General features: G+C 46.5%; 6 protein-coding genes and 2 long non-coding RNA genes across 13 annotated transcripts; 4 read left to right on the top strand and 4 right to left on the bottom strand.

Moving 5' to 3' along the window:
• Positions 1–65,970: 65,970 nt before the first annotated feature.
• On the bottom strand, positions 65,971–119,010 carry SLC38A6 (solute carrier family 38 member 6; the record flags this gene model as incomplete). 3 transcript variants are annotated; one of them, XM_082218486.1, is made up of 17 exons in its annotated part: positions 65,971–66,866; positions 67,322–67,416; positions 67,516–67,660; positions 69,566–69,690; positions 70,067–70,167; positions 71,842–71,921; positions 72,688–72,741; positions 74,595–74,660; positions 82,469–82,527; positions 83,034–83,116; positions 93,615–93,693; positions 109,085–109,124; positions 109,720–109,772; positions 112,827–112,900; positions 114,759–114,889; positions 115,386–115,402; positions 115,782–115,818. In XM_082218486.1, 17 exons carry the CDS (start codon positions 115,801–115,803, stop codon positions 66,786–66,788), a joined length of 1,305 nt encoding a protein of 434 aa, XP_082074612.1. In that variant the 3' UTR covers positions 65,971–66,785. The 3 variants fall into 3 exon arrangements, with proteins under 3 accessions (XP_082074612.1, XP_082074610.1, XP_082074611.1); XM_082218484.1 differs by lacking the exons at positions 115,386–115,402; positions 115,782–115,818 and adding an exon at positions 118,888–119,010; XM_082218485.1 differs by lacking the exons at positions 115,386–115,402; positions 115,782–115,818 and adding an exon at positions 118,894–119,010.
• A 58-nt stretch (positions 119,011–119,068) lies between these two features.
• Positions 119,069–127,178, top strand: TRMT5 (tRNA methyltransferase 5). 2 transcript variants are annotated; one of them, XM_082218301.1, is made up of 5 exons: positions 119,069–119,207; positions 122,464–123,119; positions 123,546–123,673; positions 124,813–125,458; positions 126,848–127,178. In XM_082218301.1, the coding sequence occupies exons 1-5, from the start codon at positions 119,203–119,205 to the stop codon at positions 126,931–126,933; spliced, it is 1,521 nt and encodes a 506-aa protein (XP_082074427.1). In that variant the 5' UTR covers positions 119,069–119,202; the 3' UTR covers positions 126,934–127,178. The 2 variants fall into 2 exon arrangements, with proteins under 2 accessions (XP_082074427.1, XP_082074428.1); XM_082218302.1 differs by lacking the exon at positions 119,069–119,207 and adding an exon at positions 120,301–120,433.
• A 2,523-nt stretch (positions 127,179–129,701) lies between these two features.
• MNAT1 (MNAT1 component of CDK activating kinase) lies at positions 129,702–280,097 on the bottom strand. The gene is made up of 8 exons (XM_082219427.1): positions 279,899–280,097; positions 238,283–238,435; positions 237,229–237,302; positions 230,949–231,052; positions 229,649–229,789; positions 214,506–214,631; positions 180,512–180,633; positions 129,702–130,169 (listed from the first exon to the last, which is right to left on the bottom strand). The coding sequence occupies exons 1-8, from the start codon at positions 279,985–279,987 to the stop codon at positions 130,049–130,051; spliced, it is 930 nt and encodes a 309-aa protein (XP_082075553.1). The 5' UTR covers positions 279,988–280,097; the 3' UTR covers positions 129,702–130,048.
• On the top strand, positions 185,803–326,360 carry LOC309531217. Its single transcript, XR_014219144.1, has 2 exons — positions 185,803–185,986; positions 322,792–326,360. It is a non-coding gene; the product is annotated as an uncharacterized lncRNA (long non-coding RNA).
• LOC309529333 (homeobox protein SIX4-like) lies at positions 293,151–317,965 on the top strand. The gene is made up of 3 exons (XM_082217274.1): positions 293,151–294,118; positions 310,090–310,790; positions 317,142–317,965. Exons 1-3 carry the CDS (start codon positions 293,226–293,228, stop codon positions 317,927–317,929), a joined length of 2,382 nt encoding a protein of 793 aa, XP_082073400.1. The 5' UTR covers positions 293,151–293,225; the 3' UTR covers positions 317,930–317,965.
• A 32,626-nt stretch (positions 326,361–358,986) lies between the features above and the next one.
• LOC309531145 lies at positions 358,987–362,608 on the bottom strand. Its single transcript, XR_014219107.1, has 3 exons — positions 362,321–362,608; positions 362,026–362,232; positions 358,987–360,672 (listed from the first exon to the last, which is right to left on the bottom strand). It is a non-coding gene; the product is annotated as an uncharacterized lncRNA (long non-coding RNA).
• Positions 362,609–373,000: 10,392 nt separating this feature from the next.
• Positions 373,001–383,527, top strand: SIX1 (SIX homeobox 1). 2 transcript variants are annotated; one of them, XM_082219592.1, is made up of 2 exons: positions 373,001–374,167; positions 381,895–383,527. In XM_082219592.1, the coding sequence occupies exons 1-2, from the start codon at positions 373,667–373,669 to the stop codon at positions 382,249–382,251; spliced, it is 858 nt and encodes a 285-aa protein (XP_082075718.1). In that variant the 5' UTR covers positions 373,001–373,666; the 3' UTR covers positions 382,252–383,527. The 2 variants fall into 2 exon arrangements, with proteins under 2 accessions (XP_082075718.1, XP_082075717.1); XM_082219591.1 differs by having other exon boundaries at positions 373,026–374,226.
• Positions 383,528–436,370: 52,843 nt separating this feature from the next.
• Positions 436,371–451,289, bottom strand: SIX6 (SIX homeobox 6). 2 transcript variants are annotated; one of them, XM_082219774.1, is made up of 2 exons: positions 450,388–451,289; positions 436,371–437,612 (listed from the first exon to the last, which is right to left on the bottom strand). In XM_082219774.1, exons 1-2 carry the CDS (start codon positions 450,957–450,959, stop codon positions 437,435–437,437), a joined length of 750 nt encoding a protein of 249 aa, XP_082075900.1. In that variant the 5' UTR covers positions 450,960–451,289; the 3' UTR covers positions 436,371–437,434. The 2 variants fall into 2 exon arrangements, with proteins under 2 accessions (XP_082075900.1, XP_082075901.1); XM_082219775.1 differs by having other exon boundaries at positions 450,447–451,289.
• Between the last annotated feature and the right edge of the window lie 11,137 nt (positions 451,290–462,426).

Genomic DNA, 462,426 nt, shown 5'->3' with positions numbered 1-462,426 from the left:
GTTCCTAAAAGCTTTGTGTGTGCATGTCTGCATTTGTGGCCGGTTTAGGTTAATGAACTTATCTGGAGTCCGGGGGACGGGGGTGGGGCAGGAGATTGGAGGCGGAGAATGTGCCAGAGATAAATTGCTTTGGGGTAGGAAAACTTCCCTGCCGGAGAGCAAGGCCAGCGATTACTCAGTGATTAAATATGTGGTGACACCATCTTAAAGATAATTAGTTGACAATGAGTTGTGAGTCTGTGAACCCCTTTAACACCTACTGCCTGTTTTACGGGCAGGATGGAAATGTTTTGGGACAGTGCAAAATGGATCTGGATTTCTACTGAGAACATGGGCCTCGAGATAAATAAATAAATAGCTCGGGGTTAGGGAAACCTTAAACCACAGAGCCTAGGACTTGCTGATCAGAAGGTCGGCGGTTCGAATCCCCACGACAGGGTGAGCTCCCATTGCTCGGTCCCTGCTCCTGCCAACCTAGCAGTTCAAAAGCACGTCAAAGTGCAAGTAGATAAATAGGTACCACTCCGGCGGGAAGGTAAACGGTGTTTCCGTGCGCTGCTCTGGTTCGCCAGAAGCGGCTTAGTCATGCTGGCCACATGACCCGGAAGCTGTACGCCGGCTCCCTCAGCCAATAAAGCGAGATGAGCGCCGCAACCCCAGAGTCAGTCATGACTGGACCTAACGGTCAGGGGTCCCTTTACCTTAGGGAAACCTCCCTGGCAGAGAGCGATCACTCAGGAAGTACTCAACCTGATTTCTTTTTTTGATGGAATTACAAACTTGGTGGATCACGGAAATGCTGCGGACAAAGTATATCTTGATTTCAGTAAGGCTTTTGACACGGTCCCCCGTGATATTCTCGCGAGGAAGCTGGTAAAATGTGGGTTGAATGAGATAACTGTTAATGATGGTGCTACCTAAGTTGTTATTTTTATTTCAAACTATACCCATATTAAAAGGTACACGAATCTTTAAAGAATGGCAAAAGGTGATCTCAAGATATGTCTGGGAAGGGAAGAAGCCTAGAATTAAATTTAAGCTATTAGTAGACGCAAAAGAAAGAGGTGGCTTCGCTCTACCAGACATGAGACTGTATTACGAGGCAGCATGTTTGTGCTGGATAAAAGAATGGGTAAAGCTAGAAAATAAGGAATTATTAGATTTGGTAGATTTTGGGTGGCACGCGTACCTATGGTGCGACAAAAAGAGGGTCCACAAAGGATTTGGTAACCACATCTTCAGAGGTTCATTAATAGAGGTCTGGGACAGATATAAAAACATATTGGAACCCAAAGTCCTGCATTGGCTATCCCCGCTAGAGATAATCAGCGTCAAGAAAATTAATATGAGAGGAAAGTGGGGAAAATATGAAGAAATGGTCATCAATGAAGGAGGGAAATGGATATTAAAATCATATGACCAAGTTAAAGAGTATACATACAATTGGCTGCACTATTTTCAGGTAAACGAAATGTTTAAAAGAGAGTTGAAGGAAAGAGGTTATGTGGAAAAAGAATCAAATTTCCAAAAAGACATAATAAATAATGAGTGCAAAAATCTGTCAAAAATGTATAAAATACTGTTGGAGTGGTATACGAAGGATGAGGAAGTGAAATCGATGATGGTACAGTGGGCAAGGGATTTTGGATACAATGTTCAACTTGAGGATTGGGAAAAGTTGTGGAGAGAGAATATAAAATTTATGGCATGTACGCTATTGAAGGAAAATATGATGAAAATGCTCTACAGATGGTACATGACACCTGTAAAATTGGCAAAGATGTACAAGGTTGATAACAAATGCTGGAAATGTAAATATAAAGAAGGGACGTTCTTTCATCAGTGGTGGGAGTGTAAGAAAGTTAAAAGCTTTTGGGAAGAGATTTACAATGAAATGAAAAAGATGTTAAGATATACTTTCGTGAAAAAACCAGAAGCTTTTTTATTAGGTATTGTAGGAAAGGACATTAGAAGAAAGGACGGCAAACTTTTCCAATATGCCGCAATGGCAGCCAGAATCCTGTTGGCTCAGAAGTGGAAGCAGGAGGAAATTCCAACGGTAGAGGAGTGGAGAGCAAAATTGACAGAATATGCAGAATTGGACAAATTAACAGGGAAAATTAGATATACCAAAGATCAAAAGTTTGTTGAGGACTACTGGGGGAAATTTGTGGGTTATCTGGAAAATAACTGTGGTGTAAATACAACGCTATGGGACGCGGGTGGCGCTGTGGGTTAAAGCAGATAAATAGGTACCATAGCAGATAAATTTAAAGTAGATAAATAGGTACCGCTTACCAGCGGGAAGGTAAACGGCGTTCCGTGTGCTGCGCTGGCTCGCCAGATGCAGCTTTGTCACGCTGGCCACGTGACCCGGAAGTGTCTCCGGACAGCGCTGGCCCCCGGCCAATAGATGTGAGATGGGCGCACAAACCCCAGAGTCTGTCAAGACTGGCCCGTTCGGGCAGGGGTACCTTTACCTTTACCTTTAAATACAACGCTAGTGGGGTTTAAAGAGGCACTGTAAAGAATCAATAAGTATTGTTTATTAGAAATAATGAAGGAAGGGAGGAACAAATGGCAATAGGAAAGAAAGAAATGTGTACGAAAGTTCTAACTACGAATGATTGTCAGTGACGTTGAAGGAAGTCTAAAACGGATATGATTTGATGTATTATGGATAAAATGTATAACTAGAAGGAAACTAATAAAAAATTTATATGCTAAAAAAATAAAATGAATGAGATAACTGTTTGGTGGATTTGTAGCTGGTTGACTGACCGAACCCAAAGGGTACTCATTAATGGTTCCTCGTCATCCTGGGGAAAAGTGACAAGTGGGGTGCCACAGGGTTCTGTCCTGGGCCCGTTGTTGTTCAACGTCTTTATAAATGACTTGGATGAAGGAATTTGCTCATCAAATTTGCAGATGACAACAAACTGGGAGGGTTAGCTAATGCCACAGCAGAATCAAAATTCAAAATGACCTTAACAGATTGGAGAGCTGGGCCCAGGCTAACAAAATGCATTTCAACAGGGACAAATGAAAGGTTCTGCACTTAGGCAGGAAGAACCAGGTGCACAAATATAGGATGGGGGGGCACCTGGCTTACTAGCAGTACATGTGCAAAGGATCTAGGGGTCTTGGTGGACCACAAGCTTAACATAAGTCAACCGTGTGATGCAGCAGCAAAAAAGGTAATGCATCAACAGAAGTCTAGTGTCCAGAACAAGGGAAGTACCACTATTCTGCCTTGGTCAGACCACACCTGGAATACTGTGTCCAGTTCTGGGCATCACAATTTAAGAAGGATGTTGACAAGCTGGAAGGTGTGCAGAGGAGGGCGACCAAGATGAGCAGGGGTCTGGAAACCAAGCCTGATGAGGAACCGTTGAAGGAGCTGGGTGTGTTTACCCTGGAGAAGAGGAGACTGAGAGGAGAGATGATAGCCATCTTCAAATATCTCAAGGGCTGTCACATAAAAGATGGAGTATGCTTGTTTTCTCCTGCTCTGGAGGGCAGGGCTGGAACCAATGGCTTCAAGTTGCAAGAAAAAAGATTCCGACTAAACAAACATTCGGAAAAACTTTCTATGAGATTGTGGGAGGGGACAGCCCCACCATTATGTAGGCTTCCCAGCCACCCCAGCTAACATTCTGCTCCCTTTTATTTGCTCCCACCAGAGCAAATAACCACCTTGGGTTACAGATGCTTCAGGTTACGTTTTTTCAGGTTACGGACCCGCCGAAACCCGGAAGTAATGGAATGGGTTACTTCCAGGTTTCGGGGGTCGCGCATGCGCAGAAGCACTAAATCACACTTTATGCATGCGCAGAAGCGCCGAATCGCAACCTGCATGTGCGCAGACGCGCCGCTGCGGGTTGCAAATGTGCATCCCGCATGGATCACGTTCGCAACCCGAGCATCCACTGTAGATGCCACAACAAACATGAAGTTGTAAGGACCTGAGCAGAGCCCCGCAGGATCAGGCCAAAGGCCCGTCTGGACCAGCATCCTGTATTTATCCAACTGTGGATGGGGTCCTACCCCAAAGGCTGCCAGAGAGCATTTTTCTATTTGAAGGGCTGTTTGGTCCAAGCCCCGTTTAATGAAGAAGAACCCTGAGTAGGAAACTGTGCAAGCACACAAGTCAGCTGCTGGCCACAGCTTCCCCGCTATGGCAGAATGTAGGTGGGTTTCTATTTAAATTGCACAGCTATTTTTAAATCTGCATATGCAAATCTTATGCAGAGCAGTGCTTTCTTTTTGCTTTTGCATTTCCCCTATTTTAGCAGTGACTAAACGTCCACCCTTCTGCATACGTATGTATTAAGATAGGAGACGTTGCCCCAAAATGTCGCCATCTTTAGTTATGAATGTCTGGGATTAGCAACAGTCCTTTGCGGAGTTATGAACACCCACCAATATTCTGGATATACGCTGGTGAATATAGACGCATGCCAAAACAGATGTCGTCACTCATTAATGCTGACAATCCTAGAAAAGTGTGTTTCTGAAACAGTTGACGTTTGCCAATGCAAAGCTAAGCAGAGAAAGCTGTGCCTGACATCTACTAGGGTGTCTTGGTACATGTGTGGCAGGGCTTTGCTTGGGCAGGGGTTGTTCCGTTCCCATTTAATGCAAACCAATGAAGTTCACACTTAGGGAACTCATCTATGAACCGAAACACAGCTGTACTCTGAATTTCACACTTCTCCGAATTGTCATCACAGTTCTCCAGCAGAAGAGTGTGTGCAAAAAATGTGTTTATTAGTGAAAACAACATACCGAAATGCATTCATTAAAAAATGTGCATATGCATGTGAAAATGCTGGTGAATTTTCACAAGGACTTCACATTCGTAGTGAAATATGGCAGACTGCATTTCTAAGGTGGTGAGAGAGAGAGAAGCAGAAGAGGGTGAATTGTATCCAGTGCTCACACTGGCGAGGGAAAAGTCAGATCAGCACTTTTAACTGGTGGTTCCCTCCCTGCGAGAAGTGAGGTTACAGGGAATCGGGCAGAGGGCCTTCTCGGTGGTGGCGCCCGCCCTGTGGAACGCCCTCCCGTCAGATGTCAAGGAAATAAACAACTACCTGACTTTTAGAAGACATCTGAAGGCAGCCCTGTTTAGGGAAGTTTTTAATGTTGGATGTTTTATCGCTTTATTATTATTATTATTATTATTCTGTTAGAAGCTGCCCAGAGTGGCTGGGGAAATCCAGGCAGATGGGCAGGGTATTATTATTATTATTATTATTATTATTATTATTATTATTATGCAGTGGTACCTCCAGTTGCGGACGGGATCCAGAGGTTCGGTCAGATCCCGAGGTTTCCGCAACCTGAGGACCACTTCTGCGCATGCACGCGTGGCGGTAGACCACTTCTGTGCATGTGCAGAAGCGACCTACCATTTCTGCTCATGTGTGCGATGCGAAACCTGGTCAAATACTCCCAGGTTTGCCGCTTTTGCATCCTGAAGTTTTCGTAACCACATGGTTACGTAACCGGAGGTACTACTGTATTTGAACCCCGCTACTCTGAGCAGCTTCCATCATATATAAAAACATAATAAAACAGTAAACATTAAAAAAACCTTCCCTATACAGGGCTGCCTTCAGATGTCTTCTAAAGGGTGCATAGTTACTTATCTCCTTGACATTGGATAGGAGGACGTCGCCCAGGGCGGGCGCCACTACCGAGAAGGCCCTCTGCCTGGTTCCCTGTAACCTTACTTCTCGCAGCAAGGGAGCAAATTAAAGAAATACCAGTATGCTTATGATCCTCTATCCTTTCCCATCTCCTTCGCCTGAAAATATGCATTCCATTAGAAATGCACACCCAAGATGCCCCTAGCACACCTAGGATGGATGTAGGAGTTCCTGAGATGGTAGGGCAAGGGCTGCAGAAGTTTCCATGAAGAGAAGGGGGCGTCAGACATCGGATCTCGCCCTCCAAGGAACCACCTCTGACTCTCCACCCTTGGAGATCTCATGCTTCCCAAGCACCGGTGGTGGTGGTGTGTTTGTTGCAGTGTGTGTGTGTGTGTGTGTGTTTCTCTTGTTCCACCACCACACAATAGGACCTTCACAGGAGAAATGGCATTCAGATGTGGGCATCAGCCATTGCTAATCTCCTCATTATAACTGTAACGTATCTGCTGGCCTCTCTGCCCGCCTATAGACACAAGATGATTGATAAGCGAGGGAAGAAGAAAGGGGGGGGGGATGAGAATGCAAGGAACAAGAGGACTTGAAACATAACCCCGCAGTGCAGCAGATATATTTCCAGGATGCTATAACATGATTTACTGCAAATAGTTCCACGGCATTAAAACAACTCTCTTTTTTTTATTATTATTTTCTGTGTGTGCCGCTTCAAAGAGGAACGCTGCGGGCTCATAAAAATGCAAAAGAACAAATAAGGGGCCTCTAAGCCCAATTTATACGCCATGCCCACTGTGCGGTGGGACACATATAATCTGTAAAATGTCAGCTTCAAAGTTCTGCAGAGATTGGTGTTAGCCTCGAACGCTGACCCCGGTGACTCTAGCTAGGCCTGCATGCTCTTTCGCCCAGCTGTTTTAAATAAACGTCCTCCATTTTTTACAGAGATTGTTCTCAAGAGCTCGACACAAATAGCAGTAATAATATTAACTCTCATTGGAGACAGCAGGAGGGGGAGAGAGAGAGAGAGAGATCTCTACCTTTGCGGAGAGTCTTTGCAAAAAAAAATTTTTTTAAAAAGCCAATCAAAGAGTTACCTCATGGAGAGGGTGGTGGGTTAATAAATATGTCATTGTGCTTGAAAATATTTAAACAAGATTGAGGGGGGAAAGAGTAAGATATACAACAAAAGGAAAGCATATTACTGGGGCTTCCTGTCAAAATACACAAGGGAAGTACTTCGCTTTGACCATTTTCCTCATAAAGAGGCACAGTAGGCCAAAACAAACAAAGCGAAGGAATCTGGTTTATTCCACCGCTGGATACTGGAGTCTCTTGACTTCAGCGAAGTCAGGCGAAGAGGCCAAACCCGGTTCTCCATGACAAGAGTTATTCACTGAGGGAGGCCAATATGCTCAGAGTGACCCTGTCTTCCATGGCTCTGTAATGGCTCCTTTGGTTGCCGCCATATTGGATATCGTCCTGTGCATGATGAAGGCTCACGGCCATCAGGAACCCATTCACACCATACAACTAAAGTGCTACCATACTGTTTAAAACAGTCATGGATTCCCCCAAAGAATTATGAGAGCTGTAGTTCCAAGGGCATACCCTCCAAGATTTCTCCGATGAAAATGCCTATGTTCTATTCTTCTATTATTAGTGCACAATCCAAAACAGAAAACCAAGGAACACCCAGGTACAGGGCCTCCAAATTTTCTTTATTAAATCTATATCCCGCCAAATCTCCCCAAAGAACCCAGGGCCAAGGAAGGGATGGTTGATCTGTCAATTAGGGTTTCTTCTTGTGAACATTAGCCAATATTTTGGTGCACATTTTACATGCAATTTTGCCCAACGGATGTAGATTTGCAAGCAGTTTACAACCCTAGAGTACTAGGGTTAGAGTACTAAAAGAGATTAAAAGCCCTTCAACTTTCTAAGCATTTGAGTAAGGTAAAGGTAAAGGTACCCCTGCCCGAACGGGCCAGTCTTGACAGACTCTGGGGTTTGTGCGCCCATCTCACTCAAGAGGCCGGGGGCCAGCGCTGTCCGGAGACACTTCCGGGTCACGTGGCCAGCGTGACAAAGCTGCATCTGGCGAGCCAGCGCAGCACACGGAACGCCGTTTACCTTCCCGCTGGTAAGCGGTCCCTATTTATCTACTTGCATCCGGGGGTGCTTTCGAACTGCTAGGTTGGCAGGCGCTGGGACCGAGCAGCGGGAGCGCACCCCGCCGCGGGGATTCGAACCACCGACCTTTCGATCGGCAAGCCCTAGGCGCTGAGGCTTTTACCCACAGCGCCACCCGCGTCCCCGGTAGGCTCGTCATTTGAGTAGGCTCGTCTTAAAAAAGGATGTTTTCAGCAGGTACAGGAAAGAGTACAACGAAGGCGCCTGCTTGATCGCAATGGGCGGGGAGTTCCAAAGTTCAGACGGTGCTACACTAAACAATTAGGTAAAGGTAAAGGGACCCCTGATCATTAGGTCCAGTCATGGCTAACTCTGGGGTTGCGATGCTCATCTCGCTTTATTGGTTGAGGGAGCCGGCGTACAGCTTCCGGGTCATGTGGCCAGCATGACTAAGCCGCTTCTGGCGAACCAGAGCAGCGCACGGAAATGCCGTTTACCTTCCCGCTGGAGCAGTACCTATTTATCTACTTGCACTTTGACGTGCTTTTGAACTGCTAGATTGGCAGGAGCAGGGACCGAGCAACGGGAGCTCACCCCGTCGCGGGGATTCGAACCACCGACCTTCTGATCGGCAAGTCCTAGGCTCTGTGGTTTAACCCACAGCGCCACCCGCGTCCCATACACTAAACAATTGGGTTCTTACAAATGTGGGGTGGGTATTATGTGGCATCCGTAGTAGTGCCAATTCTGCCAATCAGAGCACACATGGGGTAAGGTTAAGGATGCTGAGGGTTGTTAGGGGACCCCTGTTCCTAGGTTTTCCCAGTAGTGATGGATGGAAGTGAGAGCTGGACCATAAAGAAGGCTGATCGCCGAAGAATTGATGCTTTTGAATTATGGTGCTGGAGGAGACTCTTGAGAGTCCCATGGACTGCAAGAAGATCCAACCTCTCCATTCTGAAGGAAATCAGCCCTGAGAGCTCACTGGAAGGACAGATTCTGAAGCTGAGGCTCCAATACTTTGGCCACCTCATGAGAAGAGAAGACTCCCTGGAAAAAGCCCTGATGTTGGGAAAGATTGAGCGCACAAGAGGAAGGGGACGACAGAGGACGAGATGGTTGGACAGTGTTCTCGAAGCTAGCAGCATGAGTTTGACCAAACTGCGGGAGGCAGTGGAAGACAGGAGTGCCTGGCATGCTCTGGTCCATGGGGTCATGAAGAGTTGGACACGACTAAACGACTAAACAACAATAACATTTCCCCTCACGTTTCTCCAGTGTTTCTAACTTTCCTCTCAGGGAACTCTGGAAAATAGGAGCTCTTTGAGCGGACTAGGGGCCTTCCGACAACTCTCAGCCCCCCTTGGAAACTACAGTTCCCAAGATTCTTTGCAGGGGAGCTGTGACTATTTGTACTTGGGAACTGCCCTGAGTTCTTCAGATGGAGGACAGTATAATCATCATCAACACCTGTTTCAAAGTTGTCACGCAAGATTTATACGATCTGAAGAGAAATCTGCAAAAGCTTTCTGGGAAATGATTTATAATGAGTTGAAAGAAATGGTGAAGATAACTTTTGTGGGGGGGAAACCCAGAAATTTTTCTTTTAGGTATAATTGGTGGAGTAGTACCTAACGAAGAGGGAAAAAAGATGTTTATGTATGCTACTACAGATGCTGGAATAAGTTATGCCCAAAGATGGAAGAAAGAAACAGTTTCCATCAAGGAAGATTGGCAATTAAAATTAATGGAATACGCAGAAATTGAGAAACTCACTGGAAGAATAAGAAATCAAGAAAAGAGATTTTTTAGAAATAGAAGGGGGGAAATTCATTGACTATTTGAAGACATGCTGTAAACAAATAAAAACATTAGCAAAACTGATATAAACGCATGCAGTAAGGGACAATTAAAAGGAAGATAAAGGTAAAAGTGTAAATATATTTGAATTGGATGTTGTTGTTGTTGTTTAGTCGTTTAGTCGTGTCCGACTCTTCGTGACCCCATGGACCAGAGCACGCCAGGCACTTCTGTCCTCCACTGCCTCCCGCAGTTTGATCAAACTCATGCTAGTAGCTTCAAGAACACCATCCAACCATCTCATTCTCTGTCGTCCCCTTCTCCTTGTGCCCTCCATCTTTCCCAACATCAGGGTCTTTTCCAGGGAGTCCTCTCTTCTCATGAGGTGGCCAAAGTATTGGAGCCTCAGCTTCACGATCTGTCCTTCCAGTGAGCACTCAGGGCTGATTTCCTTCAGAATGGAGAGGTTTGATCTTCTTGCAGTCCATGGGACTCTCAAGAGTCTCCTCCAGCACCACAATTCAAAAGCATCAATTCTTCGGCGATCAGCCTTCTTTATGGTCCAGCTCTCACTTCCATACATCACTACTGGGAAAACCATGGCTTTTACTATACGGACCTTTGTTGGCAAGGTGATGTCTCTGCTTTTTAAGATGTTGTCTAGGCTTGCCATCGCCTTTCTCCCAAGGAGCAGGCATCTTTTAATTTCGTGACTGCTGTCACCATCTGCACTGATCATGGAGCCCAAGAAAGTAAAATCTCTCACTGCCTCCATTTCTTCCCCATCTATTTGCCAGGAGGTGATGGGCCCAGTGGCCATGATCTTCGTTTTTTTGATGTTTCTTCGTTTTTTTGATGTTGGATAATAAATAACAAGATTTAAAATAAATAACCACAGAAAGGAGGGAAGAGGAGTTGAGGGGAAGGTAAATTAGATTTTGTAAAGATTCTGGGTTTTGGGGGGGGGTTGTTAAAATATTTGTGAAAGGTGAAAATGGAAAATAAAATTATAAAAAAGCAAAGTTGTCGGGCAGATGGGGCCTGAGATAACCAGGATTCCCCTCATTATCCTGCAGAGGGCAGCATTGCCCTCCAAACTTCGCCAGTTGATTTTCTAGGCTGCAAGGCAAGGAAGTCTTTCCCTGGAACAGAGAAGCTGGTATTTGGACAAAGGGTCAGTCCCTCCCTCAAACATGTGGACATCTAAACTGGGTTATCTATATCCTAACACAGTCTTGCACCCCAGTCCTAAACCATAGGGCATAAAGGTAAAGGGACCCCTGACTGTTAAGTCCAGTCGTGGCTGACTCTGGGGTTGTGGCGCTCATCTCGCTTTATTGGCCGAGGGAGCTGGCGTACAGCTTCCGGGTCATGTGCCGAACATGACTAAGCCGCTTCTGGCGAAACCAGAGCAGCGCATGGAAACACCGTTTACCTTCCCGCTGGAGCGGTACCTATTTATCTACTTGCACTTTGACGTGCTTTCGAACTGCTAGGTTGGCAGGAGCAGGGACCGAGCAACGGGAGCTCACCCCGTCGCAGCGATTCAAACCGCCGACCTTCTGATCAGCAGGTCCTAGGCTCTGTGGTTTAGACCACAGCGCCACCTGCGTCCATAGGGCATACCTGGTACAATTTCTTCCTACTGATCACTTTCGGTTTCCACTCTGATCCCATCTGCTTTCGCTGTTCTTTATTGGTTAATTCTTGCCTTGTTCCTGGTGTTGCTTTGTATCACTGTCATAAAATCCCAATAAAAACATACATATATATATGTATATATATAAAACCTTAGTAGCATGTCCTGTGATGCTTCATTGCTGGTAGCGCACCACCAAATACGAGGATATATATCACCCTCCCCACCCTCCCCCCCCCAAAAAAAGGAGGACAAAAGAAGGCATTTTCCTACATTGCAGGGGTTGGGCTAGATGACCCTCAGGGCCCTCGTATTTATGGGACCGCCTCTCCTGGTCTGCCCCGCAGAGGACCTTAAAGTCCATGAATAATCATAGTTTAGAGGTCCTGGGCCCTAAGGAAGTCAGATTATCCTCCACCGGGGCCAGGGCCTTCTCAGTGATGGCTCCGACCTGGTGGAATGCTCTGTCCCATGAGACCAGGGCCCTGCAGGATTTAACATCCTTCCGTAGGGCCTGTAAGACAGATCTATTCCACCTGGCTTTCAATCTGAACTTAGCCTGATCTTTTATTCCCCTTCCTTCCCTCCCTTGCCCCTTTTTATGAAGATTACCCGTTCTGGGATCCCACAGCTAATTCTCCCCTGGTCTTCTCGCTTGCCCAAATAGGACTAATTTAGCCAGCTAGCCCTGGTGATCATCTAATGTTTATTGGATGGTTTTCCCCCCTAAATTGATTTCTGAATTCTGAATTTATTGTTATTCACGTTTTATACTGTTTTATGCTGTTTTCTGTTGCATCCATTAAGTGTTTTAAATTTGCTGTTAGCCGCCCTGAGCCTGGTTTTCTGAACCGGGAAGGTGGGGTATAAATAAAAAAAATATTATTTATTATTTATTATTCCAACTCTACGATTCTAGGTCTGCGTCTATGAACCTCCATTGGTTGAAGTTGAGCCAGCCACAGCCTCCTAGCCTAACCTACCTCACAGGGAGCTGGAAGAACCTTGAGTTCCTCATAGGAAAGGTGGGATTTAAGTTCAATAACAAGGATAAAACTGAATTGTGATAATGGATCAGAAAGATGCTGTAACACTATAGGCAGTCTCTGACTTCCTGCGTACCATTGATCTGAAAAGTCTTGCTCGTTTTTTGGGGGGTTCTTTTCTTTCTTTTTAAATAGCTGCAATTTCGAAGCACCCTTTCCAAACTTTCTGGAAGTTAAATCCCTTGGATTTTGTGCTGGAATTGTAGATGTCTATCTGGAAGGGGTGGGGGTGGGATTTCTACCCCCCCCAACCCTCCCCCCCCTCGCTCTTGGTGATTATGTCTCATTACCCTTGTCTGGCAAACCCATCGTCTCGCCTTGATTCTTCAACTTTTTCATACAATAACACTTGTAAATGCTCACCGCAAGCTTAAATATTTCTGCAGTGACTAATAAAATCCATAAACCAGATGCAGACACTTGCAATGCGGGATGAATCAATCCGTTGTGTGTGCGAGCGAGGGCAGAGAATATGCTGTGGGCAGCTAAAATACCGGGATGGGGGGCAGAGAGAGAGAGAGAGAGAAGGAGAAGCAACAGCTGATTTTAAATGCCTACATCCTGACTTTCTCCCCAGATACCGAAATGGGCGAGAATGTTTGCGGAATACATATAGAATCCTTGCCAAAACAGAACGCTTTAAATTGAAATTGCCTTGTTTCTTACTTAATGAAACGGGGGGGGGGGGGAAGCATTCCATTGTGAAAATTTTTTTAAATATTTTCAGTAGAAAGATTAGATGTTTTCTTTGGGCAAAAAAATATATCCAACCCCCAACCATTTCTGCTTAAAAACCTCCAAGAAAGGGGAGTCCACCATTTATCTTAGGGGTCCATTCCACCGCTGAGCAGCTCTTACTGCCAGAAATTTCTTCCCAGTGGTGTAGCATGGGGAGAGGCTGGGGGGGGGCTGTGGCCCCCGGCACATTTTTGGGATGGGGCGAGATCAGGCACCCCCATGACAGGCTCCCTCGTTGAAGCCTGGCTCCAGAGCGCAAGGGAGCTGCCATGGAGCAGCTTTCTCGCGCATGACCGCAGCAGCTCTGCATGCCATGGACAGCGAGCGCCCTCTGTGCCCCCCTCATAAGGCTTGGTTTCCAGACCCTTGATCACCTAGCTGAGCATCCTCTCCTCACAGTGTCCAACCAGATTACGTGAGACCAAAGCGTCACCCTCCCCTCTCGTGGTGTCCGGCCACTGGCATTCAAAGGCTGTTGGGGAAATAGCCACCTTGGCAAGTCACCATGGATAATCCTGTCCTCCGTGAATTTGTCTCATACTTTTTTTTAAAGCCATTCACGTTTGTTGGCCACCACTGCCCCTTGTGGCAGTGAGTTCCACAGTTTAACTATGTGCTGTGTGAAGAAGTGTTTTCTTTTGTCCCAAATCTCCCACATTCAGCTTTGTTGCATGCAGTGGCGTAGCTTGGTGGTGGGGGGGACAGGGGTGGTTGCCCCGGGTGCAAAGTTCTTAGGGGCGCTGTCTCAACACCCAGTGCTGTCTCAAAACAGCTGCACGAACCACTGAAAATGGCTTCTCCATGTGAACCAGGCAACGGCTCTTCTTTCCTTATCACTGCAGCTGCGATCTCCTGGGCAGTTGAATGCTCATGCACACTCTGTTGGTTTCCCTCCCTCTTTGCGGCCCTGGGCACTGGCAACCCACGCTATGCCACCGATTGAATGCCCATGGGGAACAGATCATTGGCCATGCTGGATAGAATCACAGAATCATAGAATTGTAGAGTTGGGAGGGACCACGAGGATCATGCAGTCCCAGGGTCAGCAAACTTTTTCAGCAGGGGGCCGGTCCCCTGTCCCTCAGACCTTGTGGGAGGCCGGACTATATTTTTTTTTTTGGGGGGGGATGAACGAATTCCTATGCCCCACAAATAACCCAGAGATGCATTTTAAATAAAAGCACACATTCTACTCATGTAAAAACACGCTGATTCCTGGACCGTCCACGGGCCAGATTTAGAAGGCGATTGGGCCAGATCCGGCCCCCAGGCCTTAGTTTGCCTACCCCTGATCTAGTCCAACTGCCTGCAATGCAGGAATACGCAGCTGTCCATTTCCATTTCCAGCTGCGAAATGTAAATTAAAAGAGGGTGAACTTTTCCACATGTGGTGGACATGCGAAAAAATGGAAAACTTTTGGGATTTGATACATAACGAAATGGAAAAAACTGTTTAAATATACATTCCCAAAGAAACCAGAGGGTTTCTTACTAGGGATAATAGGAGATGAAGTAAGAAAAGAGGATCGTAAGTTATTTATGTATGCTACGACCGCCGCTAGGATTCTCGTGGCCCAGAAATGGAAAACCCAGGAGATCCCTACGTTAATCGAGTGGCAGATGAAAATGTTCAAATATGTTGAGTTGGCGAAAATGACTAATAAGATTAGATACCAAAAAGTAACAAAGTTTGAAAAGGAGTGGAGTAAATTTGTTGTGTATATACGGAATAATTGTAGAAGCTTAAAAACTATAGCAGGGTTAACTTAAATCTTGTGATGTGGGTGGAGTGTAAGTAAGAATCTGTATGAGTGGATGTTAATTTGGGAAAGCCGAAGCAGGGAAGGAAGGAAGTCCGAGCGCTACAAAGCGCAAGGTAAATAAGAAAACATTAAGATGCTGAATGTAAGAGTATTGGGGGGGGGGGAATACGCAGCTGTCCCATACGGGGATCAAACCTGCAACCTTGATCTAAGCAACTGTAGGATGGAGCTGATGTGAGTTGCTGTTCAGCAATATTTGAGGGTCACCAGGTTCCCTCCCCCTCTGTCTTATAGAGTCTCCTCTGAACTCCTCGGAGGAAAGACCGAGCACACAAGCGCATGTGTGCGCATTCAGGGGAGAGGAATAATGCTCTTTCCAAGGGCATCTCCCTGTCCTGCTATCCCCCCCCCCCTTGGGAGCTGTGTGAATTCGTGGCCAGATCAAAACGAAGCCCTTCTGGGTGTGTGGTTTGCATTTTCCCGTATGGCAGATAGCAGGGAGGCCATTAACAGAATTAGCCGCAAGCCGGCTGCCCTGCCAGCACATCAGGTTTACTCGCATTCTTAAGCTTGCGCCTGAATAATAAAGGTAGCCGGTGTGGTCTGCAGCCTCTTAAACATTCCTTGTGTTTTCGTTTTATTAGCATAACCCCTGTTAGCCTGAAAGAAAGAAAAAAGGCACCCCCCAAAGACTTACCAGCAAGTTGCAATGTTCTCTATTTAACACTGAATTGGGCACCGGGGAGTATGAAGGACGTTTTGGCAAGAGGCTAGGGGTTGGGGGTGAGGCTGAAGGAAGGAGCTTTAAAGCATTTTACAAGAGGGGCCTGCTAAACTGCAAAACTACCTGGTATCTAAGCGGCGGGTGAGGCTGCGCCTGTCGCTCTCAGAAAGGGCTCAGGCATACGCTGGTACCCACCGCCGTGAAGTTAGACTTAACCTGCATGAGAAAACCCGAAACTGAGTGCAACTTTCTGTTTCTGATGGTGGGTGGTTTCAGGAAGCCCACAAGCCACCCTCCAAGCGTCCCGATTTTCCTGGGACAGTCCCAGAATTACAAGAGCCATCCCGGCTTCCGATTTGATCCTGCAATGTCCCCGTTTCCCTATTGCCAGTGCTGCTGCCACTAAGCCCAGAGAGGAATATCAGCTGGCGCTTGTCCCGAACAGCAGCGGGGAGGGAACGTCTTCTTGCCTCTCCATGGCTGCTGCTGCCAGCCTCCTTCTCGTGGGCAGCTTGTAGCAGCTCTGGAGAACAGGCGAGGAGGAGGCGAGGTTGCCACGACTGCCAAGGCCCAGCCCTGCATGGTGTGCCAGCTCTGAGGGGCAGGCAGAGAGCAGGGCTGCCCTGGATGGGAAGAAAAGGGGAGCAGAGTGGAGCACAGAAATTATTGGGGGGGAACCACTCTGCGTCCATCTAGTAAAGGTAAAGGGACCCCTGACCATTAGGTCCAGTCATGACCGACTCTGGGATTGCGGCACTCATCTCGCTTTATTGGCCGAGGGAGCCGGTGTACAGCTTCCGGATCATGTGGCCAGCATGACTAAGCCGCTTCTGGCAAACCAGAGCAGCGCACGGAAATTCTGTTTACCTTCCCGCCAGAGCGGTACCTATTTATCTACTTTTACTTTGACATGCTTTCAAACTACTAGGTTGGCAGGAGCAGGGACCGAGCAACGGGAGCTCACCCCGTCGTGGGGATTCGAACTGTCGACCTTCTGATCAGCAAGTCCTAGGCTCTGTGGTTTAACCCACAGTGCCACCCGCATCCCATTTGCAGCCATCTAACCAAGGGCAAAAGGCTCCCTCTCAAAAAAGCTAGCAGGTCAGGGAAGAGAACAACCCTTCTCCCAAGCCTGTGAGATTGTGGGGAGGGTATTTGGTCATACAACCATCCAGTGGTATTGTAGAGTGCAGCCCCTGATGACTATAATCATGGTAAAGGTGAAGAGACCCCTGACCATTAAGTCCAGTCACAGACGACTCTGGGGTTGCGGAGCTCATCTCGCTTTACTGGCCAAGGGAGCCAGCGTTTGTCCACAGACAGCTTCTGGGTCATGTGGCCAGCATGACTAAGCCGCTTCTGGCAAAACCAGAGCAGCGCATGGAAATGCCATTCACCTTCCCTCCAGAGCGGTACCTATTTATCTACTTGCACTTTGACGTGCTTTCGAACTGCTAGGTTGGCAGGAGCAGGGACTGAGCAACAGGAGCTCACCCCGTCGCGGGGATTCGAATCGCCGACCTTCTGATCGGCAAGCCCTAGGCTCTGTGGTTTAGACCACAGCGCCACCCACGTCCCTAGAATCATGGTACCTTTTCTGAATTAAAGCTGGAACAAAGCATTCAGAGATGCAGCGGGCAACCTCCTCGGTGCACGGATATGCTGAGCTCACAAGAGCTTCAGATCATGCAACTCATTCATTCATCCACCTGCTCTGACTTTAATCCTTCTAGTTAGAGAACAACTAGCTCAGGGCCAAACTACACCTGCCGTTAAACACAAAGCTTTTGCATCACATTTTAATGTCGCTTTCATGTTTTTCCTTATCGTTTAATTTATGCATCACTTCCTGTGAAGCACCTTGAGGTGGGAGGCTGCCCTGCTCCGCTCCGCTCCTCTCTCCCAACTAACCTCCATCTCCTGGGCTCACTCTGTAATGTGACGTCATTAGGCCTGGGTCCTGAAACATCAGGGGCTGGAAGTATCTAGGGACAGTCCCGAATTTACAGAAGCCATCCAGGTTTCTGGTTTGATCTCGGAATGTCCTGCTTTTCTTTAGGATGTCCCTATTTTCGGCTGATCGCCGAAGAATTGATGCTTTTGAATTCTGGTCTGGAGGAGACTCTTGAGAGTCCCACGGACTGCAAGAAGAACAAACCTCTCCATTCTGAAGGAAATCAGCCCTGAGTGCTCACTGGAAGGACAGATCCTGAAGCTGAGGCTCCAATACTTTGGCCACCTCATGAGAAGAGAAGACTCCTTGGAAAAGACCCTGATGTTGGGAAAGATGGAGGGCACAAGGAGAAGGGGATGACAGAGGACGAGATGGTTGGACAGTGTTCTCGAAGGTACCAGCATGAGTTTGACCAAACTGCGGGAGGCAGTGGAAGACAGGAGTGCCTGGCGTGCTCTGGTCCAGGGGGTCACGAAGAGTCGGACACGACTAAACGACTAGACAACAACATTTTCATCAGAGGGTATGGAGTTATGCAACCCCTGAGCCAAGGAGAGAAATCACTATACAACCTTTAGCAGAAATCTGAAAGCAGCCCTGCATAGGGAAGTTTTTAAAAATGTTTTAATGTTTTGTCATGTTTTTATATATGTTGGAAGCATCCCAGAGTGGTTGGGGTGATCCAGTCATATGGGTGGGGTATTAACATCAATAATAATAATAATAATAATAATAATAATAATAATAATAATTTAGTATGTGCCTATTTTCATTGGAGAAATGTCGGGTGGTGTGTTCTCCTGATCTGGCAACCCTAATTAGAAGGCTTATTGCAACTTAATTCCATTTTTAAACAGCAAACGCACCAGCTTATGGGGCAAAGGAGTAAAAATAAGAAGATCAGAGCAGGAGAGGGTTATTGAGAGGTGGTAGAACTCAGCATGTGTTGTTTGACTCTTAAACTAATGTAAAAACACGGTGCAGGCAGGTCCTTGGTCCTGACATTACTTTGCTTAAAATTAGACTGATCAATTCCTGCCGCCTGACCTCATGGGCCAAGTGTTTCCGAGTGAATTTACCTGTTGAGGTGCCAGTAACATTAATAGAAGCTGGAGCGAGGAATAACTGGGCACTTCACTTCCCTCATCTCATCACAAACACATCCATCTGGCTCTCAAGCCTCCACAGATTATCTTGCACTCCGAAGGGCTTTGACGTCCCTTGTGCCAAAGGGGGCGGGGAGAATGATGCCAGCTCTGGAGCACATACCCTGGCAAGTAAATTGTTTACCACTTGTGGGTCTCCTTCTGCAGAAGCCTTCCAGAATGGACCCTTTTGCCTCCAGGCCTTCCCCCAATCTTCTGACTCTTCCCTCTTCCACCTGCAGCTTTGAAAACTTTGGCCTTTGTTTCCCAGCGAGTAAGCTTGGCGAGCGGGACGTGGGTGGCACTGTGGGTTAAACCACAGAGCCTAGGACTTGCCGATCAGAAGGTTGGCGGTTAGAATCCCCAGGACGGGGTGAGCTCCCGTTGCTCGGTCCCTACTCCTGCCAACCTAGCAGTTCGAAAGCACGTCAAAGTGCAAGTAGATAAATAGGTACCACTCTGGCAGGAAGGTAAACGGTGTTTCCGTGCGCTGCTCTGGTTCACCAGAAGCGGCTTAGTCATGCTGGCCACATGCTGTACGCTGGCTCCCTCGGTTAATAAAGCAAGATGAGCTCCGCAACCCCAGAGTCGTCTGCAACTGGACCTAATTGTTATGTACTGAAGTTCTCACCCTGGGCCAGCAGGGGGATACTGTAGATAGTTATGCAAATAAGGGATCGAAAGTGACGTTCAGTGATTGGATAGTTTTGGAAAATTGTTACAGTTACGTTGTACTGGAGCTCTATATAAGCAGGCTGACTGAGCCCTTCAGTTCAGTTCTGTCCTAGCCTGTGAATAAACAAGAGCTGTTTGAAGAATCACTGTGTTGTCTGATATGTTCACCCACAACTTAACAGTAATGGTCAGGGGTCCTTTACCTTTACCTTTAAGCTTGGCGAGCACCAGCCTAATGCACTTGAAGTGAATCCCTTTCGAAGCAATCCTCTCTCTGCAAGCCTTGGAGGACCTCAGCGTAAGGAGGCGGCCTTGCTAGACATCAGCTGCTAAATGGCCCCTTATTTAACGGGATTCAAGAGCAACCTCAGCTTCGGCAGGACATAGGAAGGCGGGAAATGGGGTGGGAGAGAAATGAAAAGAACTGTCTGTCTAGTTCTCAAGCTTGATCTGGGAGCTGCAGTTCGTGCAGAATGCTGCAGCACAATTGCTGACGGAAATCTGGAACTCCCTGCCTATTGATATCAGGCAGGCTCCTTCACTCTACTGTTTTCAGTGCCGGCTTAAAACATTTTCATTTCTGCAAGCCTTTCAAGACTAGTAGAACGCTGGCCTGTGTATCAGTCTGCTTTTAGTTTATTGCCGATTTTATCTTCTGAATGTTTTAAAGAATTGCTTTCACTAGTACTTTCATTCTTTTGTTCTCTTTGAAAGCAGCTTTGAGGGTGGCTTTCTTTTTTCCAATCAAGCAGTGTATAAATTTTATGAATCAAGTAATAAAATAAATTACGGCTTCACAGGCCAGATTGCAGACCCTCCAAGCGTTCCTATTTTCCAGGGACGTCCCTGATTTAGAGAAGCCGTCCAGGTTTCTGATTTGATCCCAGAATGTCCCGCTTTTCCTTAGGACGTCCCTATTTTCACTGGAGAAACGTTGGAAGGTATGGAGTTATCTGAATCTCGAGCCCTCCGAATGCAATCCTGTATAGGAAAGGGTTTTTAAAAAAATGTTTAATGTTTTATTATGTTTTTATATACAGTGGTACCTCGGGTTACATACGCTTCAGGTTACATATGCTTCAGGTTACAGACTCCGCTAACCCAAAAATATTACCTCGGGTTAAGAACTTTGCTTCAGGATGAGAACAGAAATTGCGCGGCGGTAGCAGGAGGCCCCATTAGCTAAAGTGGTACCTCAGGTTAAAAACAGTTTCATGTTAAGAACGGACCTCCAGAATGAATTAAGTTCTTAACCCGAGGTACCACTGTATGTTGGAAGCCTCCCAGAATGGCTGGGGCAACCCAGTAAAATGTGTGGGGTATAAATGGGGGGGGGAATTATTATGGAATGGGACGTCCCTATTTTCATTGGAGAAACGTTGGAGGGTATATTGAAGGAGTGTGGAGAGTCTTGGACCTATAGCAGGTGCTGTGACAGGATTGGTCCTCTAAGACCACCTGATTTGGAAGACCAGGAAGATTGTAGTCTTCATTATTTGCACCACAATCTAAGCAGTTTACAGCGATGTCCTCCGGCCACTGGCCTAGCAGAGAAGAGCACCATTTTGGGGGATTTTGGCTGGGGCATGATGCCCAAAGTATTGAGGAGCAAAAGGGAAGGACCCCACATCTTGCCTTACTTGTGCAAACTCGGCTGGCCAAACTCTGAGCTCGGTGGCTGACTCTGCAAAGCAATCCCTAATGTTCTTAAATGCAAATCTGTCCTATATTTTCCCGGGGCGGCTGCTTCTGCCTTGCCTGCCTCGGTTACCTCATTGCCCTGTTTTTAGCTCCTGAAGACTCTGCACTCTGAATGGCCTGGGACGAATTTACGAAGCCCATATCTGTATATGGGATAAACGGTAGTAACTGGTCCAGAATTTCCCCCCTTCCAGCCAGAAGCCGGAGCATAAATCTTTGAAATATGTGTTGAGCCAGCTGCCGCATCATTTAAAAATAGTTAACTTGGTGCCAATAAGACAGATCACTCAACATGGGGGCCGTAAAGAGAAAATCAAAGGCATGTGCTTGTGCCCTGACGGAGGCAGAGCCTTCCAACCCCCCCCAACCCCCCCATTGCAACCAGCCCCCTCCCGCTGAATACTTTACAGTGTTACACATCCCCCACCCCACCCCCCAGGAATTGTCTGCTGTCAAACATTGATTTCTCCCTGCCCAGGAGGGCACAGACAGCTTCATGTTGCACTGAAGTCTGGTGGCATCCGTCCCAATCCCTTTTGTCTGACATTACGCAGAGTCTCCTCTACAGCTTAACAAAGGCAGGAAAGCGGTTTTCTTCTCCCACGTATTAACAAAACATATTATGAAGAATTTTTCTGGCAGTAAGAGCTGTTTGACAGTGGAATGGTCTCCCTTGGGAGGCGGTGGGTTCTCCTTCCATGGAGAGTACTTTTAAGCAGAGGTTGGATGGCCATCTGTCATGGGTGCTTTGGTTGAGATTCCTGCTTTGCAGGGGGTTGGACTAGATGACCACGAGGAGCCCTTCCAGCTCTACAATTCTACAATTCTGTATACTGTAATTTAATAATAATAATAATAATAATAATAATAATAATAATAATAATAATAATTTTATTTATACCCCGCTCTCCCCGGCCAGAGCCGGCTCAGGGCAGCTAAAAACAATAAAATTACAGTAAAAACATAATAGGAAAAAACTAATTTAAAATGCAGGTTAAAATGCAATTTAAAATGCAGCCTCATTTTAAAAGTAGCCCATAGATCAAAACCATAAGGGGAGGGAAACAGAAGGGTCAGACTGAGCCCAAACCAAAGGCCTGGTGGAACAGCTCCGTCTTGCAGGCCCTGCGGAAAGATGTCAAGTCCCACAGGGCCCTAGTCTCTTGTGACAGAGCGTTCCACCACATTGGGGCCAGTACCGAAAAGGCCCTGGCCCTAGTTGAGACCAATCTAACCACCTTGTGACTTGGGACCTCCAAAATGTTGTCATTTGTGGACCTCAAGGTCCTCCATGGGGCAGACCAGGAGAGGCGGTCCCATAGCATACAAAATAATAATAATACTGAGATGGAGGAGGATTAGTAATTATCACATGAACATAAGGTGAGCCTTGCTCCCAGTGGTGAACTTAGAACCCAGCCACTGCAGCTTCCTTAATACATCATACATCAAGCTTCCTTGTGCTTCCTTAATACATCATATTTTTATGTAGCCATATAAACTATTTGCCATAGCGAAAGAGGGGGAAACTCCCACATGATATTCATGCAAACTAAACTGCAATAGTAATTATTCTATCTATTTCCCCAAAGTAATTTGGCTGATTGTGCCTTGCACCTTATTATTCCAATATTTTAGAAATAACGTTTTGACAAATGTGTTCCATCTTCTTGGCATATAAGCTAAATTTCCAAATCCTTAATAAAAAAAAAATTCTATTGTGGCTGCCCCCTGCCCCATCACAATTCCTCATATTTGAGCAGCTGCTAATGAATTAATACTCTTTCCGAGGTCACATTAAAGACAAGGATGTATTAAGGAGGCATTTGGAATGGGGTCCCCCTGCCCCCGACACAGAAAAAGGATTTTGGCAAAAGGAGGGTTCTCCAATTTTTAATGCATAGCTTTCTGGCACTTTCCCAAATTGAGCCACTGGGATGATTTATTAGTCAGCAGCAGAGCCAGCAGGGACACTGTTCATGGCTCAGGGCCACAAAATCTCAAGGACCACCTCTCCATATGAGCCTATCCAAACCCTGAGATCATCCTTTGAGACAATTCTTCATGTGTCTCCTCCACAAGAGATCCAGAGGGTGGCAGCGGGACCTTTTCTGCAGTGGCTCCCCATCTGTGGAAGGCTTTCCCCAGGAAGTCTCACCTGCAGACCCTCCGAGTGTCCCTATTTTCCAGGGATGTCCCTGATTTAGAGAAGCCGTCCCTGTTCCCGATTTGATCCTGGAATGTCCACTTTTCCTTTGTTGTTGTTGTTGTTGTTTGTTGTTTAGTCATTTAGTTGTGTCCAACTCTTCGTGACCCCATGGACCAGAACATGCCAGGCACTCCTGTCTTCCACTGCCTCCCACAGTTTGGTCAAACTCATGTTCGTAGCTTTGAAAACACTGTCCAACCATCTTGTCCTCTGTCGTCCCCTTCTCCTCGTGCCCTCCATCTTTCCCAACATCAGGGTCTTTTACAGGGAGTCTTCGCTTCTCATGAGGTGGCCAAAGTATTGGAGCCTCAGCTTCAGGATCTGTCCTTCCAGTGAGCACTCAGGGCTGATTTCCTTCAGAATGGATAGGTTTGATCTTCTTGCAGTCCATGGGACTCTCAAGAGTCTCCTCCAGCACCAGAATTCAAAAGCATCGATTCTTCGGGGATCTGCCTTCTTTATGGTCCAGCTCTCACTTCCATATATCAGCAGCCACTTTTACTTAGGACGTCCCTATTTTCATCAGATGGGACGCGGCGCGGGTGGCGCTGTGGGTTAAAGCCTCAGCGCCTAGGGCTTGCCGATCGAAAGGTCGGCAGTTCGAATCCCCGCGGCGGGGTGCGCTCCCGTCGTTCGGTCCCAGCGCCTGCCAACCTAGCAGTTCGAAAGCACCCCCGGGTGCAAGTAGATAAATAGGTACCGCTTACCAGCGGGAAGGTAAACGGCGTTCCGTGTGCTGCGCTGGCTCGCCAGATGCAGCTTTGTCATGCTGGCCACGTGACCCGGAAGTGTCTCCGGACAGCGCTGGCCCCCGGCCAATAGATGTGAGATGGGCGCACAAACCCCAGAGTCTGTCAAGACTGGCCCGTTCGGGCAGGGGTACCTTTACCTTTACCTTTATTTTCATCGGAGAAATGTTGGAGGGTATGGAGTTATCCAACCCTCGAGCTGTATGAAGGCAATCCTGTATGGGGATTTTTATTTTTTTTTTAAAAAAATGTTTTATTATGTTTTTATATATGTTGGAAGCTGCCCAGAGTGGCTGGGGCAACCCAGTAAGATGTGTGGGGTATAAATAGTAAAATCATCATTATGAAATGGAACATTCCTATTTCCATCAGACAAATGTTGGAGGGTGTGCTCTCCTGGTGCCATCATTATACACCTTTAGAATCCAGGCAAAAATGTTCCTCTTCAACCAGGTCTTTGGTTGATTGACATCTAAAGCCCTTTTAAATGTGTTGTAGGAGAGGGGATTATTGGTTTGTTGCTGTTGTTGTTGTTTACTATTGTCAGGGAGAGGCTGAAGGGGAGGCGAAGGGGAGACTCCCAGATGATGCTGGCGAAGGACCCAGCAGCAGGGGGAGAAACAGCTCAGTAGAGGGGGAAGCCAATCAGCGCAACACCAGGGATAAAGGGGGGCAGACGGGGGAAGTGGAGAGAGGGCTCCAGGACTCTTCACTGGACATCAGTGAGGAGAGCCCAGGTCCTCCGCTACCCACGCCTTCCCTGCGCAGAAGACTCCCGCGCAGTGAGAGGAGGAGGAGACTGGGTGTCAAACAACTTTTATGTTGGAAGAGGTTCAAGAAACGCCCACTGACGGATCCTGCCAGTGACTGAGGCAGCCACCATGAGAAGGGGCTGTGCAGTCAGAAAGTTTTAACAAGGCAAATTAGCCGAGAAAGGCACCAGTTTACGCACGAGTAACTCATATCCATTACAACTATGTATCTTGTTGTTTCTATATTGTGATTTTATGTTGTAGAGCACCCTGAGATCTCTTTCTTTTAAGGCTATATTCCTTTATTCTCAATTATGATGGAACTCACAGATGGAGAATACTTTCATTTTTATATATATATTTTATTATCTGTGAAGGGAATCTTACTAGGAGCTGATATTTTCATCATTCCCTTTGGAGCTGCGTGGTGTCTTTGCCCTTTTGTCCTTGTGGGCTGCTTATGGTTAACACTTTTTTTATTCTTTGCTTTCTTCCTTTCTGTTATGTTTGCACTTCTTAATTTTTGTTAACAAATCTATAAAATAGCTTTAAAAAACAGCGCCAAAAACGACTTGGTTTTTAAAAGAACGTCTCCAACCCCATCATTCAGCTCAGACACTGAGGTCCTCCTCTGAGGGCCTTCTGGTGGTTCCCTCACTGTGATAAGTGAGGTTACAGGGAACCAGGCAGAGGGCCTTCTCGGTGGTGGCACCCGCCCTGCGGAACACTCTCCCACCAGATGTCAAGGACATAAAAAACCACCTGACTTTTAGAAGATATCTGAAGGCAACCCTGTTTAGGGAAGTTTTTAATGTTTGATGTTTTGTCGTGTTTTTAATACAGTGGTACCTTGGTTTAAGAACAGTCCTGCTTACGAACGATTCGGTTTACAAACTCCACAAAACTGGAAGTAGTGTCCCGGTTTGCGAATTTTACCTCAGTCTACGAACGGAATCTGAACGGTGGAAGGGCACCGGTGGCGGGAGGCCTCATTACGGAAAGCACGCCTCAGTTTAAGAACGGTTTCAGTTTAAGAACGGACTTCTGGAACAGATTAAGTTTGTAAACCGAGGTACCACTGTATTCTGTTGGGAGCCACCCAGAGTGGCTGGGGGAACCCAGCCAGATGGGCAGGGTATAAATAATAAATTATTATTATTATTATTATTATTATTATTATTATTATTATTATTATTATTATTGCAGTAGGATTCCTGCATTTGCAGGGGTTGGACTAGATGACCCCTTGCTTGGGGTACCTTCCAGCTCTGTGATTCTATGATTTGGCGTTGTTATACAGCATTCACTGACAGATAGATCTGAGGTTAGCTCTGATCTCTCCCCTTCCCCCCTTCACCGCAGTATGTGCCATTTGTTTCAGCAGTCCTGATTAAGTCATGAATTTACAAGCAAGCGTTCCATCAAGACTGAATCAAAGCAGATGTTTGGGTTTCCTGCAGTCAAGAAGGCATCAGTCAGAGAGAGCCTTGTACATGTCTGGTTGGGTATAGCTCCCCAGGCCCACCCCACTTTTCACAGCACTTCAGGAGGTGAGTTCACTGCTACAAAGTTTAATTTCAATCAGGCTCCTTAATAATAATAAAAAAATGCATATAGTCTTTGCATTCTGTCACACAGCGTCCAAATTTGGTACCAAACTCTTTTCTACCCTGCAGATGGGGAAAGAAGCAGAGTGGAAAAAGTTTAATAATATTCTGTGGTAGGTTAGGAGACCAACACACACACACACAAAGGAAGGCTGTTGCCAATGCTCTGGCTTTGGGAATTTTCTAACAGCTGCTGCTGCCAAAAACATAGGCAAGGAAACATTTTTTGACGGGAATATTTATGAGGAGAGTAACAGATTTGCGCAATCTTAGGAATAATGGAGTGGGACAGAGGAGAGAAAAGACATATAAAGTCGACTGATACCAAACCATTGGTCCATGTTGTTCCATCCTGCAACTGGCAGAAGATGCCCAAACTCTCAGGCAGAGGGAGAAAGATCGTTCCCAGGCCTCTAAGGTAATAGGAGACACTCCATTCAGTTCACCTGTAAAAGCAAACCTACCAGATTAGCCTAAACTACATACAAACCACAACACAGCCATCTGCCAAAATCTGCAATGCGCAAAGTGGTTCCCCAGCCAAGCAGGTTAAACAGTCCTGGTTTCCCTGAAAGATTCTGGGATCTGTAGTTTGTTAAGGGTGCAAAGGTTGTTAGCACACCCATTGCCCCTCTCTGAGTTGCAATTTCCAAAGCGATTTACATATCCTCCAACATTTTGCCGATAAAAATACGGATGTCCTATTCCATCATCATCATGTTATTATTTATACCCCCACCCATCTAACTGGGTTGCCCCAGCCACTCTGGGAGGGTTCCAACATATATAAAGGTAAAGGGACCCCTGACCATTAGGTCCAGTCGTGACCGACTCTGGGGTTGCACCTCTCATCTCGCTTTGTTGGCCGAGGGAGCCGGGATACAGCTTCCAGGTCATGTGGCCAGCATGACTAAGCCGCTTCTGGTGAACCAGAGCAGCGCACAGAAATGCCATACACCTTCCCGCCAGAGTGGTACCTATTTATCTACTTGCACTTTGACGTGCTTTCGAACTGCTAGGTTGGCAAGAGCAGGGACTGAGCAACAGGAGCTCACCCTGTCATGGGGATTCAAACCGCCGACCTTCTGATCGGCACGTCCTAGGCTCTGTGGTTTAACCCACAGCGCCACCCGCGTCCCTCCAACATCTATAAATACATAATAAAACATCAAACTATTTTTTTTAAAAAATCCCCATACAGGACTGCCTTCAGGTATCTTCTAAAGGTTGTATAGTTACTTATCCCCTTGGCTCGGGGGTCACATAACATTTCTCTGATGGAAATGTACAGTAGTAGTAATAATAATAATAGTTGTTGTTGTTTTATTTATACCCTGCCCGACTGAGTGTGTGGCTCCAGCTACTCTTGGTGACTTCCAACATGTATAAAAATATAATAAAGTTTTAAACTTCCCAGTGCAAGGCTGCCTTCAAGATGTCTTCTGAAGGTTGTATAGTTACTTATCTCCTCAGCTTGGGAGTCACATAACACCATGCCCTCCAATGTTGCTCCGATGAAAATAGGGACATCGTAAGGAAAAGCGGGACATTCTGGGATCACATCAGAAACAGGAATGGCTTCTGTAAATCTGGGACTGTCCCTGGAAAACAGAGACACTTGGAGGGTCTGGGTTTAAGCTTCCCACTTCCCAGGAAACTTTGAGACTCTGCCGAAGCATTTGATTGTCAGCAGCTGGAAACGGCATCCGGACCAGATGGGCTTTACCTTGGTCAGATCCAGCAAAGCATTATCAGGCCAGGAATCTGAACAGCTTTAATTAAATTGCTTTAAGAGCAGACTTAACCCTAAGCAGGCCACGTCTCCCGGCCGAGAAGCATTTTAAGTAGATGTGCTGGCCGTGCCGTCCAAATAAACAGAGCTTCCCCTATGTTCCGAGCGCATAGCCCCAGGGAGTGCGCCAAGCAAGCACGCCCGATGCCGAGATGGCCTCTTGACTCGTAAAAAGGCTAATTGAAGCCACTGCGTGCTGCTGAAGGCCGAGATGGTGGGTTTACATAGGGACCAGGAAGCGGAGAAGTGGGCGGCAGAAGGGGAGGGCAGGGGATCTTCGGGGCAATTTAACAAATGCTGCCTTCCAGGTGGTCCGCAGGCCAGAGGCATGACCCAGGAAAGAGCAATTGGGAGCCGTTCACCTGCAATCAATCGGAGGGGGGCTGAGCTGCCAAGGCTTCTGATGGTGAAGTAATCCAGGTTCCAGTTATTAATTTGGAGCCGGCAATTTAGGACTGTTCCACTAAACGGTTTGGAGAAGGAAGGGGGAGAACAAACAGAGGAAGCAGCCCAGATCCGAGGGGGAAGCCCCGACCTCTCGGCTGCAGCAGCTTATGCGCCGTGGCTTAGAAATAACAGAAAGCCCAAAGCTCCCTCTGACACACCGGCAGCTAAACCAAACAGGCATTAAGGAAATGAAAACATGTGTGTGCCGTGCAGATTCTTAACCCACATTTTGCGCAGATCCATATACCAATGGCTATTTAATTCAGAAAAGGTATCATGATTATAGGGACGTGGGTGGTGCTGTGGTCTAAACCACAGGGCCTAGGGCTTGCTGATCGGAAGGTTGGCGGTTCGAATCCCCGCGACGGGGTGAGCGCCCGTTGCTCAGTCCCTGCTCCTGCCAACCTAGCAGTTCGAAAGCACGTCAAGGTGCAAGTAGATAAATAGGTACCGCTCCAGCGGGAAGGTAAATGGCGTTTCCGTGCGCTGCTCTGGTTCGCCAGAAGCGGCTTAGTCATGCTGGCCGCATGACCCGGAAGCTGTACGCTGGCTCCCTTGGCAAATAAAGCGAGATGAGTGCCGCAACCCCAGAGTCGTCTGCGACTGGACCTAATGGTCGGGGGTCCCTTTACCTATCAACTATTTTATTTATTTGCTGGGTTAAGGACTTGCCCTTTTAGGAGATGTTCTTTCTTTCTTTAACATGTAACTGGCCTTCTGCAAGATTCCATGTGTGAATCATCCAACCATCTAAGGAATTAGTTAAGTGCCACAAACACTGGACAGGGAAAGGCTGGGTGAATCCTCTGTCTCTGTAAGATAGCCTTTCCCAAGCTGGTGCCCTCCAGTGTCAAAGTGTGAGCTGGCAGTAAATCACCCTGTTCCAGTGGCGTAGCGTGGGTTCTCAGCACCCGGGGCAAGGCAAGTAATTTGCGCCCCCTAACCTGTGGATTTTAGCACTCGAGTCTCTTCCGCGCGCCCCCCAGATGTTGCGCCAGGTGCAGCAGGCCCCCCTGCACCCCCCACACTACGCCACTGCTCCCACCACAAGTCTTCAGGACAGCCATCCGAAGGCTGGCGTGGGGAGAAGGTCTCTCCGCCCCACCGCCAGGCTTCGGAGCATCCTTCTGAAGGCTGGCGCGGGGAGAAGGTCTCTCTGCCCCACCGCCAGGCTTCGGAGCATCCTTCCGAAGCCTGGCGGCGGGAGGAGGTCTCTCCGCCCCACCGCCAGCCTTCGGAGGAGGTCCGAGGACAGTGGGGTTCCTGCTTCCTCGAGGATGGCCGGCCAAATGCGCCCCCCAAATGTTGCACCCGGTGCAGCCGGCACCCCTGGCACCCCCCACGCTACGCCACTGCCCTGTTCAAAGTTGGAGTTAACTCTTTATTAGGAAAAGCACGATCTTCACTGATTTTGCTGAGTGTCAGGCCTGATGAGCACAGCAGCTCATCCCCAGTAAGTCTGGTCACATGAATCATAGAATCATAGATTTGGAAGAGACCACAAGGGCCATCGAGTCCAACCCCCTGCCAAGCAGGAAACACCATCAGAGCACTCCTGACATATGGTTGTCAAGCCTCTGCTTAAAGACCTCCAAAGAAGGAGACTCCACCAGTTGCCGACACAAAGCTCCTGTCTCCCTAGGGCCTTTTCCAAGCAATCGGAGACTGCACCTGCATGCAGCCAATCTCTCCGCTGCCCTCTTCATGCCTCTTCTGGTTCTGGGAGAGAAGGAAGAAGGGGACCTTGTAGCAGCAGGAGGGGGAGACAACTGTGACCCTTCCCCAGCCTGACTCATCTCTGCCTCTTGGCCTCCCTCTTCCCCTGCTTCAGCTTCTGCCTCTGATTCTGGACTGCTCTCTTCCACAGGATCTCCCCGCTCACTAAGCCCAGTTAACATGGAGTCAAAATGGATTGAAGGGGAATTCCCCAGCAAATCTAAAATTGGCGTGCTCCTTTGATACATTTCCCCATTGATATATGGATATTTTAAAAGTTTTATAAGGAATTGAATAGTTAGTTAATTTTTTTAAAAAAATTAAAAAGTATTTTGCGGGAACTGAAAGGACTATACAGTCGTACCTTGAAAGTCAAACAGAATCCGTTCCAAAAGTCTGTTTGACTTCCATAACGTTCAGAAACCAAACCTTGGCTTCTGATTGGCTGCAGGAAGCTCCAGCAGCCAATCAGAAGCTGTGGAAGCTCCGTTGAATGTTCGGCTTCCAAAAATAGCTCACAAACCGAAACGGTCACTTTCAGGTTTGAGGCGTTCGGGAGCCAAAACATCCGAGAACTAAGCTGTTCGAAAACCGAGGTATGACTGTACAACTACTGGATGCTAGTCTGAAAAAGAAAAGGATACAGTGCTTTCAGGTATTAAAAATTGCAGTTATTTCAAACTTTTGAGTATTTAGCAGCTAAACAAAAATGAAAATCCTCCCCTCAAAAAATATTGAATTCTAATGCTTATGTTCTGCCAAATGTTTGCAAAATGTTGTCTCCCCTCCACCCTCCATTCCTTTAGTCAACTCTGCGAACATAGCAGAATCGGACAAAAAAGAAAGGAAGCAATCAGAGTTGCTGGCACCTTCATTCTAGGAGCCAATAATAAGGTCAGGGAAGGTGGAGTTCTTAAAAGCCAAAGGGTAAGAAGCCTCTCCTCCCCTCTCTCAAGGACTTTTGTTCTGCTCTTTTGTCTACCAGTCAATTAAAGCCCACTTCAAGGTGACCCGGCCAGGTGTGCTCTCAAAGGGACTTAAAGATCTCTTTTGCTGACTCCTTTTCACTCTAGGCTTCCATTGGTTGGTCTTTTTTTAAAAGAAGAAGTATCAATAAGTCCTTTCATGCCGAAACAAGGACTGGAGAAACGCTCTCCAACGAAAACACTGGTAACTGAGTGCAAAGTTACTGGATATATCAGCAAGGCAATTTTTATGTCAGGAAAAATATATGAAAGCAGGAGTCCTTTAGGCTAACTGAACAATGCAGATGGGAGGAAGGAAGGAAGGAAGGAAGGAAGGAAGGAAGGAAGGAAGGAAGGAAAAGAAAGGAGGAAAAGGAAATGAAAAGTCAAGTACTTGCAATGTTTAAGTGTTATTCCTATGTTGACAATATGGGCACATGCAAAGGCACACATAAGACTGGGGTTTGAGCCCTCCAGATTAGGGTTGCCAGACCTCCAGAAGTGATCTGGTGGCAGACTTCAATTTACAGGTAGTTGAGAGCACCTTAAAAAAAAAATTAGGAAGACTATGCATGCAGTTTTTAAGCTTCTATCCCATCCTCCCATTCTGTCCACAAATCATCCAAATCCATTGATGGCTGTCCTGTTCGAGAGAGAAGCAGCAGCAGCTGCTGCTGCAAGTTTCAACTTTGAAAACAGGAAAAATCACCTGTGCCAGGAGTCCTGCGGTTACTCTGAATTTCCACTCCATCTGCAAACTTGAAAAGCACAGGCTCAGATGCAGAGCAGCCTGCAAGATCAAAGGCCCTATTCATTAAAAAAACAAAAAGCAAAAACAAAATTGCTTGCCAGGGTTTCCCCTTTCCTTAAATCTTCAGGCACGTGAGGCACTAGAAGCAATGCTTTTACACGAAAATGCATTGGATGCACAATATGCTTGGGTACCAGTGTGAAATTTAGGTGCCAGTTTTCCAGTGTGCTCATGGCATTCAGCTGTTGTTGTTGTTTAGTCGTGTCTTCGTGACCCCATGGACCAGAGCACGCCAGGCACGCCTGTCTTCCACTGCCTCCCGCAGTTTGGTCAGACTCATGCTGGTAGCCTCGAGAACACTGTCCAACCATCTCGCCCTCTGTCGTCCCCTTCTCCTTGTGCCCTCCATCTTTCCCAACATCAGGGTCTTTTCCAGGGAGTCTTCTCTTCTCATGTGGTGGCCAAAGTATTGGAGCCTCAGCTTCACGATCTGTCCTTCCAGTGAGAACTCAGGGCTGATTTCTTTAAGAATGGTTAGGGACCTCCAGCTGCCACCGCGCGATTTCTGTTCTCATCCTGAAGCAAAGTTCTTAACCTGTGGTACTATTTCTGGGTTAGCGGAGTCTGTAACCTGAAGCGTCTGTAACCCGAGATACCACTGTATTCCCACCAAACTGAGACCAACGAGGTTACCTTTGATTTTCCTTTCAAAAAACGGGTGTGCCCAGTAAGATTTTCATGGACTGTAATTTTCCATATATTACTCCATCATAATGAGGTGTTAATTTCAGATAATGTTTTCCATCTTTGGGCAGTTGATAGACACCCAGCAATACGAAGGTAATTTTGCGAACTTGCTATTTATTGTGGAATCAGTACTTCCTGTGCATGCCAGTTTCTTGAGCATGCAAGATGATTGCAGCATTGGCATCAAGACACCAGCCAGTATCCTGCCCCCAAATTTAATCTGGATTTCCCCTTTCTCTAGGAAATTTGATTCTTAAAATATTTTTTTATTAAAAAAGAAAAACCTCTATTGCCAATGACCCATTTGCGGTATCCCTGGGACCCATTTGCAAATTAAGCCCCTCCCTGGAAGCACCAGATGATTACAGGTGGGGTGTTCCAGATCCATGGATAACAGCGACCTCTGTAGATGAGGATTTCCTCTTCCCCACTCTGGTCTAATCAGAGCTCCCATCTGCGTTTTCCTTGTCTGCTTTAGGAAGCACATGGCTTAGCCCCGATTGGTCCATACCAGTTGTGTCTGCCATGTGTCATGTCTGGAAACGACTCTGGCAATTCTTCTGCAATGCGTAAAATATTAACCAAAACATAACAAAACAAAACACAGAGGTAATAGATCTGATCTTATCCTTTGCTGATATTATCTTTGGGAAATCCAGGATTTCTGACAGATAGATGGATAGATAGACATATAAATTTTCGCCTTGCCACTTTATAGGCAGAAAATCACTAATTGATTTCACACTCTCCAAAAAGAATGGCTTGCGGCAGCGTTGGCAGTGGGGAAATATTTGTACATATCTTAGGAGTCATTCCCGGCACGAGCAAAATTATGAATAGAAACTGTGTCGAGTTAAGTTTCCTCCTCCGATGCTCATTCCCTGCCCACCTCCAGCAATATATCATCGTAATAATGGAACCAAAAACCTTGGTGTAATGCACTCTGAAGCATGCACTGGAGAAAATGTCGTATTTCCCATTGATTTCCCATTTGATCCATTATCTTTCACACTGGGGCATAAGAAAATGCCAGTCGCCGGAAGTCTCTTCACATCTCTGTTGATCGATGGTCAACCGGCTCCAATCTCTACGATGCCTCACTATCTTGGAGGCCGTTCCAGTTTTGGTAAGAAGCTGCTTTATAACAAGTGAAGTCGTCTACACTGACCGGCAGTGGCTCTCTCTCGCCCCGCCCTAACTGGCGATGTCGGGAACTGAACCTGGGATAGTCTGCATGGAAAGCAGGTGCTTTAACCAATCAGCTATCCCTTCCCCTAGTTAAGGATGGAACAAGACTTGACACTTGACACAGGGATGTCCCTGAAAAGAGGCATCCTTTGTTGCTTTCTCGCCTCCTGTATTATTTAGTTAGATGTACCCATGCTGTTTCCCTACAACTTCCTGAACAGCAAAAGCCAACAACACTGAACGGAGTTGGAGAAACAACACAAAAGCGTTTAGCTAAATGTAACAGGACGGTAGGAAATAATTTGACACAGGGCTACCATTTTTGGTGGCAGACCTGTGTCAAGTCTAGTTCCCCCCCCCCTTAAATTTAGACTGTGTATCTCCATATTTCACTCTTCTCCCATCCCTGACTTTCTCTTTCTTTCTCTCTCTACTTGTCATGGACTGTCTGGATGCTGAGGAGTGGTGGGAGGCCCAGCCAGGGAACATTCAAGAGAACCCACAGGGGGAAGAAGACTCAGAGCCAGGGGAGTGGTGGTGGGACGACAAGGAGCAGTCAGAGGGAGAAGAGGGAGCAGACTGGAAGGAGAAGGTGTCATAAGCTGAAGAGGTAACAGGTCTTAGTGAGCTGGGAGAGTCTGTGGCAGAGAGCAGTCCAGAACTGGGAGGCGGAAGCAGAGGCTGGTGAGGAGTGGGGCCAAGAAGCAGCTGCTGAAGAATCAAGGGAGTCTTCCCCCGCTGCTGCAACCAGCTCCCCTCCCCGCTGGTCTCCCAGAACTCACAGAGAAATGAAAGTGGCAGAGCAGAGGGTGGTTGTGCACAGACGCAGCCTGAGACTGCATGGGAAACACCCTGGAGAGGAGGAGTTCTAGAGGACGCTGGGAAGGCAGTGTCAGGCTTCGGGGAATCTGCTCCCTCCCCCATGGCCATAAATGAACAGATCAAACAAAAGAGAATTCTTACCAGTTAATTTCTTTAATAAAGACAGCGAAGGACAAAAGTAAGCCTCTAACCAGAATGGCGGTGCTCCCAATTAAGGTCACTCACTCCTCCATCCCTATTAATCTACATCACTCCTACGTCTTGTAATCTGAGTTTGTAACCGCTGCGTTTTCTGTTCTGAAACTTTCTGAGCTCTCCGGGACTTTGAGGAAGGGGGTGGAAACTATCCAGAAACTGTGAATTTGTTAACTCTCTTCTAGTGTTTCTTCTGCTAGCTGTTTCCCCTGTCCAGTATTTCCCAGCTTCTGCCTTCTGAACTATGCCCCTCTGCAAACCACTGTTCCAAATCTATGCTGTCCTCCTGCTCCTGGGAAGGTTCAGGATCAGGATCAGGACCAACATTCTTCCTCAGTGCAGCCCTCCTCAGCACGGTCCCTGACATGCGGGGACCTTCAGTCCTTCATTGGGACTACTACATGGACGAGACCTCCTGGAAAGGGTTGCTGAGACCATTAGGCCTGAGCTGTGGTTTGTTTCCTTGAACAAAGCTTTAGCTTCACTGGCCTCGAGTGAGTTATTCTTTTTGCTGCTGACACTAGAGAGACAGTGTGGTGTAGTGGTTAAGAGCGATAGACTCGTAATCTGGGGAACCGGGTTCGCGTCTCCGCTTCTCCACATGCAGCTGCTGGGTGACCTTGGGCCAGTCACGCTTCTCTGAAGTCTCTCAGCCCCACTCACCTCACAGAGTGTTTGTTGTGGGGGAGGAAGGGAAAGGAGAATGTTAGCCGCTTTGGGAGAAGAAGCAATCGAGGAGGACTGGAAAAAATTTAAGGACTATCTGCAAAAATTTTATAAGTTATATGAATCATAAGAATTCGCATGATTTGGAAAGGTTAGCTCCAGCAATGAGAGTGGATGATATATGAAACTAAGTAATATCAATGAAAGGACTAATGTTTAAATGTTTAAGATAACATCATATTTGTTTTTAGAGTAAATTGATAATAAGTAATTTAAACTTAAAATGCAATGATCTGAAAGTATAAAAGAAACGCATGAAACAAGGTTATAATTTGCTGATATTTTTATTGTCAAGAATGCACGGTGAGGCAGATGTGGGGAAGTCCGGTAGAAGACTGAAAAAAGCTTTGAAATGATCCATCTTTCTTTTTTTCTTTTCTTGTTGTTCTTGTTTCTTTGTATATCTGACTGTATATCTCTATCTGGAAAAAATACAATAAAAAATATTATTTAAAAAAGAGAGAATGTTAGCCGCTTTGAGACTCCTTAAAGGGAGTGGAAGGCGGGATATCAAATCCAAACTCTTCTTCTTCTTCCAACCATTACAGCACTTTCTTGTCTTTCTGGTAAGCTGGGGCATCTGGTTGGCCACTGTGAGGACAGGATACTAGGGTAGGTAAGCCCTTGGCCTGATCCAGCAAGACTCTAATGCGCTTACAGGGTTTCAGGAAGGATTTCTGAGCTGATGTCTGCTCCAAACACTCAAAGAGGGCTGTACAAAATGCAGAGTAGACATGTTGCTGAATCTGTGTGCATAAATTCAAGCCTTATGAGGGAGGGTCACGGAGAACTGCAAGGCCGGGTGTAATTTTAACTCTGCTACCAGCCAATGGAGAGCCCTTCTGCGATGCATTATTGCATTCAAGATTCCTCCCTAGGACAGGTGACCTCCTCTTCTTCTTGTGACCTTCAATACTTTTGATAATCTTGCTGACATCTGTGACTAATGGATGATCTATGAATCCAAGCTGTGACCAAGTCAAAAAATTTTCATGAAAAATTCTTCAAGTGCATTAACCTGCCATGCTGACCTGTCGCAGAGGTTTGATGTAATAATAGCCCGGCACACACAGAGAGGCACACAGATCGGTTGCATGTGCCCCTCTTTGTTGTCGTCTGCACATTTAACCATTTACGTGGTGTTGGTGCAAGGGGAAAAAACAGGTATAAATCTAGAAGAAGTCCCTGGATGCAAAGAGCCAGGTCTGGGGCAAGTACTCTTGGGTGAGAGAACTCCGCCAGAGATTTAAAATCACAAAATATGCAGCAAGGTAAAACATAATATAGGTTGTTAAACCTTTAAAATATGCCTTTGTGAATTCCAAAACTTCCCCAGCATTGGAAAAGACCACACGTTTGGTAAGTTAAAATTTGGTTTACTTACAAACTCTTTAAAAGTCAGGTTCATGTGTTTTTCCATATATCATTCAGAATAGGTTGCACAGGCAGTAAAACTTTCCTTAGTTACAGTGGTGAAAGTTCCTAAACCATTGGTATAGGAACTCAAGAGTGACTTGCAACAGCCATGCAATTGAAGCTTGGAGCATCCAGCTCAGACCTGACACATTGAGGTTCTCAGGTAGACTAAGGTGCAACAATAGGCTTGATTACCTTCCTCCCCAAGGTGAGGGGGGATGACCTAGCTAAGCCTGGCAGGACAGCTTACTCTATGGAGTTAACCCCTTCAAGCATTGATTAGACTTAAGCATGTTGGTTACATGAAGCTCAACATGTAAAGCCTGAGGTGGTTGCTGCAAACTCAGACCGCATGGCTCTTACAAGCCACTAAAAGGAACAAACAAGCCAGATCACATACAGCTTCCACAACAGCATTCTGAGAACACATTCCAAACACCTTTCTGAAACTTTCAAAGGGTGTGGCTTATGAGGTAATCCTATGGCACCACTAAACTTCATGCAGGGCTTCCATATCTGCAGGTACCTGCTCCTGTTCACCACTACTCTAATAACTGGGCAGCAGGGATTTGAGAGATCACACGAGTGGTAGGTGAGAAATCCTAGCTCCCTTGTTCTGAGCAGTAAATCAGAATACATTTTACAACTGAGTGGTCTTATTCCTTCACTTTCCTCTCTGTTGCTGTAAATCACCGAACCCTGTAAAAGACAACAGGTGGTGAAACTGAGGTGTTTTCACTTGGTCTTTGAAGGAGAACATTGTCTCTTGTCATCCTGATGGATGGTTTTGGTTTCTAACAGTTAGTAGAAAGAAATGGGGATTGTGTGGCATTATTACATAGATTGCCAATGAGTTGGAGCTACTACAATGTGTTGCAGTGTGGAAGGCTCCTGCTCAGGGTTCCAGATTACTTAGCTTGGTGGTTTTGTTCCCCACAGCTAAGCAGGTGCCTTCAGGAAGCCCACAAGAAAGTCATGTACCCATCTATTAATTTTTCCCCTTTAAGGAAAAGATAAAAGTAAAGGTAAAGGGACCCCTGACCATTAGGTCCAGTCGTGGCCGACTCTGGGGTTGCGGCGCTCATCTCGCTTTACTGGCTGAGGGAGCTGGCGTACAACTTCCGGGTCATGTGGCCAGCATGACTAAGCCACTTCTGGCAAACCAGAGCAGCGCATGGAAATGCCGTTTACCTTCCCGCCAGAGTGGTACCTATTTATCTACTTGCACTTTGACGTGCTTTCAAACAGCTAGGTTGGCAGGAGCTGGGACCAAGCAACCGGAGCTCACCCTGTTGCAGGGATTCGAACTGCCGACCTTCTGATCGGCACGTCCTAGGCTCTGTGGTTTAACCCACAGTGCCACCTGCGTCCCTAAGGAAAAGATACAAGGAGCTATATTCTTTTCCCCAATGAGAAGAGAAGCATCTTGGGGGTGGTTTTGAAAGCGGGGAGGGTTATGCAGCCCTTGACCCTCACCTCCTTGCTTGCAGCTGTTTTGAAAAGAAAAATCTGGGGAAGTTATGCACAACCGTCTGTAGCATGTCATTTTGGCCCCCGGCAGTCTTTCCTCCAACTCCCAGCCAGATCAAAATCTTCTTAGTTGGAGCTTCTCCATACGCCAAGGAGATCTGCGTGTGCACATGTAGATGATACAGAATTTCGCCCTTTTCCTGGGGAACGGCTGGAGAATGGAAAGCCGAAGAGACAGAGCAGCGAGGGGCTCAGTTTACAGCCCGAGGAAGTGCTTTAAAGGAGGGAGTCTTAATAACCAGACGCCACCAGGAAACCGCAATTAATTGGCCCTGCTTTTGCGTTATCTCCACAGATGTGGGGGGAATGGGGAAATAAAAGCAACTCCTGCTGTTGACAACTCTATCTATAGCGTAATCCCCGAGCGAACTCATCCATCACCCTGCTCTCTCCTGTGGCAAAACAGGGCTGTAATCCTGTTTTTCAGCTGTGGAAATCAATCACTGTATTGCAGAAGTGATCATTCGCCATGGGCTGTGTGTGTGTGCATGCGCGTGTGCATAATTTTATTGTGCCAGCAAGCAGAACAACAGATATTTTATATATATATATATATATATATATATATATATATATATATATATATATGAAGCATTTTGCTTTTAGCAAGCAGTGTATTTTCCCACTGGTATGGAAAGGCTTGTCCTCCAACGAAACCAGACTTGATCCTCTGTAACAATAGAAAGGTGTACGCTATGCTTTATGGCACGAGCGGGGAACATTGTTTGGCAGTTAGGGTAAAAACAGGAAGATGGACCAATTGCCTGACTCCGTGTAAGGCATCCTCCCATGGGCTCCTGTGGCTCCTCCAGACGGCATTTGCAGGGGACCATCTTGTTGGCATCCATCTGTCTTGAGAGACAATGTCTAGGGCAGCTGTTTACCAGCTCCATCTGGTACGCAGGCTGAGACCCTACCTGCCCGCAGACTGCCTCGCCAGAGTAGTGCATGCTCTGGTTATCTCCCGCTTGGACAACTGCAATGCGCTCTATGTGGGGCTCCTTTGAAGGTGACCTGGAGAACTAATCCAGAATGTGGCAGCTAGACTGGTCACTGGGAGCGGCCAAGACCATATAACACCAGTCTTGAAAGACCTACACTGGCTCCCAGTACATTTCCGAGCACAATTCAAAGTGTTGGTGCTGACCTTTAAAGCCCTAAACGGCCTCGGTCCAGTATACCTGAAGGAGCGTCTCCACCCCTATCATTCTGCCCGGACACTGAGGTCCAGCACCGAGGGCCTTCTGGCGGTTCCCTCACTGTGAGAAGCCAAGTTACAGGGAACCAGGCAGAGGGCCTTCTCGGTAGTGGCACCCGCCCTCCCACCAGATGTCAAAGAGAAAAACAACTACCAGACTTTTAGAAGACATCTGAAGGCAGCCCTGTTTAGGGAAGCTTTTAATGTTTGATGTATTACGGTATTTTAATATTTTGTTGGAAGCTGCCCAGAGCTTTGTTGGAAGCCACCCCAGATGGGTGGTGTATAAATAATAAATTGTTGTTGTTGTTATTTATTATTATTATTATTATTATTATTATTATTATTATTATTATTAAGTGTGCCTCTGGGGGTGAAGTCAAACCACTGCATTAATCTAAGTGACCTTCCTGGGGTGCAAGCCTGGGCAATGTGTATGGCGGTCCTGAGCTGCCCAGATGACAAGACTCCCCTGTCGGCCTCACTGATGTGGTGCAAAGGAAAGCAGAGCAAGACGTTTAGCGCCAGCTGGGTTGCCAGAAAGAGGTGCACAATGCGCCATCTAACCATCTTACGGACTCTGGATTTCTGTACGGTTTATGCCTTTGCCTTTTCTTCTCCTCCTGAAGATATCTCACAAGGCAGCGGAGATTTAGGATCAGTGAAACAAGAAAAATGCAAAACACAACTGCATGGAAAAGAGGGAATAGAGAAAAGACCGCACTTTCCCAAGGGCAGAGAATTCTGTTTCTGTATCACAGAGCCGCAGTGGTTAGAATGTCAGACCAGGACCTCGGAGACCAGGGTTCAAATCCGCACTCGGTCATGGAGCTCGTTGGGTGACCCTGGGCCTCTCACACCCTCTTTTAGCCTTGCCTACCTCCCAGGGTCATTGTGAGGCTAAAACGGAGACAGACAGATATCAAGACTTCTTCAGTATAATGCTGTTCCTTTCATTTACTGTCACGAGGGTTGTTTTAGTATTTACTTTAATCCCATTGAGTGAAATGGGGCTCACTCCCCAAATAAGGGCCGCAGCACTAGAGCTCTCCCCCCCCCACACACCCCTTGCTCCCCGTTATTGTTTTTTTTACCCAGATTTTCTACCAGCTGCTCACCCATGGATGTGGAAGGCTGCCAGCTGATTGGGCTTGTGAATGTGGTCGCTTGCGGAAGCCTGCCCCAAAAGCTGCCATTGAAGGGGGTTGAAAAGTTGGCAACCTTGTGGTCTCTGGTCATTCACCTTGGCTGTTGCCAAGTAGGCCTTCCAACCCTGTGAGTCCGACCAGTTTCCCCGAATACTTGGCAGCAACTGCAGAAATCAGATCTATGACGTGTCCTAAGGTGAAAGACTTCTGGGAAAAGATTTATAATGAGTTGAAAAAAATGTTGAAAAATACATTTATTAGGAAACCAGAATAAGAAGAATACTAAATAGGAATAATAGGATTGGAATTGCTCAAAAAAGATGTTAGACTGTTTCTGTATGCCGCTACAGCGGCAAGACTTTTATTAGCCAAAAACTGGAACTCGCAAGAGATACCAACAATAGAAGAATGGCAGATGAAGATGTTGGACTTTACGGAGCTGGCTGACCTGATTGGAAGAATCCGCGACCAGAAGGAAGAGGAGACACAAGAGGACTGGAAGAAATTTAAAGAATATCTAGCTAAATATAAGATAAATAGAAAATTCTTGGAAGAAATTAATAGGCTTAGGGGTAGAACAAGAATATGTGCTAGTAAATATTAAGGATTAGAATATTAATAAAGGAGAAGAGGATAGTAAATGAAAGGAGTTAATATTACTAGAAATATGAATTTGGAGAACTGTTAAACAGGTGATAGAATGAAATTCAGTTGGAAGGGATTTGAGGAAGTCAGTTATCAATGTAATGAAATTGGGGATATGAAGTAATAATTATTTTTTGTGTCTTTTTTCTTTGTTTTGTGTTTTGTAATGTTTTTCTTTTTTCTTTGTGATAAACATGAAAATCAATTATAAAAAAAAAAGAAATCAGATCTACGGGTCTCTCCACCCATAGGGCAAGGTGAGCAATTGTCCTGGATCCCACCCATTTAGCGTTAAGCTGCTGGCTTCCTCCTCTACTCCCCACCTTATTCCCCAAGCAACCTCTCTATATTTTGCTACCCAAGCTGCCTCTCTAGGCGATTTTCCCGGCTGGAAGCTTCTCTCTTGCCCTGGTGCTTGGAGAATTCTGGCCATTGCTGCCGGATTCATCTCGGATGAACACCAGATGGCTTTTCAGGGTTCCACAGCTCATGTGCTTCGAGCCCAGCAGCTGTTGGCCGAGAAAGCAGCAGGGCTCGCCATGCCTTCAAAACCAGCCTTCATTCTTCACATGGTGATTAGTGGGTCTCCCTGGCAATCTTGCGTTCCTCGCCAGCTTTGTGTTTCAGCCAACTCTGCCCCAAGCCCCTTGGCAGCCTCTCCACTACCTGTCCGTTAATGGTGTATTGGGGTGTTATCTCGGGAGGAGCAGCCCCCTAGCACACTACAGTCTTTGCCCTGCTGCTATACGCCGCAAGCATAATTGACTTTGCCTCTCCACACTCTGTAAGGGGTGGAATATACTTGCATGTGAGCATCCCACTATATGTCATCCAAACTGAAGGCGTGATGACTGAACAGTGGTTCACTTCAAATCTCCTTCCCCCCCAATGCTCAGGGTCAGTTGTTGTTGTTTAGTCATTAATTGTGTCCGACTCTTCATGACCCCATGGACCAGAGCACGCCAGGCACTCCTGTCTTCCACTGCCTCCCGCAGTTTGGTCAAACTCATGCTGGTAGCTTCCAGAACACTATCCAACCATCTCGTCCTCTGCTGCCCCCCCCTCTCCTTGTGCCCTCCATCTTTCCCAGCATCAGGGTCTTTTCCAGGGAGTCTTCTCTTCTCATGAGGTGGCCAAAGTATTGGAGCCTCAGCTTCACAATCTGTCCTTCCAGTGAGCACTCAGGGCTGATTTCCTTAAGAATGGAGAGGTTTGTTCTTCTTGCAGTCCATGGGACTCTCCAGAGTCTCCTCCAGCACCAGAATTCAAAAGCATCAATTCTTCAGCGATCAGCCTTCCAGGGTCAGTTACGTTGGTTATTTTATCTTTCTTTGTTTCTTCCCCCTTTTTTCTTTGGAGGCCTAAGCTTGGGACCTTTAGTAAGGTACAGAGACTGTATACTCATGGGGGTAGTACAGGGTTGATGGAGAACCCTGGGTGAGAGACTCCCATGGCTGGGAGGAGAAATGGTAGATCTCAGGTGAGAGGCTGGGAGGAGATGCTTAATCTTCTGTGGGTGGTAAGGGCCAAAAACTACTTTTAAGAGAGCACTCCATATCCTATTTATTTTTTTGTAGTTGCTATTTCATTGCATTATGGAAAACTTTAATAAAAATCTTATTGCAAAAACTGACTTTGGCAGGGAGTGGGAATATAAGAGAGAGAGTTTGCATCCTGCTATATCTCTTTCACACTGCAGGCATGACGAATGAACAGTGGTTCCCTTTTCCTCAAGGGTGAGTTTCATTGGTTATTTCCATCAATCCATTCAATTAATTGCTCCCTGAAGTTCTTTCTTCAGTGGGAGAAGTCAACCTTTGACAACCTGGTGGCCTCTGGCTGCTTTAGACTACAACTCCCATCAGCATATCAAGATATCTCTGCAAGAGGAACGTAGCTGCGCAGCTGACCTCTACGCGGGGAATCCGGGCTCAGCAGGTCCTGGGAGGCTCTGCAGAAACAGCCTGCTAATTCTGCAAGAGGAAGGAATGCCTTCTGGAACTCAAAGGCGGACGAGGCCTATTAGGTCATGGTCGGGCCTTCGCCAGAGCCAAGAGCATTCCTTGCATTCTGCTTCCTGTTGATTGTGGACTGAATCCTATGATGGGAATGGGATTGTCTCATTTGCCAAGAGGAGAGACTTCTTGGCTTGCGTGCTGTAGTCATAAAATCCTAGAATTGTGGAGTTGGATGGAACCACGAGGGTCCTCTAGTCCAACCCCCTGCAATGCAGAAATCTTTTTGCCCAACATGGGGCTCAAACACACAACCCTGAGTTTATGAGTCTCATGCTCTACCAACTGTGCTATGGAAGAAGTTGACCATCCAGAACTGCCAAGAATGGCATGAGAGTTATCTCCTCCTTCGCCTTTCTCCTGAAGCTTGGTGGCGGACTCCACCAGTCAGGGGAAGGAATTCAGCTTAGCAAAATGTTTAACGTTATACTGTGCAAGGAGATGTTGTAGCCTCATTCCACATGGTTCTCCCACACTCAGGGTGCTGGGTGGCGACAAAGATTTAAGGTGTTGGCTGCTCATTGATTTACTGTATGTTTGGGGAAGTTGTTGTCTATTTTGCTCTGCGTTTGGACACCACTTAAGTTATCATCACTGCATGCTGCATGATGGTACCTGAGATCAAGGAGAACAGTTACACAAATGCATACATTAGGAGAAAGGATGCATTAAAAATGCATTTATTGCTGAAAATAGCACACAGCGCTTTGTTGTATCAGGGACGATTGCTAGCAAGAAATATCTATATCAGGTTAAATGCACATTACTTGGAATGAACATTCAACACTGATGAATTTACATCCTATGCCCTTTTAAAATGTGTTTTTTGTGGGGGGGCTATTGGGTTTTTGTTTTTATTTTTATTATGTATTTTGTGGTTTTATATCTTGATTTTATTCTGTGAACCGCCCTGAGAACCTTGGGTATTATTCAACAAAGAATAATAATGAATTTTCAAGAGGACTATTTCATTTTAAATTCATTTTTAAAAATTACATCATAAATTGATGCAACAATGCTGCAAAATGAGACAAAAACTGGAAAATCGTGACACTAAGAAATACCCAAATTTACAAATTCACCCTTCTCTCTTTTAAAACATGCATCAAAATGATGTGTCAAATTCCTAAGACTGAAGCTGGCAGGAACACTATTAATTCTCTTACATATAAAGGTAAAGAGACTCCTGACCATTAGGTTCAGATGTGGCCGACTCTGGGGTTGCGGCGCTCATCTCGCTTTATTGGCCAAGGGAGCCGGCGTACAGCTTCCGGGTCATGTGGCCAGCATGACTAAGCCACTTCTGGCGAACCAGAGCAGCGCATGGAAACGCCGTTTACCTTCTCGCCGGAGTGGTACCTATTTATCTACTTGCACTTTGACGTGCTTTCGAACTGCTAGGTTGGCAGGAGCAGGGACCGAACAACAGGAGCTCACCCCGTCGCCCGCCAACCTTCTGATCAGCAAGTCCTAGGCTCTGGGGTTTAACTCACAGCACCACCCGTGTCCCTCCTTCTCTTACATATAGATATAGATTTTAAAAACTGCAAGTGGAAGAAGAGGGGGAAATCAGAATTTGGGGGTTAGGGTGTCCTGAAGTGCCCAGTGCTGGGAGTTTATCCCTATTATTTATTTATTGCATTTTTATCCCACCTTTTTCCTCTAATGAGCTGAGTGTGGCCTGAATCGCTCTCCCCCTCATCATTTGACCCCCACAACAACCCTATAAGGTAGATATTTACTGCCCTCACACAACACATCAAGGATTCAGCTTAACTGTTATTTCCTTTTCAATGAATTGCAACTCATTACCAAACTCAAAACCATGGAGTGACCTGGTCTGAACAAAGACATTGGATTCTTACCTCATTATACATGACTAAGCCATTTTTCACCTTCTCACCCCTTGCCTTTTCCTGTAAGACCTATTGCAGTCGTTAAGAGTCGTCAACAGGCTCATCTCAGCTATCTGCCAATCTCCCATTCCCACCACCCTTCTGAGTAATACCCCTCCCCACCTTCTCACTATATAGAAGGGTCTGGCAACTTCTGTTTCAGTGTATCTGAAGAAGTGTGCATGCACACGAAAGCTCATACCAAGAACTAACTTAGTTGGTCTTTAAGGTGCTACTGGAAGGAATTTTTTTATTTTGCCTGTAAGGTAGGTTAGGGTGAGAGGCAGCGACCGTCCCATGATCACCCTATGAGCTTCATGGCCGAGTGGTGATTTGAACCCCGGTCTCCAAAGTCACAGTCCAACACATTAACCACTGCACCTCCCTGGCTTCCCCAAAACAGCGCTTCGGCATGGATGTCTCGGGGGCTCAACTGCAGCCCCCAGACGATTACGGCAAGAGCCCCACAATGGGCCAGTTGAAGAAAAAAAATCACCTGTCCGGCCTCGAACCATTCCAAGCATGTCAGAGGGGAAATTCAAGACTTCCAGAGCGCCCTGGCTTGTGCAATGCCAGCCCACGGGACAGGAGAGGACATTTTCCATCTTAATCCGAACAGGTGACCGGATTGTGCAAGAGGACCGCTTGCCCTTGCAACCCGATCCGCCCCGTCCCTGACGGCAGATGCTATTCTTACTCACCGCAAGGCCTAAGCCTTTTCAGCACCCCGGGATCTGCCACAATCATAAATCCCCAGCAGTAAATTGCCAAATAATTACTCAGTTTACACTTGCATGTCTTCAAGTGATTGTCAGCAACAGGTTAGCAACTTGGGTGCCCACACGGATTACGCTTGTGGGTGTGGGAGAATCTCTCTCCTCTGGCTACGAAAAAGGCTGGGGATTTTCCATAAAGGCAGCCTTGGGGAGGTCTACATTCTCTCCGCAATGCATCTAAACAGGGCAGAGAGAGGGGAGGAGGACTCCCATAGGGTTCCATGGTCCCTGATTATCCAGGACAGTCTGAACTTTCCCGATAAATCACTCCTGCTATGTTTTCCTTGCAGAGATGCCTCCAAAAACATGAGTTGCTAGAGGCAGAGGAAAAACTTGGTTCGGTTCACATTTAAAAGTGAACAGGCGAAATCTGCACCTTCTGAAACAATACGCAAACCCAAACACAGCCACCCTATGAAATCCACCTTTCTCAGAATTTTGCAATGAAGTTCTCCAGCCAAGCAGTGTGTACAGGAATGCCTATCCTAGGGGAAAGGGTGCATTTAAAAAATGCATCTGTTGGTGAGAAGAATATACAAAAATGCTTTGGGGGGGGAAATGTGTGCCATTAGACAAAAATGCATACAAGGATTATATTGGCTCTGTGATGGTGATGAATTTTCATGAGGTCTTTCAAAAAATTGCAAACTGGGGCGGAGAATTGAATCCAAACTTGGGGGGGGGGGGATAAACTGAAATGGAAAGGTTCTCCCATCCTTGGAGGGGTGCATCTAGGCTCTAACGCCCACATGATGCTGGTACCAACTGCAAGACAGTGGCCAACTAGATGCTGTAATAATAATAATAATAATAATAATAATAATAATAATAATAATAATAATAATAAATTATTTATACCCCGCCCATCTGGCTGGGTTTCCCCAGCCACTCTGGGCAGCTTTCAACAAAACACTAAAATACAATAACCTATTAAAAATTAAAAGCTTCTCTGAACAGGGCTGCCTTCAGATGTCTTCTAAAAGTTTGGTAGTTATTTTTCTCTTTGACATCTGGTGGGAGGGCGTCCCACAGGGCGGGTGCCACTACCGAGAAGGCCCTCTGCCTGGTTCCCTGTAACTTGGCTTCTCGCAGTGAAGGAACCGCCAGAAGGCCCTCGGCACTGGACCTCAGTATCTGGGATGGACGATGGGAGTGGAGACGCTCCTTCAGGTATACTGGACCGAGGCCGTTTAGGGCTTTAAAGGTCAGCACCAACACTTTGAATTGTGCTCAGAAACGTACTGGGAGCCAGTGTAGGTCTTTCAAGACTGGTGTTATATGGTCTCGGCGGCCGCTCCCAGTCACCAGTCTGGCTGCCGCATTCTGGATTTGTCGTAGTTTCCGGGTCACCTTCAAAGGTAGCCCCACATAGAGAGCATTGCAGTAGTCCAATGGGGAAGCCTGAGTCAACAGCACTCTCCTTATTTGCGATTCCCAGCAAGGGCTATTGCTTTAGTCTGAGTGGATACAGCAACCCGGATACAGGGCCAGATTCAAGTAAACCATTCCTGTATCAGAAACCAGCACAATGACTCCCACTAGAAGAACAGGGATTTCCCTCCCCCTCCTGCCCCTGCTGTTTCCCCAAAACCTGCTCTGGAGCTTTCGGGGAACCCCCAGATCAGCATATACAGAGTGGGAGGAGTGAGGAGGTTGTTCCATTGGGCAATCAGAAATGCCTGAATTGACGGAATAACTGAATTTCACCCCTAGTTCTCCAGATCCTTTCTGGATCCTTACGGACATGGGATGTTCTGAAAGGTGCTGTGAAGGGGGAACCACAGAATCTGGGGCTAGGTGTGGAGTATCTTGATAAATGATTATCCATGCAAAAAAAGTGCAAAACTGCTTTAAAGGGGTCCGAAGGTTTGCATGTGTCTGTCTGAACGTTCGTCTGTGACTGAGAGTGTGTTGCCCCCTTTGGCCACAGGATATTGGTTGCTGTTAGGCTCGCTCAGGCAGCAGCTGATCTCCCCTGACTAGGCAAAGCTGGCAGCTGCCAGAGCAAACAACTGAACAACTGCTCTCGAAAGACAACCACAGCTGCGGAGGAAGGTGGGGCAAGTCCTTCTCCTGCCTAAGAATGAGGGACAAGCTGGCAGTAAAAGAAGCCCTTCCTGTCCTGGCCAGCTGCCCCGACTGATGCGGAATTCGCTCCCACAGTGATGGCCACCGACTTGGGTGGCTTTAAAAAGAGGATTAGATAAGGGAACGAAGGGAAAGGCTGTCAGTGGCTGCTACACACAATGGCTGTGCACCATCGCTCCTATCAGAGGCAGCATGCTGGGAATCACCAGTGCAGAGGAGGAGGAGGAGGAGGAGTTTGGCTTTGATATCCTGTTTTATCACTATCCTAAGGAGTCTCAAAGGGACGCAGGTGGTGCTGTGGGTTAAACCATAGAGCCTAGGACTTGCCGATCAGAAGGTCGGCGATTCGAATCCCCACGACGGGGTGAGCTCCCGTTGCTCGGTCCCTACTCCTGCCCACCTAGCAGTTCGAAAGCACGTCAAAGTGCAAGTAGATAAATAGGTACTGCTCTGGCGGGAAGGTAAACAGCGTTTCCGTGCGCTGCTCTGGTTCGCCAGAAGCGGCTTAGTCATGCTGGCCACATGACCCGGAAGCTGTATGCCGGCTCCCTTGGCCAATAAAGTGAGATGAGCGCCGCAACCCCAGAGTCGGCCATGACTGGACCTAATGGTCAGGGGTCCCTTTACCTTTACCTTTAAGGAGTCTCAAAGCGGCTAACAATCTCCTTTCCCTTCCTCCCCCACAACAAACACTCTGTGAGGTGAGTGGGGCTGAGAGACTTCAAAGAAGTGTGACTGGATCACACTTCAAAACGACCTTGACAGATTAGAGAACTGGGCCAAAACAAACAAGATGAATTTTAACAGGGAGAAATGTAAAGTATTGCACTTGGGCAAAAAAAATGAGAGGCACAAATACAAGATGGGTGACACCTGGCTTGAGAGCAGTACATGTGAAAAGGATCTAGGAGTCTTGGTTGACCGCAAACTTGACATGAGCCAACAGTGTGACGCGGCAGCTAAAAAAGCCAATGCAATTCTGGGCTGCATCAATAGGAGTATAGCATCTAGATCAAGGGAAGTAATAGTGTTATGTAGTGTAGTTTCACCCTGGGCCAACAGGGGGATACTGTATATAGTTTTCACTCAGGTCTGTAGATAGTTTTCACTCAGGTCCGCGTCCGTTATTTTAGGCGGGAACTCTGAGCTGTTATGGTTACAATGTTGACAGCCGGCTGACTATAAATACAGGCCGGCTGAGCTGTTCGCTGTCAGTTTATTTCCAGCTTACCAGAATAAAAGAGCTACTTGAAGAAATCGCTGTGCCGGCTGCTATGTCAACCCACAACTTAATACTGGCGACGAGGATGGGATGGATGGACATCAGAGCACAGCCAGATGCGGCCAGCCTCTGAACTGAGCTGAATCACAGAGCGAAATCACTGAGCGAAATCACTGAGCGAAATCACTGGGCAGAACCAATTCAGAGCTGACTGTTCTGGCTGGAGCACTGTGTTCCATCCATCGCCTTCACGCCGGCATCGGGATCATGGCTTCACTTGTGCCTCTACCGCCGTTTGCGCCAGCATCTGAATCATGGGACTCCTACCTCGCTCGGTTCGACCGCTACCTCCAAGCCAACGAGCTGACAGCAGTATCAAAGGATCGGAAGCGGGGCCTATTCCTCAGCCTCTGTGGGCCTGAGGTGTTTGAGACGGCCCGAGCATTGGTTGCGCCTGAAGCAGTCCAGGAAACACCATGGGACACGATCCAAGAGAAGCTCCGCAGCCACTACGCACCAAAGCCGTCCAAGATTGCTGCCCGCCATGCGTTCTACCACCGGAACCAGGCAGAGGGGGAGTCAATCAACAACTACACCACCGCCCTGCGACAGGCTGCAATGCACTGTGAGTTCCGAGACTTAGACGATGGCCTGATGGATCGAATCGTCTGCGGGGTCCGGGACATCCATCTGCAACGGCGTCTCCTAGCCAAGCCAGACCTCACGCTACAGAAAGCCATTGAGGAGGCTGTGGCCTCAGAAGCTGCTGAACGCTCCGCTCAGGAGATCCGCAAGTCCACCACCTGCTGCATTCCCTGGGTGAGGGTAAGGTCTTCGCTAAGCTGGACCTTGCCCAAGCCTATCAACAACTGCCTGTCGATGATGCCACTGCTGAGGCCCAGACGATCGTCACCCACCGGGGGGCATTCCGTTGCCGCCGGTTGCAGTTCGGGGTGAGTGTGGCTCCTGGCATCTTCCAAAGCCTTATGGAGCGTCTCCTGCAAGGGCTTCCGGGCGTGGTACCATATTTTGATGACGTCTTGGTGTCTGCAGACTCACACCAGCAGCTGTTCGAGCGCCTCCGTGCCGTGCTGACCAGGTTCCAGGAGGCCGGGCTCAAGGTGAAGAGGGAGAAGTGCCAGATTGCCGTTTCACAGGTAGAGTTCCTGGGCTATCTTATCGAAGCCTCCGGCCTTCATCCAACCACATCCAAGATCCGCGCTATCCAGCAGGCCCCCACCCCAAAAAACAAAACGGAGTTGCAGGCATTCCTGGGGCTGCTGAACTTTTATAACATGTTCCTGCCCCACAAAGCCACAGTGGCTGAGCCTCTTCACCGACTCCTTAGCACTAAGACGCCTTGGGCCTGGGGTCATCGGGAGACGGCGGCCTTCAACGCGGTCAAGGCTCTCCTTTCTTCAGACAGTGTGCTGGTACAGTACAGTGAATCCAGGCCGCTGGTCCTTGCCTGCGATGCCTCACCTTTTGGCATCGGTGCTGTCCTTAGTCACCATTTTCCAGATGGAAGAGAAGCACCGCTCGCCTACTTTTCCAGGACACTATCTCCGACGGAACGGAATTACAGCCAGCTCGACAAGGAGGCATTGGCACTTGTGGCTGGAGTGAAGAGGTTCCATGAATACCTCTATGGCAGGACTTTTGACCTCATCACTGACCACAAGCCACTCCTGGGCCTCCTCGCCGGTGATCGTCCAACTCCACCGGTCCTCTCACCACGCATGCTGCGATGGACTGTTTTCCTGGCTGCCTACCACTACCGGCTCATCCATCGCCCGGGGAAATCGATGGGCCATGCCGACGCCCTCAGCCGTTGCCCTCTTCCAGCATTTGTGGAAGACCCGGCTCCAGCTTCATCGCTCCTTCTGATTGAGGATCTTCCGACAGCGCCTGTATCGGCTGCCACTGTGGCCTCCGCGTCTGCCCAGGATCGCACCATCAGCCGGGTGCTCAACTGGGTGTGGAGGGGGTGGCCACAAGGGCCTTTTGCATCGGAGTTCCAGCCCTTCGCAACCAGACAACATGAACTCTCAGCTCATCGCGGCTGTCTGCTGTGGGGAGACCGCGTCGTGATTCCCCAGGGACTCCGTCAGCGCGTCCTGGAGGCTCTGCACGTTGGCCACCTGGGAATTGTCAAAATGAAGGCGTTGGCTCGGTGTTACGTCTGGTGGCCTAATATGGACGATGCCATCACTGCCTGGGTGTCCGCCTGCCAAGCGTGCCAAGAGTCGAGGCCTGCACCACCGGCAGCTAAGGGACACACCTGGGAGACGCCAAAGACACTCTGGTCGAGGGTGCACATCGATCTGGCTGGCCCCTTTCACGGCCGGACCTTTATGGTAGTGGTGGACGCCTATTCCAAATGGCTGGAGGTCGCCCTGATGCCCTCCACCACTACCGAGGCTGTCATCCGGGTGCTGCGAGGCCTGTTTGCAACGCATGGGTGTCCTGATGTCCTGGTCTCTGACAACAGACCGCAGTTCACGTCAGGCACGTTTGAGCGGTATCTTTTGGGACTGGGCATCCGCCATGCCCTAACGGCACCTTTTCATCCATCCAGCAACGGGCAAGCAGAAAGAATGGTGCGCTCGACAAAAGAGGCACTGGCGCGCCTGGACCGGGGAGACTGGCATGAGCGGGTCGCCAAATACTTGTTCATGCAACACATCACCCCTCATGCGGCCACAGGGAGGAGCCCTGCTGAACTGCTTATGGGCCGCCGCCTCAGGTCACCGCTCGACCGGCTACACCCAGACTTTGCCGTGGCTGAACCCCCAGGCTGTGCCAATGCACCACGGTCATTTGTCCCAGGAAACCAGGTCTTTGCCCGGAACTATGTGGGGGACATCCCTTGGGTGCCAGCCACAGTAGTGGGAGTCACTGGACCTCGCTCATACCAGGTGGCACTCGAAGACGGACGCTTTGTGGCGACGGCACATAGACCAGCTTAGGCGCAGGGTTGGGGACTTGGACACTACCGAGGTGCCCCCAACTGCGCTTGCGGCTCCGGAAGAGACACGTACAGATGGCGAGGCCCCACCTACACCTCCCTCGCAAACTGCCAGCGTGGAGCCGAACCAAGCCGTTTCAGAACAGACTCAGACCACTCCACTTGCGGAGGCTCCACCCACAGCAGCGGATCCAGGGGAGTTGGTTCCAACGCCACCTAGGGTCGCACCACAGCCTCAGCGAGAACTGTGTGGCCCTCCGGACTTGGCTACCAGTCCCCGGCGGTCTGGCAGAGTTTCCAAGCGCCCAACTTATTTAAAGGACTATGTTGTTGGACAGGTATCACTGTTGGTCTAAGTAGGGGAAATGTAACCGATATGCTTTTGTGCCTAATTGAACCATTACGCGTAGTGCTGTATATAAGGAAACCATTACGATTGTAACTAACGCCTTATCTCGGTGGGGAGGGGTGTTATGTAGTGTAGTTTCACCCTGGGCCAACAGGGGGATACTGTATATAGTTTTCACTCAGGTCTGTAGATAGTTTTCACTCAGGTCCGCGTCCGTTATTTTAGGCGGGAACTCTGAGCTGTTATGGTTACAATGTTGACAGCCGGCTGACTATAAATACAGGCCGGCTGAGCTGTTCGCTGTCAGTTTATTTCCAGCTTACCAGAATAAAAGAGCTACTTGAAGAAATCGCTGTGCCGGCTGCTATGTCAACCCACAACTTAATAAATAGTGCCACTGTATTCTGCTCTGGTCAGACCTCACCTGGAGTACTGTGTCCAGTTCTGGGCACCACAATTCAAGAAGGACACTGACAAACTGGAACGTGTCCAGAGAAGGGCAACCAAAATGGTCAAAGGTCTGGAAACGATGCCTTATGAGGAACGGCTAAGGGAGCTGGGCATGTTTAGCCTGGAGAAGAGGAGGTTAAGGGGTGATATGATAGCCATGTTCAAATATATAAAAGGATGTCACATAGAGGAGGGAGAAAGATTGTTTTCTGCTGCTCCAGAGAAGCGGACACGGAGCAATGGATCCAAACTACAAGAAAGAAGATTCCACCTAAACATTAGGAAGAACTTCCTGACAGTAAGAGCTGTTCGACAGTGGAATTTGCTGCCAAGGAGTGTGGTGGAGTCTCCTACTTTGGAGGTCTTTAAGCAGAGGCTTGACAACCATATGTCAGGAGTGCTCTGATGGTGTTTCCTGCTTGGCAGGGGGTTGGACTCGATGGCCCTTGTGGTCTCTTCCAACTCTATGATTCTATGATTCTATGATTCTACTGGGAAAACCATAGCTTTAACTATACGGACCTTTGTTGGCAAGGTGATGTCTCTGCTTTTTAAGATGCTGATGCAATGGTACTGTATAATAAATCCCCACCAATAATACTGATGGGAGATGAGAACATGCATGCAACAGAAGAAGATGAAGAGTTTGGATTTGATATCCCGCCTTTCACTCCCTTTAAGGAGTCTCAAAGCGGCTAACATTCTCCTTTCCCTTCCTCCCCCACAACAAACACCCTGTGAGGTGAGTGAGGCTGAGAGACTTCAGAGAAGTGTGACTGGCCCAAGGTCACCCAGCAGCTGCATGTGGAGGAGCGGAGACGCAAACCCGTTTCCCCAGATTACGAGACTACCGCTCTTAACCACTACACCACACTGGCTCCCAGCCACGCACATTTTCACGGCACCAGCTGACCGCTCCCCGCACCTCTCCAAAGCCCATCGCCATCTCACGAAGCAACCACCCAGCTTCCCAGCCTTTGCAAACTCTCAGCCATGACTTTGATTTGCTACATGACATTTGCTACAATTTTCCGACCCGTTTTCCAGAAAAGTAGTTCCACGAGACCAGGCTGATTAGCCTCTGGGCAAGTAGCTCCCTGTTCGGTTTATTATAAATCTCGGGCCTCAGATTACATCATGCCCGAAAATTGAAACGCAAGTCAGATGGTTAAGGCATCAGCCGCGGTGGCTCTGTGGAGACTCAACAATGCAAGCCTTCCCCAAATGACCCATCGCAACCTTCCCTGGGCTGATAATAAAAAACAGTGACATCATGTGCAAATGAGTTTTAAATGCAAACCAGGTGCATGGCCCAGGAGTATTATGGGCCACAGAGCAAGCTGACAACAGCCCGGGAGCTGGGCTCAGCGCCTTCAGTATTCAGAAAAGGCTGCCACCAGCCTTGATTTGAAGTCAAGTTCCGGTGGATGCGGTTTCCCCCCTTGAAATCCTATAAATTATGGTCCACCATATGGCCATGCTGCTTGGATGTGAAAAAAGCTCTCTGCATGTAGAAAGCCAGCCTCTCAGGGCAAAAAAAATAAAATGTGGTGGTAAAATTCAGAGACAATAAGAGTGGGCTGTGCAATGTACCACTTCAGGCTGCAGGTGGGGGCTGCCCACATTTTGGGATGTTCCTCCGCGTTGCAAAAACAAAATCCCTGCAAATAAAAAGCTAGTACATTAAGGAGATGTCCCTATGGCAGTTTCATACCTGCAGGGAGGTGTGTTTTGCTTTGGAAGCAGAACCACCGACGAGTTAAAAAGCATGGTTCCTCAACTTGCCACCTGGCATTAAGTAGCCCATTCTGCAGTCTCTGGCACCCCTTTCCCATCTTGGTGGAGATCAACAACAGGTAGGGTTGAAATATTGTCACACCTGGCTGTCAGCTGCATTTGGAAGGGGAGGGACCTTGACTCATTGGAAGACCGCTTGCAAAACTCCCAGGTTTAATCTCGGCTAACATATCCACATAAAAAAATTATTGGGTGGCAAATAATAGAAGCGAACCCGCTTGCTGGACCAAGACAGAGTAGGGAAGGCTGGACTTCATGGACAAAAAGGCAGCTGCCCATATGCCTATGGCAGGTGGAAGATGAATGCACTTAGGCCAGGCCTGGGGAGCCTGTAGCCCTCCAGAATTTGTAGGACTACACCTTCCATCATGCATGGCAATTCTGGCTAGGACTGATGGGTACTGTAGTCTAGCAAATGCCTGGAGCCCCCAGCTACAAAAGCTTGCAATTCACCTGGGAGGTGTGTTGTTGCTTTTTGCACGTTAAGTGTCAAGTCCCACTGTTGCGAGTGGAGCCAATGGGCAGAGGCAGCACAAGCAGAACTTCACTTGCAGTCCTAGGGCTTCTATTTAAAAGTGAGGTGCTGTTATGTACTGAGTTGAATAGGATCCAAAATGCAGCAGTCCGATTGGTCCTAGAACAATAGGATCCAAAATGCAGCAGTCCGATTGGTCCTAGAACAATAGGATTCAGAATGCAGCAGTCTGGTTAGTCCTAGAACAATGCAGCAGTATGATTGGTCCGCAGGAGCCACCCAATCATGCTCCTGGTGGGAGTGAATCCGCAATCTGATTGGCCTACAGGAAAATCCTGGAATTAGCCAATCACGTGCGGCCCATTGTGTAAATAATGTATATAAAGCAGATATTTTGGGAGAACTTTCATTCCTCGCTACTATACCAGTATACCTGAAGGAGCGTCTCCACCCCCATCGTTCTGCCCAGACGCTGAGGCCCAGCGCCGAGGGCCTTCTGGCGGTTCCCTCATTGCGAGAAGCAAAGCTACAGGGAACCAGGCAGAGGGCCTTTTCGGTAGTGGCGCCCGCCCTGTGGAACGCCCTCCCATCGGATGTCAAAGCGATAAACAACTACCTGACATTCAGAAGACATCTTCAGGCAGCCCTGTTCAGAGAAGTTTTTAATGTATGATATTTTTGTGTTTTTTGGTTTCTATGGAAGCCGCCCAGAGTGGCTGGGGAAACCCAGCCAGATGGGCGGGGTACAAATAATAAATTATTATTATTATTATTATTATTATTATTATTATTATGAGCTGAATAAAGAGCATAGAATATATTTCAGGTGCCTTTAATTAATTTATTCTAGAACGGGTCAACTTGGAACCTCATAGCACACCATACTATGCGTGCAGCCTGGGAACTCTCCACATCTGTAGACAATGAAGATAACCTGTAGATCGGAGTGTGTGCGCCCCCCCTCCCCGCCCTGTCTGCGCAGCAGAGAGATGGAGAATATATTGCTCCCATGAAGGTGTGACTTGCCTCCATTCCATTTAACAGAGTGTCAACTTCAAAGGCTGAGCCTAACCATTGAAACCAGCAGTTTCTAAAAAGCTTGTCTCCCAAGATGCTGCCCATGATTGATCTTCGTTTACTGGCAGTGCCTTGAAATGGTGGGCTTCCCTACAGCGCAACACCGAGACTATAAAGGAAGCTTCCCAACACTGTGATTTTGAGCCATTTTTACATCCCTGGGTCTGGACATCTAGTTAAGGCTTCTGGTTATGATTGCCAACCCATTCTCCTCCTTTTCTTGCAGGGCCAGGAAGTGTAGGCTGGCGGTTGAGCTGATACGCCCATTCATGTTTACTCAGAGTTAAGTCCCGATGTATTCAGTGGGGCTTACTTCCAGGTAAGTGTGCATCCGGTTGCAGTCTTAGCAACGGGGCAGGCTTCTTCCTAAGCAGTTGGCTCCTTACCTCTCTCGCCCTGACCTAGCCACAGTGATCCACGCGACGGTCACCTCCAGACTGAATTATTGTAACTCGCTCTACGTGGGGCTGCCCTTGAGGCTGACCCAGAAACTCCAGCGGGTGCAGAATGCCGCGGCGAGACTCCTTATGGGGTCCTCGCTGCGAGATCACATTCACCCGGTGCTCTACCAGCTGCACTGGCTCCCGGTGGAGTACAGGATCAGGTTTAAGGTGCTGGTTTTAACCTTTAAAGCCCTATACGGCCTAGGACCCTCGTATCTAGGGGACCGCCTCTCCTGGTATGTCCCACGGAGGACCTTACAGTCTTCAAACAAAAACATCTTGGAGGTCCCGGGCCACAGAGAGGTTAGGCTGGCCTCAACCAGAGCCAGGGCTTTTTTGGCTGTGGCTCCGATCTGGTGGAACGCTCTGTCACAAGAGACTAGTGCCCTGCGGGACTTGACATCTTTCCGCAGGGCCTGCAAGACAGAGCTGTTCCACCAGGCCTTTGGCCAAGGCACAGCCTGACCCCCTCCTTTGGCAATCTTCATAGAACTCTAGCCCAATGGTTGCCATCAATTTGATTTGAATTAATTTTATAATGAAATGATTTTAGAATGTTGTATTATTTGTTGTTAGCCGCCCTGAGCCCGGCTTTGGCTGGGGAGGGTGGGATATAAATAAAAAAATATTATTATTATTATTATTATTATTATTATTATTATTATTATTATTATTATTATTCCTTCTTTTAAAGGTGCAGGAGCCAGTCCAGGGGAAAATGGGGACCACATACAAATCCTAAATGCAACCAAATTAGTACATTTTATTTCATGTAGTGACAGGAGAGAAATTTGGCTCTGTTTGCGTTTCTAAGCAAACCTAGTTGAACTGAAACACAGCCATCCTTTGAAATTCTCACTTCCCAGAATGTTGAAGCATGGTTCACCAGTCAAGTAATGCGTACAAAGAGCCGTATACTGGGGTGACGTATGCATAAAAATGCATCTATCGGAGGAAATAGCATACAAAAATGTATTCGGCAAGGGAAAATTGCTTTTAGAAAATGTGTATATTGGTGGGAAATGCACATAAAGATGTGTGCTTTAGGATAAATTTGCACCAAAATGCTGCTGGTTTTTCATTAGTATTTGCTTCTTTTAAAAAAAAGGAAACTGGTGTGGGATTGTAAAGAATTGGGTGGGGGGAATGGAAAAATACAGAAACTGAGGGAGCTTTGATAAAGCGCTTATGTAAACCAAGTTCCCCAGTGGTCTCCCATCCAGTCACTGACCAGACCAAGACCTGCTTAGCAGGAATAAGGCTTTGGCATAAAGTGCCTTCAGGCCATAAGAGGTTTGCTTCTTTTCTTCCCTGGCAGGTCTATTTCAATCTTCCAACAGCTGCGTAAGAGGCAGAAAACAGCAGGTTAAGCTTTTTCCCATCGTTGGATCTCTATGCCAGGGAAGCTTCACATCTTCATAGCCGAGAGTTACGCAGCCAACAAAAACAGTGGTGTGGCAGCAGCAAAATTTTGAAGCTCAGCATGTCAGTGCCTCCGAAAAAAAGAGGGTGCATAGCCACATTCCCGAAGGAGAATCGAAAAATGCAGGCAGCTGTGTCTATTTTATATACCCCACAAAGAACAACGGCACGTAGCATAGTACCAGCTGACAGTCATAGAACAGTGAGCTGGTAGAGCACGTTGGAATCTGACCGGCAAGTCTTGGTCCTATTGGGACTGGAAATCTCTATCTCTAGATTTTAGAGATCTATGGTCCTACTGAGACTATAGGGGTGGCATCCAGCTAACACATCCCATCAGCGCAAGGATTTACCCCTGCACAACAGAGCTTTCCATCCCTCTCCTCCGCCCATGCATGTCCCACGCCCTTCCAAAATCTGCTCTAAAGGGTTGGGGAGCCCCGGATCATATTTAGCGGGTGCAGAGAGGAAGGAGAGGTAGGGTGGGTGGGGGAAGTCCCACTGCGCAGGTGTATATCTTTCCTCTGACAGGACACATTTGTTGGATGCCACCCAAGTTCTATAAAATCCATAGCACGGCCAATGGTTGAGCACTGAATCATAGAATCATAGGATTGAAGAGTCGTCTGCTCCAACTTCCCTAAAATGCAGGAAGAGCAATGCAAGTCAATAGGAGTCAGGAGTACATCATCTAAAAAGGTAAAGGGACCCCAGACCATTAGGTCCAGTCGTGGCCGACTCTGGGGTTGCGGCGCTCATCTCGCTTTATTGGCCGAGGGAGTCGGTGTACAGCTTCCAGGTCATGTGGCCAGCATGACTAAGCCGCTTCTGGCGAACCAGAGTAGCACACGGAAACGGCGTTTACCTTCCCGCCGGAGCGGTACCTATTTATCTACTTGCACTTTGATGTGCTTTTGAACTGCTAGGTTGACAGGAGTAGGGACTGAGGAACAGCAGCTCACCCCATCGTGGGGATTTGAACTACCAACCTTCAGATCGGCGAGTCCTAGGCTCTGTGGTTTAACCCACAGCGCCACCCGCGTCCCTCACAACATCATCTAGAGGACCTCAAATTCTTCACCCCTGGAGTAGTGGATTGTGTTCTTCCTCTGCTAGCCAAGAATATTTTGCTAAGCCCTGGCACATCCTACATTGGGTGCAAATGAAGTTAACAAACTGCTTTTTCTCTGGCTTCTGTACAGTGGTACCTCGGGTTACATACGCTTCAGGTTACAGACTCCACTAACCCAGAAATATTACCTCGGGTTAAGAACTTTGCTTCAGGATGAGATCAGAAATTGTGCGGCGGCAGCAGGAGGCCCCATTAGCTAAAGTGGTACCTCCAGAATGAATTAAGTTCTTAACATGAGGTACCACTGTATTAACTTTTAGGGTCTCACGAACTGTCTGATCAATCCTTGAGAGCTCACGCCAGTATCAGAAGGGAACCCTGTTATGTGCTTCTAGCCAAGCTTCATGCACCTGAATTTCAAGACTGTTCTACAGTTCAGCTCCTCTTTCCAAGATGTTATGAACGAACAATGTTGACAGATCTGATCCTTTTTTGGAAAGAGGGGGGAAAAGCACAGAAGGAAAATTTCCAGGGACCTCAGAAAAAAGGGGGATGCCTCAAGAGGCCCTGGGGGATAAGGCAACAAGTAATCATTGATTTACAGCTGTCTTCACTTTTTGCACAAGGTGCTTTTTTGCCATCTGTTATCTATTTAGGAATTTCATCGCACAGACCAAGACAGCTGAGAATAACTGCAGAGCTAAGCCTGTGAATCTGGAGAATTAAGAGATCCTGGGAAAGGAAGGGGTGATGAAGACCACTTGTCAAGGCTACGAAGTGAGCGCTTAAGACTATGTTTTATTCTAGCGCATGTGAGTTGGCTTCCACATCAGTGAAGAATCTTTTTTTATAGGGTGTGTATGCGAGAAAACAGGACGCGGGTGGCGCTGTGGGTTAAACCGCAGAGCCTAGGGCTTGCCTATCAGAAGGTCGGCAGTTCAAATCCCCGCGACGGGATGAGCTCCCGTTGCTCGGTCCCTGCTCCTGCCAACCTAGCAGTTCAAAAGCACGTCAAAGTGCAAGTAGATAAATAGGTACCGCTCCGGGGGGAAGGTAAACGGCGTTTCTATGCACTGCTCTGGTTCTCCAGAAGCGGCTTAGTCATGCTGGCCACATGACCCAGAAGCTGTACGCCGGCTCCCTCGGCCAATAAAGCGAGATGAGCGCCGCAACCCCAGAGTCGGCCACGACTGGACCTAATGGTCGGGGGTCCCTTTACCTTTATGCGAGAAAACAAAGCACATACTGCCTGGTTGCAATGAAACTTTAAATCGGTTTGGAACTTTGGAACTCCTTGCCTAGTGACACCAGCCATTTGCCATCGCATGTACTGTTTCTGACAGCTGCTAAAAATGTTTCTGTTCAGGCCAGCCTTATCCAGACATGTAGGAGTTGACATGTAATTTGAATGTTTTTAGCTCACTGTTGATTTTATAGTTTGGTTTTTAACACCTGTCTTTTATTGACAATGTTAATGTTCGTTTTAACTTTTTTGTGTGAACTGGAGTGGTGGAGGCAAGGGGAGAACGAGAGCCGCTGTGGGTCCGAAGTGCTGGCTTCCATCTAGGCTGCCAAATCCGAGGCAGATCTCCAGGCTATTTTAAAAGTGCTTTTAGCCCATGGCTAGATCTTGCGCATGCCAAGTCCTCAAGGAGAGGCGCACCTATTGACAGACAGTGCAAGTCCTGTAAGGGAAGCGAAAGGTCGTCCAACTTGGAATGGAGAAATCTCACAGCAGACCTTGGGGCATCGAGGGGTTTTTTGTGCTTTTGGCAGGAAGTTCCAGCATGCAGGCAGGAGTGCTCCGGAGGCAGGGATGCTTTTGTAAGCTCTCAGCCAAAATTAAACTCCTTCCATCCATCTGGAAATAATGAGGAACTCCACACTCTGAATTCTTGCCATTCCAGTATAAGGTTTAATGTCATAATTTCATGTTAAGCTCCTATTTTCTGGAGAAACTCGCTTCCTTTGAGCATACGATTTTCAAGAGAGATGAAAGGCTCTCTCGGTTTAAAATACAAACCATCCCTTGGGATGATTTCGGGGGAGAGAGGGGAAAATGTTGTTGTTTCTACTCCATGAATAATATTGGCTTTGCCCAGAAGTGTTCGCAGCATAGCTAATCCGGAGGTTCCCCCCTTGGCATAAACACAATAGAAGTGGTGTTTACAAATCAAGATAGTTTTCCCACGTTTGTGACATTGTTAATTAATGCTTTTCAGAACTCAAAATAAGAGGCAATATTCTCCTGCCCTCTGGAACACTCTTGCACACCATACACACACACACACACACACACACACACACACACACACACAGTGGTACCTCAGGTTACATACGCTTCAGGTTACAGACTCCGCTAACCCAGAAATAGTGCTTCAGGTTAAGAACTTTGCTTCAGGATGAGAACAGAAATCATGCTCTGGCGGCGCAGCAGCAGGATGAGGCCCCATTAACTAAAGTGGTGTTTCAGGTTAAGAACAGTTTCAGGTTAAGAACGGATCTCCGGAACGAATTAAGTACTTAACCCAAGGTACCACTGTATATATATGTGTGTGTGTGTGATTTCCCAATATCATTCCCATAGCAGCCTCATCATAACAATACCAATTTTATCCAATACTGGCCACAATATTTTGGTGCCAACCACATTCATTTCATGCAGGTATGAGAAGGCAGGACAATACTTCTGACCTGCCTTACAGAATTGCTGTAAGGATTACTGAGATAACGTATATGAAAAGCTTTGAGTGCACTCCCCGATTAAATTCCAAGTACAGTGGTGCCTCGCAAGACGAAAAGAATCCGTTCTGTGATTCTCTTCGTCTAGCGGTTTTTTCGTCTTGCGAAGCAAGCCCATTGACGGATTAGCGGATTAGCGCTATTAGCGGCTTATCTGCTGATCGGATCAGCTGATAAGCAACTTAGCGGCTTAGAAAAAGGGGGGGAAAGGGGAAAAAACCAGCAGGAACTCGCAAGACATTGCCGTCTTGCGAAGCAAGCCCATAGGAAATTCGTTTTGCGAAGCACCTCCAAAACGGAAAACTCTTTCGTCTAGCGAGTTTTCCGTCTTGCGAGGCATTCGTCTTGCAGGGCACCACTGTACTGCTTCCACCCTCTGTTCCGGTGCAGCATCTCTTGTGACATTGCCTTTTCTACAGTAGTCCTGAACTCTCTCCCTGGGGAAGTGCAGCCTGCCCTTTCGCTGCTAGCTTTCTAGGAGTGGGGGGCAGGTTGTATATTTTCCCCAAATCTTGTTAAGCCTTCTGACTGTGGAATAGACTTTTTTCCATTTGTCATTAGGCTACCCTTCACCTCCCTCTTGTGATTTTGGCTTTGCTGCTTATTTGATGGTTGCTGCTTAATTTTTTTAAGTTTGCTGTCTTCAATTGCTGCATTTCTTTTTGTCACCCACCATGAAGGCCCTTTGGCACAAAAGGAGGAATATAAATATTTTAATGAATAAAAGTATTAGGAACACTACCGTATTTTTCGCTCTATAGGACGCAATTTTCCCCTCCAAAAATTGGGGGAAAATGTGTGTGCGTCCTATGGAGAGAATGCAGGCTCCTTGGCTTCAGCGATAGCAACGCGAAGCCTCTGAAGCGCAGAGGGAACGCTTTCTCTGTGCTCCGGAGGCTTCGCGTTGCTTTCGCTGAAGCCTGGAGAGCGAGAGGGGTCGGTGCACACCGACCCCTCTTGCTCTCCAGGCTTCAGGGATAGCCACCTGAAGGCTTTCGGAGCGCAGCGCAAGTTCCCGCTGCGTTCTGGAGGCTTCAGGTTCCTTTCGCTGAAGCCAGGAAAGTCTTGCTCTCCCAGCTTCAGCAAAAGGAACCCGAAGCCTGAGGAGCGCAGCCGGAACTTGCGCTGTGCTCGGAAGCCTTCAGGGATAGCCGCGCACAGCCCCTCCGGCAGGGAGAGGCTGCACGTGGCTATGGCTTCTTTAGCCGCATGCAGCCTCTCCCTGCCGGAGGGGTTGCACGCGGCTATGGCACAAGCCAAGGCAGTGAGCGGGATCCTGCTCGCTGTCTTGGCTTGTGCCATAGCTGCGCGCAACCCCTCCGGCAGGGAGAGGTTGCGCGCAGCCTGTACGCTGCTCTTTGGGGCTGGGGGGAAATAAGATATTTTTTTTCTTGATTTCCCCCTCTAAAAACTAGGTGCGACCTATGGTCCGGTGCGCCCTATGGAGCGAAAAATACGGTAATTTTTGGGTGATTCTTTCCCCTTTGTCTTGCTTTGAGGTTCAGGGTGGCTGCTCGGCCTCTATTTTAATAAAATCTTCTCCCAGCCACCACATTATTTTCTCCAATGGCACCCTATTCTCCCTTAACATAGTTCCTTCTGTTCTCTTCTTTAAAACTGACTCAAAATACAGTGGTGCCTCGCAAGACGAAAAGAATCCGTTCTGTGATTCTCTTCGTCTAGCAGTTTTTTTGTCTTGCAAAGCAAGCCCATTGATGGATTAGCGGATTAGCGCTATTAGCGGCTTATCGGATCAGCTGATAAGTGGTTTAGCAGCTTAGAAAAAGGGGGGGAGGAAAAAAACCCCGCAGGAACTCGCAAGACATTTTCGTCTTGCGAAGCAAGCCCATAGGAGATTCGTTTTGCGAAGCACCTCCAAAACGGAAAACTCTTTCGTCTAGCGAATTTTCCGTCTTGCGAGGCATTCGTCTTGCGGGGCACCAATGTACATGTTCCATTTCAGCCATGTAAAGTAGGGGAAGGTCTCAGTGGCAGAGCATCCACTTTGCATGCCGATTCAATCCCTGACATCTCCAGATAGGGCTGTGACAAAACTCCTGTCCCAAAACTCTGGAGAGCTGCGGTCAGTCAGTGTAGACTCTACTGAGCTAGATGATCTGACTCAGCATAAGGCAGCTTTCTATGTTCCTAGTTCCTAGTTTTCTAAACTTCAATGAATGCAATGTTTGGACCAAATCGAACTTGGAAGGTTTTGAAGCGATGCAGTCCTAGTTTTGGAACAGACCAGCCTCCCCGAAACTGGTGTCCTCTAAATGTTTCGGATCGCAGCTCCCAAAAGATCTAGCCTGCACCGATTCAAGCTGGCTGATCTTCTAGATACTGTCTAATTGTCTTGCTTGAAAGTGCTCCCATAAAAAGACACCCCTTCATACAGAATCATACAAGCTGGAAGGGACCCCAGGGGTCATTTAAATGCCCGTTCAACCTCTACTTAAAAATCTCCAAGGAAGGAGAGTCTACAACCTCCCGAGGAAGTCCATTCCACTGACGAACAGCTCTTACTGTCAATAAGTTTTTCCTGGTGTTTAGTGGGAATCTCCTTTCTTGAACTTGAAGCCAACTACCTCCCTCCAGAGCAGGAAAAAACAAGCTTGCTCCATACAGTCCAGTATATCTGAAGGAGTGTCTTCCACCCCCATCATCCAGCCTGGACTAAGGTCCAGGGCCGAGGGCCTTCTGGCGGTTCCCTCACTGCAAGAAGTGAGGTTACAGGGAACCAGGCAGAGGGCCTTCTCAGTAGTGGCGCCTGCCTTGTGGTACGCCCTCCCAGCAGATGTGAAGGCAATAAACAACTACAGTGGTACCTCGGGTTAAGTACTTAATTCGTTCCGGAGGTCCGTTCTTAACCTGAAACTGGTCTTAACCTGAAGCACCACTTTAGCTAATGGGGCCTCCTGCTGCTGCTGTGTCACACCGCTGCACAATTTCTGAAGCAAAGTTCTTAACCCGAGGTAATATTTCTGGGTTAGCAGAGTCTGTAACCTGAAGCATATGTAACCTGAAGCGTATGTAACCTGAGGTACCACTGTATTTTACTTTTAAAAGACAACTGAAGGTGGCCCTGTTTAGGGAAGTTTTTAATGTCTGACACTGTATTGTTTTTAATATTTGGTTGGAAGCCACCCCGAGTGGCTGGGGAAACCCAGTCAGATGGGCAGGGTATAAATAATATTTTATTATTATTATTATTATTATTATTATTATTATTATTATTATTATTATTATCATCATCATCATCATTAATAATAATTCCAGGTGACAGCCCTTCAGATAGTTGAAGATGATTATCCTATCTCATCTCCAACTTCTCTTTTCCAGGCTAAACATACCCAGCTCCTTTGACCATTCCTCATAAGGCTTGGTTTCCAGACCCTTGATCATCTTAGTTGCTCTCCTCTGCTGCAGAAAGCTTCTAATTCTGCTTTCTTCTCCACCACCCCAATCCCCGAACCACCTTCTCCTTGATGTGTAACATTTTCAAAAGCAGGGAAACTAGAGAAACCAGAGGTATTCCCCCCCCCCAAACCTAGTTATATTTGAATTCTGAAGTGTCATAGACGTATGACAGGACTGTACCATGTCAATTTAATACATATGGTTTGAATTAGGTCTGTATTGACATTAAGGATGATTCATAAAATGGGAACTTTATCATTAATTGCACTGAAGTATAAAACGATACATATTTTACAGTTCAGTTATGAAGTCAGGACACGTTGGCAAGGCAGAGTAATTTCACCATCATATTTTACTCCTCTGTTGAACTGTAAATTCTCTCATATGGCAGGCTTTAATCAAACTTAAGACCGGGCCTGGTTTCGATCTGTAAATCTAAGCACTCTGGAAGAAGGCTGCAGAGGGTTTGCAAGCTGTTTCTGTGAAACTGACAGTAACAGGTGTAGAAAGATTTCAGCAATTTTCAACCAACGTTCTGAGAAGACCACCTGTCTTGCTGGATTTTAGCCATAACGATTCCACATTCTGATACGAGACACATGATTATTCACTAATCGGCAAGGAGCAATTCACAAATGATCTTCACACGTTGCAATCTCCACTAGGTCCCATTATGCACCTAAGAGCAGACCTAGGCAATGTTAACACAATGCCATTGGGCTCTGAGTTTCCTCACTTGATTTCATTAGCTACTGCATGCAGGGAAAAAAAGAAATGTGAAAATCCTCCATCTTCTCCAGCTCCAGCATAAGTTTGCAGGATCACAAAGGCTGCTTTGGTGAATGAAGACATAATTGGTTGGGAGTTTGGTTTGTGGTGGTTTTCAAAGCCCCAGACAGTCTCTTTCTGGCATCCAATTGAGTGATTTTGCTTTAGACGTAGCCGGAAATGATCATTTGGGCTGCTGCAAAGGTGGCAGGGATCATTTCACTGATGAATCCAATCATAAATGATCAGTACTAAACTGACAATACCAAACAAGAGTCCGAGAACTAGCAGTGCACATGCCTGTGAAGAAAATCACACAAACGGTTTAATCCTAAACAGGAGAAACCAGCTTACTCTTGTGTTACACATACAGAGTGGTGGACAGAAAATCGTTTTACCTCTTAGGTGATAGAGGCTTTTAAATGGTTTAAATCAAAACAAACAGGATAAAAACCTCTCCTTGGTATGCAGACATCACTGAGAATAAGACATCTATTCACGAAAACTGGGTTAGGAAACAATTACACCAAAGAATTTGCCCTTTCAACTGGGTAAGGCTGCAGTGACCTCCAAGGCAGTAATGGCTAGACATAACTGCATATGATCTGCTATTGGTTGGTGGGGAGAGCCTTCAGCGTTATGGTCCTAAACTCCTTGAAATGGCACAAGTCAGAGAAGGCCATGAGCTTTAGCAACTGCTTTAAGTACCTTCCATATTAGCATTCCAAAACAAAGAACTTAGGTTGGCATCTTACCCCAAGCTTCTGTCTCGATATAAAATCCTCTGTGCTAATCTTCAGATAAAACAGCCCAGGGTACACGAAGAGCAAGCAGGTGGATGTGGTTGAGCCTTTAACAAGATGGGGGGGTGTTATTTAGTCACGGCGAGGCTTGCATGAAGATATTTTTAGAATATAGGATTGGGGAAGATGAAAGCACACAAACTTACCAACCACTCCAAAAAGGTGTCTGATGTCAGGCACATACATGGCAATCAAGAAAACTGTGGCATTGAGTGCCAAAGTGACAAGAATGTGGCAGATCAGGGAGAAAGGAAGATGTGAAAAAAACACCATCATCACAGCCTTCCTCGCCTGCGGAATTCAAAGGAGAAAAATAAAAGCCTATCAGACCAGTAATAAACAAATCTGAAGTTCATTGGGTGGAATTCAACGTAGCGCTAAGAGGGGTATTGCATGCATGGAACAAGGTCCACTTGCACAATGCAACTTCCCTGTGCGCTCCTTAAACCTGTTCTGGGTCTCCCCCACCCCAGAGTACATTTAGGGGAGGCAGGAGGAACAGGGGTCACGGCCTGCCATGCAAGTGGACCTTGTTCCACACTTAACAACTTAATTGAATCCCGTCCATTACTGAATCCCCACAAAACAAAGCAAAACAAAAAATTGTTGTTTCACCAGACTGTCGATTTGCACAAAGGACCAATATCTTAACACATTACACATAAATTGTGTGGAAGCCATGATTAGCTGCAGTTCCCTGTTGGGTATATAAAAAAGGTAAAGGGTCCCCTGACCATTAGGTCCAGTCGTGAACGACTCTGGGGTTGCAGCGCTCATCTCGCTTTATTGGCCGAGGGAGCCGGCGTACAGCTTCCAGGTCGTGTGGCCAGCATGACTCTGGCGAACAAGAGCAGAGCACGGAAACAGCGTTTACCTTCCCGCCAGGGCGGTACCTATTTATCTACCTGCACTTTGACGTGCTTTCGAACTGCTAGGTTGGCAGGAGCAGGGACCGAGCAACGGGGAGCTCACCCCGTCGCGGGGATTCGAACTGCTGACCTTCTGATCGGCAAGTCCTAGGCTCTGTGGTTTAACCCACAGCACCACCTGCGTATAAACTAGGTTGTAAACAGAGGCAAGGGTGATTTGCCAGGGGGCGGGGCTGACATCACATGTGGAACTTCAGGACGTTGGGAGGAGCCGGGGGAGGAGCTGAGCACGGTGGCAGCTTCAATGGCCAGTGGCTCCTCCTTCTGCCGCTGCCACCGGAAATGACCTTCCTTCATCTTTGTGGCAGGAGGAGAGGAAGGAGTCAATCCCTGAAGCCATGCTGTGCTCTGCTCCGCATTCAACATCCTCCACCTGCTGATTTTTTGGGGACACTGGGTGGGGTGGGGCTGGCACCCTCCCAAAATAATTGGGGGGGGGAGGGCACAGCCCCCAGGAGTTGGCATCCCTGGTGGGAATCCTGAACTTGTTACTACATAATGTGTGAACTGGCCATAAGAGCGCTTGCATTCTTCTTGCTCAAGAGTGTTTCCTGATCTGCTTTTCCAAACAAAGGGGGAAAGGTATGCCATGGGGGGTAAAACAGCTTTCAGGAGTCTGAATAAGTAATGAAGCACAGAATTTCTCTCTGCTGATACTCTAATCAAATGTGCAGCCCATAAACACTATTCATTTTTTTAAAGCGGTTTGGAGCCAATGTTATATATGTCTGTGTGACATCTAGTTTGGCCCCAATACAGCGGGGGATTTCAGAAATGGCTGCGGCCAGCAGCAGTTTTGTGGTTTTCTACAATCCCTGTTAAAAACTTAAAGTAAACTCTATGTCAGGAAGATCCGTTTTGAGCTTGCTTGCAGGAAATCATTAGCAAAGGCCACTTCTTGCTGACTCCTATTTACATTAAAATGCACGCTTGCTTGAAAACCAAATATGAAGAAAACAGAAACAAAACAAAACAAAAATCAAACCAAATAAACTTTAGGAACGCCACATTCTGCAAACTGCAAGCAATGCTGTGAGTCAGCTCAGATCTAAAACTCGTTAAAAAAGAAGAAGAAAGAAAGCACAAATTAGCTTAGCGGTTTAGGCCTTGCTCCTTTGCTGCTGTTAACGGAACATACACAAGCGCAGCACTCTGATCCACCGCAAGACAAATGGATGAGACAGCCAAGGCTAGGATGGCGGGGCCTGCAAATAATTAAGGGAGCCACTTTTGCTGGGCCAGCAATCAGGTCTTTTGCAATACTTACAGGGAAGTGGATTAGGGGCACCGTCAGCAGCACCGCAAGGAGGATGCCCAGTTTTACAGTCATGATTACAGTGTCATGGGGCAGGTACGTGCTGTATCCTTGCAGCAATTCTGAGTCCACATGGTCTGAAATTTTGGAGGGGAAAGGTTATTAAAATTGCAAGCCGCCATCTGAATTGGACCCCACCCATACAATAAACAGCAGGCTCGTGCTTTTGCAGGGGTTCTTAAACTGTTCGGAGATTGCTGGCAAGTAAGCAGGGGTTCTTAAGGTGAAGATTAGTCAGAGTATACAAGCTTCCCTGAAAAACTGCCCACCACTGTTTTAAACCTGCAAAGAGCGATTGCAGAAAAGATATTGGCACGTTTTAGAGACTTGTTCAAATGGGATGGTCGCACCAGCCCCACTGTTAAGACAGTGTTAAGCTTAGTGGGTCACACGATTGCACAGGCCTGCGCCATCACTTATGAAGAAACAGGAATTAATACTTTAAAAACATACCATAAAAAGTGAGGTATCCAAATAGCGCTGACACAAAATAAACCAGAAAGCTCAGGCTAATCCCAGTGTTGGCTACTTTCTGCATCCTGCTTTTGGATGGACTACAAACACAGAGAGAAAAATAAGACATTATTTAAGACTTTAGGAGGAGGAGTATGAAAATGCAGGAAAGAAGTTGCTATTGACTGTTTCACATCTTCCCAATGCGCATATGAAACGGGTTTCTGAGCTGGCCTACCACTAAAACCGTGAAGCAATTCTGAATCTTCAGGGGATTGAAAACTGTCGAATCTTAATTAGTCAACTGAATGTTACTTTCAAACGGTCAATCATAATTTCTGAATAACGATTAAAATGTCACAAAGTAACGTGCACACTTTCAAGTTCTCAAGAACTCTTTATCAAGGAAGATGTTATACAAAGCGAGGTGGGGGGGAGTAGAGGAAAGAGAACAAAACAAAAATAACAATAACAAAATTGCCTGCATCCAGACTTAGATTCAAGAGGGAGAGTACAGACAGTCTCTGCTACGTCCTGCAGGTCTCAGGACACACCTAGCTAACAGGTAATTTTTTGAAACATAGGACCGGATGCAGTTAACAAGACCAACCAGCAGAAGCCAATGCAAGTTTTTCCACTAGTGCAATGGGGCTTTTCCCTCTCTTCCCCCCATTGGCCGGGGGGGGGGGGAGATAACCCTCAGAACAGCGGGGTGGGGAGAGAGAGGGAATTGCTCTGTCTGTTAAGCTGAAATGCTTATGCCGAGGGAATGATTGCTATAGTGCTACGTTGAATACCTCCCAGAAAGTCTACCAATTACGCAGATCTGTTTCCAGCCTTACGTGAAATATGTTGGTCCCTTGCTGGGCAAAGAGCAGACGTAAAGAGAAACAAGGCAGGCTTTGTGTTAGCATTGCTAGAGATTAAAGTTAGGTGGTGTTTTATTCAAATAAGGGAACTGTGACCCAAAAGGGATATGTACCTACTGGTGGGAGGGAACGTAAACCTCAAAAAGCGAAGTTCCTGTTCAAAAGCATCTGCCTTGGATATTAACTCATTTTATGTATGTGTTGTTTTATGCTGCGCGCGCGCGCACACACACATGCAATTGCTTTGACAGGTTTTAAATCTGTAACTGCTATAGGTAAATTGCTTCGAGATATCTCATGGGAAGCAATTCATAAATGAAGCACTAAGGTAAAGGTAAAGGGACCCCTGACCATTAGGTCCAGTCGCGGACGACTCTGGGGTTGCGGCGCTCATCTCGCTTTATTGGCCGAGGGAACCGGCGTACAGCTTCCGGGTCATGTGGCCAGCATGACTAAGCCGCTTCTGGCGAAACCAGAGCAGCACACAGAAACGCCGTTTACCTTCCTGCCAGAGCGGTTCCTATTTATCTACTTGCACTTTGACGTGCTTTCGAACTGCTAGGTTGGCAGGAGCAGGGACCAAGCAATGGGAGCTCACCCCGTCGCGGGGATTCGAACCGCCGACCTTCTGATCGGCAAGTCCTAGGCTCTGTGGTTTAACCCACAGCGCCACCTGCGTCCCAAATGAAGCAGTAGCCCAACAATATCTGGTGACTCAAGGTTAGAGAAGGCAGCTTTAGAGGACTGGTCCAGTCTATTGGGAGAATCAGACATATAATAAATTTGGCATTCCTTTTGGACATGAACCCTAAATGAATCAGGAAGCTTATGTTCTGAGAATGGCAGCAGTCACAGCCAACAACAATTTTTTAAAAAAATGATACGCATTTACAAATCACATGTTACCTTTGGAGCTCGCAATAAATTGGCAACACTGATGTATGGCAGAGAAAGGAGAAAGCCATCGTTGGAATGGCATATGCACTCTGCCAAAAAGAAAAAGGAAAATGGAAGAAAAGTCACACAGCTGAAATGCAACCTATAAATATTTGATACTCATTTCTATAACCTTCCTGGGTGGAATCTAGACACATATTAAAAACGTTGTGAAAATCCTTTAAAAAAAAAAAGTTGTGAAAAATATATTGAATTTGCCGTAGCTCACGATCGCCATCTAGTGTCACATTTTTTTATAATGCACTTTACAGCACACTTAAAACATTTTATTTGCAGCTGTCCAAGAGTTATGATGCTTTTAAATTTTTTTACTGTTTTTAATGTCATATTTTGTTGTTACGTACACCCTGGGCATTTTTTATGCCCAGTAAGGTAGGATACAAATGTTTATAATAAAACAAGAGCTGGGTTGAACAGATTCTCAAAGGGCTGCTGAGGAAGGACCACAGCTGAGTGGCAGAGCAATTGCTTTGCATGCAAACAGTTCCAGGTTCACTCCCTGGCACCTCCAGGTAGGCCTGGGAATGTCCCGTCTGAAACTATTCTGCAGAGCCACCGCCCGTCAGGGTAGACAGTGCTAAGCTAGATGGACAATGGCCTCATTCTAAATTAACCCTTTGTTTTAGCCATATGCCAACAGGGCTTTGAACAGTTAAATTACACACTCATATTATTTTTATCACCAGAGCAGGGTGCAACACAACACGCACAAACTGAGAAACCCTGGCTTAGCCCGATGCTTAAATACATTTTTGCAAACTCTTGTGATCTGTTAAGAGGATGATTTAAGATTACCTCTGCGGAAAACTTAAACAGCGCTGCTTTACAATCTTCAGTAGAATTTGAGGCCTGTGTAGGACAGAGAGGCAAAAAATGAGACTCATCGGCTGGCTTCCCACCCCATAATTTTATAACAAATACAGTGGTGCCCCGCAAGACGAATGCCTCGCAAGACGGAAAACTCGCTAGACGAAAGAGTTTTCCGTTTTGGAGGTGCTTCGCAAAACGAATCTGCTATGGGCTTGCTTCAAAGACGACAATGTCTTGTGAGTTCCTGCTGGTTTTTTCCCCTTCCCCCCCTTTTCCTAAGCCGCTAAAAGCAGCTAAAAGCCACTAATAGCGCTAAGCCGCTTATCAGCTGATCCGATCAGCAGATAAGCCCTAATAGAGCTAATAGCGCTAAGCCGCTTATCAGCTGATCGGATCAGTAGATAAGCCTCTAAAAGCCTCTAATAGCGCTAATCCGCTAATCCTTCAATGGGCTTGCTTCATAAGATGAAAAAAACCGCTAGACGAAGAGAATCACAGAACGGATTCTTTTCGTCTTGCGAGGCACCACTGTACTCTGAAATCCATAACTCCAGATCACAGTAACATTGCTTTAACACTCATCCACCACCAGCTGTGCACCTTCACTACACCGCAACCCAAAACACATCAGAAATGGTTGCAAATGTGCGTATGGATGCTTACTTAACCTCCCGCTTATCCCTAGACAAGCTATTATGGAGGAAGTCATCCTTCCATTATAAGAAGCACAACTTTCTTTGCAAATCACTCAGTGCAGGCATGTCAGCATAAGAACATAACAAGAACCCTGCTGGATCAGGCCGGTGAAACACCCCCCCCCCCAGTCTACCATCTTGTTCTCATGGTGGCCAACCCAAAGCCCATGAGATGCCTTCAAGCAGGATCTGAGTGCAACTGCACTCTCCCTTCCTGTGGTTTCCAGCAATTGGTATTCAGAAGCCTTGCTGCCTTTGACAGTGTAGGCAGAACATGGCCATCAGCACCCATGAATTTGTCTAATCCTCTTTTAAAGCCATCCATTCAGGGTTATATAAACTTCTGTATGGACTTCTCATAACAGACGAATGTATGCCTCCTGAACAGCCTGCACCCAGATGTCTGTCATTTACTATTTTCTGACATTTATACCGTGCCGTTCTTCCAACATGGAACTCAAGGTGGTATACAGTGGTTCCTCGCAAGACGAAAAGAATCCATTCTGTGATTCTCTTCGTCTAGCGGTTTTTTCGTCTTGCGAAGCAAGCCCATTGACGGATTAGCGGATTAGCACTATTAGCGGCTTTTAGCAGCTTATCGGATCAGCTGATAAGCGGCTTAGCGGCTTAGAAAAAGGGGGGAAAGGGGGAAAAAACCAGCAGGAACTCGCAAGACATTGTCGTCTTGCGAAACAAGCCCATAGGAAAATCGTTTTGCGAAGCACCTCCAAAACGGAAAACCCTTTCGTCTAGCGGGTTTTCCGTCTTGCGAGGCATTCGTCTTGCGGGGCACCACTGTACATGGTTCCCAGGTAGTTGCCCATCCATACACCAAACCTGCTTAGCTTCAGCAAGGAGCTGACATTATTGGACACATACTATACACTGGGACTTCAAGTCTTTCTGGAACCTGAAGCTGTGCAACGTTCAGGAGTGGAGGGCACAGACATTTCCTACAGTGCCGCTAATATGTTATTTTTCACAAATACGTCACAGTCATAAAATAAGAGCCTTGGATATGACGACTATAACTGCTGTATGGATCCGAAGATCCCACCGCATCAGTGTAAGGCATTTCTGCTGTTTCTGTGCAATTTCAAACAATGAAAAATAATTGACCAACTTATCACTTTACAGTTAAATGCGGTAAGCTCTTTGGCAATCAAATATTACAGGTAAGTCAGGAAAGGTGCATACCTGGGAGAACCCCATAGCGAGTTTTGGTGGCAGAGGGCAAGGAATGGACCACTTTTTAATTATGACCTGCAGAGAAAGAATACAGTTAATACTTTGCAGACAATGGGCAGGATTCAACTAAGTTGCTGCATGCACAGAATAAGGTCCACTCACATGCTCTGGAGCAGGCACCCCCAAACTCAGCCCTCCAGATGTTTTGGGACTACAACTTCCATCACCCCTAGCTAACAGGACCACTGGTCAGGGATGGTGGGAATTGTAGTCCCAAAACATCTGGAGGGTCGAGTTTGGGGGTGCCTGCTCTGGAGGGTTGGGGAGGAATCCAGAACAGGTTTAGGGGGTGCAGGGGGATGGAAGGGTGGCAAAGGTCTTATTGTGCAAGCAGACTTCATTCCCAGTGTGCATATTCTGCTCTGCGCTATGCTGAATTGTATCCTGAGGTAGGCAGAAGTATAGCTAAGTCACACCTTAGCTCTAAAATGTAGCAATAAGCAGTAGAAATAATGACTTGACCAGATAGCAAGATTGGAGATCTAGAACAACGGTGCTCCATTAGGGAACAAAATGTTGGGCTCTCTATGCATTATTATAATATGCTATTGACTCTAGAGCACTTTTGGAGCACAGCTCTGTCATTCTTAGATCATACGTACTCTCAACAACCCTGCAAGGTAGCTTATTGTTATTCCCGTAATAAAGATGGGAAGCAGGCTGCCAAGATCTCCCAGGTGGGATTTCAACCCGCCTGATGGTCTCTCAGGGCTAAGCCCATTTCTGTAGCCAATATTCAGTTTCTCTCTCTCTCTCTCTCTCTCTCTCTCTCTCTCTCTCTCTCTCAGAGGCAATAATCTGAACAGATGGCTCGCCCTAGAAACCAATCACAGAAAATTACAGTAAATGTAAAAGTATTGCTTCCATATGCCTGGTGAAGATTTCCCCTCCGGAACACATTAAAGTGTATCTGCTTGTGACAGCAACAGATGATATGCAAACCGCCGTGTGCATTTCAACACGACATTTTTCCAGCTTCAAAAAGCAAAACAAAAAACACCAACTAGTTTGGAAAACTGAACTGCATTTAATACACCTTCCAGTATTTCAGTGCGGCAAATGGAAATTTTATATAGATGTGGATTTCCAAGCAGCAGCGTAATATATAATGATAAAAAACGTTTATATGATGGGTGGGTGCCCATACTTGGCTCCTGATGTGCCACATCGACACTTTAGGATACACAAAATGGCCCTGACTCACTGGGGCCAGAGATAACTTTCTGCATCCGTTTATGGCTCAATGGAGATGGAGACTGAAGATCACCTTGAAGGACGTATTTTTCTTAAAATCTAAAGCTCCCACCCCACCCCCATTTGTAGGTATGGCCTCACTGGTTTGCACAAAGGAGTGTGAATAAGGAGCACTGGACTAATTTCAGATACTAATAAAAATGCTACATTAAATTCTAAGCAATAAATGCAGGCAGATACAAGATCGAACTTCTTGCAGACGCGTGATTGCTTGAAGAACACATGTGTCTCACTTTACGTTTAAGGTCAGCAACCTTGGGCTCATTCTCTTAGGGGTAAGTTTTCACTGAACTCTGTGGGATTCACTTCCGAGCAATGATTGATAAGGTTGAACTGTATTCAATAGCATTTGTGGTCTTGTTAGTACACTCTGCTCTTTCGTCTCTCGCCCATTCCTTCCTGCAATCTTCATTCTTCATCCTCCATGTTTACTCTTTCCTCTGCCACATGCACACGATCACACCTTTTTAGGCTGCATTAATTCATCATCCTGGAAGAGCTGCCAAATAGGAGTCAACAAATATTGTTGCCAGGCTGCAGGTGGTGAGCTCCTTCCCCCACACCCCCAGTCTAGCAACTGCTTGTCTCACTATGAAATGAGAGATGGATGTTATCTCCGATCTTCTGCTGGGCTTCTGCTTCCCAGTGTCTCTGAAGCTCAGCATATGAAAGATGAGACCCTGCCCCTCTCCTGGGTCCTCTGTGCAGGGGAGTATAGCAGAGGTGATGGCAATCGCAAGTAAGGGCTAGCTGGCAAGGCCAGCCTGTGTGGACCTTCCTCCCCTGTGTCTAATCCAGTTCTATACTGAAGCCAAATGCATTGTATGGCTGCAGTCCTAAACCCACTCAATAGGGAGAAAGCCCTGTTGAGCAAAGTGAAACCTACTTCCAAGCAAATGTGTATACGATGCCTTTGTACCATGCCCAGTCGTGCAAGGAGGGAATCCCTTTTAAGCTTCAAGGAACACAAGGTTCGTAAGGAATGCAAAGGCTAAGGCTGCAGTTCTATGAACTCTTAGAAACATAGAGCTGGAAGGGACCACATGGATCGCATGTCCAACTCCCTAGAGACTGCGATCTACTCCCTCTAAAAAATAACTGGCAGTGATCTACCCATTGGATTGACCAAAGTTGTTGACCTGTTTGGGGGGAGCAGTCCCATGGACTGCAAGAAGATCAAACCTCTCCATTCTTAAGGAAATCAGCCCTAAGTGCTCACTGGAAGGACAGATCATGAAGCTGAGGCTCCAAGACTTTGGCCACCTCATGAGAAGACTCCCTGGAAAAGACCCTGATGTTGGGAAAGATAGAGGGTGCAAGAAGAAGGGGACAACAGAGGATGAGATGGTTGGACAGTGTTCTCAAAGCTACCAACGTGAGTTTGACCAAACTGCGGGAGGCAGTGGAAGACAGAAGTGCCTGGTGTGCTCTGGTCCATGGGGTCAGGAAGAGTCGGACACGACTAAACAACAACAACAATTCATCAAAGTTGTTGAACGATCAACCATGATCAACCAGGGACGCCCCACGATCGACCGGTAGATCACGATTGACCAGTTGGACATGCCTGGTCTAGTCCAACTCCTTGCAATGCAGGAATCTTTTCGGCCAACATGGGGCACGAATCCATGAGCCTGGGATTTCAAGGGTCTCATGCTCCACCACCGACTGAGCTATCCTTCTTAACTGAGAATAAGACCGATAAGAGCACAATGGGACTTTCACAGAAGCATACATGGGATCAATAAAAAAGGAATCTTGGAATGCAAACAGCAAACCTGCCTCCAGTGCCATATATTTAAGTCGCTTTTGAAACAGAGAGGAGTCTGAAAAACAGACTGACATGGGAAAATGGCTTGTTGTTCTAAGTTTAAAAACTCAAAACAAAACGAAAACACAACCCACTGGGAGAGCTCAAGGAGATGAAACATGTTGGGCGTAAGTAGACCAAATTCCATATTACTGAATGGGGATTCAGTTAAGAGGAGGCTGATGCTGAAGATTACCATCTCCTAGACCTCTACAACGTATTTTGGAATTCTTGACAGACACTGCCCTTAGGGAGCTGCTTCAACAGCTTTGAAGTCTGATGTTATCACATGGTTCAGTTCCTTAATGGGTTGGTTGTCTTGCACTCTGGATGGCATTTTTTATTTTTTGCTGGATGCCCTATACATGATTTTTATCTTCTTTAAAAAAAAAACTAAGAAGAAAATTGGTCCATGTTAGCAAAGACCTGCACGCAAGTCAATGCAAGCTAAGGGCATTCCTTATGCTGCTAAAATAACAACACAGAACTCTTAGCACAGAAGGCTTAGGAGCAAGGCAGTTCAGCTCCTATTAAGTGCAGGCATTATTTCATTCATTCATTTACATTCATTTATTCCCCAATCCATCCACAGGGCAGGTAGAGGGCTTTTAAAAGTAAGGGGAGGGGGTAACAGAATAAAGCACCCAATTAAGTAACACACAAACACACATATCAGCCTTTGTTTTAAGTGTAAAAATGCCTTCTGAAATTAAAAAGTATGTTCTCTACAGCGACAGGGCACATGGCACCTCATTACCATGTTGCTCCTTAATTCGAGCCATTAAAAGACAGCCAATCTTCTCCCCTCCCCCAGCAAAAGAAGAAAGAAAACCACAGTAAGTCAAAACAGCAAGTCCAGACCACTCAGCAGGTGGTGATTAATCTCATCCTGGGCCTTAGGCTAGATACCCCAAAGGAAGAGGAGGGGAGAGGCCATTTGTTAGGGGGTTGTTTACTTTTGGAGAGTCCCAAAATAATGGGGGCAAGGCAGCTGACCTTCGCATTCAAGAGCCTGCGCAGCTGCACAGCGACTTGAGAGATGATGCACAGGCAGCCAGTCTTGTACAAAACTTGGTTTAATCACAAGGCTCAAACTTACACAGAGGACAAAGGAGAGGAAGAAAAGTGTGCCACGCACAAAAAGATGTGAGGGGTGAGGAACAAAGCCATCATTTCACAACTGCTGATGGACCCGCTTTCATCCAGACTGCCATGTGAAAATATTCATGTGTTCCGCTCTTATCCAATTCAATTAAACAGAAGCATATTCCTCTGCAGGTAGGGGAATTCCGAGTACAGTGGTGCCCCGCAAGACGAATGCCTCGCAAGACGGAAAACCCGCTAGACGAAAGAGTTTTCCGTTTTGGAGGTGCTTCGCAAAACGAATTTCCTATGGGCTTGCTTCGCAAGACGACAATGTCTTGCGAGTTCCTGCTGGTTTTTTTCCCCTCCCCCCCTTTTTCTAAGCCGCTAAGCCGCTTATCAGCTGATCCGATCAGCAGATAAGCCGCTAAAAGCTGCTAAAAGCCGCTAATAGCGCTAATCCTTCAATGGGCTTGCTTCACAAGACGAAAAAACCGCTAGACGAAGAGAATCACAGAACGGATTCTTTTCGTCTTGCGAGGCACCACTGTACATCAGAACTCCCATGTTTGCAAAAAATGCTGGACGTCTCTGAATTTTTAATATTATTATTATTAATCATATTTGTATCTCACCCTTTCTCCAAGAAGTTCAAAGCAGGAGATTTACCCATTTTTAACACCTTAGGTTAGGATGATAAACAGCGACCAGCCTAGAGATTTGAATCCAAGTCTCCCAGGTCCAAGTTCACTGCTCTTACTACGCCGCACTGCACAATGCCTTACAAGCGTTATTGTGTTTTCCTTTAACACCCTCCTCATTTTCTCTCTTTCTACAGATAAGAAACTGTGCCTGATAAGTGACCAGCTGACGGCCACCATAGTGAATCTATGGCACAGGTGGAACATGAACTGAGTCAGTCTTGGCACTTACCATATGTTCCCTTTGTGGCCTGGGTTGCTGTTTCTGTGTGGCTTCTTCCCACACTGCTTTGACATTAGGGAAACAACCTAGAAATATATGCAACATACCAACTCCACACTCCACTGTTACTCAACCCTGGGAGCTGGTTGCTTTGCAGTGGAAGGAAAAAATGTTATAGGTCACCCCCATGGGTGTAATCCTTGTTGCAAGTCACCAGAACCTGTTCGAAGCAGCCATGCAGAAACTGCAATTATGCCACTAAGGTAGCATATGAAGTGCTATAAATTCTATATTCAGTTCTCCAAAATAATGAGCTTCTAGCATGGGGAAATCTGCTTTGCTCTATCATGCTCCAAGGCCTAGCTCTGTGTTCCCTTTCAGTTGTTTTCCAGCATCAAATCCCTCACCTTTAAAATAAACGCCATCATCTTGCATCTTAAGTTATGTGGGGGTTTGCTTATGCTAAGTTTATGGTAAGCCCTGCCCAGCTCAAAAGGAACAGTGGCCTCGCAGAATTCATTTATTTTAATAGTTTTTGAATATTTAGAATAGTTGCTTTTAAGTGCCTTTATTGATAATCTCATTGCTTTATTCTTTTTGTAAACCGCTTTGACGTTTCTTTGTTTTTACTATCAAGCGGTATATGAATTTGGTGAAATACAATAATAAAAGAAAAGAAAATACTCCATGCCATTTGTGGGCAGTGAAGCTAGGGGAGGGGGAATTTGCCAAATATTAGATAGGGAAGTAAAATTCTCAAAGGTTGTTTTTTTTCCTTCGAAAGGAGTCTTCTGAGAAATTTCAGCTCACTTAATGTTGAACGAAACTCTGTTGCTGGTTCATCTTGGCAGATGAATAAATCAGTGCAATAAGAGAGGACAGGAAGGAGCAAACTAGATCCACAGTTGCACCCAAAATTCACAGATGGCGAAATTCGGGAAACCATTTTGCTGAAATTCTGGGTAGGACTGAAATTCTCCAGGGGAGTCGTAAGTCACAAAAGAAAAATCGCACACCGGTCAGGGAAAAAAAAATCCTGAGAAATTTCTGCTCAGTTGGTAGAGCATGAGGCTCTTAACCAGAGGTCATGGGTTCAAGCCCCACCTAGGGCAAAAAAATTCCTGCATCGCAGGGGGTTGGACTAGATGACCCACGGGGTCCCTTCCAACTTCACGATTATATATGATTACAGCTTCACAAAAGGGAAATCTTGCCTTAGTATGTTATGCTAGGTATTTTACATCAGTTTAGTAATATTTAACATTATATGGTTTTAACATTGCACTGTGATTACTTGGTGTGGTCAATTTTAAACTACTTTCATGGAATCAGAATTGTAGCGATGGAAGGGACTCTAAGGGTCATTTATACAAGCTCCTGCAATGTAGGAATCTCAGCTTTTTAGAGCTTGTGATCAAAAAGGGACTAAAATTGTTTTTTAAAAAAAGTTCTACCTCCACTGTTGGAGGCAGTTATTCCTCTGAATATCAGTTTCTGGGAACCACAGGTGGGGAAAGTGCTTTTGCACTCAGTTCCTGCCTTCAGACTTCCCATGTGAATCTGGTTGGACACTGTGAGAATAGGATATTGGGACTAGATGAGCCTTTGGCCTGATCTAACCGGCTTTTCTCGTGTTTCTAAATAAATATGATCATTTTGGAAATTCTCTAGAAACCATGGGGCAAGGGCTAGTGGACTGCCCATGAAATGTGAGCTGTATAAATTCTCCAGCTCCCTTCTGGAGAGTACCATTACTTACTTACCTATCTCCTTGATGAAATCTGGTGGCAATTTAGACATAATGTACCTCTGGTGTGCAGTGCTGCCACAAAGGCATTAACATGCTCAGGATGTATGGGCCAGGGACCAGCAAGCTAACCTATGCGCTCTGCAGCATGGATTAAGAACTTCTTAAAAACGTTACGGCACCTGCAAGACCCACCACCGCAGATAGCGGTTTTGTGGGCACCATACATGCCGTCTCGGAGATGGAATCATGCCTAAAATGATTGTGCCTGCTAAAAACACTTCCAAATACTCCCTCATTTGCAGAAACCACTAGCAAAACAAATCCAGACCAAATGTGTTCCAGTACTCTGCTTTCCATATATCATATAGGAATCAATGGCTGCAAATATCAGCACTGAAATGCCCTACTTGGCTCACACAGAGATAGAGAGAGAGAGAGAAAGGGAGGGAAAGTATTGCTTTCAGATGGAAAGAATAAGGCTTTTGCTATATTAATATGTACATTAAGTTGCTCAAAAGAGATTTGCTGCGTCTTGTGCTTTTTTACTATTAAACGAACATGTACATTCAATTTTACTTGGAATATATGACATTTTCTTCTGCACGAGTTGCAGTAAATGGTGGTTGGAAGCAAGGACAAAAAATAAAATAAAAATCCATTCCACACGTGGAGAAGGGGAGGGGAAAGTGCTCAGGCCAGTATTTTCATTGCCCTGTCAGCAAAACAAATACACTCCAACTGCATTTTACAGTCCAAACAATTAACGATGGCAAATCTTTTCACATTCGTGACTTTTCAGCCAAACCAACTTACCCCAAAGCAAGAAAATACATACCACCACACTTAAAGGAGAGGAGAAGGAACACTTCGTTTTTAGAGGCAAGCTTTTAAAGCACAGACATCCGTTTCAAAGGAACTCTGAGATCCATCAAAATAATAAGAAAACTTAACATAAGCTGCGATCTGGGTTGGGTTGGGTTTTTGTTTTTTTTTCAGACTTACCACAAGAGCAAAGTACACCATAAAGAAAAATGATAAACTACTTGTGTAGCCAAGAAAGCCTGTAAAATAACAGTAAAAATAAGAGGCAATTTATAAGGAAAGTGATCCTGGTGCAGGGCGAAAGGAGCTTCATGCTCTAGGTATGTTTTGCATTACCGGGCTCGGTATCTGGGGCTTAAGATTCAGAATAACAACATTCCAACTTGCCTGTCACAGATCATTTATGTAGTTTTGTAGGGCAGAATTAGAACTGGCTTACCACTAATGGCATGCTGTAAGTAAATGCAGCTCTTTAATGTTCTGTTGTAAAGGTTTTATTTTAGTAGAGCAGACACAGTACTACTGCAATCTAAGTAATAGGTTAACTAGGCAAAGCTGGAGGACAGACTAGGTTGCAAATAAACCTGCCTCCCCTCCCAATCTTTTCTCGAATCTTTTAAAAAACAAAACACCACCACCCATTAAGGCTTGCTTTTTAAACTCCTCAATTAAATTGCTACTAAAAGAGAACACTACTGCTAATAGTAATTATGGCAGCAATAATACTCCCTTTAAAATTACTTACCAATTTTAGGAAGAAGTGCTAGAGGGAAGACAATGCAAACTGAGGTAAGAAGCAGCAGCAATCTCCCATCAAGATACCAGGAGCTATTGGAAAAGACAGTAGGGTTTCTGTTATTATTCTTATCTCTCTGTCTCCCTGGTTTTCTCTTCATTCTCTTTCTTTCTTATTTGCTATTTTGTTTATTGTATGTTGAAGAGTCTTAATAAAATTAGGTTTTTTAAAGGGAAAAGATAGAGACAAACACTATTTAACTAAACACTTACAAATCATGGATAATTAAGCATCAAAAAACAAGAATCACCTTCTTTCAGTCTCACTAATAACTTCCAAAGAGTGGTCTTTTATTTAAAGGATGCATTTATTTAGAGTTTTTTAAAAAAGGGACCCTACTACTTGCAGACTGTGAACAGGTTAGAAGCGCTGTTACCCTGTTAAATAATTCTTAGCTTGCAACCCTACACACATTTACTTGGAAGTAAATCCCATTGAACTTAACGGGATTTACATCTAAGTAAAAACAAGTAAGTTATTAAAATCTCATGCCTAATTCATCAAGGAAATGTGCTTCATGTAGCAACATATAGTTTCACAGTAATACCTCAGTCTACAAACAGCCCTGTTAATGAACTATTAGGTGTACGAACTCCGCAAAACCGGATTTAGGTGTTCTGGTTAGCGAACTTTACCTCGGAAACCTAACAGAAGCCAAACGGTGGAAGGGCACTGGCAGTGGGAGGCCTCAATAGGGAAAGCATGCCTCGGTTTAAGAGCGGTTTCGGTTTAATAACGGACTTCCGGAACGGATTAAGTTCGTAAACCGATGTACCACTGTACAGTCATACCTCGGGTTAAAGTAGCTTCAGGTTAAGTATTTTCGGGTTGTGCTCCGCGGCAACCCGGAAGTAACAGAGCGTGTTACTTCTGGGTTTCACCGCTCGCGCATGCGCTCAAAATGATGTCACACGCATGCGCGGAAGCGGCAAATCGCAACCCACATGCGCTGCGTTCGCTTCAGGATGCGAACGGGGCTCCAGAACGGATGCCGTTCGCATCCAGAGGTACCACTGTACAGTATACTGCAAGCAGTCGAACCCAGGGCAGATGTGAGAACAATTGCGGCGGCACTTTTAACCGATATAGCTCTCAAGTCAGAGGACCTTGATGACAGGTATGGTCTGCCTTGCCAGGGGGGGGGGATCCCAAAAGGGGCTACTTTGACTGAGAGCTACAGAGCCACCAAGAATGTTCTGAACGCCACATTAAGAGCCCTCTCTGCTTCAAACCCCTAATGCTGATTGATGAGCGTCTTATGCATTATCCCTTATGGTTGTTCCCTATAAACACCTTGGCCTTTGGTCTCTGGTTTTATTTAGCCCAGAACATGGTTAGCACCTCGTAAACAGGAAGGGGCATCATGTTACCATTTTAAGAGTGCCAGTAACACTTATGGGCATGTCTGTACTGGTTGTTGAAATTAGGTGGGCAGTACTGACCAGAGACATATATTTACACACGTCTGACCTGCCTGAGCAAGTAACGTCTTTTACTGTATATACACACAGTTGATATGAAGGGGCGCGGGTGGCACTGTGGGTTAAATCACAGAGCCTAGGACTTGCCGATCAGAAGGTCGGCGGTTTGAATCCCCGCGATGGGGTGAGCTCCCGTTGCTCGGTCCCTGCTCCTGCCAACCTAGCAGTTCAAAAGCACGTCAAAGTGCAAGTAGATAAATAGGTACCGCTCCAGCAGGAAGGTAAACAGCGTTTCCATACGCTGCTCTGGTTCGCCAGAAGTGGCTTAGTCATGCTGGCCACATGACCCGGAAGCTGTACGCCGGCTCCCTCGGCCAATAAAGCGAGATGAGCGCCGCAACCCCAGAGTCGGTCACGACTGGACCTAATGGTCAGGGGTCCCTTTACCTTTACACACAGGGCAATAGGCATCAGTGGCAAATTACAACTTGTGTAGCTGCTTTGGTTGTGGTCGCCCTACTTTCTCAATGACCCCCCCCCCAACATGTGCACCTTGGCAAAGAGCCGATCAACACAACCCCTAAGTCTGTGCAGCTAGCTCCACATTTTTGCACCTCTCAGCCAAGAGGAAACCACTGGTGAAAAGAGGATGGGAGCAGGGGTGCAAATGGACTATTCTCCCATCATCCAGGCCTACTGCCCCACTTGAGTTACACAGCTCCACCATCCCTACTCCCCTACCAGTTCAAGCTGTTCTTGCCTGCTCCTTGCATCCCCTGGGTCTCTTCGTAATGCATAAAAGACTACGCTAAACCAACAGAGTCTGCATTTATTTGATCACACCATCTCCTGATCCTTATGTTCTGTAAACTGCATTCTATGAAGAACAGAGGCATAAAAGGAGGGTGTGAGTATTGCTATAACAGGACCCAATTTCCCCCCAGAATCTTGATAAATGATTTTTCATCTGCTACCCTGAAAACATGCCTACTCTTCCCAACACACTTTTAAGAGCATCCCTAACCAAATTTGCCCTCTCTCATAAAAACTAGAACTTGTGGACATCCAGTGAAGCGGAATTTTGGAAGATCGGGGGCAGATAAAAGGAAGTGCTTCAAGACACAGCGCATAGGTAGCCTATGGAACGTGCGCCTACACAAGTCAGGGATGGCTACCAAGCTGCTATACCTCCATGGTCAGAGGCAGTAATGCTTCTGAATACTAGTTGCTGGAAACCCCTGAGAGAGGGCTCTTGCACTTGGGTCCTGCCTGCAGGTTTCCCACGGGCATCTGGTAGGACCAGAATGCGGCAGCTAGACTGGTGACTGGGAGCGGCCGCCGAGACCACATAACACCGGTCTTGAAAGACCTACACCGGCTCCCAGTACATTTCCGAGCACAATTCAAAGTGTTGGTGCTGACCTTTAAAGCCCTAAACGGCCTCGGTCCAGTATACCTGAAGGAGCGTCTCCACCCCCATCGTTGAGCCTGGACACTGAGGTCCAGCGCCGAGGGCCTTCTGGCGGTTCCCTCACTGCAAGAAGACAAGATACAAGGAACCAGGCAGAGGGCCTTCTCGGTAGTGGCACCCGCCCTGTGGAACGCCCTCCCACCAGATGTCAAAGAGATAAATAATTACCTGACATTCAGAAGACATCTGAAGGCAGCCCTGTTCAGGGAAGTTTTTAATATGTGACATTTTAGTGTATTTTTCATCTTTGTTGGAAGCCGCCCAGAGTGGCTGGGGAAACCCAGCCAGATGGGCGGGGTACAAATAATAAATTATTATTATTATTATTATTATTATTATTATTATTATTATTATTATTATTTGGTAGGCCACTGTGCAAATGGGATCCTGGACTAGGTGGATCATTCGCTTGTGAGATGGGTTAGGCTGGGGAAAAGGCTCTTCTCATGTTCTCGTGAGTTAAGTGTGTTTAGGATTGCAGCCTTAAGAGTGACTGACAAGCCCCACCCTGGAAGAATGGCAGATGAAGGTGACGGACTACATGGAACTGGCGGAAATGACTGGCAGAATCCAAGACCAGGGAGAAGAGTCGGTGGAAGAAGATTGGAAGAAATTTAAAGACTATCTACAGAAATATTGTAAAATTAATGAATGTTAGAATGATGTTGGATAGAAATTAAGGGGTTTTCAGCTGTAATACTATAAAGGAATATGAAAAATGGATTATTAATAGGTAAAAATTTAATGTTACAATAGCTTAAGATTAAAGACTAGGATAAACAAAGAGGGTAAGGATTTGCTGAACCAACAAACTGAACTGGAATACAAAAAAGGGAGGCGTGAGGAGGTCCGGGAAATAAGCTAATGAAAAATAAGTAATGGAAAAAATGAGTTGTTTTTAACTATTTTTATTTTGTATTTTCTTACTTTTTTATTTTTATTTTGTAACACTTTGAAAATCTTAATAAATATCTTATTAAAAAAAAAGAGAGAGTGACTGATGAGCAATCCAGCTGGAGTAAAACCATCATTCTCCCATGGAATCTATGGAACAACAATGGCTTTACGCCAGCTGGATTGCCTGGCACAGATTAACAATGGAATTTTATATTGATCTGGCTCTGTGGCTTCATTTCTTTGGTCTCTGGGCTGAGTATTTTAATTGAATTGTTGTGCTTTTATTTTATTGTGTTTTACTGCGTTTTTCTTGAATTGTTTTTAAAATGCCAATAGAATATAAATAATGCATGCAGTTTCTTTGGCTCTATGTGACACACCCAAGGAAACAAAAAATGAATCCTGTGCGCAAGGCTTACAGTGCCTCTGCACTCACCTGCCTGAAATATATGAAAGATGCACTTTACTGTTTCAAAGTGGACTTTTTCTATTTTAATATTTTTAAAACGTAAAATAGTCATTAGCAGCCAAGCATATTTAAACCCAATTTATATTGATGAACTATAATTAAATATCATAACCTCTTAATATTATGAATCAACCAATCTGTCATCCCATTGTATTACAAAAAAACCCCCAATAACCATTACCCTAATATTGCAATTCCTTGCACATTTTGAAGCCTCTCCTTAGATTCAGCGTTGGGTTGTATATTTTCCATTTCTAAGCATTTCCTCTACTTTAAAAATCCATTGCAAAGAGGTGCACGTGAAAGTTCTACTCCATCATAGATTAACTTAACGAAATTTAAGGCTCCTGGGAACTAGAATATCTTTTTAAAATGTTATTTAGGCAATTGGGAATTCTGCCCTATCAGCACTTAGTCTTTGGCTGATGTTGACAAAAGCAGGAAAGATGCTTCTTGCTTATACAGCAATTTAAAAATATTTGTTATGGAAAGAACAATATTATTGGAGAAGGTAGTAGCTCCAAAGGTTGGGTCTATGTTCTCAAACTCGCTTTCAAAATGGCCATAAATGAAGCAGATTCTCTCTAAAAAGTTCACTATAGGTTCATAATTTGGCTCCTTCAATTTTCAAAGTTGTTTTGGTTTGGCTCTTTTGGTGGGGGGGGGGTAACTATTTTTACAAGGGCTTGAACACTGTTTCTGGCCAAGTGTTTTCCTTGGCAGTTTTGACCATCAGCTGCAGATGACTCCCAAATAAAGAGCTTACTATAGAACTACACAAGCTTTGGCACAGCCAGCTGTCCTCTGCAAATCCGGCACATGCTACAAGAGCCTTGAGATGGGTCAATGTTCATATTTTGGAAACTGTGGCTCTTGTTCCATATAGGTGAAAGCAGCCTGAGCAATGTTATGTGTGGCTCCTGTTTGTAAGTGTAGTACAGTGGTGCCCCGCAAGACGAATGCCTCGCAAGACGGAAAATTCGCTAGACGAAAGAGTTTTCCGTTTTGGAGGTGCTTCGCAAAACGAATCTCCTATGGGCTTGCTTCGCAAGACGACAATGTCTTGCGAGTTCCTGCGGGGTTTTTTCCTCCCCCCCTTTTCTAAGCCGCTAAGCCGCTTATCAGCTGATCCGATAAGCCGCTAAAAGCCGCTAATAGCGCTAATCCTCTAATCCGTCAATGGGCTTGCTTCGCAAGACAAAAAAACCGCTAGACGAAGAGAATCACAGAACGGATTCTTTTCTTCTTGCGAGGCACCACTGTACGACGTTATCCAAAGCATCTTGGTACCCACCTGGCTGGAGTGGGCAGATAACAAAGCAGATGCGGATCTAAGAGGTGCGTGTCTAAGGTCCCGTGAAAAGCAGAGCATAAATTCTCAAACTGTGCGCTGCGAGAAATAGATTCACTCCTGTGAGCTCAAAGCATCATCAACAAAGAAAGCTGCCTGCTGTCTCTCTGATTCTGAAACAGACTACATTAGAAACTATGTCTGGTTTCAATTCAGCCTCCAGTAGAAGATGGATTCTGTCCCGTCTCTGCACTGAATAGATCCAGTCGCTACCAATGCAGGTGAAACAGAATGGCCTGTCCTCAGAACAGGCATGCCCAGAACTGAATGTAATTGGAAGACAAGGAAAGGGCTCCAATGAGGGCAGGCGGTTCTCGCTCTTGCATGCCCTAAAAAAACACAAAGCTTTCCAGCTGTAAGAGCAAACTTTTACTTCTGAAAAAGTGCCGTGTCAAATATCAGGTTTCCTTAGCTTAAAATGTTTTTTTTTTTATCCATCTCTCTACACCCATGTGCAGAAAGATACTTGCAATTTTTAACAAAGCCCCTAAAAACAGCAATGAAAATCATTATCTGTAAAACAAAACAAACGGAATAAAAATGTGAAGTGGGGAAGCCCGATGGGATCATGTCTCACCAGCCCTGAAAGCGCTGCACTGGATTGCCAGTGAGATGGACCCTGATCAGGATGTTAGTACTAGATTGTAAAGCCCTAAATAGCCAGGAACCGATTACCTAAAACAGCACCAGTGCCAACCATCTTGGACCCTGTGATCGGCAGGTGAGGCCTTGTTGGTGCCAGTGCCACGGGGGTGGGGGGGCTGCCTGGTTGGCATGGACCAGCAACAGGGCCTTCTCAGTGATGGTTCCCAGTTTGCAGAATGCCCTCCCTGGCAAGATGTGTCTGTCTCCCTCATTACTGACATTCAGAAGGTTTACCCAGGCATTTGATGGCTGAAATACTGTTCCTAGCGATCCTGAAATCATTGGCTGAGTGTTTAAACTCTCTTTTCCTTCCAGTTACAGCAGCTGCAAAGAAATCTTACAGAGAAGGGTAGTTTGACTTTTTCAGACACAGTGACTTATCTCAAACAGCAGCCTTAACTTGGGACCAAGTTAACTGCACCTTCAGCAGTTGAGAAGAAGAGCTCGTCAGAGAGAGAGATGGAAAAAGGCTAGCTCTGCCAAAACTCTATGCCTGTGTTTCCCAACCTATGGGTCATGACCCAAAAGTGGGTTGCAGGCTTTATATAAGGAAACACGAAATTATTGTTGCTTGGAATCCGCAACTGGTCTATGATGCAACTTTTTGTTTCACTGGCATATTGTAACTCTGTGTATTGACACATGCAATTGAATGCCAGCAAGATTAGAGCCTTACATTTTAACACTCAGGAATTCATGTGACAATTACCGTATTTTTCGCCCTATAGGACGCACCGGCCCATAGGACGCACCTAGTTTTTTGGGGGGGAAATCAAGGGGGGGGGATTATTTCTCCCCCCAGGTTTGCGCAGCCATCCCCAAGCTAGAAGAGGGAGACGGAGCGCTCCGTCTCCCTCTTCTGCCTTCAGGTACAGCCTCTCTAGCCTCCGTGGGGAAGCGGCTTGCCCCGCTGTACCCCAAGCTTATGGGGCTGGCGATGGGGAGAAGCAAGCTTGCTTCTCCCCCCCCCCCCGCCAGCCTCCAGATCAGGTCGGGGAATAGCGGGGTGGCAGCGCTTCGCCTCCCCGCTATCCCCCGAGCTTGTGGGGCTGGCGGGGGGGGGGGAGAGAAGTAAGCTTGCTTCTCTCCCACCCCCTCGCCAGCCTCCAGACCAGGTCAGGGAATAGCAGGGTGGCGGCGCTGCACCTCCCCGCTATCCCCCAAGCTTGAGGGCTGCAGGCTGCTGCCCACAAGCCTTGCGAGCCCGCGGGACCTCCCCCCGGGCTTCTAAGGCTTGCGGATAGCTTCCTGAAGCCTGCAGAGCGAGAGGGGTTGGTGCGCACCAGCCCCTCTCACTCTCCAGGCTTCAGCGAAAGCCTTCATTTTTGGAGGGGGAAAAGTGCGTCCTATAGGGCGAAAAATACGGTAATTTATGGGTCGCCATCCCAAGGTGATTTTGGACTTGTGGGTTACCATACAGACAAGGTTTGGAACTGCTCTTTTACACAACTATTAAATTTCAGGAAGCCTCCCTTCCTCAATACTTGCTTTGTTCGAGAAGTAAACCAAACTATGCTTATGTGCCTGCTGCAACCTACCATAGGTTGGGGCCCACCCCACTTGTGGGTCCCGCCCCACTTGTGGGTCCCAAACAACGAGCTGAAACCCAGTGCTAGCGAAGGTAATCAGGAGGGAAATATCCCAATTGTTTTTACAGCACGGATCACCCAGTGCTAGTGGATTGTGCCCTATTTTATTCCAAACTTGACTAGAAACTAGGGAGAGAGAATAATTAAAATGAAACAAACGCTTAAGATCGAAAAACTGACCCCCTACTGCCTCCACCCATAATCAAAAACACCTTTTGCGCTTTTGAAAAAAAGGTCTACTAAAAATGTTGCGCATTAACCTACAGTTCAAGGAGTACGTTTCGTGCTAAGAGTTCGAATTCATGGAAACCAGGAGATTGAAAAGACAGGCAAAGGACGCCCTGGAGTTATTGTAGGAGCAGGGGCAACTCCAGTCTATTCAAAACAAGAACAAGCTATTCAAATGTTGGAACATTTTTCTCAGCAAGCTGAACCACAATTTTTTTTAAAAAAGAAGTTTTGAGTCAGATCTAAAGATGAAGTGAATGCAGCTGCACAGCCAAATTGGAGGAATTATAAAACAAATATGAAAACTGGCACGTTTCCCAAAGACAAGTCCAATAACTACTCAGCGAAAACAAAAATATTTAAAATTTCACTAACTGCCAGATTTTGCTTTGTGGTTAGAAAAAAATATGTTAACATGGTAACATGACAGCGGCAGTTTAAACGTTTCAGGGCTCAGGCAGAGGCCTGATTCTCATGCTATAAGTTTGGTGCGATTTCTTTGGCACAAAGTGGATTTTACAAGTGACAGAAACCCATAGGAAACTAGCCTGTCTTAGTAAGGTAAAACTGGATCCTACCGTGTAAAAAATATATATTCTCAAGTATTTTCTTGTGCAAAAATTAGGCAGTTAAAGCACCTTGTGAAAACATCACACATGTGAAAGTAAATGGTGATTTGCAACTTGGGAACGACACCACATGACCCAAGGAATCTGTTTGGCTGCTTCTGAGTGGAGTTCGAAAATTCATCTAAAGTGCAACTGATTATAACCACACTCACACCATCCATTTGAAGCACTACTTTAAACATGGCTTCCACTAAAGGAGGCCTCTATTTCCCTCAAAGAGGTACAGTTCCCAGAGTGGTTTAACAATCAATCCCTCTTCACAAGGACCTCTGGGAATTGTAGTTCTGTGAGGGGAAGATGGGCCTCCTAACAACTCTCAGCGCCTTTAACAAACTACAACTCCCAGAATTCTTTGGGGGAAGCCGTGACCGTTTAAAGTCGTAGCATAGTACTTCACATGTGTGGTATTAATGTGGTCTAAGGCAGAGTTAGGGAGGTGGGTGGCGCTGTGCGTTAAACCACAGAGCCTAAGACTTGCCAATCAGAAGGTTGGTGAGTTCCCGTTGCTCAGTTCCTGCTCCTGCCAGCCTAGCAGTTCGAAAGCACGTCAAAGTGCAAGTACAGTGGTGCACCGCAAGACGAATGCCTCGCAAGACGGAAAACTCCCTAGACGAAAGAGTTTTCCGTTTTGGAGGTGCTTCACAAAACGAATTTCCTATGGGCTTGCTTCACAAAACGACAATGTCTTGCGAGTTCCTGCTGGTTTTTTTTCCTCCCCCCCCCTTTTCTAAGCCGCTAAGCCGCTTATCAGCTGATCCGATCAGCAGATAAGCCGCTAAAAGCCGCTAATAGCGCTAATCCGTCAATGGGCTTGCTTCGCAAGACGAAAAAACCGCTAGACGAAGAGAATCACAGAACGGATTCTTTTCGTCTTGCGAGGCACCACTGTAGATAAATAGGTACCGCTCCGGTGGGAAGGTAAATGGCATTTTGGTGCGCTGCTCTGATTCGCCAGAAGCGGCTTAGTCGTGCTGGCCACATGACCCGGAAGCTGTACGCCAGCTCCCTCAGCCAATAAAGCGAGATGAGTGCCACAACCCCAGAGTCGGTCACGACTGGACCTAATGGTCAGGGGTCCCTTTACCTAAGGCAGAGTTGCCTCAGACCTCTTGTTAGAAAACCCAATTTTCCAGAATTGGGGGGGGGGTGTTTGAAAGGGGGAGGTTAAATCAATGGAATACAGTACTGACAATCAAGTAGGCAGGGCAGGGCAGTGGGAGACTTGGCTTCAGTATAGCTGCTGTTAAAACCCAGTTCAGCTGCAATTTATATAACCAGAAGAATCAATTTGCTAAAGCTTTGCATGGAGTACACCACTTCAGAAAAAGCAAGAATATTTGAACGACCCACAATTCAGAAACTTTCTAAACACGGAAAGGTAGCGCTTCAGCATGGCCTTCACCTCTACATTCCAACTTTCTATGTGCAGAGACGTGTGTGTATTTGTGCATTAAAACCTTCTATTTGCAGCCTGAAAATCTACAATCCAAGAAATGTGTTGCCACTTGGTTCTGCTGACTGTGTAAGCTTGTCTGAAGCAGCATTCCGCATTTGGCACAAAGAAGAAACAACTATTTTTGTGTGAGCTGCAGATGTAAATATGCTGACAGCAAGTTATGATTTTCAGGCTCCTATTAATCACGATGGGCGCAATCAGTAATGAATTACACTTTTGAACAGTAGCACACATCTGCATTGCACAGGTGCAGGAATCTGCAAGGTCCCATCTCTCTCTTTCACCTGGAGAACAGTGGGGAGCATAGCCGCCCCTATGTTTGAGAAGAAATGCCTTTGCTTGCCCTCGTAGGATGCTTTTAGGTTTCTCCTTACCTGCTGTGGTCTCCGCTAAGGAATCCTGCAATGGCCCCAGGAAGTTCAGACTTAACAATGAAAAGATAGGTTGACATGGCTGAGAAATAAGAAAACAGGCATTGGTTGAGTTAGAAACTCGACATCTCTAGGCAAAGTGCAATTAGCATTGCTAGTACAAAACAGTTAGGAAACCAAGAGACCGTGTCTCACTAAAGGGCATAGCACATAAAAACTCAATTTGTCCCTTTCTTATATTCTGGTGAAAAACTCATACAAATGTTATTTCATAAGTACTGCAGAGGGTTCATTAGAATTGGGGGGACCTTACACAAAGGAAGGGTGGCGCTGTGGGTTAAACCACAGAGCCTAGGACTTGCCGATCAGAAGGCTGGCAGTTTGAATCCCTGCGACGGGGTGAGCTCCCGTTGCTCGATCCCTGCTCCTGCCAACCTAGCAGTTCGAAAGCACGTCAAAGTGCAAGTAGATAAATAGGTACCGCTCCGGCGGGAAGGTAAACGGTGTTTCCATGTGCTGCTCTGGTTCGCCAGAAGCGGCTTAGTCGTGCTGGCCACATGACCTGGAAGCTGTATGCCGGCTCCCTCGGCCAGTAAAGCGAGATGAGCGCCTCAACCCCAAAGTCGGCCACGACTGGACCTAATGGTCAGGGGTCCCTTTACCTTTACACAAAGGAAAAAAACTGGGGCGATTTCATTCCACGTTATCCCAGTGTACAACTTGGAGAGTCAGGGATACCTGAAAGAGAGAGCAGGCTAACCTCTTCCTTATCTTTCATTACTTTCTCCCATGTAAGTGTCATAGTGCTCTGTACTCTTACGGAAGGGGGTGGGGTGGGAAGTGGCAATGAGACACTGCTGAGGCAGAGGCAAAAGGAGACCCCTGCGTTGGGTGAAGCAGTCTCGACCACTGGGTTCGGTGGGGAGGATGAGGACGCTGCAAAAGAGGTCTTCTCTCTGCCCTACCTGTCCTCATAATAAATTTACTAGTGACCAGATTGCTCACTGGAGCAAGATGGTTTGAGCGTATTGCACCGATCCTGGTCCGACTGGAATGGCTACCAATTAGTTTCATGGCCCAATTCAAAGTGCCAGTCTTGACCTATAAAGCCTTAAACGACTTAGGGCCACAATACCCCAAGGACCGCCTCTTTCCATATGAACCTACCCGGACCCTGAGATCATCTTCTGAGGCCTTCTTTGTGTGCCTCCTCCTCGAGAGGTCCAGAGGGCGGCAACGTGAGAACAGGGCCTTCTCTGCAGTGGCTCCCCATCTGTGGAATGCTCTCCCCAGGGAAGTTCGCCTGGCGCCTTCATTATACACCTTTAGGCCCCAGGCAAAAGCATCCCTTTTTAACCAGGCCTTTAGTTGATCTGATTGAAATCCTATAACCTTTTAAAATGTGGCTTTTGGGGGGGTGTTATTGGGTTGTTTTTATTTTGATTATATATATTGTGATTTTTATGTTGATCTTTTCTGTGAACCGCTCTGAGACCTCCAGGTATAGGGCGATTAACTGCACACATCAAAACGATTTTATTTGTATCCCGCACCATTTATTATTGAATTCTGTTCTGTACCTTGCTCTGGAAAAAAAACCCCCACCTACATTCTTTTAAATAACCAGAAAGGTATTCCCAACTAATTCACTTAAGTGGATTTCCCCCCACAAGAAAACATAAAAATGCAACACATTTCTGTAAGTTTGTTATCCGTATCAATCACAAAAAGGAGGAGAAAGTTAACTGCAGAATGCTGCAGCCCTGAAACAGTTAAAATTACAATTTTTCAAGTGGAGGAATGTGGCCTCCATAAAGAAAAGTGAATTGCATTAATCCAGAGTGGCATGTACCTACAGCAAGGTTAAATTAAAAACAGTTGTGAGGTCACTAAATAAGGAAACATTCACTTCTTTGTATTGAGATACTCAGGTTTTTCCAATCGACGCTGGCCTTCCCTGTTGACTAAGGCATGGGGAGACATTTTATTTGGTGTCTCCAATTTTATTCCTTTTTTAAAAGGAAATTTGATGGAGTGTTATAAGGTCATGTAATTTGAAAACCACCAGCATGACTGCAGGATAGTAATAACGATGCTGTACTTTCTGATGGTAACCAATAGGTGCCAATGAATATAAAGGAGATATTTTTTCCCCTTTTCCTTTTTTTAAAAAAAAAAATCTCTTGCAAAGAAATTCAAACTTCTTCTGTATCGAAACTTAAAATTTCTCTCATGCCCGTTTTGCACATCTGGAATTGAGAGATCAGGCATTTATCTCTTTCACAATTGTTTTTTAAAAGTCACATCGGTTAAATCACAAAAAACCCAACCTTCAACTAATTTCCAGCTCAGATTTCTTGCTAATATACAATGTGTCACTCTTTCTCATGCATTTATTTTAGCCTCTGGCTAACCATTTGATCATTTTTATCCTTTGTTGTTTGATTGACTCTTTTTGTTTCCTAAATGGCAGCACTACTCCTTTGAATACCATGCTCCAGAGAGAGACCCGATCGCCTATGCTACATTCGGGAGCTTTTATACAAAAACTAAAATGAAATGAGCACCCTCTCTTCCCCTTATATGCTGTTCCTTTTCTTCCTCTAGGTCATAAGGAAAATGGACTCGAAGTTCAGTGAATCTATTTCTACCCTGAAGCTTCTGTAAGATCTCTTTTTTGGCAGCTCATGAGAAAACAGTACAATTCAGACGTGTGGTTTATCCTGAGTTTAAAAGGTTAAGCTATGGGGTTGGTCCGTCCCCGTCCCCCCGGCCAAATGCTGAACTCTGAAGAAGGCTTTCACATAAAAGTGACCACCAAATAATAGTAATAGCTGTTGGAAGAATAAAAAAATCAGCCACTGTGCAGCCACTTAAAGCCATGAAGTAAAGAGGAAGCACAAGGTCTGCATGTACTTGAATTGTTTACAGCACGGGTAGGAAAACTAGGGCCCGGGGGCCAGATCAGGCCCAATCGCCTTCTAAATCTGGCCCGTGGACGGTCCAGGAATCAGCGTGTTTTTACATGAGTAGAATGTGTCCTTTTATTTAAAATGCATCTCTGGGTTATTTGTGGGGCATAGGAATTCGTTCAATTCCCCCCAAAAAATATAGTCCAGCCCCCCACAAGGTCCGAGGGACAGTGGACCGCCCCCCTGCTGAAAACGTTTGCTGACCCCTGGTTTACAGGCACAAATTGCGATGCGCACAGTTGCAGAGTTAGCTACAATGGCAGTGCTTAAAAAAGCAGCACATTACATCTATTGTTAGACCTGCATCACTAGTTGTCAGCTGAACTGTGGTCAGAGAACTTCCTTGTATGCCTTTCCACAGCCACATAACTCAATTATCAATGATGGAGTACTAACGGCAGAAATTAGCTCCTGCTTAGAGACGCTTAAAGCTGATTTACAGCCCTTCCTTTCCGCATGGCTCTTAGACAGGAATTTTACACAAAAGATGCCAGCATCTGGGTATTGCTGGGGCATTTGGTTGCTGCTGGAGACAAGAGCACTGGGCAGAGTAGCCTCTTGGTCTGGTCTGCAGTCAGTTCTCGTGTATCAAACTGCCCTGCTCCCTGCAGTTCCCTGACATTTCTTGGTGGATCTGCAAACAAAAAAGTGCCCCATATTTCCCTATCAGATGCCAGACTCACGTGACTACTCTCCCACGTTGCAGGGCTGTTTGGGGAATCAGTTTCTGGTCTGTATCCTTGTGGTGCAAGCTGGGAAAGTGAATTAATGCTTGGGAAATTTTAAGCAGCCTTCACATGCGGCATAAAGGTAAAGGTAAAGGTACCCCTGTCCATTAGGTCCAGTCGTGGCCGACTCTGGGGTTGCGGCGCTCATCTCGCTTTATTGGCCGAGGGAACCGGAGTACAGCTTCCGGGTCATGTGGCCAGCATGACTAAGTCGCTTCTGGTGAACCAGAGCAGCGCACGGAAACCCCATTTACCTTCCCGCTGGAGCGGTACCTATTTATCTACTTGCACTTTGACGTGCTTTCGAACTGTTAGGTTGGCAGGAGAAGGGACCGAGCAATGGGAGCTCACCCTGTTGCGGGGATCCGAACCGCCAACCTTCTGATCGGCAAGCCCTAGGCTCTGTGGTTTAACCCACAGTGCCACATGCGGCATACAAACATCCAACAGCCCAGTCTTGGTGGAAGTAAAGGCCCTAAAGCCACAGAAAGCCCAACACCCTGTTCCTTTCCTCCCTCCCAGAGTCTGCAATTGGTGCATTCAAATGCTAGGCCCGTTGCGCTTCACTCCTAGCAATTTTGAATAAATTCACCATTCCTGAAGTGGGCAGGAGTCAACCAATCACTATGCCCAACATGGTACCCTATAGACTTGTCTAACTTCTTGTTCCCCAATGTGGTTCAAGGCCAGAAGGCCTGCCTTCCCATTTGCTATTTAGAATACTAAATACTAAAACTAAATACCGGAATGTTTGCTGTACATGGGGTTGGGATTCCTGTACAACTCCCATGAAATAACACACATTATCCCAGCGGAGATGCAGACAGTCCTCCGGTGACTCACTCATGTGGTGACCAGCTTATCATAGGCAAATTGTTTTTGCACTTTTGAAATTGGAGACACTTGACCGGAAGACATAGCCACTAAGTGCAACCTTCACCCTCTCCAGTCATTCCAAAGTGTTGCAGTTTTAGACACCTTGTCCAAGTCCCAGAAGCACCGAGGGACTCTTTGGACCCATCAGTGCACTACTGCAACCACCCAGAAAGACTAACAGAGAAAGCTGCGGGTGCCCAATGGTCTCTTTCCACCCCACACTCTGTATTGCAGGTGGCCGGACCCTGCCATGTATGTGGAATCCTAGCTGAGACTGGGAGCAACCTGGAAAAATGATCACATGACATTGGCCAGAAAGGAGGAGGAAAGGTCTGTGAGGTTGTGCTACCGCAATAAGTAACCACACAAATGATATTCATTTGCCGTTACTGGAGAGGCTCTTAGTGGGAGCTAGTTCATGGGTCACATTGTTCAGCCACTGCCAGACTGTGTAGAAAGGCACTAAGCCAGGCATACGCAAACTCGGCCCTCCAGTTGTTTTGGGACTACAACTCCCATCATCCCTAGCTAACAGGACGAGTGGTCAGGGATGATGGGAGTTGTAGTCCCAAAACATCTGGAGAGCCGAGTTTGCCTATGCCTGCATTAAGCTATGGCTGCTTGCTACCTGCCGTAACAATGACAAATTAGAACTGAAATGGAAGAAACGCAACTGGAAATTTAAAAAAACTTTGGGCCGCATCCGCCTAACTCATTTTGTCAGCACAAGGATTCACATTTGCGCAACGGAATCTCCTCCTAATGCACGTACCCTGCACACTCCCCAAATATGCTCTGAAGGTGTGGGGGAAACCCCAGAACAGATTCAGGGTGCACGCAGAGTTCCATTGCACCAGCATGAATCCTTGCACTGACAGAATGAATTACTCTGGATAAAAGCCTGTTTCCTAGAAGGAATGACCACTGGGGGGCGCAGAGAAGAAATCTGCAGCACCACAACCCAACACCTTCATCTGCCCCATCTGCAACAAAACATGTCTCTTCTGTATCGGTCTCTACAGCCACAACAGGCGCTGCAACCTTCCACCCGTTTGACTTCACCCCCAAAGGTGTACTCTTCCATAGTCTCTTCAGACAGAAGATGCCAACAACAACAAATTACCAAAATGAGTGTTAAGGAGACCACGTGGCAGCTTCTTGCTGCTGTTGCTCTGCTAAACTGCAGGACAAATAAAAAGTGAATGAGGTTTTTTGTGTGTTTTTTTAAGTGTGAATGTGAAAAAGCATGTGCATCATAGGGAGTCAGAATTCCCCACAGTTCCCTGTTGAATGTATCCTTAGTCCAGTGACTGGATTGAATTTCAGTCCAAAACATGAATGGAGAAGGCTGCTTTAGTCAGTGTTTGCCCTGAGTAATGTATGAAACAGTCAGGATTTGCCCTGAGAGATATCTGTAACGATTCTAAAGGCATGTATCTGAAGAAGAAACGAAGAGCAGAGAAATTCAACTTGGACATCGCTTCCCAAACAAATCCCCAAATCATTAACAAGGATTTGCAAGAAATAAAGCACTAAAGAAAGATAGAAATATCTCCAAGTATCTCAGAAATCACAGAAAATGTGCCACTCCACACATACAAGGTGGGTTTTGTTTTTAAAGATTTGCAACCAGAGGCTCCAACTTTTCCTAACCACTCCGTCCACAGACAAGAGACCAGAGCCAAACCATTGGGTTGGTGACAAAAGGCGGATGTGTGTTTGTGAGCTTAGGGAGTTGTCAGAGAGTTCATGGGATCAGCCTTCCCTTGCTGAAGGGCTGGCAAGACACCCTTAGAAATATCCGGTGGTTGGAAAGAATGAACCTTATCCCCTCTGGCTAGATGTTCTTACCCAACCAGTTCAGTTCATGACACTGTTATTAAGAAGGACACATGTCTTCCTTATGGGGCTTTATGGAACAGGCTAACAGAGCATTTTATAAAAATGAATATGGGCTGACTTTTGGCGACTTCTGAAATCTATTTTCCCTACTGATCATCACTCACTCAGCATTTTTCATTTTCAAAGTGCCTTGCCCTCACTGCAAGAGCAGTACATGTGAAAAGGATCTAGGAGTCTTGGTTGACCACAAACTTGACATGAGCCAACAGTGTGACGCGGCAGCTAAAAAAGCCAATGCAATTCTGGGCTGCATCAATAGGAGTAGAGCATCTAGATCAAGGGAAGTAATAGTGCCACTGTATTCTGCTCTGGTCAGACCTCACCTGGAGTACTGTGTCCAGTTCTGGGCACCACAGTTCAAGAAGGACACTGACAAACTGGAACGTGTCCAGAGGAGGGCAACCAAAATGGTCAAAGGCCTGGAAATGATGCCTTATGAGGAATGGTTAAGGGAGCTGGGCATGTTTAGCCTGGAGAAGAGGAGGTTAAGGGGTGATATGATAGCCATGTTCAAATATATAAAAGGATGTCACATAGAGGAGGGAGAAAGGTTGTTTTCTGCTGCTCCAGAGAAGCGGACACGGAGCAATGGATCCAAACTACAAGAAAGAAGATTCCACCTAAACATTAGGAAGAACTTCCTGACAGTAAGAGCTGTTTGACAGTGGAATTTGCTGCCAAGGAGTGTGGTGGAGTCTCCTACTTTGGAGGTCTTTAAGCAGAGGCTTGACAACCATATGTCAGGAGTGCTCTGATGGTGTTTCCTGCTTGGCAGGGGGTTGGACTCGATGGCCCTTGTGGTCTCTTCCAACTCTATGATTCTATGATTCTAAGTCTGTTATAACAATTCTTTTTGCAGATGGGGAGGCGAGGCTGATACTTGCTTGTCCTAGTCCACAAATCACACAGGCAGAGGCATCTACCAATCATGTGATCCACTAGCCTGAAGTACAGGACAGACAACTGAGGCTTGCTGGGCTCCTTCAGGAGGAACAGTGGGATATAAATTCAGTTAACAATAACAGCAGCTTTGCAATAATATTGCAACTGGGTGGATCATTTGCAACAGCTCCTGGCCAGGTGCTGTGTTTAACATCCCGTCCCCACCAACCTCACAGGTAGGCCAAGCCTCTCTGGGAACTGTTGCAGATCCTGGGTTTGTTTGAAGTTTACCTGGCCTCAGATTGTGGGACAGGTGGTCACAGGAGCAAAGAAGCATATGTAGAGCTCATTGTGTATCTAGAGCAGGGGTCAGCGAACTTTTTCAGCAGGGGGCCGGTCCACCGCCCCTTAGACCTTGTGGGGGGCCGGACTATATTTTTTTGGGGAAATGAACGAATTCCTATGCCCCACAAATAACCCAGAGATGCATTTTAAATAAAAGGACACATTCTACTCATGTAAAAACACCAGGCAGGCGCCACAAATAACCCAGAGATGCATTTTAAATAAAAGGACACATTCTACTCATGTAAAAACACCAGGCAGGCGCCACAAATAACCCAGAGATGCATTTTAAATAAAAGGACACATTCTACTCATGTAAAAACACGCTGATTCCCGGACCGTCCACAGGCCGGATTTAGAAGGCGATTGGGCCGGATCCGGCCCCCGGGCCTTAGTTTGCCTACCCATGGTCTAGAGCTTTGGAGGCCTTTTGTAAGCCAGCACATTTTTGGGGGGTGGCCCATTCATGCCATCAGCAGGTCAAAATGATTAGGCCACCTAGATGCCTTTTCGCTACCACTTTCATCCTTGGTAACTAATTACTTTAACAATTGCACCAAACAACTTAAAAAGTGGGGGACATACACCTATCTCAAGTGTCAAAAGCCAGGGTAAAAATGTGACTTCAGCATTTGCCCCAAGTTGTAAACTGAAGGTGCCAGGCACACTTCTCCAGGAACAAAGTTCCACATCTTAGCTTTATACAGTGGTACCCTGGTTCTCAAACACCTTGGTACTGAAACAACTTGGAACCCAAACACTGCAAACCCGGAAGTAAGTGTTCCGGTTTGTGAACTTTTTTCCGGAAGCCGAACGTGCTCCGTTTTGAGTGTTACGCATCCGATTTGAGCACCACATTTCCATTTTAAGTGTTAAGTCTGTCTGTTTTTGCTATTTATTTTGCGTTTTTGTTTTTGTAACTGTGTGGAACCCAGTTCAGCTACTGACTGACTGGTTGTGCGACTGCAGCACATTGTTTATTGCTTTCATTTTATGGATCAATGGTCTCGTTGGATAGTAAAATTTATGTTAAATTGCTGTTTTAGGGGTTCTTTTTAAAAGTCTGGAACGGATTAATCCATGTTGCACTAATTTCTATGGGAAAGCGCGCCTTGGTTTTGGAATGCTTTGGTTTCGGAACGGATTAAGTTTGAGAACCAAGGTACCATTGCACCATCTTTACTGATTCATAAGGCGCCATCCTTAACCTGTAGATAAAGTTCTTTCTTAGTTCAGGTTCCATGGCATTTTTGGAAAGTATACTTCTTGCTGTTATTTTTTGCAGCTCCGCAAACACACACTTGTGAAACTGAACTAGTTGGAATTTGCTCAGACAATTTCCAAAAGTGTAGAAAAAAAACCTCATAAAAGTATGGACAGTGCATATGGTTATGGAAAGCTGGAAATCTTACTGGGAACGTTAGGGAAATTAAAGGGAGCCCAATACAAGGATGCAGGTACTCTTGACATGGGCAAAAGAAGAGATGATTTTAACACCACAGGGCACCAATTTGCAGTGGGAAAACACTATGAATTAATTATAAAAGTGGCTGATCCAAGCCCAGTTAGATTACGAGCTCAGAAGTGCTGCTTTTTATTAAGCCCATTCCTTCTCGCATTATTTCCTCTATGCATTCCTGCTAGTCAATATATATGGAGGGAATGACACAACTCGCAGGCACATTCATTGTTTCTCTTTTGGAAAGGCCTTCCTGTCCTTAATTTTTTTCCAAAATAAAAATCCTGGACTATTGCCTTAATTATAAAAATAAAACATAATTGACCTTAATGGGCCTGAATTGTTCAACTAGGACTGGAGATCGCAAGCCTGCCTTTAATTAAAGCGGAGCTGGAAATCGTCAATTTAAAACAATAAGGGTAATTAGCTTTCAGGCCAAACATAAGCTGCTGAAGGGGTGAGCACTCAAATTAGTCCAAATCCCTCTGTAAACAATCTACACTTGCAGCAAATACAGAAGTCACTTAAAAGATTAATATAGGCAGATCTTTACCAAGAAATGGATGCCGCTTGGCAGGAAATTTGCTCCCACTTTAGGTGTCTGCTTATTCCAAACATGTTTGGAAAGTATGTACCGTGGTGAGAGAAGAAGCTATATATTTCTGGCTTCCTTCCCTGTATTTGCCTTTCTAATTCCTTGGATTAGCACTTTTTGAAGCACACTGCGCACACACGAATACAAAAATAAATCTTTTCTCCATGGCATCCAGGAGTCTGTGATTTGTGCAGGGATTGCCCCATGTCATCCTTTGCAGATAATCGAAGTTTATGAAGGTAAAAAAATCTTTTAGGGACACACGACATTTTTTGTGCCGTTCCCCCACTTGATCCTGCAGCAATCTTGCATAAAATTTGCTAATCTACTTGTCCTCAGATGGTAATTTACATTACATTAATGGGAAGGGGACAGGCAGGAAGGAAATGTACCCAATTTACAAAAGCTTCCCTACTTGCCATTATGGCAAATCTCACAACAGGCCACCTGGCAAGTGGATATTCACAAATCTGCCCTACACTCCTTTTTACAAAAGAAAAGGAGGTGAGGGAGTATGCAATAGCACAGCTCCCTGCACACAATCAGAAATCTGACCTGGTTTAGTCAAAGACCTTTAAGGATCTGAGTGAAGGCGTCAAAAGGACTTGGCTTCTGTCCTCTCCATTGCCCTTTCAGGGCCAAATCCGACAGAAGTCCCCTATCTGTAGCAGGGAGGCTCCTTCCTTCCCATGCCACCGATCTGAGACACTTACGCAGGATAAAAGCTTGTTGAGGCAACGTTTACTCTGGAGTCATGTTGCTGCAATATGCCAACTGTTCTACAAATCCTCCACAGCAGACTGACTGCTTCCAAGTCAATGTAACTTGGCCACTTTCCCCGAGACAGACCCATACACTAGGGCAGATGTTTCAGGAGGGGTGGGTAAAAAAAAGTGAAATGGCAGAAATTTTGAACTAGATGCCAGCACAAATTTGCACAAGCTGTCCGGGTCCTTTCTAAACAGCTTTTTAAATACAGTCATACCTCGGGTTACAGCCGCTTCAGGTTGCATTTTTTCGGGTTGCAGACTGCCGAAACCCGGAAGTACCGGAACAGGTTACTTCCGGGTTTCGGCGGTCGCACATGCGCAGAAGCGCTAAATTGCACTTTGTGCATGCGCCGAAGCGCAACCCGTGCGTGCGCAAACGCAGGTTGCGAACGCTGCGGGTTGCAAGTGTGCATGCCGCACGGACATAGTCTCATTGGGGGTTTAGTTTTTGTTTTCATATATGCAAATGCTTTGGCTGTTTTTAGATACGTACCTGCTTTATATATGTTTTTATATCATAAACTGCTTCAGAATGCCCCATTGAAAGGGATTCAGAAGTGAAATAAAATGACTCCCCTTCACCAAACAGCTACGTAAACCCCGGATGCCCAAAGAATTCAGAGTTAAAAGGCTAAAACCATAAAAAGAAAAGGTTCTGCAAAGCAGAAAAGCTGCTCTCTAGATTGCTGCAGAGGAAATACAGATTAGACTAATTACAGACTTGCAAATAAAATTAAGCGTGAACCTAGTACAATAGGTTTTAAGATAATCCCCTCTCCCCCAAGGTCAGGATTCACACTGCTCTCTAATTTTTGCTTGTTTGTTATTTTTTGTTGCCTTCCTCCGAGAGAGAAAATCACAAGAGCTTGGCTCCAGCTCTTTCCTGAGAAATGTTCCAGATGCAGCTCTACTTCAAATGACCACCAGATGGAGTGACAACAGCACCGAGGGAACGAAATGTTCTCAAGTGTACCTGGGACTTTTTCTTATCCTGCTCTCAGAGAAATAAACACATGCAGCTCCTAATCCAAGCCACCTTTGGTTTCTTCCTACGTGGAAGGAATCTTGAAAAGCTGGACGGCAGATCCTTAATCATGTCTAAGGCCTGGAGACCAAAGGTTCTACAGGTAACCTTGCACACTCATGCTTCCTTTTAAACGGCCCGGTAAATATGGAACAATATTAAGTGCTTGTTGTCCTCTGTTGTCTCCTTCTCCTTGTGCCCTCAATCTTTCCCAACATCAGGGTCTTTTCCAGGGAGTCTTCTCTTCTCATGAGGTGGCCAAAGTATTGGAGCCTCAGCTTCAGGATCTGTCCTTCCAGTGAGCACTCAGGGCTGATTTCCTTCAGAATGGATGCGTTTGATTTTCTTGCAGTCCATGGGACTCTCAAGAGTCTCCTCCAGCACCATAATTCAAAAGCAACAATTCTTCGGTGATCAGCCTTCTTTATGGTCCAGCTCTCACTTCCATACATCACTACTGGGAAAACCATAGCTTTAACTATATGGACCTTTGTTGGCAAGGTGATGTCTCTACTTTTTAAGATGCTGTCTAGGTTTGTCATTGCTTTTCTCCCAAGAAGCAGGCGTCTTTTAATTTCGTGACTGCTGTCCCCATCTGCAGTGATCATGGAGCCCAAGAAAGTAAAATCTCTCACTACCTCCACTTCTTCCCCTTCTATTTGCCAGGAGGTGATGGGACAAGTGGCCATGATCTTAGTTTTTTTGATGTTGCGTGCTCTAGTCCATGGGGTCATGAAGAGTCAGACACGACTAAACAACAACAGTGACTCTGCGAAATCCCTTCTGTAGTGACTGCTGCAGTTGCGTCTGAGCAGAAGGTAAACTAGGATCTACTGGAACATCGCTGGGTGGTTTCTGCCTTCCAATTGTTTAACAACAGGAACAACCATTTCTCCACATTAGGATTTCAGAATCCCTGCTCTGTAGTAACTCAAATACAGATTTATATTTGTATATGCCGGACATTGCCGTGTACAGCTCAAGGGCTGCCGCAGGAAAGCAGCTCCCAACTTCTCAGCCCCCATTTTGGTTCTAGCTCTGTTTGCCATCTGCTTAGCTCTTCTCATCGTTCTATCTTTTAACAATCTCCAAACTTTTGACGAGGAAGCGGCATTAAATAACCAGTAAGAGAAAACAAGAGGAAAGTGGGAAGGGACCCAGCACTTCTGCCTGCGGGATTTTTCCTGGCTTTGAAAAGATCGAGAGTGGTCTGGCAAGGGCTCTCGCGCAAGGCATTTCTAGTTTCTAGGGAACATACAGGTTCTCAGAGCCGGCTTCTGAAAGGTTGCCCTCACCAAAAAGGTTCACAGGTGTACCCATTACACTTCCTTCGTGCAAATGTCCAGTAGGAAATTATATCAAATCTGAAATTGCTCTTTTTCCTTCCAGCCTCTTTTTTTTTAAAAAAAAAATTGCAAGTGTTTACAGTCAAAAGTGAAAGAAACATGTAAAACCAAGTTAACTGCTACACAAGACAAAATCTGGTCAGATGTTGCCGTTTCACTTAAGCGACTTCCTTTTCTTCCCCGGACAGCCCCAAACACCCTCAAAATCTGCTTCAGAGGCCTGGGAGACCTCCCAGGGCAGATTTTGGGGGCATGCAGCGGGAGGAAAAGAGGGGGAATATCCCATTCCACAAGTGAAACACCACATGCACAGCTGGATGCAAGTCAGGAAGCTCACCCAATTCAGCATCCTGCTTCTAACAACAGCCAGGCTGATGTCTCTAAGAACTCCCTTAAACCAGCTACAAATGCAGCAACCCTCCCCCATTTTCTGCCCCCAGTATGTTATTAAAAAGCCAATAACCACTGACAGATCGATGTTGTATGTTCTGTTTAATTCAGCCACCTTATCCAGAAGTCATCACCAGCTCTTGCGGCAGTGAGTTCTACAAACTAGTTATGCATCATGTGAAATAGAACTTAATTGTTCTGAACCTGCTGCTGATAAGTGCTTTGGGGGGGGGGTGTTAAAAAATATTAGGTGATGATACTCATATTTTGATATGACTGCCATGGGTACCAGCACAAATGGATGCACAAAAAAAGGTGCCAGTACTCTGTACTAGTGAATACAGTGGTACCTCGGGTTACACAGGCTTCAGGTTACATACGCTTCAGATTACAGACTCCGCTAACCCAGAAATACTACCTGAGGTTAAGAACTTTGCTTCAGGATGAGAACAGAAATCGGGCTCCGGCGGCGCGGTGGCAGCAGGAGGCCCCATTAGCTAAAGTGGTGCTTCAGGTTAAGAATAGTTTCAGGTTAAGAACGGACCTCCAGAACGAATTAAGTACTTAACCCAAGGTACCACTGTACTGACACAAAATAGCCCTGCTTGCCAATCTATTTAATCACAGCATTGACAATTTTAGAAACCTGTAACACCACCACCACTGCTTAGCTCCTTATGCAGAATGATGGTTGACTGGCCCTTTTCATAGTCCATAAGCCACCTCTCCACCTTGCTGTGCAGTGTTCTGATTGGTTGGCCTATTTAGCAAAAATGCAGTTATGTTGTACCTTACTGGCATGTTTGCACTGTCTACATATGTCATTAGCTACGTACAAAGGAAAGCAATACTGTCCATGTAACATGGGAACCGTGCAAATATAGTTGTGTAATCCTTTTGCAGTGACTTTAGAACAGGTTAATTTTGCGGTGGTGGTGGGAGGTGCAATACCTACACTTTGCAAGAGAAATGTGTGTACTCCTATGGAAAGAAAGCGAAACAAAAGCACCGAATGCTGAAGGAACATGGAAATTTCCATCTAGCGGTATTTAAAAGCTTGAAATAATATTTTCCAAGTACAAATGCTGCTTCTTGAATTAATCAGAATTCTTGGCAGATACGTCTTTGCTTTCTGACAGCCAGTGTTATTGTTGAGGACAGAATAAGTAGTTTGATAACACCCAGTGTGCAATAGCTCAGGCCTCTAGGGTTTCTCGGGGGACTTTTATTAAAAGTGACACACATACAAGGTTATGAACTGTTGGAAGGAGAAGAAAATAAGACTCAAATTTCCTTTGACCAGCACACTCTTATAACAGGTCCTGGGTCTGGCAGACCCTTCACTGCTTAGACCCAACTTGTTTAATGACATTTATTTAGAGGTGCAGTCAAATAGGAAAGGAAATTAAAAAATTTGTTTCTCACTACGTAACGTCACCCCAAACCGGTATGAATAAATAATACTCGGTCATTGGGATTAGACTGTTCATACTCCTGCCTGGAGTTAATAGCAAGAGTTTATTACACTTTAAAACATAGCTTGTTCTACAAAGGACACTAAATTGAATTATGAAAGCAAGCGACCTAGTTCTCAAGTATGTTTATAAAAAGAGCAGTCACTGGGCAGCGTGAGTCAAATTTATGCAGTCACAGTATAATTACGCCACTCAGCAACTCTCATATGTGGTGCTTGGTCCCAAAGCTACAGCAGCCTTTCCTAGGCAGGTAAATATATCTATAAATATATCTATGATCTCTAACAGAGGTGTCCACAAATTTAAGGACATAGGAACAATTTCAAGCCCAGTTTTCATATGTAGAATAACTAGACCATGACTGGAAGGATGGGACGATATAAGACATTCAAGGAGACAAAGCAGTTGACCATAACTAGATCAAATTACTATACAGTGGTACCTCAGGTTAAGTACTTAATTAGTTCCGGAGGTCTGTACTTAACCTGAAACTGCTCTTAACCTGAAGCACCACTTTAGCTAATGGGGCCTCCTGCTGCCGCCGCACCGCCAGAGCACAATTTCTGTTTTCAACCTGAAGCAAAGTTCTTAACCTGAAGCGTATGTAACCTGAAGCATATGTAACCCAAGGTACCACTGTATAATTGTTCTCAGGACAGCTCTGAAAGATCCTCAGTGTTAATAATTATTGTAACTTAACATTTCTTACCTCCGACATTCTGTATAACGATTGTGCTGGCCACAAGAACCTACAAAAACAGTAGATGATGTTAGGAAAAGCAGAAATGTAAGAACAATCTCATGTGATTCATGAAATATCATACAACAGTCCCCAAGCGGGTGGCGCTGTGGTCTAAACCACTGAGCCTCTTGGGCTTGCTGATCAGAAGGTCGGCAGTTCAAATCCTGCGACGGGGTGAGCTTCCGTTGCTCTGTCCCAGCTCCTGCCAACCTAGCAGTTCAAAAGCATACCAGTGCAAGTGGATAAATAGGTACCGCTCCATCGGGAAGGTAAACGGTGTTTCCGTGTGTGCTGGTTTCCGTCACAGTGTTCTGTTGTGCCAGAAGCGGCTTAGTCATGCTGGCCACAAGACCCAGAAAGCTGTCTGTGGACAAATGCCAGCTCCCTCGGCCTGAAAGCAAGATGAGCGCAGCACCCCATAGTCGCCTTTGAAAGGACTTAACTGTCCAGGGGTCTTTTACCTTTACCTTTTTACCTAAGCGAGCAACAGCCGTAGCTAGATATCCTACATGCTACATCCCTCCGAGTGATGATGGACTTTTCTCTCTTAAAAATGAGCAATAACAAAACCAAAAGGAGATAAAGGAGAGTTTGGAAACTACCTTTCCAGGTGAGCCAAATGCGAAGAGACCAAGATCTTCATAAGAAGTAACAGCTGTTAGAAGGAAACAAATAATTCCACATTAATATTTACTGGGAAATTATATGCATGTTTTATGCATGCATATCAAGTACAAATCATATGGTTATAAATCTAATATATGTGCTTCTTCCATCAAAAAAGCACAAGAACTTAGAAATGCAGGTGGGAAAAGTTTTGTGGGGTTAATTAAGGTAGTCATGGAGTGTGCCCAAAAATGCTAATTTTGTGGGTGCTGTATTACTGGTGAAATTACAATTAATTGCCAAATATTAAATCTAGCCAAAATTAAGCTATTTTAGGTCTCACTGATTTAACTATGAACATAAAGCACATACCTATCTCTCTTAATGTTGAACTTTGTTGGAATTACTGAATTATGCCCTTTGTGTTTATAAAGAGAAATTAGAATTGCTGAATACAATCAATCAAAATACAGTGGAACCTCGAGTTGCGGATGTAATCCGTGATGGAGGCACGTCCACAACCCACACCGTTCGTAACCCACAGCGCCGTGTCTGCGCATGCACGTGACACGATTTGGCGCTTCTGCGCATGCACAATCGGCGGAACCCAGAAATAACCCTTTCCAGTACTTCCAGGTTTCCCGCGGTCCGCAACCTGAAGCATCTTTAACACGAGTTACCACTGTAACGATATAGGTTTTTATTTCATTATTTTTCTGCATCACAAAAACTAGCATATTACATATTTGGGAGCAGATTAATGGGAAAATGCAGTTGGCATGATACAGAAAATTGCTGCACAATGGAAACAAACATTCTCTTAAACAAGAGGGACATGCACAACCTGTTAGTGCAAAAGTGTGTGAGATTCTGTATTCCGTAAAACTCTTTGGCACAATGAAGACTCCTGCATAGCTCAAAGGTTGGGTACTCCTGTACCAACGGAAGAGACTCAACGAAGCTGCCATCTTATTTTTCATCTCGATACTGCCCCCCCCCCCAAATAATCACAGAGTGTGTAAAAAGGTGGAGATCAACTACTGCTCAATGTCCTAGCTAATCCTTTTTGCCATGAGTTCCTGAAAAGATTTAGGCCCCAAAGAAGCTCACTTTCTGCTCAAGGGTCTTCCGCTACAGTATTCTCTGCTCATTCTGCCAGAATTTAATCAACCATCTTGCATCTTCTCTCTCTTTTTTTGGCCCATCATATTCATTATTTTTTCCAGACAAGTCTGTGCTTGCTGTTCTTGTCATGATTTTAACATTTGCTTATTGCATTGTAACTGTTGACATTAAAAAAAAAGACTTGGCCAGTTTTATGGAATAATAGCCTTAAATAATAACCTTAAAATAATAAAAAAGTAACAATCGGACCCTACCTCTGTCCAACATTTAAGAGTGCAGGCCAAGAGGAAGTGGAAGACTAGGAGCAGCAGCCTCGGAGAAGAAGCAGAGAAGGCCAGAGATTGGCCAGAGACAGCTATGGCGAACAAAAGGAACAAGGAAAGAGAGAAGAAAAGTTTTCTCACAACATGAATCCCCCTCATCAGAAAAAGGCAGAGGGAAGAGTCAGGAAATAAACATGGAAGTGGCGTGACAGAGGAGACGGTGGCCCAAGTATAGAGTGGTACCTTTGTTCTCAAACGCCTTGGAACTCAAGCAACTTGGAACCCAAACGCTACAAGCCCAGAAGTAAGTGTTCCAGTTTGCGAACTTTTTCCAGAAGCCGAATGTGTTCCGTTTTGAGTGTTACACTTTTGATTTGAGTGCCATGCTTCCATTAAGGTAAAGGTACCCCTGCCCGTATGGGCCAGTCATGTCCAACTCTAGGGTTGCGTGCTCATCTCGCTCTAGAGGCCGTGTCGGCGCCGTCCAAATAAACTTCCGGGTCACGTGGCCAGCGTGACGAAGCTGCTCTGGCGAGCCAGCACCAGTGCAGCACACGGAAACGCCGTTTACCTTCCCGCTATAAAGCGGTCCCTATTTATCTACTTGCACTTAAGAGTGCTTTCGGACTGCTAGGTGGGCAGGAGCTGGGACCGAACAACAGGAGCTCACCCCGCAGCGGGGATTTGAACCGCCGACCATACGATCGGCAAGTCCTAGGCACTGAGGTTTTACCCACAGCGCCACCCGCCATGCTTCCATTGCCTCCCGCCAAAAGACAGAAGCTGGTTGATATTCTATGTCTTTTTAAATTTGTTTGTGGGAGAGGAGGTCATGGGTACACCCCCCCTTTCCATTCTTGTTTTTATTATGTATTTTGTATTTTAATGCTGTGAACTGCCCTGAGATCTTTGGGTGCAGGGTGGTTTACAATTTTAATACAAATAAATAAATAAACTTGGGTCCCTAGCTGCTGTTGGACTACAACTCCCATCATCCCTGACCACTGTTCCTGCTAGCTAGGGGGTGATGGGAGTTGTAGTCCAACAACAGCTGGGGACCCAAATTTGAGAAACACTTGTTTTTTTTAAAGAGTACAGCATTACCTTTTAAAGAGAAATTTTCAAACTGGGTTTACAAAGGGGTTTCTAAATCTGACATTTAATAAGGGCAGGCAAGCTTAAAAGCAGCTTGCCCAGCGCTACTGATCTTCCCCTTTCCAGAGCACCCTTATAGTTCATGGGGGGCAGGGGGAGAGCAGCAAAGCAGCCCAACAGACTTGGCTAGCGGTTTGCACAAATGGGCTATACATTTTAAAAAAAAAATCCCCCCAAGCCTTTTGCAACACAATTGTATGATTTCACTATCAGGCAGGACAACGTGGAAAGGGCTCTATGTTGCAATAACAAGATAAATCACTGCAATAACAAGTCACAGGACTTCCCCTGACAAAACCTCGTGCGGTAGGTTAAGCTGAGAGATGGTGACTGATCTAAAAGTCTCCCAGTGAGCTTCATGACTGAGTAGGGATTTGAATCCTGGTTTCCCAAGTTCTAGCCCAACACTTCAACCACCATGAAAACACTGGTTTCTCATACGGCACCAGCCACAGCGATTGTTAGCCCCTGAAATGCACTTCGCAAATTCTGAATGTATTTTTAACTTGTCCATTCTAAAGGCTTTTGTGATTAAATCACTGCGTGCTGCCTTCACTTACCAGTATGAATGCACATAGTAAGCAGGAGAAATACAGAATAAGATGCAAGGATGGCAACAATCAGCAGCAACACACTAGGACAGAAGAAACAAATGATCAAGGCCACACTATATATATTTATTTAATACATTGTGTTTTCCCAGAAACAAGCAGAGGAAATCGTTCTTTCCTCATTTTATGGTTCACATCGGCAGAATCTAATTCACGCCACGGTTGGTTACTCAATATTTTCCATGTTCTGCTTTTCTTTTGAATTTTCTGTGTCATTAAAGTTGGACTTTTTTATATATGGGGGAAAGGCCAATTGTTGAACCATTTCACCATCTCTATGCTTTAGAACGTTCTAAAGAATGTTTCGGGTCACCCATTTAATTTGGTATTTGCCTGTTTGTTCATGGCAAATGACAACAGCACCTCTCCTAAGAGAATACAGCACTCTGGCTGGGTGATCCACCACTATCACAAGACGCAGCTATTTAAACCTGGCACTGGCAATTTCCTGGTTTGCACACAATGCTAAACCACACATTGCTGAAGATGCAACAAATCACAACTTGCCCCGCCAATCTTTGGCTAGTTTTCCAGCTGCCCTTTCCTCATGCCTTTGTAGCTTGGTAAGACATGGGTGGTGCCGTGGGTTAAACCACAGAGCTTAGGACTTGCTGATCAGAAGGTCGGCGGTTCGAATCCCCGCAACGGGGTGAGCTCCCGTTGCTCAGTCCCTCCTCCTGCCAACCTAGCAGGTTGAAAGCACGTCAAAGTGCAAGTAGATAAATAGGTACCACTCTGGCGGGAAGGTAAACGGTGTTTCTGTGCGCTGCTCTGGTTCGCCAGAAGCGGCTTAGTCATGCTGGACGCCGGCTCCCTCGGCCAATAAAGTGAGATGAGCGCCGCAACCCCAGAGTCAGTCACGACTGGACCTAATGGTCAGGGGTCCCTTTACCTTTACCTTTACCTTAAGCACCCGGTGTGGGATGGCCAGCAAGTTTAAGGAAGGGTGCTGGGTTCACACACAATGCTGAGCTATCAACATCAAGCCATGGTTTGTAAGCTAAAAACAAACCATGGGTTCAGGCTGTGGTTTGTTGGCAGCAAGCAAACCATAATGAACTCACTGGGCAGCGTTCACACATGATGCCAAGCTACAGTTTGGTTGCCACGCCATGTTATGTGTGGACCAGTTCAATGTGAAACACCCCAGTTCGGGTTTCCGAGCCAGAAATAGTGAGGTATGGCTTGCAAATTTATTAACACATCACAAAAGATAACTGCACAATTTGTCAAATGGTGGTGGTCTGCTCCTGGTGCCACCCTACCTGAGGCACCCCACCAAGCACTGCTGTCGCCCCAACCTGGCATTTGAAGTGGTACTGTCCAATCTACCACCCCAGGATTCTGCAATTTCATACTGCCGCATGTATAGATCAAGCAGACAAGGGTGGCACACGGAGGAAAGTTGAGATTTTAGCACAATTGCATTCCCCTCCCCCATGTTATATGGTATTTTTGAAGCTTACTTTAACTTTTTTAGTATCACATAGTATATTTCTGACTATAAATATTAAAATACAGCATTGATATTAATTAATCTAGAACTATAAATCTTAATTTATAGCATTACTAACCTCAGTTCCCGAACACCTCAGTTTTGGAACATTTCGGCTCCTGAACGTAGAAAACCCAGAAGTAAATGCTCCGGTTTTCTAACATTTTTTGGAAGCCAAACGTCCAACGCGGCTTCCACTTGACTGCAAGAAGCTCTTGCAGCCAATCGGAAGCCGTGCCTCGGTTGTTGAACATTTCGGAAGCCAAAAGGGCTTTCAGAACGGATTACGGTTGACAACTGAGGTTTAACTATATAAAACTCTTACACACTACTTGAAAATATAGTACAATATAATATAAAATATAATTGACACACACAAAACTTACCTAAATCCAAGGATTCCCGTCTTGGCCATGGCATATGCCAATCCGAGTATCCCACTGCCCATGATAGCATTCATTAAATTAAATACCGAGAAGCCAAAGGAAGCACCAGATGATGTCTGGTTCAAAAATGTCTGTAAATGACAGAACCAGATTGTTAACACTGTGAATTCTTCATCTGGGCAAAAGCAATCACACAAGCCCAAAGGAAATGGGAGTGGAAAAGTAATTTAATTCATAGACAAAGACTCCCGACTACCGCTGACAATCAACTCAGATGTTTTATTACAATCAAGCAGTATATTTATTTATTTTATATTTATTATATTTTTATTTTATAAATTTCATAAAATTTATACACTGCTTGACTGGGGGGGGGACCTTAAAGAAGTTTACAAAAAGGTAAAACAGTAAAATCAAGAAAAAACTGCAACCATGCCTAAAATCATACAAATGTTAAAATACTGTATTAAAGTATCTGAAGAAGTGTGCATGCACACGAAAGCTCATACCAAGAACTAACTTAGTTGGTCTTTAAGGTGCTACTGGAAGGAATTTTTTTATTTTGGCTATGGCAGACCAACACGGCTACCTATCTGTAACTGTATTAAAATAGATTTTAAAAATTACCTCAACTTTTAAAACACCTGGGTAAAGGTAAAGGTAAAGGTACCCCTGCCCGAACGGGCCAGTCTTGACAGACTCTGGGGTTTGTGCGCCCATCTCACATCTATTGGCCGGGGGCCAGCGCTGTCCGCAGACACTTCCGGGTCACGTGGCCAGCGTGACAAAGCTGCTCTGGCGAGCCAGAGCCGCACACGGAACGCCGTTTACCTTCCCGCTGGTAAGCGGTACCTATTTATCTACTTGCACCCGGGGGTGCTTTCGAACTGCTAGGTGGGCAGGCGCTGGGACCGAGCAGCGGGAGCGCACCCCGCCGCGGGGATTCGAACCGCCGACCTTTCGATCGGCAAGCCCTAGGCGCTGAGGCTTTAGCCCGCAGCGCCACCCGCGTCCCTAAAACACCTGGGTAGGCTTGTCTAAACATGAATGTTTTAGCACTCACCGAAGAGAGTATATGCAGTTAGTTAGTTAGTTGGTTAGTTAAAGGTCTGAGTTTGAACATACAAAAAATTATTTAAAACCTAAGTTACTAGAGATGAATCAGGGAAGACCAAATTCTAATAACTGTTCATCCAGCCAGTAAAAAGAAAAATGTCGTAATTTATTTGTTTTTTTAGATTTGACATGGCTATGAGGGTGGAAATCTCAGCCTCATTAGGTTTTCTAACTCAATTTCTTTTTTAACCAAGTACCGGTATTGTAAGTTTAGGGACTTCTTAGAGCCAGAACTTATGAAATACGTAAATGTGAGCTTTCCAACTTTATTTTTTTCCTTGGTCTCAAAAGTGGCAATAAAAACAGAAAACGAAGCCAGGTCATGCCTGCAAAAGACTGTACCAGAGCCAACACTGTTCCATCTACTAAAACTCAAACTTAATAACATTACTGGTAGAGTTAGTGGATCTCTAGTCTAGTTGAATAGACTCCCACAGTCTATGGAGAGAGTCACTGATAGTTTTACAGTAGTGGCTTTTTGAGGAGGAATGCTACGGTGCTTAGAGGATGGCTGTTGTTGCTTTTAGTTCATTTACTACGTTACGATTTTGTCTATTTAAAAGGCATCCAGAACCTGTGAGACATAAGAGGTATACATGATCTTTGGTTTGGGCTGCAATCCTAACCCCACTTACCTGAGAGTAAGCCCCACTGAATTCAATGAGACTTACATTTGAGTAGAAACAGGGAGGGTTGTATTATTCTCTTTCCTCTCCCCAACACCAATGCAAGCATCTTTTCTATCCAACAGGGACCCTGTGGAATTAATACCCAGTCCATAGATTTCTAGGAATGGAAGAACCATCTTTGGTGGGTCCAGATGGATTCCCAGGACCACCACTACAGCTGTAGGAATAATGCTAAATTCTGGAACTATGAGATTGTGAGAAGTGGGATGGAACGAAACAAATGGGCAGAGAAACCTGTTCGACAACGCTTTTAACTAAAGAATGTGCTGGACAATCTCATTTATAAGAGGACTGTGTGCCATGACCTGTATATAATTTGGGGGCGGGGGGCGGGGGGAGAGACATTGTACTATGGGGCCTTCTGGGGACACAGGTGACTTCCAAAGGTTGCAAAAAGCATGCCCTGTGCGATGATGTTGGTGCTGTGAGGCTCTATGGAGGTGCAATTGTGTTACAAATAACACCGGCGGCTTGGAAAAGTACGTGCGTCCATTCTGCAGGACTCTATGGGGCCGAGTCTTCAAACCCACGTGAGGAACTTCTGTGCCACCAAGCTGAATGACAGAGGGGTATGTGTCCATTCTGTGGCTTCTATGGGGTTGTGAAGTTCTATGAGAGGGCCCTATGATGTTTCAGGGGTGGCTGTGTATGCATTCAACAAGTCTTCCTAGGGTTGCAAAGTTCCACGGGTCTGTGCTGTGTGCTTCTACGGCACTAGGAAATGCCACTTTGCCCGTGGGGCTGTGAGCAAGGTGTGCTGGGAAGCTCATGGAGATGTGGAAATGCAACACAGGCCTGGGAGCATCATCGGGGTAAATGATGTAGTCATACCTCGGGTTACAGATGCTTCAGATTCCATGTTTTCGGGTTGCACACCGCGCCAAACCCGGAAGTACCAGAACAGGTTGCTTCCATGTTTCGGTGCTCGCACATGCGCAGAAGCACTAAATAGCACTTTGCACATGTGCAAAAGCGCTGAATCGCAACCCACACGTGCGCAGACGCGGCACTGCGGGTTGCGAACGTGCCTCCCGCATGGATCACGTTCGCAACCCAAGCATCCACTGTAGTCTGTCCGCTTCCTATAGGTTTCAAGAGCAGTCAGGCAACACGGGGAATATCTTTTGAGTACAGGACTAAATATCGTGGAATGAGGAGTACCATGAGTATATGTTATGGTGTTGTGCAAAGCGAGACGTAAAATGCTGAGTTGGGAAAATCTTTGTGCCCAATCTACGTGGCTTTCGATTTCGAAGACACAGGATGGGGTACAGTGGTGCCTCGCAAGGCGAAAAGAATCCGTTCTGTGATTCTCTTTGTCTAGCGGTTTTTTTCGTCTTGCGAAGCAAGCCCATTGACGGATTAGCAGATTAGCGCTAATAGCGGCTTTTAGCGGCTTATCTGCTGATCGGATCAGCTGATAAGCGGCTTAGCGGCTTAGAAAAGGGGGGGGGAACCAGCAGGAACTCGCAAGACATTGTCATCTTGCAAAGCAAGCCCATAGGAAATTTGTTTTGCGAAGCACCTCCAAAACGGAAAACTCTTTCATCTAGCGAGTTTTCCGTCTTGCGAGGCATTCATCTTGCGGGGCACCACTGTATCTTCAAAGAAGAAGTGGTTTCAAATCCTTACTCAGCCATGATGCCCAACTCAGCAATTTGGAGGTCACCCTCCCTCGCTTAGCCTAACATACTTCACAGGGTTGTTACCAGCATGAAGATAAATTCAACAGCGTAAACAAGTTTTCATGGTTCTGATAATGGAATACTCAATGATTTAGTTTATATAAAATATGCAGGGGTTTGCGCTACGCAATATGAACCATGGAAAGAGAAGAAGGGAAGTCACTGATATCTTAAGGTTGTTTAAATGAGTATTCTAAATCGTAAAACAGAAAATTTAATAAAAATTATGGGGGGGGCGGGGGAAACCAATAATACGAATAGCACTGATTTAGAACTGCAAGGACTTGGCAGTCATTAATGATTCCTATGGCAATTTCATACACGTTTTACTTACCAAGCCAAACCAAACTGGGAAACCCAGCCAGATGGGCGGGGTATAAATAAATTATTATTATTATTATTATTATTATTATTATTATTATTATTATTATTATTATTATTATTATTATCGAAATATCTTTTGAATCCCCAAGCCATTTCGTCTTCTTTTTAGCACCCCTCGCTGTGAGGGGATTTGAAAGCGGGAAGCGCCAAGCCGCCCTGCTCTGTGGGGCTGAGCGAGGAGGAGCCGCCCTACAACCCGGGGGAGCCCGGCCCCACCGCCTCCCCTCTCGCCCCCCCCCACCGCCCCAGCCCCACACACACCCTGCCCGAGGGGGGCGGCGGCGGCAGGAGCGGCGCTCCGTCCTCCAGCTCCTGCGCCGACAAGTACCATCCCCGCGGCTCGCAGTTGACGCTGCCGACGAGCCGCGGCTCCTCCATGGCGGCGAAGGGAGCGGAGAAGTCCCAAGAGCGGCGGGAGGCCGAGCGAAGAAGCCCCGTCCTCGGGGCCGGGGAGGAGCCGGCGGGCGCTGAGAGGAAACGGGGCGGGGCGCGCTACTCGAGGGCGGCGCTTGGGCGGGGAGGCTGGGCCTCGGCGAGCTGAGGGGAAATGCGGCGCGGCGAGAGGCCGGCATGAGGTGAGGCGCCCCGTTTTTAAAAAATGAGGGGCTGGGGGGGGCGTGTGGGGAGCCGTTTTGGGCTTGGTTTTAATGCTTGACTTTTTATTGTTTTTATGGAGGCCGCTGCGGAAATCCAGCCCGATGGACCGGGGTGTAAATATTAATTTTATTCCTTCCTTCCCTCGTCTGACTAGGCAAATGCACTCTGCGCGCGCTCAGAGGCACGCGTCCCTGCAGCGCGGAGGAAGAACTTGTAGGCCGACTAGGCCTCGGCCTCAGCTCCGCGCAGAAACCGCAGGGCGTTCTCACCCCTAGCAGGCCTCAATCTCATCGCCTATTGCAGGGTTTCCCCAAACCGGGGTTGTGTTTTTTGTTTGGACTACCATTCCCATCGTCCCTGGCTTACTGGTCCTGCTGGCTAAGGATGATGGGAGTTGTAGTCCAAAAAAACCAACAAGAAGCTGGAGCCTCAAGTTTGGGAAACCCTGATCTGTGGCGTAGTGAAGAGGCGTCGGGATATCTTTTAGAGCACTGGTTATGGTTGCAAAGATATATTAATGACACAAGGAGAGTTGGAAGGGACCCCCAAGGGACATCTAGTCCAACCCCCAGCAATGCAGGAATCTCAAAAAGATTATTTGTGACAGATGCCCCACCTGAGCTCTCCAAGGAAGGAGATTCCCTGAGGGAGCTCTTACCCTCAGAAAGTTCTTCCTGATGTTTAGTCAGAATCTCATTTATTTTAACTTGAAACTGCTGGTTCAGGTCCTAGCCTCCAGAACAGTTGTCACTATTATTATTTATTAAATGTGTTTGTCACTTTATCTTGCCCAAGGCAACCTAAATTGACTTTGGTTGTTATGTTCCCCCATTTAATAGGTCCTTGTTTTGTTTTTCTTTTCTGCTTTTTCCTCTTTTTATTACACACACTTTTTTTGCATGAGAAGCAAATATTTTTTTAAAAAAAATTATTATTATTATTATTATTATTATTATTATTATTACCCCACCCATCTGACTGGATTGCCCATTATATGATGTATAATGGTTTTTGCTACATATTGTCAAAATATGATATTAATACAAAAAAAATTAAACATTGGTTGAAGGTTGAAGATCCCAAGCCAGGGAGAAGCCCAGCGACCTTCTAGGCTGAATTGGCTGCATTGCCATAACTTGCTATTGCTCTCAATGTGTTTCATGTAATGTTCAGGCAAAAAGATATTATCCTTCTGCAACTTAAGGTAAGAAGAAAAGAAGAGCCCTTCTGGATCAGGCCAAAGGCCCATCTAGATCCAGCATCCCTGTTCTAAAAAAAAAAAAAAAAAAGCCAACCAGATGCCTGTGAAAAGCCAGAATGGAGGACCTGAGTTAAACAACACACTCACCACCTGACATTGTCAGCAACTAGTGTTCAGAATCATACTGTCTTCGATCCTGAAGGAAAATTAATATTAATAATAATATATTGCTTATAACCCTATGGGTGGCTTACAACAGAATAAAAATAAACAGAATACAGTGGTACCTTGGTTGTAAAACGGCTTAGTTGTCAAACAAATCGGCTCCTGAACACCGCAAACCCGGAACTAAGTGTTCTGGTTTGTGAATGTTTTTCAGAAGCCGAACGTCCAACACAGTTTCCACTTGAGTGCAGGAAGCTCCTGCAGCCAATCAGAGGTCACGCCTTGGTTTTTGAATGGTTTGGGGAGTTGAACGGACTCCCGGAATGGATTAACTTCTAGAACCAAGGTACCACTGTAGTAATAAAAACAGCGTAACATCAGACATAAAAAGCTTACTGATACAGGGCTGCCTTCAGAATATAGCCATATTGGGAACTGTAGTTTATCCTCTACACCCCCCCCCCCCCCGTTACAATATGCAGCACCCTTAACAAACTATGGCTCCCATAATTCTTTGGGAGGAAGCCGTGATGGTTGAAGTAGTATAAATGTCTTTTTAATCTATGGTGTGCATGTGACGCAAGTTCTTTGCCTTCTCCTATATGGCCAACTTTTGAAGAGTGCTGGCCCATTCTCTCTCAGTCGTCTCATCTCCAGGCTAAACATACCCAATTGTTTCCATTTTTCCTCACATAACTTGTCTTTCTATGCCTGATCTTCTCTTAAGAGTATTTACTTAAAATACCCGTCTACCCCATTTCATTTCCCAAGGAGATATCAGCGACAGAACCATTGTTTGTGGGGGAAAACAATCTCCAAATTAAACCCAAATCACACAATCAAAATATTTCATAGAATTGCAATGCAATGGACGTGCCTCATTTTCAACCACAAATCCATAGACATTCTGTGGGCTACCTGCATGAAGTTCACAAACTAGTTTGAGAACTCTTAAGGGAGGCCTAGTGTAGGAAGTGAATGTATATACACATCTGAATGTTGCAGGATATGGACACAGTAGATAGGGCTTTTGCCTTTCCACCCTATCTATGGGCATCTCAAAAACATCTGGTTGGCCACTGTGTGATAAAGGATGTGTGGTTTTGGACAGATACAGGAGGGCTCTTCTCGTGTTCTTTAAATCAAGTTTTGATTTAAAAAGAAACTCGGTGAAACACAAAGCTATTTGGAAGTTTTATATTCTAACCATCCAGAAAGCCTATTGCCCAAATTAAAGATCCCTGTGTTTGTGACCAGAGGCACCTTCTTACTTTACTTGGTACAAGGATAAGGCTGATGGTTCTTAGGATGTGGTTATTCAGCTGCTGAAGGAAAAATCCTCTGCACATGTTTAGTGAGGCCTTCACCTGTTATGGCATACATTTCAGAGCCAGGGCTGCAGTCCTAACTTCAGTTATTTGGGAGTAACTGATTTCAATAGGGCTTACCTTTGATTAGACAGTTAGGATTGCACTCTGCCATTGACAACAGGGCTAAAATCTCGGGTACCAGATTTGTTCCACTGGGCTGCAGGAACCCCTAGAAGAGTTGTAGGTGGCATATGGGGGGAAACAGGAGGAGATGGGGAGAATATTCTGTTGCACAAGCAGGAATCCTTGTGCTTAGGAAAGTTCACATAGCACTACTTTGGATACAAGCCCAAAACTCCTTCCTCTGCCAAGCTTCTAATTCGTTGCTGCATCAGTGTTATCTTTGGGTTATGTAGGACAGTTTTGAATAATCTCATACAAGTGCAAGTGATTTTATGAGAACTGTACAGACATGTGGATTTGTAGCATTCTCCCCCCTCCCCATTTTTTTATTGAATGCTTACATAATGTCTATAAAGTGAATGATTTCCCTTCTAGGATTTTCAGGCGATTAAACAGCTTGCCTGCTAGCCTCCTGAAAGTGAAATATTTTGGAACAACTGCCTCAAATACATCATTTCCAGCAGTCTGGACGTTTTGCGGTCAGCCTCTTAATCGGCTGCCTGGACATCTTGCAGTAGCTCGTAGAAATAGTTTGTGCACTATGCCGGAGGTACCTGAGCAGAAATTTGACCTTGACCTGCATTCGCCGCATCCCAGGGTCCGTGGAATGACCACCCTTGACAGAGCTGCTTTCAAAAGGAATGTTGTCATCCCAGCTCTGAAAGTTAACAAAGACCTCCTGAGCAAGCTGGAGAAGCCTCTCAAACGAGTGCTGTTGAAGCGCCCAGGTCTCAAAAGAGTTGTTGAAGACCCAGAAGATAAAAGCAGAAAGTTTCTTTTGTTAGATCCTCATGCCATATCCGACAGCTGTTCCCTGGGCGAATCTGAGCAACAGATCCTGAAGAGCTTTAACATTAGCCCTGAGATTGTCAAGTATAACCAGGAACTGACATACGACCATTTCAAGGTGGACGAAATTCTGCAAGCAGTGCTTCCTGAAGGTCAGGAAGTGACCACTGCATTCAGCAGAATTGGCCACATCATTCACTTGAATCTGAGGGACCATCAGCTGCCCTACAAACACATAATTGGTAGGTTAAGACTTACATCAGAGAAGTCTTGTTTGGTTATTTCCTAAGAAATGACTGAGCTGTTTCTTTCTGAAGCAGGGTTAAGTATGTCTGAAGTATGTATTTAAATGTACTTTAAATACATGGTGTGGATATGACTAGATCTAAGCTATAATGTCGCAAAAATTCTGAAGAGACAAAAGTGATCTCTCCCATTCGTAAAGGCCTACTGATAACTCATTAATGGCTAGAGGAGGGCAAGCATTGTGCCACATTCCTTGGCAAGTGCAATCAGCATTTCTTCACTAAAAAATTTAAGCAACAGCCTAATGGAAATGGAGTGGGGTTTATTTTATATGTTCTTTATGAGTCTGTATCATAGACGTTTAAATCACATGCCTGCTGTTTTGAAAAGCAAATTTCACAGCCCGTTTCTCTGCCTTTCAGGTCAAGTTATCCTTGACAAGAATCCAGGAATCACCTGCGCTGTAAATAAAACCAATACCATAGATAATGCTTATCGGAATTTTCAAATGGAGGTATTAGCTGGAGAGGAGGCCAATATGATCACAAAGGTACCAGGAATTTTTAATAATATTTTCTTGCAACAAAAAAAAGGGGGATTAAAAATCTAACATTGAGAAAGCAGACAAAGCAAAGAGCAGACATTGCAGAAAGATACAGTCTGACATATTAATTCTTTATTCCTCTCTGTTCCATAGACTTGGCAGTCTCTGTGTGTTCCCAGATGTCCAAGTCTAGCCTAAATGAAATCACAATTGTTCATAAGACTTTTGTAGGAAGAACGTAGCTTAGTGGTGGTCAAATGTATAGACGTATATTAATTTTTTTAAAACCACATAATCAAAGATGCTAATGAACTCTTGAATTTTAGAACCAGTTCAGAAACCAGGTGCTGATTTTGCTTCTCTGGGAAAACATTGTCTTCCTTGTGCATTAGTTTGAAGAAACTGTGGGTGGCATTCAACTAAATTATTGTCCAATTGCACATCAAGACCGGCTTCCATGCAGTCCCCAAATCTGTTCTAGAGAATTGGGGGGGGGGGGGAAATCCCAGAACAGATTTAGGACTTATGGCATGTCTTCTACTTGGGATCTGATTCCTGATTAGAAAAGGCAAACATACAGCACCATTTCTGAATGGTACCCACATGTATCACAGCTTTCACCCATGGAGTACAGTGGTGCCTCGCAAGACGAAAATAATCCGTTCCGCGAGTCTCTTCGTCTAGCGGTTTTTTCGTCTTGCGAAGCAACCCTATTAGCGCTATTAGTGGTTTAGCGGCTATTAAAGGCTTAGCGGCTAAAAGGCTATTAGCAGCTTAGCAGCTTAGAAAAAGGGGGGGAGCGAAAAAAATCGCAAGACGTTTTCGTCTTGCAAAGCAAGCCCATAGGGAAATTCGTCTTGCGAAGCGCATCGAAAAACGGAAAACCCTTTCGTCTAGCGGGTTACCACTGTACACTTGGCTAGGGGCATGATCATTTCTCAGTCACTGATAGTAGGTTTTGCATATGCAAAAGATATTTGATGGGATAGATCTTGATGTCATTCATAGAAGGTGATGCACATATATGTATTTTATCTTCAAAAGCATCTCATGACTACAAAATAAAATGTGTATTTACTGGGGAATTCTGGACCAGAGAGATTCTAGCCTGCTAGCGATCATGCCAATATTTTGAACTCTTGCAGGTTAAGGAGCACCATATCATGTATGAATTTGATTTCTCCAAAGTCTACTGGAACCCCCGCCTCTGCACAGAACACATGCGCATCGTCGGCCTCCTCAAGCCAGGTGACCTTCTCTTTGATGTCTTCGCCGGGGTGGGGCCTTTTGCGATTCCTGCAGCGAAGAAGGGCTGCATTGTGTTTGCAAACGACCTCAACCCTGACTCGTACAAGTGGCTGCAGCACAACTGTAAGCTAAACAAAGTGGACAGAAAAGTCAAGGTCTTCAACATGGATGGCAGGCAGTTCCTGGAGGAGCCGGTGAAGGAAGAACTGACCAGACAGCTTTCTTTGAAGGAGCGGAACAGCTGCCTGCACATCGTCATGAACTTGCCAGCCATGGCAGTTGAATTCTTGGATGTCTTCAGGCACCTCTTGGATGGAGAGCCGGGCAGCACCAGTCTTCCCATCGTGCACTGCTACTGCTTTTCCAAGCACGACAACCCTGCGCAAGATGTTCAGGAGAGAGTCGAAGCCTGCTTGGGAATCTCCTTAGAGGGCCTTTGCTCTGTGGAGCTGGTGAGGAACGTAGCGCCCAATAAGGACATGATGTGCATCAGCTTCAGCCTCCCATCCAAGGTGTTGTACAAGCCGCTGTCTTCTCTGAAAGGTAATAAGAGTCAAAGAAAGAGGCAGGACTACTGCAAGCTTTTGGGGTCCCCTGTGAATCGTTTGCCTCAGATCGGACATTGAAATGGGGATTAGGGCTGGGCAATACCTGGTTTTCAACATTGTGATATATCACCAGTTAAACACTGTGATATAACAGTATATCACGATGTCTGAAATAAGGATGGAGATATGCAGAAGCATTGGCTGGCTTCACAGTTTTTCCTGCATCGTGGTTTTTGCTGGCGCCGGTGTTTGTGATCGCTGCACCCTGCAGGAGGCAGAGGAGAGCTGAGCAGGCAGAGTTAACAGGGCTGCAGGAATCAAAAACAGCATTGGCTGGCTTCACGACATGGACTTCAAACCGGTTTTTGATGATAAATCGATATATCGCCAGCCCTAATGGTGGCCCTTAATCTGCATAGGAGGACGAGGGGAAATGTATTTCTAGGGAGGAAAAAGCATAAAGGTCACAAATAAATAATGTGTTACAACAGGCGCACATGCAACTGTTTCGTTGCTGTGCATGCATAGGGAAGCTGCAGCCAGTCCTGGTTTCTCAGCGCATGAATACATAGGGAAACAAATGTGTGTGTATGCACGCATGACCTCCTATGTGCAGTTTTCCCTGTGGGAAGTTCACAACCTGTGATGTGGCTGCATGTCTTGGGGCATGTTGCAAGTGTATTGTCAGTGCCTCGGATGCTTAGTAAAATCCTTTTGCTTTGTTCCTGCTCAAGTTTTGTGCTGCAGACGACCCCAAATCCTAAGAGCTTTGCAGGTGTGCATTGAGGTGTCACCGATGGTCGCTTTCCAACTGCAGGCCCTTTGCCTCCCATTGAGTTCTGCTACTGCAAAGGGTTCCTGAGCTTCGGCAGCAGCAAGAAAGGCTGTGGTGGGAATGGAGGCAGAGCTACAATTCTTCTACATCCTGTCCCAGGGTCCCTTTATTGTACCTCACCTACCCCTCCTGTCTCCACAGCCGCTTTACGTGAGACAAGTTTGAAAGTGTGGTTTTAATTTTGCTCCCTGGTTCCTGCTCCCCCCCAGCTTCCTTTTTTAGGACCCTTCCCCACCTCCAGGCAGCCTCTTGACTGTGCTGCCTACATCATCACACAGCCTGCTGTCGCTGTAACATGTGTATCCACTGCCACACACAGAACCAGGCTGCTTTTAATGCCACATCAAACCCACTTTCAGACGTGTTTTGTGATGCCAACAAAACTGCCCAGCCACGGGCAGGCCACTGGCACTTGCATGAAAGTCAGGGGGCTGCTGTGTGGCAGGGGACTGGGAGAAAAACTTAAGGGTCTCCCCCTAAACTGCTAGAAATCCACACATGCCTCCAGATCCATATTGATTCAGATAGTCTGTCATCTTTTACTTGTAGGTGCAGATAATCCCCAGGAACCAGCATCTAAACGCCTGCGTCCAAATGAAGAGCCCCTTGAAGAAAAAAATAACCTGATGGTCTAGGAGACTTCGTGGGTACCATTCCAGAAATGATGTCTATGCAGAACTTTGAACTCCCATCTTTCAAGGGAGGCAAGCAGATTGCATTTGTTCATCAGAACTTGTAAGGACAGCCTCTGAAAAATGGTATTAACAGCTGCTGTGCTGATTATGCCCTGATCATCTTTGCTTCTTTTTAATTCTGTAACAGTTGGATGGGGTACATTTTTTTTAAAAAAAGAAGAATATTAAATGTTTATTTTGCCACACTTGGTAGCATCTTCTGTTTAGGTTGCGTGCAGTCATTCCCCAGCCAATGAGAAACTGAGGTGAGAGGTTAAAGGAACCAGGTGAAACAGTCTGTGTCTTTGGTAGCCTTGAAACAACACCTGTTCCTGCCCCTGGGCTGCTTCGGGAGGAAAGGCAGGGTCTAAATTGAATAAACAGATGGACATGTTTTTAGACTGACCACCTCCTGCGCAGGTTCTCTTATGAGGTGAAACCCAGGCCATCACTGTCTTCATGCTAGATGAGCAGGTGACAAACAGGTGGCGACAGCAGCAGGTCAAGGGAGCATCAGGAATTTGCAGTGGGCTCCCAGCTAGGATAGGGACGCGGGTGGCGCTGTGGGCTAAAGCCTCAGCGCCTAGGGCTTGCCGATCGAAAGGTCGGCGGTTCGAATCCCTGCGGCGGGGTGCGCTCCCGCTGCTCGGTCCCAGCGCCTGCCAACCTAGCAGTTCGAAAGCACCCCCGGATGCAAGTAGATAAATAGGTACCGCTTGCCAGCGGGAAGGTAAACGGCATTTCCGTGTGCTGCGCTGGCTCGCCAGAGCAGCGTTGTCACGCTGGCCACGTGACCCGGAAGTGTCTCCGGACAGCGCTGGCCCCCGGCCTCTAGATGTGAGATGGGCGCACAAACCCCAGAGTCTGTCAAGACTGGCCCGTTTGGGCAGGGGTACCTTTACCTTTACCTTTACCCAGCTAGGATACAGACGACAGAAAGAGTGCAGCTAAAGCCGACTCCGGATTCCAGCCCTGCCCATGTTTGAATCATGACAGAAACACATTCTGGGTCTACTTCTGCAACCCGGACCTACCCAAGCCAACTGGTTCGCAACACACACAGTGTGGAAGTGCTGCTGTAAGCCTTTAAAGCCCTCTAGTGACCCAGAACCAGGTTTTTTAAAGGGCCACCTTGAACTATATGAACCTGCCTGGGTCTTCAGCTTGGCATCAGAGGACCTGCTCTCTAGCCCTTTGTTAGCAGATATTTGATAGCTGGGTACTAGCAACAGAGCCTGGTTGACAGTGGCACTATAACGCTGGAATTTTCTCTGGGAAATTTATCCAAATCTTTCCCTTCCCATCTTTAGATAGATGCTGAAAGTCTCTCTCTCTCTCTCTCTCTCTCTCCCCACCCCTTTTTTATTTTGTTTCAGAGAGCACTGTGAAATTATTATTTTTAAATGTTGATATTAATGCTGCTGTCTTTTATATTTTAAATATAGTTATTTTTATTAGTGAATTTTATTTTTGAGCAAGCCACTTTTGAGGTTTTTGTGGGGAGAAAGCAGGCTGTAAAAGTCATTTAAATAAATAAACAACATCATCCCAAATTAAAATCAGCAGTCATTCTGAACACAGTGCTTATCTACACCAATCTGCTTTGCCTGAGAAATGTCCAGAGGCATATTTAGGTGCTGCCTGCACTGCTGTCCAAAGTAACTCATTGTCATCATTAAATTTATTTATTTATTTCATTTATTTATTTTATATTTTCATCAATTTCAAAGCAATGTACAATATAATAAAACCAACCAAGCAGCTGCTTTGCTGTTTGTGAAGAAGCAAGAACTTTCCAAACAGGCCCTGGAGTGGCTGAGTTGCAATTTATTGTATTCCCTGGGAGAAAAGAACAACTGGTACAATTATGAAGTTATGATGCAAGCTGCAGACTCTGAATAGCTTTTCTGTTCTGTTGGGAGGAAAGGGAGAGAATCTTTTCGATGCTTGACTTTCTGACACTCTGCATCATTCCACTGAATTAAAATTAGCATATTTAGTGGTATAGGGTTGTGGCTAAGAGACTGGGTTGCAAATCCGGAAGTTGCAACCGCCATGAATTCAGGCATTGGGCTTAGATACGAAGCACTTGCAACTCTCCAAAGTACTGTCTAAATCAGTGGTTCTCAAAAGGTGTGGTGCGGCACACTGGTGTGACGGGAGGAAGGCAGGTATGGCAGGAAGATTCAAGGACAAACATTTAAACATTTCAGTGTAGTATAGTATAATACAGTATCAAAAAAAAAAATTATTTGAAGAATATGGATAGATATATTTTCAAAATGAGAGCAAGGGTATCAAGTGATACTGATGACAATCCTAGTTGTGTTTTCCAATGTACTCGTATGCTACTAAGGCCACAACAGTGGCACTGATGTGAGCGTGATGGTGACAAAGGAACTGCCCTGTCCTATCCTGTCTGTTCCTCTGTGGCTTGCCTGCCCCCACTACGGTTCTGCCATCATATAGGCAATATATCATATAGGCAGCCATGCAAACTGCAGCATGATGGCACCCTTGCAATTTTATTCTACAGCAGGAAAGATGAGACGTTCTTAAATCAGTCCCATATCCAGTTCTTGTATCATACTTCAAGGAAGGAAACTCCCATTTGCCAGTTTTATGAGATGAAAGAACTTTGCCCTTACTGCAGAGCTACAATATATAAAAGTAGCATTTCAGTGCTTGTGCAAATAAAACCCTGAAGTGCAGCGGCAGAATCTGCAGAATTTAATCACAACAATCTGACTTTATTTTTAAAATCTTTTACAAGTCTGGTTCTGAAACCTCAAAACATACAAAACAAAATCATTATCTCTTCCAATAGCCTCTAGCTGCAAAGTGACTAGAGCCTTTCCCACCCTTACCCTCACTCCACCAGAGAAGAAGAAACATGACCACCATTTTTAAAAGAAAGTTTCTGTACATCATGTTTTTAATATTTAAGTGCAGCTGGCTTCACACACAAAAAAGGAAGGAAAGACAGGCGGCAGCCTGGCCAGAGTGCAGACGGCAGCAATTTTCACCTGAGGTTTTTTGCTTTGCTCGCTCCGCTCCAGTGTCTGCTACTCCCAACCTAGCCAGGATGCCAAAATAGCCCACTGAAGGCATCTTGAAGGGCTCGATGACAGGCAAGGGAGGAAGTATAGCCACCAGCGAGATCTTGTGGGGAGGTGGCTCGGACGTGGTTTAGATACCTAGAACAAAGAAAGGCATTGTCTGAGCTGAGAAACAAGCATTTCATGCTCCGGGATGGGAATTGAAAGAAAAGCCAATTTCTCTGGTTCCCACCGCTGGATACACTGCCACAGACACTGGACACTTCTCAAAACCTCGGAATCGGAAACAGCAGAGACCAAATCTGATTTAACTCTCCTTCTTGGATTAATCATTCCCATTATTAGAGAGGCTGAACGTATTCGGTGCCTCACCTGGTTCAACCACCTCCTGCCTGGAGTCAGGATGCCCAGTACCCAAAACTTCAACAGATGCCTGCCCTACGTTTTCTCGCATATCCAGGAAAGGAGATGGAAAGTTTAAGCTGCTCCCAAATCGCTCCCATCAGTACAATATTCATATGAATGTGATTGAAACGGTTTCAAAGCTGCTGCGCAGGAAAGAGCCCAACAACATAAAATCTATTCATCTGTTGTGTAGCCCAGCTTTGGGAAGTCTTTAAAGCACTCGTTATGGTTGTAAAGAGGTACTAATGACACACAGAGCTTACAGAATCCTAGATTTGCAGAGTTGGAAAGGCACCTGAGGTTAATCTAATCCACCTACTGGTGAGTAAATGTCAAGAGCTGGACATCCACCCCACTGGGGATCTCACGTCGCCTCTGTCCCAACATTTACAACTGGTGGGTCCAATCTGCTTATTTCTCCTTTATAACCTATAGCATGGCTCTCATATTAACAATGCACAGATACTATTGCTCAGTAACGCTGTCACCCCATAAATACAGCCTGAGCCTTGATGAGCAGCTGGTTTTGTTACTATCTTTTCAAAGGGATGGTGTTTTGAATCGAGCAACACCTGAAGGGTCACCTCTGACTCACTCCCATACCAGCTGAGACAGAGGCAAAGGGATCTTGGCCACCTTCCCGCTCTGCTTTGGCGCAGCAGTGCCCTTACGATGCACCATGGATGCCCGTACCCAAGGGTTCCTCCGTGTGGGAATCAGCAGAGGTGAACCTGGCCAAGGCCTCGGCTGCTGTTTTATGCTAGGAAGGGAATAATTAGAGGAGACCTTTTGGGGTGGGGAGCCTGTAGCCCTTCAGGTGTAGCTGGACTACAACTCCCATCATCCTTGACCACTGGCCACATTGACTGAGGCTGATGGGAGTCAAAGTCCAACCACTTCTAGAGGACCACAATTTAAGGAGGATATTGGTAACTCGGAACAGGTAAAGAAGAAGGCAACCAAGATGATCAAGGGTCTGGAAACCAAGCCCTAGGAGGAAAGTTGAAGAAGATGGGGGTGTTTAATCTGGAAAAGAGGAGACTGAGAGGAGATAGGACAGCCATCTTCAAATATCTTATGGGCTGCCCCATGGAGGATGCAGCAAGCTTGTATTCTCCTGCTCTGGAGGGTAGGACTCGAACCCATGACTTCAATTCACAAGGAAGGAGATTCCAACTAAACATCAGGAAAAACTTTCCAATGGTAAGAGCAGTTCGATGGTGGAAGAGACTTCCTCGGGAGGTGATGGACTCCCCATAATTGGAGGTTTTAAAGGAGAGGTTGGATGGCTACCTGTCAAGGATGTTTTAGTTGAGATTCCTGCCTTGCAGGGGGGTTGGACTAGATAATACTCAGGTCCCCTTCTCAGGTCCCCTTCCAGCTCTATAATTCTGTTTTCACACCCCACCCAATGTCTTGGTTTGGGAGAAGGTGGCTGGAAGTTAATGAACAGAGATGAGGGAGTATATTGGAGGCCAGACGGGAAGCCCATGGAAGACGTGACTCCCTCCCTCTCCCTGCTCCCTGGCTGTCAGTTGCTTATCTCTATCGTAAGGCGTTATCCTGTCATAAGTGGGCAGCTGATTGTCTCAGCCCTTCACAGACACCAGAATCCCAAATGAAAACCAGCTTTCGCAGTTCCACCTCAAACCAGCAAGATTACGACTCGCTGTTTTGGTTTCGCCCCATCTTGGTCCAACTTGCTCCTGGGAAGGTGGAGTCATTCCATCTCTCCACTTGGCAGCTCAAGCGTAAACTTGCAACCCACCCACAGATTCTCTCTTCCCCGAGAAACCTGAAACAGCTGCAGTGCTGGCTGGGGAGAGAACATGGGACCACCAGTAAAACAGGCCAAACAGTTGCATCTTCTAATTTACAGCTAGTTTCCGTGAAGGGTGCCTAAACGAAGCCTGCTTTTACAGGGCAGATGTCATAAGCAGGAAGATCCTGCCAATGTTGTAAAAGCATTAAAGAAAAAAAGGTCTGTCCACTGACTTTAGACATAAGCTTACATACATATTCAATGTTCAAACCTATTATTTAACCTCTCCACTGAGAAAATAACCCGGTCTTGATTTTGTTCGTTTACACAAATGTGCCGCTGGATAAGTGTTTAATGGTTCTTGTATTAGTTTCAAAACCAATAAATTTTTGTTTCTTTGTGTTTTTTTAAGTTGGGGGGGCTTTAAAGGATGAATTGATTAATTACAGTTTTCCAAAAGTCTGTGTCTTGCACCTAATAAACAGAACAGGCAGACGCGAGCACTATTTCTAACCTGGTTATTTTTGTGAAGATGCTACGTAGACAGAACGGGGAGGGCGAATGCCCAAGGTCAGTTCTGCTGCAGTGTCTCGGCGGAAGAGGCTGAAGGGGGTCATGCCCCTACACTTGCCGAGGCACCCAGAGACCTCTGGCCTTCCTTCCAAGGGAAAGGAAACTCGTCACTCCCTTGGAGTACTTAATCTGCCCACAAACAAATGCTAAGGGGATCACAAGGCACAGCTTCCTAATCCCAAATGGAAGAAAGCTACCTGTGATTACTCGCTGGTAGGCATGCCAAGCAATTCCGTCAGAAAGGGAGACTGGAGCGGAAATGGCCACAAAGCACATGTTCATCAGAGATCAGGAACGGAAGTCACACAAGCGAATCCCAGCGGTATCCACTATTGCTTTTTTTAGTCCACAAGTGTCGTGCAAATGATTAAGTTATTTTCTTCAATCATTCCAACAGGATAAAACCTTTCTCGATTTTGCAGGGCCCTCAAAATCCGATCGCCAGCACTGCCTCCAAACACAAAAAGGTGTTGTTTGACAAGCAGCCATCAAGAAACAGATTCTCTGTTAATTTATCAAATCCTTTCCGATAGCCATCTGAGTAAGAGGACAGCCCCGGATCTGGAAGTGGCAAACTCCCCCAGTTACTAACATACGATGAGGGTCAAATGTATGCTGGAAATGTAAGGAAAAAGAAGGCACCTTTTATTGTACGTGGTAAGGTAGTAAAAGAATTTTTGGGAATGATATATAATGAGTTGAAAAAAAAGTTTAAAATAACCTTTTATTTAAAAAACCCGAAGCCGAGCAGAAAAGACTATTTATGTATGCAACCACGGCTGCACGGATGCTATTGGACCAGAGATGGAAAGAAGATAAAGTCCCTACCAGAGAAGAATGGCAGATGAAGTTGATGGATTATGCCGGAATGGCTAAAATGACCGGAAGAATCAGAAATCAGTAAGACCAAAATTTGAATAAGAAATGGGGAAAATGTATAACTTATCTTAAAAATCATTGTAAACAGTTAAAATCGTTAGGAGGATTGGAATAACACTTGTAGTTTAATGGTGATATAATGGAGAGATAAAAGATTTGGAGTATTGCAAAAGATGTAGGAGGAAATGATTAAAATAGGACCCACAAAGGGGAGGAAGGAAGTCCAGGAGATTCTCTGCAATCTTGTTTTTATGTTGTTCATTGGATAAAGTAAAGGTAAAGGGACCCCTGACCATCAGGTCCAGTTGTGACGGACTCTGGGGTTGTGGCGCTCATCTCGCTTTATTGGCCGAGGGAGCCGGCGTTCAGCTTCCGGGTCATGTGGCCAGCATGACTAAGCTGCTACTGGCGAACCAGAGCAGCGCACGGAAACGCCGTTTACCTTCCCGCCGGAGCGGTACCTATTTATCTACTTGCACTTTGACGTGTTTTCGAACTGCTAGGTTGGCAGGAGCAGGGAACGAGCAACGGGAGCTCACCCCACTGCGGGGATTCGAACCGCTGACCTTCTGATCGGCAAGTCCTAGGCTCTGTGGTTTTAACCCACAGCGCCACCCGCGTCCCTGTTCATTGGATATGTGACTGTAAAATTCTAATCTGGAAACCAAATAAATAAATTTATATAAAAATAACAACAAAAGCAGCAATGAAGGGCAGTCAAGCCATTCCTCCACCCAACTGCCATGCCAGCCTTTGGGCATCTCTCAGGGGTGCTTCAAAAATCTGCTTCCTCACATGCAAGACTCTGTACACGGGAGGCAAGAACATATCTCCACCCCTTAAAAATTAAATTTGCTTTCCTGCTAGCCCAGGAAACATTTTATCCTTTCCTTTGGTTTCTCTGGGAAGAAAAAAAAAATCCAAAGGCGCCCGCTTCAAATGGCAAAGAAATTGGTTTTGGCACATTTCTTAAAACACCCCAACAGAAAACCTAGTTTGCTGGCAGGCATCTTGAATTGCTCAAGATGTGCGAATTGTGAATATTTGTTTTGAGCAGCCAAGTAGGAGGTTTAATCCAATATTTATTCGTTGGAATAAGTGAAGTGCTGCCTAGAAACAAATGCCAGCCGTCTGCTGCAAACTGGGGACCAGTCTTGGGGGGGCCTCTTCAGCCATGGTTTTACCAGTCCTGGACTGGTAGGGAAGGCACCCTCAGTCTCAGTGGGTCCCATTCCTCTGTGACTAGGTAGGTGACAGCCGGAAGGACTGGGGAACAGGGCTGGGCAATATGGTTTGAAGTCCATATTGTTATATCGGTTTCATAATTGTTGACCTGGCAATATATCGTAAATCATGATGTGCAAAAATAACAATGGGGGAAACCGTGAAGCCAATGACTCTGCATAGCTCCATCCTTATTTCAGACATCGTGATATATTGGTACAGTGGTGCCTCGCAAGACGAAATTAATCCGTTCCGTGAGTCTCTTCGTCTTGCGGTTTTTTCGTCTTGTGAAGCACGGCTATTAGCGGCTTAGCGGCTATTAACGGCTTAGCAGCTTTAAGAAAAAGGAAACAAACTCACAAGAACTCGCAAGACGTTTCGTCTTGCGAAGCAAGCCCATAGGGAAATTCGTCTTGCGGAACGACTCAAAAAACGGAAAACTCTTTCGTCTAGCGAGTTTTTCGTCTTGCGAGGCATTCGCCTTGCGGGGCACCACTGTATATTGCAATGTTTAGCTGGTGACACTATTAGAATTCCTGCTCCGTGATCGCAGTCATGGGATTTTTGTCTATCACATGACGGTGTATGTTTTGACTCCAGAGTGGGATGTGACGGAGACAGGATGTTTGTGTTACTGTGTTCCGTGAAGTGGGACTATTGTCCTTTGTTTTTTTCTCTTTGCTGTCTGATGCTAGAGAGAGAGGGAGCCATGTTGCAGTGCTCCATGTGTGTTTATATGTAAATAAAGTAGATTAGCCAAAATGCTGAGTTGCTGAGGTGTGTCACGCATGGTGTGCAAACTCTGCAGATCCCTAAGTGTGCCGGTATCGGTTGGCATCGGTTGCTGTGATGTTTGGGCAGAAGAAAGCTTTTGAAGCTCCCGAACAATCAATCAGGAGGGAGGGAACATGCCAGTCAGGTATGTGTCTCTACCAGGGTCCTACTCGAGTGTAGGCTGAACTCCTGACAGACATATTGTGATGTTGAAAACCAGATTATCGCCCAGCCCTAGTGGGGAATAGCTGGTGTTAGTGCAAAATTGACAGAAGGTCTTGAAAGCCTGTGTTCGGGGAAACTGATCAGCAGTGCCACGTGACAGCTTTTTGTCTCTCTCGGAGCAGGGCCCAGACCTAGCTCTGAAAAGGCAAAGCGGTTCTTCCTGGAAACATGGAAGCATCATTTGCCCTATCCTCTCCTTGCTTGGGCAGCCTGAAAGCGTGTGTTACACACAGACTGTCGACAGTGCACCATACATCTGCAAGTATTTGGCATGCAGATGTTTCCCTCCTCAAAATCTGCTGTCCAGATGTCTTAACAGGCGGCATGGGGAAGATAAGATTCATTCATTTGCCGGTTGTTTGACAGGAGGGGAGAAAGTGGCACACCCACTGGAAAACGTTGCTGGCTCCCTGATTTAACCTCAGCATCACAAACTGGGGGGCGGGACAGTACGGCAGCTTTTTAAAGTGGGAGAAAAATGCAGAAATATGTTCTTCCTACCTCTTGCCCTCTCCCTTGGGGTAGACTCATAGAATTGGAAGGGATCCCAAGGGTCATCTAGTCCAACCCCCTGCAATGAAGGAATCTAAACTCAAGCATCCACGGCCAATGGCCATCCAACCTCTGCTGAATGGCCTCCAAGGTAGGAGAGTCCACAACCTTCCACGGTCAAACAGCTCCCACTGTGTTGCAAACAATTATCAGTAAGTACAGCAATGCAATATCAATATAAACTCTTTATATAATCTATACAGAACATTGAACAATATGAAAAACTCTTGATGGATTCTCTTGAAAACAGAACTGGAAGTCTTTGTAGACTATGCAAGTCTCTGAAAGAAGCAAAGGGTCAAAAAACAAGTCGTAAAGCTTTGTTTTATGATGTCCAACGCTGCCGAAGTGGTCCGCAAACAGACGTAGTGAACAGTGATTCTGGATATACCCACTGTTTCGCAGAATTCTTCTTCAGCACAGCAGAAGGATACAGAAATGCTTCATAAACTGCAAATGAATTATTGAAACTTTATGGCTTGTTTTCATCAGATAAGAATCTGACCCTTTGCTTCTTTCAGAGACTTACATAGTCTACAAAGATTTTCAGAGACTTATAAGACTTATGTTTATTTTGTTCTATGTTTTCAAGAGAATCCATCAAGAGTTTTTCATATTGTTCAATGTTCCTTATAGATTATATAAAGAGTTTATATTGATATTGCATTGTTGCACTTGGTCATCGTGTTGCCTTGGATAGTACTGAAACAGCTCCCACTGTCAGAAAGTGCTTATTGGAGTTTAGTCGGAATGTGCTTTCTTGTAGCTTGAAGCCACTGGTTTGAGTCCTACCCTCTAGAGCAGGGGAAAAGAAGCTTGCTATGACGATTGATCCAGACAAAACCTGCCTTGGTCCTTGTCAGGGAACTACCATCGGAGCCAAGAGGGGAGGTAAGGCTCTCCGACGATGCGGGAGAAGGGACCAGCAGAGGGAGAGAAAACACTTCCCTTGGGGAAGGAAATCAGCGTGACACCTGGGAGGAAGGGGAGCAGGGAAGGACTTCGGAGAGAGGGCTCCAGGACTCTTCCACAGAGACCAGCGGGGAGAGTCCAGGACCTCCGCTGGCCACACCCACTCTGCGCAAAAGACTTCTGCGCAGGGAGTCTAGGCGGAGACTTGGTGTCAAGGAGTTTTTATGTTGGAGGAAGTTCAGGAAACGCCCACTGACGGATTCTGCCAGTGACTGACACAGCCACGGAGAAAGGGCTGTCCAGCCAAGGAAAGGTTTAGCCAGGGAACGTTGCCTAGAGCAGTGTTTCCCAACCGGTGTTCCGCGGCACACTAGTGTGCCGCGGAACGTTGCCTTGTGTTCCGTGGGAGGGAGGCGGGCGAGGCGGGCGGCGAGAGGCGGGGCGGCGGCGGCGAGCACACGCGGGGCGGCGAGCGAGCTCCCTCCCACATCCCATCGCCGCTCACTTCGGCCGGCCTACTGGAGGAAGGCGCGAAAACCTCGCGCATGCGCAGGCCTTCCGCCTGCGACAGCCCAGTAGGCCGGCCGAAGCGAGCGGCGATGGGATGTGGGAGGGAGTGAGCTCGCCGCCCCGCGTGTGCTCGCCGCCCGACTCGCCCGCCTCCCTCCCACGGCACACCAGCCTACCTCCGTGGGAGGGAGGCGGGCAAGGCGGGCGGCAAGAGGCGGGGCGGCGGCGGCGAGGAGAGGCCGCCCAGCGCGGGGCTCTCGCCGTCTGCCTGCCTCGCTGCCTGCGAGCTCGGCGGGCAGCGTTTCCGTCCGCAGCGCCCGCCTCGCGGCTCTCATTCCCTGCCCCTGCCAAAGCTCACCCAGCCAAGCCGCGCTCTCCTTCCTGCCTCGCTTTGCTGCCTCCTCCCCCCCCACCCCCAAAGCTTGGAGGTTCCCCGGCAGGAAGGAGGGAACTTAATCCTCTCCAAGGGCTGCGGAAAACAGACATGCAAATGGGGGCTTGCCAGCTCTTCAAGCGCTGCCAGCTTTCTTCGGGAATTACCGCCCGCCGAGCCCGGTAACGCTGACAGGCCGAGCCGCGGGGCTTGGCAGCGCAGCCGGCAGAGTGTGGGAAAGGGCGGCCGCCACGCGCCGGGCAAGGCGAGACTCGACGGGGAGGACACCGGCAGCAGCGCCCCCCCCCCCAGAAACCCGCTCCGGGCAGGTAATTCACAGAGAGTGGACAGAAGGAAGCCTTAAAGGGTTTCAGCCTCCCAGAGTGGCGGGGAATAATAATAATAATAATAATAATAATAATAATAATAATAATAATAAATTGACAGGTGGTGTTTTTCTAGGTGAGGGGGTGGGGACTGTAATAACAAAAAAATCAGCTGTATATCAACCGCTGTTTTGCAATGAGGAATTGCAAATAAGGAAGATCAAAAGGAGAATGTTTTTTTTTGGGGGGACTCTCTTCCTCTTCCTCCTCCTCCTCTCGTTCTTGCTCCTCTTCCTGGCAAAAGGGCTGCTGAGACCCCTTCTCTCTTGGGTGCCGGTGGGTGCTGTGACGTTGACGCTGCTGTGGCAAGTGCCTTTACTTAGCAGAGTGCATTCCCCTTTACACAGGAGGGGAGGGGAAAAAATTGAAACTTACACTTTCGTGCGTCCCTCCCGGCGCGACGCTGCACGCTGACGTCACGGGGCTGTAATGGTGGTGTGCCTCGAGATTTTTTTCATCAAACAAGTGTGCCTTTGCCCAAAAAAGGTTGGGAAACACTGGCCTAGAGCATCCGCACCCTCTACGCACAAGCAACCCCCAATTCCCTTTACAGTCCTGGACATAAACAGCCAACACAAATCAGCAAAAAGCCTTACAAGGCATCCAAGCAATGTTCAGGCCTGCTTCCAAGGGAAGGGCGCACCACAACTATTATTACTGTCATCATTGCCATGATCATTATTTTATAGAGGAGTGTCATCAATATACATCTGCTGATGCCCATTGGGAAAGGTAAGGTGGAAGGCAGGGAGGTCAACACGATTTGGAGCCAGTGCCAGTGAAAAGCAGAGACCTTTAATTCTAGTTTACCTCCCAACCTCTTCCTCCTTCCTGATGAGTTCTACAAGGGGCGACATAGAGACCGAGGAGGCAGAAGGAGACAGGCAGGTTGGCCCCTGCACTCAGGCCTGGCCCAAGACTCTTGTTGGAACAAATGGAACTTTTAGCACAAATATAGGATAAAAAAGAGCCCCATGGTACAAACAATTGCGGAGTTTTTCTACCTTGTCCTCGGCAGATCTCCCACTGTTGATCTCCTGCCCCACGTGCTTCTGCAACCACACATTCTTATTAATGTTTCTATTCTACTTCCAGGGACGTGGGTGGAGCTGTGGTCTAAACCACAGAGCCTAGGGCTTGCCGATCAGAAGGTCGGTGGTTTGAATCCCTGCGACGGTGGGAGGTCCTGTTGCTCGGTCCCTGCTCCTGCCAACCTAGCAGTTCAAAAGCACGTCAAAGTGCAAGAAGATAAATAGGTACTGCTCCAGCGGGAAGGTAAACGGCGTTTCTGTGTGCTGCTCTGGTTTCGCCAGAAGCGGCTTAGTCATGCTGGCTACGTTACCCGGAAAAACTGTCTGAGGATAAACGTCAGCTCCCTTGGCCTGTAAAGCGAGATGAGCACCGCAACCCCAGAGTCATTCACAACTGGACTTAACTGTCAGGGGTCCTTTACCTTTTCTTTTTATTCTACCTCCACAACCTGTCCTGTTGATTGATTGATTGATTGATTTAAATGTAAACCTAAGATCTCAGGGTGGTTTACAAGATAAAAATACAGGCTAGAAACATAAAATAAATAGTTAAAAGAAAAACAAAACAATACCCCCCTCCCCACAAACACATTTAAAAGGCTGTGGAATATTGATCGTCCCAAAAAGAGGAACGTTTTTGTCTGGCGCCTAAGAATATACAGTGGTACCTCGGGTTACATACGCTTCAGGTTACAGACTCTGCTAACCCAGAAATAGTGCTTCAGGGTAAGAACTTTGCTTCAGGATGAGAACAGAAATTGTGCTCCAGCAGCGCGTCAGCAGGAGGAGGCCCCATTAGCTAAAGTGGTGCTTCAGGTTAAGAACAGTTTCAGGTTAAGAACGGACCTCCGGAACGAATTAAGTACTTAACCCGAGGTACCACTGTACGATGAAGGCACCAAACGGACTTCAAGAGGGAGAGCAGTCCGCAAATGGGGAGCAACTGCAGAAAAGGCCCCTTCTTGTGTTGCCACCCTCCAGACCTCTTGTGCAGAGGGGGCACACAAAGATTATCTATCCATCCTAGCCCAGATACTGCAATGATTTCATAAGCGTGTCCAGGCAAAACCAGAGGAGGATTACAGAAACTGCCATTCCCCTCCTAAACACGTTTACTGGGATAAAAGTCGAGAGAGATCAAACGTACCTCCAAGCAACTTGTTCTGGGGGTTGCACCCCAGAGTGATTTGCATAAAACTACTGATTTGCATAATTCAACTTGAAAGCAGCATTTGAGTTTCCTTTAGTTACCGGCTTCCTCACTCCACAATCCCTGTGCTCCTGTTTCGACATGCAGGGAGTGCTAACTTTACATTTCCTTCCATATTTTCTTTTTTTAAAGCGACTGAAGTTTTCAACAGGTGCAAATACACCCTGCTGAGAAAGGCCCATGGGTTATGCTGGGTAACAAATGCCTTTTTAATTTCTTTCTTTCTATATGTGTGTGTGTGTGTGTGTGTGTGTGTGTGTGTGTGTGTTTCGAACAGCCACTGGTGTCTTAGATTACAGCAGTGATCTCATCCCTACAACATTCCACATGCCATCGCTTGGCTGCGCAACAAGGTCGGCTCCAACCAGCTTTTTCAGCACGACAAAGGAAGGCAGAAATGTGCCTCTCCAAATTCACAAGGGAATCTGCGTCCCTGGATGCCGAGCCTCCGAGCACAAGCCCCTGCCTGTTCATCAGACATCGCAAACGGAGCTCGCTGGGGGCCTCCTCTCGGCCTGAGCTCCTTCCGCCCACCCTCCTCCAAGCTGGGGCCTGGCTTAGCTGGAGGCATTCTGTAGCGGACCGAGACACCTGGCCCGGCATTTGTCATTCTCCTGAGGTCATCGGCCAGCTGTCTGTCCTCTCAACACCCGGCTCCGCCAAAACAGCCAGCGCATTTTCTGCTGCACTCGGGTTTCCAGGTCCGAAAGCCTCCAGATAGAGCAAATCAATCATCTCTCCGCAGAAAACAACTGCAAGTAAGCATTTTCACATCCTTGAGCAGCTCGTCTGCCTGGCAAGGACACTGCAGTCGAGTCCCCAGGCCGGAATCCGGCAAACGCGCTCCCGCTGCATGGTGGGGATAGATTGCATGCTCAGGGACCGCAGAGCATTTCGGCCATGGCTAAATCAGGCTTCGCATGCATCTCACTCTGCAGGAAGGGGATGAGAATGCCAGGGAGCGTGAGGGACACTTCTTCATTCCCATTGGCTCTCCCTTGGCTTTCAGCTCCCTCTCAGCCACGTACACAACTGGGCAGAATCCAAAAGCTTGGGTTTCTCATTAGACCGGTGTTGCCATTCCCTCCGTCTCTGTTGAGTAGGGCACTCAGGAAAGCAGGCGGCCACAGGAGCAGGCCACAAGCCACGCAGCTTTTGACATACTTCTGAAGGAGTCTCAAAGACTTCGGCGGAAATGGAACGGAGAAAAGGAGGTTGCGGGTCATGTTCAGCAAAGCCAACCGTTCGAACGCAGATCCTGCTGTACCGACTGGCTTGATTCCTTTCCTGATGAAAGGCGAAAAGTGCAAATAGGACACCTTTAATTGGCTTTTGCATCCAAAGTTTGTGGCAGATCCACCAAGGTGGTGTTGGACATAGGGCAGAAAAAACCCTGCTCAAGTCTCCCTTGGCCCAATCACCGCCTTTCAGCCTAACTTAGGTCCGGGGGGGCGGGGGGAACTATCCTATTTGATCCTCACACGTCAACCTGAGTTCCATGGACAGGCGCCACAATACAGTACAGATAAGCAGACAGGATGATCTGAGATATGGTCTGGGACTGGGAGAACTGGCAACTGCAATCCACAGTGCAACGCGGTTGTTTCCCCACATGCCACAATGCAAGAATTTTAGCACAAATTCCCTTTAGATCTATAGATCACCCTTGCTGAAATTAAGTTCCTGCCAATTCCCCCAACCTCTTAAAGTGTTTTATAAATTCCCCTGCTGTGCAGCACAGACTCCACCTTGCATGACTCTGGTCGTAATCACTCACGAACTCACCATGTATTGAATGGGCACCAATGTAAATTTGCTCCCCCCCCCAATTATTATTTTTTAGAAAAGGTTAACAACAACCCGTGTAGGTTGGTGCTGCCAGCATGACAAAGTGCCGTTTTGCTTCAGCTGCTGCGAGAGGGCAGCCAAGGATAGGTAGCCTGAGCTCAGAACCCCAGGCAAACTCACCTAGGTCACTTGCCCCATCAGGCTGGATAGCTCAGTTGGTTAGAGCTGGTGCTGAGAACGCCAAGGCTGCAGGTTCGATCCCTGAATGGGGAAAGCTGCATATTCCTGCCTTGCAAGGGGTTGGACTAGATCAGGGGTCTGCAACCTTTAAGACAAAAAGAGCCACTTGGACCCGTTTTCGAAGGAAAAAAAAAAGGGAGCCGCAAAACCATTGCGACATTTAAAACAAATATATCTCCGGAGCCGCGATCTGACAGTGGGCGGGAAGGTGACGTCAGGACGGTGTGTGACTAACGCACGCACCGCCCCCATGCGACGTCACAGCCAGTATAGCGCCCGCCACAGTGGGGAGTGTCAGGGCGCACAATGCGCCTCCTCCCCTCGTTAGTATCCGCCCCGGAGCCGCGGCAATGGTGTAAAAGAGCCACATGCGGCTCCGGAGCCGCGGGCTGCAGACCGCTGGACTAGATGATCCTCAGCGTCCCTTCCAACCCGACAATTCTATTCTTCTATTAGACAGCCCTGATTCCAAGCGCCGCATGCTTAGAGCCAGTGAGCAGAAAACAGTCCAGGCGAACTCACTGCCCCCCTTTTGGTCAATGTATTATGAGCGCCATTATTCTTTGGCTTCTGTTGCGCCAAACACTGCGCCTGTTTTTCCTATTTGTTACAAAGTCTGTACATAACTCACTGTGTTTTATTGTCCCGCTCCATCTCGCCATGATAGACTTTCCAGAGAAACGCAGTTAAAAACACAAATAAGTAAAGGGGGGGGGGGGGAGGAAAGCAGACAGACAGAGAAGTTCAGCTTCCTTTTAGAGTGAAGACAACAATGAATGAGGATGCTAGAGAAAGGAGGGCTTAAAAAACAACACAGAATCCAAATCCATGTTTGTAGGTGATACGGTTCTGTGGGGCTAATACGATTTCCTGAAGCCGCAGGAGCCAAGCCATCAGGACCCAAGTGTGCAGATCTCTATTTGTGACTTTGCACCTGGGAAAGGAAAAGAGCTAAGAAACATGGTGTGCAGAGACAGCGTTTCTCATCCGCTGGAATTCTTCACGGTTGCAGGAGGAAACCGTGAGACGCCCATTACGAATTGCAGCCTCAACAACAAAGCCGTATTAGGGTAAAATCAACAAGAAGTTATAGATATAAAAACTAAACAGTTGTTTTTTTTTTTAAGGACAACATCTTCTTCTGAGAAAAGGGCTGCATTTTCCAGCTGGTGCAAAGGGTACTGTTGGGACAGAGCCAGCACATTCAGTGACCAAATGGAACATTTGTCCCTGGAATCAGGTCCTAGAGAGGGACTCAGCCAATTGCTTCAGGGCCCCTCATGGCTGACCTAGTGTTCTTTGCTAAATGGGAAGAATGTACTCAGGGCCAGCCCAAGACATTTTGGCACCTGAGGTGAACCACAATATGGCACCCACCTCCCCGCTACAGAAGGGGTGAGTGAAGCTCAACATCAGGAACAAGGGGGGAATGAAGATCTGCGCTAATAACTGCTGCCCCTGTGGATCCTGCCGCCTGAGGCAGTCACCTTGCCTCATGGGTGAGCCGGCTCTGAATGTACTGAAAGATGGAAGTATCAATTGACATGTCAATGTCATGAAATTTTATTTTGGGGTGGGGGCGTGCTAAGGGAGCTGGGCATGTTTAGCCTGGAGAAGAGGAGGTTAAGGGGTGATATGACAGCCATGTTCAAATATATAAAAGGATGTCACATAGAGGAGGGAGAAAGGTTGTTTTCTGCTGCTCCAGAGAAGCGGACACGGAGCAATGGATCCAAACTACAAGAAAGAAGATTCCACCTAAACATTAGGAAGAACTTCCTGACAGTAAGAGCTGTTCGACAGTGGAATTTGCTGCCAAGGAGTGTGGTGGAGTCTCCTACTTTGGAGGTCTTTAAGCAGAGGCTTGACAACCATATGTCAGGAGTGCTCTGATGGTGTTTCCTGCTTGGCAGGGGGTTGGACTCGATGGCCCTTGTGGTCTCTTCCAACTCTATGATTCTATGATTCTATGACCTGTGCTAGTCCCCCAATCTGCCATCCGGACTGGCAGGACTCATCACCAAAATTACATGGAAAGAACCCAGAAAAACGTCCGCCAGGGAACAGGTTTAGGGCAAACATACACAATATGTCTGGACTAAACCACTTCAGCCTGAAGGTGAATGCATCAAGCGCTTAACCTCAAAACGGCTTCTACGTATGAAAGCTCTGAGTTATGTTTATATAGGGAATTTCTGTTTATATGGGGGAATGTCTGAACATTCAATGACCCATCTGCAACTTCAATTGATACTGCCTGGCAACTGATTATCAAGTGAGACTAGTGGTCAAGGGTTCCAGCTCCCAGGCTTGGGGGATTTAGGGAACAAGAAAACTGGTGGCCTGCCCTGAGCTCCAACGAGGCAAGGCAAGAGCTGAGGCTCAATACTAAAGGAGAGCAGAGTTTAAATCAGGGGTCAGCAACCTAAGGCCCGGGGGCCAGATCCGGCCCAATCGCCTTCTAAATCTGGCCTGAGTAGAACGTGTCCTTTTATTTAAAATGCATCTCTGCGTTATTTGTGGGGCCTGCCTGGTGTTTTTACATGAGTAGAATGTGTCCTTTTATTTAAAATGCATCTCTGGGTTATTTGTGGGGCATAGGAATTCGTTCATTTCCCCCTCAAAATACAGTGGTGCCCCGCAAGACGAATGCCTCGCAAGACGGAAAACTCGCTAGACGAAAGAATTTTCCGTTTTGGAGGTGCTTCGCAAAATGAATTTCCTATGGGCTTGCTTCGCAAGACGAAAATGTATTGCGAGTTCCTGCGGGGTTTTTTTCCTCCCCCCCCCTTTTCTAAGCCGCTAAGCCGCTAAGCCGCTTATCAGCTGATCTGATAAGCTGATAAGCCGCTAAAAGCCGCTAATAGCGCTAATAGCGCTAATCCGTCAATGGGCTTGCTTCGCAAGACGAAAAAACCGCTAGACGAAGAGAATAACGGAACGGATTCTTTTCGTCTTGCGAGGCACCACTGTATAGTCCAGCCCCCCACAAGGTCTGAGGGTCAGTGGACAGGCCCCCTGGTGAAAAAGTTTGCTGACCTCTGATAGCAGCCTGCTGCCCGGCGCGCGGAGCACCCTGAAGCAGAGCGCCTCACCGCCGGGCAGATATCCGCAGAGTGGGGAGCCCTGTGGGAGTTCCCGCAGGGCTCCCCAGCTGCGAATAGCAGCCTGCCTCCCGGCGCGCCGACGCCCTGAAGCAGAATGCCCCGCGTGCCGCGCAGACATCGGCCAGCCCCACAAGCTCGGGGAACAGCGGGGAGACGCAGCACCGCCATCCCGCTGTTCCCCGACCTGGTTTTTTTTTGGGGGGGGGATAAAGGAATTTCCCCCCCTTAATTTTCCCCCAAAAAACTAGGTGCGTCCTATGGGGCGGAGCATACTATGGGACGAAAAATATGGTATATTCCTGCTTTGCAGGGGGTCGGACTAGATCATCCTCAGGATCGCTTCAATTTTCCTTATACAGTTGATCACAATTTTCTTAAATAGCCTGTAGTTTTAATTATTGTTCTGCACTGCTTTTAACGGGGGGTTTTGTGTGTGTGTGTGTGTGTGTGTGTGTGTTCTCATAGTGCATCGCCCTGATATTTTGTGAAAAAGCGGTATAGAAATACTTGTGTAAAGAAAGAAAGGTTGGAATCGCTGCATTTTCTTGAGCATGTGAACATCTCAAAGAAAGCATGGATCTCTAAGGAGAAGGGAAGAGCAAGTTTACGGCCATGTAGAGGCTGCCTGAATGCCTGGCACCGAGTGGGAGCCATGAAAACCGCTCGCTGTAAGCTTTCCGAAGGCACAGAAAGTGCCTCATCAAACACTAGGTGGCAGGAGGATCTGCCTCATCGGGGCCACCTGCAAACAGACATGCGCTTGCCGAATAACTTATCCTCGGGCAGATTGTCAATGCATGGGAGGGTTAGGGAGGCAGAGGCCAGTCAGGAAAAGCTATTTTTGTGCTACTGGTTCCTTCTGTCAGCAATGCGGGGTGTGTTTATGTGTGTTGCTATTCGGTGCACAAAGCGCTAGAACTGCCGGGACAAAAAGCAGTATTGCATTCATAACCAGCTTTGCATTTTGAGCCTCACCCTAGGAAAACATGGGTGCACGGCTAAGGATCCACACCTGTCCACACAAGCGCCCTGGAAGACCACCTTTCCCCCGTGAGCTCCATTCAGAATCCCCTGTACAGTGTTGGTTTATAGCACAGCAAGTGCAAGGTTCTTCCTGTAAGAACAAGAGACCTTCTATATTCCCCGGGTTATTATCCCAGCACTCCAACCACAATATAACTTCGCAGGAAAAGTGTGGCTGCTCCCTCCTGCTTTCTATTGTGAATCGCAGTGTGGCTGCAGAAGAAGGTTGTGCAAGTATCACAGGAACATTTGTCCATGCCTGTGTCGGACTGTTGCTCCACCTGGCTCAGGATCCTTGACACCGGCTGGCAGCATCTGTCCAGGATTTCAGGATTTCTTACCCCAACCCTACCTGGAGACACCGCAAATGGAACCTGGACCTCCTGCATGCGGAGTAAACGTTCTACCCCTCAACTACAACCTTTCCCCAAAAGAGCACAGGAAGCTCTGGGTTCTTGACACTGACTGGCAGCTTCTCTCCAGGGTCTCAGGCAGGGGTCTTTCCCAGCCCTGCCTGGAGATGCTGGGGATCAGGGGCAGGCTGATAGGGCAGAAATTAGGGAGACCAACAGCAGGTGGCGCTAGACCCAATGACAGCAGAGCTGGCTGGTTCTGGCTTTGTCCCCATCCTCTCCCTCCCTGCTGAGTTCCACAACAACAACACTGAGGCTGAGGAGGAGGAAGCTGGGAGCCAGAGCCAACGCCTGGACTTACTGGAAGTACAAAGGAAGGTGGGTAAAGGCTGGCTGATGGCAGAATGGGGGTGGTAGTGCAGAGACCCATTCACCCTACTGGAAAAGCCCCCATTGAGGAGGACTGAACCACCAATGCCAGCCAGTATGGGGAATTGACAAGGATGACGGGAGTTGTAGTCCAACAGCATTATAAGCAACTATCCTACTTTTAAACAACATCTGAAGGCAGCCCTTTTAGGGAAGTTTTTGATGTTTAATGCTTTATTGTGTTTTTAATATTTGACTGGGAGCCGCCCAGAGTGGCTGGGGAAACCCAGCCAGATGGGCGGGTTATAAATAATAAATTATTATTATTAATTACCCTTGGGGTCCCTTCCAATTCTATGATTCTATGATCTAGAGAGTGTCCTGAACTATTGTACATTTCCTTCCAGTAGCACCTTAGAGACCAACTAAGTTTGTTATTGGTATGAGCTTTCGTATTTGAAGAATTGTGCATGAACACGAAAGCTCATACCAATAACTAACTTAGTTGGTCTCTAAGGTGCTACTGGAAGGATTTTTTAAAATTTTGTTTCAACTACGGCAGACTAACACCTACCTGTAACAAGTATTGTAAATTTGACTAGGAAGATCCAAACGGGGATGTGGATCAGTAGTGAGCGCCCATCTTCCCAACATACAGCTCGGGCTTCGTTCCAGCTCTTCCACAAACTTGCAGAAGACTTACAGAGAAAGTCCAGTCCCCTTGCTCTGCCATGACTTTATCTGGAGCTTTGCTACTCCTCTGCAGGTATACCGGGAAGACAGTCTAGCGAAAATAAGGGAAAGCCGTAACTTGCTGGTAGAGCTTTCCTCCGGCATCACCAGGCAGGAGACTGGTTTGAAACCCTGGAGACCTGCTTCCAGGCAGTGTGGGCAACACTGAGGTAGATAGATCAATGGTCTGACTCTGAATCAGGCAGTTTCCTCTGTTCCTAAATGCTGTCGTCTTTTGTGTCGCTTAGAATGGGTAAAATGGGTTAGCACCAATTTAAGGTATGTTCTACACTGAAAGAAAATCATAATGAAAATGATGTACTGGTGGTATTTGACTCCAACCAAGTTAGCAAAAATGCTTAAGACAAGTTCAAATATCTGCTGGGAAAGGTAAAGAAAAGGAAGGTACCTTTTATCATATGTGGTGGAACTGTAAGGTAATAAAAGCTTTCTGGCCCAGAGTTGGACAGATGATAAAGTCCCAACCAGAGAAAAATGGCAAGCCAAGTTGATGGACTACGCCGAGATGGTAAAGCTGAGTGGAAAACTCAGAAACCAAGAGGATAAAAACTTTATAAAAGAATGGGAAAAATTATTCAAGAGGCCACTGTAAGGAGATGAAAACAAGAGAAGGATTTTGACACGCTTGTAGTGTAAAAAACATTGTGGATAATATGGTTTGATATAATAACTGGAGTACAAACTAATATGCAGTTGTAGATGTTTTAAAACAAGACTCCATGGATGGGATGTGGGTGAAGACGCGAGATTTGAAGAATCTCCACATATTACACATGTTACTTTATCGATGTGTGTTTATTTGTATTTTTTTATTCGTAAAATTAATTTTTTAAATTTTTTTAAAAAAAGAAACGGGTTAGCCCCTTAAGCAAACAAATCCTGTCTCAAAACAGTATTTTATAGTTTGGTGGAAATCAGGCTTAGGTAATGGTAAAGGAACCCCTGACCATTTGGTCCAGTCGTGACCGACTCTGGGGTTGCGGCGCTCATCTTGCTTTATTGGCCGAGGGAGCCGGCGTACAGCTTCCGGGTCATGTGGCCAGCATGACTAAGCCACTTCTGGCGAACCAGAGCAGCGCACGGAAACGCTGTTTACCTTCCCGCCAGAGTGGTACCTATTTATCTACTTGCACTTTGGCATGCTTTTGAACTGCTAGGTTGGCAGGAGCAGGGACCGAGAAAACGGGAGCTCACCCCGTCACGGGGATTCGAACCACCGACCTTCTGATTGGCAAGTCCTAGGCTCTGTGGTTTAACCCACAGTGCCACCCATGTGTTAAACAGCTTATTTGGTGTTAAAGAGCTGCTACCCAACTGCATCCCTTGGGACAAGGTGCAGTAAAAATCCGAACAGGTGCAGCTCAGTCGCAGAGCACCTGTTTGGCATGCAGAAAGTCCTGTGTCCAATCTCATATAGGGCTGGAGGTGTCCCCTGCCTGAAGCCCCCAGAAAGCTACTGCCAATGTGGGGGAAATAATGGGACCAAGTCTGGCTCGTGATAAGGCAGCTTCCTAAGTTCCTGTTTACAACGGTGCTTCATTCAGAACCATGGGGACTAGACTCTCGCTTTATATGGGGAAGGGCCATATAGCCCAGTGCTTAGAGCATCTGCTCTGCAGTCAGCGGGTCCTGCATTTAATCCCTGTCATCTCCAGGCAAGGATGAAGCCCTGTTGCTAGTCAGCGTAGACCAGGGTTTCCCAAACTTGGCCCTCCAGCTGTTTGGGGACTACAGATCCCATCATCCCTGACCGCCAGTCCTGCTTGCTAGGGATGATGGGAGTTGTAGTCCCAAAACAGCTGGAAACCTTGGTGCAGACAATGCCAGGTGAAGGTGCTTCAATGGTTTGACTTGGTATAAGGCAGCTTCCTATGTTCCGATTTAATAAAAATTCTAATTGTTGCCACGCTTCCCCCCTCCCAACCAAGTGGGGGTCACGGTGGGGGGGGGTTGCTGCTGCTTTGGTCAGACCCCACCCCCCTTTGTTGAACCGCCTCTGTCGCTATAACAAGAAAAGCAAATGATATGCCAGACCTGGGAGGAGAGCCAAGTTCTGATGAAGAACATTGAATATTTACGGCATAATTATATGTTATAACACTGATTGCCAGAAAGGGTAAGGCGGCCGGGGGGGGGGAGAGTATCAACATTTGAGCATCTTGAATAAAACTATGTCCTGCTAAGCTGAAACAGATTTTGAAAACCAAAAACTGGGAGGGGGAGGAGACAAGAAAACAACATGTGATCCTAAGACTTAGGCATGATCTTCAAGGGGCTAAATTTTAATAAGTGCACTTACTGGTGTGTATGTTGTGGTGGCAGTGGGGAACCTCTCAGAAGTTCACCCATAAAAATGAAAAATAATTTGCACCGGCTGCCCAGAAAGCCAGCAATTAACAGCGCAACGAACTGCCCCTGTCATGTTTAAATTACTTTCTGCTTTTCACTCTTCAACGCTAACAAGAATCAATACGCTTCAAATAGGGAGGATTTCATAAAGTTTAAGTATAGAAACGCAAAGGAACTCTATGCTCCTAATATGATTTGGAGGCAGAAGACAGGCTTTTAAAGTACGAAAAGATGGCAACATGGGAAACTTTGCAAGAAGAAAATCAGCCTCATAGTTATGAAAATGGTTCTGTTTCCACAGTTTCGTAAGTGTTTATTTTTACTCCAAGGATAGCATTCAGCATTTTCCCCCAACCGCAAAAACATGTAATCATAACCCCATGTTTTCATATATATTGTATTCTTTTCAAAAGAAAGCTCTTGAAGCAGAATGGGAAAGGAAAGAAAGTTGGATAAAACAACAGAGAAGGATCCAAATAAAAATTAAGATGACCCAAGACAAGAAACCCAACAGTGGCTGAAAGCAAAATGGAGGCCAAAAAAAGAGAGGAGAAGGCAGCAAATGTTTGGAGTTCCCTTTACAGAAAGTAGGGACACGGGTGGCACTGTGAGTTAAAACCACAGAGCCCTAGGACTTGCCGATCAGAAGGTCGGAGGTTCGAATTCCCGCGATGGGGTGAGCTCCCGTTGCTCGGTCCCTGCTCCTGCCCACCTAGCAGTTCGAAAGCACGTCAAAGTGCAAGTAGATAAATAGGTACCATTCTGGCAGGAAGGTAAATGGCATTTCTGTGCGCTGCTCTGGTTCGCTAGAAGCAGCTTGGTTATGCTGGCCACATGACCTGGAAGCTGTACGCCGGCTCCCTCGGCCAATAAAGCGAGATGAGCGCCACAACCCCAGAGTCAGTCACGACTGGACCTAAAGGTCAGGGGTCCCTTTACCTTTACCTTACAGAAAGTAAGGCTATCCAAATGAAATGTCCTTTAAGAGGATGCTAACCCTGGATTTCAGGCGTCCAGTATAAATCGGCAAACAATCGCTGCAAAGCCTATGTTATCTGTTCCGGCTCTGAAAGGGGAAAAGTCTCTTTCTGGAGAAAGGATGCAACTCAGTAGCAGAGTGTGCAAAGGGCTCCAGGAAAGAGGAGCTGCAAGGCAGTTCAGGACAATAAATTAATACTGTAGAACAGAGTCGTCCTGGTCCCGGGGTCAAGTGATCCCAGCTAGGGGGTCCTGTGTCACTCACTGCCTGTTATACATAGTCTGCTGCCTTCCTCAGTCTAGGCAATTCATCACTGAGAGAATGTGCACTTGCTTGGCTGGCTGGATTCAACTCCTACATTGACTTCCTGTTTCCTCCATGCTCTTGAACCCCAGAAACTGAGGTCTCCTTTCTGGGCTATGCTTTCTACCTTGGCTCACCTCGTCTCCTTCCTAATACCAACAAACCCAGCTTTACCAGCATAAGCACCCAAGACCTCCAAATCTCATTTGTACAAAGAAACTCGACTGTTGTCTTCGCAAACCATCTTTGACCAGGATGGTGCCCGTTGCAGTCTAATAATTCTTCTTTCCATTTGGGACCAGCCAGTATTGTGCATTGATGACCTGTGCTATCTTGCTGCCTTTGGATTGTGTGTTATCTACGTCACTTGGCTTTTTTTTGGGGGGGGGAGAAACAACCGAATGTCCGCTCTCATCTCCGTAGGGACGAAAAGTAGAATATAAATAAATGAACAAATGAACAAATAAATAGACACGTGCATTAGTCAAGAATACAATACCGTTCAGTGAGAGGACGTAGAATGCTGTGATATCCTTACTGAGCCAAGTGCCAGATCTGAGCATATTTTATGACAACTATAATTCACGTCCATTGCTTTCCCACCCCCGGCAAAAAAGGGTTTCTGTTCATACCGAATCAATGGGCAACATTCCCAATTAAAGGCAACAGAGAAGGCGAGCAATCGCACACATACTACAGTTTGCAGTGAAAACAAATCAAAACCTAAAAGGAAGATTTTATTAGGAAGAGGTTGATGGAGCCAAGTGACTATGCCATGGACATTTGGGAAAGGCTTCTGGTAAAGGTAAAGGTACCCCTGCCCGAACGGGCCAGTCTTGACAGACTCTGGGGTTTGTGCGCCCATCTCACATCTATAGGCCGGGGGCCAGCGCTGTCCGGAGACACTTCCGGGTCACGTGGCCAGCGTGACAAAGCTGCATCTGGCGAGCCAGCGCAGCACACGGAACGCCGTTTACCTTCCCGCTGGTAAGCGGTACCTATTTATCTACTTGCACCCGGGGGTGCTTTCGAACTGCTAGGTTGGCAGGCGCTGGGACCGAGCAGCGGGAGCACACCCCGCCGCGAGGATTCGAACCGCCGACCTTTCGATCAGCAAGCCCTAGGCGCTGAGGCTTTTACCCACAGCGCCACCAGCGTCCCTTCTGGTAGGATATAGCAAACCGGGCTAATATGGAGCAGAGATAGAATATGTGAGATGAAGGCAGCTTAAAGAACAGTGCATTGCCTGAAGTTGTGTATGATTTATTCCTGTTTTTAAGAACAAAGTCGCTTCTGGGTCTTATGAATCATATAGAATTGTAGAGTTGGAAGGGACCACGAGAGCCATCTCGTCCAACCCCCTGCGATGCAGAAATCTTTTGCCCAACGTGTGGGTCAAACCCACAACCCTGAGATTAAAAACCTTACGCCCTACTGACTAAGCTATCCCATGTCCACATTACGGTACAGAAACGGTATACATAAAACAATAGATAAATGCCCTCCAACTTGGCCCCACAAGTTCTACCGCCATCTGTGATTTAAACAAAACTGGCCCCACAACCATAGGGTCAGGGGGGGGGAGCTATACTTAAAGAGAGAAAGGGATGTGAGGGTTCACAATGCTCCTTTGAAGATGGAAAGGGAAGGGGAGAGAGCTAGCTTGCTAAATTTAAAGGTATGGAAATTTAAATAGATTTAAAGAGTATGTGTGCTGTACAGCCTTCTTTCATTTGTACTTCTTGCCTTAAGATGCTCTTTTTTGCTTTCTTAGGAAAGCTGGCAGCCAGGATCCTGTTCTAAAAACAGGTCGCAAAACATTTCACGGAGATACCATTTCCACCAAGGCTCGGCCAAAATAGTGCGTGGCAGGACTCTGCTGTTTCAGCTGCCGGAGACCTCGGAAAGGGCAAATATATGCTGAATGCAAGCAAAAAGACATGATGATTCTGGCTCTGCAGCCAATTGCTGCCCTCTGGTATCATCAGGAATATAAGGAACCACCTTAGGTAGCCCTTTTGGGCCGAGAACATAGAGTAGCAATGGAATAAATAATAAAAAACTAAGTGGAGGACAGAAATTACTCCGTGCTTGGGATGGGGGGCGGCGCGGTGTCATACGTTAAAGAAGGAAGAGAAAATGCTAGAGGTCGCTTTAAAACCAAGCATATACTAAAACATTCAAACCAAGCCAAACATTGGATCCATTTAATAGTTTTATAGTTCAAATTAATTCTTCTATGCGGCTCAGGCAGAAACAAAAGTATGAGATTTTCCTTTCCATCCAGGCCCCCCTTTGGGTTTTACGGCAAGATTTGAATCTTAAGTACAGAAGCAGACATGCTGTTAAACCAGCTACCAAGTTGTGCATCAGGGTAGCAGACCGAGGGCTCGGCGCGGTTTTGCAACGCTGCTTTCTTGTTGTGAAATACGGGCCCAGTGATGGGGAGAAGCCAGGGCTGTGGGTGGCAAACTGCCAGCCTCCGGCCTGGAACCTTATCTGCTCCTCCACCCAAGACCTCCAGGCTCAGTCACTGGAGCTGGACTCAAAACCTCGAACTGAACTCCTAGCAAGAACTTCAGCTAGAAGCCAGGGCATAAAGTGCCATCTGTACTGCTTGTAGTTAATCGGGCAGAGATACTTTCTCTTTAAATGTTATAACTGTGTGTCATTAAAAGCATAATTGTTGCTTTCAAAAGGAAGATGAAGGTGATTTCTCATGTGCTGTCTCCTGCAATTGTTGCACAGGCTTAAGAAAAGCGGTTTTCTTCAACCCGTTGCCTGACTAATTGGGGGATGCCCTTTTAAGTCAGTCAATCAAAAGGTTTTTAGTCAATTCATCAGACTGATTAATCAGCTATATATTGCAGCCCTAGTTACCTGCCCCTCAAAAACCTTCCTTTAGACTTCATTCAAGAGGGCGCAAACTCAGCATGGGTCAAATAACTATCCCCCGCTTGGCCTACAGAGTCAATCAAGTTCTATTGAACTTCCAAGTAAGAGGAAACTGAGTGAAATTGAGTGTGAATTACCAGCATCATTAAAGTGAACAATAAAACCCTCTGCTGACTTCACTGGAGACAAGATTTTGGCGAGGGGCTAAAAAAATAAACCCAAATGTTACTTAGAAATGGTGCGTAGCGGTTTATTTGGAGGGGAGGCGACTGGGAGGGAGACCCAGGGAAGGGCCTTCAATGGTCCTTTGGCCACGACAGGTACATGATGAAATATGCTTAGTGAAGCCGCACAATGAAGCCGCCGCATTCAAAGCCAGTGGGCCATCTGAAATATCGATGTGGGAGAGCAACAACGGGAGAGGGCTTTTGCAACCACAGTTTTTGTGGGATTCCCAGAAGCATCTAACCAGCCACTAATGGACCGAGGATGCTGGGCTAGATTGGCTAAATTTTACTTGTACAAATCCTACTAAAACAAGAGCAGGAGCTAAGCCAAGAGCTGCCCTTCTCTTTAGCAGGGCTTGTGCAGGAGAATTTCTCCCTCGGTTGTGACTTTAGTATGGGCGCCATTTAGATGGGCCAAGAGGCAGAGAGCGGAGCAAGGTTCATGTTGTTGTTTAGTTGTTTAGTCGTGTCCAACTCTTCGTGACCCCCTGGACCAGAGCACGCCAGGGACTCCTGTCTTCCACTGCCTCCCACAGTTTGGTCAAACTCATGCTGGTAGCTTCGAGAACACTGTCCAACCATCTCGTCCTCTGTCGTCCCTTCTCCTTGTGCCCTCCATCTTTCCCAACATCAGGGTCTTTTCCAGGGAGTCTTCTCTTCTCATGAGGTGGCCAAAGTACTGGAATCTCAGCTTCAGGATCTGTCCTTCCAGTGAGCACTCAGGGCTGATTTCCTTAAGAATGGAGAGGTTTGATCTTCTTGCAGTCCATGGGACTCTCAAGAGTCTCCTCCAGCACCAGAATTCAAAAGCATCAATTCTTCGGCGATCAGCCTTCATGGATCACTGCCTTGCCATGGCGAAGGGGCTTGAATAACTCAGAGAAACTATGAACTATGCTGAGCAGGGTACCCTAGATGGACAGGTCATAGTGGAGAGTTTTGACCAAACGTGATCCACCTGGAGCAGGAACCGGCAAGCCACTCCAGTATCCCTGCCACTCCATGGACAAAGACAACAGGCAAGGTTCATGGGGCAGTTCAAAAGCCTTCCCCTCTCAGGATCTACTGAAGAATGAAACTGCCCCAAAACAATATTCAACGTAGTGCTAAGAAGATCACTCCATCAGTGCAAGCATTCCCCTCTACTCCCGCTGTGCGCTGTTCTGGGGATTCTCCCAACCGACGCCACCCCAAGCCAACTTGGGGGGCATGGGGGCAAAGAAGAGGGGCAAAGGCCCATTGCACTAGCCAAAGTCCTTCCGCTAGCGGGACCCATTAGTTGAATGCAACAAAACTTGTGGTCCCTTCGTTACATAACATTATAACGGGATAGGGAAGCATCCTGAGGAATATGCATGCGTGCTGAACATGCAAACTGAAATATGCTACGTATTTCATATACTGAAATGTATTTCATAAACTGAAAAATGCATATATTTCATATATTGAAACATGAAGAGATTAGATATAAGGAGTGGGCAACACACCTCTCTGCTCCCCCGAACCTGGAATGCCTAATTTCTAAAGGTTTGCAAAATACAACACAGATCAGAGACATTTTGCATTCAACTCAGGAGCTGAACGACAGACTTAGCTTTTCCAAAATGAAGGAGTTCCTGACCCTTACTCTTAACATGGCCCGCAAAGCCATCCGCAGACATTTATACTAGGAGTGATGGATACTGGGGAAAATGTTAACCGAAGAATGAATTAACAGAAACATATTAAAAAATCCAGAAAATACAATTTCTATAATGAAAAGTCAACCAAAGTAAGCAAAGCAAACGCAAACCCAAGAACTAACAATAAATCAGAATCAGCTATTATCATCAACCTAACGCTCGGTTCTCTTTTGAGCTATTTTCAAACAAATCTTTTTACTGTGTGAGGTTTTTTGTTTTGCTTTGTTTTGTTAAATGCAATTACTTTAGGTAGTGGAAAAAGTCTCTGGAAGGTACACATTCATAGACATCAATATTGCTGGGGATTTATTTTTATTTAAGACTAAGAACCCATTTTTTAAAAAGCAAAAACAAATTAAAGCATTCAGCTTTATTTTTTTAGTGGTTTTTTTTTCTTTTTTAAGAAAAAGATTGTGTACACACACCTGCTACAGGTCTATCAATCTAGAGCAGGAAAACATTTCACCTCTGCATCATAAGTAAGAGCAAAAGTGCTTATTAAAACATTAATCACAGTCCATTATATTCTGTCTCTCTGCCAAACGTTTCCCATTACATCACTGAAAAATATCTATTAACTAAAACTTGATTCTGACAAGTTGCAGAAGTATAGAGTTCCTACAGCTCAGTAATGTACAACCCAGGGATTTTTGGGTGGGTGGGTGTGTAAGGTGAAGTGGGGAAAAAGTTACACAATTGATTTTGCAGTGGCATGCAAAAGCATAGGGAAGGGAGCAAGGTAGAAAGGAGGTTGGCGACATTTATGACTGCAAGGGGGGGGGAGCTGATTTAACTTGTGATATTACTGTGAAATAATTCAAAAATTATTTCAGACCTCACCACGCTTTATTAAACACATTCACCGAGATTGTACGTTATACCCAAGGCTGCTGTCAGGGAACTGACATCGGAGGAAAGGGAAGTGGTAGGGCTCCCAGAGACTGGGAGAGAGTCAACAGCTAAAGCAGGGACCAGTAGGGGGAGCGCGGGGTCTCTGGAGGAGGATCTCAGTAATGCTGAGAGAGACGCAGCAGCCCAGGCAGGAAGCAGAAGGGGAGAGAAAGGGGTGAGAGATACTTCGAGCGAAAATAGCGGGGAGGTGTCAGAAGCAACTGCAGGGAGACCTATGCTTCGCCGGAAGCTGTCACGTCGTGAGTCCAGGAGACGCGTTTCCGTTAAGGAACTTCTTTGCTGGAAGCGCTTCCGCAGACAGCCACTGTCGGACTCTACAAGTGACTAGAGCAGACATGTCTGAGGAGCTCTGTCACACACAGAGGTTTGTGGGGTCGCACAAACTCTGAAGGGGCACTATTTTAAGCACAAGCAGCTAATCATCCCCTGACAGCAGTCCGACAGTCTCTGTACGCTGCCTGTGCAGGAGAAGGCATCATGAGCGACCCAGCAGGAGCCGGAGCCGCAGGAGGTGGAGCTGGTCCAAGCTTGGAAGACAGATACCGAGCATTGGAGGTCCAACTTGCGCTGCAGACGGCGAGGCTCGAGGAGAGGAGGGCTCAAGATGCAGACAAGAAGGGGAGAACCACTCAGTTCCCCAGAAAGGTACCAGGATTAGTGCAGAAGTTTGGGGGGGACCCCAAGGATTACCATGCCTTTAGGACTGAAATGCAATATGCCCTGAATGTGCAGTTTGATGAGTTCCCTGATGAGGAATCCCGAGTTGCTTTCGTAATTGGGCATCTTGAGAAGGGGGCGCGGGACTGGGTTCGACCCCTGATGGCAACGCACAACGATATCCTGAAGGACGCTATGAAATTCTTTCGTGCAATGGATATCATGTTCTCCAGCGATATTGAGGAGGGGGGAGTGCGCAGACAGCTAATGGCTTGCAAGCAGGGAAGCAGATCTGTCCGTGAGTACTGGACTGAATTTACCATGCTGATTCACAGATTGGGGTGGGATTTATCGGCAGCACCCATTCAGATGCTATTTGAAGAAGGTCTTTCTTCAGCTGTGAAAGACGAGCTGGCCAGGAGCCCCAGGGCGGTGTCTATGGATCAGCTGACCAAATCTGCGCTGACCATTGGAGCGCGCCAGGAGGCAAGAGCCTTGGAGAGGCGGGAAGGGAGAGGGGAACGTTGGAAGGAGTTACGCATTCCAGACATTCCTGAGCCAGCTTTCCCGCCGGCAGAGCCGATGGAAATCGGAACAGCCCGCGCGCGCGCGCAGTTTCAAAGCCCAGTGAGGGGGCGAAGAAGGAGGGAAAGGGACCCCGGAAATGCTATCTCTGCCAACAGCCAGGCCACTTTGCCAGAGTCTGCCCCCAGAGGAAGGAATGGCAAGGGATGGTGGGAACTGTTGAGGGGGAAGAGCAGGGAGAAACGGAGCAGGTAAAAGCCAACGCCTGGTTGCCAGCAGGGCACTGCAGCCAGGCCAAAGAGCAGTGAAAGTGCCCCTTTCCCAAGTGCCAGTGCCAGAAGCTCCTCGACCTGCTCTAGTGATTGAAGTGTCGCTAGAGTTGCAAAATGGACACCCCCTAAAAATAAAGGCGCTGTTGGACTCAGGCAGCTCCTGCAATTTCATGAGCAAGGAGTTTGCGGCTGAACACCAGATACAGACTATCCCCTTAAGCAACCCCCTGCAGGTGACCACGATCGATGGCAGAGAACTGTTGGGAGGAGGCGTCAGCTTGCAGACCATCCCAATGATAATGAGGGTGGCAAGGCACACAGAACTGATAGCGTTTAATGTGGCCACCTTGGGAGGCGCTCCCATTATTTTGGGAATGAGCTGGCTAGCCCTACATGATCCGCTGGTGGGCTGGCATCAAAGAGTGGTTTCCTTCGGTTCCGCACATTGCTTAGAACACTGCAGGGGGGAAAAGGGGTCAGCAGGGGCCCAAGCCACCCTAGCAGGGACGGAAGTGATGGAGAAGGGGAAGGTGCCATCACAGTATGCTGATCTCAGCGACGTGTTCAGCGAGAAGGAAGCTGACCAACTACCCCCGCATAGGCCCTTTGATTGCCAGATCAATTTACTCCCTGGAGCACAGCTTCCTGTAGGCAGGTTGTATGCCATGTCAGACAGGGAGATGCAGGAGTTGCGAGCGTTCATTGACAAGAACCTGAAGAGAGGCTTCATCAGAGAGTCCAAGGCAGCGGGGGGTAGCCCAGTGTTTTTTGTGGATAAAAAGAACACGGACAAGCCGAGACTGGTATGTGACTTTCGGGCCCTAAATGCAGTGACAGAGCCGGTGGCTTTTCCTATGCCCAGGATTGATGATATTTTGACCAGGGTGCGAAAAGGAAAGATTTTTACAAAGCTGGACCTAAGGGGGGCGTACAACCTGATACGTATAAGGAAAGGGGATGAATGGAAGACCACCATGTTCACCCCTTTGGGGGCATTTGAATATCTCGTTATGCCTTTTGGATTACAAGCAGGCTCCGCGTGTTTTCAAGCCTTTATGAACCACGTACTGGGGCCTTTGCTCTACAAGAATTGCGTGGCCTTCTTAGATGACGTGTTGGTGTATTCGGAGAATGAGGAGCAACATGTGAGAGACGTCAGAGAAGTGTTGAGCAGGCTGCATGCCAACAGACTGTGGGTGAAACTGGAGAAGTGTCAGTTTCATACCAAGGAGGTGGAATTCCTGGGGTACCGCTTGTCAGACAAGGGGTTGGCCATGGACCCCGGCAAGGTTCAAGCGGTGCTGGAATGGAGAACCCCCAAGACTAAGAAGGATGTGCAGAGGTTCCTAGGGTTTGGAAACTTTTATCGTAAGTTCATCCGAAACTTCGCTCACCTGACGGCGCCCATCACGGACTGTCTCAGCAGCAAAAAGAAGTTTGTTTGGACGGGGGAGGCGGAGCGAGCGTTTGAGGAACTGAAAAAGGCCTTCGCCTCTGACGAACAACTTCTACATGTGGATTTACAAAAAAAGCTGAGGGTCGAAACAGACGCTTCGGACAGAGCCATAGGGGCGGTGCTTCTTCTGCAGCCAGGGAAGGAGGGGTCCGAGTGGCGACCGTGTGCCTTCTTTTCGCGAAAGCTGAACAAATCGGAGAGAAACTACACGGTGTATGACCGGGAACTTCTTGCGATTTATGAGGCCTTCCGGAGATGGAGGCACCTACTAATTGGTGCACAACAGAAGGTGCAAGTACGCACGGACCATAAGAATCTAGAGTATTGGAGAACTGCGCGAGTGCTCAACCAACGGCAGTTGAGATGGGCCCAGGAGTTCTCCAAATTTAACTTTGAGATTTGTTACGTACCAGGCCAGGAGAACGTGAGGGCGGACGCTCTATCACGCAAACCTGAATATTTGGAGGGAGAGGGTGCACCCGAAGAGACCCATGTCATTCCCGAGGATCGCTGGGTGTGTGGGGCGGCACTGGTGGGGCAAAGGGAACTGATAGAGGGAACGGTGCAGGATGAATATGCCCAGGACAAACTCAGGGGTCTCAGGAGGGAGGGAGACAAACCCGGGGGTTTTGAGGAGAGAAACGGGGCGTTGTACTACAAGGGAGCGTTATACGTACCAGAAGGAGAATTGAGGGAAAAGGTACTCAAGCAACTGCACGATAGCCCCACAGCAGGGCATTTTGGGCAACACAAAACCATGTGGCTAGTTACCAGGGAATTCTGGTGGCCCAAGGTCAGGGAAGATGTGCGGGAGTATGTGAGAGGGTGTGACCGATGTCAACGAGCCAAGGGGGAGAGGCGGGCACCGGCAGGTTTATTAGAACCACTACCCACGCCGGAAAGACCATGGGAGGCAGTGGCAATAGATTTTATGACTGATCTGCCCAGGTCCAAAGGGAAGACAGCCATTATGGTTGTGGTAGACCTGTTAACCAAGATGGCCCACTTTATAGCCTGCTCACATGCGGTCACAGCAGAAGAAACCGCTAAATTGTTTGTGGAAAATGTGTTTAGATTGCATGGTGCCCCCTTGAGGGTGGTTTCGGACCGAGGGAAACAATTTACTTCCAGGTTCTGGAGGAAGCTCATGAGCTTATTGCATGTAGAGGTGAATTTCTCAACTGCCCGTCATCCAGAAACCAACGGGCAGGCGGAAAGAGCTAATGGTGTCCTCCAGCAATATTTGAGGTGTTATGTGAATGACAGAGAGAATGATTGGGTGGAGAAGCTGGCGTTGGCAGAATTTGCCTATAACAATGCGGAGAATGTGTCCACGGGAATGAGCCCTTTTTTGGCCAATCACGGGTGTCATCCCCGAGCCTTCCCAGGGGGGGAGGGGGAGAACTGGAGCGTTCCAGCCGCAGAACAGTTCGTTGAAGAAATGGAAGCGATCCATCGCCAGCTCCAACTTAATTTAAACAGGGCGAAGGAGGAATATAAGAGGCAGGCAGACAAAACCAGAAGGGAAGGAGAAAGCATTAGGGTGGGGGATCAGGTGTGGTTGTCCACCCAAGGGTTACCATTTAAAGGAGGTTGTAAGAAGTTAAGACCCAAAAGACTGGGCCCATTTGAAGTCACGCAACAGGTCAACCCAGTGGCTTTCAGACTCCGGCTACCTAACCACATGAAGTTGCACCCAGTGTTCCACAGATCATTGCTGTCACCGTATATAGGGGACAGAGAGGGGAGGGTCAATAGGGGACCAGCTATGGAGGAAAAAGAACACAGCTACCATGTAGCGGAGATTCTCGATTCCAGGTGGAGGGGAGAGCAAGTAGAGTATTTGGTAATGTGGGAAGGGGAGCCGGAGTCGGAAAACACCTGGGTCAGGGCAGAGGATGTAGATGACGAGGTTTTGATTGAAACTTTTCATCAGAGATTCCCTCGGAAACCCCAGCCAGTGGCGAGGTTCCGGAGGGAATACTTCGCCGCCACCGACGAAGAAGAAGAGTTGGAGGGGTTCGCTGATTCCGAGGTGGAGGAGGATTCAGCGAGTCGGAACGAAGACCGATGGAGGGAAATGTTCGAGACGTCGGAAGATGAGGAGGATTCTTTTAGGGGTTTCAGCTCTTCACCGCCCAGAGGAGAGAGAAGGGGCGGGGGAGAGGGGGGCCCTGGAGGGGAGGTGGATGTCAGGGAACTGACATCGGAGGAAAGGGAAGTGGTAGGGCTCCCAGAGACTGGGAGAGAGTCAACAGCTAAAGCAGGGACCAGTAGGGGGAGCGCGGGGTCTCTGGAGGAGGATCTCAGTAATGCTGAGAGAGACGCAGCAGCCCAGGCAGGAAGCAGAAGGGGAGAGAAAGGGGTGAGAGATACTTCGAGCGAAAATAGCGGGGAGGTGTCAGAAGCAACTGCAGGGAGACCTATGCTTCGCCGGAAGCTGTCACGTCGTGAGTCCAGGAGACGCGTTTCCGTTAAGGAACTTCTTTGCTGGAAGCGCTTCCGCAGACAGCCACTGTCGGACTCTACAAGTGACTAGAGCAGACATGTCTGAGGAGCTCTGTCACACACAGAGGTTTGTGGGGTCGCACAAACTCTGAAGGGGCACTATTTTAAGCACAAGCAGCTAATCATCCCCTGACAGCTGCCTAAACAAGTTTCAAATATTTCAGATGCATGCTGCTGAACGCAAAACTGCATTGTCTTGCAAAAAGGTAGGCCTTGTTTGGAACAGTGTCTCACAGGAAATTATAGCAAATGAAAACCACACCACCCTGCCGTCTCCTCTCCAACGAGGTAGGATTTATGTTTTTACATTTAAAGCCAGTTGTGCAAAGGAACAAAAATACAGCCGTGTTACCTTCTAGCCTTGACAATGGCTAATCTGTAAATTCTGCATATGTTCAAGTCATTATTTTATTATTAGAAACATTACAAGACTTTGAGACGTTCCGAGTCCAAAACTCAAAAAACACATTTCTTGACATTGCAGGCAAGGCCAGGAAATGTATTTACTTACTAACTGCCTGGAATTTGTTTGAAGGTATTAAAGTCGAATAAAAAAAACCACAAACACAAATACACCTCTGCTTTACCAAGACATAGTGCAGCAACCACTTCAGTTATTAGTAGAGTGAATTTTTCGTTCCTCTCTCATAATGCTAGAAGTTGGAGGCGTCCAATGATGCTCAAATGTTGGAACATTCAAGAGAGACAAGGTTAAAATAGGAAACTCACTCTCATAAGAAACAGTGGTGGCCACCAATTTGTTGTTGTTTAGTCGTTTAGTCGTGTCCAACTCTTTGTGACCCCATGGACCAGAGCACTCCAGGCACTCCTGTCTTCCACTGCCTCCCGCAGTTTGGTCAAACTCATGCTGGTAGCTTCGAGAACACTGTCCAACCATCTCGTCCTCTGTCGTTCCCTTCTCCTTGTGCCCTCCATCTTTCCCAACTTCAAGGTCTTTTCCAGGGAGTCTTCTCTTCTCATGAGGTGGCCAAAGTATTGGAGTCTCAGCTTCACGATCTGTCCTTCCAGTGAGCACTCAGGAATGATTTCCTTAAGAATGGAGAGGTTTGATCTTCTTGCAGTCCATGGGACTCTCAAGAGTCTCCTCCAGCACCATAATTCAAAAGCATCAATTCTTTGGCAATCAGCCTTCTTTATGGTTCAGCTCTCACTTCCATACATCACTACTGGGAAAACCATAGCTTTAACTATACGGACCTTTGTTGGCAAGGTGTTGTCTCTGCTTTTTCTTCCTCTTTTTTTCTTTTTTCTTTTTTTGCTTTAAAAGAGGAATGGGCAAATTCATAGAGGGTAAGGCGATCAATGGCTACTAGCCATTGGCAACTATGTTCTTCATCTGATTGTGACTTGTTGGGATTTAGAAGTGGAGAGATGTTGCAATCAGGTCCTGGTTCAGGACTTCCTACAGATATCTGGCTGGCCAGTGTAAGAACAGGGGGGTGTTGGGACTAGTGTTGGCAAGCACCTAAGGAAACGGGGGCAATTGGCAGGCCCCCAGCTGGCTCCAGCTCACTGGCCGGTGTGCCGGGCGAACTCCGGTCCTTGGTGCAGCATAAATCTGCAGCCCCAGGCTTTAGAAGACTGAGCACGCTATGCAGCAGAGCAAACGCTGCACAAACAGAAGCGGCACGAGAGGCCGTGTGAGCATATTTACAAGCAGGTTTATTCAGCGTAGATCAGGACAAAGGGAGACATGTCTGATCTCCTTCGTATCCAAAGCAAAACAGCATAAGCAAAAGCTATACACAAAACGGAAGTACCCAGCAAGCTGTGCTGAAATGTAAACAGACATGTGACATGCAACAATTCCACATGCCTGTTCCTTAAGGTGGAACAGAATCCTCAACAACTAGATGAGCCATTGAGCTGATCCAGCAGGTTTCTTCTCCTTGATTTTGTATTAAGGAACCAGCTACTTTGCCCTTTGCACAAACACAGTACAATTTAGATCTCCAGGCTTGCGATCGCGCTAAATGAAAGACTGCTTTATGCCTGGTGCCTAAGTGTATCTATTGGTCAACCAGCTCTCCGTGTGGCAGAGCAACAGAGACATCTCTCTCCCCAACATAAAGAACATAACATGCTGCGTTTGTAAGAAAGCTCTTCCCAAAGAGAAAATACTACCTCTGAACATGCCACTAAGGAAGGAAAGCTTACAACAGGGAGGCTACTGTCTGAATGATACGGACACCTGAAACTTTTTGAAGACTGGGAAATTCTTTTATTGCCAAAGGACTCTCAAACTGGGCTTCTCAAAGTGCAGGAGAAGGAAGGTTGCAGGAGGTGGACTAACGTTTTTGCCATCTTAGCGGGGAGTCCAACGGGTGCCCTTGCGCTCACGGAAAAGCTTTTGCTCCCGCCGACACCTTTGTTAATGGAAGAGGAAGGGGTTCACTCTTCCCACTATGCCCCCCCAAACCACCTCTACCCTGTCCCAAAGGGTGGTTTTAAGAGGTGGCGGGAGATGCAGGGAGGAGAGGGAAATTGGCAAAAATCGCCTCCTTTCCCCTCCAGTTAGCAGAGCATCCACTGGGTCAAAAGCTCACCTGTGAATACAAGGGCACATTGACTTGGTTTTCCTGCCCCAATTTAGATGATAATGTTTAGCCCAGTTGCATTGGGGGGCCCTCCTGCTCATTCTGTAGGGGTGGCAGCTGAACTTCTGCCCCAAAGTCCTGCCCTGATAGCACCACCATTCCATGATGATCTTTTCATAAAATTTCGAAGGAGCCATCAAAATGCCTTGGAAGATGCTTTGAAAGCCACTAGCTTTTCAGCGCCATCCTACCCAATGTACCATAAACCCATTCCTGTCTTGCCCTGAATTTCCAACACTTTTGGCCATTGAAAAGTGGCTGTCCGGAACTTCAGCAAAACACTAAGGCCAAGCATTCAGTTGGCCTTGCTACCCTCCTACAACATACACAAAAACCCAGAGACTATTCCAGAATAAAATGGTATAATTACATTTCCTACAGTGACCTTGTAATCTCTGGAGTATTTACTCTAGACTAAACAATCCCCTTCAGCTGCCCTGTGTCTGATTGTCAATGAAAGAAGCTTGTTTGACAACTGCTCAGAGCAGAAACGTTTTTTTCCATGATTGCTTTTTTTTTTAAAAAAAGTGAAGGGTCGGGGAAAGCACATATTACTGGAGAAGCATTCAGAGCACACCGGCTCATGTGAGATCAATGAGTTAATTCTGAAGCCGAACGCCAACAAAAACAATTACTGGGGACATTCTCCTGTCAGGTCCAGGCTTTTGAGGTTAATTTAGTGGTAACATGCGCAGCTGAAGCCAACTTGGAATATAAGTAACTGCACGGTCTGGTGTAGGCTTCCTTCCCCCCCCCCTTCCTTTATACATTTTCCATATTCTTGGGTTTTATCATCCTCCCGGGGCCGTTAACAGCTACAGAACCCACACTAGGCCCACAGGTGGGCGGACAGGAAGGAGAAAAATTCTGTTTCATAAGCAGCCCGCTCCTAACATATTCCGTTAACGACCTTGACAGAAGTGCTCCTTGAAGAGAAAAGGGGAGAAAGCTCCATATACTGCAGGGTGCCATTTGAAAAGCCCAGAAGACCTCTTGCCAGAAACGTCCCAACTTCTCCAAACAGCTCCTGGCTTCCTGCAGGAGGCCACGTTGCTGTCCTTGGTTGCCGTTCAGCTGGCCAAGCCTCCGCTATCTGCTTCCCTCGTTATTTGGAAAGAAAACAGGCTCGCGTTGGTTCCAAGCCACCACCTCACCATCAAAGCGGGGTCACTCCAAACATTCACAAAGGCCAAATAAACCCGTTCCTAGAAAACAGGAGTTGCGATCCAGCTCCTGCCGTGCGGAACTCATCTTTTCGGCAATGCTGGGTGTCCCTGGAGAGGAGTCCACAAACCCATCAGAAGGCCCCTCCAGTCTGTTCAAAGGGGCAAGGGACTGTGAGGTGGTTGCACATCTCCCGCCAGATGTGTATCTGCACCTCGTTCCCAATGTGTGCATTAGCCCAGCTTCTGCGCCTGATTCTCTCTCCATTGCTGGCCTGGGACAATTTCACTGTTATTTGTTGATGCCTATTGAATCATTCCAATGCTTGCTCTTCCATAGCGCTATGCATATGGAAAGTGAATTAAACATATTTTTCACATTCTCTTCCCACGTGCAGTGTAGAGGTAGGACAATGAGGAGAAGGAGGAGGCAGTTTCATTGAGCTGATCTCATGGTGTGAACCATTTGTTCAACCGTGGAGTAGCAAGTCATACTAATTCAGAGAAAGCTCCGGGTCCCAAATTCTGCCTTTTGCACCACTCTCATGATGCCACTGGCTGGAGATCTTGAGGTCCTCCTGATGATCATAGAATGAGAGTCCCATGGACTGCAAGAAGATCAAGCCTATCCATTCTTAAGGAAATCAGCCCTGAGAGCTCACTGGAAGGACAGATCCTGAAGCTGAGGCTCCAAGACTTTGGCCACCTCATGAGAAGAGAAGACTCCCTGGAAAAGACCCTGATGTTGGGAAAGATGGAGGGCACAAGGAGAAGGGGACGACAGAGGACGAGATGGTTGGATAGTGTACTCGAAGCTACCAGCATGAGTTTGACCAAACTGCGGGAGACAGTGGAAGACAGGAGTGCCTGGAGTGATCTGGTCCATGGGGTCATGAAGAGTCGGACACGACTAAACAACAACAACATAGTTGGAAGGGACTCCAAGGGTCATCTAGTCCAATCCGCTGCAACGCAGGAATCTCAGTTAAAGCATCCCTGACAGATGGCCGTCCGACCAAGGAGGTTAAGGGGTAATATGATAGCCATGTTCAAATATATAAAAGGATGTCACATAGAGGAGGGAGAAAGGTTGTTTTCTGCTGCTCCAGAGAAGCAGACACGGAGCAATGGATCCAAACTACAAGAAAGAAGATTCCACCTAAACATTAGGAAGAACTTCCTGACAGTAAGAGCTGTTCGACAGTGGAATTTGCTGCCAAGGAGTGTGGTGGAGTCTCCTTCTTTGGAGGTCTTTAAGCAGAGGCTTGACAACCATATGTCAGGAGTGCTCTGATGGTGTTTCCTGCTTGGCAGGGGGTTGGACTCGATGGCCCTTGTGGTCTCTTCCAACTCTATGATTCTATGATTCTATGACCTCTGCTTCAAAACCTCCAAGGGAGGAGAGTCCACAAACTCCCAAGGGAGACCGTTCCGCTCTCAAACAGCTCTTTCTGCCAGATGTGTTTCCTGGTGTTTACTCAGAATCTCTCTTCTTCCAACTTGAAGCCATAGAATCATAGAATCATAGAATCATAGAATCCTAGAGTTGGAAGAGACCACAAGGGCCATCGAGTCCAACCCCCTGCCAAGCAGGAAACACCATTGGTTGGACTACAACTCCCATAGCCCCAACCAGCATGGGAAATGGTATGGGATGGTGTGAACCATAGTCCAACAGCATCTGTTGGGCCACAGGTCCCCCAGCCTTGCATTTCAGCCTGGAAAGGCTCCTGATTTCCATTTCAGCTCGGATCCTCGGGTAGCAGCTGTGGCTAGGAGTGCTTTTGCTCGGCTTAAGCTAGTACGACAGCTGCAAGGAGAAGACTGATTTGGCCCGTCACTCATGCCTTGCTTGTTTATTTATTGGCCAGTCTTCAATCATGGCTCTCAGCGTTGCTTCCAATAAAACCACAAAAAGTACAATCAAGAAGAAAACCCAACACTGCATATAAATTGCAGCAGGCAGATAAAAGCCAGAAGAACATCACAACAGACACAGTCCTAGCCACATCCAAGCTGAATTCGTGGAGGTTCCTTTGAAAAGGTGGTGCAAAACATGGCAGTAAAGAAGCAGCGCATGCTATGACCTCCACTTTTAAAGGAGTTACATAGGCTTAGAATAGTTTCTGAACCAAAATTCAAATGGTTGATCTACCACACCACCTTCAAAGCCCTAAACCAGCCTTCTCAAACGTGCTATCTTCAAGATACTTTGGGAGTCCCTGGCTGGGGCTGATAGGAATTGTAGTCCAAAACTGGAGGAGAATGAGTCTGGAGAACAGTTTAGGACCTGGATACTTGAAGGACCTTCTCTGAAATGAACCCGCTGATCACCATGTTCTTTGGGTGAGGTCCTGCTCTATGTTTCGCCACTGATGGAAGACTAGCTGGTCTGCAACGGCTGTGTCATTCGAACTCTGGGAGAGTGGCTGTGCCACTCTCTGTTCAGTCCCTCCTTTGATGCTATTTTGATTCAAGATGGAAACAGTATTCTTCCAACCGGCTTTTGACTACTGTAACTAGCTCTACGCGGGGCTGCCCTTGAAACTGTCCCACAAACTCCAGCGGGGGCAGAATGCTGCAGAGAGGCTCCTCACAGGGTCCCTGCCATGGGAGCATATTCACCCAGTGCTATACCGGTTGCACTGGCTCCCAGTGGAGTATAGGGTCAGGTTCAAGGTGCTGGTCTTGACCTTTAAAGCCCATAGCAGCTTAGGGCCCTCGTATTTACGAGACCGCCTCTCCTGGTATGCCCTGCAGAGGACCTTAAGGTCCATGAATAACCATAGTTTAGAGGTCCCAGGCCCTAAGAAAATCAGACTATCCTCTACCAGGGCCAGGGCCTTTTCAGTGATGGCTCCGACCTGCTGGAATGCTCTGTCCCATGAGACTAGGGCCCTGCAGGATTTAACCTCCTTCCGTCGGGCCTGTAAGACAGAGTTATTCCACCTGGCCTTTAATCTGAATTCAGCCTGATCTTTTATTTCCATTCTCTCCCCCCCCCCTTTTATGAAGATCACTCACTCTGAGACCCCACAGCTAAGTCTCCCCTGGCCTCCTCGCTGGCCCAAATAGGACCAATTCAGCCAGCTAGCCCTGGGGATTACCTAATGCTTATTTCCCCTAAATTGATTTCTGAATTTTGAATTTTATTGTTATTCATGTTTTGATATTGTATTTTATTCTGCTTTTACAATTAAGTGTTTTATATTTGTTGTTAGCCGCCCTGAGGCCGGTTTTTGAACCGGGAAGGGCGGGGTATAAATAAAACATTATTTTTTTATTTTTTTATATTTTTATTATTATTACTAATAATAATAATAATAATAATAATTGTTGGCCTAAAGTCACTTCCCATTTGATACTGATGCTTCTCTGCTCAGTTGTTTTTGCTTTATTGCGATTCATTAAGCATGTCAGATGCCTATCACAATAGCTCAGTGATGTAGATAAAATCTGGAGCTCATGAGACAAATTAGGCCCCGCAGGGTCCCCAGTTTGGCCCACAAGGCCATTTCCCCCAAACCACACCCACGTGCCCCACACCTGACATTGTATGAGCTGTCAGGGGTGGGGCAGGTAAAGACACAGCTACAAAGGAACAACTGAGTGCCTTGAAGCATGTTCCTGATTGTTCCTTGTCAGCGCTGATCAGTGCTTACAGCAAGCAGCACAAGGAAATACTTCCTTTAGCTGTGCAACTTGAAATCAACCCGTGTGGGCAAAGGAGCATTTCATATGACGTCACGTGTTTGACAAAGTGGCCTGTGGGCTTGGAGGACACCAGGATCCTATCTGATATCTGGATCCAGTTCTCCATCCCTGCCGTATCCTCTAGGCAGTTTACAATACAGAGGTGCCCCGCAAGACGAATGCCTCGCAAGACGGAAAACTTGCTAGACGAAAGAGTTTTCCGTTTTGGAGGTGCTTCGCAAAACGAATTTCCTATGGGCTTGCTTCGCAAGACGACAATGTCTTGCGAGTTCCTGCTGTTTCCCCCCCCCCTTTTCTAAGCCTCTAAGCCGCTTATCAGCTGATCCGATCAGCAGATAAGCCGCTAAAAGCCGCTAATAGCGCTAATCCGCTAATCCTTCAATGGGCTTGCTTCGCAAGACGAAAAAACCGCTAGACAAAGAGAATCACAGAACGGATTATTTTTGTCTTGCGAGGCACCACTGTAAAATATTAACAGTTTGTTGTTGTTCTATCTCTCCGTTTTTCATTGTTGTTACTGGGCTACAGTAGTCTTAATCTCATTTGGCTAAGAAGGTGCTTCAGAAGGTAAAAAGCAGAGTGTAACTAAATGGCAGAGCAAGGGTGGAAGCCCCAGCATGGCTGAGATCCTACTTTGTAAAATGCTAGGCATATTGATCCACTCTGAGATGGAAGAGTCAACAGAACCACCCAACACAAACTTTGGATTCCAAAAGAGCGCCAGATGGCTACTCAAGAGTGGAGCGGGGAACGGACGGGAATATTTATCTAAATACATAAAAAGGATAAGCTTACGTTAGTAGCATAGGAAAATCTCAGCTGCCAACAGAGCAGTCTTGGGAACCTCATTCAGCACTTAGCACTGGGAAAACTCAGCCCTCATTGGCAAAACATTAACTTGTGTTTCCATCTCGTCTGGAGCAAATTAGTATAATTGGCAGTGCCAGAGAGAGAGAGAGCGGTGCCACTTGGGAGTCGCATGGATCTTGCAATCCTTCTTTTTATCCCACAATAGAAAATATTCTGCTGTATTTCACAAAAAGCATAGGCAACGTGTTGAAATGATTTTGTTCCTCTTTCCAAGTAAGGCACAAACAAGAAAGCAACAGAAGTCTTCCGTCATCAACACCGCTACCCTGTTCATAAAATGTGGTAAGCAAATGTTTTGGCTACACAAATTTATTTGACTAAAAGAAGACTATTCACACACAAGAGGGAGGTTTTCAGAAGAGTGTGTGCATGTGCCTATAAACAATTTTTTGGGGGGTGGGATTAAGAGGGCAAAAAACATTCAATCAGGACTAAGCACACTCAGCGGGCACTAAATGATGGCTGTCAAGGAGGAGGGTGGACGGAACAGGAGGGCAGGAAGTGGAATAGAGTATTCTGGAATAGGGTGTGGTTACCTGCTTGGAACCCTGAACAAGCAATGTTTTATTGGAGGTCTTACTTGTACCCATTTAATACTAAACTTTTCCCTTTCTCGCCTTTGCCCTGCCATCTTTTTATGGACTACTTTTAAAATGAGGCTGCATTTTAAATTGCATTTTAACCTGTATTTTAAATTGGGGTTTTTTCCCCTATTATGTTTTTACTGTAATTTTACTGGTGTTAGCCGCCCTGAGCCCAGCTCTGGCTGGGGAGGGTGGGGTATAAAGAAAATTTTGTATTATTATTATTTATTATTATTATTATTATTATTAGCATCATCATCATCTTGTCCACGCACAAGATCTGCAAGTTTCTACATTCTCTAGCTTCAGGAAATCCCTTCCATAGCAACTATTCTGCCAAGAAACCTGTGCACATCTGGCACAACTGTGCCTCTACACACAGGGAGAGACACACCTGTGTGCATCTGCCACCTGCCCACCCACAGATTCTGGGGCACGTTGAAGGGAACACAAGTGCGCTGGGCCTCATTGTCACCTTGCATGAACCGAGTGAACCCATGGGGTAGTCCCCCATGGCTGTGCAACGCAGGGGTGAACAGCTTGGCTGGGGTAGCAGTCCTGAGCAGCCAGGAAAGTCTGTTCAACGCTACTGACCCTCTCATTGAGGAATCCTTGACACGTCTCCATGGAACCCCAGGATTCCTTTGGAACCTTGGCTTGAAAACCACTGCATTAGAACATCAAGACTGGCGCCATTTCACTTTGATGTTAGTTCTTTCCCCCCTTTTTAAACAAATATCACTGTTAGTCATCGGCTACAGCAAAAACTTCACATTCCTAAAATAATATTGCAACTTGATTACTACAATTTATTGCTTACTAGCCAGTTTCCCAAAGAGATGTGCGGACCTCAGCTTCTTCAAGTCTCAGGAGCAAAGGACTCCCTCCCCCCCACCCTCTGGGTCCCCCCCCTCCCACCCACCCCTTTTTGCTGCCAGTGCAGCGTATTACTTTTGTCCTGTAGCTTTCGGAAAAAAATTACTTCTGGTAGCATTTTCTATTGATTTTTGGAGACATTGTTTATTACTTTCAGGGCATTTCGTGAGATGGGTCTTTCAAAAATATATTTCTGCCTGTCTAATATCCTTTCACAGCGGACTTGCTGCAGCCTTATCAGCAAAATCACTGTACCTTTCACTGAATAGCCAGGTGGGGAGGAACAGAACTCTTAGGGCCTTAGCTACGGGGCCATGGGTGATGGAGCCAGTGTTGTAGTGTAGTGGTTAGAGTCCTGGACTGGGACCTGGGAGACCGGGGTTCAAATCCCAAGTCACCCATTCATTCATTCATTCATTTTCTATGCTGGCCTTCATCTGTAATATCTCAAGACAGTTCGCAACACAAAAATACAGCCATGCCTCATGTTACGTCCACTTCATGTTACGTTCCTTCAGGATACGTCCCGCGGCAACCCGAAAGTACCGGAAAGGGTTACTTCCAGGTTTCGCCCCGCGCGCATGCGCAGAAGCGAAAAATGACATCACGCGCATGCGCATAAGTGGCAAATCGCAACCTGCGGGTTGCGCTCTTTTCATGTTGCAAATGGGCCTCCGGAACGGATCCCGTTCACAATCAGAGGTACCACTGTACAAGATAAAAACTCAAAATGCACAATAAAAACGAGAACAACACACATACACACACACTCAAATCAATAAACCCACCCCCTTGATGACCTTGGGCCAGTCACAGTTTCTCAGCCTGACCTACCTCATAGGGTTGTTTCAAGGATAAAATTGGCAAGCGGGGGTGGGGCAGGGACAAGAGAAGAGAGGACCATGTAGACTCCTTTGAGCTCTTGGGAAAAAGAGCAGGATATAAATAGAATGAACGAAGCTCTGGAGCAAGAACAGCCAATATGACGCTTTCCGAGTGTTCGAAATTAGATGGACACCAGGCACATCTTGCACCTGGCTATCGGCCACTTGCGACCAAGTGCAGGTGCCAGGAGGGCACTTGACATCTCCACCACCTGGAGGTTCATGCTAGGGATCCTTGGATCTTAACTGTTTTCACACACTTCTTGTAGAATTCTGTTTGTTGTATTTTATTTGCACAATCAGAATGAATTTCAGGGACCAAAATGCTTTTTCTGTGCAGCCTGAGCAGGAGCAGTGAACAACATTATAGTGAATTGTTGTTGCTTGTCTTCACTTACCACACCCCACTGCCCTACTCACAATTGTGAAGACTATCCCTACATTATGAATGGTCTGTCACCATTCAGAAAAAGAGGTCAGAATAGGCCAATCAATATATATGGACTGTCCCTGGATCAGGTGACTTTTCTTCTTTAAGTTCTCAAAGCTCTTCACCTTCTTCTCTCCTTTCTTTGGGGATCACTCATAGCTGAGTAAGATTGTCTTCCATGAACAAGGTCTTAACAGTGAGTCCTTAAGTGACTGTGGAGGCCAATTCTGGATCCACACGTCCTTCCACAGTGGGGACATCAGTTTCTGGGCGGGAGTTGATCACGGTGTGGATTCGCCACACCTGTTTTCCTCTTAGCGCATTTCTCCCTTTCGTCCTGAGTTCAAGCATCTTCAAAGCCCATGACACCTTTGGTAAAGGCTGTTCTCCAACTGGAGCACTCACAGGCCAGTGTTTCCCAGTTGTCTGTGTTTACACTACTTTTTTTAGATTTGCCTTGAGAGAGCCTTTAAACCTCTTTTATTGACCACCAGCATTATGTTTTCCATATTTAAGTTCGGAGTAGAGTAGTTGCTTTGGAAGACGATAAAATAGGCATCCGAACAACATGACCAGTCCAACAAAGTTGATGTTGAAGAATCATTGCTTCAACACTGGTGATCTTTGCTTCTTCCAGTACACTAGCATTAGTTCACCTGTCTTCCCAAGTGATGTGTACAAATTTTGGAGACACTGTTGATGGAATCTTTCAAGGAGTTGGAGACGGTGTTTATAAATGGTCCATGTTTCACAAGAGTACAGTAAGGTTGGTAGTACTACAACTTTGTAAACAAGGATTTTGTTTTCCCTGCAAATGTCCTGGTTCTCAAACACCCTGAACTTCAATCGGGAGAAAGCTAGCTCAAGGTCGTCATCTGAACTAGCCAGATGTTTAATGAAAATCAATCACCGACAGTCCATCATATAAAACACAAGACTTCAGAGCTGTCTTGCCCCAAAATGGCAACCAGGCATTCCATTTTGGCGACTGGAACCTTGGATTAAAGAGCCACTTGGCGCCCAGTTTATATAGCTGAGTTTCTAACACTGCGCCTTCCAGGTGGCACTGGATGCCAACTCCAACTAACCCCGCCAACAGGGCAAATCATCAGAAATGATGAGAGCTGCAGTCCAGCGGCATGTGGGGTGTCTCACGATGGCTCCCCGTCTCCTCACCTAGGGTCTTGAGGTCCTGATGCAGATACCCACAACAGCTAGCAAAATCATCAGGGTGTGCCTTTTGGCTCATAGTCTCTTACCCATGTTAGTTACCGTAAGACGCACTCCATAAGACACACTTTTTTTCTCCTATAAAGGGAAATGTGAGTGCGTCTTATGGAGTGAATGGCGCTGTGCAGAGAGGTAGAGCTGCGCGGTGCCCCTTCAGTGACGTGCCTGTCCTGGCTTCTGCCTTAGCCACACGCAGCCTCTTCGGGCAGGGGGAGCCTTCATCCCAGAAGCCAGAACAGCCACACGGTATCCCAGAAGCCAGATCCCTCTTGCTAATCTGGCTTCTGGGATTCCAAATATTTTTTTTCTTGTTTTCCTCCCCCCCCCCCAACTAAGTGCGTCTTATCGTCTGGTGCATCCTATAGAACGGAAAATACGGTATTTGCTACATGTGCCGCTTTTAGGCAAGAGCAAGGACATTTAACAAACAGCGATTGTCACATGATGACTTCAGGCCGTGTGCCAGCAAGCATGACACAGGGAGGCTGTTTCATGTTTGGCTGCTGAAAGCCGGTTCTCAAAACTCTAGTGGAAAACACGAAATGCCAAGAGCTGAGAGATTCCTGATGCAGAATGAGAGGCCCATTCCTTACCACCACACATTGCAACTCGTCATTCGAAATCCCAGGGCTTTGGAGGCCCAAGCAGCTGTTCTGCTAACAGGTGGCGTTTGCAAGATCAGGCTGCGCCAGGGCTGGGAAAGCTAATTAACATTTGCCTCTAATAACCTGATACACCAGATAGTGAGAAGATGTGAAACCCAAAATGTAAAGGGCTCCTCAAATAAAACAGTTGGGGCAGACCCTCAAGAAACCAAAGCAAACCCTACACAATGACATCATAGGTTAATTCCTTCACCAATTTAGTGATTATTTACAATACTTATCTGTTACCTTTATATCCCGCCTTTCCTACCCAAAGAAGCAAAGAGTGAGGAACAGATCTCCTGAACTGCTTTGTTGCATATGAAAGGATCCACATTTAGTCTTAGCTCATCACCTTGAAGGACAAAGGCTACTGGGACCAGAGGATGGATGAGGCCAGGCCCTGGATTAAGGTAAAGGATTGCTATTTTGCCCCCCCCCCCCCAGTTTCTGCTATAAACTGGTCGTGAAACTGTTGTCCACAGACTCTGAAGCCCTTGACGAACAGCACTGTCAATGAGACATCTGCTGGTGTCAGGGCTGGCACTGTTAGGATATTTCCGTTCCACCTTAAAAGGGAGCAGGCTGTGAGTCACAGAGTCTGCGTATTTCCTGTTCACAGGATGTTTATGTTTCTATTGCTTTCGTTTTCTCTCTGTGCTGGAGACACTGACGCAGGCAGTCATGTCTTTCTTTGTTCTGATCAACGCTGAATAAAACTTGTAAATAATGCTCTCCTGCGTGCAACTTCTGCTGTAAATTATCTGCTGATAGAGTGTGCATGAGCTCTAGAATGTGGCAAGCTTGTTTCTAGAAACTCATGTCGCTAATTGCTGATACTGCGTGCCTACGGGAGATCGATGGATCGTCCGGCAGACGGCTTGGGGCCATGATGGACTTTATCTCCCTGGCAGTATCCCAACAGGCACACGTTTGAGAACGGCCTTCTGCCACCTACTCTCCAAGCACCAGGGCCATAAGGAAGCCTGCTCTCCCACCCGCCACAACCAATACTTATAATGTGGGGGCCCAAAAGTATCCTGGGGCAAAATGAGAATGACGGAAAGCAGCATCGCCCTCAATCCACCCAATTTCCTGTAAGGTAATGGCTGTGCATTTTTGAACCTGGTTGCTGAATATGATCAACCACGGATACATTCTGTGTTTAGGATAGCATTTTATTCCCTTGCTAATTATGCTGATTCTATACTTGACCTTCCTTTGCGATGCCTTATTCTGAAATCTTTAGGAGAATCTTTTAGTTTCCTGTTAAAGTCCTCCAAATTGGCAGCCGTCACTTCTCTCTTGCAAGAGCAAGTTGCAAAGTTTTACCTTGCCAAGGGAAGAACCTCCTTTCCTCTGTTCTGAACCTTCCAACATTCAGCGTCATTTATTTGTTTTGTTTTGTTTTTTGAATTTATACACCACCCTATACCCAGAGGTCTCAAGGTGGTTCACAGAAAAGATTACAATATATAAAATCAAAATAAGAACAATGACCCAATAACAACACCCCCCCCAAAAAAAAGAGCCACATTTTAAAAGAGTATAGGATGTGGGATGCCAATCCGGTCAACCAAAGGCCTGATTGTTATTGTTATTATTTTATTATTATTAAAACCCCACCCATCTGGCTAGGTTTTGCCAGCCACTCTGGGCAGCTTCCAACAAAATATTTAAAATACAATAAATCACCAAACATTAAAAACATCCCTTAAAAGGAACGTTTTTGCCTGGCACCTAAAGGTGTATAATGAAGGCGCCAGGCGAACTTCCCTGGGGAGAGTATTCCACAGATGGGGAGCCACAGCAGAGAAGGCCCTGTTCTCATGTTGCCACCCGCTGGACCTCTCAAGGGTGGAGGCACATGAAGGAGGGCCTCAGAAGATGATTTCAGGGTCCAAGCAGGTTCATATGGAAAGAGGAGGTCCTTGAGGTATTGCGGTCCTTTATAGGTCAAAACCAGCACTTGGAATTGGGCCCAGAAACTAATTGGTAGTGCAGTCGGACCAGGATTGGTGTAATATGCTCAAACCTTCTTGCTCCAGTGAGTAACCCATCCGCTGAATTCTGCACCAACTGAAGTTTCCGAACCGTATAACACATTGCAGTAACCTAACCCTGAGGTTAACACAGCACAGACAAGGGGTAGGCCATCCCTGTCCAGATAGGGGCATAGCTGGACCACCAGCCAAAGCTGATGGAAGGAATTCTGGGCCACTGAGGCCACCTGAGCCTCGAGCGACAGCAAAGGATCCAGGCGTGCCTCCAAGCTGCGAGCCTGCCTATAAAAGGATGTCACATAGAGGAGGGAGAAAGGTTGTTTTCTGCTGCTCCAGAGAAGCGGACACGGAGCAATGGATCCAAACTACAAGAAAGAAGATTCCACCTAAACATTAGGAAGAACTTCCTGACAGTAAGAGCTGTTTGACAGTGGAATTTGCTGCCAAGGAGTGTGGTGGAGTCTCCTTCTTTGGAGGTCTTTAAGCAGAGGCTTGACAACCATATGTCAGGAGTGTTCTGATGGTGTTTCCTGCTTGGCAGGGGGTTGGACTCGATGGCCCTTGTGGTCTCTTCCAACTCTATGATTCTATGATTCTATGCCCTTTCAGAGGAAGCATAACCGCATCAAGAACAGGCGATCTCCCACCCATCTGGTCTAGGGAACCACCCACTAACAGTGCCTCAGTCATATCTGGATTGAGCTTCAGTTTGTTGGCTCTCATCCAGTCCATAACTGAGGCAAGACACTAACCTTTGAAGGTGACCTGGAAACTGCAACTAATCCAGAATGCGGCAGCTAGACTGGTGACTGGGGGTGGCTGCCGAGACCACATAACACCGGTCTTGAAAGATCTACATTGGCTCCCAGTATGTTTCCGAGCACAATTTAAAGTGTTGGTGCTGACCTTGAAAGCCCTAAATGGCCTCGGTCCAGTGTACCTGAAGGAGCGTCTCCACCCCCATCGTTCAGCCCAGACACTGAGGTCCAGCGCTGAGGGCCTTCTGGCGGTTCCCTCGCTACGAGAACCCAAGTTACAGGGAACCAGGCAGAGGGCCTTCTCGGTAGTGGCACCCACCAGATGTCAAAGAGAACAACAACTACCAGACTTTTAGAAGACATCTGAAGGCAGCCGTGTTTAGGGAAGCTGTTAATGTTTAACAGACCACTGTGTTTTAATATTTTGTTGGAAGCTGCCCAGAGTGGCTGGGGAAACCCAGCCAGATGGGCGGGGTATAAATAATATTTTTTATATTATTATTATTATTATTATTATTATTATTATTAGTCCAGCACTTCCACTGCCTCACCTGCAGATAAAATAAAAAATTCCTTCCTGTAGCACCTTAAAGACCAACTAAGTTAGTTCTTGGTATAAGCTTTCGTGTGCATGCACACTTCTTCAGATCTTCTTCATATCTGAAGAAGTGTGCATGCACACGAAAGCTTATACCAAGAACTAACTTAGTTGGTCTTTAAGGTGCTACAGGAAGGAATTTTTTATTTTGACTATGGCAGACCAACACGGCTACCTATCTGTAACTCACCTGCAGATGTAAAGGAGAAATAGAGCTGAGTGTGCCCTGGGTGCTGGTATTAGGAGAGGGGGACAAAAAATCTGCAAAAGGGCCTTTCATTTGTGAAGCCATGGGAAAGACCTTTCATGCAGTTGGAACTATCTCACAAATTGCACGGGGAGGCGAGCCAGTACTCCCAATCCAGGCTCAAATGGAGTTTGGACAATGGATGCTCTTCTGATGGATGGAGCACACCACTGAGCTTTGGACCAGAGAGCCAGATCTAACCCCTCTCATGGCAAAGGGCCAGCCCTGTTATTTTTCCTGGCCTCCTACGGCTGGACAAATCAAGGCGCCGCCCCCCCCCCATTTTTGTAGGGGTTTTGCTCTTTAATGCTGTGCAACTGAAAATGAACAGCTACTTCTCCTTAGCTGCCAACGGCAACCTTGAAAACATGAATGCGATCCAGCCGAATTCTCAGCTGATCTATAAAAGACCAGAAAAGCAGAAAGAGAGCAAGAGAGAAACAAAACCAAAAATATATATATATATTCGGCCACCCAAACAAAACATTGATTTGGGCAGGAAGTCTAGTATTTCATTAAGGTCTGTTTTGCTTTCACTCCCCCCCCCACCTCCCTTTATTTGGGGGATAAGGTGACAAGTTTCCTGCCTGAATACCATTTCACTGACAGTGACGTTGGTTAAAATAAATAAATAATGAAAAACTTACCCAAATTTCCCCAACACTTCAATATCTGGAACTGGCGGTCCGTAGGTCTCCACATGCAATGGCTGATATTCATAGAGCACTTCCTCGATCTTTGGAACAGGTCCCAATGAAATATGCTGACCCTGTTGGGAAGTTACACCAGGATGTAGAAGACTGTTACATTTTAGGGCTTTGGTACAACGAAGGTAATGTTGACCCTTAGAACAACGCTGGACTGAAAACATCACATCCAGCACATGCTAGCTATTATATGATCCATTTCCTGCTTCTAACTTGGCATTCTTCCCTAGGATTTCAACAGTATGGGAATAATGGTTTGGTAAGGATAATTCTTCTGGAAGGGGAGGGGCGGAAAATAAGATTTACTAATGTCAGATTTACTGTAACTGAGTGCAGCTGCTTCCCAATGTCAATGGTGAACTAATTAGGTAAAAACTTATCATTAGCAATATCAAGCAAACATCGTGCGGCAAGGCTGTTGCAATTTGTAATCAATTATTTCCTGAGAGCCCTAATTAAGAAGGGGAAGCTACTTTTAATTAATCTCTGCAGGGCTTTTTAAGCTACCATGCATAATGGTTTTCAGGATGGGCTTTTACAATGGAGTAACAATTAATTCGTTCGGCAAATTCCCATTTGTTTCATAACTGAAAAGGAGGAACACAGAGACATAATAGGTTAACTTCAGATGGCACATTTGCAAGCTAACTGCCTTTAAGAAACAATAAGGACTCATTTAAAATTCCCATATCGTCTGTATCATAAACTATGGTTAATCTTAACCATGGTTAGTTGAAACATGCCTGCTTCATAAACTATGGTTTGAAGTTGGTTTGTTTAAACGAACTGTAGTCAGGATTAACCACAGGTTGTCTTGGTTCAAATAACACAGCAAGCTGCAGGAAATTTAGGACACTAGGAATAGCTTCCAATCTTTGCATCACAGCTATGCTAGAACAGGAGGGAGAGGAGAGCATGCAAGCCCAGGATTCACTGCAGCTCATTCCTGAAACGCTAACCTATGTTTTTAGCATCATGTCCAGAGAATTCACACCTCACTTGGCATTTGCCAGCCACCAATCTTGTCCAATATATCACAATGGCTTCTTGTACTGGGTCAGCTTTTAAGATGACCTTTGGTGGTTCCCACATCTCCTTAAGGAGACCAACCTCATACTTTGAGAGGCACTGGATCTGTAACATCAGAGGCTATGGAGTTGACAGGGACCAGAGGAAGGTGAAGGCTGGTGATGGAATGGTACTACTGCATACGAGTTCACTGTCATTTGAATTTCTCGCCACCAGAGGCCAGCTCCTTTGGCAGGAGAGCAGATTATATTGCTCTGATTCCTCCTGCTCACTGAAAGAACTCTAGAATTTACAACAGGGATTGCCCATTCAGACAGCGGCACATGTCCCCTTCGTTAAAGCTGGCTGGCTGGGCAGCAAGGAGAGGGAACCCACCAGTAATCAACAATGCTAAATGCTAGTATACTCTAAGGGGCTCATTGACAGCAGCCACGAAATTAAAAGATGCCTGCTTCTTGGGAGAAAAGCAATGACAAACCTAGACAGCATCTAAAAAAGCAGAGACATCACCTTGCCAACAAAGGTCCGTATAGTTAAAGCTATGGTTTTCCCAGTAGTGATGTATAGAAGTGAGAGCTGGACTATAAAGAAGACTGATCGCCAAAGAACTGATGCTTTTGAATTATGGTGCTGGAGGAGACTCTTGAGAGTCCCATGAACTGCAAGAAGATCAAACCTCTCCATTCTTAAGGAAATCAGCCCTGAGTGCTCACTGGAAGGACAGATCGTGAAGCTGAGATTCCAGTACTTTGGCCACCTCATGAGAAGAGAAGACTCCCTGGAAAAGACCCTGATGTTGGGAAAGATGGAGGGCACAAGGAGAAGGGACGACAGAGGACGAGATGGTTGGATAGTGTTCTCGAAGCTACCAGCATGAGTTTGACCAAACTGCGGGAGGCAGTGGAAGACAGGAGTGCCTGGCGTGCTCTGGTCCATGGGGTCACGAAGAGTCGGACATGACTAAACAACAACAGTATACTCTAAGTATGTTGGCTTTCCCTGAACTTGAAGGTTGGTGGGTCTTCATGAAAGCACAGTTTCAATATTGCATCCCTGACTCTGTGAGTTGACAGGAAGCTAGGACAGAGGCAGGAGAAAGGAGAAATAGGAATAGAGGCAGGAGAAAGGAGAAAGGAGGAATTTAACTTTAGCACGGGCAGGTTTGGCCTGTCCATCAAGACAGCAGGATGTCTCTGCAGGCCTCAAATCTGCCTTTGCTTTGTTTTAGCCTATCAGGCCTAGCATTTGATTCTGTGGTCACAGGTAAGCATTTCTCATTCCCTCTGGATGCTGTAATGTTTGCACACGGGAAACTGACAGACTCCAAATGGTACATGGAAAAAATTCTAAGAACATAGACAACAAGTATAAAGGGTTGTTGTTGGGGATTTGCAGGGGAGTGTTTCATGTCTTATCATGGTCTGCTTCATTTACTGTACACTGTCCATTCTTTGCAACTCTGGGAACTGCGAAACCATCCAAAGGTTTATTACGAGACTGCTTGCATAGGACTTATAGGACTTATATTTTCCACATGGCGTGTAAACGAAGATTCAAACTTAACATGGGAGGATAATGGCAGCAAGGATATGATCTGGCCTGACACTTGGGAGGACGAGGTGTGGAATGGTGGCGCAACTGGTCAGCGCGTCTGGCTGTTAACCAAAGGGTTGGTGGTTCGAGCCCAACCTGAGACGGCTGTGGGAAGGATTCCTGCTTTTCATGGGGTTAGACTACATGACCCTTGGGTATCTTCCAACTCTACAGTTCTATGAATCTTAGATAGCACATGTATACCAGCCCCGAATCAGTTTACCTCCCCCAAACCCCGCATTCTGCTCAGGCTGCTTCCAATAACACCCAGGAAGAGGAGAGTAAAACCGATAGATGAGGAAGACCCCGTTCAGTATTATTTTAACCTCTAACCCTCCCCATCTTCTGCAGCCTGTGAAAACAAACAAGTGTCAAGCTGAAATGTGCAATGCCATCCCTACCCTTTTAATTCCCAGGCAAAGAGGGATTCTGGCCTCGCAGCGTAACTCAGGCTCCTGCCCCTCACAATTCATTCAAGTTTGTTGCTGTTGTTCTGCTTTTTAAGTACAAGCAAGTGCCAGATGGAAAAAGCATTGGCTACTTCACAATTTCACAGATCTGACGCCTGCTGTATTTTTCCTTCCACTGTTACCCTGGCAATGGTAATTACCCACAGACAGACAAACAGACGCACAAACAAACATACACATGGGACCTCTCCAAAACACAAAGACAGCATAAAAATCAGAGGAGAGAAAATAGATGAAACACATTTCCCCCCCAGAAAAGAGTCACAGGAGTTTCATGTATGGAGGGAACCTCAAATCACCAAGCTTCCTGATGCACATTTTATAGTTTGTTTTAATGAAGGTCAGGAGTTGAGGGATTTTGAAATATAAGTTATAGATGAAAACCCTCCTCCCTCCTATCTATCCATCTAGCTAGCTAGCTAGCTAGCTATTTAGTATATTCATCTGAAGATCACAGGGAGGTTCACAGCATAAAAATGCAAAATAAAATACATTTTAAGCTGTATTTTAAGCCGTATTTTAATTGCTTTTTTCTTTTTTTCTTTTTTTCCATTACATTTTATTGTTATTTATATTCGGTGTTAGCCGCCCTGAGCCCGGCCCTGGCTGGGGAGGGTGGGGTATAAATAAAAAAATATTATTATTAATCATAATAATAATAATAGAAACAAGAACAAAACAAATCAACACTGCCCCCACATAACAGATATATACAGCTAAAATACTGCATTCATTTGTCACAAAATAGTTTTAACAGCATCTGCTAATGGACTAGCTGTGAGAGTAGGAACGTAAGAAGCTGTCAGGCCATTGGTTCATCGAACTCAAAGTAGCCTACTCTGACTGGCAGCAGCTGTCCAGGGTTCGAGAAAAGAGACTCACTCAGCCCTCCATGGGAAATGAACTTCTGCAAGCAAGGAAGATGTTCTACCACAGAGCTATGTCCCTTCACCCAAGTGAAATGCAGGGATGCAGAGCAAATGCCGCCCCCTGAGGCCTCTGTATCTGGACCTCAGAATTTCCTGGGGGCTCTGACTCCTCCCCAGGGCACACCCCACAGCAGTCCAGCCCCATGCCCGCTTCAAGTGTTTTTGCGTTGCTGGAATGTGCCCTTTGCACCGTGAGATTGCCCCTTGTTTGCCTGGACAGACAGATGTAGACCTCTGGCACTTCTGTAGCTGGAATGCAGCCTTCTGTCCAAAGGTCAAATTCTCACCCCTTGCCCCACCCACTTTTTGCCTCTGGCCCCACTCACCAGTGGCACATGGGCCCTGCAAGGGCATGCGGATGTCAGGATGGAAAAAAATATCCCCCCACCATTCGGCATTAATATCTAAATCCAAATTCTCTAGGCAGGTGGTTCATCTCCTTTATAGCTGCTAGGCTCACACAATGGGTGTAAAAACCCATTGCATGTAACAGGATGAACAGATGATCTGGAAAACAACTCTGAGCTAGAAATATGGATTGTTGTTGTTGTTTTATTTGTACCCCACCCATCTGCCTGGCTGCCCCAGGTGGCTTCCAATAAAGATACAGTGGTACCTGGGCTGCATCAATAGGAGTATAGCATCTAGATCAAGGGAAGTAATAGTGCCACTGTATTCTGCTCTGGTCAGACCTCACCTGGAGTACTGTGTCCAGTTCTGGGCACCACAGTTCAAGAAGGACACTGACAAACTGGAACGTGTCCAGAGGAGGGCAACCAAAATGGTCAAAGGCCTGGAAACGATGCCTTATGAGGAACAGCTAAGGGAGCTGGGCATGTTTAGCCTGGAGAAGAGGAGGTTAAGGGGTGATATGATAGCCATGTTCAAATATTTAAAAGGATGTCACATAGAGGAGGGAGAAAGGTTGTTTTCTGCTGCTCCAGAGAAGCGGACACGGAACAATGGATCCAAACTACAAGAAAGAAGATTCCACCTAAACATTAGGAAGAACTTCCTGACAGTAAGAGCTGTTCGACAGTGGAATTTGCTGCCAAGGAGTGTGGTGGAGTCTCCTTCTTTGGAAGTCTTTAAGCAGAGGCTTTACAACCATATGTCAGGAGTGCTCTGATGGTGTTTCCTGCTTGGCAGGGGGTTGGACTCGATGGCCCTTGTGGTCTCTTCCAACTCTATGATTCTATGATTCTAAGAACTTAATTCGTTCCGGAGGTCCGTTCTTAACCTGAAACTGTTCTTAACCTGAAGCACCACTTTAGCTAATGGGACCTCCCGCTGCCGCCGCACCATTTCTGTTCTCATCCTGAAGCAAAGTTCTTAACCCGAGGTACTACTTCTGGGTTAGCGGAGTCTGTAACCTGAAGCATCTGTAACCCGAGGTACCACTGTTAAAGCATAATAAAACACCAAACATGAAAAACCTCCCAACACAAGGCTGCATTCAGAGGTCTTCAGAAGGTCGTATAATTGTTTATCTCTTTGACATCTCATGGGAGGGTGTTCCACAGGTTGGGTGCCACTACCGAGAAGGCCCTCTGCCTGCTTCCCTGTAACCTCACTTCTCGCAATGGGGGAAGCGCCAGAAGGCCCTCGGAGCTGGACCTCAGTATCAGGGCTGAACGATGGAGGTGGAGACGCTCCTTCAGGTATACTGAACCGAGGCCATTTAGGGTTTTAAAGGTCAGCACCAACACTTTGAATTGTGCTAAAAATGTACTGGAAGCCAGTTCAGATCCTTTACAACCATTGTCAGTATTTGGAAAGCTATATCCTTCATCTCTACATGGATCAATATTCTTTCTTTCTTAATATTTTTCCACTCACGTGCATGATGCGCTAGAAGGAATGAACTGTCAGGTCCCTGCCCCAAAGAGACTACAGTTAGATGCTGACACAAGGCTGGCATTGTAGGAAGGGGAGGGAAATGGAGACAAGGCTAATCCAGCAAGAATATGCCATTATTTCAGTTGCACGTACTTAGGCTTAGTTACAATAATGTATGTGGTGTTACCAAAGGCTTCGTACTTATTATAAAACTTTATAGATGCCAATTTATGGGGTATCAAATACCATCTGGATAATGTTTTAAAGGTGTCAACGTACTAAATATTGCTAGAAAATATGCAGAGGGTTGGGAATTTTCACAGGAGGTATATCCCAATGTTGGCTGAGAACAGCAGCCCACAGCAAAAACAAAACCAAAAGCGGTGTTGTCAGGGATTGCCAACCCAAAGAGTTAGCAATCGTTCTTCATTCAACAGCAATTAAGTTTCAGGACACTCAGAAACTGAAGATCACGTGCCTCTACACACACACACCCTTAAATCAGTTTGCACGATGGCATTAGAGGAATCCTTCCGATGGATAAATAATAATCTCAGCTAAAGATCACATCTAACCTCAGAAAATTATTCAGCGCTATAGCACTAATTTTTCCTAGTAACCTTTTTAACGTACACTTTTAAAGCAATTTTTCCTTGTATAGTGCATGCTATTTTCACCCATGTATTCGTTCTATGCCAATGTCCCCCAATGTATTCATTTTTGTAAATATCGTTTGGTTGGAGTACCGCATCGTGAAATTTGGATGAGTGGGAATTTCAAAGGGTGCGTGTGTTTTGGTCCTCAATTAGTTTTGTAGCATGCAAATTTGACAGATACATCTTTAAATTGGAATTAAATTTAATGTTTCCCCTGTCTTTACTCAGACTTTGTTGGACTCTGACTCCCATCAGTTGACACGGCCAATGGTAGTGGATGTTAAGGAGATGAGTAATTATATAACATTTAATAAGCATTTGAAGGCATCCCTGTACAGGGAAGCTTTTTAAGATTTAACATTTAATTATATTTTTACATATTCTGGAAGAGTGGCTGGAACAACCCATTCAGATGGGCATAGTACAAATAATAAATTATAATTATAATTAGTCCAACAAAATCAGGAGAGCCACATGTCTCCTAAAGTTTTTGATTTTCTCCCCAGTCTTTCCCCACTTCTTTTGGTTGATTTGGGGATATTTTTTGTTCTTGTTGGTGTGAGGCAGGACGTTACTTTTGAAAAGTAAAAACCGTTCCAAAATTCTCTAAAGAACGAAGAGCTGTGTTGCTGCTGGCTTCCTTTCAAAACGATGCCATTTCTGCAGCGTCTCCGAAGAAAGCAAATGTCTGTTTAATAATATATGGCAATATCCGTCTGCTTGGCTGCGGAGCAAGTTTCGGGATTACACGGCAAGGAGCTATCGAGCATCTTTCAGCCCATTCACATCAATACATCGAAACTTCCTGGACTGCAGTGCCAGATGTGGACAGGGACAGGAGGGGGAAGAGGGAATTTGTGGATGTTTCTTGGAACCAGCCACTCATTTAGCTTTCAGCAAAAATTCCAGAAGGAGTTCCAGAAGGAGCCATTGAATTCTCCTTTGAATCCCATCTGCCAGGCACAAAGGTCTAAGATGAGAGGAAACCACACAATTCCTCCCATTACATATCAGACAAGGGCCGTCGCTATTGTCTCTCGGGCGCCTTGTGAAGCCCTTCCTTTTCCAACAAGGCTTTTAAGTGGAGATTCTTATCCCAGTCTGTCTCTGGTTGGATTTGAAACTGTTTTTGTTATGTGTTTTTCTTATGGGTGTTTTTTATGCCCTATTTACGGTTAAATTGCTTTGGGGTGTTTTGTGGGAAGTAGGGCTGAGCGATATATCGATATATCGTCCAAAACCGGTTTGAAGTTCACATCGTGATAATGGTTTCATAATATCTGAGCTGGAAATGTATCGTGAATCACAATGTGTGTAAGAGCTGGGTGATATCTGGTTTTCAACATTGCAATAACTCGCCAGCTAAACACTGCAATGTTACCAGCAGCTAAACCTCACATTATCACCAATATTGCAATCTACCACAATATCTGAAATACGGATAGAACTATACAGAGGCGAACAGGACAATGTCCTGACAACTGCTACTACTTAGGGGACAGATAAATGACAATATTATCCAATATAAAACAGATAAATGACAATATTATCCATTATCACGCACCCAGTTCCATCAGCAGGCAAGCATGGCAGGCAAGTGACAGGTGATGGCAATAGTGGCATCCTAAGGATTGGTTGAGAGCTGAGTAAATTGGGGCTTCTTCAAAACCTCATCTAAGTTCATAGCTGTTTCCTTAAGCTCTGTGTAATACATTTTTAACCTAATGGGTTTGTTTTTTTAAAACTGTCTGTCATGAGAAAGAAAAGGATGATTAAGAATCAAAATGAAAGGCATTTGCTAGTCAAAAGAGAAGCCATAGAGGGAAGTTCTCTTTTCTTTGACGATGTCCTATGTGGCATTTCCATAAAGGAAAATCTGCACTAAGCTCTTGGCAGTCGATGCAAATGGCCTTGCTGTGTTTCAAGGTACCTCTTCTGAGAAATAAACCCAATAACATCAATCAGTATCCACCTTTCCATCTAAAGAGACGGGGGGGAAACACCCACTTCATAAAATGAAGCCTCTCGCTTTAACAAACCGTATCGTGAATCTGCAGGAAGTTGGTACTGAAGCTTAATTAACTGTGCAAGTTAAACTACAAAACATTCGTTTTTCACCAAAAATCTGAAGCACTCAGATAGATTCTCTGGACCAGTAGCACTCAGCAGGTTTCAAACCTTTAGCATCCTCTTAACCTGGGGCCAAGGACACGGGTGGCGCTGTGGGTTAAACCACAGAGCCCAGGACTTGCCGATCAGAAGGTCGGTGGTTCGAATCCCCGCGACGGGGTGAGCTCCCGTTGTTTGGTCCCAGCTCCTGCCAACCTAGCAGTTCGAAAGAATGTCAAAGTGCAAGTAGATAAATAGGTACCGCTCCGGCGGGAAGGTAAACGGCGTTTTCGTGCGCTGCCCTTGTTTGCCAGAAGCAGCTTAGTCATGCTGGCCACATGACCCGGAAGCTGTATGCCAGCTCCCTCGGCCAATAAAGCGAGATGAGCGCCACAACCCCAGAGTCGGTCACGACTGGACCTAATGGTCGGGGGTCCCTTTACCTTTACCTTAACCTGGGGCCAGAGGGATGACATTCAGGGATTGGGTCAATGTTCCACAATGCACTTCTGGCCACACCATCAAGGAGACCTCTTACAGTGGGTCACAGTGCCCCTTGACTTCTATGGTGACTTCCACATCAGACTGATTCATCTCTGCATCACACTGCTCTGCTTCCACCTTGAGGGGAGCAGCACGTGACGGACATTAAAACCAGCAGAGCCTGGCACTAATTTAGCCAATGTGATTTCTTTTCGTATCCCATTTGTTGTAGACGCATGTGCACGGTATGTATATTTTCTCTGCTGGCCTTGGAAAATTCTGTTTGCGTGGAAATGCAACAGGCAGAGAACACTTATTTGCATTATTAAAAGCCAAGTAATCCTTCATGACATGGCTTGTAAAGCACCTCTGTAAATAAATACTTCATCAATTAACACAATGCAAACTGTCTTTTGCACACTCCTTCTCAGACTACTTCCAAAGGTAATCTCCCTCTAACAGCACCTGGAAAATAAGACTTTGAAGATATAGCACCCTAGGTATAAATTGCTTTCAATCCAAGGGGTTTGTTTGTGTTTGTTTGTTTGTTTGTTTTGCATTTCTGGACCCATTTTTCTTTGACACAGAAATTCACCCATGTATGGTACTTTGAACAAACAAGTCACTGTTGCAAGCAAAACCCCGTTGTGTTGGGGCTGGTTGTACATACATACATCTCTTATCATGTTCCCTCTTTCTTGCCATTTCTGTAAACTAAAGGTAAAGGTAAAGAGACCCCTGACCATTAGGTCCAGTTGTGACCGACTCTGGGGTTGCAGCGCTCGTCTCGCTTTATTGGCCGAGGGAGCCGGCGTACAGCTTCCTGGTCATGTGGCCAGCATGACTAAGCCGCTTCTAGCAAACCAGAGCAGCACACGGAAATGCTGTTTACCTTCCTGCCAGAGTGGTACCTATTTATCTACTTGCACTTTGACGTGCTTTTGAACTGCTAGGTTGGCGGAGCAGGGACCGAGCCACAGGAGCTCACCCCGTTGCGGGGATTCGAACCACTAACCTTCTGATCAGCAAGCCGTAGGCTCTGTGGTTTAACCCACAGCGCCTCCCGTGTCCCACATTTCTCTAAACTAAATAACTGTATAAAAGATAAAGTATCACTACTGGGTTGGAACCAAAACGTAGCCATCTCCAAATGGAGGGGTCCTTCTGTCCACAGAAAGCCGCCCACTGTCAGAGGAAGGGGAAGTGGTTTTCCCCTTTCCAAGTCCCTCCTCTCTCTCTCTCTCTCTCTCTGTGTGTGTGTGTGTGTGTGCGCGCGCACACACACACACACACACACAGTCAGTCCTCCAATTCCGCAGAGCAGATTTTCAGAGGATGCAAGGAGCTATTGGCAAAAGTTGCCTCCCCTCTCTCACCAGCAGAGCCCCCTGAGCAAAACTCCACACTTTAGGTATGCTCCTTCCCCAGGGAGTAAAAAATCCAGATCCAAGCCATGATCAGCTATTACTTAATTTAAGCAAAGTTCAGGGGGGGGGGGGATAAGATCTTCTGAGTTTTACAAGTTGAAGGGTTTTGTGGCTTAATTGGATTATTTTTAACAAAACACACACACAATGCCTCGAAGTGGCTTGCACGCCAATGGCAAGTTATAAATAACATAAATGACTGATCAATCAGTTAGCAAGCAGTTAGGTTACTATCTATGCATGGAATTTCCAAAGGTTTACGAGTAATCTTAAATTTATACAGCACTACGAGCAGTTGCATTAAATCTTCGCAACCACTGGACTTCGCTTCGCAGCAAGTGATTGATAAATCTCTGCGTATGAAATTTTGCAGCTGAAATAGAATCATAGAATCATAGAGTTGGAAGAGACCACAAGGGCCATCGAGTCCAACCCCCTGCCAAGCAGGAAACACCATCAGAGCACTCCTGACATATGGTTGTCAAGCCCCTGCTTAAAGACCTCCAAAGTAGGAGACTCCACCACACTCCTTGGCAGCAAATTCCACTGTCAAACAGCTCTTACTGTCAGGAAGTTCTTCCTAATGTTTAGGTGGAATCTTCTTTCTTGTAGTTTGGATCCATTGCTCCGTGTCCGCTTCTCTGGAGCAGCAGAAAACAACCTTTCTCCCTCCTCTATGTGACATCCTTTTATATATTTGAACATGGCTATCATATCACCCCTTAACCTCCTCTTCTCCAGGCTAAACATGCCCAGCTCCCTTAGCCGTTCCTCATAAGGCATCGTTTCCAGGCCTTTGACCATTTTGGTTGCCCAAATAATAACAGGAGAGTTATTCGTGGACTTCTAAAAGTTTGCTTGGGGTTTGTTGCAAAGGCTGCCTGTCACTGCTCCATGAACGTATTTAGCTCCCATCGATTCTGCCTCAAGAATTAACACATTTTAACTACACTTATAAAAGGGAAGGGCCATAAGCTCAGTGGCACAGCATCTGCTTTGAATGCAAAAGGCACAATTCCTGGTATCTTCAGGAGGGGCTGGGGGAGACTCAGTTTGTAATCCCAGTTTGTAATCCCAGTTTGTAATCCCAGTTTGTAATCCCAGTTTGTAATCCCAGTTAGTATTCCCAGAGAGCTCCTGCCAGCATAGACAATACTGAGCTGGGTGGACCATTGGTATGACTCAGTAAGGTGGCGTCCTATATTCTTAAAATAAATATTAACTCAGCCTCTAGTGGGACTTATTCTTCTTCTGGGGTTGCTGGATGAGCAGTTTGGGAATGTTGTTTTGTACATTGCTTAGATTTCTGGCTTTTCATTCATCTCTTTGCATATTAACAAGATAATATGCAAGATATGTCGCTTTGAGACCTCTTTTTTATAGAAATCAACTTAAGAAAAGATATAATGAATTTAAAATAAAAAATTAAGTGTCTGAAGGAGCAGACTTCAGGAAGCCAAGATGTGGGACAGGGGAGGGAGTGCTTGACAAACCTGACCAAACCCTCCTTTTGGAATACCCAGAAGTTTAGCCAAAGGCTCTGTGGCCATCACATTATCTTTAGAACCAGAGGCACACTGCCCTGGGCCCTTGCACTCACATCCGATGCAGGGAACTGGAGCGGCAGCTTCCACACCCAAAGCCAGCCTGCTTTTTCTCTTCCGCAGCAAATCACAAAATCAGGCTAGGAGCCACCTATTTAAATATTTTCCAAACAGCACATGTAAACATTACTGCTTAGTCTGGCAAAGGGCAACAAAGATAAATCAACACGGAGGTTTACAACTTTTTTTTTTGTAGGATTTTTCAGCCTGCCTTACATCCCAGATCAGGCCCTCGAGGCAGCCAAAACATATATAATAACGAAAACATTGAAGTCCCGTAAAAATAAAGTTATATTTTAAAAAACAGAACAGCAGACGTAAAACAAACAATCTTAAAAGGTGAAGACATACAAACGGTAAAGGGTTTAAAAAGCAATGGGGGGGATCATGCTAAAAGTCCTTCAACGGTGCCGGGTACCCTTTTCTCTGCAGAGGGCAACATTCCCTTGAGCAGGAATCTGCTTGGAGCTGCTCGCTGGCAATGGGAGGAGTCAGAATTAATGACTGGGAGAGCCATGAGACAAAAAACGTTGTGGAAAAATCAGCCCAAATTAAGACCACCCTGCTTCATTTTTCTTCCCAGCTATCCAGATTAGAATTCCCAATCCTAGGCAGCTCTATGCAGAAGTTCACTCCACTGGGTTTGATGGAATTACTCTTAAACAAACAGGTTTTTTCTATTTATACATCCCTGCATTACTATACATTGCTGTGCGCTGCAGTTCTGTGCTGCTGGGCTATTATTCTGATAGTGGCTGTTTTTGTGGTTTTCACTGTATGTTTCTAATTGTACTTTTTTCTTCTTCTGCAACTTGCCCTGGGGCCGTTTGGTGTGGGGCAGGCTATAGAAATACAAGTAAGTTCAGCTACACACTGACAATTTGTTTTCAGGCTGCTTCCCCGCCCTGGGCCATTTGCCATCAGTAAAAATATATATAGAGAGAGAGAATGGGTGGGATTCAACATCACATTGTGATAAATGTTCTGTCTGCACAAGCAACTCAGTTTTGCCAGACAGAACAACCCCCACTTTCCTCCTCCATGTGAAGTTCTGGGGGCTCTTCCAACCCCAACCCCCAAAACCATATCCCTTATTTCCCATCGTTTTGGTTTTAATTGAGATTCTGCACCCCGCAGACATATATTTCAATATGCGTTTGAAGCATAGTGGTGAATAATATAAAATGGCCCTCATCCACCTTCAGCTGCATATATCAACTAGATCAGAGTTTCCCAAACTTGGCCCTCCAGCTGTTTTTGGACTACAACTCCCATCATCTCTAGCAAGCAGGACCAGCGGTCGGGGATGATGGGAATTGCAGTCCTAAAATGGCTGGAGACCAAAGTTTGGGAAACCCTGAACTAGATGCGCACTCCAGGTGGGTATGTATATAAAACAAAATATACAGGAAGTTCAGTGAGTATCCGGATCTCCCTTTGCACCTGTATAATCCACACACACACACACACACACACACTTCTCCCTTGCTGGATTGGGGGCAAGTTCTTCTTTTCCATTAGTGGGTCTTATTTTTATACAGCATGTGGAAGTCCAATTATTTTTTTTAATCTTCTCATCACGCCGAGCTTACTCCGTAAAACTTTAAAAAGAAAGTTCCCTACGCTAACGAACACACTGCTTTGAAGCAATTAGCACAGATCCGCTTGGAAGACTTAACACACCTCTGAAGCCTTAAGCCTTTTTGGAAATAGCCGCCCCGGAAGAAGCACCCTCTTTCCACCAGTTGCCGCCACACATGCTGATGCCACTCAGGAGCATCTGCCGGAGCGCATTCCGGAGTTTGCTAAGTAATCTCCCCACCAAACTCGCCCCGCCGCCCCCCCTTGGCCATGTGCAGTTAGAAGCAATCCCCTCTTCTTTTTAAGGAATAGAAAGCACAGCAGTCCGTGAGGTGGGGGGGAGGGGGGAGCCCGGAGCCCACCTTTTGCTTTCCTTTTTCCATTTCAGAAACGTTGCTGTAATATCAGCCAAAGATAATATATAGTAAACTGCTGAGGAGGGTGGGGGGAGAAATGAATCTCCAGGGTCTATTTTTACAAGAAGATAAGAATCGTGGTGTTGGCCGAGATCGCAGCCCATCTAGCTCAAATTAAGTAATCAAGTCAGCTAAGTGTGAAGAAGTAGTGAACCTATCGCCAAATCAACTTCACTGGGTGACCCTACGCCCTTGTAATATATGGCGAGGGGAGGGACGCACTTTGGAGCGTTCCTAAGGTCGGCAAGGGAAGCCGCTGGACCTTCGGATGATAAGGGAGTCAAAGGTGCGCTAACGGAGGAAAAGGTGACTACAGAGAAGCTGAATGAATTATTTGCATCTGTCTTCACAGAGAGGGACGCGGGTGGCGCTGTGGGTTAAACCACAGAGCCTAGGATTGCCGATCAGAAGGTCGGCGGTTCGACTCCCCGCGACGGGGTGAGCTCCTGTTGCTCGTTCCATGCTCGTGCCAACCTACCAGTTCGAATGCACGTCAAAGTGCATGTAGATAAATAGATACCGCTCCGGCGGGAAGGTAAACGGCGTTTCCATGCGCTGCTCTGGTTCGCCAGAAGCGGCTTAGTCATGTTGGCCACATGACCCGGAAGCTGTACGCCGGTTCCCTCAGCCAATAAAGCGAGATGAGCGCCGCAACCCCAGAGTCAGCCACGACTGGACCTAATGGTCAGGGTCCCTTTACCTTTACCTCACAGGAGAAGATGGAGGGGCAGATCCCTGCACTTGAACTTTTTTTTCCCCAGAAGGGAGTCTAAGGTGATTCTGGAAATTACAGAATGTTTCACCTTAATGTCTCTTCCAGGAACAGTGGTGGGAAAGGATTGTTAAGGAAACCAAGCATATTGAACAGCAAATCTTGCTGAAGCACAACCAGTGCAGCGTCTTTAAGAATGTCAACAAGCAGATATAGATATAGATTAGATGATATAGATATAGATAGATATAGATATAGATATAGATATAGATATAGATATAGATATAGATATAGATATAGATATAGATATATAGACACTGCATATATAGACTTCCAAAAAGTTTTTGATAAGTTTAAAGTGATGCACACTGGGGCAAAAAAAACTAATTTCACATACCGGTATATGCACTAATAGGCTCTGAACTGGCAGGGACTGACCAGGAACAAGACTGCCGGGTCTCAGTGGATAGCTTGATAAAGATGCTGACCCAGTGGCAGCTGTGAGAAAGGCAAATTCCAGGACAGGGAAGACCAGGATAGGGAAGAGTGCTTAGTTCTGGTCATTTCATCTCAAAACAAGGAAAGGGTTGAGAAAGAGTAAGAGGAGGTAAGAGAGAGGTGAGTAAGATTATGCATGGCGTAGAGAAATTGGGTAGATAAAAATTTATTCCCCTCTTTCATCAAACTAGAACTTGAAGTCATTCAATGAAGCTGAACACTGGAAGATTCAGAACAGAGAAAATAAAATACTTCCTCGTGGAGTTAAATTATGGAATCCGCTCCCATAAGATGGCTCGGATAGCTTTAAAAGAAGATGAGACAAGTTCGAGGAAACAAGGTGATCAATGGCTACTAGCCACAATGACTAGGCTCTATGTTTACTGTCCGAGGAAACAGGCACCTGAACACCAGTTAGGAATCACAAATGGAGGGACAGCTCTTGCACTCAGTTCCTGCTAGCAGGCTCCCAAATGATCTGGCTGGCCACTGTGAGAACAAGAAGCTGGTTTAGATTGGCCTTTGGCCTGATCCAACAGGGCTCTTTATGTGTTCCTGTCTTATAATGGCCAGTATCTTTTTAAACTAAAAGCCCCAAATGCTTTAGTAGTCAGTCATTGCTTGTCTCCCAAAAAGACGTCTGCTTCTTGGGAGAAAAGCAATGACAAACCTTGACAGCATCTTAAAAAGCAGAATAAAAAAATTCCTTCCAGTAGCACCTAAAAGACCAACTAAGTTAGTTCTTGGTATGAGCTTTCCTGTGCATGCACACTTCTTCAGATACACACAGAAGGCTGATCGCCGAAGAATTGATGCTTTTGAATTATGGTGCTGGAGGAGACTCTTGAGAGTCCCATGGACTGCAAGAAGAGCAAACCTCTCCATTCTGAAGGAAATCAGCCCTGAGTGCTCACTGGAAGGACAGATCCTGAAGCTGAGGCTCCAATACTTTGGCCACCTCATGAGAAGAGAAGATTCCCTGGAAAAGACCCTGATGTTGGGAAAGATGGAGGGCACAAGGAGAAGGAGATGACAGAGGACGAGATGGTTGGATAGTGTTCTCGAAGCGACCAGCATGAGTTTGACCAAGCTGCGGAAGGCAGTGGAAGACAGGAGTGCCTGGCGTGCTCTGGTCCAGGGGGTCACAAAGAGTCGGACACGACTAAACGACTAAACAACAGCAACAAAATTCCCAAGCCAAGTGTTCCAAAAATTGCATTTATGCTGCAAGAAATTGAGGATGAGGGTAATGAAACCTAAGTACATATCCGCAGAGGAGGCTGCCCACTGCAACTCTGCATGAGCAGAGGGTGGGCATTTTTGCCGCATCTTTGCACCAGGTGTAATTGAATGATCTAATCGCACCCAGGGCAAAGATGCAGAATAATCGCTTGCCGGGAAGGTGCTGCCCACCCCAGTGACTCAGACGAGAACAAAAGAGGTAAGCCGTTTTGCAGGTGAGGTACTTTAAAAACCATGATCTCCGTTTCGGGGAAACTCTGGCTCCGGCCTTTCCTCCCAGCTCCTTGGGCCATTTCAGTTGCCATATATACGTGGTCACGAAACCAGCTTGGGGAATTAAAAAGTGCAGTAGTTGTAAATGGGATCCACTCCATGGATCAGAAGGGAAAAGCAAAACTATGGATAACTTTGCAAAAGCAAAACTATGGATAACTTTTTTTCCCCAACAAGTAAATCTGACCTGCTTCCATCTCCATTTTCACACCAGGTTTTAAACATAACCCCCGCCCCCCCCCCCCGGCTGCCATAAAGCTGCTCTCATTCAGTAACGCAAGCTAGCTCCATGACCTTCCCAACGACCTCTGAAAAAACAGTTGTGCGTACTACTGTGGTGTAAATCCTCGCAGACAAGTCGAACCTGTTCTTTCTGGCATCTTGCCCTTCAGACGAATATTCCCTTAAGATTTATTATGAAAGGGGAACGAAGGGGCGTTATTGTACAACATGCGTCTTCCACGTACGAGTCAAGTTTAACCTTCCTACGCCTTTTTTTTTTTAACCCACTTTTACTTATCTGATGCTGGGGGTCAAAGAGAGCCCAATAAATTCAGATTTTTAAAAATGAGACGTATTTGCTCCAATTAAACATTTTTTTTAAAAAAACCTGTATCAACATGGGTATAAATATCCCCAGGGTAGTGGTTAGGATATGCAATGAGCCCCCTAAGTAATTTCCAGGGGGGTCCCCCAATACTTTTGTTCATCCACTTTTTCAATGGAAAGCTTCCTGGGGGTATGAACAATTCTTTAAAAAGCACCCAATGGTTCACCCCTTATCATCTTAATGGGGGGGGGGGCTTTTCAGCCTGAAGGCCACATCCCAGCAGTGGGCGGGGCTAAAGGCAAAAGTGGGCAGAGCCACAGAGGTGAATTTTACCTTTGTGTGGTGGGCTGCTTTCTACAGAGATTCACACACCCGTGTCCCTAGCCTCCATAAAGGTAAAGGGTAAAGGGACCCCTGACCGTTAGGTCCAGTCGTGGCTGACTCTGGGGTTGCGGCGCTCATCTCACTTTATTGGCCGAGGGAGCTGGCATACAGCTTCCGGGTCATGTGGCCAGCATGACTAAGCCGCTTCTGGTGAACCAGAGCAGCGCACGGAAATGCCGTTTACCTTTCCGCTGCAGTGGTACCTATTTATCTACTTGCACTTTGACGTGCTTTCGAACCGCTAGGTTGGCAGAAGCAGGGACCGAGCAACGGGAGCTCACCCCATTGTAGGGATTTAAACCGCCAACCTTCTGATCAGCAAGTCCTAGGCGCTGTGGTTTAGACCACAGCGCCACCCGCGTCTGCTTTCTACAGAGATTCACACACCCGTGTCCCTAGCCTCCATCCATGCAAGCAAAAGGCATTCGCAGAGTTCAAGGAGACGTTTCAGCCACGCAAGGACATTCATAGAGGGCCCACAATGGGCATGGCCTGCGGAGAGGGGCGTACTGAGTAAGGAGAATCCTGAGGGCCAGATAGAGGCTCCAAGGGGCCACATTTGGCGCCTGGACTGGAGGCTCCCCACTTCTGTCTAGTATTGTGTTTGTTCAATGACAACCTGTGCCACAGTGGAGTCATTTAGATTCTCAACATTTTGTGGATGTGCGCTGTTTTATTTCACTGCTACACCTTTTCAGCGGAACCGTCAAACCATCACAGAGAAGTGAGGTCTGAAGCACTGCAAAACTGACTCTTTTTTTATCAGATGAGACCGTACCAGTTTTGAAGCGGTATAGATGAGAAGAAAGAGTTTTCCATTTTTATTTTATACCTGAGTTAGGACTCCAAAATGCGTACAAACGGTTAATCCCTTTTAGCATTTCCAATGGCTAAATCCACAGGATCTTTGGTGATTTATGAAAGATCTTTTGCTGCTGTGTTTCAAATGCCAGGCTTTAATGTCATTATGGATGCAGAGAGATCACACGAGACGGTGCCTGCAAGTATTGGAAGGGCCTTTTATTAATAAATTAGTATTTCCTGTAACTGGACTCGGGGGATTCAGCAAACCATTCAGCTGTTTATCTGAAGTATATTTCCATGCTCAAACAGCATCAGATTCCCCTAAAACAATGCACTTTAATGTGATTAAACATGAGCGCTCAGGAATCATTAACAGCACGAGCCTAACTAGGTTTACTCAGAAGTAAGCCCTAGCTTAGTAGGGTTCGGACTGCAGCTGTTTTGATGGGAAACGTTCCCCTCCCTGCATCTGACAGCCTTGGGCACTGGAATTTTAAATCTGAAACTCAAGGGGGAACGAGAAAGACGTATTCTGAAGCCTCCCATTATAAATTGCCAGTGACATGAACAGTACTCAAGCGCTAAGCCTTACGGAAACTGCATGTAAAGTAAGTTGAGGACTCACATGCACAGCTGCATGTCTCTTGCCGGTAAAGCAGTAAGGCATACGAAACATATGTTCCTGCAGAGCAACAGCATGACTAAATTATTCTGCCAGCTAAATTAATACATTACAACAAGAGGGTTTCTTTCCCACCATTCGAGGCGATGGCCATGAGCAAGCTACTCAGTTTTCAGGAGGCATCTCCTGTTGCAGGGTATCAACAGCGTCTGACATCCTTGGTTTCAGAATGTAGGGCTTCGCAGAATTCTACGAAACGGAAACTAAATATGCATCGTCTCTCCCCTTGCACTCGAAGTGTCGATCCAGAAATCCCACAGAAGTGGTATGTCGATACTGACATTTGTCCTCCAAGGCCAAAGGTGTCCGTGTGACCACAAGCACCCACAGGACGCTGTTGCCTGAGCTTATCACTAGGGGGACCAGCTTCCTTCGTCAGATCTGCTGTGTGTGCTACTCAGACCTACTGCCAAAAATGGTGCACGAAAACTGGGACTCAAGGCTGGGCAGAGATAAACCCACCAAAAGTTAATGGCCCCAAATCCAGGACCATGCACGTGCCAAGAAAAATATATTTCACCATTCTATCTGAATGTCTTCTTTAAAACAAAAAACTGAAATCAAAAGATAATTGCCGTATTTTTCGCTCTATAAGACGCACCAGACCACAAGACGCACCTAGTTTTTGGAGGAGGAAAACAAGAAAAAAAATATTCTGAATCTCAGAAGCCAGAACAGCAAGAGGGATCGCTGCGCAGTGAAAGCAGCAATCCCTCTTGCTGTTCTGGCTTCTGGGATAGCTGCGCAGCCTGCATTCGCCCCATAAGACACACACACATTTCCCCTTACTTTTTAGGAGGGAAAAAGTGAGTCTTATAGAGCAAAAAGTACGGTAACTTTTTTTTACCATAGGTGATTAACTAACAGTAAGGCATAACTGCATGAGCCAGCAATGTGTGTATGTCAAACCCAGGAGGAGAGGAGATGAAGGAGTTGGGCTGGTGGGGGGCATAGCTCGTGCATGCTAAACTACATCAAACTTAATCACAGAAACATCTACATCCTTTACATTAACTCCAGAGCTCTAAGCGATCAGCCATCAAAACATCTCTTTGTTGAAAAGAGAAGGGAAAGGAAACAGAAAGGAGCTAATGCAACCGGGTTGAGTATTTTCATCTGGGGACTTCAGGTTCAAACTAGCTTATCAGAAAAATCACTCTCCTTTGCCAAAACTGAAATATGTTGATTCAGGTGACATTCCCTTATCTGACCTCTCTCTCCCTCTCTCCCCTTCCAGCCTCAACATTGGCTGTCACAGGCAATTGAAAATTCATGAACGCACCAATAGAACTGAAAAATAAAGAATTGGGACATTCCCAGCTGCAGAGAGAGAGAGAGAGAGAGAGAGAGAGAGAGAGAGAGAGAGGAATCTGGGGGAAATACTTTTCTCCTAGTGCAGGGATAGTGAATTCATGGCCCTCTCGGCAAGGTTGAATTCTAGCTGAAAACTGAAAAATCTCTGCAAATTGGAGCTGGGGCATTTAAAGCACATTTAAAGTACATTACTTCCCCCAAATCCTGGGAACTGCAGCCCTGTATGGGATCAACTACAGTTGCCATGATTATTCAGAGGCCATGGTGTGCTTTAGAAATATAGTGTGTGTGCTGTCCTTGTCTCCAACCCGCCACTTCAAATCCACTTCTATTTATTTTTTGTCGGAACAGAAAGGATCCTGCACTTAGCAGCCACCATCACCCGCACCCAGCATCTAGTTGTTAAATGAAGTCTCAAAATCCACCCCACCCCCTCGCCTCCCATTTTTACGCACTGGTCATCGCTATTCATTAGTAAAACAAAAGCACAAGACAGGAGGTGGCTTTTTCCTTTATTTTTACTCTGCATCTTCCACGTCTAGCCCTTCCTGTGGATCAATCCCTCTAAGCAGCCAATGATGTGAAGCAGGGGCAAGGCAATGGGGGGACACTGGGGTGGCCCCATACTGGAGGGCGGCCATTTTAGAAATTGGCCGATGGTGAAATGGAGAGGAACTCACAGCGAAATGTTCATAGAATCATAGAACTGTTGAGTTGGAAGGGACCACAGGGGTCATCTAGTCCAACCCCCTGCAATGCAGGAAGCTTTTGCCCCCGTGTGGGGATTGAACCTGCAACTCTGGAATTAAGATACTGAGGGGCTCCATACATACATGGAGATTACCTGGTGAACCTTAGCTGACTGTATGAAATACCGCCACCTGAAGTATGTCCGAGCTGAAATAAAACGTATACAGTGGTACCTCGGGTTACATATGCTTCAGGTTACATACACTTCAGCTTACAGACTTCGCTAACCCAGAAATATTACCTCTGGTTAAGAACTTTGCTTCAGGATGAGAACAGAAATCGTGCAGTGGTGGCGCAGTGGCAGCGGAAGACCCCATTAGTTAAAGTGGTGCTTCAGGTTAAGAACAGTTTCAGGTTAAGAATGGACCTCCAGAATGAATTAAGTTCTTAACCCAAGGCTCCACTGTATAATGTGGAAAATAAGCTGTCCATTTATTTACCTGTGAAATTAACAAACACAGGTGCACCTCTTAGCTGGGCTTCATTAGAGTTGAAACACATATTTCTAGCCCTCATCATCATAAACAGAGACAGACAGACTCGCACCTCCTGCAGATTCAAACACACACACACACACACACACACACCCCAATGTGTTACAAACTACAGCAAGTGTTCTCATGTCCCATTAAAATACTAAAAGTTTTATTTACAGGTAAAGGATTTGCAAAGGGTCTGTAATGGTATACTTTGAAATTGGATTAGCTGGGTTAATTATCTGAGAGGAAATAAGAGCTGATACAATAAAACAAAGATAAGCCATTAAACCTTTCAAAGGCTGAATATTCTTATCCCTTTAAACAAACAGGGATGTTTCTTTCAAGAGTAACCATCGGGTGAGTGAATTTGCCTCAGTTTTGTCTTCACGGACCTCCCAAACCTGTCCTGGGTGCAAATCGGGGATGCCAGCGTTTGATGTCGGACAATGGTTGCAGGGAACAATAATCTCTTCTCCGCCCCTGAGCACCTGAGCAAATACCCTTCATGCAAACCATCACTAGGACATCTTCCTCACTTTAGTTCATTGTCTCTTTGATGCAAAAACCCTTTTCACCACAACACATGCAGGCAGGCACTCAACGCTTGTACAGTGGTACCTCTGGTTACGAACAGAATCCCTTCCGAAGGTCCGTGTGTAACCAAAAACCGCTCATAACCTGAGGCACCATTAGTGAAACCGTGCCTCCCGCTGCGCATGCGCTTCCAGCGCACAATTTCCGCTCACATCCCGGGGCAAAGTTCACAACCGGGAGCGGCTACCGGTTACCGGAGCTTGTAACCCGCAGCATATGCAACCAGAGGCAGTGGCAACCAGATGATGATGATGATATATTTATACCCCACCCATGTGGCTGGGCTTCCCAACAAAATATTAAAATACAATAATGCATCAAACATTAAAAGCTTCCCTAAACAGGGCTGCCTTCCAATGTCTTCTAAAAGTCTGGTAGTTGTTCTTCTCTTTGACACCCACCCTCTTTGTGGGAGGGTGTTCCACAGCGCAGGTGCCACTACCGAGAAGGCCCTCTGCCTGGTTCCCTGTAACTTGGCTTATCGGAGTGAGGGAACCACCAGAAGGCCCTTGGCGCTGGACCTAAGTGTCCGGGCAGAACGATGGGGGTGGAGACGCTCCTTCAGGTATACTGAACCGAGGCCAGATATACTGGCCCAGAGGTACCACTGTACTGCACCTGATTAAGGCCAATTCCCAAACATGCAATGGGCACCTAAATAAATTCACTCTTCTTTAGTTCCCCACAGGAGGAAGAGCAGCTCTGGTGGGGGACACACGTCATGCTCCTTCTGGAGTAGCTTGTCCACCTTTGGTCTCCACCCTGCACTCAGCTCTCACCTGTGGCTCCTAGAAGCTGTCAGCAGCCACACCCCGGAAACAACTTCGACTGGGTGGCAAAAGCAGGTGAGGGTAGCCAATGGGTCTCAACCCCTTGGTGTGTTAGGACTTACTCTGCATGCGAAGACAGGCTCTACTGGATTGGACCCAACAGCGGGTCCAAAGGTCAAAACCTCTTATCCCAAACCTCTGCTGCCTTGCTGGATAACTAAGGAGTTAAAGGCTAAGCTATGGTCTTCAAACAAAAACATCTTGGAGGTCCCGGGCAACAGAGAGGTTAGGCTGGCCTCAACCAGAGCCAGGGCTTTTTTGGCTGTGGCCCCGATCTGGTGAAATGCTCTGTCACAAGAGAATAGGGCCCTGTGGGACTTGACATCTTTCCGCAGGGCCTGCAAGACAGAGCTGTTCCACCAGGCCTTCGGCCAGTTACTTTTACTGTTGTTTACTGTTGTTAGCCACTCTGAGCCCAGCTTCAGCTGGGGAGGGCGGGATATAATTAAAAGAAAATTATTATTATTATAAGCAGTAAACCCTACACAGACCAGTCTTGTGGTCTGGGCAGCCCAGGACTTCCATAAACACTGCCCTGGCTTGTGACCCAGGGAGGTCACTTTGATGCTGCTAACGCAGTGGTTAGACTTCACCCCTGGAAGTGTACTCCACTGTCTCTCAGGGCAGATGGATGCCAACGGCTCAGGACCGCAATGCCTCAAGGACTGTCTCTTTCCAAACTATCGTATTTTTCGCTCTATAGGACACACCAGACCATAGGACACACCGGACCATAGGAGGTGGAGAACGGGGGGGGGAATCCTCCCCCTCTCTGCTCAGCGCCCCTTCAGCGAAGCAGCAGGAGAAACGGAGCCCCTTCCATTTCTCCTCCTGCTTCGCTGAAGGGGCACTGCGCAGAGAGGGGGAAATGTGCAGCGCCTCTCCAGCGAAGCGAAGCCTGGAGAGAAAGAGGGATCGGTGTGCACCGACCCCTCTTGCTCTCCAGGCTTCAGGCGGCTATCTGCAAGCCTTCCGAGCGCAGTGGGAACTCCTGCTGCGCTCGGAAGGCTTGTGGATAGCTGCCTGAAGCCCTCGGAGCGCAGCCTTTGAAGCCTCTGCAGAGCAGCGGGGTGAAGGCACCCCGCTGCCCTGCGGAGGCTTTGCGCAGGCATCCCCAAGCTAGAACAGCGAGACGGAGCGCTCCGCAGCACTCCATCTCACTGTTCTGGCTTCGGGGACGGCCTTTATAGCCTCTGCAGGGCAGCGGGATGCCTTCACCCCGCTGCCGTGCAGAGGCTTTGTGCAGCTAACCCCAAGCTAGAACAGTGAGATGGAGCACTGTGCAGCACTCCATCTCCCTGTTCTGGCTTTGGGTTTAGCCGCGCATCCTGCATTCGCTCTATAGGACACACACACATTTCCCCTTAATTTTTGGAGGGGGAAAAGTGTGTCCTATATAGCGAAAAATACGGTATTTTAGAGCATACAGCAGCCACATGCCTGTAAGACCTTGCGACTTACACTTCAAGGGGAACAGAGGAGGCTACAGCCCCTTAGTGCGTCTAACTCAATATTGTTCACCCTGACTGGTAGCGGCCCTCCAGAGTTTCATACCAGGAGCCCTTCCCAGTCCTACCCAAAGGTTCCTGGGGACTGAATCTGCGAGCGCCTACGTTCAAAGCAGCTGCTCCCAATGAAAAGCAGACACTCTACCAAAGAGCTGCAGCCCTTCTCCCAGCTGCATGACTCGTTTTTAAGAAATACAAAAAAACCTGCAACAAATCACACAAAATACTGTTTAAGCTGAGCTGCAAGCAAACGGCGCTCCTTGCCAAAGTTGCCAATGTTCTTACAGGTTGCCCCCTTCCTCACCAGCTGTAGCTATCCTGGAAAATGCCCCTGTGACGGAATGAGGTTTGAAACCAATCGGTTCTATTGAAGTCAATAGCAGGCTGTTTTCAAGACCCGTGGAACTCCTTGCCAGTAGAAGTCCAGAGGGAGACATCCCTGCTTTCTCTCAGGCATCTTTTGAAAACTGCACTGTTCAGGCAGGCCTTCGCAACTAGAATTCTTTTTTTCCAATCGGTTTATTGAAGTCTTCACTGATGCTATTTTTGTAAGGCTATTGTTGTAAGGCTATGGTTTTCTATGGCGAACACTGCCTTGCTACGTTTTCTAGGAAAGCGCCGTTTTTATATATTTAAATAAAGAAATGCTTAAAAGCAGTGGGATCTGATCTCATGGCCACCAACATTTGCCAGCCATTAAAACTTCATCCAAGTTTCTTTTCTCAGCCATTTCACTTTGAATATTAAAAGTTTATTACCAACATTCTAGAGCAGTAAAAGTTACCACTCAAAATGCATCTTTCCATTATATTTATATAGTGCAAGGTTTTATTTCGTTTTTCGGCCCTCCGTGATTTATTCAGCACATGGTCAAAAAAAACACGGTTAACAAAAGAAGGAATGCAATAGACTTCGTCTTTTAAAAAAACAAAAAAAAACCCCAGACAGCAGAAATGAGAAGTTATATTGAGATAATCTATTAAATGTGCTTGCATTGCACGGATGATGTGCTGTTCCGTCAAAAAGCATGTAGGAAGTCAGCATTTATCCAAAGTGTGAAGTACTTCCATGTGCTTAAAACGTGATCTTTCCAAAGCAAACAACAGAGGAAAGAGGAGGGGAAAACAAAGAGCATCTATTCCCCGCCAGCTATTTTTTGGCTAGTTCTATGAGACACCTTCCGTCTTTCAGTACTGGTCGTTCTTGCACAGCTTAGGTGAACAACACAGGAAGAGATAGCAAAAAAATCAGCACTAAAAACCCTGGGAGTCCACTGATGAGTCTTTACTTACTAATGGATATACTGGTGCCCTGTCTTCTGGTTTCTAAAGATATACAAGGTGGTTAACAACATGTTGGAAATATTAGAAAATAATAATAAACAAAAAGAAGACAGGCACAGAGAAATGAAAGCAACAGAAAACTGCAGGGAACAGGGGCACCCTACCAAAGCATCTAAAGCATCTCCAGCATCTAAAGATCAGCAGAGGGTGGACGGAACAAACATCCCCCAGGGAGGATGTTCCACAGCCATGGTGCCACTGTTGATAAGGCCCTGCCCTGATCCTGATGATGATGATTTACATTTGCTTATCTTGCCCAGCAGAATCCATAGCGAATTACAAAAAAAACCAACCTGACAGATAAAAAAACCCCACATTAAAACCAACTGGAAAAAGAAGTACGTTAAAAACATCCCGCCCACTTCTAAAAACCCACAGCTAGTTAAAGACCAATGGCCCGGTGACAGAGGAAAGTTTTTGACTGGCACCTGGGTTGCGATTTTCAGCTGAAACCATTTGAAGCATCCATTGTGTTGAGCTAATTCAATTGCTTTTGTTTGATTTGTTCATTGCAAACAACTGAAAGTCTGTACATTTTGATAACAAGCCTGATTTGCAAGGGGTGTTGGATAATTTCGATTCAGAACCTGGCGAGCATTGAAAGTAGGAGAGCAAAGAGCAGAGGCAAGTTGCCCTAAGCAGCTACGGGAAGGGAAGTGGGGTGAAGATTACTCTGAACAACGCCATTACTCCAAGAGGCTGCCTTTCTAAGCCGCTCTCTGTGAATACTGAATAAAAGACTTTGGTAAGAGCTTTTCTTGTTTATCTGTTCTGGCAGCCTGCTGTGGGGGGGATCGGATTCCCTGACGCCTGACAGTTGTGCAAGTACTTGCATAGCTGTCAACCATCCCATATTTGGCGGGAAACTCCCTTATCCCAGCGCCGTGTCCCGCTGCTGTCCCTTATTGATGATGTCCCTTAAATATCCCAGGTTTCAAAGGAAGCAGCTCCTCTCCCTCCGTCCCTGCCGGCCAGGGAGGAGGGAGGCTCCAACTGTGTTGCTTGGCTGCGTTGCTCACCCAATGAGGAGTCTAAGAACGACTGGGGGGGGGGCTTGCATGCCTTGTGCCAATCAAATCGGCCACATTGCCTGAGGACTCACTTTTGCTCAGCGCTTCCCAGCGGAGAGGTGACGGTGGTTTTCCTTGCTGCATCCCCTTTGCCGGGTTGCTGCGCTGTGGGAACCACCGTTTGAGGCTTCGTTTGGCTGCTGGCTGGGCTTTCTGCCTTTGGCTCGGAGGGGCTCAGAAGCTGAACATACCTGTGCTGGGAAAATCCCTTATTTTGGCTGCTGGTCCCTTATTTTCAAGGCTGCTGGTTCCTTATTTTCAAATCTGTAAGTTGACAGCTATGTATTTGGTGCAACACCAGCACAAACTGGAAGGCTGCAGTGTATTCTGTTGAAGTTCTGCTCACCTTGATGCCCAATGGCAATAGCTGCCCTGCTACTGGACCGTCCACAAACAGTTGTGTTGGGGGACTTCAATATTCACACCAAGTCTCTATGGGAGGCTCTTGAGTTTCCTAGTGAGTTCTGTGTAATGAAATTTCAAGTGCAGGTGGCACAAGAACTGTAGTGACAATCACAGAGTTGTAGAGTTGGCAGAGATCCTGAGGATTATCTAGTCCAAGCACCTCCAATACAGCTCTCCCACATGGGGATTGAACCTGCAACCTCGGCATTATCAGCAGCACATTCTAACCAACTGAGCTATACAGTGAATCCTTGAATCCAGTGGATCAATGAACAAGCACAGGATCATAATTTGCCTACTAGGTAGCAGTGCCAAAGAACGCTTACTTCTCCACCACCATTACATCCCGGGCTTGCTCCCTAGCTGGGCTATTCTGTACAACAAACTACCTGATGAAAACCAGTCCATCATAAGGGGCATCAGAGCCCCTGGAAGCCAGCTGTGCCCAATCTGCAGAGCATCTTGTGGGCTCCACTTTTGGTGGGGTCAACCGGGAGTTTGGAACTTGCTGTCATCAATATGCCAACAACCTTCAGCTCAGTCTCAGGCTACTGCATGCAAATCAGGTGAGGCTGTGTGGACGCTGGGCCTCTGGCTGGAGGCGGAAATGGGCAGGATGATGACCAATAAAATGACTTATTAGTCACTTACGATTAAAAAAAACAACACTAAACTAAAAACTAAATCCAAGCTAATTGAGCTGAATGCTTGAACACTGAAAGATCGGCAATTACATAGTAATCCCCCGGCTAATTAACATATCTTATGCACTAGTTGGCAGGTTAGCACTCATTTAAAAAAAGAAAAACCGATCGAATGACAGGCTGCTTTTCAACACACTCTGTCTGGCTTACACTTCAAATAACAAAAAAAGAAGAGGGAAAAGGAGGAAATAGCCCAAACCTCTCAAATGTATCTAAACATGTTCCTACTTGAACCTTTTCTTCGCTAAGAAAGTTCTAATTTTCTAATGTGGCTGAATGGTCTTTGTTATATCATCATCGTCATCAACAACAACAAGGCTTTGTGTCTGGCCTGAGACATTCCAGTCCACAACAGAAATCTACAAACTCTTTCCAGAAGGGAGGGGAGAGTCCCATTGCCCCAGCTTCTACTAGCTCAACAACTTGGTTGAATCCGGCCCTATATTTTTCAGAAAGTTGTTTGCTCTGCAGTTGGACAGCTCTTAAGATTCCACAACCAAATGTTGCATGGCAGTTCCTGAGATCGAGGAGGAGGTTTTCATCTATATTCAGATACAGTTGGGCACCATTTTGAATCAAGACGGTGGACTGAACCTTTCAAAACTGAACTAATTTGAAAGAGACTGATAATAAGAACGTAAGAAGAGCCCTGCTAGTTCAGATCAAAAGCTCTGTCTGGTCTACCATCCTGCTTCCCACAATGGCCAGTCAAAACCAGAGACCTCATGGAAGCATACATGATGAAGGCATGAACCCCACCTCTACTCTGCAATTGTTTCTCTCCACAGGGACGTTAAGATGTTCTTCTATACCCGATCACCCCAATGGTACGCATAGTTCTGTACTTTCTACAAGGATAGCCAACATGGCGGCCTTCCAGGTGTCGTTGAAACAAACCTCCCTTCATCCCCAACCACCGTGAAGTGTGCAACTGAAGCGTCTTCTTCTACAAGAAGATAGAGCAGCTGAGGGAATTGTGCCAGCACACAGATGCTCCTTGCAAAAGATCCAGAAAGTGCCCGTGCCTTTTTCAGCTGCATGCATGAAATTTTCATGACGCACTTTTAAGATTGAGCATTTGCCTTTTGCACAGTGAGGACAGGTAAAGGGGTCCTGGAAAGCTTTATCCAAATGTTTTGTGGTGGGGACATATGGGGAAAATGGAAGGTGAAAATTAAGTGGAGTTACTAAGAATTAAAAATGCGTGCCTCTGGTTAGTTTTGTGCATTGGCCTGTGAATGTGATTGTTTGTGTGCCTGGCCCTGCAGCCCTTTGCCTAAAAAACATTCCAGAGCATCCCTGCACCCACAGTACTTGTGTCAACAGAGAAAAACAAGGCTGGCCCTAGATTTTGAATTTGCAAATGCTGGGACCATGAGCCTCCCTGAACCAAAAACCACCAGCGACTTGGCGAACAATGCTGCTAAGATGATGCAGTTGGAAGAACTCTGTCCTGTTCCATATCCAACAGATTGCATATTGCAGGGGGTTTGGCAAGCATTTAAGATCCTGAAAGAAAGGCTTTCATGTTCTCTTGCAACAAGCTGCGAGCTCTTCCACTACCACTGCATGCTGCATTTTGCTGAATGGGAAGCTTTCTGAATGTGGCCTCCTCACCCAATCAAACCATGAGCAAATGTACTAGGATAGCCTGTCAATGCCAGGATTATTGAACGGCCATCATCTCCCATATGAACTTCCTTCAGAGGCCTTCTCTGGGGGTCCCCATCTACAGAGGACAGTTGAGAAGTGAATAGGGACAGCGCCATATCAGTCGTGGTGCCCAAAATGTGGAATGCTCTCCCCGACACCTTTCCTTTATTAGCTTTTAGGTGCCAGGTGATGTTTTTGTGGATAATATTTCAGGGCAGCTTTATCATTTCACTGCTGACTTGTTGCTGATGGTTTTATTGCTGGCCTCCTCTCGCTGCTGTTTGAGACATTTTTATTGCCACATTTGTTTTAAATTTAGAGCTTTAATTTCTGTTGTTAGCTGCCTGGAAAGCTGTTTTGCCGAAAGGCAGGGGGAAATTAATATTTTGAAATCAGTAGTTCCATACCTCTCTCCTGGAAACAGCTCGCACGTCAGAGAGAGCTGGAAGATAAGTGGGATAGCTAGGCCCTGTAATATCTTCTGATAGAAAGAAGAGGAAGAGAGAAGAGAGAAGAGAGAAGAGAGAAGAGAGGAGGAGAAGAAGAAGAAGAAGAAGAAGAAGAAGAAGAAGAAGAAGAAGAAGAAGAAGAAGCTGCTGCTCCATAGTTATTGCTATCGGTTTCCCAGCAGATGCCATTTTTTAGATCGACCTTCCAAGGACCACATGACAGTAGAAGGCAGGGCCAGAGGCAAAAGTGGGCCAAGTACTAAATGTAAGTTTATGCTTGAACATAAGTTGAGTTTCTACAAACGCTCACACATCCCTGTGTAGCCTCAACCCAATGTCAGGGCGGGTGCCGAGTGCAGGTCTGCAATAACTCACAAGGTGTCACCGACACTAACTCTTTATTCAAAGAAACAAAACAGCTCAGGGCTAGTGAGCACAGCAACCAATGAGGTCCTCGCCTTCCCACAGCTCCCTAACTCTCCTCCTCCCTGGGTCCTTCCTAAGCAATGTGAGACTCTGATGCCTTGACTGTTTTTGCTCCCCCTTTTTTATACCTCTTCTGGTTCTGGGATGGGAACTGCTCACAGCAGGGTTTTTTTATGTTTGATAAGTTTTGAATGTCTGGTGTTTAGTTGTGTTTTTATACGTGTTCAAAGTCGCCCCAGCCAGATGGGTGGGGTATCAATAATAAAATTATTGTTGCTGTCCCACCGCCAATCCCTTGGCTCCGAGCCTTCCTCCCTTGAGGGTTCCCCAGCTGCTGCCTCCCCCCCTACCCCTCTGCATCCAAACAAGCATTATTAGATTTCAAGGACACTTGCCAGGCAGGCAAACACACTCTGGGTTTGAAGGAGGGCAAGTGAGGGGTGTTGTTGTTACAGTGGTGCCTCGCAAGACGAAAAGAATCCGTTCTGTGATTCTCTTTGTCTAGCGGTTTTTTCGTCTTGCGAAGCAAGCCCATTGACGGATTAGCGGATTAGCGCTATTAGCGGCTTTTAGCGGCTTATCAGCTTATCGGATCAGCTGATAAGCGGCTTAGCGGCTTAGAAAAAGGGGAGGAACCCGCAGGAACTCGCAAGACATTGTCGTCTTGCGAAGCAAGCCCATAGGAAATTCGTTTTGCAAAGCACCTCCAAAACGGAAAACTCTTTCGTCTAGCGAGTTTTCCGTCTTGCGAGGCATTCGTCTTGCGGGGCACCACTGTACTGTTATTATTATTAATACCCAGCACATCCGGCTGGCTTTCCCCATCCACTCTGGGCGGCTTACAGCATATCTAAAAACATGGTTTGGCCTGGGAAGAGTTCCAAGGGCCAGACAGAAAGGCTTTGAGGGCAATATCTGGCCCCCGACCTTGAGTTTTCCTACTCCTGCTGCAGAGAATTCTCTCTATGCCAGATATGTATCTGTAAAGAGTAGTAGGCAAGGGAAGCTAAGTCCATGCAGAATCTAGATCTGCAAGAAAAATCAAGAATCCCGGGTAAGATCCCTCTTGCCAAAATATGGGCTGGACACATGCTGACACAAGACTTTGGAAATATATAGTTATAATAGGTTAAGATAATAAGTAAAGATAAATGATAGTGGGTAAGGATTTGCTGAACTAACTATGTGAACTGGAATACAGAAAAGGAGGGTGTGAGGAGGTCAGGAAATAAGTAAATGAAAGATATGACATGAAAATATTGATTGTTTTTCTCTCTTCTTTTTTTTAACTTTCTTCTTTATTGTCTATGTATTTGGTTTTCGTATTTTTGTATTTTTTCTCTCTTTTTTATTATTGTTATGCTTCTTTTATTTTCCTATCTACAATTTTGTAATTTTTATTGTCTGGAAAAGTTTAATAAATATTATTATTTTTTAAAAAAAGACTTTGGACAGCCTGTCTGTAAGGGTAAAAAAGTTTGCAGCTTGCTTTAGCTGCCAATTATCTGAAGCGTTCTTACAGAAATCACGCTGAACCTCTTCACCGTTTACAAGATTGACGTTCCAGATAAAACTGCTCCAAATGGCATTGGGATATTTGAGGAATTAAGTAATTATCTCCATACAATGCATTTTGCTACAGGGAACCAACAAAAATGTGTTAAAACAAGCAAGGAAAGCTTTGGAGGGCTAACATCGAGGGAGGAAAGAAAAGGAAAAGCATTTCAACCTTGCATGCAATCGGCCCTATTTTTTTATTTTGAATTAAGAGAGCAAGGAGTGTTTAAGCAGCACAGAAGATTAAGTCATTACCCAAACGAAAGCTACTTGTGGCTTTGTTAACTACTGAGCAACTAGAAAGTATGGCAGAGTCGCTTGCGCAATCATGGAGTTCTTGTGTACCTACGGATTGTGCAAACACCACTTAGACTCATTGGGTTTTGTCCAATGAAGTTGTTTGGTTAACACAAGGATATCTGCTTGCACAACGCAACTTCCCGTCCTCTCCCTGCACATCCCTGCATGCCGCCCCTCCAAATCTGCTCCAGAGGGCTGGGTGGAACCCCCAAAACAGTTGAGGGGGCATGGAGAGCACACACTGAGAGGAGAGGGAGGGGAAGCTCAATTCTGCAAGCGGAAGCCCTTATGCGAATTGAACCATTTTGTTGGGTAAAACCCAAAGAATGTTGGAAGGGATTCTAGTCCAACCCCCGCCCCGCCCCCCCCCATCACTCTAAGCAGAGGTCTACCTACTTCCACCATCACAATCCCACTCAGAATAGGCAACACACATTTACAATAACCACGTGGAAATCTGGTTCACACCAGATTGCATGCACCAGTGTAGGACATAATGTATTTGGGGGGGGGTGTTATATTGTAAACCACCCTGTGATCTTCGGATGAAGAGCGGTATAGAAATCTAATATATGTTGGGAATCAAGCCTTTATCAGGAGAAGGTGGCCACTCTCCAGGCACCCGGCTTGATCTCCGGTTGACCTCCCTGTCTGCATTCCCCGGCAGGATACAGGCTAGGTCGCGATCGGCGATCCTCCTCGGCGTGAGAAGAACACACCACTCTTTCCTTCCCCCCCCCCCCGGCAGGGGAAAGAGATAGACAGAAATGTATTTACATGCCTTTATTTCTGTCTTTGCAGCGTTACAGAAAACACGTCTGCTCTCTTCAAACTCCAGCAGCCAAGAGAGAAACTCCTCCTTCTGTACTTCCTGTCCAGCTCATATTACACTCTGAGCTAATTCCGGTGCTTCGCACTGTGAATAGACTGTCCCTCTGTTTCCCACGGAACAGTCCCAACATTCCCATTATGTTTTACTTTCCAGCTAGCTGCAGCTCGCGGCCACATTGCTTCTATATCGTAACAATATATAATAATAATTCCCCCTCCTTTATTTATTTTTTAACCACCGCCTTCAAATTTACGTTATACCCACACTATTTAAGTGCGACCACAAAGTTTGATGCTGGCATGGTGTTAAATGCAAGTCCAATGTAGATCTCAAAGACCAAGACTGAAGCAGCTAAAGACTGCAATGCAGAATGCAGAAAACTCATCCCTCTCCCTCTCCCTCCACACACACACACACAGAGAGAGATGTCTGGCCTTACCATTTTGATGCCAGTCGAAAATGCAACTGGCTTGACTGGTTTGGGAATCTCCAGTTGCATTTCAAGTTGGGTGGACCTGTCTTTGTGCTGGGCCAACAGCAAAGAAGCAGGAAGATGAGAACTTTCCTGTAAATGGAATTAAGGAGAGAGAGAAATAAGACAGAGTAAAATATTTAAAAGGCATAAACAATTCACCATTAGTGCCGTATATTCCTAGAATGACAAATTGCATCTCAAAAGGCTGTTTTCAGGAGAACAGGACACGGCTCGATACTCCTGGTTTACCAGAAAACGATCACTTTCAGTAATAAGAAAAAGCTGCATTAGCCTCATAAATCAGAGGGACTTGCAAACAGCCATTTTTATAGATTCCACATTAAATGACAATATAACAAGCTCCTTATTTCAGAAGGCCAAATGCAGCCATTATGTATTAAAAAATGTTTTTTTAAGTAATCATAATTAGAACTTAATCACAAAAACAAGCAGCACAGAAAGTCATCTAACTTGGATCAGATGTTTATCTAAGACGCATTCTTTCGACCAATGAACTCCATCCAGTTTCAAATTGGTTCTCCATTAGATTTCACCTGAGGCCGTTCGGAGGTGATCCTCACTCCCCCTTTGCACAATGGCGCTATTGTCCACGCAACCAACAGCATATTTATTTTCTCCTTTAGTGACTTCTTTTTAGGGAGGCCAGTCAAAACCTTTCCTATTTTAAAAGAAAATGGGCGTGCTTGCACATACGAAGCAATGAAAGTTGCTCAGAAACAAGTTAAAATTACTTAAATTTTTATGAGCGAGAGAAACAACAGAAGGATTGTTAATGCGGGCAAACACTCTGCATACCAAAGAACAAGAAATCAAATTATTGGCTGAACTGACTCCCAAGCTTTGACGGGAACTAGATGCAATGCCCGCCGTGGGCTTGAGACCAAAAATGGCAGATTCCTCCCCTCCTCCTGATACACAGTTAAGAAAATGAATTATGTAGTATCACAGTGCATGTGATGATATGGCTTGAGGAAAAACTCCTGGAGGATAAGGTTAGGAATTGCTGCTAGTCATGATGGTATAAATAATAAAATTATCATTATTATCCTTATCATCATCATCTTCATTATCAGAGGCAGAGCTAGCGAACACCAGCTGCAGGAAAACACAAATGGGACGTAGGGCTGGGCAATATCTGGTTTTCAACATCGTCATATATCACAAGCGAAACATCGCAATATACCAATATATCACAAAGTCTGAAATAAGAATGGAGGCATTGGCGGGCTTCCCAGTGTTTCCCGCATCGTGATTTTGGCCGACACCTGCTCTTGTGATTCGCTGTCCTGACAGAGTTAACAGGGGCTGCGGGAATCTACAAAGAAAGAAGAAAGAAACTACAAGAAAGAAGATTCCACCTAAACATTAGGAAGAACTTCCTGACAGTAAGAGCTGTTTGACAGTGGAATTTGCTGCCAAGGAGTGTGGTGGAGTCTCCTTCTTTGGAGGTCTTTAAGCAGAGGCTTGACAACCATATGTCAGGAGTGCTCTGATGGTGTTTCCTGCTTGGCAGGGGGTTGGACTCGATGGCCCTTGTGGTCTCTTCCAACTCTATGATTCTATGATTCTATGATTCTATGAATCAAGACAGGCATTGGCTGGCTTCACGTTTTTGATGTATCATAGTATGTTTTTGATGTATCATAGTATTTTAATATTCTTTTGGAAGCCGCCCAGAGTGGCTGGGGAAACCCAGCCAGATGGGCGGGGTATAAATAATAAATTATTATTATTATTATTATTATTATTATTATTATTATTATTATTATTATTCCCTACATTGATCCAGCCACAAAGCTCTTCTTATTTTCCTACTGCTTATACAGAGCAGATTATGCCAGTTTTGGAACAGTAACACTGGAAACTGTGCATTTCTGAGCACAATTCAAAGCGTTGGTTGTACCCTACAAAGCCCTCAATTGCAAGGGGTCAGGGTACAAAATTGTAAAGGGCCACATTCTCCTGGATGAATCTGCCAGACCTCAAATCAGCTCCAGAAGCCCTGCTTTGGGTGCCCATCTGCATCAACAATGAAGCTGGGAATGGGGTGAAAGGAGACAGGGGCTTTTCAGTGGTGGCCCCACATATTGTAGAACTCCATTCTCAGGGAGATTCTCCTGGCAGTGTTTTTATTTTCAGCACCAGGCGAAAATTCAGTTTCCACAGCTCTTCAGTTCTGTCTATATTTTTTGCTGGATATTCTAAACTGCCCGCTCAATTCTCTCTTTGTTTCATTTTAATGTCACTTTGTAAACCCCTCTGAAAGCCACGGCTGAGTAAATATGTTAAAGAAATAAACAGTGCACTGCGTGAAGCAGCAGTCTATTTTTTCCCAGTCCGGAGCTTACCTGCCAATCAAGCCTTGTTCCAAACCTCTCGTTTGACATGTGAGTAAACGTGTATATATAAACACCATCCACTCAAGCTCTCAGCTGCCATCTCCCAATATTATTTCACAGAACAATTGAATCATCAAACTTAAAATGACCCTGGAGATACTTCCGCTTCTGTTCTCTACAGCGTACAGAGGCAGAAATAGCCAGGCAAGGAGGCACGGGAGAGGAGACAGGGCTGGCCATTGGCAAGGCTAGAGTGTCATTAAGCAGGAGTAGAAAGCAGGGCAGGACGCGGGTGACGCTGTGGGTAAAACCTCAGTGCCTAGGGCTTGCCGATCGCATGGTCGGCGGTTCGAATCCCCGCGGCGGGGTGAGCTCCTGTCGTTCGGTCCCAGCTCCTGCCCACCTAGCAGTTCAAAAGCACTCTTAAGTGCAAGTAGATAAATAGGTACCGCTTTATAGCGGGAAGGTAAACGGCGTTTCCGTGTGCTGCGCTGGTATTGGCTCGCCAGAGCAGCTTCGTCACGCTGGCCACGTGACCCGGAAGTGTCTCCAGACAGCGCTGGCCCCCGGCCTCTTAAGTGAGATGGGAGCACAACCCTAGAGTCGGACACGACTGGCCCGTAAGGGCAGGGGTACCTTTACCTTTACCTTACCTAGCAAGGAGAGCACCCTCCAGATGCTGCAAGGCTCCCATCAACCCCCAGCAGTCAACGTTTCCCTTTTTTAAAGAGAAATTCCCTTATTCTGAATAGGATTCCTCGCAAGAAAAGGGAAAGCTATGAGAGCTATGATGGCCATTGGCCGGTGATTATGGGACTGTGGGGGTTATAGTCCAGCAACATCTAGGGGCTGGATTGGCCCAGTTTTGGCACAGAAACTGCTTTGTTTACCCTGTATGATGACCTCTGTCAAGAGAGAGACATGGGAAACATGTCCCTGTTAATTTTTCTCGACCTCTGATCGGCTTTTGATACCATCAACCATGGTACCCTTCTGGAGCGACTGTCCAAACTAGGGGTGGGTGGCGCCGCTTTACGGTGGTTCCAGTCCTACTTGGTCGTTCCTAGAAGGTGTTGCTTGGAAAAGCTTTTCAGCCCGGTGGAACCTTCAATGTGGGGTTCCGCAAGGCTCAATCCTATTTATTTTTTTTATATAAAATATTTATTAAAGTTTCACAAATTATACAGACAAACACAACAATACAAACAAACACAAACAAAAAAATAACAAGTATAATTTCAAACCCTTATTTTCTTATAACTTACTTCTCCGACCTCCTCATACCTCCCCCTTTCTGCATTCCAATTTCAAATTTTAATTCAGCAAATCCTCACCCTTAAATTTATCTAATTTTTAACCTTTCTTTTCTTTTAACTTAATCCTTACAACTGTAATCCACTTAATTTCTAAACCAGCATCATTCTAACATTCATTAATTTTGCAATGTTTCTTAAGATAATTCTTAAATTTCTTCCAATCTTCTTCCGCCGTCTCTTTTCCCTGGTCTCGGATTCTGCCGGTCATTTCTGCCAGTCCCATATAGTCTATCACCTTCATCTGCCATTCTTCCAAGGTGGGTAGATCTTGTGTCTTCCAATACTTTGTGATGAGTATTCTTGCTGCTGTTGTAGCATACATAAAAAATGTTCTGTCTTTCTTTGACACCAATTGGCCGGCCATGCCCAGGAGAAAGGCCTCTGGTTTCTTAAGAAAGGTATATTTAAATACCTTTTTCATTTCATTATATATCATTTCCCAAAAAGCCTTAATCTTTGGGCACGTCCACCAAAGGTGAAAGAAGGTACCTTCAATCTCTTTACATTTCCAACATTTGTTATCAGGCAAGTGGTAGATTTTTGCAAGCTTGACTGGGGTCATGTACCACCTATAAATCATTTTCATAATATTTTCACTTTCTTGACCACAAGAAGGCTCAATCCTATCCCCCATGTTGTTTAACATCTACATGAAACTGCTGGGTGGGGTTATCCAGATGTTTGGAGTACGTTGCCAGCAATATGTCGATGACGCTCAGCTCTATTTCTCCTTTACATCTGCAGGCGAGGCAGCGGAAGTGCTGGACCAGTGTCTTGCCTCGGTAATGGACTGGATGAGAGCCAACAAACCGAGGCTCAATCCAGATAAGATGGAGGCACTGTTGGTGGGTGGTTCCCTAGACCAGATGGGTGGGAGATCACCTGCTCTTGATGGCGTTAGACTTCCTCTGAAGGAGCATGTCCGTAGCTTGGGGTACTCCGGAATCCTGTGCTGTTGCTTGAGGCTCAGGTGGCCTCAGTGGCCCAGAGTGCCTTCCATCAGCTTCAGCTGGTGGTCCAGCTACGCCCCTATCTGGACAGGGATAGCCTAACTACTGTTGTCTATGCTCTGGTAACCTCAGGGTTAGATTACTGCAATGCGTTATATAGGGCTGCCTGTGAAGACGGTTTGGAAACCTCAGCTAGTGCACAATTCAGCAGCCAGGTTGCTCACTGGAGCAAGATGGTTTGAGCATATTACACCGATTCTGGTCCAACTGCACTGGCTACCAATTAGTTTCCGGGCCCAATTCCAAGTGCTGGTTTTGACCTATAAAGCCTTAAACGGTTCAGGACCCCAATACCTCAAGGACCACCTCTTTTCATATGAACCTACTTGGACCCTAAGATCATCTTCTGAGGCCCTCCTTCATGTGCCTCCTCCTCGAGAGGTCCAGAGGGTGGCAACATGAGAACAGGGTCTTCTCTGTGGTGGCTCCCCGGCTGTGGAATGCTCTCCCCAGGGAAGTTCAGCTGGCACCTTCATTATACACCTTGCGCCCGGCCAAGGCGTATATACATTTTGCCCCAGGCAAAAACGTTCATTTTTAACCAGGCCTTTCGTTTCTTTGGTTGACATCCTATGCCCTTTTAAAATGTTGTCTACAGAGTTGTCTACCTCTGCTATGAAAAGGGACCCAATCCCTCTAGGGTGATCCTGGGAATTTAAAAACACAGTTTATGAACTGAAAGGGGAAATTTCCAGATCATACAGTTGCAAAGAGGGAACCCAAAAAGCACGTGGGCAATTTCTGTATAACGAACGGAAGTCATACATAGATGGATGCTAATAATAATCAACAATAACTTTATTATTTATATGCCGCTCATGTAACTGGGTTGCCCCAGCTACTCAGTGCAGCTTCTAGCAAAATACAAAAACACAATAAAACATCAAACATTAAAAACTTCCATAAACAGGGGTGCCTTCAGATGTCTTCTAAAAGGTGTGTAGCTCTTTATCTCCTTGACATCTGATGGGAGGGCGTTCCACAGGGCGGGCGCTACTACCAAGAAGGCCCTCTGCCTGGTTCCCTGTAACTTCACTGCAAGGGTGAACCTCCATGTTCGGGCTGAACTTGGGGGTGGAGACTGTAAGAGGGATGCTATCTGGAATGCAGAGGGCTTGTTTATAGATTCAGAAGCATCCCAGATCTACTTAAGCTCTATCCCATCAGAATGATAGCCTGCACTCCATAAGGCATGAGGTTCTCACCACCAATGCAAACTGAGATTTTTTTTTCTTTTAAAGAAAAAAATTAATTGAGAATTCACAAAGGAGATTGTGAATATTCCCTTTAGGGTGGAAAGAAACACAAACAAGAACCTTCTTTCCCCCCTGCCCTTCGCATTACCTTTCAGTCATTAACAACATATTTAGATATGTTTAGCAGCAATGTGTGCACAAATGTCATTAAGTTACCTATTTTGGTCATGTTATAAAGATTATTTATAACTGCTCTTTTTTTTTTTTTTTTTGCAAGCCATCTGGCAAAATGGATTTCCAGTAAAACCAACTGCTGTGTAAGAAAACAATGTCCGCCCCGTATAAATTAAAAGAGCATTTAAAGCTGAGTTGGAAACACTTTGGTGACTCAGTTTAACCCTCCCTCCCCCTCCCCCCCCCCGCGCGCCACTCCAGCCATTAAAAGAAATAAACTGTTAGTACTGGAGCTGTTATGAACTTCAGACTATGTCTACCTTACAGCTTGCCTCCTCCATGTATTCCTCCCCTGCCACTTGAGATAAAGAGATAGGGCTTTCCGTCGTGTTTCCCCGTGTACCGGGGGAGATGTCTTGCCTACTGACCATGTGTAATGATTAGAGGGTCACACTACAATTGGGGACAACTGAATTCAAATCCCCATTCAGCCATGAAGCTCAGCGGGTGACTTTGGACCAATCGCTGCATCTCAACCTAAACACAGTTCAAGAAGGACACTGACAAACTGGAACGTGTCCAGAGGAGGGCAACCAAAATGATCAAAGGCCTGGAAACGATGCCTTATGAGGAACGGCTAAGGGAGCTGGGCATGTTTAGCCTGGAGAAGAGGAGGTTAAGGGGTGATATGATAGCCATGTTCAAATATATAAAAGGATGTCACATAGAGGAGGGAGAAAGGTTGTTTTCTGCTGCTCCAGAGAAGCGGACACGGAGCAATGGATCCAAACTACAAGAAAGAAGATTCCACCTAAACATTAGGAAGAACTTCCTGACAGTAAGAGCTGTTTGACAGTGGAATTTGCTGCCAAGGAGTGTGGTGGAGTCTCCTTCTTTGGAGGTCTTTAAGCAGAGGCTTGACAACCATATGTCAGGAGTGCTCTGATGGTGTTTCCTGCTTGGCAGGGGGTTGGACTCGATGGCCCTTGTGGTCTCTTCCAACTCTATGATTCTATGATTCTAAATTATGGAACTCCCGACCAAGTAAGGACCATGTGGCCCCCTTGTCTGCAAACCACTGGAATACCAGCAAAGACTGTGGTTGATTAGTTAGTTATTTTAATTTGCATACCACCTCTATCTTCCAGGGATTTCAAGGTGGTGTAAATCAGAGCTTTCAAACTGTGTGTCGCGACACAATCGTGCATTGGCCACAGGTGTGTCATGCCAACGTTCCCCGTGCTTCCCGGGGCTGGAAAGGGGTTAGTTTAACCTCCAGTTTACTAGTAAAACCGATTTACTGTGTCATGAAATGATGCATGTCTAAAAAGTGTGCCAGCGACATGAAGTTTGAGAAGCTCTGGCGTAGGTGGCTCTCCTCCCCCCCCCCCATTTCGTCCTCACAACAACCCTGTGAGATTAGGCTAGGAGAGGGTGACTAGTCCAAGGTCACCCAGTGAACTTCATGGCTGAGTAGGGATTCGAACCCTGCTCTCCCAGGTCCTAGTCCAATGATCTAACCATTACACCACACTGGCTCATTTGGTCTGGATTTTCTCTTCGCTGGGTTTTTGTTTGTCTGTGCTGCTGAATTTTCATCTATTCCTCTTTTCTACATCAGGTAATATTGGTTGTTTACTTTCCATCATGTTGAATTTACTTGGGCTCTCATGTCCAGTCAATTGCAACCAATGATATTGGGGGGGGGGTAGGGGAGGGGAACTGCAGAAACTCCCGAAGCCAGGCTATGGGAAAAATTATCTCAGACATTACAAAAGGAAGGGGAAGTTAGTGAGCAGCGCAGCTGCAGTTTTCTTCAACAGCTGCGGATTTCGGACAGCCCCGGAGTTTGGCTTGATTTTGCTTATTGCCATAACACAGCATTCAAAAGCATTATTTCAGTAGCTTTGTTGTTAGGCTTCGGAATGTCCTGGTCTGCTTTACGTTTTTACCAGAGGCTGCTTTGGAAATATTTTACACACAAGGACGCATCTGTGAAGGTTTCATTGGTGGGGGCGGGGGGGGGGCAGGGAGGAAGTCTGTCCTTCAAGACCCTCTCTTGGGACCTTTAAGCTTTAAAAAAGAAAAAGAACCCCAAAGAAAGAGAGACTAGGCTCAGAGGCAACTTCCCCCTTAGCCCACCCAGATTCTTTTAGCTGCAAAGTGCCTTTCATAGCTTAAAGTGGGGGTGGCCAATGTGATACCATTGAGATGAGGCTGTACTACAACCCCTATCAGCCAGCAAGGTCAATGATGATGGGAGTTGTAGTCCAAAATGTCTGGAGGGCCCCACATTGGCTATTCCTAGCTTAAAGAATGCTATTGCTTGAAATTTGGCTCTCAAAATGTACCGTATTTTTCGCTCCATAAGGCGAACCTGACCATAAGGCGAACCTAGTGTTTTTTTTTTTTTTGGGGGGGGGGGTATTCAAGAAAAAAAATATTATTTAAAGGGAGCGCTGAGCAGAGCCTGTATGCACCCTTTCATGAGCCGCGTGGAGCATGTGTGCGGCGCTTGCAGGCTTTTCCCTGAGGAGGGAGAAGGGCAGCCCATCACTGCCCTTCTCCCTCCTCGGGGAAAAGCCCCCAAGAGCCACACACACACTCCGCGCAGCTCTTTAAAGGGACCGTGGCTCTTGGGGGCTTTTGTGGGAGGTGGGGGAAGTGAGAGAGCCTCGCTCTGTCCCTTCCCCCACCTCCTGCAAGAGCCGCACGCTCTTTAAAGGGAGCGCGGCTATCCCTGTCTTTTGCAGGAGGTGGGGGAAGGGACAGAGCTTGTTGGGGCTGGTGGGGGAAGCCCGGGTTCCCCCCCACCAGCCCCAGGGACCACACATTCGCTCCGTAAGACGCACAGACATTTCCCCTTAGATTTTAAGAGGAAAAAAGTGCGTCTTATGGAGCGACAAATACAGCATGTGATTGCACCATCTGAGTCCAATTCCTTCTACTCTTTTGGGGTGGCTGTAAGGAAGAAAATGTCAGGCCAGGATTCCTAGGCCAAACAACTGTGGGCTTAGGACTTCCAGGCTGCTCTCTGCTGCCAGGGGTACTTAGCACAATGCATATACAGTCTATGAAACCTGCCAGTTTTGAGGAGAGAGAGGTTTGCTTAGACCTCCCCAATACTTCCCTACAAGATGAGCAGAAAATGCAGCAGCTTAGTGGTAAGAGCATCTGCTTTGCACACAGAAGGTCCCAAGTTCTATCCCGGCATCTCCAGGAAGGGCTGGGAATAATATCCCCTGCCCAAAACCCTGTAAAACTGCTGCCAGCCAGTGTTGGCAATGTTGAACTAGATGGACCAGTGGTAAGGCAACTTCCAAAGTCCCTGCCAAGTAAACAGGACCATAGTTCCATAGTAACCTCTGGCATCATCAAGCAGAACTGGGGAAAGACTCCTGCCTCAAAACCTGAAGCTTTCTTACTAGGAATTCTAGGTCCAGAAAAGCCTAAGGATCAGAAGAGACTATTCATGTATGCTACAGCAGCTGCACGGATGCTACTTGCCCAAAGATGGAAGGAGGACAATCAAACTACAAAAGAAGAATGGCAGATAAAGGTGGTGGACTATGCTGAATTGGGCAAAAATGACTGGGAAAACCAGAGATCAATAGGACAAGTTTAACAAAGAATGGGGAAATTTTCTAAGTGACTTGAAGGACAGGATCACACTTCAAAACGACCTTGACAGATTAGAGAACTGGGCAAAAACAAACAAGATGAATTTTAACAGGGAGAAATGTAAAGTATTGCACTTGGGCAAAAAAAAATGAGAGGCACAAATACAAGATGGGTGACACCTGGCTTGAGAGCAGTACATGTGAAAAGGATCTAGGAGTCTTGGTTGACCACAAACTTGACATGAGCCAACAGTGTGACGCGACAGCTAAAAAAGCCAATGCAATTCTGGGCTGCATCAATAGGAGTATAGCATCTAGATCAAGGGAAGTAATAGTGCCACTGTATTCTGCTCTGGTCAGACCTCACCTGGAGTACTGTGTCCAGTTCTGGGCACCACAGTTCAAGAAGGACACTGACAAACTGGAACGTGTCCAGAGGAGGGCAACCAAAATGGTCAAAGGCCTGGAAACGATGCCTTATGAGGAACGACTAAGGGAGCTGGGCATGTTTAGCCTGGAGAAGAGGAGGTTAAGGGGTGATATGATAGCCATGTTCAAATATATAAAAGGATGTCACATAGAGGAGGGACAAAGGTTGTTTTCTGCTGCTCCGGAGAAGCGGACACGGAGCAATGGATCCAAACTACAAGAAAGAAGATTCCACCTAAACATTAGGAAGAACTTCCTGACAGTAAGAGCTGTTCGACAGTGGAATTTGCTGCCCAGGAGTGTGGTGGAGTCTCCTCCTTTGGAGGTCTTTAAGCAGAGGCTTGACAACCATATGTCAGGAGTGCTCTGATGGTGTTTCCTGCTTGGCAGGGGGTTGGACTCGATGGCCCTTGTGGTCTCTTCCAACTCTATGATTCTATGATTCTATGAAACAACTGAAAACATTGGCAGGATTGTGAAAACACTTGCAATGAAGTGAGAACTATGATAAAAACTGAGTTTTAAGAAAATACGGATAATATTATATAATGCAGTTTGAAAAGAGGATCTGGGGAAACCATGGAGGGAAGTTCCAGGATTCTGAGAATTCTTTTTGCAAAATGATCGTGATTTATGTATGGTGATAAATGTTAAAAGTGAAAATGAATTTCAAAAATGTTGGAAAAGAAAACCTGGAGAGCAGCTGCCAGTCAGTGTAGACACAACTAAGCCAAATGGATGGCTGGTCTGGCTCTGCATAAGGCATGTAGTGCGTTCCTGCCTTGCCCTCTAACCCACCTCTTTGGGCTCTAAGTGCATCCATACGCTCAGTGCCCATTTGGATAATACGGGGGAAGTGACAGAGACTATAGACTTAAGAAAAGAAGAAGGGAAGGAGGGAAAGCTACCAGCCCCTGAGCAGGTTGCAAGGTCTTTAAAACATTATACTGTTCTGCTGCCTGCAAGGTCAAAGGCCACACAGGATTTCCTTTTTCTGTCAACATCCAAGAAGGGGAGCATGCTGAAATATCTAGGCCCGTGGCCTAGGAATAATTAAAAAATACAATAACTCCCCTTTAAAAAAGAAAAAAAATCATCCACATGCCCCCTTGCTCCCCAGCGAGGTTCTCCCTGGGTATAGCCGCCCGCTCAATAAAACCACCTCTTAAATCACCTGACACTAAATCTCCTTCTCGTTTCAGTGGCTATCCCTCAGGGTCAGATAAGGAGTTCAGGTGCTCAGCTTTCCCAAAGGAAGAACGGAAGCAGACCAGAAATAAAAACACATCAACAATTGGATAGGACTGTTAAAGCAAAACAATAAAAAGTGTTGTTGGGTTTTTGGGGGGAGGGGGTGCAAGACAGGAAGAAAGTGAAATCCAGCTGGTGGGCTCGTAACAAGAGACCCAGAGGGGAGGAGAAGGGGGAAGTGAACATTATGGGGTGCAATGGAGGAACCATGTGACCAAAATGAAAATTCAGGTTGGGCCATGATGCCAATAGAGTAGCCAAGGTGTGTTTTTTAAGAGATCTGACACAGCCCGATGACCAGTCCTGTACACAACTGACAGACTGAAGGAATATCTCCTCTGGTGGCAGGGGGCGAAAGACAGAAAAAGTGCCAGTCTCCAGAATAAACCAGTCATTCTCCTGCTCCAGCCCACAGAGCCAGTGTGGGATAATTGGTTACCGTATGGGACTTGGACCAGAAAGGATGGGGTTTAAAGCCCCATCAGTGGTGAGACTTGCTGAGCAGCGTCTGTACTCTGTCTAACTTACATTGCAGGATTGCTGTGAGGAATAAAACACAAGGAGACACGCGTCACTCTGAATTCCTTGGGAGGAAGGGTGGGCTACAAAGCGTACGCACCGAGACAAACTGTGTGTACAAACTGACAAAAAGAGCCACTGCCAGATGGGTGGCTCCTAATGCAATCTAATTGCCCCTCTCCCATTGCAATCTGCAAAAGGAATTGCGATCAACTTCCCACAATATCTGGCGTGTTGCAGTTTTGCTGTGTGCACATCCTGCTATGGTCTGTGCAACCCATTCTTCTGGGGAAGAAGGGAAAAAATCAGAGTTGCTGCAGTCTGCGAAAAGGGAGATCCTCAGGGAAAACGCAGAATCATCATCATCGGAGTTTGGTTGTCATGTTTTAACCTTTAAACCCCTATACGGCCTAGGACCCTCGTACCTACGGAACCGCCTCTCCTGGTATGTTCCACGAAGGACCTTACGGTCTTCAAATAAAAACATCTGGGAGGTCCCGGGCCACAGGGAGGTTAGGCTGGCCTCAACCAGAGCCAAGGCTTTTTCGGCTGTGGCCCCGATCTGGTGGAACTCTCTATCACAAGAGACTAGGGCCCTGCGGGACTTGACATCTTTCCGCAGGCCTGCAAGACAGAGCTGTTCCACAAGGCCTTTGGCCAAGGCACAGTGTGACCCCCTCCTTCGATAACCCTCATAGAACTCTAGCCCAATGGTTATAATAATAATAATAATAAATTTTATTTATATCCCGCCCTCCCCAGCCGAAGCCGGGCTCAGGGCGGCTCACAACAATAAAACAGTACAAAAGTACAACATAAACAACATTCTAAAATCATTCATTATAAAAATTAATTAATTCAAGCCACTAGCAACCATTGGGCCAGAGCTCTGCGAAGATTGCCGAGGGAGGGAGTCAGGCTGTGCCCTGGCCAAAGGCCTGGTGGAACAGCTCTGTCTTGCAGGCCCTGCGGAAGGATGTCAAGTCCCGCAGGGCCCTGGTCTCTTGTGACAGAGTGTTCCACCAGATCGGAGCCACAGCCGAAAAAGCCCTGGCTCTAGTTGAGGCCAACCTAACTTCTCTGTGGCCTGGGACCTTCAAGATGTTTTTATTTGAAGACCGTAGGTTTCTCTGTGGGGCATACCAGGAGAGGCGGTCCCGTAGGTACGAGGGTCCTAGGCCATATAGGGCTTTAAAGGTTAAAACCAGCACCTTAAACCTGATCCTGTACTCCACCGGGAGCCAGTGCAGCTGGTATAGCACCGGGTGAATGTGATCTCGCAGCGAAGACCTCGTAAGGAGTCTCGCTGCAGCATTCTGCACCCGCTGGAGTTTCTGGGTCAGTCTCAAGGGCAGCCCCACGTAGAGCGAGTTACAATAATCCAATCTGGAGGTGACCGTCGCGTGGATCACAGTGGCTAGGTCAGGGCGAGAGAGGTAAGGAGCCAACTGCTTAGCTTGGCGGAGATGGAAAAATGCCGCCTTTGTTATAGCTGCAATCTGCGCCTCCATGGAAAGGGAGGTGTCGAAGATTACACCCAAACTCTTAACGGACGGTGCTGGCACTAATTGCGCCCCCGCAAGAGATGGGAGTTGCCCCCCCAATCCCATATCGCCCCGTCCCAGCCACAGGACCTCTGTCTTCGAAGGATTTAACTTCAACCGGCTCCCACGTAACCATCCAGCCACAGCTTCCAAACATCTGGTCAGTGTGTCTGGGGCCGAGTCAGGATGGCCATCCATCAACAGATAGAGTTGGGTGTCATCGGCATACTGATGGCAACCCAGCCCAAAACTCCGGACAAGCTGGGCGAGGGGGCGCATAAAGATGTTGAAAAGCATCGGGGAGAGTATCGCGCCCTGAGGCACTCCACACACCAAGGAGTGGCGCGATGACAATTCCCCCCCAAGCGCCACCCTCTGTCCCCGACCAGAGAGAAACGAGCGCAGCCATTGAAGGACTGTGCCCTGGATCCCCACGTCGGCAAGGCGGCGGTCCAGAAGTTCGTGATCGACCATGTCGAAAGCTGCTGATAGATCTAGAAGAATCAGCAGCCCCGACCCGCCTCGATCCAGCTGTCTACGAAGGTCATCTGTTAGGGCGACCAGAGCCGTCTCGGTCCCATGACCAGCGCAGAAGCCGGACTGGAATGGATCCAGAGCTGATGTTTCATCCAGAAACCCACCAAGCTGTTCAGCAACCGCTCTCTCAATCACCTTACCCAGGAACGGGAGATTCGAAACCGGGCGGTAATTGGATAGATCTAAGGGATCTAATGATGTTTTCTTTAAGAGCGGGCGCACCACCGCCTCCTTCAGTTCCCCTGGGAATGTCCCCGTGCCAAGGGACAAATTGATGATATCCCCCAGGAGGGCCCGCACCTCGTCTGGACATGCTCTAATCAGCCAAGACGGGCACGGGTCGAGAGGACAAGTGGTGGGCTTTCCAGCTCGGAGGAGTCTGTCCACATCGGCTGGGGATATCCGGTCAAAGTGGTCCAATACTGGACCCGAGGACAGTCGAGGGGCCTCCAGTTCCTTTATTGTATCCAAATTGCCATTAATTTGCCATTAATTTGACTCTGAATTGATTTTAGAATGTATTTCAATTAATTGATTGTAATTCTATGTAAACTGTGTTATTTTTACTGTTGTTAGCTGCTCTGAGCCCGGCTTCGGCTGGGGAGGGCAGGATATAAATAAAATTTTTATTATTTATTATTATTTATGTGGGTGTCCCATCAAAAAGTGACAAAACAAAGCATGGCAATAATAATACTACAAGGGTACCTCAGGTTACATACGCTTCAGGTTACATACGCTTCAGGTTACACACTCTGCTAACCCAGAAATAGTGCTTCAAGGTTAAGAACTTTGCTTCAGGATAAGAACAGAAATCATGCTCTGGCGGTGCAGCGGCAGCGGGAGGCCCCATTAGCTAAAGTGGTGCTTCAGGTTAAGAACAGTTTCAGGTTAAGTATGGACCTCCGGAAGGAATTAAGTACTTAACCCAAGGTACCACTGTAATGTAATTATTGATACCACCCATCTATCTGAGTTTCCCCAGCCACTCTAAGTGTGGGAACATCATCTTTCTGGGAGTGGAACCGGGAAAAGGGTCATTTGTCTTTGGTGGCATGATATAGGAATAAGCCAGACAAACAGAGAGAGAGAGAATCTGCCCATTTCCTGTTAAGTTATTGAGATGCCCTTCTGGGTGCTGCATCACCTACCAGCTTATCGAGAAGGTCCTGCTTGTTCTTCCTCTTCAGCATCTGTTGCATTTGCTCCTCCTTTTGTATAAGAAGCCGCCTGATCTCGCTTTCCTGCCGCTCGACCTCCAGAGCCTCTTCCAGCTCCTCTTGCTCTCGAGACTAAGAGAGAGAAAACAGGGAGCCCTTGGGAGGCGAAGCCAAAGAGAAGGGTGTCTCAGCAAGGACCATCACAGCAGAAAAACAACGGGAAGAGAAAACCTTTGACTGAGCCGTGTTTTGGAACATCACAAAGGTTCGTTCCCCAGAGGTGGGGAACTTGCGCCTAGGCTGCACCACTTCAGACCACCCTTGCCGGGCGGGTAACATGACGGAATGCAACTCAACACAAACAAGCAAAAAGGTTTTCCTCCAGATAGAAAGCTAGGATATCCGGGGGGAGAGAATCCAGCCTGAGATGATAGTTTTCTATGTAAAGGGATTTTTAAAATTATTTTTTGAGTAGAATTCGCTGGGTCCCCTCTATCACCCACTTGCAAGCTGAAGTGACAGAGGTCATGTACACACACAAAATACATCAGAACTAAGCTGAGTCTCAAATACTCTAAAGAAGCCAGGGAATTGCTGTCTCCCCTTCCTCAGTATGTTTAGATTGATGTGTGTGGTGTAGTGGCTAAGAGCGGTGGACTCGTAATCTGGTGAACCAGGTTCGCTTCCCTGCTCCTCCACATGCAGCTGCTGGGTGACCTTGGGCTAGTCACACTTCTCTGAAGTCTCTCAGCCCCACTCACCTCACAGAGTGTTTGTTGTGGGGGAGGAAGGGAAAGGAGATTGTTAGCCGCTTTGAGACTCCTTCGGGTAGTGATAAAGAGGGATATCAAATCCAAACTCTAAGCTTCAGACTTGCAAAACAGCAACAGGTACTGAAACACAACTCCCTGGCATGTCTCCCTACTCGTTCTGAATATGGGTGTCAGCACAGCTTTCCTGTGTGTTTGCTCTAATTACAAGACAGACTCAGAATGCTGCATATAAAATTTAAAAAACCCACTGCATATAATTTTTGTTTTTGTTCTCCAGCCCAAAGAACATGCCTTAAATTTGTTCAAACTTAGCTTGCTTTATTTAAGCCACTACTTTACCCATTCAGAAGACTGTCTATAGCGGACCAAGACTTTTTTGCTCTAGCAAGCCTACTATTTTGTATACTGGACAGAACTAGTGTTTTTTTTTAATTTAAAAAATTGCCATTGTTTCTTTTGGCAAATAATCCAAAGAACTGTAAACAAAACAAAACAAAAGCCAACTCTAGGCAACTTACCAGTTTGATCTTATTTTTCTGAATGACTTCCTTGTTTTCCTTCTGATACATCTCCATCTTCTTTCTTGTATTTTCTACATCAATGTTGTTGGTCAGGTTGAACACTAGATCAACGTTTTATAAATTAGCAGTGGGGAAGTGAGGGGTGAAGAAAAGAAGCAAAGCTGCATATTAAACAGCAGTCATAGCAAAGCATTACTTTTACTCAAGGACAATGTTTTCTAAAAATATATTTCCACCTTAAAAATAAGACTCAGTTTCTATCATCAGAAATCTTAATTTCTGCTACTATTCCCCCGCACCCCGAAATTTGAAAAGATTTAAGTAACAACATACCTCATGCATAATTATACATTTTCAGGGGTGCAGGGGTACGCATACCCCTAAACCTTTTGCGAATCTAAGTTTGGCCTCATTGAGGGGCAGAATTTCAATATGAGTAGGAAAATGAGAGTGCCCCTAAGCATGTTTTTTAGAAAAAAAGCACTGATTATACATATAGATGTATTTAATTTTCTAGTTTATCCTGGTTGCGAGACAATTGTTCACAAAAAGGCAATCACAAAAGGATTTGAGCATGCGCGACACAAATTCAAATGCAACGTTTGATATCTGCATTAAGCAGAGCAGCAAACCTTTTGAACTGCACTTATTTTCTTTAGCAAATAGGAAGGCAACGACAAGCTTTCATCTTCAGTTCCTAACTGGCATATTCAGGTTTTTAACAAGCTTGTCCACAGACCATAAGCCAGGTCATCAAACCTCCCACATTGACCCTATGTGTCTCGTGACCTGTGTATTCTTCGCTGCCCTGGCACCGTTGACCTCACTGGCTTAGCTTCTCTGATGTCAAGGAAGGGCTGGGCAGCCAACAGCTCAGCAGCTTACTACTAATGGAGGGGCGAGGGAGGGGGTGCTTGGGATTTTCCTGTTGCATTGTTCACGGGATACCACTGGCTAGCATTCAGAGCCATTGGCTGGAAACGGACAGACAACACTTGCGGTTATGTATGAAATGGGATATAAGACTGCCAGCATTTGTGTATGATTGGTACTTTAAAAAAATTGGGTTCTTCCTATTTCAAATGGGGTTTATGTTTTCTTTTCTAAGCTAGGCGTATCCGTTGTCAGCCTCAGTTTCTACACAGGTTTTTTTGAGGGGGATATAAATCAGGGCCGGGGAACCTCAAGCTCAGAGGCTGAATTCCGCTGGAATGTAGCCTAGTATACAACAGTTAAGTGTCACCATAACCCTAACCCACTGTTAGCATGACACCACCCACCAGACAGCTGCTCAAGAGGGAATGTGGCATTAAAGGTAAAGGTAAAGGGACCCCTGACCGTTAGGGTCCAGTCGTGGCCGACTCTGGGGTTGCGGCGCTCATCTTGCTTTATTGGCCGAGGGAGCTGACATTTGTCCGCAGACAGCTTCCGGGTCATGTGGCCAGCATTACTAAGCCACTTCTGGTGCACCAGAGCAACGCACGTAAACGCCGCTTACCTTCCTGCCGGAGCGGTACCTATTTATCTACTTGCACTGTGACGTGATTTAAAACTGCTAGGTTGGCAGGAGCAGGGACCGAGCAACGGGAGCTCACCCCGTCACGGGGATTCGAACTGCCGACCTTCTGATCGGCAAGTCCTAGGCTCTGTGGTTTAACCCATCAGCACCACCCGCGCCCCCCAATGTGGCATTTGGGCCCCAAAAAAGCATTTTTTAAGAAATAAGTACTAAGCCAAGCCTTGTTATATTGCAGAAAAACTTTGGATACCTGTCGCTGAGGTTCACAAGTGAGATGGGACTGTTGCACACATGTGCAATAAGTGAGATTGGAGTATTGTACCCACGTGCAATATGTAAGTGGGCTTCCCAGAAGAGGCACCCTGTTAGCCATTGTGAGAGAAGGAAGCTGGACTGAATGAGCCTCTCTGGCCTGATCCAACTACAGGGCTGCTCCACTTACGTTCTTATGAGCAGGTGGCTGTTTTGCAGGGATTTTAAAGAAGCCTCTCTTTTGCGTTCAGACAGAAGCATACTGTACGTTTCCAAACAAGAACCTGCCCACAGGGGCTGGGAGAGCAAGAAGGAAAATAGACTAGTGTGCAGCCGCTCTTTATCTCCTGGCCCATCTCTTATTGGCTGGGCTTACACACTGGCCTGCCTTTAGACATCTGTCAAAATATAATACAAAAAGCCCATTGTTAACTGAAGCCCAAAAGGTTTACTGCTCTTTGAATAGCAATCCCACTTCTGAAAAGCCAGACTTTCTTCTGCGGAGAAAGAAAAATGCTCTGAATTGAAAGGAAGAAGCATTTTCCAAGCCACTATCCAAAAAGGAGGGGAGCGGCGTGATGCTAGAACTGCAGGTGAACTACTATGGCGTAGCTCAGGGCCACAAGCTCAGTGGTAGAACATCTGGCTAAAGCTCTGCATCTCCAGGCAGGACTAGGAGAGAACCTCGCCTGAAACTCTAGAGAGTGGCTGCCAGTCAGTGTGGACAATACTAAGCTAGGTTGTCATGGTTATGATTGGATGGATAGAAGATAGGGCGAAGCAGAAGGGGAGAAGCCAGTGGTCTGATTCAGTATAAGGCAACTTCCTACATTACAGTGGTGCCTCGCAAGACGAAATTAATTCGTTCCGCAAGTTTTGCCGTCTAGCAAATTTTTCGTCTTGCGATGCACGGTTTCCCATAGGAAACAAAGTCGCGAAAAGTTTTCGTCTTGCGAAGCAAGCCCATAGGGAAATTCGTCTTGCGAGGCAAATCGAAAACGGAAAAACCTTTCGTCTAGCGAGTTTTTTGTCTTGCGAGGCATTCGTCTTGCGAGGTACCACTGTACTATATTTCTGAGCTGCACTGTTTTTCCACCTGCTACTGCAGCCCAGGCCTCAAATTTAAGACTTGGGCACCCAGTTCCAGACAACCTCACTGTCTGTGTCACCTCGTCGGAAGAAGGAGCCACTGGGCTTCTATCCAAGGCACCTACAGCTTACAGACTCACAAGTTGTCAGGTGACACAAGGGACCAACAGGATTCCACGTGGCCCTAAAAACAGGGACTGGGAACCTGTGGCCCTCTAGACGTTGCTGGACTCCAGCGTCGCTGACCACTGCCCATGCTGGCGGGGGCTGGCAAAAATTGAGAGCCCATCAAGTGGCAGTGAGTCCTACAAAACCTGCCCCCTGTTTTGTCTGGGCCGGGAGGGTAGGATGTGGACTGACTCCAGCTGCAAAGGCGGCTTCTGCTGCCCAAGAAACTTACAGGCCACCGGGGTGAGGCTGTTGCTGGCGTCAAGGTAGTTTTGAAGATGCATTGGCTTTTTGCTATTAACTGGGTTGTATTCCTGTAAATTTTGTTGTTAGACCTTATCACGAGCTCCTCCTCCTCCTCCCTAGACAGAGAGAGGGGAAAGGAAGGAGCTACCCAGCCACGATTCCTGCCTCGAGTAGAGACTCCGCGGTTACAGGGAGGCACTGAGGCTAGGAGAGGGACTGTTCCGCCATCAGAGGGGAAAGGTAGCCAAAAGGGAAAGCAGGCATCCAGCCGCCAGAGGACTCGCAGCTCTATCGCCTCCTGGAGTTTTGATGGCTGTGCTTCACAATACATTGCCAGCTCCATCATTTTGAAATGGTTGAAATGGTGTTGGACGAGGTGTCACGAGCCCTACTTCCAATAATGAGCAATAACTACTCTGGCATAATAATAATAATAATTTATTATTAGTGCTGGCAGCACTAGTATCACTGGAAGGACAGATCCTGAAGCTGAGGCTCCAATACTTTGGTCACCTTATGAGAAGAGAAGACTCCCTGGAAAAGACCCTGATGTTGGGAAAGATGGAGGGCACAAGGAGAAGGGGATGACAGAGGACGAGATGGTTGGATAGTGTTCTCAAAGCTACCAGCATGAGTTTGACCAAACTGCGGGAGGCAGTGGAAGACAGGAGTGCCTGGCATGCTCTGGTCCAGGGGGTCACGAAGAGTCGGACACGACTAAACAACTAAACAACAACAACAACAATGCCCACAGTCACTTGCCCAAGACACCCTGGCCAGTTTAATTATATAGTTTCCTACCACTATTAAGGCTGACACGATTGTACAATATTCTCAGCCACTAGGGAAATTTCCCCTAAATGAAAAGCTGGCTACATCTTCTCCAGGCATATTTTTTATTTTAGAACATTTTTATTCTGAATCTTTCGATTAAAAGCAGAGGAAAACAGCAAAAAAAGTACAATGAACCAATAAATAATAATAAAAAAGCGGGGTGGGGGGGGACACAACCCAGGGTAAGCCAATGAAGCAAACACACAGTTTAATAAAGCTAATCCTTTAATGCTTCTTGGAACAAAAAGGTTTTAACACTCGGTAGAGATGTGGGACAGAAAACTTTCCACTGCTTTATTTTTCCATAGAAAATTTTCCATTTCGTAAGTTCATTAGTAGCAATGAACAGGTGCCAATTATAAATACAGCAAGGGACAAGTTTGGCAGTCCACAAAATACAAGTAGAATCATATAATTGTACAGCTGGAAGGGACCCAAGGGTCATCTAGTCTAACCCCCTTGCAATGGAGGAATCACGCTAAAGAATCCCCAACAGATGGCCCTCCACCTGCTGTTTAGAAACCTCCAGTGAAGGAGTCCAGCACTTTCTGTCTGTTCCACCTTTGAATAGCTCTTAACATTAGAATAAACAAACTAAATAAATTCATTCCCTGGGACATCAGGAAAAAAATTCCAGTGCAATCTGACAATTTTCTGTTGCAAATTACCCTATGCAAATTAGTCTAATCTGCATGGTGGGGAAGCGATTCAACATTTAAAAAAAAAACAACCACACCCAAATCACTGACCTCGGGACAGAAAGCAAAAGTAACACACCAGACACATGGATGGTTCTATATAAATAAATAAATGCATTATAAAGAACACTCCTGTCCTCATTTTCTGTGCAATGGAAATTTCATTTCAAACCCTGGGTGTTTTTGAGTTTGTTGGTTTGTTGGCTTGTTTGTTTGTTTTAAACCCCACATTTCCCCAATGCAGGACACATGTAGGCTCACAACATAAATTAAAAACAGATACATCAAATAAATAAAAAAACCCCAATCAATTACAAAAAATAAAAAGTTACCATACTAAAAGTAGCACTGAATTAAAAAAAAAAAACCTTTAAAGGCACAGCAAAAGGGGAATAAAATATATAACACCCACTATTAAAATACTCTTCCGCAACAGCCAATTAGTGGCCAAAGGCCTGTCGAAACAAAAAAAGTATTTGCCTGCTGATGAAAGGAAAGGGGACATCAGTCAAGCCTCCTTCAGAAGGGAGCTCTACCACCTGGAAGCAGCCACTATTGCCCACTCCTGCATTGTGCAACTATATCCTTGGATAGCTCAGCTGGTAGAGCATGAGACTCTTAATCTCAGGGTTGTTGGTTTGAGTCCCACGTTGGGCAAAAGGTTCCTGCAATGCAGGGGGTTGGAGTATTTGATCCTTGGGGTCCCTTCCAACTCTACCATTCAGATAACCCAACTCTTTCACCTCACTTGCCCACCACCTCCCCAAATAATCTGCCCGGCAACCCTCTGGGGTGGCTGATTTCTCTTCTCTTGCCAACATATTCAACTCATCTGCCACTCTCTTGCCCTACCCAAGAAAAAGTAAGAGCTCCCCACCAAAGCTAGAGAGCCCTCGGGCAATGGCATCTGTAGACCTGAAATCCAAGCAGAGAGAGAGAGAGAGAGAGAGAGAGAGAGAGAGAGAGAGAGAGATCCGGCCCTGCTCTTAAGCTTCCCTCGCTCTACATTAGCACCATAAAAAACCCGTTCCCAAAGTGGTATGCAAGGTCAAATGCTTCAAAGTGCTCCAAGCTACTGTACTTGAAGAAGTGAGAGGATGAAAAAGGGGCCATATGGCTTGTGTCACAGTAAACAAAGCCAATGGAAGCACAGACCCCCCTTTCTTTTTTATTTGATCTCCCCACCCTCTCTGTTTCTTCAGCATCCCTAGCGCCTTGACAAAACGCTTTCTTTGGGTGAATTTGCTCCCTGCATCTCGCACCCACTCCCTGCAACCCTGACAGCTAGGGACAAGACACAAGGCGCTCCAGTTGATGAGTTCCCGATTAAAAAACGTAAGAAGATAGTAATTAGATAACTATTGGGTACCAAGATAGAGACCCGGCGGAAGAGATTCCGCTTTAATATTCTGCAGGGCCTGCGAGAGACGAAAGCACACCATGCATCAAATATGCAAGCATTAGGACTTACCAATTTCTTCAACTTCTTCTAGGAAATCATTATACTCTGTTAGACTGCGGAAGTCATCCTCTCTTTTGTTGTATCTGTGAGAGAAGATGAAATGAAATCAGCATTATGCTTGCATGCAATCGTGCCAAGATGACGACGCCTGATGCTTCACCGTTCTTCCTGAGGGTCCAAGCGCCATGGGCGCATTTGAACTGAGCTCTTGAGCAACTTCAGGATCAGGATCAGGCCAAAGGCCTAGTCGGTCCAGCATCCTGTACTTGCAGTGGCCTGTCACATATGAGACACATGGGAAGCCTGCAAGCAGGACCCAAGTGCGAGAGAACTCTCCCTACCTGTGATTCCCAGTAGCTGGAATTCAGAGATAAAGTGCCACTGACTGTAGAGACAGAACACACGCCAGTTTAGAAGCTAGGGAAAATATTTTTCCTGAAAGACCACAGAGCACAGCAAGGATCGAGATCCGAAGGGCAGTATGGCACCACTAAGACAACTGTGACTTTGAGTGTAAGATAAGCTTAGGGAAGCCTTTGCCAGATGTTCTGGACTGCTGCCAGCTGGTGGGAATTGTAACCTCAAACATCTGGAGGGCCAACCATGCAGTTAGAACTGATGTCTATTATATTTTTAAAAAGCTGTTTCATAAGCACTTGTTAAAACACAAATATCTGTAAATTAATTATTGGCATTAGGGGTTCCTCTAAGTTTGAATGTTAACAATCCAGCTTTTAAATCTTCCAACCTATGGGGTAAAAGTTCTCAGCCCCGTTTAAAGAACTGAGAGGGTCGTTGTATGCAGTCATCAACAACCATAAGTGCAATTTAACTATGTTCTCTAAAACAAGCAGGTGATGAGATCACTGGCAACCATCAAAATGTCCGTTTGGTCTGTCTCCACCGAAAGATGCCTTTCTTATATTCGGTTTGTATCTCTGGAGATCAACTCGGCAAACAGTTTAAACAGAGACCCTTCCACAAGCACAACCAAAGGGAATCTGGCCTTGACCGGCGGGGCAATGGAGGCGGCCTCCCTTATTTGGGGCTTTGTGACACTAACATTTTCAACACCTTCTTCCGGATTTCCACCTCCTTGTCAACAGCTGGGTCCTCAAACAGCTGCACTCTGAAGTTGCTCTTCCGCAAAGGGGTGTCGCACTCCTGGCAGTTCCCAGCCCCTCGGACAAACAGCAGCTCCACGCAGCTTTCACAGCTGAAAGAGAGAAAACAGCTGAATGCAGGAACTGGTGCTCTATTTATTTTTTAAAAAGAAAGAAAGAAAGGGGGGTGGGGAAATGCCACTTCAGCCTCACATAGTTGCTGCTGAGGGTTCTTGCATTTGTTTCCTGCTCTTTAGGGCCCTTCGAAATGGGAGCTTTTTCGTGGGTGCATTCTGAAGATGGCTTGAAAACTTCAGCTAGTGCAGAATTCAGCAGCCAGGTTGCTCACAGGGACAAGATGGTTTGAGCACATTACACTGATCCTAGTCCGACTGCACTGGCTACCAATTCGTTTCCAGGCCCAATTCAAAGTGCTTGTTTTGTCCTATAAAGCTTTAAATGGCTTAGGACCATAATACCTCCATATGAACCCATTTGGACCCTGAGATCATCTTCTGCGGCCCTCCTGCAACACGAGAACGAGTCTTTTCTGCAATGAGTCCCCAGGGAAGTTAGACTGGTGCCTTCGTTAGGCACCAGGCAAAAATGTTCCTCTTTAACCTAGCCTTTGGCTGATGGACATCCAATGCCCTTTTAAAATACAGTGGTGCCTCGCAAGACGAAAAGAATCCGTTCTGTGATTCTCTTCGTCTAGCGGTTTTTCCGTCTTGCGAAGCAAGCCCATTGACTGATTAGCGGATTAGCGCTATTAGCGGCTTTTAGCGGCTTTTAGCGGCTTATCTGCTGATCGGATCAGCTGATAAGCGGCTTAGCGGCTTAGAAAAAGGGGGGAGGGGAAAAAACCCGCAGGAACTCGCAAGACATTTTCGTCTTGCGAAGCAAGCCCATAGGAAATTCGTTTTGCGAAGCACCTCCAAAACGGAAAACTCTTTCGTCTAGCGAGTTTTCCGTCTTGCGAGTTTTCCGTCTTGCAGGGTACCACTGTATGTCATGGAAGGGGGGGTTATTGGGTTGTTTTTGTTTTTATTATGTATTTTCTGGGTTTTTTAATATTGCAATTTTATGTTCGGAACCACCCTGAGATCTACAGGTATAGGGCAGAATACTAATTTAATAAAACAAAACAAATTCTGCAACATGTCATTGGTGATTTAGCATTGTCATGGTGGTAGATTTATACTGGGCTGTCCACACATCATTAAGAACATAAGAGCCTGGTGGATCCAGCCTAGTGGTCCATCTAGTTAGTCCAGCATCCTATTCTCACAGTGGTCAACCAGAGGCTCCATTGGGAAACCAAGAGCAACTCTCCCCTCCTGCAATTTCCAGCAACTGGTGTTCAGAATCATTACTTCCTCCGAACCCTTACCCTTGCCAGCCACCCTGAATGCAACGTGTAGAAAAGTGGGAATTAAATGGAGTTTATATAAATGAATTAATAAATGAAGAGGGAGCATCCCAGGGTGTGCAGTCTAAAGAAACAATCACAGACCACATTGTGATTGACTGTGAGGCTGCGCTGGAGTGATGGCAAGCTCCTCTTCCCTTAGAGGCTGTTATGCGCAATAGATAAGCAGGCAAAGTGGCTGATTTCGCAAAGGCTGACCCAACCATATAACAAAATGCTCCTCACCCCTGATCTACAAGGTTAGGAAATGAACGACAACGACTGGTTTTAAATGAAGGTCAGAACAAGCGAGTTGGACTGGATTTTCAGAAGGAAGCAAAACTTCTTGAAATACGTGAATACGTGTACTCAGGCTATTACAAACGAAGGAAGCAGCAGCAACAACAACAACAGCCGCTTTGGCCTGGGGGTTGAGGGGTGCGATGAGATAACCAACGCGGGGCAGGTCAGAAATCCCTGTTTTACAAAGGAAATCTCCACACAGAGCTTAGGACGAATGCATGGAAACCAAGTGGTTTTGCACAGTTTGCAAATCATTGCCAAACTTCAGATTTATTTATTTTTTTAAGGAAAGGAAAAAAGGTTGGTGGAGGAATGGCGTTTAGGTCTGGGAAAGGCCTACAGAGCCGCTGACAGTCAGTGTAGGCACTACTGGCTTGGTTCACACATCATGGTAAGCCAGAATGGAGTTTACCCACCGGCGGAGAAAGAGGAGTGCAGGGGGAGCGCACCACCCCCGGCAATGCGATCCTGGTGGGGTGCCATCGCAGCAGCCCCTCCTGCCCGCGCTGGGCACCCCACCCCCACAGGCGCCGTGCCACGCCCCCAGGATGGGCACCACGCCCCTGCAGGCAGCGTGCCATGCCCCCGGGACGCACACCAGCTCCGCCCCTGCCTGCTCTACGCCACTGAGTTTACCATGACCACGCATGCAGGTTGGCACGCAAGGAGGAACAGCTTGTACCAACTAGGCTTTCCTCCAGGCTTAATAGGTCAGAGTGGGAGGAGAGCTAAGCCAACACCTAACACAGCAGATCATCTGAATTTACGATCACAGTTAAGGTGTCTGCTCCTTAACCACACCTTCTAAAAATTATTTTTATATTGGACGTTAGCATCCAAAGACGTGCTCTACGGGAAGTTGGTGACAGGTACCAGGCACGTTGGCAGACCAACTCTGCTTCACGAAGATGTATGAAGGCTGGCAACATCAACCCCACCCTGTGGGAATCCCTTGCAGTCGACCGCAGCGCCTGGAGACAGACAGACAGGTTGTGCATCCACAGGAGTGACCAGAGGAGGAATTACTGCTGGAAGGAGCACAGAGAGAAGAAACGCTATGGTGCATCTGCAGCAGCAGCACCGGACGCCCTCAGCTGCAACAGAACATGTCTCTCCCATATCGGACTTTACAGCCACAGCAGGTGCTGCAACCTTCTAACAGTTTTACGTCACCTCCAAAGGCGCAATCCTCCATTGTTTCCAAAGACAGACAGATGCCAACACAGAATTTTTTTAATATATTAAATGCTGTGATATTTTTTTTTATTGCTGATGTTTTTATTGTGAAATTGCTTTGAGATATTTTATGGGTGGCGAGCCATAAATGGAATGAATGAATGAATCAGGGGTGGGCAACCTAAGGCTTCTCAATCTGCCTTCTCAATCCGGCCCACAGACAGTTTGTTTTTACATGAGTAGAATGTGTCCTTTTATTTAAAATGCATCTCTGGGTTATTTGTGGGCACAGGAATTCGTTCATTTTTTTTTCTTCCAAAATCTAGTCCGGCTCCCCACATGGTCTGAGGGACGGTGGACCGGCCCACGGCTGAAAAAAGGTTGCCGACCCCTGGAATGAATGAACAAACAACCATTCAAAGCTACTGCGTTGACCTAAAAATCCTGGGGCAAGGCAATTGCTGTGGGTTAAACCACAGAGCCTAGGACTTGCCGATCAGAAGGTTGGTGGTTCGAATCCCTGTGATGGGGTGAGCTCCCGTTGCTCGGTCACTGCTCCTGCCCACCTAGCAGTTCGAAAGCACACCAGTGCAAGTAGATAAATAGGTACCGCTCGGGCGGGAAGGTAAACGGCATTTCTGTGCACTGCTCTGGTTCGCCAGAAGCAGATTAGTCATGCTGGCCACATGACCCGGAAGCTGTATGCCGGCTCCCTTGGCCAATAAAGCGAGATGAGCGCCGCAACCCCAGAGTCGTCCGCGACTGGACCTAATGGTCAGGGGTCCCTTTACCTTTACCTCGGTAAATGCCAAGACACGGTCTGGCTTCGCGTGTGCTCCAAACACAACTGCAGAGGTAAATGGCCCAATGGCCTCACTTTGCATAAGGAGGCTTCTTCCTAAGCTCCCGTAGAAAGCTGAGGAGGAAAAGGTCACGGAAGAAAAGTGCTGGGAAACGGCAGAAATGACTGGCAGAATTCGTGACCAGGGAGAAGAGTCGGTGGAGGAAGACTGGAAGAAATTTAAAGACTACTTGCAGAAGCACTGTAAAATTAAGGAATGTTAAAATGATGTCTGATTGAAAATAAGTGGTATTGGTAAAAAGATTTTTAAGAAAATGTAAATGGGGATTGATAAAGGATAAATGCTAGAGGGTAAGGATTTGCTGAATTTAATATTTGAACTGGAATACAAAATGGGAGGTGTGAGGAGGTCAAGAAACTAGTGAATGAAGTATAAGATATGAAAACACTAATCTATTTTCTGGTTTGTTTTTTGGTTTTTCTCCCCCCCCCCCTTTTTCCTTCCCTTCTTTTGCTAATTGTTTTTTAATGTGTATTCTTTATCTGTTTTGTTTTTGTATGTTCTCATTTTTGAAGCTTTTCTTATGTTTAAATTTTGAAACTTTTTATTGTTTGTGAAACTTTAATAAACATTTAAAAAAAAAAAAGTGCTGGGAAACAAGGAACGAGAGATCGTGCGGAGAAAGTCCGAGGGAAATACTTGCACCCGACCACCACCTGCCACACTGCAGATACGTGGCTGAAATGTTGTGTCTGTAGGTGTGGGATCCAAGAGAAAGAGAATGAAAGGTTACAGATTCCCCCCCCCCCCCGGTTGTCTAGCAGCAGCAAAGCCCTGTTTGAGCAACACTGCGGTACATTTCGCTCAGGCTGCATGCCAGCGCTAAAGACCAGGACAAATAACTACAAAGACATTGTTGGCTAAACTGTCCCAGCCTGAAAAGGGGAACCGGAGTGTGGGGGGGGGCGAGAGAGAGGGAAATGGTTGGCCACAGCCTGTTCAACCCCAATAACCAAAGCCGGTCTCATCTAGAAGAGGTCTTGGAGGCAGCGGGTTTGTTCCAACATCAATGCACACTTCTCTGCCAGAAATCTTGTTGCAGGAATCATTTTGCAAGCCTGAAATTGAGAGAGGGACAGAGGGGGAGGCAGGCATGCTACAACTGGGTCTTTCTGTGCGTCCCCCCCACACCCTTTCCCCTCTCCAGCACACCAAGGATATAAATAGGCCGTCTTTGGACAATAGGAAGTGACCGCAACAGGTGTAGCCTTGCTTCCTTTGGCAGAGTGACATTTTTCCATAAAGGGCAGAGTTCCTTATGCCTGCAGAGCTCTGAAGTAGGATAACATCTAACAGGTGTGCTTTGCCCCACAGCCAAGTAAGTGGACAGTGATTGGGAATGCTGGGAGGAATGCTTGACAAAACCTCCTTTAATTTTTTTTATTCTTATGCCAGCTTTCAGGCGATAAGGATACTAATCCGCCCAAGGCAGCTCGCAACTAAAATACAATACACCCCAGCAATAAATTCATTAAAAGCCTATAGAAAAAGGCCAATGAACAGCCCACACACCCCAAAAACGCAAAACACAACAAAAATCTGCAGAATACAGCTTTAATAAAAAGTAGTCAGGGGGGAAAGAACAGAGTCTCTGGGGCTTTCCAAACCCTTAGCAGCGATGGGGCTGCCAGAGTGCAGCTGGCAAAAGGTTCCAGAGACCGCTTTTTAAACCAGTGTTTCCCAACCTTTTTTGGGCGAAGGCACACTTGTTTCATGAAAAAAATCTCGCGGCACACCACCATTAGAAAATGTTTAAAAAATTAACTCTTTGCCTATATTGACTATATATAAAGTAACTCTCTTTAATAGGAATCAAATAAACACAAAGAAAGTATTTTATAATTACTTTATTATGAAATAGTAAGTAAACAGAAATATGAAAAATTATAAAATACTTGATTCAGTGCGCAACCTGGGCCTGTTTGGCTGAACACAAAGCTGATATTCTGGCTGGAATCGAAGAAAGACACACACGTAGCTCTTCGTCAACAGCTCTCAGTCTCTCTCTGTATTTAGTTTTTATAGCAATCATGCTTGAAAAGCTCAACTCACAGAGATATGTAGTGGAAAATGGGAGCAATGTCAAAATAGCTTTGTTTGCCAGAAGGGGGAACTCCTTGGCAGTTTCCAACCAAAAACTGTCCAAAGGTAGATCAGCAAATCTTAGCTTGAAACCACGATTTTGTCTCAGTTCAGTTAGTTCCTCCTGCTCCTGTAAAGTCATGTCCTTCCACCAACTGATGCTGAGCTATAAGGGTCCCTAACCCAGTCAAGGCATTCAGTGGAGACTGAAGAGAAATAAAATGACAACTTCCCCTCGAGAGTTTTTAAATGTTTAGCTATTATCTCACACAGTGCAGCAGTGTGAACACCTTGCCATTGCTTGGTGAGTGTGAACATTTCAAGATTGCCACTTTCCACGTGTTGATGCCAGAGTTGCAGCTTTGCACGGAATCCATTTATTTTATCTGTACTTGTAAGCAGGTTTTCATTTCGGCCTTGCATTCGTGTGTTCAGTTCATTCAGATGATGAAATATATCTGCCAGGTATGCCAGCCTTGCACACCACTCATCACTTGCAAGCAGTTTTGCGTAATCTGTCCTCTCATTTGTCAGAAACACTTTAAGTTCCTCCCGCAGCTCATACACACAAACCAAGACCTTGCCACGCGACAACCACCGGACCTCCGTATGAAACAGCAAGGTTTTATGCTTCGCTCCCATCTCCTCACACAAAGCTGCAAATATGCGGCTTTTCACGGGTCGTGACTTTACAAAGTTTACCATGCGCACAACATCATCCAACACATGAACTAGGTCTGCTGGTAAAGTCTTGGCTACGAGGGCCTCACGGTGCAAAAAACAATGCGTTACAATAACATTTGGATTTCTTTCCTTCACTCTGCTTACAAAGCCTTTGGTGTTCCCGACCATGGCTGCAGCTCCATCGGTGCAGACACTTATGCAGTTTTCCCACTTAAGTCCTCCTTGTTCAAGGTATTCTGATGTGACCCGAAAAATTTCTTCTCCTGTTGCTTTTTCTGGCAATGCCTTGCAGAAAAAGAAGTTTTCTCTAATTGCATCACCATCAACAAAACGCACATTGGCCAAGAGTTGAGCATGTCCACTGATATCAGTAGACTCGTCCAGTTGTAATGCAAATTTCTCACTGCTATGGATCTTTTCCAAAACCACACTTTCAATGTCTGCAGACATGTCATCAATACGTCTGGAAATTGTGTTGTTTGAGAGAGGTACTTTGGCTATTTCCTTAGCTGCTTCAGGTCCGAGCATCTCCTCTACAATAGCTTTGCAGGCGGGAAGTATTAATGTCTCTGCCACAGTGTGCGACTTTTTTGTCTTGGCTATAAGTTCAGCAACGTGATAGCTAGCTTTAAGAGCTCTTTCATTTACCTTTGAGGTTTGTCTCATGAAAGTTGCCTGTTTCTCCGTGTTTTCACGCAGGCGAACAAAATAGTCCACATTCTTGTTTTGAAGCGAAGGGTGTTTCGTTTGGAGATGGCGTTTAAGTTTGCTTGGGACCATAGCACTGTTAGCTAGCTTTTCACCACACACCACGCACAGTGGAGTTGGTTGGTTTGCATCTCCGGTGAAAGTAAATCCAAATGAAATATAGCTTTCGCTATATTGCCTTGTGACAGAGAATTTACTTGAGCTAACCATCTTTGCTTTCTTTTCATGCCCACTCGTACTTGGCCTCTCATCTGGCTCCAAATTTTGTTCAGAGTCCGGTTCTTTTCTTTTCAAAAACTTTTCCATCACTGCAGTATTCGGCCTCCCTGCAGTGCCGACTCCTGGTCTCTGTGCTCGGGCGGGAAGGAAGTCGGAAGATGATGTCCTACTGTGATAGGTCCAGGCTGGAGTCCGGACCAATCACAGCCAGGCAAAAACATGCATACTGTGTGAGCTCAATGCAGCGGCTCACTTCTGCAAAGGAAAAAAAAAGGGTTTAGATGGGGGGGGGGAGAGGCGGGGTAGTCGTTATACAGAACAGTTTTTACTGCCTGTGTTACGGGCACGAATTATACATGGGAATGGCGGGAAGAGTGACGGCAGCACACGCAAAAGCGGAAGCCACGAGGTCCCCGAGTGCCTAGGCTGCTGCGGAACAGCGGTTGAAAAACACTGGATTAGAGAGGGCAAGAGCAAGGCAATTTCCATTGAGCTTCATGGCTAAGCAAGGAATTGAACTTCCAACATGGATGTCTTCCCCAGTTTACAGAAAACCTAAAAAGGTTGAAAAACACTAACAGCGGTTGAAAAGGACTGTAATAAGGCCACTGTGCTGTATACGCTGTTAAGTTTGTGAGAAAGTTTTTGCTATCAAGCCTGCTTGGACATACCTAAACCATCTTTCCCAAATAAATTTTATTTATACCCCGCCCTCCCCAGCCAAGACTGGGCTCAGGGCGGCTAACAACAAATTAAAAAACAAGTCGATTGAAATATAGTAAATAATAAAAAATAAGTCGATTGAAATAAAAACAATAATAAAAAACAAGTTGATTGAAATAAAAAAAAACAATAATAAAACAAGTTGATTGAAATATAACTTAAAAACAAGATTAAAATACAACATTTAAACATCAAAATGCGGTTGAGTTGCAGAATTCTGCAAGCAGAATAAATTCCACAGCCCCGATGCATTGGCACCTCGTGCCATTTGAGTTGCAGAATTTATTCAGCACACAGAAAATGGCCTTTTTGGGGGTGAATGTGGATGAAGCAGGAAGAGAACTTTTTAAAAAAAAGGCATGCATGAAATCTAGCCCCAAACACACACACGCACACTTTCCCCAAAGTGGTTGATGACGCAGGATATTTCCACATGCTTCTAAAATGCACATTAAATAAAATGAGAGAGAGGAGTGCACGCACTCACCTGCCAGCCTCGGAGCTGTGGAATGCAGTGCAGTCTGTGTCCTTCCAGGCGCCAACTCAGACCTGCCGTGCTGTTTCGTTCCCCTGGCGTCGCTGCCTTCATCCAGCCGGATGCCTCTCCTGCCCAAGGGACGTGTCAGCAGCCACCCGGCATGGGGTAGAGGCGGGACGGCCCCACTTCCTGCTGCCCACAAGGCTTTGGGGTGAGAAACACGGAGGGGCAGGAGAGTGGAGGTTCCCTTAATTGGAAAAAGCAGGGAGGCAGGCTGCTTGATGCCTGCTGAAGGGAATCCCGAAGGCGCGATCGCGCACGCGCAGGCTGAGCGGCAATGGGAAGTGGTAGCAGCGGCGGCACACGAAGTCCCCCAGGCAGCGGAGCAGCTCGCCCGTCGAAGCCTGCACGATCACCCGCTGCGGGGAGCCGGGGCGGCGGCGCGGTTGCCGGGCAGCGGCGGGGGTGGTGGTGGCGGTGGCTGCTTGCCGCCCTCCTGGGCGGAGGCGGGCACGGTGGGCACCGGCACGGCCAAGGGCCCCTGCTTGGTGCCGTCGAGCATGCGCAGGCCCAGTAGCGAGCGGCGATGGGGCTAGCCGGAGAAGAGAGGGCGAGCCCCCTCCGCTCCGGCCCTAAAAAGGACAAGCCACGCCCCCTCCAGCCAGCCGATTGGCTGGCCAGGAGGCGTGGCCGGATGGGATTCCCCCTGCTCTCGCGGGGGCTGAGATGGCCAGATGGGATTCCCCTGCTCTCGCGGGGGCTGAGATGGGATTCCCCGCTCACGTGGGGGCGGATGGGATTCCCCGCTCACGTGGGGAAGGGCGTGATGCCCGCAACCCCACCTCCTGGGGCAGGCCCAGTAACGAGCGGATGCGCAGGCCAGGTGGCGAGCGGCGATGGGATGTGGGAGCTCGCTCGCTCGCCGCCCCGCGTGTGCTCGCCGCCGCCGCCCCGCCTCTCACCGCCCGACTCGCCCGCCTCCGCGGAACACAAGGCAAAGTTCCACGGCACACTAGTGTGCCGCGGAACAGCGGTTGGGAAACACTGTTTTAAACAGACAGCGGCTCTGCCTTTCTGGGAAGAAGAGAAGGCCAACATTTACACATGCATACAGGATTGCAAGCTTACACAGGCATTACTAGCCGACAAAAATGTTTACTGCCCATTCATTAGTCATTTGTGGCACAGGAAATAATAAATAATAAATAATAATAATAATAATAATAATAATAATAATAATAATAATAATACTACAGTGGTACCTCGGGTTAAGAACTTAATTTGTTCTGCAGGTCTGTTCTTAACCTGAAACTGTTCTTAACCTGAAGCACCACTTTAGCCAATGGGGCCTCCCGCTGCTGCCCAATTTCTGTTCTCATCCTGAAGCAAAGTTCTTAACCCGAGGTAATATTTCTGGGTTAGCGGAGTCTGTAACCTGAAGCGTCTGTAACCTGAAGCGTATGTAACCCGAGGTACCACTGTATACCATGATCAATGGTAGTGAAAGCTGCTGAAAGGTAGGGCTAGGGAAGATTTCCACGCCTGAAGCCCTGGAGAGCTGCTGCCAGTCAGAGCAGACAACAGTGAACTAGGTCAGGGATCAGCAAGCTTTTTCAGCCGTGGGCCGGTCCACCGCCCCTCAGACCATGTGGTAGGCTGGACTATATTTTGAAGAAGAAAAAATGAATTCCTGTGCCCCACAAATACCGTATTTTTCGCTCTATAACACGCACCTGACCATAACACGCACATCGTTTTTAGAGGAGGAAAACAAGGGAAAAAATATTCTGAATGAAACAGTGGACGTATCATTTTTGTGCTTCATGCTGTGGCCACAGACATGTGATCTGATGGTGAATTTGGGGTGACCCAATGCAAAAATCCTGAGAATCCCTGTGGATCCATGCTTTGTAACCACGTTTTTGCACCATTGCAGCCCCAGGCAACAGTGGGTGCGTGATTTTTTTGGGGGGGGGCAGGCTGTAGCCATGGACATGCTATGTGCTCTGATGGTGAATTTTGGCTGACCCAATGCAAAGATCCTGAGGATCCATGTGGACCCATACTTTTTAACCACGTTTTTGCACCATTGCAGCCCCAGGCAACAGTGGGTGCGTGATTTTTTTGGGGGGGACAGGCTGTAGTCATGGACATGCTATGTGCTCTGATGGGGAATTTTGGCTGACCCAATGCAAAGATCCTGAGGATCCATGTGGATCCATGCTTTGTAACCATGTTTTTGCACCATTGCAGCCCCAGGCAACAGTGGGTGCGTGATTTTTTTTGGGGGGGGGACAGGCTGTAGCCATGGACATGCTATGTGCTCTGATGGTGAATTTTGGCTGACCCAATGCAAAGATCCTGAGGATCCATGTGGATCCATGCTTTGTAACCACGTTTTTGCACCATTGCAGCCCCAGGCAACAGTGGGTGCGTGATTTTTTTGGGGGGGCAGGCTGTAGCCATGGACATGCTGTGTGCTCTGATGGTGAATTTGGGGTGACCCAATGCAAAGATCCTGAGGATCCATGTGGATCCATGCTTTGTAACCACATTTTAAGTGGGGAGGGAAGGAAAAACACAGAAGGCTAAGAATGCAGGAGAGGGCTATAACGTGAAGAAAGGAAGGCAAAAGTTTCCCCCCACCCACCCACACAAGCCAGCCAGCGTGTGCTCTCTCTCTCTCTCTCTCCCTCTTTAAATGGAAGAAAGCATATTTGAATGCTGTGTGTCTCCAAAAACAAAAAGCAGGAAGTCAAATCAGAATTTTAAGCCGAACCTGTAATCTCTCTTCCCTTCACAAACATTGTTCCTCCGGAGCAGGGAGAGGATAGAAGGACGGACGCTCTGCTTTCCTCTCTTCTTGCCTGGAGGGGAGGGGCTTCCCCTGCTCTTTGTTCCGTTTGAGCAAACACAGTAACGAAACAGAGAGGGCGGGCAGTAAGACCCTGAGGCAGAATGCAGGAAAGCTGCCACTTCCTCTCTTCAGGCTTCCCTTCTCCCTGAAGCGCGGTTTGATTTTTGCCTCATTTTTCGGCTCCAGGGACCACACATTCGCTGCATAACACGCACAGACATTTCCCCTTCCTTTTTAGGAGAAAAAATCTGCGTGTTATAGAGCGAAAAATACGGTAACCCAGAGATGCATTTTAAATCAAAGCACACATTCTACTCATTGAAAAATACCAGGCAGGCCCCACAAATATCCCAGAGATGCACTTTAAATAAAAGGACACATTCTACTCATGTAAAAACACACTGATTCCCGGACTGTCCACGGGCCAGATTGAGAAGGCAATTGGGCCACATTCGGACCCCAGGCCTTAGGTTGCCAACCCCTGAACTAGGTGAACCAATGGTCTGACTCAGAATAAGGGGGTTTCCTGTGTCCCTATGTCCCTTTCTTAACTGAAAAATGGAGCGACCCCTCACACTGAGGTGGGGGGGAGCCTCTTCTACTCCTCCACTCCCAGCCCAGAAGTGGCAAGGGCTGGTGATTCAGCAAGGAATGTGAATTAAAGGTATGGCTAATGTCTCCTGCACCGGGACTGCAATGACTTTCTCTGCTCAACCTAAATATTTGGATGGCAACTTAACTGTGTTCGAGACACCGCAAATAGGCTTCGGGAAGATTATTTCAAATGTTTGTTCTACCCTCTTGGATAACATTAGAGTGCATGTTAAAGCAATACGGCTTGCTTGAAACTCAGCAGTTGTTCTGGGTCAGCTGCCTATAAAAACAGAAATGATGGCACAGCAACGATAGGACAGGGCCTATTTCTACCAAAAATCAGTATTGGCAAGCTCCTGGGCAAATGAATTAGCCTCTGCACAGCCAGACACCTCCACCTGCCCCAACTGCAACAAAACATGTCTCTCCTGCATCCTTCTCTATACCCACAGTGGCCGCTGCGACCTTCCAACACTATGAGTTTGACTCCATCCCCAAAGGCACACTCCTCCATTGTCTCCTGAGATGGACGGGTGCCAACAACTCATCACAACATGCCTTTCAAGGACAGCTTATAGTTCAGTGTAGAGCACATGCTTTCTGAGTTCAATCCCTGGCATATCATGGTAAAATTGACAGTAAAGCCCTCTGCCTAAAACCCTGGAGAGATGATTGCAGTCAGTGCAGACCAGCCGTTGCCAATGTGGTACTTTCAAGACATTCTGAACTACAACTCCCATCATCCCTGACCACTGACCATACTGGCTGGGGCAGATGGGAGTTGTAGTCCAACCATCTTGACGGTCCCAGGCTGAGGTAGACAATACTGGTCTATATGGAGAAATGGCCTGACCCACTTTACGGAAGTTTGCAATGTTCCCTACAGGCCTGCCATCATCACACCTCAGACCAGAATTGTTCCTATCCAAACAATTTTTATATTCCTGAGCCAGCGAGGTCCAAATACAGGCCATTTGTTTTAAAAAGAGCTAATGCTCTATGAGAAAAGCAAGCACTTGCACAATATGTGCGCACTGCCAGATTAAACACAAAATTTACCCAAGGTGCAAGAAGGACCACTTCAAAATCCATTAGCATGTTGGGCAAACAGATGTACTTAATGCACCCAAGTGGGGTGGGGGGAATGTCCACAATCTTCCAGTATGTCCTCCTGGCATGGGAGTGTTGGCAGCGGAAGGAAGCTTTTAAAAATGAGTAAGGATCGTTGCAAACGTCTTTACCTTGGTCTCCCCCCCCCCCCCGATGCATCACCTCCAGTTCATCCGAGACACAGTTCCTAATACCAGTTGCCTCTGGGCTGTCACAAGCCAAGACAAACAGCTTTGACAAAAGGCAAGTTGGGGGGGGGGGTGGAATAAAGAACGCTGGTTCAAGGAACAGGCCAGTTCATTGCTCAACTTCCTGCACAGTGAGGAACTCACAGCCTACCCTTCAATCTGAGTGTTTTGCTAAGACTCTCAAGGGCCGTACAGCTACCTACTTATTTCACCCACGCTGTATGAGAAAGACACCCCACCCCTGCGCCCAAGGCACTGGTTTTTCTAAAGGAAAGGAAATCCATGCAACTCATGACGATTTTTGAGATTCCGTCATTCAGGGCTTGTCTACAACTAAACACAATGCCAAAGGCGTGTCCATATTTACCTTTCTCATTCTCCCAAACAATTGCATCGGGATCTGCTTCCACACTTCCTTTCTACTCTGCAGCAATCTGGGAAAGAGCTCCGGCTTAGCGGGGGAAAGGTTGCAGTTTAATGGCGGAGCATCTCTTAGCATGCAAAAGGTCCCAGGTTCAATCCTGAACATCTCTTGAGTAGGAATGGGACTACCTGCTGCCTGAAGCCCCAGAGAGCTGCTGCGAGTCAGAGTAGATAATAATGAACTAGATGGACCAATGGTCTGTCTCAATATAAGGCTGTTTCCCCTGATTCTAACTTCTCAAGTGCATCGCTCTCCAATGATACCATTTGTCTTGTGTTGTCTTTTCCTTACGCACTCAACAAAGAAGAACGATGAAGGCTGGTGCTCAGAAGAAGAATATACTGTACTAGAAAAGGAGTTGTAAAAGGGGGTCCAGTCTTTCATGGTGGGATTTGGTGGTCTAGTGAGATCTGAAAAGACTCAATGCTACAACTGCCCGTCAACTTGAAAGCGCTTCTCCAAGGTCAGAGCTGCCCGTCAACATTATATTTCAAAGTTCCCCTAACTTCCCAAGATTTCACAAAAGGCTTTGTTTTCTCTCCAAGCGCAAAAAGGTCAGGAGTCAGGGCTCTAGATCAGACCGTATGGAAAATTTTTACATCCCCATAATGCTTTGCGTTCAAGTTCTTATCTAAAAATCTCGCTCAGAGTCACTTTTGCAAAGTGAGGGCTATTCAGCTTCAACTTCAAGATATACAAGAATGGGGGCGGGAACGACACACACACACATGCTTGCTTTCCTTTGATATTGCACAAAGCACTAAGCCAAGAGGAGCTCTATACCCTGAGTGATGAGGCACTGAAGAAGGAGGGTTCTCCTTCCTTGGAGGTTTCTAAGCAGAGCTTGGATGGCCACCTGTCATGTTTGATGTGGTTGAGATTCCTGCATTGCAGGGGATTGGAAAAGAGTGGCTGGGGAAACGCAGCCAGATAGGTGGGGTGTAAATAAAATTACTACTACTACTACTACTACTACTACTACGACTACGACTACGACTACGACTACGACTACTACTATTAACTCCCAAAAAGGAAAGGGAGAGAACATCTCCAGCAGGGGCTTAACAGAGGACTTATTAATAATTGGTTAACTGGAAAGTTTTGAAAAACCCACCCACCTTACTTGTAGAACAGGCTGCACAACTTGTGACCTCTCAAGCCACAGGTCTTTCCTTCCCCCTCCCCTGCCACGTCCTGGTTTCTGCGGTCCCACACAGGGACCAAACACAAAGGGTGAACTGAACCCACAGAAAGCTGTCAGTGGGCCTTGTTCCACTTCGCAAACCACCAGGGCTGGGCGATATATCAATATATACAGACATACCTTGGTTTTCTAAGAGCTTAGTTCTTGAACGTTTTGGCTCCTGAACACCGCAAACTTGAATGTGGCTATTCCGGTTTGCAAACTATTTTTGGGAGGAGAACATCCGACAGGGCTTCCACGGCTTCCGATTGGCTGCAAGAGCTTCCTGCAGCAAATCAGAATCCACACTTTGCTTTCCGAATGTTTTGGAAGTTGAAAGGACTTCCGGAACGGATTCCGTTCGACTTCCAAGGTACGACTGTACTACAAAGGTGAAAACCAGCTCAGACATTGTGATATATCAGCATATCGTGGCGTTTAGCTGGCGATGCATCACAAAGTTGAACACCAGATATCGCCCAGCCCAACAAGCCACCAGCTGGCTAAGGCCTGCTCTGTAGGAAAGGAAGGTTGGGTACTTCAACCCAGCAGGCCAGACGAGGCTCTCCTCTTTATCTGGCCCTCGGAACTCTCTCTTGGAGACACTCGCAGCCACATTTGCCCGCTGGGGTTTCTTCACACCCTCCTAGAGTGCCTTTTTGCCCACAATGAACTCTGGCAATGCCTCTGGAAGGTGCCTGAGTGTGTGTAGAAATTAGCCTATCATGCAAAAGTAAGGTAAAGGTAAAGGTACCCCTGCCCGAACGGGCCAGTCTTGACAGACTCTGGGGTTTGTGCGCCCATCTCACTCAAGAGGCCGGGGGCCAGCGCTGTCCGGAGACACTTCCGGGTCACGTGGCCAGCGTGACAAGCTGCATCTGGCGAGCCAGCGCAGCACACGGAACGCCGTTTACCTTCCCGCTGGTAAGCGGTACCTATTTATCTACTTGCACCCGGGGATGCTTTCGAACTGCTAGGTTGGCAGGCGCTGGGACCGAGCAGCGGGAGCGCACCCCGCCGCGGGGATTCGAACTGCCGACCTTTCGATCGGCAAGCCCTAGGCGCTGAGGCTTTAACCCACAGCGCCACCCGCGTCCCACTCGCCACCCGCGTCCCACTCATGCAAAAGTAATATCTGCTTAATTGCCCAACCCATCTTTGCCTGCCCAGCTCAGGCGTGTGGCCCTCAGATGATCTCCCAGCAGGGAACAGGAACCCTGGAGCTGAGAAAAGTATCTATCCCCCAGGGTCCAGAACATCCCTCTTGCTAAACAGATGCGGCGGGCGCCTGAGGGCCACATAAAGCACCTTCAGAGGCCCTCCCTCCAGCAACATGCCATATGTCACCCACCCCTGACGTAATTCACTCCATTACTGGCAGCGGCACCCACTCCCCTGCCATATGCCACCCTTGCCTAGAGGGAAACCCTTTGACTCCCGTCAATCATCATTAGCAATCTCAAGCTCTCACATGCCTTCTTTTAAACGTCTGTGATTTCAAAGACTCTTTTCATAAATCTTTCAGATCCCCATTAAGGAAACCCGCTTCCTTAATTTTCTGGCTTTTATCTAGAGCCGAGCTGCTTTCAACCTTTATAAACCACACGCAGCGGAGCGGACAGGGGGTGGGGTGGCGTGGGGTGGGGAGAGAAAGGTGCAAGGATTTACACTGTTACGTCAAGCTTCTAAAATAGGAGAACAGGGCTTGGCGTAAGAATGTGTCTCGATGCCTTCCCCTCATGTTCTTGCAAAAGGGCAGGCAAGACTTGAAAAGAGCACTGGGTGAAGTTACACAGGAATATTTCCGGCTTCTCTATGCTTATTTTCTTTTAGAAGTACTTTGGTTCTACGGAATATGAAAAATAAAAACGGGTACCGGCATATCATACACAGGAGTTCTGAACTCAGAAGTCCAATCGACACCGAGGGAATGATCCAATGTTATTATTTTAAAGAAAGATCTCTGTTTGGCCAATTTGAAATCCACCAAATGTCATTCACAACAAGGGCACCCTATAAATATCTGGGTGCATGGAAACCAAAACTGCAATTACTTCCAGCAGACAGCTCGGAAAAGGCACACAGCCCTTTACGAAACCCATGTCAGTGTTTGCATGTGCAGTTCCAAAAAGGTTTCGAAAAAGGCGGCAGATGAAATCTTTGGCAAGTGCAGCAGAAATGACTGCACCATCCCGGGTGCTTCACTCCTTAGCCCTGAATCAGTTCCTTGCCACCCACAAGTCCCATTTCATCTTTCTTTCTCTCTCAAAAAGTTTCAGAAGTGGAATCCAAAATAACTCTTGGTTCCCTGTAGGTCAGGCAGCCACTTTGTTTTTCTGGTGGGGTGCCAACAATTTTTGTAGCTCAGGAATTTGAAGAAACAAAAGGAAATCAGTGCAGTTTTGAAATCAGTGGTTAAAAATCAATGCAGTTCTTAAAGGTTCAGTCTACTGTCTTGATTCAAAATGGTATCTAAGCAGAAACACCTGCTACTTGATCTTAGGAACAGGATCTTAGGATATATCCAAATTCATAGCAAACAAACAGCTTTCCAAAATATATAGCAGATTTGTATGTATGTAAACTGCCTGGGAGGTCCTTGCCCTGAAAGGTGGCACTGAATTCTTAAAACTACATAGATAACCTCTGTTTTTTATTGCTGGTTTGTTTTTAAGTGCGAGTCTCTCGCATATTTATTTACGTATTTCCTTTCTGTTTATGAATCGTTTCCTATGAAACAACTCAAAGTGATTTAACAATAAAAACATCGGTGTTGAAATACACACAGAGGACTATGTCATATATTTAACTACTGCTCCAAATCCAACACAGATTCAGACTGGGATAAAAAAAAAAATCTCCACTTTAAAGGACTGGTTGAAAAAAGGAAAGTCTCCAACAGGCGCCAAAAGGACAGAAGAAATTGTGGCAACAGGAGAGAGTTCCAGAGGGTACGCGCCACTACACTAAAGTCCTGATTCCAACATCATACAGAACAGACATCCCGGTGTGATGTTATCTCACAGTGGTCGGCTGGGTATATAAGGGGTGAGATGATATTTTAGGTATCCCAGCCCCAACGTAGCAGGACCCAGATTCCTGACCCCCAAAATCCCTGCTCAGCGCAGTGCAGGTGCAGCTGCAGAAGCATCAAATGGACTCTACCGCTGCTTCTGCATCAGGTTCCCCAAGGCATTGCCCTTCTCCCTATTAGTGCCTGGCAGTGCCCTGCGGCATTGGGAAACTAGATCAGTAACACAGCTCTACCAGCGTCATCACACCACCAGCGGCTATATAATAATAATAATAATAATTTATTATTTGAACCCCGCCCATCTGGCTGGGTTTCCCCAGCCACTCTGGGCGGCTTCCACAGAAACCAAAAAACACTAAAATATCATACATTAAAAGCTTCCCTGTATAGGGCCGCCTTAAGATGTCTTCTGAATGTCAGGTAGTTGTCCATCACCTTGACATCCGATGGGAGGGCATTCCACAGGGCAGGCGCCACCACCGAAAAGGCCCTCTGCCTGGTTCCCTGTAGCTTTGCTTCTCGCAATGAGGGAACCGCCAGAAGGCCCTCGGCGCTGGACCTCAGTGTCCGGGCAGAACGATGGGGGCGGAGACGCTCCTTCAGGTATGCTGGCTACTGTGTTTAGGTCTCTTTACCCCATGCTTCAGGCACCAGGCCCATTGGCAGACCAACTCTGCGCTACAAAGATGTCTGCAAACGTGACGTGAAGGCTGACAACATCAACCCCGCCGTGTGGGGAATCCCTTGCAGACGACCGCAGTGCCTGGAGACAGACGGTCAGGTCGTGCATCCACAGCAGTGAGCAGAGGAGGAATGACCACTAGGAGGAGCGCAGAGAGGAGAACTGCCGTGGCGCATCTACAGCGGCACAACTGGACGCCTTCATTTGCCCCAGCTGCAACAAAACATGTCTCTCCTGTATTGGTCTCTATGGCTGCAGCAACCTTCCAACAGTTTGGCTTCACCTCCAAAGCACACTCCTCCATGGCCTCCCATGACAGACTGATGCCAACAACAACACCAGGACTGATACCTTGAAGCGAACTGGACGCCAGCGTTTAACACAGGGGTAAGAAAGCCGGTGGCGCTGTGGGTTAAACCACAGAGCCTAGGACTTGCCGATCAGAAGGTCGGCGGTTTGAATCCCCATGACGGGGTGAGCTCCCGTTGTTCGGTCCCTGCTCCTGCCAACCTAGCAGTTCGAAAGCACGTCAAAGTGCAAGTAGATAAATAGGTACCGCTCCGGCAGGAAGGTAAACGGCATTTCCGTGCGCTGCTCTGGTTCGCCAGAAGCAGCTTAGTCATGCTGGCCACATGACCCGGAAGCTGTACGCTGGCTCCCTCGGCCAATAAAGCGAGATGAGTGCCGCAACCCCAGAGTCAGCCACTACTGGACCTAATGGTCAGGGGTCCCTTTACCTTTACCTTTAAGAAAGCCAGGGTACAAAACTAAAAAAAATTGGCTGTTGAAAAGGTTCCCCCATCCCACCTCACAGACACATGTCGGCTTTCTAGGGATCTTCATGGCATAGCTTCTCTGAGCCACTCTCCCTCAGCTGCTGTCTCTTAGTTCTCCCAGGGGCTCCTTACTTGTCTTTCGAAAGAAATCTACTCTGCAAAAGACATCCGAAAGTTGCTTGGGAAAATATATTGCTTCATATCTCGTTTCTGTAAATTCAGCTACTATAACGTTCTTATTGATTGCCCTTTTTTATTTAGGCCTGATGTACTGGTCTAAGGAGACATTCACATTCAATCAAGTTGGTTATGTACAGTCTCCAAGGGCTTATGCAAGCGCTCATCACCAAAAGCAGGAAGCAAGCGGAGACACGTCAGCGACTCCCGGCGGCCGTTTGAATTAGAGAAGCCCATAGCTCTCAGCTGCCTCAAGCTTCAGATGTTATCCCTCCTTGCAGAGGAAATATATGGGCCTGTACTTTGGATGTTATGCCAGAAGCTGGGAACCGGAAGCACAAGCCCTGTACTCGAGGAAAGCGTCCAATTTGGCCATTTCCCCAGGAAGTGGGAATATTCCTGCAGGTGTCCCTGGACTCTGATAATGCCAGAATGGAGGATAGAGAGATCTGTAAGAGTCTAGCCTACTGTACAAAGGTAATGTTTTCATTTGTTGCTCCACCCACTTCTGCCTCTGGCCCCGCCCATCACAGGCATATGTCCCCCCCACCCCACCGGAATGATGCCCAGGAAAGGATGTGATTCTTAAAGCTGAAAAAGGTTCCACACCCCTTGTACTACAGTAACCATTCCAACGTTTCATTCTGCTCTGGAGCTATAAAAGAAAATGCATTAATCCATCAATTGTTTAGAGCAGTGGTTCCCAATGGTGGTCCACGAACCCCAGGGGGTTTGCATAACCTACCCAGGAGGTCCGTGGCACCATTCACATAACAAAAACTACCATAGGGATATCGGATTTTGCAGACGTTGGGGGTCCATGGCTTGGATTTTGATTTAGAGTACTTGTGCCCCTCAGCCAAAAAGGTTCTCAGAGTGGCTTCTTCTTCTTCTTCTTCTTCTTCTTCTTCTTCTTCTTGTTTAGTCGTTTAGTCATGTCAGACTCTTCGTGACCCCATGGACCAGAGCACGCCAGGCACTTCTGTCTTCCACTGCCTCCCGCAGTTTGGTCAGACTCATGTTTGTAGCTTCAAGAACACTGTCCAACCATCTTATCCTCTGTTGTCCCTTTCTTCTTGTGCCCTCAATCTTTCCCAGCATCAGGGTCTTGTCCAGGGAGTCTTCTCTTCTCATGAGGTGGCCAAAGTATTGGAGCCTCAGCTTCACGATCTGTCCTTCTAGTGAGCACTCAGGGCTGATTTCCTTAAGAATGGAGAGGTATGATCTTCTTGCAGTCCATGGGACTCTCAAGAGTCTCCTCCAGCACCATAATTCAAAAGCATCAATTCTTTGGCGATCAGCCTTCTTTATGGTCCAGCTTTCAATTCCATACATCACTACTGGGAAAATCATAGCTTTAATTATACGCAGTCAAAACAAGAAAGTCCCTACCCGCAGGTGTACAATCTAAAAAGCATGACACACAAGAGGAAAGCGACAGGGAAGAGGAAAATAAAAACTGGGGAACCAGGTTCTGAAGAGTTGTTCCTACAATGATCGGCTGGCCCAGATCAGGGGCAAAAGGTTCCTGACAGAGCTGGCCTCTCCCGCCAGAGCCAAGAGAGTGAACTCTACTTCTTAGCTCTCCCACTGAGGAGGAAATAGAAGCTTACTTCTCCCAGACGGTATGGGGAAATGGTTTATCATGCACTCAGAAAACCCCAGCCCTTCCTCCGCTCTCCACACTCTGGAGTGTTTGCAAACATGACGAATGCCAGGGTGCGTTTCAGCATGCCATCCACATCTCCCCCCCCCCCGAAAAAAAGAAACTGCTAGAGAATCAGCACCTGCCCCCTGGCACAAAAGACTGACTCACCTGCGCAGCATTCATTACCAGGGACACAAAGACACAATGGGCTTCTCAAAGGTGGAACGGCTCTTTCCCCCCACAGCTGCACACACAAAAGTCACTTCCAGGGAAGAGACATTCTCAAAGCATGAAGAAGAGCATCAGATGATAATTTCAGGGTTGAGGTCAGTTCATATGGGGACAGGCGGTCCTGAGCCAATTAAGACTTTATGGGTCAACACCAGCACTTTGAATTGGGCCTGGGAACTAATTGACAGCCAGTGCTGTCAGGCCACAACTGCTGTTATATGCTTAAACCGCCTCGCCCAGGTGAGCAACCTGGCCACTGATTTCTGCACCAGCTGAAGTTTCTGGTGCAGCTTCGGTTGTAGCCCCATGTATAACACGTTGCAGCAATCTAATCTAAATATAAACATCTTTGTATACAATTTTGCTTAACATGTTCATTTTATCTTGTGTTGTTATCTTAGTTATTAAAAATCTTATAACACAAAATATATACATTTTTGCAAAGCGACGTTCCCTAACATAACGCATGCATAGATGCTATTTTCACTAATATATGCATTTGTGTGTGCACATTGCCCTAATATACACATTTTAATATACACATTTTAACACACCACTTGGCTGAAGTGTGACCTTTGAAGGCTGACTGTGTTTTGGGTCACGTATTGTTTCAGAAAGTGTGAATTAGGTAGATTCACCTTTAAATGTGAACTTCATTGAACCCTGCTCCCCTCCAATACCTACATCCATGCCATATATTTAAAGCACACAGCTTCTCCCAAAGAATCCTGGGAACTGTCACTTACCCCGCAACAAGCTGCAATTCCCAGCACCCTTAACAAACTACAGTTCCCAGGATCCTTTGGAAGAGCGATGTGCTTTAAAGGTACAGTGCAGAGGTGACCTTAAGAGGGGTTCCATTATGAGCAGAGCTGCAATTCCATTAACGACAGCGGGCAACTACAGGGGAAGACTGGTAGCAGTGGGCAAGAATGTGCTAGGTTCACACAGGACGATGGCTGATGCCAAAGAGGCATGGGCAGCATTCCACATGACATCATCATCATCATCATCATTATTATTATTATTATTATTATTATTATTATTATTATTATTATTATTATTTTATACCTCGCCCTCCCCAGCCAAGACTGGGCTCAGGGCGGCTAACACCAGGTACAAAAACAATTGATTAAAATACAGTAAGATTAAAATACATTAAAATGCAGCCTCATTTCAGTAGAAACTCAAATCAAAAACTTTTGGGGGATGAAAACGTCAAATCTTCACCAAGGCCAACTATCCAGACTGGTCCTACGTGGGCCAGAAAAAAGCCCCAAATAGGAGTTCCATCTCAGAAGGAGAAAAGAAAAAGGAAAGAGGGGGAGGGGATCAAGTTGATTCCAAGCCAAAGGCCAGGCGGAACAACTCTGTCTTACAGGCCCTGTGGAAAGAAATCAGATCCTGCAGGGCCCTGGTCTCATGAGACAGAGCGTTCCACCAGGCTGGAGCCAGTGTTGAGAAGGCCCTGGCTCTGGTTGAGTGTGCACGACCTAGAACACGCCCCATAATCCCAGACGTTAAAAAGAAGAAGAAGAAGAGTTTGGATTTGATATCCCACCCTTCACTCCCCTTCAGGAGTCTCAAAGCGGCTAACATTCTCCTTTCCCTTCCTCCCCCACAACAAACACTCTGTGAGGTGAGTGGGGCTGAGAGACTTCAGAGAAGTGTGACTAGCCCAGCAGCTGCATGTGGAGGAGCGGAGACACGAACCCGGTTCACCAGATTACGAGTCCACCGCTCTTAACCACTACACCACACTGGCTGGGAGTTGGAGGGGGGGGACATAATACTATGCTAACTGGAGGACACCATGAACGGACTCCCTCAGAAGATGGTGGGCTCTCCTTTCTTGGAAGTTTTTGAGCAGAAGTTGGGTGGCCATCTGTCATGGATGCTATAGCTAAGATTCCTGCACTGCAGGGGGTTGGACTAGATGACCCCCAGGGATACCTTCCTACTCTGCGATTCTATGATAGTTGATCTGTTTCAAATTTGCAACACAGATTGGCCCTAATCTCCAGAGCCCCAGGACCACACTTTGAGATCTGCTGTAGTAGACACACACTTCAATACATCTTTTTACATGCATTTATAATAAAATGTGACTTGCAAGCTTGCATTTCTCCTTAATGCCTCATTCATCTTTTTTTATACTGACACGAAAGAGGGTGGGCTGAATGGGGGGGGGGAGAACTAGGCAAGTAGAAACATATGTATGATTTCTGCTAAGAAAAGAACGAACCTCCCATTTCGAGATTGCACTTGAGATACCAGCACAAGGCTACACTAGCAGAGAATGTGCCTGGTTGTTAAGTTTTATGCTTCTGCATTCAATGACATCGCCTTATATGGGCCTCTCCTTCTTCGAATCCCTCTCCAAAATACAAATCAAACCGTGAATGGATATATGCCAGTTATAATTATGAGAAACCGTAAGGAGGCTATGAACTAAACAATGCAGTCAGTGGAACGAAAAGGGCTGCGTTCTATTTTATTGTTTAGAAAAGCAGGGAGAAACCTAGCCATCGTTAATACTCAAGCATGCATTTGGATACTCTGTTGGTAAATAAAGACAGCTACTGAGCCCCGGAAGCTGTACGCCGGCTCCCTCGGCCACTAAAGCGAGATGAGCACGGCAACCCCAGAGTCGTCCGCGACTGGACCTAACAGTCAGGGGTCCCTTTACCTTTTACTGTAAATATATATGTATATAGGGACACGGGTGGCGCTGTGGGTTAAACCACAGAGCCTAGGACTTGCCAATCGGAAGGTCGGCGGTTTGAATCCCCGCAACGGGGTGAGCTCCCGTTGCTCGGTCCCTGCTCCTGCCCACCTAGCAGTTCGAAAGCACATCAAAGTGCAAGTAGATAAATAGGTACCGCTCTGGCAGGAAGGTAAATGGCGTTTCCATGTGCTGCTCTGGTTCGCCAGAAGCGGCTTAGTCATGCTGGCTACATGACCCAGAAGCTGTATGCCGGCTCCCTTGGCCAATAAAGCGAGATGAGCGCCGCAACCCCAGAGTCGGCCACGACTGGACCTAACAGTCAGGGGTCCCTTTACCTTTACCTACCGTATTTTTTGCACCATAACACTCACTTTTTTCCTCCTAGAAAGTAAGGGGAAATGTCTGTGCGTGTTATGGAGGAAATGCCTACAGGTGGCATGCCTACGGATTTTCCTCCTCTAAAAACTACGTGTGTGTTATGGTCGGGTGCGTGTTATAGAGCAAAAAATATGGTATATACGTATATATAAATAAAATGAAGTATCTAGGTTTCATTTTCAACTGAGAATGAACAGTGCAAGAGCCAAGGTGGCAAGCACCAAAGGGTGGGGCTTTGGCCGGAGAGTTCCAAGTTCAAATCCACCCCCTGCTTAGAACGAAGCTCACCTTTCGAAGGAGAAAGACAGAATCAATAAGCTCCGCAGCAGCCAGCGGACAAACACATTTTGTGCTTGCTGGTAATGTTCTGCAGCATCAACCTCTGTTATGAAAAGCCTGTTCCTGTTGAGGCTTACCCTTAGCCTCTTCAAATGAAACTGCATCACTTGTTCTTAACTAATAATAAAAAAACCAAATATTTATTCCTTAATGTTTATTTGGTTTGTTTTTCATTGTATTGTTTCACTGCTTTGTTGCTCGCCACTCCTGGGCTCCTTAGGGAGGAACAGCCGGGTGGATATTGAATAAATCAAATAAACAACCATCCCCGTCCACTGGCTATGCTGGCTGCGGTAGACTACAACTCCCACCATCCCTCACCACACACACTGCTGCTGTGAACTGTGGTCCAAAACGTCTGGAGAATAGCGATGGCTGTACCTAGTGGCAGAGCAAATTACCACATGCTAAATCAAGCAAAAGGGACGCGGGTGGCGCTGTGGGTAAAACCTCAGTGCCTAGGACTTGCTGATCGAAAGGTCGGTGGTTCGAATCCCCGCGGCGGGGTGAGCTCCCGTCGTTTGGTCCCAGCTCCTGCCCACCTAGCAGTTCGAAAGCACCCCTAAGTTCAAGTAGATAAATAGGGACCGCTTTATAGCGGGAAGGTAAACGGCATTTCCGTGTGCTGCGCTGGTGCTGGCTCGCCAGACACAGCTTCGCCACACTGGCCATGTGACCCGGAAGTGTCTTCGGACAGCGCCGGCTCCTGGCCTCTTGAGCGAGATGAGCACGCAACCCTAGAGTCGGTCACGACTGGCCCGTACGGGCAGGGGTACCTTTACCTTTTTTACCTTTAAATCAAGCAAACACTGCACTGATGAAACACAGCAGGACACACATGGTGCCAGATGAAAGTAGTACAGAATATTGGGGGGGGGAGGACTCCTTGGTGGCCAAATATTATTTGGTGGCCAAATAAGTTGCATGCCTCAAAAGGCAAACCAATTTAATTTAGCCTCTGAATTGCTCTAAGAAATAACGTTGCAGACAATGGGACATGCCTTTCGTAAACACAGTAGCCATGGTCACTGGCAAGTCGCTCCTTTCACCCAAAAGTAGAAATTGCAGGCTCATGAAATATAAATAATTCACTGCAAAACTGCAGAGGCAATGCACCACATCGATAGAAGCATCATTAAATTTTCAGTAATAACTACTTCCGTATTTGGCTTTTTCTTTTCTTTTTTCTTTTCTTTCTTTTCTTAAAGTGAAGTAACGGCATGTTTGGGGTTTATTACATTATTCTTCAAATTCAGCATTTTCTCACTTTCCACGCCTCACTCCACAGAATGTCTTTAAGATAATAATAATAATAATTAACAATTATTAATAATAATAATTATTAGAATCATAGAATCATAGAATCATAGAGTTGGAAGAGACCACAAGGGCCATTGAGTCCAAGCCCCTGCCAAGCAGGAAACACCATCAAAGCACTCCTGACATATGGTTGTCAAGCCTCTGCTTAAAGACCTCCAAAGTAGGAGACTCCACCACACTCCTTGGCAGCAAATTCCACTGTCGAACAGCTCTTACTGTCAGGAAGTTCTTCCTAATGTTTAGGTGGAATCTTCTTTCTTGTAGTTTGGATCCATTGCTCTGTGTCCGCTTCTCTGGAGCAGCAGAAAACAACCTTTCTCCCTCCTCTATGTGACATCCTTTTATATATATAAAAATATAAATATAAATATAAATATAAAAATCAAATAATGTTTTGCACAACGAAAACTGGACCACACTGCTTTGTGGAAGCATGCTTTCATATGGTACGTCAACTATGCTAGAGAGGAGCCCATAACCTCAGTAACGCAAGCACTTTTTCCACCCTCAAAAGACAATAAGAAGAGTCCTGTTGGATCAGGCCAGCGGTCCATCTCGCTGCCCATCCTGTTCTCCCAGTGGCCAGTCAGATACCCTGAGTGGAAGCCCACAAGCTGGATTTGATCTCAAGAGCCCTCTGGCCTCCTATAGTTTACAGCAGCTAACGCTCAGAAGCCTAGCTGCTACCAACTGTGGAGGCAGAGTACAACATCATGGCTAGTAGCCATGGATAGCCTCTCCATGAATCCTCTTTCAAAGCCATCTTTGTTGTGCTACAACAGCAGCAAGAATACTCATCGCAAAGTATTGGAAGACCCAAGATCTACCCACCCTGGAAGAATGGCAGATGAAGGTGACAGAGTACATGGAATTGGCAGAAATGACTGGCAGAATCCGAGACCAGGGAGAAGAGTCGGTGGAAGAAGATTGGAAGAAATTTAAAGACTATCTACAGAAATACTGTAAAATTAATGAATGTTAAAGGGATGTTGGATTGAAAACAAGCGGTGTTGGTAAAAAGATTAATAAGAATATGTAAATATGGATTGATAATGGTGGAAAATATATATTTACTATAGGTTAAGATGCTGAGTAAGGTTAAATGATAGAGGGTAAGGATTTGCTGAACTAAATATCTGAACTGGAATACAAAAAGGGAGGTGTGAGGAGGTCAAGAAACTAGTGAATGAAATATAAGATATGAAAATACTAATCTTTTTTCTGTTTTGCTTATTGGCGTTTTTTATTCTTTTTTCTTCTATTTTGTTAACTGCTTTTTATTGTGTATTTTTTATGTGTTTTGTTTTGTATTTTTTTATTTTTGTAGTTTTTCTTGGCTTTTGTATTCTATGTCTAAATTTTGAAGCCTTTGATTGTTTATGGAACTTCAATAAATATTACTTTTAAAAAAACAAAACAAAAAAGCCATCTTTGTTGGTAGCCACCATTGTCTCCTGTGGGAATGAGTTCCGTAGTTCAGCTTTGCGCTGTGCAAAAGAAGTCCTTGAATCTTCTAACACTCGGCTTCATTGGGTGTCCACGAGTCCTGGTGTTATGAGAGAAAAAACTATCCACTGCCTTGCATAATTTCATAAACTTCTATCACACCAACTCTTACTTGCCTTTTCTCTGTAGCAAATAGTCCCAAACGATGGGAGTCCCTCCAACATCTTGACAGGGGCTTTTCTATGGGGTTGCCTAGAGAGACTGAGCCCCGGGTCATTTGCACAGGTCCCCATATCACCTTCTCATCCCGCACACTCTTTGCTAACATGGCAGGTTGACATGCAGCAAAGCCCAGTGCCAATGATAATAATAATAATAAAATTTTGTTTATATCCCACCCGCCCCAGGCCAACAACAATAAAAGTAACACAGCATTCTAAAATCGATTCATTCTAAAATCAATTTGAATCAAATTAATAGTAACCATTGGGCTAGAGTTCTGTGAGGATTACCAAAGGAGGGGGTCACACTGTGCCCTGGCCAAAGGTCTGGTGGAACAGCTCTGTTTTGCAGGCCCTGCGGAAAGATGTCAAGTCCCGCAGGGCCCTAGTCTCTTGTGACAGAGTGTTCCACCAGATCGGGGCCACAGCCAAGAAGACCTGGCTCCGGTTGAGGCCAGCCTAACTTCCCTGTGGCCCGGGACCTCCAAGATGTTTTTGTTTGAAGACTGTAAGGTCCTCCATAGGACATACCAGGAGAGGCAGTCCCGTAGGTATCAGGGTCCTAGGCCATATAGGGCTTTAAAGGTTAAGACCAGCACCTTGAACCTGATCCTGTACTTCACCGGGAGCCAGTGCATCAATGAGACCCCAAATTCCAGATATCCGGCCAAACATCAGGAAGAACTTTCTGACAGTAAGAGCTGTTCAGCAGTGGAACAGACTCCCATGTGAGATGGTGGACTCTCCTTCCTTGGAGATGTTTAAGCAGAGGTTGGGTGGCCATCGGTCCTGGATGCTTTTGCTGAGATTCCTGTGTTACAGGGGTTTGGACTAGATGACCCCCGGGATCCCTTCCAACTCTAAGATTCTCTGACTATGCTTTCCAGGGAAATGTCCCAGCTTCAATCAGGTTGAGCTGAGGACTATCTGAAACCCTGGAGAGATGCCACCAGCCAGTGACAACAAGATAGAGAGACCAATGGTCTGACTCCCTAGATGACAGCATCTTAGGTTTCCAAGATAAACATTGGCATGAACAGATTTCCAGAGCTTGTTCTTTTACTGTTAAGTTGAAAGACCCAGCATAGATCCAGGAGCCTGAGAAACTTAAGCCTAAAACTCTTTGTGTCATAACTACAGCAAGGAACAGTACTATTTTCATAGCACATAAAACTTACACACACAGGCATACATATATACACAATGTACATAAAAACCCCACACACATATGTACCTCACAGGCGCAAGGAGATTTACAGCTATTTAATAGAAGTCATATTAATCACCATTCCTCCAAGGCACACAGTTTAAGTAATGGGCATGGATGGCTTGAAGAAACAAACGAAGGCAAACGAAGAATAATAAAGCGGCAATTTCTGCTCACTAACACTTTCATGTCCCAACTACATAATAATTCAAGCATGCAATCGAAAAAGTTCAATCCTGCAAACCATTCTTCAGATATTACTCATCTCCCACAATAAAGAACATCAGAGTGATTATATGGCCAGGTAACACCAAAAGAGACCCTCCTGGATGTTTCATTCATTAATCACCTCAATAATAGATGTGTAATAGGCACTGGAGACACTTATAAAGGAGCAAGCGATGTCTGCCCCAAAACAGCGACACCAGCACAACACACACACACACACACACACACATACACACACACAGATGTTCATGAGGCATGAGCACTACTCACAGATCTACCAATGAGAGCAAAGGTTTTTTGGGGGAGGGGGGAATTAAAGGCTTATATTGGAATCTGGATCCCATTTTGGGGTTATTTTGATGACGGTTACTTTAAGCAGTTTTAAGTGATGCCTCCCCTCCGCAATCAAAATAATATTTGTCTGTGTGTGCTTATTATTTTTAAATTTTTTAACGTAAATTTGTTTTTATTCACTTATTTTGAATTTTAAAAGCACTGATAATCGGTTCAAAGCATCTGTAATAAGAACAGGCCTATCTTGCACATCCGTACGTCTATGTGTTTATTTTAAAAGTTTGCCTCTTTGGGGTTGGGAGAGGAAACGGGAGGTCACTGGCAATGATTATGCTGACATTAACCAGTAGGGATGATTATCTTTGAAATGTTTGCTAATGTTCCTTTAAACTTCCAGTGAAATTGTTGTAAGACTAAGAAAGCGTCACCATGACACAATCACAAGGATGGCCCCTTCAGTCCTTCAATACGTCAAAGGTCTCACACAAGGAGATGCGCGCAGGTATAAAATCCTACTGTTTGCAGTATGCCTCTAAATCAGGCTTCCTCAACCTCGGCCCTCCAGATGTTTTGAGACTACAATCCCCATCATCCCTGACCACTGGTCCTGCGAGCTAGGGATCATGGGAGTTGTAGGCCAAAAACATCTGGAGGGCCGAGGGTGAGAAAAACTCTCTAACAACAGCCAAACCACACAGATGCACTGTAAAACAAATAAAGGTAAAGGTAAAAGAGCCCTAGACGGTTAAGTACACTCAAGGGAGACTATGGGCTTGGGGCGCTCATCTTGGTTTTCAGGCCAAGGGAGCCGGTGTTTGTCTGCAGAAAGCGTTCCTGGTCATGTGGCCAGCATGACTAAACAGCTTCTGGTGCAACGGAAACAGCAAGACGGAAGCCAGAGCGCACGGAAACGTCATTTACCTTCCCACCACAGTGGTACCTATTTATCTACTTGCACTGGTATGCTTTCAAACTGCTTGGTTGGCAGAAGCTGGGATAGAGCAACGTGAAACAAATAGGACACAGGCAAGAGAAAAGCAGGCAACACTCCCACTACAAAAACAGGTTACACCCATTTGTCTCAAGAGACAATGGAGTGCACTTCCGCGGGTGAAGTCAAACTGCTGAGGAATCACAGCATCTGCTGTAGCTGCAGAGACCGGAAACTCGTAACCACTGCCTCCCGTGTTGTTTTTGCTGCATTTAGCAGCACTGACATGACTTCTCTGGAGCACAAGCCTGGACAGTGTGTCCAGAGGTCCTGGGCTGCCCAGATGACAAGAAACACCGCCCAGCCTTGCTGAGGTGGTCCATAGGAAAGCAGAACAAGATGTCTGACACCCAGGAGTTCCCAGAAGGAGGCATACAAGGCACCATCCAACCATCTTAGGGACTGTGCTCCGGATCTGTGAAGCCTTATCTTCTTCCAAAAATATCCCACAAGGCAATGGAGGCTTGGGATCAGTGTTTTCCTTCTTCTAGATGGGCTAACTTTCCAGGTTGACGAGCCCCACCTGCCCCTCATTTCCTGCTACAACACGTCCGCTCAATCTGCCAAAGCCTGTCTTCGTGGGTATGCACACACATATATACCCAAATCAACTTAAAGAAACTAGGAGGGGAGCCTTGGCAGGTGCCCAAGAATATAAATATTATGATTCCGGTACGAATGATCAAGAGACATTGACGTATAGTGGTACCTCGGGTTACATACGCTTCAGGTTACACACGCTTCAGGTTACCGACTCCGCTAACCCAGAAATAGTGCTTCAGATTAAGAACTTTGCTTCAGGATGAGAACAGAAATCATGCAGCGGCAGTGCAGCAACAGCAAGAGGCCCCATTAGCTAAAGTGGTGCTTCAGGTTAAGAACAGTTTCAGGTTAAGAACAGACCTCCAGAATGAATTAAATACTTAACCCGAAATACCACTGTATTATGGCCCATGTTTTTGCTTATTAATGGTCAATTCGATACCTCCTAATGAGCTGAGACATCTGAGAACCCAGCATCCCTGCGCTACATTCAAAGAGATGCTTCCCACGTTACAGGAAAGAGAAGTTCCCGTCTGTCTGCCTTATGTCTCTATGCAGTGCATAGAAGAAGAACCAAGTATATCTATATTTGCATCCAAAGATACAATTGGCACATGCTTTCAGCCACAACTCTTTGTCTCAGATATTACAGTGCTCTCTTTTTGGAGAAATGAGTAGGGCAAATGGGAACTTTCATTGTAATGGGTGGTATTTGATGCTAGCCCTACTCAGAGTAGACCCACTGACTGCAATGGACATTGCTAACTTAGAATGTTCTCGAAGCTACCAGCATGAGTTTGACCAAACTGCGGGAGGCAGTGGAAGACAGGAGTGCCTGGCGTGCTCTGGTCCATGGGGTCACAAAGAGTCGGACACGACTAAACTACTAAACAACAACAACAACTTAGAATCATTAGTTTCAGTGGGTCTGGGCTCTGAGTAGGACTTCACTGAATAAAACCCAATGTGACTTTGAACTATATATAACCCATCATTCCACATGCAACAAACAGATTATGATCCATGCATTTATTAATGCATTTATTCTTCTAAGTTTTTTCCAAAACTTAGAAGCCTATCTGAATTCCCTATCATTCTTCTCAAGCCAGGATTTTTTACAGACTGACCTTCCAAGCCGCACTATGTCAGGTAGGGAAATGGTCAACATCTTTTCAGAGCTGTGTTTTCATGTATGCGCCAGGCTGCCTGAAACAGGACTTTTAAAAAATTAAATAAAAAAAACCCTATAACGTACACCAACCTGCTTTAAGTAATCACCATTGTTTATCCAACTCCAACTTTCACAGACAGCATCTCCCAAGAGTGACCACAAAGGATGATTAGGATGTTGCTACTTCTACAGTCATAGAAGTCATTGCTTCATCAAACACACCATGAGGGCTAGAAAATTGCTGCCATGTTTTGAGAGAGAACTCGAATGCAAATACTCTTCACTCCTGCACAAATTGCACAGACCTCAAGAGGAATAATCAAGGGAGTCGAATTAAGCATGCCGCCAAGATTGTTGCCTGAAATTAAAGCTGCAATTTAGACCTCTCAACCTCTAATGGTTTACTATACTGACTACTTTCCTTCAAGTCAACAGGAACGGTGAAATCAGGTCTGGACTAGCTGACAATAAAAAAAGTGTTTCAGATCAAGTAATCGCAAGCAACAGCACTATTGGCTTTGGCCCTTTTCTCAGTGCCAAAGACTTCTGCATTTAAGGTAATCGTTGTAGTTCAAAGTCCCCTTCTTCTTCTTTTGAACTGTAGCCACAGAGAGCCACGGAAGATGTCAAAGCAATCAGATCTTCTATTTTTAAAACTGTACATCTTGGAGATTGCAACTTTCTCTCTCTCTCTCTCTCTCTCTCTGGATCACATTTGCAGCTGATACAGCCTTCCTGAAACAATAGTGCTGCATCTGCTTTTGCTGATGGAGTGTTTGACCTTCAAGGAATATGGTACAGCAGTGCCCCCCCCCCAAAAAAAGCTGATAGCAAAAGCATGCTTTTTCTTCTTCCTCCCGCATTAGAAAAAGCACAGGCCCACTTATTCTCAGAAAGTGTTGCTTTTAAGCATGAAAGAGAAAAGGCTACCAACCTGCCTGGCCCTGTACAGATCACATCTGGGGAAATTCTATTCATGGCAATACACCCTACAAAATACCACAGGGCAGTGATGGCTTTTTTGCAGAATGCCCTTTCATGCTCCATACGCGAAGCAGCAGCCATTAGTCGCTCCAGACTTATCTTTTTGCCCGGGCGTTCCCCAATCCATAAGACTGGATCTTGCTTTATGCCTCTGATTTTTTTGTTTAAATTCACTTTTATATCCTTCACTGTGTTTTCATATTGCTGGTTTTAGGCTGTGTTTTCTTTTTTTATCATCATCAAACCTTTTATTGGCATCACATACAAACATCCCAAACAAATCAATACAGAATTACCACTTCCCCAGTGGCACAAAACATTTGCTAAAAGAAAGGAGGCAGAGCAGTCTATCGTAACAGTTTTTTGTTATGATATATTGTTCTGGTTTTTTTAAGATGGTACACAGCTTAAAAGAATCCTGAAATATTAAGCAATATATAAATGCTTTTAAAGAAAGAAAGAAAAGAACTGGGCTTATAGCAGTGGCAGGAAACCTCAGGCACGAGGGTGAAATGCAGCCCTCCAGCCCTCTCTATACACACCTGTAAGGAATATCAGGGGGTTGTTGTTGTTTAGTCGTTTAGTCATGTCCGACTCTTCGTGACCCCATGGACCAGAGCACGCCAGGCACTTCTGTCTTCATGTCTTTGTCCATGGAGTTTTCTTGGCAGGGATACTGGAGTGGCTTGCCGGTTCCTCCTCCAGGTGGATCACGTTTGGTCAAAATTCTCCACTATGACCTGTTCATCTTGGGTGGCCCTGCACGGCATAGTTCACAGCTTCTCTGAGTTATTCAAGCCCCTTCGCCACAGCAAGGCAGTGAGCCATGAAGGGGGTTACTCGAGAGCAATCAGGCAAATGCCTCCCTGGTCGGCTGTAAAGCCTCGTTATTGGTGCCAAAAACCCTTCACCATGCAGAGCGCCACTATTCCGTGGCTGGCTCATTCACTGGCAGAATCTGTGAGTGGGTGGTCCTTAAACCTTCCCCAGCAGAGTGGTTTCTTGACGCCCAGTCTGCGCTTCCTCTCTCTGCGTGGAAGCCTACTGCACAGGGAGGGCGTGGGTAACGGAGGACCTCTCTCCTCCCCGCTTTGCTCAGGCAAGGTGTCCTGGCACTGCCTCGCCTCCTCCGAGCCCTGAAGCTCCTCTCCACTGGAGGCGTGGCTACTCTCCTCCGCTGAGGAGGTGCTGCTTCCCACGATCTTTGGGGGCTCTCTGTAATCCATCCAGCTTTTCCTCTCTTGCCCCTGAGCCGATGGCAGTTCCCTGACAACAACCTTGTGCATTTTTGCCTTGCTGGCCTTGAACTCAAGCATGCCTGGATGCAGCAAAGCAGGTGTGAGAGTGTGGATAGATCAGACTTTTTGCCCATCTTCAAGCACTGTCTACTCCAGCCTGGTTCTAGACTAAACTCCTATAATCCACAACCCGCATGGCCAATGGTCAAGGATGACTGGGGTTGTAGTCTAAAACACCAAATATGCAGACTGAATTCTCCTCCAGCCCCATAGTAGGGTCTATTTGGTGCACTACGTCTTCTGGAATGGTTAAATACTCTACCGGAAGAGGGCTGACAATAGTGGGAGAGTGCTGCAAGGCTCGGGTAACAGGCTGGTGCGAACTTCAGTTTGGTGTAAAAAGAAAATGTTGAAAGAATGATTTGAGAATGCAGTCTACAGCCTCATCCAATACTATATAGATTAAGAAGCCTTGTATGCTGCTGGAGCATCTTGGAGGAAGGACAAGATAAAAAAGTAATTTTAAAATTATGTAGGTAGTCTTTTTTAAAAAAAAAGGGTTCCACAATTAGGCAAGATCAGATTAATTTGATCTGCAGATTTTATGCAATTAGCAGAGTTCAGCGACTCTTGGATCAGAATTTAGTGTAGGATTTTGATTTTATCATATAAAATAAAGAATTATTCCTGACAAGCTTTACGGATGTGGTGGACTGGCCTTCTTCTTCCTCTTTGATATGGAAGGGGAAAAGGAACAGGTCCAATTTTTAACTGGTTGGTTTTTTAAATATTTCTCTATATATTTTACCCTGTGTAAGAGATCTGGCCCCTGACTTGTAGAGACCATGTGGCACATTTTACAACCAACCATAAACCTCATTTCCACAGTCCTGTTCAACACAACAGTCTTCACATTAATTGGATGTATTTTCCCCCCTTTGTGCAGTATTTCCTTTCCATTTTCTTTCTTTTAAGTGCCTGCAAAACAACTCATAAAGCTAAACTTTCCCAGCTAAGGTTCATTACAAGCAATGAAACTTAAGGAGGAAGTATTAAGAGATAAGCTTGTGGTCTTCCATAAAGCCAGCCTGGCAAGCACACATTCAGATGGGCAACCGGACGTTGTCATGCTCATACACAGTTTTCCCCCTCTTGGTTAAACACAAAGGACAAGAACCAACCAAAGTTTAAGGGCATTCAAGACCTACTGATTTAAACCAGAGAGACTCAAGCAAAAGCTCAGCTCTCCCACTGAGTTTTAATTTCTACTCCATCAGCTTTCCCCAGTCTACTTGCCTTGCAGGCAGCATGGACTACAACTCCCATCAGTCTCAGCAAACACAACACTGGCTGGGGCAGATGGGAGCTGTAGTCCAAAGCATCTGGAGAGCAGCGGGTTGGCAAAGGATGGGCCTGATAAGCTGAGTCCTAAAATTAAAGTGAAAGTGACGTACACAGAAAACTGGACCAAAAAAAGCCAGTAAAAATGTACCATAAACCCGAACACTACCTTAAAATGCATGCTGGAAAAATAAAGTTTATTCATGCACCTGAAGTTCAGCAAAGAAGGTACCTGTCTAGGAGGGCGTTCCACAGGATTGGGCCCACTACAGTGGACGCTCGGGTTGCGAACATGATCCGTGCGGGAGGCATGTTCGCAACCTGCAGCGTTCACAACTCGCAGCGCCGCGTCTGCGCACGCGCAGGTTGCAATTCAGCGCTTCTGCGCATGCGCGAAGCATGATTTAGAACTTCTGCGCATGAGCCAGCGCCGAAACCCAGAAGTAATCCATTCTGGTACTTCCGGGTTCGGCGCGGTGCGCAACCCAAAAATACGCAAACTGAAGCGTCTGTAACCCGAGGTATGACTGTACAATGACTGCATATTCTTGCTGACCTTGTACTGAGCCACAAATAGGTAAACCCTGCCTGAGCTTGAAGCTGGGGAGGAAGGCACAGAAGGCCTATCCCCACAGCTGCACTGGTCCTTGGAAGAGTCCCATGATGTCACAACCAGGACCTCGGCCCTACGCATTGCGCATGTTTTTAATGTGAGGGAGCATCCAGTTATGAAGGTCCCCACGTAGCCCACAAATTTTTAGTTGTGGCCTGGCTTGTGCTCAACACTCCCTGTGCCTCGCTTGTAATGTGTTATTTTTGTAAATTTTCTGTTCTAGGGCCTTCCTTGTCAAGCTCACCAGACGAAAGTTACCGGTACCTGGGTCTTTTCCCCCTTTTTGAAGATGGGGACAACTTTTGCCCATCTCTAGTCTGTTCTCCAAGAATTCTCAAAGATAATAAACAAAGGCAATGAAATTACATCCACAAGTTCCTTTAGCACCCTTGGATGCAGCTCACCAGGCCCTGGAGATTTAAATTCATTTAAAGTGGCTGGGTCCTCCCTTACTACCTCTTTTCCTATCTTCGGTTGCAGCGCCCTCCTTACATCATTAATTTTGTTATCACCAGATATCAAGCACAAAAGTAGTCCTGTTTCTATGAACAAAGATGCTCACATATTACCGGTGCCAAGAGAGAACCATTTATACTGCCAATAGGGTTTAAGCACTGTTCCTACTAGTGTTGAGATATCGTGTATTGCTAGAAGCCCTACTCTATAAAAAGACATAAATTTCCACACAATATTACACTTCAGGGCAATCACTGAAAGCAATCCCGTGCAGTATGCACTGTATTTTCAGACTTTGAAGGCATTCAATAGTAGTCAGGAGATACAAACTGCTTACAAACAAATTGGCTTTTTAAAAAATATAAATGTCTTTGGGAAGGACAATCTGGGCCTAATGAGAGACTTTCAAAACAATTGTGTCTGGTGTTTGTTTGTTTCATTACTAGAATAGGACAATTCCAAAGGACAATGTAAGACAAGTAGCGTTGACTTTGATTTAAAGGTAAAGGTAAAGGTACCCCTGCCCGTACGGGCCAGTCTTGACAGACTCTCGGGTTGTGCGCCCATCTCACTCAAGAGGCCGGGGGCCAGCGCTGTCCGGAGACACTTCCGGGTCACGTGGCCAGCGTGACATCGCTGCTCTGGCGAGCCAGAGCCGCACACGGAAACGCCGTTTACCTTCTTGATTTAACCTGTTATAAATTGCTTTCATTTGATATTTGCTGATTGATTTTAAACCCGATTCAAGTAAAAAGATCAATCACATTAAATTGAAAAAGGGAAAAAAGAGGTCCAAACTGAAAAGAGAGAGCTGGCCACCATTCATCTAAAGACACACCTCATATCTTTATTAGAGTTGGGCAACACATTTAGTCAGGGAATCTCTGGAAGAAAGACCATGAATAATCTGATTTTGCTCATGATAGATGAAGTGCTACTGGCTTGAAACTCATCATCTGAAGAAGTGAGCATGCACACAAAAGCTTATACCCAGAACAAACTTTAGTTGGTCTCTAACGTACTACTGGACAATTTTTTTATTTTTTTATTTATTTCGACTTCTTGATCAAGACAGAATCCCACCTGGAGAATCCAAGTGAGACTCCTTCAGAATATTTTTTATTCAAGGAATTCCCTGGAATACTGTTGCCCAGAATGTTATTACTACAACTGCCATATGGGCTTTCAGTGATGGTGCTGTAATAAATAAGAATTGTTGGAATATCAAGCAACAACTAAATCTTACTTTACTAATACATCGTCTTCTAATCTATCAAGGAGACATTAGCCTGGTTAACACATAATAACTTTAAGCCATTGTTTGTTTAGCCAAACTTTGGTTTGTCTCTATTGTTTCAGGCAGGAACCTTTCCAAGAAGACACCAGGAACTGAACTTGCGACCTTCTGCACATCAGACAAACATACCTCCACATGTGGTGGGAGTGTCCCAAAATCCAACTATTCTGGACAACAGCCATACGAGAAATATGTAAAACAACCAAGCAAGTATTATAAATCACCCCAGAATTGGCCCTACTAAACATCTTCCAAGACAACAATGCCCACTTACACCACAAAGAACTCATGACCCACCTACTCTCAACAGCCAGAAACATCATAACCAGACACTGGAGAGACCTGTCAGGAATAAGCATGGACCAATGGTACCAAATACTATGGGAAACAGCCTGACTAGAAAAATTAACCAATAAACTGAAACTGACATGGGGACAAATAGAAGAAGATGCCTTCATCCCTTTTATCACATACACAGTCCAACAAGACAATGACAAAAATCCACCAACAGCATACAAATCAATATGGCTAACCTGATCCCAAACACCCACCCACCCCACTCACACATGAAAACAAAGACTACCACAGCCAACCACAAATGAACAGCCACACCCTAGGCCAACCCCAACCTCTCTCACCACCAAAGGAACACAAGTGAACAGCAGAGAACCTGCACAAGCAACACTGACAAAAAACCTCACATATATTAAGTAAAATAGAAACATCACCACCCAACCCCACCCATCTGCACCATCCCCCCTCTCTGCACTTCTCTCTGCTATTGCTATTGCTATTGCTATTGCTATTACTATTAGTGGTAGTAATATTTATGAAATTTCTATAACGCCTTCCATCTAGGATCACAGGACAGTTTACAATATAAAAGCACAAAAATGCATAACATAGTAACAAACAAAAACAATAAACCCCCTCACGTAGTTTAAAAGGCCATAGATTGTTTAGTTAGACAAAGGCCTGGGAGAAGAGGATGTTTTTTGCACCTAAAGATATGCAACAAAGGCTCCAGGCAAGCCTCCCTGGGGAAAGCATACCACAAGCAGGGAGCCACCACAGAAAAGGCCCTTTCTCATGTTGCCACCTTCCACAGAGAAGGCACACAAAGGAGAGCCTCCGATAATGACTTCAGGGTCTGGGTCAGTTCAATCCTTGAGGTATTACAGTCCTGAGCCATTTAAGGCTTTATATATCAAAACCAGCACTTTGAATTGGGCCTGGAAACTAACCAGCAGCCAGTGCAATCTGGCCAGGACTGGCATTCTATGCTCGAACCACTTTGCCCGGGGAAGCAACCTCATTGCTGAATTCTGCACCAGCTGAAGTTTCCAAATCCACTTCACATGCAGTCCCACAAGTCACAGAGGTAAATAACTACAGCTTTTAGAAGACAGCTGTTCGACAGTGGAATTTGCTGCCAAGGAGTGTGGTGGAGTCTCCTTCTTTGGAGGTCTTTAAGCAGAGGCTTGACAACCATATGTCAGGAGTGCTCTGATGGTGTTTCCTGCTTGGCAGGGGGTTGGACTCGATGGCCCTTATGGTCTCTTCCAACTCTATGATTCTATGATTCTATGATTCTATGATCTGTCTAGGGAAGTTTCTCATGTCTGACACTTTATTATTATAATAAAAAAATTCCTTCCAGTAGCACTTTAAAGACCAACTAAGTTAGTTCTTGGTATGAGCTTTCGTGTGCATGCACACTTCTTCAGATACACTGGAACAGAAGTTGCCAGATCCTTCTATATAGTGAGAAGGTGGGGAGGGGTATTACTCAGAAGGGTGGTGGGAATGGGAGATTGGCAGATAGCTGAGATGAGCCTGTTGACGACTCTTAATGACTGTAATAGGTCTCACGAAAGCTCATACCAAGAACTAACTTAGTTGGTCTTTAAGGTGCTACTGGAAGGAATTTTTTTATTTTGACTATGGCAGACCAACACGGCTACCTATCTGTAACTTTATTATTATATTCTGTAAGCCACCCAGTGTGGCTGGGGCAACCCAGTCAGGTGGGCAGGGTACAAATAACAAAACTGTTATCATTGTTATACTAATTGTGCTTTTATATTTGCTGGTAGCTGCCCGGAGTGGCTGGGGCAAACCGGTCTGGTGGGCGTGGTACAAATAACAAAATCATTATTATTATTATTCTAATGCTTTGCAGTAGTCTAGTCTACAGGTCTTTACCAGACCAGACGCAGTTATTAATAGTAGCATTTTAGTACCTGAGCCGGAGGAGAGACAACTATTAATTTTAGTACCTGCCTGTTGCGATTGTACGATTCCCCTTGGCTCTTTGCAAGGGGGTTTGGTGAGATGGCCTTTTGCGGTCCCTTCCATTCTATGCCTATGTTAAGAACGGACCTCCGGAATGAATTATGTACTTAATCTGAGGTAAAGGTAAAGGAGACCCCTGACCATTAGGTCCAGTCATGGCCGACTCTGGGGTTGCGGCGCTCATCTCGCTTTATTGGCTGAGGGAGCCGGAGTACAACTTCCGGGTCATGTGGGCAGCATAACAAAAGGTACCACTGTATATATCTATATCTATCTATATCTATATAAAAAACAACACCTGCTTGTTGTGTCTGTACGATTCCCCTTGGCTTTTTGCAAGGGGGTTTGGTGAGATGGCCTTTTGCGGTCCCTTCCATTCTATGCCTATCTATCTATCTATCTATATCAATCTCTCTATATATAAACAACAACACACACACACATATATATATATTATATAATTTATATAAAATGGGATCTCTCTCTGTGTGTATACACACACATACACACACACACATACACACACACACACACATATATATGGTGCCTGTTGCGATTGTACGATTCCCCTTGGCTCTTTGCAAGGGGGTTTGGTGAGATGGCCTTTTGCGGTCCCTTCCAACAGGTGTCTTCCCGTGTAAGAAGACACCAAAACCTGCATTCCTGTAGATTTTCACGGGTACAGGAATGCAGGTTTTGGTGTCTTCTTACACGGGAAGACACCCGAAGACACCAAAACCTGCACATATATATATATATATATATATATATATATATATATTATAGAATTTATATAAAATGGGATCTCTCTCTGTGTGTATACACACACATATACATACACACACACGTACACAGCCCCATTTTATGCAGCAGCTAACAGACGAGGATTCCTGCCGTCCCGAGCAACCCCCCCCCCCGGCCAGGCCAGCAGCACTTACAGCGTGTGGCCGCAGACGTTGACCATGAGCTTGAGGGAGGGGTTCCTGTACTTGGTGGTCTTGCAGCGGGGGCAGCCCTGGTCGTCCATGGCGGCTGGGCCTCCGCTCCCTTCCTCCTCGCCCTCCTGCTGGCGCTGCAGCTACTCCTCGCCGCGGCTCAGCATCGCCTGGCAACTCCGGCCAGCCGCGTCCCTCCGCAAACAACGTCCGGGCGGCTCCGAAGCCTCGAGAACGACAGTTCCGCCTCGCAGAGGGCGAGGAGCGGGGGAAGGAAAGCCGCGCCGCACAGAGAGCCCGACGGCTGACTTCTTTGAATTGTAGGCTGGGAGGTTGTGATGGGCAGTTGTCTTTCCACAAGAGCCCAGGTTGATGCCACAATCCAGCACCGCCTGAGCTGGGCGAGTGCGGCTTTCTCCCGATTGAAGTGCAAAGTGTTTGAGGACTGGGACATTCGCAGGGAAACTAAAATGCTTCTTTACAAAGCTATTCGTCCTACCAACCTTACTGTATGCTTGTGAAATATGGGCAACTTATAAGCGCCATCTCCAGCTCCTTGAAAGATTCCATCAATGGCCATAGCTGTCAACGTTCCCCTTTTTAAGGGAAATTCCCTTATTCCGAATAGGATTCCTCACAAGAAAAGGGGAAAGTTGACAGCTATGTCAATGGCATCTCTGGAAAATTTTGCACATCACTTGGGAAGACGGGCGAACTAATGCCAGTGTACTGGAAGAAGCAAAGATCAGCAGAGTTGAAGCAATGATTCTTCAACATCAGCTTCATTGGACTGGTCGTGTTGTGTGGATGCCTGATGATCGTCTTCCAAAGCAACTACTCTATTTCAAACTTTAAAATTGAAAGCGTAATGCGGGTGGTCAACAAAAGAGGTTTAAAGACTCTCTCAAGGCATTTTTTAAAAAATGTAGTATAAAGGTAAATGTAGTATAAAGGTAAAGGTACCCCTGACCATTAGGTCCAGTCGTGACCAACTGGGGTTGCGGCGCTCATCTCACTTTATTGGCCGAGGGAGCCGGCGTACAGCTTCCGGGTTCTGTAGCCAGCATGACAGCCACTTCTGGCGAAGCAGAGCAGCACACGGAAAAGCCGTTTACCTTCCCGCCAGAGCAGTACCTATTTATCTACTTGCACTTTTGACGTGCTTTCGAAGTGCTAGGTTGGCAGGAGCAGGGACCGAGCAACGGGAGCTCACCCCATCGCGGGGATTCGAACCACCAACCTTCTGATCAGCAAGTCCTAGGCTCTGTGGTTTAACCCACAGCGCCACCCATGTCCCAACATGTAGTATAAACGTCAACAATTGGGAAACACTGGCCTGCGAGCACTCCAGTTGGAGAGCAGCCTTTTCCAATGGTGTCATGGGCTTTGAAGACACTTGAACTCAGGACGAGAGGGAGACACGTGCTAAGAGAAAGATACGCTTGGCAAATCCCACCGTTGGCAAATCCAACCGTGATCAATTCCCCCCGAAAACCTATGTCCCCACTGTGGAAGGACGTGTGGAACCAGAATTGGCCTCCACGGTCACTTACGGATTCATTGTTAAAACCATGTTTATGGAAGACAATATTACTCGGCTACAAGTGATCGCCAAAAAAGAAGAAGAGACTTGGAGGGGGGCAGCCAGAATTTATTGGGGGTGGGGTGAAGGAAGGATACCCACCTGTCATCATGTGCGTAGCCAATGAGGGGCAGCTTCTAAATCCATCAAAATCCATCAAATACATATTTAAGAAATCGAGACAGCAAACTTTTTTTAGAAAGGAATGGGCATGGTTTATTGAGTATTTGCAAAACAAAACAGGAAACAGATTAAGACAGGGTTCTTGTAACAACCTGCAGGTTGATATAGGAGATCTATATTAGAAGAGACGCATAAAAGAATGAATTAAGACAGGAGTAGGCAGGAAAGGGTAAAAATTAATGTAAGGAACCACAGAAAAAGGGGGAAGGGAGTCGAAATGGAAAACAAAAATCCGAAACAAAAATCCTGGCTATGCCCATGCCTGTCATCTTCCTCTGGCTGTGTCAAGCAGATTCAGAATGAAATGTCTCAACAACAGTTGCTTTAAAATTATTTCTCAGAGAAATCTGTTGAAATCTTTCTACAATTTCTACTTTTAGTTAAGTATTTTTTTAATTGGACTTGATTGGGGGGCACGACTACGCCCCACACACCGTTTTAGCTTTCAGGCTGCAGAAGGCCAAGCAGGTCTCTGCCCCGAGGTGCTTCCAATCTGCCTTTGCGTCGGAGAAGACAATGTGGCTCCTGCCAGGGGACCTCAGCCTTACTCAGGTGTAAGCCCTGGCTATTTTAAATAGGGCTTGCTTCCCAGGCTGCAGCATGGTCCTCCTACCTACTGGGAAGCATATCCTGTTTAATTCAAGGAGGCTTGCTCTCAGGGAAGCCAGGGTTGGCATTGCATCTTTAGAGAGCGTAGGGTCCCACTGCCTAATTCAATAGTACTAACTCCCCTTTGTCGTAGCGTTGCATACCCTCCAACATTGCTCGGATGAAAATAGGGACATATAATAAGAATAATAATGAAGTACTGTATATAAATATTTAAAATACTAATGCTTTTAAACGAATAAATATGTGGATGTTTAAAGCTCACATACCTGGGAAGGGGTGTAGCTCTTCAGTGGGCGAGGATCTGCAGAAGATCTCAGGTTCAATCCCATCTTATCTCCAAGCTGATGGTGTCTGTGAGCCACTTTGGAAGACAATCATTCTCCAATGGGAGAAAGTTAGAAGTACAGTACTTGCTTAGTTTTCCCACTAGGATCAAAGGACTGTGCTGACCAGTACTATTTCCTCGCAAGTAAATCCAACTACGTTCAGTGGAGCTTATTCCCCAGTAAGTATATATTGCCAGGGAGATCCTAAGCGTGCTTAGCCAGAAACTAGTCCCACTGAATTCAGATGGTCTTGCAGTACAATAGCATTCCTGTCTACTCAGAGGTAAGCTTCATTATTTTCCACAGGGCTTTCTCACAGGTCAGCATGTACAGTATAGGACTGCAGGCTTATCAGCAACCATCATTGTAATCCCAGGCACATCTACTCAGAATTAAGTGCCATTGTGTTCAATGGGGCTTACTCCCAGGTAAGTGTGTAGTGGACTTTTCAGTCTGCGTGTGCATGGAGCCCTAGGCTTGAAAGGGGGTTATTAAAAACCCCAATGTCCCATCAACATGCCACTTGGATCTGAACCGAATTAACTACTTGGATCTGAACCGAATTAACCCTGCTCTAGTCAAGGGACGATTCACACGGCAGATCTTGTCTAAATGCTCAAGTCGATAACGGTGTCCCAAAGGCATTAAAATCGCAGATAACCAAAATGGGACTGGGTGCTCTGCAATAATGTCACAATCTGACACAGATCCAGGCTTGGTATGCAGTTAGGGGTCATGTCAGTCAAATCCTAACCGTGAATGCGCTGATTTCAGTGGGGACTTGCTCCCGAGTAAATCGGGTCAGGAATGCAGCTTCCCCACACTAGAGGGAAATCGTTTTTCATTCACAGGGTCAAAGTACTTTTTGTCTTCCAAAACAAAGCCTAACCTGTGTTTATTAAGATTTTCTCAAGAACAGAGAATAGGTCTATAGGGCAAGGATTGGGAGCCTGTAGCTTTTCAGCCAGCAGGAGCAGTGGTTAGGGATGATGAGTCCTGCAGTAGCTGGAGGTCCGCATGGCTGCTATATGAGAAGGGTTCATGCTAAATGACTGGCTTGGGACTGGGAGTTCAATTTAGGGCACAGCCTAAGTTCCTTATGGATCGTGTCTGTCTTGTCAGCAATCTACAAGGCGCTTGAGGATCTATTTTATGAGAAAGACGTCTCATAAAATACAGTTGGTGGCTTCTGAGCAGAACAGTCACAGCCGCTTTTATACATGAAAACTGATTTGCAATCTGTACTGCCAATCCAAGTTAATAAATTTGCTAGGATCATACATCTGATGTCCTTTCCCATTCCAAACACCTCCGTGAAATCAGTGTCTGATTTTGATTCACAAAACACGGGAATGTGCCTGTCTCTGCTGCGGTGAGCTGAACCCAGGAGTAACTGTTAAGTTGTGGGTGAACATATCAGACGACACAGCAGTTCTTCAACAGCACTTGTTTATTCACAGGCCAGAACAGATCTGAACTGAAAGGTTCAGCCAGCCTGCTTATATAGAGCTCCAGTACAACGTAACTGTAACAAATTTCTGTAACTATCCAATCACTGAACGTCACTTTCGATCCCTTATTTGCATATGTGGACCTGAACTATCTACAGTATCCCCCTGCTGGCTCAGGGTGAGAACTTCAGTACATAACAGTAACGATCCACTGTGTCCGTGGGTGAAAGGAAATGTTTTAAGAAAATGAATGAACTCTTCCCAGACAGAGAAAGGAACGGCTGATCAATCATACTTTTTTTTTTAAGGAACCTGTTTTGTTCTCACTCCTGTGTGCCATACTCAAGTGCCTCTTGTGCAACGTATAGTATTACGCACTATACATTTCAAACACATTTAAAGCCTTGACACACAGCAATGATCCTGATAACCGTACTTTGTTAATGGTGCTGGAAACTACAGTTTCCATGATTATTTATAGGGAGAGGTGTATTTTCAGTGTAGAGAGTGTACTGTATAGGCAACCTCAGTCCCACTTAACTGAATCGCGTTTACTCGAAAGTAAACATACATAGAGTTGTAGCCTTGCCGTTTACTCCCATATATGCTTCCTTAGAGGACATGGGTGGCGCTGTGGGTTAAACCACAGAGCCTAGGACTTGCCAATCAGTAGGTTGGTGGTTCGAGTCCCCGCAACGGGGTGAGCTCCCGTTGCTCGGTCCCTGCTCCTGCCAACCTAACAGTTCGAAAGCACCTCAAAGTGCAAGTAGATAAATAGGTACTGCTCTGGCGGGAAGGTAAACGGCGTTTCTGTGCGCTGCTCTGGTGTGCCAGAAGCGGCTTAGTCATGCTGGCCACATGACCCGGAAGCTGTACGCCGGCTCCCTCGTCCAGTAAAGCGAGATGAGCACCGCAACCCCAGAGTCGGCCACGACTGGACCTAATGGTCAGGGGTCCCTTTACCTTTATGCTTCCTTAGACTTAAAGCTGCAGTTTTGTGTACCGATATTTGAGAGGACAAAGGCTGCAATCCTATGGTTCAGCTGGGAATAAGTCCCTTTACAGTTAATGAAACTTATTTCTGAGTAGAAATGTGCTGCGTAGAATTGTGCTCCTAAGTCCTACTACAAACTATGAGTTTGGGGAGGCTTACTTGCAAATAAATGTGTTTAGGGTTGCAGCTATGATGGTGTAATCCAGGGGTATTCAAAATAGTACCAGCCAGGTGTTGTTGTTTTGGACTCCAACTCCCATCAATGCAATTCTGGGCTGCATCAATAGGAGTATAGCATCTAGATCAAGGGAAGTAATAGTGCCACTGTATTCTGCTCTGGTCAGACCTCACCTGGAGTACTGTGTCCAGTTCTGCGCACCACAATTCAAGAAGGACACTGACAAACTGGAACGTGTCCAGAGGAGGGCAACCAAAATGGTCAAAGGCCTGGAAACGATGCCTTATGAGGAACGGCTAAGGGAGCTGGGCATGTTTAGCCTGGAGAAGAGGAGGTTAAGGAGTGATATGATAGCCATGTTCAAATATATAAAAGGATGTCACATAGAGGAGGGAGAAAGGTTGTTTTCTGCTGCTCCAGAGAAGCGGACACAGAGCAATGGATCCAAACTACAAGAAAGAAGATTCCACCTAAACATTAGGAAGAACTTCCTGACAGTAAGAGCTGTTTGACAATGGAATTTGCTGCCAAGGAGTGTGGTGGAGTCTCCTACTTTGGAGGTCTTTAAGCAGAGGCTTGACAACCATATGTCAGGAGTGCTCTCATGGTGTTTCCTGCTTGGCAGGGGTTGGACTCGATGGCCCTTGTGGTGTAGTGGTTAAGAGCGGTAGTCTCGTAATCTGGGGAACCAGGTTCGCGTCTCCGCTCCTCCACCTGCAGCTGCTGGGTGACCTTGGGCCAGTCACACTTCTTTGAAGTCTCTCAGCCCCACTCACCTCACAGAGTGTTTGTTGTGGGGGAGGAAGGGAAAGGAGAATGTTAGCCACTTTGAGACTCCTTAAAGGGAGTGAAAGGCGGGATATCAAATCCAAACTCCTCTTCTTCTTCTTCTTCTTCTTCTTCTTCTTCTTCTATGATTCTATGATTCATCAACCACAGCAAGCATGGCCATTGGTCTGGAATGATGGGAGTTGTAGTTTAAAAAAATAGTGGTGGTTAGCACTTGCCTGCAGCTGATAGAATCCATTATGAGAATCTGCACAAGAGAGAGGCGGCGGCAGCCAGGAGTTCAGTGTTATGTACACTGTGACTTGAGGTTCCAAAGATAGCAGCTTTGTATTTAGACACAACACGCTCCCTGTTTACACTGCACTGTTTTAAGCACTGGCTTTCATAAATCCAAAATCAAATAAATAAACGTCATGTCACTACTAGTACAGGAGCATTGCAACAAAAAACGGGAGATTCTTCCAAAGTTAAGTTAAGCACATTTAGACCGCAGTCCTATGCACAATTACCTGGGAGCAACACACACAATGTAACAGGCTGTTTTTGACTATGTAACTTCTATTTCAAACACAATTCAACATATACTATCTCACAAAGTGGGAGAGCATCCCATTGAAAAGCAGGACTTGCTTCTATGTAGAAACACATCAGAATGTGGTTTAAATTTAATTTTAAAGTGCCTAACTTGGCTGGACTGCATCATTCTTTGCCTTCTTGAGCTGCTCTTTATGATGACACTTTGGGTTTTAATCCATTAATGTGCTTTCCAACATTGGTGGTGGGCAGAAAGTAATTTAGGATGGGGGGGCAACTTTGCAATAGATTGACAAGGTTTTTAACAACTTTTTTTCTTTCTCCCTAAATTAGGCATTAGGAGAAAACCAGGAGTGGATTTTTGGTGCGTAAAGATTCTGAACTCAGTTCAGATTCATAGAATCTTAGAGTTGGAAGGATTCTGAAAATGTATTCAAGGTTAAGCAATTTCTCAAATGCTCCTTGTAACTGAACACTGCTGGACACTTGTGTCTTCAGAGAAGGAGGAGAAGGAGAAGGAGAAGGAGAAGGAGAAGGAGAAGGAGAAGAAGAAGAAGAAGAAGAAGAAGAAGAAGAAGAAGAAGAGTAGGAGTTTGGATTTGATATCCCGCTTTATCACTACCCGAAGGAGTCTCAAAGCAGCTAACACTCTCCTTTCCCTTCCTCCCCCACAACAAACACCCTGTGAGGTGAGTGAGGCTGAGAGACTTCAGAGAAGTGTGACTAGCCCAAGGTCACCCAGCAGCTGCATGTGGAGGAGCGGAGACGCGAACCCGGTTCCCCAGATTACGAGACTACCGCTCTTAACCACTACACCACACTGAACAGGGTAGGGACCTTTAGAAGCAGGCAATCTCTTGGGTCCTCCAGTGGGAGACTTGCTTAAGAACCCTTGGAGCTGTTAAAGGAGGAGGAGGAGGAGAATTTATTTATATGCCACCTATCTGGGTTTCCCCAGCCACTCTGGTCATCTTCCAACAAATGAAAACATCAAACACAGGGTTGTTTCAGAAGTCTTCTAAAAGTCAGATAGTTGTTTATGTCCTTGACATCTCACCGAAGGGTGTTCCACAGGGCCGGCGCCACTACCAAGAAGGCCCTCTGTCTGGTTCCCTGTAAGCTCACTTCTCGCAGTGAGGGAACCGCCAGAAGGCCCTCGGAGCTGGACCTCAGTGTCCGGGGAGAACGATGGGGGTGGAGACGCTCCTTCATACAGGGCCACCACACCCTCCAGAATACTGGCACTCGAAGGCTGCATCTACAGACACAGCGTTATCACGCAGCATGTGAGTATGTAGTTTACTTCTAAGTAAGCAATCTCTGAATGAGCAGCTGTATATAAGGAATGCATATAAAGGTATGGTTCTCAAAGAGTGTGGCAAAAGGATGACCGTGGCCGGAAGATTCAAGGACAACTAAAGAAACATTTAAACCTGCAGTATAGTATAGTAACAACAACAAAAATATTTGCAGAAGAGGTTTTGTTGTTTTCTTTTGTTTTGCAGTAAAAGTATGCCACTGGATTATTTTTGGATATACAACCGGAAACAGTATCTGCGCCTCTCTTCAAGAGCATTGGTTAATCTTCTACAGTTCCATACGACCGTATTGCTGTGAACAAGGATTTTCAACTCTGACAAATACAAAAAATCAGAAAAGAGAAAGGCTATTATGTGTTGATGAGGAGATGAGAGTTTATCTGTCTCAGATTAGACCTAATATAAATAAGATTACCCAGCAAAAGCAAACACACCTCTCATTGAGTTTGTATACATACTTAAGATATATATATAACAGGCTCGTTTCTAATTATATTTTGGTAATGATTCATGTTCTGCTGCAGGCCTATGCACATTTAGTGGACTCAGTGTGACGTGTGTCTAGATTGCAGCCTTATCTGAAGTAAGCCCTTTTGAAACTCAGTGGAGTTCCCTGCCAAGAAAATACCTTTGGGGGTTTATTCTAACATGCAGCTAGACACATCTTGTGCAGAGTCACGGAAATTGTGCAGTGTGAAATAAGCTTGTGCTGCAGTTGGGCACCTGGGATTTAATAAGGAGATAGGTAGAGTCTAAGAAGAGGAGAAAATGGTTGAGAAAAGACAAAAAGAAATAGAATATAAATATATATATATATATATATATATATATATATATATATATATATGCAGGTTTTGGTGTCTTCGGGTGTCTTCCCGTGTAAGAGTCAGGGTGTCTGTGCGACGTTTCGACGAGGTCTCACTCGTCATCTTCAGGCTGGTGCTTTCGGCTTCTTGTTACTGGAACAGAGCAGAGTCTGGTGTTTGAGTTCCTATAAATACTGTTGAGGGGTGTGGTGTATAGCCTCCAACGTTCTGGGCAGAGAGGAAGTTCCTAGATTAGTGTGCCTTTTCTTCTTTTGTTCCTTAATTACTTGAGGGATATCTTGGGTGATTTCATGAGTGATATTCTGAATATCACTGGGTGGGTCATTAAGTGTAGATTAGTTGCTAAAGCTTTCGTGTCTTGACCTCTTGGGCTTGTGAAGAGTTTTTCTGAGAAGATGGCTGTGCTGCATTTAGTTGTGCTCTGGCTTGGCTTCGTGTATAGGGGCGAGCTATGGTTTTGTGCCTTGTGCCAGCCAGATCTGTGTAGGGATTGCAGGGGGGTGCAGCATCCGGAGGTGCCACTATAGTTTGGCTACTGGATGGAGTCTGTAATATGTCTGTGGAGAGGGTCTGGGTTTGGGTCTGGTGTGGTTGATTGGTGACGGCGTTCTGTGTGCCTCTGGTTCTGGTGTCGGTTTTTGTGGGGAGGGCTAATTTCCAGATGTCTGGCAGGCGGGACGTGTCGTCACGCTTGTTCATGTTGTGAGGGTGTTTCTCTATCTCGATGGCTTCCATGATTATTCTCTTGTGGTGATGTTCCATGTTAAAGAGCAATTTGGAATCTGCAAAATTAATTTCGTGTCCTGTTTCTTTCATGTGTTGGAAAAGAGAGGAAGTTTTTTCTTCTTTTTTGACGGCATTCTTGTGTTCTGCGATACGTGCATTTATTCGTCTGTTTGTTTGTCCAATGTACGTGGCTGGGCAGACTTTGCAGGGTATTTCATAGACCCCTTGGTTTTCCAGCTGGATTTTGTCTTTTGGGTTTCTGAGGATATTGGCTATTTTTTGGTTGGTGCAGAAGGCTGTTTTGATATTGTGTTTATGGAGGATTTTGCTGATTTTGTCTGTAGTGCCCTTGATATAAGGAAGGAGGGCCATGCCATTGTTTTCTTCTGTGTCTTGGTTTTTGGGGGGTGTTTCTTTTTGGATTAGCTTCGTAACCCTGTTTTTCTGGTATCCATTGGCGATTAACACATTTGAGAGATTCTGTAACTCAGTTGTCAAGTGGTCTTTGTCAGCCAGGCGTTTGGTTCTGGAGATGAGAGTCTTGGCTACGAAACGTCGAAACGTCGCACAGACACCCTGACTCTTACACGGGAAGACACCCGAAGACACCAAAACCTGCATTCCTGTACCCGTGAAAATCTACGAAAGCATATATATATATATATATATATATAGTCTTTGTCCTTGCCAGCAAGGAACTCTTTCCAAAGGCAAAGTGTTGTGGTTTAGTGTTCAGCAGTCTGTGGTCCAAAAACTGTCTCCAGCAGTTACAGTTCTCCACAGGCCTTGAAGGACTTTTCTACTCAGCCTTTCAGTAGAACATAGACCTGGTAGCCCAGTTAGTGATTTCTCCTTCAACAGACAGTTTGGCAAATCGCAGGATAGCGCACACACACACTCCCAGCCAACTATCAACTCAGCTCTTTGCACCCCTTTCCCATCCCTTCTCTGTCTTCACTTCTCAAGTATAACAGCAGCTGCAGCCTGGCAAAGGTCTCTGCTGCGTCTTAGGCCACGTTCTCACCATACCTTATAGCACTATGATACCACTTTAAACAGCCTTGGCTCCCCCCCCAAAGAATTATGGGAGTTGTAGTTGCTTAAGGGTTCTGAGAGTTGCTAGGAAACTAATGTTTCCTGCACAGAACTCCTGGTGAAGATGAATTGATTGTGAAACCACTCTGAGAACTGAAGCTCTGTTGGGGGAATAGGGGTCTCCAAAAAACTCTCAACAGAATCATAGAAATGTAGAGTTGGAAGGGACCCCGAGGGTCATCTAATCCAACCCCCTGCAATGCAGGAATTGCAACTAAAGCATCCATGACAGATAGCCATCCAATCTCCACTTGAAAACCTCTAAGGAAAGAGAGTCCACCACCTTTGGAAGGCCTGTTTCATTGTTGAACTGCTCTTGCTGTCGGAAAGTTGTTTAGTGCCAGAATTTCTTTTCTTGAATCCATTGGTTTGAGTCCTACCCTCTGGGGCAGGAAAAAAACAAGCTTGTTTCCATCCTCCATGTGGCAGTCCTATAGATATTTGAAGATGACATATCTCCTCTCAGTCTCCTCTAGGCTAAACATGCCCAACTCTTTCAACTGTTCCTCATAAGGCTTGGTTTCCAGACCCTTGATCATCATGGTCACCCACTGCGTACCTTCCAGCTTGTCAACTCCTATCCTGGAGAACTAATCCTTGAAGAAGACTTCTCCCAAATGGCAAGGCATGTGGACAGTTCAGAAGATAGCATCACAAGGCTGAGACGATTCCTCCTTTCGTCCGCTAGGCCCAGCAGACTGAACCAGGTAGACCAAGAGGTGCAAGGTCACCAGACAAAAACTGAAGGACAGGCAGACAGATCCACTGATATTAATAAGTTTGTTTTCCGGACCTTATTCCAGACAGTGTTGTAAATAATACATGGGTTAGCAGCAGCAGCAACCCTGCAGCTTTTGAGCAGCCATTTTGCGACGATCCTTCATTAACTCTTAGTATACCTCAGCAGTAAAAGTAAACAGAATCTTCAATGTATTTTACAGGGAGAGTAGTCATTTTGTAACAGACTGCAAATCCTAGTCACAAAAAATAATATTTTGGGTGGGGGCTCAGCTTTAGAGTTCTGTTTTGAGCAGGAAGGGAGTCTTGGTGCCAAACTGCAGGTTAAGAAAGGGAAATAATCTCTTTGCCCAAGAAATTGCGGCAAGGGAATCCTGCATTCTTTTCGATGAAACTTTGCTTTTTCTTGCTCCCTGTCTTTCTCATTTCCCCAAATTTCCAGCCTTTTTCCCTGTGCTGTTTTCTTCTTCTTCCCTGCCTCTTTCTGTGTTAATTCTTGCTTTCTCTTCCCTCTTTCATTTTCTTTCTTTCATTTGGGGCGTTGGCAGTATACTGGCTGCTTGTAAGGTGGGGGGGGGTCAGAGTTTAGAATAAACCCTACTTACACTCCCATATTTTATCCCCCCAATGTCCACATAAGAGTGTAAGAAGATGGTGACTTACAGCGCCACCCTATGCTTGTCTACTCAGAAGCAAGCCCCATTCAGTTCAATGGGACTTCTAGATAAGTTGATACAGGATTTCACAGGATTCAATCCCACAGACGTGCTTACCGGTAATTGGGGTTGAGAAGCTCAATGGGGCTTACTTCTGAGCAATCCTCTACGCACTTTGGAGTAAGAACCGCCGGATTTAATGGCTCAGACTCCTAAATATATATGCATATATATGCATAATTAACCAAGTTATGTGGAGAGGCGGGGTTTGAACTCTCCAACCCCTACACTAGCTGTCCACAGAAAGTTATCTTACACTCTCAACCATTTATTTGGAAACCTGAAAGTTTAACTTAACTGGGACTGACTGAGCTCAATGAGACTTTATTTCTGAGCAACCCTCTGCGCACCACGCAGTAAGCACCACTGACTTTAATGGATCTAACTCCTAAATATACGTGCAAAGTCCTGTATTATAGACCAAGTAATGTGGAGAGGCAGGTTCTGAAGTCTCCCTTAGCTAAGCGCTACAACTCCATTGAAAGATATCCACTCTCTCAACAATTTACGTATCTCGAAACTTGAAAGTTTGGCTTTTAAGGATGCCTAGAAAGAGGGACACCTACGCTTCCCTTTCGGGTTTTTCCCTGCATCTCCCCCATCCCAGCCGCTCCAGGGAAGCATTGCAGGGGAAGAGAGAGGGGGTGGCACAGAGCAGCCGCGCACGCCCCGATCTTCCAGGTAGAGGTGTTTCGCTTTTCGAAAAAGGAGGGAGCAAAGCCTCGCCAAGCGGGCACCGACGGGAGGGGCGGGGCGGGGGAGGGGTTGATTGACGGTTCCCATAGAAACCCCGGGATGCCCCCGCCCCCTCCGCACTGGGCGGCCAATCCGCGCCCGCGCCCGGGTCCAGGAGGCTGCTTGTGCCATTAAAGAATATGTAGGCAGGCGAGAGGCAGAGAAGGCTTTGGAGGAGTCACGTTGTGGTGGTAGTGGAGGGGGGGGGGCTGGGGGAGAGGAAGAAAAGGGAGAGGGGGGGTTGGGGAGGAGGAGGAGGTCGGACGGGGTGGGGGGAAAGGAGCCGCGATCCGCTTACACAAAGTTTTGCTCGAACAAGCTGTCTTAATGGTTCCTGCGCGGCGGCGAGGAAACCTGATCGGCTGAACGCCAGCCGGGTGGCGGGGCAAGGAGGAGGAGCAGGAGCAGGAACGGTGTGTGTGTGTTTGCGTATTGCACTGGGGAGGGGGGGGAGAGAGAGGAAAGGGGGGGAAACCCACAAACCCACACCACCCAACTCCAAAACAAGGGAGGGGGCGGCGGAAAATGTCCTCTGCCTCCCCCACCGCCCCGATCCCCGGCGTGGTGGCGGGGATCAAGCAGGAAAACGTGCTGGCGGACATGCTCTCCGGCGGCGTCGGGGCGCAGGAGAAGGCAGCCCGGGAAGGCTGCGCGCCGCCTTTCGCCAGGAAGCAGGAGGAGGACGAAGACGGGGAGGACGAAGAAGACGACGACGAGGACGAGGAGGCAGCGGCGGAGGCGGCCGACCAGGTCCTGCTCCACGCCGAGCTGCTGGTGCGCAACCAGCCCGTGCGCCACGCTGCCCTCTCCACCGCCGCGCCCGCCTGCTCCTCGCCGTCTCCCGCCTCGCCTTGCTCGCCGCCGGCTCCGCTGGCTTTCTCCCCGGAGCACGTCGCGTGCGTGTGCGAGGCTCTCCAGCAAGGCGGCCACCTGGACCGGCTGGCGCGGTTCCTGTGGTCGCTGCCGCGGAGCGACCTGCTACGTGGCAACGAGAGCCTGCTGAAGGCGCGCGCGCTGGTGGCTTTCCACCAGGGTCTTTACGCGGAGCTGTACGGCATCCTGGAGAGCCACAGCTTCGACGCCGCCAACCACGCGCTGCTGCAGGAGCTGTGGTACAAGGCGCGCTACAGCGAGGCGGAGAGGGCCCGCGGGCGGCCCCTGGGCGCCGTCGACAAGTACCGCCTGCGCAGGAAGTTCCCCTTGCCGCGGACCATCTGGGACGGCGAGGAGACGGTGTACTGCTTCAAGGAGAGGTCGCGCAACGCGCTCAAGGAGCTCTACAAGCAGAACCGCTACCCGTCGCCCGCCGAGAAGCGCAACCTGGCCAAGGTCACCGGGCTCTCGCTCACGCAGGTCAGCAACTGGTTCAAGAACCGACGGCAGAGGGACCGCAACCCCTCCGAGCCGCAGTCCAAGAGGTGAGCGCGCCCGCGGGAAAGGGGAAAAAACTTTCGCAAACTTTTTGGAGAGAGAAAGAGGAGGAGACAGGGAGTGGGGAATCGGCCGGGGACAAAGCAGCTCCAGAATCCGGGAGCTCCTTGAGGCGGGGAGAGAGGGAGAGGCTGGCGAGGGGGACGGAACTCTGCACATGGGCAGGGGGCGCAGGAGTGTGATCTGGCGTAGCAAGTCCCCGCGTTAAGAGACGGCACAGCCTGAGGCTCTTGCTGGACGCGGGGGCTCCGCGCTCTGCTTGATTTCCACTCTGTTTAGACCTTGTTCCCTGCCCTTTATCGCCTGTTGTCTTCCCTTCCCCAAAACTTCCTGCTGCTTTGCTTGATTCCTTGCCACCCCCTCTCTCTCTTCTGCCCTCTGCCTTGTTAGATATGCTAATTTCCCGGCCCCACAAAAGGCCTTTGGTGCCCCCACCCTACCCCAGTGCCCCATCTTGCTTTCTGGTTTAGCATCCATAATTCGCACTCTGAGCCCCTGCCTCATTCCCAGCTTATTTCCCCCCTTTGCATCCCACCCCCATCCTTCTTGCCTGACCCTCTCCTTCCACCTTGTCTTTCTTTGTTTCTCCAACCACCACATGCCATCTCTTTTAACACCTTGCCTGCTCCTTTGCTTTTCCTGTCCTCCCCCCTTTCCCCTCCTGTCTGGCTTGCTCCCTCCCTCCCTTCCCCTGCCCTGTCTGTCCTAGCCTGGCTCTCATTCCTTGACAAACATGGCGTTTACCTTACAGCTTTCTTCTCTCTCTCTCTCTCTTTCTCCCCACCACTGCCCCAAATCTCTCACTTTTAAAAACACACACACACACACACACCCTCTTCTTCCTTGCAGAGTGTAGAGCAAAATAAGTGTCTCTGGTAATCTCCTAAAAGTACTTTCTTCCCACTTCCTTCATCCTGCACTCAAGGCTACATAATTCCCCCACCCACCCACTAAAAAAGAAAGTGCTTATTTTGCTTCCAGATTCCCTGGGTGGAAAATCTCCCCTCCACCATGGCTTGCACCCCATAACCTTCAAGGTATCTCTGCCTGGGAGCACTTTTTGTAGCTTGATTCGTCCTGGGGTGGGGGTACCCCTTTATTCCTCTCCCAGTGAGAAAATATAAAAGTTCCTCTCCCCCCAGTGCTCCCCACTTTATCCACCAGCAAAACAGCTCCCCCCTCCAACAGCAAAACTTCTGTGTGTTCTTTCCAATGCCATAGCCTTTATTTCTCTGTTTACTCCTTTCCTTGCGCACGATTCATGAAATTATGATGTTCTGTATACATTGCCATAAACCGCCAACCTAACATTTAAAATCTGTTGCCGCGGGGTGTGTGTGTGTGTGAAAAAAATGTTTCCAGATCTGCAAACTCCATACTACCATGGGAAGAAGTTTTCTTTCTCCATCTTAACCCTCTGCATAAATAGCAGCAGCCTCCTTTCCTAGGTTCCCTCAACACACCCAACAAACACACAGTCGTCTCTGATCATCTCCTCTTCTTGTTGTCCAAGGAAACTTTCTCTCCCCTCTCCCATTTTTATTTGACAGCGTTAATCATTTGCCCAGGTTTTATGTCACCAAGGGGTGGGAAACAGAGAGAGGGAAACTTGAAGCTCCTTCCGTGGCAGGAGGATTGCTAGTCCCTCTCCCCACCCCCTCCTTGCACACTCACTTGGGTCTCTTGTTGTGAAACTTGATTCTGCCTTTGGTTCAGATCAGTTTTCCTTTCCCCCACAAGACAGGAACCGGGGACTGCCCAGGTCTATAATCCCAAGCAGCCCCTTGCCCTCAAAGGCTCCCAGGACAGAGCACCACCTTTCTGATCTCCCTTTATTCTTTCCCTCGTTCCCACTGAAAATATACTGGTGCGTGACTTATTCCTAAAATACCACAGAGGTTTAAATGTCTGAACCTGCAAAGCCTGCTCTCTCTTTTTCTTCCATTAGATCTGGGCCAATGGTTGGGTCAATTGTCCAGGGCTAGGAGACTTAAAATCGGGGCGGGGGGGGGGCTTTGGCTAGTGAGAGGCCACCCCAGAGGTATTCTGCTGGGCCAGCCAGGTGAGCTGACCTGCTTGCCTGCCCAAGGCACATTCCTCTCCTCCTGTTCCTCCTCTTCACTTTTCTTGCTTTCTTTCAAGAGGGGCTGGTTGACAGAAGGCAGGAAAAGTGGCTGGGTGGTGGTTGTTTTTTTGTGAAAGGAAAAACACCAGCCTCAACGACCCATCTTCAAGCAAGGACACACAGGTTGTGCTGAGGCAGGGAGCTCCTTTCAGTCCTTGGGGGACATAACATCAAAGCTACGAGTGGCAGGCGAGGAAGGAGGGTGTAAAACCAGGAGGACCAGCTGCAACAGTCCGGCCCACGGAAGTTTGACCAGGCTGCAATTCTTGCAAGGCCAGTTGTTCGTTTGTTTGTTTTTTCTGATGGGTGTAAGGGGCAATTTGCTTCATTATTATTATTTTTTGCTGGTAGGTACTCTGAGCAAAGACCCTCCGGCAAGCTTTGCAGGCTGCAGTTGCCCTCTTCCAGTGGTGGTTTAAATCAGTCCTTAAAATCCTGGGCCTTTTTATCCCTTCTTTTTTCTAAGCACCCGGAAGCAAACGTAACCCAGTAGGAGGTGTTTTATACCTCCGTGGGCTATATCACATGTTTTTATGTGGCTTAAGAAACACAGACACACACAAAACACTCCAGAAAATATTTGATTCTTGCAGACATGTGTTTGCTATCAGCAAGTGTTGTAGCAGGAACACGACTGGCTGTGACTTCCTGGAGCCTGTTATCAATGTATTCAGTTTAGGGGTGCGGGGGAGGAATGCTTCACTCCCCAATTTCTCCCAGCCCCTTCCTCCAATCAGATCCCAGTTCTTCAGAAACCTCCATATATCTCCAGTCAGCTCACTGGCTTAGCAGGGCTAACTTGTTATAAGACTGAACTGTTTGTGTTCCGTGTATCTTGAAGGCAAACTGGATCCTAACCACTATCACCCCAGCTGCCCCCCCCTCCAGTCCTGCTTCCCCTCTCCTCTGCATGGATAAACTCCACCACCAAAACTAATTTGAATACTATTTTTTATAGAAAAGGGAGTGTAAAACTTAGAACTAATTTAATCCCTTCTGGGTCAGTGAGGTGCAGGGACGGAGATTACATGTGCACAAACCCACAGGATACGCTTCACCTCATAGCAAATATTTATTCCTGCCCCTACAACTTAAACCCTATGGGGAGAGGAGGCAGGCAGCCGAGTGATAGAATCATAGAGTTGCAAGGGAGCATGTGTGAAATATTCTTGCTTTCTTTGCTGATCTAAAATAAAGTCAAAATAAAAAAATTTCCTTCCAGTAGCACCTTAAAGACCAACTAAGTTAGTTCTTGGTATGAGCTTTCGTGTGCATGCAAAGCTCATACCAAGAACTAACTTAGTTGGTCTTTAAGGTGCTACTGGAAGGAATTTTTTTATTTTGACTATGGCAGACCAACACAGCTACCTATCTGTAACTAAAATAAAGTGTTCATTTGACTTCATGGGATGTGTTTAGGGGCATCTATCTTCCTCAGAAAGCAGATGTGTCAGGTTAGGTCAAAGGCAGAAGTTGTTTTTCCTTTAAGGACTATTTTTTAAGCCTGCGTTAACACTTTTTAATAGTTGCAAGCTCCTGCAAATATTCTTTAATCATTCTGCTTTGTGCAGTTTAATCAGGAGCCTATTCCAGAGCAGGCCCTTCACGCCTCTTCCATCTCATCCCTCCCAAAATCTCTATATTGGGGTTGGCAAGGTTTACCTTGCCTGGGCTGGTTTACTGCTGCAGAGCCTCCTCTGTGGACTGGATTGCGGGTGTGCATGAGCGCGCCATCCCACAATTTCTGGCGTCTGCGTCCGCACAGAAGCGTTGCTGATCGGCAAGTCCCCGCACCACGGTGCGTCGGTATAGCGCAGTGTGCAGGGACTCACCAAGTGGGTGGCTCGGGGGCCGGCAAACCGACCCCCGTGGGCTGCTTGTGGCCCATGGGCCTTAGGTTGCCGACCCCTGCTCTGTATCTTTCAGTTTTTCCCAAGAAGACATGCTTAATTTTGCCCTTCCCCCATTTTTTATCCTCACAACAACCCTTTGAGGAAGGTTAGGCTGAAAGAGAGTGACTAGCCAAGATTTGCCCAGTGAGGGTCACGGCTGAGCAGCGATTTGAACCTGCACGTTCCGGGACAGACACTCTATAAGTGCAACACTACACCTGTGCTCTTGCAGAAATCTGATGTTGTGTCCCTTTGCCTGCGTTAAGACTTGACTGCTTTTCAGCTTTTAGCAATATTGGCTATTGCGATGAATCTGCCTGGAGAGCAATTGTCATCTCTTTCCCTTGCTATTTTCTTTTTTGGCTGCAGAAAGGGGGCCACTAAACATTGCATACAAATTTATTCTCTTGTAGCTGTGTTAATCAGTGCTTGCATTTAATTCTTTTTTTGCCATCACTTGAATCCTTTCCAGTAATGGTTTGCTTTGCAAATGAGTAAGATACATGGGCTGTAACATCCTCTTAGTTTAGACCGCATGAATTGTAGAAATGAGAGTGTTCGAAAAATAAACAACTCGGCTCCTTTGCAGGGATGTGTGATCATCCCACTTCCAAACCCCTCTGAAGCTTCACAGCTGCAATAACCTTGGGGTGCTTACTCCTTTCATTTCCCCAGTGGGCTATTCCTTTCCTCCCATTGGGAAGTGCCAAGGAATTGAGGACATCTGACACATTTTGGCCAAGCTGTCACGGTGGTGATAAATCCATCAGTTCAAAGAGCTTTTAACAGGCTGTTGTGTCTGAGACCAGCCAGTGACATTTTGGGACAACTCTGACATTCTGCATATTGCCTGGTTGGCCATGTCTTGAAGTCCGTCTTCCAGATGTCATATTAAAGACTTCTATACTTTTTGTTTTCCTTACATGGGGAAAATGGCATCGCTTGGTGGTAGAGTACCTAGTTTTCATGCTGAAAGTCCCATGTTCATCCTCCCAGGTAAGGCTGGGAAGGACACTTACCTGAAAGCCCTTCTGTGAGCAGGTACATCATCTTAAAACAAAACCAACTACAGTGGTGCCCCGCAAGACGAATGCCTCGCAAGACAAAAAACTCACTAGACGAAAGGTTTTTTCATTCGCGATTTGCCTCGCAAGACGAATTCCCCTATGCGCTTGCTTCGCAAGACGAAAACGTCTTGCGACTTTGTTAAGCCGTTTAAACCGTGCTTCGCAAGAAGAAAAATTCGTTAGACGGCAAAAATTGCGGAACGAATTAATTTCGTCTTGCGGGGCACCACTGTATGCTTCTTGCTTCAGAATTCTTTCCTCCTGCATAATAGACAGATCAGCTCATGTAATGGATGATTTGGCTAAAATTCCAGTATTTTAGGTTGGACCAGATGAACCACTGTGCCCTTTCCAACTCCACAATTCAGTGATTCTATAACCCACTAAAACAGGCATGATAATTATTTAAGTGAAATATTGTCCATACCTCAGGTTACAGACACTTCAGGTTGCATGTTTTCGGGTTACGGACGCGCCAAAACCTGGAAGTACCGGAACGGGTTACTTCCGGGTTGCGGCACGCGCACATGTGTAGAAGCGCTAAATTGCGCTATGCACAGAAGCGCCGAATCGCAACCCGCGAGTGCGCAGATGCGGCGCTGCAGGTTGCGAACGTGCCTCCTGCACAGATCACGTTCGCAACCCGAGCGTCCACTGTATTTAATTTATTTCATTAACAAGTCTCTTCCTGTGAAACATCTCAAAGCAATTGGCTAGTTAGACACACACACACACACACACACACACACACACAAAACTTCATTGCTTTATTGTCTTTTTTTTAAAAAAATCTTGTACTGCGATACTGTGAAGAGCGGGTTATAAAAGCAGTGTTCTAAATTCATTTTGCACCTGCCTATCGGCCATTAGTGAAGATGCCCGGGTGCCAAGATGACGCCTGACGTTTCCACCACCTGGAGGTACAAGACTTGGGATCCTGATTGTTTTCACACACTAACAACACATCCTGTAGAATTTTATCCATTATCTTTTATCTGCACAATCGGAATGAATTTCAGGAGGCAAAAGGTCGTATTGAAAAATACGACTTTTGAGCCGTCCGGACCCAAAATGGCAGCTAGGCATTCCGTTTTGTCAACTGTAACCCTGGTTTAAGGAGCCATTTGGCTTATATATCTGAGTTTCTAACACTGTCAATAAATAGTTAGCATTTTAGGCCTCAGGCAGACGTGTAGAGAAAGAGAAGATAAATTAGCCACCTAATGTGTGATTCATGTAGTGCATAATTAATTTATAAGATTTGCTGCCGTAAGAATTGAAGGCCACTGTCCTGCTTATTTGAAATATTGATAGGCTGCCTTTCGCATCCTGTCAAGGCAAGATCCAAATGTAATAAGCCATCATAAAACTTAATAAAACACCAGCGAACCAGCCCACTAAGCCCATCATCAGAATGCTAAAATCAAATGCTCATAGTTGAAACGGCACCAATTCAAACAGTTGTGCTATGAAACCCATTATGCAAAAGCAATTTTAAACAGTTGGGTTGTTAAAGCCCACTTTAAAGCCAGCAGTGATGGGAATTGGCAGGCATCACTTTGTAGCAGAGTTTCACAGGCATGGGGCCATAGCTGAAAAGGCCCTTTCCCCATCTCTACCTCCCAGTCTAATTGACCTTGAAGGCAGGCACACTAGCCGGGCCTTGGAAGATGACTTCAAGGTGCAAGTGGGTCGTCTTGGGAATGCTCTCCCCTGTGGAGTTGTGCCTGGACCTCAAGAATCCCCCAGATAATTCCAGAATATTCTGAATGTCATGGCGTGCAGCTCGCGAGGCCATAGCATGTTACAAACCAGGTTACCCAGTGCTGATTTCTGAGCGCTAAGTCTGAACTAGGGCTAGTGGAAGGTTATTAGCCTGTCGGCAGCGCTCTCCAAAGCAGGCTAAAGCTGCATTTATTTATTTTTTGCAAACGTGATGGGATATATGGGCAGTCAGGAGGCATCGACGTCTTCATTTTTAATGGAGTTGCAGGCTTATTCAAAAGTAAGGTGCTGGAAAGTATTCAAGTCTCTGTCTTTCCTTCCTCCATTCTAAGTAGAAAGAAAATGACTAGTGTGTGCTTAAGCCATTTTTTCTTTAAAGGCTTTAAAGCCCTGTATGGCCTAGGACCCTCGTAACTACGGGACCGCCTCTCCTGGTATGCTACATGGAGGACTTTATAGTCTGCAAACAGTAACATCTTGGGCCTCAAGAGAGATTAGGCTGGCCTTGACCAGAGCCAGGGCCTTTTCGGCTTTGGCCCCAGCCTGGTGGAACGCTCTGTCACAAGCGATCAGGGCCCTTGGTCAGGGCTCAGCCTGACTCCCCTCCCCTTTTTGTATAAGAACTAGTTTGAAAGAGGCCTCCCAGCATTCTCACAGGCGCATATAAGATCAGCGTACAAAGTTGAGCATTTACTGTTCCCAACCCAAATCCTGCAGAAAGCCAACTAATTCAGATTTTTTATTTTATCCCGACTTGTTTTTAAGAGGTGATTAAATTATTGCTTGATTTTATATCAATGTTTATATTTGATGTTAGCCGCCCTGAGCCCGGTCTTGGCCAGGGAGGGTGGGATACAAATAAAAGATTGTGGTTGTTGTTGTTGTTACGATTATTATTTCTTATACTTGCTGAGGAAGGGGTAATGACTGAGAAAGTGGTGTGCATGCATGCAAAAGGTCTCAGGTTCAGCCCACAGCATCTCCAGTTGAGAAGGATGTCAGGAAACAGGTGATGTGAAAGATGTCCACTAAGGAGCCACTCTCAGTCAGGGCAGGCAGTTCTAGAATAATGACAGGTGAATTTTTGCTCTGACAAGGCAGCTTACTACGGTCAGTGCTGAGGGCCTTCTGGTGGTTCCCTCCTGCGAGAAGTGAGGTTACAGGGAACCAGGCAGAGGGCCTTCTCAGTGGTGGCACCCGCCCTATGGATTGCCCTCCGGTCTGATGTCAACGAAATAAACAACTATCTGACATTTAGAAGTCATTTGAAGGCAGCCTTGTTTAGGGAAGTTTTTAATGCTTGATTCTATTTTTAATATTCTGTTGGAAGCCACCCAGAGTGGCTAGGGAAACCCAGTCAGATGAGCAGGAAATAAATTATTATTATTATTATTATTATTATTATTATTATTATTATTATTATTATTATTATTATGTACCTTTGGTCTCAACTCAGAGTAGCCCTATGGAAATTAACGGACATGACTAACTTATGGATATGTGGCTGGTGACCTCATTGTATTGTTCGTCATCCTCTGAAAGCTTCTTTATTTTGGCAACCTTACCCAGACACAATCGGTTGTCTATCTTCATCTGCGTTTTAATGATAATTATTTTATGTACACTTGTTCTTACTGATTTCCTGGATTTTACATGTGTTTCGTCTACAGTTTTGTTATATGCAGCCACTTAGCTATCTGATTTCATAAATATTTTGACATTAATGCAAGTGCATTGATTTCAGTGGGTCTACCGTGAGTAGAGCAGAACCCATACTCAGACCCTCCAAATGTCCCTATTTTTCAGGGACAGTCCCAGATTTACAGAAGTCGTCATGGTTTCTGATTTGATCCCAGAATGTCCCACTTTTTCTTAGGATGTTCCTATTTTCATCATAGAAATGTTGGAGGGTATTAAGTTATGTGACCCCTGAGCCAAGGAGATAAGTAACTATTCAGCCTTTAGAAGACATCTGAAGGCAGCCTTGTTTAGGGATGTTTTAAAAAAATGTTTAATGTATTATTATGCTTTTATATATGCTGGTAGCTTCCCCACAGTGGCTGGGGCAACACAGTCAGATGCGCGGGGTATAAATACTAAAATTATTATTATTATTAAAAATAAAAAAATTCCTTCCAGTAGCACCTTAAAGACCAGCTAAGTTAGTTCTTGGTATGAGCTTTCGTGTGCATGCACACTTCTTCAGATACATGCACACGAAAGCTCATACCAAGAACTAACTTAGTTGGTCTTTAAGGTGCTACTGGAAGGAATATTTTTATTTTGACTATGGCAGACCAACACGGTTACCTATCTGTAACTATTATTATTATTATTATTATCATAGAATAGGATGTCCCTATTTCCATCAGAAAAATGTTGGAAGGTGTGGAGTTTATGAATCCTGGAACAGCAGGAGCTCCTCTAACCTCAAATAAAATTACAAAATGTGTTTTTAATAAACCAACCCCTCACCTTCCCAGGCTTCAGAAGTGACATGTGTTGCAGCATGTGTTATTGTGAGAAACCTCAATATGCATGCAGAGCTTTGGATCGTGACCAGCGGTTTTCTTAGGATGGTGCCTTAGCTTGGGAGCTACTTTCTGGTTCAACTGCACTGGCTACCAATTAGTTTCCTGGCCCAGTGCTGGTTTTGACCTATAAAGCTTTAAACGGCTCAGGACCACAATACCTCAAGGACCACCTCTTTCCATATGAACCTACCCAGACCCTGAGATCATCTTCTGAGGCCCTCCTTCGTGTGCCGCCTCCTCGAGAGGTCCAAAGGGTGGCAACGTGAGAACAGGGCCTTCTCTGCAGTGGCTCCCCGTCTGTGGAATTCTCTCCCCAGGGAAGTTCACCTGGTGCCTTCATTATACACCTTTAGGCGCCAGGCAAAAGCGTCACTTTTTCACCTTTGGTTGATCTGATTGACATCCTATGCCCTTTTAAAATGTGGGGTTTGTGTGGAGGGGAGGATATTGGGTTGTTGCTTTGATCTTGACTGTGCATTTTGTGGTTTTACATTTTGATTTTACTCTGTGAACTGCCCTGAGACCTCCGGGTATAGGGCAGTGTATAAATCCAATTAATAAAAATAATAACGATAACGATAACAACTTCAGAACCCAAGGCAAAGCGCAGGAAGCAGGAAGTGCAAGTGTCTCATTCATTCTTATTTTCTTTTATTCCTCTAAATTTTCACAATGTCCAGAATAGATTTTTCACGTCTTACCCCAGTGGGGTGAGGCAGGTCACGAGCCAGCCTTCGTCAGCATGGTGAACTCCAGCTATCTTGGACTACAAATCCCATCATTCCCAGTCAGCACACTGATGGGAGTTGTGGTCCAAAACAGCTGGGGGCTGATGGGAGTTGTAGTGACAGCTGGAGATCACCTGGTTGGTGATGGCTACTTGTGAGTAAACTATGAAGGGGGATCAAAAACGACCTTAAGTCAGTGTGTGCATGTGCGCCTGGACACAGAAAACACTGCTACTTGGGCTGGCGTTCCCAATGCATTTCAATATTTATCAAGGGTAAAATGATACGATCGAAACGTGTTTGGATGATCAATCTTTGCAGCTCTTTTCCTCCCTTCGTGCACACATGCAAGCTGTCCCGGCCTCAGCCTGATGGTTGAAGCTGATTGTAACTGGCTGAATTGTTTTCATAATGCACCTACTAGCCCAAATACTCTGGATGCAAGCCAACCGGGTTTAATCGTTTTCAAGGCCCCATTGATCCCAAAGGAAGAATTAGGCATTGGGCTCACATCTCACCCATTGAAATCAGTGGGGTTTGAAAAGTACTGAAATTGGGCTCGACTGTGCCTTAAATAATTAAAATGCGCACCATAAATAATGCAAGAATTTAAATAGTATAAATGGCATGGGGTTAAGTGAGAACCTTCTTGTATATTTATATGCATGTAGTCGAAAATCAATAACAAATACTAATATAAATTATTATTTAAAAAAAAAAGAAAAGAAAGAAAGAAAGATCATGTGGGACCTGGAAATCACGTGGGACTAGATTGCCATAGCTTTAAAGACATTCTTTGTCCTTGAGAATAAATATATAGCTTCCAATCTTTGCTCAGAAGCTGCTTGCATTTTTCTGCATGGTAGCAAGTTCAGATAGCAGAAAATATTTCATCATTAAAAAAAAAAATCAGCGGTGGGGAAAAAAAAGAAGTTACATAGGTGAGAAGGAATGATAGCCAACTTTGAGAAAGAATTACAGGGGTGTATGTCCATAATTTTATCATTCCAAAAGTTGATGACAAGGCGCATCTTTCTATGAATTTATAATGTTGGTTCTTTGTTGTCCTTTTTGGTAAGTTACCATAAAGCCATTTGTCTTTTCCAAATTAAACTTGGGGAAGGGCTTCAGCCAGGGTTAGAAAGGGAGATATATAAGCTAGGTGCCAAATGGCTCTTTAAACCAAGGTTACAGTCGCCAAAGCATTGCGTCTAGTTGCCATTTTGGGTTGTTGTTGTTGTTGTTTAGTCGTGTCCAACTTTGTGACCCCTGGACCAGAGCACGCCAGGCACTCCTGTCTTCCACTGCCTCCCGCAGTTTGGTCAAACTCATGCTGGTAGCTTCGAGAACACTGTCCAACCATCTCGTCCTCTGTTGTCCCCTTCTCCTTGCGCCCTCCATCTTCCCCAACATCAGGGTCTTTTCCAAGGAGTCTTCTCTTCTCCTGAGGTGGCCAAAGTCTTGGAGCCTCAGCTTCACAATCTGTCCTTCCAGTGAGCACTCAGAGCTGATTTCCTTCAGAATGGATAGGTTTCATCTTCTTGCAGTCCATGGGACTCTCAAGAGTCTCCTCCAGCACCATAATTCAAAAGCATCAATTCTTCAGCGATCAGCCTTCTTTATGGTCCAATTTATGGCCATTTTGGGTTAAGACGGCTCTAAAGTCTTGTTTTTCAAATGATGGACTGGCTGTGGTTGATTATCAGTTAAACACCTGGCTAGTTCAACCTTAGCTAGATTAAGAGATTAAGTCTCTTGATCCAGGGACAGTCCACATATATATTGGCCTGTTCCAACCTCTTTTTCTTAATGGGGAGTGCTCCTGCTCAGGTTGCACAGAAAAAGCATGTTGGTTCCTCAAATTCATTCTGATTGTGCAGATAGAATATAATGGATAGAATTCTACAGGATGGGGTGTTAGTGTGTGAAAACAGGCAAGACCCAAGGATCCCCAAACATGCACCTCCAGATGATGGAGATGTTGGGTCCTGGCATCTTCATTTGGTTGCAAGTGGCCAATAAAGGTAAAGGTACCCCTAACCATTAGGTCCAGTCGTGGCCGACTCTGGGGTTGCAGCGCTCATCTCGCTTTATTGGCTGAGGGAGCCGGTGTACAGCATGTGGCCAGCATGACTAAGCTGCTTCTGGAGAACCAGAGCAGCGCATGGAAATGCCGTTTACCTTCCCGCCGGAGCGGTATCTATTTATCTACTTGTACTTTGACGTGCTTTCAAACCACTAGGTTGGCAGGAGTTATATAGATATAGGGGACCGAGCAACGGGAGCTCACCCCGTTGCGGGGATTCGAACCGCCAACCTTCTGATCAGCAAGTCCTGGGCTCTGTGGTTTAACCCACAGCGCCACTCGCGTCCCAAGTGGCCAATAGCCAGGTGCAAAATGCAGCTTAGTAGCAGAGCCTCTGTGTTGCATTCCAAAGGTCCCAGGTTCAGGGATAGTGGGCACTCTGGAAATGATCTCTTTCAGCTTCTGCCTTCTGGAAGAAGGTACAGGGTTATAAAGGCTGGGACTAGCCACCTGAGAAACAGTTTCTATCCAAATGCAATTCTGGTTTTAAACGCAGTGTAAGGTAGTCTCTATGTGAGTATATTGTATTCAATTATGGGGTATCAGAGTTTTTAGGGGCTAAACAGGCGGGGATAGTTGGAATAGCAGGCTTGTAGGTTTCTGAATGTCTGGTTTAGATTTCTCAATTTCGTGGTTCTGTATGGGACAATGACAATAAAGATTATCGTATCGATTATTGGATTGTATCGTATCGTATCCTAGCATATTCAGGTAGGGCTGGGAGAGAACAGTGCCCGGAATCCTGGAGAACTGCTTTCAGTGGTGTCCAAACTTTTTTCAAAGGATGCCAGGTTTGATGAAGTGAAGGGCCGTGAGGGCCAACCAAAATTGTTGACCTTTTTTTAAGGATTTAAGGATTTTTTAGAATTCTACCCCAGGAAATAAACTGCCACACGGGCCGGATTAAACCTACCGGCATGCTGGATTAACTGGTGGAGGAAGAGGAGTGGGGGGGGGGCGTACCGCCCCCGCCAGCACAATCCCGGTGGAGTGCCAATGTGGCCGGCCCCGCAGGCGGCGCGCCATGCCCCCAGAACGCATGCCACACCTCAGCGGGCGGCACACCACACCCCCGGGATGCGTACCAGCCCCCCCCCAGAGCATGAAGCTCCACCACTGGCTGGATTAGGTCCCCAAAATGGATTTTGAACATGCCTGGTAGATGGACCAGTGGTTTAAACTGTCTATATGCAGCAGCGAATCTAATGCACACCTCAGTTTTCAGAACCTTGAAACCAAAAAAGCATTTGCTGGGGAATGTAAATGTGCATCAAATCTAACACGCACCCTAATTTTTGCGACATTGCATTCGAGTAAATAAAGGTAAAGGGACCCCTGACCATGGCCGACTCTGGGGTTGCGGTGCTCATCTTGCTTTATTGGCCGAGGGAGCCAGCGTACAGCTTCCGGGTCATGTGGCCAGCATGACTAAGCCGCTTCTGGCAAACCAGAGCAGTGCACGGAAACGCTGTTTACCTTCCTGCCGGAGCGGTACCTATTTATCTACTTGCACTTTGACGTGCTTTTGAACTGCTAGGTTGGCAGGAGCAGGGACCGAGCAGCGGGAGCTCACCCTGTCACGGGGATTCGAACCGCTGACCTTCTGATCGGCAAGTCCTAGGCTCTGTGGTTTAACCCACAGCACCACCCGCATCCCTGTAAATACGGTAGTTTTGTATAAATTTTTGCAACTGGGGTTCTAAGGAAAGGTCGAAAAATTAATCCTGATAACATTTAGGCTGGATGTGTGTGCTCCAGAGAGCCAGAGTGGTGTAGTGGTTAAGAGCGATAGACTCGTAATCTGGTGAACCGGGTTCGATTCCCCGCTCCTCCACCTGCAGCTGCTGGGTGACCTTGGGCCAGTCACACTTCTCTGAAGTCTCTCAGCCGCACTCACCTGACAGAGTGTTTGTTGTGGGGGAGGAAGGGAAAGGAGAATGTTAGCCGCTTTGAGACTCCTTCGGATAGTGATAAAGCGGGATATCAAATCCAAACTCTTCTTCTTCTTCTCCTCTGTGTATGGGGTTGCCTAATGCCACACTCGATAGCAGACAAGATGCCAAGAACACATTGTTCCTCCTGGCATTTCTCCAAATGGCTGCAAATAGCTGGGCGTCCCCCACATTTGTGCCTCTCTTGAGGGCACTTTAGCAGGAGGCAGAGAGGCTGGCCTGAGGCTATATCTTTCCTTTTGATTCCTTGGACTGCCCTGGAAATAGGAGCCGGAGAGGACATTTGCCTCTTCTCTGTGCTTGAGGAAATGGAAATACAGTGGTACCTCGGGTTAAGAACTTAATTCGTTCCGGAGGTCTGTTCTTTTAACCTGAAACTGCTCTTAACCTGAAGCACCACTTTAGCTAATGGGGCCTCCTGCTGCCGCTGTGCTACTGCTGCCCAATTTCTGTTCTCATCCTGAAGCAAAGTTTTTAACCCGAGGTAATATTTCCGGGTTAGCGGAGTCTGTAATCTGAAGCGTCTGTAACCCGAGGTACCATTGTATCTGGATTTGAAGTTTTTTAAAAAATTGTTTTATAGAAGATAGAATGGTTGGATGAGTGAATACTCTATTTAGCTGCAGGACAGAGAACCGAAAGTCTTTTTTTTCTTTATCATTTTCTCTTTCCTTTTCTTCTTTCTGCTTCTGTTCTTTTTTAGATTAAGTATCTGTATTATTTCCATGTATTATAGAAAGAGGCTTAGTAATGGGTGTGAATTTTTGTATATGCTTGAATAAATATCAATAATAATTTTGTTGTTGTTGTTATCAGCAACAACAAGATGGGCCATTGGTCTGACCCAGCAGAGTACTTATCCTGGGCTGTATCATTTCAGGTGATAGGAGAGAGAGCTGTGGGTCTGCTCTCGTTTAAACCTCAAGTCAAAAAGCAGTTTTCTCTATATGGAAAATGTGTGTCTTCAGGGAGGATAGCCTCAAAATCTTTCCCATCACGTGCTAGTTTTCTGTGTGCAGGGAGACTCTCCCTGCCCCCAGAACAAGGCTTTGTTCAAATCAAATTGGAGGCCTCGGTCCAGTATACCTGAAGGAGCGTCTCCACCCCCATCATTCTGCCCGGACACTGAGGTCCAGTGCCAAAGGCCTTCTGGCGGTTCCCTCACTGCGAGAAGCCAAGTTACAGGGAACCAGGCAGAGGGCCTTCTCGGTAGTGGCACCCGCCCTGTGGAACGCCCTCCCACCAGATGTCAAAGAGAGAAATAACTACCAAACTTTTAGAAGACATCTAAAGGCAGCCCTGTTTAGGGAAGCTTTTAATGTTTAATAGGTTATTGTATTTTAGTGTTTTGTTGGAAGCCACCCAGAGTGGCTGGGGAATAAATTAATAATAATAATAATAATAATTATCATTATCATTAACATCAACATTATTATTACAGTGGTGCCTTGCAAGACGAAAAGAATCTGTTCTGTGATTCTCTTCGTCTAGCAGTTTTTTCGTCTTGCGAAGCAAGCCCATTGACGGATTAGCGGATTAGCGCTTTTAGCGGCTTTTAGCGGCTTATCTGCTGATCGGATCAGCTGATAAGCGGCTTAGCGGCTTAGAAAAAGGGGGGAGGGGGGAAAACCAGCAGGAACTCGCAAGACGACAAGCCCATAGGAAATTTGTTTTGCGAAGCACCTCCAAAACGGAAAACTCTTTCGTCTAGCGAGTTTTCCGTCTTGCGAGGCATTCGTCTTGCGGGGCACCACTGTATTCATTATCATTAACATTATTATTATTCATTATCATTAACATTAACATTAACATTATTATTATTCACTGCTCTTTCTCTCTTGCCTTGCAGCGAGTCGGATGGCAACCCCAGCACGGAAGATGAGTCCAGCAAGGGGCAAGAGGACTTGTCTCCCCATCCGCTTGCCAGCGCCTCTGACGGAAGTGCCCCCTTGAGCCTTCCTGGCCACATGGAGCCTATCTACATGCAGCAGCTTGGAAACTCCAAAATATCTCTCAGCTCCCCCGGGGTTTTGTTGAACGGGAACTTGGTGCCCGCCAACCCGTCCCCCGTCTTCCTTAACGGCACCTCTTTCATCCAGGGGCCCAATGGGGTCCTCCTCAACGGGCTCAACGTGGGCGCTGCCTCAACCTTGAATCCGCCCAAAACGTCTCCAAGCTCTTTGAGCAACGGCATGCCCTTGGCCGACATGCTGGCCTCTTCGTCGGAAGACGTGAAAGACTTCAAAATCCTCCAGACTTCCATGTCCAACTCGGCGGCCCCGTCGACGACGACGACGACAGCATACAGCCCCAGTTCTGCCTCTTTCTCAGGTCTGATACCAAGCCTTGAGGTGAAGAGGGAAGAAAGCGAAGAAGCCATCGCCTCGCAAGACGGCAGCTCCATTGTTACCTTCACAGGCCCTGTCCAAATAAACCAATATGGCGTCGTCCAGATTCCCAATTCGGCAACAAACGGAGGCCAGCTCCTCAACGGAGGCATCAGTTTTTCACCGGTCCAGCTCCCTCCTGTATCAACAGCAACTTCCCAAGGTAGGTTTTTCTCTTTTGCTTCAGGGTTTGGAAAGCTGAGCCTCTTGCATATTTTCGTAGCCGTGCTTCATACATCAAATTTCACCCACCTGCTCCCCTCCAGGACCACAACTCCCATCAGCCCCTGCCAGCATGGCCATGAAGTCTATGGCTGTGCTTGCTGAGACTGATGGGAGTTGTAGGCCAAAACATCAGGTGGGTGAAAGCTCCTGTATGGAATGCGTAAGGTCATTTGATGAGAAGGTCATTTGAGCGTCTCCACCTCCATCGTTCTGCCTGGACACTGAGGTCCAGTACAGAGGGCCTTCTCAGTAGTGGCCTCCGCCCTGTGGAACGCCCTCCCACCAGATGTCAAAGAGAACAACTACCAAACTTTTAGAAGACATCTAAAGGCAGCCCTGTTTAGGGAAGCTTTTAATGTTTGATGGATAATTGGATTTTAATATTTTGTTGGAAGCTGCCCAGAGTGGCTGGGGAAACCCAGCCAGATGGGCGGGATATAAATTTATTAATAATAATAATAATAATAATAATAATAATAATAATAATAATAATAATTAATAATAATATAAATTGTGGCAGATTTTGACAATCCTCCCTGGGCCACCTCACATGCTGTCCCTGAGGGGTGTTAGTGGTCTCTCTACAGTCTCCTTCCCCAAAAATGGCTCCTGGAAGTTGAGTCTTCTGGAGCAGAATGGCTCCTGGTGGTGAAATGGGAGGCTGAAACAGAGAGGGGGCGTTACCAGAAAATGGAAGAAACCCCCCTCGTCATGTGTGGCTTATTCTCATTGATCTAAGCCTAGGATTGATCTAAGCCTAGATATTGAGGATCCCTCCCCCCACTCAAGTGTCACATGCACCCAATAAATAAATGAGCTGCACACCATCTAAATCAGATCTGAAAATGTCTATAGGGTACCTTTGGTTGAAATTTAAAGCACTTAAACAATGTCGAATCAGGGGGAAGCAACCATTTTCTCCCACAGTTTTCTAACACGCGCATCTCTTCAAATATGTCTCTTGAAATTGCGAAGCAAGCTTAGTTTCGTGTGTGTTTTTATTTTATTTTTTTAAAAGTTATCCTGCTCTGTAAAAGTGGCTAGCATACATGAAAAGGAGTGGAAAGGAAGTTTCTCTGTTGGGGAGCCAGCACTGAGAAGGCCCTCTCACAGATCCCTACCTGCATTGCATCTGAAGGGAGAGGGCACGTGTAGAAGGTTCTCTGGGGAAGAAGAAGAAGAAGAAGAAGAAGAAGAAGAAGAAGAAGAAGAAGAAGAAGAAGAAGAAGAATTTTATTATTTGCACCACACCCATCTGACTCATGGCACATGCAGGGGGAGATGGCCATTAAGATAGCCTGGTCCCAAACCATTTAGGGCAGAGGTGGCTAAGCTGTGATTGTCCAGAAGTTGGACTACAACTCCCATCATCCCTGACCATTAGTCCTGTGGACTGGAACTGATGGAAGTTGTAGTCCAAAGCACCTGGAGGTCCGCAGGTTAGCAACCCTTAATACAGGGCTTTAGAAGTCAAAACCAGCATGTTGAATTTGGCTCAGAAATGGATTGGGAGCCAGCATAGCTGTTTTCAAACTAGTTAGATGTCTCCCTTATTCCCAGGCCCTGTTAGTAACCTAGATTACCATAGTTTCCAAACACTATTTTTTTCCTTTGGTCGTTTTTGCATTTATAAAAGGCAACCAAAGTAAGCAGATCTCAAATGCAATCAGTAAGGTAACCTATGTTGGTCAAGTGAGAGCTCATTTTCTGAACTTGGTATATGATCTCCCCGGACTGAATTTTAATTGCATCCAACAACTTGCTGCAAGGAGCCAAGAGCTTCACATCTCCAGTCTCCGTTTTTCTTCTACCCTGGATGAGATCCTTATAAATAGTTCTCCACTCCACCATCTGGGCTTCTCAAAATACCTCTTTGTTCTTTGCTGAGCTAGAATTTGCATTCCGGTACCTTCTGCAAAAAGACTAATCTGACTGCAGTTAACGTTAAGTTGCTTTGCTTTGCTTTTCGGTACTGATTCTCTCTCTCCCCCCACCCCCAATTTTTTTTTTATTATTCCTTTTATAACACAAATAAACAACACAAACAGGAAAACAAACAATACAAATTCTTGTCTTATCCTTATTTTTTCTAAACATTGTTAGGTGAGCTTCCCCAAGTCCCCCCATCTGATTTTCACTTTACCTCATCTTTAGCAGTTTACATATATCATAATTTTTTAGCATTTTTTTATCACACTTTCTTTTACCATAATAATCTTCACATTTTATCCCTTACAAGTAATACTATTTTAAAATACACTATCTTCTACTTCTAACCCTTCAGCCTATATCTACTTCCAAAGCTATTCTAAGATTTAAATATTAACGTATTTTTTCAAATATTCTTTAAACTTCTCCCAATCTCCCTCCACATCTTAAGAGGAGGATTAAAAGGCCAGGGAACTGACTTCTTCAATTGTGTTAACGTGCGAGTCATTCGTAACTTTTGGACAATGCCGCAGTTGCTGGATAAAACTGCCTGAGAGCCAGTGTGGGGTAGCGGTTAGTGGGTTGGATCAAGGACCCAGGAGATCAGGGTTCAAATCCCCGCTCAACCATGAAGCTCTATGGATGACTTTGTGCCAGTCACAGTCTCTCAGCCTAACCTTCTCACAGGGTTGATGCATAGCTGTCAACTTACAGATTTGAAAATAAGGGACCAGCAGCCTCGAAAATAAGGGATTAGCAGTCAAAATAAGGGATTTTCCGAGCACAGGTATGTTCAACTTCTGAGCCCCTCCAAGCCAAAGGCAGAAAGCCCAGCCAGCGGCCAAACGAAGCCTCAAGCGGTGGTTCCCACAGCGCAGCAACCCGGCAAAGGGGATGCAGCAAGGAAAACCACCGTCACCTCTCCGCAGGGAAGCGCTGAGCAAAGGCGAGTCCCCAGGCAACGCGGCCGGGCACAAGCAACGCAGCCAAGCAACACAGTTGGAGTCTCTGTCCTCCCTGGCCAGCAGGGAGGGAGGGAGGGAGAGGAGCTGCTTCCTTTGAAATCTGGGAAATTTAAGGGACATCATCAATCCGGGACAGCAGTGGGACACGGCACTGGGATAAGGGACTGTCCTGCCAAATAAGGGACGGTTGACAGCTATGGGTTGATGCGAGGATAAAATTGGTGCAGGGGAGGGGGGAGAATCATAGAATTGTGGAGTAGGAAGGTCCAATCCCCTGCAATGCGGGAAACTTTTGCCCCTCATGATCCCACAGTCCTGAGATTAGGAGCCTGATGTTCTACCGACAGAAAAAAAATAATAGTGCCACAGAACCAGAAACTGATTATTCAGCCTGGCTGATCTGAGCTGCAGTCAAAAACATCTTCGATGGCACCAGGTTCGTGAAGGCAGTGGCCATAGAGTGATTAGCAGTGCATCATCATTCTGAAGCTCCTTTTCTCCTAATTCAGATCTTTATAGATCTAATCCAGGTGCCTGGAGCCAAGCGTTCGGATGTGTCATATCCTGGTCTTGGCAAGGCAGCAAGAATAGCACTCAGATGAGCAACTTGCTCTGACAACGCCTGAGAATGAACAGAAGGCTTAAAGTCGGGGTGGCTAACCTGAGGCCCTGCAGATCTTTCTGGACCACAATTCCCACCACCTCTGGCCAGTGGCTGGTGGGAGCTGTACTGCAGCAGCATCTTTTTGGCCATTGATTAGGCATCCTTGGCTTAAAGGGGCAGGCCTTTCTTTGCCTTGGAGCTTAGAGCTCCTCTGTTAAATTCCTCTGTGTGCATTTCCTGCCTTGCTTGAAAGACATACATTGGCTCCCAGTATGTTTCCAAGTACAGTTCAAAGTGTTGGTGTTGACCTTTAAAGCCCTAAACAGCCTTGGCCCAGTATACCTGAAGGAGTGTCTCTACCCCCATCGTTCTGCCCGGACACTGAGGTCCAGCGCCGAGGGCCTTCTGGCAGTTCCCTCATTGCGAGAATTGAGGTTACAGGGAACCAGGCAGAGGGCCTTCTCGGTAGTGGCGCCTTCTCTGTGGAACACCCTCCCACCAGATGTCAAAGAGAACAACAACTACCTGACATTTAGAAGACATCTGGAGGCAGCCCTGTTCAGGGAAGTTTTTTATGTGTGACATTTTAACGTACCATAATTTTGCTCTATAAGACTCACTTTTTCCCTCCTAAAAAGTAAGGGGAAATGTGTGCGAATGCAGGCTGCGCAGCTATCCCAGAAGCCAGAACAGCAAGAGGGATTGCTGCTTTCACTGTGCAGCGATCCCTCTTGCTGTTCTGGCTTCTGGGATTCAGAATATTTTTTTTCTTGTTTTCCTCCTCCAAAAACTAGGTGCGTCTTGTGATCTGGTGCGTCTTATAGAGCGAAAAGTACGGTGTTTTTAATCTTTGTTGGAAGCCGCCCAGAGTGGCTGGCGAGACCCAGCCAGATTGGTGGGGTACAAATAATAAATTATTATTATTATTATTATTATTATTATTATTATTGGGCTGACAAGGAGGGGGCAGGTGGTTACTCAGAGTGGGGGGGAAGATTGTAGGTTGCGGCTTCAGGTGTGGGTTCCGACTGGTTCTTTCCCCCCAAATCCATGCGGGAACTTCAACCTTCTTCATTCCTGCAGCTCTTGGGGTGATGTGCACCTCTGCTCTCAATCTTAGGAGCCAACTCCTAGGGGTCAAGGTCCCTTTGCCCCCCCCCCCAAATAAAATATTTGAGTGGCTAGGCCTCCCCAAAGTTGATGAGTATTGCCATTCGGATGGTGTGCGTGCACCGCATCATGTGATTCATTGTGTGGGGTGCGGCTTACCTCCCCCCCCATATTTTTTTCAAGTTGGCACTCCTGTTCTCTATCCACTCTTTTTTATCTCTCTGACTGAGTTTGGACCTAAGGAAGCCATATTTCCCTGCTATGTGAATGAGTTCAGACCTCAGTGCTCTCTCTTCCTCTTGTGTGGGTTAAGAGAAGGTGCACAGAATGTTAACGACTCTTTACAGTCGTTAAGAGTCGTCAACAGGCTCATCTCAGCTATCTGCCAATCTCCCATTCCCACCACCCTTCTGAGTAATACCCCTCCCCACCTTCTCACTATATAGAAGGATCTGGCAACTTCTGTTTCAGTGTATCTGAAGAAGTGTGCATGCACATGGAAGCTCATACCAAGAACTAACTTAGTTGGTCTTTAAGGTGCTACTGGAAGGAATTTTTTTATTTTGACTATGGCAGACCAACACCTCTACCTATCTGTAACTAGAATCTTCTGCTTTCACTTACAAGCTAATGCAGTTCCCCATGATGGCTGAACTCAAGAAACCATTGTTTACCACAACTATGGTTAGTGGGAACGTGCTGGTATCAAGCTGTAACTCCACGCTGCTTCTGGCTTGTCCTCAGGCTGGTGACGGTGACAAAATCTGTTAAATCTGTTAGAGCATCATACAATATAGGTGTTTGGGAGGGGAAACAGAGATATTTCCACACCCAACTCAGGATTTCATGGTGAAATTTTTTTTCTGCTGCTGAAAAGCTAGACTGTTGTTAAAATGCATCTTTTAGGAAAGCCCAGGAGACACAGAAACACATTATTATTATTATTATTATTATTAACATTTTCATTAACATTATCAAAATTTTGTATAACGCCCTTCATCTGTAAATCTTAGGGCAGTTCACAACATAAAATCACAATATAAAAAACACAAAATACATAATAAAAAGAACAAAAACAAACCAATAATCCCCTCCCGCAACACATTGGCAGTCAATCAGCCTAGGAGAAGAGGAACGTTTTCGCTTGGTGCCTAAAGATATGTAAAAACGGGGAACCCTGCAGAAAAGTCCCCTTTCTCTGTTGCCACCAACTGGACCTCTCGCGGAGGGCCTCAAAGGATGATCTCAGGGTCCAGGTAGATTCGTATGGAGGGAGGTGGTCCTGAAACATTTTATGATGATGATAATGATGATTATTACTATTTAATTACAGTGGTACCTCAGGTTAAGAACTTAATTCGTTCCGGAGGTCCGTTCTTAACCTGAAACTGTTCTTAACCTGAGGTACTACTTTAGCTAATGGAGGCTGCCGCTGCACGATTTCTGTTCTCACCCTGAAGCAAATTTCTTAACCTGAGATACTATTTCTGGGTTAGTGGAGTCTGTAACCTGAAGCATCTGTAACCCGAGGTACTACTGTAATGTGTCTTTTAGGAAAGCCACAGGAGACACAGAAGCACATGGGCTGTGGGGCCTTGACTTTGCAATCTTTATTCTACACTGATGCACAACTTTAAGACTTTTCCTGTTTGTTTGTTTTTCCCTTCCTCTCCCACCGCAGGCAACCTGCCGCTAAATCAAAGCACACCCAGCAGCGGCACGTTTACAAGCGACTCCGCCGCGGCGCAGCAAGGGAAAGTGTTTTTCAGCAACCTTCCTCCCAGCGCGGTGGTGTACACGCTCCCCAACTCCAGCCAGGCAATTGGGCCAGTCAAGCAGGAAGGCTTGGAGGCCAGCCTGGTGTTTTCTCAAGTAATGTCCCTCGGCCAGAACCCGCAACTCCACGCAGCCCTGCCTTCGGACAGCCTCTCCGGCGGGGGGCCTTCCTCGCTCGTCAACGTCACCCTGTCGCATAACTTTTCCCTGGGACCGCCCACTCTGATAAACTCGGAAGAACTCGGCTCGCCCGTGTCCGAGAGCCCGCCCCTGTCGGCCCCCGCCACAAGCGGGGCGACCGTGGTTTCCATCACCAACTCAAACTATGCAACGCTCCAGAACTGCTCCCTCCTCACCGGTCACGACCTGATGTCCATTTCGGCAACGCAGCCGGCGCTGGGGGGGGTCGGCCCGGCCATTGGCGGCCACGTCGGACCCCACCCGTCGACGCAAGTGCACCCCCATTTCGCCCGGGAGCAGCGGCTGGTGCTGCAGCCGGTCACCAGCCTAAAGGAAAACTTCTTGTCCGAGGCAGAGAGCAAGTCCGCTAGTGGCTTGATGATGCTGGATTCGAAAACCAAATACGTAATGAGCAATATGGTTGACGCAATCTGCGAGGAGCTGGAGACAGACAAAAAGCAACTGGCCAAGCTCCAGACAGTGCAAATGGACGAAGATATGCAAGACTTGTAAATTAATAATAATAATAATTAATTTTTTTGGTTCATATTTCCATAGAGAAGTCTCTTCCTCACGAGGCCCTATGACGCACAGAGTGTTGTTGTTTTTCTCACCTAGTCAAGATATGCATACAGAATAACCAAAAAAAGAGAGCACATTTTGAAGGGTCTGCTACAACGAAGTGGAAATCTCCGTTAGAAATATGAGATTGGCCATGCGTTTTTTGCATGAACTTTGACCTTTGTTAAACTTGGTAATGGGGGCGGGCCGGGCGGGGGGGGGGGGAGGTACAACATAGCAGTCAGATACGGGATTGTTTGGCTTACTAATATAATCCAAATAGTTTTATTAGACATGCAACACTTCCATGTATTTTCAGAAAGCATATCCTCCAAATATTAGATAGGAACGAGAATTACCTTTTTGAAAAGTCTGGGTTTGGGAAGCCAGTGTCTCGCATTTTGTTCTGGATATTTCTGGGCATTGACGAAGGTGGTGTTTGTTTTTAAGGAATATTCTAGATGATACCTCATGAGCTGCTGTTACCTCCTTGGCGGAGAAAGCGCAATGGCAAACAACTTTTGTTTTTGTTTGGCGGTTTCTTTTCCTTTCCCTCTTTTCCTTTTTGCAACAGAGTCCTTTTTGCAACCGAAAGTTCTGGGCCCTCAACCTTTGTGGTTCCTGAAATGTTACGTGACTTTTTCTTTTTCTTTCCTTCTCTGTAAGGCCACCGTCTGCACTATATGTGTATTGAAAGCACTCTTACACCACTTTTAAACAGCCATCGCTTCCCCACAAGAATGCTGGATACTATGGGGGTTTATTTTTTAAAAGTTGCTGCATAAAGCTGTGATTCCCAGCATAATCAACCCCTCTCCCTAGGAACTCTGAGCAACTTCAACAAACCGCAGTTCCCAGGTATGCTGCTGCTTTAAATGTATAGAGTGCAGATTGCGCCTGAGGTAGGATTAACCAACATGGTGCCTTCCAAATGTTGCTAAACTACAGCTCCCATCATCCCAGATCATTGGCCGTACTGGGTGGGAATGATGGGAGTTGGAGTCTTAAAACACACACACACACACACACACACACACACACACACCCTAGAGGGGAACCATATTGACAACTCCTGCTCTAAGAGTTTAGAATCAGTGCTGTGGAAGAAAAAGTCCGTTTTGCAACTTGAAATCATGCAACGTAGAATCCTCCACCCCACTATTTATGTAAATATTGTTTTAATTGCTCCAAAAGGGACTTCTCTTTTTATTAGTATGTTGGGTTGTATTTATAGCTGTTGGTGTCCCATTTATCATTTTTAGACATGTTGGAACAGTTTTTACAACTGCTTAATTTATTTTTGATATTTTTGAACAGGATGTAACTTCTGACCATTTTAAAAACCTTCCCCGCCCCCTCTTGCTAGGGCTTGCACCAATTGGTGGTGGTGGTGTTTTAAAGAAATGTTTTTCAGACTGATTTAGACTAAAGGTTAAACTTTATGATGTTGGAATATAAACGAATGCAATTTGGAGAGTCTGGGACATTCCCCCCCCCCCGGCACCGCTTCTGCCCTGTGAATTTGTGTTTTCTGCTTTAAAGTAACATTACAAGGTTCATGTATTTTTCTAAAGAAGAAGAATCCTGCGTGCCTTTTTGCCTAGTGGCCTTACATCTTTGTGACAACAAGCACAGCTAATGTACAAAATGTGAACTCTGTTCTGCAGCAATCTAACCTGATTTATCTTATTTATCTGCGCAGTCCCCTTGAAACCAGTGCCGGTGCTCTGATAAATATGGAAATTGTGATTGGTTACTTGGGGTGAAATTGCCCCCTGGGCGCACAAAGCGAACCGATTAAACCATTTGAAACTGGCAGTGGCGTAGCGTGGGTTGTCAGCACCCGGGGCAAGGCAAGTAATTTGCGCCCCCTAACCTGTGGATTTGCGCCCCCTAACCCTAACCCCCAGATGTAGCGCCCGGGGCGGCAGGCCCCCCCTGCACCTCCCACGCTACGCCACTGGAAACTGGATAACTCTGCCCCAACCACCCCGTACTGCCCTTTCTTCTTACTTTACTTTTTGGAGTTGGAGTGATTTTGGCAAAGGGAGATGTTTGAATATAAACCTTGATGTCTGCTTCACAGTTTTAATTCGGGGGGGGGGGGGAATCCCTAGGTCTGTGAAAGAAGGATTCCACTTGATTGAACTCAGCTAGTAATCTCCTCTTTGGCCCACATTATCCTGGATCAGTCTTTGATCTAGAATAAGCAGCCCCTTAACTCAGAAATAGAATTGCTGTAGTGCCATTTGCAACATATACAGGAGGCTTGGAATCTCAGCCTGGCCAAATATTTGATCCCTTTTGTCACTGGGTTGTATTTTGCCCTTTTTTGTCTGCGTCTTTAATAACTCTGAAGATGACGGCAAAGGATTTGTTTGCACATTTTACTTTTTTGAAACAATAAACTCGAAGGGCATTTCCGCATGCTATGCTTAAACCTTGCTTTAAATTGCTCTCGGCTTCCCCTTCCGCCGTGGTCCCAACCTGCATTAACTGCATCCTTCGCTTGTGACATGAACTGCAAGGGAGATGCTCAGAAGTCCCTTGTAGAGCGAGTCTGTGAGAGTGATAAGGGGAGAAATCTTAACTGCAGTCCTATGGTTCTCATCCCTCCCCTTGTGTTGCAGAGCTAGGCAACGCTAGCAGAGGGGCTCTTTGTTTTTATCTCGCGAGCAGGTCTCCAGAAAACCATTATATGGCCTTTATTTGTAGTAGACAAACAAACTTGACCTAATTGGCCTAGTATCAGCTTGTTTACTGGGCAAATGGTAGTATGAGCAAACAGAACCTGGTCAGGAGAGCTTTTGCAAAACCATAATTGCTATCGGGACGTTGGAGAAAGTGTTTATGGTCCCCCACCATCCTTAGGGCAGCTGGAACTGGTGCAAATTCCCCTCCTTTACCTGTAGACTTCCTGGTGGGATTCCTGGACTTTGTGAATGCGACCAGTGGAAGGCAAGCAGGGCACTAGCCCAGTAAGCCCAGTCTGCCTAATTTGTCCCACTTATAGCCCGTTAGTGTCTAATACAGGGCTTCCCAAACTTGGGTCTCCAGCTGTTATTGGACTACAACTCCCATCATCCCTAGGTAGCAGGACCAGTGGTCAGGGATGATAGGAACTGTAGTCCAAAAATGGCTACTGCATGTGCAGTGGAGGGCAACCAAGGTGATCAAGGGCCTAGAAACCAAGCCTTATGAGGAACGGTCGAAGGAGCTGGGGAAAGAGGCAGCTGAGAGGAGACAGGATAGCCATCTTCAGATATCTTGAGGGTTGCCATGGGAAGGATGGAGCAGGCTTGTTTTCTCCTTCTACGAAGGGTAGGACTCGAATCCAAGGCTTCAATATACAAGAAAGGAGATTCCGACTGAACATCAGGAAGAACTTTCTGATGGTAAGAGCTGTTTGGCAGTGGAACAGACTCCCACAAGAGGTTGTGGACTCTCCTTTCTTGGAGGTTTTTAAGCAGTGGATGGGTGGCCATCTGTCATGGATGCTTTAGTTGAGATTCCTGCCTCTCAGGAAGTACGACGATAACCCTGGGGGTCCCTTCCAACTCTACAGTTCTATGATTCTATGGAATTTGTGCTTTACCAGAATGCTTTTTTAACTTATTTATTTCCGACAGACAGGAGCTTTGAAAATGAATACTTTCCAAAACATACTGTATGGCGAGAACCTTTTCAGCTGTCTATCTAGCCGTTAATTAATGGTGTTGAGTGTGATCTGTTTGATTGCTCGCCACCGCCTTTAGTTTTAAAGAATCCAAAGTTTGTCTTACAGGTTTTAGTGTGTCTGTCTATGGACCCAGTCTGAGCGCATGCTCCAGAGGCTTAAGAATGCCAGAATCCGTGTGCTTCTCTCACTGTGGCTAAACAGAACCTCCTTGACATAGTTTTGATAATTATCTCATTCAGGTTTGTTAATTTTTTTTAAGGGAAATTAAGTATCCTAGGCTACAAAAAGGCAATTTCTGGCTCAGTTTGACCCTGGAGTGGCCCGTTATAGGATTTCATAGAATTGTAGAGTTGAAAGTGTGGCTACGATTTGAAGATGCAGTTGGTGGGCTGGATCTGAAGAGACACAAAATGTAATAAATTGAGCCAGTGGAAGATCTTGCACCATAATGAATTGCATGGGGTTGGACTAGATGACCCCCAGGAGACCCTTCCAACTCTTACTGTGATACGAAACTTGAGATCTTGCGCAAGGTCTCGTGCTAACCGTTGGATTTCGGCTCTCTTTTTCGCACACAAGGATCTTGCACTAAGCCAGAAAACAAAACGAAAAGCCCTTCTCCTCCAGGAAGAGGCCTTCTGTTTGCCAAAGAGCACCTCTGAATCCAGTCTGAGGTTGTCGGGCCTTTGCTCAGTTGAGCCTCTTTGTGAAAAAAATCTGTGGGCAGCAGGTTTATAGAGCAGTGCCCCCTTTTGAAAAGCCCTCCTCAGTTCACTGAGAAGACTCCTTCACACATGTAAACATGTGTCCTCTGCACTTGATTACTTAAAACGTCTGAACTGGCCTTGCTTGAAAAGGACTGGGTTCTGAATTTTGAAGAAAGTTCTGTCGGTGGCATTGAACAGTGGTACCTCGGGTTAAGTACTTAATTCATTCTGGAGGTCCGTTCTTAACCTGAAACTGTTCTTAACCTGAAGCACCACTTTAGCTAATGGGGCCTCCCGCTGCCGCCGCGCCGCCAGACCTTGATTTCTGTTCTCATCCTGAAGCAAAGTTCTTAACCTGAGGTACTTTTTATGGGTTAGCGGAGTCTGTAACCTGTAGCGTCTGTAACCTGAAGCGTATGTAACCCGAGGTACCACTGTATTACTGGCCCATTTACAAATGCAACTAAACACTTGATGTTGCTGTTATCAAGTGTGAACTGGGTCACAATCCTGCACATTGTGGTCTGCCAGTGAATGTCTGTCCCCTTCCCAAATGTTGCATTCCAAGGCACAATCCTTCCATGTCAAGCATCCTTTATTTTTGTGTATCCTCTCTTGGGCAACTCTTGGTTTTTGAGTCCATGTCAGTCATCCTTAGTAGGCCCCCTTGCCCGGGTCTTTTACCTTGCCTCAGTTTTCTTTCACTTACCTTTTGTCGTTGTCGAACCCTTCTGGGGAGTTGTGCAGATCTTCTCTTCAATCAGACAGGATCATGGTTCCAAAACCTATTCCGAGGCCAGTATTTTGTTATGCAAAGGCTTTTTGGGGGGGAAGGAGTAGCGTTGAGCAAATATTCTTTGATGGCGTGCTAAAGAAAATGGTTCTTTTCACGGAAAGGCTTTGTGGTTCTGCCAGCACCTGTTGCCACTAACTCTTGATCTGACTGTTATTTTGAAGTGTTTTACCAAGACTCCTAATTGCAGCTGTGTGCATGCAATCCCATTGTCACAGAAAGCAATGCAGCAAGAACATAAGATATAGGGCGGGGGAGAGATACATGCTTGTACATACATCCTAAAAACACCTGTGCATGCAACAGCTGGTTATATGTACCTGGCACTGCTTTCCACATCAACTGTGAAGTGTGGAGCTGCCCTGCAAATGCGGTGCTGTGTATCAATGCAACATCTCTTCCTATCCCAGAGGACAGGCTCTTTTTACTTTGCAGTGCTCGCTGCTGACAATAGCTCTGAAGTCTTCCAGGAAGCAAATAAGTGTGCGTTGAGCACTGGTGCTTTAAGCCTATGTCCACTTAAGACAGAATAAATATCTCAGGCTGCCTCCACTCTACAGAACTACCAGTTGGTGGTGTTTGCATCTGTTTGGAGACCTCTCAACAAAGGCTTCTGGGGCGCACATTCAGTGCACCTAGAGCCAATCTGCACATGAAGAACTATGTTGTGATTTTTTTTTCACCTGGGCTATAACACTTGATGGTACTGTTTTGGAGAAATTTGGGGTGGATGGGTGAACTAGTTTTCCTGCACTTAGGAAACCTTAGGGAGAAAAGCTATACTGCTAGTTTTGGTGACAGAGAGATTCCACCTATCGCTGGGAGTTTTCAAAACAAAATACACAATCATCATCATCATCATATGCCATGCATGTAGAGTCCCATTTTCCAGGTAGTTTTAAATACGCCCAGACCCGGAAACTCCCAGACACGGTCTGAAAATGGTTCTGCTGGTAACCTATTGTAACGATAACTCCACTGCTAAAAGTCTGTTAGAAAAAATTGCAATGCTATGTGTTTGTTTTTTCAAAAGATATCCCATAAAACTAAGCAGTTCACGAAACATGTGGCCTAAATAATTGTAATCTTGTGGTTTCTGCAAGCAGATAGGATCGAGGCCAAGTCACTGCACCCGTTGGGGGTGGTTTGTTTGGTTTTTAAACTAGTGTATTTCAACTAGGTTTTTCATTCATGTCTCTCTCCAGTAACACAGGCAACTGCTTTTCAATTAGGAAATGTGTATACATGTAATTCAGAAAGGGTGTCATTTTTGTTTCCATGCCCCCAGTACAATTATTTGTTCACAGCTGCCTTAAAACTAGGCCTTTGCTTCTCAGAAATAAATCATAGCCCAGCCTACCAAGGTCTGATTCCCCCATTTTTGTGGTGGGGGATATCACAGAATAGAGGGTGTGATGATTTGTTTTGTGAGCTTTTCATGTGGTGGTTCTCACCAGAGCACTTCACCGTACAAAATGTGAGGTGGAGACTTGCCTTGTGGTGTCAAAAAATAGCCACGTGAAACCCAAATACACCCAGGAGTGACAAGGCCAGCAGTAAAATGGGTTATGATGACTCTTTTGGAACCGGCTATTTTCTTCTGGCGATATTTAGAAACGTGGGATAAATCTCAAACAGAACGGAGGTGTGTGGCAAAGCAGTGTGTGGCGGTTTCACTCTGTTGCCCTCCAGATATTTTGGACTGCAGTTTCCATCAGGCCAAACGAAACATCTGGATGGTACCAGTTTGGCTACTATAGAGCTTGGTTCCAAGCTAAATAACTTCTGCTAAATAACTTCTCACAGGTGTTTTTTAAAAAAATATTTCTATTTGGGTTTGTTCTGCAAATTGGCTTGGAATAAACAACATGTTTCCATGGAGTGTGGGGAGCCTATAATCATTAGATAATATGCTAAGTGGAGCGGTAGGTTATGAGAAATGGGGAGGCGGTGAGAAGAACGACAGGGGGTGTTGTCAAAATTACAATAGTATTTGTACAGAAGTGTTGCCTAACATTTGGAATCACTTTGATACAGTTCAACTTGAAATGAAGTCTGTTTCCTCTTGCAGACAAATAAAATTCTGGCTTTGATCATTAAAACCTCGATTTCCAAATTTGCAAAATGTAATCGAGGAAATCCCAGTGTTTTTCATTTGCAAGTGGGCTTGGGTGTGCTGCCCTAAGTCACACTCAAGCCATGTCCCAATATGTGGGAATTGTCTGCGTAGCACATTCGCCAGCAATTCAGCTGAGTAGGACAGTCCCTGCTCACAGCTCCCCGCATAAGAGAGAGCCACAAAAATACAATCCTTGCATGCCGAAGGGCTGAATGAGAAATTGCTTTACCTAGAGAACACGAAATCAGAAATTCAGAATCTCTTGGAAACGTGAGCAATACTACAAAATCCATGTATGTTGGAATATTTTGATCACACAGCCCCGTTCCTTTTAAGTTTGAAATCTGTGAAACCGAATTCTCCGTTTGCTTAGTTAGATTCGTGGGTGAAGGGTCGTATCTCGCTGAACTCCACAAAAATTTGTTCTTCGCTGTCTTCACAGTGCCTGAATAGGTTGCAGCTGTCGGAAAGTATTACTAGTTTGTTTTTTTTTAAATATACACATCTATATAATATTTATTTTCTGTATATGTTTTGCTTAAATTTAAAAGGAATCCAGAAATAATCTTGGAAAGCTGGCAGCGAGGGCTATTAAAAATGATGTCTGTATGTTATCCTTTGGTCATTTTGTGTATTGGGTACCTCCTTGATAGTTTGTCACCAAATCATGGCTGTTGGTGAACTTAAGTGGAACCAGGCAATCGTATATACAGGGGAATCTTCCTTTGCTGTTGACATGGGGATGCTCGTGTGGACTGGTCCATTGGGGTGGGCCACTGTCTCACCAACCTCAGTTTGCCCTCAAGCAGCTCCCACCTGCCTCCTTCCCTCCTTAAAACCAGTCATTGAGGGTGGGGGGGCTATGCCTGTCTTGGCTCTAGTGCCCCCTACTGATGGCCTCCCTGCTTTCTGACCTACCAGTTCAGTGGGCACCAGCCACCACCGAAGGCAACTGCTACCAGGAGCAAATGCAGCAAAGGTTTTGATATATGCATAAACTCTTGCCGAAACTTTCCTGTATCTCTGCAAGCCGCCATTTCTTGAAGGGTGGTTTTAACATAATGCATTTTGTAAGTTTCTTTTTTTATAATAATAATAATACTGTAGGAAAGCTAATAATACAGGGAACCTTTACATTTCTCAGCTGTAAAAGAAAAGAAAAAGCATGTGGATTTCTTAGTCTTTGGAATTTACGCTTAGGAAGTCTCTTTTCTTTCGTTGCGCACAAACTGTATGCCCAGAACTGTAAATCAATATGGTTTTGATTGTGCCTTATGACAAAGGATGGAATCGTAACACGAAAGGTAGATGTTTAAAGAGGCAGAGGTGTTGTTTGCTGCACTGTCCGGGATGATGCATTGCATGTCACAAGAGAGATTGCCATGCTTTTAACCCCCCAACCAAAGAGATCGAGGGGAAAAAATATGTGTGTATGTATGTTGTACTGTAATAGAAGCTTGTGCCTGGAAAAATTTAAGTGGTTTTTTTGTGTGTTTCGTTTTGTTTGTATTCTGAAATGTGAACTTATTTTTCTAAACACTATATACTGAATAAACTTTATATTTATACATAACTTGTGTAACGTTTGGTGAATTGGCTTTTATACCTGTAAACTGCTAAGAAGCCGCTTTCGGCTTAAAGTGGTATATGCAGAAATGAACATATAGCCCCTTTCCTTCTGTTCAAGTCAAGCGTTCTAGCCCAGGCATACCAATAGCCAGTCACCTGATCACCTAGGGCGAGTAAAATTCACCTGAAGGCTGGTTCTCACACTGGACCACCACCACCCCCAGCGATTGGAATGTAATAATGGGGGGATACAATCTATTTCAGAGAAACAGGCCAGACAAGAAAGGAGGAGGAGTGGCGTTATATGTCAGGGATGTGTATACCTGTGAAGAGATCCAAGATTTAGAACCTCAAAGCCAAAGTGAGAGCATTTGGGTCAAAATTAAGGGAGAGAAGACTAACAGAGACCTCATTGTGGGAGTTTACTATAGATCCCCAAGCCAAACGGAAGACATAGATGATGCCTTCCTGGAACAGATGGCCAAGCATGCAAAAGGAAGGGAGATAGTAGTAATGGGGGACTTCAATTACCCGGATATTTGTTGGATGTCAAACTCAGCCAAGAGCATAAGGTCAAACAGATTCCTCACTGGCCTTGCAGACAACTTCATTGTCCAGAAAGTGGGAGAAGCAACAAGAGGAACAGCCATTTTAGATCTGGTCCTAACCAATGTTGATGACCTGGTTAGTGGGGTAGAAGTGGAAGGATCATTAGGCGTGAGTGATCATGCTCTTCTGAAGTTTACTATACAGCGGAAAGGAGCAGCCAAGCATACTAGGACTCAATTTCTTTACTTTAAGAAAGCCGACTTCATAAAACTTAGGGAAGTGCTAGGTGAGATCCCATGGACAGTAATACTAAAAGGAAAGGGAGTTCATGATGGCTGGGAGTTTGTTAAGAGGGAGATAGTAAAAGGACAATGTCAGGCAATACCAATGAGACGGAAAAAAGGAAGGTGCCTAAAGAAGCCAGGGTGGCTATCTAAAGAACTTTTAAGTGAGTTAAGATTAAAAAAGGATGTGTACAAAAAATGGAAAAGGGGGGAAACCACCAAAGAGGAATTCAAACAAATAGCCAGCACGTGTAGACACAAAGTCAGAAAAGCTAAAGCACAGAATGAACTCAGGCTTGCTAGAGAGGTTAAAAGCAACAAAAAAGGCTTTTATGGGTATGTTCGTAGCAAAAGGAAGAACAAAGAAACAGTGGGGTCACTCAGAGGAGAAGATGGTGAAATGCAAACAGGGGACACAGAAAGGGCTGAACTCCTCAATACCTTCTTTGCCTCAGTCTTCTCCGATAAAGAAAACAATGCCCGACCTGAAGAATTTGGAGCAAATGATTCAGCAAAGGAAACACAGCCCAGAATAACTAAGGAGATAGTACAAGAATACTTGGCTAGTTTAGATGTATTCAAGTCTCCAGGGCCAGATGAACTGCATCCAAGAGTATTAAAAGAACTGGCAGATGTGATCTCAGAACCACTGGCAGTGATCTTTGAGAATTCCTGGAGAACAGGCGAAGTCCCGGCAGACTGGAGGAGGGCAAATGTTGTCCCTATTTTCAAAAAGGGGAAAAGAGAGGACCCAAATAATTACCGCCCAGTCAGTCTGACATCAATAGCAGGGAAGATTCTGGAGCAGATCATTAAGCAAACAGTCTGTGAGCACCTAGAAAGGAATGCTGTGATCACCAATAGTCAGCATGGATTTCTGAAAAACAAGTCATGTCAGACTAACCTGGTCTCGTTTTTTGACAGAATTACAAGCCTGGTAGATGAAGGGAACGCAGTGGATGTAGCCTACCTTGATTTCAGCAAGGCATTTGACAAGGTGCCCCATGATATTCTTGTAAAGAAGCTGGTAAAATGCGGTCTTGACTATGCTACCACTCAGTGGATTTGTAAATGGCTGACTGACCGAACCCAGAGGGTGCTCATCAATGGTTCCTCTTCGTCCTGGAGAAGAGTGACTAGTGGGGTGCCACAGGGTTCTGTCTTGGGCCCGGTCTTATTCAACATCTTTATCAACGACTTGGATGATGGACTCAAGGGCATCCTGATCAAATTTGCAGATGACACCAAACTGGGAGGGGTGGCTAACACCCCAGAGGACAGGATCACACTTCAAAATGACCTTGACAGATTAGAGAACTGGGCCAAAACAAACAAGATGAACTTTAACAGGGAGAAATGTAAAGTATTGCACTTGGGCAAAAAAAAAAGAGAGGCACAAATACAAGATGGGTGACACCTGGCTTGAGAGCAGTACATGTGAAAAGGATCTAGGAGTCTTGGTTGACCACAAACTTGACATGAGCCAACAGTGTGACGCGGCAGCTAAAAAAGTCAATGCAATTCTGGGCTGCATCAATAGGAGTATAGCATCTAGATCAAGGGAAGTAATAGTGCCACTGTATTCTGCTCTGGTCAGACCTCACCTGGAGTACTGTGTCCAGTTCTGGGCACCACAATTCAAGAAGGACACTGACAAACTGGAACGTGTCCAGAGGAGGGCAACCAAAATGGTCAAAGGCCTGGAAACGATGCCTTATGAGGAACGGCTAAGGGAGCTGGGCATGTTTAGCCTGGAGAAGAGGAGGTTAAGGGGTGATATGATAGCCATGTTCATATATATAAAAGGATGTCATATAGAGGAGGGAGAAAGGTTGTTTTCTGCTGCTCCAGAGAAGCGGACATGGAGCAATGGATCCAAACTACAAGAAAGACGATTCCACCTAAACATTAGGAAGAACTTCCTGACAGTAAGAGCTGTTCAACAGTGGAATTTGCTGCCAAGGAGTGTGGTGGAGTCTCCTACTTTGGAGGTCTTTAAGCAGAGGCTTGACAACCATATGTCAGGAGTGCTCTGATGGTGTTTCCTGCTTGGCAGGGGGTTGGACTCAATGGCCCTTGTGGTCTCTTCCAACTCTATGATTCTATGATTCTATGATTCTATTGAAGCACCACAGATATCTCATATAGGTATTTGAGGGCAGATGGGATAGGAACTGGCAGAGATATCCAAGCCTCTATCCTTACATTGACCTGGGATTGGCTGGAAGCGTCCCCCTGCCCAGCTGAGATAGCCACACATTGGTTGTCACCAACCTCCCCTATTAAATATGTAGGTAGGATTCTATTGGCAGGCTGTCTGCTGGTGGTAGCCAATGGAAGACCCTGAAACAGCATTTTGAGAATGGAGAGGTGGTTGAGTCAGGCCTGGTTGGCTCCTCCCTTTTCCAGCCTAGTCGCCATTTCAAGCAGTGTTGTGGATGTAACTGGCAACAGAATACCTGAAGGGGCATCTCCACCCCCAGACACTGAGGTCCAGCTCCGAGGGCCTTCTGGCAGTTCCCTTCCTGCAAGAAGTGCGGTTACAGGGAACCAGGCAGAGGGCCTTCTTGGTGGTGGCACCCGCCCTGTGGAACACCCTCCCATCAGATATCAAGGAAATAAACAACTATCTGACTTTTAGAAGACATCTGAATGCAACCCTGTTTATGGAAGTGTTTAATGTCTGATTCTATTTTTAACATTCTGTTGGGCGCTGCCCAGAGTGGCTGGGGAAACCCAGCTAGATGGACAGGGTAATAATAATAATAATAATAATAATAATAATAATAATAATAATAATTAAATAAAAATATTATTAGGTGAAGTTGGATTGCACCCTTATTTGCAAAGGTGTCTCAGTCTCTCTGCCTCCTTCCCTCCAGCGAACCGGCCACAAACCCGCACTCCCTGCTGTCTTCCGTATATCACGTGCTCTTCTAAACCAAACGCCTCTGAGAAATGAGAAACAACTTCTGATTGAAAGTTCATTGGCTCGGCAGGAAGAATCGAGCAAAACAGTTAATCAATAAAAAGCATTTAAGAGCAACCGCAATGGCAAGGCAGCATTTGTGCCTCTTTTCTTTAGTGACTATAAATAATCCATACTTTCAAAAAGGGAGTAAACTCCATTTAACTGCAGCCTGCAAGAAAATGAAAGCAAGTCACTGGCTCTGTAAGGGCACTTAGCTTAAAGCCAGTGGGCAGGGGGAGGAAATCTATTAGAAGTACCTAAAGTGGATTACAATGGAACGGGTTCTGAACCACAAAGTTTGACCTATATCGAGCTTTCTAAAAGCATTCAAGGCCTTTCTTCAAAAGGGGGGGGGGCGGATACAAAATCAGATCACCACCAGAAATTAAGCATACTCCAGACTTTGTCTAGAAAGACGTCACTCATCTTGGGAAGTTCCAGGAAAAGCAACTCAATGATTATTAATAGTAGCTTGATCCACATTTCTCTTGAGTGCTGGGAAATTCCAGAGTGCCTTTTGAGGGTCGGTTTCTTTTGCAGAAGATGACAATCGATATTTGGGTGTCTTTGTAAATAGCCCAAGAAGGACAGGTAGTAGGGGTGGAAGAAGAAGAAGAAGAAGAAGAAGAAGAAGAAGAAGAAGAAGAAGAAGAAGAAGAAGAAGAGTTTGGATTTGATATCCCGCCTTTCACTCCCCTTCAGGAGTCTCAAAGCAGCTAACATTCTCCTTTCCCTTCCTCCCCCACAGCAAACACTCTGTGAGGTGAGTGGGGCTGAGAGACTTCAGAGAAGTGTGACTGGCCCAAGGTCACCCAGCAGCTGCATGTGGAGGAGCGGGGAAGTGAACCCAGTTTCCCAGATTACGTGACTACCGCTCTTAACCACTACACCACACTGGAGAGAAATCCGATCCACTTTGCACGCTTCCCGAAGCAATGCGCCAATCAAAACCATGCCATCCTTTGAAGTTTGCTTTCCTCCATATTTTGCAGTGGAGTTCTCCAGTTAAGTAATATCCACAAAAGTGCCAGCACTGGGGTAAACAGCGCAGAAATATGCATTATTTGTTGTTGTTGTTGTTGTTTAGTCGTTTAGTCGTGTCCAACTCTTCATGACCCCCTGGACCAGAGCACGCCAGGCACTCCTGTCTTCCACTGCCTCCCACAGCTTGGTCAAACTCATGCTGGTAGCTTCGAGAACACTATCCAACCATCTCGTCCTCTGTCATCCCCTTCTCCTTGTGCCCTCCATCTTTCCCAACATCAGGGTGTTTTCCAGGGAGTCTTCTCTTCTCATGAGGTGGCGAACGTCTTGGAGCCTCAGCTTCAGGATCTGTCCTTCCAGTGAGCACTCAGGGCTGATTTCCTTCAGAATGGATAGGTTTGATCTTCTTGCAGTTCGTGGGACTCTCATGAGTCTCCTCCAGCACCATAATTCAAAAGCCTCAATTCTTCGGCAATCAGCCTTCTTTATGATCCAGCTCTCACTTCCATACATCACTACTGGGAAAACCATAGCTTTAACTATACGGAACTTTGTTGGCAAGGTGATGTCTCTGCTTTTTAAGATGCTGTCTAGGTTTTTTCATTGCTTTTCTCCCAAGAAGCAAGTGTCTTTTAATTTCGTGGCTGCTGTCACCATCTGAAGTGATCATGGAATCCAAGAAAGTAAAATCTCTCACTGCCTCCATTTCCTCCCCTTCTATTTGCCAGGAGGTGATGGGACCAGTGGCCATGATCTTAGTTTTTTTAATGTTGAGCAGTGAGAATAATGTACAGAACTGCTTGGTTATCTCAGGCCCTTCTTCTTTGTGTGCCCTCTCCGCGAGAGGTCTGGTGGTGGCAAGATGAGAACGGGCCTTTTCTGTGGTGGCTCCCTGCTTGTGAAATGCTCTCCCCAGGAAAGCTCGCCTGGCGCCTTCATTGCATATCTTTAGACACCAGGCGAAAACATTCCTCTTCTGGCTAAATCTTATGGCCTTTTAAACTGTATGTGTGTGGGGTTTTTTTGGGGGGAGGGGGTTATTATGGTTTGTTATTGTGGTATATATTTTTGTGATTTTATATTTTATATTGTAAACTGCCCTGTGAGTGGCAGTATAGAAATTTAACATGGCGATAATGGTGATGAACCTCGCGGGCTGTTCTTTTGGTTTTGGTTTTCCAACTTCAGATGTTTCAGATCGAGAATAGTTTCACCTATAGGCAATTGTATTATTTAATTTACCTCTTACAGCATCTGATTGGGTTTGTAAGAAGGGCTGGAATGTTATTTATGAGCAGGTGCCCTTTTTGCGGCTGCGCTCCAGCAGAGGGGAAGAAGGAAAGGTCGAGAGGGATTATATCAAAGAGGACGGATTTGCTGGAGGACCAAACTTGGCAAGATGAGGTCCTGACGGGAAGACCGAGCAAAAATAAAGTCTACCAACATCCAGGAGGCATCGGCTGTTGTGCTGTGAAGAACACACTGCACTGAGAAGTGTTTAAAAAAAGAAATCACAGTCCATGTTTGACAAACAGACAGTCCCAATCACAGAGACAAAACTTCAACAAGATTTCAATTGTGTGGTTGGTGTTGTTTTTTTACCTTTTCCTCTCTGATTTGCTTCAGTTATAAAACCTGACAGTGGGAGCGACCGGCTGCGGTGCAGCAACTTGGTGTCCACTGATATTTCGGACCGCAACTCCTCTCAGCATACTGGCTGAGACTGCTGGGATCTGAAGTCCGAAATATCTGCAGCTGTGAAAAAGGCAGATTCCAGGCTAAGGATCATTAGAAAAGGAGCTGGAAGTAACACTGTCGGCGTCATCACACTGTTACACAAATCTATGGTGTGGCCGCATTTGGAATGTTGCGTACAGTTCTGGTTGCCTCGTCTTGAAAAGGAGATGGAAAAGGTTCAGAAAAGGGCAACCAAGATGAGGAAATGTTGCAGCGTTTGGGATTTTTTTAGATTAGGGAAAAGTTGAGCAAGATGATATAATTTTTTAAAATTATGTATGGCGTGGAGAAAGTAGATAGAGAAAGATTTTTCTCCCTCCTTCATAGCATTCTAACTTGTGGACACCCGGCAAAGCTGAGCGTTGGAAGGTTCAGGACAGATAAAAGGAAGGACTTATTCATGCAGCGCATTGTTAAACTGCGGAACTCCCAGCCACTGGAGGCAGGAACGGCCACCAACTTATATGGCTTTGAAAGAGGATTGGGCAAATTCAAGGAGGACAAGCCCATCAATGGCAGCGATGCTTCTGAATACCTGTTGCTAGAGACTACAGGAGGGGAGAGCGCTGCTCCTGCGCCTGGCTCCTGCTATTTTCTGGTGGGCACCAATTTGGCAACAGCTGGACTACAGCGTTGGAAGGAAAGATGCCGGCCTGACAGGCTCATTTAGGACCTGGAACAGAGGTTCCCCCCACATTGCCCTGGAGCATTGAAGAGTGGAATCGACAAAACATTCTTGCATTGCAGGGGGTTGGACTAGATGACCCTCAGGGTCCCCTCCCAACTCGAAGTTGCTATGATTCTCGGGATTTCCCACCCTTGCAAACAACCCCGAATTAGCAGCCGAAGCAATCTAGGGCATGGGTAGGCAAACTAAGGCCCAGGGGCTGGATCTGGCCCATTCACCTTCTAAATCCGGCCCACGGACGGTCCGGGAATCAGTGTGTTTTTACATGAGTAGAATGTATCCTTTTATTTAAAATGCATCTCTGGGTTATTTGTGGGGCCTGCCTGGAACCAGACAGAGGGCCTTCTCGGTGGTGGCGCCCACCCTGTGGAACACCCTCCCTTCAAATGTGAAGGAAATAAGCAGCTATCTTATTTTTAAAAGACATCTGAAGGCAGCCCTGTTTATGGAAGTTTTTAATATTTAATGCTGTATTGTTTTTAACACTTGATTGGGAGCCACCCAGAGTTGTTTATTATTATTATTATTATTATTATTATTATTATTATTATTATTATTACATGAGTAGAATGCCTGCTTTTATTTAAAATGCATCTCTGGGTTTTTTGTGGGGCATAGGAATTTGTTCATCCCCCCTAAAAAAAAATATAGTCCGGCCCCCCACAAGGTCTGAGCGACAGTGGACCGGCCCCCTGCTGAAAAAGTTTGCTGACCCCTGATCTAGGGTGTCTCTGATCACAGAAAGCGACAAACATTTGCAGCAGTGCCAGAACACGAGGCTCTCCTGCAAAGTCTGAGGCTGCAGGGGTTTTGCTATAGGAAAAACAAATATTGTCCTTTCAAACAAAGGGGGCTGTTTGTTATATAACAGGCTGGGAGGCTGCCGCTGGTGCTGCCTCTCCAGACCATGCTAAGCTCCCTGGAGACAGCCGCCTCCCAACCCGCTGCCTGCAGGGCTGTTTGTCCAGGCTGGAATGGGTCTAGCATGCCAAGCCAGCTCTTTCACTGTTGGCTACGAGATGACAGGGAAGCTATTCTGAACAAGTAGGTTATGAAGTGAATGTCTGCCTGTCCCCATAAATAGCCGCCTTCCTTATCCGGCGGGGATTCAGCACCCCAGCAGAAGTCCCGGTTCTGGGCCTCTTCCAGGGTCGCCCCAGCATATTTTGGGTGCAGGGAGCAGAAAAGCCAAGCGGCGTCCCCTCCGCACACACACACACAAGTACACAATGGATGCATGCTCTTGCCCAGCTTGTGTTAATGTCAATAGCTCAGGTGTGGGACCCTCAGGCCACACTTCTGTATCTGGCCCTCGGGATATTGCCATGCCCACCACTGACTCTTGCCTCCCCCACCCCACAGAGTTTTTGCCCTGCTGGAATGTGTCTTTCTTTCTTTCTCTTCTAATTTATCAATATAAAATTGATTTAATCTCTTGATAGAAACACACACAAAATGCGGTCCAAGTGATAAGTGTAGCTGATACAAATGCATGCGGAAATAGAAAATAGTAAAATAAAACGAAGATGCAATGGGGAGGGAAACTTGAAAACAACTGAGAATGCAATGCTGCAATCAGCTATCACATAATAAAATAGGCGCCCCTATCCTTGGAGAGTGGTATCGACTCGCCCATCATGCATAAACCTCTTCTGTTTAGGCTTCTTGCTGCAGCCAGATTGTCAGTGGCCTCCCATTGGAAGTCCAAATCGACTCCTTCCCGAGAGGAGTGGCTAGCAAAAGTATGGGACGTTGCACCGTCATAAACAGAGAGTCCTCATAATCTGCACTAGCTGTCTGGGCTGAACTTAAGGTGTTGGTCTTAACCTTGAAAGTGCAGAAGGCTGCAGATCTGGGACCTTGGGAGCTGCCTTTTCCTTGACCCTCTGACTGACATCTGAGGCCCGGTTCCAAATCCCTCAGCAGCCAAGGGTGGTGTCAACTATGGGCAGAGCTTTATCTGCTGTAGCTCCTACCCTTTGTTGTTGTCGTTTAGTCATGTCCAACTCTTTGTGACCCCATGGACCAGAGCACGCCAGGCACTCCTGTCTTCCACTGCCTTTGGTCAAACTCATGCTGGTAGCTTTGAGAGCACTGTCCAACCATCTCGTCCTCTGTCGTCCCCTTCTCCTTGTGCCCTCCATCTTTTCCAGCATCAGGGTCTTTTCTCTTCTCATGGGGTCTCCAAAGTATCGGAGCCTCAGCTTCAGGATCTGTCCTTCCAGTGAGCACTCAGGGCTGATTTCCTTCAGAATGGATCGGCTTGATCTTCTTGCAGTCCATGGGACTCTCAAGAGTCTCCTCCAGCACCAGAATTCAAAAGCATCAATTCTTCGGCGATCAGCCTTCTTTATGGTCCAGCTCTCACTTCCGTACATCACTACTGGGAAAACCATAGCTTTAACTATATGGACCTTTGTTGGCAAGGTGATGTCTCTGCTTTTTAAGATGTTGCCTTGCCGTGGCAAAGGGGCTTGAATAACTCAGAGAAGCTATGTGCTATGCCGTGCAGGGCCACCCAAGATGGACAGGTCATAGTGGAGAGTTTTGGCCAAACGTGATCCACCTGGAGCAGGAACCGGCAAGCCACTCCAATATCCCTGCCAAGAAAACTCCATGGACAAAGACAACAGGCTCCCACCCTAAGGAATGCTTTCCCAGGTGAGGTCTGTCAGGCCCCACTGCCATTGAGAAACTTTCAGTTAATTGTGTAATTTTTTCTGGTTCAGTTCAGTGTTATTTTCGTGCTGCTGCAATTTGTTAAACAGGTTGGATAATGTTAACTTAAATAGGAGCCTTGGAGCTGCAATGTGTTGACATCTCAGTGCATATCTTGTCCTCATATTTTTTTCACTCTTGTTTTGGCAAGGAAATTAAAAGGAAGCAATTGCTTTCTTCTGTAAAGCTTCAGATTTCTGTAAATAAATTAAAAGGGAGCAATCGCTATCTTCTGTAAAGCTTCTGATTTTGTTTTAAAACATCTATGTTTTTATTATGTATAATATGATGAGTGAAATAAATAAAATAAAATTAAAGCCTAGGTGGAGCTTAAAAAGAACAACAACAGAAAACAACAACAGAGAGTCCTTAACAGTCTGTTGTTTAGTTATTTTGCATATTTCTTGTATAATTGCTGTCCAGTGTCCCTTTGTTGTTAGAAGGAGGTTTTCGAAGTCACCCCAGAATTGGCCCTACTAAACATCTTCCAAGACAACAATGCCCATTTACACCACAAAGAACTCATAACCCACCTACTTTCAGCAGCCAGAAACATCATAACCAGACACTGGAGAGACCTGTCAGGAATAAGCATGGACCAATGGTACCAAATAGTATGGGAAACAGCCTGACTAGAAAAATTAACCAATAAACTGAAACTGACACAGGGACAAGTGGAAGAATATGCATTCACTCTGGTATGGCTCCCCTTTATCACATACACAGCACAACAAGACAATGACAAAAATCCACCAACAGCATGCAAATCAATCTGGCTAACCTGATACAAAAACACCCACCCACCCCACTCACACATGAAAACCAAGTTCAACACAGCCAGTCACAAACAAACAACCACACCCTAGGCCAACCCCAACCTCTCTCACCACCAAAGGAGTACAAGCGAATAGTAAAGAGAACCTGCACAAGCGACGCTGGCACAACCCTTCACACACACTAAGTAGAATAAGAGAAGCATAAACACCTGACCACTCGCCACTCCCCCTCTCACCCCCTTTTCTTCTTCTTCCTAATTGTTTAAACCAATACATGAACCAATAATTTATAAATTTACCACTAATAATGAAACATATGTTGTAGATACTTTCCCACATTTATTATGCTATTTTTGTGATATACAAATGACATGAGAAAACTTGGTGCAGTGGTACCTTGGGTTACATATGCTTCAGGTGACATACGCTTCAGGTTACAGACTCCGCTAACCCAGAAATAGTACCTCAGGTTAAGAACTTTGCTTCAGGATGAGAACAGAATTCGTGCAGCGGTGGCGCGGCAGCAGCAGGAGGCCCCGTTAGCTAAAGTGGTGCTTCAGGTTAAGAACACTTTCAGGTTAAGAACGGACCTCCGGAACAAATGAAGCACTTAACCTGAGGTACCACTGTACAGTCATACCTCGGGTTACAGACACTTCAGGTTGCGCTTTTTCAGGTTACAGACCGCCAAAATCTGGAAGTACTGGAACGGGTTACTTCTGGGTTTCGGCGGTCACACATGCGCAGAAGAGCTGAATCGCAACCCTCGTGTGCGCAGACTCACCACTGCGGGTTGCGAATGCTGCAGGTTGTGAACGTGCATCCCACACGGATCACGTTCGCAACCCGAGCGTCCACTGTATACTTAGTTGTATAACATTTTCCTGCTCTATAAACACTCACACACACCCCCCAAAAGCCCCAGATCATCTTTATTCAACATGGCGTAAATTTTTCTCCCGTATTAACTCAATCGAACAGCTCACTAAACTCCCTGTTCTACAGAGAAACACGTGGAGAAGCTTTATTGTGTCTTTCAACCGGGGTGGCCTTTCAAATTCAGCGGTGCCTTGGGCGAGGCCAAAATTCAGTGCCTCCCCTCGCCTTCCATTCTGCACGTGCGCTATGGCATAGTTGCGGCACCCTGAGGCACTCTGCTTGCCTTGGCACCCAGTCGCGCTGCCACAAATCCGCCTCTCTCTCAACTCTTCATAATGCTTCTGGCTCACCGGGATGGAGGAGCAAAGTGTTTGCAGGAACGAAGCTACAGTACAAAAGGTAAAATCTGCATTTTGTAACTCCTCCAACTTTTGCCTCTGCCCCCCGCCCATCACCAGCAGGTGGCCCCTGGAAGATCGCCCAGGATGGAACTTGGCCCTCACTTTGAAAAAGTGTTCACTCCACCTATCTCCGAATAAGTCTGTGATCCTAAGTGCCCTTCTCTGGATACGTCCTGCTGAAGCTAATGAGGCTGGCTGGCTTTTGTGCAGTCAACTACCATACTTTTTGCTCTATAAGACTCACTTTTTCCCTCCTAAAAAGTAAGGGGAAATGTGTGTGCGTCTTATGAAGCGAATGCAGGCTGCGCAGCTATCCCAGAAGCCAGAACAGCAAGAGGGATTGCTGCTTTCACTGTGCAGCGATCTCTCTTGCTGTTCTGGCTTCTGAGATTCAGAATATTTTTTTTCTTGTTTTCCTCCTCCAAAAACTAGGTGCGTCTTGTGGTCTGGTGTGTCTTATAGAGCGAAAAATGTGATACATTCCAGTCACACAAAATCCAGAGAATTATACACACATAAACACACACCATACAGACAGGGAACAGCTCGGTCGGCACAGCATGAAACTCTCAATCTCAGGGTTGTGGGTTCGAGGACCACGTTAGGCAACAGATTCCTGCATTGCAGGGGGTTGGACTGAATGACCCTCGTGGTCCCTTCCAATTCCATAATTCTATGATTCCCAGCCCTACCTAGAGATGCTGGGGACCAAACCTGGAATCTTCTGCAAGAAAAACAGGTTCTCTTCTACTGAGCTTTGGCCTTTCCTAGAGCTGTGTCCCTCAAGTTCCCTTGGCAATATCAGGGAGAGTCCTCAAAACGAGCAGCAACAGCACACAAGAGCTTTGTTTTGTTTTGCTGCTGAAAGGCAAAGTCACAGAGAACTGGGGTGTGTCTGATGTACTCTGTCGCAGGGCCAAATTCCACGTCGGAGTGCCACATTGAGCGCTCCTAATGTAATTTTCTTTCGTAAAAGCATCTGTCCACCCCGCTCCCTGTCACAATTTGGATCAGGGCCATGGCACAAGGGAAGGAGGGGTCTACCTTTTCCCTGCCAGACTACAACTGTGCTCCAGATCAGCCCCTCATCCCAGTGGCGTAGCGTGGGTTGTCAGCACCCGGGGCAAGGCAAGTAATTTGCGCCCCTTAACCCATGGATTTGCGCTCCATAACCCGTGGATTTGCGCCCCCTAACCCCCAGATGTTGCGCCCGGTGCGGCCGGCCCCCCCTGCACCCTCCACGCTACGCCACTGCCTCATCCCGAGCTCTTGTGAGTCACAAAAGAAGGGAGAACCAAACAGCCTAAATGTTTAAGCCTGCAACTTTCGTCCTCTATGGCTAATAGCAGTTCGGCGGTTGAGGGAGGTAAAGCTGGATCAGGGCCACAACTCAGGGGGCAAGAATAAGACCCCACACCTGCAACACCACATCACTGAACCTCCCCTGCCCCGCAACCGCTCTTGCAAAAAAGAATGCGGTTTCACTGCAAATTCCACTTGAATGTATGGTTTGGTTCGCCATTCACTGGGGGCAACGACAAGACACATCAGTGAAGGCTGGTCTGTTGTAGGGTTGCCATATGTCTGGTGATTCCCGGACATGTCCTCTTTTGCCCATCTGGGGAGGAATTTTACATTTTAAAGCAAATGTCCTGGATTTGGGGTTAAAAAAGAAATGGCCCACGGTCGGGTATGGCATGGGCGGCCATGTTGAGCCCTAAAAAAGCTCAGCAACTTTTTGTCTCCAGATTTTTACCTCTTGAAATATGGCAACCCTGTTTAGGATGAAGAGGGCAGCCCATCTTGACCTAACCTGCCTTCTTACATGAGCAGACCAGGGGATGGATAAAGAAAACTATGTCTTCTTGCAGCGCATACTTAAACTATGAAACGGCCACCAACCTGGATGGCATTAAAAGAGGATTGGACAGATTATTTAATTGAAATTTATAGACCACCCTTCACCCAAGGATCTCAGGAAGGTTTGGGAGATAAAAACGCAGGATAAACAAGATAAAAATGCAGGATAAATTCATGGATGACAGGGCTATCGGCGGCTACCAGGCATGATGGCTACGTCATACCCTCCAACATTTATCCGATGGAAATAGGGACATCCTATTCCATCATCGGGAAGCGGGTGGCGCTGTGGGTTAAACCACAGAGCCTAGGACTTGCCGATCAGAAGGTTGGGGGTTCAAATCCCCGCAACGAGGTGAGCTCCAGTTGCTCGGTCCCTGCTCCTGCCAACCTAGCAGTTCGAAAGCACGTCAAAGTGCAAGTAGATAAATAGGTACCACTCTGGTGGGGAGGTAAACGGCATTTCCGTGCGCTGCTCTGGTTCGCCAGAAGCGGCTTAGTCATGCTGGCCACATGACCCGGAAGCTGTACGCCGGCTCCCTCGGCCAGTAAAGTGAGATGAGCGCCGCAACCCCAGAGTCAGTCACGACTGGACCTAATGGTCAGGGGCCACTTTACTTTACCTATTCCATCATCAACATCATGATAATTTTATTTTTTATACCCCGCCCGTCTTCTGGGTTGACCCAGCCATTCTGGGTGGCTTCCAACATATATAAAAACATAACGGAACGTTAAAAAACTTCCCCATTCAGGGTTGCCTTCAGATGTTTTCTAAAGGTTGTATAGTCACTTATCTCCTTGGCTCAGGGGTCCAATGACTCCACACCCTCCAACATTTCTCCAGTGAAAATAGGGACGTCCTAAGGAAAAGTGGGGACGTTCCAGGATCAAATCAGAAGCTGGGATGGCTTTGGTAAATGCAGGACTGTCCCTGGAAAATAGGGAGACTTGTTGGAGGCGAACAGTTGGAGGCACCAACTCTTCTGAATGCCAGTTGCTGGAAGCCACAGGAGGGGAGAGTGGCTCTTGTGGAAGAATTCTGCTTGCAGGTTTCCCAGAAGACATTTCTACGGGGCTATACGCTCCTATATACTCCTACTCCTATATACTCCTACAGGGTATTTATCACTCCTTTTATACAAAAATCTCCAAATGGGTCCAAACTTCAATGTCTAAAACTCCTGGTAGAGGACAAGGATCTAGAGATCACGCTAAGGGTGGCCAAATTCTGTGCGACTGCCATAAAACTTAGGGAACAAGCTGTACTACCAAAATGATTAAGGTTTTAAATGATAATTTTAGGTTATATTTTAGTGATCAAGATTATATATATATATATGTATATTAACTGCCACTATATCGGAATTGTCTGTGTTATACCTAATTGCAATTCCCTGTTGTGTTTTATGATTTTCCTGATATTGTAAGTGACCTGGAACTGGTCTGTGACCGTAATAATAAAAAAATTCTATTCTTTCCCAGAAGAGGCATCTGGTTGGCCACCAAGAGAACAGAATGCTGGACTGGATAGGCCCCTGGCCTGATCCAGCCGACTATTCTTATAGTCTTATGCCTGCCAGCTGCCTCCTCCTCCTTAGTCTCACTGTTGCTCTTGTAGAATTCAACACAGAGGAGGAGCAGGGGGACGAAGCCAGAGTAGGACTTGCCGATCAGAAGGTTGGCGGTTCGAATCCCCACGACAGGGTGAGCTCCCGTTGCTCGGTCCCTGCTCCTGCCAACCTAGCAGTTCGAAAGCACGTCAAAGTGCAAGTAGATAAATAGGTACTGCTCTGGCGGGAAGGTAAACGGCGTTTTCGTGTGCTGCTCTGGTTTCGCCAGAAGTGGCTTAGTCATGCTGGCCACATGACCGGGAAGCTGTATGCCGGCTCCCTCGGCCAATAAAGCGAGATGAGCACCGCAACCCCAGAGTCGGCCACAACTGAACCTAATGGTCAGGGTCCCTTTATTACTGGTTCTGCCTGCCACTGGCTCTGGCGCCCCCTACTGTCAGGCTCCATGCCTTCCACCCTATCAATTCCCAATGGGCACCAGCTTCCACTGCTCCACCGTAGGCCTGGCTGACCTTCTGGGTGGGGTGATCAGGCTGCATATCCTACAAAATGCCCCGGACTCTTCTGCAAGACTTAGTAGTTCTGTGGGGTGTGCACACAGGGTTCCCAGAAGACACCAGAGTTTGAAAGCCCGCTATCCTGCAGTTAAAACCAGATGTGAAATATCACAATGCCCCGGAGGGAATGGGGAGGAACGACTCAGAAAAGCCACCTTGCCAAATGCAATACACAGCGGACGAGAAGAACGGCAGAAAATCGTTTGGCTGTCATACAAGCCTAACAGACAGCAGTCCCACTGCCCCACCCAGGGAGCTTTCCAGCTCAGAGGAATGCAGAATAGAAAAGTCTTGTGGATATAAGAGACGGGGAGAGGAGGGACGGACAGAAACTACGCTGGCAGCCAGCCTGCAAAATGAAATTCGTGGAGAACTGCAACGTACTTGGAATCCCAAACTGGGCATTCCTCTTGATGAACATAAATAACTTTCCATGCAACAGGGGGAGCTCTAACACTAGGGTGGCTGAGTTGTGGCATGGAGGCACCAGAACAGATCTGGCCGAGCTCTGGGTCTGGGGTTGTTGTTGTTGCCATCCGTCTTCCCCTGCCTTTTCTCCATTTTCATCAGGACCACATCCATGCTCCCTCCTTTATCCTACAGGAAGGGCCGTAGCTCAGGACGTAACATCTGCCTGGTGTACAGAAGGTCACAGGTTCAATCCCCGGCGTCTGAAAACTTGGAGAGCTGCTACTGGTCAGTGTAGAAGAGTTTGGATTTGATATCCCGTTTTATCACTACCTGAAGGAGTCTCAGAGCGGCTAACGTTCTCCTTTCCCTTCCTCACCCACAACAAACACTCTGTGAGGTGACTGAGGCTGAGAGAATTCAAAGAAGTGTGACTGGCCCAAGGACACCCAGCAGCTGCATGTGGAGGAGTGGGGAAGCGAACCCGGTTCACCAGATCACGAGTCCACCGCTCTTAACCACTACACCACACTGGCTCTCCATACAATACTGAGTGAGATGGACCAATAGCCTGACTCAGAGGGCAGCTTCCTGTGTTCCTATGTGGAGCGGCTGCTTTGCACACAAGTCTCAGGTTCAATTTCCAAGATTTCCAGACAGAGCTGGAAAATATCTCGTGCCAGAAACCCTGGGAATCTGGTGGCAGTCACAGTAGACAAAGGTGAGCTGGATGGACCCAGGATCTGATTCCTATGCTCTTCAGGACTGCCATTAGCACCCATATCCTTAGGCAGGAGATCGCTACCCCTTGCAGACACCTATCCTTCCATTTTGTAAAGGCTCCCCCTGACCTGCCAAAGGGAAGCAAGCAGGGAGCATTCCTGGCCTGGAAGCTTAAGTTGCCAATGTGTCTATTTCAGGCATAGGCAAACTCGGCCTTCCAGATGTTTTGGGACTACAACTCCCATCATCCCTAGCTAACAGGACCAGTGGTCAGGGGTGATGGGAGTTGTAGTCCCAAAACATCTGGAGGGCCGAGTTTGCCTATGCCTGGTCTATTTGTTTATTTTGCTGGAAGTAGTGTGGTACAGTGGTTAGAGCGCTGAGCTAGGGCTTGACTGACTAGGGTTGACTTGGCGCTGCTCATTGTCTCTTAGCCTAAGCTACCTCTCAGGGTTGTTGTGAGGATAAAATGAGTTGGGGAGGGAGGGGAGAAACATGCAGGACACCTTGAGTTCCTTGGATGAAAGGTGCAATATAAATGCAGTGATAAATAAGCAATAATATATATATATATATATTAAAAAACCTGTGACCTATGTAGAAATGAGCCATGGAATAATTGTATGGGTTTGTTCCTGTAGCTTAAAACCTGTATCCTAGGACTTGGCTACAGTAGTAAAAAAAAAATATTTTAAAAACATTATAAATGTGTTATAACAGTGTGACACCAGATGGCGCTGTAGAGCTGAAATCAGAACTCTATGAAATTTTCCATTGTGAGCTTTAAAACGTTCTGTTCTCCCCCCCAGAGCATTTTCAGAGCGTTTTTTTTTTATAGCTGTGTAGATGCAGCTCTAGAGGACAAGCCTTCCTCCCTGTAAAAATAAAACCAAATTAAATTAAAAACCTTACGTCCTTTTGATTAAGCGGGCTGTGGCAAAAGGATGTTTGGGTTCATTTTGATATCAGTTGGGAGCCACCACACAAAACAGACAACTTTGGCTACGAGGCCTCTTTTTCCAGGAAATGTCCTCTTTTTCATGGGCAGAGTCGTCATGGCAATCCATGGTTAAAAGTAGAAGTCGGCAAATGTGTCCTCTTTTTTTACTATGATATGGCAACCCAAGATGCTGCAATAAACATTTCCAGGGGGGTGGGACTAGATGATCCTCAGGGTCCCTTCCAACGCTATGATTCTATGATTTAAAAGGGCCACAAGTCTCTTTGGGGTCCTCCAGGTGTCCAATTTATTCAGCACTCATCCAGATTTGCCTTTGTGAAGCTTAGACGGTCCATGGTCTTTGCTGAGCATTTTGTTCTGATTTGTTTACAGGGTGGGTGCATGACAACTGAGCATTCATCCTGATTTGCCTGAGGAGTACTGTTTGCACTTTTAATCATCTGCGCATCCCACACTTTGCTTTGCTTTTTTTAAAAAAAATGTATTATTATTTTATTAAACGATAAAACAGACAGTACATATGAAAAAAAGGAGGACAGACATTGACAACAACCAAAAAAATAGTATGACTTCAGTACAAGGAGTTTGGGATGATAAAATGAAAAAGCTATTTAAAAAATCAGGAGAAAATGAAGTGAATATAATTATAAAGTTATAAATGAGGTGCGGAAACACAACATTGAACGGAAAAGGGAGGAAAGGGGAACTCACCAGACCTCAGCCCAAGCACCTCTTTTCCTAGAAAAATAGGACTGGTCTTGCCTGTTTACAGATGCCCACAAATAAAACAATATTTCAAAGGGCTCTGCCACCAGTGTGACTGCATTGCCGTAGTTAATAAATAACCTCCAAATATGTAAAACCGGAAATATCAGTATCACCCTTAGCTGCGTGAAGATTACAGGTCAATTTCTTTGAGACAGCAATGAACTTAACTTTCTTGAACCTGTTATAGAGGCATTTTTCCAGCCCTCATCCCACACTTAGCAACGCATTTTCTTGTCACTTTCAAATTGAAAAAAGAAGAAAGAAAATCCGGTCTTTTTCAAAAGCAGACTTGTTGGCGCTAGGTAAACGTAGCGCTTGAGTGCGCCAAACTAACGTTCCCAGGCGCACTGGAATTCCCAGCCCCCTTCACTCCGCAAAGTTATGATACTGACAATCTGGAGGCCTCCTCCTTTGTCGAATTAGTTGCTAATGCGAAAATAAATAAATGTGGGGGTCTGCCGCTGTATACGAACATGCGTGTGGGGAGGAGGAGTGCCAAGCTGGGTCTTTGACCCGGGTGAAATAAAGCCTAGTTTCTTCCCTGCCTGCAGTCAGGAGACCCAAGCAATGTTGGTGGTGACGGCGGCAGATGGGACACCCACCATGTTTGCTCGGAAAGAACTGATAACCTCCCCCTTTCCTCAACGCTCGCTTATTAAAGATGACCTTTCGCCTCTCTAAAATTTCAAAGCTGGCATTCTGAGGGCTGAACAGACTGTGCGCCATATGTAATGTGACCTCGCTCTCTGTTGTGCTGGAGCGTTGATGGCACCACTAATGGGGGGTGAAAGGTCCTCCCCCCCTCTCTCTCTCTGCAACTCTCCCTGACTCACCAAGTCTGAATTAAGGTTATCTCCCTCCCTTTCCCCAACAGGCCAGCTTCATTGAACAAATGGAGGGGCCTGTCTGGAAGCACTTAAAAATATATTTTTTAAAAAGGGGGAAAAAATGTGGCATGCTGGTTTGCTTCTCATCACAGCTCAATGACAAGAGTGCGCAACATGGCCGGGACTGGGGTGGGGTGGGGGTGGGGATATATTTGTTTTCTCGCAGGATGCAAAGAGCGTTAAGTCAACAAGGCCTCAGATGCAAATCTCAAAGAGCATTCAATCAGGCATCCCTGGGAGCGGCTGGCTCTGGAGAGAATGGATTAAACAAATCGCAAGATCCAGGTGTGTCGCTATACCGTTTTTTTGTTTTTTGCTGTTGTTGTTTTGCAGGAGAAAGAAATCTGTGGATGAAAGCAGGCTGACCCACCCTTTCTCGGTTTAAACTCTGAAACTGTTAGCAAAGGAAATTAAGGGAGAGAAAAGAAAAGCATTCATTGCCTTGACCCTTCTTTTAGCCATCCTTTCAGATTTAGGTAACAGTTAAAGGACCCCTGGAAGGGACGCGGGTGGCGCTGTAGCTTAAACCACAGAGCCTAGGACTCGCCGATCAGAAGGTCGGTGGTTCGAATCCCAGCGACAGGGTGAGCTCCCGTTGCTTGGTCCCTACTCCTGCCAACCTAGCAGTTCTAAAGCACATCAAAGTGCAAGTAGATAAATAGGTACCGCTCCAACGGGAAGGTAAACGGCGTTTCCGTGTGCTTCTCTGGTTCGCCAGAAGTGGCTTAATCATGCTGGCCACATGACCCGGAAGCTGTATGCCGGCTCCCTCGGCCAATAAAGCGAGATGAGCTCCGCAACCCCAGAGTCGGTCACGACTGGACCTAATGGTCAGGGGTCCCTTTAACTTTACCTGAAGGACCCCTGGACGGTTAAGTCCAGTCAAAGACGACTATGGGGTTGCGACATTCATCTCACTTTCAGGCCAAGGGAATCGGCATTTGTCCACAGACAGTTTTCCAGGTCATGTGGCCAGCATGACTAAACTGCTACTGGCGCACGGAGGACCATGATGGAAACCAGAGTGCATGGAAACACCGTTTACCTTCCTGCTGCAGTGGTACCTATTTATCTACTCGCACTGGTGTGCTTTCGAACTGCTAGTTTGGCAGGAGCTGGGGCAGAGCAATGGGAGCTCACCCCGTTGTGGGGATTAAAACCGCCGACCTTCCAATCGGCAAGCCCAAGAGGCTCAGGGGCTATGCTCTCAGTATGACTGACACTGGGCAGGTTTGTTGATTTCATTGGGTCTATTTTGAGCATGATTAGCATTTGGCTGTCACCCTAGATCTTGAATGGGATTTCAAGTCCATCTAAGTCAGTCACTGGTTCAGGCTGAAATAAAAGCAACAAGAATAGCATTTATATTGCACATTTCAAGTATTCTGACTATGTTATATTATTATGGTAATGATAATAATTACCATATTGGTAATTATAATTTTGGTAATTATAATATTGGTAATTACCATTATGGTAATGATAATTGCCAACAAAGGTCCGTATAGTTAAAGCTATGGTTTTCCCAGTAGTGATGTATGGACGTGAGAGCTGAACCATAAAGAAGGCTGAATGCCGAAGAATTGATGCTTTTGAATTCTGGTGCTGGAGGAGACTCTTGAGGGTCCCATGGACTGCAAGAAGATCAAACCTATCCATTCTGAAGGAAATCAGCCCTGAGTGCTCACTGGAAGGACAGATCCTGAAGCTGAGGCTCCAAGACTTTGGCCACCTCATGAGAAGAGAAGACTCCCTGGAAAAGACCCTGATGTTGGGAAATATGGAGGGTACAAGGAGAAGGGGACGACAGAGGACGAGATGGTTGGACAGTGTTCTCAAAGCTACCAGCATGAGTCTGACCAAACTGCGGGAGGCAGTGGAAGACAGGAGTGCCTGGCGTGCTCTGGTCCATGGGGTCACGAAGAGTCGGACACGACTAAACGACTAAACAACAACAATAATAATTACTATTAATTAGACCTATTAAGATAAGATGCCTGTTACTTAAAGGTCTCCAAGTGACTTAACAATACATTTAAAAACAGAATTGTAGAGTTGGAAGGGACCCTGAGGGTCATCTACTCCAACCCCTTGCAAGGCAGGAATATGCAGCTGTCCTGGGGATTCGAACCTGCAACCTTGGCATTATCAGCACCACACTATAACCTACTAAGCTATCCAGGTCTAAACATAAATACATCAGAACATTAGCAGAATACAGACAACACACAAACACACAATTTATTTGCACTATTTCTATATGGCTTAATAGGTAAAACAAAACTCTAAGCAGTGCACAGAAAACTAAAGCAACAACAGACCACTTAAACAACAACAAATGTTACAAAAATGAACTTTAATTCTAAGTTACTAATCATTATAAATCAGTAAGCTTCCTGGCTCTCATCCAGCACTCCCCCCATCCAGCCTTGGTCTCTCTCAGGGTCCAGACTCCATCTCAGAGGACCCACAAAAACCTCACAAAGAGGAAGATTCCTGGAACCAGCTGACATCGCCCAGAGCTACAATTCTCAGAGCGGCTTAAGAATCCATCGCTCTTCCCGGGAAAACTCTGGAAAAAGTAGCTCTTCTGTATTTTGAAAAAAACATTTATTCAAAACTTACAATACAATACAGTTACAATACAATACGTTTTCAATCAATATATTCCCTCTACGGACATATCTGTGATGATGGTGGCATTAAAATAGCCTGTTCTTCTTCAATAAAAGAGAAAAAGGGAGACCAGATCATGTCAAAGGCATCTTTTTTGGAGATGCCTTTGGTTAGTTGCCGGTGGTATGTGAGGTGTTCTGATAGAGCAATGCTCCAGATGTTATTAAACCAGGCCTCTACAGTCGTACCTTGGTTCTCGAACTCCTTGCAACTCGAGCGTTCTGGCTCCCAAACGCCGCAAACCCAGAAGTGAGTGTTCCGGTTTGTGAACGTTCGTTGGAACCCGAACGTCCGACGTGGCTTCCGATTGGCTGCAGGAAGCTCCTGCAGCCAATCAGAAGCAATGCCTTGGTTTTCGAATGTTTTTGGAAGTCACACGGACTTCCGGACTGGATTCCATTTGAGAATCAAGGTACGACTGTATTGGTGTTTTAGAAGTTTCCTTCCATTGTTGGGCAAAAACTAGTCTAGCTGCTGTGAACAGGAAGGAAAACATAGCTCTTTCAGGGGAATGGCGGTTTTCCTAACAATGCTCAGCACCCTTAACATGCGACAGCTCCCAGATTTCTTTGGCTCTCTAAAGTGGGATCATAGTGTTTTAACCAGGGGTGTCAACTTGAATGAAATACAGTGGACGCTGGGGTTGCAAATGTGATCCGTGTATATTGCACATTCGCAACCCGCAGCTGCACGTCTGCGCATGCACAGGTTGCGACTCAGCGCTTCTGCGCATGCACAAAGAGCGATTTAGTGCTTCTGCGCATGCTCGACTGCCGAAACCTGGAAGTAACCCATTCCAGTACTTCTGGGTTTTGGCGCTCCGTAACCTGAAAAAACGCAACCTGAAGCATCTGTAACCCGAGGTATGACTGTATTGTAGAGGCCTGGGTAAGCCCCGCCTCACATCATTGATCACATGACACAGTGCACAAACACCATTTGAGTGGCAATGCCCATCGACATTGCAGGGTCCCGGCCCCATCAAATATTTTATTGTGAGAGCTGAAGCCCCCACGGCCCCTAGGAGTTGGGTCCTGTGGTTTTAACTGTGTGGTATGAATGTAGCCCAATGCCAGGGCCGGCCCAAGACATTCGGCCACCTGAGGAGAACCACAAAATGGCGTCCCCACCCACCATCAGGGAAGAAGGGGCAAGTGAAGATGGACATGGGGAACAAGGGTGGGAGAAGACCGTCAGCGCCTCTTATTTGTCGAGAGGCCACTGTAGAGGTGGCATTGAGGGGGCTGCCAAGGTAGGCGGCTGATCTGACCCCCAAGGAGCATATCATAGCCGTTGCTGCCACCAGGAGGCGATAAATTCCTTGGAGGCTAGATCTGCTGTCCCTGTGGATTCTGTAGTCTGAGGCGGTCACCTGACCTTGCCTCATAGATGGGCCGGCCTTGCCGAAAGCCAAAGAAACCCAGCACAGACTATAGACACTCTTATTGTGTCAAGAGCATGTTGCAGAGCACACACACGCCCCCAATAACACAACCGTCTGGAGGACCCTACAGGATAGGTGCTTCTGCAGACCCTCCAGATTTTCCTATTTTTGAGGGACGGCCCTGGATTTACAGAAGCCGTCCCGGTTTTCTGATCTGATCCCGGAATGTCCCGCTTTTCTTTGGAGAAATGTTGGAGGGTATGGAATTGTGCAATCCTGGAGCCAACGAGATGAGTAACTATGCAACCTTTAGAAGACATCTGACGGCAACCCCGTACAGGGAGGTTTAAAGATGTTTAACGTTTTATTATGTTTTTATGTTTGTTGGAAGCCACCCAGAATGGATGGGGCAACCCAGTCAGATGGGCGGGGTATAAATAATAAAATGATGATGATGATGATGATGATGATGATGATGATGATGGAACGGGACATTGCTATTTTCATCGGAGAAATGTTGGAGGGTATGCTTATGTAAGAACTTGCAGGTGATTTAAGAGGACTTTCTCCCATGTGTCTATAGTAGCATTAAGGTACAAATGTTAAGCTCTGGAATTAATGTTTTAACACAGAGGTAGGCAACCCAAGGTCCAATTACCTTCTCAATCCGGCCCATGGATGGTCCGGGAATCAGTGTGTTTTACATGAGTAGAATGTGTGCTTTTATTTAATATGCATCTCTGGGTTATTTGTGGGGCATAGGAATGCGTTCATTTCCCACCCCCCCCAAAAAAAAATATAGTCTGGCCCACCACATGGTCTGAGGGACGGTGGACCGGCCCATGGCTGAAAAAGGTTGCTGACCCCTGATTTACCAGGACCTTCACTTTCCTCTCCTGATGCTGCCTTGCAACGTAAAGGTAAAGGGACCCCTGACCATTAGGTCCAGTCGTGACCAACTCTGGGGTTGCTGCGCTCATCTCGCTTTATTGGCCGAGGGAGCCGGCGTACAGTTTCCGGGTCATGTGGCCAGCATGACTAAGCTCTGTGGTTTAACCCACAGCGCCATCCGCATCCCTTGCAGCATAGATTTATTTCCTGACTGTTCCCTGCCACTTCTATGAGCAGAGCACCATAGATCTATTTCTGTACAGAGATGCACCAAAGCTCAACCCCCACCCACCACCCAACGCAGTTTTCCAAGGCATAAAAACACACCCTCCTCTACCTTCATCCCCCCCACCTCTCTATCACAAACAGGAAAAATGGGGGGGGGGGAGACTGTCTCGCACCGCTTTGGGCAGACAGGAGATCAAAGGCGTCAAGGGGGGCGCAGCAGACAGATCGGTTCCTTTTAGTGCGCAATATTATTAGCAGAGCAATCCTCATTTTCACGGGGCATTTGTTTTTGTTGCTCTCCGGCCGCCTCCCCTCCAATTTCTCAGCATAATGGAATTTGCAGTAACCTGACACACGGATAAGAGAGACTTTCATGAGGGCCTCCCCCCCCCCGCAACCCCCACTTTGCAAAATAAGATAATGCATTTCGAATTAGGTTTTAGCAAAGCCTGTAGACAAATTGGGCCACGAGCGCCTGCTGGATTGATCGCCACTGGATGGGGCTGGGAAAGAGAGCTCTTGGCAATTTGGGGTGCAAACATGCGCAGAGTTTTTCCTTGGAATGGGCCTGAGTTAGGGCCATTGTTGTTGTTTAGTCATTTAGTCGTGTCCGACTCTTTGTGTCCCCATGGACCAGAGCACGCCAGGCACTCCTGTCTTCCACCGCCTTCCACTGCATCCCACACTGTCCAACCATCTCATCCTCTGTCGTCCCCTTCTCCTTGTGCCCTCCTTCTTTCCCAACATCAGGGTCTTTTCCAGGGAGTCTTCTCTTCTCATGAGGTGGTCAAAGTCTTGGAGCCTCAGCTTCAGGATTTGTCCTTCCAGTGAGCACTCAGGGCTGATTTCCTTCAGAATGGATAGGTTTGATCTTCTTGCAGTCCATGGGACTCTCAAGAGTCTCCTCCAGCACCAGAATTCAAAAGCATCAATTCTTCGGCAATCAGCCTTCTTTATGGTCCAGCTCTCACTTCCAGCCTGGTTAGCCCCCTAAAAACTCTGATACCCCATTTTTAAAATACAATAAACTCCCATAGAGACTCCTTACACTGCATTTAAAACCAAAATTGCATTTGGATAGAAAGCATTGTATAATAATAATATAATAATAATTTATTATTTATACCCGACCCATCTGGCTGGGTTTCCCCAGCCACTCTGGGCGGCTTTCAGCAAAACACTAAAATACAATAACTTATTAAACATGAAAAGCTTCCCTAAACAGGGCTGCCTTCAGATGTCTTCTAAAAGTTTGGTAGTTATTTTTCTCTTTGACATCTGGTGGGAGGGCGTTCCACAGGGCGGGCACCACCACCGAGAAGGCCCTCTGCCTGGTTCCCTGTAACTTGGCTTCTCGCAGCGAGGGAACTGCCAGAAGGCCCTCGGTGCTGGACCTCAGTGTCCGGGCAGAACGTAGCTGGGTACTGACTTCACTTAAGAACATACAAACATAAGAAGAGTCTGCTATATCAGGGACCATGCTTTCGATAAATTAGCCCATGAGACTTGCAACAGCAAACAAAAGTCATTTTTCTAAAAAATTAGATTACTTATTGGTTTTATTCTGTGTTTTTATGTTGCAAACAGCCCTGGGATTTTTGGATGAAGGGCAAGTGTGTGAATTTAATACATAAAGCAAAAATGTTAGCTGCTTTGAGACTCCTTTGGGTAGTGATAAAGTGGGATATCAAATCCAAATCCTTGGTTTAGTGTCCTGTTCTTACACCAGCCTAACCAGGTTCCTGTTGTGGAAAACCTCAAACCAGACCTGACTGAGTCCTACCTGCGGTGGAGTTTGGTGCCTCAAATTTCAGAAGCCCCTCAAAGGGGTGGAAGGAAGAAGAAGCCCTAACAATAACGGACTGGCTTAATAAACTACAAGAATTTGCTGAAATGGCGCCATTGACAAATAGCCTGAGAGGCAATTCAAAACAAAATTTTATGTAAAAATGGGATAGATATAAGACATATGTTCAAAAATATAGTAAAGGTTCGATATCTATGCTAGCATTCGATTGACGGAGAGAAAGTGAGCTAAGAAACAAGATTAAGGGTACATATTTATATAGGAATGTATTAGATAAAATGTAAGGAAATATACAATAAGAAGAGTACCTTCGTTTGTAAAAAAAAGAATATGCAACGAGATTGATAGGAAGTCCGTAGTGTTGGTGCAAATATTATTTTGAAATGGCTTTATGTCTCTGTTTTTTCTTTTTTCTTTCTTTAGGTACATAAATTTAGTATATAAACTTTGTATACATGTTGGGAATTATATTATAATATGCCCTGTAATGTAATATGATAATGTATACATATGTGACATAAGAACGTAAATAAAAAAATAAAAAATTTCAAAAGCCCCTGGTGCAATACTAAAATTTGAAGGTGGAGGGGCAGGTCTCTTGTGCTCCATTTGACACCATTGTTGCAGCGCCCCCTGTGGTGCTGGTGCCCAGGGCGGCTGGACGGGTTGTGCTACCCTAAAACTGTCTCTTGGTCCTACAACACTCTGCCTGCCTGAGGCTTCCAGCATTTGGTATTCGGAAGTGTTCCTGCCTCTGACTGTGGAGGCACAGCGCAGCCATCATGGCGAGTAGCTATGGAGAGCCTTCTCCGCCTCCATCATAGCTGTCAACTGTCCCTTATTTGGCGGGAAAGTCCCTTATCCTAGTGCTGTGTCCCGCTGCTGTCCCTTATTGATGATGTCCCTTAAATTTCCTGGGTTTCAAAGGAAGCAGCTCCTCTCCCTCCCTCCCTGCTGGCCAGGGAGGAGGGAGGCTCCAACTGTGTTGCTTGGCTGCGCTGCTCACCCAATAAGTAGTCTAAGAACGACTGGGGGGATGGAGCTTGCCTGCCTTGTGCTGATCAAATCGGCCGCGTTGCCTGGGGACTCGCCTTTGCTCAGTGCTTCCCAGTGGAGAGGTGAGGGTGGTTTCCCTTGCTGCATCCCCTATGCTGTGCTGTGGGAACCACCGCTTGAGGCTTCATTTGGCTGCTGGCTGGGCTTTCTGCAGTTGGCTCAGAGGGGCTCAGAAGTTGAACATACCTGCACTCGGAAAATCCCTTATTTTGGCTGCTGATCCCTTATTTTCGTAGCTGCTGGTCCCTTATATTCAAATCTGTAAGTTGACAGCTATGGCCTCCATATATTTGTCCCATCCACTTCTAAAACCCTCAAGGTAAATGGCCATCCCTGCCTCCTTTACAGAGTGAGTCCCAGGGTTCAGCTATGCTAACCCAACACCATCCCATGATTGTTGGAAGAATAAACTGGGATAATCCTGTGAACATATTGACTAGGTCGGGGGTGGGGGACATGTGCTCCTCCAGATGTTGTTAACTCTCCTTCATCGGAGGTTTTTGAGCAGAGGGTGGATGACCATCTGTCACAAATGCTTTAGCTGAATTTCCTACTTTGCAGGGGGTTGGACTAGATGACCCCGAGGATCCCTTCCAATTCTACAACCGTATTGTTTTTAACACTCGATTGGGAACCGCCCAGAGTGGCTGAGGAAACTCAGACAGATGGGCAGGGTATAAATAATAAATTATTATAATAATATTATTATTATACGATGCTTTCTATCCAAATGCGATTTTGGTTTTAAATGCAGTGTAAGGAGTCTCTATGGGAGCATATTGTATTTTTAAAGTGGGGTATCAGAGTTTTTAGGGGGCTAACCAGGTTGGGTAGTGATGTATGGAAGTGAGAGTTGGACCATAAAGAAGGCTGGTCGCCGAAGAATTGATGCTTTTGAATTCTGGTGCTGGAGGAGACTCTTGAGAGTCCCATGGACTGCAAGAAGATCCAACCTATCCATTCTGAAGGAAATCAGCCCTGAGTGCTCACTGGAAGGACAGATCCTGAAGCTGGGACTCCAATACTTTGGCTACCTCATGAGAAGAGAAGACTCCCTGGAAAAGACCCTGATGTTGGGAAATATTGAGGGCAGAAGGAGAAGGGGACGACAGAGGACGAGATGGTTGGAGAGTGTTCTCGAAGCTACCAGCATGAGTTTGACCAAACTGCGGGAGGCAGTGGAAGACAGGAGTGCCTGGCGTGCTCTGGTCCATGGGGTCATGAAGAGTTGGACACGACTAAATGACTAAACAACAACAACCAGGTTGGGATAGCTGGGATAGCAGGCTTGTTGGTTTTTGAATGTCTTATGTAGATTTTTTCAATTTCGTTGTTCTGTATGGGACAATGACAATAAAGATTACCGTATTGTATCATATCGTATGATTCTATGATTCTAATTCTCAGCATCCCAGACTGTTGGCCAACGACATCTGGAGGGCCCAGGTTTCCCATCCATGGTCTAGAAGCCAGAATGAATTTGAACCCAGACTCCAGTGCATTATGTGCGCTGGGCCAGGACAAATAGGTCCAACCAGGAGAAAAAGATTCTGTGCAATAGCCCTGCCAAATTTCAATCAAGGTGTGACCCTTGTTAGAATATAGAAATTGACCATAATTGCTTTAGCCCACAGGCTTGTGCTCCATGCTGCCTCCTAGTGCCAGAGTCAAGGAATTAAACATTACTTCAAACCATAGGGAGACCTGCTGCCTCTTTTTTATGTTCTTAATTAAATGTGCACGTATTTGTATATACTATACATATATACTATAATACTATATATTTAAATTAGTTAACATTTTGCTAGTAAAGTGGAGCATCAAGTGGGCATAGTCCTCAACAGTGGCCAAGTTGTCTTGGCGTCTGAAACAAAGAAACCTGCAAGCACATGCAACTCTCCCTAGCATAGATTGCATAGAATTGTAGAGTTAGAAGGGACCCCCAAAGGCCATCTAGCTCAACCCCCTTCAATGCAGGAATCTCAGCTAAATAGTCCCTGACAGCTGGTCATCCCACCTCCAATGAGGGAGAGTCCACAACCTCCTGTAGGAATCCGTTCCACTGGTGTACGGCTCTTGCTATCAGAAAGTTCATCCTAATGTTCAGTCAGAATCTCCTTTCTTGTAACTTGACCCCATAGAGTTGGGTCCTACCCTCTGGAGCAGGAGAAAGCAAGCTTGTTCCATCTTCCTGTGGCAGCCCTTGAGATAGTTGAAGATGGCTCTCATATCTCCTCTCAGTCGCCTCTTTTCAATGCTAAACATACCCAGCTACTTCAACCATTCCTCATAAGGCTTGGTTTCCAGATCCCTGAACATCTTGGTCACCCTCCTCTGCATAGCTGTCAAGTGTCCCTTATTTGAAGGGACAGTCCCTTATTCCAGCGCCATGTCCCGCTGCTGTCCCTTATTGATGGAGGTCCCTTAAATGTCCCTTAAATGATGTCCCTTAAATTTCAAAGGAAGCAGCTCCTCTCCTTCTCTCCCTGCCGGCCAGGGAGGAGGGAGGCTCCAACTGTGTTGCTTGGCTGTGTTGCTCATCCAATAAGAAGTCTAAGAACGACTGGGGGGTGGAGCTTGCATGCCTTGTGTGTGGCTAGTTAATGCAAGCTGAGTTGGTTTTTGAATGCTGGACGCCATTTTGTTGCATGTGCTGCTGCAAACTTTGCAGTGCAAAGCCAGGCCGGGGAGCCATCTTAAGTTGAGGCTGCATAGGCCTTGTGGTGCATGTGATTCAGATTCTATTCAGTTGAACCTCTGGTTACAAAGTTGGTTGGACAGTGTTCTCAAAGCTACCCAGCATGAGTTTGACCAGACTGCAGGAGGACAGGAAGACTGGAGTGCCTGGAACAGGTGAGGCTGCAGGTCCCTTATTTTGGCTGCTGGTCCCTTGTTTTCAAATCTGTAAGTTGACAGCTATGCTCCTCTGCACACCTTCCAGTTTATCAACATCCTTCTTAAACTGTGGTGCCCAGAACTGGACACAGTATTCCAGGTGTGGTCTGACCAAGGCAGAATAGAGTGGTACTATGACTTCCCTTGATCTGGACGCTATACTTCTGTTGATGCAGCCTAGAATAGCATTTGCCTTTTTTTGCTGCTGCATCACACTGTGGACTCATGTTAAGCTTGTGGTCGACCAAGACCCCTAGATCCTTTACTTCCTCTTCTTCTTCTTCTTTGTCATCATCATCATCATCATCATCAAAAATTAAATACATTAATACATACTACATTAATACATAATCAAAATTAAAACAAAAACAAACCAAATAACCCCACTGCCCCCCACTAGTAAGCAAGGTGTTCCCCATCTTCTGTTTATGCATCTGGTTCTTCCTGCCTAAGTGCAGAACCTTACAATTGTCCCCACTGAAATTCATTTTGTTACTCTGGGCCCAGTTCTCCAATCAGTTAAGGTCCTCTTAACTCTTGATTCTAACTTCTGCAGTATTACCTGCCTCTCCCAGTCTGGTGTCATTTGATGAGCACCCCCTTTTTGTGCTTCCTACCATGAAAGGGATGCAGGTGGCGCTGTGGGTTAAACCACAGAGCCTAGGACTTGCTGATCAGAAGGTTGGCGGTTCGAATCCCCACGATGGGGTGAGCTCCTGTTGCTCAGTCCCTGCTCCTGCCAACCTAGCACATCAAAAGCACGTCAAAGTGCAAGTAGATAAATAGGTACCACTCCGGCAGGAAGGTAAACGGTGTTTCTGTGTGCTGCTCTGGTTCGCCAGAAGCGGCTTACTCATGCTGGCGACATGACCCGGAAGCTGTACGCCGGCTCCCTCGGCCAGTAAAGCGAGATGAGTGCCGCAACCCGAGTCATCCGTGACTGGACCTAACGGTCAGGGGTCCCTTTACCTTTACCTTTACCTTTACCATGAAAATAATTTGAAGCTGTTGCTAGGGGAAGCTTTTTCTTCAGGGGCTACTCTTTTCACGCCTGCAGGGTTGTTTTTTTTCCCATCAGTGCATCTCTTTATTTAAATCAGTAGACATTGGTTTAGTAGGCATCGGTCCACCCAGCTCAAGACAAGTTACTGCACTGATGGGCATTGGCTTTCCAGAATTTTAGAAAAGGAGTGTTTGCTAGCTGTACCTGAGGATGTTGGGGGTTCAGCCTGGAACCTGAATTCAAAGCGGATGCTGTACCAATTAGCTCTCCCAGACAGGACCTTTTCAGTGTTGGCACCACACTTGCATAATTCCCTCCAGTTGGAAGCCTCTCTCTCCTCCTGCTTTGAAGCTAGCACTGAAACTCTTTTCAGTCCTGTCCGGCATTTTACAATTTGTTGCTTTTTATTGCTCTCTTCTTGCATTCAGTGATACTGCTGTCTGTCTCCCTCTCCTCTGCCCTCTCTAGAGATCAATATTCGATTTGTTTTTGACTCGCTGTTATTCCCCCAAAAAACAAAAACACCCTATTTTTACAAAACCATTTATTTACAATAAGCATAGATTCAAGAAAAAAATAAGGATAAAACAAAAAGAGAAAGGAAACTGGAACAAATGAAGTTCTTCACCACATTTCACATTATTCTCCCTCAATAAACATACTTGCCTCTCTGCCCATATTTGCATTGATAATTAATTATTTTGTAGGTATTATTCTGGCATTCTGCAGAAGTACATGCGAGTATGAAAAAAATATTAATTGATCTGTTTTAATCCATTTCCCCCCATTTCATTATTGTCATGTGTTTATTACTTTTGTTTGCAGGTTTCTTTGGGGAGGGAATGTTTTCTTAAAGTGGGAAGTAAATCATTTTAACAAATAAATGTTTAAATAAGACCAAAGTTAAAGTAAAATAATAGTAACACTAGTACTTAATCCTGAAACTCTGTTGATTTTTATGTATTCATTACTGCCCCTGCATAGGGCTAACTGTGTATGGCACAGTTCCGCATTCTGTGAAACCCCACAGCTACAGAATCTACATCACAATATGTATGATTCCTTGTCATTTCTTTAAAATATCTGACGTGAGTCCCCAATGCATGGTTTTTACAGTGAAAGTGTGGGATATGAACACTCCTTTTTATATATGTAAGAGAACAAAAATAAATAAAAACTTCTGTTGTAACTTGATCCAAGGATGGGGGTGGATATACATCTAACAAATAAATAAGAAATATTAAGAAATCATTGTGACGCTTGGTTTCAGGTGCAGAAACGTCTTGGGCTACTGCTGGCATAGGCACTCTGCACATAAAATACCTTCACCATTTTCTGGGGTCAAATAATGGGATTATTCTATTGCAGATTCTATTCTAAGGTTTGAATGAACTGGTGTGGGTTTTTTAAAAAAAAATTATTTCGCAAACCATTTAGAAGTCTGTTTTGACCTTAAGTGGTTTGTAAATATCATAATCATAATCAGCCTTTGTAGGTTCTGGCTAGAATAAATCCTTAGTCCTTTCCAAGTGATCTGTTTGTTAGTAAACAGAGACAGCAGCCCAGTATTATAAAACTGGAAACTTGGCTCAAGTGGGAGGCGGAATTCCGAATCCCGAACAGATGGAGGGAGCGTTGCAGAAAGAAATAGAAGAAGAGAGAAAAATCTGCTTTGTTCTGTTGATTAAATAAACAGCTTAGACTAACAACAAACAGTTTCTGGCTATCCCAAGACTTTCTCGCTCCCCTCCCCCCCCCCAAGTCCCCACATCTTGAAGCAATCAGCAGCTGAAAAGAGACTCGTCCCCCTGGCATCTCAGGTTAAAGAAGGGGGTCCAGGAAAATGTGGTAGAGCCATTACACGAAACCTGAGATGCGTTCATCGGGGACTCCAATTGCCATCGCATTAGGATTGATTGGAGACCAGCAGTACCGTAATGACCCGGAAAGAGGGGCACCCGGCGATTGTTCTTTCGCGTCTCCCGCTCTCCGCCTCTTAGCTTATTCCTCCTTATTCTTCCTCTTCCTATTCCAATCCGAGAGGTTTATGTTACCGAGAGCGGCTCTCCTCTTTTCTTGCTGTGCAAATTGTGCTTGAGGAAAGTAGAAAAGATCCGTACAATCCACTTATTATGCCAAGGGTTTGGAATTCTTTTCAGAGCCCTGTGGGGAAATTATAGTGGAGAAAATATAAATTAAAGGGGTTGGGGGGTTGGAATGAAGCCTTTTAGGTAGGCTTTTAAAAAAACACAAAGGGGATTGCTATTTTAATTAAGCGTCTGTTGAGATTTCCTACTGGTGCGGTGAGGCTCTGAACTGCCTGGAAACTTAGCCGAGGCGCAGTGCAATCCTATACCTGCCTACTCAGAAGCAAGCCCTGTTGAACTCACTGGGACTTACTTCCAGGCAAGTAAATACAGGATTGCGGTCTCAGGTGACAAGTTCCCGGCTTCTTTCTTGCTGCGAAGTCGGAGAGGGGGCCCCGATTCGGAAACGCACGGACTTGGAGACGAACCCTATTGCTTTCAATGGCGATTTGCTTCCAGGTAAACGAATTTGACATACGGGATGCGAGAGTGAAGTCGCTTTAAATAAAAAAAGAAGACATAGGATACGATCCAGGCAAATTTTAAAATCTCCTTTCAATTTGCAACGCAGTCCCGAGTGTTTCTATTTAGAAATCCCATTGAGTTGAATGGAGCTTTGCCTCCAGGTAAGCGTGGATTGCAGCAGGAAACGCTTGTTTACAACCCCTGCACTCCTTGGCAGGCTTTCCTAAGAAGAACACGCTCCACCAGCTCTTAAAATTGGGTTTACTTTTGAGTAAACACGTATAGGAGATCGGGCTGGGTATCCCTCCAGTTCAAATGAGCTTTTCTCATAAAAACCCACCTTAACTCGATGGGGCTCCTTCTCCCACCACAAGCTAAGTGAGCGCTGAGACCAAGCAACCTGCCCTGTGCGTGTCTACTCGGAAGTAAGCCCCACTTGGTGGGGGGGGGATCACTCCCAGTGGGGGATATCCTTCCAAAGAGACGAGCTTTAGATGCCGCGCGATGGACCAGAGGCGCGATCCACACGCTCTTTGCGACTCGCCGCCTGGAGTAACATCTCCGCTTCTTCCAGGGCAAGTCGGAACGCAAATCGCGGGTTAATTCGGAGCGGAGTTCTTTAAAAAAAAAAAAAAAGCGGAGTCACACAAAATTTGGTGATTTTGTAGATCTACCTATTTGAAACTCTCCATTTATGTTACAAGACGGCCGTTTTAATTCCCCTTCCTCCAATGACCTAATTACGAAAGTTTGAAGGAGGAGGAGAAGTGGTGTGTTTTAGAAGCGGAGCAGGAGGGGGAATCGCTGGCTCCGGAGAGAGAGAGAGAGAGAGAGAGAGAGAGAGAGAGAGAGAGAGAGGCAAGTCTGCTGTGCGCCTTGCGCCAAAACAAACCGGCCCCGCCTGGTCTGGCTTTAACTGCAGCTCACTGGATAATGAACTCCATCTTTCCAAAGCGAACTTAACTGTTTATTTAGTGTCACCCCGCATTAACATCACTGGCACTTTCCTCTGAACAGAAGGAGCTGGAGGCTTTCTCCTCCAAAAAGGAAATTCTTTTTAGCTTAGACAGACTTCAGCATCCAGGATGTACATTAGTGGCGCAGGAGGCGGAGGAGGCGGCGGGAGCGCTGGTGCTGCGCCCTTGGCTGATTTTCACCATGATTGAAACCTCTGAAAGAAAGAGAGGAGGAATAACGTGGGCGGAGGACGGAAATAACGTGGGCGGGGGGGGGGTGGGGAAAGGCACGTGCACTATTACCTGGGCTCCAAGTCTCCGCGTCCCCGTTTTCTGGAGCTCGTCTCCAGTCTCCCTTTGATCCGGACTGGCTCCTGTTTTCGCTCCGGTTCCGGCAAGCAGAGGACGCGCGGATCCAGCCCTGTTTAAGCACATTCCTTGAAACTGGCGGGGGAGGGAGCGCCCAGGCGGCGGCATATTTATTTGGCTGTGAGGAATAACCCCCCCACTGTGTCCAGTGGGGCTGAACTTTTCCCTGGTAAGCGCGACTTCATTTTACAGCCTGGAATGTGCGCGTGTAGACCTCGCCCCCCTGGAAATCAATGAGACTATATTGACATTTTGCAGGGGAAATGAAGGCCCCCTCCCATATGTGTGTAATACACTTCCGAGAGAGAGAGCGGGTTGGATCGTGCCCCAGTTCCTGTGCGCGGAAGTAAAACAAGATTTCAGTGGGAGGCGAGCGATTCCAAAAGGAAACGTTTTTAGGTTTAGGGGTGTAAAAGAGATGGGAGGGAGAATCATATGATCACTTATAACCCATGTGGTGGGGAGACAACACATTTTAGTGGCTATTTAGTGGAGGGGACTTTTGTGCGCAACATGACCTTAATCGTGGGAACCGCTGCTTCTTTGAGAGTTTGTGGGAACTCGCGTCAATGGCAGCCTTGCATGTTTCTCAGGTGTGTGTGTGTGTGTGTGTGTGAGAGAGAGAGAGAGAGAGAGAGAGAGAGCGCTGAATGGTGACACCAAAATTAAGTCCCCCTTTCATCAGGGAAGCTGGTTCATTGCTGTTTTCCGACGGCACAGAATCCCATAGAATCACAGAACTGTAGAGCTGGAAGAGGGAGCAGAGGGTCATCTAGTCTGACCCCTAATCGAACGCGGCTTGCAGCTCCAGATGCCAGACGCCACCATGAGGAGAGATGGGGCCAGTAGGGAGAGAGAGATGTCTACCCCAAGCCGGAGAAGCAAACCCACAGGGCTTCGTATTTCAGGGCATTTAAGCCCCAGCCCCGCCCACCTGGCTGGCTGAGGATTGGTTGGCTCCCTTCCCAAGCCAGCCTGCTTAGGATCGGACTTGGAGTGCAGAAGGTGCCCAGTTCGATCCCCGGCGTCTCCTGCCTGAAACCCGACGAGGCGCTGCCAGTCAGTGTCGATAATACTGGTCAAAGGGGACCAATTGTCTGATGCAGTATATAAGGCAGTTTCCATGGATGCTTCAGTTGAAATTCCTGCGTTGCGGGGTTGGACTAGATGACCCTCGGGTCCCTTCCAACAATTCTACGATGTTCCATACTGACTTTCCAGCCGGGAGACTGGCTGCTTTGTCATCCCGAACCTCATATCCCGTTTAAAAAGGTCGCAGTCCTGAATTCTGGCAAGAGGAAGTCCCCTTGGAACAGGGGTTGGGGTTTTGCTGTAAGGGAGAAAGAACGGGGCCGCTCGTGCTTTATTTTAAAAACCTGAAATGTTCTCTGTTGCCTGGGATTTCTGTGAAAACCCACAGGGGCTTTTCTACCCACTGACTACCGGGGAAAGCACCTCAGTGAAGCGGTGGCGGTAACAGATTTTTTGAAGTCTGTCGACTCGAGTTCAGCTCTCCCCTCTGCCACGAACTCGGGATGCGTCCTGGGGCAAGTTACTAACTTAACCCTCCTTCAGACTTCACAGTTGACCAGCAACATTTTCCCTCCCCTCTAGCTCCTGCATGTAACGTCTGAACGGAGGGAGCCTGCGTGGAATCTGGAATCCTGTACACGCGAGGGCTCCTTTGCCTTCAGACGTTACTGCTGTAGGCGGGGGTAGCTATTCAGCGCTCACCATGTGAGCCAACTGCTAGGGGGCAATAAAATATTTGAGGGGGAGGGTCCCCCCCCCCCAAGTTGATGGGCATTCCCATTCACATGGTGCCCGTGCACCGCGTTGCGTGATTGATTGCGCGGAGCAGGACTTCCTTGCCCCCCGCTGCCCCAATATTTTATTCAAGTTGGCACCCCTAGGCGCTGACATCTGGCTTGTTCTGTCTTACCGGTTAGTACAGGTGGCGACGAGGGAGCCTTCCTTCTGTATCCCAGAGTGCGTGGAAGCCGGTGCTCCTGAAGGCTCCCGCACTTCGTTCAGACGTTCGTTCCTGAACACGCGTCTGAACACGAGGACTGCAACCAGAGCAGCCGCTCATCTCCTGCCCTTGAGCCGCTGAAACACATACGGGGCGCACAACCACCATAGCTGTCAACGTTTCCCTTTTAAAGGGAAATTCCCTTATTCCGAATAGGATTCCTCGCAAGAAAAGGGGAAAGTTGACAGCTATGTCCTCTACTCTCACACACATATATTTCCTAGAATCTTAGAGTTGGGAGGGACCCCAAGGGTCATCTAGTCCAAACCCCTGCAATGCAGGGATTTATTGCATTTATTAATTGCCTTTATAGCCCATCATTTTCTTCCAGGTCCTAGTCCTACTTGCACACGGTCTGGCTTTCTGGAAGAAACCTCTCCTCTCCCATGAGTTGTTTCCTTGTGGTTTGATTGCAAAACGCGACGCGCGGAATGCGTGGGAATGGCGTTACGCGGGGCGTTTTGGGAAGAGCTTGAAAAGGCGCATCTTTCACTACAAGGCCGGGGAGCCTGTGGCCCTTCAGTGTTGTTAGCCTCCGCTTCTCCCTGTCCTCTTTGACCAGCCGGGCCTGATGCGCGTTGCGGTCCACAAACATCTGGAGGAGCGACCGCGGGCTTCCTGGCGACGCTCCCCTTTTTCCTGGGCTCCTCGAGAGCTCGCAGGGTGACACCCGCTTTGTTTTCACAGGTGTTTGGAGGGCAGCGATGGCCAGCCGGTCCCCCGAGCCTCCTTCGGGGTTTTTCTTCCTCTCCCTCCTTTCAGACGCCTTTTTGCACCAAACGCTTTTCAGCGTCGGCGCGGTGGACGCGTCTCCAAAATAGCGCCCCTCTTCTCTTTCAGTGGTTTTGATTTTTCAGGGGAGGAGGAAGCGCAGAGAGGGAGGAAAGCAGGAAAAAAGAGAGCTAAAGGGGTTGTGAGAGAGAGAAGACAAGTCCTTTATTGTTTAGAAATAAGCCAACCCTCCGCACCCCTCCTTTCTTTCTGTCTTTTTCTCTCTCGCTCCCTCCCTGCGTCTCTCTCTCGTTCTCTTTCCTCTGCGCTTAGCAGCTCAGAGAGGGTGAGATCCGGTATCACGTTGCAGATTCCCACTAAAGATAACGAAATGTGATCTATTTTTCAGAGCGGCAAGTGGATGGGAACGAAGCCGTCCACGACAGAAAACTCATTTGCTAATGGGCTCGGTTTTGGGTTTCCTTCGCGTCTCCAGGGTCGGAAATCGCTGGAGTTTTGGGTTACTGGCCGCACTTATAACTGGCCGCATTCTGCAGATCCTTTTTTCTGCTTTAATTAATTAAGGAGCAGCGCCGATCATTCCCCAGAAACCAGTCTGCCCTGGGCTCTTTCCCTCAGGCCGCTCACCAATAAGGTCTTGTTTACCTTTTTGCATTTGGAAGAAACCAGGCCCGAAAGGTGGGCAAATTTCTCGCCAGCCTCTACCACCCCACCCCCACCCCTCCGCCCCAACCACAGATGCGTGCCTTATACCCGTGGACAGTTCAATTTCACGCTGCAAATCGATTTTCGAAGGTAGCAGCCTTCGGATTGTCCACAAAATTCTGCCACTTACGCCCCACGGAGGTTCCTGTTTTGTTTTTTGGGTGTTTTTTTAAAAATAAAAATCTAGCGTCCATTCATAAAGAAATTTACGTCCCATCCCGTGGATGTTTATTTATTCAGCAGAAAACTCCCCTGAATTCAATAGTTTGTCCTCCCTACGTGTGCTTAGTAGGGTCGACGTGTAAAATGTGTGTGTGTGTGTGTGTGTGTGTGTGTTTATATAGAACAGTCCTCTGCCCACAAACTGGGTATACTGGGTTGAAATTGGGTTTGGCATCATCTGGCGAGGAGACTAAGGGTGCAGTCCTGACCTGTACTTACCTGAGTGAAATAAACTCAATGCGACTTCTGAGTAGAAGGGGGTTATTGTGCCACACTTACCTCGGAGTAAATGTCCCAGTTTACACAGTGGATAAGACTGTATAGGATTGAACGGTCAGGCAAAAGCCTTTAAATGGGGGGGTGTCATATCAATATAATTTTTTTGGGCGTGTAAACTGTCTTAATATAGCACAAGTAGAAGCTGTTTTGTGCAATAATTTAAGGTGTTGAACACACAAACAAACAGCTGCTGAGTAGTGTCTGTCGCTTAAAATGTTTATATTTTATATGGGACTTTGTATATTTCATTAGCACTCCAGCCTATTACACCTAAACTAGCTTGTCTGATGTGATCGTAATGACACTTGCATTTCAGGGGGAAATTGCTCACGATATTCGTGGCAGAAAACAATTCCTGCCAGTCGGGTTTACTTCCAAGTAAACATGCTTAGAATCCGAGGCTCTCCTGTATTTTATTTTATTTATCAGACCTTCCCATTAATCATGCACTGTGAGAGGAGCACTGGTCCTGAACTTATGCACAATCACTAGGGAGCAAATCCCATTAAATTCGGCGGGGCTTACTACGTGCAGAGACGTGCCGAGGTGTAGATGGGATCCTGCCTCTGCCTTCTCTTGAGGCGTTTAGACTTACCTTGGAGGAGAACGAGAGAGCAGGGAGCGGGGCCGAGTAGGCTTTCTGTCTGGCACCCGGAGGGAGCCCCCCGCCCGGCGCGCGCGGACTTCCACGCGGAGGCTCGCTCCTTTCAGACGTTGGCGCCGTACACGTGGACCCCAGGGAGATGAGCTAGTCGGCGCGCGCGCGCATTCTCCTTAGCGGCTCATAGAAACGCTGTTTTTGTAAACAGGCTCCGCGGAAAATGCGCCTGCGGAATAATAAAACAGCAGTCGGGTGACCCGATGTTTCAAATGGTTATTTATAGCAAATTCTTTTCTCTGAAAAGGCTCAAGGAAAAACAACAACGCCGCAAAGGTTTTTCTCCAAACCACCCACCGGGAGGGACGTCAGGGCGATGCGCTTCTCCTTTCGGCTAGTTGGTAAATTTGCAACGCGATTCCATATCCGCCTTTTTTGCGATCTGATTTGGAGAAGTGAAAGGGACTGTTTTTTATAAAACATAGCAAGTGATGATGACCGTCCGCAGTTAGCTCTCGGGTGCAGGACTCCCGGCATCAGGTTAGAGACCCCCTTGTGGCGCAGGAAAGCTCTCGGTCTCTACGCTCCCTTGTTTATAAAAGCGAATTATTTAATATCCGCGTTAGGAAGCAAATATCACTTTTTGTGGCTCGTCGGCGATTGCAGCAGAATGATTTGCAACAGAAATGAGACTTAACTGAGCGCAAAACGTGATTGACATGAATTGTTTACTCGCAAGGAACACCGCTCTTGCGTCCTGAACGAGTTAGGCGAAAATCAGCCCGGAAAGAAACCAAAAGCGGACTTTAAACTGCCAAGTATTCTCTGCAGAGCCGGATATAAATGTTTTGGGGATGTGGGTGTAAGTGTTGGAGGGTTATCCACAAACACACAACACACACACACACACAGAGAGAGAGACAGAGAGAGAGAGACAGAGAGAGAGAGAGAGAGAGAGAGAGAGAGAGAGAGAGAGAGAGAGAGAGAGACCCAGAGCGTTGTTCGTAGCCGACTGCTGCTAGATAGCATGTGGGCTCTGCTGATATATTTATAACCGGCCCTTTAAAGAGAATCCTCATCTCGTCCAGCGCGGAGCTACAGAATGATAAATCCCGTGTTTGCTTCTCAGACGTTTGAAAAGGATCCCAGGGGAGGGAAGCGGGTTGAGGGGGTTGGTGGCAGCAGACAAATAGCTGTCAGGCCGGAGAGAGAGTTATCTCCACCAATTTGGTTCAGATCTGTCTTTCGCCTCGCCCTCCAGTGCTGCAGGTATAATCTGTCAGACCTTTGGCCTCTTTTTTTAAAAGAAGACTTAAAAAAAAACCCCTCCTGTCCTTATTTTAAAAGCATTAGCCGCGGTAAACATCCATTTAGCAAACACCTCTTTGAGAGAGGCAGTTTTTTTCCGGGGTGGGAGAAGCTTTCCAACCTCTGCTAATAGGAGGGGAAAAAATATTTTGCGCATCTGTTATAGACTTTGGGGTATGTTGGGGCATATAATTTTGTGTGTGTGTGGAGAGAGAGAGAGAGAGAGAGAGAGAGAGAGAGAGAGAGAGAGAGAGAGAGAGACGCCTTTCTAAAGAGTCGCGTTCCGGTCCCCACGCAGCTGCCTTGTCAATAAGGAGTCCGTTCCAAGTCGAGACATTTTTTGCTGGCAGGACATTCATTGCAGCAGCTTCTCTGAAGGCATCACGAGGACCAAAATAAAGTGGGGAAAAGTACCAGATCGGGTGGGACAATTCGTTGCACCGGCCGAGGGGAGGGGATAGAGATTGTCTCTCCATATGCATATTATATCCACACGCATAAAGTGGTGTAATGGTGCCAACTTGAATAAAAAAATTGGGGGGGGGTCGCTGATCACAAGACACACTCACCATTTGACTGGCAGTGGCCATCAACTTGTAGGGAGCTGGCCCCCTCAAAATATTTTATTGGGGAGCGAAGGGCCATCTGCCCCTAAGTGGTGGCTCCTATGCAGTGGCGCTTTCAGGAAAAGTTGGGGGGGGCAGAAGTCGTCCAGGGCCCGCTTTGCAGACTGTGCAGGAGGGGTCTCACTTCCTAAAGTCGTCGAAATGAGAAAGATCCGCCACAACACTCACCTAATGCCTTTAAGTCCATGTGGTCTTAAATTGCTAAGCTGTGACCACTGTGATGCACAGCCAAGGCGCTTGGGCCTGCCTTTCTCTGGCTTAAGGGCACTTTCTGCAAGATCCAGAAAGATGAGAAGAACCGGATTCAATTTAGCCCCAAACGAACGGGCTCCTCCAGTGTGCAAAAGAAAATCCGGCCCCGTTATCAGACCTGACGGTCAAAAGCCAAGGCACGAAAGTGTCTTTGCCTTGTGGTTTCATAATACCGAGGCAAAGAGCAGACAGACCAAGGCAGAGGGGATGTTTGACGGGCGCGGTCGTTTTCGGGAGCAAAGAGGATCCTATGCATTTACACGTGACAGGGACACGCAGAGAGGCGTGCAAACAGATCGAGGAGCAGTGGGCCTTCTTTCTGCGGACCCGAGTTAGGTCATTTTAAGGCTGTGGAATTAAGGATCTTAAGCACAACCGCTGTCTTTGGTGGCAAATGCGCGTTTCTTCAAAATGTGTCCTGGCCTGGTGTAATTTTAAATCTTCTTCCACTGCAGTGGCGTAGCGTGGGGGGGTGCAGGGGGGGCCGGCCGCACCGGGCGCAACATCTGGGGGTTAGGGTTAGGGGGCGCAAATCCACGGGTTAGGGGGCGCAAATTACTTGCCTTGCCCCGGGTGCTGACAACCCACGCTACGCCACTGTTCCACTGTATTACTTCTTGGTGAGCAGTTGTATACAAACACTGCTGCCTGCATGCTTTCCCTTTTATTCCTGCGAGTAAAAGGCGGAGAGAGAAAACGACGTAAAAGAAAGGAAAAAATGATAGCCAAGCATTCCGGATGCCACCCCCACGAATATCTCTGATCTAGGCAGCCTCTACAGGGGTTTCTGCCCTCCTACTAAGGGAGAGGGACACCCGGGCCTTCCTCAGCCGTCCCCTAATATCTAACTTGCCGGGGTTAGTTATAGTCACCGTCGCCGTGCGTGTGAGCGTGGTCTCGCGTTCCCACTACAAGCGACGTGGGCGAGCAACACAACACGTGTTCAGATTCCAACCTCTACGACCTTCCGATGGAAGGAATATGACCTGGTTGGAAGAGTCAGTTAGGATATATGAACATCAGTCCAACCAAGGACAAAAACCAAATCTCAGGTCTGATTCACAAACCTGCTGAGACGCGGATGAAAACCAGTACAGTGGTGCCTCGGGTTACGAGCTTAATTCGTTCCGGAGGTCCGTTCTTAAACTGAAACCGTTCTTAACCTGAGGTACCACTTTAGCTAATGGGGCCTCCTGCTGCTGCCACGCGATTTCTGTTCTCATCCTGAAGCAAAGTTCTTAACCCGAGGTACTATTTCTGGGTTAGCAGAGCCTGTAACCTGAAGCGTCTGTAACCTGAAGCGTCTGTAACCCGAGGTACCATTGTAGGTGTTTTCTTGAGCGCTAAAGGAAGTGTAATGCTGCGATCCTATACACGCACCGGGGAGATTTAAGTCCCAACCAACATTCATAGGATTGCGTCTGTACGCTGAAGCTGAAACCCCGCGGAAGCAAAAAATAAACAAACCACAAGGGGGGGTGTCAATAGAACAAGGGGGTATGGATGGAGGGGTCGCTGGAACTATGCCCGCGAAACATCCTAAGTAGTAAAAAGCGCGATACAAATGCTAACGCATTATTATTATTCGCAGCTGGGGAAGGGTCGTAGCCCCGTGGCAGAGCATCTGCCTGAGACCCCCTACTCAAGACATTGCGCCGCCGCCGCCAGTCCATGTAGACGACACAGATCTGGACGCAGCAGTCAGTGGTCTGACTCGGCAGGAGACAGCTCCCCACGTTCCGAGTTGGGAATAAATTGGACGGCTGACATCTACCGGACTTTGCTTCTAAATACAAAGATGCGGGATCCAAACAGACGCGCGGTTGGTTTGAGGGGTGTGGGGCGACCACCTGCCATGCTTAAGGACCCTGACTTCGAAGCAAGTCCCCATTCTCCCTACTTTTTGCTGCAGCATCCGACTTAACACCTTTATCCCTCTGAACGTGGGAACGTAGGACGGCCTTATAGTGCGTCATCGGGTTTTGGGGAGTCCTGGAGTCTCTCCCAGCCTTCCTTGGAGCTGCACCCGCATGCAGGGCAGATGTTCTGACATTGCGATGCTCTGACATTACCTTCTCCTAACCCAGCGGTACCCAAAGCGGCGCCCTCCATAAATTGACGGGCTATAACTCCCGTTATCCATGACCACAGGCCAAACTGAGGCAGATGGGAGTTGTAGTTCAACAGCACCTGGGGGGGTGCCCCGTTGACTACCCGGGCCCTCACCGGTCTTCAGTCCCTCTGGTGTTGTTTTTTGGGGACCCCGGGAGTCCTGCCTGACTAGATGCACCTCAAAAAGCGTTCTCTCCTCGTAAGCGCCGCTGTTGGTCACTTATCGCCTCCAAGATAAGTACAGCTCATAAAAGGCTCTTCTTTTCGTCGTTTTCGGCAGCGCTGCTGCTGCTCCGCTTATCTCGCCCCCATTGTCCTTATCTCAAGCCCTGCCCTTGCTACTGACAATGGATTACCTTTGTTTGGAGAGGCTCTAATTGTTTCTCCCTCCCTTCCCCAAATCATCTTCCTCCTCCAGGAGGAACCTCCTAATTGCTTTTTGAACCAAAATGAGGATTAGCAGAATCCAAGGGAGGGCGCGGGCGGCTACGCGCAGTGCAGAAAATACGGTAAGACAATTCTGACACCACCCGCAACCCCGACTAGGCTTGCGCCAGCTCCCCATAACATACTAACTTGGTCGCGAGCCCCATTGGATTCAAGTGACAGCTGTTCCGAGCCACCATCCACAGAATCGGGCAGCATAATTGGCGTTTTTACTGGGAGGGCCAGCTCTCGATGGATGGGGGTCCACGTCCCTGATTAATATGCCGAGGACAGCAGCTTCATTAGGGGGAAAAACAACAACTGCATTTCAGTTTACTCGGAAATAACCTGCGCTCCGTTCAGCGCGCCTGACTTCCAGGACAGGATGCGCAATTACGCGGCGATCAGGTCAGATTGCAAGAGGGCCGGAGACGCTTACTCCAGAGTCATCTTGCTGAGGCCGCGTTGGAAGGAGTGTTTCAGCCGGGTACCGTTCGTTCCAGAGCGGATCGCGGATTTTAAATAGGCCTAACTCCGTCTGCACAGGCGAAATATGTGCTGGTTCGATTCCAGTACCTATTACTTAACGTCCACAGGGTGCCCTTTCTATCACCTTACGTTTGGAGGCTGTATTGACCGCAGGGGCATCGCTTTTCGTGAGGTAATTGGAATACGCGCTCTTGCGCGCTCCCGCGTCCGCTCCTGGCATAATTCGAATTCCCACCAATTTACACGGGGAGAGAGGCCTTCTGCAACACAACTCCTGGTGGCAGCCCAAAGGCATCGCTTTTAAGCTTCACCTCTTTGAATGCAAAAATAAATAAATAGCAATATGTATTTCCGAGGAGGGTGATGATTAATAAATGAATGAATGAAAGAATAAATAACAATAAGATGCCCACCTTGCCTCCCTAGCCTCTTAAGACATAGTTATGGCGCTCCTTTCATTATTTATCGCGCGCCATAAGCTATTCATCAGGGGCATCATTTATTCATTCTCAACATTAAGGTAATTAAATATGAGCTCACCGGGAATGAGCAGGTCTGAAAATAAAGGCGGGGGGGACGAAGGAAGAGGAGGTTTGCTGGCTGGCCGGCTGGCTGGCTGGCTGGCTAGAGGAGAGATGGGCCCGCAGAGGAAGGGGGGGGGAGAGCTGGGTTGGGTATGGGTGGCTGTCTTTTTCTTTTTTCTTCTAAAAAAAAGAGAGTCTGCAATAATTGATTTGCACAGAGTTTAGTTCCCCTTAGGTGACACTTGAGAAGCAGCTCGAATTGCAGGGTCCTGACGTGTCTCCCCTCTGGAGGGAGGAGGAGGAGGAGGAGAGATCGAGAGGCCAAGAGCCGCCCTATCTGTCTCCTTCGCCTTTCTTCGCCACTCAGTCGGCCCCTCGGCTGCAGCCAGAGCCACAGCGAAGCGGACCTTGCCAAGCCCCCGTCGGCAGCGCCCGCTCTCTCGCTCGCGCACCAACCAACCAACCAGGCCGGGCCGCGCCTTCCTTCGGCTGCTTTTTCCTGCTGCGTCCTGGGCGGCGCGCGCTCTCGCTCTCCCTCTCCCGGGCGCAGCTGCTGCTTTGCTGGACGCGCGTTCCTATAGGGCGCTGCAAACATCCAATCCAAGGGAGCCCGGAGGACGACGGGGCGGCTTTCAGCTTGGCTGCCGTCGGAGATCCCGACCCAAAAGTTTCCTGCGCCTGCAGCGACAGCGCCGGAGCATCCAGTTCCTTTGCGCCTCGCTTGCTGGGTTTTGTCGGGGGCGCTTTTGCCTCGCCGCTTGGATTCGCCAAGGGTCTTTTTGGAGTTTGCGCCTGGGGGGTGAGTCTCTGCGCGCCTCCCCTTCTTCTGCCTGTGTGGGGAGGGGGGCGGCGCCCAGCGCTGCTTTTTCCTCTCTCCCCCCCCCCACCGCCCCGCCGGTCCTTCTGCCGGTTCCGGCCAGCTAAGCGAGTGCCGGGTGGCGGGCGCCCCGTCGGCGGCTCGGCGCCCCCGTCGCCATGTCCATGCTGCCGTCTTTCGGCTTCACGCAGGAGCAAGTGGCGTGCGTCTGCGAGGTGCTCCAGCAAGGCGGCAACTTGGAGAGGCTGGGCCGCTTCCTGTGGTCGCTGCCCGCCTGCGACCACTTGCACAAGAACGAGAGCGTCCTGAAAGCCAAGGCGGTGGTGGCTTTCCACCGGGGCAACTTCCGCGAGCTCTACAAGATCCTCGAGAGCCACCAGTTCTCTCCGCACAACCACCCCAAGCTGCAGCAGTTGTGGCTGAAGGCCCACTACGTGGAAGCCGAGAAGCTGCGCGGCCGGCCGCTGGGCGCCGTGGGCAAGTACCGCGTGCGGAGGAAATTCCCCTTGCCCAGGACCATCTGGGACGGCGAGGAGACCAGCTACTGCTTCAAGGAGAAGTCCCGGGGCGTCCTGCGCGAGTGGTACGCCCACAACCCTTACCCCTCGCCCCGGGAGAAGAGGGAGCTGGCCGAAGCCACCGGCCTCACCACCACCCAGGTCAGCAACTGGTTCAAAAACCGCAGGCAGCGCGACCGAGCGGCGGAGGCGAAAGAGAGGTGGGTGCTGCTGTTTTGCAAGTCGGAGGAGCGGAGGGGGCGGCCAAACTTTATCTGGGGTGTGGGGTGTGTGTGGGGGGTGTGAGAGAGACCTCCAGACAGACCGACAGCCGTACAGACAGAGAGCAAGCCCAGCTAAACGCGCTGAGACTTGCATCCGAGTAAGCACGCGTAAGCTCCCGCTATCCGGAATTATCCATAAGATAAGGTAAGGTAGGATTCAGCCACAGGTAGGCACTTTTGCATCGCAGCCTTATACATGTCTATTCAGAGGTTTGGGTTTTGGGGGGAGGGTTGTGGGGCCTTAAACACACACCCCCGCCCGCCCCCCAGGTATGTTGGATATATCGTTGGAGCCTAAATTTATGGCGATTTATATAGGAAATCTTAACTTTGGCTGGATGGTATCCTGTGTTCATTACCAACTATGCCAAATGATCATTCCTAGCGTTTATAATAATAACAGCAATGATTTTATTATTTATACCCCACCCATCTGGCTGGGATTCCCCAGCCACTCTGGGCGGCATACAGTACATATAAAAACATAGCAAAACGTCAAAAACTTGCCGATACAGTTTACCATCCCCATTGATTTTTAGGCTGCAATGATATTACCTGGAATAATAATAATAATAATAATCCTAAAGGACTTGCCTCTCAATAGACATGCCTAGAAGGAGGTTCCTAGTGACACGGTTAAGACAGAAATGTTAAACCTTGCTTTACCTGGGAGTAATCCCATTGAGTTCAGTGGGACTTGCTTCTGAATGGACATGGTTAGGATTGCATCATGCCACCATGACTGTGAAACTCATTGGGCCTTCAGGGCTCAAATGGGCCTGGATCGTGTCCCTAGGGGGCTCTTACTCGCTTCTGAAATCTTCGCACAGCCTACTGTGTCATGTTAAATACCTGTTAGTCAAGAGTACTAGCAGGTTTCCCATAGAAAGGCCGTGTCTTGGTGAAAGAGGGCCTTTTCCAAACCTCCTCATCTCCTTCCCTTGATTGTTGCTTCCAAACTTCTCCTTCCTCCTATTATGTCCTGAGGGAGGAGAATGAAAATAATCACACCCTTTACGGCATTTTCCTGATGTGGAGTTGTTACAGTTTCTGGCGCTCAGCATAAATAAATGTCACTGCAGTCTTGCTTGGCCTAGGGGGGTTATGCAAATATATATGTATATATATATTGAAAGGACAAGGTAACTGGAAGGCCAAGATTTCCAGAGTGGCAACTGCGTCCGTCTCTTGCAGGAAAACAAATCAGAGTCTTTTGTCACCTTAAAAGACGACACATTTGTTAGGGCAGAAACTTCTGTGGACTGAAGCCCACTAACTAGACCAGCACATCCTGCATAAGATCCCATTTGCACCTCTGTTCCCCATTTCCTTTCCTCTCTGGGGGCTAGTCCAGAGTTCCCTCTACTTGATAGAAGCTATCCTGATTCTTTTGGTGCCCAGTAATTCTTCCACTCTCCCCATTAATCCTCTCCCCCCCACCAATTCCAGCAAAAGCCCTCTTCCTATTAGATACATCTCCCAAGCTGCAGCAGGATGAGGCATATGAGCAAAGGAAATAAAAGTGACCAGGAATAACACCCTCTCTTGTTTATGGTTCCGCTGGGTTTATTGTGGGCTCAGAAGTCTCCAGACTGGAGTGTTGTGTCTCAGTTTGGCACTGTTTGAAAACCCAAGCTAGCTCCCTGGTGAGTCTGCGAGCCACCACTTCCCTTTTGGAGTAGGTTTTTTTAAAATAAAAATAAAAATTTAAAGTACTGGAGGTCAAAGAGGTGAGAAGGGTGATAGGGAAGCTGGAAGAGGACTTTTCAGCTTGAGTCTCCTAAGCATGTTTGGGCAAAAGTAGGTCTCAGTGTTCTTGGCTTTGCTTACTCCTGAGTTGGTGTGCGTCAGAGAACAGTGTGCTTGTGATTTTAAAAAAATATATATATAAAATGGCCAGCAATAGGTTAGACAGGAGGTCAACTCAGCAAGCCCACATGCTTTTAGATATGCACACAAAGGCTGCAACCCTCAACACACTTTTATAATAATAATAACCAAGTTGAAAAGATAAATCGTGGAATTAGGATGAATTCTAACCTCAGTTTCCCCCACTGATCAGCCTTAGGGGTTGCAGTCCCTTACCTGGGAGTAAGCCCCATTGAATGCAGTGGGGCTTAACTTCCGAGTATGCACGCATAGGCTTGATGGAGCAGTCTCCAAAGCTCTCTCTCTCTCTCCCCATCCTGTGATGCAGAAGGCTGTGGGCAGACTTCCCCCACTCCTAGCAGACCGCGAGGGGGTTAATCAAAGGAGCTGGATGGGTGAGGTTATAGGGAGTCGTTTATCTTCCTTGCAACCCCAGCCACACCCCGCTTAAATTGACGTACTTGACTTTAGGAAGGTTTACATGTGTTTAGGATTAGGGTGTCAGTCCCATTGATGACTCCCAGATCCTCCCCACACAAAACTCGGCAGTAGGTGCAGAAATGAGCCCCTAGTATCACAATAATTCTTGCATTATCCAAGTCCGGGGGAACTTATTTCCACCCGGTTTTACGCGGCGGAGTGGGATGCTGGCCTCAAAGGCGGTTCTGTTTTATATAGGTTTTTAGCAGCATCAAAATAACGGGGGCGGAAGGGGAAGGAGGGGAAAATAAACGCGTGCCCCAAGAGGTCACAATCTAAATTGCCGAAGGATAACATCCCAGGCTTTCTCCCCACCCCCTACCCCATGCATTCAAAGAATCCCGGGAGCTGTACTTGACCCCCGCAGAGCTACAATTCCCAGCACCCTTAAGCTATAGTTCCCAGGATACTTTTGGCCGGGCGCGCTTGCAATTCAAAGAAAAGGTTGCAGAGCAATGGATCTGCCATCCCGGTGGAGCCGCGGGGCCGAGTGTCCAACTTGGCGGCTCCTCTGTTGTGAAGTTGGGACGAATTGGCGCAGACTCTGGTTTCAGCTGCTGAGGTTGTTGTTTTTTTTAATTATTATTTGTTGCAAACCGGACCCCGGAAGAGGGAGAGAGGGGAGGGAAACCGGAGATCTGTGAGACCCGGTTATCTCCTGTCCCAAGATTGGGCTTAATGTTACTCTGCCGGTAACAAGTTAGTGCCTCGAGAGGGGAGGGAAAGGAAGGGGTCGAGGAGACCCAGCGCCCTTCCTGTCCATCAGATCTTGAATACATGGACGTGACATATACAGTATTAATCCCCACCCCTGCCCCATCTCTCTTGTTAGTTTGCCTTTACTGGCTGGAGGGGGGGTAAATGATGCCTTCACCCCCCCCCCAAAGTAAATGTGCATTGGTTAGAGATGGGTCATTTGGCACAAACAGCGCATCCAGAGAGAGACTCGTTCCTAGCCTGCTGTTGGTTCTGCTTCGCTCTGGAGATGGAACTAGATGATGACGATGATGATGAAATAGCATCATCATCGTCATCATCGTACCCCGCCAGTCTGACTCGGTTGCCCCAGCCACTCTGGGCAGCTTCCAGCGTATATAAAAACATAATAACGTATATAAAAACGTCACTTTCCCCAGATTTTTCTGGACTCGCATTCAATTGAAGAAACAAGCAAGCAAGCAAACAAACTGGTGCCTATAGGAGAAACTCCACCCATTAAGAGTTCAGGATATAATAAATACATATACCGCAAGGAGCCGCGTTGATCTTTATGTGTTCCACTTCATTTTTTTAACGGTTATAGTTTTTTCTGTACCCAGAGAAGAAGCTACGTCCACTTCCTTGCCTACTGGTCAATTGTTGGGACAACTCCCCCCCCCCATTCTGATTAAACTTGGCGTGGATCGGGGCATTTCCCCTCGAGTAAATGTCATCTTAACAGCACAGAAAGGTTTTAAAAGGAATAAAAACCAATCACCTGATCCATGCGCTTAGGAGTTAGCCCGAGGGGACTCCGAGGTTTGGGTAAGCAGAGGGGATCTCCGCAGGCGCGCCCGACCTCTTCTTTTCCGGGGAAGGCGTAACGTGTGAATGTAGGCTAGAAAGCTGGAGGGATACTTTAAAAATAACAATAACAACTCACCCTAGTTTAATAGCTTTCGTTCTAATAAACCAATTAGCCTAAATCTTTCGGTATTTACACTTTGGCAAATACTTTTTTGACACCTGATGTTGCAAAAACCCCGTTGACCTCTTTTGCTCGCTCTGTTTGTGCACGCTTCTGAATATTGTGGGGAGGGAAGAGCAACCATTTTATTTATTTATTTTCAAAAAGCCGAACTGAACCTTGTGGCTCGGTTTAGGTTCCCGGGGAAAGGCCCAAACCGGTTTAACGCGTCGCTTGCGAAACTGCCTTGAAATGTGTTTTTTTCTTTCTTTTCTGCGGCTGTTTCCCCCGCATCCTGAGCATTCCAGAGTTGAAAGCTCCGTTTTCCAAAAGAGCGAAGGTCTTCGGCGGTTATTTATTATTTTTAGCTTCCATCCTAAACATTTAGAGGGTTGTGCTGCTGGAAGCGGCTGTGCAGAGACACAGCTTTTCCAAATGCATTTTATTTTTCGACGCCGCGACGTGGACGCGCCGACTAGACCCGCGTCTCCTTCACCTAAGCTAACACTGACATCACTTCGGCTGAGATGTTCCGGCTGCAGCTGTCTAAATAGGAGGCCAAAAACGTGGCAGCTGCAACGATGAAGCCATTATTAAAATATGAACCACTCTTCAGAGAATTGTAAAACACACACATGCGCGCGCGCGCGCGCACACACACCATTATTTGGGGTTTCTTCCTCCACCTGAGGCCGTGGGCACGATCCACACTAAGAAAACTCTCTGGAAATCCCCTGATTTCTGCGGGAGAGATTCACCCCATACTCACTGCAATCTTCACCCCATTTACTAGGGAGTAAAACCCACTGGATTCAACGGGATTTACTTCTGAGTAGACGTGGTTAGGTCTGAGCTTCTGGCTTGCCTAGCTCTGTGTAGATCTTTCCGTGAGCTCTTGGTCGTGTGAATGCAAGGGGGGTGCGCGCGCCTCCGCCTGCTCACTTAAATTCTAATTTCTCATACCCTTGTTTTTACCCATCCGGTAGGGAAGATTCTCAATACCTTTTCTTGGCTGTAAATACAAACCGTTCATTCCCGATCCACTCCGTTTCTTAATCCGGATTAACTAATGCCCTGAGATTCCACTCTCCTAATAACGGAAATTGATTTGCAATTCTCACTGCAGACATAAACATCGACTGTAAGAGAGGGAACAATTTATAATTCACAGATTGTGTGACTGTGTAATAGCCAAAGGAGTATGAAGTCGGAAACTTAACCCACAGGATGTTAAGAGAACCACTGAGATGTGATTTGCCTTCAAGCAAATGTATTTAGGGGCTCAGCTGTGGGCCCATCAGCCTGAAATCAGTGGGGCTCATTACTCCGATTTTTAAGCACCCTGTTTGAAATTCAGTCCCATGGATTTATTTATTTTTTACAGCGTGTTGCGGATAATCGTGATTTTGTACCCAGTTCCCCAACGCGCACCCTGCGTGGAAGCAGAAACCACCGACTAGCTTCAGTGGCGAGTGACTATCTGGGGTTCAGAAAGGCTGCCTGAGAAATCCCCGCCTCCCCTTGCCAATTTTTGTCTGGCCGTTCTACTCCGCCTGAGACTCGCGTGTTTGACCTAGGTTGTGTGAATGCGCACTTGCCTTAAGGCGCGATCGCTTGTTCCTCGGAGAGAGCGGCAGACTTTCGACTCGAGCGAAAGTCGCTGTTAAGGAGACCCGCGCAGAAAGAAGGGAGGTCGGCTTTTAAGCTGCCCCCGCATCTCAACGGAGCTGCCCGCAGGAGAGAAGTCTCCGTACGCTGTACTCGCCGCGGGTCTGACTTTACTTCCAAGCAAAGCTCCTCCGCTAGATCACCTCTAAGGGGGCAATAGATGCCCCTTTACCAGGAGTGAAACAACAGGTTTTCTGGTGCTTAGACCGGATAGAAATGTGCGCTATATTAAACTGCAGTTATTACCTCCCCTTGTTTGGCAACGAAGCCGCAATTGCTACGGGCGACGGACGCAGCTTTCGCTTCTTCCGTTCCCCCCACCAGAGTGCAAGGAAAAGGTTGCGTGTTTGCATTTATGTATGGGCGACCGTGTTCTGCTGTCTCCATTGCAGACGATCCGGGGATTGCCTGGTTGTCTGTATCAGCCTACCACGCAGGAGGGATTGGTGTTTTTTTCTTTTACATTTCTTTGTATGCAGGGAGGGGTTGGGGAGAGAAACAGTGACTCAATTATATATTTTTATAGGGAAGGGGACAACTTTCACTCTTTCTGGCTAAGTTCCACCAAGTTAAGAAATCCTGATTCTAGCATTCACCCCTTCGAAATAAAATGCTTTTTGCTTCTCGAGGGTGAGTGGGGGAGATTTATTACAGAAAATGTTAGGAGCTCAGGACAGTATTGTCCATCCTCTGAGCTAATGTGAAATATTTGCAGCCTTGATCCTAACTGATGTCTTCTTTTAGGGTTCTATGTGTGGTTTTTAAAAACCCTTTCTTTGAAGTTATTTAGGGCATGAGCCAGCCAACTACTAAAGCAGTTGCTTTTCTCAACTCTTCCTCCACTGATAATCCAGTCTTAATCTCTCGCACTTTGGCTTCAACCTGATCTTGGGCCTATCCTGTCTTTTTTCACATTTGTAAAAAAAAAAAGGTTGCTTTTTATAAAAAAAAGGCCAAGCATACTTCATTTAAAATAGCTTTTAGGCTGCCTTGAAGGGCAAAAACACCGTCAAGGTGACTTGCAAGATAAAAGGAGAATAAATTGTGTGTTTTCCTCAACTGATTTCAAAACACGACAAAACAGAAATTTTTGGAAGTTTCCCTCACCTTTTCTCTGACTTTTGTTCCCACACTGTTATACTCTGAATGTACAACATTCTCCTTTGGAAGCGAGTCCCATTAATCCAAATCTTTTTTAAGATCTAAAAGGGGTTATTTAACCTGATAGAAGGACTGCCTTGATACTCAAGACAAATATCTGACTTTCCCCCAGAAAACAAAAGTCAACGAATTTTCAGTTTTTGCCCTTCAAACCCTGAACATTCATGGAAGTTAGGTCTACTGATTTCAGTGGGACTTCCAAGGCAAAGTGTTCAACAGAGCAGCCTTGAAAAGAAGGGATCTTGTGCATAGTTCCTTAGGCCCCATTGAACACAGCAGGGTGGGCGCTTAATTCTGAATAGATGAGCGGTAGGATCTGGCCATGCACCACGACAAACAGATTCTATTGTACAGTTTCCTTGAAAATAAGCCGAGCAAAATTTCAACGTGATTTATATCTGTTGAGAAACACCATACTGAAATTTGTGCCCCCCCAAACCTCCTTTTGCGGTGTAGAATGGCTGTATAAATGGTGTTTAGCTGCATGCAGAGCTCTCCTCCCCACACACTGTGATTCCACTACGTGGCTTACTTGGGAGTAAGTACCATCAGAGAAGCTTCGTTCCAGCACCGGGACTTTAAAACCGCTGGTGGCTTGAGCGAGTGACAGTGAACTTTCGGTAGAGTTTTCCCCTTGCGTAATTGCATTTCTGCCAATTTAGGCTGATGGGACATTCATTCCCTCCTCTCTTTGGCCCTTGCTTTTGCAACCAGCTTGGTCTATGACCACTTTCTCATTCCTCTGCCTCTCTTTTTCCCAGGGAGAATACGGAGAACAACAACACTTCCACGAACAAACAGAACCAGCTGTCTCCCCTGGACGGGGCGAAGCCGCTCATGTCCAGCTCGGAAGAGGAGTTTTCGCCCCCACAGAGTCCGGATCAGAACTCAATCCTCCTGCTCCAGGGCAGCCTCAGCCATGCCAGAAACTCCACCTATTCCTTGACGGGGCTGTCTGCCTCCCAGGCGACTCACGGCCTCCAAGCCCACCAGCACCAACTGCAGGACTCTCTCCTAGGCCCGCTCACCTCCAGCTTGGTGGACTTGGGTTCATAATCCGGAGAGACAGGGATGGGGGTTTCTCCCACCACCGCCACCACCCAGTGGTTTGTAAATAAGGGGACATTGTCATGAATTATTTTTCCTTCCTGCTCCCATTGCCCAACCCACTCGGTTTTGTTTTGTTTCCCGAGAGCTCACCTGGCGATTCTTAAGGGACTTCTAAAGATCTCTTCCGAAGCTCTTCTCTGACCCCCACAAAGGCCTGTCTCCACATCTCATTTATCCAGCTCTCCTCCCGACATCCTTGTCATTATGTCTTAGCGGAAGCCAAGCAGAGATAGCACACACCCATGGGCATGCTATAAACAAAACAACACCCCCCCTACACACACAACAGGCACACCCCTTTGCCCCCCTCCATTTGTGCCTCATATATATATATATATATATATATATATATATATATATATATATGCTTGTCAGCTAGAATTACAAATGAATTCTTTTATTTAAAACGTTGGTGGGCATCACCCAGCGAAACCAAGCATATAAGTTTTTAAATATGAGTGTTGAGCTTTATATAAAGTGCTTGGTTTTTGGGCTGGATCTTGTCTGTTCCCTTTCCTGTGCACTATAATAGTATATGGGGGGAATATTTTAAGCAGGAACTGGGAAGTGTCTTCGCTGGGAAATGAAGTCCTCCTAAAGTCAGTGGGACTGGCAGAACAATCCTGTGCATATTTACTCAGAAGTCATTTAAATGGGGCTTACCCCACCCCACCAGCCCTAAGCCTGCATAATTCTTCAGCCTTTACTTTCTAGTAAGTGTGTCTTGGGCTGCCTCCATAGGCAGTAGTGAGGTTGTTGTCCTGGCTTTGAATTCTTAGGAAATATGAAAGCGGGGGTTGGGGGGTTTGAAAGAGGAGTAGCGTATCTTAAAACTTTTGTTTTGAAAGTTTGGAGATCTGGCGAGGGCAAATTTAAGTTTACATTTTTCTTCTTGGTCAGATGTAGCGTTCTGAAAAAGATTTTGAAGTAGCTTAAAAACTGAAAAGATGATGCAGTATTAGGTGAAGAATGTAAGTGCCTATGTCTTAACGCAGATCGTGTGAGGCCTTTTTACGTTAGAGTAAATTTTAAGTGTGACGGTACACTCATGTCAGTCATTTTTACGTTTGTGGTGAATTTAGGCAATTAATCCATGTGACTCTTTTTTAAAAAAACACAACACAACAACACAAAACACAGCGACGACAAAAATAGGAACAATTTTACCCAGACATATATCTACCATAACCCACATTCTTTTTATAGGTTTTCTTTCTGTCTGTCTCAACTTTACCTCCTTCCCACCTCACCTCCTAGTTTGGCTTGCAAAAATATACAGGGGGGGGAAATAAAAATCAAAGTGGCAATTTGATTTTTGTTACCAATAGTAGCATGTGCTTTTTCTTTCCAGGTTTCTTGTACCCAAAGAAGTCTAAATTAAATCATGATAAGAAGATTGAAAACATAAAAGTCTAATATTTTTATTTCTTTATAAATAGATTAACAAGTAGCCTATATCTTCGCAAACACACCTCCCTTCCCTGCTAGTCTGTCAAGGCCTGAAGGTTACTTCTGAAGTTGGGGTTTTAAGTCTGTTTACTCCCCCTTAGCCTATCAGTGAAGGCCTTTGGGAGGGAGATAAAAGTTGTTAAAACCCAATTCCAACCCGATTCTTTCTCCGAGGCAAATGGTCCTGTTCACTATGGCTGTTGACTTCCGACTGTCCCCTCTCCCCCTTGCTTTAAAATAATTTATGGGCTCTGTCCTGTGTTTAGAAAGCATTCATCGTTAGAGAGAATAAACATTCGATGGGAAGTGTGTGAAAAATTGAGAAGGCAGTTCAGCTAAGCACTTTCATCACGTCCCCCCTGATCTCAGTGGGAGAGGCTGACCTGTAGACTTGGATGGAACCCATTGAAACCAGTGGATCAATTAGCAGGAATGTAGGCATGTTTATTTCTGGAATAAGGCCTAGTGGGATCTACTCCCTAACAATACCTTTTTGAATTGCAGCCGGTGCTGTTCAAACTTACTCAGAAATAAGGCTGCCCTTCTCTTCACATTTACTCCGGAGAGTGGGAAGAAAGTATTCTGGAATAACTCTACAATTCTTTGTTACAAATATATGATTTTATACCGCAGACCCTCCAAGTGTCCCTATTTTCCAGGGACAGTCCTGCGCTTACAGAAGCCATCCCGGTTTCTGATTTGATTCCGGAATGTCCCGCTTTTCCTTAGGATGCCCCTATTTTCATTGTAGAAATGTTGGAACGTTTGGTAGGATGTCCCTATTTTCAACAGAGAAATGTCAGAGAGTATGGAATCATCCAACTCCTCAAGCCATCTGAAGGCAGCCCTATATAGGGAAGTTTTTGTATATGTTGGAAACTACCCAGAGTGGCTGCGGAAACACATTCAAGAGGGAAGGGGCATAAATAGTATGTATGTATGTATTTATTTATTTATTTAAAGGTAAAGGTAAAGGGACCCCTGACCATTAGGTCCAGTCGTGACCAACTCTGGGGTTGTGGCCCTCATCTCGCTTTATTGGCCGAGGGAGCCGGCGTACAGCTTCCGGGTCGTGTGGCCAGCATAACTAAGCTGCTTCTGGCGAACCAGAGCAGCGCACGGAAACACCGTTTACCTTCCCGCTGGAGAAGTATCTATTTATCTACTTGCACTTTGACGTGCTTTCAAGCTGCTAGTTTGCCAGGAGCTGGGACCGAGCAACGGGAGCTCACCCCGTCGTGGGGATTCGAATCACCGACCTTCTGATCAGCAAGTCCTAGGCTCTGTGGTTTAACCCACAGCACCACCCGCGTCCCTTTATTATTATATTTAGCATCCCTATTTTTATTGGAGAAATGTTGGAGGGTATTATAGTATGGCATGTATGTCTATCTAAGGACACAGTAGAGGAACCTGCAATTCTCACTGGATTTTAGATTTTAATGGAGATTTACTCCCAAGATATTGTGTCTTGGATGGGCTTAATTTTCAGAAGGCAGAAAACTGCCTTGTACTAAATGAAACTATTCGCTTAGCTAGCTCAGCACTGCCCACACTGACTGGGGAAGACTCTTAATGGTTTCAGGCAGGGCTAGTTCCCTCCCTCCCCGGGGATGCCAAAAATTGCAGCTAGGGTTTTAACATGCAAAGCAGATGTTCTACCTCTGAGCCATGGTCCTTCCAGTGGACTCGTAATCTGGTGAACAGGGTTCGATTCCCCGCTCCTCCACATGCAGCTGCTGGGTGACCTTGGGCCAGTCACACTTCTCTGAAGTCTCTCAGCCCCACTCACTGGGGGATGAAGGGAAAAGAGATTGTTAGCCACTTTGAAACTCCTTCAGGTAGTGATAAAGCGGGATATCAAATCCAATCTCTTCTTCTTCTTCTTCTTCCTCATATTTTGCTGGACTCTGTCCATGTGATTTGGCTCAGCTGTGGATGCAACCCCTAAATCTACATTGCCAATGTGCAAGTCCAGTTTGCAATGAATGAGCGAATTGCATAAAGCAATTTCAGTGGTGCACAGCCATGGCGCCAAGCCGTGGATTGTGGCCCAGGGAAGGCCATTTTTTTATACAAACAAACAAAAACAGAAAAGAGGCATAAAAACTGCAATTCTGTCAACATTTATGCCCCACCAAATGCAGAAGAGCATGCTTAAAGAGCATCCTGTCTTTTAAGTGGGGTGGAGTTTCTGACTCAGGGAAATTAGCCTTGTCCTCAAGTTGCTTTCTCAGAGGAGATTGAGCTGCCCTGATATTAATAACTCAATATGTATGTGTTGGCGTTTTGCTTTTTTGTAATGTGGAAGGTCTTTTCGCCTCCACATTGAGCTTTCAAAATGGCACAACCGGCTTTTAAATCACCAATGTGGTGGTTTGCCGGGTGATCCTAATGCTGTTGGATTCAGTGGGACTTGCTTTGAAGCGAGTGAGTTGAAAATTAAACCCCCCAGCCCCATCTTGTTAAGCCCACAAACCCTGAACTCACCAGTATCTATGAATCCTATGACTCCCAACAAGGTTTGTAAGTGGATTCTAGTTTTCACCCAGTATAATCCTGTTGCTGAAGTCTCTTGGGAGTCTTTACTGAACCAAACCACGTATCTGATCAATGCTTTCCATGTGGAAGAGGCAGGGGTTGAGTATATCTGTGTTTGTTTACATTTGCCAGTTTGCAAATTTTACTCCAATGTCCTACTCCACTCAGTGGATCTCATTCCTACATAAGCCTGCAAGGGATTGCATCTGTATTCTTCTATTATTTAAATTCAGGTACTTCACTTTAAAGCTTTCAGAATGAAAGGGGGAAAAGCTTTCAAGACCAGTACAGGGCATTTACTTGGGAGTAAGCTCTATTCCAAGCAGGAAGGTTTTATCCTGAGTAACTTGCTTAGAACAATCTTTTGCCTGATTTCTCAGAAGTAAATCTCGCTCTCCCCCAATGGGACATCTTGCCAAGTAAGTGAGCATAGGGCTGTGGCCATAAACATTTGCTGCGTGTCTGAGTGTCTTTGAGTTTTTAATTTTATTTTTAGTGTTATCTGAAACTTTTCCTCCCGAATACAGGGTTTAATTCCAGTCTCCTGGGGCCAGCTGCCTTATAGCCAGAGAGTTGCAGAAATGCAACTAGGAGCTGATTTTATGGCAGAAGAGAGGGAGGAGAAAAGCGCTTTCTCGCGCCCACCCGTCTCATCTCTCCTTCCCCACCCCAATTTTATTTCCAGTTTCTTCTTGCAGCTAATGACCCTTATCTCCCCTGTTAGCGTTTTGCATCATTAAGTGCATGTTTATCTAAGTCACTGCAATGTTTATACTGCAGGTCTTGGGCTGTGGAAGAATCAACCGCTGCAGGAAGGGAGGTGGGGACGAAAAGGTGGCGAGTTAATCCCACACATTCTTCAGATTTATTTCTCGGGTCCACCGCCCGCCCCCAAATCACCAAAATAAATAGGGCGACCAAATATAGCATCCCTTGACCCACAGCCTGTGGCAGAGAAAGCAGGGTTAAGTCAGGATGAGCAGTGTAGGAGACACAAGTGGAATCTACACACATATAAAAAATGTTCTGAAAATGCTTTTTAAAAATACATTGACTTTTCCATAAGGCTCACCATTGCCATCTAGTGTTGCAATGTATATTGCACTTAAAAACACATTTAAAACGTTGCAGCAGTATAGCCGAGTCCAATACGAAGGGATGCGTCACCTAGGCTAGCGGATCTCCACTTTTTTGGTATGGCGATCCACAAGTGCAAATTTACTTGGCATGGTGACCCATCCATTTATTGACCTACTAATTTTGGATTTTAGGGCTTCTCTGCAGCCAGAGAGCGGTTCTCAAGTGTTAAAATACAAGACACTAATCTTTCTGACATTTTATTACAAGCGTCAACACTGCATTATAACATGCCAGCAAAACAGTATGTTGCAAGAGGCATTCATCATACCAGTTAAAGGATTACAAGCAATAATTCTTGCGAGTTTACCTTATAAAACCCCTCTGGCCACTTACACAAGCTTTGGGATGTAAACATTATTTTTCACTTCCAGGAGAAACTGCAGGCAATTTCTCAACCTCCCCCCCCCACTCCTTGTCTCCACAGGAAAAGGAGTTTGATGTGGGGGCAGTGCAATATTTAGGCCCTAAATTTAGGATGTTGCCACCCAGAATTGGCTCCTGCTCACCCTGTAGGACTGGGTGAAACTTAAGGGTCACGGGCTGCCTTTGCTTGTCATCTATTGTGTGTGTGTGTGTGTGTGTGTGTGTGCGTGTGTGTGTGTGTATCTGCGTATCCTTCCCCCCAAAATATCGTAATGACTGCATGGTGTGCTGTTCTCCTTTCTCAACACAATAGCCGCCTATCAAAGCCCGAAGGAGAATATTTGGCTCTCCCATGGGAAGAAAGAAATGGACCCAGATTGAAAAATAATTACCGAGGACATCTGTCAGCACTCCACTCCCCCCATGTTTACTTGCGGGAACCAACGAACACAATAATAAATAGTCTAATGTCACCAGCGGCGTTATTAATATGTACAATCTGCACACCATTAAGCACTTTTGGCGTCTTGCTGTCTTTTCCACTGATATCAACGGAATTTAAGAACTGCTTGTCTGTGCCTCTGAATGGTGCATCTCTGTAAACGATAAAGAAAAGCAATATCACTATAATGCAGGGGTTGGGCTGGTGGGAGGGAGGCTGTGACCTTGTAGAGCAGCCTTCACCTCCAGCCTGATGCCCTCTATATGCTTTGGACTACAGCAGTGTTGGGACTTATGGGACTTGGGAGTCCAAAACAGGTTGAAGAAGACTTAGAATCCTAGAATTGCAGAGTTGGAAGGGACCCTGAAGTCCTGCGATGCAAGAATATGCAGTTGTCCCAAATGGGGATTAATATCTCACAGTCCTTTCCAACAGTCTGTTTCAAAACAAGACCCCATAAATCTACTCTGGTGGGAAATGGAGGGCGAGATTTTTCCAGTGCCACATCTGAGGACATGCGGAAAAAGCTTAAGGGCGAAATTTGTGTTACTGACTACGTCTTCATCCGGTGATCCGCCACAACTCCAAGGTTTCATTCCTGGTCAGTCACTGCCAGCTCAGGCTCACGACAAGCCTTTGAGGTAGGTGAGGCAGAGAGAGTGTGATTGGCCCAAGTGAGCTTAACTGGACAAGTGGTTCCCCAGTCCCTAGTGTGATACCCTAATCCAGGGGTCAGCAAACTTTTGCAGCAGGGGGCCGGTCCACTGTCCTTCAGACCTTGTGGTGGGACGGACTATATTTTTTGGGAGAAATTGAACGAATTCCTATGCCCCACAAATAACCCAGAGATGCATTTTAAATACAAAGACACATTCTACTCCTGTAAAAACATGCTGATTCCCGGACCGTCTGTGGGCCAGATTTAGAAGGCGATTGGGCCAGATCCGGCCCCCGGGCCTTAGTTTGCCTAGGTAAAGGTAAAGGTAAAGGGACCCCTGACCATTAGGTCCAGTCGTGGCCGCCTCTGGAGTTGCAGCGCTCATCTCACTTTATTGGCCGAGGGAGCCGGCGTACAGCTTCTGAGTCATGTGGCCAGCATGACTAAGCCGCTTCTGGCGAACCAAAGCAGCGCACAGAAACGCCGTTTACCTTCCCGCCGGAGTGGTACCTATTTATCTACTTGCACTTGATGTGCTTTCGAACTGCTAGGTTGACAGGAGCAGGGACCGAGCAACGGGAGCTCACCCCATCGCAGGGATTCGAACTGCCGACCTTCTGATTGGCAAGTCCTAGGCTCTGTGGTTTAACCCACAGCGCCACCTGCGTCCCTTCACTTTGCCTACCCATGCCCTAATCACTACACCACACCAGCTCTCCCGCATTTGCCATTTTACTGACCATTCACCCAATTTGAAAAGCTCCTTGTGGAGTTCCTTGCAAATCCCTCTTCTGTCTTAACCACGCCGAATAATTTGGTGTCATCAGCAAACTTGCCTGCCTTGCTGCTCACCTTGAACCCCTATCCCAATCCTATACGTGCCTGTTCAGAAGTAAGTCCCATTGATTTTGACGGGACTGGCGCTCCGCACAGCTGAGCGTTCTGGGTAGCCATGGCTGGCTCAGCTGTGAGGTTGCAAAGTTGAGTTCCCAGATCAGGCCTTGGGCAAAAGCTCAGCTCCCTCCTTGAAGAATCCTCTTGCCTAGAGAGAGGGAGCTGGGGAGTCTTTGCTGGTTCCGAGTGGAGAACAAGAAGTTCCAGTAGCTGAGGGCAAGTGCGGTTTGGCCAAGCCCTTCATTCTAAGCTACATGCACTCAACATCAGCTTGTGAGAAAGTGCGGAGTTTTTGCTGTGATTATTCTTCCCCCTTTCACTTTCTGTTTCAAAATGCCTCCCCACTCCCACTCCTTTCCTTTCTCGAAGCAAAGGGTTTTGCATTATTACTCCCTAGGTCCATTTATTTCATATAACAACCAACCTCTCTCTGCAAATGAAATCACGTGAGCTGATCAGAACACAGAAAGCACAATGGCAGCAATAGGAGTGCCAGCTTGGCCCTGCGACCGTGGGTTCCCGGGGGCAGCGTGCATGGCCCTGGCACTGAAATTTGTGGGTGCCCGGCACTTTCATGGGCAATTTTGTGGGTTCTCAGGCACCCAGGGCCCCAGGGAGTTGGCACCTATGGGCAGCGATTCTCCCAAAAAAAGCACATTTCCTACATGGCTCCCCCTAGTGGGGGTTGAGGAATGAGCCAAAGCTGTCAAAGAAATTTATTGGCTAGCGGTTTATAGATGGACACGGGTGGCGCTGTGGGTTAAACCACAGAGCCTAGGGCTTGCCGATCAGACGGTCGGCAGTTCGAATCCCCGCGACAGGGTGAGCTCCCGTTGCTCAGTCCCTGCTCCTGCCAACCTAGCAGTTCGAAAGCACATCAAAGTGCAAGTAGATAAATAGGTACCACTCCGGTGGGAAGGTAAACGGCGTTTCTGTGCACTGCTCTGGTTCGCCAGAAGCGGCTTAGTCATGCTGGCCACATGGCCCGGAAGCTGTACGCCAGCTCCCTCGGCTAGTAAAGCGAGATGAGCGCCGCAACCCCAGAGTCGGTCACGACTGGACCTAATGGTCAGGGGTCCCTTTACCCTTTACCTTTTTACTGGATGGATAGATATAGATATAAACATTTATTCACCATGCAACAGGAGCAGTTAAAAGTTAAAAGTTGAAACAACCCTCACATTGAATTCTGCCGGCAGCGATGCTGCGGAGTTGAGATTGCACACCTGCCAATGTGAGTTCGACTTCTGTGCAGGCTTAACTGTAGGCAAATGTCGGCATGGAAGCAAGTCCCATAGAGGTCAATGGGATTTATTCCCAAGTTAAGTGTGACTAGGATGGCAGCTATGGTCCCTTTATATTAAAAAAGTGCCAACCATCGAAGTGTTATATGGCCACCAAAAGGCTAACAAATTACCGTATTTTTTGCACCATAACACTCACTTTTTTCCTCCTAGAAAGTAAGGGGAAATGTCTGTGAGTGTTATGGAGGAAATGCCTATGGGTGGCATGCCTGCGGATTTTCCTCCCCTAAAAACTATGTGCGTGTTATGGTCGGGTGCATGTTATAGAGCGAAAAATACAGTAATTATGGCACAAGGTTTTGCAAAACGTTGCATGAAGCAAATTTTCAGTTGATGGGTATATAACGGAGAACATTGCATGCTGAGAGTTGAATGGCAATGAGATGCAAAAAAAGTACACTGTGATAACTAGAGCATAATATGTGTTAATTAGGTACACCTTTAATATTTTACTGTAGCTAATTGGTGATAATTGTATCAACACCTCTAGAGGGGCAAGGATCAATCAGCAAGAAACTAATAGATAGAAAACAAAGCCTTGGTTGGCTAATTAGCACATGAAATATGATTTTTTTTAATTAAAAAAAATCCTACTGTCTCCATTTAACAGTGACTTGAAAGGGAACACTCTTTAAGTTGCAATTCTATACTTACTTTTCCCAGGAGTAAGTTCCATTGAACTCAATGGGGATTACTTCTGAGCAGACATGTATCCAATTGCATTGTAAAAAATCTACCACTGTAGGCAATAGCACCATTTGTACACTGGATAAAAAAAAAAAAATTTCACCTGATTTCCTATGCACCGCAGCCGTTGCAGATAAGCAACACCACACACCTCAGAAGGGTGCAGAATATTGTGTGCGTCCAAAAGCAGATATTTTTCGAGCAAAGCTGGACCCAGTGCTGCAAGATTCCTGTGACATGTAGCCAGGAGATGGTCCAGGATTGGGTTATAAAATTAAATTATGGGGAAACAGAACACCTGTCTGTTCACAGAGGGGAAAACCTATGGGAAAGAAGCTTAGTATACCTGAAGGAGTGTCTCCCCCCCCATCATTCTGCCCGGATGCTGAGATCCAGCACCGAGGGCCTTCTGGCAGTTCCCTCCCTGCGAGAAGCAAAGCTACGGGGAACCAGGCAGAGGGCCTTTTCGGTAGTGGCACCCGCCCTGTGGAACACCCTCCCATCAGATGTCAAAGAGATAAACAACTACCTGACATTTAGAAGACATCTGAAGGCAGCCCTGTTCAGAGAAGTTTTTAATGTGTGACATGCTAATGTATTTTTAATCTTTGTTGGAAGCCGCCCAGAGTGGCTGGGGAAACCCAGCTAGATGGGCGGGGTACAAATAATAAATTATTATTATTATTATTATTATTATTATTATTATTATTAATTATTTATTATTATTACTACTAGGTGGAAACACACAGGTGGGGCCTGGGGCCCATAAACTGGTTAAACCAGAGAATGTAGAGAATGGAGGAGGTTAGTAATCCATCTTCAAACTCTGAAAGGCCCCATTGATTGCAAAGTAGGATTTACCTCTTTGAAAGCGACGTGGGTGGCACAGTGGTTTCAAGCTCTTGAGCTTGCTGATCATAAGGTCAGCGGTTCGAATCCATACGACAGGGTGAGCTCCCGTTGCTCTGTCCCAGCTTCTGCCAACCTAGCAGTTCGAAAACATACCAGCGTGAGTAGATAAATAGGTACCACTGCATCGGGAAGGTAAATAATAATAACAATAATAATAATAATAATAATAATAATAATAATAATAATAATAATAATAATTTATTATTTATACCCCGTCCATCTGTCTGAGTTTCCCCAGCCACTCTGGGCGGCTCCCAATCGAGTGTTAAAAACAATACAGCATTAAATATTAAAAACTTCCCTAAACAGGGCTGCCTTCAGATGTCTTTTAAAGAGAAGATAGCTGCTTATTTCCTTCACATCTGAAGGGAGGGCGTTCCACAGGGCGGGTGCCACTACCGAGAAGGCCCTCTGTCTGGTTCCCTGTAACCTCACTTCTCGCAATGAGGGAACCACCAGAAGGTCCTCACCGCTGGATCTCAGTGTCTGGGCTGAACGATGCGGGTGGAGACAGTCCTTCAGGTATACAGGCGTTTCCATGCGCTCTGCAACTTGTCACAGTGTTCCGTTGCGCCAGAAGCAGTTTAGTCCTGCTGGCCACATGACCCTGAAAGCTGTCGGCAGACAAACACTAGCTCCCTCAGCCTATAAAGCGAGACAGGAATGGCCTTAAAAGAGGATAAGACAAATTTGTGGCGTGTAAGGCTATCAATAGCTACTATCAATAGCTACAATGGCTGTGTTCAGACTCCAGCATCAGAGATAGTATGCTTGAGAGAGTACCAGTTGGTAAGGAGGTCCTTGCTTGTGGGCATCCTGTAGACATTTGCTGGGCAAGCAATGACAAACCTAGACAGCATCTTACTTAAAAAGCAGAGGCATCACCTTGCCGACAAAGGTCCGTGTAGTTAAAGCTATGGTTTCCCAGTAGTGATGTATGGAAATGAGAGCTGGACCATAAAGAAGGCTGAACGCCGAAGAACTGATGCTTTTGAATTATGGTGCTGGAGGAGACTCTTGAGAGTCCCATGGACTGCAAGAAGATCAAACCTCTCCATTCTGAAGGAAATCAGCCCTGAGTGCTCACTGGAAGGACAGATCCTGAAGCTGAGACTCCAATACTTTGGTCACCTCATGGGAAGAGAAGACTCCCTGGAAAAGACCCTGATGTTGGGAAAGATGGAGGACACAAGGAGAAGGGGACGACAGAGGACGAGATGGTGGGAGAGTGTTCTCGAAGCTACCAGCATGAGTTTGACCAAACTGTGGGAGGCAGTGGAAGACAGAAGTGCCTGGCGTGCTCTGGTCCATGGGGTCATGAAGAGGCGGACACGACTAAACAACTAAACAACAACAAATACAGTGCTATATGGGCTTAGTTCTGATCCTGCCATGGGGTTCATCTTATGTCAACTCAAAACCTCCAGCTTTAGTGGGTTTAAGATCGCAAGCGTTCTATTTACTGATCTGGCGAGGAGGAGCCTTGAGGACTAGTAACTTGGTCAGCTCAACTGGACTTGTCCGGATCAAGTGTCTTGAGGCTCACAGCCACAGGGGAAGCGCAGGGCTCTCTGGCAGCAGGAGATGCCTGCATTGCTGTTTTCCTTTTGCATCATGATTTTTTAAAAAACCAGGGCCTGATTTATAACGTCACCCCTGGGGTTGCACCTCTGCTCCCACAGCTGGGCCGGACAAATCAGTGAGGGGTGGGATGGCTGTCCCTCTGGCTGTTTGGAAAGTAAACACACCGCTGCCAGTTTGATGTAGAAAACAAAGGGATTGTCTTGCCTCCTGCATCTGTCTTCCTCTGCCGCCGCCGCTGCTGCTCCCAATTTCTGTCCTCCAGGCAAAAAGGGTTCAGTGGCCTCCTTCCACACCCCCAAATCTAGACCTTCTCTGGTTGAATAACAATCGCAAAATCCTTTTCAGCTAAAGCCTGCCCAGAGTCTGGAAGATCTCATCTCCTTCGGCCTGATAACATTTGTTGTTGTAGTTGTTAAAGGCGGTCCAGTGAATTTATGATTCCCAAATACTTGCCCAAAAGCCTCTAACAGAATCAGGCAGGTGGTGTGGGCCCTGGGGAATATTATTCAGCTGGAGGGACGCATTCTGTGCTGGGCAATTTCTGAAGGGCCACATGACAGTGGTGTGCAGGGCCAGAGGTAAAAGTGAGAGGAGGAAGAAATGCGAATTTTACTATAAGGTAGTTTCTGCACACACACACACACAGTAAAAATCCATCACTAGAGTGCCATATTTCAAAAGGCGAAAATCCAGACACAAAAGTTGTTGAGCATTTTTGGGCAAAGTTGTTGTGCTTTTCCAACATGGGCTGCCATACGTCTGTATTTTCCTGGGCATTCCAGTGATTTCCACCCAAATACTGCTTCTGACTGCCGTGTTCCAGCGATGTCCAGGAAATTCCAGACAAATGGCAACCTTATTCACCAGAGGTGCACTTTTAATGAGTCAATGATATGTTGCAAAACACAGGCACACACACACGTCTGAAGGGGCCTTTAGTCTGTCGGGGCAAAAATGATGACGAATATCCTGGCACCTTAAATGACGAATGAATTAATATGGCAAAAACCTTTTGTGGACTTCTGTGCGAAAGATAAAATTTAATATCTGGATTTGAAATTTGAAAAAAATATATACTGGTTTATAGAAGATAGAGTGGTTGGACTTTAAGAAATGAATATCCTATGTAGCTGCAGGACAGAGAGCCAGAAGTCCTTTTATTTTATTTTTCTTTATCCTTCTTTAGTTTTTTCTTTCTTTTCATTTCTTTCTCATTCTTCAGGTTTCTCCTTTCCTTTCCTTTTGACTTTGTTCTCTTTAAGTAGCTTTTTTATCTCAGTATATTATGAAAAATAGACTTTGTAATGGGCATGTATTTTTGTATTTCTTTATCTATCTATATCTATATACTGTATACAAAAGCAAAAGCATTTTGTGAGCTGTAGTCCACTTCTCAACAGATGCATGCATGAAGTGTAACTCTAAATCGGTAGGCAGATGGTGGGAGCAGGGAATGGAGAGGCATGGAACCAGAGGGAAGCAAAATACAATACAAAACAAAAGTAACCTAACCATCATTGCCTGTGCCATATGCATAACCATGGATGTGTGTGTGTGTGTGTGTGTGTGTGTGTGTGTGTAGATAGATAGATAGATGATAGATAGATAGATAGATGATAGATAGATAGATAGATAGATAGATAGATGAAGCCCAGTGAGGCTTTTTAGAGTTGACCTGTATGGATTGTACTGCCTGGTGCTCAAGGGGCAAGTCAGGAGAGTCCAGTTAGGGGTCAAGAAGGCAGAGGTGGGATGCTCTGAGTAGTGGAGGCTGGTGCCCTTTGGGATTGGTAGGCTGGAAGGAAAGGAGGCTGCCTGTAGGTGGCGCCAGACTCAACGGCAGGCAAAGTCAGTAAACGGTAGACTTCCGGGGTTGGCGCGATCTGAAAATGGCGGATTCCCTCCGAGCTCCGGAGGGAATCGGCTCAGCGGAGGATGCGTCTTTGCCGTGCCGGCGACACGGGGACCCTTAAAAACCGCAGGTGCGGAAGCCTGCGGACTGAAGACTCGGTGGGCGCCTAAAGCGCCCCCCCTGATTCACGAAGAGCCTTTTTAAAGGCTACGGAGAGGATACGGGGGGCGGCGTGGCGCTGAGAGTCGATCGCTACCTCCGCTGAGTGAAGCCGCGAGCCATGACTGGAGAGCGCTGACTTCCTTCCTTGAAATTCGGACTGAAAAGAATAACCCGTGAGTAAACTGGAATTGGACTTTAAGAATTTTTCCTTTTGAATTTGAGACGATCGGGGGGTGTGCTAAAAGGAAGTCCGCCCCCCCCCCCTTTGCAGACGATCTAGAGCAACGATATAAGAACTAAGCTGGAGAGCCTACCCTGTAAAGGGTGAGTTTAAAAAGACAGTAACTTCCAAGATTTGGAAAAGTAATTTTGAGCAGGAGAGTGGAGTTTCGGAAGTTTCCTCTTTTGCTGTAAACAACCCTCCCTCCCGGGCCCGGGAGCGTCCTGTTTTGGAGCTTGTGTAAGAGGTGCAGAGTTTGACAGCTGTCAAAGCTGTCAAACAGACAGTTTATAGTGGAAAAATTGCTACTTAAGATTCCTCTGGATTAAAAGGAGTTACAATTGAACTAAAATTGTTGGAAACAAAGTAACAACAATAAGATAGAGGATTGTTGGAGAAAAGAACACTAAGTAACCAGATTCCCTCTAGGGGGAATTCTGTGGAATTACAATGGCTGTGGATGGAAAGATACTGGTGGAAATCGAAAGGATGTTTTATTTGGTGGGAATCTTACAAGAGCAGACTTCGGCTATGAGCAAACAATTGATGACCTTGACTCCTGAAATAAGTAGTTCTGCTGAATGTAATGAGGACCTGAATGAGAAAGAATCCACAGCTGAACCCGAAATGATAACTAAAGAAGAGGAAGAGACAAAACAAGAAAGAGAAAAAGTAAAGCTGGAAAACACTAACCAGAAGCTGACACCTGCGGAATATAAGCAAGGAGACTATTGGATTAAATCTACTACAAATCTACGAAAGATGCAGAAGACGAAAGTGGAGGCCCTGGGAGTTTATGGAATCCAGGAATTTAAAACAAAGAAATATAATTGGGGCCTCCACATAGACTCTGACTCTGACTATGATTTTCAAGATTCATGCCTTGTGGAAATTCTTCAGCAGCTGTCTTCAAATATGGGAAGAGACTATGGATTGATTGTGATAGAATTCTTTCGAGATTCGATGACCGACATAAAGGACTACCAACAAGACCGGCGGAGAGGGACTGAGAGAGACTTGAGAGCCTTGGACGTGAGGAACCCAGGCTAAGACTTGACATTTTGGACATGTATTGGGAAGGGACGCAAATCGGGGATGGGAGGGAGGGAAGGATGTAATTTTAACAACACTCAAGACCTTGGGGTTTAGTTAATAAGATTTTTATTTAAAACAAAATGGGAAATCGATGGAAGGGAACTGGGGTCCAACTTAGAAAAAAATTATTTTTGCTTTTCTCTATAAAAGGACTAATATTTAGATGGATAAGAGGAGAAATGCCAATTTGCTGACATAATTTTGGGAATAGGGATGCAAGGGAGGGGGTGGGGGGAAGTCAGGGACTAGGGTTAGGAAAATAAGATTTTCTGAAATTATACATGTTTGTTGTGTTTTTTTTGTTTTGTTTTTGTGTTTGTTTTCTGTCTATATAAAATGTGAAAACCCAATAAAAATTATTTTAAAAAAAAACAAAGTCAGTAACCGGTGAAGCCATCTAATTCTGGTTCCGCACACCAGCCCGCCCTGCTGGAATCCTACTGGAGACTTCACCCGGGGCAAAAGCCCCCCACCAATCTGGCAACGCCACGCCCCCCCAGTAGGACTACCCCTTGCAAGTAAGAAGGCAGGCAGGGGTTGGTTGGATGAAGGCAGACTGAGGGTTGGTGGTGGGACAATGCCCCACTTGCCCAAATGGACCAGCCCCCATGGATGATGCATATACCCAGGGTCAGGTGTGGACGGGGTGTGTGTGCACATCTGGGTTTCAAACACACACACACACCCCGCGAATAAGCTGCTTAAATGTAAAGGGACCCCTGATGGTTAGATCCAGTCATGGCCGACTCTGGGGTTGTGGCGCTCATCTCACTTTACTGGCCGAGGGAGCCGGCGTACAGCTTCCGGGTCATGTGGCCAGCATGACTAAGCCGCTTCTGGCGAACCAGAGCAGTGCACGGAAACGCCGGAGCGGTGCCTATTTATCTACTTGCACTTTGAGGTGCTTTTGAACTGCTAGGTTGGCAGGAGCAGGGACTGAGCAACAGGAGCTCACCCTGTTGCGGGGATTCGAACCGCTGACCTTCTGATCGGCAAGTCCTAGGCTCTGGGGTTTAACCCACAGCGCCACCCGCATCCCTTGAATAAGCTGCTTACACCTTGCAATTTCCACCTCACCTCTCCCCATCATTGGAGACCTCACCTGGAGGATGCAGGTAAGATTCCTTTCCCGGATAACTTAAAAGCCACCTGTGAGCTTTCCTTTCCCCACTTTGCTCCCCTCCTTCCTGCTGATTGGTGAGCGGAGAGAGAAGAAGGGGGGTGAGTGCATGAATTTCTCCCCCCTCTCCTTTTTTTCACCCACCCCAATTTGCCTTCCTCTCCCTGACAGATTTCACACTGTGTTGCGCAGCCAGCAGAAGAAAGAGCCCAGGGAGGAAGCGGAGAACAGCCGGGTGATTAATTCTACCTGCCTCCCCTCCCCCTCCCCCAGGAGCATTCACCTGCTTAAGGGGGTCACTGGAGAGCAGGTAGTTCTCTCCATCTCCATCTCTGAGTGCCTCATTTGTTTGGTGACAGCTGAGTGACAGGGCTTGAAACCAGAGCTGCCCGGCTAAGCCTGATGTGTGGATAAAAACCCTGGATGTGTGTGTCCCCCCCACTCCCCCCAAACATTTCAGGAAATGAAAGTTGTAACACAATCTCTCTCCCCCCCCCCAGGCCCCACATCCACTGGCTCACCCACCTCTCCCCACTGCAGGCACACACAGAAAGCTCAAAGGGGCCTCCTTGCATTCAGCTCAGGCCAGAGATGAAGGAAGCGGGAAAGGGGAGGGGGCCGCAAAACCTGGGACTGGAGGGTTCCTCCCTGCTTTTCTCTCCTGTCCAGGTTTATTAGAAATGCCTGTCTGAGCAAGGATTCCTGGGGAAGGTCACCCAACTGCTGCGGTTTGAGCATGAATGAGAACCAGGTAAGGTGTGTGTGTGTTAGAACAAGAGTTCTATATTGTGGAATCATGGACATTCAGGAAAGCTGAGCGAGCGCTGGAAGATTCGGGAAACACACGCACAAAAGAAAGTCCTTCTTCATGCAGTGCATAGCTGCGAACCGTCCCGGGATCTTCTGATGGAAGGAGGTGTACAAATTTAATAAATAAATACGAATAGATAAAAGCTAAGCAGAGACATCACCTTGCCAACAAAGGTCCGTATAGTTAAAGCCATGGTTTTCCCAGAAGAGATGTATGGTAGTGAGAGCTGGACCATAAAGAAGGCTGATCGCCGAAGAACTGATGCTTTTGAATTCTGGTGCTGGAGGAGACTCTGGAGAGTCCCATGGACTGCAAGAAGATCAAACCTCTCCATTCTGAAGGAAATCAGCCCTGAGTGCTCACTGGAAGGACAGATCCTGAAGCTGAGGCTCCAATACTTTGGCCACCTCATGAGAAGAGAAGACTCCCTGGAAAAGACCCTGATGCTGGGAAAGATGGAGGGCACAAGGAGAAGGTGACGACAGAGGACGAGATGGTTGGAGAGTGTTCTCGAAGCTACCAGCATGAGTTTGACCAAACTGCGGGAGGCAGTGGAAGACAGGAGTGCCTGGTGTGCTCTGGCCCATGGGGTCACGAAGAGTCAGACACGACTAAATGACTAAACAACAAAAGCTGCGGCGCTCACTCCTACGGGTAGCAGTGATAGCACCAACTTAGTTGGCTGTAAAAGAGGATTAGAAGAATTCATCAAGGACAAAGCTACTAGCGGCTACTAGCCACAATTGTTAAGTATAGTAATTTAAGTCACTGAAATTTCACAAACACACTTTTTTTTTAAAAAAAGGCCCAGTTTCTATGAAAGATGCAGTTTCCCACATGAAAGAAATTTGCTTTTCACACGGGCAACCTGACTCCCCAAGTCCGCTGTTGAAGCTGCTTTGTGGTTTTGATTTCCTGGTGAGAACAATCGAATATTAATCTTCCTTGTAAGGTGTTGCAAAGGCCCAGGTTACCTGAAATCTTGTTTGTGGGATTTCCTTCCGCTTGCATGCTCGCCCCAATTGGGGAAAAACCAACATCAGTTGTGTGGGAACGCACTCGGCACAACAGCCAGTTTGTGATAAGGGTTGGAATGTTGGCACTGCCTACGCGGAGTTAACATGCTTATTTTCTGGGGATGAAAAATCCTTAGTGCAACACCAGGATTATTATTTACCTACTATTACCGCTATTATTATTGTTATTACCACTATTATTCCATGGGATTTATATCCTCAAGTTCCCAAAGAAGCCCAAGGGGTGGCTTGTGGTAACGTCAGACTATTCCTCATCCTGCAAGGCCTTTCTTTGTGACCCTCTTCTGTGAGAGGTCCGGAGGGTGGCAACACAAGAACGGGCCTTTTCTGTGGTGGCCCCCCAGTATACCTCGGTCCAGTATACCTGAAGGAGTGTCTCCACCCCCATCGTTCTGCCCGGACACTGAGGTCCAGCTCCAAGGGCCTTCTGGCGGTTCCCTCACTGCGAGAAGCCAAGTTACAGGGAACCAGGCAGAGGGCCTTCTTGGTAGTGGCACCCGCCCCTTGGTAGTGGCACCCGCCCTCACACCAGATGTCAAAGAGAAAAACAACTACCAGACTTTTAGAAGACATCTGAAGGCAGCCCTGTTTAGGGAAGCTTTTAATGCTTAATAGATTATTGTATTTTAATATTCTGTTGGAAGCTGCCCAGAGTGGCTAGGGAAACCCAGCCAGATGGGCGGGGTATAAATAATCTATTATTATTATTATTATTATTATTATTATTATTATTATTATTATTGAATGCTCTTCCCAGGGAGGCTTGCCTGGTGCCATTGCTCATCTCTTTAGGTGCCAGGCAGAAATATTCCTCTTCCCTCAGGGGGTGGTGGACACTCCTTCCTTGGAAGTTTTTAAACAGAGGTTGGGTGGCCATCTGTCATGGATGCTTCAGTTGAGATTCCTGCATTGCAGGGGGTTGGACTAGATGACCCTCAGGGTCCCTGCCAACTTACAGTTATATGGTTTTAGGATTCTAGGATTCTCCCAGCCTTTAACTAGTTATCTGCGTCCTTTTAAACTGTGTGTATTTGTGGTGGGGTTATTGTTTTTGTTACCATGGTATGTATTGTTGTGTTTTTATATTGGAAACCACCCTCGGACGAAGGGCGTTATAGAAATTTAATAGATAATAAATAATAATGATAATAATTCACCGAGCAATGTCAAAGCAAATTTTAAATGTGATTAATAAACACATTGTGCACATAGTAGTTCGCCCAGTTGCAAACGGGGGAGACATTTCTTAGCTCATTAACCCACTGACATTTGCTGTAACTTGAATAATTTGAGCTTGCTTTTCCCTCATCCTTCCCGCTCCTTTTTCCTCTTATGCTGTGTCCTTTCAGAAGGTGAATCTGAGAACGGGACCATCTTAGAACCGGGTTTTATGTCAGCTGCTTTGAGAACCTCTTCAGCTCAGGCGGAAGGGAGGTGTATAGATGGTGCAAATAAATAATAATAAATAATCCGTTCTGTGTTGCGTTTCTTAAGAATAAAAAAAACAAAGATTCCCACCTCCTTTTCATGGCTTCAGATATGCCAGCAATTTTTAAATAGCCACAAAGTTCTCCTTGGCATGCCCCATAAAGCTTGCTGAAAGTTCAGGAAGCGGGACGCTTTGCAAGGCAGTGCTGGGCTTCTGCTGCTGTTTCAGCTCATTGAAGAAAGAAAATTCAGGACGGCACTCCAGGGCCCAATGAAACACAGTCCTTTACTTCTGTCCTGTTAATGGATGGTGAAAAGCGCGAAGGCAGAAACAGGTGATTCGGCTGCAGTTCAAGTCCAGGGAAACAGCTGCACCACCACCAAGGCTGGCTGTATGTTGTGTTCCGACAAATGTACCAATGTGCACACATGGGGAAAAGCTGTTGTTGTTGTTTAGTCGTTCAGTCGTGTCCGACTCTTCGTGACCCCATGGACCAGAGCACGCCAGGCCCTCCTGTCTTCCACTGCCTCCCGCAGTTTGGTCAAACTCATGCTGGTAGCTTCGAGAACACTGTCCAACCATCTCGTCCTCTGTCGTCCCCTTCTCCTTGTGCCCTCCATCTTTCCCAACACCAGGGTCTTTTCCAGGGAGTCTTCTCTTCTCATGAGGTGGCCAAAGTCTTGGAGCCTCAGCTTCAGGATCTGTCCTTCCAGTGAGCCCTCAGGGCTGATTTCCTTCAGAATGGAGAGGTTTGATCTTCTTGCAGTCCATGGGACTCCTCCAGCACGTCTTGCAGTCCATGAGTCTCCTCCAGCACCAGAATTCAAAAGCATCAATTCTTCGGTGATCAGCCTTCTTGATGGTCCAGCTCTCATTTCCATACATCACTACTGGGAAAACCATAGCTTTAACTATACGGACCTTTGTTGGCAAGGTGATGTCTCTGCTTTTTAGGATGCTGTCTAGGTTTGTCATTGCTTGGGGGAAAGCTACACATGTGCAAACTCACCCGTAATTTGCATTTGTTTGTTGCATTTATGTACCACCTGAGGACCGCAAGGAGGTTCTCTCCCTCCTCTCCATTTTATACTCGAAACAACCCTGTGAGGTAAGTTAGGCTGAGAGACAGTGATTTGGCATAAGGTCACCCAGTGATTCAAACCCTGGTCTCCCATGTCCACGTCCAACACTCTAATCCATGGGTAGGCAAACTAAGGCCCGGGGGCCGGATCTGGCCCAATCATCTTCTCAATCCGGCCCGTGGATCGTCCGGGAATCAGCGTGATTTTCCATGAGTAGAATGTGTCCTTTTATTTAAAATGCATCTCTGAGTTATTTGTGGGGCATAGGAATTCATTCAATTTTTTTCTTTCCAAAATATAGTCCTGCCCCCCCCCACAAGGTCTGAGGGACAGTGGGCTGGCCCCCTGCTGAAAAGGTTTGCTGACCCCTGCTAATCGCTGCACCACACTGGCTCTTTCACACTCGGGTTTGTAGAACAAGAAGGAGGCAGATACGTTGACGCCTCTCTTCCTCTCTCTTTCGGTTCCGCACAATTTCTCCAGAGTGTCCCCAAGTGCAAGGCTGCTTATAGAAGCATAAGACTTGTTCACACACAGCACTAAGCCAGTACTTAGTGTGAACCATGGTTAGCATGAACCATGGTTAAGCAACCATGGTTAGAGCTGAAGCACCTGGCAAGCGATCACATGAACCTTGGTTCCAACAATTACGTGTTGTTTCCAGCCCTTGAGCACAGCAGGAGCTTGCCAGGTCCCAGATCCTCTTCACAGAATCTTTGCTACAACCTCCAATGTACTATATTATTTATATATTTATATCTATATGTATAGATGATAGATAGATGATAGATAGATAGATGATAGATGATAGATAGATGATAGATAGATAGATTAGATAGATATAGATAGATAGATAGATAGATAGATAGATAGATGATAGAGATAGATAGATAGATAGATAGATAGATAGATAGATAGATAGATAGATAGATAGATATAGATAGATAGATAGATAGATAGATAGATAGATAGATGATAGATAGATAGATAGATGATAGATGATAGATAGATAGATAGATGATAGATAGATAGATGATAGATAGATGATAGATGATAGATGATAGATGATAGATGATGATAGATAGATAGATAGATAGATAGATAGATAGATAGATGATAGATAGATAGATAGATAGATAGATAGATAGATAGATAGATAGATATAGATAGAGATAGAATGCAAACATGAAGTGCAAGGAAATGGGCTCCTAGCACTTCAGAGACCCTCTTGATGCTGCTACGAATGTACAATACTTCAGTAGTCTCTGATTTCTAACAGGGACCCTCTTTTGAATGTAGGCAAACGACTAAATGGCTCTCCCACTGACGCCATCTTGAGCATAGGCTCAAAAACAGAGTGTCAGGGTGCTCCTTTCAACCCCTTCTGCTCCAGTGGGAAGAGCAACAGGGGCTTTCGAAGATACCCCCATTCCACCCCTTACTACATGCTCCTGGGCATCCTTTCCCTTTGCCAATCTTGCTTTTGCAAATAAGTGAGCAGCCGAGCTGCATACAGAGCCAGTGTGTTGTAGTGGTTAGAGCATGGGTAGGCAAACTAAGGCCCGGGGGCTGGATCCAGCCCAATTGCCTTCTAAATCCAGCCCGCGGATGGTCTGGGAACAGCGGCGTAGCGTGAGTTGTCAGCACCCGGGGCAACGCAAGTAATTTGCGCCCCCCTAACCCGCGAGTTGCCGCTGGCGCTGCCGCCCAAACGACGCCGCTTGCCCGGAGGAGGAGGGGGGCAGAGAGGCGAGGAAAATGCAACTGCCCAGCAGCTGCTGCAGCAGCAGCAGCGGAGGCGGGGCTGTGAAGAGGGGCTGCCTGGCACGTCCTCCGCGGCGAGCGCTGAGAGCTGCTGCCTGCCGGGCGCCTTCAGCCCGGACGCGCGCACAGCTCGTCAGTTCTGCGAGACATGCGGCTCCGCTACAGCCTGCGCCCGAGGCTCTTCGGCGACTCCGGAGGCAGCGAGCGCGCCCCCCCCCAGATGTTGTGCCCGTTGCGGCCTGCCCCCCTTGCACCCCCCACGCTACGCCACTGTCTGGGAATCAGCGTGTTTTCACAAGAGTAGAATGTGTGCTTTTATTTAAAAATGCATCTCTGGGTTATTTGTGGGGCATAGGAATTTGTTCATATTTCCCCCAAAAAAAATATAGTCTGGCCCTCCCACAAGGTCTGAGGGACAGTAGACCAGCCCCCTGCTGAATAAGTGTGCTGACCCCTGGGTTCGAGTGTCAAACTAAGGCCTGGGAGAGACAAGGCTTCAAACCCCCACCCAGACACAGCGCTCCCTGGGCCAGTCACTACCTCTCAGCCTAACCAACCTCTTAGGGTTGTTGTTGTGGGGATTAAATGGGGAAGGGGAGACCCATGTGCATGCTGTTTGAGTGCTTTGGAGAAAAAGAGGGACTATAGATGCAGTGCAATAAAATAAAATAAAATAGGGAAAACTTAAAGAGACATGTTGTGGACCACCGGTATAAAATTTACGGCATGTAATGCCTTAAGAGAGAATATTATGAAAATGATTTACAGGTGGTACATGACCCCAGTCAAGCTAGCAAAAATCTACCATTTGCCTGATAATAAGTGCTGGAAATGTAAAGAAACTGAAGGTACTTTCTATCACCTTTGGTGGACGTGCCCAAAGATTAAGGCTTTCTGGGAAATGATATATAATGAAATGAAAAAGGTACTTAAATGTAATTTCCTTAAGAAACCAGAGGCCTTTCTCTTGGGCATTGTAGGCCAACTGGTGCCAAAGAAAGACAGAACTTTTTTTATGTATGCTACAACAGCAGCAAGAATACTTATCGCAAAGTATTGGAAGACACAAGATCTACCCACTCTGGAAGAATGGCAGACGAAAGTGATAGACTATATGGGACTGGCTGAAATGACTGGCAGAATCCGAGACCAGGGGAAAGAGACGGCGGAAGAAGATTGGACGAAATTTAAAATTTATCTTAAGAAACATTGTAAAATTAATGAATGCTAAAATGTTGAGGTTTTAGAAAAATGGGGATTACGGCTGTAGAAGATTAAGTAAAAGAAAAGAACAGGGTGAAAATTAGATAAATTTAAGGGTGAGGATTTGCTGAAACAAATTTGGAAACTGGGATGCAGAAAGGGAAGGTACGGGGAAGTCGCTGAAGTAAGGTTTAAGAAAAAAGGATCTGAAATTATACATGTTTGTTTATGTGTTTGTTTGTTTGTTTGTATTGTTTTGTGTTTATATAAATTGTGAAAAACCAATAAAAATTTTTCCAAAAAAACAACAACTTAAAGAGACATGGGCTTACACAGTGTTTGGATCCTAAAGAGAAGGACCTTCTTGGGCTCTCTCCTGTGGACCAGTCATAACCCCCTCTCCACAAAGCTGGTTGCGCCACAGGGCCTCCAGCTGTCAATCACTGAAGCCACCTCTCACTTGAAGCAGCAGTGAGTTGTTTTACCGCAGAGGACTAGAGACCCAGGTATTTGGTTTCCATGGAGGAAATGCTAAAATTTTGACATCGTTGAGACGTCTGGATTTTTTTTGCAGTTGCAAAGAGTAGCATGCCTGTGTTTATTTTTACTTTAGCTCTCGGGTGAGAATGCTTCTTCTCTGGAGTTTGACTGCCCTCTGCTGGTGGGTTTGCCTCATTGCTGTGCCATCTTTGCTGTTTTAAGAAAAGTTTGTGTGTGTGTGTGTGTGTGTGTGTGTGTGTGTGTGTGTTGCTGGGGAACCGTCACGTGCAAAATATTTGCCTGATTTATCTAACCTCTAGTCTAGATTTATGTTGCTTTGTTTGCTTATTTTGTTTAAAAGGTTTATTAGCTAGCCTCGGTGAAAAAAGTGGTGCACAAAATGTGAATAAACTTAATTTGCACAACATTGCATAGGAAGCTGTCTTGCAATGAGTCCACCCATTGATCCAGCCAGTTTGGTCTTGTCTACACTAACTGCAGGGCCAGCCCAAGACATTTTGGCACCTGAGGCGAACCACAAAGTGGTGTTCCTTCCTGCCGGGGAAGAAGGGTGGGGGTGGAGCGAAGATCGACATCGGAAACAAGGGAAGAAATAAAAACCTACATTGGGATCTGCTGCCCCTATGGATTGTACCGCCTGAGGCAGTCGTCTATCTTGCCTTATGGGTGGGCCGGCCCTAACTGGCAACAGCTCCCCAGGACTTCAGTCAGGGAGTCTTTCCGAACGCTACCTGAAGATGCCAAGGAGCGAACTGGAACCTTGTGCATGCAAAAAAGGTGCTGTGCCATTGAATAGGATTTGCATGCCAGTCTAGTCCGCTTCTGTGCACTGAGCGAGCGGGCACCATCTTGTCATTTGCCTCAAGCGGCCAAATGCCTCGGGCCAGCTCTGCTGACCCCCCTCTCTTTCTGCTTCGCTAACAATTGTCCTCCATGTTTTGCCTTTTAGTGTTGCGAAACTTGCACCGCACCGGGCCCTTTCCTGTCTGTCCTCCAGCTCCCTTGCTTTTCCTGGCTCCCCCCCCCCCGACTTAATTCCACCACCTTATGTCCGTTTTCTGCCTTGTTTGCACTTCCAATTTCCTTCTTTTCATTTTGTTCCCAAGCTTGAACCTGGGCACGGACTGCCGTGTGGGTGTATCTGGCCCTGGTGTTGGAGAGAGGCAGGCGTCGGCGGCTGCCAAGCCTTAATTCATCACCTGCACCTCCCTTTGGCACCTGGACATGTCCCCCCATTGCTGGCCTTGGCATCGCTTGGCATTCCAGACTCTGGCTGCAGCGCATAGGCCAGCTTCCTCTGTTTGTTAGTGTTGGCATTCCTGAGTTGCCCGCTTGGCTTCAGAGCAGCATATTTCAGGAAGGGGGTGGGGAATGGGATTTGGGGTTTTCCTTTCATATCTCGGTAAACCACAGGTTTGAGACATGGACTTCCTTTGTCCGTCAGGGGTCACAGCTTTGTGGTCCAGCACAGGCTTTTATAGAAACATGGAACAGTAGAGTTCCTCTACCTAACGGTAGGACCAATCCCAGCCAAACTTTCTGCCTTCCCAGAGTGGGGAAGAATCCCGGCGTTTCTCATCCGCATGCATTGGAATACACTGACATCCAAGCAAAGTTTCAAAGCGCTCATTAGCTATGGTTGGGAAAAACAGAGAGCAAAAGCAGCCACAAGGCCTCAAGTCTGGCCTCCATATCCCTCCGGCCAGCTGGCAACCTTCTAGGTGTCATTGCATTGCAAACAAAGCCCTCTTTGATAGGAGGTCTCGGCCTCTCTTGCACACAGGCCAGATGTTCAAAGTGACTGAAGGAACAACATTTCTGTAGGGCCCAAGCAGGAAGGCTACCTCTGTAGTCCACCTCTGAGGACCAGCTTTCATAAGGATGTGGGTATCGCTGTGAAATTTGGCTTATGCATGGGGTGTACGGTAGGGTTACCAGACGTCCCTGTTTCCCAGGGACAGTCCCCGGATTTGCGAATAAGTCCCCGGACAAATTCCATCCCCAGAATGTCCCTGGATTTCATCTAATGTCCCCAAGAAATGCAGCAGCGACAGTCTGTTTATCAGCTCCATCTGGTACGCAGGCTGAGACCCTACCTGCCCGCAGACTGCCTCGCTAGAGTGGTGCATGTTCTAGTTATCTCCCGCTTGGACTACTGCAATGCGCTCTACGTGGGGCTACCTTTGAAGGTGACCCGAAAACTGCAATTAATCCAGAATGTGGCAGCTAGACTGGTGACTGTGAGTGGCCACTGAGATCATCTTGAAAGACCTACATTTGCTCCCAGTATGTTTCTGGGCACAATTCAAAGTGTTGGTGCTGACCTTTAAAGCCCTAAATGGCCTCGGTCCAGTATACCTGAAGGAGCGTCTCCACCCCCATCATTCTGCCTGGACACTGAGGTCCAGCTCCGAGGGCCTTTTGGCGGTTCCCTCGCTGCGAGAAGCCAAGTTACAGGGAACCAGGCAGAGGGCCTTCTCAGTAGTGGCGCCCGCCCTGTGGAACGCCCTCCCACCAGATGTCTAAGAGAAAAATAACTACCAAACTTTTAGAAGACATCTGAAGGCAGCCCTGTTTAGGGAAGCTTTTAGTGTTTAATAGTTTATTGTATTTTAATATTCTGTTGGAAGCCGTCCAGAGTGGCTGGGGAAACCCAGCCAAATGGGCAGGGTATAAATAATAAATTATTATTATTATTATTTTCTCAGCAGCCTGGAGCAGTTGGCTCTGGCTGGCTTCAGGAGCTGCTTGGAAGTCCCCATGTGATGGTAGTGCAGGGGCTCTAAGATGCAGCTTCCTGGGCATTGTCAGCCAATTGGTGTCAAAGAAGGACAGAACTTTTTTTATGTATGCTACAACAGCAGCAAGAATACTCATCGCTAAGTATTGGAAGACACAAGATCTACCCACTCTGGAAGAATGGCAGATGAATGTGATCGATTACATGGAATTGGCAGAAATGACGGGCAGAATCCGAGACCAGGGAGAAGGGTTGGTGAAAGAAGACTGGAAGAAATTTAAAGACTATTTACAGAAATATTGTAAAATTAATGAATGCTAGAAGGATGTTAGATAGAAACTAAGGGGTTTCCAGCTGTAATGCTTTAGGAGATACGAAAAAAAAAGGTTTACAAATGGGTAAAAGCTTAATGGTAAGGATTTGCTGAACTAACAAATTGAAGTGGAATACAAAGAAGGGAGGTATGAGGAGGACTGGGGAAAGAAGCGTAAGGAAGATATGTTATGGAAAATTATTTGTTTTTTTTAAATTGTTTTTATGATGTATTTTGTATTTTGTTTTTATTTTTCATTTTTCATTTTCATTGTTATATTTTAAAAACTTTAATAAATATCTTTTGGATGGAAAAAAAAGATGCAGCTTCCGGGCTGCCTCCACCTTCCCTGACCCCAGCAACTAAGCTGTGAAGGGAGGCTTCACGCTGCCTATCGGAGCAGCCTCCCAACTCCTACTTGCGTGCAAGCAGGAGGGGGCAGGGATCTCTGTTAGGCAACAGGAAGCCTCCCTTCCCACCTGAGGGATCCCTGCCCCCTCCTACTTGCACGCAAGTAGAAATGGGATGGGGCTGCTCTGATGGGAAGGGAGGCATTGCGCTGCCTGAGAAATCCCTGCCCCCTCCTGCTTGCACACAAGTAAGAATTGGGATGGGGCTGCTCCAAAAGACAGTGCGAAGCCTCCCTTCCCAACTGAGGGATTCTCATCTCTCCTGCTTGCACACAAGTAGGAATGGGATTGGGGCTGCTCCAGGGACGCGGACTTATAAAAAATATTGGGGGGGCCCGGGAAAGCTCATGAATAATAAATAAGCTCATGAATATGCAAATAAAGTGGCGCCTCCTCCTCGTGAACGAATAGGGGAGAGCGTGCTGCGCCTATTAATCAGCTCCGGAACAGCTGATATGCGGGAAACGTGGGGCTAGCCGGAGAAGAGAGGGCGAGCCCCCTCCGCTCCGGCCCTAAACCGCTAAAACCGCCAGGAGGAAGGAAATTCCCCCCCCGGCAGTGCCTTGGCAGTGGCGGTGGTGCTGCGAAACAGCGAGGCAGGAGCCCCCGCCCCCGGGGATTCCCTAATCTCGCGGGGGACGGCCGGGGCTCTCCGACTCGGGCGCACGGCTGGCTGGCTGGCGAGGGAGCAGGTGGGGAGGAGGCGGGGGACGGCGGCGGTGCTCTGCTGGAAGGGCGCCCGAGATTATTGGGGGGGCTGAGCCCCCCCCAAAATTTTTTTGAGGGGGCTCGAGCCCCCTCAGGCCCCATGGAGTCGGCGCCTATGGGCTGCTCTGATGGGAAGGGAGGCATCAAGCTGACCAAGCCTCGCCGCCACCACTGCTCTCAGCCCTCCTTCTCCACCTTCCATGCATGACCCACTGTGCACTGCTTCACCACCACCACCACCGAAGAACCAACAACTCAGGGGCTGCCCAGGCTCACGGAGAAAGGAGATAGAAGCCTGGGAGGAAGGGGAAACGTGGTGGTTGAGGTCAAGGCAGCTGCCGCCCCTCTGCCACCGCCATCGCTGCAGCATCAACATCCCGTGTAGTATTTAATTAATTAATTAATTAATTAATTAATTAATTAATTAAAGTGTCCCTGGATTCGTTGAAAAAAATCTGGTAGCCTTAGTGTATGGGAGGTTAGGGGAGGGGTAGTGCCTCTGGTGGGGGACACATCGTGCTCCTTCTGGGGTAGTTTGTCCACCTTTGGTCCCCATCCTGCACTCAGCTCTCACCTGTGGCTCCCAGAAGCTGTCAGCATGCGGCAGTGGCCACAGCCCAGAAACAGCTCCAACTAGCTGGTTAAATCAGGTGAGGGTAGTCGATGGCTCTCAAACCTTCGGTGAGTTTGGGACTTCTCTTGAATGTGAAGACAGGTTCCTGCAGATTGAGCAGACGAGCCCAATAGTGGGTCCAGTGGTCCAGAAGGCGGTTTCCACACGTGCTGTAGAGGGAAATGAGGGGCAGGTGGGACTTGTCAACCTGGCAAGGCAGCCCATCTAGGAGAAGGAAAACTCTGGTCCTATATCTCCGCTGCCTTGTGGGACATCTTCAGGACAAGAAAAGCCTAAGGAATAAATTCTCCACAAATCCAGAGTGGAGTCCCTAAAACGGTTGGATGGCCTCCTTCCAGCAACTCCTGCAGCCAAGCTGAGGCCAAATATATTGCTCTGCTTTCCTTTGGACCATATCAACAAGACGTGGGGGGGGGGGCAGGTCGTCTTGTTGTCTGGGAAGCCCAGGACCTCCATACAAACTGCCCAGGCTTGTGCCCCAGAGCAGTGGCGTAGCGTGAGGGGTGTAGGGGGGGCCGGCCGCACCGGGCGCAACATCTGGGGGTTAGGGTTAGGGTGCGCAAATCCACGGGTTAGGGGCGCAAATCCATGGGTTAGGGGGCACAAATTACTTGCCTTGCCCCGGGTGCTGACAACCCACACTATGCCACTGCCCCAGAGAGATCACTTCAGTGCTGCTATCACAACGGTTTGACTTCACCCATGGAGGCGCACTCCATTCTTTGTCGAGACAGATGAATGCCAACAGTGCATGAGAGAGACGTTGGACCATTCTCTGTTCCACATCTTCGCTGTGCAAAAAACAAAAACAAAAAAGGAAACAGAGGACAGTTTCTGTAATCAGTCCTTGGTATTTATTTACAGTGGTACCTCGGGTTACATACGCTTCAGGTTACAGACTCCCATCTCAGTGTTGAGCAACAAGCAATTAAATGCAACCCTGGCTTAACAAACGTAACATACAAGTGCAATGTTTCAAGCTTGCCAGATATTCTAAGCCAAGTAACTGACAGCCACAGGGGCGATGTTGTACCTTCACTGTCGGAGGCAGTGAGTCTCTCTGAATTTCGGCTGCTGGGATTCACAAACTGTTTTGCTCTGTTTTTGGGCTTCCCAATAAGGGACTTGGCTGGCCAGTGTAAGAATACAGTGCCGGAGGAGTTCAGCTTCTGGCTTGATCCAGCTGCAGAGCTTTCCGTTCTATGTCCTTATGATGTTGTTGTTGTTTAGTCGTTTAGTCGTGTCTGACTCTTCGTGACCCCATGGACCAGAGCACGCCAGGCCCTCGTGTCTTCCACTGCCTCCCGCAGTTTGGTCAAACTCATGCTGGTAGCTTCGAGAACACTGTCCCACCATCTCGTCCTCTGTCGTCCCCTTCTCCTTGTGCCCTCCATCTTTCCCAACATCAGGGTCATTTCCAGGGAGTCTTCTCTTCTCATGAGGTGGCCAAAGTCTTGGAGCCTCAGCTTCAGGATCTGTCCTTCCAGTGAGCACTCAGGGCTGATTTCCTTCAGAATGGAGAGGTTTGATCTTCTTGCATTCCATGGGACTCTCAAGAGTCTCCTCCAGCACCAGTCCTTATGATAATCAGAAACAACAATAAGGTTACCTCAGATTCTCCACAAGGTGGGGCTATTGGACTGTGCCAAATGGAGGTTGCGTTTATTGTGGTCTTGCTGCAGGATGCTCTGTAAAGTACAGAGACAGCTGGAGAGAGCTGTGACGCCTTAAGATCACTTTGCATTAATAATAATAATAATAATAATAATAATAATAATAATAATAATAATTTTATTTATACCCCGCCCTCCCCAGCCAGGGCCGGACTCAGGGCGGCTAACAACCAATAATAACAACAAGTTGATTAAAATACAATTTAAAAAACAAGATTAAAATACAACTTTAAAACATGAGGATGCAGCCTCTTCACAGGAGGAGAAAGGAAAAAGAAAGAGGGGGAGGGAATCATTAGGGACAAAATAAGGGCAATAATTTATCAAGGGGTGTGTGTGTGTGTGCTTGTAATAAAATAGGAAGTGTCTCCAGCAGACAGAGAAAACAGGGGCATAGCTATTTCATGTCCCTCCTTACACTTAACCTTGCAAAGGTAAGTCCACAAAATGTAGCATCATTTTATTAGCAAAATGTTTTCACCAGCCAACATTGGCCTCCTTTGCATATCGCAGTAAGCCCAAGTTTGGCTTTCCAGGATTGGGAACCAGATTGTTACGTGGACTGAAAGAGAAGCAGGGAAAAGAACCCGCTTAGACCTGTCAGGAGTAAGCATGGAGCAATGGTACCAAATAGTATGGGAAACAGCCTTATTAGAAAAATTAACCAATAAACTGAAAGTGATACGGGGACAAATAGAAGAAGACAGGTGGGGGGTTCAGTTTCCTCTCTGGAAGAACCAGCTGGTGGCAGGGGACAAAGCCAAAGGCATGAGTTCTGCAGATGCAGGAGGAGCAACAATGATTTCTCGGGGGGGGGGGGCAGGCTACAATTCACATCCTCCCTTCCCATCAGCCGCACTGGCTGGGGTTGGCAAGAGTTGTAGTCCAACTCCAAGAGGGCACCAGGTTGTGGAAAGTAGCTGGAACAGAATTGCATTCTTGGCTTTAGCCAAGTAACAGCATCATGTTCCCCTGGAGTGTTCTCCAAGCTGTCATTAGGTAAAGGTAAAGGGACCCCTGACCGTTATGTCCAGTTGCAGACAACTCTGGGGTTGCGGCGCTCATCTCACTTTATTGGCCGAGGGAACCAGCGTACAGCTTCCGGGTCATGTGGCCAGCATGACTAAGCCACTTTTGGCGAACCAGAGCAGCACACAGAAACGCCGTTTACCTTCCCATCGGAGTGGTACTTATTTATTTACTTGTACTTTGACGTGCTTTCGAACTACTAGGTTGGCAGGAGCTGGGACCGAGCAACGGGAGCGCACCCCGTCACGGGGATTCGAACCGCCAACCTTCAATTGGCAAGCCCAAGGCCCTGTGGTTTAACCCACAGTGCCACCCACGTCCCTAAACTGTTGTTGGTTTGGTATATTTAGCCTGATTCTAGTGTTAGCACTGCTTTAAAAGCAAGAATGTTTGTGGGTGTTATGTGTTGCATTGGCCAGCAGGTGACAGACATTTTACTCTACTTAGGACCCCTGACCACCAATGAAAATAGTACAAAAGTGATTTATGAGTTGGACAGACTCATATGCAAATGTTTGTGGTAGCCACTGTTATGTAACAATTATGCCTCACATAATTATCAACATTTGTGATTCTCAGAAAATGGCTGCGCTTAAGCAGAACAATTATTTAGATAGAAGAAGAATTACTATTTATATAAGAAACTGTACCTTTATATCCACTTTTGTCTAAGAGTTGAGCAAATGCTTATGAAAATGCAAATAAATCAATTTCATCATTTCACCCAGTGGGGAGATGGTATTTAAGTTACGTGTCCAAAATACTTCAGAATCACACTTGTTGATAATAACTGGAGGTGTCTGGAGAGTCTACCTATCTGAGTGTTGGGAGTTCAGCCTACACTCGAGTAGGACCCTGGCAGAGACACATGGCCAACTGGCATGTTCTCTCCTTCCTGGTCGATCGTTCAGGAGCTTCATAAGCTTTCTTCAGCCTGAACATCACAGCGACCGATGCCAACCGACATCGGCACACTTAGGGATCTGCAGAGTTTGTGCATCATGCGCGTGACAGAAACCCCAGCAACTTAGCATTTTGGTTACTCTACTCTATTATATATAAATACACACGGAGTACTGTGACGTGGCTCCCTCTCTCTCTAGCATCAGAAAGCAAAGAGGGGGGGGGGGAAACAAAGGACAATAGTCCCACTTCACAGAGCACAGTAATACAAACATCCTGTCTCCGTCACTTCCCACTCTGTGGAGTCAAAACATATACTGTTATGTGAAAGACAAAAATCCCATGACTGCAATCATAGATCAGGAATTCTAACACAAACAATCATACAAACACCACAGATGTCAGGGAATGAACCCATGACATTCTGCATCCCAAACATGTGCTCTACCACTGATCCTGGGGCCCTATGCATGAACCACAACCTTCCCTAAGCCCCGCCCCTTTTCCTCTGGCCCCGCCCCGCCCTTCCTGTTCCATGATTTCTCTGAATAATCTTGCTTAGCTCAAAGGCACCCTGGAACTATTATCATAGTTCTTGCTTCCTTGGACTGAAGATGGAGACACATGTGTGTTTGTGTAGAAAGCTCTGACTTTCACATGGATGGGAGGTAGCCTTTCGTATAAAGGAAAGAGCCGCATCCATTGCCCCGCCCACTTTTACCTCAGGCCCCGCCCACCCTCTGCCACGGCATGTGGCCCCCTGGAAGGTTACTTATGGGGGGATGCGGACCTCGGGCTCAGAAAGGTCCCCCACCCTCAGCCTAAGCATTCCAAGCTGAACTCATCGTTTCCTCCTAGAACTGTTAGGTGCGACTCTTTCTGCCAGCACCTGGGGAGAGATTTTCACACACATCTGGAATTCCAAGAAACACGCGAGGTTCCGTTTGTCAGCGTCATATGTTTCTTGCCTTTTTGATCAGAGATCCCAGTCTGAACGGCATCCGTGCAAACTCCAGAGGTATTACCCAATGGAAGCCTCACAGGCAGAGAATATGTTACCTGGCCTTGGGCAGATAGCAATCGCAAGGCTGAGGAGTATTTATTTAGAACATTTACCCTTTCATGACGCTTGTATCCCACCCTCCCTCCATGGTTTCTGTGGGAGATTAGCAGCCAAACCTAACAAATGTATGCGCTATCTGGTTAGCACGAGAAGGGGTTAAGTCCACAGAGCTGTATTGTTGATAGGGTTCTGTGTGATGTCATTTCCCCTCCTCTTCTGGGGAGGATAGAACATATAGTACTTCCTGCTCCCCTCTCTCTTCCTTTGACCAGCATTAGTTGCAGACATGCCTCTGCTTGCGCCATATATATATATATATATATATATATATATATATGCAGGTTTTGGTGTCTTCGGGTGTCTTCCCGTGTAAGAGTCGGGGTGTCTGTGCGACGTTTCGACGAGGTCTCACTCGTCATCTTCAAAAATCTACGAAAGCAAATATATATATATATATATATATATATATATTTGCTTTCGTAGATTTTCACGGGTACAGGAATGCAGGTTTTGGTGTCTTCGGGTGTCTTCCCGTGTAAGAGTCGGGGTGTCTGTGCGACGTTTCGACGAGGTCTCACTCGTCATCTTCAGGCTGGTGCTTTCGGCTTCTTGTTACTGGAACAGAGCAGAATCTGGTGTTTGAGTTCCTATAAATACTGTTGAGGGGTGTGGTGTATAGCCTCCAACGTTCTGGGCAGAGAGGAAGTTCCTAGATTAGTGTGCCTCTTCTTCTTTTGTTCCTTAATTACTTGAGGGATATCTTGGGTGATTTCATGAGTGATATTCTGAATACCACTGGGTGGGTCATTAAGTGTAGATTAGTTGCTAAAGCTTTCGTGTCTTGACCTCTTGAGCTTGTGAAGAGTTTTTCTGAGAAGATGGCTGTGCTGCATTTAGTTGTGCTCTGGCTTGGCTTCGTGTATAGGGGCGAGCTGTGGTTTTGTGCCTTGTGCCAGCCAGATCTGTGTAGGGATTGCAGGGGGGTGCAGCATCCGGAGGTGCCACTATAGTTTGGCTACTGGATGGAGTCTGTAATATGTCTGTGGAGAGGGTCTGGGTTTGGGTCTGGTGTGGTTGATTGGTGACGGCGTTCTGTGTGCCTCTGGTTCTGGTGTCGGTTTTTGTGGGGAGGGCTAATTTCCAGATGTCTGGCAGGCGGGACGTGTCGTCACGCTTGTTCATGTTGTGAGGGTGTTTCTCTATCTCGATGGCTTCCATGATTATTCTCTTGTGGTGACCCAGACCCTCTCCACAGACATATTACAGACTCCATCCAGTAGCCAAACTATAGTGGCACCTCCGGATGCTGCACCCCCCTGCAATCCCTACACAGATCTGGCTGGCACAAGGCACAAAACCACAGCTCGCCCCTATACACGAAGCCAAGCCAGAGCACAACTAAATGCAGCACAGCCATCTTCTCAGAAAAACTCTTCACAAGCTCAAGAGGTCAAGACACGAAAGCTTTAGCAACTAATCTACACTTAATGACCCACCCAGTGGTATTCAGAATATCACTCATGAAATCACCCAAGATATCCCTCAAGTAATTAAGGAACAAAAGAAGAAGAGGCACACTAATCTAGGAACTTCCTCTCTGCCCAGAACGTTGGAGGCTATACACCACACCCCTCAACAGTATTTATAGGAACTCAAACACCAGATTCTGCTCTGTTCCAGTAACAAGAAGCCGAAAGCACCAGCCTGAAGATGACGAGTGAGACCTCGTCGAAACGTCGCACAGACACCCCGACTCTTACACGGGAAGACACCCGAAGACACCAAAACCTGCATATATATATATATATATATATATATATATGAGATTTATATACCACCCTTCCTCATAAGATCTCAGGGCAGAATTTAAGTGTCTTGCCTGCATAGTTTTTCCTGCTGCCTGACTGCAGCTCTGCAAATGCCTCTTGCTTGCCTTTGATGGAACGCAGAGTGTGGTGTGTGATTGTGTGCAGAAACTAGCCGACTCTACAAACGTAGTGTTTAAATTGAGTCCTCCACCTGGAAGGCGCCCCCTGGAAGGTTGCTCTGTAGGGAATGTGGCCTTCATGGGGGGGCGGGAGGGGAGCTTGTTGCAGCAGGACAGATAGGCACCTGTGACTCTTCCCCAGCCTGTCTCGTCTCTGCCTCTTGGCTTCCCTCCTTTCCTGCTTCCACTTCTGCCTCTGATCCTGGACTGTTCTCTGCCACAGACTCTCCCCGCTCACTCGGTCCTGTTACCTCCTCTTCCCAGTCTTCCCCCTCTTCTCCTTCTGACCACTCATCGTTGTCCCACAACCACTGTCCAGGCTCTGTGCCTTCTTCTCTTGCAGTTTCTCCAGCTGGTTCCTTCCACCATTCCGCTGTGTCCAAACAACCTCTTTGGCCTTGCTTTGCATCTTCTTTGAGGGTTTTCTGCCTGGCTGGAATGGGTCCTTTAGGTCAGATAATGCCTGTTGGTTGCCTGGGTCGAGGAGAGGACGGGGAGCGTTGTTGTGTTGGGGTTTTTGTAGAAGCTTGCCTACTGCACAAAAGGCAAAATTTACATCTATTGCCCTGCCCACTTTTGCCTCTAGCCCCGCCCACCACTGGTTGCTTGGTCCCTGCTCCTGCCAACCTAGCAGTTCGAAAGCACCTCAAAGTGCAAGTAGATAAATAGGTACCACTCCAGCGGGAAGGTAAATGGCATTTCCATGCGCTGCTCTGGTTCACCAGAAGCGGCTTAGTCATGCTGGCCACATGACCCGGAAGCTGTACGGTGGCTCCCTTGGCCAATAAAGCAAGATGAGCGCCGCAACCCCAGAGTCGTCCGCGACTGGACCTAATGGTCCCTTTACCTTTACCTTTAGAGGACCGAAGTGCACAGATTTCATTGTGGGAGAATAGCTGTTTCCTTTTGTTTATTAATTCTCCAGGAAACCAAAGGTTCATAATAACGTTTGAATCACTTAATAAGATGCATGGTTGTGTATGTATGGGAATACAGGTTTTCGTAATGTATTTGGCGGGGTGGTCTGGGGAAATAAACAAATAAGAGGGGGGGAGTTTCCTACCCCATATGTAACCACTACACCACACTAGCAGGTGCAGATTGGGGGTGCAAGATGCAGGTACGAAATCGCATTGCCCAGATGATCGCTGAAGGAGGAGGTGGCTTGCCTCTAGGAGTCCAGCAACTGAGGAATGGAGCCTGCAATTAAGTTTTCATTACAGAGGAATTTGACAAACGGTGTGAGGTTTATTTGCTTCTTACTGAAGATGCTGCAGCTGGAGCTCAGGACACCTTCAGCTTCGGAAACAGATTGTCTGAAGAAGCTTTATCTTATTCAGGCTGGAAATGGGTCACTCGGCTCGCTCTTGCAAGTGATTACAACATTGCTGGAATCACTCCATCCATCAGTGCGTGAACTCTGGGAACACTTAGCCGAGCTCGGCTCCAATGCATTACTTCAGCTGGAGGAGCCGCGATAGGTAATGCAGCGGCGAGGAAGGAGCTAAATGATAACAAAAGTCTCCCGGCTGAAAATGTAAAGTGCTGCGCAACTATTTTTAGTGACCTCTCTGGCTCGGATAATGTAGTGAGCAAAGTGGATGTGAACATCCACCTTGGGTGAATTGAGTCTGGCTGCTTGCCATCCAGCACAAGCTGGCAAAGGTTAATTCCACCTTTCCCAAGGGGAAGAGGTTCTGTTGTACAGTGTACATGTTAAAAAATGGCCCTTTAATGGACCGGTCCTGGGGAAAAATGTGCCTGCTATACGATCTTTCTGCATGAAGTATATAGCTCGGGTAAACACAGGAAGAAGGCACTGTGCTTTGCAGCGCAATTCTACCTATTTATATCTACAGCTATAATAAAAATATAAGGTTGTCGTCGTGCTGCAGTTTGCTTGGTTACAGATAGGTGGCGCTGTGAATTACAGTGTGATGAGGCAATAGATGGGCGTCAGGTTATAGACGCTTTGGGTTGCGCAATTTCGGGTTGTGCACCACGCCAAACCCGGAAGTACCGGAACGGGTTACTTCCGGGTTTCGGTGCTTGCACATGTGCAGAAGTGCCAAACTGCGCTTTGCGCATATGCAGAAGTGCCGAATCACAACCCGTGCGTGCGCAGCCGGTTTGCGAACGCTGTGGGCTGCAAACATGCTTTCTGCACAGATCACGCTCACAACCCGAGTGTCCGCTGTATTTGTATCTGTACCTATGTAGGCATTTGATTTATATAGCCAGGCTCACCAAACAGTTCACAAAGTAAAATAAACACTCCAGTGTGATAAAAAAATTTAAGAGGCCCTAAAATGGTTTAAATGATGTAGATGGTCAAATAACAAGCAGAGATAAGATCTATAATAAAAACACCAAAGAATCAGCCATAAAGCCAGCAAATCAATGTTGATTACAGTTGAACCTCGTGTTACGTACAACCCTCCTTGTGAATGCTGTGGGTTATGAGCTCCGCTATCCCGGAAGTAGATGCTTCCGGTTGTGACCTTTGCCTCAGGATGCGAGTGGAAGTCGCACGCTGGCAGCATGGGAGCAGCAGGAGGCACCATTAGTGAAAGCACGCCTAGGGTTATGAACAGTTTTGGCTTAAGAATGGACCTCCGGAACAAATTAAGTTTGTAACCAGAGGTACCACCCAACACCCCGACACACCCAAAGGCCTTTTGAAACCTTCTCCATTGCCTCAGGCAGCAAAATGTCTTGGGCTGGACCTGATCACCCACCCAAATGTGCAAATGTCTACAGTGGTGCCTCGCAAGACGAAAATAATCCGTTCTGTGATTCTCTTTGTCTAGCGGTTTTTTCGTCTTGCGAAGCAAGCCCATTGACGGATTAGCGGATTAGCGTTATTAGCGCTATTAGCGGCTTTTAGCGGCTTATCTGCTGACCGGATCAGCTGATAAGTGGCTTAGCGGCTTAGAAAAAGGGGGGGAAGGGAAAAAAACCAGCAGGAACTCGCAAGACATTGTCGTCTTGCGAAGCAAGCCCATAGGAAATTCGTTTTGCGAAGCACCTCCAAAACAGAAAACTCTTTCGTCTAGCGAGTTTTCCGTCTTGCGAGGCATTCGTCTTGCGGGGCACCACTGTATAGTCAAATGGACTTGGGCTCCATCCAAATTATGCATTTAAAGCTTTGTTTCTACATTAAACCTATATACCATATCAGTCATGGCTTCCCCTCCTGCCCCAAGCACCCTGGGAACTATAGCTTGATAAGGGTGCTAAGCATTGTTCAGTGACCCCTATTCCCCTCACAGACCTATTGTCCCCAGAACGGCTGAAGAACCAATCCCTCTTCCCAGGGAATTATAGCTCTGTGATGGGAATAGGGGTCCCCCAACAACTCTCAGCTCTCTTCACAAACTACAGTTCTCAGGGTTTCTTTGGAGTGGAGGCAACCAAGATGATCAAGGGCCTGGAAGCCAAGCCTGATGAGGAACAGTTGAAGGAGCTGGGTATGTTTAGCCTGGGAAAAAGGAGGTGGAGAGGAGATCGGATAGCTCTCATCAAATATCTCAAGGGCTGCCCATGGGAGATGGAACAAACTTGCTTACTGCTGCTCCAGAGGGTAGGACTTGACTCAATGGCTTCCATTTACAGGACAGGAAATTCCGACTGAACATCAGGAAGATCTTTCTGATAGTACAACCGTGGAACGGTCTCCCTCTTGAGGTGGTAGATTCTCCTTCCTTGGAGGTTTTTATTTTTATTTTTTTTCCAAAAAAATTATTAGTTTTCTTTTATAACACATAGACAAAAATACAAAAGAAAAACATTACATTTGACACAACATAAAAACTTAACAACAATGAAAACACACAAAATAAAAGAAGATTTTTTTTCTTCTTATTCCCTGGTGTATTTACATTGCTAAAAGACTTCCTCGATACCCTCCAATCTGGATTTCATCATACTACATATTTAGCAGTTCCCAATTTCATATTTATAACATCAGTATCTTCTTTCATTACAAACTTCTTAACCTTACTTCCAATTGTAATCCATAATAATCTTTATTATTAATCTTTTTCTATCCCTTAGCCTAGTCTGTTACTTCTAGGGTTTCTTGATTATCTTATATTACATTATCTCACTAAATATTCTTTAAATTTCTTCCAGTCTTCTTGTGTTTCCTCCTCTTTCTGGTCGCGGATTCTTCCAGTCAGGTCAGCCAACTTCAAAAAGTCCATCATCTTCATCTGCCATTCTTCTATTGTCGGTATTTCTTGCAATTTCCAATTTTTGGCTAATAAAAGTCTTGCTGCTGTAGTGGCATACAAAAACAGCCTAGCATCCTTCTTGGGCAATTCCGGTCCTCCTTGGAGGTTTTTAAGCAGAGGTTGAATGGCTATCTGTCATGGTTGCTTGAGTTTGAGATCCCTGCATTGCAGGGGGTTGGACTAGATGACCCTCGGCGCCCCTTCCAACTCTACATTTCTATGATTCTATGGAGAGAAAGCCGTGACTGTTTAAAGTGTGCAGTTCCCATTATCCAAAAGCTTGCTATACAAAAACTCTCTTATCCAAACATGAGGAATTAGTACTCAAACTTCGCTCTACACACTGCAGATTTAGGTACCCAAACAGCCGAACCTGTGGATAGGAGTGCAAACAAATAAGCAGCCTTAAACAAGCCATAGTTTTTGTATTTTGCTCATTCGTGGCAGCTAGAAACCACGGTGGGTGGGATGGAGAGAGAGCCAACAAATAAAAAAGTACCCTCCCTTTGTTGTTTGCCTTCTGCAAGGTTTCAGAAGGTTTCCCCTTCATTTCGGGGTCAAAATTCCGTGGCCGGGAACACATTATAAATTTCCCCATAGGAATCGATGGAAATTGTCAACCCGTTATGTGAACGCTTGCCTAGTTAGCGATTTCCTGAGAGCACATTTGTGTTCAGATAGTGGAACCAGTGTGCATGGTGCAGATGGGGCCTGGGTCTTGTCCAAGGAAGGACGATGCATCTAGCTTTTTCCTTCCTGTGTTGCTTGGCCATGAAATGGATGATCAGAAAGGCAACAGTAGACTCCCCATGTGAAACAGTGACACCATCTTCCAAGCTGCAGGTGTCATGAAAAAATTAATACCATAATATTGTTATAGATCTAGGGGGGACCACCCCTAAGCCCTAGAAATTAATAAATGCCAGGGTTTCCATTAATTGGGGGTATAGATTAAAGCACAAACTAGAAAGGTAAAGGTAAAATGTAAAGGACCCCTGGATGGTTAAGTAGTCGCAGCGCTCATCTCGCTTTCAGGCCAAGGGAGCCGGCGTTTGTTCACAGACAGCTTTCCGGGTCATGTGGCCAGCAGGACTGAACCATTTTCTGGTGCAATGGAACACCATGACGGAAACCAGAGCGCACAGAAACGCCATTTACCTTCCCGCCACAGCGCTACAGAGCTGTGCCAGACAGGGAATTCCTGGGCTGGCTTCTGCGAACCAACCTGGCTGGCTTAGTGAAGAGCAAACCTGTTAACCTGTCCAGAGGAGGGCAACCAAAATGGTCAAAGGTCTGGAAACGATGCCTTATGAGGAACGGCTAAGGGAGCTGGGCATGTTTAGCCTGGATGTTCAAATATATAAAAGGATGTCACATAGAGGAGGGAGAAAGGTTGTTTTCTGCTGCTCCAGAGAAGCGGACACGGAGCAATGGATCCAAACTACAAGAAAGAAGATTCCACCTAAACATTAGGAAGAACTTCCTGACAGTAAGAGCTGTTCGACAGTGGAATTTGCTGCCAAGGAGTGTGGTGGAGTCTCCTACTTTGGAGGTCTTTAAGCAGAGGCTTGACAACCATATGTCAGGAGTGCTCTGATGGTGTTTCCTGCTTGGCAGGGGGTTGGACTCGCTGGCTCTTGTGGTCTATTCCAATTTTATGATTCTATGATTCTATGATTCTATGATTCTATGATTCTATGAACATGACCAAAGGTGTTGATGGGCCATCAGGGAGAGGAATCCTTTAGCTTGGGGAGTGAGATGTTACCAAGCAGATGGGCTGTGTTTTTGAGGGGGCAGGAAAAGGGAATTTTCCAACAAGGGTTGTTGGGAAGGAGAAGCAGGAAGAAGAGCTGATATCCATCTTGGGCAGGACTCAGCTACACTAGTCAAAAAACAGTGTTTAGAATGCGTTATGAACATGCAACACCAGATGGCGACAGAGAGCAGTTTCCCCCCATAGCCTTTTCCCTCTTTTGTTATAATGATTTAATTTCTGACTTATTTATAGCGGGGGGTTTTCCTTTGTGTAGATCCACCCTGAAGGCTGCCTCCACTGCTGTGGGTGACAAATCCTTCTTGAAATGGCCATGCTGTAAGATCTGGACTCCCTCCATGCAGACTGAGGGTGTAAATAGGTGAATAAACCACATTTCTTAAAGCCACTGCATTCTCCACCGTGCCTTCCATTCTCCAAAGGGACAGGGATTCTGTGTGAATGCCTGAGACCCCATGGGCTTTTGCCACCGCTTGGCACATAGAGGGGCAGGCACATGGCTTTTGTAACAATATATTTATTTTTTACCAGCTGAGAACAAGGCTGCTATCCATAAATAGGGGGAAATCGGTGCTTCTCAGTCGTACCTCGGGATGAATACGCTTCGGGTCAGGCAAATTCGGGTTGCGGTCCGTGGCAACCCGGAAGTAACGGAGCGCGTTACTTCCAGGTTTCGCTGCGCACGCATGCGCGGACTGTCAAAATGACATCACGTGCATGCGCAGAAGCGCCGAAACATGACCCGCGCACACGCAGACACATGGACATGGGTTATGTTCACTTCAGGATGCGAACGGGGCTCCAGAACGGATCCCATTCACATCCCGAGGTACCACTATATAGCATTTATTTGCACGCAGAAGGTCCCTGGCATCTCCAGGTAGGACAGGGAAAGACTTTCTGTCTGACACCCCAGAGAGCTGCTGCCAGTCAGTGTTGACAATACTGAGCTAAATGGACAAATGGGTCTGACTCTCAATATACAGCAGCTTCCTGTGTCCTTGTTGATTAAACAGTTTTAAAGATGATTGTTATCAAAGTGATAAGGTGCTTCATCCCCTTTTAATCTCAAGGTAACTGTTAAAAGCATTTTTCTTTTCTTTTAAGAAATGTAACTAGTCATTTCTGTGCTCCCTCATTTCCCAACGGGAGAAGCAGAAATCCACGTTGGCTTCACAAATAGGCATGCAGAGTGAAGGCTCCAGCGTTTATTTCAGAGCAAGCCTCTCTGTCCCAGAACAGAGGGTGGTGCTACTCTGACCACACAAATTGTCCGGTGTGGCACCATTTGCCGGTGGGAAAAGGCATTCGAGAGGACAAAGTGGCACTTTACAAAGGCTCAAACAGGAATCTTGGACTCCTCTCAATGCCAGCTCTGAAATTAAATGGTGTTTAGAGTCCATTCTAGTCCACAATGGGCAGAAAGTACCCTGGAAAATACGAAATCACATTCCCCTTACATTGCCAGCTCTTTTAGCTCTGCAGGGTAGAGGACCTCCACAGCTCTCTCTCCCTCTCTCGAACTGAGCAGCATATCAGCCCAGAGATCTGTTTGGTTTTCTTCGATAGCTCCAAACGCGCTTTAGTGCAAATTCTTTGGTCTAAATTGCTCTGCAATTTATCCATCAGAGGCCTCCTGTTTTCACCCGGCTGCTTACCCCCCAATTTTGTTTCACATCGCAACAATCTTGCGGGGCAAGTTAGGCTGTGAGATGGGGATTGGCTTAAAGTAACACACACACACACACACACACACACACACACCGGTGAGTCAAGAAGGGACCTGAACAGTCTTCCCATGGCATCACAATGGCTGTGTGTGACAAGTTCCTGGGACACTTTTGTAGCGGCAGCCCAATTCAAAAGAATAATAAATTTATTTATTTTAAAAGGAAGGCTGTGCAATGTTTGCATACTGGGGAATCGCCTTGCTTTCTAATCGCGCCCTTTGCGCACAGCTCCCTCCCAAAGGTTGACCAATCTGGCTTGCTTTGTCTAAAGCTATTTTAGACCTATCTGAGGTCCTGCAGTGCTTTGTATGGACCTGCTTTGACTCAGCGATACCCAGCTGAACTTTTCCGGAGCGCTTAATCAGACTCTGTTTTTAAAATCCGTGATCCCAGCCACCGCTGGACTTTCTGTTTTTTTTTTTTTTTATAATAATTTTTATTACATTTTTTACAAAAATAACAAAGAGATCAAAAAGTAAGAAAAAAAAAAAAAAAGACCAGAAAAAAAGGAAAAAGAAAAACACGACCATTTCAATAACTCATTTCAAATTTCCATTGGACTTCCCCCATCCCTCGCAGAATGCATTTCTTAACAATAAATTTATCAGCAAATTATATCCTTATTTCGTATGTTTCTTTCTATTTTCAATTACAGTTTAAATTTAAATCTCTTGATCAATATATACTCTGAGCAATATACCATAATATCGTTTTTACCCATTTAAACCTTGATTCTTTCATAAATCTTGTCAAATTTCATAAATAATTAAGTTTTGTTACTGGAGCTAGATTCCCAATCACACGACATCTTATGTTTCATATAACTTATAATACTTTTGCAAATAGTCTTTAAATTTTTTCCAGTCCTCCTCCATTGCTTCTTCTCCCAAGTCTCGAATCCTTGCAGTCATCTCGGCTAATTCCATGTAGTTCATCAGTTGCGTGTGCCAGTCCTCCAGTGTGGGCAAATCTTGGATCTTCCAATGCTTAGCGATAAGAATTCTTGCTGCTGTTGTAGCGTACATAAAAAAAGTTCTATCCTTTTTAGACACCTTCTGGCCGACAATGCCCAGAAGGAAGGCCTCTGGTTTCTTGGGAAAAGTGTACTTAAACACCTTTTTTAACTCATTATAGATCATTTCCCAGAAGGCCTTCAGTCTTGGGCAGGTCCACCAGAGGTGAAAGAATGTTCCCTCAGCTCCAGCCACCGCTGGACTTTCTGGAGCTGAATCTGTGATGCCAACCTGAATTCCCTGCTTAATCACTCTGGGGATCCCAGCTATTGTGTGTGTGTGTGTGTGTGTGTGTGTGTGTGTGTGTGTGTTTAACCAAAGTTCCATTTCCCCTTTTGTCCGACCGCCTTGCTGTTGCTCAGCTTTAGCCCCGATGAGCAGAAGGCAAGCAGAGGGGGGTGCGTGCTTGTGAGTGTGTGTATGAGAGAGAGAGAAAAGGGGGGGGTGGGGAAAGCTGTGAAAAGAGGCCCTTCTTCTGTCCACAGCTGGGCAGGGGCCCACCCTCCCCCTTTCTCTCTCCTCCTTGCAAAATCAATCCCTCCACAAGCCAAACTCATCTCTTCCCCAAAATGCATTAGCCATTCAACGCCCCCCCCCCTTCCCAGCAGCAGCGGCGGCAGCAGCAAACCCCCCCCCCCCAGCTTGCCTTTTGTCCCAAAGAGGACTGCAAACCCTCTCATTAAAGCTTATTACTCTGAGCAGTTTGACAGCCTCCCTGCCCGGCTTGCGAGACTCCCCTATTCAGGCCTGCCCCCGCCTGAAAAGAAAACGGAAGTATTCAACTGGCTGAATAGAGGGGAAAAGCTGTTTCACTTCTCCTCCCTCCCTATTCATGTTACTTCTGATACAATACTTTCCTCTTTGTCCGCCTAAAGAGAGACAGGTCAAGGCAGGCCCTGTAGCAGGCTTTTCTTCTGCGCTTTGTTTAACGTAAATAACCAATTCTTGCTTTGTTTCTTAATGCCTCTCTGTCCGGCCTCTGCATTTGACATCTCGCTGGTCTGGTGGAATGAATGCATGTCTACTTGGAAGTAAGACCCACTGGGGTTTTTATTGGGGGGAGGGACACACACCTTACTCCCAGGTAAGTGTGTACACACTGCAGGGTTTCAGGCTTAAAGTGTTCTTCTGCTAATTTGGATGCGGGTCTGTTTATTATACCATGCCATTTCGAGTCAGATTTCGGCTCATCCCGCCCTCTAAACATAAACAGGCTGGGTCCAGTGGGGTGGGGTTGGGGAGATGGCAGAGGGGAAGGGAAGCTGAGCAGACTGAAGGATGATTCATCCCGTCACCAGAGGCAAAACCTGGATATGTGGGATGGCACCAGGCCTCCATCTCCTCTCAGGGGCCGATGTGCATCCACTCAATTTCTGCAATCTGTCCAGCCTTTTCTCCCTGATATGGAAGGACTGGAGGGTTGTGTGTGTGTTCATGCAGAGGCAAAAGACTCCAGAAGTCCGATCCTCCAGTGAAAATAGGAACAGAGCCTTTGGATCTCCCATTTTCATGGATTTGGGGAAGGACTCGGTAGAAGAACATTTCCTTTTGCTGGTTCCGTCCCTGGCGTCTCCAGGTAAGGCTGGGAATTGTCTTGTGTCTGAAACCCTGGAGAGAACAGCTGCTAGTCTGCTTAGGCAGTACTGATGGATCAATTGGTCTGACTCAGAGTAAAACAGCATCGTTTGTACCTCAGCTACTTAACTCCCAGAAATAAGCAAATGGCATTTTTTTTCATGCTCTTCATGGGGCTATCTTTGAAGGTGCCTCAGAAACTACAACTAATCCAGAATACGGCAGCTAGGCCGGTGACTGGGAGTGGACCATATAACACCAGTCCTAAAGGATCTTCACTGGCTTCCAGTATGCTTCTGAGCACACTTCAAAGTGTTGGTGCTGACCTTTAAAGCCCTAAATGGCCTTGGCCCAGTATACCTGAAAGAGCGTCTCCACCCCCATCGTTCAGCCCGGACACTGAGGTCCTCCTCTGAGGGTCTTCTGGCAGTTTCCTCACTGTGAGAAGTGAGGTCACAGAAAATCAAGGCAGAGGGCCTTCTCGTTAGTGGCGCCTTCCCTGTGGAATGCCCTCCTGCCAGATGCCAAGGAGATAAAGAGCTACACAACTTTTAGAAGACATCTGAGGGCAGCCTTGTATTGAGAAGTTTTTAATGTTTGATGTTTTATTATGTTTTTATATGTGCTGGAAGAGTGGCCAGGGAGACCCAGCCAGATGGGTGGGGTATAAATAATAAAATTATTGTTATTGCTATTGTAACATTTCCTTCACCCATGCCAATAGCACTTGCTGTGGCTGCAGAGACAGGTAAATTGTAACTGCTGACTCCCATGTTGTTTTTGCTGTGTTAGCAGCACCAAAGTGATTCTGGGGCACAAGCTTGGGCAGTGTGTATAGAAGTCCTGGGCTGCCCAGATGACCTCCTTGCCAGCCTTGCTGATGTGATCCACAGGAAAGCAGAGCAATACATTTGGCCCCAGCTTGGCTGCAGAAGTTGCCATAAGGAGGCGTACAAGGCACCATCCAACCATCTTAGGGACTCCACTCTGCATTTGTGTAGGGTTTATTCCTTAGCCTTTTCTTCTCCCAAAGATGTCCTGCAAGGTAGGGATTTTTATCTCAGGGCTTACTCCTGAAGTATTTTCCCATTCATATATGCTGGACGTAGGTTTCATAGAATCATAGAATCATAGAATCATAGAGTTGGAAGAGAGCACAAGGGCCATCGAGTCCAACCCCCTGCCAAGCAGGAAACACCATCAGAGCACTCCTGACATATGGTTGTCAACCCTCTGCTTAAAGACCTCCAAAGTAGGAGACTCCACCACACTCCTTGGCAGCAAATTCCACTGTCGAACAGCTTTTACTGTCAGGAAGTTCTTCCTAATGTTTAGGTGGAATCTTCTTTCTTGTAGTTTGGATCCGTTACTCCGTGTCCGCTTCTCTGGAGCAGCAGAAAACAACCTTTCTCCCTCCTCTATGTGACATCATGTTGTATATTTGAACATGGCTATCATATCACCCCTTAACCTCCTCTTCTCCAGGCTAAACATGCCCAGCTCCCTTAGCCGTTCCTCATAAGGCATCGTTTCCAGGCCTTTGACCATTTTTTCAGAAGCATGCAGCCTCTGTTCCAAGCAGTAGAATACAGCCACCATCTGGAAACCTATGTCACCACTGTGGAAGGACGTGTAGATCCAGAACTGGCCTCCACAGTCACTTACAGACTAACTAACTGTTAAGACCATGTTCATGGAAGACAATCTTACTCGGCTACGAGTGATCGCCCGAGAAGATACTAGAACTTGGGATCACACAATAAAGTTGGTGAGACAATAACAAAGCAGGCAGAAAGAAAATGGTTTCACACAAGCACAAAGACCCCCATATGCATTGTACATTTAAAGCAGTATTGCACCACTTTAAAAAGGGCATAGCTTCCCCACCTATCTGTGATTCTCAGGAACTAGGAGTACATCCTGCTATGTTCAAAGCAGCTTTTTGTGGGAGTGTTAAGGAAGGTAGGAGAAGATATATTGTTTGATATTATCCCTCCTCACTCACGCTGGTGAGTAAATGGCAGAGCACATTCCCTTTGCAAATTATTGGAAGCAAGTTGATTATTCGTTAGAATCCTTTAATTAAGCAATCCAGTCTGGATTGTTCCTGGTAAGTTCCCCCTTTATTTCCCTCTTAAAATAATAATAGCACAACACAGTCTTTCTTTAAAAGTAAGAATAGAGTTTTACTCACATTCAGTTCACAGCAGTAATCTGAAGGCAGGCTTTATCTTGTGGTTACAGTGAAAAGAAGTCTGAGCTACATCTCAGACTTTCTGCTTGTGGACTCCATCCTATGTGAAGGTTGAGGCATGCTCTGGCTAAGAGCCAGGAGAGTCCAAGAGTAAGACTAAGCAGGAGTCCAAGAGAGAGGTGGTTGCGTGGCCAGCCCTTTTATCTGGTAAACTAGGGTCACAGACATCTTCCTAGTCACACACATGGGGAAGAAGCTTCAGAGCAGGTAAGACAGGAAGTCCTCCCTGTCTGGAGCCACATTCCCCTGTGTGTCCATTCTAGGCAACAGGAAATGTTGTACTTGACTGCTCTGGTAATAATACACCCCACACTTATTTCTAGGAAAGTTTGAAAAGTATTGCAGTAGAAGTCCAGTGTTGTTGTTGTTTAGTCATTTAGTCATGTCCAACTCTTCGTGACCCCATGGACCAGAGCACACCAGGCACTCCTATCTTCCACTGCCTCCTGCAGTTTGGTCAAACTCATGCTGGTAGCTTTGAAAATACTGTCCAACCATCTCATCCTCTGTCGTCCCCTTCTCCTTGTGCCCTCCATCTTTCCCAGCATCAGGGTCTTTTCCAGGGAGTCTTCTCTTCTCATGAGGTGGCCAAAGTATTGGAGCCTCTGCTTCAGGATCTGTCCTTCCAGTGAGCACTCAGGGCTGATTTCCTTCAGAATGGATAGGTTTGATCTTCTTGCAGTCCATGGGACTCTCAAGAGTCTCCTCCAGCACCAGAATTCAAAAGCATCCATTCTTCGGCGATCAGCCTTCTTTATGGTCCAGCTCTCACTTCCACACATCCCTACTGGGAAAACCATAGCTGTGGTTTCAACTTGTGTAGGGTTTCAACTTGAGGTCATTAGACACCTGCTTAAGCATGGGCATAGCCAGGATTTATCTGGGGAGGGGGGGACAGGACACCCACCTGTCGTCATCCTCTGTCTGGCTCTGTCTAGCAGATTTGGAATGAAATCTCTCAATAACTGTTTTTTATATCACTTTCTTTTGACCCCAAGTGCTCAGAAAAATCTGTCAAAATCTTTCTACAATTTCAACGTTTGGTTTAGTATTTTTTATTTATTTACTTGATTAAGGGGGGCAGCTGTCCCCTTGCTCCCCCCATTACACCCATGTGCTTAATTAAGGCTTAGATGAGACCCAAGGAGCACAGTGGCATGTACATCCCGCTAAACATGCCCCGGGTTCCAAGTCTGTAGAACAACCAGTTCAGGATTAAGTTCAGGATTGGCCTGGGGCTGATGGCAGAGGGTCACAGGTTAGAGTTGCAGGTTAGCCACCCTTGGTGCAATTGTTGCTGTAATCCTGTGCTTATTTACTTGGGAGTAAGCTCCATTGAACTCAGTGGGACCTTCTGCTGAGTAGACAGCTAGCAGGGGTCAGCAAACCTTTTTCAGCAGGGGGCCGGTTCACTGTCCCTCAGACCTTGTGGGGGACCGGACTATATTTTGAAAAAAATAATAATGAACAAATTCCTATGCCCCACAAAAATAACCCAGATATGCAATTTAAATAAACGCACACATTCTACTCATGTAAAAACACACTGATTCCTGGACCATCCGTGGGCCGGATTTAGAAGGCGATTGGGCCGCATCCAGCCGCGGGCCTTAGTTTGCCTATCCATGAGCTAAAAGATAGATCTGCCAGCCATTTTAAGAACTTCCTAAAGCCTAGGAAGATACTGGTTCGTTTTTCTTTTATGAATTATGTTAAAAATCACAGGCTGCAAACTGATGAATGAAGGCTGCACCCTAATCGGATAGGGAGGGTTGCTCCATAATAAGGTACCAACCCGAGAAGCTTTTTAGTTACCATTTTAGAGTGGACACCCCCCCCCCAAAAAAAATAATAATCAGTGATTTGGTTTTCCATTTCCATGGTCTGACTTTTCTGACCATCTTCCTCCTGCTGTTATTGAGATACACACTTAACCGGCAGTAAGCCCCGAGTTGAGCTCAGGGAGACTTACTCCCGAGTAAACATGTATGGAGATGGGCAGTGAGGCTGCAATTCAAGATGCATTTACTTAGGAGAAAGTCTCCATTGAACTCGGTGGGACTTACTCCCCAGTAAACATGCATGGAATCCTACTGCACCCAAGCGGTTCTTGGTAAATTTTTATTGGATCTGGGCCGTCAGCATGTCCCACTCCTTTAATTAAACAGGGATTCTAATTAACGGAGATCCCTTTCTCCCTTCTGTTCGCAGCGCGCGCCCTCCTCTCCTCAAACTTCTATTATTTTATCGGCATTAATCCTTCACGCTATTTAAATCACATTAATGGCGGGGCACCGGGAGGAGCTGTACTCAACCAAACTGCAGTGCGGGCTTAATGCAACGTCAGCGCCTATCTCCTCCATACACACCCAGCCGGTATCTCGTCGCTGTTTGGGTCTCCAGTACCAAACTGGAGAAAATGGGATGTTTCTTAAGGCAAGAAAGAGATGATTAAAATGGAGGTTTACACCAAATCCTGATTCCCCCAGAAACAGGGAGTGTTGTTACTGAGGAGTAAAATGTTATTATGCACCTCAGTCCTGTTCACTCGGAAGCAAGTGGCGCCGTGATAACCAGTAAGGCAAGTAAGTGTCTGTTCAATGGTTCATTCGTCCTTCCTTCCTCCCTTCCTTCCTTCCTTCCTTCCTGTTTTGTTTTGTTTTCTTTTATTCTTATTTTTATTATTTCTTTTATTATTATAATAAAAAATAATAAGAAAAAGAAAGCAGCCAAGGAGCGCAGCGCAAGGAGGGAATCGATGGCTGAGCGGCGGAGCGTCTGCCCCGCAAGCAGAAGTAATAATAATAATAATAATAATAATAATAATAATAATAATAATAATAATTTATTACTTATGCCCCGCCCATCTGGCTGGGTTTCCCCAGCCACTCTGGGCGGCTCCCAACAAAATATTAAAATACAAGAGTCCGTTAAACATTAAAAGCTTCCCTAAACAGGGCTGCCTTCAGAAGGTCCCAACTTCAACCCTCAAGGTGAGGCATCCCCAAACTCGGCCCTCCAGCTGTTTTGGGACTACAACTCCCATCATCCCTGACCACTGGTCCTGTTAGCTAGGGGATGATGGAAATTGTAGTCCCAAAACAGCTGGAGGGCCGAGTTTGGGGATGCCTGCTCAACGTCATCTCCAGCTCGGGCTTGGGGAGACTCCTGCCTGAAACCCTGCAGTGCCGCTGCCAGTCCGTGTAGACAATATTGGCGGGGATGAACCAATGGCAGGTGAAGCGTTGTTCTGACTCGTTACAAGGCACCCTATAGAATCAAAGAATTGTAGAGCTGGGTGGGACCCCCAGGGGCTTTCCAGTCCAACCCCCTGCAATGCAGGAATCTCAACTAAAGCATCCGTGACTGATGTATATTTTCCTAGGCATGCGCCTGCCTTAGGCAGCTGGTTTGGAGCGAGGGAATGAAAGGGCACCAACGTTTTAGTTGCGGCTCCCTTTAATGCATTCTTGTTGGGTTTTTGCTGCCAGCAAGGAGCAAAAAAAAACCTACCACGTGCGTCGTGGAAGTCTCTGCTGTAGGTGCCAAAATAACGTGACCCCCCACCACCCACGCATAGACGCCTTGCCAGTGGCGTAGCGTGGGTTGTCAGCACCCGGAGCAAGGCAAGTAATTTGCGCCCCCTAACCCGTGGATTTGCGCCCCCTAACCCGTGGATTTACGCCCCCTAACCCTAACCCCCAGATGTTGCGCGCCGTGCGCCCCCACCCCACCCCCCACGCTACGCCACTGCGCCTTGCACTAGTTGCAAGCGCCCTTGTCCGGCGCTCTCTCGCGCGCGCTCTCTTTGCGCTGCGCATCAGGAAGCAAAATGTCTTGGTCCGGCCCTGAAGGCGCTGCGGGCGAAGGCAGTGCGCGCGAGCCGCGACCGCCTCGGGCTCCGCGCTTGGCTTCTAGGAATTCGCCAGGCGGCGGGGAGAAACAGGGGGCGACGCAGGCGGGAGGGGGAGGAGAGAGGGAGGGACGACTCGGGCAGGTTCCCCTGCGCGCTCCCTTTCCTTCTCCCGCCGCAAAGAAGCCAAGCCAAGCAAGCAATCAGCTTATTCGGGTAGCCGAGTCCCCGAGGACAAAACGCGAGACCGAAAAAAGCACAGCTCAAGTGATTTAAAAGATCAGCGTTCAAATTGTATAATATTGTGAAATCCTCTAGGCTGGCGAAGGGGGAGACGCGCGCAAGGAGCTTAGCTGCCTCTTGGCGCGGGCTTTCTCTGCAAACCCGAGTCAGGGAGCGAGCGCGCGGCGAAGAAAATTAAGCGGGTAAAGCGCCCGGAATCTTGCTATATTCCACCCAAAATTTGGGGGGAACCGGGCGGCCAAGGCGCCCTCTGCCTCCGCACATCGAGTTGTGTGGCTGCTTCGGAGCTTGAGATCCAGCAGTTCAACGAGCCCGCTGTTTTTAGCTGCTCGTGAAAGGTAAAAAAGGGCTTTCCATCCGTCTTGGCGCAAGAAGGTCGCGGCGGCGCAGGATGCAACGCGAAGCTAAGGAGGGCTGGGTCTGGTTAGGGCCTGGATGGGAGACCACTCGGGGACTCCCGCGGGAAAAGCCTTCAGGTTCCACAACAGAAGAAACGCGGGGTGTTGATGTAATAACAAAAGTACCCTGTTGCAATCGGTTGCAACTTGCTTTCCAACATTAACTCGGGACCCAAAAGCTAAGCCGGGTTGCATTGCACCTTACAAAAAGCTGTTGGTTTTAAAAAGGGAAAGGTCCATGGGCGTAGCCAATTAAGATCAAATAAATAAAAATACTTTAACTGAGCTTCTGTACCCACAACACGAAGCCTGCTCCCCATAACACGGAGTCTGCCCCCCCCAACTTAAATCCTGGCTCCTTTCCCAGCGGTGCAGCCCAGTTCTGCACACATTTACAAATAAGTGTTCAGGAAAGTGTGTCAGTATTCTGTAGGGTTGCAAATTTATTCCGCCCCATCCTGTGTATAGCATTAGCGCGCAGAACGCCATTGATCCGATGCATCACTTTGCACAGGATCGCTCTAGCATAAGGAGATAAAATTGGTATGTTGAAGGTTAATAGCATTTTTTTAAGCGCGCCAAGTTTATGCTCATAAAGCCATACTCAAAGGATGGATCGTGGGTGTGTGGTGCCCAATTTATCCTCTGTCAACTGCAAGTTATCCCCGGGATACTTTTACTTTAAAGTAAGCACTGTTGAAAATCTGCCCTATTTTCCATATTGAAAGGACACAGGAGCTACATCTTGCGTTACCCAGATGGCTGCAATATCCCCCCCCCCTTGCATTAGCCCGCTGTGCGTACAAACAGGGCTTAATTCAGAAGCCAGAAAAGGCAAAGATGCCATCTTTGCAGCTCCGACCTAACCTCTAGTTTCTGCAAAGAGCAGCTGTGCACTGCGATCCTAGTAGACCCGTTGAGTTTATCAGGGCTTACCCCTCATTGCATTATGCTGTTATTTTAATTGCTTAAAAAAAGAGTACGTAACTGGTTCGGAGACCTTCGGTTACTGGACGGCATTGCAATGCAGTTAATAAAATAGCTACTCCTAAGTCTGGATAGGACAGACTGCTGCCTTGTTTTCTCCTCCAAGGCCCAAAGATTTTCCTGACTTTTGTCTTCTTTTACCGAAATGCTCCCTTCTCTCTCCCTACCCTCCTTCCTTTGGCTCGGTTTGTCTCTCAAAACTGCTTTACTCCAAGACGGTAAAACCTCCTTGGTGCTGAACCCACAAGCGCAATAAGGGGCGTTCTCTTTTTTTGCGCACCAACGAAAATGAATAAGCGTTGCTCAAGAACGTGGATAGAATGGGCCGCCTCTGGTTTTCTCGAAATCACGCTTGGTTTTAAATTCACTTCTTTTCTTTTAAATCCACATCCAGGTGCTCTCTGTGGACCTTGTTTAGACCCCAGATCCATACAAACAAGCAAACAAAGCGCTTCCAACTCTTCTCCTGGTTTAAAAAGCATTTTAAGTCAAGGAAGGGAAAGAAAGAATCTCAGTTTCGCTCACCTATTATTTTATTACACTGGAATTGTTCGTTTCTTGGTCTGTTTGTTGTGATTTGGCTGCCCCCTCCCCCTACAATCCCTGGTCCTGCTGCACATGCTCCACGGGGAGAAAAAGGAAATTAAATCACCAGCGCACGCAGGCATCAAGCCTCAAACAATAATTATAATAATAATATTAATAATAATTAATAATAGCAATTATGATAATCAAATAAAACAATCTACCCACAGAGCAATTCTTTAAATAAGTCAATAAACATTATATAGAATATTTATATTTATATTTATATATATGTATATGTATAAAAAAAAACCTTTTAAAAATAAAAGCGAACTAACAAACCAAACAAACAACCTCCGAAAAACAACCACCAGCAACTTTTCAGCTGGAAATCCCCAGAGGGAGGAATTAGGATTTGCGGCAGGCGACGGAGCTGCAATTTCTATCCTCCTCCCTCTAGGTTTGGCGTCTCTCTTTCTCCCTCTGCGCGCGTGTGTGACTTTTGAGGCATCTTTACAGCAGATCCTGGCTGAAGGATGGAAGGCGACGAAGACGCCGCTGGGAGGAACAAGCGTCAGCGGAGTCTCTCCGAGCGTTTTCGCGTCCTGCTTTTCAGACGGGCTGGACGGTCCTTGGAGACTCCGGCTGCTCCGCAGGCCCGCCACCAGCCGTCGGGCCCGGGATTGCGGACAAGGCAAAGCGGCGCAGGAAGCCGTGAAGGCGGGCAAGGCAGGCAGACAGGCACTGGCTGGCAAGGAGTGCTTGGCCGGAGGCAAGGAGTGCCACCGCTGCTGCTGCTGCTGCTGCTGCGCCCTCGGCTCTCCCGCGCGCCCGGCCGCCCCGTCCGTCCGTCAGTCCTTCCTCCTCCTGCTCTCCCCCTCTTCTTCCTTCTCACAGATCACATTCGCTGTCGCTGGAAGTGATGGAGATGGCCGAGGAGGCGGCGGCTTTGCTGGACAGGCTGGCGGCGGGGCTGGCGGCGGCGCCCAGGAGGGGCTCTCCGGCGCTCTCCTCCTCCGACGGCAGCGACCTCCCTGCGCCTTGCGACGACAAGACTTGCTGCTGGAGCCTGCGGCGGGAGAAGCGAGAGGGAGCCGTCACTTTGGGGAGGCAGCGGAAATAACCACGGGCTGCTCCCTCCCTCCTTCCGGAACACCCCCACCTCTGTCTCCGGGCCCACCCACTGCACCCCCGATGCCCATCCCTGAGCCACCTAGCCACGGGTCCTCAGCACCTAGACGCAGCCTCCTGCTTCCGGGCAATGTGCATTCATATTTCTAGAGGGGCGAGGAACAATGCTGACCTTTGGGCTAAGGAGGGCCAGTGAGCGCCAGACACTTGTTTTCTAAATTTGTTGTTTTTTTCTGGTGGTGCGTATTTAATCCAGCCAGATGGGCTTGGGCAAGGTATAAATAATAAAATTATTATCATTATTATTAAGGCGGTAATACATTTGGATATATAATGCTTTCTGCATTTAGGTATGAGCTGCACTCCATTGATTCTCTCCGCTTCAAGTACACTTAAAATTTCTAAAAATTTGCAAGCTGCTCTTTCCCAAGGAGATTCACAATCTATATGATGATGATGATGATGGTGATGATGATGTTCCCAACTAAATCCTACTCAGAACAGATCCGCTGAACACAATGGGCATAAGTTCATTATTTGCAGTGGATCTACTCCGAGTCGGGTTAACATAGGACACAATCCATTATGCTTGTTATTATTGTCAAAATACAGCCATAAGTAAAACAATGACACAATGATTTTTTTTAAATTAAATGATTGCAATAGACTATAGCATTAAACACACACACACCCCTAGCAGACCATATTAATGAGAACCCCTGTCTCTTTGGCAGAGATGAACACACCTCTTTCCCTTTATGGTCACTCATTATGCTTCTTCTCACCTTGAGCAGCCCAAGGTCTCACCTGCATTCCAGCCTATGCTTTCCTCTACAAATCTGTGGTGTGACTGCATTTGGAAAACGGTACGTTTCAAAGCACAAACCAAAGTGTTGGTGCTGACCTTTAAAGCCCTAAACAGCCTGGGTCCAGTATACCTGAAGGAGCTCTCCACCCCCATCGTTCAGCCCGGACACTGAGGTCCAGCTCCAAGGGCCTTCCACTGGTTCCCTCACTGCAAGAAGTGAAGGGAACCAGACAGAAGGCCTTCTCAGTGGTGTCCTCCCTGGGGAACGCCCTCCCATCAGATGTCAATGAGATAAAGAACTACACAACTTTTAGAAGACTTCTGAAGTAGCCTTGTATCAGGAAGTTTTTCATGTTTGATGTTTTATTATGTTTTAAATATGCTGTAAGTTGCCCAGAGTAGCTGGGGAAAACCCGCCAGATGGGTGGGGTATAAATTTTACTTACTTACTTACTTACAGTTTTGGTCACTTCATCTCAAAAAAGTAATTGCAGAGCAGAGGAGCCAACTCCTAGGGGCTGAGGTCTCCTTGCCCCCCAATAAAATACTTGAAGGGACTGGGCCCCCCAAAGTTAATGAGCATTGCCATTCAAATGGTGCGCATGTGCCATGTCGTGTGATCGATTTATGTGTGGCAGGGCTTACCTGGCACCCCCAATCTTTTATTCAAGTTGGCACCCCTGTTGCAGAGCCGGAAAGGGTAACGGGATCGAGGGGATGGGACAACTTGCCTATTGGGAAAGATGGCAACATTTGGGACTTCTCAGATTAGAGAAAAGCCTAGTAGAAGGCAAGAAGTGTATGAAACTTATGCATGGCGTTTCAGAAAAACCGAGAACTCCGATGAAGCTGAATGCTGGAAGATTCAGGACAGAAAAAAGAAAGGGATTCTCCACACAGCGCAGTTAAACTATGGAATCTGCGCTGCACAAAGTGGCAGTGATGTTCACTAACTTTGATGCCTTTAAAATAAGTAATCTCCTCTAATAAGGCTACCAATGGCTACAAGTCATGATGGCTCTGTTCTGCGTCCACTGCTGAATACAGTATGCCTCTAAACCAAATAGTAGTAATATTAGCAGTAGTAGTAGTAGTAGTAGTAGTAGTAGTAGTAGTAATTCGAACCACCGACCTTCCGATCGGCAAGCCCAAGGCTCAGTGGTTTACACCACAGCACCACCTGCATCCCAACAGAATATTAAAAACACAATAAAACATCAAACATCAAAAACTTCCCTAACAGGGCTGCCTTCAGATGTCTTCTGAAATTCAGACAGTTGTTTTTTCCCTTGACATTGGCTGGGAGGGTGTTCCACAGGGTGGGTGCCACCACCGTTAAGGCCCTCTGCCTAGTTCCCTGTAACCTCACTTCTCGCAATGAGGGAAACGCCAGAAGGGCCTCGGAGCTGGACCTCAGTGTCGGGGCTGAATTGCACTGTTGCACGAAGGTCTTGTTTGTGGGCTTCCCAGAGGCATCTGATAGGCTACTGTGAGAACGGGATAGTGGACTGGATGCACCACTAGGCTCTTCTAATGTTGTTTGCACCCCTGTGCTAACCCTACAGTCCTCTTCGTCTTATCAAAAGGTGGAAACGCAATCATAAGCTCTGCCACTGCCTCAGGAATTGCAACCTACCACTTCTCCAGCTCTTAACTATTCTGATTCTGTTAGCCAAAAACACACACCATAGCAGTCGTGTTTGCATCATCAGACACCATGCTTCTCCATGCCTGCATGGAGAGGGCAATGAAGAAGAAGAGGAGGAGGAGGAGGAGTTTGGATTTGATATCCCGCTTTATCACTACCCAAAGGAGTCTCAAAGTGTCTAACAATCTCCTTTCCCTTCCTCTCCCACAACAAACACTCTGTGAGGTGAGTGAGGCTGAGAGACTTCAGAGAAGTGTGACTAGCCCAAGGTCTCCCAGCAGCTGCATGTGGAGGAGCAGGGAAGCGAACCCAGTTCACCAGATTACGAGTCTACCGCTCTTAACCACTGCACCACACTGGCTCTCAGTGAATGAGGACAGGAGTCAGCAGACTTTTCCAGCAAGGGCCTGGTTCACTGTCCCTCAGCCCTTGTGGGGGGCCAGACTGTATTTTGAAAAAAAAAATAATGAATGAATTCCTATGCCCCACAAATAACCCAGAGATGCATTTTAAATAAAAGCACACATTCTACTCATGTAAAACACGCTGATTCCCAGACCGTCCACAGGCCGGATTTAGAAGGCGATTGGGCCAGATCCAGCCCCTGGGCCTTAGTTTGCCTACCCATGAACTAGGACTTCCCAGCTGCTCTCAGCACATTGCAGGGTGTGGGGGTCTGATATCCATACAGGGAGAGTGGTTCTCTGATTTCGCAAAAGCCCAGGCAGACTTAAGAACTAATAAATCGTTTTAATGAGCCACAAGAACACAGAAATAGCTGGAGCAGGACAAAGGCCCTTCCAGTCCAACGTTCTGTTCTCCCAATGGCCAACAAAGCTTACAATCGGGACCTGAGTGCAATCGTGGGGAGGAAATTCCTCCACTTAGGAGCTGCTGCAGAGAATGCTCTCTCCCAGAGCACCACCACTCAAACCTCTGAGGGCAGTGGAACTTCCAATGGGGCCTTTTCTGCAGTGGCTCCCCATCTGTGGGATACTCTCCCCAGGAAGGTTTGGCCTGAGCCTTCATTATATATCTTTAGGTGCCAGGCAAAAATGTTCCTCTTTGACCAGGCTTTTGGTTGATTGACATCCAATAACCTTTAAAAATGTGTTGTGGAGGCGGGGGATTATTGGGTTGTTCTTGTTTTTGCTTTTATTATGCATTTTATGTTTTTTATATTGTGATTTTAGCTTGAGGTCTGCGGTCACAGGGCGGTATACAAATTTTAATAATAATAATAACAATAATAATAATACCAAGAAGACCTGCTCTGTTGATGTTAATAAATGAGTGGGTTTGTAGGGAGGGAAGCAGTATTTCAGATATCTACATCATTTAGACCTTGACATTATTATTATTATTATTATTATTATTATTATTATTATACCCTGCCCATCTGGCTGGGTTTCCCCAGCCACTCTAATCATAGCATTACTGTATGATTAATAACAAATGATACACCTACCCTCCATGAATTTGTCTAATACTCTTTTAAAGCATATTCTCTGTGCCTTGTGTCAATGAGTTCCACAGATTAATTATGCACTGCATAAAGAAGTACTACCCTTAGTATTCCCAGTGGGATGGCTTGGCCATAGAGTATCAGAAAGGTACACAACAATGATGTGACCATATCCCCGAGCACCACCACCCCCGCTTAAAAAAACCTTTCACTTTAACCATGTCACTTTAACCAAGCCACTCTGTTCCCTATTAGTTCAATGCATGCTATTTCCCCAAAGGACAAAAGCTTATCTTGGAATCTGTACCCTTTGTCTTTCATTGGAAGGTGAGAGAAGGCAAAAGCTTACTTAAAGATGTAAGTTTCCTGTTCACCTACCCAGCTACTGCAAAGGAAATTAAAAAAAAATCCTTACAACCTAACAGTGTAAGACACATTTTGTCTCCTCAGAAATCACTCTATCTTTCCTTTATGGTGGGGGAACCTGATGCCCTCCAGGTTTTATTAGACTACAAGTCCCATCATCCCTGACCATTGGCAGGGGATGACAGGAGTCTGGGAATATATGGAGGGCCACAGACTAGCCAATCCTGTCCTAAATATTTGCCTTCCTTTGGATTTCTGAGCACAATTCAAAGTGTTGGTGCTGACCTTTAAAGACCTAAACGGCCTCGGTCCAGTATACCTGAAGGAGCGTCTCCACCCCCATCGTTCTGCCCAGACACTGAGGTCCAGCCCCGAGGGCCTTCTGGCGGTTCCCTCCCTGCGAGAAGTGAGGTTACAGGGAACCAGGCAGAGGGCCTTCTCAGTGGTGGCACCCTCCCTGTTGAACACCCTCCCTTCAGATGTCAAGGAGATAAAGAATTATGGTACACAACCTTTAGAAGACATCTGAAGGCAGCCCTTTATAGGGAAGCTTTTAATGTTTGATGTATTACAGTATTTTAATATTTTTTTGGAAGCCGCCCAGAGTGGCTGGGGAAGCCCAGCCAGATGGGTGAGGTATAAATAATAAATTATTATAATATTATTGTTTTTGTGTTTCTTCATGAACCTGCTTCAATCAGAGATTATAGAGGTATAAAGAAATGAGTATGCCCAACACTGGCCCTATCAGCAGGGCTTTTTTGGCCGTGGCCCTGATCTGGTGGAACGCTCTGTCACAAGAGACTAGGGCCCTGCGGGACTTGACATCTTTCTGCAGGGCTTGCAAGACAGAGGTGTTCCACCAGGCCTTTGGCTGAGGCACAGTCTGACCCCCTCCTTCGATAACCCTCATAGCCCAATGGTTGCCATTAATTTGACTGTGAATTAATTTTGGAATGAATTGATTTTAGAAAAATTAACTAACAAACTGAAACTGACACGGGGACAAACAGAAGAAGACACCTTCACCCCGGTATGGCTCCCCTTTATTACACACACAGCCCAACAGGACATTGACAATAATCCACCAACAGCATACAAATCAATATGGCTAACCTGATCCAAAACACCCACCCACCTCACTCACACACGAAAACAAAGATCACCACAGCCAATCACAAGCAAACAATCACACCCTAGGCCAACCCCAACCTCTCTCTCCACCAAAGGAACACAAGTGAACAACACAAACAACGCTGACACCAAACTCTACACACATTAAACATAATAGAAACACCGCCACCCGACCCCACCCCCATCCATCTTCCCTCCTGCCACCCCCCTTTTCTTCTCTCTCTCTTTTTTCTTCTCCCCCTAATGCCTCAACAAATGAAATGGATTTGTAAAAATGTTACATGAAAAAAACAAACCAAAAATGAGGCACTACACTTCTGTAAAACAAGAAAATCCTTAATAAAATATTTAAAAAAAAAGAAAGAATGTATTTCAATTAAATGATTATGATTTTATGTAAACTGTGTCATTTTTACTGTTGTTAGCTTCTCTGAGCCCAGTTTTTGGCTGGGGAGGGTGGGATATAAATAAAATTGTTGTTGTTGTTATTATTATTATTATTATTATTATTATTAGCAACATCATATCAGCTTCAAGGCTCCTAAGCACTGCTTTCTGTTACAGCCACGTTTGCCAAATTCAGCTAGGTCCTATTGGCTTCCAACTCCATCCATCTATCCACTTGTTAACCACCTATTCTGATGTTGCAGTAGCCAGTGTCTTACACTTCCCTATCAGCTATTCTAGCCATGGCCACTTTCACAATTTAAAATGGCCAGTCATAGAATAACTTCACGTGCATGTACAAATAACTTCAGTGTAACTTTGGTGCAGGGACGCGGGTGGCGCTGTGGGTTAAACCACAGAGCCTAGGACTTGCCGATCAGAAGGTCGGCGGTTCGAATCCCCGCGACAGGGTGAGCTCCCATTGCTCGGTCCCTGCTCCTGCCAACCTAGCAGTTTGAAAGCACGTCAAAGTGCAAGTAGATAAATAGGTACCGCTCCGGCGGGAAGGTAAACGGCGTTTCCGTGCGCTGCTCTGCTTCGCCAGAAGTGGCTTAATCATGCTGGCCACATGACCCGGAAGCTGTACGCCGGCTCCCTCGGCCAATAAAGCGAGATGAGCACCGCAACCCCAGAGTCGGCCACGATTGGACCTAATGGTCAGGGGTCCCTTTACCTTACCTAACTTTGGTGCAGGGTTCCACGGGTTTCAAACCCTCTCCCTGGGGAACCCTAAAACACTCCAGAAATTTGTCAGAGGTCCTCAGTGAAAGGTTCAGGAACAACATACAAGCCAGTTGATTCCTGCATCCGCAGGGGGTTGGACTAGATGACTACACCCCCGCCCCCGGCGTCCCTTGCAATTCTACAATTCTAAGCTTCCCTGAAAGAGTATTACCACTTTCCCCTTTAATGCACAGCCAAAGAAAAGGGTTGTGTGCATTCCCATCACTTTGCACAGGGGATGAGTGTCCCTCATGCAGTGATCTTTCTGCAATGGCCAGGGGTTCACTGACAAATGCACACAGGTTCCTCAGCAGACAGATCAGGGTGGAAATTCCTCCTGAATGCAGGAAGTTTGAGGAACACATTGGTATAACTCAAGGGGGTATTTGTCCTGCTTTAGGGGCTGGGGGTGTGGCAGGTCAACCAGAACAAGCTGTGACTCTTCCTCATTCTGCAAACTTTGCAAATTCACCACGCCTACATTTGCATCCACTGCAAGGTTTTAAAACTCTTGCCAGCTGATCCACTCATGCAGTTTTAATTTAGCCATTTGTGCATTTAAATTATTTCCCTCATTCCAAATTGTATTATTATCATCATTAATATATAGCCGTAATATTCTGGATGAAGTTTCTTTTCAAGAATGCGTTTCTCATTCTGCATCATATATTATTTCAGATTCTGTAAATGCGATTATTTCTACTGTTATTTTTCTTGCAATGCTATGTTATATGATACCGCCAACTTATACGCCCAGACCTTGTAAATTACATTTAATTTGGCCCCCATTTTGTTTTCATTGGGAGTAATTGTTTTCATTTGTGTAATAACCCATACAATTTGAAGGTGATGTTCAAACATAAATCAAAGGATATATATATATATATATATATATATATATATATATATATATATATGCTTTCGTAGATTTTCACGGGTACAGGAATGCAGGTTTTGGTGTCTTCGGGTGTCTTCCCGTGTAAGAGTCGGGGTGTCTGTGCGACGTTTCGACGAGGTCTCACTCGTCATCTTCAGGCTGGTGCTTTCGGCTTCTTGTTACTGTTCCAGTAACAAGAAGCCGAAAGCACCAGCCTGAAGATGACGAGTGAGACCTCGTCGAAACGTCGCACAGACACCCCGACTCTTACACGGGAAGACACCCGAAGACACCAAAATATATATATATATATATATATATATATATATGGATTCATTTCAGTTTCTGAAATTTTCAGTAGGGAAGGGTCACAGGGTTGAGTGATGTTCAAAAGGTCTGCTAGAGCAGTTATTGTCAGACACAACAGAATTCCACAACAAATGTTCACAACACATAATGCTTTTTTGTAGTTCTACCTTGAACATATCTGCAAAAAGTACAAAAAGAGCAACGTTCAAAGTAGAGCAGCAAAAAAGGCGAAATCAATGTATTTTGAGAAGATTTTTAGTGGTTTTTTGTTTTGTTCTGCCTCACAATAGCTGCTGTAGTATTATCGACATGGATGAAGTCATCACACATACAGCTTTTTTAATATAAAAAAAGCGAAGGCACACACACTTAGCACATGGACCCAGTTAACAATAGTCACTCTCTGGGTAGAATCGGCATGGAAGACCAGTTCAAGATAGAAATACTTCCAAGCACATGTAGAACACATCCTACAGAATAGCATCTAGGAACATATTTAAGATTGTATTGTTTTCCCCTCCTCTCTTTTTTAAAAATCACGTTTCAAAAATTAAACCTGCCTCGGGCAAACATGGGTGTTACAGAGCTGAAATAAAATACATCTGTGAAATATTGCAACTGCTTGATATATGCCGTTTTACTGTTATTAGTGTTGTTATTCTATCATCATCATCATCATCATCATCCCTCCACCTCTTTATGGAGCCAGGCTTATTGTTACGGCTGACTACATCTCTTAGAACAAAGAACCGAAGAACTGTGTTAATCTAAGCACCGAGGGTTAAGCCTCGTCTATAGAAACGGCTCTTTTTAGCTACCAAACCTAAGACAAACACATTAATGGGGGACGATCCAATAATTTGGCATCGAAGCAGCAGTTTCTATTTCTGCAAACTATATGTCGTAATAGTAATTTTATACACACCTGCTTTCAAGCAACTTTTAGCAGAAATATATCTTGGGTCACTTATTTGAGGCGGCTGAGGTCCCCACAAGTGTTTCAAAACATTATGTGTCTCCCCCCCCCCGCCGCCCCCAGTTCCAATAAATTTAACCACAGTTGCACTACAATGGGGAGGAAATGCAGTTTTTGCAGATTGCACTATGGATTGGAATCAGCTCCTCTCCAGTAGATTAAGGAATGTCCTACAACTGATTCCCACCAAGGATAGTTTAGAACCAACAACAGTGTTTTTTCACTGGATTCATTATTTGTATTTATTGTATAAATGGAACATCCACTCCCAAATACACCGGGTTTTAAATTTTGTTTTTGTAATATGATATTTTCTTGTGTACTATTGCTCTGCCCTTATTTTATAAACATTTATGAAATAAAGAGTCAATACTGTTTAGAAATGACACATCCACAAAAATACAGAACAAAGAAGAGTATTTTCTGAACAAAGCTTTCAAGGATGTTAAGATGAGAACCAATTTTAGCTCCGAGCAATCCAGAGTAGATTTGGAAAATACTTTAAAAAAACAAACAGCAGGGCCGTTTTTAAACACAGTCTGCTAAATGTTCTGCTTTTTCTCTCTTAGCCTTTCTCTCAGTTGAAGAATCCGCATCCCACTTAAAATAAAAGTCTTTAATTTCCAGTTTTGCCGCATTGGCTTTTGTGGGCCTGCCTGAATTTAAGAATCTCTTTACAGCTGCAATCCCGTGTGCCCCTGAGCTCAGAAAGATTTACTTCCAAGTAGACATGCATGGGGATTATAGCTGCATGCATATTGCAAAACTCTCTTTCTTCTTCACCGGTTGTAACTGAGGAATAGATTCAAGAATGTATACTTCGACTGGATCGCAAAAACTGCTTGTCCCCCAGCAATTCCCACCCTCTGTCTTTCTGTCTCTCTCATTGTAAGTTATTTATACATTGGTGTGCATCGCCCTCACATTTAAACTTTGTAAGATGGAAGCCTATGTATGTTTACTCAGAAATCAGGATTTACTCCTAGGTAAGTCGGGTATGGGATTGTTCTGTTAGTCGGATTCACAGACTTAAGCCGAAAGAATCCTATTGGATTTAAGCCGAAAGAATCCTACTGAAGTCCGTGCGACTAAACCGGTTTACATTCAAGCACTTTGGCACAATGGAATCGTAAACACGCCTCCTGCAAAATATAGGTCATTCGTGCTAATTAGTGCACCTAATTGTCATCAGAAATCCTTTCCCATTCTAAGCTAGGCTTCTTCTTTTTTTACTTTCCCTATTTATTCCTTACGTCGAGCTCCCCAGGCAGTCCTTAAACCAGCTCCCTGTTTGGCTAAATAAAAGTCCTAGTTTTGTTCTACGCTTAAATGGCAACATTGAGCATCTTTTTAAAATTATGGGCTGTATCCATAACCCTAGAGAGGGATAAAGGATAATGGTGAAGGGAGGCTGATGTGAATTTCATAGGAATGGCATATACCTTAAAATATGCATGAATCACAACTGAATATTTGACAGGTTCAATCCCGCTGTCTACTGCCCTGGTAAAGAGGCTTTAAGAACCATATCTTTCAAGATACCATCGTTCTGAATTCTGTTGGAAGTGGGTCTTGCTGCAGTTGAATACGGGCATTTACTACTGTTGTGTCTTTGCACTGAAACACAGCAGTGTGTCTATGTCCTTTTACAAATTGGATTTAGAAAATGGATGGACGAACGGACAGCTGCTTAAAAGGAGAATGGCATAGCCATACCACATACTTCTCAACAGGGGAAGAAGTATTTTGCTCAAACACTTTGCTCCCGAGTTGCTCCTGGCTTTAAATTAAAAGTGCCTGCTCGTGGTTGTATGCATTTAGAGACTGATTCGAAACTCATTACTCAAAGTAAGCCATATATAAAAAAAGAATCACTTCAGTGTGGTCCCGTGTCCATGTACACTTGGGAATATCTTCTTTCGAGGTAAAGGGAACTAACTTCTTATAAACATGATTTTAAGGTGCATTTAGGACTGGCGAGCAATCAGCTTGATCCACGGAAATGCTTGTTTTAAATGAGCCATTAACGAGGTTATGCACCAGATAGCATTAACAGTATTAGAAATATCCATCTGTATAGATGGGTATCAGCAAGCATGGCATAATGGTATTAAATGATAACCCCCGGTAGTGAAATAGATATTGTATTTTAAGATATGCTTATTTTAAACCCATCAGCTGGTCTCTACCTATGCATTCATACAAACAGGCAATGCATTTTTCCTTTAGTCAAGCAGAGATGAGGTGATGGATAGTCAAAGGAAAGAAAAAGAAAAATGAAAGCCAAAACTTTAATTGTAGATGAATTGTTAGAGGAGATAACAATAGAAAAAAATAGATTTTAAAATAGAAAAAAAAACTATATCCTGTGTCATGTACCTGCTTTCTTTCCTTCTTTAATTTTAATTGTTTGAAGAATCATTTTGCAGTTCTCCAAACCTGCCTAGTTTCCTTCCCTTCCAAAAAGATGTTTCATAAATTAATTTCAAAAAAGATGTCTCATACATTAATTAAACTGCAGAATGCAACAGTCTCAACAGCAATACACCTTTACAGATACAGGGATGCTGCAGAAAAGTAGGCAGATGTAAATGCCCGGCTGATCCTCAACATACTTACTTGGAAGTAAAATGACATTTCTGCATCTCGTATCTCCCTGGCCTCAAGTTTTTTTACAACCCCCCACCCAACTATGTACCAGCAACTCAGGATAATGCTTTGTGCTTCTGATGAAGTGGACTGGTGCTCAAGGAAGCTTATGCCACAATTAATTAGTTTGTCTTGGAGGTCCCACAATGCTGCAGCGTTGCTTATTCTGCAAAAGGCGATCAAGGCTGCTCCTCTGGAAATCGGTTACAGAAAATCTGGTTTCTAAATAGCAGTCCGCCCTGCTGGTATCAATGTGGCTTGATCCTAAATTGGTAATTTAATACTTGTTTTGCAACTCATTTCCCAGCTCCGGGCTTAGGATCCGGGTGGACAAAAGAAGCTCACAGTCTTACTTGTCTCCTCCCACAAACCCGCTCTGTGGGAAATTCGAGCAGGGGAAAGGACAACCCTAAACGCTGTATCTAGGGAGCAAGCCTCACTGTACTCAGTATGACTTACTTCTGAGTAAAGCTGCATAAAACTGTACTGCAAATTTCCTCCAAAGTCCTTGCTCTTTGGACTGAATTGGGAGGGTAAGATTAGCGAGGACTTGCTCCAAAGTGAATGTAAATGCGGCCGTGGAATAGGGAGATTTTAAGCACATTTTGCATATGCGGTCTTCAGGCACATTAAGGCGAAATTTAAAACCCCCAATCTGTTTCAACGGAGCAACTTCCCGGATTCCCCCCTACGAATTCAGATCCAATTCAACTTACTTAAAAGGGAGGGGGGATTATTGTGCAGTGCTTTCAGCTTAATGGGTCCTATTCTGGAAACCTGAACATGAATTTTCGCCTGAGTATCCGCCTCCTGCCTACGTTAGCTGCTATCTCGATTCGGTCGTAAAAGCTAATACCCAAAGACAGCAAACGAAGCTAACCAAGTGAATCTGGCGCGGGCCGGGGAAGAGAGCAGCAGGATTCGCACCCTCGCCTCCCCGCTATTTGGAAGCGGAGACGGTCGCTGCAAAGGGGATTCCAAGCGGGCGCTAGTCCGCTTTGAGGCCCCTGGGCGTGGAACAACTAACCCAATAAAATGGGGTGAGGACGTGGAGGGCACGAGAAGGAGAAATCGCCAGGCGAGCGGGGGGTGGGGAAAAAATAAGAGGAATATCTCCTTTTCCTACAGCGCCAGGAGGGCAACTGGAACTCAAATCTTCGTAGCTGTGTTTGGAGAACTCGTGAGTGCGCGCAAGAGACTAGGAAGGGTATGAGCGTATCTACAGCGGCGCGGTCGCCACCCCGCCAGCCACCCTCCCCCGAGATCTTCCTCCTCCTCCTCCTCGGTCCATCCCCGCCGTGCGCTACCGACCTGTTCTTGGCGGCGGCGGCCCTGTCCCTTTGCCTGCGGTTTTTGAACCAGTTGCCCACCTGCGTGGGGGTGAGTCCGGTGGCTTGGGCCAGCTCTCGCTTTTTGCTGGGGTTTGGGTAAGGGTCCTGCAGGTACCACTCTCGCAGCAGGTGCCGCGTGCGCTCCTTGAAGCAGTGCGTCTTCTGCTCGCCGTCCCAGATGGTGCGCGGCAGCGGGAACTTCTTGCGCACGCGGTACTTGTCCACCGGCCCCAGCGGGCGGCCGCGCAGCTTCTCGGCCTCCTGGTAGTGCGCCTCGAGCCACAGCGCCTGCAGCTTGGCGTGCGACTCCTTGGGGAACTTGTGGTTCTCCAGGATGTGGTACAGCTCGCGGTAGTTGCCGGCGTGGAAGGCCACGATGGCGCGCGCGCGCAGCACCGACTCGTTGCGGTTGAGAGCCTCGCAAGCCGCCGGCGCCACCGGCAACGACCACAGGAAGCGCCCCAGGCGCTCCACGTCGCCGCTCTCCTCCAGGGTCTCGCACACCCCGGCCACCTGCTGAGGGCTGAAGTTGAGGATGGGCAGCTGGAACATGGAGGCGGCCGGCGAGGGGGCCAGGGCAGGCGAGAGGGATGGCTGGGGCTGCTGGCGATCACGCTTCCCTCCGGGTCACCTCTTGCGCGCAATCCGCGGGGAACGCCGAATCGAGGAGCCTCTTCTCCGCGTCCCGGGCTGGGCTGCCTCTACCGCGGGTCCAGGCGCCTCGTCCCTTAGTTATGGGGCTGCAGGGTTGCAGCGACTCTTCCACGCGTCGGAAGCGACTCCCAGAGCCTCGTCTCTCCAAACAGCGGCGCTGGTTTTGGCGGAGGCCACGCGTCTTCGCTTTTCTCCTGGGTTCAGAAAGCCAGCTCTCTCTCTCTCTCTCTCTCTCTCTCTCTCTCTCTCTCTCTCTCTCTCTCTCTTTCTTCAGCCCTCCAGATAAGGGGTAAAAAGCATCTCTCTCTCTCTTACCCTTCCCGTCCCCTCCTCCTCCTCTTTTTGCGCGCTTCAGGCGCTCGCTTGGCTAACCTTTCGCAGCAGCAGCAGCAGCAGCGGCCGCCGCGCGCGCGCGCTGCGCTAGGGCGCTGGGAGAAAGACTGCGCCGCGCTCCGGCGGCTGCCTCAAGTTGGCAAGAGGGAGGGACCTGTGCGTGAATGGAGGAGGGAGGGCGAAGGAGGGGAAACAGGGGAAAGCCCCCGCTTCCTCCACCACCGCCCCCCCCCCCATACACACCGCACCCTCGGTCTCCCTCCCAGCTTCTGATTTGCTGCTGTTGGCCTCGCCAGATTGGCTGCCCCCTCGGTTTCCATGGCAGGCCGCCTGCTCATCACTGCCAAGCCTCTGCCAATCAAAGAGCGAAATCCTGCCAGCGCAGCAGCTCCGAGCGCGCTTGGAGAAGGAGGGTGGGCGTCCTCAGCCCTTTCCCCGCTTCTCCCTTTCTTCCTTTCAGCACCTCCCCGCGGTCGACAGCGCCCAGTCAATGCACTGTCCCTTCGCTAGCAGGGAGAACTGGAGGGTGGTGATGGGGACAGCGTTTCTTTGCAAGAGATTTGCGCTGTATTCAGATAGAGGGCGCAGGCGCGACCGGGCGCTGCCTGAGATGGCGAAGCGGTGTGGTTTTCGCGAGGAAAAGGGAATGGCAACTCTGCCGCTCAACTTTCCCAAATGTAATCCGAAATAAAACCAACTCATTCAGCATCTGATCTGGAAAGGGAAAGCACCGCGATCCTACTCCGAAGTATCTCATTACAGGAAAATGTGTCTCTTTTAAAATATAAAATAAAATAAAAATTGTCCAGTAGCGTCAACAGGTTTACCATACTCATTGAGTCAATCAGCCATCTCCTACTACCCTCCTGGGAAAAACCCCACCCCACCCTCCCACTATATATAAGGGTCTGGTGACTTCTGTTTCAGTGCATAGGAAGAAGTGTACATGCACACGAAAGCTTATACCTAGAACAAACTTAGTTGGTCTCTAAGTTGCTACTGGACAATTTTTAATATTTTTTTATATATTTCGACTGCGTCAGACTAGCACGGCTACCTACCTGAATCTTTTTTAAAAGTTAGCTTCCTGCGGCCTGATGAAAGGAGGCGGAGGCTTCATTTTGGACACCGAAGCATTGCACCCGGGTCGGACTGTTCGCCCATCTAGTCCACTTTTGCGTACTCTGATCGGCAACAGCTCTCTCTGGAGATGTAAGCGGAAGGTATTTCAAATCAACAGCCGCCTGGTACTTTGCCAGAGATGGAAGTTGGCACTTTGTGCGCGGAGAGGCCTCGCCACCAAGCTCTGATTCCCAGCACGTGCACACGCAACCCGCCCAAATCTAGGCAGCCTATATAGCCCAGACACGCTCTCACGTGCAGCCAGCCACACGTTCCACCTTTTCAGCCTCTTCGCCTGGCTTTGGGATGACCCGCAAAGGGACACAAAGGGTCTTTTTCCAGTGACATCTTAAGATTCCTTTCCTGCCTAACTGGCTTGGGGAAAACAACGGCCGTTGGGTTCCTTGGACCCTACATGGGAATGGCTTTTGTAAGGGGGTTGGGGCAGAGCCTTGAACCCCTGGAGGAAAGTTCGGGCCAAGAGATGCTGGGGCTGCAGAGAGGGAAAGAAGAATATCAGCCCGAGACTCTGGAATAATCTTAACACATCCTTCAGTCACCTGGTGCACTCCAGACCTTTGGGAGTTGTAGTACAAAATATCTGAAAGGCACCAGGTGGCCTGAGGCTGTCTTACTTAACGCCGCCCATGAAGTTGGGTTCTGGCCAGGACTTGCTGAATGCACCCGCGCACAGCGATCCTATGCATCTTTCCTTAGAGATAAGCTCTCCCCGGTTCCAAGTGCGCAGAGCTCAGCCCAGGCGCAGAGTTCAGCCCTTCTCGACCGCGTTCTGAGTGTTTTCTTTTGCGGGGAGACCTTTAGCGCCACCCCCATGAAAACTACCACGGGAATCGAACAGTCCTCTGCCTCTGCCCGCCATCCAGGGCCTGCTGAGGATCGACCCTTTCCCGATCCGTCCCTCCCTACCTCCCTCATTCATTTTCTCCTTTATTTAGCACCCCTCCTTTCCATTTTAAACCTCATTGTTTTCGCTTGAGCGGCCTCGAATAAACACCCAGGAAAGCCGCGGAAGAAGTGAGAAGTCATTTGTAGGTCAGGGTGAGCAACTTAAAGGCATCTTTTAAATTATGGATCAACTTTTAGTCATAATTTTGGCCCCTCCCCCCAATATTTCCTCGCCTTTCTCCCTGCGAAGTCTAAGAAAGTATGAACCACTATTTTACCTTCCCATGAAATAATAATAATAGCAACATTTTCGTCTTCGTCGGTGTCAGCAAACGAAATTAAATCGTTTCCCGGAGGGTTGGAATCTGCAGTTTTATGGCGTCTGGGGCAACGAGATAGAATAAACTGATATTTATTTACAGTCTCAAGGTGGCCTACATGATTCCTGCATCTCAGGGGGTTGGACTAGATGACCCTTGGATCCCTTCCAGCTCTAGGATTCTATGATTCTCCCCCGGCCTCATTTAATCTCCACAACAATCTTGAGAGGTAGGTCAGGCTGGGAGGCAGCGAGTGGTCCAAAGTCACCCAGCGACTTTGGGGAGCATTTTAACCCTGGTCTTTCCCAGATCCCAGCCTGTGACATTCTAACCACTCTAACCACACAAATTGTCTCTCGATTTATTTTGCTTTTCTCCCTCTCCCGTCTTCAATAAGCAAGCGTCCATTCTTCTGGAAAGAAAAGGAGAGGAGAGGGAATAGAGCTAATCTCAGAAATTTGGAATTAAATTCTATATTAGTGCCTGGCCTTTCACATTTAAAGTTTAAAACCAATCAATTCTGTTTTCAAGCCTCGCCTTGATTATTTTTCACACACTCCGCGGTCCCCGCGCAGATGTAAAAAGAAATGCCCTCCGATTCGACGTGGTTTGCTTGGGAGGAGGGGAGAGAGAGAGAGAGAGAGAGAGAGAGAGAGAGAGAGAGAGAGAGACTTCTACTGCCTTTTCTTTAGTATCAAGCACACTGTGACTTTTTCCCGGAAAGATTTGGTAAATCAGACGGCGGATACATAGCGCAGATGGTTTGGAGGTGTCGGGTCACATTATGGCATGCCTGGCTTCGCGTCTAAGTTCATTCTGACGGAAAACCCTGATATTATTTTCACAGATCTACACAGTTCACTTGAAAAAAAACCCTCCGAGCCATTTTCATCATTTATGCGAGGCTTGCCGCTAGCGGGATGGAAAGCCTTTCGATATTGCTCATTTTCATAAAGACGACAGGAGGAGAACTGCAGAGAAACAAGACCGGGCAGGGCGTGTTTGTGCGCGTGTAATCAAACCCTGAGTGCGGGGAGCGCCGGGGGGAAACGGACCCCATTCCGTAAGCATTTCTTTTTATCAAGAGTCTAGTCCTCTTAAAGGCAGAAGAGTTGGACGTGATGCAACTCGGTTCCTCTGTCCAGCTACGCCGAGGGTTCGGACACTTTTCTGCAGAGCACACAAGCGGTGTACGTATAGAATCGGAGAGTTGGAAGGGACCCCCAGAGCCATCTAGTCGACCCCCCTGCGACTCAGGAATCCCAGCTAAAGAGATGGCCATCCAACTCCTGCTTTAAAAAAATCCCGTGAAGGAGAGTACACCACTTTCCGTTCCACGACTGAGCAGTTCTTACAGTAGGAAAGTTCTTCCTGAGCAATAACCAGAGCAATAGCCTTACAGAGCAAAACTGAAATAATAAATAGGAAAATTAAAAGAACATGAAACTGATTCGAGGCCCATTGCGGCCTCCGGTAGAACCCGATCCACAGGTTCAGAAGCCAATTCCGTCAAACTATTTCCTATTTTTCGCTTTGTTGTTGTTTAGTCGTTCAGTCGTGTCCAACTCTTCGTGACCCCCTGGACCAGAGCACGCCAGGCACTCCTGTCTTCCACTGCCTCCCGCAGTTTGGTCAAACTCATGCTGGTAGCTTCGAGAACACTGTCCCACCATCTCGTCCTCTGTCGTCCCCTTCTCCTTGTGCCCTCCATCTTTCCCAACATCAGGGTCTTTTCCAGGGAGTCTTCTCTTCTCCTGAGGTGGCCAAAGTATTGGAGCCTCAGCTTCAGGATCTGTCCTTCCAGTGAGAAAGGGCTGATTTCCTTCAGAATGGATGGGTTTGATCTTCTTGCAGTCCATAATTCAAAAGCATCGATTCTTCGGCGATCAGCCTTCTTTATGGTCCAGCTCTCACTTCCATACATCACTACTGGGAAAATCATAGCTTTAACTATACGGACCTTTGTTGGCAAGGTGATGTCTCTGCTTTTTAAGATGCTGTCTAGGTTTGTCGTTGCTTTTCTCCCAGTCATGGACAAACAAAGTGAAGGGCTCTTATCAAATCTGCTTCGCGCGCAGAAGGTTCCAGGTTCCATTCCGGCCATTTCCCGGCAGGGCCGGGAGAAAACCCAACCTGAAACGCCGCTTGCCAGTGTAGTGGCAATGCCCAGCGAGATGTCCTGTTGGCCTGAGTCGCTCTTGAAAAGCTTCCGGTGTTCCTAAACCAGAACCACAATGAACTGGAACCGGTGCGCTGAAAATAAGTCGTGAAAAACAAAACGAAAAATGCTGATTTTAAGAACTGGGCTGGTGGAGACGCCAGCCATTGAACGAGTTTATGTCGGTGTTTATTGCCATGAGAGAGGCATCCCGGAACTGTGGGGTACCGGGTCGCTTCTTCTTCACCCCGCGATGTCTGCTTGGGGTGAGGTCCTTAATCTCCGTCTGAAATGCGCCCTAATTCTAACAGGACTGGATACGAAATCGGCAACGATTTCGCACTGCGCGCACGTTCATGCTGCAATTCTTCTCACGCGTACCACTCGGTAGGACGTAGCTCCGTGCAAGTAGGTATAGGGTCGCGCTGCACGTCCTATAGAAAAGTAAATGTGTTTAGGACTGGATCCTTTCTCATCTGAGTAAAGCACTCCAGCCTGCAATAACCTCCCTTACCTGGGGGTAAATTGCGCTCAATAGGGATTACTTCTGAGTAGACACATATATGACTACATTGTAAAGGCGCCATCGATTTAAAAGTGAGAATCAAGCGGTTTGTTAAATGACTCCAGATGAAATAAATGGGTTTTAACATGTTTGCCTTGAGCAGGGTTTGCGCCTTTGACTCCCACTTCTTTCAAAGGGAAAAGAGAGTTGAGCGTACATTAAATATATCTGGATCGCGCCCATTATTTTACTGGCGAATGAAGCACAGGCGCATGTAATTGGCCGCCAACCGGTTAGCTCTAAGAAAACTGACCCCATTTCTTTAGCAAACTGATAGTGCTTGCTTAACCCTCTACCCGTTGGATTCAATGGGATTACTTCCGAGTATAAGATCGCGCTGTTTACCAGCTCTTGTATACAACGGAGTATTTAGTCATAGAAGTATAAGTTGGAAGGGACCCGAGGGTCATCTAGTCCAACCCCCTGCCACCTCTAGTGGGAGTCTGTTCCACTGCCCAACAGCTCTTACTATCAGAAAGTTCCATGTGATGTTTAGTCTGAATCTCCTTTCTTGTAATTTGAAGCCCTCCAGAGCCAGAGAAAACAAGCTTGCTCCATTTCCGGTGGAACAGCCTTCCAGCTATTTGAAGATGGCTATCACACCTCTTCTCAGTCTTCTCTTCTGCAGGCTAAACATACCCAGCTCCCTCAACCGTTCCTCATAAGGCTTGATCATCTTGGTTGCCCTCCTCTGTGCAATTTCCAGTTTCTCAATATCTTTCTTTAATTGTGGTGCCCATAACTGGACACAGGATGCCAAGTGTGGCCTGACCAAGGCAGAATAGAGTGGTACTATGATCAAACCTCTCCATTCTGAAGGAAATCAGCCCCGAGTGCTCACTGGAAGGACAGATCCTGAAGCTGAGGCTCCAACACTTTGGCCACCTCATGAGAAGAGAAGACTCCCTGGAAAAGACCCTGATGTTGGGAAAGATGGAGGGCAGAAGGAGAAGGGGACAGCAGAGGACGAGATGGTTGGACAGTGTTCTCCAAGCTACCAGCATGAGTTTGACCAAACTGCGGGAGGCAGTGGAAGACAGGAGTGCCTGGCGTGCTCTGGTCCATGGGGTCACGAAGAGTCGGACACAACTAAACGACTAAACAACAACATCATACCTCTTCTCAGTCTTCTCTTTTGCAGGCTAAACATACCCAGCTCCTTCAACCATTCCTCATAAGGCTTGATCATCTTGGTTGCCCTCCTTTGCACAATTTCCAGCTTCTCAATATCTTTCTTTAATTGTGGTGCCCATAACTGGACACAGTATGCCGAAGCAGAATAGAGTGGTGCTATGATTTCCCTTGATCTGAACACTATACTTCTGTTGATGCAGCCTAGAATAGCATTCGCTTTTGTTGCTGCAGTTTCACACTGTTGACTCATGTTAAGCTTGTAGTCTACTAAGACCTCTAGATCCCTTTCACATGTACTACTGGCTTTGAGCCACTGGCTTAGATGGCTTTTGGCCAATTGGTGGTGGTAAAGAAGAAGATTATCAGCTGTGACAGCTAAATGGGAACTTCCAGGTTCAGAGGAAGTCTACGGCTGAATACCACAACAACGGTGGAGAGGTGTTGCACTGCTGGGCTGCCCCTTAGCAGAGCGGTAAAACCTTTGCCTTACATTCAGAAGGTCACAGGTGCAATCCCCAGCGACATCTCTAGGTAAGACTGGGAGGGACCCTCTACCTGAAACCCAGAAGAGTCTCTGCCAGTCCGTGCAGACAGTATTGAGCTAGATGGGCCCATGGCATAAGGTGATGCTTTCTATGTTCCAGAAGACTTCTGAAAGGGAATTTGCTCTAACCCAAGGTTTCCCAAACTTGGGTCTCCAGCTGAACTACAATTCCCACCATCCTGAATACTGCTCCTGCTAGCTAGGGATCATGGGAGTTGTAGTCCAAAGACAGCTGGAGACCCAAGTTTGGGAAACCCTGCTTTAACCAATACCAGCTATTTTAAATGCTCCTCTCTATATAAAGCAGGGAGGGGTAGCCAATGTGGCGCCCTCCGCATGTTCTTCAACCCTCCTCAGCCCCAGCCAGCATGGCCAATGGTTAGAGCTGATGAGGGTTGGAGTCCCGAACACTTGGAGTCAACACGTTGACTAGCTCTGCTCTAAGGAACATTTCATTGATTTGGAGCCTTGAGGGTGCTGTGGAATTTAGAGTCAAAATAGTTACTCAGTTGTTGGGCCGGACGAGGGCGGTGACGCTGGGAGGAGGCTGGAAAGCAGATTCTTCAAGCCATCCACGCTGCGCCCTCTGCGCTTCCAAGGACCAGCTGTGTTAAGGTGCACACACCTCGATTTTAAGGACAGCTGGATTATAAACGGCCTTCTGGTGTCCTGGCAGCGTGGAATAAGTTCTCATGGCGCCGGATTCTGTCCACCGGACCGCAGTTCTATGTATACAGGCAGGAACATCTAATACATTGCAGCAGCTCTCTCTCTCTCTCTCTCTCTCTCTCTCTCTCTCTCTCTCTCTGTGTGTGTGTGTGTGTGTGTGTGTGTGTGAGAGAGAGAGAGAGAGAGAGAGAGAGAGAGAGAGAGAGCGTTCAGGTATTTTTATATATTCACTTCCACTGGCTCCTGCACTGAGGCCCGTCCTAATTTCAGCAGCAAAGCAGAGTCGTGCGTAATTTCTGTCGCAGCAATGCGGACGCGTGCGTAAAAGCCTAATTTGCGTAAAAGCCTGTTTATTATTTAGCATTAGGAAGCGTTCACACGTGCGCAAGAAACCCGCGAAACAAAACACCACCACAAGAGAGTGCCGAGGGTGCTTTGGGAGGCACGCGTGAAGCCATTCTCAACGTTCAGAAGGCAAACATTCAGAACCACGTTGAGGCTCGTGTGAAAACAGCCGCCGGGATCATTTGTCACGACACAGGTATGAAAAACAAAACAAATCAGCACGGGCCTTCATTTGTGCTTTACGGATGGGGCGGGTCAGAAGCTTTAAAAGTCAGGGCTTAAAATAAGGCAATATATCCCTGGTGACCAGGGCCAGATTAAAACCTTTTAGGCTCTAAGCACCAAAAAAGTTATGATGCCCCCGTGGGCGTAGCAGAATCGAGTAGGGGCAGAACCGAGCTATATGCGACGCGCTTGGTCACTTTGTTAACTATAAAACAAAACAAAACGTGGATTTATTGTAACACTTGACAGGATCTGATTTCCTTGCATTGTTTCCATCTACCTTAACAGAGCGCCCCTTGGTTTAGTTGGGGGTAAGTCAGGAAAAAAGAGAACAGAAAACTGGGAGAAGACTTTGGAGTGTACGGAAGTCAAATAAAGCTCTGATTCTTCCCATGATGACTACTTCGAAGCCTTTTGTTGTTGTTGTTGTTTTAAAAAAATCAAATGTCAAATTCTAAAAAAATAAAAATTCTAATAAAATAAAATAAATGTGCCCCTGCTTTGTTGCTGCCCCACAGTGTGTACTTAGTCTGCCTATTATAGAGTCCAGCACCGCGGATGAGCCTCAGACCTGCTACTTCTTTTAATCGGTCCCTATCCGACCCTTAGGGTTAAGTCAAAACTGAAAGCAGTTTAGATTGCTGCCAAACGGTAGGGACGCCAATGATTCTGAAAGTTGCCTTTCCGATAAATCTGTCATTCTGTAAGAAAGGCCTGATTCCCTGTCTCTTGGAGAGACTCTCTTCTCTTTTGTCTCTCTCTTTCTATTTTTCTCTCGCGCGCACGAAAAAAACAAACCAGCAGGAGTAAGGGAGGAAAAATAGAGACAAAAAAATAATACAGTGCAAAGTCATAGCTGTGAAACCGTCACATTTATCACTTCGGGGTTTCTTTGCTAGGGAGCTGCAATTTCCTGAGATCTGAGGCTGATCTACAGAAAAGAGAGCCATTTGCTAAATTTTTGATTCCTGCAAGCTGACTGTTTTCTAAGCACAGAAGTGCATCCCCCCAGTTTAAGCAGACAAATCTGTCACTCCAAGTACAATGTTGGCCTGTGACTCACATACCCCTCTTCCTGCATAAGGAGGGAAGCCTCTCCGGCACAACATCCCATTATACTGAGTCAAGGAGCAAACAAGTGTAATGGGGATGAAAGCAGCCCTTTGTCATCCGTGAAACATTTAATACTTTCAAAGTCCTACTGTTCGCCTTGCATATCATACAGCAGGCTCATGAGACCAAATCCAGCGCAGGAGGATGGAGAAAGAAAAAAAAAAAAATCTCCCCGGAGTCAATGGAACAGTTGTCAAAGAACAAACGACTGGTTTATTTAGACAAATGAATCTGTTCGTGATAGTGGATATAAATATTAAAACGAAACAAAACAGCTCTATTTTTTTTTAGGAATTATGCTGTGGATAGTATTGCTTACCTTCCCCAATCGTATTTTTTATGTTTGGTCTTCTGGATTCATGAACAATAAGATCAGGCAATCAACGGAAAGCAAGTCAATTTATACACATTTGTTTAATTTGCATTGCCTGCTTATTTATTTGCTGTGTAGATTTTTCCTCCTTCGTTGAGAAAAGGCACACCCTTGAGATACCTTACAAATGTGCAATCTATGTGATGTAGATCATGCCGGCCACATGACCCGGAAAGCTGTCTGTGTGGACAAACGCTGGCTCCCTCGGCCTGAAAGCGAGATGAGCACAGCACCCCATAGTCGCCTTTGACTGGACTTAACCGTCCAAGGCTCTTTTACCTTTCCAAATTCACATTCAGGGATCACAACAATGGCCCGATCTATATATTTGCAGCAGAATGGGCAAGTTCTGAGGTGGCACAATGGATTGCACCACTTTAGGTCGGGTGGAGGGGGCGGGACAGACCACATTTTTAAAAGAGTTGTAAAAATAACTCTGTATCACAAGGATGCTAGCACGGCAAAGGGAAATATTCTAGCCCAGCCCCTTGTCTGCTGTTCTGCTTTTCTATTTGTAAAACGTTTTGGTTTGGAATGCATGTGTGAGCATTCACGAATGTTATTCTACCCCACACAATGTGAAGTGGTATAAGCCGTTATCATCTTCTTTTCCTGGACAATAAGGACCCGTTGAAAGTCCAGTAGAGATTCCCAGACCGGTTTTCCATTGAGGACAAGAGATAAGGAATTGTATGGACAATATGAAAGCAACTTCCCATTAGATATAATTTTGGACTCTGTGTTGCCTAATACTGTAATTGTTTTCTCATTCGCTTCTGCAACTTGTGTATCTCACGTTTGGCAATATTAGTGGCATAAGGCTATATTGTTTGCATACACAGGTCTTGTCAATTGTTTGACAGGCTTAATTCATAAATATCTGTCTTGGGTCAATAAGAATCAGTGGTGGCTTCAGGAAAAATGATGGGAAGGGGGAAAGCATATGATAATGACAGGAGTTCAGCAATGGCAGGGCAAGTTGGTGGGGCGAACTTCTTGCTTGGGGGGCGCTTGTGATAAGAATTATACATAGCCAGCTCCTGCATTTATTTAATTTATTTATTTACAGTTTTATTAACTTTTAAAAGATGATAGTCTTAGCCTTTTTTGGATTTTACAGAATCTGTTTACCAAGTTGCATCTATATCCCACTTTTTGGTCTGATGAGCCTCCAAACAGGTCATGTAACAGAACACAAAACAAAACAAAGCACAGTTTTGGTGTTGGGAGTTGTGCCATTGGGGTGTTGGGAATGAGAGTCACTGAAAGGAAGAGGAGATTTGTAGAGCACAGCAAGAACTCATTCCTAATCTCCAAGGGTGGGTAGCTTGTTACTTTCCTGCTATTGTTGGACTCCAGCTCCCATCAACTGTGGCCAGCATGGCCAATGGTCAAGGATGATGGGAGCTGTAGTTCAGTAACATCTGGACGTTTCCAGATTTTCCACCTTGCCATAGACAGTATCAGGCTCTGCTTAAAATATAGTATTAATAATATTAATTGACCCTGCTGGATTAGGCCAACGGCCAGATTAGTCCAGCTTCCTGTTGTCATTGTG

Source organism: Podarcis vaucheri, assembly GCF_965113315.1.
Source record: "Podarcis vaucheri genome assembly, chromosome: 1".
Classification (NCBI taxonomy): Eukaryota; Metazoa; Chordata; class Lepidosauria; order Squamata; family Lacertidae; genus Podarcis; species Podarcis vaucheri.
The sequence above is the reverse complement of the archived record's forward strand: the minus strand, read 5'-3'. Positions and strand labels throughout refer to the sequence as shown.

Excerpts from the sequence above, each read along its gene's own strand:
- SIX1 (XM_082219592.1), top strand. The coding sequence starts at position 373,667 with ATGTCCATGCTGCCGTCTTTCGGCTTCACGCAGGAGCAAGTGGCGTGC. Across the intron at positions 374,168-381,894 it reads CCGGCCTCACCACCACCCAG|GGAGAATACGGAGAACAACA; the intron begins GTCAGCAACTGG and ends TCTTTTTCCCAG.
- SIX6 (XM_082219774.1), bottom strand. The coding sequence starts at position 450,959 with ATGTTCCAGCTGCCCATCCTCAACTTCAGCCCTCAGCAGGTGGCCGGG. Across the intron at positions 437,613-450,387 it reads GCCGCCGCCGCCAAGAACAG|GCTCCAGCAGCAAGTCTTGT; the intron begins GTCGGTAGCGCA and ends CTCCCGCCGCAG.
- TRMT5 (XM_082218301.1), top strand. Across the intron at positions 123,120-123,545 it reads GCCCTACAAACACATAATTG|GTCAAGTTATCCTTGACAAG; the intron begins GTAGGTTAAGAC and ends TCTGCCTTTCAG. Across the intron at positions 125,459-126,847 it reads GCCGCTGTCTTCTCTGAAAG|GTGCAGATAATCCCCAGGAA; the intron begins GTAATAAGAGTC and ends TTTTACTTGTAG.
- MNAT1 (XM_082219427.1), bottom strand. The coding sequence starts at position 279,987 with ATGGACGACCAGGGCTGCCCCCGCTGCAAGACCACCAAGTACAGGAAC. Across the intron at positions 238,436-279,898 it reads AACGTCTGCGGCCACACGCT|CTGTGAAAGCTGCGTGGAGC; the intron begins GTAAGTGCTGCT and ends TCTCTCTTTCAG. Across the intron at positions 229,790-230,948 it reads AGAAAAATAAGATCAAACTG|TCTCGAGAGCAAGAGGAGCT; the intron begins GTAAGTTGCCTA and ends TCTCTCTCTTAG.
- LOC309529333 (XM_082217274.1), top strand. The coding sequence starts at position 293,226 with ATGTCCTCTGCCTCCCCCACCGCCCCGATCCCCGGCGTGGTGGCGGGG. Across the intron at positions 294,119-310,089 it reads TCCGAGCCGCAGTCCAAGAG|CGAGTCGGATGGCAACCCCA; the intron begins GTGAGCGCGCCC and ends CTTGCCTTGCAG. Across the intron at positions 310,791-317,141 it reads ATCAACAGCAACTTCCCAAG|GCAACCTGCCGCTAAATCAA; the intron begins GTAGGTTTTTCT and ends CTCCCACCGCAG.